Source organism: Natrix helvetica (genome assembly GCF_964273705.1).
Source record: "Natrix helvetica genome assembly, chromosome: 2".
In the NCBI taxonomy this organism is placed as follows: domain Eukaryota; kingdom Metazoa; phylum Chordata; class Lepidosauria; order Squamata; family Natricidae; genus Natrix; species Natrix helvetica.
Window position 1 is genome coordinate 240,051,726 of NC_138552.1, and position 576,716 is coordinate 240,628,441.

A 576,716-nucleotide genomic window follows, 5' to 3' on the forward strand; every position below is an offset into this window, starting at 1 on the left:
TAGAGATCTCTCTCAGGTCTGGTTCACAAATAATTCTTTAAACATGGTTTGTTGAGAAAGCCCTAGCAGCCCATGTCAACCATAAAGAATGGACTCATTGAGCAAAAAGCAAACATACTTCATAATGGCTTAATGTTCTACACCAGGGGTGTCCAAACTTGGCAACTTTAAGACTTGTGGACTTCAACTCCCAGAATTCCCCAGCCAGCTCTGCTGGCTGGGGAATTCTGCGAGTTGAAGTCCACAAGTCTTAAAGTTGCCAAGTTTGGACACCCCTGTTCTACACGAATCCACCCTCTGTTTTGCAGATGAACAAATAATTATGGTTTCTGTGGCCAATTCTTAATTTATGTTCTCTCCCATTATTGCTATTCATCCCTTAATACTCTTAAACTTTTGGGGACTAAATCTGGGAATACAAAAAAAATGAAACCAGGGATAAGTATGGAAAGCACAAATAAATATTTTATTCTAATGTGCATATTCCGTAACCGCAGCTCCATCTGGTCAACCAAAAACCAACCTTGAATAAAACATCATAAGAGGAATAAAAGGGCACAAGTCAAACTTCAGAAACAATGGCACTATTTTTTTTTATGAAAAGGAGGCAAACACTCCATTCTCCTTAAGACATTCTCCATGTGGTTCAGAAACAAGGGCACTATTTTTTTATGAAAAGGAGGCAAACACTCCATTCTCCTTAAGACATTCTCCATGTGGTAATACTTGAAATACCCAATCAGATTGTGAAACAGTAGAGCTGAAATTCATTCAAAGATTCAACCCAATTTTTCACAGGTTAAAAATAGTTCAAAGCTTTTTGTCATGCTCCATAAATTAACTAGCAGAAATATCAGTGTCACAGTAAGCGCTACCTCATGTTGGTCACTAAAGCAGTTCATTTCTCCACCTTCTGTTGTCCCATTGTTCTCTTCTCTCAGAACATTAATGTCTAGTGATAACAGATTTATTGGTCAGGGAAGCCATAGCACACTTTGTTATTTTTACTGCGAAAAGATGAAACGCTCCTCTTTAAGTTATTTATGATCATTATTTAAAACAATTCTGTCCCTCTGATGTCTTCATTTACCATTCCCCTTTCCCTTTCTTTTCATCAACACTGACAGGAAACCCCAATTTTACCCCCATTCTTAAACCTCTGCCTTAATTGTCTGTCCTCAGGCCACGACTTAAGTGCTGTTAAACAGCTCTTTTCTCTACCCTCTCAAAATTATTCAATAACAAGACACAGAGGTGAATGAAGAGACTCAAAAATGTTTTTTATGACAGAAACTTTTTCTAAGACCATAGTAAGGGCTGGGGTCCACCAAGAGTCACTGATGAAAAATAGAACTGAGATTTATTATCTTCTAGCTATTTTCCTGGATATCAGTACCATTGTAAAGACTGAATTTGTTCTTCTGAGCATACAAATATAGACTTGAATGTTAAGACTGCAATGTATAGCTTGCCCACGGTGGAGCAAGTCCCTCAGCATCTGATAGTCATGTGCAAGATCACAACATAACTGCTTTCTCTTTATTAATGAATAAAACTGCTATTCTCAAAAAACAGCAATTCAGCCATGCATCCTTTCAGAATGTCATACATTTGATCCTAATTTAATTTACATACCTGCTGCTTAGTTCCAGCCTAATCCAGCAAGAATAAATGGTCAGGCAGGAATGTAAATTTCATGTTATGCAAGACGTGCATGCTGTATTCTCCAGTATTTTAGGTATCAAAGGAGAAAAAAACTTGTTGAAAGGAAAAATTACATAGATTTTTACTGGAAAACAACAATAGAAGAGGTGATGAAGAGCAAAACTGTGCTAATGCTGAGCTTTGATTTGCACTCACACCCCTAAAGCGGTCATATTCATTTATTTCTTTAATGGTGCCATAGAATCCTTGTTAATTAGCCAGATAAATCACTCTAATCAATTAAAATGTGTATTACTGTGGTCTTTTTCACAGTAGATATTGCTAGCTCTGTTTGAGGCAGATTCAAATTATTTTTAAAAATTTTGGCTGCTGGGGTATTAGGATAGAAAAATTGATGGGAGTAGTGTTGTATCAAGAGTCTTAATAATAATTGACCGCCTTTCATTTGTTTTCAGCTAGCCTCCTTTTCATTGGTGGGTTGCAGGCAGTATGCCCCAGTACCGGAGCCTGCCCAGAACACTAGGTACCATTCCAGTACGGTGCTCAAGAGGGCCTGCCCGAGCTCCTTACCTGTCCTTTAAGCTTTTGGCGCTTCCATGCACGCGCATGGTGCATATGGCGCCTGCACGATGCTCCGCCAAGCAGCTGGAGCATCGCAGAGGCTTGCAGAAGTGTCACAGGCAAGTATGCCGCATCGGCATGCTGTGCATGTGTGCACGTGCGCCTCGCTGGTCCATATGGATAACGCCAGGCTCGGAACCCACCACTGCTCCTCCTCCTCCTGCTTTGGGTGTAGAGGGAGATACAAAGTTCTGGCTCTTGCTCTTTTGATGGCCTCAACCATTGTTAATTAATATTGCTGTAGTGTGTCTTTGATGTTGTCTCTCCATTTTCTTCTAGGTCTGCCTGTGTTCTTTGACCTTCTCTTTTTTTTAATATGCCTTGTACAGTATGGAATCCCACAACATCCTCTTCAGATAAGCAAACCATTTTATGTGATACTTTGGTTTGTAGTTTAAGATTGCCTGTATGCCAATTCTTTCTCTTATGGTATCATTTCTGGTTTTATCCTTTCTGGTCACTCCAGCAGTTTTCATCAAACATCTCATTTCCATGGTGACTATTATTCATTTACAGTAGTGGCCAAAATTGTGGAAACCTTTCTGAAAAGTGTATTTTTGAGGTTTGATGGCTAATAACACCACTTTTTTGGAGTAGTACCAAAAATTATATATCAAAGGAAAGATAATTTAATCAAGAATGTAATGCAACAAAGTTTGTTCAATTATCTGTATTCCATGAAAAGTTATAGCCAAATAACCAGAAAAAGGAAGCACAACTTGCTTAGGTTGATATCAGGTAGCTTTGCTTCATCTGATCGTAGCCAATGAGCATGGGTTTAGAGAACCAACCAGATGTCATCTTGTTTCGGCAATTAGCCAGTCAGCTCACAGTAGGATTCAGTTATTGATGTCATATATTGAAGCTGAGAGGATGACATTTGTGTTATGGGATTGCTATCAAGTTGTTTGGGGTTTTCTTGTGTTCTTTCATTTGTGTTCATTCATTGTAAAATGTAATAAAATTAAAGTAATGGTGCAAAGAGTTGACTTTTCACCCAGAAAGCAATGTAAAATAGTACTATTAAGTGAACAAGGCTACAGTTATAAAGAAATTAGAAGAAAAAACAGTGGAAACTTAACCAAAGGTGGCATTTCTAAATTTTTGAAGAGGTATAAGGAGACTCAGTCACTACAAAACCACACTGATAATGGCAGGAAAACGTACACAACAGCAAGTGATGATAGAAGAATTAAGAGACTTGATACTTGACAGAAGAAAATCATCTGGGTGTATACAAGATGAAATGGCGCAATGCAATGTGAGGTTGAGTGCAAGGACTGTTCAGCACAGACTGCAGGAATTTGGCCTAAAATCTAGAATTCCACAAAAAAAGCCACTTTTATCTCTCAAACAAGGTTGAAAAGGCTAAACTGGGCCAAAACCCATATTATCTGTACAGAGGAACAATGGAACAGTATTATTTGGAGTGAGGAGGCCAAAAACTCTCTGTTTGCCATCAAACTTCAAAAATGCACTTTTCCCAAAAGATTTCGACAATTTTGGGCACTACTTATGTTTTATAGTAAGTGTCCATGTTTGGCATTGGTAACATAGGGTGGGGATGAAATATGCTTTGCATGAGATGCTTCTTTGTGCTGATCGGTACTGCCTTATGCTATGGAGTGGACCAAGCTGTCCCAATACTTGATTTGCCTTATTGCATTGTATGTTAATATCGTCATTCATTTTACCATCTTCGGTGAATGTTGTACCTAGATATTTGAACTTTGATACTTGTTTTAAGATTCATTTCAATTTATATCTTGCATAGTTCTTATATACTGCATATGGCCTCAAACAATTAGACAGACGCACATTTCAAAAGAGTTTTAGCAATGTGCATTACAGATTAACCATGGTTTGTGTGAATAAATTTAGCTCTATATATCAAGTCTGTCCATTACTGTTTGAATTGTAGTATCCCCACTCCCTGGTATTACTCATGCTCACTGTCCTTGTTGTGGATTGTAGCATTTGCATTCATGGCAGATGAGATCTCAGAACCACTGAACTATATCTTTCAGAGATCCTGGAGCACCGGGAAACTACCAGAGGACTGGAAAAAAGCTGATGCGGTTCCCATCTTCAAAAAAGGGAAAAAAACAGATCCAGGAAACTACAGATCTATCAGCCTGACCTCAATACCAGGAAAAATTCTGGAAAAGATAATCAAGCAATGAATTAGCGAATGCCTAGAAGCAAACAAAGTAATAGCCAAACGCCAACATGGGTTTGTCAAAAACAGATCATGCCAGACTAATCTTATTGCATTCTTTGATAATGTGACAAAATTAGTGGACTAGAGGAATGCCGTCGATATAGTTTACTTGGACTTCAATAAGGCATTTGATAAGATAGACCATAACCTACTACTACATAAAGTAGAAGAATGTGGGTTAGACAGCATCACCACCAGATGGATTCGTAAATGGCTGACCAACCGCACTCAATGTGTAGTCCTCAATGGAATTGCATCTTCATGGAGGGAAGTATGCAGTGGAGTACCCCAAGGCTCTGTTTTGGGCCCAGTACTCTTCAACATTTTCATCAATGATTTGGATAAGGGAATAAATGGGGAACTCATCAAATTTGCAGATGACACCAAGCTGGCAGGAATAGCCAACACTCCAGAAGATATGCTAAAGATACAGAAGGATCTTGACAAACTTGAACATTGGGCACTATCTAATAAAATGAAACTCAATGGTGAAAAAAGTAAGGTTTTACATTTAGGCAACAAAAATGAAATGCACAGGCACAGTATAGGTGGTACCTTGCTCAACAGTAGTAACTGTAAAAGGGATCTTGGAGTCCTAGTGGACAACCATTTAAATATGGTTGTGCAACAGCTGCCAAAAAAAGCCAACATAGTTCTAGGCTGCATAAACAGAGGGATAGAATCAAGCTCATGTGAAGTGTTAATACCACTTTATAATGCCTTGGTAAGGCCACACTTGGAATACTGCATTCAGTTTTGGTCACCATGATGTAGAAAAGATGTGGAGACTCTAGAAAGAGTGCAGAGAAGAGCAACAGAGATGATTAGGGGACTGGAGACTAAAACATATGAAGAACGGTTGCAGGAACTGGGTATGTCTAGTTTAATAGAAAGAAGGACTAGAGCAGACATGATAGCGGTGTTCCAATATCTCAGGGGTTGCCACAAAGAAGAGGGAGTCAAACTATTCTCCAAGGCACCTGAGGGTAGAACAAGAAGCAATGGGTGGAAACTAATCAAGGAGAGAAGCAACTTAGAACTGAGGAGACATTTCCTGACAGTTAGAACAATTAATCAGTGGAACAGCTTGCCTCCAGAAGTTGTGAATGCCCCAACACTAGAAGACTTTAAGAAGATATTGGATAGCCATTTGTCTGAAATGGTATAGGGTTTCCTGCCTAGGCAGGAGGTTGGACTAGAAGATCTCCAAGGTCCCTTCCAACTCTGCTATTGTATTGTATTGTATTGTATTGTATTGTATTGTATTGCATTTGATTGTATTGTATTGTATTGCATAGCTACATTTATTCACACAGAAGAGAAAATAAAAACAGTATTCTAGTTACTCAGATCTAACTTTTCAGACAATTATATTGAGTTATTTTCATATGATAAAGCTTTATCCTTACCTCACCTAATGGACTAAGCAAGAAAGCAAACGTATCACTATATTTATAAAAAGCTCTGCAAACAAACAAATAAACAAAGAAACAGGACTTGTTAAGATTATGGGCAGCTTAAATGATAGAAGTGTTGCAGGTTATCCTCTCCTTCATAATGTCCATTGTGCTTCATGTTCTTGTATGCCACCTGTTTTTTGCCCAATAACAGCACTTATACTTAAAGGAAGGTGAGTTGATTTAGCCATTTCATCCTTTCATCTTCTTGCCATCAGACACAAACTTAGATAGTTTTGGTAGCATAAATCCATTCTTGTTTCCCCCCCCAAATTTTTTTTTCTTCATTTCAATGCTTAAATTTAAGGTAGGGGTTGTTTTGTATTATTGCTATTCTTCAGCTACACCCATATTGATTTGATGAAAATTATCACTTTTTTGAAAATTATCAAATTATATATGTATGGGGTATGGAGTGTGTGGATGTCACAAAATTAGCAGTGCAACAGATTTCTATTCTCCATTAAATCTTCTGCAGATTCTTCATCATCAGAGAATTTCTTGAAGATAGGCAAAATAGTACTGTATCTACCTCTTCAGTCCCAAATCAGACTGATGGTATCATGTCATTACTAGTATTTCAGCTTCTATTGTAAATAGGCGATCACCTTCCTTTTCAAGCCATTGAAAACCAGGTCACTTTTAAGCGCCACTTTAACCTGCCTTAGGATACCAACCATTTTATATTATATTATAAAAAGTAGTGTCAATTATGCTATAAAAGTTTACTGACTGAAATCCTAGGCTCTAGATTTTCTATTAAAATTTGCAGGAACAATGAGATCACCTTGATCAATCTACCAAGATACAAACAACAAATCGTCCTTCCCACTTAAAAATAATACGATTGGAATATACAGCTGTTACATTTAACTCCCTCTGTCTCCTTTTCTAATCCCAGCAGGTTTTGTGGTTGTTGTTCTTTCTGATACTAATAATACTGGTCCCTTCCCAGGCAATTTGCATTGCATTGTATGGAATGTGATGTTATGCGGCATACATGGCTTGATAACAAGAGAAGGACAAACGCTGTTTACTCTTTGTATTAAACAGTGGCTGATGAAATTAAATCCTGATTAATACTGTACCCAGTTGAGAGTGAATAACTGTGTCCTGACCTTTCATCATCAAATATGAGAGAGAGAGAGAGACGGTATTTATTGCTTTATGTTCTTGAAATCAAGTAAGCTCAAAAGCTGGCTATAGGATGTGAGGATACAATTAATACATTACCCATGGAGTACAACGGGCTGCAATTTAACTACAGCCTTTTCTGAATCACCCCCTCAGGCAGTATAAAATTAATGGACCTGTCATCAAGTAAGATAACACAACCCTGATCATTTACAATTCCATTAAATAAGCCATTTTAAAATTAATTATAGAAGTTCCTAGTAAGATTAGGTCAGGTTGTTTTTCTTAAATGGATCATCATGTCAGGTAAGACAACAGGATGTGTTTTATTTAATAACTGCTTTTGTTTGTCTAATTTTTGTCTTGCCTGGTTTATGTCTCTTCCAGTTGGCAAGCAACAAAAATCATCTTGTAGTAACATTTCTGTATATGTTTACAACTGGTTAAAACACTTGCTACTAATCTCCAATTTATCTAACCAAATGCTTGACTCAATAAGATCAATTTTGAGCCATGATCATATATTTGTTCATGCAGAATTTGGATGTCTTGGTGAAAATCCATCTCGTCTCATATTAGAGTTCCTATCAAAAGAAAAGAAAAGAGAAAAGAACAGAAAAGCTTGTGTAAACTGAGGTCTAATTCCCAAAAAGTTATTCATAGCTCAGAGCCGTATAAGAGGCAAAAAAGTGAGTCAATCTGAATAGTCAAGGAGGTCTCAGCAAGCCTCTCAGGTAAGCTTGGCTTGCTTTCCATAACTGTGAAATCAAAGCCCCACTCCTTTTTCAAGTGTAGGATATACAGAAAATGCATTCAAAAAGTGGGGCTTCAATCACATCATAGTAACTACCATCTTGGCTTTTTGACACCTCCCCCCCCCCCCACAAATGCCCCTGCTGCTTCCCTAGTCATAATTGAAGTCAACACTTGGAATGGAATGGAATAGAATAGAATACAATTCTTTATTGGCCAAGTGTGATTGGACACACGGGGAATTTGTCTTTGGTGCATATGCTCTAAGTGTACATAAAAAGACAAGAATCATAAGGTACAACACTTAATAATAGTCATAGGGTACAAATAAGCAATCGGGAAACAATATCAATATAAATTGTAAGGATGCAAGCAACAAAATTACAGTCATGCAGTCATAAGTGAGAGGAGATGGGTGATGAGAAGACTAATAGTAATGCAGAGATGAGTGATGAGAAGACTAATAGTAATAGTAATGCAGTCTTAGTGAATAGTTTGACAATGGTGAGGGAATTATTTGTTTAACAGTGAGAACAAACTAAGATGCATATACATAACAACTGAGATTGATTTTGAACTTTTTTAAAAATATGAGGCTTCTTTTCAACTTGAGGCCCAGTTCAAATGGGCCTCCTGCTCCCCATCAGAGTAGCCCTAATCCTAGTCAAGGTTCCAGAGACGAAAACTTGGGTCCAGATGCTCATATATTCAACTCAAAATTATCAAAGCTGAGGCACAGGCTTGCAAAAATCTTTCCTTATTTTAATTCAGTTGTGCTCCTGAGGTTGCAAGGCCCACCAGCTATTTTACAGCATATCTTTAATTTCACACAAAAGCTTTCTTTCTTGTAAGTGACTGCTCTGCTGTCTTTGCACCTTTCTTAGAGTGAGAAGGTCCCATATTAATGAGAACTGAACTCAGCCCTGGCTCAGCTGGTTCAAAAGACTCAGTGGAAATTTCTGGTCTGTCCTCTTCAGATGAGGCTATGACACAACTGCAATTGTGCCTGCCACCCAGGGGTGGGTTCCTGCCAGTTCTAACCTCTTCTATAGAAGAGGTTCCACAAATCTAAGTGCCATTTAGCGGGGGGAGGGAGGTTCCAGCTCCCTCCCCCCACCCGTCCGGACATCATCAAGATGAAGAGCAAGAGGAGGAATTCTGGGAATTGAAGTTCACAAGTCTTAAAGCTGTCAAGGGATTTTTTTTTCTAAAGGATTAGGGGTGCAAGGGTCTTGTAACTTGACAGCTTTAAGGCTTGCATGCTTCAAATGCCAGAATTTCTGAGCCAACATTTTGGTTGCTAAGCAAGAGCGTTGTTAAGTGAGTTTCACCACATTTTACAAGTTGGCCACACCCACCCAGTCACATGACTGCCAAGCCACTCCCACATGGTCACATGGCTGACAAGCCACTCCCACTCAGTCACATGGCTGGCAAGCCACTCCCACAAAGCAGGCCACACCCACAGAAGAGGTTCTAAAAAAATTTGAAACCCACTACTGCTGCAACCTCTTTCTTTGCAACTTTTCCTTCTCCATGCAAACTGCAACATGAAAATAACGTTGCAACAATATTGTTCACAGCTATGGATTACTGTACTGAATATTTGAGTAAAGCGTGTAAATCCTAGAATGGTTTAGATCAGTGTTTCTTGACCTTGACAAATTTAAGATATGTGGGCTTCCACTCCCACCCACCCCCCAGAATTCTCTAGCCATTGTCTGGGGAATTCAGGGAAGTGAAGTCTGCACATCTTAAAGTTACCAAGGGTGAGAAATCTTTAGATGATGGCCAGATTCGTTATTACTTTTTTGTTATATCCCCACCCCTTGTTCAACTATATTTTGTGTAGGAATGAAGGAGATGCCAACTGACTGAAGTGGCTTTCTCTCATAAGAGTGATTACAGTATTTTACATCTGCAGAGAAGGAGGCTTGAACGACATCAGCTGCTACTTTGCTGACTTTGCTGTGCTCTGCTGTTGCAGTCTAAGGAAAGGAATCTTTTCCCCTGGAAACCTTTATTGAATTGAAATCTGCTTTTAGAAGAAGCAAGGCTAACAGGGAAATTACATTCCATTTCTTAAAAACTGGAGATGTTAATGGTAATGCTGCCAGATGAAAGGGATGTCTGCTGCAGGCTTCTAGCTGGGGAAAGCTGGATTTAGAACAGAAATGGGGCCTTGGGCAGTTCAATAAACAGCTGTTAAAGAGATGAAGGGACAGAAATACATGGCAACCCAAATCAAGAAGTCAAGTTCCAAAGTAGCAGCTAAATATATGATAGGCAGGAAGGTTAGAGAGGCAGGAGATAACAAGGTCTGATGATAAGAAAGTGGTGTACAGAACAGAACATGTGTTTGGTCCTCAAAAGATCCAAGTGGTTTGAAGTTCTACAGGTTCCTTGTTCTCTGTTGTTGAAATATATACTTTAAAATCCCCCACCAGAAAAAGGCTGGTTTTTATTTTAGCTTTTGAGGACTTCTGATTTCTAATCCAGTAGACTCAGATGAGAGACTGGATTTCATCCATCTGCCCTCAATGCAGTGACTGGGGTCTGGCCATAAAAGTTACAAAACCTATTATTTTAAAACCAAAGTCCTCTTTGTTTTAATCAATAAATAGGCAACAATTATCACCATCATTAGAAACTGAAAAAGGTGTCAAAAATAATTCAAATTTAAAGATTTTAACATGGAAATTTAATCATTAGCTAAGTAATACCCACCCATAATCATTTCTCAAATTTGGCAGGCCCTGGTACTTAACTAATGTTAAACAATGTAATGTAAAACAATATAAAACAAAGTTAACTTAACTTTATACTTAAAGGGTGAGCATTTATAGCTGGAAAAAAATAAAGGAGAACTATTTCAATTTTGTAGATTGTATTCCCTTCATAAATAGGAAGTACATTTTATGTTTTGTATTCAATATTTTGATTCATTACATTTCGCCAAGTTGGAAATTAAATATTTCTAACAATCACCTACGGATATACATAGTTTCTGATCCATAACACTAAAGCAATTGAAGTCCCATTGCCAGCCAGTATAGATCAAGCTTTCTCAACACAAGTGTCCTCCAAATATAAGGAAATTCTATTCTCATTATATAACTTTCACAGAACTTCACAATTGGAAGGGACCTTGAAGGTCTTCTAGTCCAATCCTCTCCTTATACCATTTCAGATAAATGGCTGTCCTGTCTCTTCTTAAAAACCTCCAGTGATGGAGCACCCACAACTTTTGAAGGCAAGCTGTTCCACTGGTTGATTGTTCTCACTGTCAGAAAAGTTCTCCTTAGTTCTAGGTTGGTTCTCTGTTCTGACCCCCCCACCAACACACACACACACACACTCCGAGCCACAGATAAGGTACCGGATTTATTGACAGACAGAACAGGTCCTTGGCAGCAATCCAACACAAATAAGCCTTCATAACAACTCGGCACTGATAGCACTGGCAGCAATCCAGCCTGCCATGCTCACAAGACTGTTTTCCCACATTAGTTCATGCGTTGACTTCTGCAAAGGGCGTGTGCACAAGCCGTCCTTTTATAGTCTGGAGAGGAGTCTAATTATCAGCAGCTGAGAGTAATTACCTCCTGTAACTGTGCAATTGCTCCTTACGCCTGTTAGCGCGCCGATAACGAGCATCTAACAACTCACTGCTGATGTCTGACTCACTGTCCCCTGACTCCTCCCCACTGCTCCAAGGCATGACATCAGGAGCCCCCTTCCTTTGGCTTTCACCACTGCTCCATTCCTCAGGCGCCTCCTGGTGGCCGACCAGCCTCTCTGGTCCCTGCTCGGAGTCAGAACCCTGCCCAGGGTTCTCCACATCCTCCAGAGCCGACTCATAGGGACCCTCGCCGTTGGAGTCTGGTGGCAGCTCCAACGGCTCCTGCTGGGCCACAACAGTTCTCTTCTGATGCTTTGGAAAGGGCTTAAGGGGGAGCAACCGGATGCAACAGGACATTGGAATAATCAGCTGATAGGTGAGAAGGGCTGGGAAGCAGCCAGAGGCAGAGGCAGTCGGAGGATCAAAGGGAGATGCCTGCGGCAGCAGACAAAGGGAGGGAGCCGCAGCCAGGGACTCCTGGGTTATTTTATCATTCCTGGCTGCTCCCATACCCCTCCAGGCCCCCCCATCCATCGGGGAGGGGGGGCTGTATCCACCTGGAAACAGCTAAGCTGAACTTTCATCTACCCTCCACTATTTTTGCTACCTTTGCCTTCCCCCTACCACCTGGGATATTTAATCATTTCTCGCCCTCCCCCCTCCTGCCTCCAAGTACCAAGTACCACCTGGTCACTGGAATATCCCCTACCCTCCATTGAGACTCTTCTATTTATTAACTTTCTACCCTCCATTCCACCGAGACTCTATTAATTACTAACTTTGCATTATCTGCACCCCTACCCTACTGGGACTATTACAACGTTTTAATTTATTCGAGGTCTGATCTGCTCCGCCTGCGGGAGGCCCCTCTTTCGCAGGTATGGCCCTTGGCTCTCTCAGGGGCCAGCCTTGATGACGGGTTTGTAAACCCCGAGAGGTGGAAGAAGAGGAAGCTGAGGGGCTTTTTAGCTAAATGTTTTATATTGTTTTTAGGGGGTTCTGGGAAGGGAGGGGGGGATAACCAGGCCAGGAGGGAAGCCAGTGCCAGACGAACAGGTGAGTCCAGGAGGGAAGTGAGCGGAGTGGGGGGGGAGAGGGAACAAGTAATTCCAATAGAGGGTTGTTTGATTACAACGGTCGCGGGGGGGGGGATGCGAGGACAAAAGAAGATTACAAGGTCGGTTGGGAGACCGTGGCTGTTGGCTACGCCCGGTCGTTTGTACCAACCCCCGCAATCTAGGTGGCCAGGAACTACAGAGCCCGGGCCTACGGCTGATGCTTTGCAATGCAAGGTCCGTAACCAACAAGGCCCCCCTCATTAATGAGCTGATCTCTGAGGGGGAGCTGGACCTTGCAGGGATAACGGAGACCTGGTTGGGCCACGAGGGTGGTTTACCCCTCGTGGAAATGTGCCCACCAGGTTTCCGCGCATTCCATCAGCCTCGGGCCCTGGGTAAGGGTGGTGGGGTGGCGGTAGTTATACGGGAAGGTCTAGAGCCGAGGGAGTTCACTGTTCCTCAGATATCCGGGTGTGAGTCCCTTGGTGTGAAATGGGGCCCAGGGAGGCAGTTGGGTTTGCTGATTGTATACTTGGCTCCTCGCTATACATCAGCGGCCCTGCCCGAGCTCCTCGAGCTGATCTCGGAGACGGCGGTTGAGATCCCCAGGCTTGTGGTTATGGGGGATTTCAACCTGCCGTCGACGGGAGCAGCGTCTGAGGTGGCTCGGGAGTTCATGGCTTCCATGACAGCCATGGGCCTGACCCAGTTAATTCAGGGCCCCACACACGAAGGTGGCCACACATTGGACCTTGTTTTTGTATCTGAGCAGTGGACGAGTGATCTGGGTATAGGGGACTTTGTTGTTACACCCCTGTCATGGTCGGATCACTCATGTCTCCGGCTGGACTTCCCTGGCGCTACCCCCCACCGCGAGGAGGCGGGACCAGATGGTCCAAGCTGGTACCGCCCCAAGCACCTGATGGAGCCGGATAGGTTCCAGACGGAGCTTGGGCCATTACCTGTAGCCCTGACCCGCGCTCGGTCGGAGGACCTAGCGGCCGCCTGGAATAGGGCGGCGGCTGGGGCCTTGGACCAGGTTGCGCCTTTGCGACCTCTCCTGCGGCAGCGACCCACCCGGGCTCCTTGGTATACCGAGGAGCTGAGGGTGATGAAGCGCCATAGGAGACGTCTAGAGAGCAGGTGGAGGTCCTCACGCTCCGAATCTGATCGAACACAGGTAAGAGCCTATTTACGGACCTACCTTGTGGCATTAAGGGCGGCCAAACGTAGATATTGCGCTGCTCTTATTGCGTCCGCGGATAACCGCCCTGCCGCCCTGTTTAGGGTGACCCGCTCTCTCTTGTCACAGAGGACGCAGGGGGCACCCTTGCAGGGCAGAGCAGAGGAGTTTGGGGAATATCTGCAGGATAAAGTCGCTCAGATCCGGAGCGGATGGGCCCCCCTCAGTGGACCAGACGGGCCGCCAACAGCGAGTCTTGTGAGACCATCCTGGGAGGAGTTTGATTCTGTTGCCCCCGAGGATTTGGATAGGTTGCGTGGACGGCTACGACCCACCACATGTTTAATGGACCCGTGTCCCTCCTGGTTGGTACTGGCATCTTGGGAGGTGACCCGAGGCTGGCTTCTGGGCCTGGTGAATGCCTCATTGGGTGAGGGATCCTTACTAGCCGCCTTGAAGGAGGCGGTGGTGAGACCCTTACTTAAGAGGCCTGCACTCGACCCAATGGAGCTAGCTAACTATCGTCCAGTCTCCAACCTTCCGTTTTTAGCGAAGGTTGTCAAGAATGTGGTGGCGCAGCAGTTTCCACAACACCTTGACGAATCCGAGTATCTAGACTCACGCCAGTCCGGCTTCCGACCCGGGCACAGCACAGAGACAGCCTTGGTCGCGTTGGTCGATGATCTCTGGAGGGCCAGAGATAGAGGTTGTTCCTCTATCCTGGTCCTATTAGACCTCTCGGCGGCTTTTGATACCATCGACCATGGTATCCTATTGCGCCGGTTGGAGGGGATAGGAGTCGGAGGTACCGTTCTGCGGTGGTTCGGCTCCTACCTCTCCGACCGGAAGCAATGTGTGTTGACAGGGGGACAGAGGTCGACCCCGAGGCCACTCACTTGTGGAGTGCCATAGGGGTCGGTCCTCTCGCCTCTCCTGTTCAACACATATGTGAAGCCGCTGGGTGAGATCATCCGTGGTTTTGGGGTTGAGTGTCACTTCTACGCTGATGATACCCAGCTGTATATTTCAACCCCAAACCACCCCAACGAGGCTGTCGAAGTGATGTCCCGGTGTTTGGAAGCCGTCGGGGTCTGGATGGGGGACAACAGACTTAAACTCAACCCCTCCAAGACTGAGTGGCTGTGGCTACCGGCACCTCGGTTCAGCCAGCTGATTCCATCGCTGGCCATAGGGGGCGAACAATTGCCCCCTGTGGAACGGGCGCGCAATTTGGGCGTCCTCCTTGATGCCCGGCTGTCAATGGATGACCATGTGGCAGCCGTGGCGAGGGGGGCGTTCCACCAGGTTCGCCTGGTGCACCAATTGCGCCCCCTACTGGACCGGGATGCCCTACGCACGGTCACTCACGCGTTGGTGACGTCCCGCCTGGATTACTGCAACGCTCTCTACATGGGGCTGCCCTTGGGACGCGCCCGGAGACTGCAGTTAGTTCAGAACGCAGCCGCGCGGGCTGTGATGGGGAGTACAAGGTACTCCCACGTAACACCTCTCCTGCGCGAGCTGCACTGGCTACCTGTGGTTTTTCGGGTGCGTTTCAAGGTGCTGATTACCATCTTTAAAGCGCTCCATGGCACGGGACCTAGTTACTTGCGGGATCGCATCCTCCCACATACATCCCTGCGGCCAATTCGCTCACACAGAGAGGGACTTCTCCTGGTGCCGTCCACTAGGCAATGCCAACGGGCGACACCAAGGAGTAGGGCCTTCTCTGTGATGGGCCCAACCCTCTGGAATGACCTCCCCCCCGACATTAGAACCACTACTGACCTCCGCTCCTTCCGGCAAAAATTGAAGACTCACCTGTTCCGATTAGCAGGCCTGGCATAATTACAACTGTCCCTCCTGGCAAATGTATTAACTGGTTATTTTAGGGGTATTGTTTTTAACTTATTGTGTGTGTTTTAGGGGTTCAAAATCCTATATTTATATATATTGCTTTGTACAGTTCTTTTAATTCCATTTTTAACCTCCTCCATTCCAACTGTACATATTCAATTTTTATTGTATTTTGATATATTTTGCATGGACTGTACACCGCCCCGAGTCCCTTTTGGGAGAGGGGGCGGTCTAGAAGCATGAATAATAAATAAATAAATAAATAAATAAATAAATAAAATAAATAAGTTGACCCCCCTCTTCTTTGCAGGAGCCGCTCAAATATTGGAGCATTGCTATCATGTTGCCTCTAGTACTTCTTTTTACTACTCTAGGCATACAGAATTCCTGCAATCATTGTTTATATGTTTTAGCCTCCAGTCCCCTAATTATCTTTGTTGCTCTTCTCTGCACTCTTTCCAGAGTTTCAACTTTTTTTATATTGTGATGACCAAAACTGAGTACAGTATTTCAAGAGTGGTCTTACCAAGGCCTTATAAAGTGATACTAACACTTCATGTGATCTTGATTATATCACTCTATTAATGCAGTTTAGGATTGTATTGGCTTTTATGGCAGCTGCAGCTCACTGCAGACTCATATGGAAATTATTGTCTACTAGGACTACAACATCCTTCTCGCTCTTACTGCTATTGAGCCAAGTTTCACCTAATCTGTACGTGTACACTTGGGTTTTTTTTTTTTGTCTGTGTAAAACCTTGCTTTTCTCTACATTAAATTTCATTTTGTTAGATAGAGCCCAGTGTTCAGGTGGATCTTGAGCCCATCTTCTGGGGTGTTGGCAATTCCTACCAGCTTGGTATTGTCTGCAGATCTGATTGGTTGCCCTTCTATTTCTTCATCTAAATCTTTTATGAAGATATTGGAGAGTACTGAGCCTAAAATAGAACCTTGGGGGTACCCCACTGCTAACTTCTCTCCATGTAGATGTAGTTCCATTAAGGACTACATGTTGAGTGTAGTTTGTCAGCTACAAATCAATCTGGTGGCTATCTATCCCACATTTTTCTAGCTTACCAAGAAATAGGTTGTGGTCTACTTTGTCAAATGTCTTACCAAAACCCAAGTATACTATATCCACTGCATTTTACCTGCCTGTTAATTTAGGTACTTTGTCAAAGAATGAAATAAGATTTGTTTGACATGATCTGCTATTGATAAAAACATATTGGCTACTGGTTATAATTTTTTTTTTGCTTGTAGATGTTCATAGATATGTTGCTTGATTGTATTTGACAATCTCAGTGTATGAGCCAATTTTACTAATTATATAAACCATTGTGTGGTCATGTAAAATATTTGTGGGCCAGTATAGAAACCAGGTGGATGTTGTGACCAAGGTGTGATACTCTAGAATGTGTCAGCAGAACCATAAATTAAAATTACTGTGTACCTACTTTATTTTAAAGTTACTTATTTACTTTACTTACTTAATAATACAAAAATCTTGTGAGATTGTCAAAAGTCATGACAGGCTAAGCCCAAGAACAACATGGAACAATTCAACCATAATTCAGTTCTTTATTTGCTTACACAAGGTAAATAGATGCTTGCAAGATTAAATCCTTACTACTCCCAGTCTAATGGTTTTTTTCCTGAGAGATTCTAAGGAGCGGTTATCTTTACTCTTTTCCTCTGCCAACTATTCAACTCTGGGTTTTACTACCTCTTGGCTCCCTCCCCTTTCGGGAATGTGCTTCTTTCTTCCTGAGAAACAGCCATGTCACTGTAGTCCAACACCCCATTTCTCCTTCTGTGGACACCATCTCTCACAGCTCATTAAATTTTGAAATAAAACATTGTTTGGCAAGATCAGGGGTGGGTTCCTGCCAGTTCTAACCTCTTCTATAGAAGAGATTCCACAAATCTACTGTGCTGTTTAGAACCGGTTCCAGCTCCCTCCCTCCCCGTCGGCACCACTCTTGCCCCGCCCGCCACTCACTGATTGGCTGGCTCACCAATTGCCTCCCTGCCTCTAAGAGTCCTATCTAAACCTTAAAGTCTTAAAGCTGTCAAGTTTGAACATCCCTGGGGTTTTTTTTCCTAAAGGGTTAGGGGTGCAAGGGTCTTGTAACTTGACAGCTTTAAGACTTGCATGCTTCAATGCCAGAGTTCCTGAGCCAACATGACTGGAGGATGAATTCTGGGAGTTGAAGTCCACAAGTCTTAAAGCTGTCAAGTTTGAACACCCCTAGTTTTTTTCCCTAAAGGGTTAGGGGTGCAAGGGTCTTATAACTTGACAGCTTTAAGACTTGCACACTTCAATGCCAGAGTTCCTGAGCCAACATGACTAGAGGAGGAATTCTGGGAGTTGAAGTCCACAAGTCTTAAAGCTGTCAAGTTTAAATTAAAAAAACCAAACATAATTATGAGGATTCAGTGGGGGGAAAGATCTGGAGTGGCCCAAGGCCTTTGGTTCCACTTCTGTGCAATATTTTATGCAGCAGATGACAAACTAGTGTGAGAAAGGATAGGTCTAGTTAAATTATTTGCCAATTGCAGTGTGACAAAGGTAAAAACTTCATTAGGCTTTCTTGATTCCACTAAAGTTTTTCAAGAAGCATGAGCCAGCTGCCTTTATAGCCACTCTTTTAATTTCCTGGGAAATGAGAATAGCACGTCCCCAGCTGCTACATAAGCCTGGCAGAATTTATCAACAGACAAGGAGGGTCATTAGTGTTGCTCCAACCTCAAGCTGGTTTAGCTTTCTGAGATAATCAAATGCCATGAAGTTAGAAAAGGTCCCTTATCTCTGTGAAATGATATACTAGTTATTATAGATGTCATGTTTCAGTTTGTAATCTAAAATCCTCCAATTAAGTCACCACAAACAGATGCTGGTGAAAAGGAGATTTTGGAGATGAGAGCCATTAGCAGCTCTATGTGAGAATTTAATACCTGCAACTAGCAGCCACAAATAATTGCAACATGAATAATAATCTGGAGATCAAAGTCACGAGAGCCCGGAAAGTTTTGGGTTTTGTCCTATTGACGTGCATTTTAAAGTATGCTTTGGTGGATGAGACCAACCCGTATCTAATTCAGCAGCCTATTCCATTAGTCAAAAGTCTGTAAATGCCCAGAAATGGGATGAAAAAATGGTTATTCCTATTTCTGGCTTCTGGCTTCAGATTATGGGGAAAAAAACCCTCCATGCAGCTAATAGCAACTGAGAAATAACACAGTGGAAAAGAACAGGCTTGCGGGACAAGATCAAAGGTCTTCTAAGCCAGCTTTCTTGAATAAAGTCCAGCAATGTCTTCAGAAACCTCAGAAATAGGACAAGATAATTAGCCTTCTCTTTTCTTACTGAGCCATCGTCTCATAAATAGGAGAAAGGCTACTTCACACTTTAGTGTTTTATCAGCATATGTTATTATAGATCTAGTACATTAGTTCATGACATTAAAAAAAAAACCCCAAAGAGTTTGCCCTAGTGGGGACAAAAGTCTTTACTGCTCCATAATGAAAAATCTGGATTCCACAGCTGGATACCCAGTTCCAGGCAGGCAGGCAGGCTTATTTTGTGTACCCTACAGTCTTGAGCTTAAAATAAAAGGCTCAAGTGATAGAAGGGAGACATTGTGCCTGGAAGGAAGGAACACTGTTGAAGTCTCCGAGTTATATAATGAATTGAGAAATGTAGGGCAAGTTAAAGCTATTCACTGAACATATTTAGCTGCTCATTCAGGGTGCAATTCACTTGGTGCAGAGACACCCCCCCCCCAATGTTTCTTTGGCACCGAGAAATCTTTGAACCAGATTAGGGAAATATAATACCTAACTAGAATACTAGTCATTTCCAGAAGGTGCAAAATCCACAGATAGTTGGCTGGATTTCCATAGCATGCTAAACTATAATCCAAGGCTTTTTTTTTTTGTGCATTGTCAGAGTATACCATTTACAAATAAAAAAGACCCCAAAAGAAGAGTGGTGTTAAACATCGACATACAAACTAACAACAACAATAATAATAATGATATAGTAACAATAGTAATAATATAACCAAAAAGCTTTTAGCTAAGTTACATCTTACATTAAAGTAGTGTAATTATTTACCTTCTTATTTTCAGTACAAACATTTATGATCTTACTTTTCTCTAATTCCTACCTCTTGCTTCTATCCATTCATAGAATTTATTCCGAATCATATAATATTCTGTATCTTCTTGATCTTTAATTTTAAACGTGGATCTAGCCATTTCAGCACAGTCAAAATTACAGCCTCCTCTGGTGGAATATTCACATTTTCCCAATAGTTAGCATATATGATCTTTGCTGCTGTCAATGTGTGTAAAACTAAGTATATGATCCCTTTATCATAGCCCTATGATCCGAGGTTTTAAAAACAATACATTACCATATTCAAATAACATGTTGCTATGTTGTAATGTGATGACCTGGATTTGAGGCTTAAGCAGTAGCTGGAGGCTGTAGTTAGGGGAACTTTGATTAGCTCTGGAAGGGAATGCTTTTGCGTGATTGTAACTCATGTCCTGCAACCCAGTTGGTTGGATTACCCTAATGTAATTTCAAAAGGTAGCTTTTGAAGACAACCTGGAAACTACAGTGCTCTAGAATGTAATGGCTAGATTGCTGGTGGGTTAACCTGGCCAGAATGCAGTAACACTATTTTTTTAAAAAGAATTTTATTGGTTTTTAAACATTTATGGGAAAAGGTAAAGGGGTGCATAGAAAATTTTGGCAGCTCCCACGCTAGTGGTAGAAATCCCTCCAAATCTCACAATTTTTACAATATTAAAAACAAGATATAAAAGATAAGCAAAAAACAGAATCTTATTCTACATTGTATCAACCATGTGTTCAATCACTTTTTCTTTGTCACTTTCTAGTATATCAACAATTACACTATTTTTGAAGGCCCTGCCATGATTGTGAATAGGCCTAATTTTATTTTTATTTTTTAAATTTTATTTATTTAGTTTATCACCCATGTACAAGATAATAGGAATACGAATAAACATGAATAAGGACACCGGAAATGGGTACAAATAATGGGAACAGTAAGACTCAAATCCAAGTGATCATTGTCACTTCCAAGGCCTCTCTGGTATAGCACTGAGTAACATCAGACTCTGACTTGCCAAGATTGAATCTGCCCACCTGGTAAGAACATCTCGAGCAGGAAAGCTCCAAGTTCCTCTCACCCATAGGCGATGAAAGAGATTTTGATGAGAAAGCAGTCCTTTCGGTTGTGTTCCCTATGTTGTGGAACTCTTTACTCCTGAAGTACAGCAGTCTTCCTACTAATATTCTCTAGGATAGTTAAAGCTGTTCAGTTTTTCCAAACTTGCAATCTGACTTAATTGTGTAGCAGTGTTCATCTTGGGATGGTAGTAGGATTTTTTCGCTCTCTTATATGGTTTTATTTTTGTTCTTTTATAATATCCTTATTACTCTATTGTACATCATTCAAACTGTATAGATTGGGCAATTTACAGAGGGAAGGGAAGCAAAGGAAAGGAAAGGAAAGGAAGAGACAGGCTGGGTTTCTGTAATATGCTGAATCCAAAATTCATTACATTGGGAACTTCCAGTCCCCAATGGCGACGGACGTTGCCGTCTGCTGCTCGTCTCCCCGGTGGGCTCCTTTTAGGAGCACAGGCGGTCTTGGAGGGACCACCTGCCGTAGGGCGGCTTGCTGGAACCCCCAGAATCGGCGGCAGCCGCGGGGGGGTTTCCAGCTTCGCCTCAGGAGCCAGGGGGCCTGGGGGGTGCATAGGATTCCAGAAGGAAATAATCAATTAGAAGTTGCAGTAGAAGTGCTGGAGGTGAGAAGTTTGCTCTAATCTCTTTTAACACCATTTAATTGATGAGCAACAGCTTTTTGCAAGTTGTGGATTCAATCTATTTGAAGTTGCAAGATTGGAGGTTTTTTTTTTCCACCCCCCGGCATTTGGACTATCTCTCAATCTCGGAATGGAATGAAGCGGCATTTGGACTATCTCTCAATCTTGGAATGGAATGAGAGAGTAAAACATTGAATTACCCACTTGTACTAACTATGTGAGAAAGATTTACATCACAATTGCAAAAGGTGATTCCTGAGCTGTTTTAAAAGCTTTATGGAGACTTTGGATGCTTTGCTCCCTGGTTCCCTGTGAAAGGGGGAGCCAATATGACCCACTTCCGTCTTCTTCTTCGCTCTTATAAATGAAATTAGCCTTTTGAAACTACCTTTGAAGAAATTTCTGGCTTTATATCATTATTACCCCCCAAAGGTCTCCTGGAGCCCCTCCTGCTTTGTGGTCTTTCTGGATTTGGATTATTTGATTTTCTTCTTTTGGCTTGGAACTGTGATTAAGGATTAACTTTCACTTCTTGCCTTGTCTGCTTCCACGGCATCACCCAGCTGCGCATTCCACAGATGCCATTTCTTTTGTATAAGACTTACACTTATCTCTGAACTTAACAAATGGGGCCCAGAAAACCACCTCTTGGCAAGGCAGCCTCGGCGCCCACCTCCTCCACATCCAGCCCAATGACTCAACAGACAAAAATTTCATCATTCTTACAACAAGAAGGGACTGGAGAGAGTTCAAAGGACTTATCTGTTACTCAAATGTTCCAGGCTCTTATGAAGGGACAAGATGAATTGAAAAAAGAGGTGGCAGACTTTAAAGAACAGCTCAAAGATGTACAGCAGCAAACAACAGAAAATAAACAGAGAGTTGGTGTGCTGGAGGAGGGCGTGGTTGGGTTGAGGGAGGAGGTGAAGGCAACTCAGAAGGGGAATAGAGAATTGGAAAATTTCATGGTAAAGATGGAATTTGAAAGAATGTCCCTTTTTCTCAGATTCCAGAACCTACCAGAGACAGAAGATGAAGATCTTAAGGATACTATGTGTACAATCTTAGCAGAATATATTAAGAGAGATGAAGAACAGTGTGGTGGGATATGGACCTGGTTTATAGAATCAATTCAGAATATGCCAGAACACATAATGTTCCAAGGGAAGTACACGTTAAATTTCTTAGGAAGACCACGCGGGATGAGGTTTTGGGGGCCCAAAGGGGGGGACCACTAAAATATAAAGATAAAGAAATTGCCATTCTTAAACAAATTCCAAAAAAAATAAGAGATAAGAGGAGGAAGTACTCCTCCTTATCAAAGAAATTATATAACAAAGGAGTTTGGTTTAGATGGTTATTGCCAGAAGGAATGTTGATCTTCTGGGAGGGAAACAGAATTAGAATCAATACAGTTGTGAAGGCAGAGACCTTCATGAAAAAACATAGTGCCTTCCTAGAGGACGAAATCATAAGAGGTAGTGAAAAAGGTGACAATAGACAAGATATGAGGGAGGGAGGGGCTGTGGCTCCACCAGAGGACAGGGGGGAGGGAGCAATATTGAAAAGACTCAGGTCACAAAAATAAATGTATTTGAAATATCATTGTAATTGTTGATATATTAGAAAGTAGCAAAAGAGATGATTGAACATATGGTTGATACAATGTATAACAAAATGCTGTTTCTGCTTATCTTTTATCTTTTGTTTTTCTCTCTGTAAAAGTTGTGAGATTTGGAGAGATTTCTACTTTCAGCACGATGTAGCTGCCAAAAAATTTTGTATATCCACTTACCCTTTCCTATAAATGTTTAAAAACCAATAAAATTCTTTAATAAACAAAATTCATTACATTGTTTCATCATAATTCAGTATGTTATGAAATCCTAATGTATACTTCAGCAGTGAAAATTTGTTCTATTATTTGTATTCCAATTTTTGGACTATACAGATAGTGTTTGAATAAGATTGCCTTTATTTATAATGGGGTGGACAACCTTTTCGTGGTTAGACGGTTGCACTTTGATTTTTAAAAAAATGATAAATGAGATAGATAGATAAATTGATAGATAGATGATAGATAAATCGATAGATAGATGATAGATAGATAGAGCTCACATTTATTTTACTTCTTATTTTGCACTCCTGTCTACCCAACCAGAATAAAAAATACATTGGTGTTACCTGTAGTTTATCATCCAATTGCCATTAAATTTGGGGCAGGAATGAATTTCAGCAGATTCTGACAGGTTCTGGAGAACCGGTAGCGGAAATTTTGAGTAGTTCAGAGAACCATTAAATGCCACCTCTGGCTTGCCCCAGAGTTGGGTGGGATTGGAGATTTTGCAGTATCCTTCCCCCAGGAGTGGGGTGGGAATGGAGATTTTGCAATATCCTTCCCCCAGGAGTGAGGTGGGAATGGAGATTTTGCAGTATCCTTCCCCCAGGAGTGGAGTGGGAATGGAGATTTTGCAGTATCCTTCCCCTGCCACGCCCACAGAACTGGTAGTAAAAAAATTTGAATTTCACCACTGATTTGGGGTCTGCAAAAAGGAGAGAGTTGGATGCTTCATAGCACTTATAGCTAAAATTGCTTACCTTACTGATACAGAAGGTGGACCTGGTGGCACTTGTCTCTTTGGAGACATTCATTGGATTGCATTATAATGGTCTCAGATTAGAATGTTCTAAACATACAGTAAATGTTAGTGCTATCTATTTTATTCTTACTATCCAGTGTACCTGAAATCCCTTTCCATGCTTTACTTCCACTCATTTGTTTTAGCCCTTCCTCAAAGCCTCCTTTATATGCAGAGTCTGTGAATAAGTCACTCCAAGTTAAGCATTTTAAATTGCTGATTGATGTGCTTGGATATGCACTTTGAAATGAAAAGAGGCTTAAAAATTAGTTCACTATTTATTTATTTAAACAATTTATATAGCTTCCTATCTTACAGCAGTGACTGTCGATGGCAAATGGAGTGTTAAAACCAAAACCAACAACACAATATGAAAAATAATATTCAGGACCAAATATTATATCTGTGTGGTCTAAAAACTATTCTACTGCTAATCCAGAAACTGGAGCTAACCATCCCAGCCAATCAGGAATTACTTGTTTCCAGCCCCAAAGCCCGGGGGGACAGCCACATCTTTAATGCTTTGCAAAAGGTCACCAGGTTTGAGGTCATCTGCATCTCTGGGAAGATGCTGTTCCACAGGGCAGGTGCTATGACCGAAAAGCGACCATTTATAGGTCCCAGAAGATGTTACTGTCCAATAGAAACAACCTGGAAACGCCAATCCTGCTGATTCTGGTGAATGAAGCACAGCCCAGCAGAAGCAGAGGAATTTCACAAATAACCTGGTCATGCACCATACACAGTTTTCAAAATGACAAGACATCCTGGACCCTGTTGGGTCATTGGTTCAGATATATTTCCTTACCTAAACAGAGAAACAGAATGGCCAAGGATGGACAAACAGCAGTGAAAGCAGAAATGACTTCCAACTTCCTGCTGTCTTCCCCATTGAGTTTCTTTGTGGGAATCTGGCAGGGAGAATCTGAAATGTCCCTTTCTCTTTCCTTTCCAACCCTTGACAGGGTGATGAGAGTTGTGGTTGAGACCAACATAATTGGAGAAGCCAAGCTGAGATAAATGTACTTACTTTGTTGGCTGAGAACATGACATTTCAACAGAGAGACCTTAGGGGTAGCTTATTAAAGAGACATTCCATGTCTTAATTTACAATCATAAAACACCAATCTTGGCTGCTTTTACATGTGATGGAATGGACACAACAAAGGGTCAGTAACTTGATATACATTTGTGCTGCTAATGTAACTTTTAAAAAAAAGCTCCCTGGAAATTTCTGAGAGATACAAAAATGAAAAGAGTGGTGCCACTGGAAAAAAACCCAACAAGGATACAGGTAGACCTCAACTTATGATCACAACTGGGACCAGAATTTCTATTGCTAAGCAAGGCAGTTGTTAACTGAGTTGCATCCAATTTTATGTCATCTCTTGTCACAGTTGTTAAATGAACCATTGCAGTTGTTAAGTGAATCATCAGACTTATTAAGCACATTTGGCTTCCACCATAACGCCCCATTGCCTTTGCTTATTGGAAGTTGGTTGTGAAAGTTGCAAATGGAGATCACATCTCAGGATGTTGGAAGTACCTGTCAGTTGCCAAGCACCCAAATTTTGACTATGTGGCCATAGTGTTGTTGTGTCATAAGTGTGTGGACTGGTTGGAAGTCACTTTTTTCATTGCTGTGGTAACTTCAAATGGTCGCTAAATGGATGGTTGTAAATCAAGGATTACCCTGTATTCCTGTGAGAAATGTTGTTGATATACAAATGCTGCAACAATCAGATGCGATTCCCACACTTGGAATACTGCATTCAGTTTTGGTCACCACGATGTAAAAAAGATGTGGAGACTCTAGAAAGAGTGCAGAGAAGAGCAACAAAGATGATTAGGGGACTGGAGACTAAAACATATGAAGAACGGCTGCAGGAACTAGGTATGTCTAGTTTAATGAAAAGAAGGACTAGGGGAGACATGATAGCAGTGTTCCAATATCTCAGGGGTTGCCACAAAGAAGAGGGAGTCAAACTATTTTCCAAGGCACCTGAGGGTAGAACAAGAAGCAACGGGGGGAAACTAATTAAGGAGAGAAGCAACTTAGAACTGAGGAGAAACTTCCTGACAGAACAATTAATCAGTGGAACAGCTTGCCTCCAGAAGTTGTGAATGCCCCAACACTGGAAGTCTTTAAGAAGATGTTGGATAGCCATCTGCCTGAAACGGTATAGGGTTTCCTGCCTAGGCAGGGGGTTGGACTAGAAGACCTCCAAGGTCCCTTCCAACTCTACTATTGTATTGTATTGCAATGACTGTTTTCCCCCCTCCCCTTTAGCTCTCTTCTCATGGTACCTGGAGAAACGTGACATTTTTCTGTACTGCTCATTCACAAATAAAAGAAATTCTGAACAGCTTTCAGACCCAGGTGATGGGTTAAAAAAATCAGTAGCAACCAGAATGTTTATGAACCTTTTGTGCAATGCTTGTGATCAGATAAAAAAAGTGTGTGTGTGTGTGTGTGTGTGTGAGAGAGAGAGAGAGAGAGAGAGAGAGAGAGAGAGAGAGAGAGAGAGAGAGGGAGGGAGAGAGGGAGAGAGGGAGAGAGAATGAATATGCTACTCTAAAGACAGCCCCTCTCTATAACAAATATTTCCCCCATGAGCAGACAGACTGTATTTGAAGGGCAAGGACGTGCTTTTTAAGATTGTTGGAGCATTAATGGCATTTATCTAGCCTACACATGAATACTAATTTGAATAGCACTCAATGGTTTCTAGGTAATGGATTCTATTTCTATTCTATTTCTTGTTCCCTTGGATGAAAGGATTTTTAAAACATTTGACAATATATACCACACCCTTGGTCTGCATTTATGTTACTTTCTGGAACCCAGGCTTTGATTAAGTCCCGATAATAACTTCTTGGCGAGAAAGACCTCAGTCTTCAATATTCTGCTGTTGATGTTGACTAAAACTGACAAATTTTAATAACTTCTTATAAGTAAAAATTCACTGTACAGTGACTAAATGGAGATATCCAGGTAATTTTCTTGGCAACATTATAAATTATTTTGCCACTGTCTTTTTTGCTGATGTTTCTTTGATTTTTAGGCTGGTCTATAGCTTTAGGCTGGCCAAGTGGCTTCTCATTGAAGTAGAAGCTAGTTTCAGTCCTACTTAGACTTTTTTAAATCAACCAAGATGGCTGTGCTTCCTTCCTTCCTGAATCATAAGGGACCTTAGAGACCAGCTAGTCTAGCCTACTGCCCAGAACATCTTAAATATTCTTTCCTTGAATCTGGGATCCTCTGTGTTCTCTGAACATTTTTGGTTTTTTGCAAACATTTCATTATCCAAATTAGGTATCATCAGTGTTAGTAGAGAATGGAGTTTGCTCTCATTTTATATTCTAATGTCTTGCGCCCTGTCAGTGTTGGTGGGAGTGGTTTAAGTGGCTCTTTGGACTATTGACTGTTAGTATTTTGGCAGTTCCTTGACTGGGGTATTATTTACTTCTTGATTGTTGATCTGATGTTAATCTTGTGGACTTTTGGCCTTGAGAACAAAAATTAAGTTTATTAAGAGGTCCTTCAGGAAGCTTGGCCATTCTTAAATGGTGACTCTCCTCCCAAAAGTTTGAAATCTGTTATAAAATCAAGAAAACTATATGTAATCCGAATGGTCAGAGTCATGCTAGTTTTACTTACTACTAATTAACAATCATCTCCTGCAAAAATTCCCAGCCCAGCTGATTATCTCCAGTTTGTGCTTCAATGTTGTTCTTGTTGCTGTCGAAATCCCTATCTTGAGGCTTTGGGTCAAACAAATTCATCTCTAATGCACATGCCAAGGAGACATTGGGCAAAATAATATGGAAATGGATCCTTTGCCCATCACTTTATATTTAGTATTTAAATACTTACTTTTCTCATTTGGAGACAGGTATCACTAAGTATGCTGAACATCTGAAAAGGTAAATCCCACTGAAATCAATTATTTTGCAGTAAACATTGCTAGGGCTGGACTGCAAGAGTTGCACACTTTATAGAATGCAAGATAACAAATGAGAATCCATCAGGAATTGCAGAGGAGAAGCCTGTGTTCTCTGAGCCCAACCAAATTCCAGTATTTTATGAGAATAATATCAGGATGCTTTCCGTGGTTCAGGAAAGCAGCTTATGTAGAGGTACAATCAATCAATCTTACTCAAATCAAAGGCTTGCATAAAAGAACATGACAATTAAAGATAAAGATCTTTAATTGAAATAAAGATCCAATACTGTATGTCTATGGATTTTAAATATTTTTTAATCTAGTATTTAAAGAAATACAGATAGTGATATGAGAGCTTTGGGGCAAAGAAACTCCAAAAATGGGCTTCCAAAATTCTGTCTCTATTCACTAATAACTGAATCTTCCTAAAAAGCCCCATTTACTGCCACCATTCCCCCCCTCCCCCATAGGGTAGGAGATAAAAGAAGTAAGATAAACTCTTGAAGCAGCCTGGCTCAATTCATGTGCTTTGAGAATATTATTTGTGGCTGCACCTATTATCTAACCCATAGAACTAGGCCTTTAAAGAGCTATAAATGCTTCTCACTTCCCAGCATTTACCAGTTAAGAAGTTGCATCCTTCTCTGCTTGATATATTACCTGGACTTAGGCAGCATAACAATGCACTTGCCTATTTTCAGACATACTTATATAACCTTGTTTCAGCAAGTAAACAAATACCTGTGTGCAGTAGTGATGAGTTTTTACAGTTGATATAAGGTATTCCAGAAATCAAGCCGGAGCTAGAAACTGGAAACACCAGAATGTGTAGTAACATTAGCTATCCTGACTCACTAAAATGTTTTTCCATTAGTTATGACCTGAACCAGTCAAATAACACAACAGCCATCAAATTAGCCTTGCTTCTATATGTGCTTAAATTTCCTGAAATGTTCAGTCTGGTCTGTTAATTTCTTTCCTAGTCTTGGCAACATGTAGATAGATAGATAGATAGATAGATAGATAGATAGATAGATAGATAGATAGATAGATAGATAGATAGATAGATAGATAGATGATAGATAGATAGATAGACAGACAGACAGACAGACAGACAGATAGATGATAGATAGATAGATAGATAGATAGATAGATGATAGATAGATGATAGATAGATAGATAGATAGATAGATAGATAGATAGATAGATAGATAGATAGATATTCATTTTGTCACTCCCATCAACCTTTGCTAGGGAAACCAAGTCTACAGTGCATTAATAAAACATTGTTTTAATAAAAACATTTGCTGGTTGGAGTTCAGAATCATTAGTTCACTGAAACTTCATGGAGATTGAAAAATATTTCCCTCACTGAAAGTGTGAAGAAGAAATCTATGACAGACTGAGGTGGTTTTTTTTTCCAGTTGTAGAAACAAAACTGAGCATCATTGCTCGGTTCTCTAATCCCAGTTGTATTCAGGATTTCTGAACTGGGATACAGTGCATTGGTGTGAGAATCTACTGTAACAGAGGGCAAAGCTTTGGTATCTGAAAAGGATAAAGGCATAATTGATTGACAGCAACATAATAAGAAAAAGTGGGATTCATCCAAAATATTATTTTAGGGCAGAATGTTAGGGGGATTATTTAATATCCTTTGCGGCCTTAGTCTCCTTCACAAGAAGACTTGATCATTAGGAAGAAACAGTTGTTAAAAAGTATCATACAACTTCAATGATTTGTTTGCTCTTTTTATTGCCAGGAAAGGAAAGAGGAAGTGGGGCGGGGGGTGTTTCAGGTATATTATTGATTTGCTGTGCTTCAAGCAGCTGAATACTTTTGGACAGTCTTGGACAGTATGGAATGATTGCTGCTCAAAGAGAATCAGACAACTTGAGAAATGGGGTTTTGTCATTTAAGTGATACTGTGACATTCATTCATATATTATGGAATTTATAGAAACACATAATTGAAAATGACTTTAAAGGCCACAGAGGTTTTGTTCACTGCAAATTTTGTGAAAGGGTTGGGAAAAACAGTTATTTAACCACTCTGTGAAAGCTTTCCAGGGAAGGGGAAGGGGAAAGGTTCATTAGGCAACTTATTCCACTGGGATATTAATTCTTCTAAATTCACTTGAGTTTTATTAATTTCTTTATAGTATAAACTGTAGAAGCCAGTTTGCAAGTGAAGTCCAATCAGGGCAGAGTAGAGTGAGACCATTACTTCTTGTGATCTGAACTCCATGATTCTGTTAATACATCCCAACAAAGGGTTTGCCTATATAACAGCTGCATCAGACTGTTGGCTCATGTTCTCTACTGATATTGTCAAACACCCAGATCTTCTTCACATGTACTATTGTTAAGCTATATCTTCCCATTATTAAACTTTTGCCTTTCTTTTTATCACCTTCTCTTCAAGTGCAGGGCTTTGCATTTCTCCCTATTAAATATTCTCCAGATTGTCTCAGTTTACTGTTCAAGATTTATCTAGATTTTAAATATTATTTCTCTTTTTTTAAAATGTCAGCAACCCTCCTAGTTTTGTGTCACCCTTCAATTTCTATCATTAATTAACAGGTAGACAAGAACCAATAGAGAGCATGTGGCATTTCCCTTGATACTACATGTCAAGATGATGTGGCACCATTTAAAAACATTCCTTAGGAGTGGTCATTCAGCCAGTTATGGAGCTAATTTTATCATCTAGCTGTTCTTTTACTAGGGATTACTGTATTAATAGGGATACATTGAGAGATTTTATTAAATGCTTTGTTGAAGTCCAGGTATATTGTATCCATAGAATCCCCTCATGCTCTTAGGCTAATAAATCTGTCTACAAAAGAGATTCTGGCATAACATGTTTGTGATAAAATCATTCTGGCTCTTGTTAATTGTTACATTCCTATCCAAGTGTTCATGAACAATATTGTTTAATAATCTGATTAAGAACTTTGTTCAATACAAATGACAAACACACAAATAATTTTTTCTTCATTCATGACTGACTCTTCACTATTTTCTTCAGTATCAGAAACTAAGGACAACTTTTTCACAAAGCTCCAGTTATTTTCTTCAGCCAATTTCTCTCTGATAAGGATTAGGTCCTTACCCATCCCCTCCTTTCTCTTCTACCCTCTCATAAATGGTATAGTTGGCAATAAAGAAAAGGTGTATTTGGACCTCTGGCTCTTGAAAGATAAGGATCTCCAGCAGATGTCAGCAGAATTGTCTACAAGGTGTAATCAAAGAGTAAAGATGGCAGCCATGATGTGCACACCTTGTCCCATTTTTAATGTGAGTTGCTTGTATCGTGCACATAAGAAATGAATGGAGCTTCAATCATACCAGCATGTCTGCCATCTTTTACCATATGCTCTGGACATCAGAGTAGCTGGAATCTCCCAGTGTCATTCTTGAAAGCTTCTTTGAAAGTTGGGTTGTCCATATCTTCTGCTTTCACTGAAAGACTATAATAAACTCTCACAAGTTTCTATTTCCTTTTAGTCTAATCCAGTGGTCGGCAAGCCGTGGCTTGCGAGCCACAAGCGGCTCTTTACACATTTTAATGCGGCTCTTCTGTGTGCCGGGCGCCCGCTCCCCTCCCTCCTCTTGGGCACTTCAAAACAAGCGCCCCTTTCTCTTTTTTCTTTTCGATCCACAATGATTAGGGAGGATCCTGAAGTCGGGCGGGGACGAGAAGCGAGGAGGCAGAAAAAGAAACGGAGGCTAAGGAGCTTCCCCCCACCCCCTCCCAGCAAAAATCTAACCAGGGAGCCGGGTGGGCAGTAGCAAATTAGCCGATCACGCCGCGTGATCAGCTAATTTGCTACTGCCCGCCGGCTCCCTGATAAGATTTTTGCGGGGGGGGGGGAGAAGCTCCTTGCCTCCGTCTCTTTTTCTCCCTCCTCACTTCTTGGGGCTCCACCAATGGGGGAGCAAGGCCCGCCCAGCGCCAGGCTTTGGGCTAACACAGAGGTCTGCAAAGGTGGCTGTTTTAAGACTGGTGGACTTCAATTCTCAGAATTCTGGGAGTTGAAGACCACCAGTCTTAAGAGCCAATTTTGCAGATCCCTGCCTGGGCTAATATGATTGATGCCCTTGGTGGACTTCAACTCTCAGAATTCTGGGAGTTGAAGTCCACCAGTCTTAAGAGCCAATTTTGCAGATCCCTGGGCTAATATGATTGATGCCCTTGGTGGACTTCAATTCTCAGAATTCTGGGAGGTGAAGTCCACAAGTCTTCAACCTGTCAGGTTTGAAGACCCCTAGGTTTTTTTTCTAAAGGGTTAGGGGTGCAAGGGTCTTGCAACTTGACAGCTTTAAGACTTGCATGCTTCAATGCCAGAGTTTCTGAGCCAACATGACTGGAGGAGGAATTCTGGGAGTTGAAGTCCACAAGTCTTAAAGCTGTCAGGTTTGAAGACCCCTTGGGTTTTTTTTTCTAAAGGGTTAGGGGTGCAAGGGTCTTGCAACTTGACAGCTTTAAGACTTGCATGCTTCAATGCCAGAGTTTCTGAGCCAACATGACTGGAGGAGGAATTCTGGGAGTTGAAGTCCACAAGTCTTAAAGCTGTCAGGTTTGAAGACCCCTTGGGTTTTTTTTCCTAAAGGGTTAGGGATGCAAGGATCTTGTAACTTGACAGCTTTAAGACTTGCGTGCTTCAAATGCCAGAGTTTATTGAAACTAAAAACAGTGTACCATCCTATGTATTTTCGGTTTTAAAAATGTGGCTCTCAAAATAAATTTCAATCGTGGTTTTGGCGAGATTTGGCTCAGTTGAAAAAAAAGGTTGCCCACCACTGGTCTAATCCAATTATTCTCAACAGAGTTTCATGAATTGGTGAATTTCTATGCTCGCATATGCTTTCTTTATGTAAAGCCCAGCACTCCCTACTTTTCTGTAGAATATTCCTTTTGAATAAATTCCATGGCTATATCTCATCATGTGTGTCTTCTTATTACATTTCACTGATGTCTATGACAGCATATTTGCCTGTGTTATGATTTGGTGCTATATTTGCTCCTGGGCTTTTGATGCTTTTTGTTCTATTTTTACACTTGTCTGATGAGATTGGTGAGGCACAAGCCAAATACATTCTTTCCAATATTTGTGAGATGTAGCCCCATCTCTTTCCAGGAGTCCCTCATGTAATAGTGCAAACCCAAAGCTGAATGTATCTGCATCAAATGCCTCTTGATCTTCTGAGTTATGCCTTTCCACTTTTTTTGTCTCTTCTCTGGCATTCACTTCCCTTTTCTATCCCTCCTGAGTAGATTTACCTGTCCTTTCCAGGAGGCCTTCTCTTCCCTGATTGTAGGTTAGAATGCAGTATTGCAGGCTAATTCTTCTGGCTGCCAGCAGTTCTAGTCTCACCAGCTCAAGGTTGACTCAGCCTTCCATCCTTCCAAGATCTGTAAAATGAGGACCCAGATTGTTGGGGGCAATATGCTGACTCTATAAACTGCTTAGAGAGGGCTATAAAGCACTATATATAAGTATATAAGTCTACGTGCTAATGTTATTGCTATATTATATTGTAGAAACCCTTTTTTCAAGCCCTGTTATCTTGTCCAATAAGGAAAGATGGTTATACTCCCAACAGGGATACTTTTAAGGACAAACATTATAAGACCATACCTGGAATATTGCATCCAGTTTTAGTTGTTAAGATATAAAAATGATGTTGAGACTCTAGAAAGAGTGCAAAGAAGAGCAACAAAGATTGCTAGGGGACTGGAGGCTAAATGTTATGAAGAACGATTGCAGGAATTGGCCATGTCTAATCTAATGAAAAGAAGGACTAGGGGTAACATGCTAACCATGTTCCAATATCTGAGGAGCTGCCACAAAAAAGAGGGGGGGGGGTATAAATTCATTCTTCCAAGGCAGGACAAAAAGCAATAGATGGAAACTACTCAAAGAGAGAACCAACCTAGAATTAAGGAGAAATTTCCTGACACTTGGAGCATTTAATCAGTGGAATGGCTTGCCTTCAGAGGCTATGGATGCTCCATCATTGGAGATTTTAAAGAAGAGATTGGACAACCATTTATCTGAAATGGTATAGGGTCTCCTGCTTGAGCAGGGTGTTGGACTAGAAGAACTCCAAGGTCCCTTTCAACCTGCCTATACCTTGAAGATTGCCACTAAGTTTCATTTACAGTCCAAATTGGTCAGAGTTTATTAGGAGACTCTCCTCCACAAAGTCCTATCAAAATCCCACACAAACTCTCATTTGCTCTTCCTGTTTGCTCTGCCACTCAGTAGGTTCATTTTTCTAGAATGATAACTGCCATGTATGAGCCCTGAAACTGCCTTGGCTTAATTAGCAGGAAGCAATGGTCCAATCACATATAACAGGCAATCAAGTTGACTCATAACATGGCTTGTTTGATTTTTGATTTCATGAGTTTGATCTGATTATGATTTATTCAACCAATTATAATGTAAGTGAACCATCGCTTAATCTGAAGTGTGAACCCAGCCAGCGTGTGGCCAGAGGACCAAACATTAACTGAAGGGGGCTCTTCAATCACACTGTTTGTTGGGCGCATCACTGTCAAAGCAGCATCAGTCCAAAGCACTCAGGTTGAGCTTTCTGGCAGAGAAGATAGCGAGCAATGTGACAAACACATACTCTTCCAGGGATGAAATATCAGCCTTGTCAAGAGTGTCATATCCATCTTCATCACTAGGCATGTCTGCTTATAGTTCATTATTCTGACAAACACTGCGGGAGAATCTTGATAAATCTCTCTTCTTGAAGCAAGGGGGGGGGGAACACAGAGATAGTCTTGTATAAGTGGTAATGACACTGGGCATATCCAGTTAGGGCATGGGACCTATGTTGCCAATGATGGAGCCTTTCTCTATCTAATGGGCTTCAGGTGGACTGTGAGGCAGCTCTTTCCCTATAGGAAGGTTGAAGAATAGCAGCCAATACTTCAGAATCCTGGATATTGTAGCTGCAACACATCTGGATGTACCAGGATGGAGAAGGCTGACACAAGATACCCTGGAGGCAAATGCTAGTCTATCTTCGGGATCGCATCCTACCACACACTTCCCTGCGACCGATTCGCTCTCACAGGGAAGGACTCCTCCGGGTGCCGTCCACTAAGCAATGCCAACGGGCGGCGCCTAGGAGTAGAGCCTTCTCTGTGATGGGCCCAACCCTCTGGAATGACCTCCCCCCCGATATCAGAACCACCACCGACTTCCGCTCCTTTCGACAAAAACTGAAGACTCACCTGTTCCGTTTAGCCGGCCTGGCCCATTTATAGTTTTATTCTACCTCCTGGCAGATATTTTAATTGGATATTTTTAGGGTATTTAAATATTGCTTTTAACTACTTTATTTCAGATATGTACAGTTTCTTATTGCCTCCTCTTTGTGTTTGTATTTTCTATTTATTGATGTGTTTTTTATTTGACTGTACACCGCCCCGAGTCCCTTTGGGGAGAGGGGGCGGTATAAAAATCTAAATAAAAGTAAAAGTAAAAATAAAGTATCTTTAGACCTCAAGTAGGAAATCTACCACCTTGTTCCTCTCTGTTCAATGATTCTTTAGTTTCCATTTTACTGTACTTTACCTTCATTGCATACCAAATAATCCATTTCCAAAATCTTTCTACAAGTAAAATTCCAGATTTATAATTATGCTTTTCAAAAAAAATGTAGCAATAATATCTGCATCTTTATTGCAAGCTGCCAGGTGGTTGTGATGCTTGGTTTTTCTAAATAATCAATCTGTTTCCGGAACTTGGGGGCGGGGTAGTGGTGTACAACTCTTCTTACCTGCTTTTCTTCCTTATTCAACTCTTTCCTCCTTGCTCATTTCTCATTTCTGATGACAAAGCAATGATAAATGTAACCACCTTGACCTACTGTGAAGGAAGCAGGCAGGCAGAAGGCAAATCTAATGGCTACTCTAATGGAAAACACACCAGCTAACTTCAGTGTGAATTTACTCTTATATGAAACCCAGAGCCTTGTATTAGCCTTACGCATCTTTCCTCCAGGAGAGAAACAGTATATTCCTTTTTGCAATGGTGTCTTTGCAACCACTCTGTGTAACAGGACAGAGGGTCATTGCAGCAAGCCATCATATGATGTGTAAATGCACCCATCATGGCATTATATCTAAACCAGGCCATGATAACTTTTTCCAAAATAAGGATAAAATATTCTGTCTTAATTTGATGGGTGAATGTAGACATAATGATTGACTCCAAAGTACCCCAAGCTGATCATACATTATGATTAATGTATTAGGCAGGGAGACACATTTGTGAAAGTTCTCACCTAACCATGGTGTCTGACTGAGACCATTTTGAGAATTCAGTGCTGACACATGGATTTATTGTGTGGCTTTGGGCTAACCACTATCCTGGGATAGGTTTGAGGGTAAAATGACAAAAGACATCTGCATGCAGATATATAGTAGTAGCAATAGCACTTAGACTTATATACCACTTCATAGTGCTCTATAGCCCTCTCTAAGTGGTTTGAGGTTTGATCATGGGATCATGGGGATGTTGCAATGGTTGTATGAAAAATGGTCATGTCGCTTTTTTCAGTGATGTTGTAACTTTGAACAGTCATGAAATGAACTGTTGTAAGTCGGGGACTACCTGGATTCATTTCTTCATACTATGTGTGCTTCTGTGCATCTCTAATATGTTTTCAATTTACACCTCTTTTTTTTCCTAAGCAAATGCTATAACCTTTCTGCCAAGTCCTTGATTATTTTCACTGAATTTTTATTCTGTTTTCAGTTCTACAATAATACCGTATCTATGAAATAAAATCTCTTGAATGATTTGAAATCCAGCTTTTTCATTTGTGTATATTTAAGCCTTCTTTTAAGATCAAAGAAAGGTACTATTGAATCAGATCAAAATCATTATTCATGTAGCTCAATATTGTCGGAAGAGCCTTTTATATTACCATCTGATCCTTCACTTTATCATCTGAAGACAAGATATGCACTAGGTAGTAAATTGGCATTTTCTTCAAGGAACACGTATGTCTATCTTGAGCTATAGCCTCTTCTTTCCTAGAAATTTGTAATACTCAATGTGTACTGTAAGTATTCATATATAATCCACAATTTACAAAATTTTCCTCAGCAAAAACCTAATGCATCAAAATAATGTTTTCTTGACACTCACAACTACATTTTGTCCTTGGGAAAAATGCAGTTCTTTCTTTAGTTGTATTTTATAAGCACTGTGATTGCTACTTAAAATGTAGTTCTATAAATGTCACAGGCATTGATAGATGCACTATTATAGCTTGGAGAATTTTTTTTTTCTTAACAGGAAAAGCTAAAATTTAGTAAGCAGTCTGGTAGTCTCAATGATGACCTCCTTCGGATTTACAAACTGCTGTAGCATATTTTAAAAAATCATCCAACTGGAAGAAGACAAAAATGTACATACGTATCTGGAATATTATGTACAGTTCTGATCACTAGAATTGGTGACTTTTTGAAAAATAGAATAAAAGTGCCAAAAGTACAGAAGAAGAAAGGGCAAACAAAACGATCAAGGGGCTCACCTGCGCAGTTAGGAGTCTTCAGTTTTGAAAGGAGGCACGGGGATATGATCAAGCGATATAAAATAATGTATGATATGGGAGAAGATATTTTCCTTGTCTTAGAACATCAGGATCATCCAATGAAGCCAACTGGAAGGAGATTTAGAAAAACATCTCCCCCTCCCCAAAGTCTTCACACAGTGCATTAGAAGAAATAATGTTAGCCAATATCTTGGATGGCTTTATAATAGGATTGACTATATGCATAGAACAGTGTTTCTCAACCTTGGCAACTTTAAGTTATCTGGACTTCAACTCTCAGAATTCTCCAATCAGCTAGACTGGCACTGGAATAGAGAATAGTTCTGTCAGAGAACTATTGGTCTTGAAGGTCCAATGTTACCAGCATGGTTCTGAGTATCCGGTGCAGGGCAGAGGTGGTCCTCAGCTGGTTCCTCTGGTTCGGGCATTTGCCTTACCATTTAATAGGGCAAACAGGTAGTGGCAGCTGCAGGTACAGGAGGCTCCGCCCACTCACCCTGCACGCTCACATTTGTGAACCAGTAGCGAAGGTAAGTTGGTTTCACCCCTGGTGCAGGGGAACAGATGGGACAAAGGTATCTCTCCATTTTCCGCTTCTGAGTAGAATACCTAGTAGAATATTTGTTATTTGTTTGGCCGCATTGAGAAACAAATTCTGCATTACAATCAGCTTTGGCCTGATTCAGCATAGCTATACTTTTATTCTTATATGCTTTGCTACGCCCGGGGGATGGAGGCTTGCATTTTCTGTTTATACTTCTTTTATTCCCCAGAGCTGCATCTGTCCTTGTAAGCTACTTTCACCATCAGTGGAAAATAGTCTGATCAAAAGATAAGAAAGTAAATGTAGGATAAATAAGTAATATTAGTTCAGTTGCAGACGTAACATTGGATATGAAGTTACAGAAAAAGCTGAATTAAAACAAAGACCATCTGAAAATAAAACAAAATGAATTGATTGCAAGAGTGACAATTAATCAGAATCCGCCATCTGGCTGCTCACTGCTGGAGCTAAAAGTGTCAGGGGTTTTAGCAATGTGAAGAACCCAATATATTCTTCTCTGCTGACAAACAACCCTGCCAAAAGACAATTGGGTCTGAATCTACTTTTTTCTCTGGAACAAGAGAACATATAGGAGTGAAGGAAAAGTGAGCCTCTTCCTAATCAAGCCAGAGAGAGAGCCTACCTTTCAGGACGAGACATGGTGGTATCAGCAATTCTCTGGCACTAGACAATCTGAGATTTAGAAATGGTGTCTAAGGTCTTTCGTACATGAACCCTGCAAAAGCAGGGGTTGTACTGTAAATGATGCCATTTCATGTGTGTTATAGCTGTTGGAGATTTGCAGCAGCAGCTTCTGCCTTTGTGTTGATTTTCAGTCCATAGAGTATTTATGGTTGTGAGGGGATTCACCTGCTTTTATTCAATTTGGGATCATTTGTAGAAAATGCTGTTAATGTAGCATACATTATATATATTTTTAATAAGTCCTGCTAATAGAGCAAGTTCCAGGATAAATTTTCTTTCAAACTGCATAAAGCCACAGAAAATTATAACTGAATATTTTGATTAATATTTTGAAGTAGTCTGCATATACATGAACTTTGCTCAGATACTAGAGAAGGGAACCAATCAAATTTTAGCACAATGTCAGCAGTTTAATAGGAAGTAAGCAAACAATACATAAAAGTAAGTAAACAAATAAAGACGTTTTTTGTTATCTTTCATGGTACACGAAAAGTCCTTCACAGGGAGCGTTGCAGAAGTACTCTAGCAGTTTTCTCTATTGTATGATCCTAAAAGCAGCAATTCTAAGATTGTTTGTGCATGACTCTCTTTCTTTAGAATTATATTTTGAACGTTGCTTGGTAGCAGACTGGCAGAGAGTACAGATCTTTTATCAGTTATGGATGAAGACATTCTAATCAGTAGCTTGAGCCTCTGCATTCTGCACAAATGATAGATTTTGATTTCATTCTGCTCTTTCACGAGTAGCCTTACTGAATGCAGAACAACTTGAGATTATCAATGAATGCCATATTCCTTTGACTAACCAGGTCCAAAAAGGGGTTGCTGGTATACTAACATACTGTGGTAATAGATACTTGTATCCCTGTAGGTAATCTTGGTTTCTAATTTTGGGTCCAGGAGTACCTGCAAACCATGACTATGTTACCTCATGGAGTGCACAGATAGATAGATAGATAGATAGATAGATAGATAGATAGATAGATAGATAGATAGATAGATAGATAGATAGATACATACACACACACACACACACATACAGAGAGAGAGAGAGAGAGAGAGAGAGAGAGAGGGAGGGAGAGGGAGAGGGAGGGAGGGGTAGGTCTTGGAATTAGGGGGCCTGTGTGTTCTGAATATATATTGAGAGCATTGATAACAGGGACTGAGAAGTCCATCTTCTTATCCGATTTTTTTTGTGACAGCTGTACTTTTAAAGACCCTAAGTAAGGCAAACTTGTTCAAACTTCTGTTAAGCTTGAAAATAAAGGCTTGATGTATGTTAAAGGTTGACATTCTATAAGTCTATATTCGTGCTGGTAAGTGAATTAGTGTATAATTAGTTTTAAGGATTCAAAATAGTAGCAGGTACTTATTTATGTATTCACTCTATTAATATATTGCTTCTCATATCAAGAAAATATATATTTGAAAGATACACAGATATAAGCTTTGATAACTGAGACATAGATGAACAAGGAGCATGAAAAAATGGCACAGCAAACAGGCACATTTTGGAAGGGTTTCAGAATCCCCACAAAAGCTGAAGCAGCGTTAGAACATTTTACAAATACACATAAACCCTTGTGTCACATGTTCTTATTGCATCTAAGAACAGCCTTTCAATGGGAATAGAAACAGCTAGCTTTGCAGTAGATTGCTATTTGTAAAACAGAAAATAATACTAATACCTAAGCTAATAGTTGCAAGATTTGAGGAACTAGCTGTTTTATAAATGCTAATACCTTGTAACAGCAAAATGGTATTCATGTATGGCACAGAAACAGAGACCTTTTCTGACCTTCACTGATTCTTTCCATCATATAAAACCATAGTTAATCTTCAGGGAGTCATGCAGGCTCCCTTTAGATATACACAAAGATGGTTCTGCTAATCACAGAAGTGAGAATGAATCTACCATAATATTGCCTTCTGGGAAGAGATGATTTGGGGGACAGCTGATGTTTCTCATAATTCATAGTTCTCTGTGGTTTCCGTCTTGTATTCTTCCATCCCATGTTTATCAAAATAAATCACTACCATGGAGTATCTCCACTCTATTTGCATAGTAAAACAAGCCACTAGGTTTCTTTGAAAGGCGACTTCCAAAAGAGACCTTAAGGTCCACACTGGTCAGTGGGTTTCTCAAGAGTAAGAAGGTAACCAAGCTCAGAGCCAAATTATGCTTATTAAAAGACACTGCATTATTTTGGAAATCATACATGAGGTGGTATCATTATAAAATGACTCTTCCACTGGGCTTCTTTGACCTCTTTTGGAGTTATGTTTGTCAAGGAACATCATGATGGCAGGTAAGTAAACTATGTAGCTCTTACTATGTAACTGTCTCATCTGATCAATTGATTTATACAATCAAAGAGTTGGAAACTGTCTTAGAAGTCATCTCATCTAACTTTTGTTTGGTGAAACATCTGATAAAAGCATTTTAGACAGATGACTAATCAGCTTTTATTTTAGGACCTCCAATGAAACTAATGTGAGACAACATATTCCACTAGTCAATAGCTAGTTATCATCAGGGAATTAGTCCCTGACCTGAATTTACTTCTCTATACTCAGCCCACTGCTTATAGCCCTATCTTCTCCCGTGGTTTCTTAAAGATTACTGCAATCACTTATCTTTTGAGGATTCTCTCTGAAGAACGCTAGAATTCATTGGGCTCTGGAGGTTTGAATTCATTTAAATTGCTACCGTAAGTATTCTTTCACCGTCTCCTACTCTATCCTGAGTTGCAATTCCCTCCTTCCACCACTAAGGGGCCAACTAGAGCTTCATTTTCCATCTGGTTAATTTGGAAAGATTTGCTAACTTTCATTAATTACAGCATTTTTCTGCAAGTGCTTACAAACATGCAATTCAATAATATTCTGCTGAAGGGCCTTGCCCAGTACAGATGTCAAGTTGACAGATCTGTAATTTCTCAAGTCCTCTTTTTTTCCCCCTAATGAGAGGGATAACTTTGCTTCTTTGAATTTTGCCTTTTCTCCCGAAGTTCCCACAGTTAACAACTCTGTGATCACTTCTGCTAGCTCCTTCAGTACCCTAGGACAGTGGTGGGCAACCTTTTTTTTCAACTGAGCCAAATCTCGCCAAAACCACGATTGAAATTTATTTTGAGAGCCGCATTTTTAAAACCGAAAATACATAGGATGGTACACTGTTTTTAGTTTCAATTAAGTTTTTATTGAGAATATTCTGCATGCAAGTATCCACATAGGTCGGGAGGATACAAATAACACAACTAATAAAACAAAAACTTTAGAACGATATTATTTATCGATCACGTTAAATTCCGTAAAATTTGCCTTACAATGTAGAGAAAATTACATCCTGACAATGACTGACAAAGTCACAACCACTAATGTGAACATTGGCCTTGCATTTCCTTGGATAGTTTGAGTAAGTCAGGTTTGTATGTTGTTGTTTATAATTTCATCTCTCTCTCCCACTTTCTTTTTTTCTTTTTCTTTCTCTCTCTCTCTCTGGCTCTTTGTCTCTCTCTCCCTCCCTCCCTCCCTCCCTCCCTCTCTGTCTCCCTCTGTCATTTTCTCTGGGTGTCTATCTGTCTGTCTGTCTGTCTGTATCTCTGTCTCTCTCTCCTCCTTCCCCCATCTCTGTCACTCTGTGTGTGTGTCTGTCTGTCTGTCTCTCACTCACTCTGTGTGTGTGTGTGTGTGTGTGTGTGTCTGTCTCTCCCTCTGTCTCTCTCCCCTCCCTTCCTCTCTCTCTGTCACTCTGTGTATGTGGATGTGTCTGTCTCTCACTCATTCACTTAATCACTCACTCTGTGTGTGTCTCTCTCTCTGTCTGTCTATCTTTCTCTCCCTCCCCCTCTCTGTCTCTCTGTGTGTGTGTGTGTGTGTGTGTCTGTCAGTCTCTCTCTCTGATTCCCTCCCTCACTCCCTCTCTCTGTTCCTCTCTCTGTCTGTCTGTCTGTCTCATTCACACACACACACACACACACACACACTGTGGTCACCTTGTTGAGTGTTCCAATCACATTTGAAACACTCAACAACTGGCCTGCATTTATGGTATTTTGCAGCATCTGCTGCAAAATACCATAAATGCAGGCCAGTTGTTGAGTGTTTCAAATGTGATTGGAACACTCAACAAGGTGACCACAGTGTGTGTGTGTGTGTGTGTGAGAGTGAGACAGACAGACAGACAGAGAGGAACAGAGAGAGGGAGTGAGAGAGGGAATCAGAGAGAGACTGACAGAGCTGTACGCGCGCGCCTGTTTTCCACGGCGTGGAGCAGCGGCGAGATTCTGCGCGGCGAGCGATGATTCCGGGGGCCATCAGTGGGGGGGCAGGGTCTCCCCTCGCGTTCCTCATCTTCCCGGATGGCCCCTGGAATCATCGCTCGCCACGCAGAATCGCGCCGCTGCTCCACGCCGTGGAAAACAGGCGCTTGCGCACAGAAAATTACAGCCTGGGAGACTCCAGGCTGTAATTTTCCGAACTGTGCGCATGCGCCTGTTTTCCACGGCGTGGAGCAGCGGCGAGATTCTGCGTACAGAAAATTACAGCCTGGGAGACTCCAGGCTGTAATTTTCCAAGCTGTGCGCACGCGCCTGTTTTCCACGGCGTGGAGCAGCGGCGAGATTCTGCGTGGCGAGCGATGATTCCAGGGGCCATCCGGGAAGATGAGGAACGCGAGGGGAGACCCTGCCCCCCCACTGATGGCCCCCGGAATCATCGCTCACCGCGCAGAATCTCGCCACTGCTCCACGCCGTGGAAAACAGGCGCGCGCGTACAGCTCGGCAAATTACAGCCTGGGAGACTTGTCACTCGGCTTTTGCAGAAGCTTCCCTCCGAAGCCCAAGAGGAGGGAGGGGAACGGGCGCCCGGCACACTGAAGAGCCGCATTAAAATGTGCAAAGAGCCGCATTTGGCTCGCGAGCCGCGGCTTGCCGACCACTGCCCTAGGATGTAGTTAATCTTACTCTGGAAATTTGAATTCATTTAAATCATCTAAGTATTATTTTACCCTTTCCTTGTTCACCTTGAGCTGTCCAGAGAGCAGCTATAATATTCAGCTGTCCTGAGGTTGATTGCAATTCACAGATGTGATAATAAAAGAATAAGATAAAATGGGTTAATCTGCAAAATGCCACATTTCTTTTTCCCTGTCCAAACAGGTCTCTTGGATTATGAAATAGTTTCCTTATAGAACTACTATACTGTAGCATGGGGAAAAGAGTTTGAGAATTCTGAATATTTTTTTCCCTTTCCATCAGTTTTGCTTCTTACTTAGAAGTAGTAACATTTTATATTTCTTCTTAATGTGATCCTAGCTCTTGTTTTTCAGATTCCATGCCTACCTTAATTTATGAATTTCTCCAAATTGTTCCTCTTCTTCTAGTTGTATGATTTTGTAAGTTCCTTATTGGACAACTTGCTCGCTCCCCACCCCTGCTTAATGAACCAGTTAGCATCTTGAATCCTTGTCCTAGTATTGGTTTGAGTGTTTTACAAATCTCCTGCTAAAAGAGCAATGCAGTTGGTTGCAATCTTGAGAATGAATTTTCTTTTGCAGTGTTCACTTTATGAAAGTTGTCCTTTTCAAACAAATAGGAGCATAGTAGGAACATAGAATATTAAGAATGTTTGCAAAAATGTTGCTGGTGCTTTGGAGGCAGTATTGCACCATTGTTTTTGGGAGCTATAAAGATGCAACGTCTGTGTTGGAGATGTATTACCATCTTCTGAATCCAGTAGCTTGCTCTATCTGAAGCAGAGATGTGGTTGCCTTGACATCACTGTCTCTAACTGATGAGCATAGGGATTTCTTTAGGAAAGCTTTCTAGGTTATTTTTTAAGTTCTCAAGTAATACTTTGCACACAATATCATGATAATTCTACTGACATGATGATGATAAATTTATTTTCACAATGAAGGTTGACCCAGGGATATGAAGATACTTCTGCCTTCATGGATTCTGTCCAGGCAGGTAAGCATTATGTCTTTTTTTAGTTACAGTAAATTAAAATAAAATGTGAGACAATGATTAGTAATATTATAATTTAATATTTTATTACAATATAATTTAAATTCCCAGTGCATATATGTGATCTCTATTGAGGAGAATTTATATCTTCTTTAACAGCTACAGAGCAGCCTTCACCAATCTGGAATCCTTCTGAATATATTGGAATAGAACCTATCATTCTTGGCCAACTTCTCCAATGTTGGTTGCAAGTTAATTTTATAGCACAACATGACTGCAAATTAGACAAAACTGGCCAATATCTTTGCCACCTTCATCCATGTAAAAACATAGAAAACGGATGGCAGAAGACCTAGTGGTCCATCAAGTCTGCCAAAAATCTTCAAGAAATATAAACTTAGGTACATGAAATAGGTATTGTAAGTGATTATAGAAACCAGGAGGCAGAGGAGGAATATAATGGCTATGAGAGAAGAAAGGGAAATATTCCTGCCTTAACCATCTTGCTATATGCCTGCTTTCAAGAACATGTTTTTATCCTGACTGTCATTAAAGATACCTTGCTGCATGAATTTGCCAGTTGTGTGATGTACAGGATCTGCAGAGGATTGGGGGGGGGGGGGTGTCAACAAGTAGGTGTGAATATGTCCTTGAAGTCCTTCTTCCATATTAGGTAAAGGTAAAGGTTCCCCTAGTCGTTCCGAGTCTAGGGAGCGGTGCTCTTCTGTTTCAAAGCCAAAGAGCCAGCACTGTCCAAAGACATCTCCGTGATCATGTGGCCGGCATGACTAAACGCCAAAGGCACAGGGAAGGCTGTTACCTTCCCACCAAAGGTGGTTCCTATTTTTCTACTTATATGCTTTTGAACTGCTAGGTTGGCAGAAGCTGGGACAAGTAATGGGAGGTCACTCCATTATGCAGTGCTAGGGATTCAAACTGCCAACCTTTCTGATCGACAAACTCAGTGTCTTAGCCACTGAGCCACCACGTCCTTTATTATGTCCCTTTCATATTACATGCATATATGTGTAAAGAAAAGAGGCAGTGGTGTCTTACCGTCTTGCCTTTTTGATCCCCTCTCTGCAGATACTCTTGTATGTTGCCAAATATATAGGTGAGGGGAAAAAGAATAAAGATGAACACTAAGCAATTTATTCCAAAGTTAATGTTAGCTTCCAGGAATTACCTGATTATTACATTGTGTAAAGAGTGTCATAACTATAGGATCTGATCACCTTTATCGAAGAAGATAAATGGTTTTTATTTCCAAACACACATGCATGCAGCCCTACGCAAATAAAGAAGGAAAGAAAAATTGGCTTAATATTGCTTCTTCCTTCTGTGATTGAATTCTTTCATTTAAAATGAGATTCCATTTTCAATGTAATATAAATATTCAGACCAGAATACTAATTGCAAAGGAGAACAAAGAGTCTTTAATAAAAAGGAATAATTAACAGCATAGGAAGAGAACTCTTCTTTGCAAAAGAAAAATACATTTCAGCTTCTGAGAGAAAGGTAGCTTTTTCTATTAGAAAAATAGGAAAATAAATAGGAAAAAAATGACATTTAGAAACTAAGCATTATCTGAGGAACTATGCTAGAAAGATCTGTTTTTTGCTTAAGAGTTCAGTAGAAGCTTGTGGGTGATTATTATTCATAACCATATCTTGGACAAGGCGTGATGAAATATTACCTTCATTTTAGGTCTCAAATATGAGCATCAGAATCTGATTCAAAAACAATTTCAGAGCTTTAGCGCTAATTCTCTCCGCAAGCATCTTTCTGCTTTCCATTGCTATGTTGGAGTTGACACTTTTTGTGGTTTATTAACTTATTAGACATTCCCAATCCCATGTTTTGATCCTTAAGCATTACCAGATCCTGAGGTTGGGTAATTATACACTGCTTCCACTTTTGATTTGTTTGTACATCTGTATGCAGAGAAGAAGTGGACAGGTCTCAATCTGTATCATTCAATAGCAGGCATGGTGGTGGTGGTAGAATCTTCTAAAAGGCACTGAGGAATCTGACTGTTTTTCTAATGGAGGGAACTGTAGCCTCAGTCTTCCCTCCTCTCAAACCTGAGTTTCAGATCATGGAATGCTAGTTTTATTACTTTACAGGTAACCTTCATAATCCAAGTTAACCAGTAGGAATGCTTGGTCCATTTCTTTTTTCTTTTCAGCTAGGGCCACGGAGCTGCAACATACCAGGATCTGCATTCCCCCCCCTCCTCTTTTTCAGAATGAGGCTCAGGGGAATTTTGTGGCTGCACAGCCTTGGGGTCAGGATTCTGGATTCCAACGTTTTAGATCAACAAACAAAAGAAACATGAGATTGCCTTCAATCTGTTTCTATGGCTTTAGGCAGTGAAAGTGGGGGAGGGGCAATCTAAGTGTCCTGGGTTAGAACAGGTATACTAAGGTTTAAGCTTCTCCATTCTGCATATGTTCCAAAACTTTGCATAATGCACACAAAATCTGATTAGACTCACAATCTAATAGCAATCCTATTAATTTACACTTACTCCCACATAAGGGTTTTGAATTGCATTTCTCATTTTTATTATAAACCACTTTTGAGTTTTTTTTAAAAAAAGCAAGTGATATATATTTGAAATAAGAGAATTAAGTAAGTTATGATCATGAAAACTATCTGAACTCCCCCCCCCCTCCCCAGTCAATTCCTGGCTAAAATCTTCACTTTTTCTGCATCTACAAATGTTCACTGCACGTGCATCCCTGGGAGCATATGCACCAAAGACAAATTCCTTGTGTGTCCAATCACGCTTGGCCAATAAAGAATTCTGTTCTATTTTATTCTATCAGGTTAATTCCATTTCCATAGTTTATCTCTGCATAACATCCAGAGGAAAAAAGAGGCCATGAATCTCTCTGATGTTTTGACATCATCACATGCCAGAAATTAAATATGACCAACTGTCACTATAAATCAGTTCTTATATTTGCAAGTTGAAAGCTTAACTTTGCCTCCACTTGGGGTTTTAGTATTTCTGCAATTCTTTCAAAACACAAAAAGTTTGCAAGCTTTGACCAGGCCACTTGCCACTGGACTGCATTATGACCTTAGGCTTACTCTATATGACCCCATCCTCGCATGGAGTGGGATCAGGAAGGAAAAAGAAGACATGGAACATTCTCACCCAGGACAACTGGTGTGAGTGTAGCACTCTCCCAGCCTTATTGCAGATGGCCAAGAGACACTGTTGCTATTCCAAAACAGGATCTGGTTGAGTGTGATGTACTCACCTAGACAGCAAGCGATTCTCTCCACTGTCCAGGCAAAAGAGCTTTTGTCTGCTTGAAATTGGAAGATTTTAAGCAGAAAGGCTGTAAGGATAAAAGTGTCAAGATTGAAAAAAAAGGAAAGTTGAAGCTACCAATCTTCAGTTTCCAGAATTTTCAGAAAATCAAAATAAAGTTAGAATTGAATGAGAAAGAGACTTCTGATTCAAAAAGAACCGTGACTTCAGTAGGCATACTGTAGGTAAATATCTAGTTAATACCACAGTAAGGTTATTGTTTATTTTTGGGTGCTAGAAATATCTTTATTGTTTCTAATGTTTATCTTATATATGGAAGTTTAGTATTGTAGGTTTGAAGCTTTTTGGAGCTCTATGTGGCAGATTCCTATATTGCTTCCACTCAGTGATCTGCCCCAAATTAATATTTTCCTTTGTAGCATTTTGATGAAAGAGTCTTTGGGAATGTGGTTATTTTAATAGAACTACATGTTTATTGTTACTGTTTTGCATGTAAGGAATTAAAATCACAAAAGGAATTTTACATCCTTTTTTTCCTTAATAAAATTATTTTATTCTTAAGATTTTGATCCAACATGCAAAGAATGGAGGGCTGACTTTCTTAGTTATATGCCTCACACCTTTGATCTAGGAAGTGGAGCTATAGAATCGACTACATTTTTATCTCCTTTATTTTTTGCTTTGTGCCAGTAGAGGCCATCATCCAAAGGTATCTCCCTACAACATAGATGATAGCAATGGTAATTAGCAAGTAGCTATACTAAAGAGGAAAGTGAGCTTTGTATATATGACTCAAGAGGACACGTGGGAGAGGAGAGTTGAGATCTCCAACTGTCATCTCACAAGCTCAGTTATTCAGGTGAAGGAAGGAAGGCAGGGAGGGTGGGTTTCTTTCCTTTTACATAAATTTGTGGTTTTGGGTAAATCTTGAGATGCCACTGTTTCAGTGCAGCATTTCACTCTGCGATCCTAGCGATCATATTTGTCTCTATAAAAAGGCACTTTTATATAGTTTTCTGTTTATTGGGCCCTATATTTTGAGTGTGCTTTTTACTCTAGAACCTGTACAGTGAATGTTTGCTCAGGTGTGTACATTTAACCTACATTTATATGGACCAATCATCCTCATCATTATTTGCACAAAGCACCTCTGTCTGGAAGATAGGCATTCTGCATCTTATCATCAGAAATTTTAAATTCCTTACGATTTGACATTTGCATCGTTCTGTAGAGCTGTGCAATGCTTCAGATTCAAAGGGAAGTTCTTTGGAGTGTGTATGGCAACACCTGTAGCACCTATTGGCAACTCCTTAAATCAGATGTGTGCTTCCTGGGGTTGTGTTGCAGATGTAGAAAGAAACCCGCAGCTGTTTTAAGCTGATAGGTTCTATACCAGATCTCTGCGTGGTCCAAGCAGTCTTTCCCTTTTAAATCCAAAAACACTGCACAGTTGAAATATTGTCACAAATCCCATAAATTCTAGATTTCTTCCTCCTCCTTTGTTATAACAAATCTTGATACACTGTATTGTTTCAAGACGGTGATGTTTTTACCTATTAATTGGAGATTATTGATATCCTGCTATTTAGAAAACATGGAAAATAGACAAGGGACAAAACATATCAACATTAATTACAATTTAGGATATTTATATTTCAAGCATAAAATTATTTGACTTTTTCTTCCAAAATTGATTATAACATTGAAAAAGTATTGCTGCAAATTGTATCAAAGTTTTGCCATTGCTGTGTTTTCTCCAACTTTAAGTTCCGAATCAGATATTCTTGGAATTGTACCTTTCTTCCAATGTTGATCAAAATCTATTCTTGCTGCTCTGAGCAGCCATCTCATTAAATTATGTTTCTTGTTGATTTTCCTCTGACATTATACCTGTAAGAAAGTTGTGATTTCATTTCAAATTTAAATCCTAAAATGTTCTGAATTGTGCTATGCATGTATTGTACTTAGGTTTTTTTCACATGACCACATGTACATATGAGAAAACATACTGTACTGATATATTTCTTATTTTGCCTGGCATAATGATAATCTGTTACTTGTCTATGTTCAATACATAGCAATGCATCCTAAAGTTAATGAGTTCCCTGTCTTTCCTTCAGAAATATGTGCATCTTATTGGGTTTATTTTGCAATTCAGCCTAAACTGCTTGTCAACCATACTGGTCTCAGCTGTTTAACTTCAGCAATTCCAGTCTGGATTGTGGTGGGTTGGTAACAGGACCAGGCTGATACTCAGTTGGACTACTATAAGAACCAATTGGTTACTTCCCGGCTTTTTGACTTTTTGGCTAGAGGTAAATTCGTTCCAATGTTCTTGACACTTTTCCTGTTCACCTAGCCCAGGATTGCTGGTATAGGCATAATCTGTGGTCCAACTGTGTGACTCATTTGACACCAACATAGACCCTGTCTCCACTCCCCACTTTTTTCCTGATGATCTATTTATAGTTCTGATGCTACAATAATCCAAAAAATAGGCAACAGGTGGTTCTTTCAGTCTGTAACAAGAAAGCATGGAACAAAGTAGCAATGTTCCAAAATTTCAGTTTAAGATGGAAAATAAATAAAAGGGAAGCTATGGTACTGGAGGGGAAGTGGAAGTGGGGAAAGTACTGGGGTACTGGAGTATGCAAAGATGCCACTTGGAAGATCAAGGGTTGAAGACAGCATGAGCTTCCAGGATTAGCCATGGGGGTTTGCTGACAATGTGCAGACAATGTTTACCATGGTTCTATGGTAAATCCCCACTCTTCTTTAACTGTCCCAGGACAGTTGAAAAACCGAGACATTTTTCAATTGCATTCACATTAATAGCAAACGGATCATACTCAGGTATAGTATTTAGAAGCTTCAGCTGGTTGAGAATGCTATATCTGTACTATATTGTTTAGAAAGAGGTCTGTTCATCTCTTCCACGTTGTTTATGATTTTCAGAAGTTCATTAAACTTTTGGAATTAACACATTGGTTTCATCTACTTTATTCCATTTTTTTGTTCTCTAGAACATGCTCATTTATTGAATCAACCATTTCTGAATGATGTACAACTCTCCAAATTCACAATTTGTGATTATAACAGATGGATACTTAGTAGATAACTACAATTTGATTTTGTGAGATTTCAAAGGTCCCCCCCACCCCTTTTCATACCTTAGGAAATCATATATTCTGTTCACATCGCTGGAATGCTATTAGCACTGCACAGATAATCATTATAGTACTCATTAAAAACCCACATTTAATTGTAAACATCGAATTGTAAAAAAAACCTAACAAACATACCATAGAAAGCATTTCAAAATGAATAGTGTATATATGTATGATTAATATGCAATAAACATTATTAACTACTCAAAAAGGGAAATAATTTTCTGCCAGCATATCTTTAAAGGCAAAATACTACATTTGAGTCTAATTTTCATAAATATCACAAGTCATAAATGAACTTCAAATCAGGGGACAGTTTTTCAGCCACCAGATTACAGAATCTTCTAGGCCTTTAACGTTTAATTCACTGTCTCAATTATTCTTTTTAGATGGAAAGATTAAAACTGAAGGGATCATCAAGAGCTGAGATTTATGTATATAATTAGTTTCCACATTTTCTTTTTTAATTTGGGGAATTAAAATTAAGATTTGTTTACAAAAGAAATGGAAGTCCCTCCCACAAGAGTGCACTTCTGATTATGAAGTCATTTTATCTTGAGGCTTTTTGATACTTAACCAAATACTTTATTTACATAAACACATTATGTATATCACAGGACTCGGTTAGCACCGAACTTCAGGCCCTTGTGCATCAGCCTATTAAATTGGGGAAAGGTGGCAACAGCGCTCCTACCTAAGGCCTTTTCCGGAATACCGAAGACGGAGGTTAGTTCCAAGTCGCTTATTATCTAATCAAGTTTATGAAAATCACCATACACAATTTTTCACTTTTTCAAGCGCGTAGCAATTTTGGAAAATGGCTGTCCCTTCTGTTTTTTCAGTTGGGTTCATTTATCTTACTACGATCCTGCAAGCAAATGTGATTTTTTTTTTACTCAAGAGAAGTGCACACCTGCATCCTGCTGCACTTTCCAAAAAAGGCAGATGCAACCCTTTCATGCAGGATTCAGTCTCCAGAGCAAGAAGGGGAGGCGACGAGACTCCTTTCGTAATTCGGGTCATCCTATCTGAGGTTGCCGGACAACCACTAAAGCACAGCCAATAATACTATTGCCTAACATGGAATGGCTGAATTATTATTATTATTATTACACAATTGTATCACAGTGGCCAGTTGTTTTGCCGTATTTGGCATTGATTACTAGTCGGGCCCCACCTAGGGGCCTAGGACGTCGTAACGTATTTTCGTAATATACGTGCGGATCCAAGCAGTGCAGCTTTTTGCATTTGACTGATGGTGGTTTTGTCAAGTTTTAACTGTTTTAAATGTAATTCCAGTGTTTTTGGAATAGCACCCAGTGTGCCGATTACCACTGGAATTACCACTGCTGGTTTGTGCCATAATAGTTGAATTTCAATTTTTAGATCCTGGTATTTCGTGATTTTTTCATGTTCCTTCTCGTCGACCCGGCTATCCCCTGGTATTGCGATGTCTATGATTGTAACCTTATTTTTCTCAACCAGTGTGAAGTCTGGCGTGTTATGCGCCAGTATTTTGTCCGTTTGTATACGAAAATCCCACAGGATCTTGACCATCTGACCTTCGGTGACTTTTTCAGGCCTATGTTCCCACCAGTTTGTTGTTGTTTTAGTATTATAATTTTTGCACAAATTCCAGTGGATCATTTGTGCTACTGAATTGTGCCACAATTTATAATCAGTCTGTGCAATTTTTTTTACAGCAGCTGAGTATGTGGTCAACAGTTTCATCAACTTCTTTGCATTTGGCATCATCAGAGGATTTTTCGATTTTGGCCTTAATGGCATTTGTTCAGATAGCTTGCTCTTGCGCAGCCAGGATTAGTGACTCTGTTTCTTTCTTTAATGTTGTTGTTGTTGTTGTTGTTGTTATTGTTATTGTTGTTGTTGTTGTTGTTGTTATTATTATTATTATTATTATTATTATTATTATTATTATTATTATTATTATTATTATTATTATTATTATTATTATTATTATTATTATTATTATTATTATTATTATGTTAATCTTTGTTGAGATTCACAGCCTTTGGGGCTGGTTGGTAGCTCAACAGCTCCAGTCCTAACCAAGAACCTAGGAACTGTTAAGGTAACGTCGGAGGATATAAGTTATTCCAAGCAGGCTGGTTTTTTGTAGACTCAGAATGTTCAAGTCAGGCAAATTTAGAATTTTCAAATAGTGAGGTAGCCCTTTAGGTATTGCTCCAAGAGCTCCAATTACAATTGGGACAACACATGATTTCAACCTCAATTTGCAAGTCCCAGTATTTTGTGATTTTTTTCTTGCTGTTTATCTTCAATTCGTGCATCACCAGGTATTGCAATGTCAATGAATCATACTTTTTCCTTTTCAATTATTGTTATGTCAGGTGTGTTGTAGGCAAAGTGCCTGTCAGTCTGAATTCTGAAGTCCCACAAGATCTTGCCTTTCTCATTCTCTAAAACCTTCTCAACCTGATGGTCCCAATTGTTTTTGCTGTACTCAAATCCAAACTTTTGGCACAAGTTCCAGTGAATAATCTTAGCATCGCTGTCATGGCGTTGTAGGTAGTCAGTTTTGAAATTTTGCTACACCTGCTGATCAAGTGGTCGACTGCCTCATCTTTCTCATTACAGAGGCAACATTTGCTGTTGGTGGTAACATGTTGAACTTTTGCCTTCATGCAGTTTGTGGCTAAGGCTTGTTCTTGAGCTGCCAAACTAAAGCCTTCTGTTTCTTTTTTCAGTACTCCTGATCTTAACCAGTTCCAAGTTAGTTTTTGTACAGCTTTGCCTTCAATACTTTCCAAGTATTGGCCATGCATAGCTTTGCTTTTCCAATTTTCAGCTCGCTTCTCAATTACTTCTTTCTTATATTCAGCTTTTAACTTAGTTGTCTTCAAAAGACCTCCTTTATTTACTTCCTTAATCATTGGTTCTTCACTTTTCTGGATGTAATCATTCAAGCTGTGTCTTTCTTCTTCCAGTCTGCTTTACTTGTAGGAGTCCTCCACCACCCTCTGCTCTTGGTAGATACAATCTATTATTATTATTATATACTTTATTAATTAAACATGAACCTCAGCCAACTGAACATTCAAAAATGCATTACAAATACCAGTGACTGGTGCTAATGGGTGATACGGTTTGCTGCCAGTGTCCTAGGTATCAACCAAGTACTTTCTTAAAATATAAGATGTTCCGAGTAGCGGGTTTTTTGCAGTTCCGCTGGTGTTATTGCAGGAAGCTGCAATTTGTTGATGCATCTTGTAAAATTCTTGGAGATGGTGCCAAGTGCCCTGATGACAATGGGTATCACTGTTACATGCTTTATCCATGCTTCATTCCATATCTATTATTATTATTATTATTATTATTATTATTATTATTATTATTATTATTATTATTATTATTATTATTATTATTATTATTATTATTATTAAATTAACCAGAGATTGTAGTTCTAATCCAAACGTCTATGCTTTGAGGTAAGGAAGATTTTGTTTTCTTCTTTACGTTGCTGGTGTTACTGCTGTCGTCGCCGTGGCTCATTTATCACCGGGAAAACACGGCGCGTCTGCTGCGCTCCGCCCGCCCGCCAGACTGGCGGAGAGACCCGGGCCTCCCGGGAAGGAGCGTGGAAAGCGGCTCGCGCACAGAGCAGGTGCACGCTCCGCCTTCTCATTGGCAGCAGCTGCTGCAGCCGGCGCCAGAGCCTCGCGGGCCTTTGGCTCTTCGCCCCGCCCACCCCTGCAGCCAGGTAGGGATGAGCGCGAGCGGTGGCGCGCGCCGTAAGTGTCTCTCAGTCCTCCTCCGTTAAAGCAGCCGAGGGCAGTGCGGCGGAGGCGGGCGGTGCGCCCGGCTGGGGGAAAGACGGAGGCTCCATGCAGGCAGGCAGCCCTCCAGGTAAGGACTCTCAAACCTAAAGGATCCCCTGTAAGAGCCGGCGGGGGCGGGGAGGGAAGGTGAAAAAAAGACAGGCGAATCCTGGGGCTGGTCGCGAAGCAGGGGCTGGGGAGGGGGCGAAAGAAGGTGCGACGTGAAGGGAAATAACTTTACAGTGTTGCTTCCACCCCCATCCCGGGGGTTTTCATTTCATTTTAAATATCGCCTTGCAAAAGAGCACTCGGGGGTGCTCTTTTGCAAATGACCAAGCGTATCTTCGGAGGAACTGGAGGTGGGAGGGGGCGGGGTTCAGTTGGGAGAAAAACTGTGTCGTGTTATCGTCCACCCGAGGGCCAGCCAGGGGGATGTGGTGGAGGCAGGTCCGGCGTGTCCATTAGCGCCGGGCTTTTTCTTTTCTTTCATCCCTGCGCCGGGAGGGGAAAGAAAAAAGGATTGCGTTTTTCCGAGGTGGATCCGTCACATCTCCGGAGACCCGAAAAGCGGGGGACGAATTGTTTTAGGAGACCGGGTTCCCTCCCTCCCTCCCTTCTTTTTGTACCGCAGTGCTCCTGTCCTGCCAGCAGGGAGCGCAGGAGAGCCTAATGGGGGTAACTGGGCTGGGGGATGGCTTCGGTTCCATTTACGGGCAAGAAGCCCAAGAAAAGTGTGCCCCCCCCGTCTAGATCGCAGCGGGGAGGGGGGAGTTGCGCGGAGGAAACCGCCCCCTCCTTCTCCCCCGCTAAAGCAGATTGCCTGCTCTGTTTGCAGACCGTTTCAATCCGGATGCCCTTTGCGGATGAAAGATGTATCATGGAATGAACCCGAACAGCCGGGATCCCTTCCTAGAGCAGCCGCTGCCGCCGCCGCCTCCACCGCTGTTTCAGCGTTGCCAGTCTAAACTCTCCCTGGTGGTCTTGTGGTTCCAATTGGCGCTGTGCTTTGGCCCTGCACAGATCACAGGCGGTGAGTGAGCGGCTGGTTCGTGTGACAAGCGGTAGAAAAAAAAAAAAAAAGCCCAAACGCCCAGCTATTGGGGAGGGAGGGAGGGAGGAGGGGTGCTCAGGCTGCTTCTGACAGGCAGGTCCTCCTTCGCGCCGGAGGAGGCAGCCTCTGGCTATTGATCTGATGGGCACAAAATGCTGAAACGGGGAAAAACCGTCCTCCTACAGCCTTGCCTGCCTTGCTGCTTTCTGGAGTCAGTGGATTGTGAAAAGAGAAAGGCTTGAAGATAAAGTGGTGGGGTTTTCCTCCCATTCAAACCCATTAGAGGAGCGACCTTTTAAATGGCTACATCCTACCATGGAAAGTTAAAAGGGGTCCTCCTTAAAATAAATAAAGTCCCGCAGAAGAAGATGCTTCATGTACAAAGCTATAAAAGAATTCTTACCCTTCAAAGATTCTGAAATAGGACTAGGAAAGTGCCTCTTCATTTTCTTCTTTTATTATTCTAGCTAGAAAATAAGAAACAATGCAATTATTCTGTTTCTGTTCGAGAGAGAGAGAGAGAGAGAGAGAGAGAGAGAGAGAGAGAGAGAGAGAGAGAGAGAGAGAGAGAGAGAGAGAGAGAGAGAGAGAGAGAGAGAGAGAGAGAGAGAGAGATGCACTAATCCTCTCTGGAACAATTCTTTCCTTGCTCTCCTAAGTACATATTAAAAAGCTCCATCTATATGCTGCCGAAAAGCTATCTTCCAAGCCACATTAATAAATCCTCCAATAATTATAAAATTCCACTTACACCCTCACATGCAAATTTTTATTCAAAATTGGATTTCTTTTAAAACTAAGCTTCAATATTGTTGTACATTGTCCATTTTCAAAGGCAAAGGCTACATAAAGGCATCCATTCATGTCGAGAAAAATTAGGAGCTAGCGGTTGTCTCTTTTATTTGGCCAGACAGAGATAAGTAGCAGCTGTATCTTTTTGGGCAGCTTTTGCATGTTGGGTGACCTGGAAGTTGAATGATCCCACTTTATAAAATGAAAAAAAAAAAAACAATCCACCATTGCCCTCATTTTGTTGAATTGTGCTGTCCTGAGTTCCAAGTATTTCTAAAGAGAAAATATTCATCCAGGAATGTTTTAGTCTCAAAAAATGATTTTGGCAAATGTGCTAGATGATCGTTACCTATCCATATTATAAAGAGGGCTCATATAGTTACTGCAGTTCAGGCTACATGGGGCCACGATGAAGACCATCGGGAGATTTCAGTTGTACAGCTGTCCAAGTGTTTGTGACACAATCACTATCAAGGATTGCTTTTATTCGTGCCAGCTAACCTGCTTACTAAGTTCAATAATTCTGGCTGTTGTTACTTGTCCATCTTTGCTTTAGCTGAACAAAAGAGTGTCTTGTCCTCACAAAGGGACAAGGGGTTACTATAGAAACTTCATATGTCCAAGGTCCTAAATACTGTATTAGTTCTTTCTGGTCTTTTCCTTAAGTGAGTTTTATTAAGCTGTTCTGATATTAACTGTACTATTGATTTTTAATATATGGGTTAAATTGATCAGTGCTGGCTTTTCTATGTGTTTTTATTTTATGGTATTGTTGATAGCCACTTTTGGAGGACTTCTGTCTACAATATTTTTTGAAGATAAATAGTAGAACTATTTATAGTATAAACTGGTAGTTGCATTTTAGCTTTTAGATATTATATTTGCAGACTTCTCTTTTTGAAACACCTAAAAATATTTTAACCCTAATTTCTTTCAATGTTAGGTATTGCTTATGTTCTTGTAAGCTATTCGGGGAATAGTATGTGAACACAACTCTTCCTATGTTCATTTTAAAACTAAAGTGAAACGCATTCCTTACTTTGAATTAGATTGTGAAACAAACAAAACACTTTTTAGTTTCAGTGCAATAAAATGCTTTAAACAATCCTACCATAAACCATTTCCTAATTGGATCATGTTGAACCTCTCATTTAGTGAGAAGAAAACTGTTAGTTGAAGGAGTTCTGAAGCTTTCTCATGTGTTGTAGGTTAATACAGATGCAGTTTTTTATGTTAAAAGTAAATAGTCTGGCTTTTGTTTAACAGCAATAGTCAAAAAGATGGGCCCCGTGTTAATTTATATATTTTTTTCAATTAGAGTTTTTGTATGTTTCTTGATGAAATCACAGTGAAATGAGGCCTGAACTTAAAACTGAATTAAGTGAATTTAAGCTTTGTAAAGTCAGCTTTACAACTTTGAACCAAAGTATCCTTAAAGGTTTGGGTATTTCAGTAGCATATCCAAGGAAATAACACACACACAAAAAAATCACATGCATTTCAGCCCACAGAAAAGTGAACTTAGAATGCATTAGCAGCTGTGAGTTTAGTTACAATATAGTTTGTTTTCTTTGAACCAGCCGGTTGCACAAAATTGCAGAGGGTGACATAGTAAGATGGAGTATGTGTTCAGAGCATCTCTTGTATTGAAAGTATTGCTATAAGCACCAGTTAAATGTTGTTTGCATTAAACAACATTTGCTCCTTACAGAATCCATTAGTTGCATTTTGGAACCTTTTTTCCTGCTCCAAAACCTCTCATTTTTCCTCATTGCCATTTCTTTTTAGATTTATACTTTTGCCTTCTCTCTCATTTGCTTGTTCAGGTTCTAATCCCTTTTGACTTTTTGTTATCCATTTACCTCTGTCATTTCCTTGTACCCTTCCTTTCCAAAATAATTCATGCTCTTCCTCTTCTACTACATTTGAATCAGAAAGTACAGCTAATGTTTTACTGGCTCATAGATGCTCTGTCAAGCCTTTGTTATTTCCCTGTCTTTTTCACAGGGGCCTGCCCAAATATGATGTTTTTTTGTCGGGCGGGCCAAAATGACTTAAAAGTGTGTGTATGTGTGTGTGTGTGTGTGTGTGTGTGTGTTCAGGATTCATCTAATCAGGTGTGGTTTTTTATGCTCTATTTGCTGGTAAAGCTGTCAGCACATTGGGATAGAGTTCAATATTTGAAGGAATAAAATCTTCTTTTTTTATTAACAGGTTTTATTGGTTTTTACAAATTTTTTCAAGGAAAAACGGTTAAAAAGGGATAGAAAATTTTGACAGCTACATCATGCAGAGGAGAGCAGTCCCCCCAAATCTCGCAACTTTTACAGAAAAGAATAGAAAAACATCAACATTTGAATAGATATTAGCAGTTTTAGATTTAACACTAAGTCATCAATATATTTCAATCATTTTTTTATATCACTTCCATAAAGGTACATTATAACAACAATTGCAATAATGTTTCAAATCACTTTTGTGACCTGAGTCTTCTAGTTGTTGCATCCTCCCCCCCCGTCTATTGGCAGAGCCTCAGCCCCTCCCTCCTTCATCTCTTGTGTACCATCCCCCATTTCATCTAGGAGAGCATTATGTTTTTTAGTGAAAGCCTCCACCTCCACGACTGTGTTAATTCTAATTCTGCTGCCCTCCCAGAAGATCAATATGCCTTCTGGTAATAACCACCTGAACCAGACCCCTTTATTATATAATTTTTTTTGCTAAAGAGGAATATTTCTTCCTCTTATCTCTTACTTTCTTTGGAATCTGTTTAAGAATGGTTATTTCTTTATCTTTATATTTTAATGGTCCCCCCCTTTGAGCTCCTAGAACCTCATCTCTTGTGGTCTTTCTGAGAAATTTAACATGAACTTCCCTTGGAACATTGTGTTTTCTTGCATATGCTGAATTAATCCTATAAATCAAGTCAATATCCCACCAGAGCTGTTGTTTATCTTTATTGATGTATTCTGCTAGTATTGTGGTCATAATCTCCTTAATATCTTCGTTATCTTAATAACTTCTGGCAGATTTTGGAACCTAAGGAAAAAAGACATCCTTTCAAATTCCATTTTTATCATGTGGTTTTCAAATTCTACGTTCCCCCTTTGGATTGTCTTAACCTCTTCCCTCATCCCAACCGCACCCTCCTCCAGTACACCTATTCTCTGTTCATTTCGTGTGGCTTGTTGTTGCGTTTCTCTGAGCTGATCATTTAAGTCTGTCAGTTGTTTTTTCAGTTCGTCCTGTCCCTTTAAGAGAGATTGAAGCATCTGGTGAATACATAAGTCCTTTGAACTCTCTTCGGGAGCTTTAGGTTGTAGAAATGACCCCAATTGTGACTGATGAGTAATCGGACTAGACGTAGAAGATGTTGGGGCCGATAAGGCCTTGCCAGGCGGTAATTTTTTTGGACCCATCATGAAGCTCAGAGATAGTTATAAATGTGCAAAGAAATGGCGTCTGTGGGAAAGCACAGCTGGTAGAAATCACAAGGCAGGCAAATCCAAAAGAGAATAAATCTTCTAATGCAGCACCAGATCAAATAGATGAATCAAAATATTCCAAATCCAAGAGAAAAGCGTATTTAGAGAGGCTCCTGGAGATCTCTGGGGTGGAGACTAGTTCAGAGCCATAAAATCTTCCAAGGGAGGAATCTCATTCATAAAGACAAAGAAGAAGGAGGAAGTTGGCCATCTTGGCTCAGCCTTTACAGGTGGTCAGGAAACAACAAGTCCAAAGTTCCCATACATAGTTTAGAGAAGAGTCAGTTCAAGCATCCTTTCTTTCACAATTGTGGTCAAAAATTATTCTTCCATTGTTTAGAGGAAGTGAAAGTAAGTTTTTTAACTCTCTCTCTCTCCTATGAGAGGGAGAGATTTTGCAAGTGCCGCTTTTCCGAGGGGGGTGGAAATTCCCCCCCTCCAATCTTAGCTCCTCCAGAGGTTGAAACAAAGTTCTAAGAAAACTGCAGTTCAACAATTGAATAAAACAGTAAAAGACTTGGGGAGACTTCCCACCTCACCGCACTTCAGCTGTGTCCTTCTAATTGATCGTTTTCTTCCAGGCTCTGCTCGGCAAAAACATGCAGCGGCATGCAGTGCCACTTCGCACCCCCCACGCTTCCCGGCTCCAAGGGGCAAAGCTGGTGACACCCCCCCCGTGGCCCCCGCCATTCCAGGGGGTCCCAGCAAGCCGCCCCTACGGTAGGGCGCCCCTCCAAGGCACCCTGTACTCCCCTAATCCCTAAGGGGATTGGGTCCCCTTCAGCAGCCCAGTGGAGACGTCCGTGGCGAGTCTTGAGAAACCTTTCTGGGAGGAGTTTGACTTGGTTGTCATCGAGGATTTGGACAGATTGCGTGGACGACTGCGACCTACCACATGTTTACTGGACCCGTGTCCCTCCTGGCTTGTACTGGCATCCTGGGAGGTTACACGTGATTGGCTCCTGGGCCTAGTGAACGCTTCGTTGGGTGAGGGGTCTCTTCTGGCCGCCTTGAAAGAGGCGGTGGTGAGACCCTTGCTCAAGAAGCCTTCCCTGGACCCTACGGAGCTGGCCAATTATTGTCCTGTCTCCAACCTTCCCTTTCTGGCGAAGGTTGTAGAGAGTGTGGTGGCTTCTCAGTTCCCACGACATCTGGAGGAGAATGATTATCTAGACCCGCGCCAGTCCGGCTTTCGCCCCGGGCACAGCACAGAGACGGCCTTGGTCACGTTGGTAGATGATCTCTGGAGGGCCAGAGATAGGGGTTGTTCCTCTATCCTGGTCCTATTAGACCTCTCAGCGGCTTTTGATACCATCGACCATGGTATCCTGTTGCACCGACTGGAGGGGTTGGGGGTCCGGGGCACCGTTTTGCGGTGGTTCGGCTCCTACCTTTCTGGCCGGACGCAACGTGTGTTGGCAGGGGAGCAGAGGTCGACCCTAAGCCCCCTTACTTGTGGGGTGCCACAGGGGTCGGTCCTCTCGCCACTCCTGTTCAACACATACATGAAGCCGCTGGGCGAGATCATCCGTGGTTTCGGGGTGGGATATCATCTGTACGCTGATGATACTCAGCTGTACATTTCCACCCCGAACCACCCACCCCGAACCACCCCAACGAGGCCGTCGAAGTGATGTCCCGGTGTGTGGAAGCCGTACGGGTCTGGATGGATGACAACCGACTCAAGCTCAACCCTTCCAAGACGGAGTGGCTGTGGGTTCCGGCCCCCTGGTTCAACCAGTTAATCCCATCTCTGGCCATTGGGGGCATTCAACTCGCCCCTGTGGAGCGGGCGCGCAATTTGGGCGTCCTCCTGGATGCCAGGCTGTCCATGGATGACCATGTGACAGCCGTGGCCAGGGAGGCGTTCCACCAGGTTCGCCTGGTGCGCCAATTGCGCCCCCTATTGGACCGGGATGCCTTACGCACAGTCACTCATGCGCTGGTGACGTCTCGCCTGGACTACTGTAACACTCTCTACATGGGGCTTCCCTTGAAATGCACTCGGAGACTGCAGTTGGTCCAGAATGCGGCCGCGCGGGTGATTATGGGGAGTACTAGGTACTCCCATGTGACACCTCTCCTGCGCGAGCTGCACTGGCTTCCTGTGGTCTATCGGGTGCGTTTCAAGGTCTTGATTACGATCTTTAAAGCGCTCCATGGCTCAGGACCTAGTTACCTGCGGGATCGTATTCTGCCCCATACATCCCTACGACCCATCCGCTCGCACAGAGAGGGACTTCTCCAGGTGCTGTCCACCAGACAGTGCCGAGGGGTGGCGCCTAGGAGCAGAGCCTTCTCTGTGGCGGGCCCAGCCCTGTGGAATGACCTCCCTCCGGATATTAGGACCACCACTAACCTCCGCTCCTTCCGTGTAAAGCTCAAGACCCACCTATTCCAAATAGCTGGCCTGGCTCAACCATAATTTCATAACGCTCCTGACGGGTTTTTTAATTCGGTAATTTTATTCAATGGGATTTTAAATTGTGTTTTTTAATTGTGCTCACTCAGTAGTCTACCTCCTCCATGCACATGTTTATGTCTTTGTTCTTATGTATGTATGTTTGTCTTTATCTGTATTTTATTTGTTTTGATTGTACGCCGCCCCGAGTCCTTCGGGAGAGGGTTGCGGCTAACAAATAAAATTATTATTATTATTATTATTAAGCTTAAGGGGAGCCCACCGAAAAAGCGAGCAGCGGACGTGCACGTCCGTCGCCTTCGGGGACCGGAAGTCGTCTCCCAGGAATAAAATCTTCTAAGACAAAATAGGATTTCACTCTCAACAGGAATAAAATCTTCTAATTGAGAGTGAAATCCTATTGTGTCTTGTATATGTTATCCCAGTTTAAAAACAGATCTTTTGCCACTATTCAATCTGTGGATATGTTAGTCCTCTGCTTACTGTTCCTGGGAATTCTTTGAATATAATGGCATCTGTGTAAATATGTGTATGTATATGTATATACACACACAAATATATATATGTCCTTGTGTGCATGTATGTATGTATGTGTGTATATATATATGTATGTATGTGTATATATGTATGTGTGTATGTATGTATGTATGTATGTATGTATGTATGTATGTATGTATGTATGTATGATGGTCTTGTATTCGGGTCTTTTCCCGTGTCTTTTCCCAATCTTACATGGGAAAAGACCCAAATACAACAAGACCAGCATACCTGAATACACAATGTTCCAAGGGAAGTTCATGTTAAATTTCTTAGAAAGACTACAAGGGATGAGGTTGTAGGAGCTCAAAGGGGAGGACCACTAAAATATAAAGGTAAAGAAATAACCATTCTTAAACAGATTCCAAAGAAAGTAAGAGATAAGAGGAAGAAATATTCCTCTTTAGCAAAAAAATTATATAATAAAGGGGTCTGGTTTAGGTGGTTATTACCAGAAGGCATGTTGATCTGGGAGGGCAGCAGAATTACAATTAACACAGTCGTGGAGGCGGAGGCTTTCACTAAAAAACATAATGCTCTCCTAGATGAAATGGGGGATGGTACACAAGAGATGAGGGAGGGAGGGGCTGAGGCTCTGCCAGTAGACAGGGGGGAGGATGCAACAACTAGAAGACTCAGGTCACAAACGTGATTTGAAACATTATTGCAATTGTTGTTATAATGTACCTTTACGGAAGTGATACAAAAAAATGATTGATGACCTAGTGTTAAACTTAAAACTGCTAATATCTATTCAAATGTTGATGTTTTTCTATTCCTGTCTGTAAAAGTTGTGAGACTTGGGGGGATTGATCTCCCTCGCACGATGTAGCTGTCAAAAAATTTTATACCCTTTTTAACCCTTTTTCCCTGAAAATTTTTGTAAAAACCAATAAAACTTGTTTTTTAAAAAAAGACCAGCATACCTATGCCCGTGAAAATCTACGAAAACAAATATATATTATATGTGTATGTATGTATATATGTACACACACACACATGCATACATGCACACAAGGACATGCATACTTTTCTTATTCCAAAGTTTTTCAGAAATTACTCTGGAAGACTATTGAATAGGTAGTCTTCAACTTGCAACCATTCATTTAGCAACTGTTCAAAGTTGCAAAGACACTGAAAAAAGTGACTACAACTAGACCTTGCACTTAAAGACTATTGCAGCGTCCCCGCAGTATCGTGATCAAAATGTGTGCACTTGGCAATCATCCATATGTTTATGATGGTTGCACTGTCCCATGGTCATGTAATCACCACTTGCTTTCCAGCCGCCTTCCAACAAACAAAGTTAATGTATGGAAGCCAGATCTGCTTAACAACAGATTCATTAACTGCAATGATTTGCTTAACCATTGCAAAAAAAGGTGATAAAACCAGACATGACTCACTTAATAACTGCCTTGCTTAGCCGTTATTGCTGGTCCCATTTATCATAACTCGAGGACTACCTGTATACTGTTAATACAAAAGAGCTTCAATAGGAACCAGTATTATGTAGTGATTAAATATGGACACTGGGTTCTAGTTCTCCTTTAGGCACAGAAGCCAGCTGGGTGACCTTGGGCTAGTCATCTTGGCCCTAATCAGAGTCGGGGTCTCTGATAAAGCTGGCTGAAAAACAAAACCCTCATTGCATCATGGATTGCTAAATTTTGCTGTAAGTATTAGGCAAGTACAATGTACAATAAAAGCAAACTTGCCACTAAAGAGAAATACTGAAGCAAGTGCAACAAAAAAGTACTGGATGTTTTAACAATGGAATTTGGAATTTATTAATGTTTGAATTCTTTGCTGTAGGAACAATTTTTATCAGATATTCTTCATATTTTATAGAATACAAAATGACTTTCAAGAATACGGGATGGAAATAACGTTCTGTAATATACTGTTGGGTATTTCACCTCAAAGCAATTTTATTTATCAGGTTACCCCATAGATTCTCTTGACCTGCATCGATACTGTGTTAAAGAAGCTGTAGTTGCCCAGGTCCTTCATAAATCCTAAACATATAAACTATGATTTATTAACAAAACCAAATATGTATGTTCTCAGGAAGTGATATTACATGACAAATAAAACATTTTTGCAGTTATGTGTACATGCACTATGCTCGGAATGTTGTGAAAAATTTCAGAACTAACAGTATTTTAAAATGTAGAAAAACATACTTTCAGAATGTAAGTTCTGTAATGCACATTAGTTTTCTTCTTTACATGTGTACATAGGACTCACTGCAAGTCTATGCATGTGGGAAATATTCTCACAAATCTTTTTATAATAATAATAATAATAATAATAATAATAATAATAATAATAATAATAATAATAATAATAATAATAATAATAATAATAATAATAATAATAATAAAATTTATTTCTTAGCCGCACCCTCTCCCGAAGGACTCGGGGCGGCGTACAAGAAAACACATAAAATATAAAATAGACAACACATACACAATAAACAAATACATGGACATGGACATGGAGAAGGGAGGCAGATAAATAGAGACAATTAAAACACAGTAAAATCTAAAAACCCCAGAATTAAAATTAAAAAACCCGTCAGGAGCAGAGTGAACGAACTATGGTTGAGCCAGGCCAGCTATTTGGAATAGGTGGGTCTTGAGCTTTATCCGAAAGGCGTGGAGGTCAGAGGTAGTCCTAATATCCGGGGGAAGGTCATTCCACAGGGCTGGGCCCGCTACAGAGAAGGCTCTGCTCCTAGACACCGCCCCCCGACATTGTCTGGCGGACGGCACCTGGAGGAGTCCCTCTCTGTGCGAGCGGATTGGTCGCAGGGATGTATGGGGCAGGATACGATCCCGCAGGTATCTAGGTCCTGAGCCATGGAGCGCTTTAAAGATCGTTATCAAGACCTTGAAACGCATCCGGTAGACCACAGGGAGCCAGTGCAGCTCGCGCAGGAAAGGTGTCACATGGGAGTACCTTGTACTCCCCATAATTACCCGCGCGGCTGCGTTCTGGACCAACTGTAGTCTCCGAGTGCATTTCAAGGGAAGCCCCATGTAGAGAGCGTTGCAGTAGTCCAGGCGAGACGTCACCAGCGCATGAGTGACTGTGCGCAAGGCATCCCGGTCCAATAGGGGGCGCAATTGGCGCACCAGGCGAACCTGGTGGAACGCCCCCCTTGCCACGGCCGTCACATGGTCATCCATGGACAGCCGGGCATCCAGGAGGACGCCCAAATTGCGCGCCCGCTCCACGGGGGCGAGTTGAATGCCCCCAATGGCCAGAGGTGGAATTAACTGGTTGAACCGGGGGGCCGGAAGCCACAGCCACTCTGTCTTGGAAGGGTTGAGCCTGAGTCGGTTGTCATCCATCCAGACCCGTACGGCTTCCACACACCGGGACATCACTTCGACGGCTTCGTTGGGGTGGTTCGGGGTGGAAATGTACAGCTGAGTATCATCAGCGTACAGATGATATCCCACCCCAAAACCACGGATGATCTCACCCAGCGGCTTCATATATGTGTTGAACAGGAGCGGCGAGAGGACCGACCCCTGCGGCACCCCACAAATAAGGGGGCTTAGAGTCGACCTCTGCTCCCCTGTCAACACACGTTGCATCCGGCCGGAAAGGTAGGAGCCGAACCACCGTAGAACGGTGCCCCCGACCCCCAACCCCTCCAGTCGGTGCAACAGGATACCATGGTCGATGGTATCAAAAGCCGCCGAGAGATCTAATAGGACCAGGATAGAGGAACAACCCCTATCTTTGGCCCTCCAGAGATCATCCACCAACGCGACCAAGGCCGTCTCCGTGCTGTGTCCGGGGCGAAAGCCGGACTGGCGCGGGTCTAGATAATCATTTTCCTCCAGATGTCGTGGAAACTGATAAGCCACCACACTCTCTACAACCTTCGCCAAAAAGGGAAGGTTGGAGACAGGACGATAATTGGCCAGCTCCATAGGGTCCAGGGAAGGCTTCTTGAGCAAGGGTCTCACCACCGCCTCTTTCTAACTGTCACACAAAGCACTCGCTTGTTTCCCCACAAAAGTGTACCTATTTATCTACTTGTACAGAGCATGCTTTCAAACTGCTAGGTGAGCAGAAGCTCAGGCGAGTGATGGGAGCTCACCATACTACATAGTGCTAGGATTCAAACTGCTGAAGTAGAGACCATCTTCAGCATCATTAAGCCACTGAGCCAACACACTTCTTAATAGGATGAGAGATTGCCCACAAGTGCTATAGATCATTGCTACTCACGAGGAGACCTCAAGACAGCAACCTCCAACCAGTTTTGAGCACTTGGAGTTGTTGGAATAGCCACCCTGTTCAAATCACAATTGGTGCCTTTAAAGGGAAACTACATTCACATACTCCCTTTTCTAATCTCATTTCAAAATTGCTTACTAATTTCTTTTCAGCTATTAGAAACCTTTGAATTGATAAGACTGAAAATACCAGGTAAGTGCTTTCAAACTTTAATGAAACACATTTTAACTAAAAGCTTAAGAATAAAAAAAATTGAAATAAATAGAAAAAAGGTAATTAAGACCATGATTTTATACAGTTATAAATGGCTTGGGCATGCAGATAAATTTTAAATAAAATCTTGGAGTTAATTATAAAAATTCTTTCCATGGGAAAGTTGATTTGCATGTTTTTCTACAACAGAAAAAAGTTTAAAAACTTGAACACTAGAGGGAACTAAAGGCTTTAATTAAAGGAGAAGAATACATAAATGTGATTAAATATCATAACACTGAAAATACTGGTGAATATTTTGGAAAAATGTAATCAGAAGTTAATATCAAGTGTCACTTGCAATGTTTGCTACTGTGAACAGTTTGTGTGAAAGAAATGGCGGAAGAGGAATATGTTTTATCTGACAAGACAGAAACTGAGTGGAATGAAGCACCAGCATGAAAGTGGATCTATAAATCACAAGCTGCAAGGATGATAGGAAAACATGTTTAATTGGGCATACAAAAGAAATCAGTTTATACTTTAAAAATCAAAAAGGAATTACAAATAATAAATCAAAAAAGCGACCTAGTTAATACTTTTATATTGGATTTGCAAAAGAAGTTTGTTAAAGCTTGGGTGAATCTTATGAGAAAGAGTAAGCAAAGAAATGAAAAGAAGTTCTATGACATTACTTGAATGGACTAGAGATTAAGATTGCTAGTAAAAGAAAGGTATATAAAATTGGTCTATTTGATCATAGTTAAAATATGTGTTATTATTGGCAACTCTTAATGAACTTTCTGGCACCAAGTCTGAAATGATGATGCTTTATGAATATATTTATACATAAAAGATGGGATATAGGATGAAGATTTCATTGGTTACAAATTAAGAAGCGGTGAAAAATTGCCAAAATTGTTTATACTTGTGATGTAGGTTGCAAATTCCTTCCTCCTTCCCTCCCCTTTCTACTTTTTAATTTATATTTTTATTATTGCAATTATAATTTTTAATATTTTTTTTAAAAAAAAGACATTAAGATGCAGATGAAGGCATATTATAAGTACCGTATTTTTAGGAGTATAAGACATACTGAAGTATAAGACACACCAAGATTTTGAAGACGCAATTTTTTTTAAAAAAAGTTTTTACACTCTGCAGACCTCCCAAAAATGGCCAATTTTTCACGAAAACGGGCCCATTTTTGTCAAAAAAGGGCATGTATAGCCTTGGGGGGGACTTATAGAGTGCTCCTGGCCCTGGGGGGGGCAAAATCGGCCTGTTTTTTGCTCAATTTTGCCTTCCCCAGTCCCAGGAGCATTCTGGAAACCTCCTAAAGGCTATGCACAGCCATTTTGGTGAAGGGGTGGGGTTTCAAGAGGCCAAAAATGCTGTATTCAGTGTATAAGACGCACTCAGATTTTCAGCTTCTTTTTTGAGGGAAAAAGGTGCATCTTATACTCCTATAAATACGGTAGTCTTCAACCTTCAACAATGTGATTATAGTAGCACTGAAAAAGTTACAAGAAGTCCTCAAATCTATGACAGTCACAAGATCACCATGATCATATGGTCATGATCTGGGTACTTGGCAACTGTCTCACATTTACAGGTAGTTCTCAACTTATGGCTGGTCACTTAGCAATGGTTCAAAATTATGACAAGCTCTCCCAAAGGTATTTATTACCTAGTCCCAAAGTTATGTATGTTGCAAAACCCCTGTGGTGCTCTCATGCACCTCTTATGACTGACTGCAGAGATACTGCAGCATGCCCCTGTCTGTTTTCCCTCCATCCAGCTCATAGGCACTGGGCCGACTCTCCCATCCCACTAGGTTCCACATAGTCCTCCCCCCCCTATCACCATAGATGGTCCAGTAGCGGTAGATGGACTACACCGGCTCCCTCTTTGGGGCAGCCCTGGAACCGCTCCTTGTGGAGGACAAAAACAAGAAAAAAGTCTTATCCACCTCAGCGAAGAAGGCGGAGCAGAGGTCAACCCCATTTTACCGCAGGCCCTCATGCCTTCCCTCAGAACCGGAGGCTCAGCAGAGCAGGTACTGTTTTCCCAGGTCAGAGAGGACATCTGACTGCAACTTCAGTAGGGACAGATCCCACTTCCAGTCTCAGAGTAGGCGGCCCTTTCGAGGGGAGGTGGGAGCCCCTACCGCCGGGGCAAATAGGTCGAACCCCCCCATTGGTGGTCCCTGTCTCTCTTCTCCGAGGCCTGGGTAAGAATTTTCTCTGATGCCTGGATAATCAGCACGGTCTCACACGGGCTTCGGCTAGAGTTCCTCTCCATTCCCCCGAACCACTTTCGCACATTTCCCCTGGCGCAAAATCCAGACAGGCGCAGGCGGATGCGTCAGGCTATTAAGCATCTGCTTGACATTGTCGCGATAGAACCGGTCCCCTCGGACCAGGAGGGCTGGGAGGTTCTATTCAAACCTGTTCCTTGTGCTGAAAGTCTTGGGGGGTTGGAGAGGTATTCTTGACTTGAAGCTCTTGAACCAACATCTTGTGTACTGCAAGCTCAAGATGGCCTCGCTTAAATCCATTCTAGCAGGCATACGGGAGGGGGAACTACATGGCATCTATAGACCTCACGGAGGCTTATCTCCATATTCCCATCCTCCCACAACACAGGTGGTTCTTCCTGTTCTCCTATCTGGGTCGCCATTACCAATACAGGGCCCTACTCTTGGGGTTATCCTCTCACCTAGGTCATTCACTAAGGTACTGGTGGTGGTGGCAGCCTACCTAAGGGGTTTCCCCATTAGGCTGCATTTCTACCTGGATGACATCCTCGTCCAGAAGGCATCCCCGGGTCAGATGAGGGCAGACCTCTTGCAGGTCGTGGACACCCTTCAGGGGCTTGGGTTCTCCGTCAACTTTTAAAAGAGTTTGGTTAAGATGGTTAAGCAGGGCCTTAGGGACCGTTATGTTCCCATAGCCCTTCTATCCAGCTTGTTAGGGAAACCCATATCCTGCATTGAGGTAGTACTGTGGGCGCGGTTGCATGCCAGGACTCTGCAGTGGCAACTCCTACCATTCCAGAGGGCCAACCCAGCAGCTTGCCGGCCAAGGTCGAGGCCTCCCCTCAGGTACTGATTTCCCTCAAGTGATGGCTGTCCCCAGCCTTGCTCAAGGGGTGTGAGTTCAGGGACCAGGAGTGCCTCGTTCTCACCACGGACACCAGTCTGTTCAGCTGGGGGGCGACCCTGGGGTCCCAGTTGGCGCAGGGCTGGTGGTCCTGGCAGGAGCTCCGACACAACATCAACTGGCTGGAGCTCCGGGTGATCCATCTGGTGCTTCGACATTTCCGGACCGCTGTCGAAGGTCATTAAGTCCTGGTCCTCATTGACAATGTGGCGGCCAAGGCCCACATCAATCGGCAGGGCGGCACATTCCAGGGCACTGCATACTGAAGCAATGTCGCTGGGCAACTGGGCAGAGAGACACCTGCGGTCGATCCGGGCGGAGTACATCACGGGGATCGACAACCATCAGGCTGACTGGCTCAGTCACGAGACGGTGGACAATGGAGAGTGGAGCCTGCCTCAGGAGCTGTTCCAGAACATCTGCCGGAGGTTCGGACTGCCAGTAGTGGACCTCTTCGCCACTCGGGCCAATACCCAGCTTCCGCGGTTCTTCTCTCAGTTCCCAGCTCGTGGAACAGAAGGGGTTGATGCCCTTTGCACAAGGTGGCCAAGGGGGCTACTGTACACTTTTCCTCCCCTCCCCCTCCTCCATAGTTCAGAAGCTAGTCAGAAGCTAGTCAGGGAGCAGGCAGAGCTGATACTGGTGGCTCCTCACTGGCCAAGGAGACCCTGGTTCACGGACCTCAAGATCCTGTCAGTCCAACCTCCATGGCGGATTCCAGAGGGGGAAATAGAGCTGCAACAAGGGAAGCTAATGCACCTGGAGCCACACTGGCTGCAACTAGCTGTGTGGAGATTGAGCGGGAGCGCCCAAAAGGAGCTCAATTTTCTCTGCAGGTGATTAGAACCATAGAGGCCTCATGTAGAAATTCCATCTTGAGGATCTATGACTCTACATGGGTTGCCTTTGTTTCCTGGTGTCGGGCAAAATGGGTTGAGCCCACCAGGCCTCAGTCCCGCAAGTCCTGGAATGCATCCAGGACGGCCTAGACAAGGGACTCGCCCGGGGTACTGTGCGCAGGCAACTAGCTGCCCTTGCCACGATCCTCCCAGGCGAGGGCCCGGCACCTCTCACCCAACTACCCGTCGTGAAGAGGTTCCTTCACGGGGTCTCCAACCTGCACCCCCCAGTGGTGCATAGATTCCCTACATGGAATCTTCCCACTGTGCTACGGGCTCTCATGGAGGAGCCCTTCGAGCCATTGAGAACAGTTAGCTTGAAGCACCTAACCCTTAAGGTGGTATTCCAAGTCGCTATCACATTGGCTAGAAGGGTGTCAGAGCTAGGAGCACTTTCCTCCAGGGAGGACTTGTGCATGTTCCACAACAACAGGGTCGTGTTGCTATTAGACCCAGCCTTCCTTCCTAAGGTGAATTCCATATTCCACCATTCCCAGGAACTTGTTCTCCCGGATTTCTGCCCAAATCCGGCTAGGGAACGGGAACTGCAGTGGCACCGGTTGGACGTACGACAGGCCCTGCATATTTACTTGAAGCAGACGGCCTCCTTCCGGAGGTCAGAGGCACTCTTCCTATCCTTCCAACCTTTGTCTCTGAGTAAGAGGCTAACACCTTCCACCATTAGCCGGTGGATCTGCTTAGCCATCTCCCTAGCCTACGAATCCCAGTGGTTGCCGGTGCCAGCCGGCATCACGGCACACTCGACAACGAGCACTGCCACCTTGGCAGCTTGGGCCTCCCAGGCCCCGATAGACAACATTTGCAGAGGGGCTACTTGGGCATCCCCATTTATCTGACATTACAGGTTGGACATGTTCGCATCAGCTGATGCGGCGTTTGGGCGCAGGGTGCTACAGCAGGTTATTGCAGAGTATGAGTTCCCCGCCCATGGGACTTAGCTTTGGTAGGTCCCATCCACTGGAGCCTCCTGTCCCTCGCTCCGGAAAATTGCAGTTGGTCTTACCTGAACTGCTATTTTCGGGGCTCAGACAGGAGGCTCCAGTTCCCGCCATAGGTAGTAGGATAGCTGGGGTGGTGGGAGTTCTCCTTTGTGCCTTGTTTTCAGGTCTGGGGGGAGCTCACTTCAATGAAGGATGGAGCACAGAGGCGTGTCTTCAGCTTCATCCCAGTCTCGTGGCCAAATGGGTGTGTCAATACCATCCACCGGAGCCTCCTGTCCGAGACCTGAAAATAGCAATTCAGGTAAGATCAACTGCCATTTTATTAAAGAAGTGTAATGGCAGTGCATAACTAAGTTACATCTAAATTTAGACTTCTCTACAAAACCATACAGCTGTTAAGATACTGGATTTTCATTTAGACTTCCTTGATTTTGCTTAATTAAGAGCATTATGAAACTTCCTAATAATCATACATGTATTGGCTCCCAGTATGTGTCTGAGCTTATCAGCAAGAAGCTTTAAAGCCATACCTGATTTAAAACCCAATTTACTTGCTTCTTTATCTAAGTCTTTTTCTTTAATGCCATGCCTTCAAATATATTATTGAAAATGTCATCTTTTCAATTATGACACAGCATCACGTGAATGTACTTTCTAATTGCTTACGTTTGTCTGAATCTAGTGTCTTTTTTTTAAAGGAAGGAATATAAGAATCTCTGTTCAAACTAGACTATGACAAATAATTAAAATTTAAGGAACAAAAATAGCTCACTTATAAGAAAACCTCCAAAACCCACATAGCTGGCACACTTTGCAAGATACTGGCGTGAAAAACAGGAGGAGGAGCTTCCGGCGATGGCGGTCGCCTCCTGAGCTCCCGAGAACGCTATGGAGCTCCCGACGGAGGAAGGGACTGCGGCCGGCCCTCATTCCATCGGAGGGCCGAGAGTTTGACAGTTCGACCACCCGGGCTTGTTTTGGGCTCGTTTTGGTCCGCCAGGGTGGTCGGGGAGGTCGGAGGGGAAGACGAAAGGACGGCAGTAAGCGGAAGGCGGGGCAGAAAGCTGGGAAGTAATGGCGGCGGCGCGCGGCGTGAGGACTGCGCTGGCGGAGAGAGAGAGACCGGTGAGGAGAACGAGGCGGAGAACAAGGCTGATAATATCTGAGCAGTCGGGAGAGTCAGATGGGGACGGCGGCGGCGGCGGGACGAGTGGGAGGAGTGACGCCGCTGCCAGGGACTCCTCTATGGTTTTCTGTCGTCTCCTGGCGGCTCCTATGCCCTCGGGCCTGCCGGCGCCAGCAGAGGACGCCGAGTGTTTACCAAGAACTTCGGAGCGCCGGGTGGGGGCCAGGGTGGAATGTGCCCACCGGGTTTTCTGGATGGGAGCCAGGAGAGAGTGTGAAGGTACAGGACAACGGTTGGGGGTGGTCTGGAACATCGGAGGCCACCGGAAGCCTGATTCAGGGCCATGGATAGGCCGGAGCGGTTACCTAGCCCAAGAACGACTGGGCCAAGAATGCCTCCCCACCCATTGAGGAACTCACACTCGCCTGGGACCACCTTGGACTACCACTCACCTTTTTGTCATCTCTGCCATCTTTTCACCATTTGGAGACATTCGATCACTTTCTGCCCCCCCCTCTCTCGCAGGCATGGCCCTTGGCTCTCTCAAGGGCCTGCCTTGATGACAGGTTTGTGAACCCCGAGAGGTGGAAGAAACGGAAGCTAAGGGGATTTTTAATTAAATGTTTTGTATCGTTGTTAGGGGGTTCCAGGGTGGGGGGGTGGGTTAACCAGGCCGGGAGGGGAGCCAGTGCCAAACGAACAGGTGAGTCCAGGAGGGAAGTGAGTGGGGTGGGGGGGGAGGGAACAAGCTATTCCAACAGAGGGTTGTTTTATTACAACGGTCGCGGGGAGGGGGGGATGCGAGGACAAGAGAAGATCACAAGGTCGGTTGGGAGACCGTGGCTGCTGGTTACGCCCGGTCGTTTGTACCAACCCCCGCAGTCTAGGTGGCCAGGAACTACAGAGCCAGGGCCTGCGGCTGATGCTTTGCAATGCAAGGTCCGTGACCAACAAGGCCCCCCTCATTAGCGAGTTGATCTCTGAGGGGGAGCTGGACCTTGCAGGGATAACGGAGACCTGGTTGGGCCACGAGGGTGGTTTACCCCTCGTGGAAATGTGCCCACCGGGTTTCTGTGCATTCCATCAGCCTCGGGCCCTGGGTGGCGGTAGTTATACGGGAATGTTTAGAGCCGAGGGAGTTCACTGTCCCTCAGATACCCGGGTGTGAGTCCCTTGGTGTGAAATGGGGCCCAGGGAGGCAGTGGGGTCTGCTGATTGTATACTTGGCTCCTCGCTATACATCAGCGGCCCTGCCCGAGTTCCTCGAGCTGATCTCAGAGACGGCAGTTGAGATCCCCAAACTTTTGGTTATGGGGGATTTCAATCTGCCGTCGACGGGAGTAGCATCTGAGGTGGCTCGGGAGTTCATGGCTTCCATGACAGCCATGGACCTGACCCAATTAATTCAGGGCCCCACACACGAAGGTGGCCACACACTGGACCTTGTTTTTGTATCTGAGCAGTGGACGAGTGATCTGGGAATAGGGGATTTAGTTATTACCCCCCTGTCATGGTCAGATCACTCATCTCTCCGGCTGGACTTCCCTGGCGCTACCCCCCACCGCGAGGAGGCGGAGCCAGACTGTCCAAGTTGGTACCGCCCCAGGCACCTGATGGAACCGGATAGGTTCCAGACGGAGCTTGGGCCACTACCTGTAGCCCTGACCCGCTCTCGGTCGGAGGACCTAGTGGCCGCCTGGAATAAGGCGGCGGCTGGGGCCTTGAACCGGGTTGCGCCTTTGCGGCCTCTCCTACGGCAGCGACCCACCCGAGCTCCTTGGTATACCGAGGAGCTGAGGGTGATGAAGCGCCATAGGAGACGTCTAGAGAGCAGGTGGAGGTCCTCACACTCCGAATCAGATCGAACACAGGTAAGAGCCTATTTATGGACCTACCTTGTGGCATTAAGAGCGGCCAAATGTAGACATTGTGCCGCTCTTATTGCGTCCGCTGATAACCGCCCTGCCGCCCTGTTTCGGGTAACCCGCTCCCTCTTATCGCAGAGGACGCGGGAAGCCCCCTTGCAGGGCAGAGCAGAGGAGTTTGGGGAATATCTGCAGGACAAAGTCGCTCAGATCCGGAGTGGATGGGCCCCCTTCAGTGGACCGGGGGAGCCGTCAACAGTGAGTCTTGTGAGACCATTCTGGGAGGAGTTTGACTCTGTTGCCCCTGAGGATTTGGACAGGTTACGTGGACGGCTGCGACCCACCACATGTTCAATGGACCCGTGTCCCTCCTGGCTGGTACTGGCATCCTGGGAGGTGACACGAGGCTGGCTACTGGGCCTGGTGAACACCTCGTTGGGCGAGGGGTCCTTACCAACTGCCTTGAAAGAGGCGGTGGTGAGGCCCTTACTCAAGAGGCCTTCACTTGACCCGATGGAGCTAGCTAATTACCGTCCAGTCTCCAACCTTCCCTTTCTAGTGAAGGTTGTAGAGAATGTGGTGGCACAGCAATTTCCGCGACACCTTGACGAATCCGAATATCTAGACCCACGCCAGTCCAGCTTCCGACCCGGACACAGCACGGAGACAGCCTTGGTCGCGTTGGTTGATGATCTCTGGAGGGCCAGAGATAGAGGTTGTTCCTCTATCCTGGTCCTATTAGATCTCTCAGCGGCTTTTGATACCATCGACCATGGTATCTTACTGCGCCGGCTGGAGGGGATGGGAGTCGGAGGCACCGTTTTGCGGTGGTTCGGCTCCTACCTCTCCGACCGGACGCAATGTGTGTTGGCAGGAGGGCAGAGGTCGACCCTGAGGCCACTCACTTGTGGGGTGCCACAGGGGTCGGTCCTCTCGCCCCTTCTGTTCAACGCATATGTGAAGCCACTGGGGGAGATCATCCGTGGTTTTGGGGTTGACTATCATCTGTACGCTGATGATACCCAGCTGTACATTTCAACCCCAAACCACCCCAACGAGGCTGTCGAAGTGATGTCCTGGTGTTTGGAAGCCGTCGGGGTCTGGATGGGGGACAACAGACTCAAACTCAACCCCTCCAAGACTGAGTGGCTGTGGTTACCGGCACCTCGGTTCAGCCAGTTGACTCCATCACTGGCCATAGGGGGCGAACGATTGCCCCCTGTGGAACGGGCGCGCAATTTGGGCGTCCTCCTAGATGCCCGGCTGTCAATGGACGATCATGTGGCAGCCGTTGCAAGGGGGGCGTTCCACCAGGTTCGCCTGGTGCGCCAATTGCGCCCCCTACTGGACCGGGATGCCCTACGCACGGTCACTCACGCACTGGTGACGTCTCGCCTGGACTACTGCAATGCCCTCTACATGGGGCTTCGCTTGGGACGCGCCCGAAGACTACAGCTAGTCCAGAACGCAGCCGCGCGGGCTGTCATGGGGAGTACTAGGTACTCCCACGTAACACCTCTCCTGCGTGAGCTGCACTGGCTGCCTGTGGTTTTTCGGGTGCGTTTCAAGGTTTTGATTACCATCTTCAAAGTGCTCCATGGCACAGGACCTAGCTACCTGCGGGATCGCATCCTGCCACACACATCCCTGCGACCAATCCGCTCTCACAGGGAGGGACTTCTCCTGGTGCCGTCCACCAGGCAATGCCAATGGGCGACGCCTAGGAGTAGGGCCTTCTCTGTGATGGGCCCAACCCTCTGGAATGACCTCCCCCCCCGACATTAGAACCACCACCGACTTCCGCTCCTTCCGACAAAAACTGAAGACTCACCTGTTCCGATTAGCTGGCCTGGCACATTCATAACTGCTACCTCCTGGCAGATATATTTTAACTGGTATTTTAGGGGAACTGTTTTTTAAATTTAACTTATGGGGTATTTTTTAGGGTTTTTTTAAAATTATATTTTAGACACTTTACTTAGATGTACAGTTCTTCTTTTAACCTCCTCCATAACTATTTAACTATTTAATTATTTAATTATTCATGTTATGTATTTTTATGTATTGACTGTACACCGCCCCGAGTCCCTTTTGGGAGAGGGGGCGGTCTATAAGTGCAAATAAAGTAAAGTAAAGTAAGTAAAGTAAAGAGATTAAATATGAAGACCCAGATTATTGGGGGAAATATGTTGACTCTGTAAACCGTTTAGAGAGGGCTGTAACGCACTAGCTATCAGCACAACCTTGGTCTAAACCATTTTTATAATATTTCAAAGCTTTCATGTCCTATTTGTCTTCTAAACATCACCTAAGAGTCAATCTGCAGATGTTTGTTTTTTGCTCTGCTGCTAAAGTAAAGGGGATTTATAAGGAAATTCCTTTAGTACATGCCTACAAATTTTGGGAAAGGAGAAAAATGTTAAGGTCCTCAATTTTCAATTAATTATCACTAATTTTTTAAAAAACCATTCCTGATTTTAGATATGTAATGCTTGTATTGTGAGGGGCCCTTGGTGCTCTTTGATTATTTCCTCACAAACATTTAGGTAATATCATCAGTGCTAGTGTTTGTATTGTAGATACTATATTGGGCTGAGTGGGAGATACAGTATATTAAATTTAAGTTACAATTAATTGTAAATGGGTTCGTATTATGATTATGGCATATTAATGTTCAGGAAGTTGCTAAATGTATACTTATTTGAAATATACATAGTAAATCTGTTCTGAGTTTTTAACGCTGAATCATATGAGGGATGAATGAAAAGTAATACTTCCAATGTTATAAATTGCCAACAGATGTCTGATGTGCTGGAAGTTCTGATATCGTCTTTAGCGTCTATTCCTTCAGTGGTGTGAGAAAATACGGTATTGCTATTGTTCATGAAGTCATGTGATAACTGTACTGACATAAAAATGGTATGTTGTTAGACCAAAAAATATGTAAATAGTTTATTGGTGTGATTAAATATAAAGTGGACAATCTGTGATAGCAAAATGAGTTTCACATGAAAAAGTTGTTGGACAATTAGCAGGGCACTGAAAGGGAAATTTCTGCCAAGCCTTAGTGCCTCACCGAAGTGTATGGATCACATTATTGAAGTGCTTCAATATCAGGTTTATGCAATATGAGGTCCTTACAAGCTGATAGGAGAGATGAAAGCTTCATGAGTTGAAATTTGCCGGTAACTGTTGTCACACTATGAGAATGAGGGTGAGGAAATTCTTCAACACCATTGTGAAAGTGATGAAAAATATGGCTCACCATTATGACCCAGAAAAGAAATATCAGTCCCTGGAATATAATCACAGAATTTCACATGTGAAAAAAAAAAGCCTACAGAACCCAAGTTTTAGTAGGAAAACTTTCAGCTATAGCTTTTTCAGGATGCAGAAGGTGTCACTCACATGATATTCCTTAGACCTGACACTTGGCTCTGAATGGTACATTGGAAATCTCAAAATTCTGTAATAATTAGATAGAGAGTTCAGAAGTACAAAAAGGTAATTCTGCAGTCTGACAACATTAGGTTTCCCACTTCATGAGCCATCCAAGGGGTCAAACTCGATTACATTGAGAGCCACATCAGGACTGTGTTTGACCTTGGGGGGGCCAGGTGGGCATTGCAGGGGTGGGCATGGGCAGCTCAATGTCACTCATGTCGGGCACACCTGTGGCACACCTGATCCTCCTGCAGCTGGGGGGGTTGGACTAGATGACCTATAAGGTCCCTTCCAACTCTATTAATCTGTTTCTAGCCCTCTGCCAGCAAAAAGATAAAATGGAATCTTGGGATATCAGAATAGCATAGTAATCCCCTTCCTCAGTTTCTTGAGACAGGGCCAAACTACAATAAAACTGTGCTGCCTCTTCCTTAAGTAAGTTCAGCAAGATACCATGGTTAATGATATCAAAAACTACCAAGATACCTAAGAGCACAAACAAGATCACAACTTCCTCATCACACTTTTTCAGCAGATCATCCAAATGACCAATGCATGCTCTCTCTGATGCTCTGGTGAATGTAGTAAATCAGTTTCATTCAGTAGTATTTGGAATTACTCAGCTATAATCCACTATCACATTGACCAGGAATGGTAAATTCCAAACTAACCTATACTACTAAAAAGAGAAGAATCTTTGAGTGTTTCCTTCATACAATTTTAAATAATAACCCTGTAATGGTGAACCTATGGCACGTGTGCCTTAGGTGGCACGCGGAGTCATTTGTTAGGACACGTGAGGTATTGCCCTGTCAGCTCCATGACACATGCGCGTGCTGGCCAACTGACTTCAGCCTTAATTTTCCCTGAAGCCTCAGGAGGGCAACCTGGAAGTTTGGGAACGGACTTCTCGGTTGCCCATAGGACTGTTTTTCATCCTCCAGAGGTTTCAAGGAAGCCTCCTGAAACTTCCGGTGGGTGAAAAAAATGGCCCTATGGACAACCCAGAAGTTTGGGAATGGACTTCCTGGTTGCCCATATGGCTGTTTTTTGCCCCCCAGAGGCTTCAAGGAAGCATCCTGAAGCCTCTGGAGGGCTTCCGGGCAGGTGGGGGAGGCCGTTTTCGCCCTCCTCAGACTCCTAGAAAGCCTCTGGAGCCTGGGGAGGGCGAAAAACGGATCCATCATGTGCAAAAAGTGGGAGGAGGGGGAAGGTTTCACATGCATGCATGGGGGGTCACAAGCATAGAATTATGGGTGTGGGCATGCCCGTGCATGACCCCCACCAGGGCTCCCCCCACTTTTGGCAAGCAATGGCAAAAAGGTTAGCCATCACTGTAATAACTACTACTCTAACATTGGTCATACTGCCAACCAGATATTTAAACTGGGTTTGGCATTTCTGTCTACATATCGAGTTCCCTTCTCAAGTTGTTATATACATACTGTGAAATTACAACTGCCAGTTCTTTAGTTTGGCTTTCGTACATAACAAGTGGATTCCAAGAACCTAGAATATCATCATATGGGCATAGAAAACATGTGGGTCCAAGCCATGTGTTCTTTTGTAATTGACAAATGGAAATTTAGTCAACAAGCATATTTTCTAAGTTTTGAAGATTTTTTGCTATGGCACTCAATGTGCCATAACACTGGGATGATCGTGGCCAGTTTATGCCATAATATTCTTCATTTTCATTTTTCAGATACCTTGTGATCTCCAATTCTTTGTCTTTTCTTCTGTATCTCTTGATATTGCTATAATTATCCACATTTTCTACTTTTCAACCACAGTCAAATTTAGTATGTTTATCAGTTTGAATATATACAATATCACTATAGGGATGCAATGTATAGTAAATAGTCGTGTGTTTTCTTGTTTTTTAGTCCAAACTGTCGAGTTCAACTTGTGTCCAGTTAATAATTCCAACAGTGCATTGTATCATACATATGTCTCAGGTATTGATAGCTTTGATAACGTTTGCACTATTCAATTTTACATTTAGCTATATTCTCACTCTTTACATATATTCTCTAGTAATCACATTTTTAACTTGCCCATGCTTGATATTATCCAATTTAAAATACCCAGATACTTATAGGTTTCATCCTGACAGCTCATAATTATTATTATGGTTGGTTGCACTCTTGGTTGTTTAGATTGGATATGATTTTTAATTGCTCTGCGAAAGGAAGATATTTTATTTGATAGTATTAAAGGTATTGTCACAGGATGTAAGTTGCTCCAAGTAAAGCTGACTTTTGCAATTGACTGGTAAAGATTTTGTCAATGCCAGTTGTTTGATTCTATAGAATTTTATCGCTTCACTAATAAGTTTGGTTTTTTTATGGAAAACTAAAATATGTGAAACAGTGACCTTATAGAAAAGATTAACAGATTTGGGTAAATATTTAAAGAGATTAAAATGTAATAATATTTTATATACATATATATATATAACATTTACCTCATTATTATCTCTCCACTTATAAAACTGTCTGTCCAGTAAGCCTTGAATATATCACTAGACTGTCGCATCTAAATCAAGTAATTCATTTCATGAGCATCGACAACTAAACCAAACTATACAACACTATTTATTCCCTTGATAGGCTAAGATATAAATAGGAGGAAAAAAAGTTTTCCTTCTATCACTGTTATCTCTGTAGTGCTTAGAGCAGGGGTGTCCAAACTTGAGAACTTTAAGACTTGTGGACTTCAACTCCCAGAATTCCCCAGCCAGCATGGCTGGCTGGGGAATTCTAGGAGTTGAAGTCCACAAGTCTTAAAGTTCCCAAGTTTGGACACCCCTGGCTTAGAGGCAATAAATAAATAAATGTATGGCCCAAGCTGAAAATGAATGTAGTTTTTGGTGCTTAAAAATACTGAACCTCTTCCATCCCCTCCCCCCCCATTATTGATTAGACAGTATCTAGTATTTACACGAGGAAGAAAAAAAAATAAGGAAGTTTCATGTGGATCAACCCTAGCAGAAAGTTGAAGAGGTTTAACTATAACCATGCTATTTTTAAAGCTTCCTCTGCAATGAAGAAGCCTGACTATTACGAAGGAATATAGTGAATCAGCAGCTAAATGTGCCATCTGTAGGTGTTCTTTGCTGTCTCACTTCATGTTTTTATTGTTCTCACCTCTTTAGAATTAGGTATAAACACTACTGTAAGAGTAGAACTAGTCATTTCTCTGTAGGTGGATCAGAACATTATATGACTGCAAAACAGTTCAGTTTCATGTTGTGACCATATCACATTGATTGCACCATATACTAATGACAACTATGAATTAGTTTGTATATGGAACAATGAGTACTGTTAGGAAAGGATCCATTCTGGTTCTTGTATCACCAGAATTAACATTCACTTTCACAGCTTTGTATATAATGTAGAAAACATGGACGACACAAGATTTGATACAGTTGCAGTATGCACATATGTCAATTTGACAATCTGGTGTTTTTTTTTAATTTCCACAAAGGAAGATTGGTTTGTTCTTCATTATGTCTCTTTTCACAGGTTTATTTTCTGAACTTTTGAAGAACACCGTCATTAAAGCTAATCCTATGCAATTGCAACTACAGTTATAGAATGCCTTCCAGTTGTGTTTGGCATCAGTTTGGGAAACTGAATTTGAAAAACATTTAAGTGCTTCCTGTTGTAGAAACCCTCAAATATATAATCTTTAACCATATTAATTTGCACTATATATATTTTAGCTTGTTAATGAAACTGCTCAAAATAAAAATATGTGGGTACTTCTCAGATTCCTCTCCTTAACAAGACTGACCGGCACCTTGGAAATTCATTCCACTAGTTCAGGCTATTTAGTCCCTTTACTTGGCATTATCAGTTCTGACCAAAATTTCCAAGTTCTGCATGACTTTGATTCTAAGCAGGAATCTGTATTTTGGTATAAAGGAGAAAGAACCAGTTGGATTTTAATAATTAACAATATAGGATATGAAAGTGCTGAATCCAGTCCATAGCACTAAGCTGAAACCTGCCCATCATCAGCTGCCTCTTCTTTAAAGAGCATAAAGGCTCTTCCTGACAGCTGCTTTTAATGCCTTTTTTCCAGTCCATGAGGCATAGGCTTGCATACTTTGCATTGCTCCCTTGCAGGCCTTGTTCTGCATCAGTAGCAAGGTCAACAAGCCGTGTGGTCTCACCTATTTTTTTATTTCCCAGTATTTATAGCTCATCCCAATTCTGACAGATTAGGGATGTGGAACAACAGGCTAAAACAGACAATAAAAAAACTAGATAGCTAAAATAGAAATGCACACATGAAATATTTGAGGAATCCAAATATTTCTCTATATATGTCAGTTGTCTTCATACTCCAGAAAGAAAGACCTTGGTGCAATACAATTCTCCTCGATTTATGACAAGTCATTTAATAATCATTTGAAGTTACAACAGACTTTTAAAAAGCTACTTATGACCTGTACTCAAAGTTACAACTGCTGATATCCCTACAGGTCTTATTATTACATTTTGGGCACTTGGCAATGTCAACTTGTTACTTTACTTTATTTAAGCTTTTATACCGCCCCCTCTCCCAAAAGGGACTCGGGGCGGTGTACAGTGAGATTAAAAACATAAATACATAGGAATAATATAAACATAGTTAAATACTAGTTACTTAAAAGAGGAGGTTGTAGAAAACTGTACCTAAAGTAATTAAAAAACAGTGTTAAAAAATAACCCCTATAAATACCCAATTAAAAAAATATCTGCCAGGAGGTAAAAAGACTTATGAATGGGCCAGGCCGGCTAAACGGAACAGGTGAGTCTTCAGTTTTTGTTGAAAGGAGCGGAAGTCGGTGGTGGTTCTGATATCGGGGGGAAGGTCATTCCAGAGGGTTGGGCCCATCACAGAGAAGGCTCTACTCCTAGGCGCCGCCCGTTGGCATTGCTTAGTGGACGGCACCAGGAGGAGTCCCTCCCTGTGAGAGCGAATTGGTCGCAGGGAAGTATGTGGTAGGATGCGATCCCGCAAGTAGCTAGGTCCTGTGCCATGGAGCGCTTTAAAGATGGTAATTAACACCTTGAAACGCACCCGAAAGACCACAGGCAGCCAGTGCAGCTCGCGCAGGAGCGGTGTTACGTGGGAGTACCTAGTACCCCCATAATGGCCCGCGCGGCTGCGTTCTGGACTAGCTGCAGTCTTCGGGCGCGTCCCAAGGGAAGCCCCATGTAGAGGGCGTTGCAGTAGTCCAGCCGAGACGTCACCAGTGCATGAGTGACCGTGCGTAGGGCATCCTGGTCCAGTAGGGGGCGCAATTGGCGCATCAGGCGAACCTGGTGGAACGCCCCCCTTGCCACGGCTGCCACATGGTCATCCATTGACAGCCGGGCATCTAGGAGGACGCCCAAATTGCACGCCCGTTCCACAGGGGGCAATTGCTCGCCCCCTATGGCCAGTGACGGTATCAACTGGCTGAACCGGGGTGCCGGTAGCCATAGCCACTCAGTCTTGGAGGGGTTGAGCTTGAGTCTGTTGTCCCCCATCCAGACCCCGACGGCTTCCAAACACCGGGTCATCACCTCGACAGCCTTGTTGGGGTGGTTTGGGGTTGAAATGTACAGCTGAGTATCATCAATGTACAGATGATACTCCACCCAAAACCACGGATGATCTCCCCCAGCGGCTTCACATATGCGTTGAACAAAAGGGGCGAGAGGACCGACCCCTGCGGCACCCCACAAGTGAGTGGCCTCAGGGTCGACCTCTGCCCCCCTGCCAACACACATTGCGTCCGGTCGGAGAGGTAGGAGCCGAACCACTGCAAGACGGTGCCTCCAACTCCCATCCCCTCCAGCCGGCGCAATAGGATACCATGGTCGATGGTATCAGAAGCCGCTGACAGATCTAATAGGACCAGGATAGAGGAACAACCCCTATCTCTGGCCCTCCAGAGATCATCTACCAACGCGACCAAGGCCGTCTCCGTGCTGTGTCCGGGCCGGAAGCCGGACTGGCGTGGGTCTAGATATTCGGATTCCTCAAGGTGTCGTGGAAACTGCTGTGCCACCACATTCTCTACAACCTTCGCTAAAAAGGGAAGGTTGGAGACTGGACGGTAATTAACTAGCTCCATCGGGTCAAGGGAAGGCCTCTTGACTAAGGGCCTCACCACCGCCTCTTTCAAGGCGGCCGGTAAGGACCCCTCGCCCAATGAGGCGTTCACCAAGCCCAGTAGCCAGCCTCGTGCCACTTCCCAGGATGCCAGTACCAGCCAGGAGGGACACGGGTCCATTAAACGTGGTCGGTCGCAGCCGTCCACGCAACCTGTCCAAATCCTCGGGGGCAACAGAATCAAACTCCTCCCAGAATGGTCTCACAAGACTCACTGTTGACGGCTCCTCTGGTCCACTGAAGGGGGCCCATCCGCTCCGGATCTGAGCGATTTTGTCCTGCAGATATTCCCCAAACTCCTCTGCTCTGCCCTGTAGAGGGGCTTCCCGCGTCCTCTGTGATAAGAGGGAGCGGGTCACCCGAAACAGGGCGGCAGGGCGGTTATCGGCGGACGCAATAAGAATGGCGCAATGTCTACGTTTGGCCACTCTTAATGCCACAAGGTAGGTCCGTGAATAGGCTCTTACCTGTGTTCGATCAGATTCGGAGCGTGAGGACCTCCACCTGCCCTCTAGGCGTCTCCTATGGCGCTTCATCACCCTCAGGTCCTCGGTAAACCAAGGAGCCCGGGTGGGTTGTCGCCGCAGGAGAGGCCGCAAAGGCACAACTCAGTCCAGGGCCCCAGCAGCCGCCCTATTCCAGGCGGCCACTAGGTTCTCGGAGCGAGAGCGGGTCAGGGCTACAGGGAATGGCCCAAGCTCCGTCTGGAACCTGTCCGGTTCCATCAGGCGCCTGGAGCGGTACCAACTTGCACAGTTTGGTTCCGCCTCCTCGCGGTGGGGGGTAGCGCCAGGGAAGTCCAGCCGGAGAAATGAGTGATCTGACCATGACAGGGGAGTGATGATTACATCCCCTCTTCCCAGATCACTCGTCAACTTGTTGTAGCATCCTACAGTCTTATGATCATAATTTGCATTTTTTTTTCTAGTTTCTGACATTTTTACAGGTTTCCAATAAAAATTTCCCATTTGGAAGAATGAATTTAACAATCACATTGTTTGTTTTACAGCTGTGGTGATTTGCTTTACAACTATCATAAAAACTATTGTAAAATAGATTCTGGTCATATGGTGGGTCAACTTATGATCGAAACTACAATTCCAGGTTCCATCGTAATCCGAGGTCTACCTTATCTTTATACTATATTTCATTTTTTTTCAGACGCATCAATTACATTAGCTTTTAAAAGACACACATGACACAAATCCATTTGAAATTGTGTTATTGCTTAAGTTTTTGTTCTATGATATATGTGCTTTTATTCTGGTCAGCCTTGTATTCAAATCACATTTGATGTTCTGACCGAATGGTAAGTAAACATCCAACAATTCTTTGAATGTAAGTGGCCACTGCAGCAGTAGGGACAGAGCATGTATTCATATCATTTCCTCCAAGTGTGAAAATTTGATTTCTAGATCCAAATTCATCATTATAATGAATGAGTAAATCCAGCCATATCAGGATTGGTACTCCATTAATTCTTATTATGGCCAAGGCAGTTGTCAGGCCTGTAATTCTGTTCCTTTTAGGATCTTTGGCCTGCCACATAATTGAAACATATATATATTATGCTGTTTCATTGGTATAGTAGTTGGGAGGGGGGAATAGAAAGGAGTAGGATTGTGGAATGTATTGTTATGGATTTCTTAGAAGCTCAAGGTCGTCTTTTGTCTCCGCACCTCGACACCTGGCCGGAAGAAGAGGGGTGTACATGCCAGCGTGGAAGATGAAGATTGGACCATGTGATGAATTATGGGGTGTGGGGATAGATGATGAACTTTTAACTGGGTGAATTCACCGGATGTACGTTAGAGTTGAAATTCAACAGCATAATGCCAACATGCCTGTCTTATTAAATTGGAGTTTTAAGGATTACTTTGCCTTGGACAATGATTTAATTCTGCATGATATTTGGAATGCTGACATTAGTAGACACACCTTAGAATCCTTATTTTATTATTGCCGCATTACATTTTTAATACAATTATTATACAGTTGAGGGTGCACAAGAGACGCCAATTGGGATGAGAATTCAAAAGACTAATTGTAACCACCATTCAATGCCATCGTAACTTCAAATGGTTGTTGAATGAATAGCAATAGCACTTAGACCAGGGGTGTCCAAACTTGAGAACTTTAAGACTTGTGGACTTCAACTCCCAGCATGGCTGGCTGGGGAATTCTGGGAGTTGAAGTCCACAAGTCTTAAAGTTCTCAAGTTTGGACACCCCTGACTTAGACTATACACTGCTTTACAGTGCTTTACAGCCCTCTCTAAGCGGTTTTACAGAGTCAGCATATTTCCCCCAACAATTTGGGTTCTCATTTTACCCACCTCGGAAGGATGGAAGGCTGAGTCAACCTTGAGCCTGGTGAGATTTGAATTGCCAAATTGCAGGCAGGCAGCAGTCAGGAGAAGTAGCCTGCAGTACTGCACTCTAACCATTGTGCCACCGTGGCTCATGTTGTAAGTCAAGGACTACCTGTATTCCTTTTTAATTTATACCATGTGTTAGCAACACTAAAGGGCAAGATATTAAAATAAAATAGTAATCCTTAATTGATACTCTGTTGTTGTGAATACTGCTGCTATTTAAATATATATGTATTCCTTTTGTTTTATTTGTGTCAATAATAGATTAGCATGATAGGAAGGCTGGAAGGATAGTATTTATTAGTAACCATTAGGAGTTGCCCTTCAGGTTTATCTCTATAGAAGATATACCATGGACCAGTTTAGGAAGGCAGACTGTGAAAGCTCAGATAAGGCTGGTTTCAGGAGAATAAGGTTCATCAAACTTTATATAGAGATTGTTTCAAAGTTTAATCAGATAATGCATATAATATGCAAACTAGCATATATTTACGTGGATTATGTCGAGCTTGGGAAAGAAAGACAAAATAACCTCATTCCCAGCCCCCACTCTGGTTTCCTATTTTAAATTGCTCTTTTCTTAAATGAGCTATTGATCCTTGCATCTATATACAAGTCTTAATGAAAACAGCATAGCAGTGTTACATCCCTAGCAGTGTTGTAGCGTTTAGCTTTTAACCAGACTGTTTATATGCAGCAACTTATAGGACTTGACTCCTCATTCTAGTAGTTGGTACTACTGATTTCAGGATCTGAGAAATTGCTTTCTTGATTTGTTTGCTACTTCTTCAGTGGGATTATCCATTTTTCCTGGCCGCTGCTTGGAGAGTCCAAGCGTGGGTTACATACAGTCAATCTGCCCAGGACTGAATTGAAACTTTTAGCCACACCTCTGGTGCTGACCAGTCTCCAGTTTCTTTCAATTCAGTCAGCCCAGTGGAGCGCTTCAAGTTTTTCTTCAATCCTAGTAGCTTGCTTGGATTCTCCATTGTTTCTTTTAACTATTTTTTTTTCTTATTTTAGAGAGCAGGCTTGGTGAGATTTCTTTCCTTTGTTTTTTTTACCTTCCTCGCTCTTCCTAGTCTCTCCAGTGTCCTGGGCTCGCCAGGGTGCTGCGAAGCTACAGGCAACTGTCAGCGGAGGCGCGTGGGTCGGAGTTCCGACACCTGCATGATCACAGCAATCCCCGCTGTGATCGGTCTCCCCACTGTGGTCTTCGTTGCTTCCAACCGCGCTCACCTAGAGGAGCCGGCGGCTGGCACGGAGCCTTAGGGAATCGCAAATTGAGTTCCGGTGGCCATTTTGAGGAGGTCAGAAGTGATGGCCACCATTTTGGTTGTTTGTTTTCCCCTCGCAAATCTCCACAGCTGCCTGGTCGCCTGGCTCTCTGCAGGTCACTGCTCGGAGCTCTCCTGCCCGGTCCTCCAGCAGGTCTGCCTCTCTTTGTGACTTATGATTCGGCAATAGCGGCAGAGGAGGTTTTGTTGGCCATCCTGAGACACACTCCTATAAAAAGACCTGCATGGATGCTGGGAGCTGCTGAAACTCGCACCGAAGTTTCTTTGACCTGATTCCACCACATCTTGCTCCTGCTGTCCTCAGTGCCTCTCATTCAGAGTGGTACGGCCCAGTCCTCCACAGCTGTGAAGGTGGTGAGTGGAGGCTTTCCCTGCCTTGATCAATTACTCTTGAACAACATCAGTCATGGTATACCAGGCCCCTGAGGATCGAGCACAGCCAGGACCCTCTACCAGCAGGACCTGTTCCAGATGAGCTGGCAAGGCAGCCCGGGAGGCCATTAAAAGGAGCAAGCCCTATTCCTGGCAGGAGCAGAAGCAGGGCTCAGGCCTAGACAGGGACTCCATCTGTAACCAGAAGGCCCTAGAAAAGCAGTTCAGCAAGGCCCAGCAGCAGGCCCAGGCTTCCAGGCAGGTCTCCCCTATGGAGCCTTCATCTGAGGCCCAGCCTAGTCAGGGGCACCCTGCATCTGATAGTGAGGAGGAAGGGCAGAGTTTTCCCCTACTGCTTCCCTCGCCATGGCAAATTCTCCAGGGCCCTCGATGGCCGACCAGGCTGATCTCTTTGCATGCCCTTTGGAGTCAGAGGAGGAGTTAGGGCCTATGAGTCCCCTAGCACCCCAACAGCCGATCATTCAGCCCCCCATCAGGGCCCAGCCTGTGGAGGATCGGGCCCCCGGTCTATCTGCAGAGATGCAGGAGGTCATTGCCAGGGCCATTTCCCAAGGGATAGCAACAGGCATGCAGCAGCAGGTCAAACGCCCGTGCAGGTCCTGTCCTAACCCAGTCCAGGATGTACTCCAGGAGGCCCCTCAGGACCAACGCCCTTCTTCTCCACATTCCTCACTGGCCAGTGAGGATTTGACCTGGGAGGAGGACATCTTCCTGACCCGGAACCTGAATTCTCGGGTGATGAAGGGGCTCTCCCTGACAAACCTGCGTTTACTGGTTTGTTTCAGCAAGCCCACTTCAAGACTATTTTAAATAAGACTAAGGCCTCGACCCGTTTGGGTTCTTCTCCCCCAGATCAGATGGCCCCAGATCTCACACACCTTAGTGAGGGTCTCTTTGAGGAACCAGTTCAGGCACAAGAAATTGTTCCTGTTCCGAAATTGTTCCTCAATGTTGTGCAGAAGCAATGGGCACAACCAGGCACCCTTGCCACCCCCAGTGGTAAGGGTCACAAGGCTCACCTCAGGTTCCTGAGGTTTTTTTATGCAGGCAGCCACTACCAGTACAGGGCCCTGCCGTTCGACCTGTCATCGGCCCCAAGGACATTTACGAAGATCCTAGCAACAGTAGCAGACTTCCTCAGATCTTGTCCAGTGCAGCTTCAATGCTACCTGGATGACATTCTCATCCAGTCGTCGTCCCGCCAACAGGCGGTGCAAGACCTGCAGTACACAATGGGAATCCTCTAGGACCATGGGTTCTTGGTCAATCTAGAAAAAAGTCATCTAGAACCGACCACCAGGCTGCAGCACCTCGGTGCCATAATCGACACCGTGAGCTGCTGGGTCTCCCTCTCACCGGAGTGGATAGAGAGCATCAGGGACCAGGTTCAACAGGTACAGCTGTTTCCTCGAGCCACAATTATGCAATTGTCCCAGCTCTTAGGCAAAATGATATCTTGCCTGTCCATCATGCCTTGGCCGAGGCTCCATTCCCGGCGGCTCCAGTGGCATCTCTTACCTTACCAACAGGCCAATGAGAGCAATTCTCCAGTGTTGATCCTGGTCCCTCCTCAGGTGCGTCAATCCTTCAAGTGGTGGCTATCTCCCGCCCTGGCGAAGGGCACCTTTTTCAAGGAGCCAGACTGTATCACCATCATGACGGCGCCAGCCTCTTCAGCTTGGAGCACACCTACGCAACCAAATCGCGCAAGGCAGGTGGTCGACTGCCAAGGCAACACACAGCATCAATTGGCTGGAGTTGAGGGTAGTGAGACTCTCCCTTATTCACTTCCACAACAGCATCCAGGGGCATCATGTGATGGTTTTTACAGACAATGTGGCGACAAAGGCACACATAAACTGCAAGGGGGCAAGCGATCCAGATCCCTGATGGCGGAGGCCAAATGCCTGGGAAGGTGGGCAGAAAGACACCTGTGCTCGATTCAGGCAGAGCACATATCCAGGGTAAACAACATCTAAGCGGATTGGCTGAGCAGGGCCACAGTCGACCACTCGGAATGGTGCCGGACCTGTTCCACTAACTGTCTCAGAGGTTCGTCCAGCTGCTAGTCGACCTATTTGCTACCCCAGAGAACACGCATCTTCCCAGGTTCTTTGCCAGGTTTCAAACCCTGCAAGCCAAGGGGGTCAACACTCTTCACTGTCTGTGGCCATCAGGTCTCATATGCGTTCCCACTGATGCCTCTTCTCCCCAGGGTGATTCGGAAAATCCTGTCGGAGGGAGCGGAGATCCTGCTCATGGCACCTTTCTTGCTCAGAAGAACCTGGTTTGCCGACCTGATGAGTTTCTCCATCAACCCACCTTGGCAGATTCCCCAACATGAGGTCTCTCTCAGCCAGGGGGCGCTTCAACATCCAGAGCCCCAGTGGCTACAACTAGCCATCTGGCACTTGAGAGGGACCTCCTGAGTAGAGGCAGACTCTCCACCAAGGTCATTCACACCATTCAAGCATCCAGACGGCCTTCCGCGACCAGGATATATGATGCCACCTGGAGGTCTTTGGACAACTGGCGCACATCATGGTGTGATGGCAACCTTGGCTATGGTTCCACAAATATTGGACTATTTGCAAGAAGGACTGGACCAGGGCCTGGCACCTAACACACTCAGGCGTCAGGTGGCTGCCTTGTCCACGATTCTAGCCCCAGAAGAGCATTTATCTCTTGGTCATCATCCCATCATCCATAGTTTCCTGCGGGGCGCAACCAACCTGAGACCTCCGGTTGTCCACAGATACCCATCATGGGATCTCAATGTCGTGTTATGGGCCCTAATTGGCCCGCCATTTGAGCCACTACAGTCCGCCGCCAGTTTTAAGCATTTGACGTTTAAGACTTCCTTCTTGATTGCCATCACTTCTTTGTGGCGTATTTCGGAGTTGGCAGCCCTGTCAGTTGGGGAGGACTTGTGTCTGATACAACCGGACAGGGTGGTCCTCCAACTGGACCCGGCATTTATTCCAAAGATTAACTCTGGTTCCACCAGGCCCAGGAGGTCATCCTCCTGGATTTTTGCCCGCATCCCAAACTTCCTAAAGAGAAAATATGACACATGCTTGATGTTCATAGGATGCTCCCCCCTGGAGCTGAACCCAGAAGGACATTTCTTTGAACAGCCCTATTCCAAGAAATACCATTCTTATTCAGGGAACACCATTGCCTCTAAGCCTCTTCAAAAAATGTAAAAACTAATAAAGAGGAGGAAAATAACAGTTTCTTTTTCTTTTTTCTTTTTCCCACTTACAATTACTTTTCCAAACCCTATTGAAAAATTGAAGTTCTCAAAATATGTTTTACTGAACAATAAGAGCTAGTTCACTTGATTCTTCTGTCACTCATCATCACTCTGTTTGAAGCCAATTTTATGTTTTTAGGTTAGGAGTTTTGCATCCCTGTACATCTTTGTTCACATTTATCCATATGAATTCACTTGAGATATAACAAACTGCTTGCATTTAGAGAAAGACCTGCCAGAATTTCTTTTAAAATATATACATTATAAATATATAGCTTCTGTAATATAAAAAGATAATATAAAATAATTAAAAGATCAGGGATAATCTTTCAGAATGCTATTTGTTAAAAAAAATATTTATCTTATTCTCATTTTCTTTCTTGGAGGATTACTCCTTAAGAAGAGGAGACAGTACCCCAAGAGGGACCTTTACAGAATTAAACTCTGAAGATATTTGCAGATTCATAGCATGCGTAATGGAGAACTGTCTCAAACAATATAGGGTAAAGTGGAATAACTAATGCTGAACTGTGAGCTTTTTCTCTTACCTTTTAAAGAAAGAAGATCTTAAAGTGCAGACCATTGTGATGCAATGTCAATTTTAAAAAAGTCCTTACAGGATCAGAGACTGTCCTATATTGCCTTTGGCTATGTCAGGGAGTATACTTTAGGTCTTAGTATGTAAGCAGCTGGCTTTGTCTTTTATTTAGTCTTTAACTTAATATTAGGCAGGAGTGCAGTTTAAGGGTTCTTGGCCAAAGGCTGCTTATCCTTGTCTGAAATAAAGTCTGATTGAACCTTTGTACAAGCTCAAATTCAGATTTTCGTAATGTTTAATAAAATATGATTGTTTTCTGCCTTTATTGCATCTGCAGAAAGCTGCTTGGCAACTATTTTAAGGTAGCTTGAGTCCTATAAGGGTTGAGAAACAAGAGGAACATCTTAAGGATAGGATCGCACCAGGCAGAACTGGTGTAAAATTTAAGGGACCAATTTATTTTGTGTGCCAATTGCTTACTTTGCTGGATTGGGAGATCTCTCTCAAAGGGAATCATATCCTAATCACCTCCTGTTTGACTAATACAGTACCCTTATTAATTCCAGAATGCAGGTAATTACAGTCTATGTAACTCTTTTCCTCTTTGAGGTGCATGGTTACCAGTGGGATTAAACAAGCAACTCAAGGTATGGATTCCTACATGGTTTAGGAATGGGCACCTTTAAGATAGTTTTTGTCTTATTGCTTCTGCCGAATCTGTAACATCTGAAAAAATAGGTGTATTCCAGTCTCTGGCTGTAAAGCATAATCATCTTGTGAGATCAAGAGATGTGCTTTCTCTGTGAAAGAGCATCCCCCCTAAAATCATATAGTCTCAGTTCTACTGAGCTGTTTCAAAGCTGTGGGAATTTAGCTCTTCCAGCAGGTTCCGTACTTTGGTGACCCCATCTGGTGGTTATAAATCTTTTTGAATTGGTTGTCTTGCCCAGTGCATGGTTATGTATTTATCTGTTTTGTTATCTTTACTACTTTTATAGGCAAGATTTGTCCTTCCTTTGATTGGGGTATATGTAGAGTAGAGAGTTAGGAATGACTCTGTGTTCTCCCTTTCTTTTTCACTTTGCCTGCTCTTTGTCTTTGAAATACTAGTCTGAACTTTCTGACTTCATTCCTAGGCTCACATTGGCAAAGTGATTTTGATTATTGGTTTTCCTCCTGATAGCATATTTGAAAAAGTTCTGGAGTTGCTAAGATTAAACTTGATTAAGGAAATGATTAGAGGACTGACACCACAAATGGCAGAAGATATGAGACTGTTTTGCTACTGGAAAGATACAGGTTGATAGATGGAAGAGTATAATTTAAAACTAGTTAAACTTAGTGAAATTTAGTGACAATAGATATAGTTAAATAAATAATTGATAATGATAATAATGTATACAATGTGTAGTGTTATGATAAGTAATAATTAGATATTAATATTGAATGGTATGCATGAAAGGAAGATTAGAAATCCTTTTGGATTATATATAAAGGTTAATAAAAAAGAACTAGTTAGATACAGTTAAGTCTTGATTATTAGGTGGAAAATGTTATGATACAGGATATAGTTAAATAAAGGAGGGATAGTGATAACAACATATATATGGGTATGGATACAACATAAGGAAACTGGATGTAAATTGTAAACAGTGATTTGGAAAGGAGGATTTGAAAATTTTATTATTAAATATTATGGATGTTTAGCTAGAATAAGACATAAGGACTCAGTGTTATTGAAGGATTTTAGAAATAGTAAATGAAATGCCATGAAATGTGGTTATGTATTAAATCTTGGTATATTTTATGATGAAGGACGTTTAAACAATTATAGTCAAATGAAAATGGAGGTATGATGATGGTAATGTATAAATATCTGAGGTAAAATACTTGAGTTAATATGAATTATATTTGTTGACTGTGGAAGAGATGCACGAAAGCCTTTTTGTAACCAACTGATACACTTTCTACAGTATGTAAAGAAGGATGTGTTGTGTTTGTTTTGAAAATAAAAAATAAAAAAAATTATTAAAAAAGTTCTTTTTAAATTGTAAGACAATGTGACTTTTTAACAGCATTCTCTCCCATTGCTCCATTTTGATATGAAATCAAAATTCTTTGTCATTTCATCATATATTCTTTAACTTGCTATTCCTCTGTTTCAAATCTTTTTTTATATATTTTAGCAATCGTGTTCATCATTTGTACATAATTCATTCGGTTTTATTGCATTCTATTTCTGGTAGCTTTAAAATCTATTTTAAATCTTTCTCTTAATTGTGCATAGGAAAACCATTGAAAGCTAAATCCTTCTATAGTCAAACATGCTCTTGACTTCATCTTAAGCCCCCCAGCTTCCTGTATTAGCAAGTTGTTATATGTTAACCATTTGTGTTTGCCTGCTGTTTCTTTTCTATATAAAGCATTCTTGAGCTGAGGCTAACAAAAGTATTTTTGGGCTTAGCATGGATTTGCATATATTGTGTATTCACAGTGTGGCATTCCTGATATAATGATTTGTTTAAAAATCTTCAATTACTTTGTCATAGCATAAGTAAAACTCACAATTCAAACTATGATCTTATTTGATCAAGGAGGGAATTACAGATATAAAAGAAACGCCTTTATAGATTTTTGCTGAAAATGTATAGAAATGAACTGCTGATTTCAGGATTTATTAATTTAAAATATTTATTTATAGGAAAAAGGAAACTATAATATGCAATATGGAAGAGTTGAAATGGAAATAATTGCTGTGTTTGTAAGAGCAGAAGTCTCTTTTTAAACTTTTCTTTTCACTTTTTTCATCCTTTTATAATATTTTTCTATTTCTTTTATGTTTCTGTCATTTTTAAAATCTTTGTAAAATCTTCTTGTAATAAAAAAATATTTTAAAAAGTTGAAGCATGGCTTTGTTGTCTGTGCTGCATTTACAAATATTCAGACAGATCACAGTGATAGTACTAAGTTAAATAACATATCATTCTGCTTAAGTCATAAATTCAGGGGTTGCCACAAAGAAGAGGGAGTCAAACTATTTTCCAAGGCACCTGAGGGTAGAACAAGAAGCAATGGGTGAGAACTAATCAAGGAAAGAAGCAACTTAGAACTGAGCAGAAACTTCCTGACCGTTAGAACAATTAATCAGTGGAACAGCTTGCCTCCAGAAGTTGTGAATGCCCCAACACTGGAAGTCTTTAAGAAGATGTTGGATAGCCATTTGTCTGAAACGGTATAGGGTTTCCTGCCTACGCAGGGGGTTGGACTAGAGGTCCTCCAAGGTCCCTTCCAACTCTGCTATTGTATTGTATTGATATAACTTAGATTGCAAGTATTAGATTTGAGGAAAAGCTAAAGTGAACATGCACTGGATTGCGATAATCAGAGCTAATAACAATATATTGCTCTTACCAATATAGTTTGTACTACAATTATTCACCACCTGCTAGTTACAGGTAGATTCTGTTATATATTCCAATATATGTATATGAAAATATCTCCAGATCATTTGCTCTGTGTGGTCTGTAGGAATTAAAGGTTCTCTGTAAGATGTCTTCCACATGAATATTAACTGCTTCATTTCTGTTTTCATATTTGAACAATGGGATACAGACTGTTTGTAATGTTTCATCAGGCAGTAATACCAACGTAGTAATAAACACACAAGCATGCAGATGGAAAACATTTATGCTTAGTGTGCAGATTTTTCTAGACATAATTAAAATAGTAAACTGCATATTTGTTTTTGTTTTCTTTTTTTAAAATCTAGGTTTCTCTCTCCTGCTATGTCAGCTAAGAAATTGTTTTGGTATTCAGCAAATGTTCAGGTTTAATAGCCTCATTTTCTGGAATGTTTATTTTCATTTTGCATTACACTTCTTTGTAAACAGCGCTATATATTTTTTAATAAGTTTCATAAAGACATAATTTCCAAATAAATAATTGTATACATGAAAATGAAACCTGGCATTGGCTTTAACAATAATTGACTTTGAAAGATACTTCCTCAATCTCTTTTTCCTACTGTATGGAAGTGAAGCGTGCTTTCCATGATTGTGCTCCATGACATACTTGTGTAATAAGATCATAAGATGGTTGTGAATAAGTATAATAACATTTCAACAAAATTTAAACATCCATAAAATACTTGCGAAGCCTAGGGGATGTTTAAACATTTAATTCAAACACAATGCAATAAATTTTTCTCTTTGAATGTTTTCAAATTGATTTGGTGATTTGGTAAATTTTTGCATGTAATCTTTATGAATAAACCATCACAATATTGATTCGAATTAAATCAATTTTAAAAATTGGGTCTTGACTAACTTGTATATCTTAATGTAGCTGAAACAACATAATCATTAACTCAGATAAAATCTGAGCCACCATATAGAGAAAATTCTCTTCAAAAAGGCCAAATAGGCTAAAAGGAAACTAGTTGGCTAAAAGAAAGCTATTTGATCTGTATGTATTGGGTGGAAACAACTGAAGCCTGGAAAAAAAAAATCAAATGCTAAGGACGAATAGGCTTTCATAAGAGAAAAGTGTAATCTTCATTTAGCTTTTGTCTTTTGGGGCTTGTGTTATTTCTCCTCCAAAGCTAGCTGACAGCAGTTTAAAGTGCCACCTCAGCCAATAGTAATAGCATCATATTTAGTGAATTTAGACAGGAAGCTGCTGGTAGTTAGTTGCAATATATATTCTGTTTTATTAGATTCTCTCATGGATTGAGATCTGAGATGTATAAACTTGTTTTGGCTTAGATATGTTTGTTTGAGAACATGGGTTTGAGGGACAAACTAGTCTCCGAGTTGATAGTGACCAAGATCAATTTCTTCATAAATTAGTTATTTCTTCTTCCTTTTTTTTCTATCTGTTACCTGGATATTGGTTTTCACTGTTGCACATAATAAATATTTAAATGTTTAATGAAGCAGTTGTACCCACTCTAAGAAAGGGATCCACCCTTTAATATGTCCTTTATTCTTTGTCATGAACAGAATTATAACTCAGAAACACCCACCCCAGCTCCGGAAAGGCAAAAAACATCACAATACAAACTCGATATGATGCGTGCTCTAGTCTGCCTTGAAATGGCATTCCACAGGAAGCTAACACAGTTTTAAGGTGCTTAGGAGAAGTGCTTCTTTTTATCTAAATCTAAGATTTGTTTGAAGTTAGCGAGTTTTTCGCTGCAAATGAAAAGCCATTTAACATGTTCTGTAATGAATATTTTAAAAAACAGACCTTTATTTGTCCACTTTGATTGCAGGTTGTATCATTCATTCATTTAATTTCAATAGATGTTCAACTCAACCAAGTGACTCTAGGTGGTATTCAATTCTAAAATTATAATTAAAACTTCAATTAAATTAAAACAGTAAAAACATTCATGAAGATAAATACAAACAGCAGCCATGATGTTTAATTAATTAAAAGTAAAGTCAAGTAATGAGACCATTAATGCATTCTGAGCCCTAGACCTAGGTACCTAGCTAAATTTTAATCCATCTAAAAGGACAAGGTTAGGGCCAGTCTAATCTATGAGAAGTCCTCGAGGCTATGACGCCATTGACTATCATTACCGCCCCCTGATTGGTTGAGACGCAAGCAGCCAGCTGGCGGGGGAATGCAGCCATTCTATTGGTTCAGCATCTGACAGCTCTAGTATAAAAAGGGCTGTCAGCTGTCAAATGCTGCTGTTTGCTGGGTCGAGATTTGCCTTACAGTTTGCCGTGTTATACTGTTAATAAAGGTTGTGTTAGCTTCAACCTGCCTTGCCTCAGTTCCTGTCTGCCTTGTTCTCCCTACAGAACACTGGCGACGAAGGTGGGATCAGGACTGAGGTAAAGGAAAAGCGAAGTCACTAATAAGAGCTGCCTCAAGTCTCAGGCGACGAGAAGTCGCTCCAAGGCTAATTCCTCAAGTTCCATCCTTCTAAGGATGGCTAATCTACCGGCATTCATGGCATTCAGCCTGGCCACTGAAACATGGGACGCCTACCTCAAGTGGTTCAAGTGCTTCCTGGAGGCAAACGACTTCACCGGTTTGTCCAGTGGCCATAAAAGTGGATATTTTCTTAGCGCATGTGACCACGAGATGTTTGGAACAGCCAGGGCTTTAGCAGCCCCTCAATCCGTCCATTTGATGCCTTGGGAGACTCTTGGAGAAACTTAAAAATCATTACTCTCCAATTCCCTTGTGCATAGCAGAGACGTTATGCATTTAGGCAGAGGACCCAGAGAGAAGGGGAATCTGTGAGCAACTACATGGCTTCCTTCAGAACAGCGGCCCTGCACTGTGACTTTTCTATGCTGGATGATTCCCTGTTAGAACAGCTGGTCTGTGGTATCAAAGACCTCAGACTTCAGCAGCGCTTGCTGGCACAAAAAGAGCTGAGCCTTCAGGCAGCCGTGGACGAAGCCAAGCATACGAAATGTCGGACAAATCCACCGCAGAAATTCAGAGATTTCTGCCAACGGCCACCCATGCCAGCAGGGGCCATGCTGTCCATCATGAAGAAGATGACGAAGAAGACTTCTCGGACAAGGAAGAAGAGATTAGCTGCCTCAAAGTGGCCACCAGAAAAAAACGGACTCAGGCTGATTTTTTACCTCAGGCGGGTTGCCTGAGTTGTGGCGGCAACCATGCAAGGTCAGTCTGCAGGTTCAAAGCCGCAATATGCCGTTGGTGTGACAGGAAAGGACATTTAGCCAAGGTCTGCAGAGCGGCCATGCCAATCGCTGATCCATCTCTGGAGCGCATCTTGTCTAGACAATTCATAAAAAGACTTCCCAAACACTGCAAAGATTGCTTTGACCACTCCCCCTGGGAGGCCCCCATAGTAATACCTATTAAGCAAGATGGTAATATTAGAATTTGTGGGGATTTTAAATGCACCATTAATAAAGAGTTGCAAGCCAACCCTTGCCCAGTGCCAGTGGTTCAACATCTGCTCCATTCCTTGGGCCAGGACATTTTTGCCAAGTTAGACTTGGCACAAGCATATCAGCAGCTCCCGGTAGATGAAGCCACTGCCGTGGCTCAAACCATCGCAACGCTCCGGGGAGCTTTCAAATGTAAACGCTTGCAATTTGGGGTCAGTGTAGCCCTGGGTATTTTCCAGAGCCTAATGGAGCGGATGCTCCAGAGGCTGCCAGGGGTGGTACCCTATTTCGACGACGTGCTTATATCAGCTTTGGATCAAGCTGAGCTCATCAATAAATTAAGAGCAGTCCTGACCCGTTTCCGCCAAGCCGGGCTGAAACTCAAAACAAGAAAAGTGTAGGATAGGGGTCCTCAGTGTAGAATTTTTGGGGTATCTAGTTGATTCCAAAGGCATCCACCCTACTCCATCCAAGGTAGATGCAATTAAGAAAGCCCCCACGTCCTCCTCTTAGGCTGAACTGCAAGTCTTTCTGGGACTGCTTCATTTTTACTCCATTTTTTTACCCCATAAGGTGTCTTTGGCAGAGCCTCTTCATAGGCTCCTGGACTCCAAGACACCCTGGCATTGGGGATCTAAAGAAGCCCAACCCTTTAGAGCAGTTAAGGATGTGCTTACATCCAAATCTTTATTAGTGCAATACAGTGATCGCCTCCCATTAACTTTGGCATGTTATGCATCGCCTTATGGCATTGGGGCCGTTCTGAGTCACATCCTACCTAATGGCTCAGAAGCCCCAATTGCCAATTATTCATGCACGCTCTCAGCAGCTGAAAGAAATTACAGTCAGCTGGATAAGGAGGCCCTAGCTGGTGTAGCAGGGGTAAAGCGGTTTCACGATTACGTTTATGGTCTGTTTTTTCACTTAGTGACCGACCATAAACCCCTCTTGGGTCTTCTGGTGGGGGATCACCAGACTCCTCGGATTTTGTCTCCAAGAATGTCCAGATGGACAGTCTTTCTAGTGGTGTATAATTATCAGCTACAATATAGCCCAGGAAAAAACTTGGGCCACGCTGATGCCCTCAGTCGCTGCCCTCTGCCAGCGCCTGTTTTGTACCCTGCTCCTACAGTTTTTGGCCTCTTAATTGAAGAGTTGGCCATGCCAGTATCTGCCCGGGATATTGCCTGGCTCTCTGCCACAGACCCCATTTTTGCCCAAGTTTTGGACTGGGTGCACAGGGGGTGGCCACAGGGGCCAGTAGATCCTGAGTTTCACCCCTATTATATACAGCAGCATGAGCTGTTCGTCCTTAATGGGTGTCTGTTATGGGGCAATAGAGGGTAGCTCCCCCTAAGCTTAGGTTGCCAATTTTAAGTTGCCTGCACACTGCTCACTCGGGCATTGTGCGCATGAAGGCTTTGGGCCGAAGCTACATGTGGTTGCCCAAGATTGACCAGGAAATAGAAAACTGGGTAGCCACCTGCCAGCAGTGCCAGAAATCTAGACCGGCTCCCATCAGGGAATGGGACATGCCCCGGGCTCCATGGGCATGAATCCATTTGGATTTCGCAGGCCCGTTCTTAGGGCAGAACTTCTTGGTCCTTGTAGATGCCTACTCGAAGTGGGTGGATTTGGCACTCATGCCATCCACCACTTCAGAGGCCATAATTAGGGTGCTGGGGAGGCTATGTGGTGGTGACTGACAATGGGCCCCAGTTCACGTCGGCACCATTCCAGATGTTTTGAGGCTGGCATGGCATACAACATGCCCCAACGGCCCCGTTCCACCTGGCTGGAAATGGCCTGGCAGAACGAACCGTCTGGTCGGCTAAGAAGGCATTGGGCCTCCTAGGGCGAGGGAATTGGTACGACAAACTGTTCCAATACATCCTGGCACAGCATACAACCCCGTGCCCAATCACCAAGTAAAGTCCCGCGGAACAGCTTATAGGTCGTCGGCTCCAGACAACCCTGGAACGGCTACACCCCGGTTATGCAGCAGAGAAAAGCCCCCTCGCAGGCAACTCCACATGGGCCTTTAATGTGGGAGACCCAGTCTATGGCCAAAACTATAGGGCCAAACCAAGGTGGCTTCCCGGACAAATCACGCAACTAACTGCACCCTACTCTTATAAGGTCCAGCTCAGTGATGGGCGAATGTGGTGCTGACACATCAACCAGCTCAGATGGCGAACCACCAGCGCAGCAGACCAACACCTGGTGCAGGCCCAATCCTGCCCCGGGGAACTAATATCAACAGAGGCTGCTCCAGCGCAGACAGAGCCGCACGCAACACCCCCCACCAATGCGTTCTTGTCTCCAGGCTTACCTGAGAATCTGGTCAGTCCCGCAGCGGTCAAGTTTCCCGCCGACTCAGCTGTGCAGTCTCCTGATGTTCCACAGGACTCTCCACCAGTGGCTCCTCCTTTGGCTACTGCTCCTGAACTATGGCGATCTGGGTGAAGCTGACGCCGGCTGGCGTATTTGGCTGACTACGCATGTGCTAACTGGGGGGAGAGGGGTGTTAAGTCCTCGAGGCTATGACGCCATTGACTATCATTACCGGCCCCTGATTGGTTGAGACGCGAGCAGCCAGCTGGCGGGAGAATGCAGCCATTCTATTGGTTCAGCATCTGACAGCTCTAGTATAAAAAGGGCTGTCAGCTGTCAAATGCTGCTGTTTGCCGGGTCGAGGTTTGCCTTACATTTTGCCGTGTTATACTGTTAATAAAGGTTGTGTTAGCGTCAACCTGCCTTGCCTCAGTTCCTGTCTGCCTCGTTCCCCCTACAGAACAATGAGGGTAGAATATTCCATAAGGCAGGGATTACGTCAGAAAAAATCCATCTTCTAGTTCCCACCAGTTGATATTCTGGCTGACGGGATCTGCAGCATGTGTAATTTGCTAGATTGAGTTGGTTGGTTAGAAACTCTTGGTTCCTCATCTTACCTTGGCTAACTTCAAAAAGCTTGGCAGAGGCACACCTGGTTACTATTTGAATGGAAAGCCCTCAAAGAATACTAGTGAAGTAGACTAGGGTGGAAATAGAGAAAGCATTCCAGGAGAAAAAAATGGCAAACTGGTTGTGTTAAGAGTCTCCATGAAGTCATCAAGAGTCAAGCTCAGAAATGGCTAAATTGTCATGATGAACTCAATTTCCATGATTAGTGTGAAAAGCATTGCACTTTATCAACTTACTGGTTTATATGATCTGTGTTTGCTAAGTTTTTAATTTGCTATTTTGCATTTTATTGTTCAAAATCAATTTACTGTAGACTAGGAGTTAAAGTGTGAGACTGGGAGCATGGAGACCTGAATCATAGTCTTACTTTAGAATAGAGGCCAACTGCGTGATTTGAGACCAATATTCAGGTCCTAAGAAGAAGGTGATGCAAATCACTTCCAAAAACATTGCCTACAATGTGGATGGACTTCTTCATGTGGTCACAAGGAGTTAAGATTAAAAGAATTAAAATAAGAAATGCTAATAACATTAAGCACTGTTTGGGGCTATAAAGATTTAGTGTGCGTTGTGTGTGTGCAAAAGGCAAGCTAAACATATGGTTGGGAATCAACTGAGATATCTTGTTTAAGGCTCTGCCCATTAGGTTTGGAAATGCAAGTTATGTTTTGGAATCTGTATCTCAGATCAGTTTAGCAAATACTAGAGATAAGAATAGGATATAACTGTCTGACTGAACATAAATATTTTACATCTTTGTTGATGTAGGTTTTGACGAACTCCATGCTTGTTCTGATCCTGGATTCCCCGAATATGGATATAAAATGCCCAGCACAGGTGTTTTCTTTGAAAGTTCAGTTGTCCGATTTCATTGCCAAGAAGGATACAGGCTTAAGGGTCCATCCCAAAAGTTATGTGAGAGACATTTTAATGGCTCCCTAAGCTGGAAACCAATTGATAAACCTGTGTGCCTACAAGAAGGTAAGTCTAACTTACTATTAGCAAATATCATTTGTAAAAAAGCCTCCATGGTTGTACTATCTGTGCTTCTGGTTTACGAGATTGTGCTATAATTTCTGAGAAAATTTTAAAACAATGTTTTTTTTAATACTGCATATTCACAAAGAAAAAGGTGGCATCGCTGAGTCAAATAAAAATATGCATTTCTTTTGACACTAAATATCAGAATTCATTAAATACTCTGTCCACAAACAGAAGCTGATATTCCCAAAGAAGCTGTTTTAAAAATATATTTGTGTGTGACAAATGTGATATATTTTATAGCTGTAAAATAGGAAAATTGTAGATTAAAGATGCAGGTGGTATACATCCAAATAAAATAGATACAAATTTAGTATTTAATTATTCTTCAGATGTTATTTATATAACTTTAAAGTTCTATTTTAATAACAGGATAATTAACTTATAATAAAGGTAGATGTTAATCAGAATATAAAATCTGTTATGTGTTGCTGGAAGGTTGTAAATTTAACTGGAAGTGAAAAGGAATGGCAATTGTTTTAAAGCTATTATTGCTACATTAGGAACGTGTCTGTGGGTGTTGTTTTCTGTGTGATTATTTCTTACATGCATTTTTTATTTTGGAATCTTTTGAGAGGAGCAGAGGTAGAGTAGGAAATTATCAATATATTATCCATGTCAGTCTAAGTACAAATGAAAATTTCAACTTCTATTAAACATTGTGTTCTGTATTAATTTGCTGTATTAATATTAGTGATGTTGCTATGATTAAAACTCTAGAGAAGAAAGACTGCTTATTTGCACTTACTCTGCTGAAAATGTTCAGGTTAAGTTCTGCTGATGAATTGTTTTGCGGTAGTTTAAGGAAGTTCAGGCCTTGGTCTATGAGTAGAGTTGTGACCATTAATACCAGTTCAGCATGTCTCTGAGGTATGAAGGGACCCTAGAAAGGAAAGGAATTTGCTGTTGGAATAAATCATATTCTGACTGAATGTGCTTTATCCCACCTGATAGAAATTGATTTAGAAAAATACTACTTCATCTGTCTTGTATGATATTTTAGTTGTAAAAGTGAACCTAAATATATCATAAGCAAAACTTTTTAGCATCAACCATATAAAATAAGAATAAGCATTATGTGTTTATCACATAAGCAAATTATATAGTTTGCATGTTTTAATAAAATTATTAAGCATATTTTTACATGTGAAATTTTTACAAAAAATCTGCAAGATTATTTCTAAAATGGATAGAATGGGTTCTCAAGAGTCTGTCACAATTTTATCTGTAATGTGGTCATCAGTCCATATAGCTCAGCCTTGGCAGGAAATGGACCATCATTTAACCATAATGATAATGTACTGGGTCATCCTTTAGCAAACAGTTGTTTAAAAGTAGGCTGAACTACACACATTTTTTGTCTTTTTAACAAAGGAGAGAGTAAGCGTAAATAATTTGTTGGAGATGTAGAATAAAACTAGATTATTTTGTGCTCTGGATTTAACAGAGAAATGGTCTTGAAGCTTATCGTGTATAACTTGTCTTTGGAAATAGATAAAAGTGTTTGATCCTATTGATTTTGTTAAATATTTCAGTTGTATTCTGTACATTCAACAGTTCTGTATTGCTGGAGGGATGGGTTTGGCATTGTGCAAGTTATTTCTTTCATTCTTGACAGACAAGGTTACTTGGGTCAAGTAGTTGGGTGGGAAGTGGGGGAGGAACTATATTCTCTTAATCAATAAAATGTTCCACAGTTCCCTATATTTATCATCTGCATGAAATTGTTGGGTGACGTTTTGGGGAATTTAGGCTCTGATATTAATAACGTAGAGATGATACAAGCTCTTTCATTCACTTTATCTGATCTCAGAGACAGAAGTATATAAGCATAAAATGAAAATACCATTTGCAAGTGAGTTGTCCAAGTCAGTTTACTTTGAGGAGTCACATTTCTAAAATAACAGATTTGTACAGCAGTTCAGGTTGCTCTGTTCTGGTATTCTTTCTCTTTGCCACCTTCACTTGGTTTCCTATTTGCTGCCATTTTGACAAAGGCACATCTTGCACAGTTACTCAGTTTAAAATAGCTCCTTCCAGATTTGATGCATCCCACTTTATGTGAGATTTCTCTTGAAAAGAATCTGATATTTGATGCAAAAGACTGGATGACCACATTATATCTATTTTAGTTTACTTACACTAAATCTGTTTTCAGCTCGATACAAATTGCGGCTATTTGATTTTGAAAGGATCACATGGCTTTGGGACTGAATACTTTAAAAATCGACCTCCCACTTGTTCTCGTTCTCATCATTGTTAAGAGCATTGCTTTAGGTCTTCTATTTGAAGCAGCATATGGTTTATAGTTACATGTTTTAATCCGTGTGTGTGTGTGTGTGTGTGTGTGTGTGTGAGAGAGAGAGAGAGAGAGAGAGAGAGAGAGAGAGAGAGAGAGAGAGAACTTGGTGTGATCTAGATATAATTCATTCTTAAATGTTATGAAAAGTTGCTCTTTCAGGAAGCATTTAGTTAAGTTTATTGCTTTTATTATATTTTAGCTTTTATAAGCAATTGCTATTTCTATCAAATCAAATTTACTATTGCAGTAATTGATCAAAGCAAACATTGATTTTTAAGAAAGCATGAGGTATGAATCCTTATTTTTACCAACATAAGCATTGTCTGGTGAATTCTGCTGACCCCTGGACAGAATTTGGCAGTGGCCAATATCTTTTCAGGAAAGTGGCCAGAGAGATCACACAACAATTTTCAGGCCTGTCTCAGAGGTGGGTTTCAAATCCCGGCGCTACCAGTTCATTCGTACTCGCATGCACAGAATTATACAGGCAGGTGGGCGCAGCATGGCTGATCCAGGTCAAACCCACCTCTGGCCTGTCTGGTATATCAGCTAAAAGTGGGTTTTTTGAAAATAATCTCTACAGCACAGAGACTTGCATATGAGCCACTATTTCTGTCTTTCCTACACCATGTGGGTACAAATGCTGTAAAAAAAGGATCTAAAGATTCTTTCAGCAAGGTAGAAAGGAGGGAGTTAGTGAACACTTTTTTTCTGACAAGGATAAAGAGGTAAAAGTTCATGCCATCATTCCTCAATGCTCCAAATTCCTAACGTGAACATTTATAATATGTGAAATACTTTTTGCAAATCATTATTCTAGATATATTGTATAATCTCTAACTGTATCATGGCACAAATTCTGGGAAAACCTATAAACTAAAAGTTTGCTTTCTGGTTTCTTCAAGCAGGAAGCCTAGAAATGGTAACATACAATTATGAATACAAATCTGACTGGGGGAAAATAGTATCTTTAGCTAGAGTTTAAAAACATACTCTCCCATACTTGCAGACTGAATTAGTTATTTAAATGTATTGTTTCCTGGATTTTAAAAAATGACTCGTCTATCATTTTCCTTGCTGTTACTATCTCACATTAATCAGTATTGAGATTATGAATGTTCTGTTTACAATACAACATACATCCAGCTGTCATTTGGCAGATGTACACAAATATACATATTTATTTTTCCTTTTAATGATACCATAGATGCATAGAGGATGGGAAGGAGAGGGAAAGGGAGAGAGGGGGGGGACTTTCCTTATGCAAAACCTGAATAATTCTGGTTTATAATTGCCAATCAACTGAGAAGAATTCTGAATGCTTTGGGCAAAATTATCACTTCTTGTCTTAAATAATTTTCCTAGATTTTTGGACCCTCCTCCACAAAGATCTATTATTTACTCATTGGAGAAAGGTAATAAAGGAGAAATATGAAACTGAAACTAATAATTAATAAATCAGAGATAGTTCAGCAGGGAGTAAAAACTCTTGAATCCTTTTTAACGAAAACATACTACTAATTTTTTTAAATAATTGATCTGTTATAAAGAGAGAGAACAAATTATCCATTGATCCATTAAAATGCAATCTTACTCTTTTTTAAACATTTAACTATAATTTGGTTTTTTACATTACTTTCAGTCTGTCTTACTATCCAAACAGCTATAATGATCAAGCATTAATTATTTTTATTATTTAATAGTCTGTATATGCATTAGAGTAACTGTCAACATTGATAAATGGAAAAATAATCAAGTTACTGATTGATTGGGACCTCTTTGTTTTATCTCATAAAAATATCAAACATGCAACTTGTATAGAAAAATATGAATGTTTCTATAAAAACATATGAGTAAAACAATAGTATTAAAGAATAACACAGGAGTCAATGATCTTAGAGGTGGTTACAATTGAAGCAACCAACCAAGCTGCCAAATAAATAAATGAAAACAAGCATAGATTGACTTTTCCTGGCATGCATCTTTTTCATAAATTCTCACTACTGTAGTATATTTTGTATATCCTACCAACTGCATCAAATTGATTTCCTGTAAGCTTATTATAGCTTCAAGCTACTTAAAAGAAACATGGGGCATAAATTCAGTAAACAAATAATGTATAATAACACAGATTGCTGTAAATGGTCAAATTGGTGCTGCCCTTGACAACTACTCGGAAATTTCAACTAGTGCAGAATTTTGCTGTCATTTTGACAGGTCTGACTGGGTACAATGTATATGATTTCATTATTATAGACAATTTACTGGCTACCACGTTGGCTGTATGCAGTTTCATTTAATGTACTGGTTACTAGCTTAAAAACCCTGGATTAATTTAACAGTAATTTCCTCTCATTTGAACTTCACTGCTGTTTAAGAACAACTGTGTCTTCTGGCAGAATCCTACAAGTGGAGATGGGTCAGCTTCCTCTTTATTTATATCTTTTTGTCAGCAATTAGCTGATCTTTACAGTAATTGATTGTCAGTTTCACATATGGCTCAATTTCATTTATCCCTTTATTTATTAATGCTTTGTGTTTTTGTTTGCTGCTTTTGCATTGTTATAAGCATGTATATATGTCAAGTTTTGTTTCTTTTTTTTTGTAAAAATGCTTTAACCATTCTTTATTTGGGTGGGGGGAGAAATGGACAATAATAATAAATGTATATTAGTATAGTTGTATACTGATCCTGATACAGAATTGATGGCCAAACAATAAATCACTTTTTTAAAAAATTGCAAATTTCCTAACATAATGTAGCACAGTGTGGAAAACGGCAGGTAGTCCTCAATTTATGACCACAATTGAGCCCAAAATTTATCAAGTTAAGTGAGACATTTGTTAAGTGAGTTTTACCCCATTTTACAACCTTCAAGCCACAGTTGATAATCAAATCCCTGCAGTTGTTAAGTTGGTAACATGATTGTTAAGTGAACATGCCTTCCCCATTGGTTTTGTTTGTCAGAAGGTTGCAAAAACTATCATAAATATGAATCAAGTTACCAAGAGTCTGAATTTTGATCATGTAACCATAGGGAGGCTACAACAGTCATAAGTATGAAAAATGGCCATGTCACTTTTTCATGATAACTTTTGAACGGTCACTAAACCAACTGTTGTAAGTCGAGGACTACTTGTATACATATAAAACTTTTTGCATTACATTAGCCACCATTTTCAAATTTAAGATAATAATGCAACATTTTTTTATGAAGCTACAGATTGCCTTGCTCCAGCTGTTGAAGATGCAGAGATTCAGAACAAGACATACAGAACTGGAAATAAATTAATAATCAGCTGTCACGAAGGATTCCAGATCCACTTCTCTGATTTAGACAACCTGGTATCAATATGTCAAGATGATGGAACATGGGATAATCTGCCCATTTGCCAAGGTTTAGTACACTAGAGCATCTTATAGATCTTACACTTTGAGTAATGGCAGATTGGGAGGGTGGCACAAGGCTTGCAACTTAACGATATAACAATTAACTATAGTTTCTAGTACAGCATTACCTTTATTAGAGATATTTTGCAATTAAAATGGCCAAAATGCATTTTAAATATGATTAGTCTATTGTCTGCTTCATTTGAAAGATAACATTAAATGTTTTGTATTTTTAATTTCTTTTTAAACTTGCTGATGTAAATAATTAGGTTGTCAAGTTAATTGAATCCTTTACTTCAATTAAAGAACTAATTCATTACTTAATTCAAAAATAATTAAAATCAGCATCACGAGGGATTTTACCTTATCTATTTTCTTTGGTTCTGATGTCAAATAGAAACTTTCTGACACTAAGAGCAGTTACTAATTGTTCTTGCATCTGTAATCCTAAATAAAACTTCATTGAAAGTGCTATCCTACATCTTCCAGATAATGAGCACTAAAAGAAATATATAGCATGGAGTTATTATGTTCAAAATTTATTTGCCTTTGATCCAGTTCATTCATTTGCAGAAATAAGGAAATCCTGAATAAGATACAGCTATATAATTATGTGAAAGAAAGTCCATCAAACACATAGTACAATAGTACAAACTATTTTTTCCAGAGAAAATAAGCTCCATCTCTCTTGCTTTTATGATTTTTGACCAATAAACATCCATAACAATAACATCTTTTTAATTTAATTTTGTTTTGGTGTCACGCATTCCCATATCAGCAAAGGACAGTTGACAATATAAATAACAAAACACAAATGCAATAAAATAAAAATACAATGACAGAAATAAACATAAACCTCAAATACAGTGAGAGAAATAAACATTACCCTCAAAAATAATGTTAATAAATACACCAAAAATAGTAAAATATATAGAAACTGTGAACCTTTCCAATAAAACAAATAGGGTAAAATAGATTTTTAAAAGTCTTTAAAAAGTTTTTAAAGAAAATGATGGTGTTTCTGGACTAGATTTATGCCATATCATGCCACAATAATTTGTGTGTCTGACATTAGCTAGGCAAGCACTGTAGCATTTACTCCACTTACTCTCTTTGTTTTGGTATAATGTATATTTAGATTGGGGGGGGGGTTATTCCAGCGTATAATAATTCTTTATCCTATGAATTGCTATTAATGAATTGGTATGACAGATACATTTGATTTGAAGATCAGAAAACAATGGGTTTTAGATCTTAAATTCTTCAGGTGGGGAATAATAAGGAAATTCTTAATTTTCTTTTCTCATGAATCATGGGTATGTAAGTTGCAATTTGACTACAACTATTTCAAATGTTACATTTACTTTAGGTGTATACTTCAGATTCAGTTGCATAAGGATAACTTTTATTGCGTCTACCACAGAATGCATACCTTGTTACACAATTATAATGTCCTTGTAACTTTTCCCTACAATGTTAAGCATCTCAATACTTAAATATCTCAAATGACTTACCTCAGAGGGAGAAAATTGATCAGCTTTCCAGTTTTTGTGTCCGTGTTTAACTCTTTTGTAGTGCCATACACTAAATAAATAAATACACCTCTTGTAGTTTCTCTATAATTTTTTAAAAAATTTAAATTGTGAAGCTTTATTAGTAATTTTCTTTACAATGATGTGACAGCAACTGTGAAATACAGTCCATCAACAAGCAGGAGACCCTATACCAGTTCAGACAAATGGTTGTCCAATGTCTTCTTTAAAAACTCCAGTCATGGAATACCCACAACTTTTGAAGGCAAGCTATTCCACTGATTAATTGTGCTAACTATAAGGAAGTTTCTCCTTAATTCTATCTTGCTTCTCTCCTTTATTAGTGTCGATCCATTGCTTCTTATTCTGCCTTCAAGTGTACTTAATTTTCAAATTGTTTTCTATTATTATTATTATTATTATTATTATTATTATTATTATTATTATTATTATTATTATTTGTTAAATTTGTCTGCCACCCATCTCACCACCACAGTATTAAAAGCAATAAAACTATATAAACATATTTAGTAGGAATAAAATTATAAATTATGGTAAAAAGAGGGGGAAGGAGGGAAGAGAGCCTTTAGGGGGTGAGGTGAGATCTGCTATTAGTCCACCAACCATCTTCAGCGTGACACTCCTCTATTGGGCCCAAAGCCAACTAGTGCACAGCAAGGTCTTCAGGTCCTTATGGAAGATCAGGAAGGTGGGAGAGATCTTACCCCAAGAGGGTAAGATGTTCGAAATGGCAAGAGCTATGGCAGAGAAGGATCTTCTGGCAGCCTAGCAGCCAGAATTCCTTAATTTACAGGATTCACAGCATATCCCATCTGCTATTGCAGGGAGAGTGGGCCCATCCCATTGGAATGAAATAGTTCCTCAGTTATCCTGGTGCATGCCATGTGGGGCTTTCTAATAATCCCTAACAAAATCTAAGTATTTCTCCATTCCTGCTAAATGTGTGTTTAATTATTCCATTGAACCATCAAGAACTACTTTCTTAAATAGTTGAAGCCAATCTTCCAACACTTCGGAGGAGTTAAGATGTTTTGCCTGGTATGCATCGCTCTGTCCTTATCCTGAATTGCAAACTTCATTGGCAGATTAGCAAAGATTCAGATCTCTATTTTTTATGCAGGGAATGCTAGAGTGAAGTGGAGTCAATGGCTGGGGTGGAATCAGAAAGTGTGGATGCTGCTCCGTTTAACCAATTTTACTTCCTCACAAGTTTATTTTTTCTCTAAATTTTTTCTGGTTTCAGGGAAAAAAATCCCTACTTATTGCAGAAATGCTTTTAACTGAATCAGTGGAGAGGTTAACCATCCTTTCTAGTCCACTAACACTTTCTGCAATTGAATCCCCTCTTCTCTCATATTAGTAGCATAATGGTAAAAATGGGAAGTTGATGAACTCTGGTTACTTTTGAAATGTGTTGTAACACCGAGATGGTTAATACATTATTTAACCATGAGTAAATCTTGTGGTATAGAGTTAGCAAGATTTAGCATTGGTCATAGCTTCCTTCCACAATTTTGCTAAATGAATGTGTAGTTTTGAAAGATAGGTGGTGCTATAGTTCTTGCTGATACTGTATATAATGTGGGTATGTTAAATAGCCATTTGCTAGAGTACAATTTATGAAACAGATGCCATTTTAATAGATCTGCTGGGCCTCAAACTTTCAGCTGTTGCAACATATCCTGGTCTTATGATTGCAATTCAGTACTTTGTCAGTTATAACGATTATAGTATCTTATGGTCACATGATTGCCATTTGAAGTTTCACAGCTGATTTATGATCATCAAAGTCAGTGGGGATGGAGAAATTGGTAGGATATCGTAAATTGCAGTCACATGACATTGTGCTTAACAACCATAAGTGATTTGCTTCATGACTGCAGCCTGATTTGATGTCTTAAGTTAGATATGGTCACATGAAATTTCATTTTCTGACCGCATTGCTTAATGATGGAATAGTTGATTTCAATTATGGTTGGTAAGTGAGGATTACACATAGTCCTTGTCTTACTACTATTCATTTAGTGACCATTCAAAGTTACAACAGCATTGGAAAAAACATGATTAAAGACATTTTCACATGACTATTGCACTTCCCATGGTCACATGATCAAAATGTGGATGCTTGGCAACTGGCAAGTGTTTATGATAGTTGCAGTGTCCCCAGGGTCATGTGATCGTGTTCTGTGACCTTCTGACAAGCAGTCAATGGGGAAACCTGATTCACTTAACAACCATATTACTAACTTGACAACTGCCGTGATTCACTTAACAATTGTGGTAAGAAAGGTGGTAAAATGGGGCAAAACTCACTTAACAAGTGTCTTGCTTAGCAATGGAAATTTGGGACTCAATTGTTGCCGTCAATTGAGGGCTACCTGGATAGAGTTATAAAAAAATCTATATCAGGACAACCAGACTGATATTGCTACACTATCATGATCAATGTAAAATCCTGATTTAGAAGTTTGTTCTTTTGCGAGAAGGATTATCTCTTCACATTAGAATAAAATTATGGCCCTTGGCAGGAAACTATCAGTGCATTTTGTTGTACTAATAGGAAACTATATGAAAATCCTTCAACAGATTAGAATTAGAGTAAATATCTGTATTCTCTACATCATGTAAGAAAGCTGTAAGTTAGATAAGAGAGTCTTCATTTTAACATTTTATTAAGATAAAATACAAAAGTAAATAAGAAAACACACTGGGGAGGAAAGGGGGAGAGAAAAGTGAGGAGAAACTGGGGAAAGAAAAAAAATATTGACTTCCAACGTCCTCTATTGCTGTAAAAAAGCATTAACATGAAACCACAACTTTTCCCCCCATAATAATATAAACTAGCCATAATAATTATATAAACTAGCCATTTCTATAAAAACATATCAGTCTAGATGAGAGTGTCTTGTAAATAGATACTGTAAAGTAGCTTGCCTTTTTTGATTCCCTACAAACTGCATTCTCATTATCCACCCAATGCGTCCATTATAAAATACAAAACCATAAGAAGCATGGGAATTAAGACATATTTTTCCACAAATTTCCAAGATCTGAGTTTTAGTCGGTAACTAAGAGGAAATATTTCCTCAGATAGCAACAGGCAGCTAATCTTGTTGAGATTATTGGTATTTGGATGAGAGATCATAGGCAATATCAGGGCTATACACTGGGAATCTATGGAAGATACCCTAGAAATAAGCTATGCCTATCCTGATGCCAAGAAAAATTAATGGTTATGTCCATAGGAGTCAATATTGATTCAATAAATATATTTTAGGAGGAACAAATTGTACATTTGTAAGTCAGTCAGTTTAGAATGCTTTTGTCTAATTTTCCTACTAAATGCAAAGCTTCTGCTCAAGTAGAATTGTGGTAAGCTATAACTTTTGTATGGCCTTAAAGAATTTTAAGTGGCATTAAGAGAGAACCTACAGCAACTTTTATTAATTTAAAGATACAACTATGTAGTTTGACATTATTCCCATGAGAAAGAGATTAAAAGAGAGCAATGATTTATTTTCATATGCTGTCTTATAGTATATCTATTATATAGGTTAAAAACACAACCCAAACAACATGACTGCCCAGATTAAAGTAACATTCCAGATTTTTTTTTTAAAGGTTCCAGGGCCACCTAACCCCCACCTTGGGAACAAAGCCAAGTCTTAAGGAAATTTATTTATTTATTGTAGAGAATTTATGTAGCTGCCTACTCGCTCACAGCACTTTTAAGCAGCTTACAGACAATACAAACACAATATAAATAATAATAAATAAATAAATAAATAATTCTCCCTCCCCCCAGTAACAACACACACTCAAATCAGCCATTTAGTGGACTCCATCCCACTCTCAGTTCCCTAGTCTTGCTGCAAAATCACATCTTTAGGGTCATATGAAAAAGTGTCAGAGTGGGGGCCAGTCTAATTTCTGGAGGGTTAATGTCCCTTGATTGCGCCATGTGACGTGTTGTGACATTTTTTTGTCTTTATAGAGCCAGGGTGGGCGCGGCCTCTGCATGACACATCTGGGCCATGAACCCCCAGTATGACAGCTGCAGCATAATAAACTTCTATTATTCTCATCTATGACAAATGGACAGCCAGAGAATTCTGCAATAACTGGAATGCTTGAAAAGTTAAGAGAGAAGTTAAAGTTAACTGTTATTAATTCCTAGTCTTTATTTTGCAAAATAAAGAACACTTATAAAAACAATAGCAGGAAAAGGCTACCTGGCATCTTAGATGTTTTTCATAAACTCCCTTTTGAAATTTCCTCAGTGAGAATTCCTTTTAAGAAAAAGTTAAAAGTTCAAACTAGGCAACCTGTTGGTGTCTATGTGAGAGTATTTGTTCTATAAGTAAGCTTTTATTAAATTATTTTAATATTAAAAGATGTTGATAAAAACAATTACAGATTGATTCAGAACTATGCTTTCATGAATTTTTGAATAATGCAATAAAATAGCAGAGTTGGAAGGGACCTTGGAGGTCTTCTAGTCCAACCCCCTGCCTAGGCAGGAAACCCTATACCGTTTCAGACAGATGGCTATCCAACATCTTCTTAAAGACTTCCAGTGTTGGGGCATTCACAACCTCTGGAGGCAAGCTGTTCCACTGATTAATTGTTCTAACTGTCAGGAAATTTCTCCTCAGTTCTAAGTTGCTTCTCCCCTTGATTAGTTTCCACCCATTGCTTCTTGTTCTACCCTCAGGTGCCTTGGAGAATAGTTTGACTCCCTCTTCTTTGTGGCAACCTCTGAGATATTGGAACACTGCTATCATTTCTCCCCTAGTTCTTGTTTTCATTAAACTAGACAAACCTAGTTCCTGCAACCATTCTTCATATGTTTTAGTGTTCAGTCCCCTAATCATCTTTGTTGCTCTTCTCTGCACTCTTTCTAGAGTCTCCACATCTTTTCTACATCATGGCGACCAAAACTGAATGCAGTATTCCAAGTGTGGCCTTACCAAGGCATTATAAAGTAGTATTAACACTTCACGTGATCTTGATTCTATCCCTCTGTTGATGCAGCCTAGAACTGTGTTGGCTTTTTTGGCAGCTGCTGCACACTGCTGGCTCATATTTAAATGGTTGTCCACTAGGACTCCAAGATCCCTCTCACAGTTACTACTATTGAGGAAGGTACGACCTACACTGTACCTGTGCATATTTTATTGTAGTTTTATTTAGCATCTAAAGAAAGGTAATAATAAACCCAGTCTGCCAGGAAAGTCTTCTGTTCACATAACTTTCACTTTGATAACACTGGAGATTTCCTGTTGGAGAATAATGAGTAACTGAAAAGTTTCTGTATTGACTATCAGAACCATTGCAACTAGTTAAAATAGATTTAAAATCCATTTATTTATGTCTATATTTTAATAATACTGATAACAGTAAATAAAAAATTAGCATAACAGTTTCAAAGGAAAGGAAGAATTGTTTCAAATAAGTTCTGTTTTATTTTTTTTAATTTAGATGTCTAAGGCCACCAAGCTCACTGATGATTGGGAGACCTCAGAAATCTAAATGAAAAACAAAACAAAGAATGTAGAAAATTGTACATTAAAATAATTCTATGTTGAATTTAGTACTTTTGTTATGAAGTGTATGCTGAACAATTAGAAGTTGTGATCTAGCATATTTGGTGGGAGCGAGGGAATTCAAGAACGAGTCAGCTGAAGTAATAATTTGCTGTTCAGATGAAGGAATATATATATTTATTAAATTTATTGCTAAGTAGCTATTTTAAAAAACAAATACCTCATAATAAGACACCTCCTTCTTCTTAATTTGCAGGTTGCCTGAGACCACTGCTGCTTCCTCATAGTTTCACTAATATATCTCAGTTCGAGTCTTCCTTCCCAGTAGGATCAATGATATATTTTCAGTGTTTTCCGGGATATAAACTAGAAGGTGCAGAGTTCCTTGAGTGCATGTATAATCTTATCTGGTCAGATAGTCCACCTAGTTGCCTTGATGTGGAAGGTAAAACATCTTCTATGTTCAGACAAATACTGGTAAAGTCTCAGTATAGTTGTACTTGGTCTAGTAACTTTTTACTTCATCTTTATTTATTTTTTTCAGTACATAAACAATCTGTTTTACAGATAAATTATATACACAAATTATATATGTGTCTGCTTAGAATTAAGTACTGCATTCAATTCAATAAATATAAAATTTCAGGCATACTTATTGTATGTATATGTCACCATGAAAGTCCGAAATCTGGTGAATGTCGACACATACCAATTTCGGTCTTTCACGGTGACATATATATAACGAGTCAGCGTAACGCTTTACTTTTGCTTTTCGTTCTAACCGCGCAGGATCGCAGGTTTTTTTAAAAAAAAGTCCGCGAATACAAGACGCTTCAAAGGAAGCGAGGAGCCGAGGTATTAGGGTAAGGGGATTTAGGGTAAGGGTGTCGAGAGGATAAGGGTATTTTCGGACATACACCAAGCGACTATGTGATTGTCGACATTCACCGGTGAATGTCGACATTCACCAGATTTCGGACTTTCACAGTAACATATATTCATTATTAAAAATAATTATAGGTTGTTTAATATTGTGTAAAACTATTTGCTTACAGTATGCATTAATTAAATGCATATTGCATGAATTAATTGATTAATGAAAGGAAAATAGAGATGTTGTATGTCTGTGAAACTAAAAGAAAGCAGAAGGACATGATATGTATATGTCAATGAAACTAGTATGATTTTGTGGAATAAAGTTGATAAATAGGTGCAGGAAAACTAACGTTTATGTTTGATTGAATGAAGGGATAAAATCATTGTCAGAAAGTATGAATTGATGTAATCCCAATTATCATTGGGCACATATTGAAGTAAAAATTCATAGATTGATTCTAGTAACCAACCTGTGGATATATGAGAATCACAGGTGAATTTTGGAAAACACTGTGTAAAGTTCTGAATGAGTGTCATTAAGGGGGGGGGATTATTCTGCTTGATGATATGAATGGATAGGCAGGATTAAAAAAAGAAAGTAGGGGGAAATGATGATTGGGCATTCAGAGATCGAAGAACAAACTAGAATAGTGATTCTTTGGTTAGTATTTGCTTAGAAAAAGCATATTAGTTTCAAATATGAGTCTATTCATATGTATTCATGAGGAATAAGAATATAAATGTAAAAGCACAATTTATTGAATTAATTATTATAAAAGCCTGAGAGAATTAGTAAAGGATACAAGGATGATTAATTCTTCTTAATATGGGTGGACCATTATATGCTAGTGTCAGGAATGGATATTGGGAAAAATAGATGAAAAAGGCAAATAACTCAAATAATGTAGAGAGAAACTAGGAAGTCACAGTATGTATTAGAAAAAAGTATTAGAAAATAGGTTAATGGAAAAGGAACACGAGGAAAGAAGACATGGTAACTTTTTGGAAGAAAGTTAAAAGAAATTAAAAGGAGAAATTTCCTGACAGTGAGAACAATTAATCAGTGGAACAGCTTGCCTCCAGAAGTTGTGAATGCCCCAACACTGGGAAGTCTTTAAGAAAATGTTGGATAGCTATTTGTCTGAAACGGTATAGGGTTTCCTGCCTAGGCAGGGGGTTGGACTAGAAGACCTCCAAGGTCCCTTCCAACTCTACTATTGTATTGTATTGTATTGTATTGAAATGTGTTACAGAATTCCATAGAAATAGGTGGACAAAAATGTTTGTTCCTAATCACAAAAGTACCAAAATTATAAAACATGCATTATGACTCCACAACTACAGTTCTATCTTTTCATTATGTCATCACAATGTGTTATGTCATCATAAGAAAAAAAGGAAATTGTGTTACAACACGTTTCATCATTTACCCTCCTACAGAATAGGTGGCTAGGCACCCTTGCATAAGTTGATAAACACCCATGAGAGTAGGGGTAGTGATAATATTTGTGATGATATAATCGTGAATTCTGTGACATATTTTCTTGGGTCAGATGTTCGGATGCAAGTTTATAATATCATTTGTATGAGTATTCATTGAATGTGTATCGTTTTGGTATCTTGATTTTTTGATTGATTCCCTTTCCTTCAAAATAATTCTTTAGTATAAATAAAAAATAACAGAGCCCTCTTTCCATTCTGCTCTTTAAGTTGTGTAATAGTCCCTTTTTAGAGGATCATACAGATAATTCACTTCTGCCTTGAAATAGCTTTAAATTTTAATCAGGCTTTTAAATGAAATTCACATATACATCTATCCATCATGCTATTCATTTTCAGGGTGAGCAGTGTTATGCAAGGGGGCAGAAAAGAATAAGAAATAGTAAACTGAAGTATTTGAAGGCACAAGATAAGAAAAGGTAATATAACTAACTAGTTTATACCTACACTGCTCATTATGCATTTTGTATCTTCTGTCATCTGCAAACCATCCTTGCTTCCACCACATTCATAGATCACTTCCATACGCTGCTTTTTGTTGTTTAAATTTTTCATCTCTGTCTTTTTGAAGATCTCACCAACTCTATTCATCCATAGCTTTCTCATTCTTCTCCTTCCTCCTCTTATTTATTTAATGATACCCTCATTAGTAAAATGGTACATATAGACTAGAACAGGGGTGTCCAAACTTGGGAACTTTAAGACTTGTGGACTTCAACTCCCAGAATTCCCCAGCCAGCCATGCTGGCTGGGGAATTCTGGGAGTTGAAGTCCACAAGTCTTAAAGTTCCCAAGTTTGGACACCCCTGGACTAGAAGATGCAACTGTTAAATGCATTCACAATTGAATGACTACACCCAGAGAATATTCATAAATGGCTTTGCACAGCTTCAAGAGTAGTACTGTGGAGTGCCATATACTTTGTCCTGGTTTCTGTACTGGTCAACCTTTTTGATAGCATGCATTACAAAAAACTTACAAGTTTAATAAATTGTGGTTAAGCCCCATTGGACATACTGTTTCTAGTTCTAGGCATGGCAGTCTAAAAAGGACATTGACAAACAGGAGCAAGTTCAAAGAAAGGGTAACAAGGTGAACCGAAAATTAGAAATCTTGTCCTGTGAGGAATGGTTCAGCAAACCTGATACATTTTTCTGCAGAAGCAAATGTTGAAGGGAAATATAATAGCAGTCTTCAGATATCCACAGGATTATCATGTAGAGGAGGAAGTGAGTATTTTGGTTAGAAGGCAGGACGTGAAACGATGAATTGAAACAGCAGGGAAGTTGATCCAGTTTAGATGTTAACATTTCCTGATTGCAAGAGCTATCAACCAGTGGGACAGGTTGCTTGATGAAGCCAGCCATATGTTGAATTTTATTGCAGATCTTTAAATAGAGATGAGATAATACATCTCTGCAGAATATTTTAGCAGATTCTGCACTGAGAAGGTTACCCTATTTGACCTCTCCGTTTCCTTCCAATTTTTATAATCTTTGGATTACATAAATACATCAGTGTAAGCTAGCAGATATCAGGCTCCATTTGAAGTTGACTTTACTGATTGATTGATTGATTGATTGATTGATTTGATTTGTAAAGCCACCCATCTAAAACAAGTGACTTTGGGTGGCAAACAATCATAAAAACAATTAAAATAGTTAAAACATAGTACAAAAACCCTTAAACACAAATAGCAACCAAGAGATACTATAATTTGTCAGCTTCAACATAGCCAGAAAACTGTCCTTCCCACACTCAGAACCCCAGGCCTGGGCACATTCATAGCTACATCTTCAAAGCCTTCTAAAAGACCATCAGGGATGGGATATCATAAACCCAGGAGGGAGAATATTCTAGAAGGCATGCACTATGCAGAAAAGCCACATCTCCTGGTCTCCGCAGCCATCATTCCTTGACCTATGGGATCCGGAGCATGGCCACCCTGCCTGTCATGGAGGCTTCGGAATCTGAGTCTGATGATAACAGGGAACCAGTCCTGATTTCTTAAATGAGAAACACCAAGATGTTTTTACTTACGAGGAGCTTTGACTTAAGATTAATAGTGGAAACAACCGTATATTACTCCAATTCTCTGTGCCTTGCCTTGCTTGCCAACCTTGCCCTAACAAGTGATCAACAAAGTTTTCTGTGCATTGCATTCTGGAACCCTTTGACCACTCTTGTGCCTGAGTCCCTGGACTTGGAACTCTTTATTAATGCAAATTGCTAGACTGATGGAAACTTGGTTACTTCAAGTGTTTTGTCACCTGGCTTTTTGTTGATTGTTATAAGTAAGTTTGCAGTTGCCTCTTGGTTGTGTGTGTCTGTGCTTGGCTTGAGACAGGACATTGCCAGACTGGATTGGATAGGAGAAATAACTGGAAAAGATGGTCCCTCAGGTAATCCAGTCTCAAGTCATGAAGGACTTTAAAGGTAACAACCAGCATATTGAATTGCGTTCAGAAACACACTGCCAACCAATTCAGCTCCCAAAGCAGCAATGTTATATGTGGCAAATAACTGGCACCATTTATAACCCATGTAGCTGCATACTATATCAGCTGAAGGTTCTGAATGCTTCCAAAAAAATTCCGGCTGGTGGGATCCAAAACAGACCATTTTCTGACATGGCACCCATCCTCTGGAATATTGTGAACCCCAAGGGGTGATCTACATCTACCCTTTTGATCTTCTGAAAGGTTTTGAAGAAGTGGCTCTGCCAACTGGCCTGGGGCCCCTAAGGGGGTGTGACACTCTGGAGGTTGCTAATGGATTAGATAACACCCAACTTCCTCCACCTGCACATATGCTCCCTTCCTTGGTCAATTTAATTTAAACTGAATTTTAAATTTAAAACCTGTATTTTAATATTTTAAATGGCATTTTATTGAATGATTTTAAACCATCTTTACTGAGATGCGCAGCATATAAGATGGATGGATGGATGGATAGGTAGGTAGGTAGGTAGGTAGGTAGGTTAGGTGGTAGGTAGGTTCCGCCTTATTTCAAAATGTTCGTTCTTTATTCCCATGCTTTTTGAATAAAAAGTATAGAAAAGAAGCTGATCCTTTGCTATAAACTCTCAGAGACATATGTACAGTATCTATTTAAAGGAATAAATGACAATTTGGACTCTTGATTAACGGCAAGTAAGATCTGAAAAAAACCCAATAAAATGTTCCTATTTAGAACATTCTTCCTTCTGCATTTTTAAGAAATAAAGCTTCTTTTTTCTTTAGATTTTTTTTCTTAAAGGATTTTCTGTACATTTGTATTTGAAAAATGAAATAGATTGGCACCATAAGCTGTCAAATGAAAATGAAAAGTCAAATTGTTGCAGAAAATGCTGCTTGTCCTTTGTACAATTCAGTGTACAAGAATTGTATTAAAAGGTATCCTGTAATTTCCAGAGTATATGCAAATATAAATTTTATAGTGCTTTGTAATGATGTTTCTAATGTGAATCTGAGGAGAATGTAATATTTTATTTGTAGTTTTTATACTCATTTAAAGCTTGTAATCTTCAAGAAAGGAAAAGGCACATAAATTCAAAGTCTTCTGTGTTGTTCTGACATTCATAAAATAAAGAGATTATCTTCTGCCTTTCAAACCAATGCAAACTGTCATTTTACTGAACTGTTGGGGAATGTCATTGCCATCTGCTTAGTTTAAATTCCAGGCAGAGAATGTTCATGTAATATCTCCTAGATCAGTGATGGCGAACCTATGGCTCGCATGCCACAGGTGGCATGCAGAGCCATTTGTCAGGGCATGCGAGGCGCTGCCCTGTCAGCTGCCAGCGCGCATGCGAGGCGCTGCCCTGTCAGCTGCCAGCGCGCATGCGTGCGCTGGCCAGCTGAGTTCACCCTTTTTAAAGGCCATTTTTGACCCTCCCCAGGCTCCAGAGGCTTTATAGGAGCCTGGGGAGGGCAAAAAGAGCCTCCCCCCTCCAGAGGCTTCGTGAGCTTCCCTAAAGCCTCCGGAGTGCAAAAAACCGGCCCTTGCTCGGAGGGTCGTTTTGATTGCTCCGGAGGCTTCAGGGAAGCTCTTGAAGGTCCCTGAAGCCTCCGGAAGGCTTCTGGGGGGCCGGGGGATGCTGTTTTCGCCTTCCCCATGCTCCTATAAAGCCTCTAGAGCCTGGGGAGGGCGAAAAAAGCATGCAAAAATGGGGGGGGGTCACACCTGTAGTGCGCACATGCACACTGGGGGGTCACACATTGCATTATGAGTGCGGCATGCCTGCACACGACCCCCCCCTGCGCTCACCCCACTTATGGCACACGAGCCAAAAAAGGTTCGCCATTGCTGTCTTAGATGCTTCTCTAGGGGGAAAAAATGAGACTTAAGTATAGTATTGAATAGCCTCCAGGGAAAATTACTATATTTGCTAACAAGTGAATTTAGTAAAAATGCAACCAAATAGGACTAGCAAAAATGAGAAGAATTTTTCTTTTTGTGTTTCCCTGAAATTTACGAAAGACAATTCTTTGTTGCAGTTAAACTTTTGAGGTCCTGGAAGTCTATTTTGAATTTAAGGTTTTTTCAATATCTCCACCGAAGTAATAGAAGTCAACAGGGTGAACTTTATCATTGTCCTGACAATAGTCTGCCTTTGACTAGTATATTTATTTATTAATACACTTTATTTTACTCTAGCTACAACTAATCTAGTGATTTTTTTCTGCTTGCCTAGAAAACACTGCTTGATTATTCTGGCTAACAAACAATATTATTTGCTGTAATCTATTTGCTGACACTGCTGTTAATATCTTTGTATTAACATCAATCAATGAGATTTTATTATAATTAGTACATTAGGTATGAACTTTACCTAATTTTGTTATAACTGTAATCTAAACCTGGTTAAATACCCCAATAAAATTCCCTTATCTTTATACACTTGACAAAATTTTGTATCAAAAGATATGTAAATATTTTAACCCATAAACCTGGCTTAACAAAACAAATTGCTACGTTCATACAACTTGCTATTGTAAGTTCAAACAAAGAAATTTCTAGTCTGTAATGTAATGAATTGGTTTCATGTAATGAACTAGTTCATACAACTTGATAAAATAATCTAGGGGTTTCCAACAACATGCTGAAACATCAAATATCTAATCATAGTCTAATATGATTTGTAAATTCAGCTATTCTGTCCAAAAGCAACATAGCATTTAAAAAAATATATATTTTAAAGCTAACTCATAATCTCCAAAGGGTATAATACAAAAACTTGTATGTGGGTTTTGCATTATGATAATGACTTTACATTGTCTTATTTTGTTTCTGTTTCAATTTCCATTATTCACAGTGGATAATAATCTTATTCCAGATGTTAATTATTTTTATGCGTGGGGCATTTATATTTCCTATGATAGATTGAATATAATTCTTTGGCCAGAAAACATTATATTTAATTTCTTTGTTAAAGCATTGTACAATGTACTATACCAGTGATGGCGAACCTATGGCCAGAGGTGGCACGCAGAGCCCTCTCTGTGGACATGCGCACCATTGGCAGCTGCTCTGCTGGTTTCCAGCATGCTGGCCAGCTGGTCTTCACTGGCACCGGAATGCTGAAAAATGGCCAAAGCCTAGACCAGTTTTCAGGTCATTTTCAGGCTGGTTTTCAGGCATTTTTTGGGCCATCAAATAATCAAAGAGAAAAAAGAAAAGACAATATTTCCAAGCCTCCAGCCCCCAAGTAGCAGTGTAACTTCTTTTTCCTCTTTATTCCCTCTTTGTATTCCTTTTATATCTTCTTTATATTCCAGGCTTAAAGAAAACAAAATTCTTAAATGGAGCAAAAAAAAACAACCCAACCCATCCAATCCAGCGTTATAAAAATAAGGAAAAAGATTTTAATCTATAGGTATAAACAAAAAGAATATAAAAAGTAAAAGAAGAAAAACAAATTATTCAATTTAAACAATAGGAAACATTTGCAAAAGTTCCATCCATAAAAGAAACTTTTTTAAAAAGGATAACACATTGTCTAATGTAGCTTCATTTCACCACTTGTTGTCTTCTGTTTTCAAATTTAATTTAGCTTTAATTTTTTGGGGGGTAGTCTCTTTTATAAAAATAAGATTTCCTCACCAGATGGACACACTTTCTCTTTACATTTTCCTCCCATTCCAGAGCTATCCCAACTTCAGTAGCGCTTCTGTCACCGGCAAAAAGAGATTCTCCTGGATCAATCAGGGACTTTGCGGTGTCCCTGAGATCAGCAGGACGTACGCTTCCCTGTCACCGTCTCTTCGGGACAGTTTAGGTCCAAAAGGACCGTCCAGTGGCAAAAGTACCAACTGTGATCTTGGAGCTCCAAGATTGCATATCATGTCATCAGCTCCTCCTCTCTCTTCCTTTCTTAATATTGCTTTTGGGGGCCTAATAATCATGTACCCTAATGTATTGGGTATTTATGGATGTCTAGAGATGGCATTACTTGGGCTTAAACGTTTCTTTTTAGAGCAATTAATCTCTATAACAGGAAATCTTTTCATTTTGCTTGCTGTTAAATCAAAGCATTGGGAAGACTTAACAGTTACTTATGTTAGATTTCTGCAACCAGCAGAAAAAAATATGTGTAAGAATAAAGGAGGAGAAATGACCATTGCCAGAGTGATAAAATTTCCATTTATCATCTATAGCTAATTTCTGGAGTTTGCTTATTGAAAAAGATCTGTTTGATCAATACCAATAATTATTTCCTATTTAACAGTGTTATTTTAAGCCAAACAAGGAAAGTGTTTAAGACCTTCTGCTGACTTCCTGATGAAACTTCTAGTATTCCTTAAGTTGATTCCTGCTGGAAAAGCTTTCTGTGTGAATTATATGTTCTAATTTTACAGTATATACAGTATTATAATTTATAAAACCTTAACCAGTAAAAATGCAAAGAAAGCCATGCTTTAAAGCAGTGGGTCTCAACCTTCCTAATGCCGCGACCCTTTAATACAGTTCCTCATGTTGTGATGACCCAACCATAAAATTATTTTATGTTTTCCGTATTTTTTTGAAAATATGTGTTTTCCGATGGTCTTAGGCGACCCCTGTGAAAGGGTTGTTCGACCCCCAAAGGGGTCCCAACCCACAGGTTGAGAACCACCGCTTTAAAGTATATAGGAGAGTGTTGCATATTACAATCAACTCTTTTTGAAGATTCATTTAGTGTCTGTACTCTTTCAGGGGGAGGAGTGGAATTACTTTTGAAATGCATTATTTATGTGAGTAAGTAGAAGGGGAGAAATTACTGAATTGTGATTTCTAGGGAAAATATACTGTTGTGAATTGGTGCATGCATTATTTATATTGATGCAGTAGATCTTTACTGTGTAAAAGAGCCATGAAATAAACATAGCAGCCTATGGGGAGAACAAGGGACAAGATTGCTCCTTCCTCAGAAGGGAAGGAACCTGGAGTTTTAACAAACCTAAAACTGGAGATTTGACATCTGGCAGTTGAATAATTTGTTTTTGCAAGTTAGCCTATGGAAATAGATTCAAGTAACAGAAATTCAGTATAGATTTGTTACGTTTCCATTCATTTTCTTTAAACGACAGCCATTTGAATTTGCTTTCATCATACGATGGAAGTGGCAGGTATAATAGGCAACAGAACTTGCTTAATTTCTAAACAGAGATTAATTTGGCCTTCATGTCTAAAATGTATGATTATTTTTCTTCTCCATTGTATAATTCACACACATTCAAGATATTAAAAAATGTTGTGGCCATAAAGCATAATGGAATATTGAGTGTTTCATTTTTCCTCAAGTTGCAGGAACTGGGTATGTTTAGCTTAAGAGAAAGAAGGACTAGGGGAGACATGATAGCAGTGTTCCAATATCTCAGGGGTTGTCACAAAGAAGAGGGAGTCAAACTATTCTCCAAGGCACCTGAGGGTAGAACAAGAAGCAATGGATGGAAACTAATCAAGGAGAGAAGCAACTTAGAACTGAGGAGAAATTTCCTGACAGTTAGAACAATTAATCAGTGGAACAGCTTGCCCCCAGAAGTTGTGAATGCCCAAACATTGGAAGTCTTTAAGAAGATGTTGGATAGCTATTTGTCTGAAACAGTATAAGGTTTCCTGCCTAGGCAGGGGGTTGGACTAGAAGACCTCCAAGGTCCCTTCCAACTCTACTATTGTATTGTAAGTTTGGAGTGTTGGTTTTGAAGTGACATGTTCACATCCACCTCCTTGACGGCGTTTCTGCCTCAATAGTCTATGAATGTAATCACTACAGGCCTTCCTTGTTTTGATCAAACCTTGCAGCTTCTCCATGTTTTCCATTTTTGATAGTAATCTCTGTTTTGTTTTGTTTAGTACAGTTTCACATAACAGTATCTGAGAATGCATCTAGATTCTCGGTTTGATCTAATGCAGCTAGTACCTCACAATTTAAAAGCAAGTCAAAGGGTTATTTCCAGTTTTGTAGCACCTTGGCTAGTCTTTTAGCCACTCATCCTGGAACACTACTGATGCCTAGGCTAGGCATCTGCTTGCCTGACAGTGCTTTCAAGATTGGGAGAAGTGTTCTGACCCAGCCTTTGCAAGCAATGAGAAACCGCTTACTCACAAGTAAAACAATCCCACAGTCTTTGTTCAAGTCGGATAAACAAAACCAAAAGTAACTAGTCACAAATGCAAGTCTTTTCTCCTTCTGGAACCAGCAAGAATAGTCTGAGAACTCAAAATAAAAAAGTCCTTTCAATGATTAAGCCATGCTGAAACAGTCCCTGTTCACACCATCTGAGGCAACTTCACTCCCTGTTATTTTCCAGCAGGGAGACTCAGTTGGCACCTCAAATATAGAGCAAAGGAATCTGACTTGATTTATGTACACTGGAAAATGAATGGTTGTCTGTGACAACAGGCCACTTCCAAACTCCTACTATTTATTTCCCAGTCAGGAAGGGGCTGGCTAGGCTTTTTGCCTTCCGTTGCTCTCCTCTCCTCACATATGTGCATCTAGGAAGGGCTCATCTGTTCTCCCCCCCTAACTCAGCTCAGGCCCTGAAGACAGCCGTCTCTCCACCTGGGGGTAGACAGAAGACCCCTGCTCTGCCTCTGATTCTGCTTCCTCACCAGAGCCTTCCAAAGACTCCAAAGCTTGCCCAGGCTCTCTCTCAACCTCCTCCTTGTCTGACTCTGTTGGTAGCTCTGCTGGCAGCCTTCAAGCCACAACAAGGAGTGATCTTTGGTCACTGTACCCATATGTGGTACCAACCTCTACAGCTACCCCCTCTTGAAAGGTCTTCTTTTAAGCTTCTTGAGCAATTGTTTTGTCAGCATTTTTGCAATAGTTGGATTTGCAAGCTTGGCTATTATCTCTTGTATCAATGGATAATTTGTTGTCCAATTTGCTAGATCTTTTCTGTGTGCAAGGGCAGATAATTCTTATTGCCACATTGATGGCGTTTCCAACTTCAAATCACTGCTTCTCTACACAGACACAATGCTCATGTTGCAGTGTCAGATCTGTGGCTTCTGACATTATTGAGATCAGTAAGTTCAACTGAAACTGTGTGGCAGAGCAGAGATTTCAATTTGATCTTGCATTGAACCAGGTAATGGTTAGACATTGCTGTACTTAGCACCTCTCAATACCCTGGCATCATTAGCAGCTGTCTTAAAGTACCTTCCTATTAGGAAATAATTGATCATAGAAGCAGCATTTAGTGCTTATGACTACCAAGTTAATTAATGATCAGACCTGTCCCCAAATAGGTTGTTGCAAATGAATAGTGAGTTTAATTGTACCAATTATCATTCATGCTTCTAGACATTTTCCCAACCAAGCTGCAATTTACCAATCTGTGCATTTAGATCACCTGCCAACATGAAGAGTCCTCTTTATGGCCTTCATTTATAATGCTGTATCATTCAATGTAAAAAGAGGTTGTTGGTTTTTTGTCATCACTATTCACCACTGTTGATGCATAGGCCACAAAGATAATAATCAGTGCAATTCTACTGAGAATGAATGTGACATCAAAATTTGAAACTGCTTCAAACCTGATGTTACCAATTTGTTCTACCCATTGTTGACTATGGATTCTACTCTCCAAGCAGACATTCACCACAAAATAATAACAGTGCAGATACTGAAAACTATTTATGCTGTAAAGAACCTTTTTGTTAGATCCTGACATAATTTAGTAAAAAAAACAGCTAAGAGTTATATATGAGCAATGGTGGTGCAGTGGTTAGAATGCAGCATTACAGGCTAATTCTGCTGATTGCCGATTGCCAGCAGTTCGGCAGTTTGATTCTCACTGGCTCAAGGTTGACTCAGCCTTCCATTCTTTTGAGATCAATAAAATGAGGACCCAGATCATTGGGGGCAATAGGCTGACTTTGTAAACTTTGTAGAGAAGTTTGTAAAGCACCGTGAAGCAGTATATAAATGCTATTGCTACTTCAACAATTTTTACAATCTTGCATACACTTAGTGTGAATAACTCTTGGTTTCATTCTAAAGGTAGTGTAGCTAGTGTAGTTTCTGAAGTTTCAGTGTAGATCCACAAAAAATACAAGGTTTTGCCAGTTACTGGTGGCAATTTGTGATTGTGCTATCTGGGAATATTGAAAATAGCAGAACATTGGACTGGGGAAACTGGAATGGAGTTGTGTTAATATGTAAATATTGATGATTATTTCCTTCATGTTATACTAGTAACAAAGCACTAATAGAAATCAATATTCCTGCCTTTTCACCAAAGTCTATTTCATATCTTAGATTTGAGCAAATACACCAGGCACTACAATTTCATTGACTTCAGAGAAATTTGGATATTTGGGTAGATCACATTCATTATGTAGTTTTCTAAATAGAAATTTAGGGTTGTTTAAGAATTTGTATTAATTAACTTTTGATATATCTTGTATTAAGAATTTTTAAATTAAATTAAGTTGCTTGCTTTAGTTAGTGCAGGAATGTTTATTGCAATAAAAGTGATGGTTTTTTCCCAATCTTTATGCTCCTACTGAAATGTTACACTGTCAGTTAGTTGTAGATTCTAGCATATATTTCATTGACTAAATATGAAGCATGCTTAAAGTTACTTTATAAAATTGTAAGAATGAAATGGAGGCATAATACTGGGAATATAATTTGTGTAAAGTTTATTTTTGTTATTTTTAATCAAACTTGACATTAATGTTTGCCCAACAGTGTTTTCGGCAACAGTAATTGTTTCATTCTTTTTTATTCATAGCATTGCACCTGCAATTGCGCAGAAACTAATCTGTTGTTGTGTAATACATAGGTACCTGTGGCATAAAATTATGGATATGTTTATGTTTTGACTCAGGTGTCATTATATAGAAATATTGTTACATTCTTATTTCTGTTGATGCCATTACTATAATTAACTCACATTTAAAAAAAATATTTTATTTATGTCCAAGTTTGTCCGCTACCTCCTATGGTGACTCATGGAGATTATATCTGCCATCCACGGCCTTGTGAACACTACAACCATGGAACTGTGGTTGAGTTCTATTGTGATCCTGGCTACACTCTCAGTAATGATTACAAATATATCACCTGCCAGTATGGAAAATGGTTTCCATCATATCAAGTATACTGTATCAAAACAGGTAAGAACAAAGGAATCTGGATATTAAATGTTTAAACGTTAATTTTTCAAATAAAAGTATGTTTGAATTGAAACTGCCTCCACAATACTTTATTACTTGTAGCATTTATCTTGCTTTCAAAACAGAAGTATCCACAGGAGGTGTCCCAATCCAAACCCTGCTCCTTTTTGTATGTGTGCAATGTCAATACGCAGTGGCTCAGTGGCTAAGACACTGAGCTTGTCAATCAGAAAGGCAGGCAGTTCAGCGGTTTGAATCCCTAGTGCCGCGTAAGAGAGTGAGCTCCTGTCACTTGTCCCAGCTTCTGCCAACCTAGCAGTTTGAAAGCATGTAAAATGCAAGTAGAAAAATAGGGACCACTTTGGTGGGAAAGTAACAGCATTCTGTGCACCTTCGGCGTTTAGTCATGCCGGCCACATGACCACGGAGATGTCTTCGGATAGCGCTGGCTCTTCGGCTTTGAAAGGGAGATGAGCACCGCCCCCTGGAGTCGGGAACAACTAGCACATATATGTGAGGGGAGCCTTTACCTTTACTAATGTCAATAGTAAAGTACACCGCCCCGAGTCCTTTTTGGGAGAGGGGGCGGTCTAGAAATGTGAAGAATAAATAAATAAATAAATAAATAAATAAATAAATAAATAAATAAATAAATAGATATATCAATAATGTGTAGCGCCCAGGACCATGGCCATCATTTTTCTGTTTTGATCTGCAGATATCATTGCTTTCACGTGTGATAATTTATTAGATTGAAAATAATTTTATAAAAGCATAAATAAATGTGAGCAATCATATTTGTTGTGTTTGTAGCTCTGTAGCTTAGTTTGTAGTTCTGGTTCTGATTCTCCTTGTGTACAATAAAAGGCAATTATTATCTAGTGTTTCCTATTACTCTTTGTTTCACAGAACAAGCCTGGCCAAATAACCAGGAAACTCTTTTACGAACATGGAAGATTGTAGCATTCACTGCTACTAGTGTTCTTCTAATGCTTCTGTTAGTTATTCTTGCCAGAATGTTCCAAACCAAATTTAAGGCACATTTCCTTCCAAGGTTAGTATTGGTTTAATTTTTGCTGGTGTACAAAGCAGTTGATGATTGTTAGGAATTTTATTTGCAACTGATTTGTACTACAATTAACTTATATAACTGTAATAACCTGCTCTGTTTTCTGAAAACAGTATGATCAATGTATCCTATTAAAGTAGGAATCTTGCACTTTTCAGAGACAGGTAAAATGTTCTCATCAATTGCGTCCAATTATTATTTATTTGGCCTTCCCACTTCCTCTCAATCCTTTCACTCTTTCTTCATAAATTTGTTTTATAATTAAAACTTCATTCTATATTCCCAAATCATATAAATATATTTATTTCATTCTGTATTAATCATTCACTTTTGTATCCAGTAAATATTTACTTTTGACTATACTTCATTTTATACAATTCTAAGTAATGTCTTCCTCCTTTTATTAGTTTGTTTTTTCATTTCTCTTAACCTAGAAAACATTTATTTTCATATAACAAAAGTGGACAGAAGCAAATTCTTTATATAGAAAATTTTCATTTCTTTAAGCAAACACCTATTCTCTGTAATAAACACTGAATATTAACCTCTATTTTAATACCAGATTTTGTATGTTTAAAATTATTATATTCATCTCCTCATCTTTAATAAACATTCCAGCAAGATACAAAACTGTCACAGTTTGTGTTTTGCAGCAGCACATCCAGCAAGCACACAAGTAAATGAACTTCAGGAGGATTCAATTATATATAAGAAACTTCTTTATATACAATGCAAACAGCAGAATTCAGCATACAATATCAAGGACACAGAAACAATATTCATAGAAGCAAGCCATTACAGAGTAGAGAAATACAGAGGCTAATATTGTACAGAGGATGGACAAGTTACAGAGGCCAAATTAACTCTCATATACAGTTCAGCAAGTCTAAGCTACGTCCAGACTTACAAACATCAAATACTATGTTTCAGTTTCCAAACAGTCCCCATTGGCTGACCTATTATCTTGTCTATCCAAACAATCCCTATTGGCTGATCTGTTACCATGTCTATCCAAACCAGAGGTGGGTTGCTCCTGGTTTGGCCGAACAAGTAGTGGCAGCGGTGGGAGGCTCTGGCCACCCACCGGGACACTTTTGTGCATGTGCAGAAGCATCGTGTGCACACACAAGTGAACCGGTAGTAAAACTGGTACAAACCCACCACTGATCCAAACAGTCTCCATTGGCTGACCTGTTACCATGTCTATCCAAACTGTCCCCATTGGCTGACCTGTTGCTATGCCATGTCTATTCCAGTCTATGAACATAGTCTGACAAAAACTCATCTACCTGTTCTAACTTTTCACTGTTTAATGTACAGCTTGTATTTCCCCTATCAAGCCCACCTACTTTGATCAGTTACTTAGCTATTCATTTAGTTCTCTTTGATGTGGGGTGGGGGGTGCATGTGAAACAGACACTGAAAGAATTTTCTACAATGGAGAACAGACTGTTTTCATTGACTGCAAAAGCAAAGTTCTACACTTACTATATACAGTAATAAGTGAATTGGAATTATCTTGTTCATTTCTAGGAACCCACAAACTCTTTCAAAGGTAAATATAGCTTTTCCTTGTTCAACAAGGAGGGAGACCCATACAAGCATGAAATGTTTTAGTGGGTAAAGCATTCTGCTGGCAAATGCAAACAGATGTCTGGGAAGCTTCAGTGTCTAGTTTTTAAAAAACTTCACTGACTACATCATTTCATTTTTTACGCCAAATCCTTTTTGGTTTTTCAAATGTATAGCATATTCCCTAAGAAAGACCCCTCTAGTGGCATTGGGGTTGCAAATCCCAGAATGGATCCAAGAAATGAGGCCAATCAGCCTGACATCATGGAAAAGATAATCAATAATCAAGTGGAGGGTTTGTGGGCACCTTAGAAATGAACAAGGTGAACAGGAAAGGAACATACGTTTGTTAAAAACAGTTCATGCAAAGCAAAACCTATATCCATCTTTGATAAAGTGTCTAAATTAGTGGACCATCACAATGTTATGGGTATAGTATTCTTGGGCTTCCCTAAAGCATTTAACAAGCAGATGACAGCCTACTACTCCTTATATTTTTCTATCTTGATAATATGTGTGATAGGTAGTACCACCACCCACCAGATGGATTTGCAATTGGCTGATCAACTATACCCAGGGTATAGTCCTTATTGGAACTACATTTACATGAAGGGAAGCTTGCAGTGGGATACCTCGGGGTTCTGTGTTGGGGCCAGTTCAATATCTTCATAAACGATCTAAACAAGGTGCTAAAATTATAACTCATCAGATTTGCAGATGACATCAAGCTGGGGGGGGGGGATTGCTAACATTTTGGAAGATAGATAAACTCAAGAGTTAGAAAGACCTTTGCAGGCTTAAACATTGGGCCCTATCCAATAATAACTGCATTTCAAATGACTTAAAATTTTGTTCTTGAAGAACTGTTTCTGGCAAAGGATGTTTAGCCATTCTCAACATCATTTTTATACACATGTTGTCTCTTCTCCCTGATCTAGAGATACTCAAGAGAACTGCAACAATGGCCCAGACTTTGTGGTGGTGGATGGTGTTCCTGTCATGCTTCCTTCTTATGATGAAGCTGTGAGTAGTGGCATAAATGAGTTGGCATCAGGATGTGCGCCCCCTGCAGGCCAGGGATATGTTTTTCAAGCCGATGATCAGAATCCTCCAGCTTATCCTGAACCAGATGATTTGAACAGGTTGCCAGCTGAATTTGACACGTGTGACAGCATTTCAGGCTCTTCAGAACTTCTCCAGAGTTTATACACATCTTCTGCATGTCAGATGGGAGCTCATCCTGTCTCAGACAGAACTGACGTTATCAACAGCACCACTGAAGAAGTAGCATCAACCAGCCCAAGCATTGATATTGCTGATGGTAATTTTGAATGTTGAACCTTATGTAGGATTATTTTAACATCAGTTTTTTCCATATGGAAAAGCTATGAGATTGTGCTTGAGAGAAGCAAACTATCCTCAGATCCGTGGTCTGTCTCTTTGTTCTAGCTTCTCTCTCTCTCCTCCCCACCCACATTTTTTTTCCTAGCAGAGGCTTCTTTACAAGCCAAATTTTCACTGCTGATCCAGCAAGCACATATCTGTCCTTTATTGGCAGGAAATGAACTGATGGTTGGTGGGTATGCTTCATCATCAATGTTATTTGGAGGACACCAGTTAATTATGCCATTCAGAGTCTGAATGTCTGATTGTGTTCCTGAAATACTTTTATTAATATTTATTTTCTGTTATAAGGTGCAGTTCTGATTCATTTCAAAAAATCAGGGCAAGCAAAGAGAGTATTATTGTTCATAATCAATACTATGTCAACCAAATTTATTGTTGTTAATGTTTTTGTTGTGACAGAGAATATTTGTTGGAGACTCTGTTTAGCTAATTTTCATAGACAGTTACTTATAGAATCAGTAAATAATTAGGGAACTTAAATAGTTATCTAAGTGTAGAATATGAAGCTATATAGCCATGATAGCTATATCATGAGCCCAATGCCAGGGTTCCAAGTAACACCCCCTGTCAGTCCTAGAAGCCATCTTTACTGTTGGAGCTTCAGGGCTGCCACCCATATTCCAAAACCTCCAATCTTTTTTGGTCAGGTACATATTTGAAGTTTTGAGGATATCTTGTGAGTGCCACAAATTTTTGAAAAATTCTGAAGTCAGAATAAAAAATTCTATATTTTGACAAAATGAAAAGAGTAACATTTTTAGTGTTGAGTTTTTGAAAACTCAATAAACTCCAAAACGCAAAAAACAATTCAGTATTAAAGCTAAACATTTATTAAATTTATATGCCACCTGTCTCACTATCCAAAGCAACATTGTGGCTGCATAATATAGGAATACTCAGCCTTACTGTATATTTTGTGTTTGTGTTTGCTGGGTTTTTTTTTTTTCAAGTAGGTTGCTGGTTAATTTTTGTTACAGTCCATAATCTTTAATTTTCATGTAACAAGAAATTTAAAACAATGATAAATTTAACTTTCTGAAATGTAGCAATCTATTTTCTCTGTGCACAAAGGACTCTCAGTGAACATACTATAAAGCCCATGTTTAATCTCTCCCCACTTGTGTCTGTCCCTCAATTATCTACAGCCAATGCCAATAGAGATGGAACCAATTGATTGATTATTAGTTACATGCTATCAATAACAAGAGTTGGAAGGGACCTTGGAGGTATCCAAGTCCAACTCCCTATTGTACAATACTATACTTATTGTACAGTCGTTCTGATTTTTTTAAAGAACTTGATCAAGTTGTGGTTGGTTCTGAACAATCACATAGATTTTCTCCATGATGAGATGGAATCTATATCTGCTCTCTTATTAATTAATATTGTCTTTAAGTCTCAGTTTCTTGGAGAGTGTTTTTAAATCCCATTAAGGGATATTGGAACACTCATAACAAAATGGAATGTCCAATTTTGTCCCAAGTCAGGATAGAATTTAAAACTTTCAAAAGTTTCAAACTTTCAAACTTTTCAGATTCTTGGTAAACAGTCAGATAAATTATTTTCCAGAAAAGGGCTGCATTTTTATAAAAAATGGGTGCAATAAGAGGTATAGTGGGTGAGCATTTTACCCTTCTAAGATACTCAGGGTCATTTTGGGGTTACATGAGAAAATTTACAGGGAAAGCCAGGGCTGCAGCACCTATATCACTTCCCCCTTGAGGATGTCTATGGAATTTAGGTGAAGGCCTTAGGGCTCTCCAAACCTGGTTGGTTTTTTGCAGACGTTTCATTACCCAACTAGTAATGAATCACAACTATATCACTGCTAGGATACAAAATAGCCCAAGAAAGTGGGTGAAAAATGATGTGGCTAATGATCATGGAAGCATGCCTCAGATTAAACCACAGAATAACAGAATTGGAAGGGACCTTGGAGGTCTTTTAGTCCAACCCCTGCTCATGCAGGAAACCTTACACCATTTTAGGCAAATGGTTGTCCAGTCTCTCCTTAAAAACTGCCAGCGTTGGAGCATCCATAACGTCTGGGGGCAAGTTGTTCCACTGATTAACTAATAATTGCACACCACAGAAAACCTCAAGGCAAAAACCCAGCACTCATGATGTTACTTAGTTGGGCAATGAAACATCTGCCAGAAAACAATTAAGCTCAGGGAGCACCATGCACCTAATCTAAATTCCATAGATATCCTCAAGGGGGAAGTGATCAATCCATAGTTCAACCCTGAGGTACATATATTCTCTTCTATTGGATTTAGGTGACTAAAGACAATTCTGGTACTTGGTTTTATAACTTAAATTTGTTTAAAGTGGAGCAGGCTGGAAAAAAAATCATGCTGATATTTTAGTTACACCCAAATTATTTTTTTTATTATAACATTCAAGTTATCCAATTAATATTTCAAGATCCTATAAAAATCATGTTCTTTTGCCAAGTATGGATTTTCTTAATACCAGTATGTGCATTTCAGTGGGCTAATATGCTGAATATAATTGTCCTGTAGTCTTAACAGCATCTTCTACAATATTAGAAAAGTACAAAATTAATGTTTGTAATTTATTATAAGTGAAGCAGTGAAATTATGCAAAACCCACCATTCCAGGAATTGAGTGTTCTCCATAATATTCTGTTCTTCTAAATCGAACTTCTCCAGCCATTCCCAGAATAGTCTGAAAGTTTTGGGAAGCAAATCTTGAAAATCTTTAGTTAATCATTCACACTTTCAGTTGAAACAGGTATATGAAGAGAATAGCACACATCATTCGGTTCCTGAAATTATGGTTTATTTGCTTATATTCTCCTTTGTTTATTTGCTTATTTGTATTCAGCCTTTATTATTTTTCAGACAAATCTGAGCAGCGACATATCAAATTTCCCTAGCGACACTGAATTAATCTAAAAGCCCTGACACATTTTAATCTTGAAATCCCTCACGTTGTAGAACAAAGCAGAATGCAACAAAATTAAGTGGGCAGTATAGTGACATAATGATTCAAATGACCCAAATTCATCTGAAATATATGTGGTCCATGGTTAGTGACTGCCCTGTATAATGACCATTCTTATTTTGACAGTGACAAAAAAGTAGCTTTATAATCAGTCTTCAAATTTATGACCTTTGAATGTCTGAAACACAAAAAACTGAAATAAGATCATAAGCACAGTCAAGCCTTTTTTCTTAATGACTGAATTGTGGTCACTAAATGCAGACTATCTGTATGCCAAATTTAAGCTATATGAGAATTCATCCGCCATAAGACGCATTAGCCAGAAAACTGCTTCATCGCACAGCCATAAAGTGCCTTGTATAAATTGAACGGATTCTATGAAGTCACTGATTCTGATTATACAGGTAGCAGAGAATAAATACAAAAGATTGTCTGAATTCCTGCATAACTGAATTATCTTAAGAACTGGCAGACTCATTGCTGATATGTTGTAAACACAATAAAATTGCAGGATATTCCATATGACAGTTCACAATTAAAGCCCATTAATTCTTTCTTTTATTTTCTAGAAATTCCATTGATGGATGAAGACCCTTAATCTGCACAAATATTTCTCATATCTTGTTGGGGCAGGGGAATAAATCATTCACATATGTATACATACATATCTATATTATCTATATGAATCTCTATATAAAGACTGATTACAGATGGAGGCAAGGATATTTTCTGTTTTTATAAATCTTCCTCATTATAATGTCATCAGATTTTGTGCGCATATTTTAAATCAACTTTGGGGTTGAGAGCATCAGCTATTCAACAGCAGCTTTACAAAATGAATCCTGAGGATTTGATGAGACTAAACATTACAGGAGAATTACACATTTGTGGAATAGTGACAAGTGTATCTGCATCGCAGGAAGTTTTAACAGATGTTTTAAAACACCAATGAAGAATAGACAAAGGTACAAGTGCAAGACATAATAGAAATATTTCATATAATGTAAATTCTGTTTAATCAAAGCTGCTTCATATTTATGATGGACCATAATTTACAAATTTAATTTATTGAGGGGAAAATAAATGGTTGAAATAAAAATCAAAGAGGGTCACTTCTAAATTTTTTCATGAAATTCAAGGTGGAAACTTTTACTGCAAGCAAATAAAACACTTGGACTCAATTAAAAGCTTAATCATTGGGGGCAGAAACTCACTGGAAGGAACCTGAAGATTATATTGAAATTAAATAAAAGTACTTTAGATGATACTGTAAAGAACATGATATGTCGCAGGCAAATGATGAAATATTGCGTTTGGGGACCTGGGGAAAGGAAGCATTAAAATACTTCATTGAACATGGGAACATATAAAAATACAAAATATTTTTATTCAAAAAAAAATGTTGGGATATGTAGTAAGGTGTATGTGTTTAGTAGCATCTAAGAGTCATAGAATGGTTATTCTCATGAAAGAAAAAGAAAATCAAGTTGAGTGTGAACTGTTTGAGTGCTTTAGGACTGAATATAACAGAAGAAAATGCTATTAGTTGGGTGACACTGATCAGGAAATGATTGCATATACAGGTAACTTTTGTATATATAAATTTTCATTATATATTTTTCTACTGTATAGTCATTTGGATTGTGTAAAGAATAGCATTGCTATAGGATAAAGATATGACTGAATTTTTAAAAGAATGAGCTATCAATACAGTAATTATAGCTGAAAGTAACTTCACTTCATTTCATTTAAAGATGTGGGTAAATTAAATAAAATGCTTAAGAAGAATACAGTCTTGAAAAGATTGCTTTTTTATATAAGGTTGCCTATAGACATTATATGTTTCAGCCTTACAGTACTGCTGAATAGACAATCAGAACAAAGAGAAGCTTCTGTTGTGAGAAAGCAGCTAAAAGTATTCATACAGCTGAAATTTAAGCCACATTTAGGATGTGACAACATTAAGCACACATTTGGGGGTTAAAAAGCAGCTTTTAGTATCATGGGATCCTCAGAAGTTTGGTCAATTTTTGTGCCATCATCCCATCTAAAATTTATTCCTCCACTACCCACTTTGTTTTTGGTTAGAAAGAAAGATAGAGGAATGTCTTCTCTACCAAGTCAAATGGTCATTTCAGCCATTGAACATGGACTTCCTGATTCCAAATCTAGATATTTAGACCGAAACTCAAATCTATTTTCAGAGTAAATTTACTGTTGGATTCAGTAAATGTCAAATTGATAAAAAAGAGATTTTTGAAGCCACACAAATTATGTTGATTTTGTTTTTACCTCCCTTATTTATTCTGTAACAAACTACATAATTTTTTGGGGAGGGCGGGGGGAGCTTGCTTCTCTTGTTGATAAATTTTCTTTCATTCTAGAATAACATTAAAAATAACACGCGATATGCATTTTATGTACATTTGAATCTTACTGTTAGGGCTATTTTGATTTAACAACAACCATGACAAGAAGGGTATGGAATAAACATTTTATAATGCTAACAGTCTCAATTCTTCAAGCTATAGTATTGGAAAATGTTTCTCTAACATTTGCAATCCTTCAAGCAATAAACCAATAAACTATATACAAGATTATTTTAGACAAAACAGAAATAAATTGTTAGTGCCTTTTAAATTTGCTTTCAAATAATCATTCCTGGTTATTGAAATTCATAATTTTTACTAATACCTTGCAAAAGTTAATAAAATCGGCAGTCTAAGATTTCTGGGGGAATAAAACCCTCAGTAGATAACATTTTTTTCTGAAGGATCCACAGTGTAAAATAACAAAGAACACAACAGGCCAGGATATGTAGATGACAATGACGGATATAAAATTTCAGAGTAATGGCTCATGTAAATAAGTGTTGAGGTAGAGTGAAAACTTTATTATTGGCTCAAAACTGTGGCTGCTTTCAGTGTCTTAAACTGTACATGAACAACTCGCAGCCCATCAGCCACATGTGGCCTTGGACAGCTAATGATGTTGCCCCACAAGATCATATAAAAATAAAAAGAGAAAATTGTTATTTGCATACTATATTGTATATTTCATGTGGCCGAAGACAATTCCTCTTCACTTAACTTGATTCAGTCAAGCCAAAAAGTTTGAAAACCATGTCCAAACACTATGGATGCTTATTATATCAGAAAGTTATGTCCTCAAACAGTAACACTGTTGGTTTTCGGCCAATATTTTTCTGACAGCTTGGTAGAGTCTAAATAAACCAAGACCTATATTTGTTACAAAGAACAGATTAGGGGGAAAATCCTGGGTATATAATGCATAGAGATTAATTTTTACTTTGTATTTTGATTCTGAATCATGTTGAGGACAAATGTTGAAGACAAAAAGCTCTTGGTCCAATTTACCTAAATTATTCATAATTATTCCACTTATGAAAATGTGTTCCCATCCCTTCTTTATGACATGCATGTTTTAAATCATCGGTAGTTATCTTGATAAGCCCAGAAAAGCTCAGCACTAGGCCCTGCCAAAATCTGATCAGGAAAATGCAAACTCTTTCAAAGGGCCATAAATATAATTGTATGCAATTTGCAAAATGAATCTAAGTGATTTAAGTGCTAATAGTATGTCACTGAGACTTATTGAGCCATGAATATTAGATATTTTTCTATTATGCAGTAAATAATATATTAGTACATAGTTCTATATACATTAAACAATTATTATTTCTTGAATATACATTTTATAATACATTTCTGTTTTTAAAAACACACTGAGAGGAACATTTTCCAGATCTAATCCTACATTGGTGATCAGACCATTTAAGAAAAATATAATGATTCTGTGAGAACTATGGAGCCACATATCCTTGATATCACTTTAAATACTTCTTTAAATGTAAAATGTGATTTTCTTTTCAAATGACAGATCAAATTATACTAAGATTCAAACTGGACATACATTCTTCAGGTTCTATTCATATTCTTACAAAATGTTTACATTTACAAAATTGTATTACAGCTGCATAAAATCTGGTTCCTTCAAATATAATTTGGTTCCCCTAATTTCCAGCCAACAGTCCCAAATGCGGTTGGGAAAGATACTCCAATCTCTTGATGATTCTTCCTAATTCTAGTTCATGTTCCCAATTTGATGTTCCAAATTAGAATTTTGTTGTTGTTGTTGCACTTTGCAGTAACTCTAAATCTTATTTGTCATTTGTTTTTAGTTTAAATAATTGTTTTACAATGTTAAGCATTTTACGATATATAGACTTTAGCTTCCCCACTCAGCCAGCCAAACACTGGATTAAATAGTTTGAAGAAATCCTTTCAATATTTGCAACATTTGGACTTTCAGTGAATAATTTGCAGCTAACTAAGTGTTGCTTATTTCATATTGCATTTTTGAGTCAGAGCTTTTTGTGAACTGCGCTGACTCCACCTTAGATTGGAAGAATATTGTACTTTAACTGCTGCTTTTAAACAAATTGCTGCATCTAATATTAAGCCATTTAAAGACATAGTTGCCTAATGTCTGGTATTTCTAAATAGCTACTAGTGAATTTCTGTCATGTTGCACCTTTGCCATCTGTAGCAAATACAGTAATAGGAATTTTTTAGATATATGGAATACACAATTAATTACATTATTAATTTATATTCTACTTTTTCCTCTAACGAGCTTAAGCAGTATAGATGAAGCACTGTTTCATTTTGATCTCTTTGGAATGTTTCCATTTTTTTGCCTATTATTAACCTCTTCAGTAAGGTGGCATTGGGCACATTTTGAGAGGGTTTAATATTTATATCATATGTTGTGTATAAATAGATTGTTGCTTCCCATAGAAGAGAATATATGTAGCTCAAGTTGAAGTGTGAAGTCCTTGGTGATCTCTCAGCTTGGTTGCCCATGATGTTTGCTCCCTGTTTCTATAAATCGTATACAGTGTACTACATATATATGTTACTGTGAAAGTCCGAAATCTGGTGAATGTCGACATTCACCAGTGAATGTCGACATTCACATAGTCGCTTGGTGCATGTCCGAAATATATACCCTTATCCTCTCGACACCCTTACCCTAATACCCTTATCCTGTCAACACCTCGGCTCCTCGCTTCCTTTTAAGCGTCTTCTATTCGCGGACTTCTTTTTTTAAAAAACCTGCGATCCTGCGCGGTTAGAACGAGTAGTTTCCAGGACCGCGAATTGAAAAGCAAAAGTAAAGCGTTACGCTGACTCGTTATATCTATGTCACCGTGAAAGACCGAAATTGGTATGTGTCGACATTCACCAGTGAATGTCGACATTCACCAATTTCGGTCTTTCATTCACCGGTGAATGTCGACATTCACCAGATTTCGGTCTTGCACGGTGACATATACAGTAACTTACTCTGCCAGTAGCTAGCTGCTATACAGGACAAGCTACTGTATAAACAGAGTGCAAATCCCTCACTCACTAGCAATGATAATGTTAACTAGTTCAGGTAATGAATAGTCTCTGTAGGAGCCGAAGTGGTGCAGTGGCTAGCTGCAGTTTGGCAGTTCAAATTTCACCAGCTCAAGGTTGGCTCAGCCTTCCATCCTTCTGAGGTGGGTAAAATGAGGACCCAGATTGTTGGGGGCAATATGGTGACTCTGTAAACTGCTTAGAGACGGCTATAAAAGCACTATGAAGCAGTGGTAATAAGTCTACGTGCTGTTGCTAATGAAATATCTGCAGGCAAATAACAAAGCTCAGAGAGTACCAAGGACTCCATATCAAATGTCTGATAAGAATAGACATATGCATAAAATAAGATTTTCTTATAGCATGTTATCATTCAACCACAATTCATTTCCACATTTTAATAAGGAAACAGCAAAACGTTTTAAAAATACATTTGGTGTGTGTGTGTGCGGGAACTAACAAGGCTAGTTAATAAAGTTACCTTTTTAATATTAAGATCCAGTGCTGTAGTAAAAATGGCTTATTTTACATCTAACATCTACATCCATTAAGGTGATTGTTTTTCCTTAGTGCTACTGCTTCCTGCACTTCATAATCTGCATTTAATGAAAAGCAGCTAAGAATGCGTTAGCAGTAACTGTAGACTGATGTGATGTACTTCTCTGTGCTAAAGAGCTGAAACAGCACAGCATGTGCCAGCAGCAATTTCTTTGTTAATGTCAACTACAAAATACTCAGGAAATCACCCAGACAGCTACGCTGGTGGCTGTGGATTACAACTGAGCCTCAAATGAATCTGCCTGAGAATTAACTGGACTTGCAATGTCTGAAGCTTCATTTGTTCATAGACAAGCCTGGCTTTTATGCAACAGAGTAGGTAGGACTATGGACTTCCTAACTAGCTGTTCTAATTAAGCTCTTCTTTCCTTCTGGTACTCAACTGAGAGTTTCATTGGAGAGAAGAAAGTTGGAAGGGACATTGGAGGTCTTCTAGTCCAAACACCTGCACAACCAGGAGACCACAATACTGTTATATTCCCTTTCCTCCCCGACTTACGACCGGGGATTCCCCTGTTGACAGCTAGCAACAGCCAAGCCGCGTCTTAGCCAATCAGGCGCTGCTTGGCTGAAGGCGGGCTGTTCTGCCGTTCTGATTGGTTTCTCTGCTTGACAGCTCTTGTATAAATAGCTGTCAAGCAGAGGAACGGGTTTGCTTCTCTCCTGTATCTGTTAGTGCTGTTTGTTGAATAAAATAGAGTTGGACGTTCCTCAGCGTGTCAAGCCTCGTTCTTTCCCCACTATTCTTCACTGGCGACGAAGGTGGGATCGCTCTGAGGCTACGGACCTGACGGAACCCGACTACCGCGATCTTCCGCTCGAGTTCAGCTTTCCGAGCCGCACAACTCCGAGCTATAATGGCATCGCTTCCCCCGTTCGCTCCTTTCGGGACAGACGGAGAAGGCTGGGCCAGTTTTTTGGAGCGATTTGAGTGCTTCCTCATTGCCAATGGGAAGCGGAGCATTCCGATGGAGGAAAAATGTAGTTTTTTCCTCAGCTGTTGTGGAACCCCAATGTTCAATGCCGCCCGGGCGTTAGCGGCACCCCTGCCAGTCCATGCCCTTGACTGGGACACCTTAATGACCAAGCTGCGAGGTCATTATGCCCCGACCCCATCGAAGATAGTGCAGCGATACGCGTTCCGCCAATGTGTCCAGAAGCCGCAGGAAGATGTGAGCCAGTTCCTCCAGTCCCTGCGGACCACGGCCATCCCCTGTGAATTCCTGGACCTTGAGGATAACCTGGTGGAGCAGTTTGTCAGCGGGGTCAAGGACCTCCGACTGAAGAGGCGCCTCCTGGCTCGGCCTGACATCACCTTGGCTGAAGCTGTCGCAGAGCCGCGGGCGGTTGAATTGTCCGAACAATCTACCGCAGAGATGGACCGCCACCAGCTGCCGAGCCAACCTGCCCGCACCTGCCTCATCGACCAGTTGGCACCCTTGCCTAGCCCGGCTGAAGAGGAGGAAGAGCTCGTGGCCCGTCTGGCAGCGCTGCAGAGGCGCCGCACTCCACAACCACCTCGCCAGACCGCGACAGCCTGCCTTGGCTGCGGGGGCAGCCACGACCGGTCAGCCTGCCCGTTCCGGGCGTCCATCTGCCGCCGGTGCTCCAAAAAGGGGCACCTGGCCCAGGTCTGCCGGGCTGTGCTGCCTCAGCCACCTCTCCAGGGATCCTCCGGCCAGCAGATGACTGCAGGACCGCAGCAGCCTCCACCGCCAGCCGCGCACGAGAGCCAACTGTTTCGCCGTGGAGCCGGCACCAGCAGCCGCCCCTGCTGAGGCAATCAGGTTTGCTTCTCTCCTGTATCTGTTAGTGCTGTTTGTTGAATAAAATAGAGTTGGACGTTCCTCAGCGTGTCAAGCCTCGTTTTCCCCCCACTATTCTTCAAATACCATTTAGGACAAATGGCTGTCCAATATATTAAAGAAGCTCCATCACTGGAGGTTTTTAAGATATTGGACAGCCATTTGTCAGAATGTATAGGGCTGTGATGGCGAACCTATGGCACACGTGCCACAGGTGGCATGCAGATCCCTTGCGGACACACAAGCCATCGCCCCAGCTCAGCTCCCCCACGCATGCACACGTACCTCCCACTGGCCAGCTAGCATTTGGGTCTCTGCCGTGCATGTGGGAGACGCACGTGCATCAGTGGTGGGTTTCAAAATGTTTTAGAACCTCTTCTGTAGATGTGGCCTGCTTTGTGGGAGTGGCTTGCCAGCCATGTGACTGGGTGGGAGTGGCTTGGCAGTCATGTGACTAGGTGGGTGTGGCCAACTTATAAAATGTGGTGAAACTCCCTTAACGCTCTTGGTTAGCAACCAAAATGTTGGCTCAGAAACTCTGGCACTTGAAACATGACAGTCTTAAAGCTGTCAAGTTACAAGACCCTTGCACCCCTAACCCTTTAGAAAAAAAACCCCAGGGATGTTCAAACTTGACAGCTTTAAGACTTGTGGACTTCAACTCCCAGAATTCCTCCTCCAGTCATGTTGGTTCAGGAACTCTGGCAATGAAGTGTGCAAGTCTTAAAGCTGTCAAGTTACAAGACCCTTGCACCCCTAACTCTTTAGAAAAAAACCCAGGGGTGTTCAAACTTGACAGCTTTAAGACTTTAAGGTCTAGATATGACTCTTAGAGGTGGACGGGGCGATTGGTGAGCCAGCTAATCAGTGAGCGGTGGGCGGGGCAAGCGTGGTGTGGACAGGCAGGGGGCAGGAGCTGGAGCTGGTTCTAAACAGCACGGTATATTTGTGGAACATCTTCTATAGAAGAGGTTAGAACTGGCAGGAACCCACCCCTGATGTGCATGCATGGAGTACGGTGCACATGTGGAGGTGATGCGTGCATGCGTGGGGGGTGGGGCACACATGAGTCACATGCACATACATGAGGCATATGGGGGGTTGCATGTGCATGCATGGGGTGGAGCACATGGGAAAGTCGTGCACGCATTGCATTATGGGTGTTTGCACACACACACACGTTCAGCACTTCGTGCCGAAAAGGTTAGCCATCACTTGGTATAGGGTCTCCTACTTGTGCAGGGGGTAGGACTAGAAGATCTCCAGTGTCACTTCCAACTTTTTTCTCTCCAATAAAACTCTCAGTTGAGTACCAAAAAGAAGAACAGCTTAATAAGAACAGCTAGTTAAGAACACCAAGTAGCCCTACCTACTCTGTTGTATAAAAGCCAACTTGTTTACTGTATTGGATGTGCATGATGGCTTTTGAAAATTAAATACATTTTCCTTTTAAAAATAAAGTACAAAACGTCTATCAGAACTGAAGATACTCAGACTTTCAAAGCCTGTAATATAAATGCACTTGACTTTACAGCTTCGAGATTTTATCACTAAAAGTTTAATTTAGGTCAGCCAGCAGACCTAAAGATATACCTGTCTTTATAGTCTGATGGATGTAGAATACAGGTTTAGCAGGATCTTTATTCCAGACCAATGTACTGTGAAACAGCCTGGAGATGTATAGTGTGGATTTGTGACATTAAACATAGGTTAAATATATTGATTAGTATTATAAATCACTAGAATTTGTCTGCCTATCTACTACCTGTCACATAAGGAAGGGGTTAAAATTCAGACTGATGTGTACATGAGTTTAAAGCATATATCAGTGTAATGTGGGTGAGATGAAAGCTGTAGCTAGGAACAAGAATCAAATTAGATTGTTTCAGTTGACAGGTTGGGAATAGGCAACCTTTGCCTTTGCAAATATGCTTCAACAATGATTGCTACCATATTTAGTTGAAAGAAAGTCAATCCTTAATAGTAATTAACACCTCCTAAAAAGGATGCTTAGGCAGAAAATTATAAATGTGTAAAAATCCTCTGCCGTGGGCATAGAGCATATGAACATTTTCCAGAGTACACTTCTCAAAAATAAAGTAAGGGGTAGAACCATGATATAAAAAAAAAATACCTCCTGATTCAAATTAATTGCTTATAAAGTAAATTTGTTTATGTTTTTCAAAATTGTTCCTATCAGTTTATAACTGGATAAGCCACTTTCACATACAGATAGTGTATGTGTGTGTGTCTGTGTGTGTAGTTTGGATATTGTTTGGATAAAGTACTTCAGATTTTAAATAATCCATATTATTTAAGGTTAATACAATTTGGGTAGCAATAACACTTTTATGTTGAGATAGAAACCTAACACAGTGGCTCAGTGGCTAAGATGCTGAACTTGTCGATCAGAAAGGTCGGCAGTTTGGTGGTTTGAATCCCTAGTGCCGTGTAACGGAATGAGCTCCCGTTACTTGTCCCAGCTTCTGCCAACCTAGCAGTTCAAAAGCATGTAAAAATGCAAGTAGAAAAATAGGGACCACATTTAATGGGAAGATAAAGCATTCTGTGTGCCTTCGGACAGCGTTGGCTCTTTGTCATGCTGGCTACATGACCACTGAGATGTCTTCGGACAGCGTTGGCTCTTTGGCCTTGAAACGGAGATCAGCACCGCCCTTACAGTCGGGAATGATTAACACATATGTGCGAGGGGAACCTTTACTTTTACCTAGAAGCCTGAAAAAGCCAAGTTGCTGTAATGCTGATCTCACCCTTCTGAGATTCTTTCGCAACATTTTGGAAGCAAGCAGAGCCTTGACGGAGATATAAAAAGGGGAAGAATACTGGTTGCCAGTGAAAAAAAGGAAAGAGGAAGAGAGGGACAAAGTGGGTGAGGTTGCAATGAGACAGAAGAGGTAACTGGAATGGGGGAAGAATAGAGATGGAACCTCGTTCAGATGTTACAAATTCCCCAGGAAAGCAACAAGTAAAATCCTTGCTATGTTGTTGTGGATTAGTCCCCAGCACAATAAGGAAGGGAAAAAAAAACCTTAGCAGGGCAATTTTATGCCTGGTAAATTTTATACTTGGTGTATTTTGTACCTTCCTGAAAAAGATAGCAACTCAACAAAGCCTTGTCCAGAGACTTATCATTGCTCTGAAAAATGTGTTTCAATACAGCATACATTTCCACCAAAGTCCTTCTTTCTCATTTATGATGTTCGAGTATGTTTGCACTTGCATAGCACCTACTAGTCCACTGCTCTGATAGATTGTTAGCTTTATTTTTGAACAATTGTACGTCACCCAGATACAATCTTTAAGTTGGGTGGCCATATGAATTATTTAAAAACAAACCAAATACTAACTAATAAACCATATGAGTAGGTTAAACTCGTGTATGAATATATCTGTTTATATATTCCGGGACAAAAAAATTAAGTGAAACTTTAAAAACTTGATGATGAATGTTAGAAGAATACACCATCGAAGGAAAACATTTTTTCTAGATTAATTCTGAGAATTCAGAATCTAAATTTAGTAACAGATTACCATAACTGTGGGAAAAGAAAATTATAGCAAGCATCTATTTGAAGAGCTATTTTGAATAATAATCTAATTATTTATGGAGAACTCACCAGCTCAATTAAAGTGGGATAAATGCTAACCCTTATGTTTAAATCCCTAATTTGTACTTGAGGTTTAGAAACTCCCCATTTTTGATTATGTACAGGCAATTTGTTTTATTATATGGCATTAAGTCAGTGTCAACTCTTCGTGACCACATAGATTTTCTTCATGACAATCAAGAGAGCCATTGCAATACAGTGGTTACCTGGATCCTTCATATTTTTCAGTGAAATACTTAGCAAAAATATAATTGAGTTTAAAGGGTGGCTCAGTGGCTAAGACGCTGAGCTTGTCGATCAGAAAGGTCAACAGTTTGAATCCCCAGTGCAGTGTAATGGAGTGAGCTCCCGTTACTTTTCCCAGCTTCTGCCAATCCAGCAGATCGAAAGAATGTCAAAATGCAAATAGAAAAATAGGAACCACATGACCATGGAGACGTGTTCGGATAGCACTGGCTTTGAAACGGAGATGAGCCCCACCCCATAGAGTCGGGAATGACTAGCACATATGTGTGAGGGGAACTTTTACCTTTTAATTGAGTTTATTCATGTTGTTATTGGTCATTCTCTTATCCTTTCTTTACTTTTCCGAGCAAGAGAACATTGTCCAAAGAATTAGGTCTTCACTTAAGGTGTCCAAACTATGATATTGTATGCCTGGTCATTTGTATTTCAAATGAGAATTCCAGGTTGATTTGTTTGCTTGTTTGCTTGGCTGTCCAATATTCTCAGGAGTTTTCTCCAATATCAGACTTCAAAGACCTCGATGTTATTCTTTTCCCTTTATGTTAGTTTGTATTTTAATGTCTGATGTTGAAAGTTAATAAAGAGATTACAAAACAAGCCTCAATACTTTTCCTTTCCTGCTATTTCAAAATCCAACTCTCACTTTCATAGTGCCACAGAAAGTCACACTGCCTGTATTATTCTGATCCTTGTAGATCAAGGGTGTCCAAACTTGGCAACTTTAAGACTTGTGGACTTCAACTCCCAGAATTCCCCAGCCAGAGCTGGCTGGGAAATTCTGGGAGTTGAAGTCCACAAGTCTTAAAGTTGCCAAGTTTGGACACCCCTGTTGTAGATATATAGACTCATTACACTATTTGAATATGTTTTCCAAGGCCTTCATGATCACTCCACCAAGGGATAGTCTGCAGCATATTTCTTCACTACAGGTGGTCCTCGACTTACAGCAGTTCGTTTAGTGACCATTTGAAGTTACAAGGGGCAAAAGTTAAAAGTGGCTTATGACCATTTTTTTTTATTTGTGCTTCTATTTGTGCTTCTATGACCATTGCAGCATTTGTGCACTTATGACCATTGCAGCATCACCATGGTTATGTGAAAAAAAGTCAGATGCTTGGCAAACTGATTCATTTATGACTGTTGCAATGGTGATCTCCTTTCGTGACCTTCTGACAAGCAAAGTCAATGGGGAAGTCAGATTCACTTTACAAAGGTGTCACTAATTTAACGGCGGCTTTTCACCTAGTAATTATTGCAAGACGATCGTAAAGTTGGACAAAACTCGCTTAACTGTCTCATTTCACAACAGAAAGTTTGGGTTCAGTTGTGGTCGTACGTTGCGGACTACCTGTACTTCACTGGAGTACATGGGTTGCTTTTTATGTAAGGCATTCAGCTTTTCCAAACAATGTGGAGAAGAAACACTGGAGCATTCAATGTCCAGACTCTGAGCATGCAAAGCTGTTCCTTGTTGGTTTGTCCAAGTACACGGGGTAAGGAAAAACAAGAAAGTCCAGTTGCCACCTAAAAGATCACCTTTGGGACAACCAGAACCTGGATGACAGAATCTCTACAGACAGAGTAAGCAGGAAATGTGAATTTTGGGCTTGGTTCTAACCAGGGGTGAAATCAATTATCTTCACTACTGGTTTACAAATGTGAGCATGTACATGTGCAGAGCATCAAAAATGGAATGTGATGACGTCCAGGCGGGTGGGCGGAGCCTCCTGTCGCCACCACTAGTTCACCCAAACTGGATAGAACTGGCTGAATTGCACCACTGGTTCTAACGTAGAGCAAATATAGTTTAAAGCAGCTAGAGAATAGCCTTGCCCCAATCCTAATTTAATACTATAACCACTGCATTGCAATGGTTCTCTTGTCAGGTAACCCTGGAATAATTGCTTTGAGCCCCCTTGTTGTGAAGGAAAGCTGCATTCTCAGTCCACCAAACCCCGAAATCTGAAGCCCCGTTGTGCACGTATTGATTCATCTCTGTCACGTAATTCACAACTTTTACAAGTGCCAGTTGCACACACTGGGCTATGTGCAAATTCAGATTGCCAAAGTTCTTCCCTTTTTGCTAGCTTGCACTTTATTTCACAACAAGAGAGAGCGCTGGACCACAGTAGGCAATACTGGGATTTTCACATCTTCCTACAGTCTCACAATTAACCATTGGGGGGGGGGGGGGAGGAAAATTTAAGTAAAGGAGAAGCAGAAGAAAAACATTCTTTCAAGGATCTGGTTTATCTTATTAGAAATAGGTAAGTGTTTAGGCAACAATCTGCAATGAAACATTTAATTAGTTTTCAATGTATATGTCAATTAAATCTTTTCATTTATTTTCATTTTACTTGCTTCATTCCAACCGGATCCCTTTTCTTTTTTTTTAAAGATAAAAATAAAACATTAATTACCACAAAAGTAGGTACAGATACTCTTTTGTGACTTTTATTTTCTGGAACCAAATGATGCTTCTTCCAAGAAACGCTTCCACGTCCCTTCCTGGATTCAGTCTGAAATTTTAATATCTGATCTGGCAGGCACTTGTTTGCTTTATTTTTAGTACGGTCTAATGAGAATGACAAATCCATTGAATTGATGGGCTTGGCTGTGGGAATTATGGGAAATTGAGGACATCGGCAAGACACCAGCCTGGAGGCGGCCAGGTTAAAAAGAAAATAGGAACCAAATTGCAAACCAAGTGTGCAATTACAAAGACCAGGCGTTTACGCTAAGCATGGAGAAATATGTCCTTTTTAAAGAACTGCTTGAGTAATCTAAAAAGTTACCAGTTGGGCAAGATTTTAGCAGAAAAGTCATGTCTGGGGATTGCTTTTTTTTAAAAAAAATGTCTGTTTTAAGCTGCTCCGGGAAGGGAGGATCAGTCATGTGAGTTTGCGATTTGATTTCTCTCTGCTCCGGGACCAACAATCCAGGGAGAAGCGGAAGGGTTGGGAAGGCTTCGACCTGGGGCGGAAGAAAAAGACCAGCAGGAGCGTCCCCAGAACCGGGCCGCAAATTTTAAGCGTTGAAGCTCGGGGCCGCGCTATGCAAATCCGGGGTGGGCGTGAGAGGTCCTTTTGCCCCACCCTTGTGGGCCGGGGAGGCCGATCGATGACCGGGAGGGCTGCTGGACGGGCGCCCATCAAGACTTTTTATCAAGACTTTCGGCTTGACCCAGCATAAGGAGACTTCCTCTGCTCGATCGAACGGCCCGGACAGGTAGGCGAGCCCATCGGCTGTCATTGGCTCCGTTCCCCAGGACTGTCTCAGGCTTAACATTTATAACGATCGCAAAACACACACACAAAAATCTCTTGCGGGAATTAGAGATTGTTGTTGGAAGGCACCCATACCAATGCCCGTGCCTTCTTCAACGGGAGTAGAGTACAGTCTCAGGAGGATCTGTAAGCAGTGCTTCTGAGCGTACCTAAAATATTAAAAATGTTTCCGATTTCATTCTTTCTCTCTCTCTCTCTCTCTCTCTCTCTCTCTCTCTCTCTCTCTCTCTCTCTCTCTCTCTCTCTCTCCCTCCCTCCCTCCCTCCCTCCCTCTCTCTCTCTCTCTCTCTTGCCCCCCCCTCCCTCTCCTCCTCCCTCCATCCCTGGAAAGATGAATCATAAAATCTTGGGTTTGGCTTTCAGAGCACAAGTATTCACACAATGCATTTTTCCATCCTATTCTGTCACATTTAACCAATTAGCCCAATTTGGGGTTCACTGTCACACCCAGAACCATTAACTGGCTGTATAGAGTGGAATGCTTGGCTAGTTATGGCTTTGTTTTTTCTGCTCTGGGAGCCCAATGTCAACCCCTGGAATCCAGGAAACTTCAGAAACAAGGTTTCATTTCTTAAAAACAATCAATAATCATTGAATTATTTTGCAACTATGGATTCCTAAAAGGAAATTATTGCAACACAAGAGTTTAAAGAACTCTGTCCTGCCAGTTGAACGTCATTTGGCCTGGGTTAAGTATACATTTCTGAATGTTGCAATCTTTTGTCCTTTTGTATCAACTCCACAAAACCAGATTTCCAGGTTTTATTAATGAAATAGGTAAAATTCTGACATTATAATACATCCTGGTCTTACTACGGTTACCTGACCTCCATATAAATCTAACTATTTAGCATAATTTTGGAAACATCAAAGATAATATCAACTGTTCATTGGTTTAGCACGTCTAGGATATTTATTTATTTATTTATTTACCAAATTTGTATGCTCCCACCCCACCCCAATCTCACAAGAAGTGACTTAGGGCCGTGTCCAACAATCAAATAAAAAACCAAATATATAAAAACAATCATTATAAAAAAAGGTTTGACAGAGATAATTATCTCGATGGAAAGTCCTTGTAAATCATTTCTGTAGTTAGGGCAACATTAGATAAGATAAGATAAGATAAGATAAGATAAGCAATAGCAAGCCTCGCTATATAGCCTTGCTATGAACAGTAGGTGATGTATAAGTAAAGTTACCAGGAATTGCCTGAGCATTGGAGGTTTTTCTTTTTTATAAGATGAACAGATTTGGTTAAATACCATAGAGTATAGAATACATGTGGTTTGGGTTTTGGATAAATCACTTGCTCTCATGGATTACTGTGGTTAATAGGAACTACATGGGTGAAAATGATTCATAAATTAGAAAAGAGTTCTTTCTTTCATTCCCCTTCTCTCTTGAGTCAGTGCCAGCCCTTCAGGGTAGACCAGACTAGGAAAACAATACCATGTAAGTTAGTAGTACCTTTATTGTAAAGTTACAGTAACAGAATCTTACAAGTTGGAAAGTACTTCCCCCTCTCTCCTTTTATTTTCATGAGAACTAGGAGAAGCTTGGCCCTTGTATAGTGGCTCTGCCTTGGTAGTGTCTCTTTCTCCTGTCCTTAAAGCCATTCCCTTGGCCCTCTTCTGTCAGAGGTGAACAGTCTAATGGCCCACAGTGTTGAGTTCTCCAGGCTGAACTCAGCAGAAGATTCCCAAATACTGGACATAGCTTAGCTAGAGAAGACTAGATCCAACAGCTGAAGAAGGGCAGTGCCTTCATAGGCAAAGGCACTTTAAATCTGGTGTTTATTTTTCAACAACTTTCCAATGGCTTAATGGGCACCTTGCTTTGGGCATTTCAGTCTTGGGGCTAGGTGGAAGCCTGTTCTCAGTATCTCTATTTTTTATTTTTTAATATATTTTAGTTATAATATCAAATTTACAGACTGCCCATCTCATTGACAAAGCAACTCAATGTAACTCCCACACCAGGCCAAAGGGGACACAAACACACCCTCCATTGAGTTTATAGAATTCAGCAGCAACTTAGCAGCAAAACAACATGTTTGCAATGTGGTTTTTTCAGGTCAAGATCCTAAAATTAAAAGTGATAATGTGGGTATGAGCCCCCTTGAAGGAGACCAGCCCCCATTACTGCTGTTAATCTTCTCATTCTCCTCCTCTCAGCCTAGCCCAGTGATGGCGAACCTATGGCACGCGTGCCACAAGTGGCACGCGGAGCCATTTGTCAGGGCACGCGAGGTGCTGCCCTGTCAGCTGGCCAGCGCACATGCGCGCGCTGGCCAGCTGAGTTCACCTTTTTAAAAGCTATTTTTCGCCTTCCCCAGGCTCAAGAGGCTTTATAGGAGCCTGGGGAGGGCGAAAAGAGCCTCCCCCCCACCCGGAGGCTTCAGGGACCGTCCGGAGGCTTCCCTGAAGCCTTTGGAATGCTTAAAACCACCCTCCGAGCAAACCGGAAGTGACTTCCGGGTTGCTCGGAGGGTCGTTTTAAGCGTTCCGAAGGCTTCAGGGACCGTCCGGAGGCTTGCCTGACGTCTTCGGAGCACTTAAAACAACCCTCCGAGCAAACCGGAAGTGACTTCCAGGTTGCTCGGAGGGTCGTTTTAAGCGTTCCAAAGGCTTCAGGGACGGTCCGGAGGCTTCCCTGATGCCTTCAGAGCGCTTAAAACGACCCTCCGAGCAACCGGGAAGTTTGCTCGGAGGGTGGTTTTAAGCTCTCCGAAGGCGTCAGGGAAGCCTCCAGACGGTCCCTGAAGCCTCCGGAAGGCCTCTGCGGGGGTGGGGGAAGCTCTTTTCGCCCTCCCAAGGCTCCTATAAAGCCTCTGGAGCCTGGGGAGGCGAAAAAAGCATGTAAAAATGGGGGGGGAGTCACGCGTTGTGCGCGCATGTGCACTGGGGGGGTCGCAGATTGCATTATGGGTGCAGCACGCTTGCACATGACCCCCCTGCGCTCCCCCCACTTGTGGCACGCGAGCCAAAAAAGGTTCACCATCGCTGGCCTAGCCTGTTAACAAAAGTCCTGTCTTTTTAAACCCTCTCTCTTCCGTTGTCTCCTGCATCTGCAAGTTGGTTGACCAGGTATATTTTATTTCCCTGCCAACCCCGTTTTAAGTCCTCAAAGTGTCAGTGAATAATAATACAGGGTACACTCTGTAAAGAAAATGTATATTTGCAGATTGCACCTAGAAGCTAAATTGAATGGAATGCATTCTGAATTATTAACTATAATACAATGTGAAGCCATATCAACAGCTAGACTCCGGTGAACAATGCCTTCAGAAGTAAAAAGGAGATATGGTTACTTTTATTGATGGGAAAAAAGGCAGATGCTTTGGGGTGTATTATTAATGCATAGAATAGAAGTGAGACTGTTTCTCAGGTGCTTCCCCCACCACCATCACCAGAGAAAAAGAAATCTAAAGAGACTTTTCACCGATATCTTTGTGTTTGTGTAGATTTTCTATTTAACAGGATTTTAAACCATTCGCTACTAATAGTTTCCCTCCCCCCCCCATTATTAATTGTCTTCCAAACTGCTTTTCTTTTTTATGGGGTGGGGGGGGGGAAGGAGGGTTATATGAAGATATAATCTTTTCTGCCTGCCATGGGGGATAGATAAGCTTTGATTATCTCCTTGTCAGTCTCCTGAGCATAATTAGCAAAATGTATGCAAAGCTTCAAGAAGGGTAATTACAAGACTGGTACAATCTGAGTGTAACTTGGAGTAACTTGGAGAGACAAGCAGGCTTTAGGGCAGGTTGTTTCTTCTTGCATCAAACTATGATCTTGTGGCACTCAGTTGCGAAATACCCTATCAGACCCTGTTCTGCACTGCATGCTGCATTTATTAATTTTAGGCTCACCTTTGACTCAATCTCAAGAGACAAGCTAGGGTGCAAATTGAAAAACTCTTCTACTGATGCATGACTCTTGGCCTTACTATTGAGACCCCCCCCCTGGAAACTCCCTACTAAACGTTAGATGCAGCGGTTCTTTGTGTCTCACAAAATACCTTCTTGTAGGGAGATGGCGTCAGACAGGACTGTGGTGACTGTAACTTGATACCGTACTTTTTATCATTACATAAACTGACCTCGGTTGAGCAAGTTTTTCACCACTATCCTACATCTAGTTGATAGACATATTTTTATCTTACTGTGTACAGATGATGCTGTTGTTAACCCTGGATGAAATGAAGCTGTTTTCTCTTGCTCTGTATTGCAGAGAGGCAGCCTTACAGATCAGTTCTTCCAAGACAACATCTTTCCATTTTCTAGGTGCCTCAAAGCTTGAACATGGCAGTTAGATGATCAAGTCAGAGAACAAGTTTAAAAAAATTAATTGTAGGAATTTAATTGTAACTTCTTCTCTGATAATATTGTACTTCTAACTAGAGCATACAAAACATTTGCTAGACCAATTCTTGAATACAGCTCATCTGTCTGGAACCCACACTGCATATCGAACATTAATACAATTGAGAGAGTCCAGAAATATTTCACGAGAAACATCCTCCACTCCTCTGCTCACAACAGAATACCTCTTGCCACCAGACTTGAAATTTTGGGCTTAGACAATTTAGAACTATGCCACTTTTGGTCTGACCTAAGCTTAGTACACAGAATTATTTGCTACAGTGTCTTACCTGTCAATGACTATTTCAGCTTCAACCACAACAATACACAAGCCCACAATAGATACAAACTTAAGGTAAATTGCTCCAAACTTGATTGCAGAAAATATGACTTCAGCAACAGTGGTCAATGCCACTTTCATGCACAGGTGGGCCCAATGCGGGGAGGGATTTAATTACAGGTGTGGGCACATAGGCACACGCTTTTGGCACCTGTGGGAAAAAAGGTTCGCCATCACTGCCTTAGACTGTGTATTGTTGACCTCACCCCTTTCCTAAGATGCCTGTAAAGGGCGTGCATAAGCGCACTAATTTTCCCACAGGTGCCAAAAGCGCGTGCCTATGTGCCCACACCTGTAATTAAATCCCTCCCCGCATTAGGCCCACCTGTGCATGAAAGTGGCATTGACCACTCTGTTGCTGAAGTCATATTTTCTGCAATCAAGTTTGGAGCAATTTACCTTAGGTTTGTATCTATTGTGTGCTTGTGTATTGTTGTGGTTGAAGCCGAAGTCCTAATGTCCCCATTTAACATATTCATTTCATGTACTCATAATCATGTTTATACTTATATCTGTTATCTTATGCATTCTTGACAAATAATAAATAAAATAATAATAAAAAATCTCCCCCAAATAAACAGGGAGATATGGTGTGCACCTGAACAATGAAACCTTAAGCTATAACCTCAACTATAAAACCCCTTTCTTATCACCAGAGGCACAGACTTTATACCTGTGGCACTAAAATTATTTACAGCCAATACTTATATCTGATTACTGTATGGGGTTCCATCGGGCCTGCATAACAAGATGGCTCTTTTAGAGGATGGGCAATCCACAGTCCCCCATAACATATTCCAGATTGCCAGCTGTGTACCAAATATGATATTAGGTCAGGAAAGGGGCAATACTAAGGTGGAGACCAAGTCTCTTGTAAAATTTATTTACTTCTTGTGCAAAGTTATTCTTTGATCAGATAAGTCTGGTCTCCTTGGCATCTCACCAATAATTTAAACTCAAAATGGCAACAATTATTTAGTTAGGAATTGCATTCTAGTCATTAGAAGTTGAGAATGCCAAGCAAGCTCTTGGCGATAGGTTCTACATAGGGATTAAATGGCCTTTCTGCTTAGAAATGTTTCTGCAAATTATCAAACAAACCCAATATTTATATGAAAGTGCAGATCCAAAATTCAGAAGGGCACCATAATTACCCTGATTTAAGGTTCTTCCCCTGACAGTCATGGAAGGGAAATACAAGAAAATTCCTTATGCAGCTAGACTTTGTGTCTATATTAGTGGAGCCGTTAAAGAGATAGACTGTGTTTTGAATCAGTGGGTTTCCTCCCCCAAATTTGGCAACATTAAGATGTGTGGATGGGGAAATGTGGGAGCTGAAGTCCACAAACCTTAAAGTTATCAAGCTTGAAAACACTGTTTAGTTCATCAACTTTTCAGGAACATTGATTAGTGACTTAAAACCCCTTTAATAATAATATTCTCAGGGCACTTATATTTGTTCTCCTTGAATTATTTATTCTCCAAGAAAAATATATTGATTTTGCTAAACATTGCAATTTTTTCTTTTATAGTTCATAAAATTTGACAAAGGTTAATAAGCTAATGTTAAGCTATATGTCATCTTATTTTTCTATTGACTAACCAATGTATTTCAATATTTTGTGTTGGTGAATGAATGAATGTAATAAATAACGGGTAATTATCTAAGTTTCGGCGGGGGTGAGGGGTTAGAGCCTGGGACCAAAATATATACATTGAAATTGATGTAGGCTAAATAAAACACGATTGGGGAAAAAAAGAAAATTGGAGAAGTGTGGGGTGCATGTTGCTGTGTGTTTGTGGTATTTGTGTTTACACTCATTCGTGATAGAGGCTATTGCAGAGATTGGAAATGGCAGCAGCAGTAAATCTGTTTGCATAAATATCAAATCCCATTTAATTGTGATGTTGATTTTTAGATGCTTGATTTTATAGTCCTGTCATTTTTATCACATTGTGCTTTTTAAATTATATTGATCATTGTGTTTCAGCTGTGGTCAAAGGTAACATTTTCCATTAGCTTGATATGCATGTCCAGACTAACAGATTTTCTGTAGCGGCATCTTTCCCACTGATAGGCACAAGACCTTTGGGATTGTTAAGCAGCCTGTAGATTTCTGTCTGAATACTGAATGTTCTCTGTGTGCAAGGAAACCTCACCATAGCATCTTGAAAATAACAATTCAGCTTCAAATCAAAATTTTTCTTACAGTCTTTGACCAGCCTTTAGAGTGAGAAAAGAGAAATAGTTTGGTGTAGCAATTCATTATCAGTGAAACAGGAAATAAAGGAACTTGTCTAATTAAAAGTTGTATGCAATTACTGTATTTTTCGGACTATAAGATGCACTGGAGTATAAGACGCACCATGATTTTGAAGAGGTAATTTTTTTAAAAAAGTTTTTGTATTCTGCATGCCTCCCAAACCCTCTGCATGCCTTGTTTTTTTGCAAAAAGAAAAGGAGGGGGCATGCAGAGCTTTGGGATGTTTGTAGAGTGCTCCTGGGGGCTGAGGGGGGGGGGCAAAGAGGAACAAAAAACAGCCCATTTTTTGGTCATTTTTGCCCTCCCCAGCCTTCAGGCCCACTTTGCAAGCCTCCCAAACCCTCTGCACGTCCATTTTTGCAAAGGCGGCGGTAGGCCAAAAATGCTGTATTCAGTGTATAAGACACATCTAGATTTTCACCCTCTTTTTTGAGGGAAAATAGTACACTCCGAAAAATATGATAATTGATGAAGATATTTGACCATTTGCTAAGTAGTATTGAGTTAGCATCCCTTAAAAAGTAATAAACATAAAATTTATCAGTATGACCTCCCCTAAATGTAGAAATAATTAGGGAGATCAAAGCACATGTTGTGGCTGTGGCATCATAAAAAGGACACCATTGGAGGACATGAGTGAGAGTTTCTCCCACATTGGATCCACAAGGAGAAAGTCTCTGTAAATAAGGAGTCTCATGAAATCTTCCTGCCAGTAGAGTTGATGGGAGAGTATCAAAGTAGGCTTTGGAAAAGGCCCTTCTATATTTGCTTAGGGTTATATTGTATAGATAACCCTGCAGTAGAAGGCTTGCATCTGTCTAATATTTGGTAAAAGGATTTGGCAGCACTGATGGCAATCATCCAGGCAATCAATGTCCCTAATTCTTTCTTTTACTAAATTGTCCTCCTCAAGGGTTAATTTTCCTAAATATACAGCAGAGAGTCAAAGACTGTGAAGTTCTTCTATACAGGTAAAGTGTCAATAAGATTGGTAGTTGTCTAACAACAGCAGAAGCACCACATGTGTAGGGTCAAACATGATTTGAGTCCTGAGATTAGAATCTTGGTCCAGACCTGAACCTTAATATTTGTCTCATTAGTTTTAAGCTCCAAAATGCACTGCATTAGAAGTGCATTTTGGGGTATCAAACAAACCCTTAAGGAAATTGATAACCCCCTTAGGTGTGCATCCTTGACCTTTTGTTTAACAACACTTCAAAGTTACAATGGTCTCGGAAAAAATGACTTACAAGTCATCCTGAAAGTTAGGACCATTGTCCCACCCCCATGGTAACATGATTGTAGTTAGCGACAGAAATTCTAATCCCAATTGTGGTCTAAGTCAAAGACTACTTCTTGGGCAACTGTTTTAATTGTTCAAACTATAAGGGTTTGATTGCTGCCAGAATGTAATTTGCCCCCTATTGCCTTTAAAATTTAGTTATTGCTGGTATACTGTTTTGGGCAATAATGGCATAATTTACCTGAGTTGATAATTTCCTACAGGTCTGAAGTATTACACCCAAGTACCTGTATTTAAAACATTTGATGTACTCTAATTTATGGGAACCAATTGTCCACTTTGCTTTTGTCTTTTGTTAGAAAAAAAACTAATATACATATGTATGTATGTATATATATATGTGTATATATGTATATATATACACACACACATACATGCATACATACATGCCGTATTTTTCGCCCTATAAGACGCTCCGGAATATAAGACGCACCCAATTTTAAAAGAGGAAAATCTAGAAAAAAAAGATTCTGAACCAAATACTGTAGTAAAATATTTTATATCAACTGTATAAAGTTAACAGCAGTTTAAGAACAATTTTATATCAACCATGTAACATATTAAGAACTATCTTTACTCTCATTAACAGTCAGTAAAGTCAGTAAACAGTGAAAGTAACAAAAATAAGGCTGTAATGTTTTTATTCGAACCCCAAGAATTCCTCTTCTTCGCTGCTATCAGAAATGAGGAAGGACAGATCCACGCAGTCATTGTCATCACTTTCTTCCTCACTGGTGTTTGCCTGCCCCATTTTTAGATGACCCAGGTGGCTACATTCGGCGTATAAGACGCACCCAGATTTTCACCCTCTTTTTTGGAGTAAAATTTTCACCCTCTTTTTTGGAGTAAAAAAGTGTGTCTTATAGGGCGAAAAATACGGTGTGTGTATATATATATATATGTATTTGTGTTACAACCCCTGGTATGAACCCCTGGTATGCTACAATCCTTTATTTATTTATCAGTACAATTACAACACACACACACACACACACACACACACACACACACACACACACACACACACACACACACACACATATATATATATATATATATATATATATATATATATATATATATATATATATATATGCTGGTTTTGTTGTATTCGGGTCTTTTCCCGTGTAAGATTGAGATTGTCTTGGCAACGTTTCAGCGAGATCTCACTCGCCATCTTCAGGCTGTTGTCTTTGGCAACATACCTACACTCGTGAAAATCAACGAATATATACAGCCCTGGTTCGAATCCCAGTAAGGGTACGGCTAGCTGATGAGAGCTAAATAGCTTGAAATGGATCTATACTAGTCTCCCTTTATTTATTTATCAGCACAAATACAACACAAATCTAAAAAGGCAACATTAAAAAAATTAAAATATGGTTTTCTGCCTGGATGGTCTTCTGTGATGAGCCAAATGACAGAAAGAGGGAGTAGTGAGCTCTCTCCCATATTTGGGCATACCAGGGGTTGTAACACAAATACATTATATATATATAATCATAGTTGATTACTAATTGTTCCTCATTACTGTAGGATTCCAGATTTGTCTATTTGTCTGCTAGATGTTGAAGTACTGAGCAGTGGTCTACAGTGGATCATCCTGGTTGAAACCCTGCTTGCTCAGGTTCATTTATTCTGTCATACAAGTTTGAAGTTTGGTGAATAGGTACCTGGCATATAGTTTGGTAATCATGTTCAATAAACTAATTGGTGTCAAATTAAACGGGTCATTCCTATTACCCTTTTTGCATAAGGGAACAATTATAGCTTCTCCCGAGACCTGCAATCTTAGCTGTGTGGTTAATGTGTGAAAAGAAGGAAGCAAATAAAGAGATCCACCAATTTGAATTGGATTTAATCAGCACAGTGTGTGTGTGTGTGTGTGTTTGTGTGTGTGTGTGTGCTTTGTTTCCGGGGGCTTTTACCATGCTTAATTTGGTTAATGAGATTTTTAACTTCTTTGCATGTGACTAGAGGCCACCTTGATGTAAGGACAAAGATTTTTATTATTTATTGTATGGCACATTCATATTTCAATAAAAATAAAGAGATAAAAATACAAAATATAAAATACTAGAAACATATATTTAGATTGCAGATACATTTTTTGCTTCATTTGTCACAGACAGCAAAGTCTGTACTGTAGACTATTTTGGCACTCTGACACTATATGTTGGATAGTTTGGTTTTTTTCCCTACAGTCACAATTCGGTTTTTTGCCCCACTTACAGAGGGCGTCTGCATATCTACTACGGCCAATGTGAATTCAGTTCAGTCTTGTCCATATTGAACGGGGCTGGTTAAATCAGAGGTGATGTTTCCAAGATGCAAGGCAAACTTTTACATTGATAAATGATAAAGATACATCCATCATATATAGCATATGAATTACAATTAAGGGATTGGAAGTGATGTACCATTTCAGATCTTGGAGCGGATGCTAAAATACAGTTATGTAATGCTGTTATGGGACTTCTCCATCCGGTCAGCCATCTCTCCCAATGCCGAGAGCCTGGGACAGCATCATCCTCAGCCCCTGGCCTCTCCAAACATTCCAAGGGAGACGTGCCATCCCCGTCTGACAGTCCCAACTCCTCCTCCAAACCGGGCTCTGATGCGGCCATGACATATCTTTACTTGGTTGACTACACTGATACACTGTAGGCACGTCTGCCTGGCAGGAACTGGGAAATAGATATCCTTACATGCATGTCCAATTCAGTTCTGAGCATCTTCCTTCTGGGCTGTGTAGGCTTTGCTCTCAAGGAAAAGCATCACACATGCCACCCTTTTATCGCCAATAGCTGTGAATGTCACAGCTGATGCTTTCATATCATAATATAATTGCAACCTTAGCAGGGAGTTCAGGAAGGGATTTTCTTTTGGTTAGGGATTAGAATGCCTGCATAACAGCTTCCATGTATGTTGGGACTACAGTTGTCAGAAATTGCCCATATTGGCTTGATTGCACATAATCAATTATTCAACTTATTTATAAAAAGGAAATTTTCAGAGAAGCCTACCATTTAGAACCAAGAACATTGAAACAAGAAAAGTCCTGTCTCCCATTATCATTATACATAACCATAAAAAAAGAAAAGAAAACCACCTTCAAAAGTGGGATATCAATTCCCATTTGGACCCTTATTAATCACATTTTCCCCTTGAACTAGTTCGGGATTCAGACTGATTTCTATTTTGAGAGCCTGAGACAGATATTTAATGGCTTGTCAATGTGTAAAATACAGTTTTTATTTGAACTACATCCTAATTATTTTGCACTTTATTTGGTAGTCTCTGTGTATTTGCATAGCCTCCTGATTTCTATACAGTGTGGCGTATTATTTGCATTAACTTTAACTTTAACTTTTATTTGATTTCTAAACCGCACCCTCTCCCAGAAGGGACTCGGGGCATTGCCTATACCCTGGATTAAATTCTGTACCAAGAAAAGCCCCCTTTTCTAATTTCTACAAGTATATGCAGGCTTGCGCAATTTTTCCTTTTTCAGAGTTCTTTCTATATCTGCCAGTTATGGACACATGGAGAGCTTTGAAAGTTTCATCTAAAGGATTTTTAACACATTTTCAAGCATTTCATCTCAATTTGATAGTTTGAAAACTACTCATAAAAATGAAGCTTGAGATTCTCAGGTTTTTTTTGGGTGGTGGGGGGGTACTTGTTACAGAATCTCTGCCTACTCCCAGCTAACAATTCACCAGTGGAACTGCTTGCCTTCAGAAATTGTAGGTGTTTCATCACTGGAGGTCCAAGACTGGAGCCACCTGTTTGAAATGATATAGAATAACAGAGCTGGAAGTGACCTTGGAGGTCTTCTAGTCCAACCCCCTGCTTAGGCAGGAAACCCTACACCACTTCAGACAAATGGATATCCAACATCTTATTAAAAACTTCCAGTGTTGGAGCATTCACAACTTTTGGAGGCAACTTGTTCTACTGATTAATTGTTCTAACTGTTAGTAAATTTCTCCTTAGTTCTAATTTGCTTCTCTTCTTGATTTGTTTCCATCCATTGCTTCTTGTTCTATCCTCAGGTGCTTTGGTATAGAGTCTCCTGCCTGGACTAGAAGACATACAAGGTCCCTTCCAGCTATATTCTGATTGATTGATAACCAGCTCTGGTTATTACAAATACAGTGAGCTCAGAGTTCTGCTAAAACAGTGGCTTTCTTGCAAAATCCTTATCTTCACATGTCTTTGTAGAAGTGCTATGATAAATATTTCAGAAAATTTAAATGTATTCTGATTCATTGTGTGAAACACTTTTTAAAAATAATTTTGCTCACAAAGCTGCAATAGACAATATTTTAGAAAGGGCATCTTACTTCTTTTTATAAGAAGTTACTGTTTTATAAAGCTACCAGTCTACACCTAAAAATAAATTACCCTTTACTTCAGAAAAACTGTAGTTTTACTCATATGCAAAATTAGTTTAATACTGTCTGTCTATATATACGTATACATATAAATGACACAGCTTAAGATTTCTTAAATTGGAGAGCAGTCCTAAATTTAATATAGTTAGTGAATTAGTCAGATTTGCATGAATAATTTGTGTTTATTGTACAATAGACATCTAGCTAACCTTTGCATTTTCAGATAATAATCCTTCCTTCCTTCCTTCCTTCCTTCCTTCCTTCCTTCCTTCCTTCCTTCCTTCCTTCCTTCCTTCCTTCCTTCCTTCCTTCCTTTCTATTTCTATTTTTTTGTTTGACAAAAATAAATCCCATACTTGGCTAAAATGAAAAATATAACTTGAGTAGCTGCCCAAATTGCTGTTCAGAAGCTCTTGACCTGATCTTCATGCACTTCTGAAAATCAGGTAAGTACCAACGCCCTATCTCAGTAAAAAGCCAACATCATATAAATATAGCTATATCTAAAGGAAACTGAACAGTGGTAACAACATTAAGTGGAAATCCTTTCCAACATTTTCTGAAGATCAATAAGAAGCCGAGAGGTGTCTTTGAAGCAGAAAACATTTTTCTTGGTGTCAAGGATAATTTAGGGATTATTAAGAATACATTTTTTACTGGGAAAGACATGGGAGACGTAACATAGCTAATTTACCAATTAAAAAGCCCTTTTAAAAATAATTAAATTTGTGAATTGCAGCTAAAAAGAAATCCAGATTGACTTTATTGGGAAGCACTTCAAACAAATAGATCCTAAAGGATGTTCTTTTTGTTTTTTACTCATTAACAATGAACCTTGTCTTTTTTTTTATCCTTAGGTGCCTAGCCTAAGACTTTCCTTAAAGCCTAGCACCAAAACTGGCAGAGATGCTACAGAGGAAGTCACTATGTGATGGGTACAACCAGGATTGTTTCTTTTCTGTCCTAGCTACTCAGCATTCTTCTTGAAAGCATCTCTCTTTCTGAGGTTTGGAGATTTTTTCCCCCCCTCTCTCACAAGTGGTTGAGAATCAGTGAATGTAAAAAAAAATGGAAACTGTATTTAATACAATACAATAGTAGAGTTGGAAGGGACCTTGGAGGTCTTCTAGTCCAACCCCCTGCCTAGGCAGGAAACCCTATACCGTTTCAGACAAATGGCTATCCAACATCATCTTAAAGACTTCCAGTGTTGGGGCATTCACAACTTCTGGAGGCAATCTGTTCCACTGATTAATTGTTCTCACTGTCAGGAAATTTCTCCTCAGTTCTAAGTTGCTTCTCTCCTTGATTAGTTTCCACCCATTGCTTCTTGTTCTACCCTCAGGTGCTTTGGAGAATAGTTTGACTCCCTCTTCTTTGTGGCAACCTCTGAGATATTGGAATAATGCTATCATGTCTCCCCTAGTCCTTCTTTCTCTTAAGCTAAACATACCCAGTTCCTGCAAACGTTCTTCATATGTTTTAGTCTCCAGTCCCCTAATCATCTTTGTTGCTCTTCTCTGCACTCTTTCTAGAGTCTCCACATCTTTTTTACATCGTGGCGACCAGAACTGAATGCAGTATTCCAAGTGTGGCCTTACCAAGGCATTATAAAGTGGTATTAACACTTCACGTGATCTTGATTCTATCCCTCTGTTGATGCAGCCTAGAACTGTGTTGGCTTTTTTGGCAGCTGCTGCACACTGCTGGCTCATATTCAAATGGTTGTCCACTAGGACTCCAAGATCCCTTTCACAGTTACTACTGTTGAGCAAGGTACCACCTATACTGTACCTGTGCATTCCGTTTTTGTTGCCTAAATGTAGAACCTTACTCTTTTCACCGTTGAATTTCATTTTATTAGATAGTGCCCAATGTTCAAGTTTGTCAAGATCCTTCTGTATCTTAAGCCTATCTTCTGGAGTGTTGGCTATTCCTGCCAGCTTGTTATCATCTGCAAATTTGATGAGTTCCCCATTTATTCCCTCATCCAAATCATTGATGAAGATGTTGAAGAGTACTGGGCCTAAAACAGAGCCTTGGGGTACTCCACTGCATACTTCCCTCCATGTAGATGCAGTTCCATTGAGGACTACACGTTGAGTGCGGTTGGTCAGCCAGTTACCAATCCATCTGGTGGTGATGCTGTCTAACCCATATTCATATTTGGTGCATATGGTCTCAGTGTGTGTGTGTGTGTACTCATTCATTAAGAATCATAAGATACAACACTTAGTGATAATCATAGGATACTAATAAGCAATGAAATCATACTAGGAAACAATAAAAACAATATAAGTTGTAAAGATACAAGCAACATGGATATAGCCATAAGTGGGAAGAGATAGAAAGTTAGTAAGCATTGACATCTTGTATAACCCTTGAGTCTCTCTTAAATGAAGCAAGAATGAGCTTTCCAATTTTCCTCACTGTGATACCCTCCAGATACACTGGGACTATAACCCCCACTTGGAGAAGTTTGTTCTAGATTAATTAAGCTTTTGGTGGATCTTTCTGATTAAATTTCAGGACTGTACATTGAGTAGTTCTTCAGAAATAATACTGCTTGCTTTAGTCCTAAAACATATTGTTCTATATCTAACAGATGTATTCTTCAGATGTATTTTACTCTGTCTAACTGCTAAAGAGTATGACATCACGCTATTGTTTTGGAAAATGGTGTCACTTTATTTAATATAAATAAATTAAATGGGCTCATTTAATTGCCTGTTTTCTAATGGTACAGTATTGCTGGAAACTAAAATGCTAGAGAGGGATCAAATTATAAGGCCTTCTTTGCAAAATACCAAAGCTGCCATTTAATCATTGAGGACATGCCTTTCAAAGAATGTTAAATGTAATTTGGCAAAGTTTAAACCAGCACAAATGGCTAATGCATTGGAACTATTTATTGTAAGCAACACAGTGAACAGTTGAAAGTCTGGGAGACTTTTTTTTTTGCTCTGGGTAAAATTATCAAAGTTTGGTCTAATAAATGCCTCCCATCCAAATTATGATTGTGTGCTACTGACCTTAAAGTTAAAATGTAATCTTCCTACATAGTTCTGCTTGTATTTATGCCACCTCTGAGTTTGCCACATCAAGAGAAGAAGCACATGAACCAAAGCTAGTGCAGAAAAATAATCTATTCCAAATAATCACTATTCTATTCCATGTCTGATTCGTGAAACCGCATCCTGGCCTATTACGACACAGCCATTCTGAGGTTGCACAAGTTTCTAATCAATAAAAATAAAATAGGCATCATACCAAAGACACGGCACCAAAAGCTGGTCTGACAAAGAGCACAAAAAGCTCAACATATTTTTCTCCTCAATTTATAAGTCCTGCATCACTGGTAATGATTTCAAAGAAAAGTCTTGCTGAAATTCTAAGCTAGTAACCACTGTTGGGTCAAAGGTCTCAACCTTGTTCTGGTGCATTATAACAATAATCCCACTGCAAATCCATTTTCTTTTATTTGCCACTTTCCTTCTGATGTGTGGGTGACATATTTGACTGTTTGACAGTATCTCAAGCAATCCTTTGACTCCCAGTTGTTAGTCCTCCTTCTGAATGGCTGCCTGCTCCTCTCTGAGATTATCAGAGCAACTTTGTGAGCAAGAAGCAACTCAGAAGCAGTTTACGAATCAGATGCCAATTTAGAAAGGGATTAAAAAGAACTGTTGACTGACTTTGCTTTTCCATATTGCAACTTTTATATTAATACCCTGGTCAGTATTTATCAAAGATTATTATTACAATGGTAAAACATAATACAGATTTTTACAAGATGAAAGAATAACCAATTTGCCCTAGGCACTAGGCTAGAAAGGGGGAGTCTGTGAGTTTGTCTTAGCCAAACTTGCCTCAGAAGCTGTTCTGGCGGGAAAATAGGAGGAGGAAGATGTGTTGGATATGTTATCTGCCATGAGTTCTATGTAAAAATAATAAAGATAGCATATAGATGGTAGATAGATGATAGGTAGCTAGACAGCTACGATGGATGGATGGATAGATGATAGATAGATAGATAGATAGATAGATAGATAGATAGATAGATAGATAGATAGATGATAGGATAGTAATAGCACTTAGACTTATATACTGCTTCACAGTGCTTTACAGCCCTCTCTCTATGTGGTTTACAGTGTATGTTCAGCATATGGCCCCTAACAATCTGGGTCCTTATTTTACCGACCTCGGAAGGCTGCTGAGACTCAAACTGCCAAACTGCTGGCAGCTGGCAGTCAGCAGAAGTAGCCTGCAGTACTACATTCTGACCACTGTGCCACCATGGCTCATCATAGAGCAGGGGTGTCAAACTCGATTTCATTGAGGGCCACATCAGAATTGTGTTTGACCTTGGGAGGCGGAGTGGGGGTGGGGCAGCTATACGTCACTTGTGTCAGGCATGCCTGTGGTGGCCTGAGACCACTGCCAGCAAAAATGGGTTGTTTCCAGGGTGGCCCTACAGGTCAGATCTAAGCACTCTGCAGACCGTATACAGCCCCCGGGCCTTGAGTTTGACACCCCTGTCATAGAGAGAGATTAGATAGATAGATGATAGATGATAGATAGATAGATAGATAGATAGATAGATAGATAGATAGATAGATAGATAGATAGATGATAGATATGATTGAGCGAGAGAGAGAAATGATAGGTAGAGAGATAGATGATAGATAGATAGATGATAGATATGATTGAGCGAGAGAGAGAAATGATAGGTAGAGAGATAGATGATAGAGAGATGATGGAGAGATAGATTATAGATAATAATATAGTAAAGAAAGAAAAAAAATAGAAATATAAAATAAAAGAATATAGGAAAGAAAAAAAGAAATATATAAAGAAGTGACCATCTTCATCACAACAAGTATTAACAAATTTCATAAATTTCATTCCTAGTATAATGAATTAGTGACCTGGCATGCAGACATGAGAAAAATTATGCATTCCATGGATCTTTCTACATGGGATATAAAGCCTTTCTTTTTTTAAATTATAAGCTTTCAGACAGAAATTACTTTCTTCCTCATATGTTTGGATATGAGAGAAAGCAGACTATGTTCCTCATTTTTTATTGTAAAATTTGAGCGCTTTAATGATAATTCCCATTACTACTTTCTTACCAGAAAAGATTATTATAATGTAAGCCTGAGGCATACCACATACAAATGACACTTTTTAAAATTAGAAAATCAGCTTATCAGGTCATGGTTTTTAAGCAACATAGTGGGTAGAGAGTGAAGATTGCTTAAGCCTTTCCCTGCTGATCAATTTTCAACTCCATTTTCTTCTTGAATGTTTCCCCCCCCCCCCACCTTTGCAGGTTCCCAGATATATGTGTTAAACAGGTGATTCCTATTTGAAATCTAAAAGGGAAAAGAGGGATTTCAATTTTTAAAAAGTCTGGTGAAATTAGCATTATTATGAATTGAGGTATATTAGTGAAGCAAATTTCTTCATCCCTACAATGGAAAAACATGAAACTGGGAAAACATCTCTCTGTGAAAGAAAGTGAAACTCACAGATGTGACCTAGCATGACCTCACTCCTTGATTCAAAATGGGCTGTGTTTAAGTCTTAAATACTTAGATCTGCATATAATGTACGTCATTCTATGTCATTCTTCTGTCATTCTGATTCGAACTACAATGCTATCAGCAAGGAGGACACATTGTACTAATTATCTTGTTGCTTAAGCAAAGGTTGAAGACTGAAGTAACTGGCTATGGTGTGCCTCTCATCTCCATTTGCAGATTGCTCAAGTTCCATTTCAGGGCATTAAGTTAGTAGCATTCCAGTACCGCTGGATATCTGTTGTGGTCTTCTGCAAAGCTGTCAGTTACGCATGCTGAGCAGAACATAAATGTTCCTCTTTTTATAAGAGGGTTTTTTTGGAGGAGGGGAGACTCATTTTTTTCAGTGGTGTAATCTCTAAGTTATTTTAGGAAAGATTTCAAACCACACATACCTTCCATGTGTGAATGTTCATTGGGAATCAGGAATCTTGAATTGTATTTCTAGTGGCAAAGCTTTGTTAAGAATAGCCATGGAGAAGGGGAATATAGGTCATGAGAAACAGTCCCCTACCTCATATACTGGCATCCAAGACAGTAGTTCTCGATCCCCTTCATCTTCTCTGCTAAGAAATTGTGACCTGAAGTCTCTTCCTGCATGCAGAGGTAAAACTCATGGATGAGGCTTCAACTTGATTGCTGTTATTATGAATTGTGCAAGTATTTATCTATCTTGCAAGGAAACAAAGATGGATAAGATGGCACTCAGAAAGAGGCAAAGTTGGTTAAGAGGTTTAGTATACGCAAAGTATATGCAAATAAAGGGACGCGGTGGCTCGGTGGCTAAAACGCTGAGCTTGTCAATGAAAAGGTCGGCAGTTTGGCGGTTTGACTCCCTAGTGCTGCATAACGAGGTGACCTCCCGTTACTTGTCCCAGCTTCTGCCAACCTAGCAGTTAGAAAGCACGTAAAATATGCAAGTAGAAAAATAGGAATCACCTTTGATGGGAAGGTAACAGCTTTCCGTGTCTGGTGATGCCGGCACATAACCATGGAGACATCTTCGGACAGCGCTGGCTCTTCGGCTTTGAAATGGAGATGAACACTGCTCCCTAGAGTCGGGAACGACTAGCCCATATGTGCGAGGGTAACCTTTATCTTTATCCTTATATGCAAACGTGTGACTGAGCTGAAGGAGGGAGATTTGGAAATTTTAGCTGAAAGCCTCAAAGCGCTTTTCATTTGTATCAGAGACTGAGAGAGTGCAAGATATAATCATATCTGATTATTATATATGATAAAGGCTCTGCAATGACTGGGTTATCAGAACTGTCACTAGGAACCTCCTCCTAGTTAATTCCAGAGGGAAGAGTGCTGAAGGTGTCCTAAATTATAATTTTAAGTGTTCATATTAATAATTCTGTTTTTAAATTATACAACAGTTCATTTGATTCACCATCAAATGTTGTATATAAAAAGTGATTTTGATTATCCCCACCTTCCAACAAATGATATCTCATAAAGAGAAAGAAACAGAGGAGGGAAAAAAAACTATTTTCAAATCAGGAAAGGGTTGATGATAGCAGCGAAAGCATTGGGAATTTAGAAATCTCCCTGGAGTCTTGGGATTATGCTTTGATAGGGAAGAACCTAATTAATCACTGGGACAACTTTCCTCCAGATGTGCTTCAACACGAGGTTTTTAAGAAGAGATTGGACAACCATTTGTCTAAAACAGCATAGGATTTCCTGCTTGAGCAGGGGATTGGACTAGAAGACGTCGTCCCAGAATAACATTGTTACTCTGTTATTCAAATACAAAACAAAACAAAAAAGCAGATGCCCTCAAAAGTTTAAAAAAGAAAACAATGCCATATTTCCCTCAAGTAAAATCTGACTCCTAGTGGCTCCACGAATATGTTCTTGGCAATAGCAGAAGTGGGTTCTTGTCGCCATCTTTTATAGGGGTGGCAAACTGGCGGCCCACTAGCCAAATACATCACACACAAGCCACACCCACCCCAGCTCTGTGAATGTGAAAAAAGTCACAAAACGTCACGACGGCAATGTGATGCCGCGAGTTTGACAACCGTGTTTTAGGATGTTTTTATAACTTCACAAATTACTCTTCAGCCCTCAGATTTCCTAGTGGTGTTCTATTAAATTACTATGCTTGTTTAGCTTTATGACCTGCTATGGTGTCTGCATGGAAGGCCATTTATCTTGTTTATCCACCAAATAATTAAATAAAGGTTAGATAGGTATAAGTATTTGTGAATTGTGCAAAACCAAATGCAATTTAATAAATATTGGGCGAGTTGAATGGCTTTTTTTGCAAATTTAGGAAGTTAGAGTGATTTATAGTTAGGACATCCTGGAGTTACATTTTCTCCTAGGCATTACTTGCTCAGAAAGCCTAGACATAAAAAATAACAACTGTACCTTGAAATACAGGTCCACAAGTTAAATGTTATTCCTTGAAGTCCTCAATATAGATCTCTAGGCTCTTTAAAAAGTCAATAATTTTGTGCAACTTTGTGTGCATCAGAAATAGAAAAAAATATCAAACTGGTGGGGAGAATAACTGCTGCAATCTAATTCAAATTACATTATAATGAAAATGAATCAAATGTGGTTTTGTTCTTCTTTTTGTTTTTGAAATGAAGCCCTAGCACCGTGATGGCAAACCTATGGCAGGTGTGCCAGAGGTGGTACGCGGAACCATTTCTGAGGGCACGCAAGGTCAACTCCAGCGCACTGGCCAGCTGAATTTTGGTTTTTCTCCCTCTGGAGGCTTCCCTTTTGATCTCTCTATATAACCTGTGTTGCTATGTTTGATTCAGATTCTGTGGTCCAAGGCAAATGATAATGCTTTTTTCCCCCTCATCCTTTTTTTCCAGGCACAGACTGAGAGCAAGATGTTTTGCCACTGCATGATCTTTGTTATTGGAACAGTGCTTGTGTGCCGAGAAACACTTGCAATTCGTAGCTGTTCAGTGGAAAAGAGGACAGCCTACTACGATTTCTGCAATCTTACTAGGGTGCCTCCTGTGCCTGAACATGTTGATATTCTATTCCTAAACTTCAATTTCATCCAACGAGTTAATGCAACCTCTTTCCCTCTGAGGGAGAAACTGAATATTTTATCCCTTGGGACACAAAAACGCTTTCCCTTAACCATAGGAAAAGATGCTTTTAGGAACTTGCCAAACCTAAAACAATTGGATTTGGGTGGCAACAAAATGATGCTGTTAGACCCTGATGCTTTTGTGGGCTTGTCTAGAATCGATACTCTTTTACTGTATCAAAATAATCTTGATGGATCCATTCTGGAAAAGGATTACCTCAGAGATTTGATTTCATTGAAATATCTGGACCTCAAATATAATAGAATCACCCATGTTCGCCCTCACAGTGTATTTTATAACATGAAATCCTTGGACAGTCTAGTCTTGGAATCAAACCCTATTGCATCTATCTGTGAAGGGGATCTTAATAATTTCCGAGGAGCAAGGTTCAAATTGTTTAATCTTCGTTATACTAAGCTATATGAAAGTACTGTGGATTGGGCTACTTGTGGGAATCCTTTAAAAAATGTTAGCATAGAAACACTGAACGTTGGGAGTAATGGCTGGAGTACAACTCTAACACGGCGATTTTGTGCAGCCATTAGAGGGTCCCCTCTGTTGAGTTTGGATATGTCTTCTCATGGTATGGGCGCATCATTTGGATTTAATAATCTTCCTGATCCTGATATTAATACATTTGTGGGTCTTAAGGACAGTGGCCTCATTGTGTTTGATATATCAAACGGCTGGATTTTTTCTCTTAAACCACAAGTATTTCAATATCTCCAGGATTTGAAGCTACTGAATCTAAACAATAATAAAATAAATAAAATTTGGAACGGCGCATTTCTTGGTCTTCAGAATCTGCAGCATCTATTCTTATCAAACAATCTGATTGGTGAGCTCTTTAAGGGCACATTTGAAGGTCTTCCTAATGTGATTCAGATAGATCTAAAACATAATCACATTGGAGTGATTGATAGAGATCCATTCAAATCCTTACCAAAGCTTCAACACTTGGATCTCACGGATAATGCCTTAAAAGTAATAGATTCTCTCCCAAATCTCATCAATGTTTTGCTAGGTGACAACCGGATAGAGACTACACCTTATTGGAAAATACAATTTATAAATGCCACAGTCCTTAACTTAAAAGGAAACAGGTTGGGGAATCTGGGTGATCTCTATGAATTTCTCCAATTTCCAGCCCTGAAGTATCTTGTTTTAAAAAACAATCGTTTATCCTATTGCTTCAAATACAAAGACATAGCAAAAGACAATCAGTTGATTTACTTGGACCTTGGAGACAACATGCTGAAGCTTATATGGGAGAGAGGTTTATGCTTGGATGTGTTTAAAGCACTTTCCCACCTGGAAATTCTCTATCTCAATAACAACTACCTTGCTTTCATCCCAGAGGGTACATTTAGTGAGCTAAAGTCACTCAAGATGCTTAACTTGTCTAACAACCTGTTGACTTCCATTTCTCTAGATGCCTTTCCTACAAACATGAAAGTTCTTAATTTGTCATCAAATCAGCTATTTTACCCTGATCCTCAGCTCTTTGCAACGTTAGACCAGCTGGATATCACCCATAACACATTTTACTGTGACTGCCTATTAAGCAACTTTATTTTGTGGCTAAACCAAACCAATGTTACTTTAGATGGCTCACGCAATGACATATTTTGTTCTGGACCACCGCAGTTTGCTGGTGTTCCTCTCCAAAACTTAGATACAGAGAATTGCAATGAACATAAGGTCATGGAGCCTCTGCAGCTGTCACTCTTCATTTTTACCTGTGTTAGTATAACTGTGTTTCTAGTAGCAGTAGTTGTTTTTACTCGTTTTAGAGGAGTTTGTTTCCTCTGGTATAAAACACTCACACAATACCTCATGAAGGAGCTCCCACCAGAACTGGATCAACAAGGACGCAAGTATGATGCTTACCTTTGCTATAGCAGCAAAGATTTTGAGTGGGTCCAAAGTTCCTTGATAAAGCATCTAGATTCTCAGTATTCTAAGAAGAACAGATTTGCTCTTTGCTTTGAAGACAGAGATTTCCTGCCTGGGGAGGATCATATCAGTAGTATTCATGATGCTGTCTGGAACTGTAGGAAAACAATTTGCGTGGTCACAAGACAGTTTCTCAAGGATGGCTGGTGTGTGGAAGCCTTTAATTTTGCCCAGAGCAGGTATTTCTCAGATCTGGAGGATAGCCTCATAATGGTGGTAGCTGGATCTCTCTCTCAATATCAGCTTATGAAGTATCAGCCAATCAGGATCTTTTTGCAAAGGGGGCAGTACTTGAGATGGCCAGAAGACCATCAAGATTTGGAATGGTTTTTAAGCACACTGTCTCACCAAATAATGAAAGAAAAGAAAATTAAGAAGTCTCCAGCGGTTGAATTAAAGGTTATAACCGTTTCCTAACAGGCCTGGTTCTTGGCCACCATGCAATGTCATAAGGCGGCTTACTTTCCAGAGAATTTGACAGTTTGTTCTGATAGCATACTGAGCCATTCTTTCTGTCCAATGAGCTGGGTCAGGGGTGACAAACTCAAGGGGTGCTTAGATCTGGCCCATGGTGCTACCATGGAAGCAGTGAGAGACCCGCCTGCATAGACCGCCAACTGGCAGAACACTTGGGCAGCCACAGGCTTCCATGACTTGAGTGATGTATATCTGGACTCGCCCCCCCCCTCCCTGAGGTCAAAAAACTCTGATGCGGCCCTCAATGAAATTGAGTTTGACACCCCTGAGCTAGCTGACTCTGTTGTTGATACTTCTCTGTTATATCTCTGGTAAACCTGGCTTCATTTTTTTTCACTGTAAAATGTCAGGTTACTTATTATAGTGTTAAGTTGTGAAAGCCAAGTTACGGATGGTTGAGGTAGTCCTCAACTTACAACCACAATTGAGCTCAAAATTTATGTTGTTAAGTGAGAAATTTGTTAAGTAACTTTTGTCCCATTTTACGACTTTTCTTGCCACATTTGTTAAGTGAATCACTGCAGTTGCTAAATTAGTAGCACGGTTGTTAAGTGAATGTGGTTTCCCCATTGACTCTGCCTGTGAGAAAGTCACAAAAGGGGATCACATGACCCCAGGATACTACAACTATCATAAAGGTGAGTCAGTTTTCAAGCATCCGAATATAAATCACATGACCCTGGGGTTGCTGCAACGGTCATAAATGTGAAAAATGGTCATGTCACTTTTTTCACTTCCATTGTAACTTTGAACGGTCATTAAACGAACTATTGTAAATCAAGGACTACCTGTAAACCAGAGGTGGTATTCAGCAGGTTCTGACCAGTTCTGGAAAACCGGTAGTGGAAATTTTGAGTAGTTTAGAGAACCAGTAAATGCCACCTCTGACTGGCCCCGCCCCCATCTATTCTCTGCCTCCCAAGTCCCAGCTGATGAGGGGGAAATGGGGATTTTGCAGTAACCTTCCCCTGTCACGCCCACCAAGCCATGCCACGTCCACCAAGTCACAGCCACAGAACTGGTAGTAAAAAAAATTGAATCCCACCACTGATGTAGACAGTTTGGAAGGCTCTTGCACATGTATATCTGTTGAAATAAAGGAGATATATGCAACTACGCAAACCATGCAGTTTAATGCAACTATAAATGTTGCTGATGCTGCTCAGGCCAAAAGGGGGTAGGCGGGGGATGTTGCAGTTTCTGCTTTGGTGGGTTCCAGAGGTGGGTTCAGTCAAACAGGTAATGGAATGCCGGCCTGGGTCCCAGAACTAGCCACGACCCAGGCTGGCCGCGCCCCCAAACCAGTTCCCCGGTCCCCACCGTTGCCGCCACCATCTTTTTTTTTAGTTCTGCTCATGTGCAGAACAATTTCCATTGAACTGCACATGCATGTGTGCACGAGCAAACCGGCAGTAATGCTGGCTGAAACCCACCCCTGGTGGGTTCAGATAATAGATCTGTGCAAACATTCAGCAGAGCGGTTTTTCAACCTTGATAACTTTAAGAAGCGTGGACTCCAACTCCCAGAATTCCTGGAACTCCACACATCTTAAAGTTACTAAGCTTGAGAAACACACTAATAAGTGACTTATTTTTATTAGGAGCTAAGATACCGAAATCCCCCCCCCCACTCCAGTGTTTATAACGTATAGTATTTCTTTGTGCATTGAGCAATCAGCTTCTGCAGATTTGTGCCAAATTCAATTCTAAGTTATTCACATGCCTTCCTGTCCTGAGGGACCATCCTTTTTAGACTTCCTGTTCCTGGAGAGGTTTGTTTATATTCAACTAAAAAAACAACAACCTCAGGGTCGCAGGACTGCTTGGTGTATAAGATGAGGAAAACAATAGCTTGCATTCTTATCCTGAAAGCTTGCAGGGAGTGATAATTGAAATATGGAATGGCTGAACTTTTTCAATGTACGTTTTTTCAGGCAGGTCTGTGTTTTGTTTTTGCATACATATTTCTTCTCAAGAGCGATGTTTTGAAAACTGACTGATCAGGTCACTTTCCATCAAGATGTTTTTTTTTGGCTCAGTTGTTCCCTGCAAATTAAGCATTTACCAAGGATGATTGCATCATTGCAAGTTCTTCCCTTGTCTTCTGTGTGTTTTTGTCATGTGCCCAGCATATCCCAACATGCTGTTCTGATGCAGACTTCCTTTAGCTGTCCAGATTTGTTGGATTGCAACTGCCATAACTCCAGCCAAATTTGGGAAATGTTGTTCAAAGTATTTCACTAGTATGAGGCACTGGGACAGGACCTTCCAACAAATATTTATTTTGAATGGAATAGAAAGGTTTAAGTACAATTATCTCAGTGGCTAAGCAATTTAGTCCTTAGTGGAGTGAAACCTAGTAGTTCTTACATATTCTTAATTATTTTCATTTTATACATAATGTTAAAGTGTTAGTAAATATTTAAACATATTGTTTTTTAAAAAACTATTTTGTGAGCCTCTTGAATTTGTTTCATAAGAACTACCTCACAACAGGTGTGCATGAAATTTTAATTCAGTTTGTTTTTTATAAGAACTTACCCAAACTTTCCCAAAATTAAGAAAACATTAAAAAGGTTAAAAACCTGAATATAGGAGACCACAACAATGACAGATTCTTCTAACATTCAAACACTGTTCAGACTAATTGTTTTTGAAGATACCATATCATTTTACATGTGGCTCAATTAATTTAAATATGGAGTGTAACGCAAAACAGCATTCTTGTCCTTTGTTAATGCAAAGTGCATGACAAATTAACTTGTATCAGGAGGCATTATGCATTTCCAACAGATGTCATGGATTAGAATTGATATGTGATCCACTGATATGCATTTTCATCTCAAAGAAAGTCTTAAATATTTCTGCTAGCCTTCTTATGGGTGATTAGAAAGCATAAGTTCAGTTAGTAGACTGTGAAAAGAATAGCAGGAATGTGGTAATGTGTCTTTTTCTCTCTCTCTGAAATGCAAAAGTTAAATTGGCTGTTGAAAAAGGTACAGAATAGTCCAGCTGAAAGAGCTGGAGATGAGGGGAAAATAATATTCATTCCACCAACAAGCAATCTGTTTCCTTTCTCACATTAGATTAGAATGACTTTTCTAAACAATCTGCAAGAAAACCCAGTTAATGGAAATAGAACAGCGGTGTCAAACTCAATTTCATTGAGGGCCACATCAGGAAAGTGTTTGACCTTGGGGGAGGGGGGTGGCCAGCTTGACGTCACTCGTGTCAGGAGTCTGTGGTGGCCCAAGTAGTCTGCCAGCAAAAACGGGGTCCCAATCTCCGCTTTTGACTGGCATAGCCTCCTGCAACCCTCTGTCAGCAAAAACGGAGCTCGGGAGGGTGCCCCCGAGCTCCGTTTTTACTGACAGAGGGTTGCAGGAGGCCTTCCAAGCTGAAAACAGAGATTGGGAGCCCACTTTCACTGGCAGAGGCACCGCAGGCTGGTCCTTCACTGTTTCCCGGTCCAGATCTAAGCACCTTGCGGGCCTTGAATTTGAACAAGCTGTATGCAGCATAGAATGAGGGGAGCTGGCCCTTTGCTTCCCAGGATGCTACTTTCCATTATAAAACTAGTTTTCTTTAACAGAAACAATCTGGGAGGCAGGGCATCTAGTGGGCACTAAGGGAAATGCCCAGAAGTAGATTGCCTCCTTCCAAATGCCTTGTTGGGAACCCTGAAAATAGAAGGGTGGGTTATATTCTTAAACCAACAGGGGTGTAATTGAAATACTGAAATATCTACCATGGTACTGGTAATTTCTGAGTGGCATTCTCCTGCTGTTCCAGTTTTTAAAAAAATAAGTGTGCAAATTGGGGTATCTCAAAAAATCCAAAGGAGCAAAACGACAGTTTCTCTCTTCAATAACTTTCTCTAACTGTAAAGTGTTTTGGTTAAAATATTGTTTTCATAATATTGATTTATGAGATATTTTGCATTCATACTTTGTTATATTGTGACCTTAACTGGTATTTTGCTGTATATTATATAATGAGATGTATATTTATTTTGTATAATAAAAGATTAAAAACAAGCAAGACTGTTATTTCTAAATGCTAATGTAAGGAATACAAGAGCAAAGTTTTTCAGCATTTCAGTAATTTTTATACTACATATACAATATCTCCTAAGGTTTAACCAAAAATTGAAAATTTCTTATTAATTCCTTTTAAATGACTGCTAATAGTATTTAGTTTGTTTGTTTTGTTTTGTTTTTATTGGATTTATATGCTGCCCTTCTCCCAAAGGACTCAGGGCGGCATACAACATTAAAAAAAACACATCCCAAAAGTTAAAAAGAAATTAAATATATATCCAAAAAAACAAATCGAATTTATGGAACAATACATTTAAAAATGAGTTAGAATTAAGTGATGATAAATATCTTCATTGAAATGAAAGACACACATTTATACTTGCATCATGTCAAATCGGTTCAGTAAAACAATGAGCCTGTTTGGAAAAAAAGTATTTTGTGTTTTAAATGAATGATATTAGATTAATCTTATTGAATATGGAAACTGGAAAATGATTTTATATTCCTTGTCCTCTAGATGGCAGTATGGGATTTTGACAACTCTGATTACTTTTACCAAGAATTGTGCCCATTCAAAGTACTTCAATAAACAATTTCCATTTTTTCGTGATTTTTCAATCCCCCATATTTGTTGAAGAACATAGAAAGATTGCACCAAAACGTATGGTGACAGCAGCTTTCGTAAACTAGAACTCATTTTTTATACACCCGTCTGGAAGATCTGCATGAAGGGCAGCAAATTATTCAGTTTATTCAAATACTAACGTGGTATCACCAGTTGGAAATGTTTTGAGTCCAGAATTATAATCAGAAAAATGACAGATAGGAAAGGACTGTAAAATATCTGCAAGATCTCAGTAGGACATTGCACTGAACCAAACACATTCAAATGGAGCTTTCTTTATTAGCACCCAGCCAAGAACATAAAGTTGCCCTAGCAACATTTTTCTCTGCTATGTCCTTGAAACATTATCCAGCCCAGGAGTGAGACAGGCCTAAGTCATTCTAAGCTGCACTAGTCTCAAAGTTGTACATTCACTCCCATCTTCCCTAACTCACATTCCCTTACTCACATTTGGTTCAAAGAGCAGGCACAAGGAATATAAAGTTGGGTAGACTACTTTGATACTGCACAAGTAGTACTATACTTACAACCATTCATTCGGCCCCTGTTCAAAGTTATGGCGGCAGAGAATGAACTGTAGCCCATTCACGCTTACAAGCAAAGTGGCACTTCAGTTCCCCTGGCTTGCCTTTCCCCCATCTACAACCTTTCTCCCACCCTCCACTCCATGGGTCTTGCTGCCCCAGTTGACCTTTGTCGTATTCTCTCTCCCACTGCCGACAAGGTGCACCCAGACTAACTCTTGGAGAGGCAACTGCTGGCCCTACAAGACTTTCTTCCCCAGGTTGCACATGGTAATTTCCTTACGGGATTTGTAGAAGATGGCCAGCAGCTGCCTTGCACAGAGCCAGACAGGGCACACCTCATTAGAAGCGAGAGCAAGAATATGGCAAAGGTCAACTGGGCGGTCATGTTCAGGATTAGGCTGGTGTGGATGCAACTTTGCCTTTGTGATGCACTGACAGGTCCAGCTGGGATTGGGCTCCATGCTGCAAAGGGTTGCAGCTCAGGGGCTTTTTGCAGCCCCAGAACTATGGCATGTCAAGAAGCCATTGAGCTGCAGCATGGTAAGCATTTCCAGAGTTGCGTGGTTCTGGGGCTGCTTGCCACCATACAAGGCAAATGCAGGAGGATGGCCAAAAGAGCAGAGACTGGAAGGAACAGGCGGTTGGCAGGAATTGAAGGAAAGACAGTACTTACCTTCAAAGAATTGAGGTTTGGAGTTGAGAGGGGCTAAGCCCAGAACGGTTTAGATTGGGATATGATCTTGGTTAATGAATGATGGGATTCAGTTAAGGATGGCAATAGGAATTCTGGGATTGCCAATATGGTCTAAGCAATATGGTCACAAGACGTCACCATTTACAGTTGTATCACTGAGCAATGGAAATTCCAGTCCCAATAATGGTTGTAAATTCAGGATTACCTGTACAGTTTTCTGCCAGCTCAAGGAACGGGGATCTTTTCACCATAGCAATGGCCGGCTGGTGCTTAAAACATTGGGGTGTGTGTGAATATTTCCAAATTGCCAAACCTCCAACCTGTCCTTCAACTACTTTGGAATCAGTACCACTTTGAACACTAGGATATTTAGACTTTTGTTGATTAAGGCTTAGTAATGCATAAAAATATTATAGATTTCTTTAAATGGACAGAGGGCTCTAGTCATGTCCTGCATACTTATTTCACAGAGAAAAGGTCAGCTATCTATTCATAGTAGAGACTAGACATTTTTTCCCTTCCAGGTAAGCAGTTGTTTGCTTTACTACATCTATTAATAATACACTTTGAAAACCAGAAGCAGGAGGAAATGATGTTACTCTTAAAAAATGAATCATGATGGAAAGGAAGGGATAACTTTTTCCTGTTTAGATAGAGCTTTTCTGGCTGCTAAATTCATGTGTAATTCTTGGAGAAAACACTCTGAAACGTGCTGTTTCTAATGTTGATCCTGCCTTGGTTGCCTCTGTTTCAGGTCTCCAGATTTTATTAATTTATGGTCCTTGGTAGCCCCAGCCAACACAGCCAGTGGGAAGAGATGGTGTGTTGTAAATCTTCTGGAGGAATTCTAATCTCACTCCTAGACTTAGGAAGGAAAATTTAGATCCCAGAAATCTAGAACTTTAAGTACCAAACTCTGATTCACAGGTCATTTAGTGTGTTAACTCATTCATTCCCTTCTGTATTCAGCTAGTGTCTTAAGGCAGCGTCTTAACAGCTGAGTAAAATTCACCCACTTTTTAAAAATGTTATCTAATTTGAGGATGCATGGTATTACTGTACAAATAAGAAAAAAAAATCCACTATAGAGAAAGGAAAGTTGGACTCACTGAGAATAAGCTGCCATTTATAATAGGAAAAAAAATTAAAACTGAAACATGTTACTCTGTGGAAGCTACAGTGATGTGGCTTCTCTTAGTATATGTTACTTCTTTCCTATCGAGACTGTAGTGTTTCTAGAGATGCAAGAATCTTTAGATGTAGCCCTTGCAAATGATCCAGTTGCAAAACCTCATACATACCCCAGTAACTTATCCTTGCAAAAGAAAAAGTGCAGAGAAAGGAAAACCAAGCGTCCTGCCTTTTTGTAAAATGAAAATTTAGGGATTTTTATTCCAGCAAAACTAGAGTCACTACTACAGACAAAAGGAGAGTTTGAAAATCGTCTTCAGCTGGTTCTGTTAGGTGCCTGGGGGGAATAGATCAGGTAGCAGAAATTAGAAGTGTTTGGCATTCTGATAAGCTATTTAAGCTTGATGGATCACTAGGTATGTAGCCTTGGAGAATGTCAGCAACAGTCTCTTGTTTATGTTTTCAACATATAACTACAAGGTGGGAGGAGCTGGATTAAAGGAGGCCATCATTGGTGATTTTGCTGAAGATGACCTAATTTGTATGAATAGACTGGAACGCTGCTTGGAACTCATTCCAAGACACATAATTATCATTCTGAATCTGTGGAGTGGCAGGTAGATGGCTCTAGGGCAGGGGTGTCCAAACTTGGCAACTTTAAGACTTGTGGACTTCAACTCCCAGAATTCCCCAGCCAGCGGGAATTCTGGGAGTTGAAGTCCACAAGTCTTAAAGTTGCCAAGTTTGGACACCCCTGCTCTAGGGTCAGTCCCAGCCATCTCTGGTTGAAGTAATCAGGCGACAGGAGATGCAAAAGTTTTGTTTCTTAGTGCTACTGTCTGCCAGAAGAGGAGAATCCAAGGTAAACTAAAACAGGGCAGATTAGGCAGATTTTCAGACTAGATTAGCTCTAGGTTGGTAAAATGAAATAAAGATTGCCTTGTTCAATTCTTGAGGTAAGATCACAGAATTTGAACTGAAATGTACCTCAGAAATTATCCAAACCAAACTCCTGTTCAGTGCAGGATTTACTAGGACATTTCTGACAGATGATCATCTAATCTCTGAAGATAGAGACAAAAAATGTAAAAATTGAGAGTTGATAAAAGATAGCAGTAACTACACCATCTACTCCATAGTTAACAAGCTCGCTAATCTAAGTGAAACAAAGTACTTTGTCAAATCCAGTACTGAAATCAAGATATATTAAGTCCATAGCCTTCCCACAATCTATAAAAAAAAATTAACCAGTCTGCAAATGACATAGAACTAATCTGACAAAACTTATTCCTAACAAATTCACCCTGATGGTATGGAATGCTACTTCTGGTAATTTCCGCATTGCTTTCAAGGCATTTATAAATCTTTCTATTATCTACTCTGTAATTTCCCTAGGGGTTAATGTCATGCTGACTAGTTTGCTGATTGATTATTGCTTTCCTCCTTTTTTTTTTTTACAGATAGAAACAATTGCACTCCTGTAGTCATCTGAATCATTTCACTGATTCTTCAAGATTTCTCAAAGATAATCCGTAAGATTTTAGCCAGATCATCAGCTAGTTCTTCAGTACCGTGTTTCCCCGAAACGACAACATGTCCTGATAATAAGGCCATGCCATATTTTTTTCCTGTGGGCAAAAATATATGCCCTCCCTCAATAATAAGCCCCATGGACAACCCCCCCCCCAGCCAGGCAGAGCACCATTCACCAATCTAGTCATATCCCGAAGGAGCCGGGGGCGAGGAAGGGCAAAGGCGCTCACATTGCTTGCTGCCTTCGGGATAGTCCTAGGTTGGTGAGTGGTGCTGTGCCCAGCTGGAGCAGAGAGTTGCCGGGCGGCTATTCTCACAAGCATCTGCCTGGCAACTCCCCTTTCCAGCCGGGCAGAATGCCACTCACCGACCCAGTAATATCCCAAAGGTACTAAGCCATGTGGTGCTCTGCCCAGCTGGAAAGGGAAGTTGTGTGAGCGCCTGTTCTGCCACAAGCTCGCATGTCTCCCAGCCTCACTATGCCCTGGCCCATCTCTTCCTGCAGGGCTAGGACGCCACTGCCACTGCCACACTCCGAGTATAACCAACTTCCAAACTCTGGAGATCCACTGCCAAGTCTTCCGGCAGCGGCCGCTCTGGAACTATGCTCTATGGTTGTGGGCCGGCTGCTGGAAGACTCTCTGTCCAGCCCACAACCATAGAGCATAGTCCCAGAGCGGCTGCTGCTGGAAGACTCGGCAGGGGATCTCCGGAGTTTAGAAGCTGGGTATGCTCGGTGGCACCCAGGCCCTGCAGGGAGAGCTGGGCCAGGGCATAGAGAGGCTGGGAGACACGCGAACTGGGGGCAGAACAGGTGCTTGCGCAACCTCCCTTTCCAGCCGGGCAGAGCGCCACGCAGCTTAGCACCTTTGGGATATTACTGGGTGAGTGGTGCTCTGTAGTGCTGCTGTGACAGCGCAACACAGCCATTTGCCCCTGAGGATGTGCCCGGCTCTTTGGGCGCCGCTCCCAAGAGAGCAGCCACCCAGCAACCCCAACCAATAGCCCCCCCCAATAGTAAGGGCCAAGCAATATTTGGGGGGGGGGTCAAAAGAAGACCCTGTCTTATTTTCGGGGAAACACAGTAGTTTAGAATGTGATTTATCTGGTCCTAGAAATTTAAATTCATTCAAAATAAAGATAGCCCAACCATATTACTAACAATCTCAAGCTTCAGTCCTGCCCCTCCTGCTATGAGAAACAGAAAAATTACAAAAAGAGCATGAACAAAATACAATCTGACCATATGAGTCCTGTGCTGGAGAAAAGGTCTCTACTTTTTATGAATGCTGGTCTGGATGTACTGTAGGAATTCAGTCTAATTGACTTATTTCCACAGTAACCTTCACCAGTCGATGATACAGAATTTTACATCTGACTGCTAGAACAGATGGTCTCTACAGCTCTGTATCAATGTTCATCAGAATAGCTAGTTGATTTTGCAAGTAGACAAAGCTTTCTACATAGTCTTCTGTCATTTTGAAGACTTGTCTCCAGAAATAAATTCAGTTAAAAATTGTTAGGCTCCATATCCTTGCAGTGCTGTTAATTAAATTAGCTCCTCCATCAACATTTTGAAATTAGAGGAAACTATCTGAAAATGGGCAAGTGCAAACATTACTTTGTCAGCATGAGACACGCATGGCATTTTAATAGTATACTTAACTATAATGAAGCAGTAATTTATCCTAATTGGTAAGAAGCTGATTATACAGGAAATGTGATTCACTCATTGGTACAGATGGCAATGAGAGAGAGAAAAGGAATGGAAGAAAAAAAATCAGACTGATAAGTAGGTATAGCATCATCGTCCCATCGTACATGTGCTACCAAGAACCTGTACTAACTAAAATCCAATTCTTTGGAAATTAATCTATTAAAGTAGTTTATTAAATTAATTTAATAAGAGATTAGTTTTTAGCTATTTAAAACTCAAAATCTATAACTCTACACAACTTCTTTGAACTAAATCCCATTAAAACCCAAAGTTTCAAAGTTTACAACAAATTGGGCTGCAAGAGATTTAAATAATAGTGAAAAACAGTCAGGACTTCGTTTAGCTCATCTTTTTCCAGTCAATTCCCTTCCAGAAACAAGAGATTCGTGGACCAGGGACCATTCAACCGAAGTTGTGGATGGATTTCCAAAGCAGAATGTTGATACAATATTGCTCAAGTTAAGCCTTTTTCAAGTATATCTTTTCTACAGTTAGTTACTATTTTTATGGATAATGGGGAAAGTCATGGAACAGGTATTCTACATACTAGTCACCAGTATTAGAATACAACCTTGACACCTATTGGGAAAAAATATTAAATAAAATTCAAGGGTGGTGAATCAATAAGATCACATTCACTGAAAGGGCATCTTCAAAATGTGCTTTGAAAAACATACAGTATTAGGGTCTGAAAAACATTCTAGTCATATTGGTCAGAGCCTTAAAATATTATCCAAACCGGCTGTGGGGAAGCCATGCAAACAGAGTTGTGTGTTTTTCTTAATGTACCGAGGAAATGCCTTGTAAATAGAGTTCTTCCACTATCCAAACAGACACAGCATTGAAATCTTTTCTTCTTCTAAAATAGAATATGTGGAGTTACAGAATTAGATGTTCAGTTTGTTCATAGAAAAGTGTCTGGAAGGAATCTGAAGACCACCCAGCCCACACTGCTGCTTGAAGACTTACTCCAGATCCATCAATGTCCTTTTCATATATACTCAAAATAACTAAAGGAGGAAATTGCTAGATCTTCAAATATAAGGGTAGTTTTATCATTAGATGGAAGGAGAAAGCTGATTTCAGATGTTAGGAAAAGATGAAAAACATGGTTAGGAATGTGAACCAGCTCTGGTCTTATTTGATTATTTATCGTTGTTTTTTATCCTGGTTATTTTTTGTAACCTAACCAGAGTTGCATTGTTTGAGTGGTGTAACTGCATAGATTATTTAAATATATATCCCATGGTTTATTATTTTGTGGAATTTGCTATTCTAGGAAGTCAAAATAAATGGATCATTTTGGCACTTGTACTTGATGAAGTTGAGATATGAAAATATTTTGGACCAGACCTTCACATATGTAAATTCATAGTTTGACAGTTGAGATATACAAAACGTAAGTACCACAAGAAATTGCTATTATATATTGCATTGAACCACTCATTCCATTTGACCTGTCTTGCTAACTATGGCAAACAGCAAATTTTCATATTCCAGGTGGAGTTTTCACAATCCTATCTAGAAATACCAGAGAGCTGGTATATAAAGAACATGTGGCTCAATTACTGAGCAATAGCTTTATTAACAATTGCTAAATAAGATGTTAAATGCGTGTTGCATAATGATCCATATCAGTTGTGTCTGCAGACTCTTTCAGTGGTCTGAGGCGGTAACATAGTAACTTTCTACTTGGACCATGAGCAGAGAGCTGTGTTGTGCACCACCAATACAATACAATACAATACAATAGTAGAGTTGGAAGGGACCTTGGAGGTCTTCTAGTCCAACCCCCTGCCTAGGCAGGAAACCCTATACCGTTTCAGACAAATGGCTGTCCAACATCTTCTTAAAGACTTCCAGTGTTGGGGCAGTGTTGGGGCACAGAATGAACTCTGTGCTTTTTTAGAATATTTGTTCTGATTGTATCAGAATTCTAAAAAAAACCCCAAAACTGCAACTAATGCAGATTATTGAGCCAAAAAAAAAAAGGCCTTTAGGGCTGTTTAAAAAAACAAAACAAAATCTCCTGTCATTTAGTGAAATATTATCCCCTGAGACTATTGCATCATAGAATCGAGTTGGAAGCCTCTTCTAAAACTTGTTCAGATTTATTAGCACTTCATATTTGAAAGAAGAAAAAGTGACACAATTTTATTTCTTTGGGATTCTAAGTATGGCATTTTTTCTTACTTTTAGAGCTAAACCCCAAATATTCTATTTCTTCCTAATGGATCATTTTTACATGTAAGTTCAGTTTTCCAGATAAAAATATGCCTGTAAATCTGTTGAATTGGGGACATTAACTACCATTAGTGCTCAGTTTTGGTCATGTAGACTCTGTTTGGTTTGGCTGTGGCTTTTGAATCGCAGTTCCAACTCCCATGCAAGATCACATTAATGTGGCTGAAAGTCAGCAAAATGGAAATGTTCTTAAGTAGGACTTAAGCAAACACATTCTAAGCGTGAAACTGAGCAGGAACTAAATACTGCTACATCTTCACTGCAGGCCTTGTGATTTCTGAAGAAAAACATTAACTGTGTTAAGTTTAGGAGCCAGGGATCCAACAGAGATAGTATTGGCTAAGTTATCTGTTAGAAAAATGAATGTTTACTTGATGGACACAGTGTTCATAGGTCCTTTCTTGATGGGCATAGTGTGGCAAAAAGACCTAAGTAGATCAGCGTTTCAACAGTGATGAATATCTGGTGATGTGATAAGATCTCTGTCTCATCTGTCTATCATCTATCTCAGGATGTCAAACTTGCGGCCCATGGGCCGGTTGCATCACGTTCTGGCTCCGGCACGCCCGGTTTAACAAAGAAGAAAAAAGCACCGATACATCATGTGACGCCACTGTGACAACGCAAATTTGACACCCCTGAATTATCTTAAAAGTTGCTAATATTCTAAAATGGCAACATGCATTAACAAAAGAGTTGCAGTTCCAGCATTTTTGAAGGGAATTAAGTCCTGAATAGCTCATGGACTTCTTTTGTGCGACACTCCTTCAGATATGTAATGAATGATAAATTTCCTCCCTTAGTCTTTTCTCAAAACATGTACTTCTTACAGTGAATAAAATTGGTTTCCAGAGATCTGATCTCCCTGGTTTCCTTGTTGAATAGCACAGATAAAATAAACCTGAATCTCATTCCAATTGATCTGGATGGCTTAAAATGCAGCCTCCAAATCTGGATGTGTACCCAAAATGATCCAAATGCATCAAAAACAGTTCTTATAAGATTTGCAATAACACAGGAAAGAAAGAAATGATCTTTTTTTTCTATAAAGGTAGCAAATATGTAATATTTGTTTTCAAGAAGGACAAAAGCAAAAGTTCTATTCTTATAAAAGGATAACAACAGTGGACCCTGGCAACATCCTCTTTGTTATGCCCACAAATAAATGGGCAGATTTCCCAACATGTATTTTGCATATTTGGAGGGCGGGTTTTTTGAGGGAAATTAAGGGCAAAATGTGTATCTTAAGCTCTGCAGACACTTAAACCCTTTAAAATCCCTGAATTTCTGAAAGGAGGGACTAGCCCCACTTGTTTGGGAAAGCAAAGCATATAAATCTTCCTTATCAGTTCTCAGTTGTGGGTTTTCGTTTCCAGCAATACTGGGATTTAATTGAAAGCTCTACTGACCAATCTTTCAATGTTTCTTCCCAACCTAATTTATTCTAATGATCCTCCATCCAGAAAACACAGATTTTGGTTCCAGAAATCAAATCCCTCGTGGGCGATGTTTTTGCAGCCACTTGTTTCCCTCCAACATTCTGCTTTCCTTTGCCAATATACTTTCATTGACTAGGAAAAAAATGGAGCAAACGTACAGCAAACTGCCTTTTTATGCTTTGGAATAGAGCCAGGACGACTGGATGAAGCAGAGAATTTACTGGCCATATGCCCTTCCTCACATTTATCTGGAGTCGCAGTAAATATTTTTTCCTTTACGCCCTAGAAATAAAACATCTGCTACTATCTAGGATTGAACTCTCAACCTTCCAAATAATGGAATCCAAATGGAATAAGCGTACAATAGGTGCTTACATATGCACCTATCCAAAAAAACATAGGTAGCCAATAATGGAGATCATGGAGGAAGAAGACATGACAACAGCACCAGTTAAGAAATAGTGAAATGATACTCAATGAAAGGGTTTTTTAGGACCATTGAAGATATTAGAAATGAAATTACCATATTTTTCAGATTATAAGACGTACTCCTCCCCCCCCAATAAGTGGGCGGAAATGTCTATGCGTCTTATAGAGTGAATATTGCGGTGGAGGAGGGGGGTGCAGCACCGATCAGCTGTTGTAGGCAGCGGGTATCCCTGCTGCCACTACTGCCCATTCACTGCCGATTGCTGGTGAACAGGTTACAGCGAATGGGCTATGGCAGCTGTGAACAGGCTGTGGCGAATGGGCGGCAGCAGCAAATGGGTGGCAGCAGCGAATAAGCACAGTGAACTGGCCCCAGCAGAAGCGAATGAGCAGCAGTGAACAGGCGGTGGCAAATGGGCTGCATTGACAGTGAACAGGCGAAAGCAAATAAACATCGCAGTGGTGGCAAACAGGCTGCAGCAAACAGGCGGCAGTGATGGCGAATGGGCGGTGGCAATCCCCGCCGTCTAGAACAGCTGGAGGTATTTGGAGAGGCATTACCAATCACAAATCAGGTGTTTGGCAGCGAAGGCTCCAGCGTTCCCTAGTGGCGGCGGCAGTTCAGCTCAGTTGACCAGTGGTGAATGCAATGGAGCAGAACCCTGACGAGCGACGTGCTGGGGCTGTGATAACTTGCTGAAGCTGACCGGACTGTTTGCTGTTTGCTACAAGGATGCTAGCCAGATGAATGCAAGATGGCTGCTGGGAGACAGAGGCAGATTTTTTTTCTTGTTTTCCTTCCCAAAAGCTAATGTGCATATTATAGTCCAGAACATCTTATAGTCCGAAAATTTCGGTAGTTGGTTCTGATTCTGCTTTCAGTTCAGAAAGCCCTTAAACCTACCTTCCCCCACCCCCCAAAGCATTGGAATCGGAAACTTAGTGAGATATTATGAGAGGTTTCTCCTTGTGTTAGATTGGGTAATGAAAGGCACAAAAGGCTAGTGATAACAACAGCTCTTTATTGAGATACGTGCAGACATCCACTGACTAGATGGTTGGACAGCTCCCTTTTTAAAGGGGAGCTGTCTAGTTCCTCAGCCAATCAGGTGCCTCTCTTTTCCCACCGGCAAACAGAGGACCTGAGTGGAGACTTCTATTGTATTGCTGCACTAGAGGGGGGAAGTATCTAACACCCCTCCCCTCTAGGATGGAACATCCTAATGGGTGACATAGTCACGCAAGTAGGCAGGTTCTTTGTGTTGCTCTGCTGGACCTGCGCAGTTCAGTTGGTTGGTTTCCCTCGTGCAGGTCGGACGGACCTGTTGTCTCTCCGGACTTATCTGGTGGAACCTCCTGGAACCTTTCAGAGGCCTCGGCTGGAACTTCCAGTGGTGGATCTCCCCGGGCCCTGTCGGAGTCAGATAAGTCCTCTGATGTTTCTAGATTGGTCTGGGAGTGGTGTTGCTCGTGCTGTGCCCGTGTCATTGGTGGTTGCCGGAGTGGGGAGTTTGCCACTTGTCCGTGGAGTTGGTCGATGTGCCTCCTCCAATGTCGTCCATCCTTGAGCCTGACGGCGTAGGAATGCGGGCCTGAAACCCCGACGACAGTCGCAGGTATCCACAGGGTCCCCCCCTGTGTAATTGTGAGCATAAACCAGATCACCTGTGTTAAATGTCCGAGTTTTGCTCGTGGAGTCAGGGAGTGTCTCTGATGAGTAGTTGGGGTGTAGCCGGTCTAGGTGAGACTTGAGACGGCGCACCATAAGGAGTCCCCCCACAGTAAACAACCCCTGATTGCTGATAGTTGGTCCTGTTTTGCAAAATACGGTTTGAATTCAACCCCGACTGGCCCCTTAGGCCACCTCCTCAACACCCAGTTCAAAGTTTGTTTGACTATGGGGTCCCTTGAGGAGTGACGTGCGATGTCACTGGAGGAGATGGGTCCCGAGTCTAGGCAGTCGAGCAGGAGTACCATGGTCTCGGGGGTGGGGTCGGCGAGCAGCTCTGGTAGGGGGCATCAGCTTAACGTGTCAGCGTGTCCCAGTGTGGCGTCTGGACGGTGGACAAGTTGGTAGGAATATGCCACCAGGAAGATAGTCCATCAGGTCATGCGGGGGGAAAGTGACACCGGTGTGGGGCAGTCCCCAGCCAATAGTCCCAGCAGAGGCTTGCGATCAGTCATTAACTCGAAGTCTCTGCTGTACAAGTACTCATGGAATTGCTTCACTCCCGCCACTGCAGCCAGGGCCTCCCGGCCAGCTGGTTGTAGTTCCATTCAGCGGTGGACAACGTCCTTGAGTAAAATGTGATGGGGGCTTCCATGCCATTCGGCATCCGGTGGCTCAGGACCTCGCCGGCACCAAAGGGGGAGGTGTCGCAGGTCAGCACCAAGGGCAGGGTCTGGCTGTAATGCATCAAGAAAGAGTCCGCCAATAACAGTCCCTTCACGGGGCGAATGCCTTAGCGTCGGTTCTGCCCCATGTCCACTCCGCGATCTTCGCAAGCAGGCAGTGTAGCAGCTCAGCAACCATCGCTTTCTGCTTGAGGAACACACTGCAAAAATTAAGGAGCCCGAGGAACGCCTGGAGTTTGGACTGATTTTTTGGAGTGGGGGCTTCCCTAATAGCTTTGATTTTTTGGTTGGTCGGGTGAATCCCGGATCCATCGATCATATAGCCTAGGAATTCTACCTTGGGCACGTTTATTCTGCACTTTTCCTTTTTTAGGCAGAGGCCCTTGTTCCTGATTCTGTTTAGTACAGTGCAAACTCATTTGAAAAGTTGCACTTCTTTTGCGGCGGATACCAATATGTCATTGAAATAGGGGACGAATCCTGGTATCCCCTGCAAAAGTTGCTGCATAATACTTTGGAACAGCCCAAAGGCGATACTAACTCTGAATTGTAGGCGGTTACATTTGAACGCCCCCCTGTGCGTCATGATGGTTTGGGCCTCCGCAGTAGCGCCATCTCCTGGCAGCTGCTGGTATGCCTGCGCCAAGTCCAGTTTTGCAAATATTTTTCCCGGGCCGACGGTGTTTATTTCGGCCACGATCATCCTCAAAGCCTGAAACCAGTCCAGTCCAGTCCAAAAAGGCTTTGGAGGTTGTCCCGGACCACGATTGCCTGCAGTTCCTTGGTGATTTGCTTGTAGCGCACCCACGAGGGGGACTAGGTTGCCCTCATAATTGCGAAGGGAGACGTCCGGGCTTCTGAGATCCCTTTTCTGTATGGTCAGAATCGTTTATTTCAGCGCTGACCATAAGATGATTGTTAGCGACGATCCAGTGTCGATCTCCATCTCGCAAGGGGCGCCCTCGAGAAAAACGGTGACCTTTAACTTTTGGGGGTGGCTGGTTCAGATATGCCTCACTGGAACCGTGATGTTTGGCTTCCTGGTGTGACCCAGGTGTCCCCGGGCAGTTTCCGTGACATAGGTTATTTGATCGTCGGTCTCTGTTCTCCTGGGGTGCCTCTGGTTGGGTTGTTGTCTCCGGCTTGGTCCCTTCTCTGCTCTCTCGGGGCGGCCGGTGGTTGCAGGGAACTCACTGCGGCACATCCTAACGATGTGCCCCTTCTGCTCGCACCGCTGGCACGTCGCATCTCGGAAACGACAGGCTGCTCTGGTGTGATCACCTCCTCAGCTAGCACAGGGCAGTCCAGGCGGCTTGAATTTTCGCGCCGGCGCTGTGCGGCTACTGCGCATGCGGTGGCTGTCTTCCTCGTCGCTCTTGGAGCTCTCGGGTTCTTTGATTTCGCGGTGGACGCGGGCGCTCATGGATGCCTCCCTGGTTGCGTTGTGGCGCATGAGGGTCTCCAAGGACTTGTTCGCCAACTCGGCTGCTCTCGCTTCGTCGAGTGCGATTTGGAGTGAGAGGTTGGATCTCGCCAGGAGCCTTGTCTGTAGACTCCGGTCTCGGACTCCCAGTATTATTCGATCTAAAATGAGATTGTCCAGCTCACGGAATTCACAATAGGCGGTGGCTTTCGGGAGTGCTGCCACGTACTCATTTATTGACTCACCTTCCCTCTGGTTCCGAGTATTAAACTGGTACTGCCGACGTACTTTGATGGCTTCGGGACGTAGTGGGTCTTCAATGTTTGTTGCAGTGTAGCCCATGATACGGCGTGAAGCGGCATCGGTTCGGAGAGGTTCTTGGCGGTCTCTAAGACTTCGGGGCCGCAGTATCCCAGGAACCGGTTCTTTTTCCGGATCTCCAGGACACCACCAAGATCGTTCGCTTCCAGGAAAACCTCGAACCGCAGTAGATACGCATCCCAGTCATCCGTGGCTGGGTTGAATGGAGGGGATTGGGTGTAGGTGGCCATCCTGATTCTCTCTGTGTCCGTGATGGCCCTTGTGTTTCCTCTCCTGAGCTCCAGGCGGAATGCTGCCGTATGATCAAGCTCTTTTGTCTGTGAAGCATCGCTCTTTGTCCACCTAATTGCCTTCCAATCCCACCTTCGTCGCCAGTGTTAGATCGGGTAATGAAGGCACAAAAGGCTAATGATAACAAGAGCTCTTTATTGAGATACGTGCAGACATCCACTGACTAGATGGTTGGACAGCTCTCTTTTTAAAGGGGAGCTGTGCAGCTCCTCAGCCAATCAGGTGCCTCTCTTTTCCCGCCGGCAAACAGAGGACCTGAGTGGAGACTTCTATTGTATTGCTGCACTAGAGGGGGGAAGTATCTAACACCTTGACTACCATTCTTTTTCATTTTCTTGTTATGTTTATATTTCTATTTCTTAAAATTATTATACTGATGTTTTTAAACATGTTTGACACCCAGAATTGCCACGGTGATATGGGCAGCCATATAAACTGAATTAAATAAATAAGAAATTGATGCTACTACTGCCTATCAGACTGTTAAAATCATGGTGGCTGTAGAAAAGATATGCAGACATATTTTTATAAGTATACATTACTTTTTGTAAAAAAGAAAAGAGATAAATAACCCCAAGGGCTTCTAGAAGTTTAATATAAAGCTTCTGGAATGATTTCAGTGACAGCAATTAGAGAATGGTAGAGTTGAAAGATATTATGGACAATCTCCTTCAATCACCTGGATGTTAACAGCTGGATTTTCTTCAGTGAAAGTACTCAGCATGTGCTCATCTATTCTTCTTTTTTTTAGCCCTTCAGGAAATGAAATTCCAGAACATATATTCATCTGCCTATCCATTTTTACTCAAGGAAGGGTTGTCTTATAACATACATAAATCTGTTATACTTGGTGAACCTGTTTTTTCTTGTCCTTTCCTTAAGGGCCCCAAGTAATTTTTGTTTCCTCCCAAATAATTGCTGTAGTTCAGATATTGATGAATTCCTTTACAGTGCTTTTCTTTAAATTTGTCTACATGTGCACGTTCAGAATATTGAAAGTAAAATGCACTATACATTGTATGTTTTAATAGTATGAGAACTAACCCATTTCTCATAATTCACCAAGGCTCTCTTACCATATACCCTACCCAATTTTTTTTAATCCTTTAAATTGGACTATGTTGTTCACATTCAACCATGAGGAATCTTTGTAATGCTTCTGGAATCAAAAGGTGGTGTGGTTGGTTGGTTGGTTTGTCTTTTTTGAAGTAATGTTACACTATATTTTCTGCCTGATTTCTTCACTCAGTTACAGCATTTTATTTCCACCTGAAACAGGGTGGCATCTATAATCCAACTCTACTGCTATCATTCTGAAGATTTGGTAACATTTTCATGGTGCTTCCAATGTTCCAAAGATTGTATATGTATTTATATTTAGTTTTTATTATTACATTTCTTTGCCGTACATCTCACCATAAGGTGACTCTTTATATCCTTTGAATGAAGGTTTCCCAAGATCATTCCACCTTGGAAAAGTATTGGGATAAAGATTTTTTGCTATATTACCATGAAAACATTTTATCAAGCAACATTTAATTACATCAAATTTTTCTTTTTCTACTACCACTTCCCATCCTCTCTGTAGTGATATTATCACATTATTATTATTATATACTTTATTCATTAAACATGAAACTCAGCCAACTGAACATTAAAAAATGCATTACAAATACCAGTGACTGGTGCTAATGGTTGTTACGGTTTGCTGCCAGCGTCCTAGGTATCAACCAAGTACCTTCTTAAAATATAAGATGTTTTGAGTAGCGCAGTTTTTTGCAGTTCCGCTGGTGCTATTGCAGGAAGCTGCAATTTGTTGATGTATATTGTAAAATTCTTGGACATGGTGCCAAGTGCCCCGATGACAATGGGTATCACTGCTACATGCTTCATCCATAGCCGTGTAGGTTGATGGTGATTATTATTATTATTATTACCATCACAATTGCTAATCGCTACATAAATGCAGACAAATGTAGCTTTGGGGAGTGGGGTGGAATACAAACCAGTTAGGTTAGTTTATTTTTGTGAACAAGGATTTCTGTTTATGCCTGATACAGGGATCCTATCAGACTGAAAAGTCACTCAGTTTGGAAGTAATAGGCAAACATTGGCTGATGTTCCTTGTAAGCTTGGATTCTCTAAAAAAAAAATCATACCCATGATTATAGTGTTTTGAATATCAATATGGTTCTGGAAACTATAAAGACAACTTAGAAGTATTTTAAATTACTTTAAACATGCATTGCAAAGGTTTAAGGAATGCTTAGTAGATAATGAGGGAAGCCTCATAAATTACACCACCAATCTTCTGCTCGTTCACCATTCATGGACTCTTGATGGAGGGTTATGCCTGAATAAGTAATGCTGATCACACCATCAATTTATTCTTAAGCTCAAGTCAAAGTTTTGTTTTTACACTTAGAACGACATGACCTAGAAATGACCTTTCTCAGAAACATTCCTTAAATTTTGACTCATTTCTCCTTATTGTCACAAGCGAAGCGGGACAGAAATAGCTTCTGCTATAGCCTCAGGATAATAAAATAGTTCCTCCATTTCCTGTAACCAAATGACTATCTGTATATTTGAAGCCATTGCACTTTAATGAAAACACACTATTCCTTGCCCAAATTTCAAAAACCATCTATTGTCCAGATACAGTTTCTTCTAAATGTGTTTACAGGGAGAATATAAATGAAATAAATTTAACATCATATAAGATCCTGTTTAAGCTTCATTTGAACTGAGTTTCAGTTGGCATACCAGCTACGTTATTTCTTAAACCCTGGGAAGTGCAATTTTAAAATGTCAGGTGCCATTGTCCTTGATGAAGCAGCTCTATTTACTAGTAATATGATAATAACAAAACATCGTAAAATAATTAGCTATTACAGGTTGTAAGAATAGGTGTAACTCTCAGGAATGTCTATGCCAGGATACAGAAAGGAGAGGAAGGATGTTGGCGGGGGGGGAGTCAAAAAATGCCAGATGGCAAGCACAGTGTCACACCTGAAGCCATACCACTTTAGTAGGTCCTTGTCCTGTATCAGTTTAGAGGATTCCAAAGGACAGATAATGAACAAAACAAGATTCTGCTTGATTTATAAGTCGTTCCTTCAACTGATGTCTAAAATGCTAGAAGCAAGCTTTGTTAAATATGCACAATTAATCTCTAGGCAGAGAGTGAGAGTGGCACCATGCTGAGACATAATGTTGTTTGATTAGCTTGGCAACTTGTGTATTTATATTTTATATTTTTATTCATAGAAAAAAAACCTCCCAGATACACCAGATCAAAAAAGGCAAAGTAATCCAAAAAGAGGATAAAACATAATTAAATTAAAATTAGTCAGGCAATAAGATATTAAAAATGACTCCAAAATCCAGCAGCAAATGTGCTAACTGATTAATGATTCAAAGCTAGACTACAAGCCTTCTTCCAGTGACTGCAATCAAACAGAATTTGGCAAACTCCCCCTGAAATTTCAGTCACCTGATCTGCTAGTAAAAAGACTGCATTCACCTTGTCCAACCTAGTAAGTGATTAAGTAGCAAAGCATTAGTAGGTCAAGGCGCCAGCCATGGTCTACTTCGCATTATAGTCCGATGTGGGAGACCGATTTAGTTCCCTGCTTTGAACTGGGGCAAAGATGATCTTGTAAGACAATCTTGTTGTGTCTCCCTCCTAATACCATGGACAACGGTGTACTCAATCCATCCAGGGGCAAGGGTCTTTGCATAGGACAGATAAAATATCTCTGGGATGAAACGTGTTTTTTTAAATAAGCAAACATTATAATAATGAGGGTGGAAAGTCCCAGAAGACTGAAGGAAAAAATCTTGCTTAGTTTTAAACCAGCTCTCTGAAGCCCAGTTAAATAAAGAGCCTAAAGTCCATAATGTTTAAGGTCAGCACCAATCCTTACTGTTCAAGAATCTATGCAATTGCTTTCAAATTTAAGGAGGCTAGTGTCCTTTAAGGCTCTGGAGGGGTTCAATAGGGTTTGCAGGAGCACCTTATTAAGAAAAAAAATGATTAAAAAATTAATATCGCAACTATGAAGGTAGTGAGACAGTGCAAAGTGAAGCACTGAAAAAAAATCTACTCACAATGGTTTGGTCACTTCTGCTGAAGCCAAATCCAAGGCAGATGCTACAAGAGATATAGCTCAATCTTGCCTAAGAAATATCAAGTTAGATAGTTCATGAGAAAGACCAGAGAAAGGGAAAGATCACACATGGTTAATCACACCTATTTCTCTTGATTAACTTTATTCTGGAAGGCAGAAAGACTATAGTCAAAAGTACATTGATTTGCTAACAAAATAATATCCTAGAAATCTTTGACATATGAGATCCTGAAACAATGAACCAAATGTAGGAGAGCTTGGAATTCCATAGAAAGTAGTCAATAAAACTGAAGAAGTTGACCTCAAAAGAAGACTTGAAAGGATTTCTGCAAGTTTTCCAGGAAAGATTTACAAACCTATTAGGAAGTATGAAACTAGGATAAGATTGACACTGGGAATGCTGAAGTCATGTCAGGAAGCCTTAAAGAATGAAGCACAAGACATACCATAATTTTGGCATCAAAGCTCAATAGGAAATTCAATTTTGCATTGACCTTAGGCAACACAGCCGAATTATTTTTGACAGGTTACAACACCCCAAAATGGTCATCTCCTTAAGGCACATACCTATTGACCTTAGATTTGGTTAAAGGCGATTGACAAACTGCACTGAAAAAAAGAGTCGAAAGAAAATACTGCATTCCTTCAAGGACTTTTCCAGTTAATTAAAACACTTTTTGTATTACATGGAGCTCCCATCATCTTTTAAAGATTAATGTACTATACAAATTGCTGCACAAGAAGTAAATGGTGTGAGGCATTGTTTAATTATATTACCCTATATAGAATCGATGAGAAAGCTCATTTAAGTATTAGGAAAAGTAGCACCTACACTTTAGGAAACAAAAAGCACTATAAACTCTAACAATGCCATCTGAGGTTAAAGAGATTAAAAGTCTTCTATTTATAGTTAGAAATGGGGAAGTAAATCTGGAAAGTGAAAACAGCTGTCCACCCAAAGCTAGGCTCAAAATTTTAAAAGAAACAATACTTTGATTTGACAAATTATTACCACCATTTTTAATCCATTACTATACCAGGTCCCAAGTCTTCAAGTTCTTACCCCCAACGGAAATTTCCAGTCACCTGAAGATTTTTGGTAGTCTTTTTCAAAACTCTTGTTAAATTCTGGGATTTAAGGTGGAGATTTTTCCCCCAATCTATTATTAGTCGTAAGTGTGAGCAGGTGAGGAAACTGTTCTTTTAATTGGCAAGGCAAAGGATTGCTATGTGAAGACCAGGTAGCCAAAGTGAGTCAAAGTGGTAGGACTTCAAAAGGGTTTTCAAAAAAAGGAGAGGAGAGGTGAGAGCTCCATTTACCACACTCCTTGGAGGGAAAGGTACTCAACAAATGCTGAGGCCTCAAACAGAACTGTCCCGTTTTGGGGAAGAAACAACATCAGTTACTGACAGGAAAGGTAGGGGGGTTATCCCCCTTTCCTTTCCCCCAAATGCTCTAAAAGTCAAAATGAAGAAGAAGCGAGCATATCTCCGCACGATAAATGTAGTCAATATTCTTCAGCAGGCCTGTGCCGGCCAGATTCACTGGTATGGAATTTGCTGTTTCTCTGGGAGGTTCTTGTTAGATCTGGGCAACGAGAGAACAGACTGCGGACACGAAGTGACTTAACAGCTCTTTATTAGTAGTAGTAGTGATCCAGCTTGCTCTGTGGCCAGAGGGTTCCCCTTTTATAGGAGTCGGGTACGCCTCTCGACCAATCAGAACGATACCTGTTTCCCGCGGTAGCAGCGGACCAGAGAGGAGACTTGCCACGATATATGTTAATATCTAACACCCCTCCCCTCTTAGACGGAACGTTGCGGTTAGTTATATAGTCCTTAAGGTATGTTGGTGTTTGTCTTACTCGGGTGGAACGTCGCAGTTCGGGTTGATCGGAAGTAGTTGCAGGATTGGTTGCTTTCTCTGTTTCGCATTCTGGAGTCTGTAGGCTTTCGTTACTTTGGCGTTCGGGGATCTGCTGGTTTTCATTGTGATGGTGTTGTTCCTCTTGTTCTGTCCTGGGCTCGCAGGTGTCGTAGTTCTCTGTGTTGGGGGTCTCTGGTGGTTGACTCTGTATTGGCTGGTAGCTCTCGTTCTCGGTTCGAAGGTCTGAGTGCGCCAGGCGACCCCGTAGTTGATCAATGTGCCTTTTCCAGTTTCGCCCGTCTTCCAGTTCTAGCAGATACGATCGTGGACCCGTGATGCCAATGACCTTTGCCGGCATCCACAATGTCTCCCCTGCATAATTGTGGGCGTATACCGAATCCCCTATGCTAAAACTCCGAATTTTGCTTGTGGAGTCTGGGGGTGCTGTGGCAGAGTAATTCGGGTGAAGACGGTCCAGGTGAGACCGTAGACGGTGGCCCATGAGTAGTTCAGCGGGGCTCCTACCCGTCGTAGCGCTGGGGGTAATGTGTTGAATCAATAGGTAATGGTCAATGCGTGTTTGCCAATCACCTGGACCCATCCTAGCGAGGGCCTCTTTTGCAGATCGCACCATTCTCTCCGCCTGTCCGTTTGATGCCGGATGGAATGGCGCGACGAGGGCATGCCGAATCCCCTGACCTGCTAAATATGTTTCGAATTGCATGGCCGTGAACTGGGGCCCGTTGTCGGAGACCAGGAGGTCGGGCAGGCCATGAGTGGCGAAAAGTCACCGTAGAACCTTAATGACTGCCTCTGCCGTGGTTGAAGTCATTAGGACTACTTCTAGCCATTTGGAGTATGCATCCACAACTATGAGGAAGGTCTGACCTTGAACTGGCCCTGCGAAGTCGATGTGTATTCTCGACCAGGGTGCTTTAGGCTTTTCCCATTCTGTGGCGGGCGCTTCCGGGGGTGCAGGCCTCGATTCCTGGCATGGATCGCAAGTGGCCACCCATTCCTCTATCTCTTTGTCCATGTTTGGCCACCAAACGTAACTTCTTGCTAACGCCTTCATCCTAACGATCCCCGGATGACCAACATGTAATGCATCTAACACATTTCTACGTAACGCATAAGGAATAACAACTCGATCCCCCCACAATAAACAACCTTGTAACACTGAGAGTTCATCCCGTTTTGACCAAAACATTTTGAATTCTGGGCCCACGTTTCCCTTCGGCCACCCCCTCCAAACCCAAGTTTGAACTTGCTTTATTATATTGTCTTTAGAAGAAAACCTTGCAACATCGCAGGAAGAAACCGGTCCTGAGTCCAAACAGTCAATGAGCAGCACCGGTACTTCGGGAGTGGGGTCTGGCAAGAGGTCCGGTAGTGGGCAACGGCTGAGTGCGTCTGCGTGTCCTAGAGTGGAGCCCGGTCGATGAATCAACTTGTAAGAGTACGCAGCCAGGAAAACAGTCCACCTGGTCATGCGTGGAGAAAGGGAGACTGGAGTGGGGCGGTTTCCCACCAAAAGTCCCAACAGCGGTTTGTGATCTGTAATCAGTTCAAAATCGCGGCCGTAGAGGTATTCGTGGAAACGTTTTACTCCAGCTACAGCAGCTAACGCTTCCCTGTCCATCTGGCTGTAATTCCTCTCGGCTGATGAAAGAGTCCTGGAGTAGAAAGCGATGGGTGCTTCGTTCCCATTTGGCATCCTGTGGCTGAGGACTGCGCCGACTCCAAAAGGTGATGCGTCGCAGGTCAATACCAGCGGTAGCGTCTGGCTGTATTGGACTAACAGCGAGTCAGTGGTGAGCAGGCGCTTTACTGCGGCGAAAGCTGCTGCTTCGGATCGTCCCCATCTCCATGTTGCGTTCCTCTGGAGTAGTCGATGTAATGGCTCAGCAACGGTCGCCTTCTGTCTCAGAAAAACGCTGTAGAAGTTAAGTAGTCTGAGGAAGGCCTGCAACTCGGTCTGATTTCGTGGTGTGGGGGCGTCCTGGATCGCCTTTATTTTCTTTGAAGTGGGGTGTATTCCCTGACCATCGATTCTATATCCCAGGAATTCTACGCTAGGCACGTTAATTTGGCATTTCTCCTTTTTTAGGCGGAGGCCCTTTTCTCTGATTCTGGCCAAAACAGTTCTGACTCTTTTTAATAGTTGCTCCTCGTTTGCAGCGGACACCAAGATGTCATCGAAATAGGGGACGACTCCCGGTATCCCTTGCAAAAGCCGTTCCATGACGCTCTGGAACAGACCTGGAGCAATACTCACACCGAATTGTAGCCCGTTGCATTTGAATGCTCCTCTATGCGTCACTATAGTTTGGGCCTCCGCTGTGGCGCTATCCACGGGCAACTGCTGGTAAGCTTGTGCCATGTCTAACTTAGCAAATATCTTTCCTGGCCCCAACGAATGCAATAGGTGTTGTACTACTGGCACAGGATATGCGCTTTGTTGTAACGCGACATTAATTGTGCATTTATAGTCCGCGCAGATGCGGACTGATCCGTCTGGCTTGACTGGAGTCACAATGGGAGTTTCCCAGCGTGCGTGATCCACCGGCTCAAGGATTCCTTGCTCCACTAACTTATCTATCTCCTTATCTATTTTTGGGCGGAGTGCAAAAGGCACTCGTCTCGGTTTAAGTCGGATTGGTGCCACTTTGGGGTCTAAATTGAATGAAATTGGTTTACCCACATACTTACCAAGACCGGGGCTGAACACATCCTCGAACTCCTTAAAAATCTGCTCAGCGCTGCTGTTCTCCACGGCGTTGATTCCGGTGACTTCTAGCCCCAAGGATTCGAACCAATCCAGTCCTAGGAGGTTTTGTAACGGTGCGCTGGCGATGGTCACGGGCAGCTGGGCTACGATGTCCTTGAAACGGATCTGGAACGTACCTTGGCCCACGATGGGGACTCTGTTACCCTGGTAGTCTCGTAGCAGGATGTCTGGAGCGCGTAGTTGGCTCTTTTTGAGGCTAGGGATAGCCTGTTTCATGGATGCCCATGAAATGATCGTCAGGGACGATCCTGTGTCAACTTCCAGCTCGCAAGGTGAGCCCTCCAAGAGGACTGTGACTTTCAGCTTTTTAGGCCGCTTGGTGCGGACCTGACTTATTGTTGTGAGATACGTTCGCAACTCCTCTCTCTGGATCAACTCTATCTCAGCATCTGTATCCTGAAAATACTCTCGTTGAGCATCTTGATAGAACGCTCTCTCAGCTCTTTGTGTGTAATCTCTCTGGGAATACGTTCGCTCAGCTCTTTGGGGATTTTCTCTCTGGGTAAACACTTGTGGATTTCTCTCTGGGCGCCCTTTTTGGTTTCACCAAGCCCCTGGGTTGGGCTTCTGTTGGCGGTATGTAGGTGGCTGCCGTGAGGCAGGGACTCCGCTCCGGCACACTCGTGCGATGTGCCCAAGTTTGTTGCAGAGTGAACAAACAACGTTCCTGAACCGACAGGTAGACCGGGGGTGATTCCCTCCGCAGCTTGCGCAGGGCGGCAAACGGAATCTGGGTCTCCCCCCAGGCCTCATGTGACTGCTCCGCATCAGGTGACTGTCCTCAAACTCGGGATCCTCGTAGTCGGGGTTGGTGTCCTCGTAGTGGACTCTGGTTTGTCTGGGTGCTGGTTGGCTTGTGTTGAACCCGCGTTGTATGCTTTCCGATGATCTTTCTGCTGACTCGGATGCCCTTGCTTCGTTTAGTGCTATTTGTAAGGTTAAATTTGGATTTGCCAACAGCCTTTTTTGTAGCGAAATGTCTCTTAACCCACAAACAAATTGTGCCAGGATATGCTCGTCCAGATCCCTGAACTCACAGTTAGTTGATGCCTTACGTAGGGCTGCAACGTAGTGATTTATGGATTCTCCCGCCTTCTGGTTCCTCGTGTTGAATTCCTGGTGGCAAACGTGGCGGGAAGGTTTTGGCGCGTAATGAGTCTGTAGAGTCTGTTGCAACGCCACCCATGATACCGCTTGTATCGGAGTAGGTGCGGTGAGGTCTCTGGACGTATTGAAGACTTCTTTTCCACAGTAGCCGAGGAAGATATTTTTCTTTCGTGCGTCGGTTATCCCCGTGTATTCGTTCGCTTCAAGAAAACACTCGAACCGAATCATGAATGCCTCCCATTCGTCATTCACTGGGTCGAATGGAGCGGGGGGAGTGTGCATCGCCATTTTCCTCGTTTGAATTTGCCGCGCTGCGGTGTCCTGAGATGGCTGCCGGAAATTCTGCCGAATTCCTGGGCTGGATCAAATCCGGAGATTCTGAAGTAGCGATCTTCGTCCTATCTGTCTCTCGATCCCACCCTCGTCGCCAATGTTAGATCTGGGCAACGAGAGAACAGACTGCGGACACGAAGTGACTTAACAGCTCTTTATTAGTAGTAGTAGTGATCCAGCTTGCTCTGTGGCCAGAGGGTTCCCCTTTTATAGGAGTCGGGTACGCCTCTCGACCAATCAGAATGATACCTGTTTCCCGCGGCAGCAGCGGACCAGAGAGGAGACTTGCCACGGTATATGTTAATATCTAACAGTTCTGGTCTTTCCTTAAAAAGGTTGCCACCCTTAATTATCCTCAACTGGCCAAGGCATAAATACCCTGGCAACCTCCCAGCTAATTACTAGCCAAATCAAACCCTGCTTTATTTATTTTAAGATCAGCCAAATCAATCAAACACTGCTTTCTGTTATGGCAAATAAAGTCTTGTCAGTCTGGGCTCCTGGTGGATGCATTCCTAGAGATTTCTTGCTTACAAAAATGAAAGTAGCCTCCCATTGGCTATTTTTATGGTTTGTTTCAAACTTCCCAGTCTAGTCTACAGCCCAGGTATCACCTGTGGTCTCTAATCCAAGATGATGATGTTCAGAGGGTAGATGCTGCAACAGAATGGGCCTGCTTCAATGGTCCTGCCAGGTCTGATAAACTGAACCCAAACATCTCCCAAGGCAGAGATGCAGCATGGGTGTACCAAGATATACCTATAAATTGTAGCTTCCAGATGTTCTTCATAAGCAGTCCAGGGGGTTGTTATTCACTTACTTTCCCTACGGTTCACAAATGTGACAGTGCGCATCCACGCATGCGCTCGGCCTTCCACACATGTGCTTTGGCTTGAAAATGTGCCTAAATAGGATGGCATAGAGCTGGGGTGGGTGGGCAGGCCCACTGGTGGGTTGCCAATTTTTTTACTACTGGTTTGGGTGTGCGCATGTGTGCACGCTTGTGCACTTTATTTATTTATTTATTTTTTATTAGATTTATAGACCGCCCCCTCTCCCTGAAAGGACTCGGGGCGGTGTACAGACATCTCAATAAAAAACCGTATACAAAAATAAATGCGACGCTTCTGCAGAAGCATCCAGGTAGGTGGACAGAGATTCCCGCCACCACTACTACCAGTTCATTCAATTCAGGCCAAACTGGGAGCAACCCATCTCTGGCTGGGCCCACCCACAATTTCCACTACCGGTTCGGGCGAACTAGTCCAAACCGGCTGAATACCATCTCTGAAGCACTCCCATATAAGCAGCTCTTTTCTTATGTATTGAACCTATCTGTGATGGTGGCAGGACTAAGCATTACTCTGTCCCAAATAACTCAGTGATTGATTCATGAGGGAGGAGAAAATATGGACTTTCAAATAGTATTGTTCCTGAGGTCTGCCAGTGAAGCAATAAAGAAGCTTGCTGCTCCCTCTAATAATCCCTAGTCAAGCATTGTGGGTGAAGTTTTCTGCCAAATATCTATAAGGCCAATAACAAGGCCAGATCCTTTTCTTAGACCAGAATAAACTTCCTAGAATTTTCAAAGAAGAGTAGTTCATAAACAGCAAATGCAAATTGCACAAAGGAGCTGAGAAGAGCATGGGTAACATGAGTGTGCAGCAGACCTCTTAATCCTAAATTATAATTATGAAACCAAAAGAAGTGTGAGAACTACAGGATCCAGCTGGTGCGCACATCAGTTCTCTCTGTTAACCTTGGGAGAAAAAGAATCTTGTTCATTAGAAGCAAGGACTAATGAAAGCTACATATTTCTCTGAGATGGCACAGGCTCCCCAGAGGGATTGTGTGAGCCAACTGATGTCCACAAAGATGTGTGCAAGCTCGCTAAAGTTTGTAGCAGAGGACAAAGAACTGCTTTCAACGGGAAGGCTGTCAGAAGTGCAGCCCTTGCAAGCCCCTCCCCCCATTTGCCAAGCACTTTAGGGCCAGTGCGGTACGTGAGCATTTTGGAATGCAAACCAGGAAGGTCCCATAATGGACAAGGACAGCTGCCAGCAAGTGAGCGGAAAGGAAGATGCCAAAACTGCCTCATGGGGTTCAGTGATGGAAAAAAGCACCCTTAAAAGATTTGGAGTGCAGACACCACTTGCTGCTCTGATGGAACTAGCAATCCCAGGGACAAATAATTAGAGCAATGTCAGGGACAGAAACTCCTGCAAGATCCCTTAGACTGAAGTTTGAAATTCCCCTGAAGGAAACGAGGGAGGGAGGGAAAGACCACTGCTTTGTGATTAGAACTGCATTCTTTGTCATTTTCTAACATGTTGCGTGATGCACACAATCTGCTCCCCTGAAAGAGAATATCGAAATGAATCTTTATACACGTCTCAAAAGACAACAGCTGATATTTCACGGGTAATTAATATTGCGTAGACTTGAAAGAATTTCACAGAAATTGCAAACGCCTCTGGGGGAAATATATATATATCACTCAGTTTGCAAAATACTAGCCTGGGATGTGTGAATCACTGCCTCCCCTTTATGAGAAAAGTTAATTGGTCTCATTTGAGAGAACAAACTGCAAGGGACACAGAGACTTGTGGTGTTGTGATTGTAACTAGACAATCAGGCAGACAATTATCAGATGGACTCTGGAGATACAGTGTAGTCCCACTTGCACTGTAAAAATAATTTAGTAAAAGCAAGAGTATCTTCCACCTATATCTTCCACCAAACCAAAAGCAATTTAAGAGTTAGAACTTGCCTTCACACGTTGTGGGTGCTTTATCACTGGAGGTTTTTAAAGAAGAAACTGGACAGTCATTGGTTTGAAATGGTGTAGGGTCTCCTGCTTGATCAAGGGGTTGGACTAGAAGACCTCCAAGGTCCCTTCCAGCTCTATTCTGATTGATTGATTGATTCTTTTAGGTCAATGAAATAATATACCTTTCTCTTCAAAAGTACAGGAAATGGTGATTAGTTTGTTAATCAAAATCTTAATGAGAGTAAAACAAGTACTTCAAATAGTCTAGATAAAATATACTGAAATTGTGGAATGTCCATTCGGATAGAAAAGGTACCTTATGAGAAACAGCAATTCCGTCTTTGGCAATCACTATTAAATTCAGGCTCCAGATCGGATCCAACTACCTTTTAAAATGAATTAGAGTCGGTCAGGCAACTTCCAGAGCTCTAAATTGGACCCTTCAAATGTTTTGCCTGGTCTCTACTCATTCCTGAGTATGAGTAGAAGTCTTTTGATACAGAGAAATGGAGCTTTTCTGTAAACTATTTACAACAATACAATACAATACAATACAATACAATACAATACAATACAATACAATACAATAGTAGAGTTGGAAGGGACCTTGGAGATCTTCTAGTCCAACCCCCTGCCTAGGCAGGAAACCCTATACCGTTTCAGACAAATGGCTATCCAACATCTTCTTAAAGACTTCCAGTTTTGGGGCATTCACAACTTCTGGAGGCAAGCTGTTCCACTGATTAATTGTTCTAACTGTCAGGAAGTTTCTCCTCAGTTCTAAGTTGCTTCTCTCCTTGATTAGTTTCCACCCATTGCTTCTTGTTCTACCCTCAGGTGCCTTGGAAAATAGTTTGACTCCCTCTTCTTTGTGGCAACCCCTGAGATATTGGAACACTGCTATCATGTCTCCCCTATGTCACGATGTTAAAAAGTTTGCTAGGCCTGAACTGCCTAAACTGACATTCAAGAGTTAAACTAAGAAAGCTTTATTGCGCAGGTCATAAAACAAAATGTTATCTGAAAGTGATTTATTGCGCACGCGTTACACATTCCAAAATTCTTCTCTTCTTTGTTCGGCAGCCAACTTGGCAAACGTAGCTTTCATTATCAAAATGTAACCATTAGTTATTTTCTGTTTCATTTACTTTTATTATTTTATTATTAAAGTTTGTTTATTAATTAGAATAATTTTAAAGACTTTTATTTTTTCTCAATATCTCAAAAGATATGCGGAAGGGAATCAGCCACGGTCCATTGATCTCAGATATCAGGGCATTTTTTTTCCCCCTGACACCCTAGTCCTTCTTTCTCTTAAGCTAGACATACCCAGTTCCTGCAACCGTTCTTCATATGTTTTAGTCTCCAGTCCCCTAATCATCTGTGTTGCTCTTCTCTGCACTCTTTCTAGAGTCTCCACATCTTTTTTACATCGTGGCGACCAGAACTGAATGCAGTATTCCAAGTGTGGCCTTACCAAGGCATTATAAAGTGGTATTAACACTTCACTGTCACTTCACTGTCTTGATTCTATCCCTCTGTTGATGCAGCCTAGAACTGTGTTGGCTTTTTTGGCAGCTGCTGCACACTGCTGGCTCATATTTAAATGGTTGTCCACTAGAACTCCAAGATCCCTCTCACAGTTACTACTATTGAGCACGGTACCACCTATACTGTACCTGTGCATTCCGTTTTTGTTGCCTAAATGTAGAACCTTACTCTTTTCACCATTGAATTTCATGAGTATTTGAGTATTTCTCACTCAAGGAAGTAAGAGTGCTGCAGAACTGCATGGGAGATGGCATGGGGGCTGAATTAAATGCAAAATCCAAACCATTGTTGCATAACAAAAGAATTAATAAATGGGGACATAAAAGCAAATAGGGGACTTTCCAAATGATAGTGCCAAGTGCTAATAGTAATGACTAGTGCAACAAACGTGCTTAGAAAATACATGCACTGGGAGAAAAATGACATAAGAACACAGATGATCTCTACAGATATTTTTATTAGCCTGACTTAGCAGTATACGCAAAGGGATGGAGGTCAGTTCAACTATAGTTCACTGTACTCCTGACCTGAATACTGACTTCCTTACTAGCCTCTGAAGGGCCTTTCACCTTGAAGTGATTCAAAAGTGACTGAGAGTTCAGGATATTCTGTCTCTCAATTGGTACAAATCCTGGACCGCACTTTGTGTCACCATCCCTTGCAGAAGACTTCTATGAATTTAAAACGCCAATGAATCTACACTTTACTTGTAAAGATGACCAAAAAGAAGAGGGTTTTGATTGAAATGCAGAAGGTGGGAATGTAAGAATACAGGGTAGTTAAGTACATAAATTCAGGGGCAAATTTAAAACAAAACAAGATTAGCTTCAAACAGGGGGTGGGGAGGATAAAACGAAACACAGATAAGGTTTCAAGCCTTGTTTATGAAACTGATTTTTTACAACATTGTGTATTTTCTGTGATAGACATTACTTCCACAATCTGCTCTACTGTATTTACTCTGACAGAATGAAGGTTCGACATCACAACTTGAAAGATTCATCAGCAGTATATCTACCATGTTTTCCCAAAAATAAGACAGGGTCCTATTTTCTTTTGACCCCTGAAATAAGCACTTAGCCTCATTTTTGGGGAGCTCTTATTATTTTTGAGGTACAGGAGGCGGCGAGCGTAGTCACCTTATGTTGCAATATTTTTGGTAAGGGCTTATTTTTGGGGGTGGGCTTATTTTAGCACATGCTTTCAAAAGCCCAATTGGTCTTATTATCTGGGGAGGTCTTATTTTCAGGGAAACAGGGTACTATATATTAAGAATTTTAAACATATCTTCTATCAATGATTTTCTCGGAGAGGCTTATCAAGATCATACTTCTTAGGGAGCATGACATATTATCTCAAACTTTTAAAATATACTTTTCAACTCGGGGGGGGGGGGGATATCTGTTGCAGGCAACAATTTGCTCCACCATCCATCTGCCACATTTAATTCATGAGATTATAATCAATCAATCAATCTGGCATCAGTTTCTACTATCCTGTTTATTTGTGACAATATATTGAGACCCTCGCAAAGATCCTAATGTTATGGTCAAAATTCTCCTGGATTGTTTGCTGTCTTTTTGCCTAAGGATATTTTGTGATTGATCATGCTCACAATGGAAGCCATTCACTCACATGTCCACAAAATTCTAATGTGCCCCATCTGAAAACACATTACCTACCTTTTTAGCATGTTATATTTTTATTCGCATTACATGTAAGAGTTGGCCCTGCAGCTCCTCCACCCCATCCCAGCCCTTGCAAAGAATGGACTGAAACTAAGATAACTCCTCTTATCTAGGCTGCCTGGAATTCATAATCTTTCAACAGTTTTCGAAATATGGGGCAAGTCAATGCATCTGGAGGACACCAGGTTGAGAAAAGCTGCATTGGATACATTTAATCAACTGTAAAGAGAGAATTTAGCTTTTAAATATGTATTATACTTCATTAGCATTTTTGACTAGTGCTTGACTCTGGGGCAAAGCTCTTTTCGTTTATGATTACCTAAGAATGGAAGGCTGTAGAAACAAGCTCTTTGGGTCCCCCATGAAGCTGTCTCTGATTCTTGCTTAAGGGCCCAACCCACCCATATTTCACTTTTCCTTGGCAAATGAAAGCAGCAGAGGGAAACTGTCTTAAGAGTTATCTTAATTAGGATACTTTACCTTCTGGGCAGACACACTTGAACAACTGAAATTTTTCAAACCTTGGCTGCTAATTTTCAGAAGTTCCAATATTCAGCTTATTTTTCCCTTCCAAGCTTTCATAACAGATTCTGTGTGCTTACATAGCTATTTATGGAGCATAGTTGTTTATAGTATAAGCAATTATATATAAGTAATTATTTGCCCCTCCCCCCCTGTATTTTTAATGCAAGATTATTTCCTTTTGTTCAGAGGAGACAAAGAAAAAGAACAAACAAACAAACAAACAATTTAGTGGAGAAGAAATCTACCTATTTTACCATCCATATTTAATAAAATACCAAGTGATTGCAAAAGTATGAACAGTCCATGTGGGAAAGGAATGGAAAGGGTTCAAGGATGCAGATACAAAACTACACAAGAGAATATTGAGAATAAAACCCTACATGACCTATGTATGCGTTACCTCTTTAGTAGGGTTTTCATCTTACATATAATACAATACAATACAATACAATACAATAGTAGAGTTGGAAGGGACCTTGGAGGTCTTCTAGTCCAACCCCCTGCCTAGGCAGGAAACCCTATACCGTTTCAGACAAATAGCTATCCAACATCTTCTTAAAGACTTCCAGTGTTGGGGCATTCACAACTTCTGGAGGCAAGCTGTTCCACTGATTAATTGTTCTCACTGTCAGGAAATTTCTCCTCAGTTCTAAGTTGCTTCTCTCCTTGATTAGTTTCCACCCATTGCTTCTTGTTCTACCCTCAGGTGCTTTGGAGAATAGTTTGACTCCCTCTTCTTTGTGGCAACCTCTGAGATATTGGAATAATGCTATCATGTCTCCCCTAGTCCTTCTTTCTCTTAAGCTAAACATACCCAGTTCCTGCAACCGTTCTTCATATGTTTTAGTCTCCAGTCCCCTAATCATCTTTGTTGCTCTTCTCTGCACTCTTTCTAGAGTCTCCACATCTTTTTTACATCGTGGCGACCAGAACTGAATGCACATTTACATATAGTAAATGTGAATACAATTTCTTTTTAAAGAGGCTAGAAATGAGAGACTGGAAGTTTAAATTGGATCGACTCAGGTTCCATTCAAAATTTCTGTTGCTAAGCGAAACATTTGTTAAATGAAATCTGCTCCATTTTATGATTTTTGTTGCCACAGTTGTTATGTGAATCATTGCAGTTGTCAAGTTAGTAACATGCTCCCCATTGACTTTGTCAGAAGGTCACAAAAGGTGATCACATGACCCTGGAACACTGCAACCATCATAAATATGAGTCAGTTGCCAAGCATCTGAATTTGGATCATATGACCATGGGGATGCTGCAATGGACCTAAGTGTAAAAATGGTCATAAATCACTTTTTTCAGTGCCGTTGTAACTTTGACCAGTCACTAAACGAACTGTTGTATGTTGAAGACTATATGTATCTCACATGATTATCTGAGAACAGGTGGGATATAAACACAATTAAATGATTAACCAATTAATTCCTAAAAGTTATAAGAAGCCATTCCAATTAAATGATTGAAAAAATGATTGAAAAAATGATTGAAAATGTTCAAGTAAACTTGGCTGAATTGTGTGGCCTCCATATACAGACTGGCTCATGGGGAATTTCCCCCTTCACTAATAGGAAGAGCAGTTGCTCAGTGGAATTAATTACCCAGAGAGATGATGGGCTCACCTTCACTAGATGTATGCAAGTGGAGGCTAAACAGCCATCTATCTGAGGTGCTTTAATTTGGATTTCTATTCTAAGCAGGGTGGCAAAATGTCTGTTCCATCCTTATGATTTATATAACTCAAAGAATCAGCAGTTATGATCCTTGACCCTTAATCTACAGTATATTTGCATATGTTGAAACATTAAGCTGTTTTAAATAACATTTGTCAAGACTGGCTGTTCAGTCTCCCCTCCCACCCCCAATCCAATCTGCTGTACAGATGGAAGCTGCTCATTGCATAATTTCAAACCTTCTAGTTATTAAAAATGTATGTGGCAAATTTAATCATGTCTATTGTTTCTATAAGGGTGGATTTAGAAAAAGCAACACATGACTGTGTCCTCTTCCTTTCGATTTTAAACAAAAACACCCTTCTTTGAACTTTAGAATTCTAAAACCTACCTCTGCTTTTATTATTTATGAGAACTACATTTAAGATTCAAAAGCAAGGGATGCAGAAACAGCCCATTCAATCCTGTAATATATTTTTCTTATATATAAGCAAGCAAATTAGTAAGTAAATGTTTCCTACAGTAAAACATTTTAGATATTTAAAAAAAAATCTTAAAGGAAACATCTACCAGGTGTAGATGTACCATACATGAAATTACAGAGATATTTTTCTTGGACAGGCTGCTCCATTTTCATCTGGCAAAATATGCTGCACTCCAAATATTCTTCAAGGAAACATCCTCATTCTAATTTAATCAAGTGCAAGCTGGAGTTCATGCCAGATGTTCAATCATGAGTTAATCCCTCTGTTAGGGATGGAGAACACAGGAAAGACAAGGAAGTAAGCAAACATTTGGCTGTATCCCCCTTGATTTTAACTTCAACAGTCTTAAACGGAATAACAGCTAATTTTAGAATGAGTTTATTTGTGGCTCGTCAGGATGATAAAGAGACTTCTGTGAGATGGAGACTTGATCTCCAAATTTTCCAGGTTAGCCTTATTTGACCTGGTGTCTTCCCAATCTGGTATGGCTGATGGCCTTTGCTTTCTTGGAATTATGGAACTGATAATCTGAAACAATCAGATTAGAAAAGAATGTTACATCATAACATAAATTATGTATGAAAATAAGAAGAGCCCAACCAATCAGACCAAAAGCCCATCATTTGGTTTCCACAATGACCAAACACAAATCCAGTCATAATTTATTCTATTCATAGTATCCAGCCTTTGCTAACATCTGCACTTCCCAGGATTCTTAGCCAGCCAACAGATCAGGATATATTACACATGTGTAATATAACTAGATAACCAATCATTTCGAACCAATGCACCATTCATCCTCTTCTTTAAAAAAATGATATCAGAAATAACAATACAGATGCTGTTGCCATGCTATGGTTTATCTGAGAGTTATAAGAGAAAACAGTTATACCAGGCGTCTCTAGTCTGTTCCAAAATAGTTAGAGGAACAGAGCCTTATGGGAGCCAATAAGCCTTTGTACATCTTCTCTGTATTTCTATTTCTCTTTACTCTATGTGACTTTAATATATTTAGATTCATATAATTAAATATTAATAAATTAGAATCTGACATGCTATAAAAAAAAGCACACAGCATTGTAATCATCATCTCAAGGCAGTTTACATGGAAATTTCTCTTAGTATTATCTCCCCAATCACCCATCCTTCCTTGAAATCGGTTCGTTCTTAGAACAGACATTACAAAGACAGTCAAATGTACATTTCATTCGTCCTGAAGAATTTGCATCCAGTTGGTTTTAATATCTTCCTTCTTTTCTTTTGCTTGCAGGACATTTGGAAATGAGGCCTATTAATAATAATAAAATAGAGTACTCGAAGGGAATGTGCTCTGCTCCGTTTTTTGTTCATGTGTTTAGTCAGAATCCATTTCAGGATATTAAATTGCTGACAGAATATTAAAGTCCTATTTATTTATGCAAGCCCTGATTATAACATTTCTGATTTCAAAGGTTATAAAAGAAAGTGCAAAGCTCTAGAGCAGGTGTGTCCAATTCACAGTTCATGGGCTGCATGCAGCCCTGGACAACTAGCAATGCAGCTCCACAAGGTTGTAAAAACTATTTAAAAATAAAAGATATACATATACATGAATGATATTATATATTTTATATGCAGCCCAATACAATTTCTTTTCACATAATGTGGCCCAGGCAAGCCAAAAGATTGGTCAACCATGCACTAGAGCAAGGGGAAGCCCAGCTTGAAATACTAGAGGAGAACTGACCTTGTTTATGAATAATTTGGCAAAACATTCACCTTCTTTCTATTCCAAATAACATTGGTAGGTACTATTACCTGTCTACTTTATTTTGGAATGGAAAAACAAAATAAAAAAGGGTTTATTTCTGCAGTATTGTTTTTAGGATAAGCTGTATATTTACTTTTGAGTAAAACAGTTTGTGTTTCTGGCGTGTTGATTAATGGGACTAAATATATTTTAGTTTTGCAATGCATTTCAGGAGACATTAAAGAAACATTTTGGCAGAGATTCTTAAGATTTCAACTGCAATGTTAATTCCTAAGTTTGAAAGAAAGGAATATGTTCCTGTCTTTGTTTGGTAGCCAAGGACCAGGGAAATTTAATTTTATAAATATGTTACGGTGAAAGACCGAAATCTGGTGAATGTCGACATTCACCGGTGAAAGACCGAATATTTCATTACATTGTTTTACATTCGGACCTTCACCGGTGAATGTCGACATTCACACAGTCGCTTGGTGTATGTCCGAAAATACCCTTATCCTCTCGACACCCTTACCCTAATACCTCGGCTCCTCGCTTCCTTTTAAGCGTCTTCTATTCGCGGAGTTTTTTTTTTTTAACCTGCGATCCTTAAGAAGGCGCTTAAAAGGAAGCGAGGAGCCGAGGTATTAGGGTAAGGGGATTAGGGTAAGGGTGTCGAGAGGATAAGGGTAATCCTCTCGACACCCTTACCCTAATCCCCTTACCCTAATACCTCGGCTCCTCGCTTCCTTTTAAGCGTCTTCTATTCGCGGAGTTTTTTTTTTTTAAAACCTGCGATCCTTAAGAAGACGCTTAAAAGGAAGCGAGGAGCCGAGGTATTAGGGTAAGGGTGTCGAGAGGATAAGGGTATTTTCGGACATACACCAAGCGACTGTGTGAATGTCGACATTCACCCGTGAAGGTCCGAATGTAAAACAATGTAATGAAATATTCGGTCTTTCACCGGTGAATGTCGACATTCACCAGATTTCGGTCTTTCACCGTAACAAATATATATTATATCACAGTTTTGTATCAAAGATCACTGAGAGGAATCAGTTCCTTTCCCACATTCAGAATCACAAGCCAGAAAAAGAACTCAAAAGCATTTTCAATTAATGTAGAAATAAAGGAAAAATATGGGAATCTCCCCAAAACTGCCCATATATTGAAGTATGCTCTAGTACTTTTTCTACTGTTCTGCACTATTTGGGTGGGTAGGATGCCTTGTCTCTGCTATAGAGAATGGACCTTTCAAACCAATGTACCATCTTCCTAAGTGGTGCCAGCATATTCTACAGTGAGAAAAATGAATGTTGTCTTTTAGAATGAGTTCTTACATCCAGAGAGCCCTTGTCATTGCTGGGCACTAATTTTGGACATCCTTCTTGCTAAAAGATGGCTCAATTGAGGATAAGAATTTTAATAATGGATAAAAAAAAGAGAACTATGTGACAACTGTACCAAAGTTTCCCAGGAAGATGAAGTAATAAAAAGGAGCCAAGCTGGCATCCAATGGGATGGGTCATTACCACTTACATTGTGGACTGCTTTGGTATAGGCCTTAAAATAGGCCTATAGATCAAACTGATGAGACTTTGCAGCTTATGTGGAGTTGTCAGAAAAGAAATTAGGGATGCAGAAACTCAGAGCTCCTTTGTTCTTGGATAGATTTTGCTGGGTACTGATCTTTCTCTACTTGGATTTTGGCACTGAAGCAGAAGGAAAGGAAGATCACCTTCTGGACTTATTGAAAAACTGGATTCACCTTTGGCAGGGATGTCAAACTCAAGGCCCGGGGGCCAGATTTGGCCCGTAGGGTGCTTAGATCTGGCCCACTGGCATGTCCTGGAAACAGTGAAGGATCGGCCCATGGTGACTCTGCCAGTGAAAAGAGAGCTCGGGAGGGCTATGTGCAGTCCTCCTGGGCTGTTTTGGGCCGCAAAGGCCTCCTGCAACCCTCTGCCAGCGAAAACGGAGCTCGGGGGGCCCACGTGCGGCCCTGAGCTCCATTTTTGCTGGCAGAGGAGGCCATCGCAGTCCAAAACAGAGCCTTGATGAGTGACATCAAGCTGGCCCTCACACCCCCTCCCCCAGGTCAAACACAACCCTGATGCGGCCCTCAATGGAATCGAGTTTGACACCCCTGACCTTGGGCATAAATATTAAGTTTAGGTGTAGAATGATGATGTTGGGGGCTAAATGGATGATTCATTCAAAGTATAGAAAGGGATATGTGTTAGGACTGGAGTACTGCACTACCGTGTTTCCCCGAAAATAAGACAGGGTCTTATTTTCTTTTGAACCCTGAAATGAGCACTTGGCCTTATTTTCAGGGATGTCTTATTATTTTTGAGGTGCAGGAGGAGGTGAGTGTTAGCGTTTTAAATACCATGTATGAAATCATCAGAGACCAAGGCAGAATCATCCTTAAAGTTCCCTTTTAATCATACAGGCAAGTTAGCACGTCTATGGAATTCCAACTCTAATGTTCTTCCTGGAATTCCACCCAGTTGAAAGTTCATGATCTATCCCCACACCCCATAATTCATCACATGTTCCAATCATCATCTTCCACGCTGGCATCTACACCCTTCTGCTTCCGGTCAGGTGTCGAGGTGCGGAGACAAAAGATGACCTTGAGCTTCTATAAAAGAATGACAGCAATACATCCCACAAATCCTACTCCTTTCTATTCCCCCCTCCCAACTACTACACTACTAAAACAGCATAGGAAATTATAAGAAAGTGTGGCAGGCCAAAGATCCTAAAAAGAAACATAACTACAGGCCTGACAGTGAGTGTGGCTACCTCATGGCTGCTGCTCTGCTGAAATATTTTTGGGGGAGGACTTATTTTCAGGGGATGACTTATTTTAGTGCATGCACTCAAAAGTCCGATTGGGTTTATTGTCCGGGAAGGTCTTATTTTCGGGGAAACAGGGTAGCTGGAGGTCACATAATGGATACCAGTAAAGTGTAGATAGACTTTGTAGAGAAGCTTTTCTTAGGACTCTCATAGTAAGCTGAGCCAAGTTTTTTGCTTCCCAGTGTTAGGTCCAAGCAAAGCTAAAAACCCTGCATGCATAGAATTTTATCCTTATAAACTCACCTATAGGGTGTGTGTGTGTGTCTGTCTGTCTGTCTTAGATGAAGGTTGACCACATTAGCTTATAATGGTATAAGCAAATAATACGCTGCAGCATGCTTGAACTATGGAATTGGTTTCATGTCCTAGTTATACTCAGTGACCAACATCTCCATCACAAGCTTCCCATCATCCAAAATTCTACAATGAGCATGGAATTCTGGAGGGGGTTAAATGTTTCTGAAGGTAGTGCAAAGTCCCTGGTGGCAGCCCTGGCCCTGGCCTTAGAAATAGGTATATACCTATCCCACAGGAAATTTCTAAGGCCAGGGCTGCCACTTCAGGCACCTGGGAGACTGGAGCCTAGGACTTTTACAGTGATGGGTTCACAAGGCCTTACAACTAACCAATAATGTCATCTTTGCCACCTCTGCATGTGGCAAAGCTACTAGTCACAGAGAACTTGTCTGCTGACAATGGTTCTTAACACCAAGTCCATGGGGGATGGGTTAGATTCATTTAGGCCTTGCAGGTATTCCTGGGCAGTTGTGGAAAATCTTGTTATCTGGAAAAACTTGGTGGATTCAGAATCCGGCTATTAGTCTTTTCCCTTATTTAAAGGCAATTTTTCCCTTCTTACCCCAGCCAAAATTGATTTGATTCTGAGTGGAATATCTAAATTATATGCCACATATGTAAATTATATGCCACACTCGGTAACAAGACTTTTTGCCTTAGAATGTTGAGCAAATCGCCATTCCATACATTGAATAATTGGATGGGAATTGATAAGATATGGAATGGCATTGCTTCCCCTTTCTCATTCCCCTCATGAAGTGCCCTGGCTAGAGAATTTCCCAGGTATTTCCTGCCTTTTGTCTCCCTTGTGGGCATGAACAATCAGAGGAGCATGCTGATGAATCTAGTTTCTTCTTCTGTATCTTCTATTGCCAGAAGTTCCAGAAAAGGGTGTTTGAAAGGCTATTCCATGCTCCCATGCTGTTTGGCTATCTACACAATCTGAATTAAACATGAGCTGACTTTCCAAAAAAGAAAAGTCTAATCTATTTCAAACTTTGGAATAATGTTTAATATTTTTAAACAGGAATAAAAAAAACATTCAAAGCTGAGATTTATTAAAATGTTTTTATTAGCAAGTTTTCACTGGAAAGTTCAGGGTGTGCTAATAGAGTAGGCACATGGGCTTCAGTGTTTGGCACATGACATTCAACAGAATTGCACTTTCTTGTTATGGTTCGGCTACAATACTCTAAATTTTCAGAGCAAGACTCAGGGCCAACCTTTAGTGTATCATTTTCTAAATGCTTCTGCTCATTTTGATTCTTTGCTTCTGTCCCTGGAGCAGTTTGGGGCAAACCCTGGACACCTTCCATTTGAGCTTGCTTGTTTGGCTTAGATGCAGAAGTTTTACTTCCATTCCCATTCACTTCAGTGATAGTTTCATCTCCTTTGGATCTGTAGTTACTACACAGCCCTATTTGATTGTTGGACAATCTTTGTTCTGTGTCAGGGAGAGGTTTTGCAGAATTTTTGCAGAGAGAGGAGGATGAACCCATTTCGTTTGGAAGAATTGCTGAGCTCTCTTCAGTGTCTGGAGGACTGTGGGTCTGAAAATGAGGCATTGAATGGAGAAAAACATTTGGGGGAAGAGAATTTTGAAGCAAGGGTCTTTGGAACCTGCCCTGTACACAACTACAGTGGACAACATGCTGGACAGTATTCACATACCCATCAGAAGAATGAAGCAAGGCACTGATGGGAACTAGGGAGTTCTGGACTTGTATGTTCCCAGATGAATGAGAGCAGTGATAGCATAATGTTTCATTTCTATGTTGATGCAAACTGGAGCAGTTCATGTCTGTATGCTGCTGTGGCTCTAAACAATGACATTGTTCATTTTGATTCAACAAATGGCAAGTGGGATCCTGCTCGCCCAAAGATGACATTGCTGAACCTGATTCATGGTTAATGTTTACATTCAGTTCTGTGTTGTATGTTGAGTGATGAGTATGTGGGTTTGACAGCCTGCCATTGAAGAGCTCAGGGCAAATGTGCATTTCTTCACAGGTTCTCTTTTCCACTGCAGTATCACTGCTGGTGCGGCCTGCTAATGGCTGTAACTCATAGTGCTCATGTTCTTCTTCTACATCTGCTTTCTGAGGTCTTGAATCAAGCTGGTATTTATTGGCAGAGTGTTTTTTATTTTGTTCTCCATCTCCTTGGCCTCCTGACAATGCCTGGGAGAAAGCCCCACACCGTAGTCTTTTGGGCAGAGGAATCTGCCCAAATGTTCCTTGGGGTCCCAGACAGCGGCACATACACTGGAAAAAAAAGGTTGCAAATGCCCAGCTAATGCACATTATCAGCATCATAAAGGTGCCAAGTTGTGTATAGGCTAAAACTGTAGACGGCATCATCATTGCTCCAGCTACAAATGTAGTCAATGCAGCCATAGCAATTGCTGAGCCCATGCGGCTTAGAGAAAATATGACTTTCCCTTCTCGGTCGGGATCTGGAGCCAAGCGGTAAGCAACGCCATAATGGACAGCAAAGTCCACAGATAAGCCAACTGCCACAGAAATGGTAACAGACTCCAAGACGTTTAGCTCCCAACCCAGCAGAACCAGGGATCCAACTGTGACAAAAATAGTTCCTGCTATTGAGACTATTGCATAGAGGCTTATTATTATATTCCATGTGGTAAGCAGCATTACACTGAATGCAACGGTGACAGAAAGACCCATGGCAATTAAAGTACCATCAGAGAGGCTATCTTGGAGATCATAAAACTCTAGGTTACTCACAAACCAGCCACCGTTTAAACCTTCTGGAGCAGAAACGAGCTCCTCTGAAATCCAGGTGTCCACCTCTTGATAGAACGTATGCATCTTCTCATATGCTAAGGTGAAAAGGTAGGTGCTTTGGAACTCTAGTACCACTGCTCTGATGGTATCATTTATATCAAAGCGAGGGCCAGGAGTTTTGCTATCTAAATGGTAGCCTGTGCTTCTTTCAAGTTCCATGATGGCCCTCTTGATGCATAACTCAAAGACCTCCTGCTTGTAGGGAAAGCTCCAGTGGCTACAGCAGGGATAAAGAGCTGGCTCATCACAGTCCTGATTTTCCATCCACTGCTTAAATGTCTCAATAAAGCAGCTCGTGAAGTCTTGCTCTTCTGTTTGGTAATAAAATGTCTGATTCCTCAGTTTCTGACAAAACTTTAAAATCCAGAGCTGTGAATCTGGGCTTGCAATATTGAAAGTACTGTCCAGCTTCAGCTTGCCTTTGCTTTTAGGATTCAAAGGATCTCCGTTATCCTCAGGAGAGACCCCCCAGATAATAGTGATGGGCATGTGAAGCTCCTCTCCATGATGGACCCGCTCAAACATGAAAAGCTTCTTGAATTCAGTATCATAGCGCTCAAAAGGGTGGGAAGACCGGAATACTTGAAACTCAGCTAGTTCCAAAGAGGGTAGCTTCATCTTTGGATTTATACACACAATATATGCTCCCCCAACTGTTAAGGCTAGGAACCAGACCAACCAAATATATCGAAATTTTATCACAATGCATGGCAATACTTTTTCAAAAAATATCCTAGAGGCTTCTGAGATTGCAAAAAATACTTTACGGACCACTTGGCCCAGCACTGTCCAGCAGCTTTTGCTATTGTAAACTCTTGCCTGTGGCTTTGCAAAGCAACTAAAAATATTGAGGAGATACCGTTCGTGTAAGACCACAACTGCGGGCAACCATGTCACCATTAGTATATAATTCACTAAAATGGCAGTGCCAGCATAAACCCCGAAACACCTGATGGCTGTAATATTGCTGACATAATTAGCATAGAAGGCAGCAGCAGTAGTAAAACTAGTAACAAACATGGAAAGAGCCGCATGTTGCAAAGTGATGCTCATGGTTTCCGAAGTGGCAGCGTGTGCCTTGTCAAATTTTGTGTAGCTCCACACATCACACAAGACAAATGCATCATCGGCTCCAATACCCACCAGAATAATCAGTGCAGTAAGGTTCATAAAGGGGAAAAACTCAAAATTAAATACAACCCGATAGAGAAAGTAAGAAACAATTAAGGAGCTAATGATTGCAAACATGGTCATTAGTGTGATAAACAAGGACTTGGTATAGAAGCACATCACTAACAGAACAATCACTATGGCTATAGCAGGATACACGGTATCCATTAATAGATAGTCCTGGAATAAGCTGTGCTTTATTCCAAATTCAATCCCTGTGATGATGATGATTCCATCAGACGAGTTCCAGTTCTCAAAATTATCTAAATAGATATTCATCATACTGTCTCCCTTTTCAGTAGGTAGAAAAAGCATACTATATTTTAAAGCTGGTAAGCCGTGGTCCAAGATCTTTGGGCTTAGAAAATCTTTGTCCACTATATAGTGAAGTATCTGGTAAACAGCATTGTACTTGGTACATTTGCGTGGCACATTTGTACACTTGAGCTGGTCTTTCCTTCTGGCTGCCGTATCCCAGCAATCTGGCCCCAGGGTCCCATTATAATAATATTTGGCACATGTGCGGAGCAGCTTCAAAGTATGAGAAACATCTCTCTCCACTATTTTTTGACATGATGATCTGTTATTTAAAATGGCAATATAATTGCCTAATGTCCAGCTGGGACAGCACGAATCAGCAGTGTTCCTCTGGCAGAGATCCCCAAACTGAGCATGAGATCGTATCTGTGGGAAGGAGAAAATGGAGAGTTATAATTGAATATCAATGTTAAATGACCAGTAGTGGTGTTACATAGAGATACCACCATCTGCTTATAACTACCTGGTGTTGTTGCTTCTTCCCTAGACTAATTATTCCCTAGACTAACTGTAGTTTCTGAATGGTCTTTAAGGCAGCCCCATGTAGAGTATGTTGCAATATTCCAAACAGGAGATAATCAATTTATGAGCGATCATCAGCAGGGTCCCCAATCCAGGAATGGGCGCAATCGGCACACAAGATGAAGTTGTGCCATGGCTCCTCCATCCTCAAGGAAGAACTGCACACCAGTTTTGTCTGGGGGATTGAAAACCCATCCAGTGTGGAAGGGTGGAAGTCACTGGATCTAAACACTTCAGCCACCTGTTCTTGCTTGGATTTAGTCTGTTCACTCCCACAATCTCTAGTCACTGGGAGAGATCCTTGATGTGCCCTGCAATCGTGTGATTGCCTTTTGCAATCTTCCCTGCTGGTTCTCCAGAAAGTTAGTGGGGAAGCCATTAGGGAAGCTGCATGCTGCTACTGGCTGCCAAGAAGATTCCATCTGGTTGCTGGTGGATGGCTGAAGAAAGTCTGTCCTGAAATCCAAGCAGGATTTTAGCATAGACCATAGGCAGCAGGAGGTGTTTGTAGCCAGTCTCTAGTAAGCAGAACAAGCCCTCTGTCTCTGGCTGCAAATGCTCCGTGCTGCAAATGCTCCATGCCAAAGTCCTTGGATTTTAGGATGGACATTTTTCAGTCAACCCCCAGAGACAAGACAACAAGATGTTTAGATCAGTTGATACAGATTTGTCCTTCAGGTATAATGAAGAAGTATATTGACTAATTATGCTTATCCAAGAGCAAACTTCATTTGGGGATTGAACCAACTCTCTTCATTTTATTTTATGAAGAAAAATCAGATTGATATGGACATAGCAGATAAAACTGATTATAATTATTGCACAAAATCAAGACCAGGCTATAATGCTTTCAGGATGCCTGGAGGCTGGGTTCACAGCTCATGTAAAATTTGTAGCTGTCAAACTCCAGAGAGAATTCTGACAAATTTGCCCAAATTGTAGCCAATATGCAGAAACTCTCAGCCTTTGAAATGGGTATTCGTGCCATTTTTTATTCTCAATCTTGCAGGGAAAAGCTCTAGAGAGGTTCTTCTGCCTAGTTAAGTAACTCCTACATTTGTTTCAAGGGCCAGTACTGTCTGTATTGTTTGTACCCAGGTCAATAGGCTGAAGGTCAACTTGATCAAATGGGACTCTTCTACTAAATTGCAGATCTTCAAACATGGCAAGAAGTAGGCTGTGCACCATTCCCTACTTGTCCTTTAATATCATAGGACATTTTGGGGCTACCTCATGAGCACTGAAACGTGCACAAAAATGGGAGAAACAACTTTAACAGACATAAGAATATTCCTATATAAATCTTCCCACATAAATCATTTAGAAGGCTTTGGCATTCCATTAATTGGGCTGACAATATATTATATAATGGACTTTTAATATATTTCTTTCATGGTGTTTATTAACCAAATTTTCCTTCTTGATTGAAATGTACAACAAAAAGCCAACATTGATATAGTCTACGTACTTCCCAAAACTACTAGCAGTTTTATTTAAATTGATTGAATTATACATCTGCTTAAGCGTATCTAAGTCAAGTGTATTTCAATAAGTTCACTGCAAAACTCGCTTCTCAATTGCAACTCTTTTACAGCATACATACATAAACAGGATTTTGACTAATACTGCCTGGATATTATATCAGATTTAGTATGGCCTTATTATTGTTAAACAAATTCAGAAGAAGAAATCACCTCACATTCCAAGAAGAAAAGGATATGTTACTGTTGACTGTTTCCAGATAAAAATATCAATCAAGCTTAGCAGAAAAAAACGAGCAACCTAATAAAAACGAAGTACTGTAATACTAGATTATTTTTCATGACAGCGCTTAAGAGTTATAAGGAATACGCAGCATGTAAGCCCTGTAGGGTCACCCAGACGACAGAGGAAAAGAAGGTTATGTGCTTCAATTATTCAAATTCAGGCTGAGAGGATGCTCTATCTGCTATTCTTCAGCACATTAGAGGCTGTCCATCTTTGCCGCTAAAGTCACCTTCACTGAAGATAAAGATGGATTAACTGCTCATACTTGGAAGATCAGACTTAGCCTGGAACTTATCAAATGCCTTCTTAAAAACAGCCTTTAGAAAAGATGGCCAGGGTCTATTTTATTGCTTGATCAAAAGGCATTTGCACAAGCTGGGTTTGAAGTATCAGCAGGATGTTTTCCACTTGTCTGGGAACTTCTAAAGAAAACACAGCACTTATATTATTTGAAAATGTTTTTCAGATTTCTTATTCATACCACATGGATTTGCTTAGCAAAGAAAACTTGTGTATTGCAGAGAGCTTTGAGGGCACTGTAAATCTAGAGCACATATTCGTCTCATATGTGAATTATGCACCCATGTCTTCCAAAATCTTCTCAATATTTTCTTGTTAGTGAATCAGAAGAGAAGATTCATAATGGCGGGCCGCCCGCCTTTCTAGAAGACTTTGGTCTACCATTTATTCTGTTGCCCTTTGGACTAACCCTGTTATCCTTAACCTGAAGAAATATTTCAAACTGGGTAGGGTGTTTTAAATAGGTAATATTCAATTCCTAATTAGAGATGCTATATATGGTACTACCATTAAGTCTTTGTGGGTACCATATGTGAATCAGTTGCAGGCTACAAGCCTCAGAACAAGAAAAGCAGATGGCTGGAATTGATACAGCATGGCCAAGACAATTTGTGCTTAAATATTTACTAGTTAATAAATTGTTTAACAATTTAGCCTTTTTCTTGTCTCTTATGGTTGAGAATGCATAATCAAAATTCCCTTCAGTAGAGGAAAGAGAAAAATCCTTAAAGTAAACTTAAAGTTGAAACCAGTCAAACCATTACAGCAATTCAACTTGCTTTGACTGGAACAGACAGCAGTGACTTCAGTACAAAAATCTCAAACTTCTGTGCACTAAGACTATGCATTGGTAGGAGATATGGACTCCGCCAAGAAGACCTTCTTCTAATAAAGATCAAAGATTAATGAAGATGTACATTTCTCATTATTATACAAATGGCAGCAGCTAAAAAAACCAGAAGTTTGCAATTTAGAACAGCAGTTTTCCAAAATATAACATCCAGTCAAAGAGACCATAACACTTCAATGTGATTTAAACACTATAGAAAAGATAATAAACAAAAAGAAGGGAGCCTTTTAGAACCATACATTTTTCTAAAAGGAAGTCATGTATCTTCATAGGTGGGCAATAATGCTACTTTACATAGAAATAAATTATCTTAACAGCTGTCACCTTGCATAAAAATATTCCATGTAATTCAGTTGAGACCTTTCTGGAAACTTTATTAAAACCATAATAACAACCAATATTTTTTAATATTTCCAAAGTAATTATCTATAGTATAATTGATATTAATATAATATAAAATGTAACCTGAAACATCTTATTTCAAAAGTAGAAAGTGAAGAAGGAGCTGAGAACATTTTAATAACATTTTAATTAATGTACACTGTAATCAATGACTGTGATAAAGAACTGACTGAACATAGCAACCAATCTGTGAACTCATGGATGATTATGCAAAATCTGGGACAAATAAAAATTATATCTCTTACCCACTGATTCCTTCATCTAGAACTATGAAACTAAATATTAATTACCTCTCCAACATCTTAATTGGCTTCTTTTCTTGGCCTGTCGACATATTACCATAATCATCTTTTTTTCTCTTCCCCATAAATTCTGCCAACATCCTTATATTCTAAATTGTTTGCTGAGAATTAGCAAACAGGGCCTCCTTGTAGAAGCATACTAGTTGCTGGGCTCCCAAGGAGTGTCAGACTCAGATATCATTCCAAATACATACACATGAACGCTGGTCTTTCATTTTGACACAGATCCTGCATCAGTTAAGGCCATTAGTTAAAACCAGACCTCAGTCTCAGCTATGGGCAAAGTTAACATCTACCACATGGCAAAAGAACTCATGACGTCCCTGAAGCAGCCTGTTACTTTTTACGTTCTGGTTTCTTCGGGGAATTTTTAAAAAGCTACAACTATTTGGATGATGGAAAACATTTTCTCCTGCTCAGAACCAATCAATCAAGACCAGACTGTCTTTTTTCATCTCTGGGTGCAAAGAAAACTTTCCTTTCTCAGAGCTGAGATGCATATTTGTATATGCACATCAATTGCTATACATATGTTTGAGTTTTTATTCCCAACCATTTAGATGCAGCCAATCAACAAGAGAATCACGCTGAATTATGCAGATGAACTATTTTAAAAGGCAAAGAAGTGTTTTTCTGGCTTAGTTCTGGAGAAGAGGTGACAACGTGGAGAGGAATGAAATCCGGCTTTGAAAATCTGAACTAATTCTTGTTCCGACATCAGCATTGCCTCAAACAAATCTATCTAACAAATCTGGGGAATCTATCCCAAAAGGAACGGATGGCACTGTTGGGACCGAAAGGGGGTCTGCAAAGAAATATCAGGCAGTAGCATTACATGCTTGCCAGCAGCTTACACTGCAGCATGTCAGCAGCTGAGTAATGATTAAGACAAGAGATCATCATTTCAAATGTACATTCCACCACACTGAAGTTAATACTTTTACCTACCCGCATATTTTCCACATTGCACATTGACTTTATGGCTGGTAAATTCCACAAGTCATCTCCACTTGCTGATGCAAACACCACTCGGGAGTAACGATCACCTGAAATTGTGGTTAATATATTGTGAAGATCACAGATATGACAGAACTCTGGAATTAATGGAACTCAATACAACGGGGCAGATAGAAGAGTAGGCCACAGGACCTCTATGTAGCAACCAATTTTTAGCCTAATATAGCTTGTAGGATTATATGAATCTAAAATTGAGAGAGAGCACCATGTGTCCGCCCCCCCCCCCTTAAAAATATTTTTTCTAAAACATTCTCTATACTTTGACAAGAGAATGAATGCATATAAATGCAACAAATCTCTTGTTTATTTCTAACAACCGTGAGCAACGTTGTTTCTTCCAGTAGTCTAAATGTTATAAAAAAGTGGAAATCTATCATTTTTGTCCCACTTATGATTAAAAAAAGGAAAGGCAAAAGATCTTAGTGGTGGCAAAGGCCATTTAGACCAATCCCCTGCTTGATGCAGGGATCCAAATTAAAGTGTCCTTAGCAGATGGTTGCCACTACACAAATGATATCATTGCAATCTTAATACTGAAATGCATTTAGCTTAGTCCATAGAGGCCAGCATTCAGTTTCTCAGGCATAAAAGACCAATTCCTGGGAAATGAAAAATTGCAAATAAAGAGATTCATTCAGTCAAATTCGTCATGCTTGCAGATATAAAGCTAATTTTATTTTACAGCTGAAATATTAATCAACTCACTTGGAATGTCACAGAAAAAGCTGTCCTTCTGGAAATTCCAGTCAGCCTCCCTCTTCTCTCTTTCATAGTGATCGTCAGACCATCTGCCATCTCGATCACTATCGAGAACAATTTTTAAAAGAGATGATAAATTTCAAGTAGTCATTCTTATACCAACAATACACAGACTTTAAAAGTACTCAATCAGAGAAAAGCAACCAGACAAAATGCAGACTGAGGAGTTCTAGAAAGCTGTCACTGGAGAAGGTTATCCTAAATCAAAAGATAAAGCACTAACTCAGGTTGCATTCAAACTTATTATAAAATGGAACAAGTAAGTCATTCAACTATTATAAAATTTCAAAGAAAAAGTTGACATTACAAAATGGCAAAAACAAAGTACAGGATTAATAGCAAGGCTAATGACAGCCACACTTAAAAATTATAACACATAAATCACCCAATCACAGACACAAAGTCACAAAGTCTGTAGACTTTCGCGACCTACAGTAATTGTTTACTAGGGTTGTGCAAAGCTTCAGATTTGAATATTAACACAGAATGCCCTGCTATGTAATCTTGCCTGTTTTCAGGATCAGATAGTTTAAGTAATCAGAAACAGATGCTGCACTTTTGCTTCTGCATGTCCCAAAGCATCTCTTCTGCAGCATCCCATTATTAACTTACAAATAAAAGAGGCAGATGGAAAATGCAAATTCTGTTTATTTTGGGGGCAGGCAGAAAAAAATATTTACTAAACATTTGTTATTCAAACACTGGTTATTTCAATAAGTGGCACTGAGCACCAATAGCTGATAATTTGATTGAAAAGCCTTTACCTCTTTGCCTGCTCATCTGCATATTTAAATGGGTAGTTTGCTAAAGTTGCTTTGTAGCCTGTGTTTTTCACCATGTTATTCCAAGTGACCAGTCTCTGCCCAATAGCAGTTCCTCTTGGTTCAAAACCCTGCAGCAGAATATTTATGATTTTTTTTAAATACATGCCATTCTTTCACTGAACAGGCGGACAGAAATTAAAATGGAAGCATTTTATTAAAAATTTCTTTTCTACAGATAACACTTAAATTGGTTCATATTCTGATGACAGAATGACACAAGTTGAAACATAGACTTTCTACGGCTTGACTTAGACAGCATTCCCATGTTACTATGCATCCCAATTCTCAAGAGTCAGTGGCACCAAATGAAGAGAGGAGACATAATTGAACACAAGTAAAAAAACATTAAGACAGTAATATCAGGACAGCAATTTATACTATGTATGAACTGCTTTCAGATAAATATGACAAACTATCTTCTTGGAAAGTGAAAAATATATGGCTAACTACATCTTCCAAATAACATGGCTTGCAAACAAGCCACTTGTTTCTTGTTTACGGAGTCCCCCAACACAATGTATAGAAGACTTCTGAACAATATCATCATCACCGGCTTCTGAATTGCAGGCGGAGACATCATGCATACAGTATATGCATGAAGCCTACTCTATGTGCTAAGACATGGGTCCTCAAACTATGGCCCACAGGCCACATGCAGCCCGCCAAAGCCATTAATCTGGACCCATAGAACCACAAGGCTGCCCACCCACACATACATTGCCCTGCCCACCCTTCAGCCGAGCACTAGCCTTACCTTCGGGAGCCCCGTGAGCTGGAACTGAAAGGTAAGGCCAATAGTTTTGGCCTGCAGAGACATTCTGGAGGTGAGGGAGGTGAAAAACGGGACACAGAGATGCCCCAAGAGGCCAAAACCCGGGCAAAAATATCCCATTTTTGGCCAAAAAAATGGGTCGATTTTGGCATATAGAGATGTTCTGGAGGCAAAAAATGGGGCGCACAGATGCCCCATGAGGCCAAAGAACGGGCCGTTTTCACCAGTTTTTGGCCTGCAGACGTTTTGGAGGCGGGGGAGGCAAAAAACGAGGTGCACAGATGCCCCAGGAGGCCAATGTTTAATGGACTGTTACATTGACTACGCCCACCTAGTCACATGACCTAGCCACGCCCACCGTCACATGACCACCTAGCCACACCCACCTAGTGGTCCAGCTCCCCAACAGTCTGAGGGACCATGAATTGACCCCCTGTTTAAAAAGTTTGAGGGCTCCTGTGCTAAGACGTTACTAGAGATGGGTTCCAGCTACAGGAAAGCCTCTGCTGAATAAGGAAAACCCCTCCTTGGTAAACTCTTGTAATGGCATCCATTAATGTTTGGGTGAAAAGGCAAATCAGACACATTGTAGGCAAAACTGTTCACCACTCAATAATGCCTGAATAGAACAATGATTATCTAAAGTAATATTCTATTTATTGAGTTATTATTTAAGCTATCTGGTGTTGCTGCACTGTATTGCACTGATGTACAGTAATTCTATTGTAAATAAGCTGAAATCACTCTTACAGATATTGCTGGAAGAGGATTCTTCTAAGGTTTGCTCTTTTAAGAAAAGATTCAGCAGCTTCACCCATATAGCTGAAGACATCTGGCCTCAAGTACCTTATAAATATTCATATGTGGGGTCTAGATTTGGACACATCTGCATTTGAAAGCAATACAATATGTTCACCCATAATTTACTACAGCTTTATCGTTTATTTCAGGGGGTGGGGATTGGAGGATGTGCCAACACAATGCTTTGACAGCAGAAGATATTAAAGCTTACTCACCAATAAAGGATCAGAGAAGTCTGGAAGATCTGGGACTAGAATTCCAACCAATGCACACACCACAATTAACACAGTACATATGCCTAAAACCACCACGGGCCAGTCTGCTATCAGAGCTGCATAGCTAGAACAAAATGGAAAAGAAACATGAATAGGAGAAAGGTGCTAGCAGAGAAAAAGAAATCAGGACACAGGGGGTTAATTTATACTCTTTCTTTTAATGACTAAGATGGTTTTAAAAATATCACCATCATCTTTGTTTGAAGAGGATTGAATTGTGCTACTCTTCAAACTGGAAAGTACCCAACTTTGTGGAGAGCAGTATTTCCAATATTACTTTCCAATCATCTGCCACCCATGTCTCCCTTCTTCAGCATTTCTTCATACAAGAATGTTTAAACAGTTGATATAGATTTGTCCTTCAGGTATAATGAAAAAGATTGATTTTTCTCTCCTTTCTTTTCTACTGCAATCTATTCACTATTTGTTTGACTTGAAGGACGCTAATGGTAATTGCTATATAATTAACTTGAATCATTTGGCACCTGTGATTCAGAAAGCCATGCCATTTCACATGAAAGCACTCCAAAGACCCACTACTGATTTTTTTTTTCATTTTTACCACTAGTCCATATATTTGGTCTGGTCAGAATGTTTCCAAATTCATCCCTTTAAACACTATGCGATATTAAAGCAGGACTTTATCGTTTCTGCAAAAGTTATAAATTAAGGTGCACAAGTTATAAATTAAGGTGCAAAAGTTATAAATTAAGGTGCACAAATGAAAAGAAACACTGTGGATCCATTCTAAAACAAAACAGCATGTCACCATTCTGGATTGGTTGTGTTATGTTTAGCTTTCAATCAACAAATTGAAGAAGACCAGCAAACCGAAGATCATCAGTACTACTATTTTCTACTGGAAATTAGAGAGTAGAAAGGATTGTATCTAGTTAGGTTTTTTTCCCAGAAAAGTGAGCATAAAAACCCTTTCTTGTTTTGGAAGAAAAGAAGAGCCCCTGAAGAGTCCATCTCAGATCATTCTAGGACAGTGATAACGAAAACTTTTAGACACCGAGTGCCCAAACTCTGCGTCTGCGCATGCCCAAACTGAAAGGTGTGTGTGTGCATGCGCATGCGTGTATATGCACACATGTATGCATAGGCATGTGTGAATGTGCGCAAGTGCAGACATGCACATGCATGCACTGACCTGCATGAATGTGCACATGCGCAGTCATGTGCACTCACATGTACAGACATGCATACTCACATGTGCAGGTATGTGCACATGCGCAGCAGAGACCTGAAGACCTGCTGGCTGATGGGAGGCGGGGCTTCCCAACATAAGCAGCGCAGCAAGAGGTAAGATCTTTTTCTTTCGTGAGCTTCTGTTTCGTCGTTTACAGGGAAACAGAAGCTCACAAAAGAAACGCCAGAGAGATCTGACCTGGGGCGACGGCACATACCATAGGTTCTACAACTTTATGGTCCATTGCCCTAGATCAGCGATGGCAAATCTTTTTTGGCTCGTGTGCCATAAGTGGGGGGAGCGCAGGGGGGTCATGTGCGGTCGTGCCGCACCCATAATGCAATGCACGACCCTCCAGTGCGCATGCGCGCAGTACAGGCGCTCCCCCCATTTTTACATGCTTTTTTCGCCCTCCCCAGGCTCCAGAGGCTTTATAGGAGCCTGGGGAGGGCGAAAAGAGCGTCCCCCGCCCCCCCCCAGACGCCCTCTGGAGGCTTCAGGGACCGTCAGGAGGCTTCCCTGATGCCTTCGGAGTGCTCAAAACGACCCTCCAAGCAAACCGGAAGTCACTTCCCTGAAGCCTCCGGAGCAGTCAAAACGACCCTCTGAGCAAACCGGAAGTCCGTTCCCGAACTTCCGGTTTGCCCATAGGGCCGTTTTTTTTGCGCTCCGGGGGCTTCACGGAAGCTTGTGAAGCCTCCAGAAGGCCTTGGGGGGGGGGTGGGGCAGGCTCCTTTCACCCTCCCCAGGCTCCTATAAAGCCCCTGAGCCTGGGGAGGGCGAAAAATGGCTTTTAAAAAGGGTGAACTCACCTGGCCAGCGCACGCATGCACGCTGGCCAGCTGACAGGGCAGTGCCTCGCGTGCTCTGACAAATGGCTCCGTATGCCATCCGTGGCACGTGTGCCATAGGTTCACCATCACTGCCCTAGATGCCTATTTCCTGTTTCTTTTGGGATATGAAATCAAGAGAAGGATGGACACTACTCCCCCCCCCAAAAAAAATTAATATACCACCTGAATCTGGATGATTTTGGATAACTGGGGGGAGGAGCCAGAAGGTCCGCACCAGATTGTTAAGCTCCATGTTATAAAAAAGGATACTTGTTTAACAATTGAATTCAAGAAAATTTGAGTTACTGATCAAAATATGTTTCCCAATTGTCGGAGGACTTTGTGGTGGTGGTGGGGGAAGCATTTCAACTCAAGTAGGAAGGGGATGCTTCTGAGGTTTCATACATGAACCTTAACATGGGAATTGGCTCCAATGCACACCAGCTGCCTGGCAGCAAACGGGTATCCCAGCTGCCTCTGGATTTGCAGAGGCCTGGCAGCACAAAGAAAGCATACAGCTCGTTCACAGGGGCCACCTGTTCTAAATAAAATGAAACTTTCTTCATTCCTTCCGTTCAGATGACATCACCAATAATTTTTAATGCTGATAAGTGCATGAAAAAAACCCAAAAGAAATACATTAGCTGGAAATGGGTTCTTACCTTTTTGGTAACGTTACTGCTCTGGCTGGCCTGAAAATTAAACACAAACTTATTTTAGGGGGAGAAGTTCTGCCAGCATTCACATTTTCTTTTCCTGCCTACTTATTTAGATCAGCATTTCCTCATTTTCAAATGTTTGGTATAACTTCCATCATCTCCAGCCAGAACACTCACATTTTCCCTTTTTTTCTGAGAGAAGAAAATCACACAGAATTCTTGATCAGTTGTTCTGTGAAGCACATCTATCCAACTCTTAATTATGCCTTGATTGCCTTGTTCTTAATTGCCTTCCTTTCATCCTATTTATTAACATATTTTGCAAACACATAGGCACATTTAATTCAGTGGTTAAGTGCATAATAATTATTTTTTGTGGAAGTCCTGAGGATGTGTTTTGACCAATTTGCTGCAAATAAAGGAGGGAAGGATCTCACTCTTTTTTTAAAAAAGAGGGTCTTGTTTTCCAAAATCTGATCACATCACAGAGCCTCTAAAGCAGGGGTGTCCAAACTTGAGAACTTTAAGACTTGTGGACTTCAACTCCCAGAATTTCCCAGCCAGCCATGGGAAATTCTTCTAGAGAGTTCTCAGAAAATGGTACACTGAAATTGAAATAGAATAACAGAGTTGGAAGAGACCTTAGAGGTCTTCTAGTCCAACCCCCTGCTTAGGCAGGAAACCCTATGCTACTTCAGACAAATGGTCATCCAATAGTGGAGCATTTTTTTCTCCCTGCCCACAAACTGCTCATTTTGCTGCCAAGGCTGGTTTTGGGGCAGCAAACTCTCCAGATTTGAATGGGAGTAATGTTAATGACCCTCAACAACCCCAGACTACCACGTACTTGCCTGGAGAGAGAAATCTGGAGGATTTCAACTCTCGGTAAGAACGACTGGAGTGGTTGGGTCTCCATCTTTTCCTGCAGCTGCTTGCATTTTAAAGTGTACCTTCTGTTTTTAACACCACTTTTGATTTCTACCCTGGCTGGGTGCTAACTTATATCCTTTTACTGCCAACAATCAACTTTTACTGTTTTATTTTGGTGCTTCAAAATACTTCCTCTTTCACTGCAGTGGGCATAAAGGTTCTTTTTCTTTGTAGTGAAAGTTATTCAATCAGATCTATGCTGGATTTTTCTTTAAGGATTTTGTATTTTACTGGTTTTCCTAAAAGAACTCTATTGCTTCATTTTATTTTATTTTTTTCTCCATCTACTCTGTTGTGGGATATTTTAATCTCAGCTTCTTTGTGTCTCCATTGTTATGGAGTATTCATTTTCTTTGTCCTCAAAAGGGAATTGCTTACACTTTGCTGTAAAAACTTGACTATGAGGGCAAAGCAACAATAAATTAAAAACTTTGAATATGATATATCCTTTATAATGCCCCCAAAAAGAGAGATGGGAAGAAGTTTTAACATTAAAGCCCTCTTGGTGGAAAGAATGTTTGTCAGATTACAAGTTTTAAATGAAAAACTGGATAAATATTTGATGAATTTGTAATCATTGTAAATCATCCTAAAGAACACTTCCAGACACAGGCAACAGTAGCTAAATCAGCTATGCAATTGCATTAGTGGTGGGTTTCAAAAAATTTTTAGAACCTCTTCTGTGTGTGTGGCCTGCTTTGTGGTAGTGGCTTGCCAGCCATGTGACTGAGTGGGAATGGCTTGGCAGTCATGTGACTGGGTGGGCATGGCCAACTTGTAAAATGTGGTGAAACTCACTTAACAACGTTCTTGCTTAGCAACCAAAATGTTGGCTCAGAAACTGGCATTTGAAGCACGCAAGTCTTAAAGCTGTCAAGTTACAAGATCCTTGCACCCCTAACCCTTTAGAAAAAAAACCCCCAGGGATGTTCAAACTTGACAGCTTTTAAGACTTGTGGACTTCAACTCCCAGAATTCCTCCTCCAGTCATGTTGGCTTTCTCAGAAAAGCTTGATGGAGTTTGTGGAATGGAGACAACATACGCAATTAGAGGATGGCTGTCACAATATATTGGGTCCCAATTTGTGGGAAGATTTATTGAACAACAAGTATTGTGGAGCTATTCTCAGTGAAGATCTTCTTTTTTGGAGAGTGAGAAGCAGTTGTTTGGAACCATTCCACACATAATTTTAACGAAAAGCAATGATGATAAACTGGAAGTTATTTCTATGATCAAGAAACAATCCTGGTATTTGATCCTGAATGGATCAGAAACAATGGTTGTAGTAAGTTTATGAGAGAATAGAAGCCGACTGTGGACCTTCCGTGAGTTAAATGTAACAACAGATTTATTAACAGAGGGCTTCAAAGTTTAGCTTTGTGGTTGGAATTCCCTGTTAACTGGTTTTTTTTCCTCTTAGTAAATAGATAGTAGCTAGGTCAAATTGGTTGATTATGGATTTCTACAATTGTGATATTTTAATAATAATAATAATAATTTAAATTTATTAGCCGCTCCCTTTCCGAAAAGGACTCGGGGCGGCGTACAATGGAGTAAAAAACATATAACATTTACATAAATCCATGACATACATAAGTACAAAGACACACATGTTCGGAGGAGGTTAACAGATACAATACATAGACAATTAAAAACCATTAAAATACCCTAATTACAAAACCCCATATACAATCCAAATTCAAAATGTTAAAAAACAGACAGTCAGGAGGAGTACGAGAAAATTACGGTTGAGCCAGGCCAGATAGTTGGAAGAGGTGGGTTTTCAGTTGTACACGGAAGGAGCGGAGATCGGAAGTAATCCTGATGTCCCGGGGGAGGTCATTCCACAGGGCTGGGCCCATCACAGAGAAGGCTCTGCTCCTGGGTGTCGCCCCCCGACACTGTTTGGCGGTCGGCACCCGGAGAAGTCCCTCTCTGTGAGAGCGGATTGGTCGTAGGGATGTGTGGGGCAGGATGCGATCCTGCATGTAACTAGGCCCTGTGCCATGGAGCGCTTTAAAGATCATAATCAAGACCTTGAAACGCACTCGGTAGACCACAGGAAGCCAGTGCAGCTCGCGCAGGAGAGGTGTTACAGGGGAGAATCTAGTCCTCCCCATGATCACCCGCGCGGCCGCGTTCTGGACCAACTGTAGTCTCCGAGTGCATCTCAAAGGAAGCCCCATGTAGAGAGCATTGCAGTAGTCCAGGCGAGACGTCACCAGCGCATGGGTGACTGTGCGTAGGGCATCCCGGTCCAATAAGGGGCGCAATTGGCGCATCAGGCGAACCTGATGGAACGCCCCCCTTGCCACGGCTGTTACATGGTCATCCATGGACAGCCGGGCATCCAGGAGGACGCCCAAATTGCGCACCTGTTCCATAGGGGCTAGTTGCACGCCCCCAATGGCCAGAGATGGAAACACCTGGTTGAACCGGGGCGCCGGAAGCCACAGCCACTCCGTCTTTTAATGTTATATCGCAATGTTGCAAATATATATGTAGACATTTATAGATTGTGGACTTGTTTTGGGAGGGACAGGGAAATTCTTGTTGCTGAAGCTATATTCATCAGCGTTCAACCAGGGAAGACATTTGTCTATATGCTTGAATTTTTGTTTTATGTACTTTTTTCTGTGTTTCTGTATTTGTATTGTATTTTTTCTTTTTTCTTGATCCTATATTTTAAACTTGTATACCAAAAAAAAAAAAAGATCATCTAAATATTCTTTATTTCTAATTTAGAAATATAATAATTAGTTCATTGTACTAGTTGGAACAAAGTTGTAAACTATTATTTGTTGCAGTATTGATTTACCTGCTTTTGAAGTGTTAAGAGATCAAACATTTTCCTTCTGATTTCATATTGCATCCAAAATATAAAATGTCTCATATCATTTGTGTTTTTTTTGAAAGAATTTTATTGGTTTTTAAAAATTTGGGGGGGAAAGGTTAGGTGGATATACAAAAAAAATTTTTGGGGCAGCTCCATCGTGCTAGAGGTAGGAATCTCTCCAATTCTCACAACTTTTTACAGAACAAAAAAACAAAAGATAAGCAGAAACAGCATCTTATTATACATTGTATCAACCATGTGTTCAATCATCTCTTTTGCCACTTTCTAATATATCAACAATTAAAATGATATTCCAGATATATTTATTTTTGTGACCTGAGTCTTTCCGTTATTGTTCCCTTCCCCTTCCCCTTTGTCCCCAGGCGGAGCCGCAGCCCCTCCCTCCTTCTTATCTTGTGTTTTGTTGCCTTTTTCACTACTTCTTATATTTCCGTCCTCTAGGAGGGCACTATGTTTTTTAATGAAGGCCTCTGCCTCCACAACTGTGTTAATTCTAATTCTGTTTCCCTCCCAGAAGATCAGCATTCCTTCTGGCAATAACCATCTAAACCAAATTCCCTTATTATATACTTTCTTTGATAAGGAGGAATACTTCCTCCTCTTATCTCTTATTTTTTTCAGAATTTGCTTAAGAATGGCAATTTCTTTATCTTTATATTTTAGTGGGCCCCCACTCTGAGCCCCTAGAATCTCATCCCTCATGATCTTCCTAAGAAATTTAACATGTACTTCCCTTGGAACATTATGTGTTCTGGCATATGCTGAATTAATCCTATAAACCAGATCCATATCCCACCACAACTGTTCTTTATCTCTTTTAATATATTCTGCTAAAATTGTACTCAAAATATCCTTAAGATCTTCATCTTCTGTCTCCGGTAGGTTCTGGAATCTGAGAAAGAAGGACATTCTTTCAAGTTCTATCTTTGCCATAAAATTTTCCAATTCTATATTCCCCTTCTGGACTGCCTTAACCTCCTCCCCCAGCCCAGCTGCGCCCTCCTCTAGCACACCAATTCTCTGTTTATTTTCTGTTATTTGTTGCTGCACACTTTTAAGCTCATGTCTAAAATCTGCTACCTCCTTTTTCAACTCATTTTGTCCCTGCATAATAGCTTGAAACATTTGAGTAACAGATACATCTTTTGAACTCTCTCCAGTCTTTTCTTGTAAAAATGATGAAATTTTTGTCTGTTGAATCGTTGGACTGGATGCAGTAGAAATTGGTGCCGAGGCTGCTTTGCCTGTAGGTGGTTTTCTGAGCCCCATTGTCTAAGTTCAGAAAGAGTAAAAATCTTTTGCAAAAAAAATGACGTCTTTGAAGCGCACAGCCGAGCGAGTCCGAGAAGACAGGCAAATCCAAAAGTGAAAATTAACTCTCTGTCACAGTTCCAAGCCAAGAAGTCACTCAACAACAAAAAAAGGAAATCAAATAGTCCAAATCCAGAAAGACCACTTAATAGGAGAGGCTCCAAGAGTCCTTCAGGGGGGATAATATAAAGCCAGACTTTCTTCAAAGGTAGTTTCAAAAGGCAGACTTCATTTATAAGTGCAAAGAAGAAGGAGGAAGAAGGCCATCTTGGCTCTTCCTTGGGATCAGGAGCAAAACATTAAAAACTTCCATAAAACTTTCAAAACAACTCAGCAATCAGCTCTTGCAGTTATGATATAAATCTTTTCACATAGTTAATTCAAGTGGCTAATTCAATTTTTTACTCTCTATCTCCATTCCGAGATTGAGAGACAGTCCAAATGCCACTTTGCCTGAGAGGGGTAGAAGAAAAAAAACAACCCCCCTCCAATCTTCCTACTTTAAACAGATTAAATCCACAACTTGTAAAAAAGCTGCTACTCGTCAGTTAAAAGCAATTAAGGAGATTGGAGCAAATTTCTCACCTTCAGCACTTCAGCCGCTGCATGTAGTTAACTCTTTCCTTCCGGAATCCATTCAACGAAGATGCTGTTATGCACCCCCTACGCTCCCCGGCTCCTATGGTGAAACTGGAGACCCCCCCATGGCTGCTGCCTATCCGGGGGGTTCCAGCAAGTCGCCCTATGGCAGGTGGTCCCTCCAAGACCCCCTGTGTTCCTAAAAGGAGCCCACCGGAGAAGCAAACAGCGGACCAATGTCCGTCGCCTTCGGAAACCGGAAGTCATCATTTGTTAAAACAATAATGCTCAAAAAACTATAATTTGAAATTGGTTTGTTTCAACTAAGGATAATTCAAAATCATCAACATCGACATGGCCACTTTTCCTATTTTTGCATATCATGTTTAACATGATGTACACAAATATCTTTTCCCCTCCACAGTTTCAACTTCCTTTAAATTCAACTTAGCACCTTGAGTGTACTGGGAGGTGATGATTACCTTGAACTAAAATATCTGAAGTAATTTATTGCAACTTATTACACTGCACTTCGTTATTATATTGAAGTTACTTATTACATTTATAGCAAAGTACAGTGGACTCATGGACTCATTTCAGTTAGGTGCTTTCTTGGATTTGTTTTGCATTAGTCCATTTCCTGGTCTGCATTTTTGGATGACATAAGGACAAACTATGAAGAATTGCTATTCCTGTGGACAGGAGAGCTTTTCCCTTGAAAAGGTTTAAAGATCAAAACAGCACCTCCTCCCGGTTAATTGAAAGGGAAAACTCTATTTTGCTATGCATTCTAAAGCAGTGCTTCTCAAACTTTTTCATTACCCAAAACTACTTATCAGAAGTTCTTTCCGCCCAATGTAGATAAAACCCTTCAAGTGAATTTAAATGTCCCTGTTGTCAGTAGGTAATGCCTATGTGTGTTGTTACTCAAAGAAAAACAACTATTAATACTATTTTGGGTAATTTACCCTGGTTTGAAAAGAATAACTATTTTTTGTTGCTGTTGAAATTAAGATTTCTTAATTCTAAATCACAGAATAAAATTGTCATAATCAGCTGCAATGAACTAATGACAGTGCTGGGACTCATTTCAACGCAGGTTTTTTTTGAAGCATGCATTTGGAAATGAAACAATTTGATAGCTAGTATGTACTTTAACATTTCAAATATGAAGGCTTCTATCATTCTTTTGTGCAGGATAAACTTTATTTAAAAGGACTAAAGCAGAAAATAGAACAAGGATGGCCTGCAATCATGACTATTTTAGACCACAGCCAAAGGCTGACATGCACCCAGGAAGTTTAAACATTTAAGCACACCCCAATTAAACATATGCACACCCAAATTTTATATCTTAACAGGTCACATCAAATAAAAACATTTTTTTCCCAAACCATTCCTTAGAAAGATTATTTTTGTTGTATGTTAAAGTTTGCATTAAGGTTGTTTTCAGAGCAAAAACAAACTCCAGCATTCATATTCTCTGAATTCTGCCATTTATATTCTGAACTCGGTCGTTCTCTCTCTCTCCCTCAAGCTAATTTACACATTACTATAGAATGAAATCAAAGTTCACTGTTAGTTTTGCCTCTGACGCGCTACAATTTATTAACAGAATTTTCCTTCTTAATGAATTCATGTTTGTCCTATCAGATCCCATACATACAATGGAGAAAGATGAAACACAAATTGCCAAACTAATCTATATTCTGGAGGGAGAAGGCTACCGGCATAATTATTTGTATAAGGAAATTGTAAAGATTTAGGCCTTATTAACCTGGATATTGGTGTACTTTCTTAATGGGAGATCAGGTTTTGTATTTTAATACTGTCCTTCAAACGCCAGCATTTTCTGCCATACAAAATATGTCTTTACACAAATCACCTGAGAAGATATTTGGGGGATGGAAAGTTATATGCAATGAGGCATAAGGGGGGACCTGACTAGAACCCTTATCCCCATCCATTTTGTGGCCTACTGATCCCCATTCAACTGTCCTACCAAACATCTGCTCTGTAATTGTAAAAATCAGTATTACAATGGAAATCATATGAAATATAGTGCCGTCCCTAAAGTGGGGTAGCTTTTGGGGAATTTTGGGGCGATAATATGGAAGTGATTGTCTACTACCTTCTGAGGTGTTTTATGGGTCTTGCAGTTTAATTTACAGTCCTCAGATTTTTTGGATGGTCTTCCAAATACTAAGTACAACCCAAGTACGAGGGTGGTCTGATATTTAGTTCTTTGGAGATCAGCCAAGTTTGACAAGATATTACCTCACTTAAAAAACACAGACTACTGTTTGCTGAAGCTTCCTTCCTCCCTTAAAAAAAAATAAAAAAAGACCAATAAAGTCAATCTAGGCACAAGGCATGGCCCTGCCCATTTTTTCATCACTCCAACCACTAGTGGAGAAGTCACTTTTGCCCACTAAAAATAGCAATTAAAACCTGCTCTACGATAAAAGAGGAGGTTATAGCAAGTGTCAGTGATACATGGGTGATGTATTAATACTGAATTATAAAAAAATTATAAATTTATCAATGTATATTATTTTTAATCTCCTTCCATAGAAGTATTTCAAAAACAAAGGCCTCATCTAATTATTGCATCGTAACTGTCCTCATTTTTTAAAAAAACATATCCAAGAAGGTCCTTTGATTAGCACCAACCTTTCACCATATTTTGATTGTGGAAGTGTCAGATCCAAAGTTTTGGTCTATACAATTCATTCCGCAATATAAGTGCATATACTGTCTTATTCATTACAATTTAATTTGATACATATAGCTCTCAATGATTATGCTAAGCCAGGTATCACACCAACAGAACAACAGAATAAAACATCTTGTACTTTCCCCACTTAACACCTCTTCTCATACCCTTTCAAAAACATTTTTTCTCATATGCTTCTGTTGTCCTACATCAGCCATTGCCTAAATAAAACACAGCATGCTAAATTAAGTTAACGGCAATTTTAGAGCTGTTTAGATTCTCAAAAATGTACTCCAACTGTTGGAATACATATCTTGGGCCAGTTGCTATTTCTTCCATTCTTATCCAAGGTTTTATTAGTTCTTCTTCCACATATGGTAACTTGCTTAAAGCCTGCATTCCTTATGCAAATGCCTATAGACCAGAGGTCTTCCAATTTTAGAGAATTCTGGGAGTTGAAGTCCACAAGTCTTAAAGTTGCCACGTTTGGGGACCCCTGCTATAGACTGATGATTAAACAATTTGTTTTCATTCCTATTATTGGGCGTAACCTTAGAGGTGCTATTCTTAAATTTCTCTATACACAACTGCAAGGTATAAAATTGTTTTCCTCTGGCAGCCTTGAAATATTAGGACCATTAACCTCTGGCATAAGGGATTAATAATAAATGGATGAAACCTTGCTGAGATTGAAAGCATTCATTGAGTGCTTAGATTTTATACCAAATAGATTTTATTAGAAATATTTCAGAAGATGGAAATAATCTTACCTTTCAATGACTAGTTATAAAAAGATCAGTAGATAATAATGATTAACAACACTATTTCTATTTATGGGTCCCCCTGTCCACAGGACACTTACATTGTTTGTATGACAATACTTCTTGCTCTTAAACTCTAAAATTTTATTTCTGGGGGGGAAAACATCCATAGGAATTGATTATCTGGGAGTTAAAACATCCCTGCCAATTCTCAAGTTACAAAGGTGACTTTGTTTAAAGTGAACTCAAGTCCAATGGAGTCTTCTCACAGGTGACATCATGCTGATCACATACAGCATGAATAAGAGGGGGGAGGGGAATATCACAGCACATAACAACCCAAGCAATAAAATGAGAATCCAGAGTTTCTGTTTGGATCTGTGCATACAACTTATTTTCCTGCAGATCTTCCATGTTGTGTGTATAGATATGGCAGGGACTGTGACATAGCAATCAGGAGAGAAGAGTTATACTCACTAAGTTTGAACATGGTTTCTGTATAAATAGTTGAAATCACAGACTCAATTTGAGCATTATAATATTATGGAGTTTTGCTGAAGTAAGGAATGCAATGCTGAGAAAAAACCATGTTTACTGCAGTGATCTTTGAGCGCCTGTTTTATAACAATGATTGAACAATGGAAATGTCAGGCCTGTAATTCTGTTCCTTTTAGGATCTTTGGCCTGCCACATAATTAAAACATATATATTATGCTGTTTCATTGGTATAGTAGTTGGGAGGGGGGAATAGAAAGGAGTAGGATTGTGGAATGTATTGTTATGGATTTCTTAGAAGCTCAAGGTCGTCTTTTGTCTCCGCACCTCGACACCTGGCCGGAAGAAGAGGGGTGTACGTGCCAGCGTGGAAGATGAAGATTGGACCATGTGATGAATTATGGGGTGTGGGGATAGATGATGAACTTTTAACTTGGGGAATTCACCGGATGTACCTTAGAGTTGAAATTTCAACAGCATAATGCCAACATGCCTGTCTTATTAAATTGGAGTTTTAAGGACTACTTTGCCTTGGACAATGATTTAATTCTGCATATTTGGAACGCTGACAGGAAAAGCAAGACTTTTAGATTATTTCATTATATGAGTAATGTGGTGAGATTATTATACACACAGAGATGTAAAGATTCAACACAACCCATTATGGAAGAGTGGTTGGTGAAACTGACTTTTTTGATTAGAGACAAGACACTATCTATATTTATTACTGACTGAAACGTGTTATCAACATTTTGTGTATAAATGAAAAAAATGAACATGATTTATGGCTTTGCTAATTAGACTACAAAGAAGAGTATTATGATTTAACTTTAGAGAGATATTAAAATATATAATATAGCTGCCATGAACAATATCCTAAGTCACCTTTTATCTTTTTTCTTTTCTTATTTTTCTTAAATATTTTTATTTTTTTTCTTTCTCTTTGCTTTTTTTCTTTTTTCTTCCTCATTTTACATTAGTTTGTATTAGGTCTTAATCTTTCAAAACAGTTAATTAAAAAGTATCTTCCGGAAAGCAAAGAAGTTTTATAGAAGTTGAGGTCTACAAGTCAGAAAATTTGCCGGACAGTTTGGGGAAGCTAGGTAGGTCTTTGTGAGGGTATATGGAGTGAGTTCTATTGTTAGGCATAAAGGGCCTTTCAGGAGGGCAGCAGAACTAGGAGGTCCATTGTTAAAGAGATAAAAGGTTGAGGTAATCAGCTGAGAGATGATGGAACATTGGGGTATCTCTAGGTTGCAGTTCTCTTGTTTGACCCTACTCCTGTCCAAAAGATGTGGGGGGGAGTGCAGGTTCCATTTTGTTTGCTATCACATATAGACCTTCAACATGAACCTTTATGCCAAAATGGCATCAGCACTATGTTGCCATGTACTCACAGTACCTTCTTTGGGCAGCCAAAACAATTTTATTCCAGCTTATCTGTGACATAGGTTTTTTTTTTTTTGTGTGTGTGTGACTTCAGAGCTGCACAAAGCTTAGAGAACTGGCTATTTCCTCATTTGTGGGATTCTTGTTTCACCCATACTCCCACTGTCTTAATCTGGAACTCCTGATTTCACAATCTACTGCAATCTTAATTCTTCCAGGTGATTTTAAAGGCACGCCACAAATCAGATGAAAAACTGCTAATTTGATACGCCCACCCATCCCCGCTTATGCATGTGGTATGCACCAAACTGGTCACTGCCCAATTCCATGTGACTCTGAGTGGTTCACAAATAATATAAAAACCAATACAAATAAAAAACAAGATGTACCTAGGAGCTGACAACACTAAGACAACTGACAATTATTGCATCATGCCTTGAAATGTTTACTAATGGAAAAGTGACCATTTGGATTCAACCAACCAAGCCTGGGCAAAATTATAAACCATAAGGCTCTTATACTGGCAATAAATGTTATGCTTTTGTCCCAAACTGCCATAAGGGAGTGCTTGAAATTGGTGTTAGTTAAATGTTCTCAAAGGAGAAGATCTCTTTCGTAAGTACAGGATTTATCAACTCACCACCCACATCCTTAAGGAATAGCTTGCATATTGAACTTGGTAAATATTCAAGATGGTTACTCTGAAAAATCAAGTGGCTATCCTATACGAGGAGTCATGGGCAAGGAAAGCTGTGGTAGACCAGGAGAAACATGGTGAAGTGAAAAGCTAGAAAGAAAAATGTACTCAACATGAAATGTCTGTGAAGTTTTTACCTGCATGGAATTGCCACTGAAGGAGACTCAAGATTAGAAAGAGAACATTGATGAAATCTCAAGGAGACTGAAATGAAAGTTTTGCGTGGAATAGTAGAATCCTGTGCATCCCACAGTCATTCTCAGACATTTTCCGCCTGGAATCACTCATGAGTTTCAGTTAAAGAGACACAATATGTAAAGGAAGTCCAAGCAGGTTGTCAATATTATGCATCAGGCTCATATTATGCTAAACATTATAATTTTTGTGAAATACATTACTGCTATTGGTTAGCAGTAGCTAAGTTATATTTTCACAACCAGATTCTCTATTAAACCATGCTACCCATCAACAAGAGTAAGAAAGCAACACCATTTCATGAACTTTGGACCCAAATGGTGAACCATTTTAATCATTCTGATCTTGCAACATTCTCACACTTGGCTGTTTTTTGGTGTGGAACTTCAGCCAGCATAGCTACTAGAGTGGGAGTGGAGAAGCCTCATTTATCAGTCATAAATTTATATTTGCAAAATTAAATTATTGTGTCCAGTGAGGGATGACAGAAATAGCTGGAGCTGGGGGAAGGCGGGGAGCAGAGTTGAGAAAAAGATCTCATCGCCTTTTTTGTCCAACTGTTTTCATCCAAATCTAATTTGTTCTAAGCTTTTTGTTGTTGTTGAACAAGCTTTTACATACATTGTTCCCTTTGCCCTCTTTCCAGGTTATTTATGGGATGATATAGTGTGGTGGATAGGCTAAACAAAATGTTCTCAAATATTAAGTGGCAATAAAAATCTTAGTATCAGCATGAATCACAATTTGAGAACAGTCCAACGTCTCTATTGTACTTATAAATATTTCATTTGCAACATCTTTTGTCTTTCCTCTCCACATCTCTCCAAGGATTTAGAACAAGAGGATTTTGGAACGATTCAGCAAAACCACATGGTAGATATTATCAAACTCATCCAAACCTCCCTAGGCACATTAAAAATTTATTGCCATTTATTCTATACATAGATGAACGAAATGACAACTTTGATAGCTAAAGGTGAACCGAATGTTTTATGGCATAATTTAAAATGATTATTTTAAAAAATAAAGAGAATTGTTGGTGAAAATATGCTAAACATCATCAATCTGCAGCATAATATCTGAGATTACAAACAGCCACATACCTAAAATCAATCAAGCGTTACCTTAGCTACCCACATCTGACCTCAGTTAAACCAGGTCTAGATTTCTAGCTTACCACAAGTAAGAGCACAGTGCTGCATTGCTGATCAATCAATCCAAGGTTGTCCACCTAATAACCCTCCAGACAGGGTTATTAAACAAACTATGGAATTTCAAAAGTTTGCTTTGTTGATGACTAAATCAGGACCCCTGGCTTCTTATCAAGAACACACCGTGGCTTCCAACTCTGACTTGTCAAGGCAAGAACTAAAAGGAATCCCAGTTATTCAAACAGGTCTGCTCTGTGACTTTGTTCTCCTTTGGCATATAAAGATTTAAGACATGACATTTAAAATGAGTCTCAAGCTCTGGGCTACATATGGTCCATTTAAGAAGAAATTCAATGCACCACAAATAATAAGTATGCAAAATGTAACTGACATCCACTGTCCATTAGAATTTTACTTAAAAACCAGTTTACAGTACTAATTATAAGTGTGTTGTTCTTTTGGTCTAAGTCAATAAATCACAGTAAATACTATTTTTCTTTGTTCAAATATAGTTAAAAATTCCACATTGGTCATTTGGAAAGTAAGGTTTGTGTAATATTGCTCATAAAATTATATGCTTTCCTCTCTTCTTTTCCTGTTTTTGTTATTGTTTCTCTCTAAACATGACCTATACTGACAATAAGAGATTATTGCCAAGCATAAAAAATGCACTTCATCAGAAGGCAGTACTGAAAAGCGAGTTTTTTTATAAACCCAGTAATAGGTTTGACTCATTGCTGACACACCTTGTTATAAAATATCTTTAGCTTGTTTAGACATCTTCTTTTCTTCCAGAGAAGAGGAAAATTCTCTTTAATTCTATCCAACGTCTTTATTAGAAATAAATTAAATGAATAGCATCCGAAGAAAATACCAGTTTTCCTTTTCTTGGGGAAAATAATTTAATCAGAAAAAAATCAGAAGGACTAAGCTAAAATAAATGGAATACAGAATTATTTATTTTTACCTTTAAGCAAATGAAATAAAAAATATTGAAAGAGTTTAATCCAATAAAGCCATCAGCTGAAAACACACATCTTATTTACATTTCTCTCCTATCCTATCAAGAGTTCAAACACTGATTTACAATTGGCCTATTTATAAGCTATTCACTCCTTTATATAGGAGCATCAGGTAAGATAGTGAGCATATACCTTCCATTTATAGAAACACAGAATTACAGGACCGTGAAGCTGGAAGCAAGCATATGGATCTATCACAGTCCTCCCCAATAAGCAGGAAAACCAATTAAACCATCTTCAATGTCCAGCTTTTTCTTAAAAAACTACAGAGCTAGAGAAAGGTTGGTAGAGTGTTCCATAGATATACTTTATCCTTTCAATTGCTCGCTATAGCAGGAAAAATGAAACAATTTCAGGCTAGATGTACTTTTCAAGAATCTTCTCATGCTCAGGGAGAATGGTACTAATTTAATCTTCTCCTTCTATGTACATTAAGGCATCATTAAGTAAAACTGTTTCACAGAATATAGGAAAGAGGTCCAATATGTCAGTCAGATGTTACTACAGGGAACACCACAATGTCTTATGTTACGATGTTGTCAAAAACTGTGGTTATTTGACTTGGATTACCTGGTCTATAATATCCAAGTATATAGCCTATATTCCAAATGGAATTTGCTTAAGAAAATGTGCTATAACTTATAATGCAAAATAGGGTCCTGCATGCACACAAAGAGTGCTTTTGATTTAAGTTTATTTTTTGTTCAACAGTTAAACATTACTGATTACAGAGTTATTATAATGAAGCCATGACAAGCCTCCCTCACATCCCCAGTGGAAAAAATCATAAACACAAGTCAATTCTGAATCGAACCAGGAGTTGTTTACCAACCAATAAATTAGCAAAATGTCTGCAATGCCACAGCAAAAACTTTAGGCTAATAGTTGTCCGTGTTTCAAAAATTGCATTCCCTAATTTTTGTTGCTATTGTTATTCTGTTCCCCTTTTTTTCTAACTTCTCTGCTTTTTTGTAGTTTATATATTTTTTAAAAAATTAGTAACTTTTTCAAAATAAAAAAGGAAAGGGAGGGAAACAACTTTACCAGGCACTCTATGAATAGCAAGAACAAGCCATTCCTTCCCTACATCCTACTGATTGTGAAGTTGATTTTAGAAGGAAAGCAAGAGAGATGAAAGTTTAAAACAACAACAACAACCATCCTGACTGAGTGGCCTGACCCATCATTTGTTTCAGCACACCTCCCTTGTAGCCTTGGGGAAATTCACTTACCTACCACACATAGCCTTGAGGGGAGACAGCCTTTGAGAGAAAAAGTATTGCTTAAATTGCAGATATTAATCAGGTAGATTCAGCAATCTTCTACAGCCTAATCTCTTCCAGATATACTGGAACTGCAAATGTAGTCTCAGTATTTCTAGTAGGTACTAAGTTGAGGGAGATGGATATACAGTTTATTTACAGATCAACATTATTCCTTCAATTCTTGATTTCAAGCAATCTCATCTGACTGGATGTTTAATTGAAAAACAAATACGTTAATTTTCAAAAATTACTTGCTTTCATGTCATAATCCTATAAACAGAATACAGCAAACAAAAGCAAGTAACAGTGCTAGTAAATGTTGCATGTGGCCATTTTGGTTGATTAGGAAAATATACAAAATATTTATTATAGCAACAACTTTATTAAGCTTAAATGGTCCAGATTTATAAGCAACCTTTCAAGTTTAATTGTTTAATATACATCCGTGAACAAGTATTCCAGTTCAAACTTCCATAAATTTTTTTTTAAAAGCATGGAACACTTGTATACATATTCACAAAAGTAGGAGCTTGCTGGAGAGGACATTCTTTTATTTATTGTCTAATATTTTCTTGACAGAGGGTTTGGAAAACAGAACACATAGATTTATGTCACCCAAAATACCAAATTTGGTCTTAAATTATGAAGCTCATTGCTTATTCAGGGTACTAGTATTTTGCTGTGACTTACAAAGTGTGAGACACAGAGCATGGAAATAACTTTCAAACAATTCATTGCCATCATCTGAAAATGCCTAATTATAAAATTTAAGAGAGATCAATGCACCAGAATGTGGAGTAGAGGCCATATTTTTACTACTACATTTACTTATTTATTTATGTGATTTATATAGCTGCCCATTTCACCCAGGTGGATGAGGACTTACAAGCTTAAAACAAACAAACAAACCCACCAAATAACCTATTGGCACAAAGGATCAATAGTTTCGGAGTATAAGACACACTGGAGTATAAGATGCACCAAGGTTTTGAAGAGGCAAATTTTAAAAAAAGGTAGGTAGGTAGATAGAGGGAGAGAGTGAGAAATACAGTAGGTAGGTAGGTAGGTAGAGAGAGAGGGTAGGTAGGTAGGTAGGTAGGTAGATGTTTCCAGGTGTATTTATCCATGTGCTGGAGAAGGAAATCGCTGACAACCTAAGACTTGTTTCTGCTGGCACAGCACTTAATCAATGTAATTATCATCAATCACTCTAACTAAAAAGCTTTCCGAAAAGGGGGGGGGAGTTTTTGCACTCTGCAAACCTCCCCAAAACAGCCCGTTTTTTTTCAAATAAAAGGCATGAATAGCCTGGGGGGGGGGCTTGCAGAGTGCTCCTGGGGGGGCAAAAAAGAGCAAAAAACGGCCCATTTTTCGCAAAACGGGCCCATTTTTCATCAAAAAAAATTGCATGCCTAGCCTTATGGAGGCTTATAAAGTGCTGCTGGGGGCTTGGGCCCAAAAAAACGGCCCATTTTTTGCTCAAGACGCACCAGATTTTCAGCCTCTTTTTTTTTGAGGAAAAAAGATGCATCTTATACTCCGAAAAATACGGTAACCCACTCACAATCGGTAATAGCACAACTCATCTACCCTTGACCCAAATGTCTGGGAAAACAGTCACACTTTCAATGCTTTGTGAAAGATTAACATGGTTGGGGCCAGTAAGTTCTCTGGGTGGACCAAAATGATTGGGGTCTAAATAAAAAGACTAGAATGTTTTAGACTCTTGAGCTTTGGAGAAAGACGTGGAAGAAGAGATAGGACTGAGATGTATGAAATAATGCACAACATGGAGAAAATGAATAGGGATATGTTTCCCTCCATCTCCCAAAATAATAGGACGGAAGACAATCCCTGGAAGTGATTGGAAGAACATTTCAAAAAGACAAAAGAAAAAACATCTTTGCACAGCACACTTGTGGAATTCATTGTCGGGTGTGGGGAAGGCCATGACTTTGGATCTTTTTAAATGGACAACTACAGTACATGGAGGCCAGGAGTACTGCTTTTCAAGACTCAAGAGTATTATCTTTGGGTGTGGCAGAATGTCTTTAAATGTCAACTAGAAGGGAACAATTGGGGGGGGGAGGCAAATGCCAGCTTTGTCTTCTTTCAGAATACTGCTGCCATCTTCAATGGCAGCTTTCTACACTTTGTAAAAGACCTATTGAAAAATGGGCACTTGTTTCCATTCCAAAGCACTTCCTGCTGTCAAATCTGAGTTACTCATAGCATTTGGTAGCTACCGAGTACATTCAGTTCTCATGAAACAGTTTTGGATGTAGTAATTATCAAGCTTTATAAACACGGGTTTTTATATCTATGCATTTCTTCTCATAGTACTTTCTGTGAGGCAATGTGATAGTGAAATGTGTGGATAGATTACCAACAATAATCACTGTAGCTTGCAAGCTGGCCAATAAATGACAATCTTTGGGGTTCCTTCACTGCCCTCCTCCCTCCCTCTGGCTAAGGGCCCTCCTCCCTTTATCACTTTTCTCCCCCACCCCCAATAAATTATGACATTTTCCTCCCAATCCCTTTGAGATCTGCAGTTGTCTACATTTGTGTAGTGATTTGCAATAAAAATCTTTGTGCAGTGATAACAAAAAAGATTGCTTCTAACTATGCAGTTAAAACTATGCCACTAGATACAATAGTTGTGCAGCTAATCTTTCCAAAAGTCAAGATGTGACAAAATTTGCTGGGAGAAGCACCTCCAAATGGTTACAAATTAGTTGTGTTACACAAGGCCTTTGACTGAAGGAGTCCCAAATGAAAAATAAAATTTGATCCGCTGTAAGCACTAGGTCTAGGACCTGAAAGCTCCAAGAATGAAGGATTCTAAACCTGGATTCAGGCTCCAGAAAGCATGTCGAAAAAACATTGCCATGGAGAAGAAACCATTTCCCTAGCCTGCAAAAACACACCCAAGATTTCTGATATTGTAAAAATGCTAATAATTTGGGTTTCCAAGGAAAAGTAAGTTTTTCTTCATTAGGGGAAATGAGGAGAGAGGAAGTTAAATGTGACTTCCTGTTTTGAAAACTACTGTGGATGGGGCATTCTAACAGATTTAGCTGATAGATTGATACTTCCATTTTGTTTTCATTAGCAATACGATTACATAGCCAAAATCCTAAATCACAAATATGAATTAGTAATTTTCCAAAACACATCAAGGGGAAAAAAAACAATATAAACTTATGCATAGTTTTTTCCTGAGAAATCGCCACACAACTTGTGGCTTTTCTAGGTTAGTTGTACGGCTTACATTCACTTTTTAAAATGAAATTAGCTGTCTTTTAGATATTATCCCAACCTTTCTTGCCCACTGCTCATACTGGTTGGGCTGATACAGCGGTGGGATTCAAAAATGTTAGCAACCGGTTCTCTGCCCTGTTGTTGGGTGGGTGTGGACATGGTGAACATGGCCTACTCGATCTCCTGCACCAGGGTGGGGGGTGTTTTTGCGGTCCGGAGGCTTCCCTGAGCCTCTGGGAGGGTAAAAACGGATCCCTGGGCTCCGGAGGCCTTCTGGAAGCCAGAAATGGGCCCGTTTCTGGACTTCCCCAACTTCCAGAAGGTCCTTTTTTTGCCCTGCCAGACCCTCTGTGCAGGCCCTGTACTTACCCGGCATGATTAACGGACCCCGTGGAAACTCCTGGGAGGTGAGGGGTAGGCAGAGTCAGCCAGTTGTTGCAAAATTAGCATCTGGTTCGCCCAAACCAGTCTGAACCGGCTGAATCCCACCCCTGGGTTGATGGGAGTTACAATCCCACATGTACTACAGATTCCACGTTTCTGCTTTAGCATCCTTTGTAGGATGTAATTATATATTTAAAATGAAAATCAATCAAGTTCAGCTTTTGAAAAAGGCAAAAAAAAATAGTTCCCAAGATTTATTTTACTCACAATTCTGAGGTATTAACTAAATGTATCTGACTACATTCCTGCAAAATGTGAAACTGATTTGAAGTGTAAGTATTTCTATTTCAAATTCAACATAATTTCCATAATTCCAACCTAAACAGTGCAAACTTTTGAAACCAAAGGCAAAACGTTGCTTTGCTTTTTAACAACCAATTTATAACACCAAGTATCAACATTTCATTCTTTTAATGTGAAGTCATTTTATACTCTGCAGGCTTGAGACTCTTGCAGTAACCTGTAATGTTGATCTGGTTACATGCCAAAGCTCAGTTTTTAGTTGTGAAGAGATCCTTCACCTTTCATAGTACTGTTTTTTTCTTGTTCAGTTTTTCATGTAAATGTAACAATATGGACACACACAGTTATGAAAGATGGATTCATTTATACACTAAATATAATTAACAGGTCACACTAGAATGGAAAACACCTGCATTTAATATTATTCTGTCAAAATCTGTATGCTGTAAGACTTCCAAAAAGGGCTGTTCTACACACTGTTTTTAACAGCTTTCCATACTCTTAACACACGATGAAATGGACACTGTAAAATATTATGTACAAACTGTAGAAAATGTCAAACAAAATGATCACATATGAAATATTCTGAATGGTGTGGTAAATGACCTTCTAACAAGGAATTGTTTAAAAGTATAGTTCAATGAAATTTCCACAGTGCATTTATTTTAAAATTTTATATACTGTTTATAATGCAGTATATACCCCTCAAAAATCTGACAAAAAAGTATTCATAAAATACTGTTTGTGGTTTTTTTTGGGGGGGGGGGTGCATGATGTATGTAAGAGAGAGGGGAGAGCACAATAGAGTCTTATATATCAATCTCATTTTGGCATACACACACAGATTTTTTTCACAACTATTTTGATACATAACTCTCTATTGTGCTCTTCACTCACATTTATTTCTCCTAAGCTGGGGGTTGGCAACCTGCGGCTCCGGAGCCACATGCGGCTCTTTCACCCTTCTGCTGTGGCTCCCTGTCAAGGCAGAGGGATGAAAGAGCTGTTGGGATGAAAGGGCGGAGCTTTAGTGCGAGAGCAAAGCACCCCTGCACTTGCCTTTGCATGGCAATAGCATTCCGCCTTCATCGTGGTACATTTGCTGTTGCTGACAGCAAAGAGGGCTGGGAGAGAATGGCAGGGGCAGATCTTGAGGGGTGGGAGCCATCCCCCAAGCCTGGCCTTCCTCCTCCCTCATCGGTGAACCAAGTGAAAGGGGGAGGCGTGGGGAACCTCTCAAAAACACAAAACTCAGCAGGGGGCGAGGCTGGCCTGGCAGAAGTGCCCTCATTGGCGAGTCGGATGGTGTAAAAGCCTGGCCCAGCTCTCACATCGAGGCAATGTTCGCCATCTCCAGACTCAAGCTGCCACCTTTGAAATGTGGCGCGCCTTTGAAGAAGCCAGGCAGCAGAAGCATCAGGGCTGCTCCACCCCCTCCTCAGCAAGCTTGGCCTGGAAGGCAGAGAGTTGCGAACTGAGCACTGGAGGGTCAGGAGGAGCACTCCCATGTCGACCAACATGTGTTTCCAGCACGCGCTCCTCTGTCCCGAAGTGGGATTGAGTAGAGAGGAAAGGCTAGGGGGGTTTCCTATGTCCAGGCATGATGCCAAAGGAGAAGCAGCGGCTGAACATGTGTGCTGTGGAAGCTCTGTGGTCACAGCTTTTCCTTTTCCATCCCCCCCCCCCCGGCCTTGCTGTGTTTTTTCTTCTGTCTGTAGCATGTGCATGAACAGTTGCAGGATTCCCAGAGGTAGATCACAACCCCTGACAGCTGGGCTTTCCGCCTCCCACTGCACAGACTGTCTGCGGGGAAGGCCCTCAAAAGCAAGGATGCCCAAGCTGGCTTTGCCTGCTTTTTTGCTAATGACTCTGGAACTGATGCTAGAGGAGAAGCCCGGCTGACTTTCCTTTTGGCGTGGGGCAGGGGGAAGACCCAATACTCCCTCCATGGCCTGCCCACTGCTCTCGCAGCGGCACAGTGAAAGTGCACTTCACAATGGGGGAGACTGGGTCCCCTCCTCATCCTGGAGCCCATTCCCTTTCCCACTTGCCCCTGGCAACTGTCTCTCTCTTTCGGAGCAGAGAACATCCTGAACCAACAAACCTGGAAGTAGCCGCCTGCCGTTTCCTGCCAGTTAGGCAGCACGCATGCGTGAGAGAGAGATTTGGCTTATCTAAGGGGGCAACCTCATGGCACAGTGCTGTAACAGCCTAACAGTCACTCCTTTTGCAATGCAAGGTTTATTTTTGCATCTTTCCAGAGAAAGAGAGAATGTGGCTGAATTTCCTTACGGTTATTCCCTGGGTGTGGGGGTTGGGAAGTGGGGGGGGGGCAGAGAGAATCTATTCCCCCTAAAATCCTTGATTTGTCTTATCTAATCTACTGAGCTGCAGAACAAGAAGAAGTACAAGAAGACAAAAAAACCTGACAGGATTTATAAAATCTGTAACACAACAACCCATGTGTTGCTATTTATTCTTCATTTGGCATTTTACATTAGAATAGTTTCTCCCAAACTCCATGATGCTCTCTGTAAAGGATAAAATACAGCTGTAAAAATACAGATTTTTTTTAATGATTATGACTAGAGATGATAGTTACTAGGTGAGAAATGAGTGACTTTGAGATGAGAGAAAGAGAGGAGAGAGAGAGGGGGAGAGAGAGGGAGGGAGGGAGGTGAGGGAGGAAGAGAGAGGGACCTCCAGCTCAGGTAGGAAGAAAAATATCAGGGCTAATTTAAGGGAGCAGGTGAGGACCTCCATTTTCATTTGGGGTCTTGGGATATCAAAGATGGGGAGAGAGAGAGAAAAAAAGATGAGAGAGAAAGAGATGGGAGGGAGAGAGGGAGAAAAAGAGAGATGGGAAGAGGGAGAGAAAGAGATGAGAAGAAAGAGGGAGACAGATGGAGAAGGGAGAGAGAGAGAAAGATGAGAGGGAGGGAGAAAGCGAGATGGAGAGAAGGAAGGAGAAAGAAATATGAGGGAAGCAGGGAGAGGAAGAAAGAGATGGGGAGAGGGAGATAGAGAGAGATAGAGGGAGAAAGAGATGGGGGAGAGGGAAGGAGAGATGTATACACACCTGTTTCCCATAGAAAAGAAAATACTCAGAGCCACAAAACCTGGGTAGGGGGGGCGTGTGTCATGTGACCTGGTGGGAGTGACATCGAGTTGGCCACACCCATCCAGGCTTTGTGGCTCCTGATGTTTTGTTTTCTGTGGGAAACTGGTCCAAATGGCTCTTTGACTGTTTAAGGTTGCAGACCTCTGTCCTAAGCTAACAAGCCACATATTGCAACCCATCCTCCCTTTGATAAATTTGGTTGTTCTTTTCTGCACTGAATCCATCCTACAGGTTTGAATAAATGCCTAATCAGATTCCTAATTTTTACTTTGTTTTATTCCCTTTCCAATAGTCAATGTGAAACTCCTTTCTTATGTAGCAGCCACAATTTTGTAATTCTTTTTTTTCCACAGAATTATTCATCATTACCCCAGACATTACTAGCTCAGTTTCTATTTGCATAGTTGTGAAAATGGACAGTACTGTATACGCAGTCATTTATACTAAACTGTGTTTGCCATTTTATTGCCCACTCTTCTATTTCCAGTGTGGGGAGATGGCTTTGCATCATTTTAATTTAAACAATTCGGTGTTGCCAGAAAAATTAGCCGCCACGTTAACCATTCTTAGCTCCACATAATTTATGGAGAAGCTGAAAATGACCATTGTCTTACCTGAAGGGTCGTTTTCAGGGCGCTGCGATGGAGAGTCCAAGGAAGGGTTAAATACAGCCAATCTGCCCAGAACTGAATTGAAACTTTAAGCCACGCCTCTGGTGCTGATTATCTTCAGATTTTTTCAATGAAGACGTGGAACTGTTGCGCGCTGAGAATCCAACTGGAAGTCTAACATGTAACAAGTCAACAAATAGTCCAAAACAACAACAACAGAACAACAAGACACTGGAACTTCACACAGTCACCAGCGGAAGAAAGACCCCAGGGCGGGGTGGACTCTCCATCGCAGCGCCCTGAAAACGACCCTTCAGGTAAGACAATGGTCATTTTCCAGGGCGCTGCTCTGGAGAGTCCAAGGAAGGGACATGCCCAAGCTAACTGTCACTAGGGCGGGAAGGCTCAGCCATCAGGGTCTCTCCGCTGATAAGGATGCCCTGAAGAACACGCCTCCCAAAAGCCCCCTCCGCTGATGCAAAACTGTCCAGCTTGTAATTTCGGACAAATGGGGACAGTGAAGTCCAGGTGGCCGCCTTGCAAATTTCCTCAATCGGTGCCTGTGTAGCCCAGGCAGCTGTGGTGGCGGCGCTCCTAGTCGAATGTGCCGTGATATTGCGAGGCACAGGAACGGACTGTAAAACATGAGCAAGGGCAATACAGGCTCGCAGCCATCCGCCGATGGTAGACGAAGACACCTTCTTGCCTTGAGAAGCCGGCTGAAAGGATATGAACAGAGATTCGGATCTCCGAAAACTGGCCGTGCGTTTGATGTATCTGCGAATAGTCCTGCGCACATCCAGCATGTGCCAGCGTTTCTCCCTCGGGTGATGAGGGTGCGGGCAAAAATCCGGAAGGACTACCTCCTGTGCCCAATGGAACCAGGAATTGATCTTCGGGATAAAGGAAGGATCCAACCTGAGGATCACTCTGTCCTGTCGAATGAGACACAAGTCCTCCCTGACTGACAAGGCAGCCAGCTCTGATATGCGTCTAGCTGAAGTGATAGCGACCAGAAAAACTGTCTTGAATGTGAGGTGTTTGAGACTGGCCGTTTTAAGTGGCTCAAACGGGGGACCGATGAGAGACCTCAGCACTACGTTGAGGTCCCAAGACGGATATCTGTGGACCACTGGGGGTCTCCGGTTGGTCGCCCCCCTGAGAAAACTGCAGATGGTCGGATTCCGGCCAAGAGAGGAGTAGCCCTCAACTGAAAGGATGGTTGACAGAGCTGCCACCTGACGCCTCAGAGTGTTAGGCGCCAGACCCTTGTCCAAACCTTCCTGCAGGAAGTCCAGGATGATAGGAACTGAAGCGGAAGATGCAGACGTACCACGAGTAGTGCACCATCTGGCGAAGGTATTCCAGGTGACGTCATAGATGCGCGTCGTAGACGGCCGTCTGGACGCTTGAATGGTGCCAATCACCTTGTCCGACAAACTGCCTCTGCTCAGGAGATCCCTCTCAAGTGCCAGACGGCCAGCTGCAGCCACTGGGGCTCTGGATGTTGAAGGACCCCCTGGCTGAGAGAGACATCCTGTGGAGAAATCCGCCACGGTGGTGCGACCGAGAGACTCACCAGATCCGCAAACCAGGTTCTCCTGGGCCAGAACGGTGCCACCAGCAGCACCTCCGCCTCCTCTGACAGGATCTTCCGGATGACTCTGGGAAGAAGAGGTAGCGGGGGGAAGGCGTAAAGCAGACCTTTCGGCCACGGGCTGTGCAACGCGTTGACTCCTTCGGCCCTCGGGTTGTGGAACCTTGTAAAAAATCGCGGGAGGTGTGCGTTGGCCGCGGTGGCGAACAGGTCCACCAGCAGAAGGGCGAACCTCTGGGACAGCTGCTGGAACAGTAGCGGGTGTAGACGCCACTCCGAGTGGTCGACTGTGGACCTGCTCAGCCAATCCGCCTGGGTGTTGCTCGTGCCCGAGATATGTTCCGCCTGAAGAGAGAGAAGGTATCTCTCCGCCCAACGACCCAAGAGCTCCGCCTCCTTCATCAGGGATCTGGAGCGCGTGCCTCCCTGGCGATTGATGTGTGCTTTGGTGGCTACATTGTCTGTCAGAATGCGCACGTGCTGACCTTGAATGGTGCTCTGGAACCGCCTGAGTGCCAACCTGACCGCCCTCAGCCCCAGCCAGTTGATGCTGTGAGCGGCCTTGGAGGGGGACCACCTGCCCTGTGCGAGCTGGTTGCGGCAATGGGCCCCCCAGCCGAACAGGCTGGCATCCGTCGTGATGGTGAGACGGACTGGCTCCCTGAATGGAGACCCCTTTAACAGGGCCGGAGACAACCACCACTTGAGGGAGCGACGTACCTCTACAGGGACTGGAATCAGCCTTGTGGAGCTGCTTTCGTTGGCTCTTTGGTATGGAAGCAGGAGCCACTGAAGCGGGCGGGAGTGAAGTCTTGCCCAAGGCACGATGGACAGGCACGAAATCATCTTGCCTAGGAGATGTGAGAGCTGGACCACCTTGACCAGGCGTGACTGCTGCACCTGAATGACCTTTTCCCAGAGACTGGCCACCCTTTCCGGGGACAGGGATACTGTGCACGAGACGGTGTCTATGATGGCTCCTAGATGTTGCAGCCTGGTCGTTGGAACAAGATGACTTTTCTCCAGGTTGATGGAGAATCCGTGGTCTTGGAGCACCTGAATGGTGTGCTCCAGGTCTCTGGCTGCTTGTTGATGCGACGATGACAGAATGAGAACATCGTCCAGATAACAGTTCAGTCTGACTGGATGTGACCGGAGGAAGGCCGCCACGGCTGCGAGAACCTTTGTAAATGTCCTGGGTGCCAATGACAGGCCAAACAGCAAGGCCCGATACTGGTAGTGGCGGCCCGCATACGTGAACCTCAGGAACTTGCAGTGGGCTTTGCGGATAGGGACGTGGAGGTAGGCCTCCTTGAGGTCTATGGACGTTAGTATATCGCCTGGTCTGATGCACCCCAAGATGGACTGGAGGGACTGCATTTTGAACCTGCGATATGTCACGTGGTAATTGAACTTTTTTAGATCTAATATCCCCCTCCACCCTCCGGAGTTTTTGGGAACCAGAAATAGGATAGAGTAATATCCTGTTCCCTCCTGGCCTGCTGGGACAGGCTCTATGGCCCTGATTTCTCTGAGGTGCCTTATCTCCTGTTCCATGAGGGATCTTTTGACTATGCCCGAGGGAACTGGACACCTGATGAAGTGGCGGGGAGAAGGGGACCAGAACTCCATAGTGAGACCCATGCGGACCGTTTGAAGAACCCACTGGTCCGACGTGGTCTGCTCCCATTTGGCATGAAATAACTGTAGTCGCCCTCCTATGGGAGCTGACCTTTGATGGTCATTTATATCTCCTAAAAGGCCGTGAGCCGGACCCCCCCCCCCGAAATGGCCGCTTGGAGTAATGCTGCTGGCGACCTCTGTCGCGAAAGGACTGACGGTCCTGGGACCGCTCGCCCTGCTGGGAATACGCCCGATGATAGTGGGCGGAGCTAGTGGAGGGCTCATTGCTCCGAAAGGGCTGCCTCCTATAGGAGCTGGATCCCTTACGATCAGACTTTTTAGCGACTGACGGCATCACCTTCTTTTTGTCCTTGTTTTCCACAAGGACTGGATCAAGGACCTCTCCAAACAGCTTGTCCCCTTTAAAGGGGGCAGTAACAAGCTTCCATTTGGAGCGCATGTCCACGTTCCAATGTCTAAGCCACAGAAGACGTCTGGAAGTCACATTAGACGCCAGGGCGCGTGAGGCAAATTTAGCAGCACTCAGAGTGGCATCAGCGGTGTACTCTGTGGCTGCCATGATCTTATTGATATCCTGCCTCACTTTAACGTCCTTGGCAGATATCTTTCTCAACAGCTGCCTTAGCCACAGGAGAGCTGCCCTGGAGAAAAAGGAGGCAGAAGCGGATGAATTAATAGCCCACGCTGCTGCCTGGTGAGTCTTGTTGCAAGCAGTCTCGGTTCTCTTATCCTCAGCCTTGAGCCCCTCCAACAGGTCAGGAGGGAGAACAGAGGAGGAAGTGAGAGCCGCTACAGGGGGATCAATTGGAGGTAGCTTGAGCAGATCCTCCAGGCTGGCATCCACCGTGTACAGCCTTTTGTCATTGCTGCTGGGGGTAGCCATGGTGGCCGGCTGCGCCCACTGCCTCTGTACTAAATTGAGGAACATCTTGGGCACAGGAACAATTTCCTGGACCGAAATAGGTTCTTCAAAAAGATCCCCAGATAGGTCCTCAGGATCTACGGCCTCTTGGGCTGGGGGAGTTGACCCCAGACGCATTGAGATTTTTGCCTTGTCTAGAATAGTTTTAAAGTTGTCCAATTTAAATAGGCCTGAAAAGGCCTGTTTTTTGGATGGGCCTGACTCCTCCCCAGAGAATTCAGCTTCCTGCCTAGGAAGGATATCCTCCTCCTCCTCCCAGTCTGAATCATCGGTAGCCACTGAAGAATGCAGGGACGGGGGTGGAAGACTAGGAGTCATCTCCCTGGGATCCTCCTGGGGCTGCAAATGGTGGGTCTTGCGAGTGCGCTTGCCTCTCCTTTGCATGCCTGCCTCAATGCCCTGGGAAATGGCCCTGTTAATAATATCCTGCATTTCACTAGATAGGTTAGGCCCCTGGTCCTCAATGGGGCGAACCCCTTGAGTGGGCCCTGGAATCGGCTGCTGAGGGGCCAAGGGTCCCATTGGAGCTGGTCCCTCTTCCATATCTGAGGGACAGGCAAAGAGATTGGCCTGGTCAGCCATGGAGGGGCCTGGAGAAGTAGCCATGGCAAAGGAAGCCGTGGGGGAGAATTCCTGGCCTTCCTCCTCACTATCAGAAATGGGCCCTCCCTGGGCTGGAGGAAGTTCCCTGGAGGGCTCCCCAGGAGACACCGAAAGGGAAGAATGGGCCTGCTGTTGGGCCTTGGAGAACTGCTTTTCTAAGGCCTTCTGGCGTCTTAAGGCATCCTTGTCTAGGCCTGAGCCTTGTTTGGGACCATGCCTGGAGTAAGGCTTACTCCCTCTAATGGGCTCCCTGGCAGCTTTCCCGGCCTGTCTTATAGGGGCTCTGGAAGAGACACCCTCAGAAGTTTCAGGGGCCTGATCTGCCATGGTAATAATCTCTGGACAGGATAGTAGGGGATGGGAAGACTACCACTCAACACCTCCACAAAGCCCACCGCAGCACGATGCTCCTGAGGAGACAAAAACTGCAAGGCCTGATTCAATCACTGGAGCTTTTCGCGCGAGCAAAATTCGCTCCCAGCGCCTGCAGGAGATCTAAGGGGGCGACCCAGCAGGCCACAATCCCACGCCACTATTAAACGATTGGATTGGGGTCACACCGGTCAAGTCTGAATCCAAGCGGCTCCTGCAAAGAGCCAGGCTTCAGGCAGCTGCAGCAAACTTTTTTACTCGACGAAACTGAAAGTTGCGCAATCCAAAATGGCGGCCGGAACTCACTGCTGCTTTGCTTGGCAAATTCTAAAGCCCTAATGGCCAAAATGGCTGCCCTGGAAGCTCGTGCTGCAATCTGACTTGCAAGAAGCACAAATGGCAACAGCAGGCTCCCAGCGGGAAATGGCCCCCAGTAGGGGTGCCCCAACAGCGCTGGCGTCGGCACTCCGACCCACGTGCTTTCCTCAACAGTTGCCTGTGGCCTCGAGGAGCCTGAGCGAAGCCCTGGACACCAGGAGAGCCAAGGGTGAGAACGCCAATTAAAAACAATATTTTTGACTCACCAGCCTGCTCTGCGTGATTACTTTCCTTATTTCCTTATTTTCCTTATTAAAAGAACTCTTGAGAGTCCAAGGAATTTATCTCAGAATTGGAAAAACTCTAAGCGCGTCCACTGGGCTAGCTGAATTGAAAAAAACTGGAGATAATCGGCACCAGAGGCGTGGCTTAAAGTTTCAATTCAGTTCTGGGCAGATTGGCTGTATTTAACCCTTCCTTGGACTCTCCAGAGCAGCGCCCTGGAAAAAGCACAGATCACAACGCAAATCCTTCTATTGTAAAGAGTTTCACCTTCTGTTTTTGCTGATAATTTTATGTTCTTTATTTAGTTACAGGTACACCTTGATTTAGGATTGGTCACTTGGTGACTATTTTAAGTTACAATAGACAAAAAAAGCTACTTATGACCAGGTTTTGAAGTTATGGCCGCTGCAGCACTATTATGATCATTTGCTCTTATGATTGATGCTGCAGTGGCCCTAACTATCCCAAACTCCCTCCCTCCCCAATCCTGCCCCATCAGGTCCCTGGAGATCTTTGGCCTACTTTCCCTTCCATCTCACCCCACTCACTCCTCTCCACTTTCCATCACCCATCATGCACTTACCTTTGGAAGATCTCTGGAGCTTCAGAGCTTACGTGGGTGCCATTTTTGGAGGGGCCAAAATCCATTGTGCCCACTCTAAAAATGTCATTGGTTTACAGGATGGAGCTACACAGTCCAGGGATGGGCCAGTCATGCTGATCCTTCTTTAGCAAAACAAGTCCTTCTAAATGCTTAGTACAATACTTCCTTATCAATGTAACCACAAAATACATTACCGTTTTCACTATTTCACTATTGCACTAGGCTTAGTAACATAAAGATAGGCTTAAAAATAAGTTCTACATCAACATAGATGTGCAAGATTGATGCTGGAAATACAGACACCCTTTCACTGTCCTATTAAGGGTAGGGCTTTTAGAGATGCCTTAACTTTTGTAAGAGACCTTCAAATATCCATCTATTAGCCTGTGACAAATTATGTATTTATATGTATTCCGTGAAGTATATATGATGTAAAAACACCAACTAAGAAAAAATGTGTTCACTATGCCTGGCTATATAGCAGAACCTCTGGTCATTTATTGATGTTACTTAATACAGCTTCCAACCACTCTTAGCCAGCAAGGTCAATGATGGGAATGTTGGTGTTATAGTGCCTTGTCTGTTGTAAAATCTGCACATGTAATGATACACATAGTACAGGTACTCCTTGACTTATGACCACAATTGAGCCCAGAATTTATGTTGCTAAGTGAGAAGTTTGTTAAGTGAGTTTTGCCCCATTTTACAACTTTTCTTGCCCCATTTGTTAAGTGAACCACTGCAATTGTTAAATTAGTCACGGAGTTGCTAAGTGAATCTGGCTTGCCCATTGACTTTGCTTGTCAGAAGGTCACAAAAGGTTATGACCTTTAAAGCGTTCCATGGCTTAGGCCCAGGGTATCTGCAAGACCACCTACTGCCACCAATAGCCTCTCACCATCCAGTACGATCCCACAGAGTTGGCCTCCTCAGGGTGCCGTCGGCCAGACAGTGTCGACTGGTGACCCCCAGGGGGAGAGCCTTCTCTGTGGGAGCGCCTTCCCTCTGGAATGAGCTGCCCCCGGAGCTTCGCATAATCCCTGACCTCCGGTCCTTCTGACGCACCCTAAAAAGTTGGCTTTTCCAGCAAGCCGGCCTCGCCTGTTAATTTTATTTAATTTTTAAAATGTGAGTGTTATATAAATTGGGTTTGTTTTTTGGACTGTTTCTAATTTCCTTTTAACTTTTGTACTATGTGTTTTTTAATGCTGTACGCCGCCCTGAGTCCTTGGGAGAAGGGCGGCATATAAATCCAAGAAATCCAATCCAATCCAATCCACTTCGAATGGTCACTAAATGAACTGTTGCAAATTGAGAATGACCCGTACAGTAGAACCCCGGGTCACAAATGCTTCTGCCATGACCAAACCAGGTGCCAACCAAAAATTTCTCAAATTTCTGGTCGCAAACAAATACTCGGGTGGCGATCAAACACAGCCAGGGCAATTTTTCCTGCCACGGGGATTTCCCCTTCTGCGCCATTTTTTTTGTATGCGCATGGGCAGTCAGTCTTGCTTCCGGTCACGACCAAATCACGTTGTGACCGAACTTCTGGAACTGATTACGGTCATGACCGGAGGTTCCACTGTATATAGGATTACATTAGACACTAGAAATGAAATCTCTACTTACTGCATGTTGGCTATATGCTGTTGCACAGGCTGGTGCTGAAAATGTTCAGGCCACTGATGATGTAGGCAGAAAGAGGGCAAGGACTGAAGGCAACAAGCAGTCTGATACAAAGGCATATGCTTCTGGCAAGCAGTTGCTGAATATTCAGTGTGTAGGTCTGGGGAACCAGAAGGCAATGGAGGTGGTACTGCATTACCAGCCACTGAAAGACATTCTTGCTGACTGCTTTGGTGACTTAGTGCCTGATGAAATGGGCAAGGATGACAACACTGCAACAACACTTGTGGTGTCCTTTGCTCGTCTGCTGTTAGGAAGGGTGCTTTGAGTGTGCCATTCATGTGAAAGCACCCATTTGCAGTCACTTTTCTTTTTACAGTTTCTTTTGATGATGGGAGATTGTCGACTAGGATAGTGCCATCCTTGGTCGCAAGAAGATCTGGATTTGCTGCTCCAAATGGAATGCTGCCATTGCTCAGAACGACAAACTCACTGCTTCCACTGCTTGCAGCCATATTTTAAAATTCTGGTGGCCTGTAAAGTTTTGGGAAGGAAAAAAAAACTGAATTAAAAAAAGGCAGAGTGTTAACATAACAACTCACTTGCTGAAATATTGAGGAATAAAAGAAAGGGGAATAATGACATGAGGTGGATTTTGTTGCTAGGAATAGCTGGGCCTTAGCTCCAGAATTTAGAGCTGGGGTGGATCTTGTCATTTTGTTCAGCTACACTCTGGAGCTGAGGACACGATTACTATTTGGCAGAGCAAAGCTGGAATCAAAAGGGAGCAGGCTCTGGAGGTGAAACTCTGCTACCCAAACATGGGTCTTTTTCAGCACTAGCTTTTTGCTAATGAACAGTTTGAGAACTGCTGCTGTTGAGCCATAAAGCTACTGAATTGACCAATCATGAATACTGAGCACAAGGTGTTTTGTACAATGGAAAGCTGCCCTAGAAACATCAATTGAGCTTCACAAAGCTGGTGTAGTTTGGAGAGCTCAGAGCGTAAAGCTAATGGTGGGAAATGGGTGTTAAACAACACTAATGGTTTACCTTATACCTAGTTTGTAAACTTAATACAAAACAGCAATTACCAGTAGTCACAACCTCAAAAGTAGGAATCAGAATCCAGTTCCATTCATTCTCTATTTGCCTTCTCACCCCACCAAAATATCAACACAGTACATTTACTGAAAAAGCAGGCCCAAAAATACAACTAAGCACATCATGAAAGTGGTGATTTTATAAATGAAACATTTCTTTAAAAGACTTTACCACATGTTTCTAATGGACTAAGCAAGCTTCAGAACAGCTAATAAAAGAGATGTTAAGTGGGGCTTCATTTCATAAATAAGGTTCCCTTTTAAGAAACGTACTCTTACAGACTTTTAAATATATTAAAAAGGGAATATTGATAATATTGATATTCATACTGATAAGCTGCAAAACCACATAATTATAGAGTTGAGTCGTTTAGGTTATCAAATCAACCCCCTTCTTAAAGCACAGGTGCAAATTAAAGCTGCTCAGAGGGAGGGTTGTGTACATTCAGTTGGGCTGTGAACAAGGGAGGGGAGCCCACCAATTCTTTGCTAAGTGTTTCCATTGGCTGATTGTTTTCTAAAGAAGGCATCCACATTAAATCATCTGATATCAGAAGAACATATTTATACAAGACAGTGACTGCAAGCATTTGTTCATTTTGGCACCAAGTTTCCAAAACGGCTTAATCAAAGAAAAGACAGCTAATGTCTATTTCTTAATTGTATTTATTACTGTTTTGATATGTTGATAGCAATCTGGGGAGACTACATGTAGTACAATGACATTAATTTTATAAGTATATAAATGAATTATGAACCACTACAAACTTGATAACACAAATCACATCTAGCAACCTCATTCCAGTATCAAATTTTGAACTATTTTGTTCATTCTTGGGTAGTGTGTGGAAGACGTAGATTGTCTGGTTCCTACTGAGTAATTGGATTGATGAGATCCTGGCCTTTTCCCCAGCTACTCCTCAATTGATATGGCTAGAGATATTTGTTTAAAGGCAGGTTAATAAACTGGTCCAGCTAATGACTTCTAAAAGTATATCAATAGTATACTCAGACTTTATTCAAAACCTAGCAATATAGTGGTACTCTCCCTCTCTTTTCTTCTCTCCCTCTCACTCCAATTTCCATAAAATACTGATGATAGATAGATAGATAGATGATAGATAGATAGATAGATAGATAGATAGATAGATAGATAGATAGATAGATAGATAGATAGATAACCCTTGTTTTAAGCACAGAAATACCCTGTAAGTTTAAGAAAACCTGTAATCATGTCTACATTTAAACATAGTGTTACATTTTGCATTCACTCAAGTAAATATGACTTTTTGATATGGGTAAACATCTCCCAGTGACTTTTTCTCTGGTCTAAGTTTTTTATTTGTTACAAAAAAAATAAAAGTGAAAAGGAAACAAAAAGATTAAAACAACACGATTTGGGGGGGAAAATGCCACACTAAAGTCACCTATGTTTCAAAATAACATACAAAATAAGATGAAAATGCTGCATTGAAAATGTGGTTGAAAGAAAGAAAACCCAATTTCTAACTATTTAAACAACTTGAAACCACTGCAAACTTTTAGATGCATTTGATTCTAATAATTATTTTCTTAAAATAAAATTGTATTTAAAAAAAAATAAGCATCACAACTTTTACATTTAAAACTACCAACAGTGTAAGTGGTGTGTGTGTGTGAGAGAGAGAGAGAGGGAGGGAGGGGGAGAGAGAGAGGGAGAGAGAATGGATGAATGAATTAGTTAGAATTATTTGAACCTATAGTTCTGTTAAATAAAGAGAAGCCATGATAAAGAGAAAGTAATGCTTCTCATGCTTTTTTTACTTCACAAAAAAGATTGCCAGAAAATTAAATTGAGCAAAATGCAACAACCTGTTCTATTTCATTAGTGTCACTCAACAGGATTCTGCTAAGAAAGCATCCTGCTTTTCAGTCACAACAATTCAAATCCAATCCAATAAAGAGAAAAGCAAGTTGCAAAAGTTAGTTTTCCTCTGCCATAAAACTACAGATTGAAAGAAGGAAATTAAAACAGACATAACAGGTGGTGCCTGATCTTTTTATCAGTAACATTTATTTACCTCTCAAGCCACTATACCTTGGGCAGTTACAGAGTTCCAAAAATGCATAATGTCATTGATCTTAGCTTCTGGCTCTTAACTAGACATTTTTGGAATTCCCTAAGCTCTTTGCTATTCATAATATGTGGGAGTTTTTCTGACTTTCCTGGCACTAGCTTATTTTGTTTATAGGCTTCTAGCTATTTCTTGAAACCTCTATCTTATTAAACTATGCCCTTTTTTCATAAAGGAAGCACTGGTTCATCTAAGATTGCTCTCCTAAGTTTGAGGCTACCTCAAGATGAATTAAGAAAATTTGTGCATTAACAATTTAGGAAGTTTGCTCTAATTAGTGGCTATTAAAGTTCACCTTGTTGAAAATTAAACTATTTTAACCCTCTTCCTTGTCACTGTTCCTGAAGTTGTGCAGAACTGAAACCTACAAAATGACCATTGGCTTACCTGAAGGGTCCTTTTCTGTACATCGCGGGAGAGTCCAAGCAATGGGTTAATTCAGTCTGCTTGCCCTTAGGACTGAGGAACTATTTTTCCTTTAGCCACACCTCCTCCTGGTGTGATCAATCCCCAGAATTCTTAGAAGGAGTCAGTTCGTGCGGACGGAGCGAAGCGTCCAAGATGATGTACTGTTGACACGAAGAACCCAAATCCCGGCCTCGATAGCCAGGGTGGGTTGGACTCTCCCGCGGTGTACAGAAAAGGACCCTTCAGGTAAGCCAATGGTCATTTTCCTGTACACCGCTTGGAGAGTCCAAGCAATGGGACATACCCAAGTTATTGTCCATCTGGGCGGGCAGAAGAAGGCTCCCGGGATTCGGTCTCTGATACAACTGCCTGGAGCACACGCCTGCCGAAGGACGCCTCAGCCGAGGCGAAAATGTCCAATTTATAGTGTCGCACAAAAGGTGAAGGAGAGGACCACGTAGCGGCCCTACAGATGTCCAGGATTGAGGCCTGGGTGGCCCAGGCCGCCGAGGTAGCAGCACTTCGTGTGGAGTGTGCGGTGATGCCACGCGGAACAGTCTTGGATTGACATTCATAGGCTGAAGCAATGCAGGCACGAAGCCACCTGCCAATCGTGGAGGAAGAGACCTTCTTCCCTAGGGAACCAGGCTGGAAGGAGAGGAAGAGAGCCTCTGACTTCCTGAATTCCGCAGTGCGGGTGATGTAAACCTTCAGGGCCCTCCTGACATCAAGATTATGCCAGGAACGCTCTCTGGGATGCGACGGATGAGGACAAAAGTTTGGCAACACAATGTCTTGCGCTCTATGGAACCATGAGTTCACTTTGGGAGTAAAGGTCGGGTCCAGCCTCAATATGACCCTGTCAGGGTGGATGACGCACAGGTCCTGGCGAACAGACAGAGCCGCCAGCTCCGAAATCCGGCGAGCGGACATGATGGCAATCAAGAAGGCTGTCTTCAGCGTCAGGAATCGAAGAGAAGTGGTGCGTAGAGGCTCGAATGGAGGGCCAGAGATGGCCCGTAGGACCACGGACAGCTGCCAAGTGGGGTAGCGATGAACGGTGGGAGGGCAAAGGTTAGAGGCGCCCTTGAGGAAGAGGCGCACCTTCGGAATTTTGCTGAGAGGCAAAAGGGGGTCGCCCGACCAGACGGTGGACAAAGCCGCCACTTGGCGTCGAAGGGTGTTCGGGGCCAGGCCCTTGTTGAGCCCTGCTTGAAGAAAATCAAGGACTCTGGAAACAGGCGCGGTCGTCGGCTCGATGAGCAGCTCCTCACACCACTTTGCGAAGGCGGCCCAAGACGCGTCATAAATCCTTGTGGTTGAAGGACGTCTCGCCGCCTGAATGGTGCTCACTACCTCCTCTGACAGGCCTTCGCCTTTCAGTTGGTCCCCCTCAAGTGCCAGACGGCCAACTGGAGCCACTGGGGCTCTGGATGAACCACGGCCCCCTGGCTGAGGGAGATCTGGTCCGGAGGGATGCGCCACGGAGGAGACACCGACAGGTGGACAAGGTCGGCGAACCACGACCTGCGGGGCCAGTGTGGGGCCACGAGGAGAACTTCTGCCCCCTCTGCGATGACTTTGGAGATGAATTGAGGAAGGAGAGGCAGGGGAGGGAAGGCAGACAGTAGCTCGCGGGGCCACCTGCAACGCAGTGCATCTGTCCCCTCCGCCCCCGGGGTGAAGAACCGGGAGTAGAAGCGGTTGAGCTGCTTGTTGTCCCTGGATGCGAACAGATCTACGGTCGGCGTTCCGAATCTGTTGGACAGCTGGTGGAACAAGAAAGGGTCCAGTTTCCACTCCGCAGGATCTATGGTTGTCCTGCTCAACCAGTCCGCCTGTGTGTTGTCCACTCCGGAGATGTGGTCGGAGCGGAGAGATTCCAGGTGGCGCTCCGCCCAGCGGCCCAGGGATTCCACCTCTCTCATCAGTGCTCTGGATCTGGTGCCACCCTGGCGGTTGATGTGGGCCTTGGTGGCCACATTGTCCGTCATCAAAAGCACATGTTGACGATGGATGGACCGGCTGAAATGGCGCAGCGCCAGGCGAGCAGCTCTCAGTTCCAGTAGGTTGATGCTGTAACTGGTTTCCACTTGGGACCACTTGCCCTGGACAACCAGGGAACCCATGTGGGCTCCCTAGCCGGAGAGGCTGGCGTCTGTGGTGATGATTAACCTCTCGGGCTCCTTGAATAGGTGGCCCTTGAGGACAGCCGGAGACACCCACCAGCAGAGAGACCTCTTCACCTCCGGCGGGACGCGAGTCGGCCTGGGAGAGTTGCTCCTGGATGCCCTCTGGTGTGGCAGCAGCAGCCACTGAAGCGCCCTGGAATGCAGGCGGGCCCACGGCACGATGGAGATGCAGGAGATCATTTTTCCCAGCAGCTGCGACAGAAGGACCACTGGAGCCTGCCTCAAGCTCATCACCTTGTGGGTCATGGACCTTAGACCGTCCAACCTGTCTTGGGAGAGGAAAACCCTGCACAAGCTGGTATCTATGACCGCCCCCAGGTGAACAAGTCTGGTTGTTGGAGTGAGATGGCTCTTCTCTACGTTTAGAGTGAAGCCGTGATTCCTGAGGGATCTCATGGTGGTTTGGAGATCCCGCAGGGCCTGCTGCCTGGACGACGACTGGATAAGGATGTCGTCCAAGTAGCACTGGAGCCTTATGGGCCTGCGTCTTAGCTGGGCCGCCACTACCGCCAGAACTTTGGTAAACGTCCGAGGAGCGGACAAGAGGCCGAATGGAAGAGCTTTGTACTGGAAGTGGCGGCCGGCATAATAGAAGCGCAGGAACTTCCTGTGCTGAGGGCGGATGGGAATGTGGAGGTATGCCTCCTTGAGATCTATAGATGTAAGGAGATCTCCCTGTCGAATCCCCGCCAGAATGGTCTGCAGGGACTGCATCTTGAACCTCCGGTAGGCGATGTGCCTGTTGAGGTTTTTGAGGTCCAAGATGGCTCTCCACCCCCCCGAGTTCTTTGGCACCAGGAAGAGGATGGAGTAAAAACCCCTCCCTTCTTCGCCCTGGGGAACTGGTTCTACGGCCCTGATGTCCAGGAGGTGTCTGACTTCCTGGTCCATGCGCTCCCTCTTTTGAGGGCAGGATGGGACGGGGCACCGGATGAAGGTCCAGGGGGGGAGGGACAGGAACTCCAGTGAGAGGCCTTCCCTGACTATCTGCAGAACCCAGGCATCCTCGGTTGTCTGGGCCCAATGGGAGGCAAACAGCTGAAGCCGACCCCCGATGGGCGCCGAGCCCGGGCAGTCACTTTGACTTACGGAACGGCCTATTGGAGGCCCCACCGCGGTTATACTTGCGGAAGCCGAACTGCTGCCTGCCTCTGTCCCGAAAGGGCGCCCTGTCCTGGGACCTGTCGCCCTGCTGACCGAAGGACCTATTGGAGGGAGAGAAGGAAGAGGCAGAGGTGGAAGGCTCGGAGGCACGAAAGGACTGCCTCCTGGAATAGGGAGCGGTCTTACGTTCCTGCTTCTTGTTTAGAGAAGGGAGGATCTTCCTCTTGTCCTTGGACTCAATGAGGAGAGGATCCAGGGACTCGCCAAATAATTTGGACCCTTTAAAGGGGGCGGAAGCCAGTTTCCATTTGTTTTTCTGGTCCGCTTGCCAATGGCGGAGCCAGATCAGACGGCGAGAAGTAATATTAGAGCCGAGTGCCCTGGAGGCGAATTTAGTGGCGTTAAGGGAAGCGTCAGCGGCGTATTGGGAGGCCGCGATTATCTTAGACACGTCCTGGTGGAGGCGGACGTCTCCCGCCGGGAGCTTGGTTAGAAGCTCGCGCAGCCAGATAACTGAAGCCCTATTAAAAAAGGAGGCGGATGAAGAGGCCCTGATGGCCCAGGCAGCCGCCAAATGGGTCTTGTGGCACGCCTTTTCCGCCTTCTTGTCCTCCGCCTTAAGGCCTTCCAGGAGGTCGGCCGGTAGGGAGGAATTGGAGGTGAGTGCAGTGATGGGCGGGTCGACAGTGGGAAGGGCCAGAAGGTCTTCCAGCACTGGCTCCATAGTATAGAGTTTCTTATCTACCCCGCTAGGAGAGGACTGCGTGGCTGGTTGAGCCCACTGGCGCTGGATGAGGTCGAGAAACAGCCCCGGGACCGGCACCAACTCCTGCTGTGGAGCTGGAACATCGAACATGACGGCATTGGGATTGGCCGGAGTGGCATCCGCTGCCGGCACAGCCGGTTTGGGCTTGATCCCCACCCTGGTGGCAGCCTTGACCTTGTGAAGGACAGATTTTAAAAGGCTGGGCTTGAACAGACCCACAAAGGCGGGCGCTTCAGGAGGAAGGTCCTCGTCGTCCGAAAGACCTAGCACCTCTGGGTCCGGGTCCTCTATGGCAGAGACCTCGCTGACCACCGAGGATTCCAGGGAAGGATGGCGGGCACGCTTGCTAGGAGGAGGAGCTGCCTGATCGGGTTTGGGACCCCTAGGGGTCACTGCAGTGGGATTCTTAAATTTCATGGCCTCCGTGATGCCCTTGGCAATGGCACGGGCCATCAGTTCCTGCATGCGGGGAGATAATTCCTCTGAGTCAGAATCAGGATCCAAACCCTCCTCTAGGGGGGGTGAAGCCTCACCCTGCATATCATCTATGCTAGCATCCCCAGGGGGAGGGGCCTGCTCACAGGCCCAAGAGGGTGCCGGGGAAGCCGGCTCTGCAAACGACCTGTTTGGGGATAGGTCCTGGGACTCCACCTTCTCGGCAAGGACCATTTGGAGATCCTCCCGGGAGGGAGGGATTCCTGAGTGGGACTGCTCCCTGTCTGCCTGGCGTCTGGCCTTCTCAAACTGCTTGTCAAGGGCCCGCTGGCGCCTTTCAGCATCCTTGGCCTCAGCCACAGAAGGGGTTCTGGAAAAACTGTTTCCCAGAACTACCCCCACCACTCTTGCCCGCACCCCCACTCCCCGATGAGGAGGAACCCTTGCTAGGGGCCTGAGAGAGGCTCGGCCTAGTATCTTGGGAATCGGGGGGACTAGGCAGGTCCATAGTCAATGACCACACAAGATGGAGCAAGGCTATGACAAGGCAGAAGTTAGAGAGAGAGACTGGTTGCTGCAAGGGGAACAAAACAAAAAGATTTGTCAAAATTGCTATATGCACAGTAATTGAGTCAATACGTATGAAAGTATCCCATGCTTAATACCAGTCAGAGGCCCAGGGGTAGGATTGGGGCCTGCACCGAGGCGCAAGGCTCCGCAGGAGAAGCAGGGAGGAGAATGACTAGAAAAAAGGCTTTGGCCTGCGCTTACTTAGGCCTCCTCCCTGAGCCGGTATAATGACCGTTGGTATGGCCCAGGAACCAGCACCGCTCGCAAAAATAGGCAAAAAGACGAAGGTGGCGATCCCAGCCTGAGAAACCCTTGCTAGGCCCTGCCACCTCCAGCGGTCTCCTGATAACGAGGCTGATGCAAAATGGCGGCCATGGCTGGGCGCGCTTTTTTTCGCGCCTAAAATGACCATTGGCTTACCTGAAGGGTCCTTTTCTGTACACCGCGGGAGAGTCCAAGCAATGGGTTAATTCAGTCTGCTTGCCCTTAGGACTGAGGAACTATTTTTCCTTAAGCCACACCTCCTCCTGGTGTGCTCAATCCCCCAGAATTCTTTGAAGGAGTCAGTTCGTGCGGACGGAGCGAAGCGTCCAAGATGATGTACTGTTGACACGAGGAACCCGAATCCCGGCCTTGAGAGCCAGGGTGGGTTGGACTCTCCCGCGGTGTACAGAAAAGGACCCTTCAGGTAAGCCAATGGTCATTTTCCTGTACACCGCTTGGAGAGTCCAAGCAATGGGACATACCAAAGTTATTGTCCATCTGGGTGGGCAGAAGAAGGCTCCCGGGATTCGGTCTCTGACACAACCGCCTGGAGCACACGCCTGCCAAAAGACGCCTCAGCCGAGGCGAAAATGTCCAGTTTATAGTGTCGCACAAATGGAGAAGGAGAGGACCACGTAGCGGCCCTGCAGATGTCCAGGATCGAGGCCTGGGTGGCCCAGGCCGCTGAAGTAGCAGCACTTCGTGTGGAGTGTGCAGTGATGCCGCGCGGAACGGCCTTGGATTGACTTTCATAGGCAGTCGCAATGCAAGCGCGAAGCCACCTGCCAATTGTGGAGGAAGTGACCTTCTTCCCTAGGGAACCGGGCTGGAAGGAGAGGAAAAGAGCCTCTGACTTCCTGAATTCCGCAGTACGAGCGATGTAGACCTTCAGGGCCCTCCTGACATCAAGATTGTGCCAGGATCGCTCTCTGGGATGCGACGGATGAGGACAAAAATTTGGCAACACAATGTCTTGCGCTCTATGGAACCATGAGTTTACTTTGGGGGTAAAGGTCGGGTCCAGCCTCAAAATGACCCTGTCAGGGTGGATGACGCACAGATCCTGGCGAACAGAGAGAGCCGCCAGCTCCGAAATCCGGCGAGCTGACGTGATGGCAATCAAGAAGGCCGCCTTCAGCGTCAGGAATCGAAGAGAAGTAGTGCGTAAAGGCTCGAATGGAGGGCCAGAGAGGGCCCGCAGGACCACGGACAGCTGCCAGGTAGGATAGCGATGAACGGTGGGAGGGCGAAGGTTAGAAGCGCCCTTGAGGAAAAGACGCACCTTCGGGATTTTGCTGAGAGGCAAAAGGTGGTCGCCCGACCAGACAGTAGACAAAGCCGCCACTTGGCGTCGAAGGGTGTTCGGGGCCAGGCCCTTGTTGAGTCCCGCTTGAAGGAAGTCAAGCACTCTGGGAACAGGCGCGGTCGTCGGCTCGATGAGCAGCTCCTCACACCACTTGGCGAAGGCGGCCCAGGACGCATCATAAATCCTAGTGGTTGAAGGGCGTCTAGCCGCCTGAATGGTGTTCACTACCTCCTCCGACAGGCCTTGGCCTTTTAGTTGGTCCCCCTCAAGTGCCAGACGGCCAACTGGAGCCACTGGGGCTCTGGGTGAATCACGGCCCCCTGGCTGAGGGAGATCTGGTCCGGAGGAATGCGCCACGGAGGAGACACCGACAGGTGGACAAGGTCGGCAAACCACGACCTGCGGGGCCAATGCGGGGCCACGAGAAGGACCTCTGCTCCCTCTGCGATGACTTTGGAGATGAATTGAGGAAGGAGAGGCAGGGGAGGGAAGGCATACAGTAGCTCGCGGGCCACTTGCAACGCAGTGCGTCTGTCCCCTCCGCCCCCGGGGTGAAGAACCGGGAGTAGAAGCGGTCGAGCTGCTTGTTGTCCCTTGACGCAAACAGGTCTACGGCCGGAGTCCCGAATCTGTCGGACATCTGGTGGAACAGGCGAGGGTCCAGTTTCCACTCCGCAGGATCTATGGTCGTCCTGCTCAGCCAGTCGGCCTGTGTGTTGTCCACTCCGGAGATATGGTCGGAGCGAAGGGATTCCAGATGGCGCTCCGCCCAGCGTCCCAGGGACTCCGCCTCTCTCATCAGTGCTCTGGACCTGGTGCCGCCCTGGCGGTTGATGTGGGCCTTGGTGGCCACATTGTCCGTCATCAGAAGCACATGTTGGCGATGGATGGGCCGGCTGAAATGGCGCAGGGCCAGGCGAGCAGCTCTCAGTTCCAGCAGGTTGATGCTGTAGCTGGATTCCACTTGGGACCACTTGCCCTGAACAACCAGGGACCCCATGTGGGCTCCCCAGCCGGAGAGGCTGGCGTCTGTGGTGATGATCAACCTCTCGGGTTCCTTGAATAGGTGGCCCTTGAGGATGGCCGGAGACACCCACCAGCGGAGAGACCTCTTCACGTCCGGGGGAACTCGAATCGGCCTGGTAGAGTTGCTCCTGGATGCCCTCTGGTGCGGCAGCAGCAGCCACTGGAGAGACCTGGAATGCAGGCGGGCCCACGGCACGATGGAAATGCAGGAGATCATTTTTCCCAGCAGCTGCGACAGAAGGACCACTGGAGCCTGCCTCAAGCTCAACACCTTGTGGGTCATTGACCTTAGACCGGTCAACCTGTCTCGGGAAAGGAAAACCCTGCACAAGTTGGTATCTATCACCGCCCCCAGGTGTACAAGTCTGTTGGTTGGAGTGAGATGGCTCTTCTCTATGTTTAGAGAGAAGCCGTGGTTTCTGAGGGATCTCATAGTGGTTTGGAGATCCCGAAGGGCCTGCTGCCTGGACGACGACTGGATCAGGATGTCGTCCAGGTAACACTGGAGCCTTATGGGCCTGCGTCTTAGCTGAGCCGCCACTACCGCCAGCACTTTGGTAAACGTCCGAGGAGCGGACGAGAGGCCGAATGGAAGAGCTTTGTACTGGAAGTGGCGACCCGCATAATAGAAGCGCAGGAACTTCCTGTGCTGAGGACGGATGGGGATGTGGAGATATGCCTCTTTGAGATCTATAGATGTGAGTAGATCTCCCTGTCGAATCCCCGCCAGAATGGACTGCAGAGACTGCATCTTGAACCTCCGGTAGGCGATATGCCTGTTGAGGTTCTTGAGGTCCAAGATGGCTCTCCACCCCCCCGAGTTCTTTGGTACCAGGAAGAGGATGGAGTAAAACCCCTTCCCCTCTTCGCCTTGGGGAACTGGTTCCACGGCCCTGATGTCCAGGAGATGACGGACTTCCTGGTCCATACGCTGCCTCTTTTGGGGGCAGGACGGGACAGGGCACCGAATGAAGGTCCGAGGGGGAAGGGACAGGAATTCCAGGGAGAGGCCTTCCCTGACTGTCTGCAGAACCCAAGCATCCTCGGTGTTCTGGGCCCAATGGGAGGCGAACAGCTGGAGGCGACCCCCGATGGACGCCAAGCCCTGGCAGTCACTTTGACTTACGGAACGGCCTGTTGGAGGCCCCACCGCGGTTATACTTGCGGAAGCCGAACTGCTGCCTGCCTCTGTCCCGAAAGGGCGCTCTGTCTTGGGACCTGTCGCCCTGCTGGCCGAAGGACCTATTAGAGGGAGAGAAGGAAGAGGCAGAGGTGGAAGGCTCGGAGGCACGAAAGGACTGCCTCCTAGAGTAGGGAGCGGCCTTACGTTCCTGCTTTTTATTTAGAGAAGGTAGGATCTTCCTCTTGTCCTTGGACTCAATGAGGAGAGGATCCAGGGACTCGCCAAACAATTTGGACCCCTTAAAGGGGGCGGAAGCCAGTTTCCATTTGTTTTTCTGGTCCGCTTGCCAATGTCGGAGCCAGATCAGTCGACGGGAAGTTATGTTAGAACCGAGGGCCCTGGAGGCAAATTTGGTGGCATTGAGGGACGCGTCAGCGGCATACTGGGAGGCCGCGATTATTTTTGACACGTCCTGGTGGAGACGGATGTCTCCCGCCGGGAGCTTGTTTAGGAGCTCGCGCAGCCAGATCACAGAGGCCCTATTAAAAAAGGAAGCGGAAGAAGAGGCCCTGATGGCCCAGGCAGCCGCCAGATGGGTCTTGTGGCACGCCTTTTCCGCCTTCTTGTCCTCCGCCTTAAGGCCTTCCAGGAGGTCGGCCGGTAGCGAGGAGGAGGAAGTGAGCGCAGCGATGGGCGGGTCGACAGTGGGAAGGGCCAGAAGGTCCTCCAACACTGGCTCCATAGTATAAAGCTTCCTATCTACCCCACTGGGAGAGGATTGCGTGGCTGGCTGAGCCCACTGGCGCTGGATTAAGTCGAGGAACAGCCCCGGGACCGGAACCAGCTCTTGCTGGGGCGCTGGCACATCAAACATGACCGCATTGGGATTAGCCGGAGGGGCATCATCCGCCGGCGCGGTCGGCTTGGGCTTGATCCCCACCCTGGTGGCAGCCTTGACCTTGTGAAGGACCGATTTAAAAAGGCTGGGCTTGAAGAGACCCGCAAAGGCGGGCGCTTCGGGGGGAAGGTCCTCGTCGTCCGAGAGGCCTAGCACCTCCGGGTCAGGGTCCTCAATGGCAGAGGCCTCGCTGACCACCGAGGATTCCAGGGAAGGATGGCGAGCACGCTTGCTTGGGGGCGGAGCTGCCTGATCGGTTTTGGGACCCCTAGGGGCCGCTGCGGTAGGACTTTTAAATTTCATGGCCTCCGTGATGCCCTTGGCAATGGCGCGGGCCATTAGCTCCTGCATGCGGGGCGATAACTCCTCAGAGTCAGAATCGGGATCCAAGCCCTCTACTAGGGGGGGTGAAGCGTCACCCTGCATATCGTCTATGCTAGCATCCCCAGGGGGAGGAACCTGTTCACAGGCCCAAGAAGGGACCGGGGAAGCCGGCTCTGCAAATGACCTATTAGGGGATAGGTCCTGGGATTCCACCTCCTCGGCGAGGACCGACTGGAGATCTTCCCGGGAGGGAGGGGCTCCTGAAAGGGACTGCACCCTGTCTGCCTGGCGTCTGGCCTTCTCGAATTGCTGTCAAGGGCCCGCTGGCGCCTTTCAGCATCCTTGGCCTCAGCTACCGAAGGGGTTCTGGAACGCTGTTTCCCAGAGCTACCCCCACCACTCTTGCCCGCACCCCCACTCCCCGAAGAAGAGGAACCCTTGCTAGGGGCCTGCGAGGGGCTCGGCCTAGCGTCTTGGGAATCGGGAGGACTGGGCAGGTCCATAGTCAATGACCACACAAGATGGAGCAAGGCTATGATAAGGCAGAAGGATAGATATAGACTGGGTGCTGTAATGGGAAACAAAACGAAATGATCGTTAAAATTGCCATATATACAATTAATCGAATCAATACTATGAAATCATCCCATGTTTCACACCAGTCGGAGGCCCAGGGGTAGGATTAGGGCCTGCACCGAGGTGCAAGGCTCCGCAGGAGAAGCAGGGAGGAGAATGACTATAGAAAAAATCTTTAGGCCTGCGCTTACTTAAGGCCTCCTCCCTGAGCCGGTATGATGACCGTTGGAATGGCACAGGAACCAGCGCCGCTCGCAAAAATAGACAAAGGGCGAAGGTGGCGATCCTAGCCCGAGAAACCCTTGCTAGGCCCTGCCACCTCCAGCGGCCTCCTGACAACGAGGCTGATGCAAAATGGCGGCCATGGCTGGGCGCGCTATTTTCGCGCCTAAAAATGGCCGCCGCAACAGCGTGGAGCTAAGGGAGAGCGAGGGGCGAACGCGCCTCGCAATGGCGACGATCGCCCACTCCTCCCTGCGGCAGAGGTCCTCTAGCAGGCCGGGGAGCGAAAAAAACTTCGACGAAAATAACAAACGAGGGGCCTGGGGACTTAGGAACCTCGCCGCTGCAGCCGCGCCGTTTTAAACGACAAGCGGCAGGCCTCCGAAGCCGTCCCAAGAGGATCGGCTGAGGAGCACCCCCCACCACCTTCCAGCTTACCTCCTGGCCTTCAAGTGCAGATTGTACTGAAGAAAATCGCAGAATTTAAGAGAGAAACGTCTCACGAGGTTGGAGGAATAGTAGAGAAAAACTTTAAACGTAATTTGAGAGTCCAAGCCAAAAAAAGGATCAATTTAGCTCAGAGCTCTAACTAAATACGTCCAAACGGGCTGACTGAGGAAGAATTCTGGGGGATTGAGCACACCAGGAGGAGGTGTGGCTTAAGGAAAAATAGTTCCTCAGTCCTAAGGGCAAGCAGACTGAATTAACCCATTGCTTGGACTCTCCAAGCGGTGTACAGGAAAATGGCCGCCGCAACAGCGTGGGGCTAAGGGAGAGCGAGGAGCGAACGCGCCTCGAATGGTGACGATCGCTCACTCCTCCCTGCGGCAGAGGTCCTCTAGCAGGCCGGGGAACGAAAAAAACTTCGTCTAAAATAACAAACGAGGGGCCTGGGAACGTAGGAGCCTCGCCGCTGCAGCCGCGCCGTTTTAAACGACAAGCGGCAGGCCTCCAAAGCCGTCCCATAAGGATCGGCTGAGGGGCACCCCCCACCACCTTCCAGCTTACCTCCTGGCCTACAAATGAAGATTCTGCTGGAGAAAAACGCAGCGACGAGGAGAAAAACGTCTCACAAGGTTGGGGAAATGTTAGGAAAGAGAAATAAAATGCAAATAGAGAGTCCAAGCCAAAAAAGGATTAATTCAGCTCAGAGCTCTAGCTAATTACGTCCAAACGGGCTGACTGAGGAAGAATTCTGGGGATTGATCACACCAGGAGGAGGTGTGGCTAAAGGAAAAATAGTTCCTCAGTCCTAAGGGCAAGCAGACTGAATTAACCCATTGCTTGGACTCTCCAAGCGGTGTACAGGAAAACGTCTCTACTCGTGGAGATCTATAGTTGCACTGAAGAAGGTGTGGACTTGCTTTAGTTGTTAATAATATACAATTTGATCAGCTTCTTCTTTTGGAACTGAATGTGCCTCCTGCAAGCTTTAGGATCCAATCTGAAATCACTGAATTGCTTTAATGCAAAATTGCTTTCACTTGAAGAGAACACCTGGACATCTCTTTCCAAAGGGATGGATATGTGCCTTTTCTGCAACAAGGGAAGAATGAAGTTTAAGAAATCCACAGCTGTTTAACTATGTTTTAATTCATCTTTAAGTGAAAATTCAACGTTATTATCAACAAGTTGGATCAAAACTCAATTATGTTTTAGCCCCACTGAAATCAAGTAGGACACATTAGTCAATATTTTGACAATGCTTAACTCAATTTCATCATCAGAGTCAAATGATATATCTATGCAGGTGTTAAATTAGTATTTGCAGTCAGTAATGGGCTGAAGGCCAACAATATGAAATTAAAACAACAAGGAAACTTTTAACATTTTAAAGGGTACCATTTAGTATGGCATTAGCTTTAGTGTTGTGCATTTATTGCCATCTTTAGGGTGACATAAAATTTAAATTCAAATTGATAAAGCCTCTTTATTTCTCCATGCATAGTATCAATTTGGACCAGGCCTTAAATTTTATTCTGGAGAAAAAAAATGCATAGTTAGTTGCTCTAATTTAACTTGTGTAGTTTAGGGCATTTGGGTGAATTCATCAGTTATGACTGTTCCTTGAAGAGAGCTGCACAAGCTAATTGTTTCTGACCCCATCTGATGCACTTTCCTTTAAAATTCAATATGGCTTAAGACTTGAAAGAGTTTAGAATTGCTTCTCCCTATACCAGCTGCCTTGTGACTTTATTTATAAGTTGTATCAGCCCTGGAAGCCATCTTTTACATTGGGTCTTCAGTCCTGCCACATTTTCTGCTGTGGGAAAATGGGAGGGGGATTATATGGAGTATGGGAAATATATAGTCAAAATAACATTCTTTTCTCAGAGAGTCAAGGACATCTTGCCCTGCATCTGACTGGGAGGCATCTCCAGTTGGGGAGGTGACTGATTGGACCATGTGATGGACATGTGGGTGCTGGGGAGGAACTTGAATTTTCACTTGGGTGGGGAAAAACTGGAAACTTTCAGATTTGGGTTTTCCCAGATGTGCCACTATGACATCTCTAATAAAATGGAACTTTGAGGAATCTCAAGCCTCGGAGTCTTCTTTGGTTGGGAGTGTTACTTGGAACCCTGACATTGTTCCCTATTGTACAATTTTGGGCACATCAGTGTTTTCTCTGCTGCAAAATCCAAATTGCAATATCCACTCCATAGAAGTGTGACTTAGGCCACTGTTTCTAAACCTCAGCAACTTTAGGTTGTGTGGACTTTAATTCCCAGAATTCCTCAGTCAGTATAGTGGGAGTTGAAGTCCATAGTTTAAAGTTGCTGAGCACCAAAAGTGTCATGGGCCTATAATGCTACTTGATTTCCCCAGATATTTGATTTTTTTAAAAAAAAAAATTTATTTGATTCAATTTATCAGTCGCACCCTCTCCGCGAAGGGACTCGGGGCGACATACAATCAAATATAAAGGCATGTGGCATGGAGGAGGTAAATACATCAACAATTAGCAATACAAAAAGTAAAAGCCACAAAGTTAAAATAAATAACAATAAAATTAATACAATTAAAACAATTAAAATACCCAAAAGATTTAAATATACAGTTTAAAATTGCCAGGGAGGTTAGAAGTTCTGATTAAGCCAGGCTAGTTGAAACAGGTGGGTCTTGAGTTTCGTGCGGAAGGAGCGGAGATCCGTCGTTATCCTGATATATTTGACTGCTTTTGTTAGCTGTTTTAATCATAACAATATGGCATTCACATTTTTATTAATGTGTGCTGTGTGGGGTGTGTGTGTGTGTGTGTGTGTGTGTGTGTGTGTGTGTGTGTGTGTGTGTATCCAGGACATATAAATGTAATAAATGTATTAAATGTGACCCTTAGAAGATAAAGATTGCCCCCCCCCCCCCCGAAATGCTAGACCTGGATGGGAACAAAGAAAAACAACCAATCCAATCTAAAGGAGGCTTCAAACACTCATGCCAAAGGCCTGGGCAAAGAGCCAGGTCTTCAGGGCCATTCAAACACAAAAGAACAGGGACTGTTCAAATCTCTTGGGGAACCTAAAGTCAAGTGCTATTACAGAAAAGATGTGCTTCCAGGTCCCAACTGTTGGTTTAATCAAAGTATTGTAGACGGCAGCACTTTGCTGAGCTTGGAGGCACAGGTGGACCTGGTTAATATCTGTATCAGAGACCAATATCAGTGCTTTGCCAAGTTAATACCCACAAAGGCTGGAGTGGCAAAATCCTTCTGTACTCTTCCCCAAAATTACATTGCTAAATCCATGTAGGTAGCTGGAATTGAGCTCAATTTAAGGCTATTTTCTCCTTTGAAGTTGGCTTTATACTCTGTATCGGTTTTGAGTGTCAGTTGTATTAATTTTATACCCTTCTTACATCCTAATCAGTTACTGCTCTTTTGCGCTTGGTTTACTCCCCATAGATTTTCAGTCACAGTTATTGACTCATTCATTTAATGGAATTTTATAAATCTATCAGCAAAATTTGATTCGCTGGTATTATTCAGCATAGACCAAACCCAAATATTTTAAATGAATGTTTTCTCCTCTTGTCAGCAATCCATCAGTCTTCAATAATTTTACATACTTCTCTTGACCTTGAACAAAGAGCTTCGTGTCATGCAATGAATGGATCAGGAATCACATTTTTTCTCTGACATTAAGTTTTTTAGAGATCAGCGCACGAAGATCGTAAAAAAGTAAAGTGCAGAGAATAACCATTGTTGTACAAAAAGGAAACAAGATTATCTATTGTAACAGCAAAAACTGGAATTCAAATGTAAAAGTCTGTATGTTGTGATGACTCTTTATGCAGAATATCTTGGGAGATGGTAGGAGTGGGTATGTTGTAAGGCCTTGTTCCCCAACCCCTGGGCCGCGGACCGGTGCCGGTCCGTGGATCAATCGACCCCAACCACCGGGCCGCCCGAGGAACTTCAAATCATTTCACTGTGGCGGGCGGCCGAGGCACAGAGCATTGCGCCCTCCCAAGCCCGCCCATTGTGTGACAATAGCAAATGAAAATTCGCTATTGTTACACTGATGCTCCTCCTGGCCAATCAGGGAGCGGGTCCTCCCGCTTCCTGATTGGCCGAAAGGCAAACCTCACGCCATTGGCCGAGGAGGAGGCGCCACGGGAGGACTGAGGACTCGAGGTCGGAGACGCGGGGACTGAAGAGAAGCTGCCGTAAAATAAGTGCATGGAGGGGGGGGGACTCAGCACTATCAAACGGAAAGAGGAGCAGCAGTGGTTTTATTAGAATGTCCTCTCATTCACCCAGGCCTATTGCACTTATTTAGGTCAACAACTCCTGGGTCGAATGTGTTTGTGCGGGTTCAGGCATAAGTGCACGGAGGGGGGGCGGGGGTTCTCTGCTATTGAGGAGACTCAGCACTATGGCGCGATGATCTCTGTATTGAAAGGGGGAATGCTGGGGCATCTCTGTATTGAAAGGGGCATGCTGCCATCTCTGTGTTGAAAGGGGCACGCTGGCATCTCTGTATTGAAAGGGGCACGCTGGCAACTACGTTCGAGACAACAACTCTGCCGGTGTTCTGGATTAAAGTCATGGCGGAATACCCTGAGATTGCCACCACAGCACTTAAATCCCTATTGCCATTTCTGACAACCTATCTGTGTGAAGTGGGGTTTTCTGCAGTGACAGCAACCAAAACAAAACAACGGAATAAACTGGACATAAGCAACACACTTCGGGTGTCATTGTCTCCTATTACCCCCAGATGGAACCATCTCGTTGCAAAGAAACAAGCTCAGGGTTCTCATTGATTTGGCATTCTAGTGAGTTAAATAAAATAAATCACTTTATATTCATTTTTTGGTGTAGCTGTATTTTAATTTGAAGGCATGTTTAAATACAATTAAATTAAAATTATTAAATCAAAACAAGCGGGCCACGGAAAAATTATCAAACATTTACCGGTCCGCGGCGATAAAAAGGTTGGGGAGCACTGTTGTAAGGTATGTGGCATTTTCTTTTGCCCATTCCTTCTTGCCAGCTATGTTGAGATGCAGTGGCATCTTGATGGATGGATGAAGTATGAAAACCATTTGCCTTGACTTGGCCAAGCAAAGCTGCTTTTTATTAGGGACATGTCATCTATACTGTACAGTCATGGTTTGTTTTTTTAGCTTAAACATCATCAAGATACTATCATGCTTTTAATTTTACCTCTCCATTTTTACTCCTGTTCCCATGAGTGAGTGATCCCTTTAGTGTATTCCATTTCTGGAAATTTTGAAAATGTGCATTCTGACCTTAATGAAAAGTTACATAGACACAAAATTCTACTTAACTTCTTCTTTCTTTCCTAACAGTATCATACCTACGATATTAATACAAAATGTTTTGGTCTAACATAAAAGGAAACAAAATAACTAAGAATACTGCAAGCTTGAGATATAGGCTAAGTTTAATTAAAGAAGAAATCTTTATATAATGTATCTTGACTATAACTTGTACATACTTTACCCTCAACAGAGTTTCAAAAAACATTCTTTTGCCAGAAATGTCCTTTTACAATATCAGTTCAATCTTTATAGTAATTTTTGTTTCCAACTTTGAGTTTTCATCAATGCAAACATATTTGGCAATAATTATAAATCATTTTCATACACTTAACTAACTTGCTTTGCAATTATTTTTAATTACTTTCAGGCTAAACATTCCAAAGGAGAAAAAAAATGCACTTTTGCCAGAAGCTTAGCATGAAATACAGTTTGCCCAAACTGCAAAAGAAAGTACTCGTGTTGAAAAAGATATTGCTTTTAAAAAATTATGTAACCAGGGAATGTCAATAATTAAACAAACACAGCATTCAAAGTTTCTATAAAGAGAATATGCTATACATAAAAAATTCATACAGACTATTCCACATGTGTGAAAAATTATAATTCAAGAATTGCATAGACTAACTAGAAGATTGCCATTCAATTATAACAACCACTGCATAGCTGATAACAAGTGAAAGTGGCTTCTGACACACAATAACCTTAACAGGTACTTGACATAATTCATACAAAGACAAAAAATTAATTATAATGCTCAATTTTGAGATGTCTTTTATTTAGGATATCTGCCTCCAATAGCAAATTTTGAAATGAAAAATTAGCAGCAATGTTACGAGCCAGCACATTTCTTCAGATGCCGTTCAGTGCAAGTCTGACTAACTTGTGTTATCTAAGGGAAGTTTATAGTACAGAATACACTTAATTGAATACACTTAATTATCAAGCATCTGCTTTCTTAAATATGTTTTAAATTAAGAAATGAATCCCATTTTGCAATAATTGTATATATAGCTTGTTTCCCATTGGTCAGAACAAAAAGACAATCCTTAAATCGGGGCTTAGCTGTTCCTATCATACCAAACTTAATCAAGTTTTACAACCCATCTAGGCATATAAAGTCTTCATCTGCAACTGCAGTTTCAGCCAACAATTCTATACATAACTTATCCATGCCAAAGAAAAAAGAAAAACAAAACAAAACACCTCACAACATCCAACTGAAAACTTACAATAACTCACCTAATTCTAAAATCCTTGCTCTCTAATGAACAGAAGTGAAAGATTAAGATATTCCTTTCTGGAGATCCTGGAAACAAATCTTTCATGCTCAGCAAACACCTCCTTGATGAATTTTAAAGCTTTGCCTTGAAGTGAAGCTCCATTCACGGCTTCAGTTGAGCAAATGCGATTGGTTAACAGCTCCAATCAGCAGAAACAACAGGAAAAAGGCAAGTTGGGGGCTGCCCTGCAATACTGCGGAGACAAGCTGGAATGACACACAGATGCAAATTGCCTTGAATCGAGCTTTCTGGGGGCAGGAATTTCCACTACTTCCTCGCCTATAGGAGACTTGCTTTCCTATTTAACTCCAAGGGGGCAAAGACTCAATGGTAACAGCTGGGGGTGAAGATTTGATCTCCATGAGACTTTGGGAAGGGCGGTTTTGATTGTAACGTGGCTTTGCTCGATTTATAAGGGGAAAGTGTCAGGTTTTGCTCTTGCTTATATAGAACATAAACCAGTGTTTTTCAAACTGGCAACTATAAAATATGTGCACCTCAACTTTCAAAATTCTGATTGGGAAATGCTTTCAGTTTTATTAAAATTTCACAGGCATTTTAATTAGTACTTTGAACCAGTTAAAGGCAGAGAGAATGGTACCTTCCCTATGTTTTGAGACAATTCTCTCCATTACCAACTAGCTGAGGAAGTTTATGGGGATTATGGGATCCGTAATATAAAACTATTAGGAGATCTTAGAAATGCTTCTTGGATGGAAAAGCAAAACATCTTACAGAAAAATCAAAGTCCAGTTGCTTTTAAAACAAATGTGCACCTTTGGGACACATTGTGAGACATATTGTCAACTTCAAATTTATACAACACTGAAATAAGTCTGATTTATACATCTGAGTCAGACCAAAAATTTTCATTAATTTCAACAATCTGGATAGAAGTAGAAAATGAAGGCAGTAAATATTATCTACTCTAATTGTAATTCCAATTCAACTCTTTCCTCTCTCCCTCATCACCTCAGTAACTTCTGTCAAGTGGTATACTGCCTCTGAACAAGGAAGAGTCTATTTCAATTTAGCATCTTGTATACTGCAATTCCAAGACTGGCAGGTCAATCGCCTCTCCATATAAGACTGCAGCCCATGACTGAGACAACTCTCTATAGTGAGGCTTATAAATACTCAAAGCTTTTCACGCTGACTCTTTAGACAAAAAACCCTTTCATAACTTTATTGATACCAGTAATAAAACAGTCCTTCTGCTCTGACATACAGCCTGAAACTGCACGCATGTACCAAAAATGATACAGAGAGGAAGACAACAAAAATGAAAGAGTGAAGGGAGAAATAAACTCTCAAAACTACAGTCTTCTTCTAATCAAGATAATCAAGACAGAAAGACAGAAACAGTTCAGGACTGCAGGCTTGAGATAGATATGGAAGGTCCAAAACAGAGGTGGTACTCAGCAGGTTCTGACCAGTTCTGGAGAACCGGTAGCAGAAATTCTGAGTACTTCGGAAAACCGGTAAATGCCACCTCTGACTGGCCCCACCCCCATCTATTCTTTGCCTCCCGAGTCCCAGCTGATCGGGAGGAAATGGGGATTTTGCAGTATCGTTCCCCTGCCATGGCCACCAAGCCATGCCACGCCCACCAAGATATGTCCACAGAATCGATAATAAAAAAAAATTGAATCCCACCACTGGTCCAAGAATTCTGGTCTCAAAAAATCAAGAAGCAATCTGCGTCTTTTTTTTATTTCTGACCTAGATCTTCATGAGAAAAGATCCAAATAGTGGCTTATCTAGTAGTAGATTTCCTTGAGCTATGGGAAGCATTGAGAGGACATTTGCAAACACTACCCATCCTAGCCAACTATCTGCAGTGCTGAAATGATGACTGACATACCCAATAAGAGTATTTAATTCAACACATTCTAGAAACAGGTGTATTCAATATATTTGTTTCCTCCTCCGTGTATGTATGTAGGTATGTTGTGTATGTATGTACGTTTGGTGTTGTTATATATTTTTTATGTTTTATGCTCCATTGTACGCCGCCCCGAGTCCTACTTGGAAAGGGAGCGGCTAATAAATCCAAATTTATTATTATTATTATTATTATTCCAACTCATGGAAAGAAATATATCTGTGGTACATCTAACAACTATCCCAGTGGTGGGTTGCAAATCCCATTCCAACCAGTATGGTTGGAACGGGGCTGGCGGCATCCTCATGGATGCGTGCAGCGCGAGTGCACATGCACGCAGTATGCACATGCGTCTGAGCGCCTCCGCAATGCTCCAGCTGCTCTGCAGAGCATCATGCAGGCGCTGTATGTGCCATGCGTGTGCGTGGCAGCGCAGAAGCTTTAAAACCCAGGTAAGGAGCTCAGGTGGGCGGATGGCCCTCCGGAGCACCATACTGGAACGGTATCCGGTGCTCTGGGCTGGCTCTGGTTCGCCCGTACCGGGGCGTACCGCCTGCAACCCACCACTGAACTATCCACACACAGTATTAACATCCGTAGCATGCAAAAGTTACATTATTTCCTCTTTAACATGAACATTCCTTCAAAGGGATTCCCCAATTCACATTGTTAACTTCCCCTTCATATACAAAGTAGAAAGTTCAACTGGATGGTATTTAATAGCTTTGTGAGAGCTCAGCTAGTGATAGCAGCAGATCCCCTTTAATATGTTGGTGAATTAATTAAGAGGGTCCATTTCCAGAAATGTGAAGGATTCCAAAAATGCTCTTGAAAGTCTATTGAGATTTCAGTTTGAGCTTGTTACCTTGAAATGGAAAAGTTATTGATATAAAGATCTGTATTCTTTTTATTTGGGTCCAGATTTATCCATATTTATTTAGAAAGATCTACGGGAGACTGGAATACATCAATTAGTTATCTGCTGAGACAAATTTGATAATCCACCAGTTATTTGCATTTACATATCTGGTTTTGATACCAGAAGGATCATGGCTATCAAAGCACTTTGGGGGAGTGAAAAGTTATTCTCATTGATAAAATGCTTCCTACTAGACCCATGATTAGAATAATAATACAAATACCTAAGAATTTATAGTACATTATATGGATAATGCATTACATAACAATCATGTGATTTGATATGGGATTACACATCTAAGCATACAGAAAATGTAGTTTTCTTTCCTGTACATCTGACTGATTAAGCCACAAATGTGCTATCAAAAGCCACTGCAAGAAATGTAAAAACTACAATGCCTGACTTTAATAGAACAATAATAGAAAAGTGTGCCTTGATCCAAATTTACCAAATTGGATAAGTCAGCTCATAAAAAACTGATTTTCTATGAAAAAAGTTGAAACATGATCATACTCTCTAATAAATAATATTGGAGTGAAATTGTATTCGAATTATTGAAGTCATACTTTCACATGTATTCCATTTTCACAGGTGATTGGCTTTCCACAACATATTACAATTACCGTAATAAGAACCCTACCTGAATAGTGTAAGCATATGGAAAATTCCAGCCTTAGCTAGTTTTACAAGTAGCCAAGGAAGGAGATGATGAATGCTTGGTTCATAATGGCCACATGTGGAACACAGTAAATTGTCTGAGATTGGTATATTAAAAATTCTATAATGTTGTGATCATAAAATGATTCCACTTCTGGCCAGTCACTTAAAGAAGCCACTGCTTACCTATTTACAACCAGTACTCTCCAGAAGAAACTATTCTATATCTTTCAAAGCGGAAACCACAACTACCATTCTTTTTCTGAAACTGAAAATGCAAGTGCATATACACACATGCATACATGCACATAATCGGACAACACAAGACAAAGTGTGACTTTTATTCACTTTAGTTTTGAACTGACCAAATACAGCTCTTCCAATGCAGAGACAACCTTTGCTATCTGTCTCTTGGCAAAGAGAAGGAAGCCTGGGAATTTCAATTGCTAGAGATAAATCAAGGGCCAGAACTCAACTTCCAACACTTTAAGAAGCATGTGTTAAATTTCTCTGAGATACTTTGATTTTCCCTTGTATATGTGAAGTGAAAGTTGCCCATTTTAATTATTATCCAGCGAGCATGAAAATGTTATTGCAATAATCTTCCATTAATTTTTCAAAATAACATATGTATTTATATAATCTATATAGCTACTCACATCAAGAGGCTCTGGGCATTTTACAAGATTAAAAAGCAACCAACCAACTCCACAAATTATAGGCATCTGGTGCCAAAGGATAAATAATTAACTATTAACTACCCATAGTAGCTGTAGGAGAAGAAATGGCAGAATCTGGGCGCAGAGCGATAAGAGGGATCAGCTTAGAATCCCTATGTCCGTGATGCCACAGGTGGCACGCAGAGTCATTTGTTAGGGCACATGAGGTGTTGCCCTGTCAGCTCCAGCGTGCATGCATGTGCTGGCCAGCTGACTTTGGTCTTCATTTTCAGCCATTTTTCACCCTCCTGAAGCCTCCAGAGGGCCAAAAACAACCCAAAGCGCAAACCGGAAGTTTGGGAACGGACTTCCAGTTTGTGCCTATGGGCATTTTTCTCCCTCTGGAGGCTTCCCTGAAGCTTCCAGAGGACCAAAAACAACCCAACAACCACCTGTGGCATGCGTGCCATAGGTTCGCCATCACAGACATAGGGATTCTAAGCTGATCCCTCTTGTTACTCTTCAGGGGAGGGGATCACACGCATAAAATTATGGGTGTGGGCACACCTGCGCGCACACACCCTGCGTTCCCCCCGCTTTTGGCATGCGATGGCAAAAAGGTTAGCCATCGCTGCCCTATGTAGTCACAAGCAAATGAAGTCTAATGCCCCTTGAGGGCTGTTGATCCTTATCTAACTCTATCCAGATGCTGACCATTAGTTGAGAAGATTCCAGTGCATATAGGCTTTTAGCAATAAATCAGCTTAATTGAGCCGTCAGCTTTGGACCTGGTCTTTCCTGCCTGACACTAGTATCATGTCTGACACTCATCCCCACCGTCACTCAAATACCTGAGAGAATAGCCAGGTCTTCAGTGCATTTAAATGTAACTATTTCTCCTCAAACTAACATTTTTAAAAGGTTTATCTGTTATATTTTAGTGACTTCTCAAAAAGTATGCATTTAAGCTTATTGACATTTGCATATTCACTTTCTCAATTAGTTTTTAACTAGACAGTACAAACAAATTAGGCTCCTTGAATTCTGAGATAACCTTAGCCCATTTACAACTACTACTAAAGTAATGGCTACATCTCTCATAAATCTCAAACTAAGCAATAATTTGGGCTGCAATTCAGATAACTGGTCCAGGCCTGTGGGGACTTTTTTTAAAGTCCTATAAATGTTTCCCATACTTAGATCGCATGGTTTTTTTGGATGATAACTTCCATCACTCATGATCATTAGCCATATAGTTAGCCATATAGCTAGGACTGTAATAACAACACATGGGAATTAAAAACTTACTAAGAACAAGTATCTAGGTCAGTATGGACCTGAAGCAATGGTTGTCTATTATCTATAGAAAGACAAATGAGTATCCCTATTTTTTAACATCTACCTTTCATACCAAATTAATGCAAACAATGGATACATTTTTGCTAAGTTCTACATGAACCAATTGTTATTGTTAAACAAAAAGTGATTAGCCCAAATCATAGTTTAGCATGGGGGTGCCAAACTCAAGGCCCAGGGGCCGGATTCGGCCCACAGAATGCTTCGATCTGGCCCTTAGGAAACAGCAAAGGACTGTGGTGCCTCTGCCAGTGAAAACAGAGCTCATAAGGGCTGCATGGGGTCCTCCCAGGTTCCATTTTTTCTGGCAGAGGGCTTAAGAACATCATCGCAGCCTAAAACAGAGCTCACGAGGGCTGAGGGCAGCCCTCCTGAGCTCAGTTTACGCTGGCAGAGGGTTGCAGGAAGTTGTGGCAACTGAAAACGGAATTTAGGAGCTTGTTTTCGCTGACAGAGCGCTTGGGTCACCACAGGCACCCCCGACACAAGTGACGTCGAGTCGGCCATGCCCACCCTGGTCACACCCACCCCAGCCCCCCAAGGTCAAACACAACCCTGATGTGGCCCTCAATGAAATTGAGTTTGACACTCCTGGTTTAGCATGATGTGTAGACCCATCCACATAAAATGCAAACTATCCCCCTCTATAGACCTAATCAACTTTTTCTATTCTGAGAATTACAGATATGCAGTTATAACATCATCAAATAACCAGGATATGATTAGAGATAATGGAAGTTATACTCCACAATATATGGTTGAAGAACACTGGGTTCACCTAATGTTCTCTTTCTACTTTATCCTAAGTCCCTAATATTTGTAAATCACCAATAAAGATATTAAAATATAGCCTGCCATAAAATAATGCCTGCTAACATAGGAATATTTGCAGAAATTCCTAAAAATGTGAGTGCAGTAACATTTCAGACATGGTATTTGTAAATCCATGGTTATGAATTCCCTATTGAGTATCAAAAATAATTATTATAAATTCTGATTTAAATCAAGTGATAGAACTGGTTGAGCACTTAGTTCATAAATCATATTCACAGTAGAAAATCTATTAACCTTGTTTAAATATACTGCATCGCATCTGTACTATAATAAATGTGTTTAGAAAATGTACCCTAATGGGGAAAGAGGTTTTAACACGTAATTTCTGGATTAAAGACTGCACCACCAGCTAAATAGTGAAATTATTAGTGACAGGTTCACTGACTTACTTTTTAGAGGTCATTAGAGCTTCCTTAAAATATGAAACTTTCATTAATGAAACAGATGTAAATAAGAAAAGAAATGTTCCAAATTTTATTCATGGATTGATCTGATTTATACAGTCGTCTATTTCAAATACATGACATATTACTATTTTTTTCTCCCCTGCTTTAGTGCCAGTGACCTCAAAAGTAGATATTCACCAATATTCCCCATGCATATGCTCTGTCACTGACAAAGAATAACTCATTTGGAACTAAAAATGAGAAAAAGAAGGCTTTACTTGACCTTCTCATGTAAGGTGTTTTCTTATTTTACTGTCTTCTCTAAGCCCCTTTTCCACAAACCTATCCTTGACGGATTCCCTCAACCTCCAGAACAAATAAGAAGATCTGTGGGTAATGGGAATTGGTTTTACGGGTGGGTGCCATTTAATCAGCAAACAGACTTAAATATAGTTTATTAAAGAACAAACTAAATTTGATAAGAGATTCAAAGAAAGGAAATAGCTCACATATAAGAAGTTACTCAGCTGAGAAGAAAAATACCATTTTGTAGTTCTTCTCCAGGTTCCTTCTCAACTTCAGTTGTAAAAAAAAGTAGCGGGAAGGGACTATGTTCTACTTTATTTTTTGCTTATAAATCTAACCTCCCCTCTTTCTGCAATTAAATGATTGGAAGGTTCATGTTGAAGTTTGTGGAACTGCCAGAATTAAATCTAGTCTGGCCAAGATTCCTGAATGAAATACAAATAATGAAGTAAGTGTAGCAATTAATTTCATTTCTTTATCAGCCTACACCAAATACTCCTGCATGAAATATATCTGTTTTGAAATGGTCAGGAAAACATTGATAAAATTCCCAACCTGGGAACGATTCAATAGATGGATAAAAATGTCAAATCCAATCTAAACATCTGGCTGACTGTGCAAGCAACTATAATAAAACCATCAGCATTATTATTCTGTTACAGCTATTGGGCTCTAAGGACTGACTCAAAGTCTAGACCAGGCTTTTATGCCTAAGGAGATCTAGAACTCATAAGCATATACCAAGTAAATCTGGAGAGCAATAGATTTTTATTAAAAGTACAAAAAGTGTCAATGAGCATTAAATATTCCTATAGCAATTTTCTCTCCAACGCAATACAAACTTACTAAATATATTATCCAGTCTGATCTCCTGAGTCCTATAAGGTATTTTTGTATATTTGCTACCAGTAATTTCCACATGAACAAACAACACAAAAGTGTGACATATATTCCCCATCCCAGTGATCCCAGAATGCTAAATTGTCCCATCCTTTTGAACCTAGACTTTTCCAGAAACAAGTTATTGCACACTGCAACTCACAATACAGGGAATATTGCGCAATGAATACTGTATCAGCTTTGTTCTTTCTCTTTATTACCTAACATTTGCAAAGGGGAAAAAAATACTAAGTGGACAACAAATATGCACAGACATTATCAGGTAACAAATTACTGAAATTAGAAGTAAACTGGATTTCTTTTTGACTGTACGCCAAAACAAGGTTGTAAGATGCTAGTTACTCACTGGAATACAAGATGGCAAAGAATTTAGTTATTTACAAGAAACTCTGAACCTATTTTTTGCCTAGATTGTTATTATTGGCAAGCACAGATTATTATCTTTTTGGAAAGACACTTTTACAGCATATACCAAAGACTATCTTATCAAAATGTGCATCATTTCAACATTTATTTGTGCAATTGGAAATACTGGACAATACGATTCTGTTTGGTCAAGATTTACTGTTTAAAAATCCAGCTGTATTATTTCATAAACATATACAGTAACATTAAAGTTAAATAGCGCAACACTTAAAAGGAACAAAGATTTTCTCGCCTTAGCTAAACAGGATTAGGTAGCTAGATTTTAAGAGAATCCATTTACATTTTAAAATAAAGCAAGAAATTATTTCCCCCTTTTTCTGAAATGTGCAATAGTTGCTATCCCTCAAGTTAAAGAATTGATCTTTTTCCCTTCCTGAACCTCAGGCCAAATACAATTTAGGGTAAGAACCCAGAAAACTTTAAATTGCTTCTCCTTTTGCCATTGTTGCATGCTGTTTCTAAATATTTGCGATTCCCAGATTACTAAAATGGGCTGAGATGCATTCCTTTGTAGTGCAGATGATTTGCACAGACCTCATGCAGTAAAGAAATTCTCACGCCTTCAAGGAACAAACTGGATTTAGGGGATGCTTTGCTCACATGCTAGGGTAAAGTAATCATGAGGGTCAAAAAGAGCTCTTTCTTTTGCTACAATTCTAGGGACAGTAATATTGCTAATACTGCTCAGAACGGTAGTGATTTTAAAATACTTGCAATCAGAATCAAGCTGTACCTAAATTAAAGCAAGTTTATGACAGGATTCTGTCACACAATTGCATGGAAATGAGAATTTGTTGTAAAACCCATAAGACGACCATGTCAAATTATGATTATTACCAGTCAGATTCGCATAAAGGCATCTGTCTGTCAACGTTTTCTCCTCTATAGCCTGGTTGAAGAGGCAAACTGCCAGACAAGGCTGCAAATTTCTGATAGTAGCATTTTTTTTCTATTATTGAAATCTCTAAATATCAAAATACACTGACTCTCTTTTATTCCCATAATGCTGCATTATTTTGAACTGGGGGCTTGTTTTGGAGGCAATGCTAATGTATCAGTCATGAGAAAAACAGTAATTGATCTCAACTTAGCTCACATAAATCTTTATTTTTTTTATTCAAAAGTAAGCATTTCCCAAACAACGTGAAACCTGGAAAAACCTTTACCTTTGAGGTTCTTAAATGGAACAGTGATTTGGAAAAACTGATTTTAGCAACATTTGCTTATCTCAAGTTACTCTATTATTTTAGGAATACAGAATACATTATGTTCAACTTGTTGTACTCTTAAAATCATCATGCTTGAATGTATTAGATTTAAACTGGCTGCCTTAGCTGTTTTCCTTACAAATATTAAATTAATAAAAAGTCAATTATTTAGGTAGGTTATGAAAACATTCTAATATTGCTAAAACAGCATGTAATGTATTTCATTCTGAACTTTTACTTTCCAGTAAAGAAATATAGAGTTTTTTTCTTCCTTCTCTCTTATGGTGTGGCTTTCAAAGGGAGAGTTATCCTTCCCAACGCTAACAGGTAGTTAGCGACTTATGATCACAATTGAGCCCAAACTTTATACTGCTAAGTGAGACATTTGTTGAATTTTGCCCCATTTAACAACTTTTCTTGCCATATTTGTTAAGTGAATCACTGCAGTAGTTAAATAAGTAACACCATTGTTAAATAAACCTAGCTTCCCCAGTGACTTTGCTTGTCAGAAGTTCGCAAAAGATGATCACATGACTTCAGGACACTGCAATTGTTATAAATATGAATCGGCTGTCAAGCATCTGAATTTTGATCATGTGACTATGGAGATGCTGCAACAATTGTAAGTGTGAAAAATGGTCATAAGTCACAGTCACTAAATGAACTGTGGTAAGTCAAGGACTGCCATCAGGAATATATAGACTTGCTGACCAATTGTCTGCACCTTTCACTCTGTACTTTAAATTCTATTCAGGGTAGTAAAAATCCTCCTTCCAACCTCTCCTAGGAAGCCCCTGAATTCCAACTACCAGACATGGGTTCTTGCACTCTGGATGACCCTTAGATGACCAAAGGGCTGGATCAGTCATCTGGATATTTTCAGCCAATTGGTAACCCTACTGTGAATGAATCCACCAAGCTCTGCAAAAACAGTGGACAGGAGATGCCATATGAAAAATGCCCGGCCAACTTTTCTTCCTGTTCTTGAGGAGGTGATACCAACTGTATGGTGAAATGCTCTTGCAAATTCTGCAGATCCTCAGCAAGGGAATGATAAGGCCCACATTTTAGAGAACATTGAATATCTAAAAAATTAGCATTTCAGATGACGGATAACTTGGTCTTTGCATTTATTCTTCATGTTGAAAGTATGTCAGTTTAAAAATGGATACCCAGAGATACCCCTCCCTCCCAGAATATTTACAAAAGTTATGCACATTGCATGCATATAAGTCCAGAAAGCCTCACTATTTAGTAAATTCTAGGACTAGGATGTTACACACGTCAAGGGTTAGGATTTGCTCATATGTAGAGCTCAATGTTAGGATACAAAATGGTGGTAGAGTAAAAAGATTACAGATTTAAGCAGTGATGGACTCATCAAACCTACACACAAAACTCCCTGGGAATCCTGTTGTTTGAAAGTATCTAAGGAGATTTTAGCACACCAACCTCATTTTTGTCTATAATGCCCAGAAATTGTAAACAACAGATTAAAACTAATCATGTAATTTAGATGCAATAATTCAAAATAGGCATCTTTTCCCTATGATACAAATAGATGGGGAGAAGGAAAAGGAAGGCTAATTGTGAGACTCAAAAATGCCAGAAGCAAAGTTAATGAGAAATTAGGTAACTGCATCCCTACTTTCAATATTGCAAAACACAGTATTATACAATGTGTATACGCATATAGTGCTAAAAATTTTATTGGATTGAACATCAAAAGAACTTTTAAAAGCATTTTAGAAAGCTAAGCAATGACATCAATCCTTTGAAAAACAAGTTTCAGCCAACCCACTTAATAACTGTCAGGCTAAAACTGCTGAATACACACTTAGTAATTGCCTAAGCTTTTAACAGAAAGACACATTTTAAGTGAGAGAACCGCAAACAATATTAAAATGCTGTGGACAAATTATTAGTAGCAATAAAACATATTTATACACTTCTTAAAATGACACATGGGAGAAATAATTAAATGCACTATTAAATAAAATTGTGTCTTAGTTTTCAATCTAAATTAGTTAAATGGATTTTATTTTCCTGGCTGTGACCACATTGTTGAAGTATGATACCCAGCATGCCAGTCAAATCTTTAAAAGTATGTAATATATTCTTTTTCTAGGATATTGGTCTCACCTACATCATATTTGTTTCCTTGTATATTTTTACAGTTACCATCAAACAAAATTGCTACATGTAAACTATTATTATATTTACATGTTTACAGTAGAGTATTCAAATAATACACAAATATTAGTAGATTGTATATATTTGCAGCATATAAAACAACTACAATGTAGTGTCTTATTTAACATAATTTAGTAGTAGTGAAGTACTACTTTGGAGTAGTAGTTCTTACAGTTCACATTTCATATATTTTGTATATTCACCTTCAGCTGCTTGAGTTGGTTAATATGAGGAGTGGAAACTGAGTTTGATTTTTCTAAATGTGTCTGGTTAGATGGCGGCTTAATCTTTCTTTATGGAATACAAAAATAGCTGGGTGCACGCCACAGGCTAAGACTTAAACAAAGGTTTATAAAACTACAATAATTTGGCATATGTCACATGTTAAGCAAAGTAAGCCATGTGTTTATGTGCTCACAAATACTGTATTTTTCGGAGTATAAGACGCGCCTTATAAGTATAAGAGGCTGAAAATCTGGGTGTGTCTTATACATCGAATACAGCATTTTTTTGCCTCCCGAAGCCCTGCCCCTTCGGGAGCAAAAAATGGGCCATTTTTGGGGGGCCCAGCAGCACACTATAAGCCTCCATGAGGCTATGCATGCAATTTTTTTGACAAAAAATGGGCCAGTTTTTGTAAAAAAACGGCAGTTTTTTGCTTGTTTTTGCCCCCCCCCCGAAGCACTGCAAGCCCCCCCCCAAGGCTATTCATGCCTTTTATTTGGAAAAAAGGTCCATTTTCGCCAAAAAAATGGGCCATTTTGGGGAGGTTTGCAGGGTGCAAAAACTTGCTGCAGGTTGTCAGCGATTTCCTTCTCCAGCACATGGATAAATACACTTGGAAACATCTACCTACCTACTCTCTCTCTCTCCCTACTTACATACTGTATTTCTCTCTGTCTGTCTGTCTCTCTTTCTCTCTCTCCTTCCTTCCCTTCCCAACCTACCTACTCTCTCGCTCCCTAACTACCTACTGTATTTCTCTCTCTTTCTCTACCTACCTACCTACTCTCTCACTCTCTCTCCCTATCTATTTACTATATTTCTCTCTCTCTCTTTCTCTCTCTCTATTCCTTTACTTACCTACCTACTCTCCCCTTAATCATTTTCTCCATGTTGTGCATTATTTCATACATCTCAGTCCTATCTCTTCTTCCATGTCTTTCTCCAAAGCTCAAGAGTCTAAAACATTCTAGTCTTTTTATTTAGACCCCAATCAGTTTTGTCCACCCAGAGATCTTACTGGCCCCAACCATGTTAATCTTTCACAAAGCATTGAAAGTGTGACTGTTTTCCCAGACATTTGGGTCAAGGGTAGATGAGTTGTGCTATTACCAATTGTGAGTGGGTTACAGTATTTTTGGAGTGTAAGACGCACCTTTTTTCTTCAAAAAAGAAGCTGAAAATCTGGGTGGTCTTATACATCGAATATAGCATTTTTTTTGCCTCCCGAAGCCCCGCTCCCTTCACAAAAATGGCTGTGCATACCTTTATGGAGGCTTTCAGACACTTCCTGGGGTCTGGAGAGGGCAGAAATGAGCAAAAAATGGGTCAATTTTTGTCCCCCACCCCACCCCCAGAAACACTCTGCAAGCCCCCCCCCAAGGCTATTCGTGCCTTTTATTTGAAAAAAATGGGCCCGTTTTCACGAAAAACGGGCTGTTTTGGGGAGGTTTGCAGACTGCAAAAACTCCCCCCCCCCCTTTCAGAAAGCTTTTTAGTTAGAGTGATTGATAAGAATTACATTGATCAAGTGCTGTGCCAGCAGAAACAAGTCTTAGGTTGTCAGAGATTTCCTTCTCCAGCATATGAATAAATACATCTGGAAACATCTACCTACCTACCTACTCTCTCTCCCTACCTACCTACCTACCTACTGTATTTCTCTCTCTCTATCCCTCTATCTCCCTATCCACCTACTGTATTTCTCTCTCTTTCTCTCCCTCTCTATCCCTCTATCTACCTACCTACTTTTTTTTAAATTTGCCTCTTCAAAACCTTCGTGCGTCTTATACTCCGGTGCGTCTTATACTCCGAAAAATACGGTACCTGCTTTTCCGCTACTTTGCCCTTCCTTCTTTTTTAATCTCTTTTCATTTGCATTTAAATCAAAACACAGAATGATATGTAAGGAAACGACTGTAAGCAGATTCTGGTGTCTCAAGTCTCCCAGCAATTCTAAAATAAAATCATCTTTATTTTTCCTTATAAACTTCAAACTCTCACTGCATAGGTTTGCCAATGTGGCAGAATAGTAATTGCATTCAGTCAAAGATTACTATAGTAGCCAGCCTTACACACTGAGCCAACTCCAACTATCAGAAGGCAGAAATGGAACAAACAGATGCTTTGTCAGTTTTGCTGATGAGATAAAAAAGTAAAGTTTTATTTAAAAAAAGGTTTTAAGTCTGCTGGTTATCATCTATCAAGTGGGACTGCCTATCTCCAATTATGTCTGCTGCCATACCATGAAATCTGATAAGAGTGGATATGCTTCATATCCTCCCAGATCTGACCACTACTATTATCACAAAATGGCAAACTGATGAAACAGAGGCAACAGAAGCTATAGCAAGATCGGAGGGTGTTTTTTTTCTTATTGCAGTGAAGTGCTACAGTAACAAATAAGTTTTAAGAAACCTATGAAAAAAGAGAGTTGGAGGGGAGTGAGAACTACTGATATTACTTTTAACAACCATGTTTTCATTTGCATCTCACTGAAAGCCCTGTGCAACTGTATCCAATTTCAAAATTGCTAAGAAGGCGAGAAGAATAAGAAAAGTATGTGGGATGAGAGAAAATTTAATAGCTTTCCTCCGCCACCCCTCTCAAATCTTCAAGGAAAAAATGCCCTAGAAGCAGATCCTGGGGGCCTTGTTAGTTGAAGATTTCTACACAGCCTCTAAGGCTTAGGAATTTTACTCACACCTACCCTGGCCTTTGAAAGCACAGTTGGAATTTTCCTATTTTAGTTGGCAAACTTGCATTCAGGAGAAAACTGGATTATTTCAGGCTTGGAAATCTTTAATTTGATTTCTTTAAGGGGAAAAAATTAAAAGATTCAAATTAATAATGCATTTTTGAAAGCTGTCAGTTCTGATTTATTGCCTAAAAGAGTACATCTCTCGAAATTTAGACTCTAAGAGTTTTCACATTCCTAAACATTATGAAGCACATTATAGTTACAAAGGAAACAAGAGTAAGCAAGTGGGAATGAAAAAAAAATGGTTCAAGCATGCATGAAAATAATGAAAGAACATCCAGAAACGATTATTCAGCCTACCAGTTAGTGTCAAAACTTGAACATTAATATCTGTATGTTTAAAATCCGAATGTACTAGAAATATAAACAGGTCTATCAAAAACCGCCCTAATTCCATTTTTTAAAATAACTTATGTGCCACTCATATAAATACATAATTGAAATGTAATTGAAATTATAACATAATATAAATATTAAACACTTTAGCTTTGGTTTTTAGAACTTATATGAAGTATTTAAGCTCCAGTAGCATTCAGCTTATATAATAGTTTACAATGTATCATAAAGCTAAATAAGTGAAGATTTTTGCTTCTCAACAGTAAAGCAAAAAAGATAGATAATTCAATTTAACAAGTGTATCAGGTAATTAATTATTTAGAAACTATATCTACAATAGACTTGGCCACTCTCCCAATATTTTTCCATAATGAGTATATACTTTATATATTTTGTACAAGCATATGTTTGGTAAAAACAAATCTCTCTCAGAAGTTAAGTATAGTAGTTGTCTTCAGTGGCAAGCAGGTTAACAATGACTTGCTAACAAAGCCCAGAATACAACAGCTTATTTCATATGACTCGCCTATTTTTAGAATAGAATAGAATAGAATAGAACAGAATAGAATTCTTTATTGGCCAAATGTGATTGGACACACAAGGAATTTGTCTTTGGTGCATTATCTTATTTACACTCTTTCTTTACTCATCCTGTTTTTTTGTTTTTAATCCTTTGTCCCAATCTAAAATCCCATTCTCTCATATATCAAAATCTCATTTCTCTAGATCAGCATAAACTATAATCAGCATGCCAACAGTGAGGGATTTGAAAACCTATAATCCAAACATATGGGAAGCAATAAATTGTCAGTTCCCAGTTTTGATCTTGTACTTTTTTCTATTCCCATATTGAGAATATTTCATCTCATTTCTGATTCATCTCATATGTTTCAAGAGGTTTTTATGCAAATGAATATTTCTAAGCCTGCACTGTCATAGATTTGTCAATATGTTCAATTCATTACAAATAATGGAATTTAAGTGACACTCTCCAGCAGGCAGCAGTTTTAAACTGCTTAGAAAATTTACAAGAAATCATGAATATGGTATCACCTTTTCCAACTAACAACATACATCTAGTGAAGCCATGCGCAGATCGTGATAACTTATGCTTTTTAATAAAATTTCTAGTTAGAAAAGGTACCCACCAGAGTTCTTGTGATTTTTGACAACCATTGATCAACATGCCTCTCTTCCTAGAATTTCTCACACCAGGTATCTCTGCAAAGATGTCACCCTCATTTTGAAATAAATAAGCATCATTTTAAATACTGCTTTAATGTACAGATTTAACTTAAACTTGTTATTTCCCTCATTACAATGTTCTGAATTAGCTTGGGTTGTTTCCCCAGAAAGTTAGTTCTGTGTGGGGTGCCCCTAATTTCCAGTAACAATTAGTACATTATGCCATAATTAGTACATTGCCTCCAAGTTCCTCTTTTCCCAAGCTATATATTTCAGCATGCACTTCTGACCCTCAGGTTCCCTTTTCATGCAGTTGCCTTGTCCCATGACTACATCGGGGGTTTCATTAGAGGAAGCATTTTCAGAGAGTTTTACTAATTAAGCTGTTTTCATTACCTTTTATGCACTGGATTGATTGAGAAATGACTGCAAATAATAATTCCCAACAGAAACCAGATTTTTGGACAAAGGGGGTGTTTTGACCTTTCCTTCATTATCACTTGACCAATTGGGGCTGGTAAGAATGCTGGAATTTTGAAAGCATGCTTGTTGCACTGACAAGATGGCTGTGCAAGATGGAAAATGGCCTATTCATAAAGACAAAATGATATGGCTAGAAGAAAATTGTCTAATAATCTAAGTAGGTGATGGAACATAAATCTAATTAGTGAAGCAATGATGCAGAACCATGCTTTTGAACTTAAATTTTCTGTTTTCAAAAGCCTTCCACAAAAGACAAACAGATCACACTGGTGAATTGTTCAACCATGAAAATACAAGGCAAAAAAATTGTTTCCACTAGCTAGGCTAGTAAGAACCTAGAGAAGCTGAACTCCAAAATTTCCAAATGCCACCAGGTCCGAGACAGCTAGTTTAGCAAATCAACTTGCATTTCATTGATAGCACTTTTTAAGTGTCTGCTTCAGTGATCAAATCTCTCTCACACCTCACTGAAATCTCTTCATGCTTCTACCATGCATTGTAATCTTGTGCACATTAAAGGTAATTTAACATCTTGCTTAGTGACAGTTTTGAGGCACTGGCATGTAACTGGGTTGCAACTGATACCACTGTTAAATACCTCCCCAGCAAAGTTGCGTATTAACTTCAAAATGCTCCAGGATTAAATATGTTTTCGTTTCAGTTACAGAGCTAATGAAAACCAAATGGTGGAATTTGTTTTAGCTCATGTAATGAATGCTTAAGGGATTTCACTTAAAAGAGAAAAGTCTGAATAAAGTTCCATTTATTCAGATGAATATATAGCCAGCATTACACTATCCAGAGAGATGACTAACTGCAGACAAAATGTAATGCAGAGAGAAATATTTAAGACCCTAATTGAAATTGCTTCAGCCACATAATATAAAACTTAGGACAATTATTTATTTTCAGTGCAGTTTTTATTGCCTATAACTGCAGGTCATTTAAATAACAAAGTAAAATTAATAAAACGTTTCCAAATAACCATTTAAAATCTTGCATGTCTGCTTAGAAATAAATTCAATTTAATTTATCATTATTTATACACCAATAAGTTTGTATAAAACTTGTATTTCTTCTGGTGAAAAAAAGAAATATAAGCTGAACTAAGCTTATAGCAAAACCACATTCTCAACAAAATGTGATGGTATCTTTTACAATTTATGTTGCCATAGCTTAAAACTTTCAGAATGGGTCCACCTGTTTCCGACCAGTGTTAAAAATGTTTCAATTGTACTGACAGTGACAGCTGTTGTAAACAATCAAATCTGAGTACAGGAAATTCATGTTTAAAAGGTAATTTTAAACATGAATTAAGTAATTAAATAACTTTAAACAGTTCCAAATAAATCCAAGCATCCCATCCCAAAGACCATCAGAAAACTCTATTAATTCCTCCCCCAAAAAAGAATAAATAACAAAAACAATCCTTCCCCTAAGGATTTTTTTAAAAAACCATGCATATAGGAAAATAATGTTGCCCCTTCTAACTAAATAGTTAACCTTGTGAATTGTGAGAAGAAAGGTAATCTTAGCAGATACATTTTTGGGCAGTTTGTTCAGCTACTCCAAAGGCCATTCCAAGTTACTAGGGCAGCGATGGCGAACCTTTTTTGGCTCGCGTGCCACAAGTGGGGGGAGCGCAGGGGGGTCATGTGCAGGCGTGCCGCACCCATAATGCAATGCGCGACCCCCCCAGTGTGCATGCACGCACAACGCGCGACCCCCCCCATTTTACATGCTTTTTTCACCCTCCCCAGGCTCCAGAGGCTTTATAGGAGCCTGGGGAGGGCGAAAAGAGCCCCCCGGAGGCCCTCAGGAGGCTTCAGGGACCGTCTGGAGGCTTCCCTGAAGCCTTCGGAACGCTTAAAACCACCCTCCGAGCAAACCGGAAGGCTTCGGAGCGCTCAAAAGGATCCTCCGAGCAAACCGGAAGTGACTTCCGGTTTGCTCGGAGGGTCGTTTTAAGCTGAGCTTTCCCAAGCACGTAGTGCTTTGAGGAGAAGAGTTTGACTTGCACTAAGATATTTTTCTAACCTGCCCCTTCTCTTTTTTGGAGCATGGCTTCTGGCAGATATACATACATATATGCCACACTGAGGGCAATTTATTGGACAGTAAAATCTACAGAACTGAATTCAGCTGGAGTTAGCAACTAAAGGCTGACCAAATGGGGAACCTTGAAAACAATATCGCACAGGTCTTTTGTCTTTTTTTGGGGGGTCTGTCCCTTTGTTGGCATCTTAGATTCAAAAATATTTAAATTTTTCCTTTAAGCTGGATGAGGTGCAGTCGAATGCATTTAGTCTGACAAACAAACTTGCAGTAAAGTAATAAACTGGGGAGGAAAGCTATGGCAAATCTAGATAGCATACTAAAAAGCAGAGGCATCACCTTGCCAACGAAAGTGTGTATAATCAAGGCTATGGTTTTCCCAGTTGCAATGTATAGCTATGAAGGTTGGACCATAAGAAAGGATAAGCGCCAAAGAATTGAGGCCTTTGAACTATGGTGTTGGAGAAGACTCCTGCAAGTCCCTTGGACTGCAAGCCAATCAAACCGGTCAGTCCTAGAGGAGATCAACCTTGACTGCTCTTTAGAAAGCCAGATCCTGAAGATGAAACTCAAATACTTTGGCCACCTAATGAGAAGGAAGGACTCACTGGACAAGAGCCTAATGCTGGGAAAGATTGAGGGCAAAAGAAGAAAGGGATGACAAAGAATGAAGTGGCTGGATGGAGTCACCGAAGCAGTAGGCGTGAGCTTAAATGGACTCTAGAGGATGGTAGAGGACAGGAAGGCCTGGAGCAACGTTGTCCATGGGGTCATGATGGGTCGGACATGACTTCGCAACTAACAACAACAAACTTCAAAACATAAAAGTACCATGAAATGTCTTAGTTAACCTGAGACCTTTGACTTGATCCATAACCCAATGTAAGCACCTAAACCGTGTGGTCAACTCCTGCTACTGCTGTTTCCCAGCATCAGAGTTTCTATCACCCAAGTCTCTGATTCCAGTATTAACATTCAGCAGGGATGCAGTTTTTCTGCAAGTTCTGTAGATTTACAAACATGCAAATGTGTTTGTAAACAACAGCCTCTTACAATTTATCTTTCCAGGCCACGTTGGGCAAAAGTTGTACTCAGTTAACAGTAGCCAAATAAAGAAAAATCATCATTCTCCTAAAACATATATTAACTCTCATTAAAAAATAGAGAAATATGTTAGTGTTTTTAGAATTGCCATGAAGTCATATATTTTTCCTATACTGGCATGGCTGCATTTCTGCATTTACACTGTTAATTAGTCTATCAAAGCAGGATCCCATGGGGCTAAAAGGCAGGACAAGTTATATATGCCTTCTGATCATTCAAGTTTCCCATAAAGCAGTGAAACATTACTACATCTGCAGAAGTCTGAACTGATTTTTTTTTCTATTTGAGGGAAAATCCAAGGTTGCAATGGGGGACGGTGGGAACTTTAAGAAATGGCAAGTGTCCAATCATAGTGTCATCTGATCTGCAGGGAACTTGATTTGCTTCAATTGAGCGTAGAAGAATCCAAGAACACTGCAGAAAGAAAAGCACTATAATGATTTTTTTTCCAAACATAATATATTCTGAGTTTTCCATTATTGTAATTTCTCAAATTCACTTTTAATTTAGATTAGCATATGCATCTCATTTTATAAGTAAGTGGCACAGAAAAAAAAAAAACCCTGCCTTTTCCATTGAAATACTGAATACCACCAACGAAAAGTCCTTTTCCTTAACTGCCACTTATCATTTCTTAGAAAGCAGGAGTATCCCTTTTCCATAATTTAAAATCAGGTCACATTCATATGGAAGATGATCTTTCAAACAGATTCTTTTGGTGATGACACAATGTAGGCACCCAGGAAAGACTTTTAATCCTGATTATGAGTTTTAGCAATTGAGTCGATATGGGCATTTCCTTAGAAAACTAAATGCCACTGAACTTGTGCTTATCCTTATCAATATTTCTTTCTATAATTCCTATGCCTGATCACTCACTCTTATTCTGCTCACTTATCTCATTGTTCCTAACCTTTTTTCCTTAAAGCTTTTTGTACACCTCTTTCAGTATTCATCTCCTTTGTAAATCTGTACTGTAGTCATACGCCTGCTCTGGTCATGTAATTTTCCAATTAGCAACCACAACGCTTAGTTACCAAGACATCGATTGTGGTTGGTAAGCGAGGACTAGTTGTATTAAAAAAATGTGGTAAAATAATAATTTGATGTCTTTTCAGAGATCTTTATAAAGGTCACAATAAAAAAGGCACGTTAAAATATATTAATTTCCTTGGAATCAGAAGAGCAACAAAAACAATATCCCTCCTAGAGGAATATTGGCATATAGTACTTAATTTTTGCTATTATTGTTCAATTGCTAAGTCGTGTTTGATTCTTTGTACTTACCTAATAGGGTGGATCAGAGTGTTGTGTCTGGCCCTGAAAAATCCTTCCTCATGCTAGACTAAGTAAGAATGCACAACTATATTTCAGGTTACCGAGAATTTTTATCTAACAATATTTCTGAAGTTCTGAAAGAGTGAGTTACCTTCCAACTAATATCTAATGCCAATCTTTATAACACCAACTTTATGGCCCTACCAAAATCCAAAGTTAATAAGGAATCTATAAGCAGTCCAGATGTTCTGATCTTTAGCCACTATGCCAATCTCACCATAATTTCCATGCCCCATGTTCTATTTTGGCCACCTCAAAATTGAACTCAATTTTGTATTTACTCAAGCTTAAGTATTGCATTGAAGGTCCAGCAAATAAAGAATCTAAAAACCTGGGCTTGTTTTGTCTCTAGAATTTTCTTTATTTATAGGCCAACCTGAGGTACAGTGAGCATTTGGGCTAGGATTATAGTTGTGAAAACTTCTGGTGCTGTATCAGTACACTTCCTTTGGAGTAAAAAAATCTCTCTTGATAGTTGTATAGATTTTAGGCTGCCACTTGCTTAATATATTCCTGATTTCTAGAATCTCCCAGTCATGAAAGACTATTCCTAGATTTATAAAGAAGGGTACTTTTTCTGCTCAATTAACCAGGCTTGTTGTTTCATTTTCTTGGCAAACCCCCTCCCCTCCATGATTTCTCATTGTATTTCATAGATATGTTCAAAGTGCGTGTGAATGGAGACCATTGTTGCATATTTCTTCTTCCAAAATAATACTTCAAATTGCCTTCAATATATTTCAAAATATGTTGTTTAGTACTAGGAAACAACAATCAAATCTGTTATTTAAAATTTAATTTTCCACTTAACAGAAGTTTTCACCTGCCTTAAGCATATTTATAGCCAAAAGTAATTTACAGCAAACTTGATGAAAAGCCGATCATATTGATTCTTATTGATTTTAAATCCATCTTAAATCAATACAGAAATTACATCCTACAATATTGCTTAGCTATCAGAGTGCTCTTTCAATCAATGGAATTAAAGCAAGTTTTGCCAAGTCATTTTGCTGTATATCACTCTTGAGTTTCTTGGAACTGATCTGGGAACACGGGAGCTACCGAGAGAAGGTAAATTGTTGAAAATTAACTCTTTCTCCATTCCTTGGCCTGAAGGGGGAAACAATCCCATCAGCAAGGGACAATAACAGATTCAATTCAAATTAGGGGGCTTCGGTATTCATCAGTGTTGATATTTGGGTAACGAAACATATACAAGAAAATTACATGTTAATAGATTACATCACCCTTTAACTGTGACCACTGGTTACTCTGACTTAGAATGATAGGAATCCAACAACTGGAGAACCAGCCATCTTTAACCCTTGCTTTAGATCAGGTGTCACCAAACTTTCGGACTTCGAGGAGCACTAAATTCATTATTTTAAATATGATCTGCCTAATGATCAGCTGGGTGGACATGGCTAGGTGGTCATGTGACTGGATGGGTGTTGCCAATTTGATGTCACTCATATCGAGGGGCACCTCGCTGGCCTCTACTCGCCCCTCCCCTCCCAGCCACTCTTCGCCTGCCCGCCCGGGCTCCTTAAGGCCTTAAAAGGAAGCAGTTGTTGGAGCTTAGCAGCCACCACGAGAAAAAGTTGGCAGAACAATTGGCTCAGTTCAAATTGGATCTGACTGAGAAAGAGGCTCGGCAAAAGCACCTCACTGAGGGCTACGAACATAGACTTTCCAGGCAGAGAGAAGACCTGTGGGAGTACAAGGCCAGGTACTGGAGGCTGGAGGCTCAGTGGGCTGAGATAGTCAGCCAGTTCCAGGCCATGATACAGTCCCACCGGAACAAGGCCCTCCGGCTCTTTGCCACTAGCGGCACTTCCCTCCAGCCTTCGCCCAAAGCCCCGTACCAGGAGGCTGAAACAGACCCCAAGTTGGAATTTCTGTTCCCCTCCGACCCACACAAAAAGATCATGAAGGGGAAGACTCTCTGCAGCAACACAAACCTTTATTGCACCCCAGGGGCCGTAGTTTGAGGGCCTCTGATTTAGTGCAATATAAAAAATGCAAATAATTTTTCTGTGGACCACCAAAATTTTCTCGCAGGCCACCAGTGATCCATGGACCACCAGTTGATGACTGCTCCTCTAGATTAACATTTCAAAGCTTTAAGAACAGCTAACAATGGAATCACAAAAGAAAAAGGGGATTCTATGAAACTTACTGAATTATCCAACAGCCTTCCAGAAATTTGCTAAAAGCCTCAGCACAGGAAATTATATCTGAGAGATAATACAAAAAATTGAGAAATTGTCATCTGAACCAAAAGACTAAGGGCAGCATCCAACATTAGGTGGATTTCACCTAGGTTCCCTAGTTAAATTTGATCTTGAGGAGATTTGGGAGTACCCAGAGGGAGAGAAGTAAGCTCTTCTGCAGGCAATTCAGCTTCAGGAAAAATGATTACTGTACTGTCATCAAAACTATACAAAGAAGTTCTGCTTAAGGTTCCCCTTTTAATAGCTTTCTTTAAAAAGAGCCAACTGATCTGAAACAGCTTTCTTTGCATTCTGCTAGTCACTCTGAGAACATATACTCCAGAAAGCTATCAGTAGTAAATCAGAGACATTTTTATGTAGTGCTTGAAGGGGAGGAGGGGGATAACTTTGGAGCCATAAATGCTCTAGGGGCAAAACAGTATTCAGATATGAACGTGTGCCAATGTGAAAACCTATATTTTAAGAACACTTTTGGATGAAGAAGCACTCATTATGCACAGGCATGCCTGAAGCCAATACAACACATTAGAAAGCAAGCAGGAACAAGTTATAGGGAGACAGCAGTCTGCTTCATGAATGTCTCATTCCAAGAACTGCAAAGGCTACATTTTAAAAACTATTTAGTAGGAAACAAGCACCAATGTTTGTATGTGTGTGTGTGTGTGTGTATCCATCCAGCAGTAATTTTGAAGTGGAACTGGAATTCAGTGGAATCTGAAGCCCAGGAGCAGGAAAGTGAGAGAAGACAGACTTCCTGTAAAAAGAGAAATACGCTAAATCACAAGGTCCACAAAGATGCAACTATTGAAATAAATAAGAAATTGGGGTTTAAGGGATTTGAGGCAGCAAAAATTAGCTCAGTTTTGTTTTTGTTTTTTTGTGGAAGGGAGCACAGGGGTCTACAGTTGCTTTCAATGTAGTGGAAAGCCTTTGTGTTAAAAGTACAGGTACTCCTTGACTTACAACAGTTCACTTAGTGACCAGCACTGAAAGTTACAACAGCACTGAAAAACTTGACTTAGGACTGTTTTTTCACTTCACACCGTTGCAGCATCCCCATGGTCATGTGATCAAAGTCCAGATGCTTGGCAACAGATTTGTATTTATGATGACTGCAATGTCCCAGGGCCATGGGATCATCTTTTGTGAGCTTCTGACAAGCAAAAGTCAATGGGGAAGCCAGATTCACTTAACAAGCATGTTACCAATTTAACAACTGCAGTGATTCACTTAAGAATTGTGGCAAAAAATATGTATCTTCCTCTTGTTTCTTAAATCAAATAAGACAAAAATATATTACGTCTCCAAATAACCAGAAAACAGAGAAAGTCAAAAAAACCAAGAAACCATAGGGGAGAAAAAAGCAGATGTCAATTTCCTCCAGACAGCCTTATATAATCTAGCCCCTTCCAGAATTCCAGTAGTTGAACTACCTTTCTTTTCATGCCTAACATTCATGTTCTTATAGACAACATATAATCCAAAATGTGCAAAATCCACAAAAGTGGGGAAATTACTTTTAGTAATTGCAGCAGGGAACATTAGAAAATAGTGTTCAGATTCAAATGCATTTTCACAATATACAAAAGTCAATAAATCCTTTTCCTCTATACACATCTATATGCGTATCACTACCAAGTGATATGAGCTACTAAAATACAAGCTCCAGCTTAATAGCAGTCTTCATTCCCTGTCTGATTGCACAGCTTCTGCACTTTAAACAAGAGACTTGCAAAATTCTATACAGGATAGTAGGGATATGAATGTTATTAATAGATTAAAAGGGTAACATAATTATAATTGGACCTCATTTTGATCTACTTATTTTCCCCCATTTCCTGTGGACGAATATAAAAGCAGGCTTATTATTCTAATAATGTCTGTCTAATGTCTGTTTCACTGGAACCACTAAGTACTATCCTGGATTAAGGATACAGAGGGATAATTGCAAACTATGATTTAACTAGATTTATTAAATAAATCATTTGCGTTTACATATACATATAAACAAGCAAACTATGGACAATGTGGGTTTGTCACTGTGGGTTATGTTGTTTGCAAAACAGGGCTTTTGATTCAGCATGTTATGCAAACACAACAAAATGTAATTCATTCAATAAAAACTACATGGCTTAAACTACTGTGTAAATCCAGCCAGTAAGATCAGAAGACAAGACACGGACACGACAAGTTGTTAATAATATCCCAGCAACTATTTAGAAAGTCAACTGAGACATGATGTGATTAAAAAAGAAAATGGGACCGCACATTGAAGCACAAGGAAAAGCTCAATATTCAAAGACTCACACATGATGCAATGTATTTAGAAATCAATACCCTTTCTAATACTTGCGAGCATTTTAATATTTAAAAATAATGTCAAAAGTGCATTTTTGGAACCCTGCATCACTTACCTTGTCTGCTAGAGATACAAGTCGATCCCTGTCGAAATCTGCACTTCTTCCAAATCATAAAAGCTAAATTCAGAAGTGTGTCCCTAGTTGCTAACCAGCATTTAGGCCGCAGCAAGTATTTAAAAGACTATTAAAAGATTATTTAAAGCTTAGCAAGGGGGCTGCCTGTACCCTGACATAGATATACGGTTGTGTGGCTTGGGCAATAGCGTGGTGGTACAAAACGACTGCTGGGATGAAGCTGCTTTCAAGGCACCGCAAGCACCGTATCTGGGCTATGTTCTAAGGAACGACCGGTGGCGATGTCCCACAGATGGAAAATACGTGCCAAAATCAAGCCTCGTCCACGGCTAAAAGTCTGCCCACCGTGCTCAGAGTAAATAAAGCCCTCCGAAACAGTTCTTTGCGCCTCGGGTTCGGGACTCGTTCCGGGGTAAAGGATCAACGTTCCAAAACTGGGCGACTAGCCCAACTGAAAGTGAGAGGGGGACACGGAGTCGCCAGTATTCCACCGCTGTTTCTAGGTCTCTTAAAAAATAAACCAGCCATGTCCAAGAACATAACATTTTCTTTCTCCGTGTTTTATCGCCATTGACCGAAGAACGTGGTTTTTGTTTTCCCGACCACTTAATTTTCTTTCTTTCTCTTCCCCCCCCCCGCCCTTCCAGAGATAATGGCACTTTCTAGAATGCTGTTTTATGTTTGCGGAAGGGCTTCACTTTCAGTCGGCTTCCGCTGGGTGGCGATAGTGTGCAGTATTGAAGCTGTGGTTGCGCGGGAGGGAGACCTGTGGTTAAGAATTACCAAGCACTGATAGGCGATAAGGAAAAGTACTGTATACAAGTTTAAGTAGGGCTGCAGAAATCTGGAAAGTTGCCAGACTATAGCAAAGAAATACAGAAAACTTTTTACTCTCTGCTGCCATTTAGTGATCGTCTGATGATTGCATCCCAGATTGAGAGGATAGAATAGAATATAATTCTTTATTGGCCAAGTGTGATTGGACCCACAATGCTCTCATTGCACATAAAAAGACAAGATACATTCGTCAAGAATCATAAGGTACAACACTTAATGATAGTCATAGGGTACAAATAAGCAATCAGGAAACAATATCAATATAAATCTTAAGGATACAATCCTGCAGTTATAAGTGGGAGGAGATGGGTGATAGGAACGATGAGAAGACTTATAGTAATAGTATATAAATTGTTTCAACTCCTACCCTCAAAATGACGCTCTAGAGCACTGCACACCAACACAATAGTATAGTAATAGTAATGGGACTTATTGAATGGTTTGACAATGATGAGGGAATTATTTGTTTAGCAGAGTGATGGCGTTCGGGGGGAAAACTCTTCTTGTGTCTAGTTGTGTTGGTGTGCAGTGCTCTAGAGCGTCATTTTGAGGGTAGGAGTTGAAACAATTTATATCAAGGATGCGAGGGGGTCTGTAAATATTTTCACAGCCCTCTTTTTGACTCATGTAGTGCACAGGTCCTCAATGGAAAGCAGGTTGGTAGTAACTGTTTTTTCTGCAGTTCTAATTATCCTCTGAAGTCTGTGTCTCTCTTGCTGAGTTGCAGAACCAAACCAGACAGTTATAGAGGTGCAGATAACAGACTCAATAATTCCTCTGTAGAACTGTATCAGCAGCTCCTTCTTTTGGCATTGAAAAATGGGCTGTACAGGTAGTCCTCAACTTACAACCACAATTGAGCTTTATGTTGCTAAATGAAACATTTGTTAAATGAGTTTTGCCCCGTTTTATGACTTGCCACTGTTGTTAACATTGACATTGAAATTGTCAAATTAGTAACACGGATGCTAAGTAAATCTGGTCTCTTTGACTTTGCTTGTCAAAAGATTGCAAACACCGATCACATGACCTCAGGACAATGCAACTGTCATAAGTAAAAGATGAAAGATCATCTTCCATACGAATGTGCACTGATTTAAAATTATGGAAGAGGGGTGTTCCTGCTTTCTTAAAAAATGTTAAGTAACAATCAAGGAAAAGGGCTGTTGTGGATTGAGTGTTATGCAGATAGTATGCCTGTGTTATGAGAAAACAACTTCTCATAATTGATCTAATTGGAATTTAACCAATTGATTTAATTCAATGATTCCACATTCTGGGTTTTCTTGACATCCTGAACCAAAGACAATCCACTGGGTTTGTTAGACCAAATTATGCTAAACTTAAACGTATGGTAATTTGTGGTTCAGATCATATATGTTAAATGCTTCAGTGACTGTAGCAAACACAGTGGTTAATTCTGAGAATATAGTATGTGCTAGATTATAACAATCTGGGCAATCTAGCACACAGTATTGTTCTCCAGATGTTACAGTAATGAATTCCAGCTCTCATTAGCCCCCATCCCATCAATATTAAGGATAATGACATTTGCAATCCAACCATATCTGTGGGGAAAGCGAGTTGTATAACCTTCTGCTAGAAAAAGGAAAAATATATTTATCAAATTATGTTACAGTATCTAACTACCTTATCATATGACTTTTTATGTAAAGATTTTTTTCAGTTGTATCTTATATAGGAAGCAGTGATTCTACTTTAATGAATTTCTTAATGCAGTAACATTTTTTTCAGGTTTGCCTGAAAGTCTGAAAAAAATATTGGAATGAGTAGCAGTGTTGTCCGCCTTCACAAGTCAGAACAGTCTCTTCCTAACCAAAACATACACATCCCTGAAAATTATTTGCCTCCAGATTCATTTTTTCATAGCATATTTCACAAATTATGTACTATGAAGAAGTAATTTTCCCTGTCTTGAATCTCCACTATTCAACTCATTTGATCTAGCTGTCTAGATTGGTGGGGGGGGTGTGTGCTCCCTTTACTCTTTATTTCATGTGCATTCCTCCTGAAGCTGCCCACTCAGTGAAAAACAATGACCACTGCAAATAGAAGTGTATTGTTCTTTTACATTTAAGAAGGTGGAGGCACATGATTGAGTTATCTGTTGAAAAGAAGGTTGGAAGTCATTTATATATTTCTTAACTTTAGTTTTTGTTTTCCTTTTCTTGCACTTTTAATTTCTTTTAATTTCTTTTTTTTCTTTTGCTTTGTCTTTTGTTTTCCTGAAAAAAGTTCTTAATAATTAAAAGAAGTGTATCATTCTTTGGTTAAGGTGATATGACAGCTGTGCTCCCAGTTTTTATTAAGTTGACCCTACATTCTAGCATTCTGCAGGGAACTATTCTTTGTAACTGTTTATTGGGTGCCAGGTATGATTTTATACAGCGAGCAAGTCTCTTCTTATTTATATTTCAGCCCCAAATTTAATAAACTTCCCTCATGGAATTGTTGCTCATTTGCCTTCTCGTGTGCTTTTTTCTGCACCTTATCCAGCTCTTGCATTTATTTTAAAATGCAATGGCCAGATCTTGATGCAGTATTCTAAATATGACCAGGAATAATTCAGTTAAGGGTATTGCAATTGTGATAGAGCCTTTCCTAATAATTGTTTGCATGGCTTTTGTATTTTTGTGGAATGCGGAATGAAACTTCAATGATGCTACTTTCAGTCTGTAAACTAGCACCCAACCTTGATATCTGTAATGGTACATAGGAATGACTTTGGGAAACAGACGAGGAGCCTTAGCTTAGATCAGTGATGGTGAACCTTTTTGGCACTGAGTGCTCAAACCAGAGCCCATGTGCATGTGCGTGCGCTGGAGCATGGGAAAACCAAAGACTGGTTTCACAGAGAGGGCTCTGTGTGCCGCCTCTGGCATGCGTGCCATAGGTTCGCCATCACGGGCTTAGATAATAGCCTGATAAATGAAATTGGGGTCCAAAGGGGGGGATTGGGGTGGAAAACCATCTCAGAAGCATTTCCAGTTTTCAGGAAAATGAAACTAAGGAAGGAAAGAGGTATTGTCAGACTTGCAAAAATTTTTCACTGTTAACCTTACAGTAAAGGTAGTGTCAATACTCATGGTGGGTACTTCTTGTCTGGATTACCTCAAAGTGTTGTGTCCGGGCAGATGACGTCAGGGAGTTTCCCCTGACAGCCGGCATCTGCACTAGCAACAGCCAGGTCGCGTCTGATTGGCTAAGACGCGACCTGGCTGAGAGCGGGGAAACTCTGGCTTGGGGATTGGCTGGGTCGTCTGACAGCTTCGTATAAATAGCTGTCAGACGATCCTTGCATTGATTCTCTCCTGTATTTGACTGTGAATAGTTTGTTCAATAAAGTTGGTTAGATTCTCCTCACGTCTCCGCTCGCCTTTCGTTCGAATATAACACTGGCGACGAGGATGGGATCCAGCCGCTAACCCACCGAAACCCACCGAGCGTGTCATCTTGCCACAATCGCACCGGCGACCGTTCCTGGCCGGCCTAGCTCGTTCCTGAGGAGACCATGTCGGCAATGCCAACCTTCGTGCCTTTTGGCTGCGACGGCGAGACGTGGGAGGCATTCATGGAGCGCTTCGAGTGCTACCTCATAGCCAACGGCCGTCGCGACGTTCCAGACGATGAGAAGTGCAGCTTCTTCTTGAGCTGTTGCGGCACGCCAATGTTTAGCGCCACTCGCTCATTAGCCGCCCCACAGCCAGTCCATTCTCTGGACTGGGCGACATTAACCGAACGTCTTCAGCGCCACTACGCCCCCACTCCATCCTGGGTGGCGAGGCACTACGCTTTCCGGCGCTGTGTACAGAAGCCGGAGGAGTCGGTGAGCCAGTTCCTCCAGGCGCTTCGCACCGCGGCGATGAGGTGCTAGTTTGCCGACCTCGATCGCAACCTGACGGAACAGTTCGTCAGCGGCGTAAAAGATCTGCGCCTTCGCCGGCGGCTCCTGTCACAGGCGGACATCACGCTGACTGGGGCCATCGAGCAGGCAAGGGCGGCTGAACTCTCCGACGAGTCAATGGCGGAGATGTTCAACCTGCCGCCCCCGCCAGGCCGCACCTGCCTGGTGGACGAACTAGTTCCCTTGCCTAATGACTATCCTGAGGAGGGAGCGGTGGCGCGCATTGGCCAGTCTGCCAGAAGACGCGTTCCACAGCGAGCCCGGGAAGCTGTGCCCGCTTGCCTTGGCTGTGGAGGCAACCACGACCGCTCGGGTTGCCCCTTTAAAACCGCAATTTGCTGCCGCTGCCTGAAGAAGGGACATTTGGCCCAGGTCTGCCGAGCGCAGCTTCCCTTGTCACAGCGAGCAGATGACGTCCCGACCACAGCCGCCGTTAAACAGCGACCTGGAGGCCGTGCTGGATGACAGCAGCAGCAGCAGCAGCAGCAGCAGCAGCAGCAGCAGCAGCAGCAGCAGCCTTCGCGCGGAGGCTGCTACGCCGTGGACGCAGACTTCCACGCCAACCCCGCAGAGTTGGCCTTCCACACGGGTGCAGGTGCGGAGCGCATCAAGGCGTCGCTCCTCATAGAGGGCTCCCCCTGCACCATGGAGGTGGACTCGGGGTCATCCCGATCCCTTTTGTCGTGGACAGAGTTCTCCCGCCTCTGTCCAGGCATCTCAAAGACCCAGTTGGCCCCTCCAGACGCAACCCTACGGGACTACCAGGGGACTCAAATTCCTACCCTGGGTTGTCACCTGGTGCGGGTGGAATACGGGGACTATTCGGGGTGCCTTCCTCTACTAGTTGTAGAAAAGCCTTTACCGGCCCTCCTGGGCCTTGACTGGTTCCCGGCACTCGGCCTATCAGTGCACGGGATTAGACAAGTGGTGGCCACGCCTCCCGACGTGGCCGACGTCCTTGCCAGATTTTCTGATGTGTTTGATGGGCAGCTGGGGGCGTATAAGGGCACGCCCATCTCCTTGAACCTAGATCCCCAGGTTGCCCCCATTAGGCTGAAGGCCCGTAGGGTGCCTTTCGCTTTGAGGGCAAAGGTTGATGCGGAGCTCGACAAGCTCGTCGCGCAGGGAGTCTTGGAGCCGGTGGATTACTCCAAGTGGGAGACCCCTTTGGTCATCCCAGTTAAGGCGGATGGGTCCATTCGCCTCTGCGCCGACTTCAAATCCACCATCAACCTTGCCCTCCAAGCGAACCCCTATCCAGTTCCGGTAGTGCAGCACTTGCTCCACTCTTTGGGGCAAGGCTGCATCTTTGCGAAGCTGGATATGGCGCAGGCCTACCAGCAGCTCCCGGTGGATGACGAGGCGGCGGCTGCGCAGACCATCGTCACCCACCGTGGAGCTTTCCGTTGCCGCCGCTTGCAATTCGGCGTTTCCGTAGCCCCGGGGATCTTCCAGAGCCTCATGGAGCGGCTGCTCCATGGGCTCCCTGGCGTGGTTCCGTATTTCGATGACGTCCTGATCGCCGCTAGCAGCCGATCGGGCCTCATCGAAGTACTGATGAAGGTCCTCGAGCGTTTCAGGGGCTCGGGCTTAAAATTAAAGCGCAGCAAATGTTCATTTGCTGTGCCCCGGGTTGATTTCCTGGGCTTCACGATTGACGCCCAAGGAATTCACCCAACCCCTTCAAAGGTTGCAGCCATCAGGAACGCCCCCACGCCTGCCTCCAAGACGGAGCTGCAGGCGTTCCTTGGCTTGCTTAACTTCTACGCGCCTTTCCTGCCGCATAAGGCGTCACTAGCCGAGCCGCTGCATCGGTTGCTCGACCGATCGGCTGCCTGGCGCTGGGGCAGCCGCGAAGCGCATGCGTTCGCGGCTGTCAAAGACTTGCTGACGTCAGAGGCAGTCCTTGTTCAGTATTCGGACAAGCTGCCTTTGACTCTTGCTTGTGACGCCTCCCCCGTGGGTTTGGGGGCGGTCCTGAGCCATGTGCTGCCCAATGGCTCGGAGGCCCCCATAGCCTTTTATTCCCGGACACTGACTTCTGCGGAACGCAATTACAGCCAGATTGACAAGGAGGCTCTGGCTGCAGTGTCAGGGATTAAAAGGTTCCATGACTATCTCTATGGTCGGCACTTTACTTTGTTCACCGACCATAAGCCACTCCTTGGGCTTTTGGCAGGTAACAAGCCGACCCCTCCCATCCTGTCACCGCGCATGACCAGGTGGACAGAGTTCCTAGCTGCATACAGCTATACTCTGCTCTACCGCCCGGGCAAGCACTTAGGGCACGCTGATGCCCTCAGCCGCTGCCCCTTGCCCGTTACTGACCCCCCGACAGTGCCTTGCCTGTCGGTCTTGGCCATAGCAGATTTGGCTCTGCCACTCTCTTCCGGAGAGGTGGCCTTAAAGTCTAGGGCTGACCCTGACCTGTCCCAGGTCATCCTTTGGGTCCAAAGGGGCTGGCCTGAGGGTCCGGTGCCAGAGCACCTTCGTCCCTTCAGGGCCAGGCAGTTGGAGCTGTCACTTCACAGTGGGTGCCTCCTGTGGGGTGACAGGGTGGTCATTCCACCCAGCCTGCGCCATCAGGTACTATCTCGCCTTCATGAGGGCCACCCGGGCATAGTGCGCATGAAATGCCTGGCGCGCAGCTATGTCTGGTGGCCTCGCATTGATGACGAGATAGCCGCCTGGGTGGCCGGCTGCTCCCTCTGCCAACATTCCCGACCGGCGCCACCGGCAGCCTCTCCTAGGGAATGGGAATTGCCTCGTGGACCTTGGTCCCGTCTCCACGTGGATTTTGCGGGTCCCTTCAGAGGCCAGGTCTTCATGGTGGTGGTGGATGCATATTCGCGCTGGGTGGAGCTCATCCTCATGAGGTCCACCACAGCCGAGGCCACGATCAGAGAACTGACTAGGCTTTTCGCCACCCATGGCGTGCCGGACGTCCTTGTCTCTGATAACGGGCCTCAATTTGCATCCACCGCGTTCCAGCTGTTCCTGGCTTCTCAGGGCATCCGCCATGCCCCAGTCGCCCCATACCATCCGGCTAGTAATGGCCGGGCGGAAAGGGCGGTCCGCTCGGCCAAGGAGGCGTTAGGCAGGATGGATGGGGCTGACTGGCCATCAAGGGTGGCTGCTTACCTCTTGGTACAGCATGCCACTCCTTGCCCCCTGACCGGGAAGTCTCCAGCTGAGCTGCTGATGGGCCGGCGCCTGCGGACCACCTTGGATAGGTTGCACCCACTCTATTCAAGTGAACAGCCTGGCAACCTGGGGCCCCCTCCCCGCGCGTTCCTCCTGGGCGATGCTGTTTGGGCTCAGGCATTCTCAGGGGCGGTTAGGTGGGTGCCTGCCACCATCACCGCCATAACCGGCCCCTGTTCTTACAGGGTCCAGCTACATGATGGGACCGAATGGCGGCGGCACCTGGATCAACTGAGGCGCCGCCTGCCCAGCACCAGCGACAACACCCCCGCAAGGTCGACCATCAACGTCGCTGCGCCTGAGCCCTCCAACGTTCTGTTCCCTGGTGCCCTTCCACCAGAAATCGTCCGCCCGGTCCAGCTGCCCAGGGCTTTTCCGCTCTTGGACGCCGCCTCCCGGCCGTCCAATATGGGGGGGGGTCGCCCGTTAGGCGTCAGCCTCCCGGGTTCCAAGTGGCCTTCCCCGAGTCAGGCCAGGCCTACCAACAAATGCCCAGCTCAAGCCCGCCTTCGGCCGCGCCCCCTCGGCCCTGCCTACCTGGGCCTGGTTTTTCTCCGTCAGGGGTGGGCCTCCAAGATGGCGCCCGGAGCTCCACTCCCTTGCGGGAGGAGCTTCAACGGACACCACCTTCCTCTCCGGCGCCTCCTGTCGAACTGAGGCGTTCTGGGCGGGTCCGGCGCCGCCCAGACTATCTACGTGACTACGTTTGTGCGTCGCTTGCACATGCGCAGTCACTGGGGGGGAAGGAGTGTTGTGTCCGGGCAGATGACGTCAGGGAGTTTCCCCTGACAGCCGGCATCTGCACTAGCAACAGCCAGGTCGCGTCTGATTGGCTAAGACGCGACCTGGCTGAGAGCGGGGAAACTCTGGCTTGGGGATTGGCTGGGTCGTCTGACAGCTTCGTATAAATAGCTGTCAGACGATCCTTGCATTGATTCTCTCCTGTATTTGACTGTGAATAGTTTGTTCAATAAAGTTGGTTAGATTCTCCTCACGTCTCCGCTCGCCTTTCGTTCGAATATAACACAAAGGGCTAACAATAACGTGACTAGTGAAGCTCATTGCTGATCATGTGTACCACATTTACAAGATACCAAACTGGAGCATGTTAAAGACAAGGCTAGATTGACAAGTTATTTGCCTGAATATAAGCCACACCTGGTCATCACTCCTTTATGCACATGGAGCTGTCTTTTGACCAAGGCAGTCTGATGTCTATCTATCTTTGAACTTGCAAGGGAATCTGTAAACCCATTGGCTTCTCCTATTCAACTTAGCAGGGATGCTTTCTCATTCATGTAAAGAGAAAGGACCAGTGGTGAGTTCCTACTGGTTCGGATCGGTTCAGGCGAACCGGTAGTGGTTTAGTGGCCTGGGTTGTTAGAACCAGCAGCGAACCAGGCCTGCCACGCCCCCGAACCGGTTCTCTGGGCGGCGTCATAGGCACTGCCACCTTGTTTTTTGCACCTGTGCATGCGCAGAACATTTTTCTTGCAATGTGCATGCACGCACAGTGCACAGCACATAATGCGCATCAAGCTTGCATGCGCATGCACGTCAGGACCGCAACCTGGAAGACGAGTTTCCCAGGGCCCATGCGCGCACCAGAAAATTAACTTTCCATTTCCTGCACACGCATGCGCACCGGCCAGCTAATCTTCTAGCACACGCGGTGATCTGCTAGCCAGCTCACATGCTCACACCAGAAAACGGAAGACCAGCTCTTCCAATTTCCAGCACTGCCGCACACACGAAGGCCAGCTGATCATCACGCACGCATGCACACCAGAAACCCAGAAGAGGAACGGGTGACACCATGCGTGCCAGGCAACATGGCTCCATGTGCCACTTTGGGCATGCGTGCCATAGGTTCACCATCACGGCTTTATATCTTCATATACCATCACCACTATGCCTGCTGTTGGCCATTGGTCTACAATAGATGTACTCTACTCTCTTTCAGTGTCCGATATACCAGTTCCTTTCTTCTACAGAATAACCGTTTATTATTTTCTAAGCTAAAGGAGATCTTCCCCCAGATGATGAAACCATCTTGAATGATCTTCTTCTCTTTTTTTTGAAAATTTTTTATTGTTTTAATTAAACAAAAAACACACAAAAATCATTCTTCATTACATCTTCCAGAAAGCATGTTGATTGGTTACAAATAAATTTCGTGCGTTACTACCACAATCATTCTTTATACTCATTCATATTGGATTGTACATTTTAAATCAAAGATCTTTATGTATTTTACCATCACTGTACCATCATTCTCATTTAACTATAATTGTTTAAATGTGCTTTTATCTAGAATCATTTATATTTAAAGACACAACCACATACTGGCATTCATTAGCTGCTTCTGTAAACCTCAGGCTTATACCCAATTGCTTTCACCAATGCCAACTCATATAAAATCATTAAACATTATCCATTAACATTTTGTTAGTGTAGTTATCTAACATCTTTATAATAAATCTAGACATAAAATTATTAATAGAATTTATAAGTACCCAGGAGAGATTACATCTTTATAACAAAATCCAAAACAAAAAAGTATTAGTATAATTGATAAATCTTTTTCTCAGGTCCCAAGTTATAGTTTATATCCAAATTGTTTTTACTAATTTGGATAACTTCAGTCTCCATGCTGTAGGGAAGGCGACTAATGTAGCTAGTACAGGATTGAAACTATTGAGATGAAACATGCTGAGTGATTTTAACAGAGGACAAAAAGAAGATACAAGCCATTTCCAGGTTGAATTGTATGCCATCCAAGTTGGGGAAAATCTTGGAATAAGTGATAGCGGTATTAGTAAGAACTAAGCACTTTGTTTTTTTTAAAAAAGCAGAATATATTGTTCACTCAATAGCAAAAGATTCTTCAGAACTCTTTGTTAGGCTAAGTGTGGTGACATTCACAGAATTAGAACAGTACCCAAAAGTCTTTTTGTTCCTAGACATTAAGGATTTCCATTATAGAGTAAAACTTAATAATGAGAATAACTCCTGGTACACTAGAAGAATAAGGGGGGAAAGCCAGAGTACAGTGAATCCCAAAAAGCATACCGGCTAGGGAATTCTGGGAGTTGAAGTCCAAACATCCTAAAGTTGCCAAGTTTGAAGAACACTGCTTACTCTACCAGATATTCAAATCATCCTAACAAAAATATTGCCCAAGCTACCGGTATGTTTTAGAGATTTGCCCCTCTATGTAGAACTGTACCCGACTGCTTTTTATCATTATTGTGCACTGGCAGCTCGAGTAGACCTTATTGTATAGTGCCATCTTGAGGTGAAAGAAATAATCATTGCATTAAAATAGATGAACATTGTTTATTAAAGCAATTTTTTCACAAATATCCAGTAAAGCTATTTATTTGAATGCTTTTCTTATTTACATTCTTGTTGACTTATTGATACACTGGGCAACTAAGTTTGTAATTCCAAGATAGCATGACTCTTTTAGCTGGGTATAATAAAAATTAAAGTCCAAGAAATCTAGAGATCACCAAATTGAAAACAACTGTCCTAATCTTTAGCTGTAAAAAGAACAAAACTGGAAAAGGAAGCTGCAGATTGCAAAGAAAACTGCATCCCGTTCCCATCCCAGTGTGTCATTGAGAGCCCCCTCCCTCCAGAAAGGAAGAGGGCTCACCCATCAATCACCAATGCTGGCCAGCCAACCCTATCTCACCAGCATGAATATAAGACTCTCTCATCCTTCCTTTGCTGCTTGCTGCCATTAAGAGATTTCAAATTTCAGCGTCTGTTCCAAAGTAGCCAATCAACACTCCCCCATTGGATTTTGCCACCAGCTAATTGGGCGCAGCAATGGAGTGGGAGTGACTTCCAACATCCCACCAGTTTCTCAATGTCTTTGCTTATGGGAAGCTCCCTGGTATCAGAAATCACTCCTCCATAAGATATATATATTTTTTTGAAGAATTTTATTGGTTTTTAAACATTTATGGGGAAAGGTAAAAGGGTACATAGAAAATTTTGGCAGCTCCCGTGCTAGTGGTAGAAATCCCTCCAAATCTCACAATTTTTACAATGTTGTTATTATTATTATTATTATTATTATTATTATTATTATTATTATTATTATTATTATTATTATTATTATTATTATTATTATTATTCGTATTTATAGACCGCCCCTTCTCCCAAAAGGGACTCGGGGCGGTGTACAGTCACTAAAATGCGTTATAAAATACATACATAAAACAGTTAAATAATTAAATACGTAGGTGGAGGAGGTTGCAAGACTGTATATAGAATAATAAATATAGTACATTAAAAGCTTATTAAAACCCCAAACCCAATTAAAATGAATAAATCCCCGGGAGGTAAAACTAAGAAAGTGCCAGGCCAGCTGATTGAAATAGGTGAGTCTTTAACTTTTGCCGGAAGGAACGGAGGTCGGTGGTAGTTCGAATGTCTGGGGGGAGGTCATTCCAGAGGGTTGGGCCCATCACAGAGAAGGATCTACTCCTAGGTGTTGCCCGCTGGCATTGCCTAGCAGACGGCACCAGGAGGAGCCCCTCTCTGTGTGAGCGGATAGGTCGCAGGGACGTGTGTGGTAGGATGCGATCCTGCAGATACCTAGGTCCTATGCCATGGAGCGCTTTAAAGATGGTAATCAGTACCTTGAAACGCACCCGAAAGGCCACAGGTAGCCAGTGCAGCTCGCGCAGGAGAGGTGTTACGTGGGAGTAACGAGTACTTCCCATAATAACCCGCGCGGCTGCGTTCTGAACTAGCTGCAGTCTCCGGATGCGTCCCAAGGGAAGCCCCATGTAGAGAGCATTGCAGTAGTCCAGGCGAGACGTCACCAGCGCATGAGTGACCGTGCGCAGGGCACTCCGGTCCAGTAGGGGGTGCAATTGGCGCACCAGGCGAACCTGGTGGAACGCCCCCCTTGCCACTGCTGCCACATGGTCCTCCATTGACAGCCGGGCATCGAGGAGGACGCCCAAATTGCGCGCCCGCTCCACAGGGGACAGCTGTTCGCCCCCTATGGCCAGCGATGGGGTCAGCTGGCTGAAACGAGGCGCCAGTACCCACAGCCACTCGGTCTTGGAGGGGTTGAGTTTGAGTCTGTTGTCCCCCATCCAGACCCCGACGGCTTCCAAACACCGGGACATCACTTCGACAGCCTCGTTGGGGTGGTTTGGGGTTGAAATGTACAGCTGAGTATCATCAGCGTAAAGATGGTACTCAACCCCAAAACCACGGATGATCTCGCCCAGCGGCTTCACATATGCGCTGAACAGGAGAGGCGAGAGGACCGACCCCTGTGGCACCCCACAAGTGAGTGGCCTCAGGGACGACCTCTGCCCCCCTGTCAACACACATTGCTTCCGGTCGGAGAGGTAGGAGCCGAACCACCGCAAAACGGTGCCTCCGACTCCCATCCCCTCCAACCGGCGCAATAGGATACCATGGTCGATGGTATCAAAAGCCGCCGAGAGGTCTAATAGGACCAGGATAGAGGAACAACCCCTATCTCTGGCCCTCCAGAGATCATCAACCAACGCGACCAAGGCTGTCTCAGTGCTGTGCCCGGGTCGGAAGCCGGACTGGCGTGGGTCTAGATAGTCGGATTCGTCTAGGTGTCGTGGAAATTGCTGCGCCACCACATTCTCAACAACCTTCGCCAAGAAGGGGAGGTTGGAGACTGGACGATAATTAGCTAGCTCCATTGGGTCGAGCGAAGGTCTCTTGAGCAAGGGTCTCACCACCGCCTCTTTCAAGGCGGTAGGTAAGTATCCCTCACCCAATGAGGCGTTCACCAGGCCCAGGAGCCAGCCTCGTGTCACCTCCCAGGCTGCCAGTACCAGCCAGGAGGGGCACGGGTCCGTTAAACATGTGGTAGGTCGCAGCCGTCCACGCAACCTGTCCAAATCCTCGGGGGCAACAGAGTCAAACTCCTCCCTGAATGGTCTCTCAAGACTCGCTGTTGGCAGCTCGTCTGGTCCACTGACGGAGGCCCACCCGCTCCGGATCTGATCGATTTTGTCCTGAAGATATTCTCCAAACTCCTCTGCTCTACCCTGTAAGGGTGTCTCCCGCGCCCCCTGCGATAAAAGGGAGCGGGTCACCCTAAACAGGGCGGCAGGGCGGTTATCCGCGGACGCAATAAGAGCAGCACAATGTCTACGTTTGGCCGCTCTTATTGCCACAAGGTAAGTCCGCAAATAGGCTCTTACCTGTGTTCGGTCAGATTCGGAGCGTGAGGATCTCCACCTGCTCTCTAGACGTCTCCTGTGGCGCTTCATCACCCTAAGCTCCTCAGTAAACCAAGGAGCCCGGGTGGGTCGATGCCGCAGGAGAGGTCGCAAAGGCGCAACCCGGTCCAAGGCCCCAGTCGTCGCCCTATTCCAGGCAGTCACTAGGTCCTCGGAGCGGGAGCGGGACAAGGCTACAGAAATTGGCCCAAGCTCCGTCTGGAATCTATCAGATTCCATCAGGTGCCTGGGGCGGTACCAGTTTATAGAGTCTGGTTCCGCCTCCTCGCGGTGGGGGATAGCGCCAGGGAAGTCCAGCCGGAGGGATGAGTGGTCTGACCATGACAGGGGCGTGATGACTAAATCCCCTATTCCCAGATCACTCGTCCACTGTTCAGATACAAAAATGAGGTCCAGTGTGTGGCCCCCTTTGTGAGTGGGGCCCTGCACTAATTGGGTCAGGTCCATGGCCGTCATGGAAGCCATGAACTCCCGAGCCACCTCAGTTAAAAACAACGTATAAAAGATAAGCAAAAACAGAATCTTGTTCTACATTATATCAACCATGTGTTCAGTCATCTCTTTTTTTGTCACTTTCTAGTATATCAACAATTACAATAATATTTCAAATGCATTTATTTTTGTGACCTGAGCCTTTTCGCTATTGCTCCCTCCTCCCTGTCCCCAGATGGAACCACATCCCCTCCCTCATTCATATCTTGTACATTACTACCTTCTTCACTACCTCCCATATTTTCGTCCTCTAGGAGAGAACTGTGTTTTTTAATGAAGGCTTCTGCCTCCCCCACTGTATTAATTCTAACTCTGTTTCCCTCCCAAAAGATCAGCATTCCCTCTGGCATTCCATAAGATATTTCAGGCCATCATAAAATGTGTGTCTCACACACACACACACACACACACACACACACACACCAAGGTCACATGACTGATTTTGGTTGCATGGCAACTAGTTCAGACTTACAACTGGTTGTAGTGTTCCATGGTCATGTGACAGTAATTTATGAGGTTTTTTGCAAGTTTCTGGCAGAAAAGTTTTGTGAGAATGGATTTGGGTTTATGACTGCATGATTCACCTAACAACATCATGAAAACAGTCATAAAATAAGGCCCCATCATGTGGGTGCCTTCACTTATGACAGTCATGAGTTATAACCAAAATTCCAGGCCCAATTGCATCCATAAGTCAAGAACTATTTACCTGTATATTGATTCTGAAATACGTGGAGCTCACACCGAATCCACTTGGCCCATTGGAATGAGAACAGACGCTGGACCACGATTCCTTTTGTTTAAGAACAGCAATCGGCAAAATCTTTCAGGGTATCTTGCCTATCATTCCTGGAGTTTTCCAGTACTTTTTTTATTGTTTCAATGTATAACTTACCTTTGCCTAGAGATGCCAATAAAAGATTTACTGTATATTAATAATGATGAAGATATAATGATTGAATTGATTACAACTTAAATCAAATGCAATTCAATTCATAAACAAATGGTTAAAGTTAAGGTGTTTCACTGTTTGATAATACAATAGTATTAGCTTATACAATAGAGTCTTGTGATATTTCTTCTTGATTTTTTTCTAAAAGATTGGTTTATTTATTATTTATTTAAACAATTTATTTTTCTATCCAGCCCATGGCATGACTCTGTGTGGTAGAAGCAGAAGAAAATTTAACCAAGTACAATCCAGAAGTAATAACAACAGTAATATTGATATATAATATGGTCTAAAACAGTCCATTTAATCCATAAAGACCAAACAATTCACTAAGAAGACTGATTTAACTTCTCGATGTAGGTACCTGAGGATTAGACATTTTGATCAAGCCCAAAACCATGCATATCTTATATACCAGTATAAAATTTGGATAATTTTGATTTATTTAAAATTTTGCAACCCTTCTTCTTCAAGTTCATTTACATTTGCAACAGTGTCCTGAGGAGTGAAGGGGATCTCATTACAATTAATAGACCCATATCTTAGCTGCTTCATTTCCAGGTGACACTTTTCATTTGATGTGGTTGTCTTCTTCATTTTTGGCATCTCCTCACCATCTTCATCACTTTTCTTTTTCTGAAACAGCCCAGATAATAACTTTTGCATTGTAAAAACAAAACATATTTTAGAAAGTCTTGATGGAGAAAGGCAAGAATGACTGATAACCACAGGTTTCCTATTACTCAGTGCTGATACTATTGTGAGTGTGTAGTCCACCTCATTCCACTAAGTTCAAGTCCTTTCCACATTAATTAGGCTATGGATTGATCTAGTTATCCATGCATGAATCAAAAGCTTGTAAAGTTGGATTACTAACACTCTATGAGCATTATAGAAACAATCTATTTTTTTTGGTATGTATGTATAAGGGTTCTCCATCAAAGGTATATTTTTCATAAGCCATCTTAATTATATAATTTTTCTGATCCCATCTACTACATTTTTGGAACATAGACCATGGCTACTCTAAAGACAAGTTGATCTTATGGTGTGTGTGTGTGTGTGTGTGTGTGTGTGTGTGTGTTTGTGTGTGTGTGTGTATATAACGGTCTTCTATTAGAATACTAGGATTAATATAGTACTCTAATTTTTTAAAAATAGCACAATCAATGTCATGTACTTGGTACAGTAGAATGGTTTCTCCCCTTATCTATCATCTGTGGAATAATGACATTTTATTGCCTGATTGTACAAATACTTCTGAGTTTTACTGTTAACATAGCCAAAGTTTCTGTATTATGATATTTGAAGGACATGCCGTCACTGTTCTTTTTTTAGACTTTATCACCCAAATTTTTACTCTTCAAAAATTTCATGGTCTAATAATCTAATTGCATTTGGGGCATATACTTCCAGCTACTCCATCACACGATCAGATTTTAAATATGTCAGCCGCTAACAAAATACCAACGTTACAAACAGGTTTCTCAACATTACAAGTTGACCAGTAACTTTGCTCTGAATTCTTTGAAAGTTATTAAAACAAAAGTTGGGAGAAGTTGTTACATAGGTGCAGTAGATTATAAGGATCAACATCCTGGGCCATGAATCATAATTATGCAGTAATTTGCAAAATACCTGATTAGTAATGATTTCTTAAAGGGATAAATCTTTGAATGTATTTTTAAAGATAAGCCATTCCTTTTTTACTTGCTGCCTCCTTTCCAATCTTTTCAGGGCCAAGGACATATCTGGAATTTCCAAACAATTATAAAAAACAAATAAAAATTCAGTTGGAGTAAGGGGCTTCCCAGTTATAAAGGTATAAAGTCTGCAAGCATATTGATGCCTATGGTCACCATTTGGTGGGTGGGCTCGCTATAAATACTGCATGAAGCTTTTAAAAATCTGCAGTGACTCTCTTACAATCCTCGGATTTAAGCTCAGTTTTGATTGATGATTAGTTTAAGGACAACAGGAAGCATATATTCACAAAGTTTTATTGATATCAGGCTTTTTTCCTTGAAATCTGGACGGGAAACAGTTAATCCAAGAATGAGAATACAACAGATGTGTCATTTATTACACAGAAGGCAGGATAACAAGAATTCTAGCAAATAATCTCTTTTTAAAATGAAACACCTTTGTATTAGCAATGTAGGGCAAAACCCCTCATTCCTCCAGCTGAGGATATTTCTACTTCATTAATATAGTAAGAGCTGTGAGACCATTTTTAAAGAACAAAATCTACCTCTAGCTTCATTTAAACATAGATGGTCCCCAAACCAAGCAAGAATATGATGTCTAGAGAAACTTGCTTCCTTGTATTTTTCTTTTACAAATACCATGAATTTTTCAGCCATTTTGGCAGTCAGAGTGCTGCAAGAGGCCGTGGAGGCTGAGAACGGGCTGGGGGGGGGGGCATGTGCAAGTACCGTGTGGCCCGTTTTGGCCAGCAGAGTGCTGCTAGAGGCCGGAGAGGCTGAAAACGGGCCACTTGCTTGAGGGCCTTACATTGCATTTCTTATATTTACCTTGTTTTGTGTCCTGTAGTATTCATCCACCGCATACTGGTATTTAGATTCATTGAGTCCAAGGAATGTGGCAAATTTCCCACCAAAAAATTCACAAGCTGTAAGGATATTGGAAAAAAAAAAGTAATTTGAACAAGTCATAGAGTTTTCTGTGTGTGCAGATATGCAAGTGTATCTGTGGAGTATGAGTACAATCAGAGCATCTATTAGTAGATAGTGGCCAGTATTAGTCCACAATTTTTTCCTTATCACATGCAATTTATTTTCTGGTTTTTGGAAGAAGAAAATAAATTCTGTGGCTGGGGCACAATCCATTATTAATTTCTTTATAAAGGTGTAAGAACATATAAGTTTTCTCAGAAATTGATGATTATGTACTAAACCAGTGTTTTTCAACCTTGGCAATTTTAAGTCCGGTGGACTTCAACTCCCAGAATTCCCCAGCCAGCTGGTGGCTGGGGAATTCTGGGAGTTGAAGTCCTCAGGACTTAAAGTCACCAAGGTTGAGAAACACTGTACTAAACATTCTTACCTTACCAGCCTATCATTTACACTTAATCCACCCCACCATATACTTACCAAAAAATGCTGTGGCTACAATTTGAAGTGCCCAGCTTCGCAGATAATTACCCCAAGAGAGATTGGCCTATGAATAAAGCCAGAGGTCTATTAGTAACAATACAGAGACTCATCCGCAACTGCTACAAAGCAATCATACTACAAGGATGCATTTCAGAGCAAGACCATAGGCTTCAGTTGCAAAAAGAGAAAGAGGAGGTTATTACTATACCAAAACTACAACCAAGTGGCCACTTTTGCTGAAATTTAATTCTTACCTATATAAAGAAAAGCATCACTTTCCTGGAAAAAAAAAACCCAAACAAAATGTAATAGTAATAAGGCAATTTTCTTCCCGCCCCACACCAAAATTATTTATCTAGCTTATCTTCCCTTTTTGTCCTTTTTCATGAATAAACGATAACCTCCGTCCACCCATAAATAGAATGGCTATCAAATAGTACAGCTTCTAATAGAAGGGAACCAGGGGCAAAACAAAACAATCAAGGCTAGGAATTAATATTTAATATTACATGAGTAAAATATATCACCTTTCTCAGCAGCCAAGAAATCCAGCAGAAAGATATAAAGATTTTTGCAGATAATATATATATTGTAAACAGTTTTTTTCCCACATATTTGAAAACACACACATCATTTATCATCTAGTAAGGTACTTAGAAATGATAGCTGAAAGATCAACAATCTGATTCTAAAATATTTCTAAAGTTCATCTCACTTCATTAAAAAGTCTTAGCATTTGTGTCACTGCAGTTGATCTGCTCCTTTTCTTTTCTGTTCTGACCCAGCTTCCCAAGCATGACAAACCCTGTCAAGTCAAACCAATGATTCCTTTATTAGGAGTACCTGCAGCCCTGGAAAAAGGTTTCTCTCTCACTGCAGGCTAACAAGTCTGTCCAGCAGGGAGATGAATAGATGAATAGAAGGATACCATATCTATTCATCTCCGTCCCCTGCCTTTTATCCCCAGAGCCACGGTAGAGCTTTGCTAACAGCGGTGGCTCTTCTGTCCCAAGGATCAGCCCACAGATTTCCACTGCTCTCCTCTCCTCTACCTTCTGCGCATCTGTGTGTCAGCACTGGACCTAGCTGTTCCTCCTCTTCCTCATTAGTCATCTCCAGACCTAGGAGTGTTGACTTTCCATCTGAGGGGTGACAGATGGCCCAGGCTCTGCCTCTGTCTCTCTCTCTCTGACAGCTCCATTCCCTCTTCCCCCTCGGAGCTCTCAGGTTGCCTTGATGCTGATCCTGACTCCCACACTTCCTCCTCATCTGATTTGGCTGCTGGAGGGTCCAGTGGCCAATAGGCCACAACATTTTCTCTTTCCTTTCTATAGAATGCATAAAAAACCAATTTCTTCAAAGTACAGAAACAAATCCCAGATTTCAGGAAAAGCTTATTTCCAGGTGATTGCTTCTGACATGATCAGCAATTGTGTTGCTGTTGATTTTCAGTGGGAAAAAAGAGGAGGATCTACAGCAGTGGTGGGTTTCAAAAATTTTTTGAACCTCTTCTGTGGGTGTGGCCTGCTTTGTGGGAGTGGCTTGATGGCCATGTGACCAGGTGGGAATGGCTTGCCAGCCATGTGACTGGGTAGGTGTGGCCAACTTGTAAAATGTGGTGAAATTCACTTAACAACGCTCTTGCTTAGCAACCAAAATGTTGACTCAGAAACTCTTGCATTTGAAGCACACAAGTCTTAAAGCTGTCAAGTTACAAGACCATTGCACCCCTAACACTTTAGAAGAAAACCCCCAGGGGTGTTCAAAGTTGACAGCTTTAAGACTTGTGGACTTCAACTCCCAGAATTCCTCCTCTTGCTCTTAATCTTGATGATGTGCAGATGGGCGGGGGGAGGGAGCTGGAACCGGTTCTAAACAGCACTGTGGATTTGTGGAACCTCTTCTATAGAAGAGGTTAGAACTGGCAGGAACCCACCCCTGATCTATAGGTTGCCCTAATGTACCAGCAGTCAGACAAATAGATTGATGATGATGATGATGATGATGATGATGATGATGATGATGATAGCGATTGTAAACTCACAGTGTCAACTAATGGCTTCTGATTGTCCTCCTCAACATCATCTTCTTCTGAACTGCAGTCCTCCATTGTTTCACCATTTGCGAAATAAATAATCTTTCCAGGAGATTTATTTTCCTTTAGGGTATTATCTCCCAGTTCCCTTCCATCATTCACCTCCTCCTGTTCATCAAAAGGAAAATCAACTCAGACAAAACAATTTTAGGAAAAGATGACAACTCTGATTTTTTTATTTCATCTTCTAAAAATAGAATAAAAACATAATATTTGTAGCTCCGGATTGAACTGTCGGGTCCTTAAGGTTCTCTGATCTTGATTGTTTTCCTGCCGATGTTCCATTACCAAACTAGGGAACATCATCAGTGATGTTATCATATGTCCTATTTAGGTAATGAAACGTCTGCCAAAAAGAAAGAAAAAAGCAACCAAGCTCAGAGAGCACCAAGGACCTCACAGAATAAAAACAGACTTTTCAATTTTGAAGATTTCATTTGAAGGCTTCTGAAATTAAATCAAAACCTCCTAAGCAAATGAGGAAAGTGTGATCTAAATTTTGTAAATATTGTGTTGAGAAGGTTTGAGCAACAAGAAAAGGAAAGACATCAATCAATTCGGTGGGAAATAAGAAAGAAATTGGCATGAGTATGTTGTTTCCTCCCATTCTTTTAGGATGTGCTTATATGTGTTGTTCCTGGAGATATGTTTTATGTCTACTTGAGACTGCTTTCTTGTGGATAGGGCATTTCATTTGTTTTTTCAATCCTCTGACGAAGTAGTCCTTTGAAATAAATTGGGACCTGTGGTACAATAATATCATCAACTCAGAGGTGGATTGCTCCCAGTTCAGCCTGGTTCGGCTGAGCCGGTAGTGGTATTTTGGCCTGGGTCGCAGAACCGGCAGCGACCCAAGCTGACCATGCCCCTGAACCGGTTCCTCGGTTGCCGCTGCTGTTGCTGGCATGTTGTTTAGCGAAACGAACCGGTAGTAAAACTGGGAGCAACCCACCTCTGCATAAACTGTTATGAACATTAAAAGATGAAATTACCTATTTTAATGTGAATCAAAAATCAGATTTACTATTGTGGCATTGATTTGTTATATAATAATAATAATAATAATAATAATAATAATAATAATAATAATAATCAGCTGCTGTAAAAAAATCACGCAGACTGACTATAAAATGCGGCACAATTCAGTGGCACAAATGATCCACTGGAATTTGTGCAAAAATTATAATATTAAAACAGCAACAAACTGGTGGGAACATAAGCCTGAAAAAGTCATCGAGAGTCAGATGGTCAAGATCTTGTGGGATTTTCGCATACAAACGGATAAAATACTGGCGCATAATACACCAGACATCACACTGGTTGAGAAAAAGAAGGTTACAATCATAGACATCGCAATACCAGGTGATAGCAGGGTCGCCGAGAAGGAATATGAAAAAATCGCGAAATACCAGGACTTAAAAATTGAAATCCAACGATTATGGCACAAACCAGCAGTGGTAATTCCAGTGGTAATCGGCACACTGGGTGCTATTCCAAAAGCACTGGAATTACATTTAAAACAGTTAAAAATTGACAAAATCACCATCAGTCAAATGCAAAAGGCTGCACTGCTTGGATCTGCACACATATTACGAAAATACGTTACGACGTCCTAGGCCCCTGGGTGGGGCCCAACTAGTAATTAATGCCAAATCCGGCGAAACAACTGGCCGCTGGGATACACTTCTGTTGATGCAATAATAATAATAATAATAATAATAATAATAATAATAATAATAATAATAATAATAATAATAATAATAATAATTATTATTATTATTATTATTATTATTATTATTATTATTATTATTATTATTATTATTATTATTATTATTATTATTATTTAAATTTCTAGACCGCCCCCTCTCCCCGGAGGGACTCGGTTATGATACCATGTACATTAATGCTTGAAAATAGTGAGGGTTGGCTATCTGTACTTTTACTTTTCACTCCAGGTGGGCTGTTAAATCAACACACACACACACACACACACAATTTCCATTGCTGTCTCATTTTTCCAAAAAAATAATAATAATCAGGAGTAGGTTCTGCTCTTTGCACATGGTTACAATGTTGAAAATCTTATGCCAAAGGATTATTAGGATATTCATAATCCAAATAGTATCCTTATGATTAATATGTGCTTACTTTGTTGCTACCCATCATGATTCCAGTCAACTTTCCTTATGGCTGAAGCCCAAAAGAAACAAGAGAAAATGAAGCATGCTTCATTCCTCATTTCTAAATCAATTCCTTCAGCTATATTCAACTTCTTTCAAAACAATACTTACTTTAACTATCAGCAGTGAATTTTGAAACCCATTAAAAAGAAAGATTGCACATCAGCACACATTTTAATAATTGTATGCATTTAGTTGTACAATAACAGGTTTCCCCAACCAACAAATTTATTATTCAGCATTATCTTTCAAGTCATTGTTGTAACAAAGACTGTAAAGTCTTTGAAAAAAACCCCCACAGAATTTCCTCTTGTATCAACTTCAAAGCAGTCGAGATTTGTCAGAACAGAACAAGAACTTACCTTTAAAGTTTTTAGGGAATTGTTCATCATGGGAATGATATCAGATTAAAATAATGCTGAGATAGAAAATGTATAACACATCACTGGGGGTCCATGCAGAGAAATCTTGGAAAGAAGAGCATTTCAAAGGAGGCCAGCTGAAAAAAACAGTATAGCAGACCAGGATATCCCTTTGTCAACAAGGGTGAGCCAAGTTTGAAATGTGGGATGGACTTTCTCCTATTCTGTAATTTAATTACCAAATCTAAATATTTATAGTGATAAGCTAAACCAGAAGGCTAAAAAAATGCAAAATGAGACTTTAGAAAATGGCTACACATATGATTACAATCAATACATTCCCATTTTGGGGAGTTATCTCCAGCATGTTCTGTTCTATGATCCACAATCCCCACCTCCTTTTTACGTCAAATGCTTTTGTGGTTTAGAAGTTCCGGGAGTACAATTCTTTTCCAGCAGATCTAATCAGCCACAAACAAATACCGCACCTCTGTTGAAAAGCAAGATTACTTGGAACTGTAGATGCTATGCCATCTATGGGTTGCTTTATAGCATTGCCATGTCTTTTAAGACATCATGATTCACGACATAGCTTGCTGCATCTTAAAGTGAGTGAGGGAACACTATAAGAAGAGATGCCGGGGAGGCGTGAAAAACATCAGCATGGCACCCCCATCCCTTTTTATGTACACATTAAATAGTAGCAGGGTTTCGATCACGTGTTACTGTTTGCTGTGTGCAAATTGAGAATAAGACATAGGCATTTTCATATATATTTCCTTTTTGATATTTCCAAAAGAGGGCAGTGACTGAAGGGGTACCCCACTGCAAACTTAAAATTTTTGGATCAAGCTGCAAACAATGGACTTTTTGAAGTTTTTCTTTCAATCTCTGTATTTATTTCCAGACATGTGTCATGAAATCAAAAAAGCCTTGAATTCTGACCATTCTTTAACTACCTGTACTCAGTCTCTCTCTAACATCATGACTTTCTTCTTCTCTCCACACTATGACTCTGATCCATGAAAGCTTATGCTGTAATAATATGTCAGTAAGGATAATAAGTTTGTCTTTAAGGTGCCACAAAGCATTAGGTTTAATAAACAAATCTCACAGTGCAACACTGCCCTCTGGAGAACTTACAACAAAGTACCATATACGTTAGTTTTGTTTGATTTCTCAATAGTCCTCCATTTAATTCTATCTCCCTCCTACTGCCCTTCAATAGTAATAATGACCAACCATAAATTGCTTCCTTGCTGCAAATATATGTGGTTTGAAAATGAAAAAAATGATTTAACATTACAAATCAAGTCCAATGAGGACTGCTTATGTGAAAAGAATGCATCAGTTCTGGAGAGAACACTATCCAGAATCAGAAATTACAGAACAGAGGCTAGCAGAATGTCGATTTATAATATGAAATGGTTATTTAGAAACATTAGCTTTGCTATCCCACCTCCTTTACATGGACAATCTAAAGCCATGTGGAAAAGAATGATTGGAAACTGAATCACTGCTCAACAGGCAAGATATTGCAATGGAGTTTGGACTGGCCAAATGTGCCATACTCACCATCAACACAGGATAGTGAAAACTGAAGGAATCTAGATGCCCTATGGAAATAACGTCAAAGGATGGCATGAAGCTGCTCATTCTTCTGCAATGGAATTCTGGCACCGATATTACTTTATTTAAGTTTATATGCCCCCCAACTCTCAGCAACTCTGCTTGGCCAAGAGATAAAAGCAGCGTTTACAGGTATTTCCACTCAAATAAACTCCTTGGCTTACCTCTAAAGCACGGGTATCAAACACATCATGTCACATTGCCATTATGTTTTGTGATGTTTTTCCCATTAGTGGAGTGAGGTGGGTGTGGCCTGCGCTGACGCATCCGGCCCAAGGGTCGCCAGTTTGACACACCTGCTCTAAAGAGTCTCACAAAACATTGAGTTGTGATAGTATTATGTATCTGATTTTCACAGATAAATGTCACATTACCATAACACAGACATGCAAGAGAAAAAAATGGGAGTTGAAAAGTTGCATCTTCTATGACCTCCACATAGACCAGCTTCCTTGAATCTAGTAAGGTTTTGAACTGTACCAAGAATTGCATTCATTTCAGTAACAGTGGCTAGAGAGCCAGTTTACTATAGTGGTTAAGTTTGGAAAGCAGGAGTCTGAGAATGGGAATCCCTCTTTAGGAGCTCTGGTGGCCCAGTGGTTAGAATGCAGTACTGCAGGCTAACCCTGCCTATAGCCGGGAGTTCGATCATCCTTCCAAGGTCAGTAAAATAAGGACCCAGATTGTTGGAGGCAATATGCTGACTCTAAACTGCTCAGAGAGGGCTGTAAAGCACTATGGAATAGTATATAAAAATAAATGCTATTACTATTATTCACAAAGCAGTTGGATGACCTTGGGCCAGTTATTCTTTCTCAGCCCTAGGAAGACAATCATAGCACTTCTGAAATCTTGTCAAGAAAATTGACTTGTCCAAAAAGTCATCAGTAGTCAAAAACTGACTCAAAGGCACCTCCCCATTAAACCAGTAATTAAGTCTAATGATATTTAGAAATATTACAATTTGTTTCTTAATAATTTCCTGGGGAAAATTAACATGCCAGTCATTTTATTATTTATGAAGTGCTATCAGGCTTACACAGCTTTTATAAAACTGTTTTAAGCCAGGTGTTAGGCTTAGTTCATATATTTCTTAACCAGAAAGGTGTGAAAAGAAGCAGCTCAAGATGTAAAAAAAAACATGTCTAATTTCCATCTTATATACCAAACCCAACTCTAGTAAGGCTAAAAATTCTGCAAACATACAAACAATTTGAAAATATTAAACATACAACATGTTCATATTGAATCATTTGATCATTTTTAATGAGAAAAGTACATTGGTTGAAAGTAAGCCTTTATATACACATACATATATTTTAGGAGTGTAAAATATTATATATCATTAAAAATCATATTTTCTATATTATATAGGATTAAAAATAATGGTAAACACTTTTATCTTGAAAAATCAAACAAGGTAAGGAGTACTTTAATTTATATTTTATTGATATATTTAAAGCCTAAAGGCCAGGATCAGAACAAAATGCAACAACAAAGATTGAATAGCATGTGAAGATGCATTTGTCTGCATTCTACAATGGCCAAGTATTAAAATTAATGTATTCATATTCTAAACGTAATATAGCTGGAGAGTTTTCAGAAAAAGACAGACTTTTGTGTTCGTGTGTGTGTGTGTGTGTGTATGTCTGGATTTGTGTGCCCATGTGTGTGTGTGTATGTACACACAGCCAAAATAATTTAAAATAGTTGAACTATCACAAACATTACATTCTAATTGTAGACGTGCTGAGAAGCCTTTTAAAAATATACATTACTTCAATTTCCAATTTTATGTAAGGTTCCCAGTGTTTCCATCCTAATTATTGATCAAGATTTAGGTCCACACTTTTTAAAATGTAGATTCTGATATCGTTAACCAATAATTTCCTGGGAAATCTTAACAAAGATGCAATGAAATTTTTTTACTCTTCCTTCATTTGAAAAATAAATACATGAAAAATCTGATGGCTCCAGATTAGATCATTTCTATTTTGTAATACTTTTTTTAAATGGCTGCCAACCTTTTTAAACTGATAATTAAATATTGTAATCTCTTATCTAACTGTTAAAGAAACAAAATAAGATTGTGCAAATATGTGGAACTGAATAAATAAAAACTCTCAAAACATACAATAACTGTAATACAAAGTATTACTAACCAGAAGGTTTATCAAGACTACAGTTCCTTACTATATATTGTGTAACTCAGTTATATTTTATCACTATTGAGAAGTGCTTGGATATCTTCAAGATCTTTAAATATCTAGTAAAATATGTACAGAACAAATTTATGTTCATAATTCAAATATTTTCTTGTGACTGATTTATCTTGTTTGCTTCAAGCAAGCTGGAAAATATTGACTTGATTTCTGGCAACAGCCAAAATATAGGATTGCAATAGGGCCTGCACATCAATTTAATGAATAAACATAAATGGGACAAAATAAATGCCTAAACATTTGGCCTTAATAAGGATTCCCATAGGTGCTAGGTAATAACCCTAAGCCACATTAAATATTCCCACTAACTGTCTTCAAAAAACAAGTCAGAGAAGTTTACAGAAATTACCATAAACAAATCCAATATATAAATTAACAAATTTGATGTTAATTATACCAAGCACACATCAAATGCAGTTCTCCACTTTGAAATTTTGTCAAATTCCATGTGAAAATTCTTTAAACATTTGTTACCTATAATTTATCTGTTGTTTTTTTTAATATTAGAAAACAACAATGTTTTCCGCTGACAGCAAACATACAACTGTTGGCAATAGATTGCAACTTTCTAATTACATATGTATATAAGGAAGATATATAGTACTGTAACTGCACAAAGAAAATATTCAAAACAACCCTGTTTGTAGTTTTGTATACCATGAAATAATATTACTGAAGTCTTACAGTACAAATCTGTCACATTTGAACAGAGGTGGAAACCAATAAACAGAGATAAAAATGCTTGTTTTTACATTTCAGCTTTTACTGCCAAATAAGACTTGTTCTTATATCACCTTTTTGAATCTTCTGGTATCTAGCTTTCCAATTATATCCATAAAACTCATTTTTGTGCAGCAGTTTCTCCATCTTTAGCATGGTTTAATATTTTTTATTCAAGTTTCTCCCCCCACATTTCCTTGTGTCATAATTCTAAATGTTTAACAAATGTTTATGGAAAGATTTCTTTATTTAGGGAAACACCCTTATTGATTTGACATAGCAGTACTTAAAAGTGACTCCACAAAGAGCGACCTCATAGAATCAACCATCATTTGAAATCACTTTTACTGTGATATCATTTGTAAAATTTGAAGTGCAAAAACGGCAGTAATCTACAGTGTACTCCTGCAGAAATGTAATTTATACTGTCTAAAACATTCCTGTGTTTAACTGTATTTTCCTCTTGTTTGTAATATTATTCTGAATAATTTGAGGCTTGAATAATTTATCTTTATAACAAATTCATTATTGTCTTGTTTGCTTTACTGTTGTGCAGACTTTATAAACCCTGAGCAGAGCCTCAATCTCATCCCTTGCATTCGCCATTATTTGTTCCAGAATCTAATGCCTGCTCATCTAAATGCTAATTTCCACTATGGCCCCAATCTTCTTCCAATCTAGTTTTAATCTCTTCTTCAATTTCTTCTTGTGAAAGAAATCCACTCAACCCAGCCAATGAAAAGATGTGTGTATATTCATGTGTACCTATGTGTTTGTGCGTGTGCACGCACGCATGCATGCACACACACAACACACACACACACAAAGTTGAAAAAGAATACATTTTGTTACAGTAAAGGCAGCCAGAAGAACTAGCACACAGGACAGGCAATAATAACCCTAAAGTTTACAGAAAGCAGTTTATGAGGAGTAGTTCTTTGCAATTGAGGATCTTATGAGATCTGGCACCCTGTGTCTTTTTGAGGCTTTATATCTGGTTCTTTCACAGGTTTCACTTCTTCCTCTGCCTTTGGTTTAGCCTATTAATAAAAGAAAAGTAGAAAAGATGATGCTGCATTGGGGTACAATAAAGTACAATATTTTTTAAAAAAAATAATGGCAATAAAGCTTAAGCTTTTCAATGCATAGCCTTTGAGAAAGGATAAAACACACACACCCCACCCTTCACAGGACTTTGTCACCTACCCCTCTATCCCCAGCATTTCTCTTATCCTGAGAACCAATATAAAAAACTGACCATTACAGATAACACAGATGAAAAAAGCAACCTGTTTGTGTTCTTACACTGTCCTCCTTTGGCCTTTTGGTGAGATCAAATGCAGCAAGGGATTCTGGGGACCACTGAGCATGTACAGCTGGGAATTCAAAAGCAATTGGCTCAACCAGACCATAATTTGCTTTCAGCTCAAGCTGGGGAGCCTCTGGAGGAATTTTCTGGAAGTAACTAAAAGAAAACCAATTTGAATGTTAGCGGCCCTATTTCTTTTCCACGTAATTCCATATAGTTTAAGAGCAAATTAATGCTACACATAGCTTGCATAATATAACTGCATGCAATTCACAATCTGCACTCCACTTTCACAAATATGACAGGTGCTAAACACACTGAAGATTATTTTTATAACCATATGTACAAACAAGCCAAAACAGAATCCAAGACAGAGTTTTAGCAATCCAACTGGCTGAATGGAAAATTGATTCCTCAAATTACTTCATTGTGGCCAGTCAATGTTAGAGGGGAAAAAACTAATTTTCCTTCCATTATACATTATGGTTTAAATAATGTTAATTGTAGAATTAAAGAATTATTCTGCTCAAGGTAGAACTGCCTCGGTTTTTTTTAGAATTGATTAATATTGCAATTACACACACACACCTCTCAGTGAAGAAGCTGCATGTTAGAACAGCATTCCCTTAAGGCATATTTGTAGAGGAGGGAGGGAACATTGTATATGAGTCGGGGTTGACTTCTGGTGACTCCCCACATGAGTCCATACAGTTTTCCTGGTGGCATTTTCAGAAGTGGTCTGCCATTTGCCTCCTTCCTGAGACTGAGAGAGGGTGACCAGCTCAGGGCTGCCCTATTAGCTTTTGCAATTAGGCCTCAGGTTTTCCCCCTTAACCCCTCTAGAATAATTTGCTGAGGCAGTCCAATAATGGGATACTTAAATATGTTCTTTAAGTACACCATTATTGAACTCACTTTTAGGGGACACACACACACCTCTTGGGGACCACTTGGAAGCTGCAGGTAATCCAGAATTCAGTGGCATGTGCAATTAAGGGCATTTCATTGTATGCCCATGTAATATAGTTGTTTCATGAGCTGCAGTAGTTACCAGTGGGCTTCTGTGTACAATCCAAGTCGTAGTTATTACCTATAAAGCCTTTCATGGCACAGAATGTGATTATATGAGAGACCATTTGTTTTCTATACTGTCTGCCCATATCATTCAATCAATCAATCAGAATTGGCATTCTCCACTCCCACTTGTTAGCAGTGTCATCTGATGGGACTGAGGAAGTAGGCCATCTCTTTCCTAGCATCTATCCTCTAGAACAGGGGTGTCAAACTCATGGGCCAGATGCTGGTCACACCACCCCTGGTTTAGCGAAGGGGGGGGGGGGAGTTGTGATACGTCACGTGACAATGTGATGCCGCAGGTTTGACACTCCTGCTCTAGAATGATTCCACTCTGACCTTATTTACCGTATTTTTGGGACTATAAGATGCACCAGAGTATAAGACACACCAAGATTTCGAAGAGGAAAACAAGTAAAAAAAATTAGTTTTTTCCTTCCCTGGCACTCTGCAGGCCTCCCAAACTCTCTGTGCAGCCCATCTTTTTTGTGAAAAACAGGCCTGTTTTTGTGAAAAAGTGGTCCATTTTTGGCTTCCCAAACCCCCCACGCATCCCTTTTTTGCCTTCCCTAGTCCCCAGGAGCACTCTGCAGGCCTCCCAAACCTTCTGCCCGTCCCTTTTTTGGCAAAAACAGGACGCGCGGGGCAGGGTTTCAGGAGGCCAAAATTGGACGTATTTAGTATATAAGACGCACTGACATTTCCACCCTCTTTGGGGGGGGGGGGGGTATGTCTTATATTCTGAAAAGTATGGTAAATGAGGCCTTAAAACCTGGCTCTTTCCCCAAGATTTGGACTACAGTGAATGTCATTTTCCAAAGTAATTGATCTACTAGAGTTTTGTCAGTTTTTTCCTGGATGTTTGTTTTTATATTGTATGCCATCCTGAGACATGATAAAGTTGGGTGGTCTATCAATTTATTAAATATATGTTAACAAGGCCAGACACTATAGTGTATTTGTTTGAAAAAGGTATTACAAAAATACTTACATGAATCCATTTTCTCGCTGAGATTTTTCTAAGGCATTTTTTACTACAGTTCCTAATTTTATAAAGAAGAGATGTCCAGATGGCTTTGCTGTAGTCCCTGGCCCTTTGGTTTCACCATATTCTTTGCATAGTTTTTCTGCCTTGGCATAAACTTTGTAAGAAAGCAAAGAGTCAGTCTGTGTTCTTACTACTTATTTGTACAATTTTGAATAAAGTGCAGTATTTCACTTTATAATCTATTGCATTGAGTCAAGATGCTGCATTCAGTCAATAAAATGTTAAGACAGATATAAGGATATTAGCTACTCAGGGATGTTGGATGGCAGCTACAATTACATGAAAAAAGAACAAGTTTTGCTTTATGTTTATTGTTATGTTTTTTATTCCAAATCTGATTATAAAAACAAAATGACAATTTTTATGAACACATATTCTAATATTTTTTTAAAAAAAGGACATGATCATCTCCCTGATTAGACTGTCCCACGTAAATCTATCACAATAATCCTTACACCTCTCAAGAATTCAAGTTATGATTCGATTATTCAAATTTATGATTTCTTGAGTATTTACTGGCTTTAATTTTTAGAAATGCCAAGGGGAAACCATTTATTCTATAAACTATGAAAAAGCACTTACATTTTTCTGCTTCTTGTAAAGACCTAATAGATTCTCCGCATTTATCACTGGCCAAGAGGGTCTGACCATGGTAGCAAAAAGCCTGGGGAAAACAAGATATCTTTAATATGCTTGACATGCTCTGGAATTACCTTAATTCCTTACTTGCTTCAGCAGTGAGGGCAGAAGAATGAACTTCAAGATTTGGAAGGCAAAGAGCTAAGAGAGAGCAATTGGCTGTTTCTATAGCTCTTACCGCGAGGATACTCTGCAAAATAAAGGCAGGCTGTTCTAGTTGCACATGTTCACCAATGCATTTACAGCAGTAGAAGACTTTGATACATGGCAGTTAAGTACAAGCCATTAAAAAAGAAAAGTACTTGCTTTATGTTCTCAGCTATCCCAGCACATAGCAAAAGAAAAAAAATATGCATGAAAATGAGTATTTATATTTTTCCATATTTTATTCCCTTATTTGAGACAATACTGTACACTGTTCCCTTGCTGAACAGACTCATGAGGCAAAGAAATGCCCTTTACTTCAAGTGGTTTAAATTTACCATTTACTGTTGAATTTACCATTAATCGGTAAATGGGATTTTGCAAACAGAATATACATGAGAAAATATACTTTACAGATAACAGGGAATACTCTTTGAAAGAAAGCAGCAAACATCAATTTGCCAAACAGCTGGTTTGGTTCACTATTTGGAGAAAAGTATGCTTGCTTGAAATTCAGATAAAACTCAGATATGTAGATTTGGTCAATTAACTCTTAAGTACACTACCTTGAAGTCCATTAAAACAAAGGTCTACTACATACCCTTTCACTCTTAGTCCCATTGACTAGGAAAAGCTTGTATGTGTAAATTAAAAACCACTTGTTTTCTGCTATTGATCCAATAAGATCAAACAGAGGTGAAAACTCCAGGCTCCACCTTTAAAAAATACCATCTGATAGATCCCAGGATGCATGTTCTCTGTCCCAAGACCTGGCTTTTGGAGTAGCAACTTCCTGGCAATAAGAGCAGTTTGGATCCTGCTGTCTTTCACTTTTTCCCAAGCTCTGGTTTAGGGGACTGAGTGCCTTCAGAACATATCTGTATTAAAAATTCTAAGTATATTGATCTCCCGGTATCATCATGTTTCATTGTTTTGGATTTTATTGTTTAGGAATCATTATGAGTTGAGTTGCCTTTGATTTATAAATACATGAATTCTAAAAGACTTACAAAAATGTTGCTTGAATAAATGCTATTTTGTGTAACAATTTCATAGCCCTTTGAAAATTGTTTAAAAATTGTTTTTAAAACCCCAAATACTCACATAAGCCATATAGAAGCACGACTTCAATTGAAGATATTTTCTCCATTTCAATGTATATGCTGGATCCAAACTAGATAACGCATGATCTAGGAAAAGGTATCATTGTTTTTAAAATAGTAACCTATTCATTAATTTTTCTATTTGCAATCATCGTCATCGTCATCATCATCATTTTAGCTATTGTCTATCCACTTCAAGATGAAGGTCACTCCCACATGTTTCCAACCAATATAGTCCTGAACTTTTTTTTGCCAATTGGGCCTGCAATACTTGCTGATATTGTTGATCTATCTTGTATTTTAGAGTCCTGCTTAGAACCAAAACATTGTCTATAAAGATACATTTGTCCATGAACAAGAGATATATTCCAAGCCATAAAAGTGAAAGATGTATGCTGACTTCTTGCCTTCAGTCACCATAAAAACAAAAATAAATAATTATCGAGCATGTTTACTTGGCCAGAGATTTCATTTTTTATCCATGGTACTTCCTTGGTGCTCTGTCCACAGATAAGATTCTAAGCCTTAAAATTGGTATCAAATATTCACCAACTTTTAAGTAAGTAATAATAACATACCTGCTTTTTGGTAGAAATTGGCTGTTTCGTAGGCCAGGGCTGCTATTAGACCAGGATTATGTTTCAGCTCAATAGCCCGGGCAATTGTCACTAAGACAAAAATAAGAAGCTACTATAAACATCACCTTGTGTTCCATTTATTTCTCTAATTGCATAAACATGGACAATTTGTTAAACATATAAAACCTACTTAGAAAGCAGTATATTTCTTTCTTTCTTTTCTTACTTCTAATGTTGTGAAACTGAGTTGAGACTCCAGCCTATGTGAGAAGTGAGTCTCTGTCCTTGAATTTATATTCTAATATTTGGAGAATGGGATTGTTGCGTAAGCACATTGTTTTGGGTGTGAAATTGTAATCAATTCCATTTCCATTGTATACATATGTGGAAAAGAAGTCCCTACAATAAATAGTCATGAGGACAGGAATAGAAATGTTCTAATCCATGGCAATTTACAATTCTTGATGGCAGACCTGGGTCTGACTCAGATTGCCACAATGCCAGTGTGCAAAGCAGGACTTCAATTTGCTGTGGCACATTGATAGGGGAGATGGCCTGGATATTTGGAAGAGGGGGATTGTTACAGTAACTTCATGATATAGATTCCTATCTAGTGAAGCTTGGTGTTAAAACATATTTATTGTACAGGTGATGGTTTCATTGAGACGACAGATGTTCTTAAATGCTCACAGGGAATGTAAGAATCAAGGATGCTATGTGAGGTCACTGACTTATGGAGTAGGGAAATGGAAGAGGCCATTGAAACCCTTGCCCCTATCCAGTGTTATGGATTCCAGACGTCTTTTTAACACATTGGTGAACACTGACTAATTAAAAAATGGGATTACACTTATATCATAAGTAGTATAAGGCTTGCCATTTTCTATGACACTTATCACATCCATCCTAAAGTAACTTTTTCTGTTTTCTATGTGGGACTCTGCTTGTACCTATTTGGGAAATTGGTGTATATAATGTGAGATACTCAGTAAAGCATGGACAGGTTAATCTCTGTCAAAGCAAATACTTGCTTGTCAATTACTAAGCCAAAGTTCTGCTGCCATTCTAAAAATTGGAGTATAATTTCTAACACACCTCTTCACCGCTAGAGACCCTGTTAGATTTTAAAGATCATCAGAGATACTTTTGCCACCTGTGTCGGACAAATATTACCGTATTTTTCGGACTATAAGTTGCACCGGAGTATAAAACACACCATGATTTTGAATTGGTTAAAAAAAAAAAGGCTTTGTACTCTGCCGGTCTCCCAATGCCTCGTTTTTTTACCAAAAAAAAAAAAAGGCTTGTAGAGTGCTCCTGGGGACAGTCCCCCCGCAAAAAACAAGCAAAAATATCCCAGTTTTTCGCAAAAATGATCCATTTTTTGCAAAAAAAAAAAAAAAGGGGGGGGGAGAAGGGCGTGCAGAGGCTTTGGGAGGCTTGTAGAGTGCTCCTGGGGGCAGTGGGGGGCAAAAAGGAGGAAAAAGAGCCCATTTTTTGCTTATTTTTGCCCTCACAAGCACTTTGCAAACCTCCCAAACCCTTTGCACATCCATTTTTGCAGAGGGGGGGGGGGGGTTCAGTAGGCTAAAAATGCTGTATTCAGTATATAAGATGCACTCAGATCTTCACCCTCTTTTTTGGGGGGAAAGGTGCATTTTATACTCCAAAAAATATGGTATATTATGATGATATGTGGGTAGGCTTGCATTTTGGATTTTTTTTTTCCCTTTGAAATTCATGATGTGCCTTTTATTAAACAATTTATTACATTGTACTTTTCAGTAATAATTCCATGGATGCTGCATCTGAAAGGAATTAAGGGGCAATGTAATACATTATGTCGGACTATTTCTACAATTCAGTTCTCCAACAGAACAAATTGTTTTAAAATCCTCAGGGAGGAAGCCCCCAACATTTTTCAGATGCAAAGTTAGTAATATTGCGTAAGTACCTTCTTGTGCTTCAGCTTGACATTGGATAATATAGGAATCTATTAGTCGAGCTTCTAAATCCCTTCCCTTTTCTACAGGAGTGATCAATTTAGGGATATGGCTTTCCTAAATGAAAAAAAAATCACTTTAGTATTGATTGTGGCTGTATTTAATTAACCAATGAAGCATCTAAACATTTATGAAAACTTAATAACTACGATGCATACCCATATAAAAACTGCAATCATTCTACCAGATATCTATCTGTGATTTAAGAATCACATCTAATATTTTAAAATCTCCTTCATTGGAACATTTTATTTAAGGAACAATTTTTAAACTTTCTAAGCAAGGAATAATGGGAAACATGTTCATATCCCATGTAAATTTCAGAGTGAACAATACTAAGATGTGCGTTCTACCTGAACATCTGAAACTATTCTTAACCCTACCGTGTTTCCCCGAAAATAAGACAGGGTCTTATTTTCTTTTGAGCCCTGAAATAAGCACTTGGCCTTATTTTCAGGGATGTCTTATTATTTTTGAGGTGCAGGAGGAGGTGAGTGTGGCTACCTCATGGCTGCTGCTCTGTTGGAATATTTTTGGGGAGGACTTATTTTCAGGGGAGGATTTATTTTAGCACATGCACGCAAAAGTCCGATTGGGCTTATTATCCAGGGAGGTCTTATTTTCGGGGAAATGGGCATGAATTAAATAAGCCTTTTTAAACAACATGTGAATCCTAATGAGCTACTACTAAGAAGAGCAATGAGTTGTGCATGCTTCAGGAATGTTTTGGAAGAAGTGTTTCAGAATCCACATATGCACTGCATATTTCTATCCATTATTGATTAATGCTACCTTTCTTTGTCAGATTTTTATGCCAGCTTTTAAAATTGCTATTTTAATCTTGCATTCAAGTCAAAGAAAATGCACTTTTTGAGGGGAAAAGGCTTTTACCTTTAAATGTTTGAAAATCCCAGCTGCTATTTTCATACTGCGATGGACATCTTTTGCTTCAACTTCTGTTACACTAAATGTTAGCAATTCATTAGTATTGAAATACTTCAGTTTTAAACATCATCCATCAAATTTCTTAATATTACTGCTAGCCAAGTTCTTTCACTATTTCTAAAAGTGTTGTTTCCACATTTCACATTTGCTCAGCAAATAATATATTTCTAAGGAATCAGAAAAAAATTAAGTAATACAGAGAACAAATGTCAGCCTCTTTGGTCCATCTAACCCATTATTGTCTACTCTAGGATGCAGAATGTGATGCACCGCTGAATAAAAATCTGATTATCACAATACTCTTGTACTTTAACTGGAATAACTTTCAGCAAATGTCACTCAGGCTAATGTTTTACTGGATAAGGCATTAATTGTTTAATAAAATTAATTAAATTACTGCATAAGGTATTCATTACTAATTCAAATGTTTTATTTGGCATCTAAAAGCTACGACAGTGATACCAGCCAACTTTCCTGCAAGTACAGGTAGTTCTCAACTTACAACAATTTGTTTAGTAACTGTTCAAAGTTACAACAGCACTGAAAAAAGTGACTTATGACCATTTTTCACACTTGTGACTGCTGCAGAATCCCCATTATGATCAAAATTCAGATGCTTGGCAACTGGTTCATATTTATGACCTTTGCAGTGTTCCAGAGTCATGTGATCACCCTTTGGCACCTTCGGACAAGGAAAGTCAATGGGGAACACAGATTCACTTAACAATTCACTAACTTAACAATTGCAGCAATTCGCTTAACAACTGTGGCAAGCAAGTTTGTAAAATGGAGCAAAACTCACTTAACTGTTTTGCTAAGCAACATAATTGTTGGGCACAATTGTGATCAAAAGTCGAGGACTACCTGTAGTCTGGGCTGACAGCTAATCAGAATCCAGTCAAATCAAGGCTTCTGACAGGTATCTCGCAAAAAAAAGCCAACTAAGAGAGAAGCATGGACTTATCAGACACACTGATCGTAAAACCATATCATGTTCTGACATTGTGATATCAGGTGCTATTAAAACTATATTGTTTTTTTCTTTAGATTTCATATTTGGGATGAATTTTGTAGACTGAACTACTAAAATACATAAATCGGTTTTCTAAATAAACCAACTGTTGATTCCCAGGGCAGGAAAATTACCTTTCTAGAAACATATTGAAAAGATGTCATTCATGTGGGACATTATGTAAAGAAAATATTCCCAAATAATTAGACAAAAATTATTTTTCTCTTTTACTGTCTGATATTGCAATTCAACTTGCTTTACATTTGTAAGCATAAGGCTTGGCTCCTGCAATTTCACAATAAGAAAATTGAAGACTGTAGATTGAAATGATTTTATTCTCGACAGCAATTTAGGCTACAATCCTATGAACAGTTTAGCAAAACCAAACCCAATTTCAAATGGGCTTAAGGCATGTTGTTAACCTTTTGATATTACTCTAATTAAAGTGAAAATACTTACTCTTCTTTCCCAGCTAATCTTGATGCATATTTAGTGTACCACAAGGCTACATTAAATCCCATAGAAACTAATTCAAACACAGCATCTTGCTGGGCGCTAAGGGAAGAAAGGGGAAAAAACTGTCTTTTGCAGAGTTTATAACACTTCTGAAGTACAAAACATTGCAATACGTCCACTTATCTTTTAGACATAAGGCACAATACTATAAAATATCTTTTCAGGAATGTTACATTGAGTTCAACTGCTTAATTCTTTTTCATTCCTTCCTACCCCAAATGATGGGAGCAAACCTCCAAAGTACTGAAATATTTACATACAAGTTAAATAGCTTTAAAAGTGGAAATGTTATGACTGAAACTATTCGTGTTTTGTTTTAGTCTGGTCAGGAATGTCCAAAGTATAGTGTCTTTACAGTTCTTCCCTTCAGAATGAAAATACTGAAGTAGCAATCAATCACCATTCTTTTAAAATGTTTAATTGAGCACTACTATTAAAATACAAAAGGGATGCAGTGGCTCAGTGGCTAAGGTGCTAAGGTTATCAATCAGAAGGTCGGCAGTTCAGTGGTTCGAATCCCTAGTGCGGCGTAATGGAGTGAGCTCCCATTACTTGTCCCCGCTTCTGCCAACCTAGAAGTTCGAAAGCACGCCAAAAATGCAAGTAGAAAAATAGGGACCACTTTGGTGAGAAGGTAACAGCTTTCCGTGCGCCTTCAGTGTTTAGTCATACTGGCCACAAGACCACGGAGACATCTTCGGACAGCGCTGACTCTTCGGCTTAGAAACGGAGATGAGCACCGCCCCCTAGAGCCAGAAACAACTAGTACACATGTGTGGGGGAACCTTTACCTTATTAAATTACAAACAATAGGGTTTTTTTTTATACAAGTGGAAACTTTGCTGGATGCAATATAATACTGAAAAAATAAATTTCATCTTGACTAAAATTAATTTATCTAAGCATATACTGCCATACAAGGGCTTGTTTTTATTTATACAAATCCCAAGGATATATAGGTAATGTTAAGAAATAATCACATAAAAACATTACGAAACATAACTCACTTCTAAGTGTCATTAATCGGTTATATTTGTGTATACAATATAGCCCATTAGACAATGAAAAAAAAAGATAGCCGTAACAAAAATCACACTTGGAGATAATTGCAACCTAAGATTTCAACTGATGATCCCACTAATAAAAATATTTTCTGTCATAAGATGGCTCTTTCAAAATCTGAAAAAAATGTAAGAGCATTTTTAACAATTCCATAACATCATCTTGGTAACTCATTGAGTTACTTTTGGTACTAAGAACTACCTTAAAGTTTGAAAATCATACTATATGTATACCTTGGTATTTGTCCTTGCAATGTGTCCGTCCATTTAAAATTCTGAATGTATCTCAGTTTGCTATCCTGTGAAGAGTTATCCAGAGCAACTATAAAGCCTGTTAAAATAATTTCAGTATTAAAATAGGATATCCCCTACAAATTAAATTATCATTTGTCTTCTTTCTTTTTTTTGCTTTTTCTGCTGATAATGTGACTGTTAATATAAAACTTTTTAATATTTAAAATGCCTGGGTATCCAAAATTAGCCTCAGAGTTCCTTTTCACTTGGCTGATTAGAGATCAGTTTATACTACACTTGGAGGTCATTTTAATAATTTCTTTAGTTAAATTCAAAGTAATTGACATTCCATCCTCAGAGCAACAACAGATAGAGAATTCTAGGAAATGAGCCCGGAAAGTCAATGCACTAAGTATGGGGGGAGGGGGGGGAGAAAACGATGCACCCTCATGTCAAAATAAATTGATGCAAACGAAAAGCCCTTCTGCTCATGTGAGGGATCTTACATTATCCTGCATCATTCCAGAAGCCCTCCCAATGGCTTTTGAAAGACAAGGGGAACAGATGGTGAAGCCCCATTACATGGAAGATATTCAGTTTATATATTACAACATATAGCATATACTTTATACTAATTGCATCTTTCCAAAAGATAATCTTTACATAGCTAAGATTGCATTATCTAGATTCCACTTGTCTTTTGGAAAACTTTGAGGTGCTCCATCATAGAGGTCAGTTGGTTAGACAGCCTGTGAACTATTATTATTATTTTTGAGTGTTCATTGGCTTTTCCTTGGCTAACATTATAGGCCTTTATCCTTCTGCTATTTTTTAATGGAGAATTTGTATAGGTTGTTAGCCACCCAAAGTTGCATTTGCAAGACAGGTAGCAAGAGAAATCAATTAAATAAATAAAGATATTTTAGTACATTTCACGATTTGTACATGTGCAAAAAAATTCAAGTGAGTTCCCCGACAGAGTAAGGGGAAATGAACACTGCACTACACTGCACTGACAATGGCTACAGAAGAAAAAGAAGACATGGCATGGTACCCTGAACAGGAATATAGCACCGAAATACCTTGTGGCAGATGGCATTCGTGGTTTTAAAAACTTAAATCTGTTTGTTAAAATACGAAGGGGAAAGGCAGACATAAAAATTAGCAGTAAAAACTCAATGGGCTGGAAATGGGCAAAGTTCTCAAAGGAAGAAATCTTGACAAAAATAGGAGCAACTCTCTGTTGATGTTGTTTAAAAGCAGTGATTCTTAACCTCAGCAACAATATGGATTTCAACTCCCAGAATTCAACTGCCAGGCATGCTGACTAGGGAATTCTGGGCATTTAAAGTCCACAAATCTTAGAAATTGCTGTGGTTGAGAAACACTGCTTAAGGTACAGTAGGTAAGGGTATATGAACATGCTCAGCTCTGTCTTCTACAACACATTATAAGGTTATAACTATCTGCTATCTAAACGAAGGACTGAAAATGCTAAAAAAAGAACCGTGTTCTGTAGCTGGCTTGAAAAATGAGTCGGGGGGTGGGGGTGACATAGAATTACTGCACTCATATGGACTATTTTAAGACAAGCCAATGCTAATCAGAGTTTGCTGCTTCATCCCTCCAATTTAACTGGTTTGTTTTATCTACCATGTGTTTAAATTAGTGAAATAAAGCAGACTATTGTAATTTCTCAAATAATGTATAATATTCAAGACCAAACAATAAGGCCGCATATCACTGAAAACCCCCAAGATCTGCTTCACTCATTATTTTCCACAATATATTCATAAGGGTAAAGCTGCACTTGGCCATCAATTGTGCCTGGCATCCACTCAGGAAAAAGATTGGGCGCACTGCATTCAGAGAATTTTGCCCACTCCCACAGAAGCCTCGAGAAAAAAGGCAAGTCTGTAGTTCTTTATTCCATGCGTGGGTATGAAGGAGTGACGGTGTTTCCCTTTACTTGCATTGCTTTGGAGAAAAACAGAAGAAACCAGGGAAGTGCCTGTTATTTCTCTCTTCTTTCAAAAAGCTTTTTGAAAGAAGACAAGCTTTTTGAAGGAATTAATGAAAATGTTTTTGATTTCTATAAAACTTTGGACAAATAATGAAATACTAGGCAATATTTCTTCTTGTTTTTGTCCTTCTACAGTTTTCTGCAAATCGGAGACACTTTCATAGTGTTCCATAGTCATCAAGATATCTTGGAAGTGGAGCTAGAGAATTGTCACTATGAGAATTAAAATAATACCAGAATGAGGTGGCCAGTTCAATTTCTGAAATCAAGCAAAAATGTCTAACTTGAAAATTAAAACAATGAGCTTTCTGATCACATAAACACCTCTGTGATAAATATAGCATGATGGTTTTCCACTAGTTACTGAACACACATTAAGCATCTTTGATCAATCACAACACCCTATCACAGTGCCCTATTTCTACACAACGATGTTGTGAAATTTCTACAAAAGGAAATGCAACCTTTTGGAAAGCAAGGACTATAATTAATATGGGGGGAATGTCTGAAAATATGATAGCTGTGGCATTGTGCAATGCAACATCAATGACATGGGCTTGGTTGGGGATTTTTTATTTTCTTCCTCTTTGCCAGTAGGTGAGGAGTTGTTCTTATTTTTAAAGAAAAGTCTGTGAAGCATTTTTTAAAGATTTAAACTCTAGTTTTACACTCTGGTTTTTGTGTTTTCACACTTCACAGTAGCAGGTTTCACTTCACCATTTTCAGGTATTTGCAATTGGGTCACTAAAATTTAACAGCACAGTTAGAGCAACTTCACCCTCCCAAATAATTGAACTTTTTTTTTTACCTTCCAAGAGTGAAAAATAGGAATCAGTTGCATTTTTCATCATATCTGGATTACAACTTAAATCAGTAAAAAGTTCCAGGAGTCGTGCTCTTGATAACCTTAAATCACTATATTAAAGGGGAAAGAAGACCAAAAGATACTTCTCAGTGCACTGTTTTCTCATATTAACTTACATTCGCATATGTTCTTACAATCACTTACTTGCAGATTTTTGTCGCAGCTGGAGTTGTGGCTACTCCATAGTAATTGAATGAGACCGGAGCTGTAGCCTTTAAAGGGTTTCGATGAAACCAATGAGTCATTCTCCTTCTAAAAGTTTAGAATACAGCAAGACTAAAATAAAGAATAGAAAAAGTTACTGATTTTATATATAACTACAAACCCAACACTTAAAAATCTAGTTATTTAATACATTAGTTTTCTATGGAAATATATTGACATGCACATATGCATATAATATTTGTTAGAGACAGAAAATAAACCTTGCCAGATGTTTGAATAAACATACAAAGGATTGCCCTATATGAAATATTATATTAGATGTGGCGTACAGCACTGAAATTTTAGAGTCTTAACAATTGTGGAAGAAAACCACTTGTTTTAAGAATAATCAATAGTTATTAATTCAATTTATATAGCTGCTTTTTTCACATATGTGAGTCCAGGTGGCATTATAATTGTTGCATCTTGTTTAGTATTAATATGAGCAATACACATGAAAAACAATTAAAACCTAAAACTTTTTTTAAAAAAAATAAAATTAAGGTAAATGCAAGTCTCAACAGAATTTCAAAAAGCATTGTAGATGCTCCTAATGAGATTGAAAGCATTTGCTCCTCTTTGGGAAATGCTAATTTTCATTCAGTTTGCCAATGATGAAAGGGACTATGGATATGATCTGGGTATAGGGCACTCCTGCTATGGGTCACATTGTTTTCACATGATTAACAGCCAGTTGTTGCCTCTCCCTTACAGTCTGCTGAAAAGAAATCTGTTTGCAGAGATAATTGAAGCTCACTTAGCTAATAGAAAGAAAGTAGAACTCAGTAACATGACCAACTCTAAAATATAGCATTGGAAAAAGCTGGCTAGTGTTATTTATGAATTTTAAATATGTTTTTCTACTAAGGTTCTACTTTCTGCGTGTTAAACATTTTTTCCAAACAAGAGTTATTTGGCTGTAGAAACCAAACTGTATCAATCATTAATAACTTTTTACTTTCTAGTATAACTTTCAAAGTAGCTTCATAAAGTAAAGGTTTTTAAGCTGTTATCGGCAGAGCTTTGCATCCCTTAATATTGTAAAATGTCTTATGATTATGAAAACAACTGTTTCAAAATAGTTTTTGTGTTTCCAGAAATGTATGCAGATATGTTCTAAGTGCTGGGGGAGAGAAAATATCTTTCATGAAGAACAATGAAGTTCTTATGTTGTGCAGTGGTGTGTATAGGTTTTTTAATATGACTGTGTTTGACATGTTTATTGTTTTTAGACTTTTTTTTTGCTTCTCCCACGGATTTAAACACCAGATGACATCACTGCTGCCAGTAGTGGTGGAACCTTTCATAAGAACACTATGTGAAGAATCTTGGAAACCACATATTTTTTCTTTTTTCAACTTTTGTTTCTTGCACTTTTTTCGTTTCCTTTCCTTTCCTTTCCTTTCCATTTTTTCCTTCTTTATATTTGTTTGCTATTTTTTATCTTCCTAAGAGTTTTAATTTTATATAGAGACAAATCAAGAAAAGGAACTGGACATGGAACAGCTGTGACAGGCAATCCTGGATAATGGCTTTTTATTGGAGTGACAATGTAGACTGGTGAAAGCTTTGAAGACTCCTTTTAAAGTTGTAGGAAAGTTTAGTCTTGGCTTCTTTAAAGCCAGGGGGTGAAAGATCAAATCCTGCAATGCCATAAAAATGGTGTAAAAGTCAGGACTATGAAGAGCAAAAAGAAAGAATACAAGTTGGACAATTTGACGAGAGATAAATTACATTGCTATTTCTGATATCAGCTAATGGATGTTTTGCTGAACTAGGATTGGGGACGATGAAGATTATGGTTTCTGTATTGTATTCAAGTTAGGCTGAGGTGAAAAGATTTTTTTATTTGTAACTTTAAAAGAGAATGAAAAGCTAGCATATTAGCTTATGTTTGGTATGATGAAACTTGGCCTTTTTTGTTGCCTTTTTCTTTTACCTTTTTTCTGCAGATTTTGAACTTTTTTCTTTGTTTAGTTTGTCTTAGTTTTTACTACATTTACTAAAACTTTAAACAGTTTTTTTTAAGAAAAATAATAATTTCATACACATATGGGACATTTTTTTCCTTTGTTCCTTCTTGAAAATGGTTGACAGTTACTTAACTAAGATTAAAGAAACAGTTTGTTAATGACAGACATATCACTGCATCTTTTAAGAAGACAGACATATACCTTCAAGCATTAATTACCCCATAAACATGAAACCAGTTCTTTCTGAACATTTTAATCAGCCAGGAATGGCCAAGAGAGGTTGGCCCTCACTTCTTCAGATATACTCTCTGCATCCTTGAGATCCAAAAACTGAAGAGAATTCAGAACTGCAGAAGCAGTTGTCATGGTTACATCATCAGTTTCTGCTCCAAGAGAACATAAGGAGCCAGTATACTGTACTACAATGTTGAACTGGGACACAAGGATTTCAGCTTAAAGCCACTCAGATGCAGTCCACAGAATTTGGAACCAATCAACCTCTAGGTTCAACATATCTCAGATGGTTCTTGAGGGAATAAAATGACTGGAATCCCCCTCTGTCAGACAGATTGAACAAGAAGCAACAAACAACAATGAACTCCAGGTTGAGTGAATTTGCTTTTATGTGCAAAGAACACAGCAAATTGCCAGAAGAAACCCTCCATTGCTAAGTGTCTCCACTCCCATCATTCTATTGCAGAAAAGCTGCCTACTGCAGAAAAACAATGTTGGCCTATTCTGTATAGACACAGTAACGATCTAAAATAAGACATTATTTTAATTGCCATAATATATTGCTTCAAGTAGACTTTAGTCCCTGCCTGATTTGGCTGCTAATACATTATTTCCATTTGCACAGAAATTACGACAATCTCTGAGAAAGTAACTTGTGGCCCATCTTTGAAGTTACAACCACCGTACCACCCCTGCGGTCATGTGATCACAATTTGAATACTTGGCAACTGGCAACATCTAATACAAAACGGAGAAAAGTTTTTGGCATAGTATCATGTTCTGTTTGTTTTCAGAATTCGCAGAATTGCTTTTGGAATTGCTATTGGGACTTCATAGCTGCAATGTCATCCTTCTAAATTAGCTCATCTTTATCTTTTAGGACACCAGTCTGATCTAATAATCTTGAAGGAATAAGATTAAAATCTCATATCAGAGAAGAGTGTAATTTCTATTCAGTACTATTTTTAAATTCTGCTGATTAAAAAGTCCTTCAAGAATGACTGACGGTGGCTCAGTGGCTAAGATGCTGAGCTTGTCGATCAGAAAGGTTGGCAGTTTGGCGGTTTGAATCCCAAGCGCTGCATAACGGAGTGAGCTCCTGTTACTTGTCCCAGCTTTTGCCAAACTAGCCATTCAAAAGAAGGTAAAAATGTAACTAGAAAATTAGGAACCACCTTTGGTGGGAAGGTAATAACGTTGTGTGCCATTGGCGTTTGGTTATGCCAGCCACATGACCACAGAGACATCTTCAGACAGCGCTGGCTCTTTGGCTTTGAAACAGAGATGAGCACCACCCCCTAGAGTTGGGAACGACTAGCACGCATGTGCGATGAGAACCTTCACCTTTACTTATATTGTATCAAATTGAAAGACTTCTTAAGAATGTAATGGATTCTTTGGATCCAAGATAAGACATACTGTACAAAGAGTCCTTCACTTACAAGGACAACTAAACCCAACATTTCTGTGCTAAGCAAGATAGTTAAGTGAATTTTGCCCAATTTTACTACCTTTCTTGCCACTGTTGTTAAGTGAATCACTGCAATTAAGTGAGTAAAATGCTTACTAAATGAAACTGGCTTCCCCATTGCCTTTCTTTTCTGAAAATAGCAAAAGGTGAACACATAACCCGGGATATGCACTGTAATTTTGAATGGTCACTAAATGAATGGTTTAAGCCGAGGATTACCTGTACTATACAGCCTTAGATATTTTCCCCATGCAATACAATAAGACCACCTCCTTTCTCTAGTATTACATAAGAAACCTCGTCCCAGACAGAAACTTGAACAATGAGCAAGATAAAGGTTTTCCTTGTTGTTTATCCTGCCTCCACTACACACAGTTATAATAATAAATCAAGATTTTCCCATGTTGCGGCTTAAACACAATAACAGCCAAAATTTAAAACTCCATAGGAAGAAAAAGAGGCAAGGTAATACTCCTTCATATACAGATAGTCCTCGACTTACATCTACAATTGAGCCCAAAATTTGCTGCCAAGCAAGATAATTGATAATTTTGCTGCATTTTACCACCTTTCTTGCCACATTAAGTGAATCACTGGTTGTTAAGTGAGTAACATGGCTGTTAAGTGAATCTGGCTTCTGCATGGACTTTGTCAGAAGGCCGCAAAAGCGATTCACATGACCCCAGAACACTGCAACCATCCAATACATTGCCAGTTGCCCAGCATCCAAATGTTGATCACATGGCCATGGGGATGCTGCAATGGTCATAAGTGTGAAAACTCATCACAAGGCCTGTTTTCTGTGCCCCTAACTTTGAATGGTCAAATAAGTCCAGGACTACCTGTATCGAATTTTTGCTTCAAAGAAAAAAGCCTGAAACCTTTAAAAAGGAGCTTGTCTCAGTGCTCAGAAATTCTGCCCATCATATATTGTAACACACAGGCCTCCTTCTTCTCCGGCGTTACAGTAATTGCGCTTCCTCCCTAGCAGGCAGCAAAGTGAACACGTCCCCCCTCTCCCCCCTCCCCCCTCCAGCATTAATCCAAGCCTCTCCCAAAAACATACTTGGTCTCCGCCTTCTCTGCTTAGGGTGGGGCTGCTCTATTTACCTTCTCGGTTTCCAGCGGACTCTTGTCAGCAGTAGCCACTACCGTACAGCTCTACGGAAATCAGATTAGGAGGAGGAGCCGCATCCCCAGAACTATGAAAGGAAGGCGGCAAGGCCCGAGTCCGCCTCTCGGTGGCTCTGCTGAAAAGCAAGCCCGGGCAGTTTCCCTGCAAGGGAAGAGACTCGCCTCTTCCAGCCTTCTGTTCCGACTGGCAAATGCGGCGTGCCTAAAGCCATTTCCCGAAGACACGACGGTGTGCTTTCTAACCAACAAGCCATTCGGTTTTGGGGATAACCTAGATTAAACTCGGTCTCTCGCTTTCTCTCCGGTTATCATCAGCTACTTTGCCAAGTGCTGATTGGGTTCGGCTACATTGGAAACCTGGTGCTCCCTCGTGCTTCGGGATTAGTCCCAACCTCATTGACAGGCCTTGGAGTCTATATGTTTGAATGACGCTGCAGTACAAGCGAGCACAGTGAGGCCGGTTTGTAGCAATTCCCAGCCGAACTCTCGGAAACACAACAGACTAGCTACAAAAGGAAGCATAAGTACGTCAACCCGAACGGGCTTTCCATCGGATATATAAATACGGCTTCTTCGGGTTTTCACCCACCGTTTCAAAATGCACCCCAACCTTATTCGTTTGCTGAAGCCTCAGCGGGATTTCCTTAAGCCTCAAAGTCAGGCTCGCTCATGATTGTTGGCACCCCTAAGTAGTCTCATTGATTCTAGTGACGAAGGAGCCGCTGAGTTAAGAGGCCAGAGGCCACGCCCACTCATAGCTGGCAAGCCTCATTGTTCTTTCTCTGCTTTAGGTTCAACTGCGATGTAAACATCCCGAGTAGCTGCCTGCGAATAATCCCGTTTTCTCACACTCCCCGCGTTCTGTTTAGCCTGAGATTCTATGTTGATATCACCTTCCTGAAAATGCCATACTAATTTCGTCAATTCCACTTTAAAACTAGCTGCTTCCTTACTATATGAAGTGTTCACATTTCTTCTATTTCTATTCCTAGCGACATGAAACCTGCTTCTCTTCTAATTTTCTAAAGGGTTTGTGTTTACATCTATTTTACAGAGCCCCCTCTCCCCAAACTTTGTCCTGTCTTGGAAACACTAAACAATAGGCAAAAGGACGCGACGAACAAGCGGAGGAAGAACAAAGCAGTCCGAGTTAAAACGATTTGTGAAACGATGTTCACAATGTTTAAGGTTAAAATCTTACAAAGGCGGAAATGATTGCTTTAATTCTATTCAGTTCTCGAAATTACGCTGCGATTGGAGGTCGAAAAGCTTGTGGATCGTAATAGTAAGATAAGGGTAAGAAATCTTAAAAGGGAAAAGGAGAATTAATAATTATTTAAATATGGTCCTTAAGTGGCCCAGAAATATCCCACTGACCGTGTATACATAAGAACAGGCGAAATAAAGCTTAGGAATGCAAGGAGGTGGGGAAAACGGCAGCCATTCGTTTCGAAATTAACTCTGAACTGAGCATATTTCACAAAAGAATAAAAGGGAATCACTATATTGAATGCATTTGATTCCACGACCAACTGTCTGTGCAAGGCTTGACCGTAGAAACAATCCGGAGAGCAGGAAGCCGCTAAGATTCATCACTGCCAGCGTTCAGGTGCAGTATAAAGAGAGGAGACAAAATACAAGCGCCTACGATATAATAAATAGAAGCTTCCTACCACTCACCCACCTCGGAAGATTCTCTACTCTATGCCAGAGATCCAAAATTTGTAGAGGAGTTAAAGGATAACTTCTGTAGGGTGACCTCGGCAATAATAAACCAAGGAAACCCGCCCGACTCCCTAGACGCCAATAGCCGAAAATCACGTGGCCTTCCTGGACCTGGCAAGGTCTCGCTAACCGGGCGGAAGCGCTTCACGTATAAATGGTAGCATCGAAATCGAGCCGGGCGGCTCTCGGTTTGCCAAGGCGTCAATGCCCCCCCCCCCCCAGGAGTGCATGGTTTTTCTATGCAGCCCAATTGCTCCGCAAAGCAGAGCGAGAGGGATTAGTTGATTCTGAAAGTCAATGCACAAAGAGATGGTGGAGAATGATGGAAATTGCCGGCTGCCCTCTTTGCACCTGTAACATGTTTCTAGCTACAGAAGGATGGTGACTAATCAGCCTGCCCTTTTGCTGGCTCAGTTTCAGGCGTGAAGGAGAAAGTGCGATGAAGTGTGCAAAGCCAGAGGGCCACCGAAAGGGATGATCGTCTGGCGATCTGATCTGTTTGGCTTCTGATGAAAGGCGGCGGCAAGTGAACCTCAAGAAAGTTTCTTGGTGCGTTTACCAGGAGTAACGCATCAAAAGACTATTGGCAAGGGATGTTGTAAAAGTTAGTGCGCATAAAAACGTAACTATTCTCCTCACGTGTAAGTTGAGGCACCTATACTCCAAGAATGTGAGACTTGACTTCCCCCTCCCAATGCAAACTTGGAATTTGCATAAACTTTTCCTCACAGTTCAAGTAAATGCCGAAAGTAACAATAAGTGTGCAGAATATATTCCTCTCTTTCAGGATAATGAAAGAGGATCATAATGCACATAGATTCTGTGACAGTGTAATCAGCATGCTTATAGATGTAACACATTGAAAGCCACATTTCTTAAAACAGAGTGATGTTTTCTTGGGACTTTTCGAAAGTTCTGCAGTTTTCTGCTGTAGCGGCTTGTCATACTTTGCCAGCGGCCGCCTGCTGGAACAGAAGCTCACAAGTAACCGAGCAGCGCCTTCTCCGAGGGCTGCCTTCGCAAGTTTACAATAGCTTAGGTCTACGCACGCATGCGCAGTCGGGAGCCCACGGCGTCCCCAGTTCCGCTGCGCAGGGCAAGGAGAGGAAGGCGGCTTTGGGTACAACCGACCATGCTGGGGGGCGGGGCCTCGTTGGAAGCGACTGCCAGGTTTGGCTGAGAAGGCAAATGGGCTTGGTCGGGGAGTGAGCGGCAGTGTTGCCTGGACTGGAGCGAGCGGCCGTTGCCCGGCGAGAGCCCCCTCCACTCCTCGCTTCCCCGGCTCCCATTCCCCGGAGCGGCCGCGGATGAAGATGGAACCTTAGCAACTGGGACCATGTCGGAAGCAACTCGGAGCCTTCTGCAGCGCTGGGGCGCCAGCTTCAGAAAAGGGACCGACTTCGACTCCTGGGGGCAGCTGGTGGAGGCGATCGACGAGTATCAGATGTGAGTGGGGGGTGAGTGGGCGGGCGGCGGCAGCTTCAAAGGGTCGGGCTGGCTGAAGGGGGAGCTGCTGAAGGCGAGAGCGGGAGGTGGGGGGGAAAAGCCCCTGGGTGGGGCGAGAAGTTGGGGTTCAGGCACCCGTGGGGCTGGGTGCGGGTGGCGGGTCTGGGCGGAGTCCCGACGGGGTGACCTGGAGGGCAGGCAGGCGCTACAAAGCCTCTGGGTGGGGCGAAGGGCAGCTGCAGGCGGCCGGGGGCGAAGGGGCTGCTCCAGGAAGACCGCAAAGGGGAGAAGGGGGTTGTGCGAGGGTCCCTCTGGTCGTAAATACTTCGCGCTGGAAGGCTTTTGTCTGGCGCGAAAGGTCTATGGACGAAGGAAAGGCTCTGCGTCGAGCCTACAGAATTGGGGAAGGGTCGCTCCCATCACTGCCCCATGTCTGCGTCTAAACATAAGATGCAGAGGGGAGGATGCTGAGGCGCTTGCTGTCGATCTGCATCTAATTGCTGCTTTGAAATGCAATGTGTTGGGGTGGGGTTTTTTTTTAAAGATAAACGGCAACAAAATGATTCTGCTAATGTTGTTATGCGGCTTCCCCAGGCTCTGAACGTTTATTTTTCTTAGGTTGGGCAGCTTTGGGATATCTGACGGAAGTTTCGGCCTTGGAAGCCACCTGTTGTTTCTAGATCATTAATCTGAACCTTGGATTCTTTCAGGGTCATCTCTAGCACAACCAGAACCAGATGTATAATGTTAGTACAAGTGGGAAGGAAAGAGATTCTGTGGATTAATTGCTTCTGTTTCTATGATTTAAAATTGGGCATTTGGTAGCTTTAGTCCCATTCCTAACAACTGATAATAAACCTATGTTTCCCTATAGTATTTGGCTAGTTTTTATTGAACTGCCACATGAGGATATTTTGTAACATTAATAGCTTGTTAGGAAGCAATTAATCTATTGTCTATTGCCAAATGTTGCTTTTGAAAAGTTCCATGGTTTCAGAAACCTCGTGGTTGGGGAAGGAATTTAGCTGAGAGAAAGAACTTGGCTCTTGGGAGGAAATTAGTACCATTATATATCATATTGAATAGTTGATATCCATTAACTCTTGTGCTTTCAGAAAGTACAAATTTGTTTTATTCCCAACAGGAAAGTGTCCCACCCTAAATGGCAGTTGAGGAGCCACTGTTGTATACTATTTTTTTGTTTGCTGAAGCTATTCCAAGACCTCCAAGACTAACATATGTTATGTTACAACATCAATGCACCTACTTCTGACTAGAGCATAGCGAGTGCGCTTATAGCCCTGTTGGCTCAGAATTGTAAAATTATATTGCAAGTGTCTAATAAAAGATCAGGCATTTATATTTAACTTTTATAGATTAACAATAACCAGAGTAATTAGGAAACAAAAAAAATTCATTTGTTGCTTTAATTAAACTGTAAAAAGATTAAGCCGGGAGGTTAGTTACTGAATGTTTAAATGTTTATAGCATTTCCCTTGCCCGTTCAGTTGGAATGTGCAACATTGTGAAGTCTTGATCTATAATTGTATGCATTTCTAAGAGCTTTACTGGATCAAGGCCTAAGCTTCTATTATATAGTGTCATAATATAGCTAATCAGCCAGTTGGTAATGTCTCTTTTCTACTGCTGATCTCTAACTGGAATTTAAAGCATTTTCATTTTGGTGGTACTATGGCTACATCAGCTAGTAGGCATTGAAAGCTATATCTCTGAATTTAACCAATCCCTTTTAAACTGCTTGTAACTGCTGGTCACTATTACATCTGATATTTAGCATCTGTATGATACTTAAATTTAAAGCATGGTCTCCATTACATTTCCTTAAACTATATTGCCTTATCAAAAAGTGGCACTGTTGTTTTATAAAGATCACATTTTAATTTGCATGCTATTTCTGAAAAAAGATTGCAGTAGTTTTCAATATAAAAACAAGCAACATAACACAGGTAGTCCTCAACATATGACCATAATTGAGCCCAAAATTTCTGTTGCTAAGTGAGACATTTGTTAAGCGAATTTTGCCCCATTTTACGACCTTTCTTGCCACATTTGTTAAATTAGTAACATGGTTGTAAAATGAATCTGATTTCCTCATTGACTTTGCTCATCAGAAAGTTGCAAAGATGATCAAATGATTCTGGGACACTGCAATCATAAATATGAGTCAGTTGCCAAGCATCTAAATTTTGATCACATGACCATGAGGATGCCGCAATGTGTGAAAAATGGTCATACGTCACTTTTTTCAGTGCCATTGTAACTTTGAAAGTCACTAAATGAACTGTTGTAAGTCGAGGGCTATCTGTACCAGTTAGCACAATAGTAACAATATAATATTTATGTGATGAAAGATGTATGTATTTAATGCCATTTAATATAAAAATGGCATGGTTTTTCCTTGCAAAATTGCAAATTATGCATAATTCCCAGACATTCTTATAGTTGTAATGAATGACCCAATATTATTTAACTGGTTTTTTTTCCTTACATCTGAACATTTTCTTAGGTGAGGAAAAGAGACTGGTTCAAACAGCAAAACTAACAATTCTCATTATTATTAAAGGTTGTGTCCTTAGAAAGCCTAGTTTTGATGCTAGGACCCTCAATAATGGTTCCCCATTAGTAACTTAAATGTGAGCCTAAGACCATTTTCCTCTGAAATTCATGCAGAAATATTTTCAAACTAGTTTTAGTCGATATGAGTATACACATTTGTGAAAGAAAAATGAAATTTAGAAATGATAAGTTTGAAATAACTAGCCATTTCCAAGAAATACTGGGTAGTGCAATCATGTGGGCAAGTTTTGGAGTTTAAGCTAGGTCCAAGTTGTACTTTTGCAGTTTGATTCATTGTGTGCCTTTGCACAAATTGCCATCTTTCCACATCAATTTCCCATCTTACAAAAAAGATTAGTGATTTGCCTCAAGATTTGCTAACAAAGTACAGTGTCAGTAGGTAGGGGGACTTGTTAATGGAAAAATTTAGAACATTTTTTTTGGAAAAGTGATGAAAAAGTGATGAAATAGTGGGTCACAGTACTTCAGATTTAATTCCATAATGCATTTGGAATATTTATGGAGTATTAATGTAGCATCTTTGTGTAATTCTTTAAAGTAGGGGCATCATTTTCTTTGATTATGTAGCAGGTGCAGAGGATAACTATAGAACCCTAAGACATTCCTACTCGAAAGTGTTGCAGATTGGCATTATGCTTATACTCTAAGCACATTTTCTGAATTGTTTCCAAATTTCTGTATAATTGACTTATGATTGAAATACATATTTAACATATTTGCATTACGTTTTCACTTAAAATTATGACTGCAACATTCTGTGATATTAAAATATTATAACACTTGAATATTGCCAATCTACATACAACTCAAATCCTTTTCTATTAGGCTAGATAAAGTTTTCTGCATAATAAAGTTGAAAATAGTTTCTGAAAAAAATAATGTTTGCTTTCTATAAGTTTTTTTCATGACACTTTATGGAGGAAATGTCTACATTCAAATGATTAAGAACTCTTTTGGATTGATTCCCCCCCCCCCCCCCCCGTATTATGCAGCTATTAGGAACTAAAAGGTATCTGTATCTTGGCTGCCATAGCTTGCTGTTTATTTTTTTAAACATTTTGGTATAACTGTAAATAATATGCAAATAAAATTAAGGCACTCTTATATTACATATTATTGCATTTTATATCTTTATAGGATACTTTTTCTAACTACTCAGAAATGGATCCCATTAATATTAATAGTGGGCATGACACTTGCATCTAAAAGCAATAAAATATGCTTGGAATTGATAAAAGAATATGTGTGGATGTTCTCTGTGGAAATTTCATATTAAAATGTATTTTGGAAGGAGAACATTTTTTCTCTCAAAATTATAAATCTTCTCCAATTGTTCATTTTTAGGTTCAAAATTAAGTGATCTCTAACTACCATTGTTACTTTAAAGATGGTGTTTGGAATCCTGTGTGCCTGTTCTTGAAGTTAAGAGAGAAATTGAGATGGACACTTCCATTGAAAAATAGAAACCACTGGATCCGTCCTCATTGGTTTCAATCCTTTAGTCCAGCTGCGACTGTAAACCCCTTGTATAGATAACTTTTGTTTGCCTATTCTATACTTTGCCAACTTCCTCAAACTTGACAAGATTTTATATTCATATTGCATTTTCTATGTTATCATTGAGCATTGCTTATTAAAAATACTGTGTTTTCTCAAAAATAAGACAGGGTCTTATTTTCTTTTGATCCTCCAAAATAAGCACTTGGCCTTATTTTTGGGAAGGTCTTATTATTTTTGAGGTCCAGGAGGCAGTGAGCATGGTCACCTCATGGCTGCTGCTATTTTGAAATATTTGCGTGGAGGGCTTATTTTTGGGGAGGGCTTATTTTAGCACATGCGCTCAAAAGCCCAACTGGGCTTATTATCTGGGGAGGTCTTATTTTCAGGAAAACAGGGTATTGGGGCGGGGGGGAGAATGTGTTTTTGTTTCTAAGTTTATCTGAAAGCAAAGTATAAGATCGTTATCTCTATTTCTAGTACTGTCTACTAATAAATGTATTGAATAGAGATCATTTCCTCAAGTAGTTTCCTCTTTTAGTATTCTGAGCTTGTTGGTACATTGAAAGCCTATTCTGTTCTTTGTCATTTATTTAAGCTGGCCAGAGCAGGGGTATCAAACTTGATTTCATTGAAGGCTGCATCAAGGTTGTGTTTGACCTCGGAGGGGCGGTGTATGTGGCCAGAGTGGGTATGGCCAGCTCAATGTCACTCATGTCAGGGGTGCCTGTGGCAGCCCAAGCACTCTGCCAGCAAAGAAGGGCTCCTGAGCTCTTGTTTCCGGCTGCAACGGCCTCCTGCAACCCTCCGCCAGTGAAAACGGAGCTCTTCCTTGCTGTACATGAAGTTTAGAAAGAATATCATGATAAAATTTAGGAATTCCCTGTGGTCAACATTGAATACTATAGAAGTAGTTTTTCAAATCTCTATCTTTAGAGAAGTCTTAATCAGCTTTTTTTAATTATGCCATCCATTTGCGTTATAGAGGATTATAGAAGATGTAAGGAGATAATGTCATTTGGCCAAATCATTGTATGCTTTATTATTATTCTGCATGTATGAAACTCAAGTTGGTAAATTTCAGTAATTGTGGATGTTTTATGGAAGATTATTGCTGTTATTGCTGTTCTGTTTTGACGAGTTATGAGGGTTTTTTAAAGGAACCAGGAATACATGTAGAAAATCATTACTTTTGGGGTGTAACTCTTGGAGGTCTCATTACTGGGTGTTAAGGTCATTGAACATACAAACAAGTGAATATTTGTCTGTGATTATTGTTTGTGTGTATGTAAGGTCAGGTCAGTCTTGACCCCTGTTGACTACCTGGATTAGTTGTTGCAGTTTTTGTGGAAAGATTTTTCAGAGGTAGCTTGCTTTTGCCTACTTCCTAGTGATGAGAGTGACCAGCCCAGAGTCATGCAGCTGATTTTGTGCCTCATGATCATCTGGTTTCTAGTCTGGTATCTTAACCACTACAGCAAAGTGGTTCTTTGTGGTTAGCTAATGGATATCAGTCTTTGTTTTTTCCAGATTTTAAAACTTGGAGAGATGAAGCTTATTCCAGGAGGCAAGCAAATAGAGATGTATGACTTCAGTGATGCGTCAAACAAATGGCAATGGGGAAATAAAGTGGTGAAAGGGGGAAAGTGCCCTAAAAACCCACAGAATAGTTTGAATTCTTGCTTGTATAGTTCTTGAAAAAGCATAGAGCTCTAGATTACCTTAAGATGTTTATGCCAAATGTGTATTTAAAAGCACATTCTGTTGAAATCAGTGGGATGCACTGCTTCATTATTTGCTTTAAGGGAGATCAGCTGTAAAGCCAAATATAAAGGGATATATATGATGTGTGTTGATCTTACATGGGTCTCTAAGGAAAAATAATTTCAACTGATCTGTCAGCTTTTATGCAGCAAATATATTTTATATATTAAACAATATTAAGCTTCAGGTGAGGGAATGAGGTTATGTTTGTTTTAGTGTTTTGATGAATCTCAAACAACCCAATCTATGCATGTTAAAAATTAGGTTTGAAAGATCACATCTAGTCATGTCACCAGACGGAGACTGCATTGGTCGCGTTGGTGGATGATCTCTGGAGGGCCAGAGATGGGGGTTGCTCCTCCATCCTGGTCCTATTAGACCTCTCGGCGGCTTTCGATACCATCGACCATGGTATCCTATTGCATCGATTGGAGGGGTTGGGGGTGAGGGGCACCGTTTTGCGGTGGTTCTCCTCCTACCTCTCTGGCCGAGTGCAATTTGTATTGGCAGGGGGGCAGAGGTGGACCTCGAGGCCGCTCTCTTGTGGGGTGCCACAAGGGTCGGTCCTCTCGCCTCTCCTGTTCAATACATATATGAAGCCGCTGGCCGAGATCATTCGTGGGTTTCGGGTAGATTACCATCTGTACGCGGATGATACCCAGCTGTACATCTCTACCCCAAACCACCCCAACGATGCTATCAAAGTGATGTCCCGGTGTCTGGAAGCCGTACGGATCTGGATGGGAAGTAACAGACTCAAGCTCAACCCGTCCAAGACTGAGTGGCTGTGGCTACCGGCGCCCCGGTTCAACCAGCTTACTCCATCACTGGCCATTGGGGGCGAACGTCTGGCCCCCGTGGATCGGGTACGCAATTTGGGCGTCCTTCTGGATACCCGGCTGTCCATGGATGACCATGTGACAGCCGTGGCCATGGGGGCGTTCCACCAGGTTCGCCTGGTGCGCCAATTGCGTCCCCTATTGGACCGGAGCGCCCTTCGCACAGTCACTCATGCGCTTGTGACGTCCCGGCTAGACTACTGTAACGCTCTCTACATGGGGCTCCCTTTGAGATGCACCCGAAGGCTGCAGCTGGTTCAGAATGCGGCTGCGCGGGCAGTCTCGGGAGTCTTTAGCTACTCCCACGTAACACCTCTCCTGCGCGGGCTACACTGGCTGCCTGTGGCTTTTCGGGTGCGTTTCAAGGTGTTGACCGTCATCTTTAAGGCGCTCCATGGCACAGGACCTAGTTATTTGCGGGATCGTATCCTGCCCCATACATCCCTTCGGCCGATTCGCTCACACAGAGAGGGACTCCTCCGGGTGCCGTCCACTAGGCTGTGCCAGCGGGCGACGCCTAGGGGAAGGGCCTTCTCTGATGGGCCCGACCCTCTGGAATGACCTTCCCCCCGACATTAGAATGACTACGGATCTCCGCTCCTTCCGTCAGAAACTTAAAACCCACCTATTCCAGCTAGCCGGCTTGGCCCAATTCCACCTTTCCCACCTCAGTTTTATCTAAATTTTTAGGATTGGTTTTAGGGTCTGTTTTTAATTTTTATAAATTCGTACAGGGGTTGTTTAATTTGATTTTTAGCTATGTATATGATTGTTTGTATGTTTTAAAATTTATTCCTGTACACCGCCCCGAGTCCCTCCGGGGAGAGGGGGCGGTCTAGAAATCTAATAAATTATTATTAATTATTATTATTATTGCTTCATATTCCTGTCACCAAGTAGTTTTTCAGGTATCTGTATTGTAACGTTCCCAGTTTGGAAGAGGGAGAGATTTTTGGATAATGCAAGTTGTTGATATTGGGAGTAAATAACTTGGAATCTCAAGAAGTATAGATGTTTATTTCCTTGTCCAGATGTATTTTTTACATCTCTGTATAAAGCAGTGCTTCTCAATTATTTTCTGTCATGCCCCCCCCCCCTAGGAAGAAGAAAACATTTTGCGCGCCCCCGCGCAACTGTAAATAGTATCATTTGTCTATAAAATTGTTATAAGTACACCTCTGCATAACACTGTATCCTTATTAAACACCTCTTATTTTATACAATAAACATTTATCCATAAGTAATTCATCGCAATTCTGTGAGAAAATGATGAGAAATGCAGTAAATATCTTATTTTTAAATTGGTAACAAGGGCCCTACAGAATGAAATTCAAGGTTTATCTAGAGCGGTGATTCTCAAAGTATGGTTTACCGTACTCTTTCAGGGGGATGGCGGAGTATTTTATAAATAAATATTTTTAACATTTCTCGGTTTTAATTTCTAACATACTACACGTCAGTGATATAACCTTTATACTATAAAGCAATCTAGAATCAGCATCTAGGATCAGCATTGCTTGTTATATGAAAGAATACTGTAATCAAATTACAAATGTGTTGTACAGTATTTTTTCACTTTTGTAGCAATATCACATTTCTACAAATCAGAATTGCATAGATTTGGGGGAAACAGTTTTTAGATAAAATAATGAAAACATTAATGGTTGATTTGGTCATCCATCTGTACTTTAATGCAGAAACTTTTCCTTTTTAAATGTATGGGATGGATTTAAATTTATAGAAGATGTGCTGCTATCAACAGATTTACTAAGATAGTGGATACTATAAATATGCTGGTGTTTTTGTTTTGTTCATTTTGAGAGAATTGGAAAAGATGTGGAAAATTTGAATTGCCATAGGCTGTAGTAGTTTCTTTATTTACTTTTACTTTGGGCTAAGGGCAAGATCGCCAGGGGGGCTAAGGGCAAGATCGCCAGGGCAGAATCTCCCTCATAGTCAATAAGAGTGAATATGCTCCATTCTCCATGCATAAAAAAGGACTATTGCAGGGGTGTCAAACTCATATCATCACGATGGCCTCGCATGACATATCGGGACTTTTTTCTCCTTTGCTAAAATGGGCATGGGTCTGGCCCGTTGGCTGGGAGTTTGACAGCCCTGGACTATTAGATTGGTAAATATTAAAAGTCTTGTAGAAAATAGATAAATTGGTTATCTTCTTTATTTTATAGGCTTCTTGGGATCAGAAGATACATTCTGCCTATAATTTGCTTAGTGTACTATTCAATTTATATCTCAAAATGAGTACTTTTATAATTAGAGACTCCTTAAAGACCTTAAATTATTTGTTTTCTTTACCTTCCTCCAGATTAGCAAGACATCTACAGAAAGAGGCAGTGTCTCAACCCAACAATTCAGAATTCACAGAAGATCAAAAGGTACATAATGGTGTATGTTCACTTCATGGTGAATCTATTTTTAGAAGGAATGCTTAATTTGTTTCTTGCAGTCATTTATATAATTTGCTTGTGTCGTATATGGTTTACAAGTGCTGGCTTTGTTTAGCACTTATCTGTATACACCAAATTCAGAGAGTGAACTTAATACTTCAGTTCTTTAAAGATATAAAATAGCTTACAACGAACAATACCTATTTTATTGCATTCGTATTCAATATAAATTATCTAAAAAGGTTATAATTAAACATAGTTACTTTTTCCTGCTTACTATTTATACATGCCTCCACTACACTACGTAATACATTAACATAGTTAAGTGAACATGTGAAAAAAGGGTGTTCTGAAATACCTGTTCTACATCAACTTTACAAAGAAGTATATATCACTTTTGCTGGATTATTACTTTTTAAAGAAGAGCAATTTGGTTTCTTGTCCTGAAAGCTGAAAGCTAAATATTTCAGACGACAGGTTGCCAGAAACACATTGATTCTTCTAGACAGGTTTCTTCCATCAGGAATTCAAAAGCCCAGCTTTTTTTTTTCTCAGAAGCATCTTTCTTTCATGCACAGACTGCCACATCTTGCTACTCTATTCCTCTTATGTTAGTCTGTTAGGGAATAAGGAAACAGTTAAAATTCTGCCTCTTCAATTGTGGTTGAACTGTGTCAATGATAAAATTGCTCTGATTAATATTAAATATTACTTGTGGGGTTTTATTCATATTGTTAGGCCAATTCTTCATCCTATGAACTCCTGCCCCACCCAGATCTAAACTTGTGAATTTGGAGGCTTTGAGGACACTTTTGAATGAGAAGCTGCAGCTGGAAGGTGGACATTTTTTTCCTCCCCTCCTCTCTCCCCCTCCCAGTAACATTGATGGAAAGAGCCTTTTACTTATTCTCAGGCTTTGTTGGATCTCTGCCATTAAGTAATGAATCCTCTGTGTAAAAAGTATATGATGAGATATGGGAAGAGGATTTCCCTACCTTGCCAAAATACATCCTACAAAGACATGGATTTGTTCCTTTTTTATGGGAGATGGGAGTTGTTTTACAAAATAATTGAATGTAACAGCTCTTGTGTTAATGTTGAGATGTAATCTCTGATGTATATGTTGGGCTGACCAGGAAATTATTCTTACTCTTTAGAGTAGCAAAACTTCTGGCATTTGGATGAATTAAATACTCACTCACTTCCTTCCTTTCTTCCCTCCCTCCCTCCTTCCTTCCTTTCTTCCTTCCTATATTCCCTCTGTAAATTTGACACCTTGTGTTTTTGGCACAAAGATTTTTTTTCTTTTTCTGGCCATGTGAAATCATAAAAATTCAGTTATACAGAAAGTATTTTCATTTTAGAAGGTTGTTCTTAAAAACTGATTTAAGTTTTTGAAAAGATAGAATTTCATTGAAGATATAAAATTTTGCATGAAATCTGAAATGTGTTTGCTTGTTTGGTGGTAGTTAACAAATCTAGTGATTAAGGAATTTTAAGGCTTTTTTGAAAAAATATGAAGTGGGTATAAAGATTCACTTTGTTAATTTAATGTGTTTAATAAGGTATTTTCATTAGTGAACAGTGAAGTGCCTTGTTGTGGATAGGATCACTTAGAAAAACATTACTGTAGCTGAGTCTAGCTGTAGTGTTTTAATTTTTTTAATATTTGTATTGGGTGCGGTTCCTGAGAAACAGTTGTGAATAATACTTTTTGGTATCTTGCCACAATTCAGAAGAGACTTTTACTTTAAAAAATTATCTCTAAAACTTTCAAGAAAATCTGTACAGAATACTTTCATTCTTCAACTCTCAAGTGCCTTTTAATATATCCTAAAATTTTCTGGTTCATAACAAAGAATAGTTGCCAAATTCAAGGAGCAATAATTTTTTTAAAGGCAAAAATACAATCTGTTAAGCATACTTGCTAAATTGGAAAAAGAAAGTAGGCTGAAAACTCAATTACTTTTGCTTTATTGTAAGGGATAAGTGAGTGAGAATATGATAGAGGGAAATAGTATCCTCATCCTTACAGTACATATATGAAAGTTTCTACTTTCATATATATAGATATAGATTCACAATAATGTCTGAACATGTATATCTTCATAATGGAGCCTGCTAACTGTATGGCATTCTGTTTCCTGACCTTTTATATCTGAAGTTGCATTTAAAAATGAATATATTTATGCCTGAGAGTAGGAACACAGGGAACTTTAATGTGACAAGCAGTTTTTGGGTGTAGAGTTTTGATTTATGTGTTTGCTGCCTCTAGAAGCTATGTCAAGGACTTGGTTTTCTTTTTTCTGTTCTACCTACTGTGCTCCCTCAGCCATATTGTATATCCTTAACAGTTATTTTTATTTACTTTTCATATAAAAATATTAATACAACAGGTAGCATCAAATTAATGTCTTTTCTGTGTTGCAGAAAATTTTAGCTAAGATTGCAACATGCTTGGAACTCAGGAGTGCAGCTTTGCAGGTATAATTCTGGTTTCCCTGTGATTACTGGTTTCTTTATGGGTTTCATTAAATATTAAAAGCTTAAAGAACACCTTTTGTAAAAACCTGACTCAGGGTCATGTATTCTACTCATCTTTCTGTTATGTGTGATGTATTACAATGTCTGGGTCCAAAAGAATAGAAAAATTAAGCAGTGGCTTATAATATGAATCTTAAAAAAGAATTTGACTTTGGAACAATATAAAATGCTAGTTTATACTAGTTTCTCTAATCTTTCCATTGAAGCGACTTGAAAGTTATAATACTGTAGTTATCCTCTCCCTATCTTCCACTAAGCTATGTAATATTCACAATAATATTATTACCACTTGCATTCCACCAAAGAAAAATATTTCCTATTAGCAAAGGTATATTTTGAAGCTGGTCAAGAATGAGTATAAAATCTGGATGTTCATTATTTATTTATTGCAGCCTTAACAATATATACCACTATATTCCAATACAACTCCAGAAAGATAAAACCAGAGCAGTGTTTTGCAATTACTTCGCTCCTTTCCTAATGGATGATTCCAGTCAGCAGGACGGGGAGGAGAGGAGTTTGTGGCTGCTCGCTTGTGGAATACCCTAGGGGTCACTTTCCTCCCCCTTCCACCAGCCTCTCTCCTTCCGCTTAACATTTATAAGTTATTGTTATATATCAACTGATGATCTGGGATCCAGCATCATCAATGGACTAAAGATATTCAGCTTTACATCATTATCCCAGGTCAGGCTAGTCATGAAGTACAATCCTCCTGGAGACTTTGAGATTCTGGATGGGAAAGAAGAGACTTAAACAGAATTACTGTTTGTCCACCAAGGCTCTCTGTCTGCTCCAGTGGTAACTCTATAATGGGTCCTCCTGGACTTGTGGTTTTTGCTGGAACAGCAGGTAGAAGTTGTAGTCAGGGAAGTCTTTGACTGTTGTACTAGTTGTAGCCCTATCTGGGCTAGGAGGACATTGCTACAGTGATGTCACCACCTGTTCAAACTATTGCAATGTGTTCTATGTGACTCTGCCTTTAAAGACCACTTGGAAGCGCTAGTTGGTTGAAAATGAGACAATCTGTGCCTTCTCCAGTAGGAGCACATTATACTAGTGCTATGGGCCTCTGAGATGGCACCAGGTTATCAGCAGGACCACATTCTTCCATTGCATTTGGCCCACTACATGTGATGTAATTGAAAAAAACTGCTAATGATTCCCCATTTTAGGGCAGTGAAAGGAACTGAGGTTTGGAGGCACTGGTTTTTTGGAATGGCTTCCTAGTTCAAACCAAGTTCATCTGAGGGTCTGTGAACCATGATGTCACCTTGATTATGTTAATAGGTGCTTGTGTGTGTGTGTGATGTTTTATATTCAATAAGATTGTGGAATTTTTAATTATTTATGGTCACACATTTTTATCCTTGTACACTACAAAACTGCCACTATTTAACTGTTGTAACTCACTAATACATAGCAATGAATAATAATTGCAGATGTTAAATGCTATTTTTCTTGTAGTCTACACAGTCCCAGGAAGAATTTAAGCTGGAGGATCTGAAGAAACTAGAACCAAGTAAGTATTTCCCTTTCTTTAATTAAAAAAGTATTAAAGGAATGCCCCCACCAGAAAAATGGATTTTACTAATCTGTATAACTTCAGATTTTATGCAACAGAGTGCCTTTTCCTTGCAAATAATTACATTATTCTTCAGGAAACTCACTTTACATAGTATCTTTTTTATATTAGTAAAGTCTTAAAGGTTCCTGTGACTACTCCATTTTACCCTGGGAATATAGTCTTTTCCAGTAGTTTCTGCAATCATGATTGAGTTTTTTAGTAAAAGAGTTTGGGATGTTGCTATCAGAATGGGTTAATTGGCAAAAGGATTGCCACAAATTGCTTGGGGGATCATTGCCTGAGCTTTATTGGTAGATATAGGAAGCACTATCAGTTGTTTAATTATCAGCATTTGAGAATATCTGTTTTTCCTTTGTTGGCAGAGGCTGTTCCAACTGGAAAAGCAAAAGGCATGGCATTTATTTTGCCAATAGCTTAGAAACATAATTTATTTTTCCAAGTATATGTACTATTGCTATGAGTTTATTATTATATATACACAGACACATACAATGTACTTGGTATAAGTGAGAACTATCATTCTATGTATTTCTTAATTGCATATGAATTAATTTGTTCCTGCACAATATTAGCCATAGATATTGCCTAAATTAAATTTACCCTTTCAAGACAGACATCTCTGTCTTCTAAAGATAAAATAAATTCTAATAATGTTTTTCTCTCCAGAATAATGTTTACTTAATAGGAATAGCATTTAGACTTATATACTGCCTTCACAGTGCTTTACATCCCCTCTAAGTGGTTTACAGGGTCAGTATATTGCCCCCAACCATCTGGTTCCTCATTTTATCAACTTTGGAAGGATGAAAGGATGAATCAACCTTGAGCCAGTGAGAATCAAACTGCTGGCAGTTGGCAGAATTAGCCTGCAATACTGCATTCTAATCCCCGTTCCAGTATGTTTCATATAGAAGTCTCATATTTAACATTTGCTAATTTAAGTAATCTTAATAATGTATGGAAAAATATAATAAGGACTTACTGTTTTCTTACTATGACTATAAGGATTAAGCCCTACTCCTTTTCTATAACTATAAAATAACTATTTCATATAACTATATAAGAATTTTGATGGTAATTATTACTGTCTTTTCTTATAGTTTTAAAAAGTATTCTTACCTATAATAAAGAATTTCCCTTTGATGTTCAGCCTGTTCCACCAAGGTATGGAAACATTGCATGCAGAAAGAAACTATGTCGGAAATTGCAAATTTTTCATATATCAAAGGGTCAGTAGCTTTTACCAGTTACTGGATCCTATAGCTCTTTATTGGTATATTTCAAGTTTTATTTATATCTTTTATAAAAGAAGTTAGAAGTCACTTCATTTGTATACTGTTTTTCTATAGCTTGTTTTCTGCACTCCTTTCTCTGAATTTCTCTTTAATGTTTCTCTTTGTGTATCCTTCTTTCTGACTAATTACATTTGTTCGTTTTTGTCTTCGTGTTCTATAAAAAATGTTGCAAAGTTATATTTTTAAAAATGCAAAATATAGACCTGTGGAATGTAGAAGTTTTGAAATTCAATTCTAAGCTTCTGATACTTGAATGGAGGCCATAAATATAGGTAGTCCTTGACTTACAGCCAAGATTGAGCCCAAAAGTTTTGTTGCTAAGCGCTAAGTGACTTTTGCCCCATTTTACAACCTTTTTTGCCACAGTTGTTTAGCGAATCATTGCAAATGTTAAATTAGTAATACGGTTAAGTGAATCTGATGCTCCCATTGACTTTGCTTGTCAGAAGGTTGCAAAAGGTGATCACATGACTTCACGACCCTACAATCATCATAAATATGAACTAATTGCCGAGCATCTGAATTTTAATTACAGCAGGGGTGTCCAAACTTGGGAACTTTAAGACTTATGGACTTCAACTCCCAGTATTCCCCAGCCAGCATGACTGGTTGGGGAATTCTGGGAATTGAAGTCCACAAGTCTTAAAGTTCCCAAGTTTGGACAACCCTGGATTACAAGATTATGGGGTGGCTGCAAAGGTCGTAAGTGTGAAAAAGGCTCATAAGTCACTTTTAAAGTGCTGTTATAACTTTGAACGGTCACTAAATAAACTGTTGTAAATTGAGGACTACCTGTATTCCCAGTATTATATTCTGATACACTGGCAATGTCAATCCAAGTCAGTTTTCAGTTTCTCTATGATGTTTCCCTTTTTAAAAAGAAAAATATTAGCACCTGGTGAAGAGGAAGATTTAGAATTTGAAGAAGATGAGGAGGAAGGTGGAGCTGGAGCAGGATCTCCAGATGCATTTCCTGCCAGAGTCCCAGGTAAGAGGCCAAACTGAATCAAATGCAGTTATCCAGAAGGGGGAAAAATGAGAATGTTAGAATTACAGTTAGAAACAGAGAATGCAAGGACTGGAAGGGACCTTGAAGGTAATTTAATCCAGTCAGGAATTCACACTTACAGTCGTCTAGCCACCACTACTTCCTACTATTAGATTTTTTTTCTGTTATCCAATTAAAATCTATTTCTTGTACTTTAAATCCATTGTTTCTAGTTTTGTGTTCTGGAAGTTTTGCCCCATTGTCTGCAGATATTTGAAGATAGCTGTCAGATCTCTGTAAAGTTTTCTGTTTCCAGGTTAAACATACCCAGCACCTTCAAATGTTCCTCATAGGTTTTTCTTTTCCAGGCTCCTTTTCTCCAACCATATGCAAGAGTTAGGGGGTGGGGGTGAGGGTGGGATCTGCAACTGGATGTTTGTTTGTTAAACCTCTTTCTGAATAAAGAGCAGGTCAGCATGCCCCTGCTATAGTGCCTATGTGCTAAGATTTTATGAGATGCCATTATTGTTAGCTGAACTAAAAACTGTTGTCCCTTATCATCTGGAGGACAGAGAACAAAGCAGAAACATGGGAGTTTTCTTAGAAAAGCCTGGCAATATCAAGGACACTTGCTTTGTGAAAATCTATACTAATTTTGTCAGCTCCCAAATTCAGATAGGCTTTGAAGTTTACCATTTTATCAATGCATGATCCCTATGGAAATTGGTGCTTCATATTTATTTATTTACTATTAGCCAGTGGTTAAATAAGTTTATTTATTATAGATCTTTACTAAGCAGAAAAAACGACAACATTTAAGCATGGCTAATGTGCAAACCCAGGAAAGGCATGGCTTCCCTGAGAGGTACTAACAGGTGCAGGGAATGCATCCTACACTCACTCCCAAGCTCCTTTTTCCTTTTTTGAATCCTAATTTCTGATAATTTAAGTTAAGTGCCAAATTGAGTTAATCGGGGCTACATGCTGGCATGGATAAGGCAAAAAAACATGAGTGATTTTTTTTAAAAGAGAGGGGCTCTATGTTGGTGAATATTACATTTCATCTACAATTCCCCCCTCCCACCCGAAAATATACCCCATGCAACAATCGTGGTTTAAAAGTAGCCCCAGTTGTGCATTTTAACAATTCCTTAAAAAGCTCTGGGAAGGAAAACCTGTTATTTGCAATAAGTTCCTGATTAAAAAAAATAGGTGCCTCTTTAGACTTGAAGTAAAAGCCTGGTGTGGCCAGGGACAGTGTGATATTTCTTTTAGTCATTCTTAGTCACTAGAGCTGGAGTTTTCAAACTTGGTTTAAAAGCTTGGGGATGTGGGGGATGTGAAAGCACTAAAATTGACCAATTTTGGACAGCAGTAAATGGTTTTTAGGAAGTGACTGAAATAAGTGACATAGTTCAATCTGACAATAGCCTTCTGCCAGTGAAACATCACTATTTGAAGTCAATACCCCTTGCTTTGTACTTACCAAATCTATTCAGGAGGACTGGTAAGATCTTTAAGATCTTATGAAGCTAAAAGTGGAAGAGTTGATTAACTTTATATTGGTTCTGTTGAAAGTCCATTTATGTAATATTAGATTTAGCACAATAATCCCTTTCATTACATTATATGATAGTCACATTTTTCTACAGTATGTTCATTGCCATGTCTGAAATAAATAAACTTCCAACATAAGCTTAAGTTCCAAGAAATCCTGTTTTGGGATATATTCATGTATTACACAAGTAGACTTTTCCCATGAACCAGCACGCAACATTCAGTTTCCAGATAAGAATAATTGAATACAGTCCTGACATAAGTATGCCGATTAAAGTGGATGAATAGAATTTTGTAATAGTTGAAATGCCATGGTGCTGAGATGATGCCATTTAAAAATGAACTTTTTGATAGCTTACTCATTATGGTACTAGATTTAGGAAACTGTTTTGCTGACATTCTAGCTTCCATTGTATGTACTTCATTGTACAATCTGTTTCTTTTCACGGATCCCATATTGCATTATTTTGCTGCCTAATCATTCATGGTCTTGTCTTATCTTCTACTTGCATGGCTCCATTGTGTAACCATGTGCTACATCATTCATCTAACGCAGGAACCAATGAAGGTATGATAATGTTCTAATGTTAAAAGTTGCTGTTTATTAAGATAATCATATTGCTCTTATTTTATTATTTAACATTGTAAATATGAAAACTTCTTTATGCTAAAATCTGTCATCTAACTCTTCCCCCCCCACCCCAAATAAATGGTGGATGATGAATGCCCATCCTATATGCACAGAATCAAATTATACAAGTTTCTGAAGTGCTTTTGATATGGTGACAATCCATCTTTTAAAAGATCAGTTGGCATGTGTGGAGATTGTAGAAAGTTTTTTCTATCACAAATGCAAGCTTACTTTAATACACTATACTAGTTCATGCAGATTTGTACTCATGTATGTGACATACTGTGTATGTCAAGAGTGAGCAGTGATGTTTTGGACTTTCATTCCCAGGGCTCCAGCCATCGTAGCCAGTGGATTGTAGAACTAGTCATCTGGTTTTTATATCTTATGTTCCAGCAATGGTGCTACTAAAGAACATCCGTTACACCATTTAAAAAAGCAAATGTCCCTTTTAATAAAAAAGGTTGTATGGTACCGGACTTTTGCTGTGTTTATTGTTCACAGTAAAATTTAAACATTCTAAGTTTCAATGTCTTTACCCATGTCTCACCTGAATATCATTAGTTAAATACAATAAGTCTAAAATATCTGAAAGGTAATTTACATTGCCTATCTCTGGATTGTGGGGTACTATAGACTTTGACAATAATTCTGCATTTGGCTTTTACTCTTCAACAAATTGGTATTTAGCAAGTGGTTTTAGTCTAATATATTCAAAAAGAAAAGCCTTATATCTATTTTTGGCTCTCTCTAAGCTGCTAACTACTTGTCTTGTCATGATGCATATCTTTCCATGCTTATTTGCTCATGCAATTCAGCTGACAAATTATTTGCACAGAGAATTTAATAGATAATAGTTCCTTGACTTTTCTTGTTCAACTATGAAAAGGATCCTACTTTTCCAGGATGCTGTAATTTACAATCAGATCATATGAATAAATTATGCCAGAGATTGTGTCTTATGATATTGTTATGAGATATCCTTTTGTTGACAGGATTAATAATGAGAGAGAATGAAAGTATTAAAAATGCTGAATGACTTTATTATTCTGGTCTATTTTTTCCCTCAGGTACTTTATTACCCAGATTACCATCTGAACCCGGGATGACATTACTAACTATCAAAATAGAGAAAATTGGTCTTAAAGATGCTGGGCAGTGCATTGATCCCTATATCACAGTTAGTGTGAAAGGTAGGTATATTTTTGTTAATTGATTTGGCTAGGCATGTAATTTTGGTCCTTTTTATCCAAAATTAGCTAGAACTGAATTGGCAAAATATTCCACTAAGTCAGGGGTGTCCAAAGTTGGCAACTTTAAGACTTGTGGACTTCAACTCCCAGAATTCCCCAGCCAGCAGAGAGCTGGCTGGGGAATTCTGGGAGTTGAAGTCCACAAGTCTTAAAGTTGCCAACTTTGGACACCCCTGCACTAAGTAATCAGCATTTAGAGTTTAAAATATTGACATTTGTCATACGGGATTTCTTTCCCCCATGGAAATTCTTCAACATGCTGTCTTTCCAGAACTGCCTTATCTTGACTCTTTGCAAGACTTAACACGTGAAAACTCCTGTGTTTTTTAAATTTTCTAATGATGAGTCACTTTGATTTAGCATATAGAGTTCTTGAAATTTAATCTTCCATTTACATATCAGCTAATTTAAGACAATTTTTATAGCCCAACTTCTCCTGAATAGTGAAAGGTACAGTTAGTCCTCAATCTATTACCATTAAGTTAGTGTCCATTGTTTGTTACAATAGTCCTGAATGAACGTTGATTACGGTGAGTTCTTAAGAGTTTTGGCTGTCCCAGCACAGCCTCAGTCACGTTATCATGATCTGAACGCTTGATAACCCATTTGCATTTATGATCAATTGTCAAGCACTATGCAACCATGGTGCAATGTTCCCTACTGGCTTCCCCAGAAAGGCAGAGGGGAAACTGGCAGGGAAAATAACAAATTGCTGGTTAACTGTATCCCACCTGCGCTCTCTCTCCTAGCCCTCCTGTGCATCTTCTCTCAACCATTCTCTGCCCACAATGCACTCAGGGCTGAACCCACACATCCTTTCCAACCATGTGGCACCTCTTACACACCCTCCCCAATCTGTGCCTCTCGTGCACTCAACTTGCACCAAACGTATAATTCTGCCATGTCTCAACGCATACCATCCCCCGCATTGCCCTCTATTGCACCCTATAGCACCTTCCTCAACTTGTGTGGCACCTCTCACACACACCTTTGCACCCTGTTTGATCTGGGCATCACCTCCCACACACCTCATTCACCCTTCTCAGTAGCACCTCACTCCCTTCTCCACTTGGCAGCATCCACTTATTTGTCTGCCAGGCTTGTACCTTTTCCTGTCTGATTTTGTTTTTGGAAAGCTGGGAGGAAGGTGCCTCACCTAATGACCATGGGATTTAGTTAAGAATGGCATCCGGGCCCTTCAGAGATTGCCGTTACTAAGCAATGCCATTGTTTAATGTTGGAAATTCCGGTCCCAATTGCTGTTAGAAGTCAAAGACTTCCTGTATTAAAAGATTTGCATCCCTCTTTTTTTAACACACACACACACACACACACACACACACACACACACACCCTTTGTTAAGAAATTGCTTTTTGGCCACGTTGCTTCAAATAGGAAATTCTAGTCCAAATTGACATTGCAAGTTGAAGACTATTCATATTAACTGGTTTCCATCCGCTATTTTTTTAAGGAGCTTTGGGTAAAAGTTGGGTTTGTCCTAAGTCTACTTCATTTCTGTTCATGAAATGTTCCTCTAGACTTGACACATGGTCAAGTCTCTATTGTAAATACCAAATATTTTATCACTTTGGAAAGCATGTGTCACCTTTCTCAGAGAATGTGCACTAGGAAGGCCAAATAGGCGATGTTACTTTACTATAATCACACCACAGTATTGTTTACTCATGATCACTACCATGTTTTTGGAAGTGACATTCCTGTAAGGAATCTTGTGTAAAGATATTGTTTGAACTGTTCACAAAAAGAAACAATATTTTCCTTTGTAACACTTAGACTGTTAGATCATGAATGTAATGACCCTGGGAAGTACTCCTTGTTCAATATATCAAATGTCACAACAGTTTTCCCCGTTTAATGCTTAAATTTTATTCTTGGGACAGATCTCAATGGGATAGATCTTACACCTGTACAGGATACCCCAGTTGCTTCAAGGAAGGAGGACACTTACATTCATTTTAATGTGGACATTGAAATTCAGAAACATGTTGAAAAATTAACAAAAGGTTTGTGGCATGAAGATTTGAAAATCATTTAAACTGCGATCAATAGACAAAGCATAATTTAGATCAATAACTTGGAGAGAAGACAGTTGTGCTATCTCCAGAAAAATGTGGTTATCCCATAGTGCCTTAACCAAACAACTCAAAACTTTTTAAAGATGTTATTTATGATTTGGGATGGGGACAGATCAAAAGACAATGGCTTCAAAGTTCTTAAGTTGATTCTTTGCAAAGGTTCAGAATCTTCAGTGAGGATCATTTTTCTTCAAGGCAGTTCTAACAATATTGTATTAACTATGCTAGTCAATAAAGAAGTACAGTGATATAATTTGAAGACTGTTTTAGATTTTTTTTCCTCCTGCCTTTCAGGTGCAGCTATTTTCTTTGAATTTAAACACTATAAACCCAAGAAAAGGTTCACGAGCACAAAGTGCTTTGCTTTTATGGAGATGGATGAAATTAAAGCTGGACCAATGGTTATAGAACTGTAAGTAAGTGTGTGCATGAAACACAACAAACAATGCATTTCAGAACATCTGCTAAATTCTTTCAGATCAGTCATGATTGGTCAGAAACAAAACTTGGAATGTTTTGGTAGTCCCAGGCTTTTTGGTGCAAATCAAATTGGGGGTGATTTTAATGGAGCAAAAATGACAAAATTACTATGTGATCTTCTGTGATCATCAGTGGCCCATGGGTCCATCCACCTGCCTCCTATCTTCTCAGTATCTTCTCTCTCCACTCCAGTTGTTGCTATCTACATGCCCCATTGCCAAGAAAATACCTTACATACTGTTGTACTTTCCCCAGAGCTTTTTATTTCAATCCATATTCAGAACAAAACATTTGTTTTATTCCATGTACAGCCAAAATTTGAGTTTTAGTTGAGGTATGGACTGCCCAAAAACAAAAATTGCATGCATATCTCTAAATGTCAGTAAAATTTTGCCTAAAGCAAGCATCCGTATTTGCTATCATACAAATGGTTATGGTTAAAAGTCAGGAAAATAGTGCACTTCATTAACTTTCTTCCTGAATATGAAGAGAAATGCTAAGCTTCCATAATGCTTGATTTGTATATTATTTTATGATGACTGAGAAATATCTTAGCTTTGAACCCAAATAAAAGTGTGCATGTTTAAAAGATCTGAAGAAGAGTCCGTCCATCCGTCCTCTCCAAAATGTAATATTCAGAATAGATATTAGATTATGTTTGTGATTCTGAAACCATTTTAACTGTTTTGGCTTAATTTAGAAGAAAAACCGGTAGACAGAAAAGTGAAAGAATGATTATCTGAATAATTAATATAGAACAAATTTTGTTTTATACCAAACAGGTGCCACTGAATTTAAATGGGACAATAATTGTGGAGGTACAAATTAGGATTAAGAATCGGATTCGTTTTACCTAGCTTCTCAAATTATACAAAATCCTTTTAAGTAAGAAAAGAAACATCTGGGGTAGGTTCCTAAACAGCATTAAGATTAATTCTGATATTTACTATTTTTTATCATCATAGGTACAAAAAACCCACTGATTTCAAGAGGAAGAAACTTCAGTTGTTGACCAAGAAGCCACTTTATCTTCATCTTCATCAAACACTGCACAAAGAGTGACTTTTGTGAACTGAACCACTTGCCACAAAATCATAGTAGCTGCATATGTAGCACTTGTCTTTCAGGAGGAAGAAAGAATTGGATGCATTTACCTTGTGGTCACAAATGACCATCAATGCTGCACCAGCAGTGGATCAGCAGCCACACTCTGCATCCAAGCCCAGTCTCTTTGGAATGTATATTTTTTATCTCAGATGTTCCAAAGTGTGTTGCAAGTTTTTCATAAATGGGCCGGTTATTAAGTTCAGTTCTGTAACTTGATTTTTACAGTTATATCAGAACCCTTAATTAAAGCAGTTGAAGAATCCTCATCTGCCGAACCTTAATACAGCAATAAAGATATGCCAGTATCAAAAAACGTTTAATCTTCTACTGTATTTTGTTAGTATCATTTTACTAAGTTCATTAAATTTATAACGTATTATTATCATTCGAGTTTAATTATATAAAATGTCAAAAAGACACTTCCACCATCACCACCCATATGTTGCATCCATTTTTTTAAAAAAAAAACTTGTTTTTCTCAAGATTGGAAATTGCCAGTCATAAAATGAGTTATGGTTGTTCTGAAAGTTAGTAAACTCATTACAGTTGGACTTCAGCTTACAACGGCAATTGGGCTCATAATTTGCCATTGCTAAATGATTCAGTAATATAGTTGTGCAATGTCACATTACCACCTTGCTTAACAATGGCAGTCCAAGTTGTCCTGGTTATTGTCATTAAGGAAGGACCTCAGGTGACCTTGACTTCCAACTTCCTGCCAGCTTTTCCATTGACTTTGCTTGTGGGAGACCAGCAAGAAACTTCAGAAATTATGACCATAGCTCACTGTAACATAATCATGAGCCAAGAACCTGGATCACAATCATGTGGCCATGGGGGCAATGCAATGGCCAGAATAGCAAGGGTCCATCGTATAGTAAGTTTCATTTATTCAGTTCTGTCATAATTTTGAACAGTAGCTGAATGAATGCCTGTACATTAGTTCCAGATAATTTCAACTACTATAGAGTTTTACTATTGGGAATAGGTTAATACTCATGGTTTAATTTTTTAAAGAAAAACTGAGTGATTATAAAAGAAATGAATCCATCCTAAATTGCTCTAAGAAAAAATGCTGAACTAAGCTTCAGGTTTCTAAGTTTATACTGCATTATGTGCATAGAAATCCTCTCTACATGAAGGGGATGTACAAATGTCATGAATTATATATATTCTGGATATTAATATCTGACAAATACATCTTAAACAAGGCTGTACCTTTCATGGTTATAATTAATTCTGTACTGGAATAAAAGGCACTGATTATTAATAGTAATATATCATTTACTACAAACCAATTTCCTAACATTGGCAAGTTTAATAAGCATAGACTTCAACTCCCAGAATTCCTGAGTCAGCATGCTTGGCAGCAATAATGGAAAGTTTAAGATATCCACACATCTTAAACTTGCTGAGGTTGGGAAACACTGATTTAAGCTACCTATTTCAAATCTCTATTCCATGCAAGAATTCAAATTAAGGCATCAAGTTACACTGCTGATACTTGAACTTACCAACTGAAGCCTATCATGTCAGTACCTGATTCTGCCATCGAACAGCTCTATTTGATTTTTTTAAAACATTCACCAGAAATCAATATTCTGATAAGTTAAATCCATTACTTTACAAACTCCGCTCTAGAATATAGAACAGGATGTCTATAGAGATTCTCAGTCATCCAGGTCATGGTTGTCCCAAAGGTGCTTTTTTTTTCAAGAGGCAACAACTTTCTGGTTTTTCTTTGAAGACATTTCATTTCTCATCCTAGAAGCTTCTTCAGCTCTGATTGGATGGTGGATTCTCCTTTGTTTTCATAAAGCTATCTTTCTCAAAATGAAATAAAAGATTCCAAACTCTTTCCTGAAGTACAGATACTAGCTAAGTGTCCTCCATCCTAATGTCTCCACCTGACTGCTTTCTCTCTACTAAACTTTTTGGTTATTTTCATTTCTTACTGTATCAGAATAATTTTGAATTTTTCCTACAGTCATAGCTATTCCATCCAAATTTGTACTCGTGTACAAATGTGATGGAGATTCTCATCCTGTTCTCATCCAAGTAATTGATAACATGTTTAAGATTAAAGACTCTGAGTCTGAACCCTGCAAACATCAGAATAATTGTACCTACAAAATTTCCACCTTGTATTAAGGAAGTGAGCTCATTTTTAAAAAAATGAACTGCTCAATAATCTTATCTGCTGACATTTTTTTTCAAGGCAATTGGATGTTAATCACTTTTTTAAATCATCCACTATAGCTTTTCTGGGTCGAAATGGCAGATTAATTACCCTGTACCTCCAAGGGCATTTGCCGTCCCTACTGTGACCTTCACATGTTCTCCAGTATTTCTCAAATACATGATAATTTGGCCAAACTATCAGCAAGTTCCTTCGGTATCCTAAAGTGCAATCTGGACAGATACCAACATTCCAATACCATGTTTCTGAATCTCAGGCTTCCAGTATGTCCCTTCAACCTACATTTTACATTTGCTTTATGAAATGTGCAGCCTGTGCTTGGGGAAGATTGAGCCAAAATAAAAATTGGTAATAGCGCCTTTGTATTAGGCCATCTTCGTTGACCAAGTGAATCTTTATTTTTAATCTCTCTAAAGAAGCCACTTGCCATAGTTTTTAATATCCATTCAACCAACATCCGTTCATGTTGCATGTTACTTGCCTAAGACTGACTACTATTCCAGGCTACATATTCCTCATTGTGACCTCTCTGACTTGATTTTTTTTTTATGCAGCAGCACTGGCTTTTTCTGTTTGTTTTTATTTTCATCTTGTTGGAATTCTTTGGAACTGTTGTTGTTATTACTAACTTCTTAGGAACTTTTTGTGATCAGCTAAATGGCAATTGTTTTAATAGTATTACAAAAGAAAATAAGCAAACATGGGACATGTCTGATGAAAAGGAATGAAAATGTCTTTACACAATGATGTATGTTGGATCACTACTCTAAAACATGATATATTTGGCCTTTAAAACAGCTTTGGACATAAGTCCCTCACAGTCCCACCTTTGCAAACTCGGGAACCATGGAAGAAAACAAGGGGTGCTCGCATAGATTGGCAACTGGTTAAAAAATGAGCAGAAATGGGCAATTCTTGTGTTGATGAGATGCTCAAAGTGAGGTTCCTCAAAAAATAGTTCTGGGATCATTCATTTGTATAGAAAAAACTCATTTGTTTAATTCACTTATTTGATCACCCAGAGGATTGAAGGAGCAGAACACTGTCTTAATTCTGATCTAACCCAACACATTAACTGAGAATTTATATTGCCCTGCTATGAAAACAATGGGTTTACAACCTCTGCTGTTCTCTGTCTTGATTCAAAAGGAGGTAACCCAGAGATGAAAATAAAGTACTTCTAAAAAAACAAGACATGGTGTGCTATGTGTAACCATAGGACAGACTGTCAAAACAACTGAAAATTGACAACCTGCTGGCATCCAAAGCTCACTTTGTTCTCAGAATGGTTTATATTGATTGCCATTAAATAATAGGTATGAGAAATTAACTTTATTAGAAGTATAGGCTAAATTTAGATGCCAGGGGAGAAAACTATTTCCAGGAACAACCACACATTAGAAACTAAGGCTCAAAGCTAACTCTGAGACAGTACGAGTAAGTGTAAAGTAACAATTGATTTTTATAGTTAAAACAATACCGTTAGCTGCACAAACTGTGCTTTCTATTTTTAAACAACTGGATAAGATTTATAACAAAAAAATGAAAACAAGTTTTTAATTGGCTTACACTAAACTGTTCAGAGGGCACAAAAGGCACAGAACATTGAAGTTAACTAAACTGGTTTAGAAAAAGAATCTGGCTGGCCATATAGAAAGAAAAATCTTCAATTAGACAGTGGATATAATAGAGAAAAGAACAAAATAAATTCAAAGGGGAAATGAAGCCCTAGAGAATCTTATTCCATTCCACTCTTTAAACAGTAAGAACAAATATTTTTTATAATATTACTAAGTTCTTGAAAATATAAAATACAAAAGAAAATTAGAACAGTGGGAAAATGCAGGGGGGAAAATAGAAGAGAAAAAAGTGTAGGGGATAGGGGGAAAAACATTGACTTCCAACTCCTTTTAACTCAGTAGAATAATATAGCAACATTACAACCTCGACCTTTTACTTTTACAATATGTACTAGTCATTTCTATTCCAACAAGTTATCTAATCAGCAAAACTCAATTTCAAACAGTAAGAACAAATCTGATGTCAGGGCAACCCAATGCTCTTACAGATTAGAAGCATTAGCTTTAAGAGAAGAAAATGGTGTTCCATAAAATGATTACTAAATTATGTGAGAGCTGATATAATATCAAATATACTATGATGATATGGGGACTATAGAATAGTTATCATCTTATTATGCTGGAGATAGAATAATGAATAAATTTACCAAAACCACTTTTCCCTCAATGACATTGCACCTGCAAGAATTGAGAAAATTCCACATAATACCAATTAAGATTCTTTTAGGAGATCATCCCTGGAACCTTATCACTTTTTTTCTTGAAAGGAGAAGGAATATTTTTGTGATCTAGAAAAAAAATGTAAGTACAACACAGAGATTAAAGCACGTATAAAGCTCAAGACCCACCTATTCCAAATAGCCGGCCTGGCTCAATCATAACTTCATAACGCTCCTGATGGGTTTTTTAATTCAGTAATTTTATTTAATGGGATTTTAAATTGTGTTTTTTAATTGTCTTTCACTTATGAGTCTACCTCCACCATGCACATGTATATGTCTTTGTTCTTTATGTATATATGTTTGTCTTTATCTGTATTTTATCTGTTTTGATTGTACGCCGCCCCGAATCCTTCGGGAGAGGGTTGCGGCTAATCAAATAAAATTATTATTATTATTATTATTATTATTATTATTATTATTATTATTATTATTATTATTATTATTATTATTATTATTATTATTATTATTATTATTATTATTATTATTATTATTATTATTATTAGAGAGAGGAACAGAAATCTTCTCAAGGTCATGAAGTCCTCTTTCTATCAAGGCCAATTTTAAGCAAGCATTCTCTGAGAAGGGAGGGAGATGAATGTCAAAATCCTGGTGAGGATGAGTGACTGACTCGTTTATTCTCCCCCCACAAGCAAAGAAAGAAGTTACAAACCAGAAACACTAAAAAAAAAACCCTCCCTATTGTATAGCATTGATCTCACTGAAATTAAGTCCAAAGAAGTCAGGTATGTCATGAACAATGAGTCATGGGACAGACCAGCAAGAGGTAGCATACTGGAGTATCACGGAGAGACACCTGGCTGGAACTAGGAATGAAGGCTGAAGTGCCCCTGCAATCACATGAACAAAATTGGACGCTTGTCCATTTGCATACCCTTATGACTGGTCCCCCACCTAAACTCCCTTCCACCCTACCCCGGAAGGGTGGGTGATGCAGCAAGTCAGGAAGCAGGCCCAACACCTGTGGGACCCCAATGGGGTGGAAAGCAGAGCACAAGGTGTCACATGGGTGGGAGAAGCCCGAGGTTGCATGTAAGATGGGGATGTGCTGTAGTGCTAGGCTTCCCACACTTTCCGATTAACAACCACAATGGGGGGGGGGGAGCAGGACATGTGGTTGTTAAGTGAGGTGATCATATGGGTGCTGCATTTAACAACCATGACAACTTACGACCATTATGGGCAGGCTCCATTATGATCATAAATTGATTACCGTAATGAAATAACACTCAGGCTTTACGAGCACATGATCCATTTTTACAAAGAGACCATACCAGGTAGTTGTTAACTTAGAATCACAATTGAGCCCAAAATTTCTGGTGCTAAGCAACACAGTTGCTAAGTAACTTTATCCCATTTTATGACCTTTCTTTCCACAGTTGTTAAATGAATCTGGCTTCCTCATTGGTTGTGCTTGTCAGAAGTATGCAAAAGGCGATCACATGACCCAGGAAACTGCAACTGACATAAATACATGCCAGTTGCCAAGTGACCTAATTTAGATCATGTGACCACAGAGATGCTGTAATGGTCATGTGAAAAAAGACAGGTGTAAGTCACTTTTTTCACTGCTGTTGTAACTTTGAATCATCACTAAATGAATGGTTGTAAGAAGAGGACAACTGTATTCTACCCCAAATATGGCAATGGTCTAAGTAATCAGTTTAGATCAAAGCACTGGTTTGGTAAAATTCTGATCGATACTTAGCAATAATCTGAATAATTAACCCTCTTGGAAATAGTTCTCCAGGAGGCCTTTCTTGAATTAGGATTAATGCTGCAATACACAGGGAATTGAAATGCTCATACCACCCAAATTTTGTTGAATGCTCAGCAGCAACCCCTTTTTTTTAGAAGGCAGTTGATTAATTCCAACTATGCTGGGTGTCTGTTACCAGGTAGCGTGAAAGAGAAAAATTAATTACTTATGAAAGTTGTTCCAAGTAGCAAAATGTATCCTTAATACAGCCTATAGTTGGAGGCTTCAAACAAAAGGGTGGTTAAGTATTTTCATATACTGGCTAAAGATTGATCTCCATTAACTTAGAATTTTGACATATTGATCTTGCTAGACAACTTTCATTCCACGTGGACAAAGAAAAAGAAATTGGAGACAGTTCTGAAACTGGTTTTAAGTCAGAGACACTATTGTCGCTGGGACAAGAACAGACTACGACTGTCTTTAGACAAAAAAAGACTTGCAAATGGAGTAAAGCAAAGCACTATGTGGAATGCAGTTGAGGGATAGTAAATTTTATTTTCAATCATTAACATTTTAACCCGATTGCAGTTGAGATGCTTTGGTATCCTGCTATCAACTACACTGAAGGACAACTTTCAGAAAACCCAAGGATGTGTCCGTCTGTTTGGAAATACTGCATCTGTGGGCCATGTGTTAACCTTGTGAGATATACATAATGAATTCTTAGTATCTTTCATTATTAGTAATTTTCTGGGTGAGCAGAATTTGCAATAAATCTCTTTCTACTAAAGACCCCAGATAAAACAAGCCATTGCTAAGTTTGCATTTGCAGTCTTCAAAATGTGTGCTTTACTAATAGCAAATGGATTCTGGATTGATTTGGGGCTATTCTGTGTAGAGCAGAGAATTCTGTAGTTTTGGAGTTCCATACTGCAATAGCAATAGCACTTAGACATATACTGCTTTACGGTGCTTTACAGCCCTCTCTAAGCAGAGTCTGCATATTGCCCCCAACAATCTGAGACCTCATTTTACCCACCTCAGAAGAAGGGAAGGCTGAGTCAACCTTGAGCCTGGTGACATTTGAACTGCCAAATTACTGGCAGCCGGCAGTAAGCAAAAGTAGCCTGCAGTACTGAACTCTAACCACTGCACCACCGTGGGCAATCATATTTTCTTACCAGATTTTATGGTATTCTTACCAGATTTCACGGTATCTTACTTCTGCTCTGTTCATGTTCTTTTTTTCTTTTACTGTACTTTAATTGCTTTTATTTTGACATGTTTTGATATGTTCTGTGATATTAAGTATTCAACTTCAATTTGTATATAGATGGAGTTGAGGCTTATCAGTAAAGTGGCCACATTTGTTGATGATATCAGCTATTCAGGATGGTGCAATCAAAAATAGATTGTAAAAAGCGCTAAAAGATTTCCAAATCGGGCAAATGAGCTTCAAAATAGTAAAAGCAAACTTATGTATGTTGGCACAAAACAACCACTTAATCTTTATTTGAAATTATGCATTAGCAAGATCTGAGGTAGCAGAACCTGAACGGGGGAAATTATCCTGGAGTTACAGTGAACAGCTAGATGAAAATAGCTATTTAAATAGCAGCTGCTGTTTAAAAAAATCTATACTTTTCCAAGGGAATTGAAAAGGGAATTTAAAAAAAGTAAAATAAAATTGTAATTCAAACTTGCAAATATGATGCCCTTCCTTACAAAATGAAGCATCCAAAGTAGTTAGGGAACTATATAACTCCCCACAAAAATAGACTGCAGAATATAAAACTCTTTCACTTGGAACAAAGGGAAAACATAGAAAGAGTCAATCGTTTCCAAACCCTGGCAGCTTTAAGATGCGTGAACCTCAACTCCCAGAATATTTTATCCTTGGTAACTTTGAGATGTTTAGATATTACTGGCTAGGGAAGGCCATACATTTTACAGTTACCAAGGTTGAGAAACATTGCATAGTGTGGAGACACAAGCGTGTTTCTCTTTCTAACAATGTTAGAACTCAAAGATATCAAATGAACTAAATTCAAGGAAATTCAGAAATGCTATAAAACATTTTTTCCACTCTGTAAATTGTGATATTCCCTGGTTGTAGTTGTGGTAATGGCAGGTAATTTTAATGGTTTTAAAAGGGAATTGCATAAACTCATGAAGGCTCATGAGGGCTACCAACACTAATGGCCATATATTATTTCTTAAACCACAAATAGTATGCTCAATATCCTGATCGGTGGGCAATATAATAGCAAAAGGCTGATGACCTTCAGTTTGGGCTTGTGAGTTTCTCAAATGTTGTATTAGATGTGCCAATGGTCTTCTCTGGCAGGGTTTCATTGATGTTAACTCCCACTCATCTCAAGCTTTTTCCATTGGTTTCTGAGTTAGAGATACACAATTACACACCCAGGATTTGTTTCTCTTAAAATCAACTCTCCCCAACTTTATGTGCTCACTTTCCCTTAATATCCTAATATCAAATCAAGGATACCGTATCCTATTGTGCCTTCCTCTACGTACAAAACAAAATATGAAACCATATCTAAAAATAGGAGGAGGGGGAGAAGGTGCTATCAGGAAAAAAACAAAACATGTGTTTCATTCCTCTGATGATACTCCTGATTCAAAGGCATGTGTATGTGAACATTTACAAAGCTATTTCATCACATATTTATTTCCAGTATCTGAAAGTGCCTGTGATAGTAGTAATGTTTTCCAAAAATAATGCCACCTTACAAAATAAGCAAGTCTTTCTATTAAATTAGGAGGTTCTAAGAAACCTTTCAAAAGCCAAAACTTTTAAGTTACAGGTCAGAATATTTATGTTCAAGGAACAGAGATGCTCTGTTCTAGAAGGGCCTTTTCATGATTACTATTTATTTGGTTACACTCAATTAACATTTCATTAAAAAGGAAGTGAAAGTTTTGCTTGAAGGTAAATAATGTCTATTGAACTTCTGCTTAAACTTCAAATCATGGGTTAGTCTTCTTTCGGTTGAAAATCCCACACTATAATTCTATAAGGATTAACAATTGGCACTCCTTGGCTTACCCGCTGTAAACCATCCCTTGTCCTGCAGTTGCTGGTTGAGACAAAGGCACACATTCTTTGGGCTCTGTTCCAAGCCCCTAACAAAATATAGCTCTTAACAGAATTGAACTGTCACCCGAAAATTTCTCTACTGTAGATTTTATCACTGAGTAGGTGGACTTACAATTAGTTTTTGAATTGTAGTTAGCTTATCTTTTCTATTGATACAACCTGGAAATAATATTATGAGTAGATATAAGTAGAATATGTATACAAGCATATATGTACGGTATATGCATCATTATATGTATATGTATGTTTAAATCAAAATAAGCATACAAGCACAAAGGGTTCAGAAGTTCTGTGAAATGAAGATTGTCTTATCTTTCACACTTTATCATTCCACCCATCCATCTACTCTCAAGAAAACTGCATGATTCAATACTACTCCTAGAAAATACATCTACCCTTATACAACAGGATAGGAATTTTTAAAGACAGATATAATGAAAAATATTCTTATGTGAGAAAACAATTTTCAGCATCGATTCAATAATTATTTTAAATAAATTGCCCAGTTATTTGATATAAAAATAATGACATAATTCTACCTGAGCCTTTAGCTGGAACAAACCAACAACAAACTAATTGCTACACTTCACTGTAAATGATGCTGAAATTAACAGACTTTGTGTATATTTGATTTAGTATTTCCTAAAGCAGCAGAGGGCTCTCTCATATATTTTTATCCTTGATTCTTTCTTACTACAGTGGAACAACATTTACTCTGGGATACTTACTCTTTATAACTACTTTCAACTTGTTTAACCATTAAAAATAATTTTGTATATAGCAAAAAAGAATCTTGTTTTATTAGTAGATTTGTCCTTCCAATATAGCATGTAGCTTTCTTCTGGTACTTTTACGCAAGATGCTTTAAAAAGTATGAGTTAGAATCTTTCTTTATGTAAACCATTTGTCTACAGTGAATGTAGGCTATATATGAATGGTAGCTTTTCTTACTGAAGCTATTTCCACAGGAAATGTTCAGATTATAATTTTAAATCATTTAACAACATCATTTACATAGGTTACATTATTTAAAAACTAACTATACAGGTATTTCTTATATATTGCACGTTGAGAGCTGCGAGTTGGTCACAGCTGTAAAAGCAGGCTTCAGGCTTATCACAGAAACATTCTAAGTACATCCAAAGAGGATGAACAAGTCTGATTTAGAAGTTATCAAAATGTACATTACTATAGAAATTATTTTTTGCAAAAAATAAAAAGAAATAAAGAAAAAAAAGGAAAGAAAAAGAAAGCTATACTGAAACCAAATCTAGAAGGAAGAGTCCTGCTGAAGCCACTGAAATCCTCAGCACATGAAACGTGATCAAAATCAGTCCAGAAATCTGAAGTCATGGTTTCTGTTCAGGAAGATGTGCCGAGTCTTGTGAGCTAGATGGAGATTGAGAACAGGGAGGGCTTTCTTGGTAGTCATTGGGCCTTGTAGGTGGCAAGTCTCTAACAGGAGGAGAATAATCCCTTAAACCTGGCGGAAGTAGTCGTGGACCTGGAGGATAATCTCTAGGAGGAGGTGGCCGGAAAGGAGGTGGCCCACGGATATATCCTCTCTGTTCAGGAGGTGGCAGGGGAACAGGAGGAAAATCTCGCATTCCAAATGGAGGACCGGGTGGATAATCTCTAGGCATAGGTAGCGGTGGAGGAGCTCCACGAACTGAAAGGGGAAAAAAAAATGAAACTGGGTGGTTCAAAATCAAGTTACCATTTGCCATCACTTGCATTTTAGGAAATCCTGCTTCAATCTTTATGCCCGCACATAAATATTCAAAATAGGCTGTAAAAGATTTCTGGGTTGTAAGGATAAGGAATCTGTGCTCTTTACAGCCTTTTGACACTTCTAAGATTTTTCCTTTTTTTATTTGTTTTGCTAAAAATCAACTAGGCTTAATACAAGACTGAACATGCCATCAAAGAAGCCTATAACACTCAAGTTATTGTTAAGACCCAATCTTTGCATGTTCCGTATATAAGACAACTTCATATTCTATACAAAATAACATTTCTTTCAATACTAAAAACAGAATTTCCTTTAAAGTGCATTTTAGCAAACTATGATATGTACTAAAAGGCATTTGAAAGGTATTTAGCAATAAAGCTAAATAATCTGAAAAAAGCACAATGAAAATAAAGTCCATACCTAAAGAGATAGGAAGAGGACGAGGTCCATACGGCAGGCGGTGTGGTGGTCCAAACCGAATAGGAGGTGGCAAATGCCCAACTGCTGGGGATGTCATTATGGGGGCTCCTGGGAAAGATGGTGGGCCTTTAGAACCAATGTTAACCTGCAGAAGACTGCAGTGTTAGTTATCTATAAGGGCATTATTCATGAAATTACAGAACTATAGATTAAAAGTACTTTAAGAAATATTGCTGCTGAAAAGATCTCAAATTTCCAAATTTAGAGCTCACTGTGTTTAATGGAATTTTTCTTTTTCAAGAATATACTTGTATTCAGGCGACAAAGTAGTATTTTACACTATAAAAGCTTTCTCAAAATGGCAATCCAAATCTGAACTAGATACTCTTCTAAGTGCATTCCTTTATAACACCAGCCAATCCAAATCCCACACCATCTACAGAAGAAAATGATCAGAGGTCCTCAGGGGTTAGAAAAGCCTTAAGTGTCAAGCGCGACCATTTATGAAGCAACTGGATTATATTTTCCTTAGCTTGCCCAACAAGGCATTTAGCTTTAACAAATTGCGAAGCCAAGAGAAAGAACTGCAACCCAGAATGAGTTTTGCACCACATCACTCATGCCGAGTCATGAAGCACTCCATGCTTTTTACATCCTTCCCATCGAATGCAGGAGAAAGGCACCATTCCCAGCCTCTTGGTACTCACTGCAGTTGCTTCACCAGAGGAAGGTGGGACAGCAGAAACGTGGGGGACCTCAAGCTCTTTGGTAAGATTTTGCTTTGGTAAGATATTGCACCCCAGCAATATAAAGATGGGGTGAAAGACAAATAGAAATTGATACATAAGTAAGGCATGATATGGCTTATATAAGGTAACAAAACAAAGATTCCGTACAGCATGTCATTTCACCCAAAGAAATAGAAACCTCCCCACTTACCATTCCATCAAGAACTGCAGTTGAAGGAGAAGATGTTCTTGGCCCACTGTTGATCAGTGTTGTTACAGGAGGACCAAGATCTGGAAGGAGAAAAAAATATATATGACATATATAATATTGCTTGAAAAAAGATGCTACACTTTCAAAATGTAGATGGAATTTCTTGCCATTCTTACCTGGGGCAGACATTCTTCCTGATAGATCAGAATGTCTTTTTTGGAGTGGAGGGCCATCAGTCATAGTATCTGAAGGATTACAATGCAGTTTGGTAAAGAAATTATCATCTTGCCAATTAAAGGCTGTGAAACACAGTGCCCTCCAAATACTTCAGACAACAATCTCCCAATTCTGACTATTGTTCACATTAACTGAGCTGAAAGGAATAACAAAGGGTGTCCAAAAACAACCTGGAAAACACCAGGAGGCCACTCTGTTTCTTTGATCTTATGTCTTCTTTATAAAAAGAGATACATCTATTTTTAAACTGGTGTGATTTAGGAAGTAAGTAGAGTATTAGTCTAGGACTGAGAGGATTTAGGCTTCAATTCAACATGAGTTCTGAAAATGCAGTGATTTTATGCCAATCACCTTTCTTTCCAAACCATCTAAAAAGATTGCTATATGAAAAAAAGGCAGAGCATTATGCACATTACCTTGAGTTCAAGAAGACAATGTAGAATATGTTTTAAAGTAAATATACAATATAATACAATACAATACAATAGTAGAGTTGGAAAGGACCTTGGAGGTCTTCTAGTCCAACCCCCTGCCTAGGCAGGAAACCCTATACCGTTTCAGACAAATGGTTATCCAACATCTTCTTAAAGACTTCCAGTGTTGGGGTATTCACAACTTCTGGAGGCAAGCTGTTCCACTGATTAATTGTTCTAACTGTCAGGAAATTTCTCCTCAGTTCTAAGTTGCTTCTCTCCTTGATTAGTTTCCACCCATTGCTTCTTGTTCTACTCCAGGTGCCTTGGAAAATACTTTGACTCCCTCTTCTTTGTGGCAACCCCTGAGATATTGGAAGACTGCTAACATGTCTCCCCTAGTCCTTCTTTCTATTAAGCTAGACATACCCAGTTCCTGCAACCGTTCTTCATATGTTTTAGTTTCCAGTCCCCTAATCATCTTTGTTGCTCTTCTCTGCACTCTTTCTAGAGTCTCCACATCTTTTTTACATAGGGGCGACCAAAACTGAATGCAGTATTCCAAGTGTGGCCTTACCAAGGCATTATAAAGTGGTATTAACACTTCACGTGATCTTGATTCTATCCCTCTGTTTATGCAGCCTAGAACTGTGTTGGCTTTTTGGCAGCTGCTGCACACTGCTGGCTCATATTTAAATGGTTGTCCACTAAGACTCCAAGATTCCTCTCACAGTTACTACTATTGAGCAAGGTACCAACTATACTGTACCTGTATAAAATATACAACAGTGTGCATTTTTCCTTTCATACGTGAGATATTCAAATTAAAACATGGATCAGGAATTATAAAAGGAATTCATCACTACTACATAAGTGCTTGATAAAGTTTAGCAACAAAAAGCAAAAAATCGGAATTAAAAATCAGTAAGTTAATCAACATAGTATAACAGAGAACCAGCTCAAAACTTTGGGGCAGAAACTTCCACACATAGGATTTAACTAAGTATTCCTATAAAGGTCTTTTATGATTTAGCACTGGAAGACTCCTAGGCAAAGTTCTTTCTCACACAAATTCAAACAGAAAATTATCATGCTCATTTTTTTTAAAGCTACAGTCATTCTAAGCACAGGTAGCCCTCAACTTATGACCACAATTGAGTCCAAAATTTCTGTTGCTAAGTGAGACATTTGTTAAGCAAGTTTGCCATTTTATGACTTTTCTTGCTATAGTTGTTAAGTGAATGTGGCTTCCCCATGGACTTTGCTTGTTGGAAGGTTGCAAAAGGTGATCACATAACACCGGGACACTGAAACTGTCATAAATATGAATCAGTTGCCAACCAGTTGTTTGAATTTTGATCACATGACCGTGGGGGATGCTGTAACTTTTGTGTGAAAAATGGTCATACGTCACCTTTTTCAGTGATGTTGTAACTTTGAATGGTCACTAAATAAACTGCTGTAAGTTTAGGACTACCTATACCCCCCCCCCCCCCAGTTCTTCTTATCTTGATTTAAGTTGAGGTAAAAACACAAGAACCACCTGACTTAGTTACTGAATTTAACAATTAAAAAAAACATCTGCCACACTTGGGCAGAGCTTTTTGATTACTGGGAGGAATTTGTAATATTTTTCAGGTAAGATAGATGATGATGCAAAATGAATATTGCCAAATGCAATATTTGGTAACTGAAGTGCAGAAGGTTTTCAAGTCCTATCCAGGTATGAGCTCATCCAAGATATAAAGATGATGTTAGCATAATGGAGAGCGACAGTATGAAATATTTACCAGGTCCATCACAATTGAACAAATATCATTGGCAGAACAAGATCTGTTTCTACCAAAAATCCCCCAAATCTACCTCAAATAAGTGGGGATATCCTTAAGAGGAATAAAGAGAGAGAGAAAATCAAAGCAAATCCCATTGTGCAAGTGACAGTTCATTTTCATATTGTAGTCCTCATGTAGCGACTATTCATGGTTATGATGAAAAGTAACTTTGTGACTAATGTGCATATTAATGATCTTTGCAGTATCTCTCTCTGTCATGTGTTCACAGGCATTCCAGGCAGTTAGTATGTGTTGCCCTGTGCTTGATCACCCCACCCACCTAAAGCAGAGAGATTGCCTAAACAAGCCCTTTCTTCCTAAGTGGGGTTTCTCTGCAGCATGCCTTCCCTAAAAAGCGCTAATGGTAGATTAACAAGCTCAGCCAGGAGCTTAATGGGCAGATCCTGCCTGAAATTTATAAGACCCTACTCAGTCTCTCACTAAAGGCTTTCTTTTGCCTCCTAAGTAGCTGCTTTCTGTTGCTTCCTTGAGGACTGCCTGTGTGCTAAGCAAATTCTTTTCAATGAGTACAGCAGAACTTACAAACGTTTACAAAACAAAAATGGCACAGAAGGGGAAATCGGCCATGAAAAAAAATATGCTGTGATTTTTTTGGGTCGGAACCTGATTTGGTCGTGGTCCGAAGCATTCGTGTATTCCCATTTCTGTGCTGCTTACTTTGTTATAATCCCTTCCTCTCCAATAAATACAATCAATTTTCTTCTGGGTGAGCATTCCAAAGGGCGACGAAGTGGGGAAAAAGAGCTATAAGATTTTCTCATGAGTTGAGTTTTGGAAACCTTCCCTGCCAATCGAGCTCACCCAGATGTTTAGGGTCATATCCTTCTAATGCTGCAAAGCAAAGGAAGGTGGAAATAAAATTGTAAACACAGCTGCAGGCGTGTAATTTTTCACTTATTTACCATTTCACTTAATGACGGAGTTGTCTGTCCTAGTTGCAGTTTTAAAATGAGGACTACCTGTGCTGTTTGCTAACTCCAGAGTCCTTATTTATTTATTTATTTATTACATTTAGATCCTGCCCATCTCAGTGATAAGGCAACTCTGCACTGCTTACAAATGGTAAAAAGGTAAATATACAAATAGTTAAAATTAAATTATGTATATCTGTTTAGAAGATAAGTATTAGTTTCTTGCTGCAGAATAATAATTATTTTTTAAACGATTGCTTATTAAATTCACCTCTTGATCCATCTCTTGGATTGGCAGAAGGAGGTCGTCCAGGGGGCTCCATCATTAGTGGTGGCGAAGGAGCTCCACCACTCACAGGCGAGGGCCCAAAAGATCCATCGCGACTTAATGGACCTGTTATGAAGTAGAAATAATACGTAGGAAATGTGGCAAAGTATCTATTTACTCTTCTAAAATGGTAAGTTTAAACACATGGGAAACAACTATACCTCTGCGAGGTAAAGTCTGATGGTCTGGCCGGCCTGCAGTTGGTTTGACAATTATTGGTCTCTGAAGGGAAGCTATTTTCTGATTCACCTCTATGATTCTAATAAGAAAAAAGAACATTCTTAGTGGAATTCCAGCCCCTTTAAAAAAAGCTAATTTTTACTTAGTGTTGTCTCTTAGAAACATAAAACATGCTTACTTTTGTCTCAAGCCGGCAGATTCCCTTTTTTCTTCAACTAATGCTCTCTCTGCAGAACGTGCTATGAGCTATAAAAAAGATAGAAGTACATAAATCCAAAACTGTTAGTTGAATATCGCTTGAAATCAAAGGATTGAAGAGCTGTTCAGGAATATCAAGAGTAAATAAATAGAGTAAATAAACACAATGTAACAAAATGTTCAAAGCTGAAATGCTGTTCTTAAAACAAAAGGTACAGCCTTACCCAATTGTCATGGGCCTTCTTCTCATGAGCAGCAATCTTAAAATATTAAAAGAAAAATTTTTTAATTTGCAGAACACCTTATAATCTAGTTTTCTTTTTCAGAATGTCTTGAAATAGCTCCAGACCTGATTTTTATATGACCGCTCTGTTTTTTGCAATTCTTCCTCCATTTCCTGAATTCTCTGCCTGTCAAAGAAGATGAAAAGTTTTTTTTTTAAAACAAAGTTTTATTGGTTTTTTTAGGGAATAAAAAAGGAAAGGGGTAATGGAAAGGTTACAAATTTTGGCAGTTGCAGTGTGCGGCAGGTGTCCCCTCCCTCCATACTCATAGTATACATTTACACAAAGTTCAGTACTAAATAGCAATATATAGTCAGCATATAAATTCAGTTAATAATTTCAATCAATTTATGTCAAGCAGATTTCTTACTCATTTTTGTGACCTGAGTTTTCTCGGTATTGCCCCTTCTCCCCCCGCCAGCAGAGCTCCGGCCCCTCCCGTGTCCTGTGTGTCTGTTGCGAGATCATCTGGTTTATCTAGGAGTGCTTAATTTTTTTCCATAAAGGCCTGCGCCTCTATGGGTGTATTAATTCTAACTCTTGTGTCCTCCCAGAATATTAACATACCTTCAGGCATCAGGCATCTGAACCACACCCCCTTCTGGTAAAGTTTCTTCGCTAATTGCGAATAATTTTTCCTTTTCTCCCTCACTTTCTTGGGGATCTGTTTCAGAATGGTTATTTCCTTATCTTGGTATTTCAAAGCTTGCCCCCTTTGTGCACTCAGAATTTCATCTCTTGTGGTTTTTCTGAGAAATTTAATGTGTACCTCCCTGGGTACATGAAAAGTTATTTCTAACCACAATGCTTTCTCTCAAAGTCAAAAGTCAACATATTTACGTATCAAAATTACTTGTAAATTTTCACTTCTTCAATAGCCAGGACTGCCTTTTCATCTGCAGCAGAAAGCTTCTGCTCTTTTTCTTGACGTTCATACTCCTCTTGTGTCAATTTCCTAGGACAAAATAAATAGCGGCATAATGAAATACAACCAAGTTATGTTCCATTTGGCAACATTCAACTGCCGATACCAAAAAGCAAGTAACCAGAAGAAGATTTTGAAGAAAGAGATACAAGAGCACTATCTTTTGTTAAGGAAGGAGGAAGAGTGTGCCCTTCTGCATTTGGCATTATCAAATATGCTGGCACTTTACTTTCCAGCAAAAGGACATAAGCATGAGAAACCAACAGAGACAAGCTCATTTAAAACACCAACACATCCCTTAAGAAAAGACCTCATCTTACTTTAGAAATCTGAAACTTCTTAAACAAAACTGTCAGAGTTGTGATTGTCACTGAAGAAATGGTAAAAGCACAGGGCTTAAAGAAACCCACTAGCCTAAACAACCACCCACCCAACCCTGTTTAAATGTAATAAATGTCCCAGTATGGACATGTTTTGGATACTATTCTCTTAATGAAACATCTTGAAGGCACACCTAGCAATTCTTTACTATTTCATTAGGTTTCTTTACTTTTGATACTGCTAACTGTCCTTTTGTAACAGGAATATGAAAGCATTCTACTGAATGCATTGATTTTAGAAACTGTTTCCCCTGCAGGATACCAAATATATAGTTTTTCAATAGATAAGTAAATATTTAAATATGGTGACCCGGACTGGAGAGTGTGCTTGCTTTCTTAATAATTGCCATGTGCAGTTTCCTCAATTTGTCCAGGACTGTTAGCAGGTATGCCTTTACATCATCATTTATGTCATCAGTTGAAAATTGCTGCAGTGGAAGCTAGGAGTTGATTGAGGGTAGAATCACAATTTAATGTTATTATTCTCCCTATGGTGATTTAAAAATACTTACTTTTGAAGGGCCATCTCTTTCTGCTGATAAAGTTCATTGAGAATCTCTACTTTCTGTTGAAGCATTTTACACTCGCTCTCTAGCTGAGATTTTACTGTCTGTATGGAACATGAATCATGCTCCAGCTTCTTGATTTGCTCTGCAATAGAATAAATTACATAGTATTACTTCATTCTTTATAGCAACGTTTTTAACATTTATTATGAGGGCTGATGTAGGAACACAAAACACTACTCAGAGAATGAAGCCATTTAGCAGTGAATTAAAAAAAAAAGATAGCAGTCCCCAGAAGTGAAGTATGGATGAGGGAAATAAGGAAGAGAGCAGAGAGGCAACATGATGTATTAGGCAGAATATACATATGCACATCCTCAAAGTACACAAAACAATAAAATTAGCTTATGCACAGCCCTTCTTTTTACTAGGCCCAAGTTCTTGTTTGAAGAATCAGCTTGGCATAGTGATTAAGGTAAAAGGCTACCGTGTTTCCCCGAAAATACGACAGGGTCTTATTTTCTTTTTACTTATAAAATATGACCTTGGGCTTATTATAGGGGAGGGTTTATTGTTTTGGGGTTGCTCCCTTGTGAACTGGCTCCCGAAGAGCCAGGCACAGCCTCAGGGGCGAGGCAGCCATGAGGTGACCAAGCGCACGAGCAATCGCCCAGCAAACCCCCTCTCCAGCCAGGCAGAACGCCATTTACTGACCTAGGGGGTATCCATAAGGCGCCAAGCCACGTGGCGCTCTGCCTGCTCCCCAGCTCCCGCAGCTTGGCACATTAGGGATACCCCCTAGATTAGTGCATGGAGCTCTCCCGGCTGGAGAAGGGGGTTGCGCAAGCGCCTGTTCCGCCCCCAGCAGGCATGCCTCCTAGCCTCAACATGTCTGGACCCAGCTCTCCTTGCAGCAGCAGCAGCAGCCGCGCTCCGAGCATAATGTCTTCTCCGGTTCCAAGCTCCAAAACTCGGCTGCCGAGTCTTCCAGCAGCGCCCGCAGCCACGTTTTGGAGTTTGGAACCGGAGAAGACGTTATGCTTGGAGCGCGGCAGCTGCTGCTGCTGCAGGGAAACGGGGCCCGGACATGTTGAGGCTAGGAGGCATGCCTGCTGGGGGCGGAACAGGCGCTCGCGCAACCCCCTTCTCCAGCCGGGAAGAGCTCCATGCACTGATCTAGGGGGTATCCCTAATGTGCCAAGCCGTGGGAGCTGGGGAGCGGGCAGAGCGCCACGTGGCTTGGTGCCTTAGGGATACCCCCTAGGTCAGTGAATGGCGCTCTGCCCAGCTGGAGAGGGGGTTTGTCGGGCGGTTCCTTGTGAGCTTGGTCACCTCATGGCTGCTTTGCCCCTGAGGCTGTGCTCGGCTCTTCGGGAGCCAGTTCGCAAGGGAGCAGCCGCCCGGCAACTCCCCCCTCCGGCCAGGCAGAATGCCACTCCCCAACCTAGCAATATCCCGAAGGCGCGAAGCAATATGAGCGCCTTTCTTCCCCCTGGCTCCTGCGGCTTGGCGCCTTCAGGATACCGCTATGTCGGTGAGCGGTGCTCTGCTTGGCCGGAGGGGGGTTGTCCAGGGGTTTATTTTCGGGGTGGGCTTATATTTTTGCCTATGCGAAAAATGTGGCAAGGTTTTAGTTTCAGGACAGGTCGTATTTTCGGGGAAACACGGTAGAAACAGGTTGAGTTCTAATCCCGCTTTAGGCACAAAGCCAGCTGAGTGACCTTGGACAAATTACTTTCTCTCAGCCTCAGGAAGGAGGCAATGGTAAGGCACCTCTGAAAACTCTTGCCAAGAAAACTGCAGAAATTAGTCCAGACAGTTGTCAGGAGTTAAAAACTAAATCAAAGGCACAAAATACATTCTAGTTTCAGGATAGCAGCCAGGGCATATTTGAAAACCTGAGAATTTGAAAAAAAAGGATAGACAATCTGTTGCTCTGTCTAAGTTTTGGACTCCCTGTGTGAAAACAAAATGCAGGAGCCAAAACAAATAATCAAGGCTCACTCAGAACTGCTCTCCAGTAAGAATTGCATTTTTCTGGGTTTTTAGATATGAAGTCAAGACTAACAGATATCTAACCTAACAATTGTAACTTATGAACTGTTAAGAGGTAAAATCTAAATCTAAAAGCTGGATAGACCTTATTTGTCTACAAAATTAAGCAGGCATAATACTTCATTTAAAACAATAATGTTAAACTCTTATTTGCTGAACACACCTTCTAATTCATGTCTTGCTGCTACTTCATCATTTAGTTTGGAACGTAAATGATCTCTTTCTTCCTCAATGATAGATAATGTTGTTTTAACCTGCAAGAGTTTAATGAATAGCAAGTGATGAATATGCTATAATATAAACACGGGTCATATTAATTAGATAAATCAATGTGTTATATACCCTTGAAACATCCATCATTTGTTTAATCTGAGCCTTCATCTTTTCATTCCTGGAATCTAAGGAAAGAAAGACATTTCATTTTGTTTAACATGGAAATAATATTTTCAAAAGGGAGCTCGCAGATAACATCTTATAAAGTTTCACTTTGAGCCAATAACTTATTTTTCTTTATTTATGTCATTTATTAAATTAAAGTATCAACATACAAATTAAACATTGCTACTAAGACAAGAAAGGAGTATGGCAATAGAAATGCAACTAGTTATCTTGTGAATTACATTGCAAAGTACAATTTAAGAAGCGCACTTATCTAACAATTCATTATTTTTATTAGTGGTTTTATTACCATTTTGCTTTTATATTTATACTCTCCCCCCCTTTCAGGATAATACAGTATACAGTATTACAGATAATAGAGTATAATTTAAAAATTAAATATATAATAATTAAGTATATGAAATAATCTAAGTGCTATTGCTAATACAAGATGCTCTCTATTTGGGTCCTCATTCGTTTGGGGATGATAGGCAAATCTGGAATTCTGAGAACAAGTCATGCTACTATCCGAGAACAATCAGATCTAGTGATATTTGTCAAAGAGAAAAATAGTTGTTTAACAATTTGCAAACAACATTATTTTGAACCACAGTTGTTTTGCTGGAACAGAGATAACATATAAAGTGGAATGATGACTATCAGAGCCAATTAGTGTAATGAACCCAAGTCAAGGCAGAAATTATATTGTTTTGAGAGATGGAACAAGCTTTTCCCTTTAACTAAAAATCATTGATTTGTTCCGAATTACTATTGTTCCTAATAGTACTAAGTACTATTTTAACTATTGCTCAATTAACTGCTGTTCAAAATTGGGCTTCATGTTACATAGTACCATGTAAGAAATCTATTTTCTGAGTTTTAGGTACCTGAGATCTCTCCATTGGCCAAGTCATTTCCTTCCAGTTTCTTATCTTCTAACTCAGAATCTGCATCAAGTTGCTTCAGCTGCATAATGCAGTTTGTCAAAACCTAAAGCAGCAGCAAAAAAGCCCAAAAGAAATTGAATACTTGATGCAGGAATATAATGATGCAATCATAGAACACAAACTACTGGATAGCTAAACCAAATTTACCTCAGTTTCATTTTCTTTATAGGCCAGTGCTTCTTCAGTGTCTTTCTGAGACTTCTGATATAACTTTATCTGTTCACTGAGTTCAGCATGCCTTTCGCTCCACCCCTCTGCTTCTTGCAGGAGCTAAAAAATAAATTAAAATGTTATCAAAATGTATCTTTCCAGACAATCCTACAAGGTTCCCACGAAGTGCTCAGTAAACTACTGGAGGCATCTCAATATTTACATAGCTTAAACTAAAAATCATAGATTTGAAGGACTTTTCTTTCACTTGTATTTGAGGGGGTGCACACACTCATGTGCACTTGTTTAACATTTGTGAATATAAACAATACACCACAGAATAAACTAACCAGAGGAAAATAATGGCCATTTTGGGTGTTTCGTGTGTTCGATGGGCAAAGGCATTCTTAAAAGTATAATTTTGAAGAAATCAAGCTGGCATTAAAAAACAATGTCTTCCTTTAACTGCAATTTTCCACAGTGGCTCGCCCCCAACTGCAATACCCTTTAGTGACTTGGACATAAATGTCTGTACGGCATTCTCCTATATCCATTGTTTGTTTTCCTCAATACTTCTCAATTACAATCCAATTCCCACCTTTTCTCAATTGCCTTATAGTATTACTTGTATCCTCAATGAAATATGTTACATTCAAGTCTTCAATAAACCTAACATGCAGGCTAGTATATTCAAAAAGTAATTTATTAGGAATAATTGAGGAAGCACAACTTACTTGCTCTTTACGCTTCTTCAGTCTCGTATTTTCTTCTTGCATTCGATGCAGTTCAGACTTCACTTTTTCTTCACTTAATTTAGCTTCATTAAGAGCTATCTGAACCTGTGTCAATAATTCCACATCTGTTACAAATCTTGAAAAAAATCATATTCCCAAGCACCCATTATGCAAGAATTTTATCTGTCTAAACCTTACGTTTATAGATATTATTTTTAATAGTCATAAAAGGTACTTTAAGTTGAATATCCAGATACCTTACCTCAGAGAGCTCTACAGAATGCAAAGTAATGACTTCTTGGAGTTTCTCTAAAGATTTGTGTGCTTCCATAATCTATACAAATAGAAATAAAAATCTGTCATGTACATTGTATATAAAATCATTTTCAGTTAATGCAATACAAATTTGTTAAGATTTTTATGCAGATATTTTTGGAAAGAGTTAAGCAATATTCGGGTTAATACCAGCAAAACTCCCAATTATTTACTACTTTAAATCAGAAAATCAAATTCCCAATATGGATCATCAGTTACAAATTCCCAATATGGATCATTTTAGAAAGAGCATCCTTAGGTCCTCAAAGACAAGATTAGAAAGGCTCTTAGAAGGAATGGACTAGTTTCAGTGTAAAAAATGATAACAGATTTTATATAGAGCATTGGATACAGATAGTCCTGGACGTATGACCACAATTGAACCCAACATTTCTGTTGTTAAGTGTGACCTTTGTTAAGTGAGTTTTGCCTCTTTTTACAATCTTTCTTGCCATAGTTAAGTGAATCACTGCAGTTGATAAGTTAGTAACCCAGTTGTTAAGTGAATTGGGCTTCCCCATCAACTTTGTTTGAGAAAGTCACAAAAGGTGATCACATGACCTTGGGACACACACACATCAAAGGTCATAAATATGAACCAGTTGCCAAGCATCTGAATTTTGATCACATAATCATGGGGATGCTGTAAAGGTCATAACTGTGAAAAACAGTTATAAGTAATATTTTTCAGTGCTGTTGCAACTTTGAATGGTCACTAAACAAACTGTTGTAAGTCGAGGACTATGTACTATTTTTACTGGAAATGGCGTCAAACAACAATGGCACTGTTTTCATACTGCCTACATGACAGACTATTATAATGATTTACATAAATTCCAACAAACACTTTGCATACTAAAATACACTATGAAAACACAATATATATTATGATTTAGCAAAATGTAGTGTATATGGTATTCTTATAACAAATCAATAATCTGTAAAGAATAGAAAAGAAACATTTAGAAACTGATGTTATCCTCTACAAAGCGTATAAAAAGAATATACTACAGTATAAAAGCAGACTGTAAAATCAGTATAACAATACATATGAACTGAGTAAATATCAGAATATTAGATCTCAGGATATAGTAGAAGTAGGAGCAACAGGAATTGAGACATTGTTCTTCCTTATGAATTCCAAGAATGATTAAACTCTCTGTGGTAAATAAGTTACTTACTTCTTGCTGTTTCTTCAAACTGTGTTTTTTCTCCTCTTCTAGCATGCTGTTTATATTTTTCATTCTGTTATCCAGAATCTTATTTGTGTCCTGTAACATATATGTCATAAACAATTGAACTGAATTGAATTTCAATTCTGTAACTCATGCACACAAAAATAATCATTCATACATACCTTAAGCTTTGCAATTTCCTCTGCAAGACTTGTATTTTCTTTCTGGCCTTCCTCCACAGCTTCCTTTACTCTTTCCTTTATCTAATCACAAAGGAGAAATAATGTAATAATAATGGCCTATAATTCAAACTTTTCTTTATTACTTGATGGTCACTACTATTTTAATTTTATTCTTTTAACTTTTAAGGTTTTTAGGACAGTTTACTTATACCTGCTCAATATTGATAAATTTTAGATCATTAATCAAAAGTAAATAAATGCACACAGAAAGACATTTATCCTTATTCCATGTATTTGTCTCATGTCACAATCAAAGATATGAATGCATATATACCTTTTGATCATATTCTGACAACTTTTCTAATATTTCTGTTTTTTCTTTCAGAAGAGTCTTAATTTTTTCTGCTAACTGTGCTTCTGTCACTAAGAAAAAAAGGACAAATGTAAAACAGTTTGCTGCAGAACTAGATCATTTGCTATTTATACAGCCAAAACTGACCCATACATTTCCTGTGTAATCCTCTCCCACAGCACTAATTTCATCACTACACAATAACAACAGGCAATTTCCCACTATGGAGCATGTCATTTAAATATACAAATCTGTTTAGTATTTTTAGCTGAAAAGCGCTGGTGGGGAAAGGGGAGAAACTCTACAAACAAATAATACAGTAATGTTTCAAGCTGATAAACATTCCAGTTTATCTTTCAGAGTCAAAAGTAAGGTACTTATCATTGTGTGAACAAATTGGCCAAAATTATAGGTAGAGGTAGCAAAGATGAGATATTTAGGAATTTATTTGGAATAACTGAGGCAGAGAGAAAAAAATGGATTTTTGGCAATAATAAATATTCAGTAGTCAAAAGGCAGAAATCACATTGTTTCTTAGTCACCTATTCTCAGTTAAGCTGCCCAAAAATCTCAGTTAAGCTGCCTAAAAACCACTTGGGGAGAAAAAGAATTCTCCCCAAGTGACATTAATGCAGTGCAGAAACCCAATATAATACGAATAAACAGGAGTGTGTTATTTGAGAAATAAGAGAATTGAGAAAGAGTTAAGATGTTTTGAAATCCTAAACTTTGTCTGTCATTGACCCACAACACTGAAACAGAAGTTCATCGTGCCTAAATAGCATTAAGTACACATGACAGTACAGCATATTCTATTACATATAAGAACACATACTTATATTAAGCAAGTAACTCTCTCCCCCATTAATCACAGTACAATTTTTAAGAGCAAATGTTTTTACCTTGATACATTCTACTCTTAACCTACAAAGAATAAAAATACAGAATGTTACAAAAATAGCCATTTTATAAATGTAATTTCAACAATAAAAATCAAGTGCTGACCAAATACACTGCTTCCAACACACAAGTACAAATAAACTGCTTCCAACGCAAGCATCAAGTGACATAACATATCTAAGGTGATGCTAATTAAAGTTTCAAGTTCAATATCTTACTGGAAAACCAAGCAACAGGCTTGGTTACTCAATTCATATATAGGAACAAATTAGTCAACAATTTTTTACATACACTCATAATTTCAAAGCTTAATTAGATAATTATTCAAATGATATAATAAACAAGATAAATATTAAATGATTGGCCCAAATCTTGCTCTCTCAAGTTAAAGTTTAGTTGCCTATCAAGTTATTTTTTCACTGTCTACATTGTAATTTCAAGCTGAGCACTTTAACAAGAGCAGCATGCATATTGGTATCTTCTTTCCCATCAATGTTTTATAAACAGCCATGATTTACTGTTATGGTTTTACAAATCTCAGTGTTATTGTTCTCTTCATTACAATTGGTTTCCACAGATAATACATTCACACAAATCACAGTTTATCCTGAAATTTCAGGCCAATTATCAAAAATGAATGAATTAAATAATATGCCTAATTACTGTTTTAAACTTAATCATAAAAGCAACACCACCAAAGCTGGCAGACAAATGTCAACACCACATTTTTCAGATGAATAAAAAAGATGACCTGCTAAGTTTTTTTAAATTAACAAAACATTTTGAATCCATGTTATGCTTTACATCTCATTAGATAAAACAGGGCATCAATTGATATACAGAGATTTATTATTCACTGCTGGTTAATTATCTGCTCTAAGTATTAGTATACCAGGTTACTTACTTTAGTTTACTTATAAACAGGCAGTTTTGAAAATTTACTTACAGATAGACAGGTTCTCCAGAAGAAAATAGCAAGTGTAGCAATTCCAGCAAAGGCAGTGATAATAATGGGCTCCCAAGGAAATCCATGGAAATCAGGGCCAGGCTGCATGTTTTCAGGTAGTGTTGAAACCAGCTTAAAAAAAAGGCAAGTCTCTACATTTAAAATAATTTAAACATACATATTGAAATAGCAGGATATAACACTGAAAATTTCATTTAGGAAGGTTCACTCAAATTAATTCCCTAACTTTCCATTATTTTCTTATTCCCAAAAGCCATAAAACCAGAGTCAAGTGTACAGTATTCACAATGCTCTGATGAATGTCACAGGTTTCAACAAGAAATTCAAGTAATTTGTCCTCCTCTGAATTTGTTTAGAACAATTCTAGTTTACATTCTTTATTTTTAATATTCTAATTATAGACAATACCAGAAGCTAATGGTAACAACTTAAGGCCAATTACATTCTACCTAGTTTATTATTCTTATTGATTCACATTTAGAGTCCAACACTTCCTAGATTTTGAATGTCCTGTTTCATCTTCGTATATAATACATCAACTTTTTAAAATGCATAGTCTAGTAAATAGGACTTTTAGCATAACTCATCACGTTTGCCTTATTCCCCCCCCCTAATCTTGAAAAAATTGATTTGTTGTAATAATTTCGTTTTGCACCATAAGATGCTACTAAAAAGTACCTCACTTTTATCACTGTTTTAAGACTAAAACAGAAATTTAAGATACTGTTGCAGCCAAACAAAATTTAAGTAATGTTAAAACTATACCTAACATATAATTTAAGAAGCACGGATGGAATTAATTTAAAGTACTTTCTCCTGAACTTCCCATTCTTGCATTTTATGCTTTCCGATGGATATGTGTACTTCTAAATGATGCAATCTCTGACAGCTTCCTATACTGTATACTTCAAACATTTTACAATCCAGGTGGTTACACATTTACAGTTTCGTTATCAGAGGTCAACCTAGTTTGCATTGCTCCGTATACATGAGAAATTAGAACTAAATTATCACCACAGAAACAAACTCATACATAAATTATTTTCCTGCCATTATTGTAACTAACAACTTTTACTTCCTTCAGTATTTGGAAAAAAAGCCAGTAAGGATACAAATTCCTCTCCCCACCTCCCACCTTTGCTCTATTTCCTTAACACCTCTATTTACAAAGGGCCACCTAGAGCCACAAATCGGATCCTAAAGTATGAAGGACATCTGGCTAGTAGTGGCTAGAACCGGAAAGCGGCTTGATGGCACAATCTATCAAAGTACAAAGCCAGCATTTAGTTCTGGCAGGTTTTTTTTAAAATAAAAACCCCATTATTTCTTTTTGCAGTTTTTTAAAAAATTACTATTTATTTCGAAGACAAGAACTCTCTCTTTTCCCAACAGCCCGATTCGACTTTCGCTGATTTCTTCGCCGAAAGAGCGGCTTTTTCAACCTTCTCCCCCCCCCGTGACAACAGCTGTCTTCGCCAGGCCCCACCGCCCTGTCAAAACGTCCCCCTCGTCCTTCCCCGCCCGCAAGCCGAGGATATTTGGTAGGCACGGATTCCGCTCCTTTCCAGAGCAAAGACCCTCCGATCCCTCCTCCTTTCTTTTCCTCACCCACAAAAGACGGTCCCTAAAGGAAGCATAGCCCCGGGAGAGCGGGCCCTGGAGCAGAGCGGCGCTGCTGTTGCTGGAAGGGACAACGGATTCCATGGAGAAACCGGCCTGCGACCAACCCCTCGCTCTCCTCCTCACCCGTTGATGGAAGACTCTTCCCCGCCCCGCCCCCCCTGGCCTTCCCGGCTTCTGTTTCCACAGGGACACGTCACCTCACCGTGACCCCACCGCGACCCCTGACGTCATCGGCCCGTGCCTGCAAGTCACGGTTTTAAGTTCCGGAAGCGGAGAAACTCAGTCGGCTTCTGACCGGAAGAAAGGTTCAGGGAGAGCGCTTAAGCTCCCTAGTTAAACTGGTTTTTGCTAAAGAGTTGGAAGTGGGTGGAGGATATTTTTTTTTGTGCTGTAAGCCGCGATGACAGAGAGGATCTCTTTTATAGGAGGGGAGCCATAGTACGTTACGTGGACTCTTCTGAGCTCTTGAAAAGCACGCATTTTCCTTATTATTCTAGCAAGGAAAATAAGGAAATTTAATTTACAATGCAGATTCTAGGTTCCAGATAATCTCTGGGTTCCAATACAGGTAGTTTTTTGTTCTATACCAATTCATTTAGTGGCTGTTCAAAGTTACACCACCACTGAAAAAATGACTTAGGACTTTTTTCATACTTAACAACCATTGCAGAATCCCCATGGTCAAGTGATCAAAATTCGGATGTGGTTCGTATTTATTATCAGCTTGTGTGACTTGACAAGCAAAGTCAAAGCCAGATTCACTTAACCATGTTAATTAACTTAACAAATGCAGTGAGTCACTGATAATATTTGAACAGTACAGACTACAGATTAGGCTGCAAATACTGTGTGCATTTTAATTTTGCAATACGTTCTAGAAAAGGCTCTGATGCTTTACTCAACAGTAAAGGATGACCACATACCATTTTTTTCCTTTTGCTCAATCTTATTTGATTCTTGGGGACTAGACAAGTTCCTTACGTTTTTTGGCAAAGTTTTTCAGAAATGGTTTGCCATTGCATCATTCCTTTATGGCTTACAGAAAGTGACTGGCCCAAGAATCACCCAGCTGGCTTTGTGCCTAAGGCGGGAATAGAATTCAAGAGTCTCCTGGTTTTTATCCTGATGTCTTAACCATGAAAACAAATTCTATTAAAGCATATGGGAAATTGTGGCTTTTAAAGCTACTATATGTCAAGTAAGATAAAATACTTACAATTTTTGTGATGGGTTGCATATTTTCTTTGGCTGACACAACACCATCAATGACAGAACGAATATATGGAGCAGCAGAATTTCCTTCTGATAGATTACTATCTTCTTGCATTGCATCATCCTTAGCATTAATTTGACCTTAGATTAAAACAAAGATTTTGAACCTTTTAATGAAATTTTTATCAAACTATAGTTTTGGGGTATCTCAACACAGTTTATAATATAATAGTAATCATGTTAGTATATAGAAGCCAACCAAAATAGTCTGGTTTATACATGTTTTCATAAAATAACTTTCGTTCATCAGTCATAAAATATAAAAAATAGGTTACCTCTTTTGAAGTTGTATTTTCACTGCTTGTATTTTGAAGCTTGCGTAGTTTTTAACTGTATCCTGAACTGTACATTTCAGTTTTACAATTTAATCAGAATGGATGGTGAATTCTAGAAATTGTAATTTACTAAGACCAAAAGAAAATGATTGCCCATCTCTTATTGAACTGTTTTTTAAATAGACTAGAGTGACTCATTAAATCATCTTACTTTGAATTAATTATACAAAGACAAGCTATAGAACAGGCTTTGATGTTAGGAAAGCTGCAAGGAAAGAGAAGTGGTTGACCAGCAGCAAGGCTATCATTGCAGCACTAGAAGACCAGGTCAGGGAGACATTATGAAAAAAAATCTAACTGTAAGGTTGGTAGGAGTTGACCGCATTATTAAGAGAAAACGGTGCTTTGATTCCACTACTGATTTTGTACTAGTCCCTAGCTATTGTTGATTTAATTATGATATGACTATACTATAGTCATTAGATTGTTAGGTTTGTACCATATCCTAAGCCATTACACATGGTTTAAAAACCACATTGACTAGGTTGTCATGATCTGCTAAACTGAAAACAAACAGTTCTATAGCTTTTATATAACCTGATTCATAATAGCAACTTTTATCCGTCTAAGCATCTGTCTCTTTAAAAATGTACATGCAGAAGAGGCTATCTCTCGTAATGAATATAACTTTAAAAACAGTTTTTTTCCCTGAATTATAAACTTGCAGCTATTTTTATATTCTGTTTTTGTATAAAGGAACAAACTATCCTGAAAGTTACCTGTAATGAAATCTTTTTCTGAATCAACTGATCCAAAGGCAACATCCACGTTTGGCAAGTTTCTGTCATTCTCGTTTTCCATATTAACCACCATTTTAGTCTCTGTTAAACTGTTCTCTTCCTCTTTTGTTTGATCCACCTGAACAGTTTCTTCTTTTTCAAACATCTGTTCTGTGTCTTGCGCAGACTTTGGATCTGTTCCCCCCACCAGGGTTTCCACAGTATGTCGGTCATATTCTGTTTGTTTTTCATTAGCTATAGTAAGTAGAGATTTGTATGTTAGTTAAAAGCTCTCACAGTTTATTTACCTCTTGCATTCTGTTTATTTCATTATATTTTGCTTGCAAATTTATTTTGGTCATCTCTAGCTTAGCATTTGAAGTTAACTAGAATACACACATAGATATTAAAAGCACTTTTTTTCCTGCAAGAATCCTGCAGAAATTGTGGGTTCTTTTTATTGTTTACATTTTCTGTTTCTCCTGGCTTTTTTTCAGCTTAGAAGTCATGGCAACAAATTTCTAGCTAGTCTTTCTAGCAGGCATGACCAAACTTTATGCAGCTATAAACATTTCTTATACTTTTTAATAAGGTTATATTCCAGATTGCTAAAATATTAATTTTGAAACTTTGGTAACAAAATAAAATAAATAACAGAGTCACAATGTAATGTCTCAGGATTTATAATCTTTTACCAGGATTTATCCACGTTATTGCTGTTGTTGTTTTCAATATTCTCAAACAACTGGTACATTTTTTAAATCATTTACACACTAATAATTTAAAAATAATATACAAGATATATTGATACATATAGAGTATCATTTATATTGGGGTTGATCAAGTTTCTAGCCTTATTTTACTGTCTTAGTAAAGCAGATTCCAATTACGATAGTGTACTGTACAAATGTCAATTTGCTTGCACATTCATTTTTAGGAAAATATAATACTGAGTTCTAGAGTAATGCACAATTTATTGCTAGGAGTGTTGTTCCCTGTGTAAAAGTATATAATAGATCCTCCAACTTACATAAGCTTAAAGTAGCCCTCAGGGCCATTGCAGTCCAGGTGCAAACTGTGCACTGCACAAGGTTGCCACATGAGGGAAGGGACCAGCAGGCAACTGCATATGCATGGAGCTGGAAGCAAGTGCAATATTTAATACATTTTGCATATATATATATTTTAAAAGATGGGGAGTTTAGTGGAAGTCTGCCAATGGCACCTTTTATCCTAGCAGCTGTCCTGGTAGTCCTATTGAAATAATTGGAATTAATGTGTTCCATTAATTTAAACTCTGAAAATGATTATGTTGGGATATTACCCAACATGTAACCGATTACAGAGATATGCTTAAAGATAGGTACTCCATGTTTAAAAATAGCTTCACCTGACCAACTGAATATATTAATTTGAGTAGCAAAATATGTCTCCTTCCTTCAGGTATGAAAACAGACTGTCACCTAAAAGTATAATAATGGAAAGTATCTGTTTATCTTACTAGGATTTTGCACTGAAATAAAGACATTTGCACCAAGCCCTTAAAATAAAATAAAAAAACATTTTTTTTACAATGATCTAATTTTCTGTTTTTAAATCTGGAACAGATTGATTTGTCATACCATTGTCAAGTAATTTAATCAGATGTGAAACCCAACAACTTAATTAATATCCATCCTTACAAGGGATCTAGAAATAGTTAACATTTATTCTGAGATTACTATCAAATGCATTTATATTACAAGAGAATCTGGCTTTCTTTTCAGTTCTTTCACCACTCATAAAGCACAATCCAAAATATATTAAAAATATGCTATAAAGGGAATGGAATTTATTTCCAGCTAAGTGGTATGGAATTGCAACCTTAAGTCTTACCTTTAATTGGATCAGGGACGTCCATCCTTGGTTTGGGAAGGGATACAAGTGGAACACTGTCGCTAACTGGAGAGTATTTTTGCCTTAATGAATACATTAGTTCTTGAATATCATCCATTAAAGCAGCTTCTTCATCAAACAAATCTGTATCTTTAATCTCCTCTTTATTTTCCAACTCCCTTGAATCTAAAACTTTGCTCAGAATGTCCAGAATATTAGATTCTGAAGATTCAAGGATTTGATCCAAAGCTTTTTCAGTGTCCTCTTGATTATCACTGTGTTTTTGAGCAAGCATCAACTCTAATTCCATGTCATGAAACAAATGCTCTATTTTGAAAAGATGCTGTTGTCCAACATATTTTTGTAAACGTGCAATACGCTTTTCATCAAGAAACTCTTTTATTATAAGGAGCTGGGTCACAGACTCACTGTATTCTGGCTCTCTATATTCATTTGGGTTTTCCATCGTATCTCTGGGATCATGTAAGTTCTGAAACTGGTTTTCTGAGTCTTGTGGAAGACCTTGTTCTGAAAAATCTGTAGGGAGGTCTTCATTTTTTTGACTGAAATCATAATCCCTGTTTTCTGGTTCAGAAGTGTTTAAATTGCTTGGCATTATTTTCTCATGTATAGTTTTTTTCTCATGTGGAGATGTTTTAATTTCAGACAATATTGCCAACTTTGTCTTCTCATTATCTTCATTTCCCTTCATTTTACTCTGCTGGGAATTATAATTTAGTTGTATTGCCTCATCACTGGCCTCGTTAATTTCTTCTCCCACAACTTCTTCCTTAGCCTGATCAAGTGTCATTGCTGCTTCTCCTGTTTCGTCAACAGGATTAGCAGTTTTTAAAATAGCACTATTTGGCATTTGCAGCCGAGGACTTGGAATATCAGTATCTAATTCGAAACTCTGGTCATCTATCAGTTGCTCCTTGGATAATTTTGCACTTTCAGCATTTTCATCTTGTAGTAACTCCTCTTCTATTTCTTCTATGAAATCATCTTCAGCTTCTAGGACTATAGGCAGGAATTCTTCTGTGAATGATTTTTCTGTATTTAAATAATCAGCTTCAATGTAATCAACGTTATGTTGAGTAAGGTTTCGATGTTGGGTAGTTGTCTTAGATTTTTCTAGAACAGTTTTTTTCTCAGATGTTTTCTTGGTATTGGTAACATCATTTTTTTCATTATTTAAATTTTGCATTGCAGCTCCTTGTTGAGGCTGTTCAATAGGCACTTCCAAATTTTTTTCACTGGAAATATTTCCCATTGCAGAGACATTTGACTGCTTTTTACTACTGAAAATCTTTCTTAATTCAAAATCTTCTTTATGTTCCTTTGTGTCATATTTTGTTTTTCCATCATCCGAATCACTTAGTGACTTATTCATTACGTCCTCTGACAAGCCTAGTACTATGTTCACTTGCTGATTACCTTTCTCATCTGTTTTGCCCATTTCCCCCAAGCTATTGTCACTTTTTTCTTCCCCTCTTTCATTATCTTTTATTATTTTATTTAGAGAAAGGCCTTCTGGATCAACTTTGATATCTAGAGGTGGACTTAATATTTCTTCTGTTGTTTTTACAGATGATTTCTGGTCTTCCATGTGAGGAAATGTACCCAAACTATGTTTAGAAGTGCTTGGCAGTTCTTCTCTTGTCAGCTCTTCATTTTTTGCTTTCTCATCTGCATTGTACTGACTTGTATCTGTTTCTCCTGCAAGGTCTCTGATATTTACATCATGCATCGGTTTTTTAATAGAATCATGTTTTGGTATTAAAGGATGATCTTCAGTTGAAGTATCTGAATGGGTTAACACAGGCTCAACTTTTTGCTGTTTTCTAAATAAAGCTTCTCCTCCTCCTCCTTTTTCTTCTCCTGTTTGATCACTATCAGTTTTATCAACTATTCTTTCATCCTCACTGACATCTGCAAGAAAATTATCCCCTAAATGTGCAGAAACATCTTTTGTTTCATGCTGGAGTTTTGCAGCAGCTTCCTCAGTATCATCATCATCATTATTACCATCATCATCATCATCATCATCATCATCATCATCATCATCCTTATCATCCTCACTATCATTGCTTGCTTCTGATTGAAATACATCATCGGATGACAGCTTTTCGGCTTCTGGGTCTTTTGACAATGTGATTTCTTCTTCCACAAATGATAATGAAGTAATTTCTTCTGACTCTGCTTCTGGTTCTTGTTGCTTCTCTACATCATAAGAATCAATGTCCAGTTCTTCCCTGAAGTTGTCATCATCCCGTGATGTAACAAGGCTTGTTGTCTCATCATCGGACACAAAGGCATCTGCAGTTGAGCCAAATGTTGTTTTCAAACCTTCCGATTCTTCCTGGTGCAAAAGTGTATGAGCAGCATCATTTTTATCTACACAATCTGATTGTTCAGTTTCACCCTGAGAGTTGTTATGATTTTTGGCACTTTCATGTTTTGGCACTTTTAATGTTTCCTGCAGCATTTCTTCTGAAGGCTGATGTGCATTTTTGTCTCCCTGAGAAATGTCTGCTTCATGATTTACACCAAGGCTCTCCCCCTTGGACTCAAGAGCTGCTTCTACATTCTCATTCTTTTTATGGAGAAAAGTGCTGTGTTCACCATAGTCCTCATTGCCTTTTAAATCTGCTTTAAAACCACGATCTATCTCTGGATCAGCAGAAACTGTCCTATCAATCACATCTTCCTTTATTGTTTCCAACTCTGGTTCTTTCATTTGCATGTTCTTTGATGGTTTCAAAAGTTCATTCACATCATAATTGTCAAAATCATCTTTGCCGTCAGCAAAGCAAACAAAATCTGTTTCCTAAAAGGGGGAAAAAATCCTCAATTTTAACTACTTTTTAAAAAATACACAGTACATTTACATGAACTGTTCCTAGTGTCTAAATAATCACACTAGCAGTCCAACTCTTTAAAGCATAAACAAGATCTGGGCTGCAATCATATTTAACTATGAGTAAGACCTATCAATTCTATTTGGCATTTCATAACTGCATTATATCGAACAGGTTGCACCGAACCTGAGATACGGTATATTAAATTGGGCTATATCACAACTTGTCTATCTTTAAACTACAGCTGCAATCCTATATTCACAATGTAACTGGACTGCACTGCATTATAGTGAAGCAGGCAATGGCACCATTTAACATAAATACAAATACAAAACACAAAGTCTGATAATCGGATATAGTAGGAGCCTGACAATACCCTTCTTTTCTAGGTCCTAGTCAAGCAGGAAAATAAAAGTTTACTGAATCTGCTATATATTTTCATACATATTTAGTGAAAAAGAAAAAGGACTGATGAATAAGAGGGTTGCATTTTGTGCAAGCTTGATAAATTAGAATTTTCTATACTCTCCCCCCCTAATATTTGAAAACAACTATTTGCACCAAGTTAATGATTAGCCTAAACACAGATGAATGCTTGAAGAGCAGTTTCCTATTTTTCCAATCTATCATATTTTCTCTGCATTCTGAATCTACTGTCTGCATATAATTCTATTATAGCATGTAGCTGGAAAACAACACAAACATTTAAATTACTTACATCTGTTGGTAATTCTAGCTCATTATGAGTATAAATATGATTTATTTCAAGTAAATCCTTGGGGAAATATCCAAATTTATTTCCAACCTGTTTACAAAAACAAAATAAGAAGGAAACATCATGGGGACTCTATTTCTACCCCCTGTTTAAGCCCAGCTGGGCCGAATAGTCAATGGCCCATGCAGAAGCACAAGCTTTAACAAAGTAGGCTCCAATCCGTAGGTTCAGCAAATAAGACCAACATCTTCCACAAAACGTTTAAATATTATTTAAAAATAACCGTACTGCACCATGATATTTATTTATGGCACTCAGATATCTTTTCAGTGATTTCATATCATTTCTCAATTTTAAAATTATTTAAATTAGAACCACAGAATAAAATAAAATTTGATCCATTTTATAAACAAAATTAAATGAAAGCTACCATTAGAATCTTTGACTTAACCACAATTGTGGTAATAAGTTGTCACAATTGTAAAGTAGGTCACTTTGCCCTACTTTTTTGACTTTGCCCTTTTTTTTCCAGTAGTAAGTGAACACAGTCAATAAGTGAGCCCATTGTTCGCTATGGGTCAGATTCTTCCAGAAATTGGAAGTAAATTGTGGTCATGTGACTGGAGTGCTGCAGACACCATAAATGTGGGCTGGTTGCTGAGCACTCAAAATGCTGTCATGTGACAATGGGATTAACAGATGTTGAACCTCAAATCTGGGTTTCCAGATTTCGGGCTCCATTGTAACTTTGAATGGTTGCTAAGCAACCAGTCATATGTTGGGGACTCTGTGATCCTAAATTCATCTCTTAGAGAGTTACAGAAGAAGTTTTTTTCTCAATAAATTTATAAAAGGGTTATGCTATCTAATGCATTCATATTATATTCTCTAGGTCAGTGTTTTCAAATTTGGCCATTTAAGACGTGTGAACTTCAACTCCCAAAATTCCCTAGCCAGCATGCTGACTCAGAAATTCTGGGAGTTTTAAGTTCACATGTCTTAAAATGATTAGAGTTGGGAAATACTGCCCTAGATTAATACAACTGTTATCAGGAAGCCCATATTAACAGTGGAGAATTGCCACTGAGATTAGATAATCTTGGCAATTAGATCCTGGCAGAGCACATTAAAAGTAAACATACAGTCTACAGATACTATGTGTAGTTAAGTGTGCTTCCTGAGCGTTGTCCTTTCTGGTAGCTTTTATTATGGGAAGACTCAAACATCGGCAATTATGAGATGTCATAAAATTCTATATGATAATTTTTATGTCATAAAATAGTTTACAAAATTTGCCAAATTTTAATTCCACTGGCGTCTCAGATCCTGGATTTTGGATGAATTCTGTAAATTAGTCAATTTGAAGTACCTTGGTTCAAAAATTGTTTCCCTACAATGTCCCGTTTCACCCGGTGAAAATTTACAGAAAAAATAATTTTAATAGTAGATAGATAGCATTCAAAACAGTATGACTTCTTTTACACAGGAAAATAATTTTTTAGAGGTACAGTGAGCCCCATCATGTAATATAGCCACCTCTAAGGATCTACTCGCAAGTGACTTATTAGTAAAGAAAAAGTAGCTTACTAATATCTCCCTGACCCTCACTTGCAAAAAAAAAACACTTAATATAAGATAAATGAACTAAAATAGCATCTCTGAAAGAAATTCCAGCACCAACCTAAGATAACAGCTTATCATGCTAATCCAGAAACAAACAAAATCAACCATATTCAAGTTAAAAATTATGTGTACTGAGGAAAATTCCCAGATACCATCGCAATTTGACTTAACTAGTATTATTTTAAATGTCTCTTAGGCTATTACTATATCATGTTTACAACAGAGAATGGTGTCAAATAACACAGTCATTCTTAACAGGTGGCATGCATGCCACAGATGGGATTCAGGTAGTTTTTATGAGTCACAGAGTAAAAGTCTTTAACATTTGATATGGATAATAATAATGCTTTTAAGAAATTGTTGGGGAAACGAAGCTTATCATTATAGCTAATACACTTATATTCTCAAGCTTATTTCAGTAATATTTGAAATGTTGCTATAATCCATTTTTTCCAACTGAAATTAAGTACAGATGCTTGAATTGTTAAAAATAAACATGTTCTTGAATGTCACAGCAGATTAATGATATTTAAGAATTCTCTCTCATTAATATAGTTTGCCATGCTGACCATGTTATTATTATACTTATTATTTTAAATAACTCACAGAAATATAATTATTTAAATAGGATGAACAGGCAATGGCATTTTCATTTTCCTATGAGATGTTTCTTCAGATAAATTAATATTTGGTCACAGAGGGATTAGAGATATTTTCCTGAAAGGGAAATTTTATCCATGCAGACTTGGATTCAAGACTATTGAACTGCATGGGTGAAGGAAAAGGAAACTCTTAACCAGTTATCTAACTTAGGAAATGCCATTGAAATTATGTTTGGATAATCATATTCATTCCAGAAATCAAGACATAAATCAGACGTCTGTCTCTGTGATTATATTCTTCAGTCTTTTCCTCAAATACCTCTAATCAAGTATTTACCATTTTATCCCAACTTTAAAATAGTGGTTATTTCAGAAGAAGCTGAAATATTAAAGCATAATTGGTTACTATCTGTAAAGGTATGTGAGAATGACTTTGGGAGACAGGAGAATGGGGAAAGAGAATGCTGCTTAGGGAACAATCATGTTCAAGAGGTCATAGCCTAGGGCTGCATAATGGGCAAAGAAAGAGGCTCAGAAGGGACCTCCTCCAAGTTCTCAGGTTGTGAAGCAGGAGATTTGTATATTCAACACTTGCAGGATTGATGTCAGTTTTCTCAGGTAGACCAAAAAGGAAATATGATCAGAGGAACTAATTCTACTTTATTGTAAAGCTATATTAACAGAATTTTTAAAGTCTGAAAGTACAAATCTCCTGCTGTCTCCTTTACAACCTGAGAACTTTGGGTGGAATGGATTCCCCCCCCCCCCCTTCTGAACCTGTTTCATAGTCCATTGTATAGATGTGGGCTATGGCCTCTCTTATCTGTTCCATACGTAGTTTGTCCACCCCACTCCCCAAGTCATTCCCACATACCATTACACTATCCCAATTTGTTTACAACCCACTCACAGGTAACAGACTTCCTGGCTTACTTTTTATTTACAACACAAAGCAGAAGCAAAGTCATACTTTGAAACAATCAGCATACTTGATTTTTCATAAGTCCTAGGAAAAAAAAAAGTGGGATCCCCAAACCATGCTATTTTAAATCCTTTAGCCAATTCAAAATTTGTATCAAGCCTTAATTATTTTGAAATATTCATATCATGCCTTAATAGGCAGAGAAATTAAGGAATAGGTCCTTACAATACTAACAAACAAAGCCTTGAATTAGTCACAATTCTCCAAATATTTCTCAGCAATTTTAGGAACTTTGGTATTATAATTTTTTTTAAAAAAAAAGTTGATTAACACATGTAAAATTCTAATTAAAACATTAATTAAAATATCAGGTTCTCCAATGTTTGTAAAAACAAAGAAAACTTACACTTCCAGCCCAAAGCTCATTTGTTCTTCCAATTAATTTATAATAAACATATATCGATTCACCTTCTTTAAAACCTACAAAACGACAATCTGGACCTTTAAAATCCTTTACTGCTTTTCCTCGACACATTAACACTGTTGAAAGAAAGAGAGACGAAAATAAGAGACAGTAAAAGAACTCTGACATATGTGTCACTGACATATAGTCCTATCTTGTTCACAAAGAAATGCCATGTAGCCCAGGAATAAAATCACTATAATAATATAGTGAAATTATGTTTTCATTATTTCCTAGCACAATGAAACCCAGTCAATAATTTGCTGAAATTTATGACAAAATCCCTATTTAAGTCAATGAGCTGCAGCTGCAACTTAATCCACAATTAAGTTCCATCTAGACTAAAAGGAACTTGTAATATTAGATACATTATCAGTTAACATCAGATCAAATGAATAACCTCCAACAACAGATTCAGCTGTGCAATTAAAGAACCACCCACTTTTTTCCCAAAGAACATATTTTATGTACTTGTTACTTTTAGTAATTTTATGCCAGACATGGAAAAGGAATAGAGAAATGAGAATTAGATACTGAAATTGCTTCTCATTAAAATCACTTGCAGAAATTGTAGGATTGTTTACAAAAAAGACACACAATATTCATATTTATTAAATATACATATAACACATTGAAACAATGCTGGGGGGAGCCTTAAGGCAAACAGGTTATATTAGAAGTTTGCACCCCTATCAATGTTAAAATTGCACATTCATGCCCTGAAGTCTATGTAGAGTAGTACTAATACAATTGGCTTGCTGCCAATCAGCATCCTGGTGCAATTCAGGATGCTAGATATAAGCCTTACACAAGGCATGGCTATCTCCAAGACTACCTGCTTCAAGGTGAACCTGAATATTCTGTAAATTCTGGGAAAGTAGCCCTGATGAGGGTCCCATTTCTGAAAAAAAATCTGCCTGCAGGAGTACTGGTCTGCAATGTAAACAAGACATTCTTGGGGAAAATATACAGGAACCGTTCATTACCTGGGCACAAAAAGGAGCTAAACATGTTTTAAATCAAGAGAACAAAACAGCATTCGGAAGCCATTCAAGCAGATGCCTCTCTAATTTACTGCATGAGGAGAAGGTTCTGCACAATCAGACTTGCAAGATTCTGATATTATAACCACTTTCCATAATAGTTATAGCCTTTCTATGGAGTTGATTTCCTGGTTTGGTCTATTTAGAGAGAGTGACCTCTGGAGCAAGGCCTGATTAATGGTGGTCTTCCTGCTCTCAACAGCTTGCTTGCTTCCATATTGTGAATTCCACAGTTTTAACAAATGAAAATGAAAACGTGACTCTGGAAAAAAAGCATTTGGAGATGTAATATTTTCTCTTACGCTTTTTCTCTGCAGGTTAGTACTAATACAATACACTGTATATTCTGTTTCAATGCTTTTAATTTTTATTTCTGTTGAACCCCCACACCGAACCATCCAGAATAGTGGCATAAAAATACTATTAATAAAATGGTAATGGAACCTCAACATTTGGGTAACAGAAATCTTTTTCTGTCACAGCACAGTATTTCAGATAGTAACTTATCATGGATCCAGCCAGTCTCTCAAAAGTAATATAGTACACAGATGCGGAGAACGTTGCTCAGATTTTAATTACAAGCGATTTTTAAAAATCCTCCATAAATCCAGTTATCAAAAAAACCCTAACTGCCGTAAGTTTTACATTGGCCCAAGACAAGACTCGATTGCTTTCATCATCGCCAGGAATGCTCAGCAAAAGACGTATCTCGCTCTTCTCAAGCAGACAAGGCGAGGGGAGGGATGCCCGCCACTACGCCTCCCTCCCCGGCTCCCCCGTCGCCCCAACTTGGGAGAAAAACTGCGGTTGTACGGAAGGAAGCAGAGGCTACAGTCCACCCCTCTCCCCTCCCCAGCGCCCGCGAGGAAGGAAGCAGCCCATCGCGGCGCTGCTTGACGTGGCCTTGGGGATGCCACAGGTCCAGCCTGTGGTTCAGCTCTGCGGCGGGCTCGGCAGTCGCAGGGACCCGGCGGATGCCGTCTTCCATTCCACTTACTGCTACATTCGGGATCGGCGCAGCGTTTGAATTCGGCGAACCGGCGGTCCGGGACTCGACTGGCATGACTGGGGGCCGCCGGGAAGCAAAGCAGCAATGTGAAGAGCGGGAGCGCTCGGGAAAGACGCCGCCGCGCCGCAGCCATGTTTCAGTCGACGAGGGCTGCCGAGCTGCCGGAGGGGGGAAGTAAAGCAGACACGTCAGCAGAGCCGCCCGGGAGAAGGATATGGAGAAGAGGAGGAGCAGCAAAAGCTGGAGCCGACTCTCTCTCTCTCTTTCCCAAAGGCGGAGGGGATGGAGTCGCACCACGCCCTGGCTTCGCTCTCCGAGCATCCTCAGCTGCCCACCAAAGCCCAGAGGAAGAAACGCCGCACCTGGCTTGCTAAGAGTCATTCAACTCTTCATCCCCAAATCCCATTATCTTGGGTATCTGAGATAGCTACACATACACATATACACATACTATATATATCCCGTATAAATGAGATGCTTCCTCTGATATGGCTTGCAAGCAAATATTTTTTTTCACCCTCTATTATTAAAAGTTCTCTCATTGACTTTCATCACATATTTATAGGAGGAGAGCTGTGCTACAGTCCCTCAAAATTGGAAGTCTGGTAATAGCTTTTCTGACTAACAAATTTTGTTAAAAGACAAGCTTTTGTGAATTGCACATTATTTTATCAGCTGCGTAAAAGTGCTAGACTGATGTAGTTTCATATGTTGCAATTATGAATTTATAGTTATAATGTGTCTCACATGTAAGATGCATCTGCCAACCTGTGTTTCCATTTCTTTTCCCCAGACCATTTCAAATCCTGTATCAGTTTAGCCCAGAGGTGTCAAACTCAAGGCCCGCAGACCGGATCCAGCCCACAGAGGTGCTTAGATCTGGCCATGGGGCCACCCTGGAAACAGCAAAGGACTGGCCCATGGTGCCTCTGCCAGGGAAAACGTAGCTTGGAAGGGCCACACATGTCCAAGACAAATAAATCCACCTCCTCTGGCTTACTATCTTTTATTAGTTTCTTGAAAGGATTAAGCAGGTGAAAGTTGTTATCTCTGAAGATATGGTTGAATGCAAAAGTACACAAAATTAGTATTGTACAAGAAAATATATTCATCCAAGAAGCTGACATAAGAAAGCCAAGGTTTGTTGGATCTTATGTCCTCCCATGAAAGAAGCAGAGAGCCTGCTCCCTATGAAATGTAATTGTGTTCATCTTTGGATGGCTGGCAGAAGAGCCCTTTAAAATAATGAAATGTGTAAAGTAGACAGAGTTCCTGGCGCCAAGCACACACTTTACGACTGTGTGCAATCTACTGTATTTGTCCAATCATTGCTATTTCCTTATTTGCAATTACTATAAATAATCTTATCAACTGTGACAATATATGCAAATATATGAAAACATCACATTTATTGTTTTATTTTTGTTGTTGTTATTCCATGCTATTCTTTGGAATCCTCAATGTTAACCTAAACATTCTGAACATTGCCTACTATTCCATTTCTTGAATGTAATGTCTAAAAACAGTATAAAAGTAATTTTCTTTCAGATGACTTACTTTTTTTGTCCCATATGAAGTGGAATATTTACCGTACATCAGGTTCTTCATCTATATAAATGGTACAGAGGAAGAAACATGATGATACAGAATACCATGTCAGTAAGTTACATAATAAGGCCTCTGGAATGCTTTATAATCCAGAGATATCATTGCTGGTCCTTGATTAGACAAATAATTATTTGCAAAGTTTCTGGTTCTTAGTCCCAAATCTATTATACTTTGTAAGTATACTGGAAAGTCCCTGGTATGCAAGTTCCTTTGCAGACTTTGGCACATATCCATGAAATTCCTCTATGGCCACTTTTATTGTTTATAGTTCATCAAGTTATCAAAGAATAAGTCTTACTATACAGCTGTAAACTATGATGACCATCAATGTGGATAATGTTTAGAATTTTGCCATAAAACTAACAATGAAGGACTAAGACAACTCACTGAACTATTTTGGATCACAAAATAAAATTCAGTTTGTAAGCTGTGGGGAAACCATACTTTGTTAAAGAATATATACAATCATACAATCTCATTTCCCCTCAAGTGCATGTAAAGCTAGAATAGTCTGAGAGAAAAAACATTAAATTAGCCCTTAACATGCTGAGCCAATTAGTATTTAACCATAGATGGAAGAATTTTTTTCCTGAACAGTGTTTAGAGTCTACATATGAATGGATAGATACCAGTGGAAGGACTAATTAATATACTAGTCCCAAAGGAACTGGAGACTGTGGATTTTCAAAGATGATCACAGCTGAAGGGAAAGATTAATTCTCTCTGTATAACAGTATATTTTTAAAAGGATAAGGACTCCTTGAAAAAAATTTAGTTTCACAAAAATTTCTTGACACCATCATAGAAGTGCTTAACCATTGCCTTCTTTGTCCCAAAGGTGTTTTTTTTTAGGAGGCAACTGGACTTTCTTGTTTTTTCGCTTCTCATCCAAGCAGCTTCTTCAGCTCTAACAGGATACTGGGGAATGGAAGCATTTATATTCCTTGCAGACAACTGTCATTTACATGCTTTTAGAGGGTCGTTGAAGCGCTTGGAGGTTTATCAAAGAAAAAACAAGAAAGTCCAGTTGCCTCATGAAAAAGCATATTTGGGCTAATCATGACCTGGATGACTAAGAATCTCTAGTCATTGCCTTTCAAAATATTCCTAGTCCAGCCTTCATCCCTGGGATTTTTGGGCCATGCCCTGACCTGCTTCACTAGGCTCAGCCCTCTAAAAAGGGTCCTCTACAAGAAGCATTTTCTGGAAATGACTCTGAAATGGTTGGATTGGATTGGATTTATTAGATTTATGGTGCACATATATTAGCCTAGATGTAAATATTTTAATTCAATATTGCACAACTACAGTTCATAATATAAAATAAGACAGTACTGCACACCAGTGAAAGACAGGCTAAGGAAAAACTGGGAAAAGAGCAAACTATTTGTCCAACTATTACACCTTGCTCTTTCTTCAATTTCTCTAGATTCCAATTGTTATGTACCGAGAGACCATCAGAACCCCTGAAAAATACGTAAAGGGTGAACTGGTATTATATTCAACGAGGCTCAGTTTACGAGCACAGATAAGCGCCCAGGGACTCCGAGGCGAGGAAGGAACGTAGGTTAATAAAGCAATTAGGCACGAAAGGGAAAGGATTCAGGCATGCGCAGACGAATTTCATACTTCTTTGAAAGGCAGGGAGTATCACGTGAGCCAAGCGTTCTCGCGGTGCCCACAGAAAAGATGGCGCTGGCCGCGGCAAAGCGTCGGAAGTGAAAGAAAAAAGCGGCCGTCGTGTGGAATATAGCGCGTATATTCTCGGAACCGGAATGAAGGCAAGTGGCAAGGAAGGAAACTTCCAATCCCGGTAGGTAGCGCTAATCTCAGAATTCTCAGGTGTTGTGCTCTCATCAGCTATTAGCAATAAAAAAGAAGGTAGCAACCTTAACCAAGTGTGTATGTGTATATGCGGTTGTGGCTGGAGCATTCTGAGAGCTGAAGTCCACAAGTCTTAAAGTTGCCAAGTTTGGCGACCCCTGATTTAAACCAACGAATTCATTGACCGTTAGGCAAGCGATGTTGTAAAACACACTCTTCACGGTCTTTATAACTCGGGTGTTATATCGTGTAATCGTTTTCCTTTTGCTCCTAAAACAGGTGATTAGAAAACTGCCCTGTTAAGGCCAGTGAAGTCCTGCTTTGCATCTCTGGGTTAATATTGAAACTTACGCCTTTCGAATTGCAGGTTCTGTGAAGCCAGGTGGGCTCTTGACTGCTTTCAGTCACATTATTTGGGAAGCACACTCTGGTCACTGGCAGCTTTTTCTGTAATTTTGTACTTGTAATTATTTAGATATTTTAAATGCCACCTACTTTCTTAAGAACTCTGGAAGTGTTACAAGATATAAGAAAAAGGTACATAAAATTATTTACACACACACACATACTTAGTGATCTCCATAGGATCAATGCTTTGATCAAAATGATAAAATGACAAAATAATAATAGCACACAAAAGTGAATACAGTAATATTGAAAGCTCAGGGAAAAGAAATATTTTGCAGTTCTTGAATTGTTACAAGGAGAGAGATTGTTTCAATCCTAATGGCAATTTATTCCACAATAAGGTTCCTACCACAAAGAAAGTCAGATTGGTTGCTTATGTCCAATTCATCCATAAATGTTGTCCATTGATTATCTGAGAACACAGAGTAGTCTATCCATGGCCTTGCAGGCAGCTTGCATCTAATCTATGTAAAAGTTTATACACCACAAGGACTACCTTCAATTGTGTTTGAATGATTTCTGATAGCCAATGAAACTCATTTAACATGAATAATGGAGGATCTTGAACAGGCTGACATGCTAATATATTGTATTGGATATAATCTGGATGCCTTCAAGGGCATTTTAATGTTCAAGCTTCAAGGCCAGTACTATATGAATCACTGAGAACAGGTTTGTTTCCTGTTTATATTGTAAATCTATTTCCAAAAGGAACAAATCAAGAATAAACGTATCGTATATGTTACTGTGAAAGTCCGAAATGCGGCACAGCCAGTCTCCTAGGACCTCCTAGGGGCCGGCTGTGCCGCTCAAACTACCGTCAGTCGCCCCGTGTTCAGCAAAGCAAGCGCGGGGAAGTCCTTTGCAGGCGGCTAGAACTGGTCGCCCGCAAAGGACCTCCACAGACTTGCTTTGATGAGCACGGGGCGACTGACGGTAGTTTGCGCCAGCCACGCCTGCTCAGCAAAGCAAGCCCGGGGAGGTCCTTTGTGGGTGACCAGTTCTAGCCGCTTGTGCCTGGCGCTGCGGTTGAGGTGAAGCTGCCAAAGCCCCCGCTGCCACCGGAATAACTGCCGCAGCCTTCTCCTTCTCCTCCAACAGCACTGCTGGATTTGCCGCCCGGCATTGTGGCTGAGGTGAAGCTGCCAAAACTCCCGCCGGTGCCCCCGCCCATTGCAGCAGTGGTGGTGTCTCCCCCTCTGCTCGGAGCACCTGAGCTGGGCCCCACATTACCCCTGCCGCCTCCTCTGCCGCCGTGCTTTTGAGGAGCCATGAGGCCTTTTTTTTTCTGCTGTACGGCAGGTGCGGACTGACCGCGGGAAGGGAAAAGGGCGCAGGAGCCCTGGCAAAGGTGAGGTGGAGAGGAGGAATCCGACGGCGGCACCATCGCGGTAGCCAGTAGGAAGGCCTTGGAGGGGGCGGGAGCAGGAAAAATAAGGCTTCATGGCTCCTCAAAAGCACGGTGGTGGTGGAGGAAACGGCAGGGATAACATGGGGCCCAGCGCAGGTGCTCCGAGCAGAGGGGGAGGCAACGGCACTGCTGCTACGGGTGGGGGTACCGGCGGGAGCTTTGACGGCTTCATCTCAGTGAAGTGCCGGGCAGCAAATGTGGTGGTGCTGTTGGAGGAGGAGGCAGCAGCAGTTATTCTGGTGGTGGCGGGGCCTCGTCAGCATCTTCAGCAGTGGCCCTGCCCCCGGTGAAAAAAACAAAGATGGAGCAGATCCAGGCTGATGACGTCGCTGCAGCTGCCAGGTCCGGACGGAGGTAGTCAGAGCGGTGCCGAGGCGAAAGAGCAACATGACTTTTTTTTTTTAAAGTTTTATTGGTTTTTTTTAACATTTATAAGGGAAAAGGTAATGGAAAGGTATACAAATTTTGGCAGTTGCAAAGTGTGGTAGGCGCCCCCTCCCTCCAAACTCATAGTATACATTTGAATATAAAACATTGATACATAGTCATATATATTCAGCATATTAATTCTATTGGTACTTTCAATCAGTTTATACATTGTAGTATATAATCCACATATTAATTTCATTACTACTTTCGGTCAGTTTATATCAATGAGATTTTCTTATTCATTTTTGTGATCTGAGCTTTCTTGGTATTGCCCCTTCTCCCCCCGCTGGCAGAGCTCCGGCCCCTCCCGTGTCCTGCATATCCGTTGTAGGATCTTCTGTTTTTTCTAGGTGTATTTTGTTTTTTTCCATAAAGGCCTGTGCCTCTATGGGTGTGTTAATTCTAATTCTTGTCTCCTCCCAGAATATCAGCATACCTTCAGGCATCAACCATCTAAACCACACCCCCTTCTGGTATAATTTATTCACCAATTGCGAATAATTTTTCCTTTTTTCCCTAATTTTCTTGGGGATCTGCTTCAAGATGGTTATTTCCCTATCGTGGTATGTCAGTGCCTGCCCCCTTTGTACACCCAGAATTTCGTCTCTTGTGCTTTTTCTAAGAAATTTAATATGTACCTCCCTGGGTACATTGTGTGTTCTGGCATAAGCTGAGTTCACTCTATAAACCAGGTCTATCTCCCATTCCATCTGTTGTTTTTCTTTGTGTATATATTCAGCCAAAATGTTTGTCATGATGTCCCTTATATTTTCCTCATCTGCTTCTATCACGTTTTGAAATCTAAGATAAAAGGACATTCTCTCAAATTCTGTTTTCATTTGCTGGGTATCAAGTTCTTTGTTTCCCTTCTGCACCGCTTCTACCCCCCCCTCACCTCCGCCACCCCCCCTCCACAAGGTCCAGTCTCTGTGAGTTCTTATAGATTTGGACTTGGTTCTCTTTAATTTCTTCTTTCATTTCCTTTAATTGTTTCTTAATTTCCTCTTGGCTTTGTATGAGTTGCTGAAGCATTTGTTGCAGATCCATCTCTGTACTTTTGGGTTGCATCAGGTCTGTAATCTTTGATTGTGTAGCAGGACTGGATGTTGCTGATGTCGGAGCAGAGGTAGCAAAGCCAGGTTTTCCAGGGGGTGGTCTTTTAGGAGACATAGTTTATAGAATAAAGAGTTCAGTCAGTATGGAGAATGGACAACTGGAGAAGCAGAGCAGCCAGATGAGTCCAGGAGGCAGAAGATCCAAGCAGGAGAGAATTATCTAGTCAATCTGGCAGTAGAGTAAAATTCCCCCCCCCCCCCCCGAGAGTTCAAAGAATAACAATCCACAAGAGATTCTTCTGGGTAGCACAGAGACAAAGACCGGAAGCCTGAATTTTTAAAGGTGGAGTCAGGTTTCACAGTTCATAAAGACAACGGAAGTGTGCCATCTTGCCCTGCCAGCTTTGGGCTCAGAGGCATAACAAAGTTTTCAAAGTTCCCAAAGTCCTCAGATCATCAGTAAATTATGGAGCTAGGTTCAATAAAAAATCACTTTAGCAAGAGTGTGGCATCATTGGTTGGCTCTCCCCCCTCCTCTTTCCCCTGGGGCTGAGAGCAGAATTGTTCCAAGCCGCTTGTCCAAGGGGGGGGAAAATCCCCCTCCCTCCAGCCGCGCCTCCAAAGTAATCCGAAAGTAAAGGTTTTAAAGAGCTGAAAAGTCCTTCAAGTCAAGAAAGGGAATGAAGGGGGGAAGCGCCTCACCACACTGCCGCTGCTTCCTTCTGTTTTTTCATTCTCCGGTCAGCCTGTTGCGAAGACGCTACGCGCCCTCCGATACTGCTCTCCGATGCCTAGAGCGAAGCGGGGGGGCCCACACCAGCCGCCGATGCAGGAATCCCCCGCCAAGCCGCTCCTCCGGCAGGACGCCTCTCCGGGGCGTCCTGTGCCCCCCAAGGAGTGGGGAAGCCCACCCGGGAGCCGGAGCGGGCAAACGACTTGCCCGTCGCTGTCAGCCGCCGGAACCGGAACCCAGAGCAGCATGACTTGAGGAATTGTGGGAGTTGAAGTCCACAAGTCTTAAAACAGTCACGTTTGAACATCCCTGGGGTTTTTTTTCTAAAGGGTTAGGGGTGCAAAGTTCTTGTAACTTGACAGCTTTAAGACTTGCACACTTCAAATGGCAGAGTTTCTGAACCAACATTTTGGTTGCTAAGCAGAAGCGTTGTTAAGTGATACTAATATTATATAACACTTTTAATTAAGCGGGTACCTTGAGTTTTAAATAATACTGATTTCATTGTTGTCTTAGGTGACATCTGTGAAAAAAATTCAGGCGCTCAGGCATGAAAATGTGCCGCTCAAACACTATATTTTTCTGCTCACATTGAAAAAAAATTAGAGGGAACATTGCACTTAACATATAACCATCCCCTCTCCGCTCCCCATCAGCCTGCCACATTGAAAAGGTTGGAGACTGCTGATTTACTGAATTTGTTAATGAAGTCATCCCTACTGAATGTTCTGCTAATATAATCTAACTATTTTCGTACATAGTTTTGGTTATAGTAGTCTTAGTTAATTTGGTTTCCTAATATTGCTTTATTTGAAATATGTGGTATTTTTCTTGATGTTTAATTGCTAGTGTATATTTCATGTGTATATTTCATGAACAAACTATTACTGGGAGCCAGTTTAGGGATACAACTAGAGTGGCTGTTAAACACATTTAAAATGTGTGTTTTTCCTCTTTCCTGTTTTTGCAGATAATTAGAGAATGTTTTGTTTGTACGTTTTACGCTACTTTATAGTTGATGGATTTTCTTCTACTTTACTTTAAAGCTGATTACAACAATATTTTTTCTCTCTGTTTTATTTCTTTAAAAAATTTAGTCATAGAAATGTTGAAGAACTGAGACAAGAAACAATGTGGCTATCCACAGAAGAAACAGAAGATGAGTCTGCGACCAATGCTCTGGTTCCAGGAATTTATTTGCCTTTTTTGCCAAAACATTTTAACCACCCAAGTAAGTTTTTATTGACATGATGGAAATTGGGATGAAGGAAAGTAGCAAAATCCTAGGGTCATTCTCTTCCCTTCCCTCATATAGGCCTTCATCATCCTGCAGTACATTGTAGTGTTACCTTTACTTTGTAAAGTCTATAAACTTGTTATAACCAATTATTTTCCCCAAGAAAATTGCATAATATATCTTTTGGGTGCCACTTTGAAATGCAGTTGAGGAATGGTATATTGAACATTAACATAACACAGAATCTTCATTTCTGGAAAAACTAGCAATTAAAAAGATGGGTTCTAACCTAGCTGTTGCCCTGATACTTTTCCCCCCTTTTTGCAAAGCAAATTTAATTGGGTGACCCTTACCAGCATGCTCTGGTATAGTACATATTATTTTTATTTATTCATTTGTTGAATTTGAGTGATACACAATTGCTAGTTACTATTACTGTTATTAATGTGATGATGATTTAGGGTACTTAACAGGTTACAGATTGGTAACTGAAAAGCATGTGTTGGAAATGTATAGTTTCTTCCCGTAATTCTATAGCCACTTAGGATATAATTTTTTAAAATCTATCTATCTATCTATCATCTATCTATCTATCTATCTATCTATCTATCTATCTATCTATCTATCTATCTATCTATCATCTATCTATCATCTATCTATCTATCTATCTATCATCTATCTATCATCTATCTATCTATCTATCTATCTATCTATCTATCTATCTATCTATCTATCTATCTATCTATTTATTATCTCATCTTTATTATTTTTACAAATAACTCAATACAGTAAACATATCCAACATACTTTCCTCCCTGTATTTTTCCACAACAGCAACAACTCTTATGAGGTAGGTTGAGCAGAGAGAGAGATTGGCCCAGGGTCCCACAGCTGGCTTTCATGGATAGGGTGGGGCTAGAAGTCACATGATGATTTGGAGCCCATCAAGTGATTTGTCTGAATGTTGTTGCCAGGAATGTAGAAATGTATTGTGTTTTGCATTTGGGGTCTTAGCTTTGTAAGTCTCCTAAAGTCAAAGTGACTGAGTTGAGTGTTCATATAAATCTTTTTAATAAATAAATAAAATGATCCGGAGCTTTAAAGATAATAACCAGCACCTTGAATTGTACTAAAAAACCCTGAGAGTCAGGGCACATCTTCCAGATGTTCTTAATATTCTTCCAATAAGAAATATTCCTTTTTATTTTATTTCCATTGTAGGAAGGAAGTTCATTTCTTAATGCTTTTCAGTTGATGTGATACATAATAATGAATGCCAGGAAAATCCATGAATTTGATACTTCAGGGTACTGATATGATTTCTGAAATAAGATAATGCAAAATTAATACAAAATATATTCTTTGGAGTTCACATTCCAGATATGAATATAAATATTTTTTTTCTGTGAATGGCTAACTTAGTTCCATAAATACTTTACATATGCATTATTTGTAAAATAAATAACAAACATTTTCTTACATTGGTTGAAGCAAATATGGCTGTGAAATCTTCAGAATTCCAAAAGATGAAAGAGGATTGTTTATGCTGTATCCAAGATGCTCTCTTACAAAGTCAGTGGCAGAGGGCTGCAGAATTAATGATAAGCTACTTGGAAATGCTGGAAAATACATCTTCAGAAAGAAGGGTGCCATCTCAAGAGGTAGGTAAATTAATTAACACAATAACTTTGAAATGAATGGAAATATATCATTTCTGTAGAAGGTGTCTCTTTATAATATAATTAAGAACAGGATAAAAATGTCCCATTTATGCATTGTGTCATGCATTTAGATGTATGACCTGGGACATTTTTTCATAAATTTGGGGTGTAAACCTTCTTTAGTCCGTGGGAAACTTTGAAAATTTGAATGGACGTAATGAGTGCTCCCACAAAATGTCAGAGTAAGTTAAAATGGGATTGTCTGTTTGCAAAAAAGTTGCCAAAAATGCAGCCAATCATGAAATACTTACTTAGTTGACACAAGGCAACCTGTTGGCAGGCCTTCCCCTCCTGTTAGCCCTTCAGGAATTCTCTATTTTACCTTTCACATTTTTCTGGACATGTAAGCAAATTGCTTAATACTACCTACCTTACACTTACCTATCCTTTTTATTTTATGTAATATGTGTTGGATCTATGCAAGGTCCTATATTCTGTGTAAATAAAGATGATATGGAATGGTGTTTTCATTTGTAGAATGCCAGATCTCTGTCTGCGTACCTGATGGCACAGCTTATGGGGAACTGAATATGGAAACTATAATGTTCACAGGCAAATGTGTTGGGACATTGATCAAGAAAATCAAGATGACAATCTTGGCCACACCATTGAGTCTGCCATTTTGACTTTCTTGATTTCTCCCTCGTGGATGTCTCTGTTCATGGACATGATGTTAATGATTTTGTTGTAAATAATTGTATAAATTAAAGGTGTGTTAGTATTTACAGTGCATTTGCTTTTAGTACTATGGCTTTATGACTTGCTTGGATTGTATTTTCTTCCTGAGTAGGAGATCTGGAGAATAGGAACTGAAATCTTGCTGCAGCATCCCCAGAGTAATATAGATGAGATCAACTATTTTGCAGATCGGATGAAAAGTTTAGGAGTCAAAAGATATTTAAAGGTAAGGAAAAAACTTTCAGGGTAAAAATAATTTTAATTCAACATTTTAATATTGAAAACATGTTTTATTATGAGACTTCTTACTGATTCCTTTAATAATATGTAATCTTAAAGAGGTCAAATATAAATACATTTATAACCATTATAAAAATGGTCAGAAGTCACATCTTTATATTCCTTTCTTATCCTCCCTCCCTATTCTGTTTTCTTATTTTATTTTCTCACATTTATATTATCTTACCTTGCTAAAATTTCTTTTATAAAATTATATTAAAAAAGAAAATATATTGTTATTTGTAAAACTTCAATATAGATTTTTAAATTGCACTCCATGTTTGATATTTCTGATAAAACATATGGTTTCAAATGTTAATGATACAGAACTGTGTTTTAATTATGGCTTTGGAACTTTTTAAAAACAGTTGTTCCATAATGGATTCTAAATACTGTAAGCATATTGTTTCACAACCTGGGAAAAAATCACTCATATATATGAAAAAGTGTAATTATTTCTATAATAAACATTTCTTATACAGCTCCCCATCTAGCATACCCATACGCAACGGCAGTTGAAAGTGGTCGATTGTTATTAATACAGAATAGTTCTGAAGATACAACTCTTATCTGAAGTTATTGGGAAAATTTACTGCTGCTTTGTTTATGCATATTTGCATCCAAAATTGCTTTTTCTGTTCAACTTAATAAACAAAGCTCAAATTACAGATTTCTTTAGAGCATGCCTTCCACCTTTTGTGCAGCGGATTTCTGGACGAGGCCTATCAGAACTTGCTTTTGACTGAAAGTTGGCGATATGGAGAAGAAACTGTTGCTCAGGAAAAAGAGCTGAAGCTTGTTCAAGCTTATAAGGGGTTGATAGACTATTATATGTGGTTAAAAAAAAAGACGGACCTTTTGGAGCTGGGTGAGTATTTGCCTGTAGATGCCACAGTAGTAACGTGCAGCAGTAACTCCTGCAGTTGTCCATGCATTTTTCAATCCCATTCATGAAATATGAAATGTGAGACACATCTATGACTGAGTTCTCGGGGCATGCTTACTAGGAAGGAAGTTCCAGAGAATTGCATAGAATTAGTGCATGTAGAAATTTTGAATTCATTTGGTATCTTCCCCAGCAACAGGGAAGCTAAAGATTGCTCTATATGTTGTTCCTGTACTGCATGTTTTTTTTTTTAAATGACCTGGAGGACTCAAAGCAAATGACTTTCCCAATTGTCTACTATTATCTTACTCTGGTGATAAGCTCTATCAGATTTATTGGCCTTGGATAACCATACTATTTAATTATGATTTGTGGCCATAATCAAGACTGTCAAAAACACAATGACAACATAATTTAGTTGCTAAGCTAAAATTTTACAAAGGAAAACGTAAGAAGAAATCATAATCTGTTAGTGATCTTGAAAAGACACAAGATGGAGACGTAGGGAAACTCTGGTTGCTCAGTTTACCCATAATATTTTAACACACTAAGTATTAAGGTTGGGAACTGGGAAACTGTGAACGTCCTAGACCTAATTTAAGTCTAAAAATGCTAGTGAATTCCTAGAAGCTTAGTACTCGGACAAATCAGCCATCAGTAAATACAGAGAGATAAACCACAGTTACACATCCAGAAGAAACAATAAAAAGCCAAGGAAATCAAAAGACCAGAACAAATTCATTCCCACGGTCAATATTCAGATTTGTAGGAATCAACATCAGACAAAAGATCAGGCAGAAAACAATACTCTGAGCAAGGAACTACCAAAAGGAAAATCACTCCCCCATTGCATTGCATTGGCAATGCAAGCTACTCTATATAAACAAAGAACAACTCCCTCCCCATACTAGCATTATGATGTTACCTAGTTAAGTAATACAATACAATACAATACAATACAATAATACAATACAATACAATACAATAGTAGAGTTGGAAGGGACCTTGGAGGTCTTCTAGTCCAACCCCCTGCCTAGGCAGGAAACCCTATACCGTTTCAGACAAATAGCTATCCAACATCTTCTTAAAGACTTCCAGTGTTGGGGCATTCACAACTTCTGGAGGCAAGCTGTTCCACTGATTAATTGTTCTCACTGTCAGGAAATTTCTCCTCAGTTCTAAGTTGCTTCTCTCCTTGATTAGTTTCCACCCATTGCTTCTTGTTCTACCCTCAGGTGCTTTGGAGAATAGTTTGACTCCCTCTTCTTTGTGGCAACCTCTGAGATATTGGAATAATGCTATCATGTCTCCCCTAGTCCTTCTTTCTCTTAAGCTAAACATACCCAGTTCCTGCAACCGTTCTTCATATGTTTTAGTCTCCAGTCCCCTAATCATCTTTGTTGCTCTTCTCTGCACTCTTTCTAGAGTCTCCACATCTTTTTTACATCGTGGCGACCAGAACTGAATGCAGTATTCCAAGTGTGGCCTTACCAAGGCATTATAAAGTGGTATTAACACTTCACGTGATCTTGATTCTATCCCTCTGTTGATGCAGCCTAGAACTGTGTTGGCTTTTTTGGCAGCTGCTGCACACTGCTGGCTCATATTTAAATGGTTGTCCACTAGGACTCCAAGATCCCTTTCACAGTTACTACTACTGAGTAAGGTATCACCTATACTGTACCTGTGCATTCCGTTTTTGTTGCCTAAATGTAGAACCTTACTCTTTTCACCATTGAATTTCATTTTATTAGATAGTGCCCAATGTTCAAGTTTGTCAAGATCCTTCTGTATCTTAAGCCTATCTTCTGGAGTGTTGGCTATTCCTGCCAGCTTGGTATCATCTGCAAATTTGATGAGTTCCCCATTTATTCCCTCATCCAAATCATTGATGAAGATGTTGAAGAGTACTGGGCCTAAAACAGAGCCTTGGGGTACTCCACTGCATACTTCCCTCCATGTAGATGCAGTTCCATTGAGAACTACACGTTGAGTGCGGTTGGTCAGCCAGTTACCAATCCATCTGGTGGTGATGCTGTCTAACCCACATTCTTCTACTTTATCTAGTAGTAGGTTATGGTCTACCTTATCAAAAGCCTTACTGAAGTCCAAGTAAACTATATCAACGGCATTCCTCTGGTCCACTAATTTTGTCACATTATCAAAGAATGCAATAAGATTAGTCTGGCATGATCTGTTTTTGACAAATCCATGTTGGCTTTTGGCTATTACTTTGTTTGCTTCTAGGTGTTCGCAAATTCGTTGCTTGATTATTTTTTCCAGAATCTTTCCTGGTATTGAGGTTAGGCTGATAGGTCTGTAGTTTCCTGGATCTAATTTTTTCCCTTTTTTGAAGATGGGAACCACATCAGCTCTTTTCCAGTCCTCTGGTAGTTCCCCGGTGTTCCAGGATCTCTGAAAGATATAATTCAGTGGTTCTGAGATCTCGTCTGCTAGTTCCTTCAGAACTCTGGGGTGTAATCCATCCGGTCCTGGTGATTTGAACTCATCTAGGGTAGACAGGTGCTCACTTACCATTTTCTTCCCTATTTCAATTTGTGTTCCTAATTTTGTGGTGCTGCTTTTGATAGGTTGGACTGTTTTATCCCTTTGTGTAAAGACAGATGCAAAACATGAGTTAAATAGTTCTGCTTTCTCCCTGTTGCTTGTCACCTTCTTGCCACTTTCTCCTAGCAATGGACCAATTGTTTCCTTAACTTTTTTCTTGTTTTTAACATGTTGGAAGAAGCTTTTTTTGTTAATTTTTACTTTTGTGGCAAGCCTTTCTTCATTGTGAGCCTTAGCTTTCCTCACTTCATCTTTACAGGCTCGGGCTATTTGCTGATATTCTGCCTTAGTTATGTCCCCCTCCTTCCACTTTTTATACTTACTTTTTTTGTCTTTCAGTTTGTCAGATAGTTGTTTATGCAGCCATGCTGGTTTCTTTTGGGAGCTGTTGTTTTTCTTCTTCATTGGTATTGTGTTAGACTGGGCTTTTCTAATCTCATTTTTCAAAATTTCCCAAGCTTCTTGAGTTGTTTTCCCCTCGAGGATTCTCATCCATGGAATTTTTCCCAAGCTCTCTCTAAGTTTATTGAAATTAGCTTTCTTAAAGTCCAAGACTCTAGTTTGACTTTGTTCTACTACTTGTGTTTGGATAATGTTGAATTCCAATATTGCATGGTCACTTGCCCCCAGGGTTCCTATGGCTTCAACACCTTCTATCATTTCCTCTCTGTTAGTGAGAATTAAGTCCAGTATGGCTGATCCCCTTGTTTCCTTCTCTACTTTTTGGAAAACAAAGTTGTCTGCTAGGTTTGTTAGGAACCTGTTGGATCTTCCACTTGGTGCAGAGTTTGTTTCCCAGTTGATGTCAGGGTAGTTAAAATCTCCCATTACTATTGTGGTGTGCTTCCTACATACCTTAGTTAGCTGACTAGCAAAAAGTTCATCTTCTTCCTCTGCTTGGTTGGGTGGCCTGTAGTATAGACCTATGGCAATGTCATTTCCCCCACAACCTTTAATATTGACCCAAATGCATTCAAGATAGTTCTCATTATTGTTGTGCTCTATTTCTGTAGAGACATAGTTATTTCTTATATATAGTGCAACTCCACCTCCTCTTTTATTTGGTCTATTTCTTTTAAATAATTTAAATCCTTCTAGCTGTATGTTCCATTTGTCAGTTTCATCCCACCAAGTTTCTGTAATGGCAATAATATCATATCTGCCCTCTTTTACTTGAATTTCTAATTCTCCCTGTTTATTCCTCATACTCTGTGCATTGGTATATAGACATTTGAGTCCATTTTGATTGACCTTGTGTTTACTGTCTACATAACCTGTGTTGTGCCTGACTGCCCCTATTTTCTTGCCACTTGTGTGATTCATGCACATGGTATGACAATCACTATTACATGCTTGGTTTTGCTTGACAGCAGGAGTGATAATCTTACCCACACACACATCTATGTTACATGCATTTATAACCCTATGAATTTTAGTTTGCTGGGGACAGAGATGTTCTGTATCTATTAATTCTCTGTCCCCGCTCTTCAGTTTAAATGTTTATCAAGAAAATATGTGAATTTAATGCCAAGTAACTCAGTTCCTTTCTTGGATGGGTGCAACCCATCTCTTTTGTACAGTTTTTCATTGGACCAGCTACATGCTTCATGACTAATAAAACCAAAGCCTTCCCTTTTACACCACTCCTTTAGCCAAACATTAAACTCTGCTACACGCTGGCCCTTCCCTTTTTGTTCCTTATATACAGGTAAAACCTCTGAAAAGATAAGCCTACAACCTATACTATTAAGTTCATACCCCAAGTTCTGGAAATCATTCTGCACAGAAAGTACATCTTTCTGGGATAGATCATTAGTGCCAAGATGTATAATAGCATCAACGTCACAGTCCTTACTTGCATTCTTGACTATCTTATCTAATAAAATGTCTGTAAGCAAACAACAAAGCTCAGAGAGAACTAAAGACTCTATATTGTCACATATAACAGTAGTGGGAGAAGGTAAACACATCTGAGTTGTATATTTCAGAGAAACATCCTGCCATCTCCAAATGATGAATAGATATATTTGGCTCTGAACTTGAGATGCTACTTTTGGGTTTCATGAAAGAGATACTGATCATAACTTAACCATATATATGTCACCGTGAAAGACCGAAATTGGTGAATGTCGACATTCACCGGTGAATGAAAGACCGAAATTGGTGAATGTCGACATTCACCGGTGAATGTCGACACATACCAATTTCGGTCTTTCACGGTGACATATATATAACGAGTCAGCGTAACGCTTTACTTTTGCTTTTCAATTCGCGGTCCTGGAAACTACTCGTTCTAACCGCGCAGGATGGCAGTTTTTTAAAAAAAAGAAGTCCGCAAATAGAAGACGCTTAAAAGGAAGCGAGGAGCCGAGGTGTCGACAGGATAAGGGTATTAGGGTAAGGGTGTCGAGAGGATAAGGGTATATATTTCGGACATACACCAAGCGACTATGTGAATGTCGACATTCACCGGTGAATGTCGACATTCACCAGATTTCGGACTTTCACAGTAACAATATTCCTTGACTAGCATCTCTTTTTAAAGCTTTTTTTTCTGGAGGATTTTTTAAAAAATGATTTTAAAACCAAGGATGAATATCATGATGTTATCTGTTTCAAATTAGATTTATGAGATGGATGTCTTGTCTTTCACAGATGAAGACAGTTGTACACAAACTTCTCTTCAGCAGGAAATGCATCGCTTGTACCAGCAGGCTAAAGTCAGCCTCAGGGAAATAATCAGAATCCCTGGAGTTTGGGATCCTTTCGTGATTTGTTGTGTGGATGTAAGAACACCCTTTGTACAACAGACTTTCTATGTCACATAGTCTGGATGGCTGTCAGATGGGGCAGCTTTAGAGAGTCATTAGGTAACTCAGTGGTAAAGGCTTTTGCAGAGGTTTGTAGATTCAGAAATTTGTGAAAGTGCTATAAGCTATACCATCACACAGTTACCTGTATAGTTAATCATAAAATGGTTATTGAATGGCTGGTATTTTAGTTCCATTTTGTTGCAAAACAGTTTGGTACTGCTTTGTAACATGGTGTCAGTTTGAAATGAACAGCTGAACATTTATGTTCTTTTAGTTGCTGGAACATTATGAGGAGTATGAAGAAGCACGAGAAGTGTTAAGTGACTATGCGTATAATTCCAAGTTCCCTTCCAACCCTAATGCTCATGTCTACTACTACCAGTTCCTAAAGAGAAGAGGGGAATCAAGGAAAGCACAGATCTCTGCACTGCAGGCAAGAATTCTGGAGTTTTACTGTTCTGTTTGTTTATGATTCTGTTCGTTCTTTATTTTATCTATGAATAACGAAGAACACAAATCAGCTAAACAAAGTTGAATGTTTTCTTGGGAGTTGAATGTGTCTAATAGTGTAATAGAGAGAGAGAGAGGGAGGGAGGGAGGGAGGGAGGGAGAGAGAGAGAGAGAGAGAGAGAGAGAGAGAGAGAGAGAGAGAGAGAGTGAGTGTAGAGCCAGGTTTTCAGGCTCTTGCAGAAAGATAGGAGGGTGGGGGCAGACCTTATTTGTAAGGTAAGATGTTCCAAAAGTTAGAAGCTGCAGCAGAGAAAAAGGCAGGGTTGCTTTAAGAAATTGCAAACAGATACCCATGTGGTGTCCAAACCACCTTTTATATTTGTTATTGAAATATTGGACAATCTTTTATATGTAGATAGTCACGGCCTGTGCTTTTGTACTGTGTTTTCCAAGTGCAAAATGCTCAGACAAGTACTTTTTAGAACACAAATTAAATGCAATAATTGCACCACAATCCTAAAATATTTGTCATATGAATCTGTCACTATTATTACAATAAGAGTGCAGTGCCAGTGATCTCTGCAATAACTGGAATATATTAATGGGCTAACTTCAGTTTGTATGCACCATATTTGCTTAATAAAATACATTTTTTTGATGGCAGAATATTTCAAACTCTTTAGTGTGCTACGTACGTCACATCTGATATACAAGTAGTCCTCGATTTACAGCCACAATGAAGCCTGGGATTTCGGTCACAAGTTGTTGCAGCTGTAAGTTGAGGCACTATGTGAACAGACTCAATTTTATGACCCTTTTTAAGATGATCATTAAGTGAATCAGATCATTTTCTGCTGGAAAACGGCAAAATATGTTACAGATCACAATCATGCAACCGGGAGATGCTGCACCAGTCATAAATACAATTTCATCATCTCACCATGAGCCCAAAATGAAATAATTTGACTTGAGTGTGTGTGTGGCCATCATAACTTTGATGGGCTGTAAATAGATTTTTTTGAAGTCTGTTATATCTTCAAACGGTTGTTAAGAACTGGTTGAGGACTACCGTAAAACGCCTTGGCTCTGAGGCGAAACTGGCAGTCCAATCCTGTCCTCTGGTAGAAACCTCTGACGGTATCTTCTGTAAAACCATTGAGATGTAAAAGTTCCTGATTTCACTTTCCAAAATTCACCCATATCCCTGTTTCTTTCTAGATCCTGCATGAGCTTGTTCCTTCCCATGAACTAATGCTGGAACTTTACAACCTGCTTAAAAAATCGAGTGAGTCCTTTTAAGGGTATCCCAATATTACACACAGATTAGTTGCTCTGTTCCTCCCTTGAGCCATAATTAACAGAAACAGTGTCAAGCAAATCCTAATGCAAATAAAAGTTTACAACCAAGAGTGCTTTTTGCTATCTTGGACTTATCACCCAAAGGAAAGCAGAAGGACCTTGTTCTACCTGCACTGGTTACAGCTTGACTAAACTGCCCTAAGGCTTTCTGTGTAGAATGGTCTTTGCTTTGAAAACATCACTATAGATCAGTGGGTCTCCACCTTCCTAATGCCGCGACCCTTTAATACAGTTCCTCATGTTGTGGTGACCCCCAACCATAAAATTATTTTATGTTTTCTGTATTTTTTCAAAAATACGTATTTTCCGATGGTCTTAGGCAACCCCTCTGAAAGGGTCATTCCACCCCCAAAGGGGTCCTGACCCACAGGTTGAGAACCACTGCTTTAGATGATAGTGCCTAGATGCTCGTGAGAGTGAAGCACATTGATTGCATTATTCTGATACTGTGTTAATTACTGTGTTCTTTTTTTTTCTGGCTCAATTTATTTTACTGGTTTTCATATTTAAAGGCTTGTTACATTTATTTTTTTTAATTCCCTGAACTCCTGTGAACCTGCCTATATCTTGTGATGGGCCCCTCTGTTTCTGACCCACTATTAATATCCAGCAAAGGACAAGGCTTGTTTTAGCTGTGGCCTGCTATCTTTGAATAATATATATTGTTGGCTTTTTAAGCTAATTTTTTAAAAATAGTTTTTATCACGTAATTTTTAATTCACTTTATATTGAGTTCTTTTCAGTCTCCTATAATTTCCAACTAGCATAGTTAAAAGCTACGAATTAATGGCTGACTTCAGCCTGGTGTTTGGTTGGGGAAGGTTCATGTATAGTATCTTATCATTGCAAATTGAGGAGATTATATTCAGTACAATTGGTTGCTACTACTGCAGCTGTTAACTGAATTTTGTCTTTGGTTTCAGAAATTAAAAAAAAGAAAATCCTCACCAACTAATAATGAGAACTTTTGCCTCTTGCATATATTAGAGAACTGTAAAAATAATGGGATCTATTCTAATTTCAGAAAAAAGAAAAAAACACAAATTACAGCTGAAAGTTATTTTTGCAGCCCTGGATTTTGCTGGATGGAAGGAAAATATAAAAGCTTGGAGTTATTTGGCAAAACAGACAGTAGAAATTCTGCAAAAGTAAGTCTATCAGGTCTTGCAATGTGATTACATCTATATAAATACGTGTGCAATATGTATTGTAAAAATCTAATGTGCTTTAATTTTCTTAGGGAGAGATTCTAGTCCTCTGCATGAAACGGGGGATCATTTCAGATGGAAATAGGACATTCTTTAAAAAAATGGAATATGGAACCCAGAGTTGGAAATGTTCAAGAAAATTTAGCAATCTCCTTAGTGAGCATTAGCTAATGAGGACTACCTGTAATAAAGTATAAAATTCCCCTACAAATCTTTGAGGTATGTCTATTCGGATTTAGAGCTAATTCAGATATTCCTTTGAATGTTTTTCAGCTCTGATAAGCAATTTCACTGGCTCAAAAAGGAGTGGGATATTCGAAAGGATTGGTGGCCAGCTTTTCATTTCAGTCTTTATTTGGCAAAAAATAACTGGCAGGAAAACAAAAAACTCACTTGTGAAAAAGTTCTGATAGCTGGCATACTGTTGGGAACAGGTAAGGTTTTCTATCCCTATATGTTAATGATGATTTCAAATACTATTTAAATAGTATTTAAAAAAAACAATTTCTCTTTCTCCATAAAGTGTGCATAGTCCATGACTATGCCACAATGAGCTTTATAGGTGATTATCAGTACACTGAGTTGCATCCAGATGAGAAGTGAAAACTAGTGCCAATATTGAAGTAGCAGTGGTACACGGGCATCATAACTACCTGGGCCACTGCATTCCAACCAGTTGTGCTTCTGAGTAGTCTTCAAGGGCAACCTCTATAAAACATATTGCAGCAATCTAACTGGGATGTGACTAAGGAGTCAGTGACCATGAGCTAGGCTTTCACAAGTACAATTGGCACACAAGATGGAGTTGTGCAAAGGCCCTCTGCTCCAGTGCTGCTACTTGTTGTTCAAGCAAGAACCCAAACTCCAAAAATCTTGGCAAATTTCACACTAATTCTGGTGTCTGATAATTCATATCCCTCCAGAGCTTTGTGAAGCTGCATCCCAACAAACACCTCAATAGCTTTCCCTAAAAGGAAAAGTTGGAGGCAGAATGAAAATCAGGTTGATTTAATGGAAAGGGGACTATGCTTAAATAGCTCTTGGTAATGTCTCAGGACCAACAGGTGCAAATTGTCCCCAGAGAATTGAGCCAAAAACTATGCTTCAGTCCACTTCAGACGACCTACTCAACTGGGTCTAGCTCAGAGCAGATCCAAATGACTTTATATGAAAGACGACTCAAGTGGTCCTCAAGGTGGCCTTGCAGATATTTCTCTGGTCTTTCCCTCCCCAGGAGGGATCAGGTCACTTTGAACAGGCTTGCAGAGGCAGTAAGAGCAGAAAAATAGTTAGGTTTGTCTGCTTTTCTTGTCACAAATAAAACCCGTGTTTGTGGATTTGCTGTGCATCTCCAAGTATCTCTTCTGATGTTTCATCTCCTGGAGTTCCTAAAATCAGGACACTTCCTTTGGTCCATGGGAGGCCACATAGGTAGAATCAATGATAGGAAATAACTTCCCTGAATCACAATTACCATCGTGTACTTGTGCAAACCAGTTCCCTCAAAGACTCAACCAGATTATATTTCAGTTAATGAAATAAAATCTAAAATATAGTCTGAAACCAGTGTATATACTCTTTGTATAAAGCTAAGAAAATGTGTCCTGTTTAATTGACTTACCGTATTTTTGGACTATAAGACGCACCAGTGTATAAGACACACCAAGATTTCGAAGAGGTAAGTAAGAAAAAAACATTTTTGTCCTCCCCAGCCCCCAGGAGCACTCTGTAGGCTTTAGCAGGGCTGGGGAAAGGCAAAAAAGCCCCTGTTTTTCACTGAAACAGGGGCATTTTCCCCTTACCTCAGCCATGCTGAAGCCTGCAGAGTGCTTCTGGGGGGTGGGGAAAGGCAAAACACCCCCTTTTGGTGAACAACGGCCCTTTTTTTGTCCGTTTTCACAAAAATGGGAAGCAGGGGCGGGGCTTCAGGCGGCCAAAAATGGCTGTATTCGGTGTATATGACACACCAACATTTCCATGCTCTTTTAAGGGGGGAAAAAGTGTGTCTTATACTCCAGAAAATACGGTATTATGTTTAGAAGAGCCCTACTTGGGTCACAAGTTAGTTTAATACCATTGTGTCACATTTGTTCTAATGCCATTTCATTTTTGTACACTTTTAGACTGCAAGTACTTTAAATATGTCTCCAAAGAAGGTTGTAAAGTTCAGAAGAAAAAATTCCGACAGTTGAAGAAATTTGTGAAAGAACACAGCTGCGTCAGTTTAAGATTAGCTGATACGTGATTGCTTAGTATCAGATCTCTTGATTTTTCAAGGGTGTTAGATGATTTTGATGTCCTGTATAAAACAAGTCATCCTGACAAACAATTGTTGTAAAATTCAGGTAGTTCTTGAGATCTGACTGGTCACCTAATGGCTGTTTGATGTTACAACCCCCCGCCCCCACCAGCTACATATGATCCCATTTTGAAATATGGCTGTTGCAGCATGCCTTACAACTGGCCACAGGGATGCTCCCCCATTGGCCTGCCCCACTGGCACCCTACAGTGCTTGGTCTACTCCCCAAGCCTCCTGGAAGCACCTGCCATTTTCCATATACTGACAGTTCCTTGTGGAAATGGCAGCTGTTTTCAGAGCATTCTGCCCTGATCAGCTGATCGTTGGGATACTGCAAAGTTCTTCTGGCTCTTGCTAAGCTTTGGCGATGCCAGCTGCCTGAATGCAAAAGTGGAAGCTTTAGAATTATCTTCCCAAAACTGTTCCCTTGCTTAATTCCCTCCCTCCATCCAGAAACCCACATTTGTTCAATAAAACATAAAGAAAGCTAGAGAGACAGACTTGTTATCTTTCTTCCCCCTCCCATTAGATGCTGAAACTAAACTCTGCATTTCAATCTTGATCTTTTAACCCTCTTCATTTGCTAAATTTACTGCCACCATACCTTGATGAGTGACTGCCGGGCTGAAGAACAGAGGAAAGGAAGGAAGCGAGCAAAGAAAATCTGGAGCTCAGCTCAAAAAGTTCAAGCATCTAGAGCATAACAGGTGTAGCAAATGGCCAGCCACTGCAGAAGCTGGGTCATTGGAAAGCTTTTTTGCTGCATTTCTGACTCCCTTTCCAGGAGTCCTAGCTGGAAATCGGACTAGCAGGGAAAAGCTTGGGAACCTTTTGGAAAGCTGTTGCTATTTGTCTGATTCTAGGTTCATCACCTAATTGGGGGGGGGGGGGGAGGCCTTTTAACTCACTTTTTTCTGTTTTTTTTTTTAAATTGAAGAAATGTGGGCTTCAGGGGAGAGGGAGAGAGTTAAGCAAGGGAAAGATTTGTGGAAGATCATCCGGAAGCTGCCTCCATTGTATGCAGGTGGATGGCTCCCCCAAAGCCTAGCAACAGCCAGCAGAGGTTTGCAGTATCCTGCGGCCAGCTGATTGGAGTAGAGGCTTGGCCCACCAGCGTGGCTTTATCATCCATGCACAGAGGCTTGTTTGGAAGCTTCTCTAGCATTAGAATATGGTTTGGGCCCTAATCTAGCTGGACTATCCCCCCCCCCCCCCCCCCGCTGAGCTGTTTTTGGCTTTGCAAAACTTTTTGCTGCTGGTCTGCTCCACTTAACAACGCACACATTCGTTTAACAGCATCAGAGAGAGCAGGGATGGAGTATTGTTAAGCAAGGCTGTTTTGCTTAAGGGCCATCCCCATTTGTGACCATAATGGACAGGCTCCATTACGGACATAGGTTGAAGATGGCTTGTATGTCTACTGTATGTATAAGAATTGTATTTTTTTTACAAAGTTTCTATAAAAAATCTTTTTGTATGAATATACTTCTTTATTAGCTTATTTATGTTTATATATACATATACATACATACATACATACATACATACATACATACATACATACATACATACATATATATATATATATATATATATATATATATATATATATATATATATTAAAAAATGTGTGTGTGTGTTTGTGTGTGTTCTAGCATAGCTCTGGAAAGCCTCGAGCAATTTCAACCAAACTTGGTACACAGATGATTTACCCTCTGGAGAAAAATACTGTGGGGTTAAGACATCCCTAAAATCCCTGGGCTTGTGTTCTATTAAGATACAGCCTTAAAATGGCTTCTACTGTACAGCATTGTGGAACTGTCATGGTAACGGCTTCATAGTACTCCACAAGGGGGCTCCCTCTGGTAAGGGGAAAAATCCAACATTAGAAATTACATTTGGTCCGGACATTCCCCCCCCCCCTATAAATAACGCTATGCAACGCTGGGTTATTGGCTAGTGTTAAAATAAAAATTGAGGCTTTAGAGAAAATAAACACGATAATTTACATTTCCAAAGTTGCATATACAGTAAAACACTTGAAACTTTTTATTCATTTAAAATGTTTATATGGCTACCCATCTTGTGGCACACAACTCAAAATAGGTAAAATATGGATGTGGATAGTGGCCATATATAATATTTGAACAGGCACATGGTATTATTGGATGCATCCTGAAAGCATATATTTCTGAAGGCTTCCTGGTTCACGGCTAGCTTGTTCTGGTATATGAGGGACCAAGCTCAAGAGGTGGGCAGGGCTAGACTTCTTGGAAAGTGGTGATGTTAGTTCCTTAAATACCTACACAGGTAAGTCACTCATATTTTTGTTTTAAAAATCATATACTGGATCAACTGTAATTAGAAAAACTAAAAAAATTCCCAATTGTTGGCCTCATCCACCTCTTTTTACCCTACAGAACTTTGTCATTTAGTAAAGTTTATAGAGTGATAAATGGGATAGTCTACCACTGCCCGTTTTATGGTATGAATGACTTACGTTTTCAAAGTTACCTGCACTTTTTTTTTGTAATAAAATTTTATTGGTTTTTCAAAATTTATAGGGAAAAGGGTAAATGGACAGGTATACAAATTTTGGCAGTTGCAAAGTGTGTGAGGCCCCCCTCCCTCCATACCCATAGCGTACATTTATATATAATGCATTAGTATATAATTGATTATAATCAGCATATTAGTTCTATTATTAAATTCAATCAAATTAAACATTACAATATAAAATCCAAATATAATTCCATTTTCACTTTCGGTCAATTTATAATAATATGATTTTCATATTTATTTCTGTGATCTGAGTCTTCTTGCTATTGCCCCATCTCCCTCCACTGGCAGAGCTCTGGCCCCTCCCGTGTCCTGCGTGTCCGTTGTAGTGTCTGGTGGTTTCTCTAGGAGTGTTTTATTTTTTTCCATAAAGGCCTGCGCCTCTATGGGTGAATTAATTCTGATTCTTGTCTCCTCCCAGAATATCAGCATACCTTCAGGCATCAACCATCTAAACCACACCCCTTTCTGGTATAATTTATTCGCTAATTGCGAATAATTTTTTCTTTTTTCTCTAATCTTCTTAGGGATCTGCTTCAGAATGGTTATCTCCATATCATGATATGTCAATGCTTGCCCCCTTTGTACACCCAGAATTTCATCTCTTGTGGTTTTTCTAAGGAATTTAATGTGAACCTCCCTGGGTAAATTGTGTGTTCTAGCATAAGCTGAGTTCACTCTATAAACCAGATCTATATCCCACCCCATCTGTTGTTTTTCTTTGTGTGTATAGTCAGCCAGAATGTTTGTCATGATGTCCCTTATATTTTCCCCATCTTCTTCTATAACATTTTGAAATCTAAGATAATAGGACATTCTCTCAAATTCTAATTTCATCTGTTGGATGTCAAGATCTTTGTTCCCTTTCTGCACGGCTTCCACCCCCCCCCTCACCTCCTCCACCCCCCCTTCCACAAGATTCAGTCTTTGTGAGTTCTTATATATTTGGGCTTGATTTTCTTTAATTTCATCTTTCATTTCCCTTAACTGTTTCTTGATTTCCTCCTGGCCCTGTAGAATTTGTTGAAGCATTTGTTGAAAGTCCATCTCTGTAGTCTTATGGTGCATCAGTTCTGTTATCTTTGACTGTGTGGCTGGACTGGATGTTGCGGATGTTGGAGCAGAAGTGGCAAAGCCAGGTTTTCCAGGAGGGGGTCTTTTAGATGCCATCCTTTATAACGTTAAAAGTTCAGTCCAAATATGAAGTAAGCAATTAGAAAAGAAGGGTAGCCAGGTGAATCCGGGAGCAGAATAACCAGGCAGAAGAGAATCTCTCCAATAAGTCTGGCAATAGATAGAAAATTTCCCCTAGAAGGTTAAAAAAATACCAATCCACAAGAGGTTCCTCTGGGAGACACGGAGACAAAGACCGGAAGCCTGAATTTTAAAGGTGGAGTCAGGTTTCAGAGTTCATAAAGACAACGGAAGTGTGCCATCTTGCCCTGCCAGTTTTGGGCACAGAGGCGTAACAAAGTTTTAGAAAGTTCCAAAAGTCCTCAAATCATTGTAATATGTAAAATTAAATTGAAAAGAAAATCATCTCAGCCTAAGTGAGGCTTCATTCGTTGGCTCTCCCCCCTCCTCCTTCCCCGGGGGCTGAGAGCAAAATTGTTTCTTGCCGCTTGTCCAAGGGGGGGGGGGGAAACCCCCCTCCCTCCAGCCGCACCTCCAAAATGCTCCGAAAGTTGTTTTAAAGTTTTAAAAGCTGAGTCAAATCTTCATGCAAAGTAAGGGATGAAGAGAGAGGCAACCTCACCGCACCGCAGCTGCTTCCTTCAATTGTAGCATTCTCCAGTCGGCTTGTAGCGAGGCGCGAGGCGTGGAATCGCGATGCGCCCTCCGAGCTTGCTCCCCGGTGCCTTGGGCGCGCGAGAGAGCCCCCGCCGGCTGCCGCCGCTGCAGGAGACCTCCGCGATGCCGCCCCTCCGGCAGGACCCCTCTGCGGGGTGTCCTGTGCCCCCCAAGGAGTGGGGAAGCCCACCGGGGAGCCGGAGCGGGCAAAGAGCTGCCCGTCGCCGCCGCCGCCGGAACCGGAACTCCAAAGTTACCTGCACTTTAATGCATAACAATTCAAAAATAAATGAACTGGAAAATAACTAAGGTTAAAATTTTAAAGTATAGTTAATAAGTTAAGAGTCATCAGACCATGGAAATAAAGTTCCTTCAACAAGAAATTAAACCTTGATCACATGATATATTGATCAGTTTTCTCATGGCAAAAGGAAAAATCAGTTGCTAGCTGCTATAAACATGCTTTTCATCTAATATTTTAACTCAAGTATACTACATCAGAGTTTTCCCATTGAAATAAAAAAAAATTCTTAGCTGTTCTCATGTAGGATAAGTTCAACATTGCGCTTTGCTAAGTTCTAAATTTTAGCAACATTAGCCGCATCATTTTATTGATATCTTTGACTTATTTATTTTCTGAATATCCTATCTTAAAACAGGAATAACACTTAATTTTATTATTATTGGCTGCCAAATGGCTTTGGGTAGCTTACAAGTAAAAATCAACTTATTAAAAGAAAAATATAACAGATCAGAACAGCAAATTCAAAAAGCAAAAGAAAACCAAATCAAAACAAAACCAGAAAGCGGCTCTAAAATCACTTTGTCCCAAAAGACTGAAAGAATGATCAGAGCCAGAATATTTTGGGGGATGGGGGGGGATGGTGACCACATTCCAGAGGGCAGGAATTGCAAAAGACTAGGTATATATCTTGGGTCCCACAAGTTGATACTCTCTAATGAGATTTGGAGCTCACCCACCTTGTTGGATCAAAGCCAGAGATGACAAGGGATAATAAATCCTTCAGATAGCAAGACCCTTAAGTCTGAAAGTCATTAAAGATGATAACCAGCATCTTGAATTGCAACTGGAAGCTGAATGGCAACACTACTTACAAAGTAGCTTGATTATACATTAATAACAGCCCCCATCGCTGCCTATGCTACAACATTCTGGACTAGCTGCAGCCCATGTACAGCACATTACAGTAATCCAATTGCGAGGTAACTAGAACATGAATGATTGAAAGACCTTTTTGTTCTGGAAAGGTGCACCTTTGCACAAAGTAGACTTATGTAAAGGGCCAAGAGTTGATAAGGCAAGATGATTTCCAGATTGCCCAGTGTCTTGCAGGGAGAAGTATAACTCTATTGAGAATCACTAATGGGATATATTGAGATCTGGAGGACCAAAATAGACCAGAGAACTCGGAGCAATTCCATATGCCTTCTAGCTATTTAGTTTAGTGCAGTGGTTCCCAAACCTTTTCAGTCCCCCGCCCCCTTGGTGCTACAAACTGATCCTCAGTGCCCCCCACCCAGTGGTGGAATTCAATTTTTTTAAATGACCGGTTCTGTGGGCGTGGCTTGATGGGCGTGGCTGGGGGAGTCATGTGACTGGGCGGTTGCATGAAGGAATAAAGATAGTAACAGTAAAATTCAAAACTGTAACAATTAATTGCACATTTATTCAAAATCCAATTTAAAAACCTTTGTAGTTAGTTAATTCAACAAAATTGTTGAACATGATCCAGTGATACCAGGTTTTCAAAGTCTGATAGTCATTTATCAAGAACCTTAGTAACTAGTAACTTAGTAAACTTAGTAAAATTCAGTGACTACTTCACTGTTCAGTAAATTCTTAATGTGATGGATGGGCTTGATGAAGTGATACCAGTTTCCCAGTGTCTGGTTTTAAGTCACTTAGCAGGAGTCTTAAATCACCACATTCAGTAATCTGGAGTCATTTTCTTTGCTTGGAGAGAAGTTGGATGACCACACTGAAGCCACATTCCACCAAATATGATGTTGAAAATGCAACAAGGAGCTTCTTAACCACTCTCCATAGTGCAGGATAGCGATCAGAAATTTCTTTCTGTAACCAAAACTCTTGGTACGATTTCTTGAACTTTGGCTTCAGCTCAATGTCACCAACATTTGCTTGAATTATTTGATGAGATTATTGCATGGTACCTAGGGATTCCCAATATGGAAAGTGAGAATGGGAACATTTTAACAGATCTATATGTTCTTGGGTTATAATTTTCACTAAAGAACCATGGGGATGGAAAGGGAAATATAGACAATGGAGTCCAATCCCCTTCCTCAAGGTTTGGAAGCAAAGAATACCTCTAGCAAAATGTAGCCTTTTACCTCTCTGGGGAATCATTTTTTAAATTATTATTATTATTATTATTATTATTATTATTATTATTATTATTATTATTATTATTATTATTATTATTATGATTTTTTATTTTTCCCAATACAACTCACACAAAGGGTCATCCACAACTACATTACATTTTCCACACTCATATTTGTGATTCCTTATAACTTCTTTAAACTAAACATTTTTAGTACAAATCAATGCATTGACATATATATCACTAATGCAGTTTCCTTTCTCTTCCATTGACATAATTAACATCTTATGTATTGAATACAAGTATATCAAGTATAGGTTAAACATGAATTGAAAAACATCTAATTCAAATGTATAAGCTGTGAATTTATTATATACTCACAGGCAAACATTGCACTTATGCCTAAGTCCTCTACCCACACACATTATAAGACAGATAAAACTATCTTAGCTGGCTGTTGTAAATATTACTCAGCTAATTCAACAATGCAGAACACAACTAAAAATGATTTTAGCAATTTTCTTCCCAATTTAATTCAAAATGTATATCCAAATGTTCCTCTTATTTTTTCCCCAAGCACTAGGGAGGATTATATTCAAAACCAGATACTTTTGCTCTGTGGGTGTGCGTGTGCATGTGCGTGTGTGTGATTGCTTGCTTCTGGTCACCAGAGTCAGAAGGGCCGGTTGGGACCCCCAGAGGTCATCTAGTCCCACCCCAGACAGCGCCCCCCCGCCCCACATTCCCCAGCCCACCTCCTCTGGGAAGGCTCCAGTGGGGGGGAATGCGGAGCCCCCACCCCTTCTGCTGCTCTCCCCCACCCTTCACTCTTACTCCCTCCCTCTCTTCGCAGGCTGGGCGGCCGCAGCGCTACTGGGACGGTGAGCTTGGATGGGCCGTCGCCCCGGGGAGGAGAGGTCTGGCCGCCAGCAAAGGGCTTCTGCCGAGGCACCCCATGCAGGCAAAGTGAAGGAGGATCAGGCAGGGCACCGAGGCCCCTTCACCTCCCACTTTGTCTTGATGAGGTCGCTGCAGCTGCCGGGCACGGACTGACAGAGGTAGCCAGAGTGGCCCGGGCGGGCGAGCGGGCGAGCGATGGAGGATCAGGCAGCTCTCTCGCTCGCTCGCTCGCCCGCCCCCGGGCTTCCCCGCCGCTCTGGCTACCTCCATCCGTCCGCGCCCGCAGCTGCAGCGACCTCATCAAGACAAAGTGGGAGCGAAGGGAGGCGAAGTGGCCTCCCTTTGAACACTCACTTCCCCCGCCTGTCTGCACTATGCTAGCCCTGCGCTCACTGATTGGCTGGCTCACCAATCATCTCGCCCACCTCTAAGAGCCCTATCTATAGAAAGCCAAGCAGAAAAAAAAATAACTGGGTTTAGATAGGGCTCTTAGAGGTGGGCGGGGCGATTGGTGAGCCAGCCAATCAGTGAGTGGGCAGGGCTAGCATACTGCAGATTGGTGGGGGGAGCGAGTAATCGAGCAGCTTCTGGATGGGCGGGGGTGAGTGAGTAAACTGGTTCTGAATGGCTCGCTAGAGGAGGCCACCTCCAGCTCTCCTTTGCTGCCCCCCTTGCCTCTTACCGCCCCCTTGCCTCTTACCACCCCCCTAAGCCATCTCACCGCCCCCCAGAAGGCGGTACCGCCCACTTTGGGAACCACTCGTTTAGTGTATATAGATTCTCAAATTTCAGTAAGCTGTCCCCTCAAGGCTCCTATAAGACTAAAGGTGTGTTTGAAGATAAATATTGCAGAAATCTGAATTTTGCACTCATCATAGCTTGATTTACAACCCCAAGATACTGTATGCACTATCTTCGTTTTAGCATAGAGCTTGTAAATAGAAAATTAATGAAGGTGTCTTGATTATCAATCCATACATTTATTTATATTTTAGAGAATTGAAACTGTAAGCTAGTTTGAAACAATAAAGAACAGGTTTTTTTAAAAAAACATTCTGCATAAGGTTAGCCTGACAGGCAGGAACATCATGGATATGTACTGTAACTATGTTATATTTTAAAATAGTATTAATCCATGCAGCCTGACCTCTAGAAGTCCTTGGAATCATATATCTGATGTGTGAGTAGACAAAGCAACTCACAAAGACATTCAGCAGAGAATGTCTAGACTCGGACAAGGCAGTTTCTCCTGCCCTTCAGTGAGTGATGAAAAACATAAAAATGAGCAAGACAGCTGCTACAGAAGGATGACATCAGCCTTCATTGCTATTGGCCAATGTATATTTCTTCTATTATAGCTTTGTGGATGAATCCACATCAGTTATAATTCTCACAACAAACCTATTGGTAATGGTAGAACTGAACTGCCTTCAGCCACTTCCAGTAACTTCAGCCCATTTCCATTAACTCCCATCATTTCTAAACAAGCTGCAAAGTTCTTTTCCTTTTCTGCAGCTTACTTGATATCTACATTGGATGCTGAGGAGGTTGGAGAAGCCTAACTTTGCCAGATTGCTTCTTGACTGTACATGACTCCTGTTGTCTTGTGGCCTTCAGGCAAGGGCATTAATACAACACTGCTTTAGTGTATTGGAAAAATGTAACGGGCACAAAGAATAACTTTGAACAGCATTTTTCATGATGGTGGTGCTTGGGATTTCATTTCTGTAGTTTGCAGACCATAGCAGCTAGATTTTTTAGATATTGTTCCTCACATCTATGAAGTTCCAGTGAAGGACTGACTAGGTAAAACTTGAATATTGCCATATGATTGAATGGGGTTTTGGGTTCACAGAAGGCTAATAAGGAAGGGTAGTTTGATTCACAATTAGCCTATACAGTTTTGAGTTACAGCTGGCTCTTTCTTGACCTGTCTAGTGGATTCACAAAGCACATGGAGTTTATAATGTGTAAATCCAATCAAAAGTAACAACAAAAATAGCCCCAAGAATAAAAAACCCAATGTAAAATATAGCAAATACAACACAGTCCAATAAAGCAGAATAAAAAGTTGATGAAATAAAAATGACCAAAGATTAATAACTGATGTAAATTTGGGGGAGAAAAGTAATTAGCTGCCAGTTAATTACTTAATTTGAGATTATGCTCAGTCTTGCACCTTCTCACAGCGATCACAATTAGATAACATTTCCATCTGTATGTACAGAATTCTTGAACTGCTAATTTAGCCAGGATCAGTAGCAGAGCATGCACTTTATATATAGAAGATATAGTACAACCAGCATTTCCAAAGTCAACAATTTTCTAAAATCAGACAAAAACCAGATACTGCTAGATCAGTAGGGACAACATGACCTTCTGTTCATGTGATGCCATAGCTCAGGAGAAAAAAATCCTGTGGTCCCCTTGGTTGGCGTGCATCTCTAGCATACAAAGTGTGTATACTATATGTGTGTGTGTGTGTGTGTGTGTGTGTGTGTGTATGGAATCCGTTCCTCTCAACCATTTAAAATATATTATTGTGAGGTTGAAATATATTGAAGTACTGTTATTCCAAAAGTGTTGCAGTGAGAAGCAATTCCTTTAAATTACCTATGATTAAAAACCCTATTTTTGTTTCAATATGCTTAGGGTCAGATGTGGAGGGGGAATTGTGTTTCTTTAGAATTCAGTCTGGCTAAGCTGAAATAAATTGGAATAGGAAAGTAACTGATGAACATGATTCATCTTCCTTCTGAGCTATTTGGCTGAAGTTTGGGAATCATTTGGAACTGGAAAAAAACAGATCCTTTCTCTCCCCTGTAACCATAGACCAGACATCCCCATATGGCTGCAGCAGCTGTCATTCTTCGGTCTGTCTGCCTATTTGCCTCTTATCGATCTCTATCTGGATGTGTTCTTGGATGAAATCTATGGTGTTCAAGGGGACAGATAACTTCATGAAAAAGGAAGGAGGGAGGCGTGGAACTGCAAGGAGGCGGACTGGAAAGTTGCTTCTCAGCTCACTATTAGCAAACTTAATGAGACAGGGAGGGATTAGAGTATATGCCTGCATGCCTGGAAAACAAACCTAAGCAAACATTGGGCTCTATGCTGATGAATCACAGCTTAGAAGATGAATAGACCCCATTTTCCAGATGGACACATATCAGATTCACTTGACCCCAGGAAACCTCCAGGGGAGAAAACTACTTTAAGCCTCCACAGTTCCAGGATTTCTCTCCGTGCAACTTATTTCCTCATTTGCATCTCCATACTACTTTTGCACCATGCTGCAGTTCTCCTGGGCCATCCCCAGTGCCTGGATTATGGTCCTCCTTTCCAGCCTCCATTCCATCTGGAGTTTTGCTCTGCCTATGAAACATTTGGCTGTTGTGAGCAAGAGAAGGACAACCACATTGCTGCCAAATACTGGGACATCATGGATTATATTGATCCTCAAGCCCAAAAACTATGTGGAGGATTCATCAAAGATATCTTGTGCCAGGTAAGATAGTGGTGAGTAGCCTCATCTTCCTCATATGCCTTTGGGATGGATATGATTGTTAGTAGTTTTGGCCTTTCTGAGAAATGACGGAAATGGTAATTTAACAATTTGCATTTGAGGTTCCCAGGAGAACTTTTCTGCTGGTAAGTAAGTTGAGCCTATTGAATGAACATAAATTCTTCAAATCTGCTTTGCATGCAAATTATTGTTTTAGTTATATCTCCCAGAATCATTTGCTTATGAGATGGACAATGATATAATTTAAATAGATGATAGGTAGGTAGGTAGGTAGGTAGGTAGGTAGATAGATAGATAGATAGATAGATAGATAGATAGATAGATGATTGATAGATAGATAGATAGATAGATAGATAGATAGATAGATAGATAGATGCTAACCATATTATAATGGAATGATTCTGTTAAACTAAACCAATAATTCAAGGATGACTCAAGAGTAGAAGTTTGCCTTCTGATGAATTCACAGTTCAAGTAAGTATAAAGCTGGAGAGAGTAATGTTCATTTGCTCTTCTCTTCTCTGCAAAAATGTAAAGACAGCTTGAAAAGAAAATAAGTGCTTATGACTAACACCATTTTAGTCCCCCCTAAGCAGATTTTTCAAATATCATACAGTACTGATTTGGGATAAGTCTGTTAGACAGTAGCAGCAATATGATAAATTATATCTCTATCTATATAAAGCACGCTACAAGAATAAAAAATGTTCTCAAATCAGTTTATGGAAAAATGATAATCTTCCTCTTGAATTGGCTTGTTTGTCAAGCTAACACACACACACCCGCCCCCCGGCAAGACAGTTGTGAGCTCAGGAAGGAGATTGTGGAATGGTATACCCTGGTGCAACAAAAAATAATCCAGTATTCCATTTGATGAAATTTTAAAAAGTTGCATTCTGTCAAAGGATCATGCTGATTATTTCATGTTCAAGGGTAAAACCAAATGCCTTTTTTGTGTCTTTTCAAACACGGACTATGGTAGAAACTCAGCAAATGAATCAAATCAACCTACAGACCTTTGTATTTTGGCTTTCGGTTGTTATAAAGAAGGCATTTAGATTGCATTCTTAATGACCTGCAATAGCCATGCTCCTGAAGACGGTCTTAGATCAGACAGCTGGATTCATAGAACTGTTGGAACAGCCACCCTCCACCCTCCCCACCTTTCTCTGTCTCCTAGCCTGCTCCCTTCCTTGCCAAACCAGCCACCCCACTGGTGTGCAGGAGAACAATGATTTTCTGGTGGAACCCTTCCTAGACTCCTGTATTCATTGATTTAAGGGTAGGAAGGGGGTTTCCTTCTGAACAGAAGCCAAGTTGTTGTGGTTTACCATATGCCAGCACTGAGCAGCATAACAAAGAAACAACCCCCCCCCAAAAAACACCAACATTCTTCTAGCTTGCCATGCCTTCATCAATGACCTATATTACTGTATAGGGTATGTCCTAATATTGTTAAGTCAGCATAGAACTGCTTTCAGGATTCCATTTTGAAAATAATTGTACAGCTGTTGAACCCTAAGTTATTGTGAGGTTCAATGCAGTTTTGCAATTCATGTATAGACTTTATTATTTATTTATTAAATTTATGCCATCCATCTCATTTTGAAGCAACTCTAGGTAGCTCATGGCATAACATCATTAAAACCATCAGGGATAAAATGAAGATGCAAACAAAATAAAATCAGAGTTACAAGATAGAGGAGGGGAGGAGCTGGGTGGGGGGAGAAGGTGGGATTGGCTCTTAATCAACCATCTCCAGTGTGCTACTCCCCCCCCCGCCCCTGTGGGGCCCCAAGCCATCTGAAACAGCCAGATCTGACCTTGTGGAAAGTCAGAAGGATGGGAGCCAATCTCACTTCAGGGGGTAAGATATTCCAGAGGACAGGAGCCACTGTTTTTTTAACAAAACAGAAAAAAATGGATTATGTAGTAGATTTCGTCTCAGTGCAAAGACAAACTTCAGAAGAAAAATTTTCTAAACAGCCACAGCTGGAGAGAAAAGGATTAAGCTAAATCTTATTGCCCATCTGTACCAAGTTTCATTATTATCATTTTATAGCTGATGAGTTTGCATTATGAATCTGCACTTTAAATAAAATACATTTTAATTACATCACTGTTGGAACCCCATATTCATTTTCCTAATTAAAAAAACTTTGACGTCAGTAGTCTAAGCAGTCTTATTCAGGGTTGTGCTGTGAATCATGTCTATTTGGATCTTTTATCATGCTTGTTATGTCTTGGCACACCAACCCTTTCTAATTAGGCAGCTCCAACTCTGTTGGACTTCAGCTCCCTAAATTTCCAGCCATTCACCGTGGTTGCTGAAAGCTGCAGACTTAATACATTTTGAAGGTTTACATAAATTAATAAACAAAATTGTTATTAACTTCTACAAGAAAAAAAGATGTTTAATCTTTTTTCTCTCAAATAGAAACCCCAAAGATCATAATATTCTGTTTTTAAATCCTTCTTGGATCTTTTTTCATTAGGAACAAAACAGTTGAGTGAATGAGAGTAAAATGGAAGATGATCCACCAGTAACTTTTGAGTCTTTGAAATTCCACCAGACTCCTGAATTCAAGAATAGAAAATTAACTGGGGTCAGGTTGTTTTGTTTGTTTGTTTGTTTTGTTTTTATTGGATTTATATGCCGCCCTTCTCCCAAAGGACTCAGGGCGGTGTACAGCATTAAAAAACACACACCCCAAAAGTTAAAAAGAAATTACAGAGGGAAGGCGCTCCCACAGAGAAGGCTCTCCCCCTGGGAGAGCATCCCGATCCAGGAAGGGGTGCAACTGACGTACCAGGCGAACCTGGTAAAAGGTCCCCCTGGTCACGGCCGTCAGGTGTTCTTCTAAACTAAGCCGCGTATCCAGGAGGACTCCCAGATTGCGAGCCTTCTCTGAGGGGGCTAAAATTTCTCCCCCTATCGTCAAAGATGGAACAAGATGTACAAATCGGGATGACGGAAACCACAGCCACTCAGTCTTGGAGGGATTGAGCTTGAGCCTGTTCCTCCCCATCCAGATCCGCACAGCCTCCAGGCATCGGGACATCACTTCGAGGGCATCGTTTGGGTGGTTTGGGGTAGAGATGAAAAGTTGGGTATCATCAGCATATTGATGATACCGTACCCCAATGATCTTGCCCAGCGGTTTCATATATATGTTGAACAGGAGGGGTGAGAGAACTGACCCTTGGGGCACTCCACAAGTGACGTGCCTGGGGGTCGATCTCTGCCCTCCAGTCAACACAAACTGCGACCGATCCGACAGGTAGGAGGAGAACCACTGTAAAACGGTGCCCCCCACTCCCAACCCCCGAGTCGTCGCAGTAGGATACTATGGTTGATGGTATCGAAAGCCGCCGAGAGGTCTAATAGGACCAGGACAGAGGGGCAGCCCCTGTCCCGGGCCCGCCAGAGATCATTGACCAACGCGACCAATGCCGTCTCCGTATTGTACCTGGGCCTGAAACCCGACTGAAACGGATCCAGGTAGACAGCTTCATCCAGGTACTGGGGAAGCTGACATGCTACCATACTCTCAACAACCTTTGCTACAAAGCGAAGGTTGGAGACCGGACGATAGTTGGCTAAAGAAGCTGGGTCCAGGGAAGGCTTCTTAAGGAGGGGCCTCACCACCGCCTCCTTCAAGGCGGTGGGAAAGAACCCCTCTCTCAATGAAGCATTGGTAATCGCCTGGAGCCAGCCTCGTGTCACCTCCCGGGAAGCCGAAACTAACCAAGTGGGACACGGGTCCAGCACACAAGTGGCAGTACTGAGTCTCCCCATAATCCTGTCCATGCCTTCGGGGGTCACAGGGTCAAACCCATCCCAGATTGTCTCCTCAAGATTCATCCCCGTCGGCTCGCCTGAATCTACCCAGTCAGAGTCCAAGCTTCAGACTGGGATACTTGGAGGGTCAAATCCAAGGATCCTCCAAGGATAAAGAATCCAAGGATTTATCTGATCTAATTTGATATATCCCTGAAAGTCCCTGGTTGGGGTCCTACTGGCAGAAACATCACCACCAACAGATTAACATGTATAAAAGCAATTCTCCTGGCCTTCCAGCAGAACCTTTCAGCATAAGCAAAGGGAAAATATTTTTGTCCATTCTGAATTTCAATCTGCAGATTAGGATTGTTCTCTAAAGCTTTGATTGATTAAAAAAGTCTGCAGCTGTATGGGAATCTGATTTCAAGACATTATTTTGTAGGAAAGGAATATGATGCAGTATATTTAAACACCATCTGGATAATCTAATATTAGGGGCTCTCAGGAAGAAAGAAAGGAAGAAAGGTAGAGAGATAGAGATATTCTTACAAAAGCAGAGAATGTTTTACAGTGGCTATCTAGAATATAGCATTTACACACGGCTGACTGTTAATTCTATGTAGATCTAAATTAAACTGTTGACATGCCGTTGACATGCCGTTGACATGCCGGAATGCCGTTGACATAGTTTACTTAGACTTCAGTAAGGCATTTGATAAGATAGACCATAACCTACTACTAGATAAAGTATAAGAATATGGGTTAGACAGCATAATCACCAGATGGATTCGTAACAGGCTGACCAACCGCACTCAACATGGGGGAATGTTGGGAACTCATCAAATTTGCAGATGACACCAAGCTGGCAGGAATAGCCAACACTCCAGAAGATAGGCTTAAGATACAGAAGGATCTTGACAAACTTGAACATTGGGCACTATCTAATAAAATGAAATTCAATGGTGAAAAGAGTAAGGTTCTACATTTAGGCAACAAAAACTAAATGCACAGGTACAGTATAGTTGGTACCTTGCTCAACAGTAGTAACTGTGAAAGGGATCTTGGAGTCCTAGTGGACAACCATTTAAATATGAGCCAGCAGTGTGCAGCAACTGCCAAAAAAAGCCAACACAGTTCTAGGCTGCATCAACAGAGGGATAGAATCAAGATCACGTGAAGTGTTAATACCACTTTATAATGCCTTGGTAAGGCCACACTTGGAATACTGCATTCAGTTTTGGTCACCACGATGTTGAAAAGATGTGGAGACTCTAGAAAGAGTGCAGAGAAGAGCAACAAAGATGATTAAGGGACTGGAGACTAAAACATATGAAGAACGGTTGCAGGAACTGGGTATGTCTAGTTTAATAGAAAGAAGGACTAGGGGAGACATGATAGCATTGTTCCAATATCTCAGGAGTTGCCACAAAGAAGAGGGAGTCAAACTATTTTCCAAGGCACCTGAGGGTAGAACAAGAAGCAGTGGGTGGAAACTAATCAAGGAGAGAAGCAGCTTAGAATTGAGGAGAAACTTCCTGACAGTTAGAACAATTAATCAGTGGAACAGCTTGCCTCCCGAAGTTGTGAATACCCCAACACTGGAAGTCTTTAAGAAGATGTTGGATAACCATTTGTCTGAAACAGTATAGGGTTTCCTGCCTAGGCAGGGTGTTGGACTAGAAGACCCCCAAGGTCACTTCCAACTCTGCTATTGTATTGTACTATAAACACTATGTAGTGGAAAGAAATTTTTCAAATGAGCAAATGAAATCCTTAAACAGTGGACACGGTGGGAATGAAATTTTTATATGTTCAATTCTTGTTGAGGGAGAATAAGAATAGCAAACAGCACCCCTTCAATTATCACCTCACATGGAAAAATGAAAAGCAGCAGAAGGACTGAGGTTTTTTTAAAAAATTATTAAGACAATTTAATTCTTATGTCAACCCAAAGGAATGTCTTAACTTTAGCCATGCTCAGTCAAAATGGATGTTACTTGTATTCTTGAATATAGAAACAAAGCACAAGACAAGATTTGGACTTTAAGCAATAGATCACATACCTAAGGAAATGGTATGTGAAATGGGTATTGATTTATTCAGTTGTTTTTTAAAAAATAAGTAGCACCTTTGTAGCAGGGATGTGCGGTCAGGGGAGGCAGGGGAGGCAGAGCCTCACCGCTCTCATCATGAAAAGAAAAGAAAAGAGAAAAGGGAAAAGGCACATGTGGTCCCATTCCCCGCCTTCCTGAGTCAACATGAAGGGGACCGCGGAGCGCGAGCACTCCGCAGTCCCCTTCATGTTGACTCAGGAAGGCGGGGAATGGGACCACGTGTGGAGGAGGCTGAGGCTGCCTCAGAGCTTCTGGTTCAGGCCTGAATCACACCGCTGACCTTGATTGTTCATTTGTTCTCTCAGCCCAGTCTCTCCAGGATCTCTTCAGATAATTTGCTTTGCATGGAAAATGCTGCTGATATTTCCCATTAAATATATCAGATAGCAGTTGATGGGAAAGACCACTGCTACGGTACCAGAAACCACAATTTAAACATGGTAAATTGGAATAAAAGCTTGGCTTTAACTGGTTTAATAAGATGGTTTTCAGGTAACTTCAAAAAGTTCTGTGAAAATATAAAATATGCGAGGTAAATGCAACTGCAATTTATTTGCCCTAAACTCTTCAAAGAATACCTGACTTTTTCTGGAAACTTCTTGGGTACTAAACCCTCATGAGAGATCCAAATTTAATTTAATTTTTTCCCCACTTTTATCCTGGACTCAAATAACACATTCTTAATCTGTATGCACAACAGGGAAGTCCAGATTTAATCTTCCACATTGCAATCAATGGGTTAATGACTATGTTGGATCCAATGTATTATTTATTCCTCCATTTTGCAGGAAAAAAATAGAAATATTTTTAGATTATTGTATTCCTTAAAAACACGAAGTCCTGCCAATATGAAATGTCTTTATAACTATTTATTCACATTTGAGTTAAGCAGATGCAAACGGTTGAGCAGATGCAAACAGTCACAGTCCATCCCATAATATTTCAGAGAATAACAGAGTGTATTAATCTTGAACAGGAATGCTCACCCTATGCGGCCCATCTCTATGATGCCGAGAACCCCCAGACGCCCCTTCGAAACCTCCCTGGCCTTTGTTTTGACTACTGCTCAGAATTCCACCTCTACTGCCATTCCGCAATCACACTACTTACAGACGACAGGCACATTCAAGAATGGTGTGAGAAGAACAGGACCCAATTCTGCAACATCGTAAACATTCAGGATAAAGACTATTGCTTTCCTGATGTACTGAGGAACACTGACCTTAACAATAATCTGGGTGTTGTGGTGGCAGACAAGAAAGGTTGCCTTCAACTGTGCCTCAAAGAAGTGGCCAATGGGCTGAGGAATCCGGTGCTCATGGTGCATGCCAATGACAATACCCATCGGATGTTTGTAGCTGAACAAGTGGGCCTTGTGTGGGTTTACCTCCCAGATGGAAGTAGATTAGAGGAACCTTTCCTAGACATTAAGCAATTGGTGCTGACTACACCTTGGGTTGGGGATGAGAGGGGCTTCCTTGGGATGGCTTTCCATCCCCAATACAAAGAAAATGGGAAATTCTACATCTATTACTCCTATCAGGACAAGAAAAAGGTGGAAAAAATCAGGATTAGTGAACTGATGGTTTCCATAGCTGATGTCAACAAGGCCGATATAACCACAGAAAGGTAATAACTCCTTTTCTCTACTTGCTTTCTTCCAAGGCTAAGGACATATTTGCTCATTTCATGTATGTAAAACGTTATACGACAGGATAGACCAAAATAGAATACTAAGACCATGGATAACCCATTTCAAAAATATTTCAATCAAATTAAGAACCACTTATACAAATCCTACAAATACTTGCAATCTATTTTTCTGCTGCTAAGCACGAGAAGCAACATTGTGGTGTTAAGCCAAGAATGCATCTATCTATGGTGCACATCACTCTTTAGTCTACATCATTTTAGAGCAGTGGTCTTTAACTGTTTGTGACCCTGAATCTAACTAAAACAGGATGTTCTGTTATTTTTACTGAGTTATGGCATGACTGATATTTTAGGGTCCTGATTTACAAGCTGATTAATCAATGTCTGATTCAGAACTAGGATTATTCATGAAGGTACAGAGAAGTCCTAAAAAAAAAAGCTTCATGAGATCATGTTCTTTTTAATCCTGCAACCATGCTTGAGTATTCCCATTTCAAAAGGCAGGGAGAGTCATGAATCCATTCTGAGTTGACAATGGCCTATGCAGAAGACCATTCAGAGCTTCAGTCATACTCCAGAAGCAGCAGCAATGCTGCTACGACATTCAGAGTTGTGCTGACTAGCAGTTTGGATTCAAAAATAATAGAAGAGCAATTAAACTTTGCTCGAAAATTAGTGGCTCTATCCTACTATCATGGAAGTATAGATGCTGATGGACATTGTGTCCTGACCCAGATTTTATCATGTACCTCTGATTAGCTTCAGTAGAAACATAGAAATAGAAAAAAAAGCTAATGTCCTTTCTTTGTTTAGTGTAATATAAGTTAAACAAAAGCACTAAGTTGATAAGCTGTTATGATTAATGCTTTAATAAATAATCTGTTTGCAGGAAATCCTTGAAAGCCATCCAAGGCACCCAACTTTATCTATGTTTGTTTCTTCTTCTTCCCTTTGCACATTGTTTCTCATTTCTTCTTTAGGAATCTCTTAGAGATTGAACAACCAGCTGCAAATCATAATGGTGGAGCGATCCTGTTTGGGCTAGACAGTTACTTGTATCTGTTTACTGGAGATGGAGGGAAAGCTGGGGACCCCTTTGGTAAATTTGGAAATGCTCAAAACAAGTAAATATATCCGCCTTTCATTGCATTTAAATAGGAATGGTTATATGGGAAGTTTGTTGATATAAACAGTTTAATAAAGCTAGTTATTGTAACTATTGCAAATTAAATTTTATTATTCTTTAATTTCTATATTGCGAGCCAGTTTGATATAGTGGTTAGGCCATCAGGTTAAAAACTGGAAGACTGTGAATTCTAGTCCTGCCACAAAGCCAGCTGGGTGATCTTGGACCAGTCACATTTTCTCAGCTCTACGAAGGAGGCAACAGCAAAACACTTCTGAAAAACCTTACCAAGAAAACTTCAGGGATTTGTCCAGGCAATCTCCAAAAATCTGACTGAACCGAAGGAGAAAAATCTTTCAATCATTTAAAAAAACTATTTAATACAACTGTTTTAAATAATGATAAAATGGCAGGTGTGCACTTTTCAAATAATGCTGCAATCTATTAATATAAACTATTAAATAAAGTTACTAACTGCATATGTCAATAGTCTCTTGTAACAATGGAAAACATTTATCAGAACATACTGTATATTCAATGCACGGAAAACAAACAGACAGACAAACAAACCAATTAGATTTCTTAAAATACTGCTCACATTTGAGTATGTTATTGTAAATATTAGTATTCTGAATGTGGAAATCAAGCTTTGGCTTAAAATTTCATTCAGGAGATTAGTTCCAGGATGAAATAAAAAATAAATAAACCAAGATTTCCTCTGCTTCCCAAACCAGGCTAAATCTCTATTGAGGTTACTTCACAACTACTAAATGATTTGATGAGTTGTCCATGCCTTTAACAGTGACTTCTTATGTCTTGCTTTTTTCTTAGGAGTAGCTTGTTAGGGAAAGTTTTACGGATTGATGTGGAAGGAAAAGGTCCCCAGGGGAGGCCCTACCGCATTCCCCATGACAATCCATTTTCCTCGGATCCCAAAGCTCGCCCTGAAGTCTATGCTTATGGTGTAAGGAACATGTGGCGCTGCTCTGTGGATCGTGGAGATCCACTCAGTCACAGGGGAAAGGGACGAATTTTCTGTGGAGATGTTGGCCAGAACAGGTTTGAAGAAGTGGATATAATTATTAAAGGCGGGAACTATGGTTGGAGAGCCAAGGAAGGGTTTGAGTGCTATGATACGAAACTGTGTCAAAACTCCTCATTAGGTAAGTATTATAACATCCCAGGACTGCTAATAAGATGAACGCCAATGTGCAGGCATCTTATAGAAGCTTATTACTTTCATTAAAACAATAAAAGCAGTGTTATGGCAGTGTTCATGTAACTTCACAATACACATACCTACATCCTTAGAAGTAAGCGAAGGCCCGACAGCAAGGGTCAACCTATTGCTGAAAACAATCAAAGGAATTAACTAATCAAAAGTAGACATACATAACTCCACCCCAGCAGTCATGGAACCACCTACATTTAATCAATTGAGCCATTTTGCATACTTAAGGAAAATTGTTGGTGAGAAACTTGCAGAAAAGGCTAACCCTCATCAATGTGGCCCTATTTTTGTCTGTCTGCTCCCTAGAACAGGTAATGATATAACAAAGCGTTGCCAGTACTCCCTGCTTGGGCACAAAGACTAGTAGGATATGAGATATAGCACTAAAATATTAGGAAGTGGGTGGGATTATGTGTTCTCCAAATCGTGTTTTTTTTTTAAAAAAAAACTAGTTAGCATCTTTATGTGCTGGTAAAAAACTGGAATGGAGCGTATGAGAACAGGGTCTGTCAAATCACAAGTCTACATCAAGCTATCCATTTCCTAAGAGATGCAGGCATCCTCAGGATCTAGCTGTTTTATTTCAAAATGGCAAAGTGTGCTGTGGAGTTGTGCCACAAATTCCACCTCTCTATCAAAAGGTGGTTCATGCAGCTTGTAATTATATGTTGATTTGGGGATTTGGCCTTCCCTGGACTTACTCTGCAAACACTGCAGCTAAGACCTTTCCTGAGTTTCTAAATGAGTCTGTTATTTCTACATATGTCAATCAAGTAGAAAGTCCTGCCTGTAAGCATTTAACATTTTGTTTACCTCTCAAAACAAACAAACAAACAAACAATCTTTAAATAGATACTTGGGCAGGCCTCTTACTGTTAAGACTGTTTACATAGTATGTTGCAGTCATTGTTGGGTCAAATGACAAATACATTAAGAACACAGTATACTTAATCAAGAATAATATCATGCAAAAAAAATTTATGAGGGTAACACATAGTAGAAAACAATACCTGTACACATGCTTATTGCTCATAGATTAAGGAAATAGTGTTCACAGAAATGGTGCTCTATACTACTATTAAGTGAATGCCCTGAAATGGGCACTGTCCTGTTTCTGAGATACTATTCCCCCAATAAACTTTTCTTAACTTGGGTTTGTTTTGTATAGCTATAAATCCTGAATTTCCTCCTCCTCTGCTGGTTTGGTTATTTAAGGATTGACACCCTGGAAATGTAGATTCTTATTAGTAAATAATAATCAGAAGTTAACATTTGCATTGCTCTCGATCAGGAGATTTTTGCCTCTTTTTAGATAATCCAATAATTTCAGTTGGGTAACCTCCATTTCTTTGTAACAGAGGATGTACTTCCAATATTTGCTTATGGACGTTCGGTAGGAAAATCAGTCACTGGTGGATATGTTTATCGAGGGTGTGAATCTCCAAACCTCAATGGTCTTTACATTTTTGGTGACTTTATGAATGGGTAAGGGACAGTTATTTCCATTTACTTTTAAATACACTAAAATGTGTAATATATGGAGAAGGACAAAGTTTATTGATCACAAATAAACTTTGTGATCAGATAAGATTCTGTTTATGTTGCCTGAGTATGTAAAACATTTGTTTCTTTTTGACTGTTCTAAGTGTTATCTATTATGATTATTTATTAATTAATTAAATTTATAGATCCCCTATCTCACCATTGAGGTGAGATAATTATGCTTATTCAATTCTGCAATTCCCACCAAATGTAAGAGGTTATTTATCAGCTTTTACTTCAAGCTATAGCTGTCCAAACTACAGGTCTTTAGCACATTCAGCCCAGATATGTATCTGGGATTATATATTTGAAGATAGTGTGACCCCATTAGGTTAAGACCAGTGGCTAGCAACATATGAAAATACATGAAGTTCAACCCATCTTTCTAAAGGCCTTGTTCCTTTTTTAATTGCTGTGACAGTGTATATAAAGTTTTATTACCTAGTTTTTGACAGTTCTCATTATAAGGTTTATCAGCTAGTTTTTGACAGTTCTCATCAGGCATTATTATGCCTCAGTTGCAAATATTCAGGTAACATTCCTTTAAGACAATCATCTGAAAATGAGTGTATTTCCCATGGGTACAAGATCATGAATCTACATCGAAAAATTACTCATGGAATCAGTTCTGATAGCAAAAATATATGCAAATTATTTAAATGGGATAGAGCAATAAATCGCTATTGCCCTTCATATCTAATTCCCATCACATCTAATTAGTATGTTCAGTAGCCAAGGATGATGAGAATATACTCTAACAGTATCTGAAGGGTCACAATTTCCCTATTTCTGGGTAATAGAGAAACATAGGAAGTGGCTTACGTATATTGAGTCACAATATTGATCTTTGTTTTGTTATATTGAAGCTCTAGTCTAAGCTTTCAAATGAAAATTCTGAAGACCATTTTTTAGAGAGGCTGGGGGTTGAACCTAGGATCTTTTGCATGGAAGCAGATGTTCCAACATGGACCTATGTCCTTTCGTAAGTGAATGCAGCAGGCTCAGGATCACCAAGGTTTAATTTCATTTTTGCATAAATTAACCGTGTGTACTACCATTATTTTTTAAAACTTTGAACTATTGTGGAATTGCAAAATAAAAATAAGATTTCATTTTCTTTCTCCATTCAGTCGACTTATGGCTTTGCAGGAAGATGAGAGAACAAATACATGGAAAAAACAAGATATTTGCATTGGTAGCATAAAAGCCTGTGCTTTTCCAGGGCTCGTGAGTTCGTACAGCAAATTTATCATCTCTTTTGCAGAGGATGAAGCAGGTAACCTGTTTCTTAAATCTTATTTCCCATATCTTAAAAATGGGGTGTTTGGAGGATCTTTCAAAAAAGTATATGATTAGTACAGGGTTACCTAAATCACTCCCTTGGCAAAATTGAATCTGCCATCTGGTCTGAAACCATAGAGATGATCTGCTGGGAATCCTACCCTCCATGACAGATTTATAGGTAGAAGCTAGAGGATGGTCTGTTTTTATAATCACCTCCACATCTGGAGCAAGCTTCCCTAGAGAGATTTCACAAAGGAGTTAAAACAGTATTATTCTACTAAACGTTTGGCCTGAGTTTATTGGGTACGCGTGCATCTTTTTATTTAATTTTGTTTATCGCGTTTTCTGTTTTATTCTTGCTTTAAGATGTTTTAATTGTTTGGTGTACACATATTGTGTACACTGTATGTGTAATTAACTAATTAAACTGGTATGCCTTTATGCTGACTTTCCAAAGCATGCCTTTGGTCACAGACAATATTTTTGAATAAGTAGGCATGCTTAAAAGGTTTAGCGTTTGCTGTGGATGCTTTTACAAAATGAATACTACTGGAATATTTGGAAAATGTCTACCATGGCCAGTTCCCAAAAAAACATTTATCAAAAAGCAACTTGCTCCTGCCAAGGTTGTGGGACTCACAGAGATCTCTTTAATATGCTAATTTTCCTATGTCTTGTTTCCCATCAAATAGACACAATCCAAAAGTCCTGAGCTTCAGCTGCCACTTACTTTACTTCCTAAGGATGCCTGTGGGCTAATGTGAGACACACAGATCAACCTAGAACCAAAAATTATGCTTGAGGCTGACACTGTATGCGACTTTCCCATTGAAATGCGCTTTCAAAATTAAAAACTTCTTTAAAAATTTAAAGTGAGGAGCAGATGCCAAGAGAAATGTCTGCTCATTCATGCTGCATTGTTCTATACCAGATAGAGCAGGCAGGGGTGTCAAAGTGGTGGCCCGCGGCCCAGATGCATCACATGCAGCTCCACAAAGGGAAAAAACATTGCGATACGTCATGTGACGGCAACGTGACGCCGTGAGTTTGACACCCATAAGATAGAGCATTGTTCTTGCTTATATTAGAGGTTGACTAGCAATCAATAAAGCCAAATCAACTATATTTGTTATCCTACCAATAGCTGAAAACTTTCCAGCTTTATATCTGCCAGAAATTGCAAGAGCAAGAATGGGAAAGAAAGAAAGACTGGATAGTTATAGTACTCAGATGCTTTTAGCCTGATGGGACTTATAACACAAGCCATCCAAAGGAGAACTCAGAACTAAATCACTCTTATCAAAAGTAGTCCTGTTACTAATACACATCCTTTCTTTTGTTGTGTCCAGGTGAATTTTATTTTATGGCTACATCTTATCCAAGTGCCTATGCTCCAAGTGGCACTATTTACAAATTTGTGGATCCAGCAAGGTTAGTACCTCTTCTAAGATTTCAAAGGTTCTTTCTTGAGCTATTTTAAAAGAAAAGAGAAGAAAGACATCTGTAATTGCCAAGACACCCTCATGAGTCAATCTGACTTCAGTTTCATGAATGACATCTGTGGATGGATTTACGCCATTGAGAAGTTGCTCTTTCTTAATGCAGGAGTGCACAACTTTTATTTGTATTTTTTCCCCTCTTTGCAGCTGGGAAAGCTTTTTCTCCCTTCAGGGATTAGGGAAAGGAAGCGATTAAAGCCATATTTCTCAATTTGCCATTTAAAGATGTGTGGACTTCAGTTGGCTGAGGAATTCTGGGAGTTGGAGTCCACATATCTTAAAATGGCCAAGGTGGAGAAACTTTGGATTAGAGAGCACAGCCTGTATGAGTCCCATATTGAAGCTTCCTTCAATATGCAGCTGCTTCTCAGTAAAACACAGCCTGTCACAAAAAAACTGTCCAAGAACTAAAAATATGGAAACAGATGAAATGCATTTAGTTATAAACTCTAATTTATGCTCTAACAACCTGAAAGATTGTTTTAATGATCTCAAAAACAGCTTCTTTACAGGGCCTGAACAAATAATTTGAATTCTTTTGTCCCACAACAAAACCTTTATTTTCTCTGCTCAGAAGTCAAATGAGCATCAGTTCATGTGTGTGAGGGTACTGAATGTGGTGAAATCTATAATATTGTAAAAAGCACCCCTATTTAAAAATTATTGGTCACATCAATATATATTCAATGTTCTGCTTTTTAATCATCCTGGTCCATTCATCATTTTAACCCCAAGGCAAATAAATTATATTAGTGTGACATACGTCTGAGCCATCCCGTAGTCTTGATGTTGGTTAGTCATCACTAAGAAGCACTTAATTTATTGAACTCTGCATCTCTCCTCCCACCAATCCCCATCCAGAGGAGTGTTTATATTATCACCAACATGGGAATAAGCAACAATAATGGTCCAGGTAATCAGTGTTTTAAAAGAGGCAAGGGGCTAAACTTGGGCCTATCTTCCAAAATCTGTTTAGTCCACCTCTCTGTGCATCTTGTTTTCATCAATGGAAGCTATTGTGTTCTTCCTGTTCTTCCTGTTCTGTCTTGTTCTTATTTTAGAGGATAGTTTTATCCCAGCCAATGCCCTCCAGATGTGTTGGACTCTAATTCTCATCTGAAGCATGTTGTAGTCCAACATATCTCACCAAGTGCCAGTTTAGGGAAGGCTGTGGTAAGCAAAACTCAAGGAAAGTTGGCCTGTAGGAGGCCCTAGGGGTCTGACAGCATGGAAAGGAGACAAAAATATATCTTTCCATTCCATCTAAATTTGGTGTATTTATTTTAAAATGGAGGATTACCGTAGAATTTGTCTGCAACTGAGGAACATGTCTAGGACAAACATGAAAACTCCATTGATAGACCTGAAGTGAAAGCATTGGATATTCTACACAAGAGAAAGCCACATTAAGAAAAAGTAGCAGCAGCAGAAAAAGCAAAAAAATAAAAAAATAAAAATGCTGCTGCTTATTTTATGAAAGGATAGAAAAAATGAATGTAGGAAATATAATTTATACTTTGAAAAAGGGAAGTATTTACATAAGAAATTTCAGGATTGGTGTTTGAGCTATTGATTTCAGATGATTACACGTAGTTCTTTTTAATGAACATTTGTGGTTGCAATGGTAACTTTACAACCAATCCTCACATACAGCCTTTGTGGATCTGTACATCAAAGAAAAACTGAAGTAAAATAATAAACACGGACACGATTTCACTTAGTGACTGCTTTGCTTAATGAGGTCACTAAATGAGGACTACCTGTACATACAAAGCAAAACTGGCATGCTGAGCCTATAGTTTGCAGCTACTGGTTTAGCTTTTAAATATGCCATAACTTTGAGTTGTTGGAATAGGAATTGTATGCATGCAGACATATGTTTTAGGGAATGTGAAAGCCTTTTGACTAAAACATTTGAAAGGAGAAGGGATCAATATTGTTCATTCTATGCAATTGGCATCTGTTGCAGATATCTATACATTTAATAGATAGTAAGTATATTCTCTTGTTTTCTTAGTAAAGTTGGGACATAAAATGGTGACAGGTATGGACTACTATAATGTTGAAGAGGCCAAATGTAGGATTTAAACATGGGTGAGAAAGATGTGACCCTTCAGAAGTTGGTTTATCCCTTTCCTCATCCCAGGGAGGCCAAGGGTTAGAATTTAATACCTCAAGGACCACATTCCTTTAAGACATGTGGGCCAACCATGATTGTCAAGAAGTACTATACAGTGTTACTATGGAAACCAGCTCTTTGATGGTGAGATTCATATGACAGCTCTTTTCTAGCCACTTCTGGGGGTACTTCCCCCCTCCCCCCCAAATAGGCAGATGTCAAAGGAGGTTTATTTACTCAGGAACTCTTTCAGTCATGTTAATATGGCATACCAGCCACAGGTCTGCCTTCCCTGTTTTCCTATAACTACAGGTATTTTTTTTCTGACAAAATGTTCTTACCAATCCCCCAATTTTCAAACTCTTAATACATTTTGTGTTAGACTAATAAAGTTACTGCTGTAATATGGGTTGTCTTCCTTCTGGCCAACATATCTGCCTGTGTTTAAAGTCACAATTAATTAGCAGAGCATGCAAAATATACAAACACAACTATGATCTCATTGGCAGGTTATGTAAATTAGGAGTAATGTCCATTTTAATTAGAAAATGTATTAACAACTTCCTTAATTAAAGCCATTATTCTGTCAAGGAAAGGATTAACACCAGGATTCAAAACAGGGTATCTAGAAAAGGGTCAAAATGGCGATTGCACTATTGACACCTATCCTTTTTAAGGCATGTCCTGACTTTTTGGATACTGTCCTTTGGTCCCTTTATTCAAAAGGAATAATTATAGCTAATAGTAAAAACTCCAAAATGTCTTGTTTTGCATTGAAATCAAATTCTTTGAGACCGTTATTACCTACTTTGTATTTAATGATTTCCCTGTTTGGAAAGACCTAAAAGGTCTGCATCCCTCAGACTGCACACCTTTCAATTACTCAAAAATTAGATAACCTCAATTACTCAAAAATTAGATAATTAAATACAATTAGATAATCTCCTTCAGCCCTTGGGGTAAAAAAAAAACCTGAAACCCCTTATTCACATTGAGTTGCCCAGATATATTTTTTGTGATCCAATTTGTGTTTTAGGAGAGCTCCACCAGGAAAATGTAAACAGAAGCCAGTTCCAGTGAAAACAAAGAGCAAGCGGATCCCATTTGTTCCAACTGCAAGTAAGTCAATAAGGGTTTGCTCTGCTGTTTATTTTCACTATGTAATAGTACAAATATCCAGACATACTGAAAGGAAAGATTTGTTCAGCTTTCAGTACTTTCTTCCAGATCACGAGAAGTCATTTCTTCAGCAAGAAATTGTGCATTGTTTCTGTTCTATTCCCACCTCTCACACATAATCCCTTGTCCAGATAATATAGTTGGTCAATGATTTCTGTGATCATTTATTGATAACATGATAGCATAATTTGGTAGTGCTTCTTAATTTGTGGTAGAAATACCATTGGCAGTAAGGAAAAATAGTTCTGGGTGGATGCAGCTTTTCTTCCCAAATGGGAAAAAAAACTCTGGAAAGGACATAGAAGAGCCAAGCTAATAAAAGCCATCAAAGTAAAGGGAACAGAGCATCTTAGCAAGTAATTCCTGGAAACCAAGACTGGGGTGACTTCTGTACCGATTGGGTTTGAGAATCTAAATAATTAAATACATTTCCCCCAACTCTAAAGAGAAATTTTATGACAGCGAGAACAATTAATCAGTGGGATGGCTTTCCTCCAGAAGCTATCAGTGCTCCAACACTGAGGTTTTAAGAAGAGATTGCACAACCATTTGTCCAGAATGGTGTAAGGTCTCCTGCTCAAGCAGGGAGTTGAACTAGAAGACCTCCAAGGTCTCTGCCAACCCTGGTATTCTAGGTTATTCTTTCCTTAGGTTTTGTTCATTATTTAGTTGTAGGTTTTGATTTTGGTACAACTGCTCTCAGAGAGACAAACACTTTCTGTCCCATTAGCTCTCATTTAAAAAAAAATAATGATAACATTGTCAATAGTGGTACTACATTTTAATGTTCTTAAGTCTTACCTTAACTGATAAATATAATAAAGAACTGCTTCTAGACACCCTTCCTTCCCTCCTTCCTTCCTTCCTTTCTTCCTTCCTTCCTTCCTTCATTCCTTCCTTTCTTCCTTTCTTCCTTTCTTCCTTGAAAAAGTAGCATCCAGGTTCTCTGATAGTGTGATTAATATACACATAAGGCATACAGAATTAAAAACTCTTGGAATAGAAAATCAGCAGTGAGTAACTTTTGGCAATTTAATATTCTTGGGAGGAGGAAGGGTGTCCTGGTGATGCAAATATCTGTGGTCATACCACATGTTGGTATGGTTGTTATGTCTTCTTTCCTTTCTAGACTTTTGTTTTAACTATATAAAACTATGTTGGAGCTTACACTGCAGTGTAAGTTGATTTCCAGCCACTGTACTGCTAAATTTGAGTTTAGTCACAGGAAACCATGGCTTTGCAGGCTATTTGTGTACGTTAAATGCTTGATTTAGGCAATATCGTCTGCTGATTCCCTCTTGTATAGTTGGACTTTTAAACACAAATAGCTACAGATATGGGCATTGTTAGATCGGGTAATGGATAGGCACACACAGGCTAACGGTAACAACAGCTCTTTATTAAGTACAACAAGTGAGAACAATCCAGCGAAGGTTGAGTCTGACAGCAGCCTTTTTATAGGGAGCTGTCAGACCCTTTGACCAATAGGATTAAACCTCTGTTCCCGCCAGAACAGGGGACCTTGGTGGAAACCACTGTAGTAGATACCAGAATCTAACAGGCATGGCATTTAAAAGATGTGTATACGTTCATATTTTTTTCTTTAATCTGCTACCCAGCTCAACCTTTCAAATGTAATGCCCATGGTTGAATGAAAATGTGATCTTGCCTTCCACTAGATTTGCAAGTAAGGCAGAAATGTGGGAAGAGGCCATTGCTTGCTCTAAGGCAGCATTTGTAAGTCGTCAATCTACTAATGTGAATTATGAACTTTTAAACCATGTTTTCTCAGAGACTGTGCCTGAACTGATCAAAGAGCGCCTTACAACCCAGTCTTCCAAAACAATTGTCCGTTCTAAAGAACGTCTCCCCGCTTCTTCTGGCCAGAAACGGAAGAAGCCTGCATCCGACAGAAAGCATGGCTCAGCAGATCCTACACGTTCTGGTAAAAAGCTGCCAACAGCACAGCGTCCCAAAGGCTGGGGTGCCCAGGCCAAATCTGATGGGCGAACACAGAAGGAGAAAGCACCAGTCATCTCTGGAGCAAGAACTCCGTCCCCCCCGAAGAGAAGATCACAATTACCTGGAGCCCTGAAGAAACTTTCACAGTCTCCAAAGCTGAAATCAGCAGCTAAGGAGAAAAAACCAAAGAAGGGAAAGAAGAAGAAAGAAAGGGTCAGTGCAAGAAGTTCTGTTTGAACATCCAAAATGCTCCCAAGAATCAAGAGAAGGGAATCTGGATGGGATTGCCAAGTGACTCATTTTACTTCCAAGAAAGTGAATCAGAATGGCATAAAGATATTATACACATTTTTTTAACTTGAATCTACGCAGCTTTTCAGCCACACCAGATGTGGTACATTGATTTAAATGTTTAATTGTTTAAATGTTTACAACTGGGAGTTTAACCATCCCAGATGTTTTCCAGTTAACTACTCTGCACAGGTCTTTCTCTGATAATTGCTTAGTGAATCTAATCAGACACTAGTGCTGGGGTCTCCAACCTTGGCCACTTCAAGACTTGTGGACTTCAATTTCCAGAGTTCCTCAGCCAGCTTTGAAGCATTTTGCTGACTGAGGAGCTCTGGGAGTTGAAGTCCACAAGTCTTAAAGGAGTCAAGGTTGGAGACCCCTGCTCTAGTGGGGACTTACTACAGTCCACCAAAAATACAACTGCATCATGTGAGAATGGATTTGCTCCCTTTTTCTGAAAGACCAGTCCCTTCATGACTTCCTTAGAAAAAGCATTCCTGAGATTCAGAGAGCTGGACTTTAACAGCTCATTTTTGGCAGAGGAAGACGGGCTGAGCAAACGAGGAAAGCGGGTTGTATCCCGAGAATGGAATCTTCTAATTTTTATTTTAAAATTTTTGCATTTTCACAAGAGAAATCAAAATGACCAAATGTTACTCAATCTTTTATATTTCAATGATGCCAACCCAAAAGTTGAATTTTTAAAATGAGTTATAGTATACGGTGCAAGAGTTTTAAAAATTTCTCTCTCTCTCTCTGTATTCTATAAATATAGAATGAAAGAAAAAAAGGGAAGTGTTTGTGGTTTCTGAGAGAGTCTTGAAAAAATATAGATGTTAATCAGAGGAAATTTTATACATCAAAGTCTTCTCCATCTCTAAAATGCATGTCCCTGTGGACTGCGCTCTGGATTTCATCTATCTCACCTTCTCCATGCTGGTGCCTCCCAGATGTGTTACTGTATAGTAAAACTCCCCCAATCCCGGTTGCATTGCTAATATATGTGCTGGCTGAGACTTATGGGAATCACAACATAGCATGCATGGAGGAGACTTTGCTTTGAGAAGGCAGATTGCCCCTATATGCTAATAGAGAAATCCCTGTTCAGATATTGAGCCTTATTAACCAGTCTAGGGTTCCTCAGACTATCTGCTAATTTGTGAAAGGGGAGGTTTTTTTTTTGGTGTTGTAACCTCAAATAAAAGAAATGCAGCCGGTGAAATAAAGAGAGCACAGATTTTCTGTCAGTCTGAACTGAAGCACCTCCTGTCTCCCATGTTGTCGCAGTCCTTGTGCAATCATTCTGCTTTCAAATGGTTAAGATACTGGATGGGGAGCAGGAAGTAAAGTGTACACATATAGACTGGGTGAAAACAGACTTAATAGCAGTAACTGTGAGAGGGATCTTGGAGTCTTAGTGGACAACCAATTAAATATGAACCAACAGTGTGCAGTGACAGCCAAAAAAGCCAGTGCAATCCTAAATTGCATTAACAGAGGGTTACAATCAAGATCAAATGATGTACTAATACCACTCTATAAAGCTTTAGTAAGACAACACCTAAAATACTGCATCCAGTTTTGGTCACCACACTATAAAAAAGATGTTGAGACTCTAGAAAGAGTGCAGAGAAGAGCAACCAGGATGATTAGGGGACTGGAGACTAAAACATACGAAGAACGGTTACAGGAACTGGGCATGTCTAGTCTAGTGAAGAGAAGGACCAGGGGAGACACGATAGCAGTGTTCCAATATTTGAGGGGCTGCCACAGAGAGGAGAGGGTCAAGCTATTTTCCAAAGAACCTGAAGGCCAGAAAAGGAATAATGGATGGAAACTGATCAAGGAGAGATTCAACCTGGAAATAAGGAGAGATATTCTGACAGTGAGAGCAATCAACCAATGGAACAACAGCTTGCCTTCAGAAGTTGTGGGAGCTTCATCACTGGAAGCTTTCAAGAAGAGAATGGACTGCCATCTGTCAGAAATAGCGTAAGGTCTCCTGTGGTGGCAGGTTTGGACTAGATGACCTAAAAGGTCCTTCCAACTTTGTTAATCTGTAATAAATCCACCATGGCCGGATGAGTGACTTCACACTAGCTGCTCTCTGAGCCTATCCTACTTCACTTTTCCCATGACAACCCTGTAAGAGAAGCTGGGCTCAGGGATTCGGGCAGAATATAAATCTGACTAATGAATAGACATCCAAACACTGTCTGGGCGTCATGGGAACAGGGGACGGTAGGCTAAGCATTTCAATAGTGTGCTCAGGAGGGTGATTTTTTTCCCGAAATAAATCTTGCTCTGCTGCCACTGCTCTTTTCCCCATATTCCTTGATCAGCAGCCCCACCTGCTGGTCTTGTCGTGGAACGACAACTCACGCTACAGATTTTATCCTACACGCTCGCTTCTTATTGTCTTTCGGACCTAAAATTCATTTGGGATCCTAGCTGACTAAACATCATTTTTTTTTGCGCACGAAGCAGTCGTACGAGGCAAGCACCCGATTTCAAGGTATAGATAAACGAAAATGTTTTGATTTCATCTGCACCAAACTAAGCTGTAATGAAGGGGAAAAAATTATTTGCTTGTCAGCATTTTGCAATCAGTGATTGTGTTTGTTGTGGACAATAGAGCTGTCACTGACCTTAAATTTCTATATTGAACGTGTTGTGTGAAATTGCACACAGAACATTAAAAAAAAAACACCGAATGAGTATTTTTTTTAAAAAAAAATACTAGGCCCCAGCGAGGATCGAACTCACGACCCCTGGTTTACAAGACCAGTGCTCTAACCACTGAGCTATGGAGCCACCTATCATGTTGGCTTATCTAGATGAATGGTACAGTGCTGTTGTTCGAAAATATTCGCTCATTCCATCGATTTCTCTAGATCGATGTTATTGTGAAGAATGAATTAACTCCGCTTTTCAGTCAGAGATTTGAGACCGCGCTGACTAATACAGGTAACAGAGACAAATCGACTTCCGGCCCATTATGTGTTGTAACATAAAACCATTTAATTAAAAACTAGGAGTAAATACTCAGCAAGCAACCAAGAACGACTTGGTCTGTATATCTGGAAAATAAAAAGACAGAAGTACATTATAGCCTAGCTGTTTACACCACTTTATATACTGTATGTGGGCAATCTACAGTCAGATTTATAGTGTAAGACTGTTGGAAACTTAAAATTCAAGTCCTAACCAAGGCCCTAAGAATTACTAAGGCAATGTCTAAGAATATAGCCAGTTCTGAGCAGGGTTTTTTGGTGGTAAAATTAGTGTTCAGGTGTGATAAATTCAATATTTCCACATATTGAGAAGTCCTTTAAGTATCACTCTGAGGACTCCGATCATTTCATAAATGTTCAAGTTCAATCTGCAGCTCCCAATATTTTTTTATTTTTTCCCAATTGTCCCCCCCCCCCGAATCCTAGCATCACCTGGTATAGCAACATCACGAACCAGACTTTCTTCTTGTCAATAACTGTTATACGAGGGTTATTACAATCAGAATGCCTCTCTAATAGATCTTAAAGTCCCACAAAAGGTCTTAACCAGATCATTTCCCAAAACCTTGGGGGACAATGGGGGAAATTAGATGGGAAATATCATCTTCTGCCCATTTATTTCCTCTTACAGATGAATACAGTGTATGACTGCAACTCACTTCTGATATTCCTAGAATAGTATTTCTCAACCTTAGCATGGTTTCTCACTTTAAGATGTTGGACTTTAACTTCTCTTGGCTAAGGAATTCTGAAATTTGAAGTCTGCCCGTCTTAAAATTGTTGAGATTGGGAAACATTGCTTTACAAGATGGGCCAGAAACACAGTATTGCAACATGGATCAACTTTCATAGAGCTATTCTGACCCCTGTCCTATTAGATTGCTATCCCTTGTATTTTAATGATTAACAAGGGTTGCAGTTGGGAAGTAAGCATTGTTGAGGATACTGTACAGGCAAGAGGGATGTGATCTGTTCATGTTCTTGAGGGGACCGTACCCTCCCCAGGACTTTCTATTCCATGCACTGCAATGTCTAAAACTGCTCTGCAACTTTCTACCCAGTTAAGAAAAACTTGCCTTTCTGTCTGAGGCTACAGTGGATGGAGTCATGACACAGCAAAGGCATTAACAGGAAAGGGGCATAAGCTATGTGTCAGCGTTCCAAATATCATGCAGAATTAAATCAGAGTCCAAGGCAGAGCTATCCTTAAAGTTCCAATTTAATAAGACAGACATGTTGGCACACCTGTGGAAATCCCAAATCTAAAGCTTCCTGGGATTCCACCCAGTTGAAAGTTCATGATCTTATCCCCACACCCATAAATCCATCACATGGTCCAATCTTCTTCAGCCATGTTGGCATCTCCACCCAGCTGGTTCCGGTCAGTGCAGAGGTGCAGAGACAAAAGATGACCTTGGGCTTCTAGAAAGGAATGACAACAACACATTCCACAATTCTACTCCTCTCTATTCCCCCTCCCAATTACTACACTATTGAAACAGCATAATGAAATAATAGAGAGTGTGGCAGGCCAAAGATCCTAAAAAGGAATATAACTGCAGGCCTGACAGGCGGCTCTCCTCAGAAGAAAAACGTTTCCTGAAAAGAGAATAACATAAAAGTTAACATAACAAAATTAACCACCTCTTCCTCCCCCCAGGGGGACCCTTTGGCTTATCGGGAAACTTCTCATGGAATTGTTTTACTAACTTCTCCACTTTTAGATCCCAGCTTTTCACCCAAGTAGCTTCAGACAAAGGTAACCCTTCCAATGCACTAAATACTGTAAGCGACCCCTATTCAGCCTGGAGTATACTAATTTTTTCACAGATGTGCCAACATGTCTGTCTTATTAAATTGGAACTTTAAGGATAGCTCTGCCTTGGACTCTGATTTAATTCTGCATGATATTTGGAACGCTGACATTATGCTTATTTAGAAAGAATTATTTCCTAGAAGAGGGAAATCATCCCTATTAAGTATGCTAACAGGGGAAGCTGCAGAGAGTGGTAAAGGAAAAAAAAAGATGGTGTCCACCATGGTGCAATCAAGCATCATTGTAGTTATCTGGTTGATTAGTGCTCAACTTTATCAACATGAAAGAGAGAGATTGGTTGTGGATGCTTTGGTTTCTCCTAGAGCTGGGGATCACTTGAGGCCTGTAAGCTACAGGTTGATCACTCCTAGGCTTTAAGTACCAATTAGGCTGTAATAATCAGAATAACTAGTCAATATCAATTCTCTCTGAGAAACATTGACTACCCCACTCAAAACCACTAGGTGGAGCCAAAAAATCATAGTACACCAGGGCAAATTAGAACATTAAATCAGCTAAGAAATCAGCAAGGAAACTCTAATATTTCATAAACTCCATAAAAGTTTCATCTGGATTTATTGGAGGATTTAACTGATTTGCATTGTTTTTATTTTGCTCTTCTGAGTTATATACCTCTCATGTAATTTCCCAAAGTTAATTGTTTTGAACACTTTCGAATGCATTTTAAAGCTTTTCGTGTTTCAATCATAACAATGTATCAAGAGTAGTGCAAGTACACCTAGCCTTCTATCCCTAGCATTGGGCTAGGGATAACGTTTCAGTAGGGTATAAACTGCCTAGGGCAGGGATGTCCAAACTTGGCAACTTTAAGACTTGTGGACTTCAACTCCCAGAATTCCCCAGCCAGCTCTGCTATAGTCTATACCAGCAATGGCAAACCTTTTTTGGTTCGCGTGCCACAAGTGGGGGGAGCGCAGGGGGGTCGTGTGCGGGCGTGCCACACCCATAATGCAAGGCGCGACCCCCCCAGTGCGCATGCGCGCACAACGTACGACCCCCCATTTTTACATGCTTTTTTCACCCTCCCCAGGCTCCAGAGGCTTTATAGGAGCCTGGGGAGGGCAAAAAGAGCCTCCCCCCCGGAGGCCCTCCGGAGGCCTTCGGAACGCTTAAAACCACCCTCCGAGCAAACCGGAAGTGACTTCTGGGTTGCTCGGAAGGTCGTTTTAAGTGTTCTGAAGGCGTCAGGGAAGCCTCCGGACGATCCCTGAAGCCTTCGGAACGCTTAAAACGACCCTCCGAGCAAACCGGAAGTCCGGAGCCTCTGGAGCCTGGGGAAGGCGAAAAATAGCTTTTAAAAAGATGAACTCAGCTGGCCAGCGCGCGCATGCGCGCTGGCCAGCTAACAGGGCAGCACCTTGCGTGCCCTGACAAATGGCTCCGCGTGCCACTTGTGGCACATGTGCCATAGGTTCGCCATCACTGGTCTATACAAATATTGTCACCAACAATAGTACTGCTCAATCATTTCTTCCCTTACTATGCTTAGGCTACAACTGATTAATTCTTAGGAATGTTTTCATGGTATCTAATAATACAGTAGATACCATTATTTCGTGTCCCCATGTATAGGACTATAACTCTCTGTCTCCTTTATCCATCTCTATTTATTTCTGTAAAATTGCCAATCACAGATCACTTTCTTTCCACTGCACAGAGGATATGATTTTACACTTTTCTGGGTGGATAGAGCTAACAAATGATACATGCTTTGCCTTATCAGTGTTGTATTTCCTGTAAATGAATCTCCTTTCTATTATAGTTATAAAACCAGTTTCACCAATCTTTAATTAGGTTACAATTCCCTCTCTGAGTAACTCTTGTATGCACACTTGAAACATGTCAAAGAGCACAAAGAGCTTCATGCCACATGATTTTACTTGTCAAGAGGGAAAAGAAGATGTGATTGGATGAGCCATTCTGCATTGTTTTGCATGCCTCAGCCAGCACTTGCTAAAGCTGGAGGAGCCTTCTGTACCTCACATACCTCATCTACACAGAAATCTGTTTTGGTTGTTGCAAATTCTGGATGAATCATAAGAAAAAAAGCAAAAAGACCATTCACTTTGCTCTTAGAAACAAGGGGGTCAAATTGCCTGCAAACAAAGTTCGAAGCACTTTGAACTAACTACCCAGCCCTGAAAAACATGGTGGGGAACAAAGCTACTGTATGCAGGATGTGTAATCATATGTAAGTTCTGTGAGATATCATAGAAGTAGCACAGTCATCTGGACATTTCTTTTGGTGGAAGCAGTGTGCTTATTTATCAGGCCTTTTGCTCTTTAAATGAATAGAGATGCATACTAGTAAGCAGGGGGTGGGACTAGAAGATCTCCAAGGTCCCTTCCAACTCGGTCATTCTGATATTCTGCCCAGGCTCCTTGGTATGTGTTGTGCAGGAGACGAGAGAGAAAAATTGGTTTGGTTTACAATTGAATCCAAATGTATCCAATATTGCATTTTTGAGTTGCATTGTGTGTTGGCTCAATACACATGTAGAGAACATGTCAAGTTCCAGTTGAAATGCATACATTTAAAGAAAGAATGCATCAAAATACATACAAATGTCTGGTGGGACCAATATATTGCAGGATGATCTTAGCAGTAAAGAATGAAACAGAGATACGGAAAGTGCTTTTTTTTAAAGCCATCTTTACTAGGACTTATCAGGAGGCAAAAGGATAACATAGTATGGATTTTTATATTTTTCCTGATCCCCTACTTAAAAATATTACTTTTACCCTTTGTCCTTAAAAGGAACTCTCCCGGGAAATTAGTGGACCATCTTCCCCCTTCCAAGTTTCTTTTTAAAAATGATTTATGGGGATAACCTCTTTTGCATGACTCTTCTTTCATACATTTGGAGGGAAGCTGTTGGAAAAGAGCCTTCTAAGTGTCACAATTTTACACTTTCTAGGTATATATTCTTTATTGCTATAGTATTTTGTGAAATACTATTGCTATAGTATTTCTGCTGGTGTGAATCAATGTTTGTTGTCTTTTAGATCATGTGTTTATTTTATTTTTTGTGGGGGTCTGATTCTACAGAGTATGATAGGCCTTTCATATTCATTGATTCATTCAACTTACATTAGAACCTGCTCCAATTTTGATGGTTTCCAAGTGGTGAAAACAGACAAAAAAATAAAAAAAAATCTCCTCAAAGATCTACGGACTAAAAACAAAAATTCACAATCAACTGGCCCTAAAGACATTTGGAAAAGAATGTTTTTGGTTGCTTGGATAATATAAAGCAAAATAGGTAAGAAATAATTGAAATAAAATATGGATGGATATTTCTGGAGAAATGCATAAACAAGCAAGGACAAAAGCATAAGGAATAACTATAATTTTCAGCGTCAACTCTTGCATATCATTCCTAAGGTCTGAAAGGAGCAGAAATATTTGTTTTATGTGTTTTACAGCAGTTTATATTTAAGTGCAGATTGATTATACAAGAATTCCCAGTTGTCATATTTTAAATATACAATTCCCTATTATCATATTTTAAAACATATGAAATATGTTAAGCACAGGAAGTAAGTCTATGAAATGTCAGACGTGTGTGAAAATTATGGCTAGGTATAATCTCTTGCCATAAATGAAACAGATTCATGACTTGGTGACATTTTTCCATATAACTCTCTTAATCAGAAAGAAATTTAAGAAATATTTAGGTAATTCTGGTTAAGACATTTTAGTACTATAGTCCCAGTTTGGAAAAACATAGAAGATTGAAAATAAGTCTTGGTTAGTTTTAAAGATATTCATTGTAATGATCAACGTATATCTAATTATTTTCAGTGGGCTTAATTAATTCTAAAGTTGACAGAATTACTCAGATTGATACATATGTATAAATCTACACAAGTGGTCCTTGACTTACAACAGTTCATTTAGTGACATTTACAATGGCACTGAAAAAAGTGACTTATTACCTTTTTTTACAGTTACGATCTTTACGGTATCCCCATGATTATGTGAACAAAATTCAGATACTTGGCAACTGGTTCATACTTACGACCATTGCTGTGTCCTAAGGTCATGTGATCACCTTTTGCAACCTTCTGACAAGCAAAATCAATGGGAAAGCCAGATTCACTTAACTAGGTTAACTGCAGCGATTTTAGAATAGAATAGAATAACTTTGTTATCATTTTGAATGTACACTAAACGGCATACATTAAAATGAAGTTTCATTGCATACAGATCTCAAAGGGTCACTGCCTCCAAGATACACTACATAAACATGACAAAATAAATAAATAAATGCATATATGTGGGTATATGCATAAATAAAAATTATGCATATACCCACATATATTATATGACACAGCTTGCTTAACAACAGTGACAAGAGACGTTGTAAAACTCATGTAACTAATTTCTCATTTAGCAATAGAAATTTTGGGCTCATTGTCAAGGACTACCTATACTTATCATAACACACACTTCCTTTTTGGAATAAACAATGTCAATTTTCAAATCCATATACCTGTGCATGGAGGTTATCAGGGAAAAGCAAAATATCAATTAATTAATTGATATTAATTAATATCAAACTCCAAGACTTTTCTAATAGTGTAGGCGAAAAGTGGATGTAATGCCAGTCAGTCTTTAATTGGGTACTGATGAAATTCCCTTTAGATGCCCAGAAGAGGGAGTAGCTGCTCTATTGTATTATTTTCAAGGTAGGGCTGCCCAAATTCTTGCCCAACCAAAATCCCATTCATGCTAACGACAGCCACAAAATCCTCTGAAACTGATTTCAGAACCATTTATGCCCAGTTTAGAAAGAGGAAAGTAACAGAATGCTCTCTGGGGTTCTATCATAGCAAGTTATTTGACAAATTATTATTTGGGGATTATTCATGCTGAATGGAGAAGATAGGTGTTTTTGAACAATGTACTATGGGGGATATAGACTAATTCAGAATTGGTCTAGAACCAGTCCAGAATGCCCCTTGTATATGCTACATCAATGCTTGTGTGTGTGAGAGAGGGAGACGGGGGAGAGAAAGAGAGAGACAGAGGGAGAAGCAAGAGAGGAAGGAAGAGAGAGACAGTTATTTTTTAATTTTAGAGAATATAAATAACTCAAAAATGGAAGGATCATGTTGCATTTATACGAATATATATTATGGCTGCTAGTACTTTAACTGTCTGGTTGTGTTTTTAACTCTCCAGGCAATAAAATGCCTTTCTGGAGCCCAGAAAAAAAAAATTCTGAAGGACACTGTTTATTTTGATGGATCACCATAAAACGTATCAATAAGGACAAAGAGATAAGAATGTCTTTTTTAGACAAAAGCCAATGTTTTTCTTGCTCCGTTTAGACAACGAATAATAGAGCCATTAGTACTGAGAATTGACTATTAAAATGCTGGATTGGGTTACCAGTTCTCAGTGTGGTGAGGGATGCTAGAAAGCATAGGGACATTTCTCAGCAACTCAGCACAAGTTTTTTAAAAAAACAGCCACTGCAAAATTTGCTTTGCCAAGATCTTCTTTTGGCCTATGAATGTCTATGGAGATTCTCAGTCATCCAGGTCATGGTTGTTCCAAAGGTGCTTTTTCAAGAGGCAACTGGACTTTCTGATTTTTCTTCTTTGAAGATGTTTTGTTTCTCATCCAAGAAGCTTCTCCAGCTTTGACTGGATGGTCCTTCCGTTCCCCACCATCCAGTCAGAGCTGAAGAAGCTTCTTGGATGAGAAGCACAATGTCTTCAAAGAAGTTGCCTCTTGAAAAAGCACCTTTGAGTTTGGCCTATGAAACTGAATTGTCCATTTAATATAAGTATTACTAATTGTGACAAATTTCTTTTCTTTTTTTAATTTTTAAACCTTTATTGAAAATTAAAAACTTTAAAATGCAAATATCTTTAAAAATAGTTTTGTATAAGTTACAATCCTTTTTGACAGTACTAAAATAACCATTTGTTATTCAAATAAATTTTTATACATTCCTAATTATTCCTATATCTATACACCTATGTTTCTAAGCTATACATTTCATGTTCCTATTATTGATCCATTGATACCAGTTTTAATAAATTATATAATATTCTGAGTTTGGGCAGGCAAAAAAGCACAAATAAAATTAACCGCATTGCAGGACAGCAGGAGTAGAGGTGGCTTTGGACTCCCAGTATGGGAAACCTATTATAAAGCAGCAAGTTTAGTATGGATTAGAGAATGGGTAAACCTAAAAAACAGGATAATTTTAACCTTGGAAGGACACGACCTGCAGATGGGTTGGCATGTCTTCATGTGGAATACCAGAAGCAAGCTACACACATATTTTTACAGACACATACTGAGGGGTTTGTTGATATGAACATGGGAGGAGATTAAAAATAAACACTATATGAAAATCCTGGGCTTAATTAATTACAGCAGTGAGAATAGCGCTTGCACAATGTTGGAAAAGTGATACAATGCCAACAGACTGTTTGATAATTCAAAATTTTGTTGATTGCGCAGAGATGGATAAACTCACATTGGAGTTAAGGGACAAGGAAGACTCAGAATCATGACAAATTTCATAGCTGTCCTCTATATGTACTTGGAAATCGCTGGCTTTTATTGTAGGAAGGGAGCTCTGAATACTTTCAGGTTACTAAGTGATAATGGGGTGTTAAACTCTTTTTTGGAAGAATGTGACCTTAAGGGTTTGGATTTGGGTAATATATACATTTTCCTTATAAAAATCTAGATCAGCCTTCTGAAGCTTGAGAGTTGCTGGTCAGCATGTTTCATTTCAGAGGTTATTGATCAATATGTATGAAGGACTAGGAAGTTCAGAAGGCTGATCTAATAGATGAGTATGTCCCTGCAGGTGTATTCACTATCTGTGGAAGACATTATCTTGCATGTCAACGTTGCCTTTCCTTGTTTCTTATAATCAGAGTTGCGAATGGCTACAGGACTGGTCCATATAATTTGATAAAAACTCATTGCAAATCCATGGTTTGTTGTGGAACAAACTGCCATTGGAGTTGGCATAACCACATTCCTTTTTATAATTTAGGAGAGAGTTTACATATCTATCTTTTACTCAGAGCTTTGATACATTTTAGATGCTTTGATAAACAAACAATGGGTAGCAAATTAATTTTTTTAGGTTATTATAAATAAACTATGCTGCCTGGACTCGTTTTGGAGTGGGCAACAGATACATTTGTAAATAAAATGAAGTAAATTAAATTAAAATATATTAAAATAAGATACTAAATATGAAAACCATGTTTATATCTTCATCAATTTGGATCAGATCAGTGGTGGGTTGCAGGCGGTACGCCCCGGTATGGGTGTACTGGAGCCTGCCTGGAGCACCGGGTACCGTTCCGATATGGTGCTCCGGAGGGTCCACCCCTCCACCTGAGCTCCTTACCATTGCTTATTTCTCAATGCACAGTTAGGAAAGGCTAAGCTATCACAATGTGTTATCAGAACCCAAAGAACCTAAGTTTCCTCTGCTTTATTCCAAGATTGCAACTGTTAGAAATTTAATATACTCTCTACTATTCACTAACATATAGTCCCTAATACTGAGATATGTATAAAAATAAGATCTGATCCAGTGATGGGTTCCAGATCGGTTGCAATAGGGCCCGGTGCAAGCTTCTTTTTTCTGCTGTGTCTTCATGATGGTGTTTTCATTGGCCTTCCAATGAAATTCATACTCCAACGATCTTAGTTCTAATCAGGGGTGGGTTGCTGCCGGTGTTATTGCCAGTTAGCTTTGAATGCCCTGCTCGCTTCGCTGACGTGCACCCGCCACACGTTGCTTGTGCATGCAAATTGGTCTGTGCATGCGCAGAACACTATAAAGTGACTAAAAAACATGCTGGCAACAGCATGGGCGACCGGGAAACTGTTTCGGGGGCATGGTCAGCCTGCCATCCCTACCGGTTCGGCGACCCAGTCCCAATTTCCACTACTGGTTTGCCTAAACCGGTGCAAACTGGTAGCAACCATCTCTGGTTCTAATGATTTAAAATGTTTCTCCTCTTGTCCCAATGCACATTTTCAAGTGACTTTAGAAAGTGGAATCAGTCTGATATCTATCACCACTATAAGCCGGTAGGGGTATATTCCCTCCCCTTCCCTCCCTAGGCACTTACTACCAAGGGCAATGGATAAGTCTGGTTCATGCTTTGGGCAATAGATAAGTATGGTTCACTCAAATTAGGCTCTACTATTGAATCCATCAATTTTCCAAGCCAATCTCTGCCACAGAGACCCGAATCAGTCAGAACACTAGCTGATCAACTGTGGCATCAGAAGAGAGTTCTACATGTCAGGTATGTCTCTAGATCTGTCATCTCGTATTGAGCTCCTTAGGAAAATGCTTGTGCTTTTCTAAATAGTAGAAATAATACTAAAATGGCCTAACTTATCAACTGATGTCCTATGTTGCTGCCTCTAACAGGTCCTGTACGGTATGAATAAGTATAGTATTATTTGCCAGCATCATATCTCTAGCAGGAAAAGGATTGCTCAGGGGGCAGGAAATGTTTTGTGACTATAGTTTTCTGTTATCTCGTGGACTAATGAATAACACTAACAGTTATGGGGAAGAGTCCCTTGTGATATTTAATAATGCTATCATATATCTCCATCATCTTTTTCCAAGGTCAATTATAGCTCTTTCATTCTCTCCTCATAGGTCTTTAACTTTACTGCTTTTCTCTGAACCTCTTCCAATTTCTCTGAATCGGTTTAAAACTGTGGGTGGTCAAATTCTATGTGTTTTAATCTTCTCATCCCAACTACAAGCAAAATAGAAAGAAAATAAATTGCTAATCTGCTTTCCCTCTTCATGTTACTAGTTCAGGTTGTATGCATGTATCAAGTGGTATAATAAAATATAAAGAGAGAATAAAAAAGACAATCTCAATGATGGGACATTGCAGCGCTGGTAGTTCAGCATTCTCCTTAATAGATCTGTGAAATCATAGCATGGATCTCCACAAGGATCTTGTACACAAGGAAAGCAAGATTTTCCACAGTGGTAGAATGAAGAAAAGGGAGGGAGGGAGGGAGAGAGGAAGGAAGGAAAGTTCTTTGATTTAGTATACAGATTTGTGTACAGATTCTTTGATCTGGTATACAGCCAGATATTAATTGACTCAGCTTTTGCCATAGTTAACATCATAGGATTATACACATCTGGAAGAGTATTTAAACATCTTCAAAGATGCAGTAATATCTATTGTGAAACTGATGCAAAGGCAGATGGATCCTGCAAGCTTAATCCAGAAATGTTGTTGGAAGAAATGTAAATATTGGTGGTTTAGAAAATGTAACTAATATTTGTATGGACATTTCAAGAGAATCACATTACTATTTTGTATATTTTGGAAAAAAATCTTTATCTTTATTACACGAAGTATAGAAGAGTCTTCTTATTTGGGAAAAAGCTCCTTTATACTTATACTGTGCTGAATACAAAATTGATAATTTCTTGTCCAAGATAAAATGCTACACCATACGGATTGCATTTATAGTAAGAATGGAATGGAATAGAATTCTTTATTGGCCAAGTGTGATTGGACACAAATAAATTGGTCTCCGGTGCATAAGCTCACAGTGTAGATATAAACAGCAAGTAATAGATCATAGGTCATAATAATAATTACAATCCTTAAGCATGTTACAAACAACAATTGATAAATCATAAAAAACCAATAGAAGAACATAATAGGAAAGAAGAGAAGATGAAAAAAGATGCAAAATGAGACAGCGCTGTGGGAATTCAGTGTTCAGCAGAGTGACGGGCAAAAAACTATATGTCTGATTGTTTTGGCATGCAATTCTCTATAGAGGCATCCTGAGAGGACAAGTTAAAACAGTTTATGTCTAGGATGCGAGGGGTCTGTAGATATTTTCTCAGTCCTCTTTCTGGTTTGGCAGTATACAGATTCTCAATGGAAGGCAGGTTCCATTGTAGTCCTAGCTATCTGTTGAAATCTGTACCTGTTCTGTTTTGCTGCTGTGCCAAACCGGACCGTTATTGAGGTACAAATGACAGACTCAAAAATTCCTCTGTAGAACTGTATCAGCAGATCCTTGGGCAATCTGATCTTTCTGAGTTGATGCAGGAAGAACGTTCTTTGTTGTGCCTTTTAAATCATGTGTCTAATGTTCAAGTCCTTGTAGATAATAGAACTTAGAAACTTGAGGGTGTCTACTATTGATATTGTTGATGATAAAATGGCCATGATGGGCTCGCACAGAGAGGGCCTCCTCCAGGTGCCGTCCACCAGACAGTGTCGAGGGGCGGCGCCTAGGAGTAGAGCCTTCTCTGTGGCGGGCCCAGCCCTGTGGAATGACCTCCCCCCGGATATTAGGAATACCTCTGACCTCCGCTCCTTTCGTGTAAAGCTCAAGACCCACCTTTTTCAAGTTGCTGGCCTGGCTCAACTTTGATCCAACTATATCGCTCCTGACGGGTTTTTTATTTGGGGTATTTTAATTGCATTCAATTTATTTAGGGGTTTTTAAACATTGTGTTTTTACTTGTTTTTATTTATCAGTTCACCTCCTCCTTGTATATGTCGTGTATATGTCGTATATATGTCTTGGTATATGTTTTGTTATATGTATGTCGATATATTTATTTCCTATGTTTTGTTGTACGCCGCCCCGAGTCCTTCGGGAGAGGGTGCGGCTAAGAAATAAATATTTATTGTTATTATTATTATGATATGTCAAAGGTCTGTTCCTTCTCAGAAGTAATTTTGTGACTCTTTTAAAAATATGCCAAGTTTTTTTTACAAAGGAAAACAGCAAAAAGAAACATATACTTATGCCACTAAAAAGGAAAAGAACAAAAAAAAGAGATAAAAATGAAGAAACTGCCTGAAGCATGATGAGATTCATCTTGTTGGGATTCTTGCCCGTCACACAAAATGAAGAGACATAAGAAGCATTTATACGCTCTACATAATTCTCTGATTATGAAAATATGCCATCACATCACATACAAATAGAAACAATCTAATATATATCCAAATTTCTCCCCAGAGTTTTGAATTCTGCTTTTCATTTATCAAATCACTTGTTTATGTTTTATTTTGGGGCTTTCGTCAGATGATTGTCCTTTATGCTGCTGTATTCAGAATGTACCTTTTTTTCTACTTAGAGATTACTAAAGAATACATTCCCAAGCATTTGTGTATTGATTGCCATAATACACAAATTAATATGGTTTATAAGGTTTCTGATGCTCATTTGATCAAGAGGCATTATAGTATAAGCCTGTAAATGGAACTGAAGGAATGGAACTGAGGAACAGAGAGAGATGAACTGAAATCTGCAGCAAAGATGCACCATTTATGAAATTAGTTTTAAATAAATTTTTAAGGTTAAATTATTGGGGAGGAACAGGGCATTTAGCGAGCCCCTAGAATAATCACAGATTAGAATAGTGAAAACTGGTTACTCTATCTATCTAGAAGATTGATTTGTACTAAAATCATTTCAAGTCAACATATTCTCCAGGTAGCTTATAACCAATACTTAAACACCATTTCCCTCTACCTCATTTGCATGTGAGAGAGAGGGGGAGAGGGAGGAGGGGAGAGAATATTGTGTCTTTACTCCTCTGGTGAAGTGATAGGAACCAATTCCTGAGTAATTACAAATGAAACTGAGCACTGCTTCAGATGGTATAAAGCAGTAGTGCCCAACATTTTGGGTATCAGGGACCGGTTCCATGGAGAAAGATTTTTCTGTGAACTGGAGCGGGATGTGGTTTTGCAGATGAGGCTTCGCTTATTTGCATAGCTCAGTTGATGTTATGCTGTGGAACCCTGATGTAAAGACTAAGGAAGATGGCCTTGACAAAGATAAGCAGGAGCTGTTGTCCAGGCAAAAGCAGCTAAAGCATGAGTGTCAAACTCAATTTCATTGAGGCCTGCGTCAGGATTGTGTTTGTCTTCGAGGGGCTGGGATGGGCATGGCCTGGATGGGCGTGGACAGCTTGACATTACTCATGTCAGAGGCGCCTGTGATGGCCTGAGCACTCTGCCAGCGAAAACAGGCTCCCAAGCTCTGTTTTCAACTGTGACAACAATTCTGCCAGTGAAAACGGAATTCCATTTTCACTGGCAGAGGTGCCATGGTGCAGGATCCACCCTGCGGGCCTTGCATTTGACACCCTTGAGTTAAAGCCTTTTTAAAAGCAGAATAGTCAGATAACATTCAGAAGCAACTCAGACAGATGCCTTCATAATTCACTGAACTATAAAAAAGAGGAGGAAGAGGAAGAGACTTGCAAGTCTGTTTATTATTATAGCCCATCTCAATAAAAGTGGTATTAGCCTTCTTGGGGAGTTGATTTCCTAGTCTAGTCAATCTAGTAGGAGTGACAGTAGGGAGAGAAACAAATATCACACTGTAAATATTCATGTTCCAGCTCATTGGGGACAATGATTATTGGTGAAAATAGCAGGGGAACGGATGGAAATGGTTCTCACTCCTCACAGTAAATTGATAGGCCCCAAAATAGGCTCTTCTGAATGTCTATTTCTCACTGCTCTTGACGGAAGTACATGGAGGATGAACCTTAGAAATATATTATAGTACTAGTCAAATACTATAACGTACTATGTTCCATACATATTATGGAAAACAGCAAACAGCACATCATCATCTTTATAGGGTTTAAGAAATAAAAAAATGCGCTGTTTTCTATTCTATGTGTTGATTACATTGGTTTAATATATCGTTTTTCGCATAGCAGTTAAACATTTTGTGTTAGTGTTGTTTTGATCAGCCTCATCTTTGTAATTACTCAGCAGATACATTCCTTATAATGTTATGACAAACTTTTGACTCAGAGCAGGTTTTTATCTGAATTGTGAATGGCTTCTTCCCATTATTTTAAATGTTTTTCAAGAGGCACAGGTTGCCACTCAGAGTTAACAGCTTGACCTAGGAACTGAAGCCCAAAGGAACAGAAATAGAATAACCTGACTTTTATTACTACAAGATTGGGGCAGTTGGGAGATGCCAATAGCAAGGGAAGACTAAAGATAGTTTGAGGGCAACATTGTAAGCAGTTCATTTTTGCAGTCTCAAGCAACTATATGTTTTTCTCTAGGTCTAGGATATAGTCCCAAGCAGTGAAACTTTAGATTCTGGAAAACTGATTTTCTGTGCCATTCCCATCAATCTCACATGACTTCACAAAGGAATCATTCATAAGAAATATTCATTGCATAAGAGTAAGGGGAGTGTCACATTTTGATGAATTCAGTAAGTAAAGAAAAAAATTCCCATGAACTCTGGGTTTTAGGCTTCTTCTGTTATTCTCATCTTTGGTTTGGCATTGGCTTCTTTTTCCTTTCTTCTTCTTTCCCCTGGCAAATTATGGCCAGAAGTAGAGGTATAGGGGCTGTGTAACTGCAAAGCAAACAAATGCTTAAACAGACTGGCAATGTTACTTAAAGAGTTATAATGATTTTGCTTCTTCCATGCTACAGAACTAATGCAATAGTATTGTATTATTATGGATTGGGAAGCATCTTTTATAGAAGAAAAGATATGTAGTGCAGGGTTGGACTGTAGAGTCCTTGCGACCCAACATTTAGCTGTATGATGATGTTATCTGATTGGGTATTGGGTAATGATATGGAACTAAGCAACCAAGCTCAGATAACACTATGACAGGTTTTATGTCCTGACCCTAGACAACAAGAGAATGAGTACTAACAAAATTCCTGGGTAGAGTTCTATTATAGAATTAAGTTCAGGGATGGGTTGTAAAAAGATGTTTAGTGTGCAATTGGCATTCCTCATTCGTGGATTGTTTTGCATGAGGTCTAAATGCCATAAACAGAATTTACCCACAACTTCTTTCAAAGAATCATAGAACTAGTAATGGATATTTAACTTATTGGGTCTAATCTCCTGAACTGGGATCTACCGTAGTTAAAATGTGTGGGACTAGTTTGGTTCCCTTTTCTTATGGCATCCCAGTAGAGAGGGCTTATAGACATCCAGTTAAGGAGAACTCCCAGATTTCTGTGTAACTGTTTCCTTGATTGAACTGCTCTTAATGTTAGGATGTGTTTTCTTAGCATTCAGTGGAAGCTGCCTTTTTCTCCCACAAAACAAAAATAAAGGCAAAGACAAAGCATTAATAATAAAAAGCTGGGATTGCTACATTGTGTCTTCTGAATGGACTCTTCTGCTGAAAAGCTTCTGAATCCTGATTTAGAAACCAGATTCCATCCAGTAACAGCCTATTTCCCACTTGCCTGGGAACTGATTTTAGAAAGGGGTTTACTTTTGAATAAGTAAAGATTTCATTTAGCCCCTTTTTGTTTCAAAGGCTATCGATGTTTTAAGAAGGAACTGTGGAGGGGGGAAGAGAAATATTTTGAAATGCTGTGGGAAACAGAATGTTGTGTTGTGGAAATCAAGTGAGAGGAACCTGCCTATTAACTGAATGTCAAAAAAAAAATGAGGTTCTTAATACACCATGACAAATTCTGCAGAAGTTGATCTGGCACATAAAAGATAGCCATCTTGCATTTTCCTCTGTACATCTGACTCAGCATGCCAGTTGTTGAAATATTCCTGCTACTAGGATAGCATCATATTTTTTTTAAATATACCACCCCTGTTGTCCTGTCTGTCATTAGTCTATATAGATAAATGTATTGCACTATCCTGGTTGTATTCTATTTAATTAAAGAGGCCAAGATAAGAGCCTTACTGTTTCTCCAGCATAGAAAATACAACACCCCAAGAAGAAAAATTAGATTGTACCAAATATACTTGACAAATGAAACCCATCAAGAACTGAAATGAAGTCTTTTACTTCAATCTCCTGACTTTTATCAGAACATGGAGCTTTCCTTGTCTAATGTTTACACTCTGTCCTTGTTTCAGTGACCTCAAAAGTAAGAAAGACTCTCTTAACGGGTGTGATTATTACAGCATATTTCACAAAGCTACATTCATGCACTACTTTCCTGTTTTATAAAAGGCACAGTCCCAGTAGTGGAGTGAGATGAGGTTCTGCTGATCACACGATGTTTTAACTGAATTCTTCTACCTGTAAGCAATGTGGATATATCTCTATGCCAATAACATTTTATCTGGGGACAGGGAAATGCTGTTTTAAGGCATCCAAAGCACTGTGGGAGAAACCTAGATATAGTACTTAGAGTTTCTTGGGGGAAAGTTGGGAAATAAAAATAAATGTAATTCATAATCTACTTTTAGAAAGTGGCAATATACAATTATAGATAAGTTGCATAACATGGTAATATGAAAAAAGCATACATATTCAATCAGATAGTATCTTCCCAAAATAGAATTTGCCTTTTCATTATGGACAACTTAAAAAGCTTGTTAAGGTTACCTCTACTTGTCAGATATATGGAATGTGGTTCTGGTGACAGGTCTTCATTCTTTGGAAGACCTTCCCCATGGAAATATGGGTAGCCTCAAACCTCTTTGCTTTTTGGGCAAAAGTTAAATCAGTGCTATTCTAGAAGCTTTCAGCCATCAGTAGTCATCCTTCTAGGTACTTTCTTATTAGTAATCTTATTGCTTGTTTTGATTTTATTGCCTATTGAATTGTTCATTAGAGTCTATATATTCCACGTATATGTCTATATTTTGTGTATGTATTGTCCATATTTGTATTTTATATGTTTTTATTGTACGCCGCCCCGAGTCCTTCGGGAGAGGGTGCGGCTAACAAATAAATTATTATTATTATTATTATTATTATCATTATTATTATTATTATTATTATTATTATTATTATTATTATTATTATTATTATTATTATTATAGATAGGAGTACTACTATTATTTCAATTTTCTTAGCCATAAATAAAATTCTGAACAGGTAAATAAACTAGCTCCAAGACTACAAGGCTAAATTTGCCCTTAAATGACCTATGAACACCTATCTGATAAATTATAAACAATGGTAGCTAACAGAGAGGCTAAGTAATATTTTCAGACTTATAAGACCCTAATATGATAATGACTTTTAGTGTGTTTTTTTCTGATATTGTAACAGATTTACTATGAGAAAGTGACTCTTATTTACCATATTTTAAATTTATCTTATAATCTCTTTCCTTTGCAGATGTAAAGAAATTGAAAACTAATTCACCTGCTTTTTATTCCTTGGTTTACAGAGCTGTTAGTAATCAAAATATATTGTCTTCAAATCTGTCAATTTCCACAATCTCTGTCCTTTTCCTACCCTCAGAAAGCCCATTACTCTCCCTTGCTTCAGAAATGGATGAAACTTAGTCTCCAGGCAATTCATCACATCTTTGTTGGTATCTTCTCTTCCTAGGAAAAACCCTTACATGCAATTTTATTAGCATGTGTTTTAATAGAGTTTGATAGCAATAGCACTTAGATTTATATACCACGTCAGAGTGCTTTACTGCCCACTTTAAGCAATTTACAGAGTCAGCATATTTCATCCCAATAATCTAGGTTCTTATTTTACCAAACTTGGAAGGATGGAAGGTTCAAGGTTGACTCAACCTTGAGCCGTTGAGAATCAAACAGCTGAACTACTGGCAACCGGCAGTCAGCAGAATTAGCCTGCAATACTGCATTCTAACCACTGTGCCACCATGGCTTGATGGTGTACAACAGGGGTGTCAAAATTGGCAGCCCATGGGCTGGATGCGTCATGTGCAGGCCGTACCCACCCCAGCTTGGTGAACGGGAAAAACGTCATGAAACGTCACGTTATGGCAACATGACATGGCAAGTTTGACACCCATGCTGTACAACATTTTCAGGATTTGTTGGGAGCTTTTCAGAACTCAAAAGAATGTCAGTTTGTGGACAAATGCATAATTTGTGTGAATGTGTGTGTAACACTAGAAGCTTATTTGTTCTTTTTTGTGAATGAAACAAAGCTGTTTGTTGCTGTACTAAAAAAGTTAAGAGTAGCACACTCAGAAATTGCCTAGGTTGATACAGAAAGAAAGCACATTGGCTGGCTAGCTTATCTGTCTTTGGCTGTTGGCTAAATGGTGCTCTCTGCAAATTCTAGAACCTCATAGCAGTATCATTGGGCTGAAAGCATTTGAAATTTGCAGATGGTGAGGACAATGTGGAGAAGCCACATTGGCTTTAATGTGCAAAGGAAATTATTCACAAATGGAAAGTTTGGCAGGGTGGTAGTCGTCTAGGACTAGATCAGAAGGAAACTGTTAAAAGCCTATCAAAATGCTGTTAAAAATCCAGCTGTCCTTGTCTATTCATGGAAGGCTGTTTGACCGAGTGGAATGGAAAAAAGGAGATGGATTCCCCCCAGTGGTTTTCTATTCCTTAGAATAGTAACCTATTAATTGTCCCCTCTTCCCAAGAGAATGTGTGAAAACCAGAGCATTAGAAAGCAGGAATTTATAAAAGAAATAATTTCCCTATCTGTTCTGTTCAGTGAAGTCTGCTACATGAAAAAACTTTCAGTGAACCAAAGGCCAGTTCTGGCTGTGATGAGTCAATGGTGTTATAGAAATTAAGTCCATTGACATTTTAAAGACATTATTTGGTGACTCTGGACCCCCCCCCCCCCGAAAGTTCTGTTTAAAGATATTTAACTTAATTTTCCTGATTCCTAATCAATGACAATTGTGGTTCCCTATTATTCAAAAGGTCCATAGTTCTTTTAATAAATTTGTTACCTAAGAATCTGTCTTCCTAGGAATTCAAAATGGACTATACAGACGTCTTTCATTTCATCCTCTTGGTCAACGTCTTTTATGGATTACGCAAGGACATTCATGATCATGCACTAACTTTATGACTAAGAAGGGACTTGATTTCTTGCTGCTTCATTATCCAAACTCTTATTAGTAAGAGAAGATTTGAGGTGGGATTTCAATCTATTTTTATTTAGTAGTCCATATATGATTTATGGTACCTAATAAATATTTAGATAAATAAATAGATTCTCTTGGGAGTTTTTTGAAGGTGACGGAGGAGCCAGTTTGGTGTAGAGGTTAAGGCATCAGGCTAGAAACCAGGTGACTGTGAGTTCTAGCCTGCCTTGGACATGAAGCCAACTGGGTGATCTTGGGCCAGTCATTTTCTCTCAGCCATAGGAAGGAGGCAATGGCTAACCACTTCTGAAAAACCTTGCCAAGAAAAACTTCAGGCAGCCTTCCAGAATTGGACACAATTGAATGGAAGAGAATATAAAATATGTATGATTTATAGTATCTAATAAATACTTAAGGCAAAGTTCTGCTTCCATTTTGCCACAATTCTGCTAGGTGTATTTATTTCACATTTGCTATACTACCTTTAATTTATTTCATATTTTCTGTGCACACACATGGTGAATGGGAATCCTGTTGTGAGCAGATGGTGATGTTTGGCAGATGTAGAGCTGCATCACAGAAGAGAAGGTTCATAGAGAGAGAGTGGCCAGCTGTGCAATTGATCATGATATCAGTAGCCTAGTTCTACACCAGGAAGCTTTCATGTACTAATAGCTGAAGGTGAATGCTCTCTCTCTCTCTTGAATTACTTCTGCTGGTACTAAGAGCCATGTTCCTCAGGAGGCATAAAGCTTCTATTCTGTAGAAACCCCCCAATGGCGTACAGTTAGTGATTCCAAATTTATAAATAACGGAATATCCAAATAATAACCAAATAACCAAATATCAAATATTTGGTTAACAGCTGTAGATACTGAAAGGCAAAAGAAGGTAAAAGTCTTCATGTCCTAAACAAAACAAAAGAAAGTAAACCCTCTCTTATCTTGGCACAATTTCTAAAGCTATGAAGATGTTGTTGTGTGCCCAGACCTGACCCCCTTGTGTGTTAAGGGCCCATTCCTTGGCTGTGTTACCATCCCTGAGAACAGTTCTACTACCGTATATATAATACACATACACACACAAACACATATACACAACAACTTGTTTTAATTGCTTTTAATTTTTGTGTGCTCTATGATGTACTGTGCTCAGTTATTCGTTGAGAAGAGGTATCTATAGAAAGGTATGTCTTTGTGCCTAAGGCAGGAGTAGTACTCGTGTTCTCCTGTTTTTTTTATCCTGGTGTCTTATCCACTGTTTTAACCCCCTTCCTGCTTTTAGGGCTGTGAGAAAGTGTCTGGCCCAAGGTTATCCAATTGGCTTCATGCCCAAGTCAAGACTAGAACTCAAAGTCTCTAGCTTGATACCTTAACTACTACACCAAACAGACTCCTAAGTCCCCCTCAAATTGCTTCAGAGAATTTGGAGGCTAAAAATGCTGGAAATGTCCTGGCTACCATGATGAAAAGACCTACTTAATTGCCTTATTGATCCTATTAAGGGATTTATGATTGATCGTGTTCTACCATTTGAATGTTGTATATAAGATTGATGTAACAGAGGTAGATTTTTTTTTGTTCTCTTTCCAATTGGCTTCCCAGAACAGTATCATGAAACGTCTGCTATTTAAATCAATATTTTTAGTGAAAGCTTGCTCTAGCATACTGTATAATCAATCAAACATTTCTTTTACAACTGACTCCCTTAAATATCTAATTATTACATGTTTCCAGTTTTTGCAACAACGTCATTATGTTATACATGTCCCCCTTAATTCATTAACCAATTGTTTAAATAAGATTGGTTGGGTTCTTGCTCATGCTACTTATAAAATGGTTGTTTCAGAAGTAAATTTTTGGTGATTGAAGATCACTATTACATTTGTTGGCTAGCCAAGGCCAAAGTATTGAGGTAAATGTTGCAAATCTTATTTTTTTAATTTGGTTTGTTCTAAGTGTGTACAGTATGATTTCTTAAGGCTTTTTCTGTTTTCTCCTTTCCAGTATTTACAACCAATTTTTGGATGCTTGTACCATGCTTTGCACATTTCCTACTTTAAAATGAGCCAAAACTCTGCCCTGTCATTACTTTTTCACCCTTTGTTTTTGTGAATTTGATTTACTTTAATGTATTTGATAAGCCATCTCCTTCAAAACCTTAGAAAGCTCAAATTTCTCTTTGCAAGCAAAACATGTCTAAAGAATACCCATGCCGAGGCAACTGGAATGGTCCACTCTGTGGCATAAGATTCAAATGTATCTGGATCTCATTGAAATAAAAAAACTGCAAAGCAGAGACTGTTGTACATTGAATGATCTATATACTGCACAGGTCAGAAAGAGGGCTGAGAAAATATCTATAGACCCCCTCACACATCCTGGATACAAACTGTTTTAACTCCTCCCTCAGGACACTGATATAGGGCATTGCATGCCAAAACAACTAGACATAGAGATAGTCTTTTTGCTTCATGCCATCACTCTACTAAATACCAAATTACCACACTTACTGTATTACATATAAGGATATTTACCAATGTAGTAGCTGATATAGTAGGGCTGTATTATTATTATCCTCATCTTTTTTACTACCTTCTCTTATTGGTATCTTATGACTATATTATTTTGTTGTTTGTAGCAGTGGTGGGTTTCCATTTTTTTCCTACCGGTTTGCTTGGCACTCGTGGGTGGACGGGTGAAGCCTCCCAATGCCGCCACTACCAGTTCACCAGATCCGGACTGAATCAGCAGAAACCCACCTCTGGTTTGTAGGTAGACTGAGAGCTTATGCACCAGAGACAAATTCCTTGGGTATCCAATCACATTTGGCCAAAAAAGAATATTCTATTCTAAAAAGAAAAATCCATTAACATCCAAAAGTCATGTTTGAAGAAACTGCATTCACTTCAGGGATATACTAATGACCAGCTGAATATTTAAAAAAGCATGTGGTAGAAAAAAATTGCAGTTTAAAAAGCATTTCATTTTGGAAAGTTGTATTAAAAAATGTGTGAGTTTTGGGAAAATTGCTTACAATAACAAAAACAAATTTGGTTAAAAGCAAATGGAAATTGAAAGAATGAAAGACTGTATCAATACCTCTGATATGAATAATATGAATGTACTTAGTTTGATCCCTATATCTATACCTTGTTTAATGACTTGGCTAATTATGATTGTTTCTCCCAAAAAAACTGTCAAGTTACTGAGATATTGACTGGAGGACCATCTTCTGGTATGACTTGAATTAAAATAGTCTATTGAAAGTAAGTTGTTCTTATGTTCATGCAAATCTAAATAAGAGTGTTACTGTAGTCCCTGATCTTCGGAGAGCAGCATCCCAGATCACAGACACAGTTAATTCAGGCAATTGTGAATGTAGTTCTTTCTCAATCTTTGCTCAATGGACTATATGAAGGTCATAGAGAGCAAGAATCAATTCAGGGCAGATGTGTAAAGATAGGTGTGGGGCAGTGGTGGGATTCAATTTTTTTTACTCTCGGTTCTCTGGGCGTGGCTTGGTGGGCATGGCAGGGGAAGGATACTGTAAAATCTCCATTCCCACCCCACTCCAGGGGAAGGATACTGCAAAATCCCCATTTCCTCCCGATCAGCTGGGACACGGGAGGCAGAGAACAGATGGGGGTAGGGCCAGTCAGAGGTGGTATTTACTGGTTCTCCAAACTACTCAAAATTTCCGCTATCTGTTCTCCAGAACTGGTCAGAACTTGCTGAATACCAACCCTGGTGTGGGGAAGCTTAATCCTGCTCACAATTCAAGTCTTCATGTGTCTCGATTCAAGAATATACCTGTTTAGGGCTGCAGATTTACCTTAGTCCTCTGCATATGTTACCTAGTAGCTCATGAATCACTTCTTTTTACAATGCTGCTGTGATAACAAAAATAGCGGGATGAAATCAGTCACATGGGTGATGACCATCAGATAAAAATATTTGCACGTAGCACTGAAAGTAGCATATAATAGAAAAAAGACAGTTGCCGTGACATTGTTTAAGGCAGCCATTTTCAACTTTATACCCTCCATACATGTTGGGATGTATCTCCAGAATTCTCACCTAGCACGGTCTTTAGAATTTGCTGCTCAGAAATTCTGTATCTCAATATCTCTGGAGAGTACATAATTGGAGAACTGCAATCTGAATAGTGCTGGAGTAGGGAAAACTGCTGCATAAACTGTCACGGGAATCCCTTGTTCGAAGAACTGCTCTGCTGGGTCAAAGGGCAGGACTCTTGAACAACTCAAGAGGATTCCCAGCAGGCAGAGTGTGAAGACATTTGCATGCTGAGTGCAATTGTGAGCAATTGGGGATCAGACCCTTCATGGTATGGATATGCTGAAATCTTCAGAAACTTTTCTTTGGGTCTCACTGCTATACTTGATGACTGCCTTCTCTAGTTGCGTTTCTCGGCCAGACTGGCTTGGGTGTGAGTTTATTAGTTCTGTTTTTGAATAGAGATCTTGTTTTCCGACACCTGAGAGTTTTGTTTTTCATTTGGATGTTTTAGATGCTTCTTTTTTCCTGGCTAATTTATTGCTGCTCTGTTACATGAGTTGCTAGTTATTGTTGATATATTTTCCTCTCTGTTCTGTGAACAGTGGTATTGAACAGCAGGGTATTGAATGCGTAATTAAAAGCCAATGCATTTGGCATGTCACCAATACCCACTTGTGCTTGAAAACCAAACATAAATTACATAGAGAAATAAGAGATAAATGGTAAGTATATGGAAGGTCATTTTACCTGCCATCCTCCCACTGATCATCATTTTCAGATTGATTACGGTAGTTATTTGTTGAAAGGGGGGTTCACTTTGAATGAAGTGCAGGGATTCACTGTGGCACAGTGGTTAGAATGCAGTATTGCAAGCTACTTCTGATGCCTGCAATTTGGCAGTTCAAATCTCACCAGGATCAAGGTTGACTCAGCCTTTCATCCTTCTGAGGTGAAGCTCAAGGTTGACTCAGCCTTCCATCCTTCCAAGGTGAGTAAAATGAGGTCTCAGATTGTTAGGGGCAATATGCTGACTCTGTAAACCGCTTAGAAAGGGTTGTAAAGCACTGTAAAGCAATATATAAGTCTAAGTGCTATTGCAATTCTACTATTAATTTCAAAATGTGTACAGTTCTGAAGACAGTAAAAGACTGTATACGTTTATGATTCAAACATACATCTACTATTATGAGTTTTCTGATATCATGCTCTTTGTAAAATGAAGTGTTGCCCTCACTTTATGTAAGCAGGAAATCCTGGGGCGGTTAAGAGTATTTCATGATTATCAATCAAGGATGTAACATCTCTTATTTTATGAACATGTCCTTGATACTGGAAGTTGCCACAATGAAGGATTATATACATTGGATACAACTAAAAACAAACAAATCAGATTTTCTATTTTTTTCTAAGTAAAAGGATGGGGAGATTACATGTTTTTCCCTTAGCAGAATAACAGAAGACCTTGGAGGTCTTCTAGTTCAATCCACTGTTCTAGCAGGAAACCTTATAACATTTCAGACAAATGGTTGTCCAATCTCTTTTTAAAAACCTTCAGTGTCTCAGGGCCTCAGTAGAGGCAAGTTGTTGCATGGATCAATTGTTCCAACTGTCAGGAAATTTCTCCTTAGTTCTAGACTTTGTTTTCTCCTTGACTGGTTTCCATTCTTGACTGTTTCTTGTTCTGCCTTCAGGTGCTTTGGAGAATAGGTTGACTCCCTTCTCTTTGTTGCAACCCCTGAGATATTGGAATACTGTTATCATGACACCCCTAGGGTATGCGTTTTAATTAAACTAGACATACCCAATTCCTGCAATCATTCTTCACATGTTTTTGCGGCTAATTCCGTAATAATTTTTGTTGGTCTTTCTAGACTCTCAATATCTTTTTAATAACATAGCAACCAAAACTGGAGACAATATTCCAAGTGTGATGTTACCAGGGCATTATAAAATGGTACTAATACTTCATATAATCTTCATTTTATCCCTCTCTTAATGCAGCCTAAGACTAGGTTGGCTTTTTTGGCAGCTGCAGCACATTGCTGGCTCATATTTAAATGAGTATCCACTAGTACTCCAAGAGCCCTCTCACAGTTACTACTATTGAACCAGTCCTTGTTTATTACCAAAACAGAAACCTGAAAGCAAAGGATGCTTTTCTTCAACACCTCTCTTTGTTCAATGATTTAGTCTTGAATAAGCATTATTGCTAATTCCACCATGGAAAAGTTCATGAAAATTGTGCCAGTTAAATTTGTAGATGTTAGTCACTTCGGAACTATTCTGTTTAGGAGGTACGTTTGTAGTGTTCTGATGTTACACTACTTTTTTTCACTGTATTTTGAAACAATTTAAATATATGAGCTGTTCTGACCCCCCCCCCCTTTTGTCACCAAGACACTCCAAGACACACAAAGTCTCTTCAAGATGTTTATTGACATACAGGTTCCACCTTGGCAGCAATCCAGCCTGCCAGGGTCAAGATAGCACTCTGGGCAGCAATCCAGGTAAATCCTTTGGCAGCAATCCAGCCTGCCAAAGTACGACACAGATCTGAGCTTCTCCAACTCCAATGATCAGTTGATTCCTGCAAAGGGTGTGTCCACAAGCAGTCCCTTTATAGTCTGGAGAGGAGTCTAATGATCAGCAGCTGAGAGCAATTATCTCCTGTAATTGCTCAATTGCTCCTTTCGCCGGTAGCACGCCGGTAACGAGCATTTAATAGCTCACTGCTGATGTCTGACTCACTGTCCTGTGACTCCTCCCTACTGCTCCAAGGCATGACATCAGGAGCCCCCTTCCTTTGGCTTTCACCACTGCTCCATGCCTCAGGCGCCTCCTGGTGGCCAACCAGCCTCTCTGCGCCCTGCTCAGAGTCGGAACCCTGTCCAGGGTCCTCCACATCCTCCTGAGCCGACTCAGAGGGACCCTCGCTGTCGGAGTCTGGTGGCAACTCCAACGGCTCCTGCTGGGCCACAACACTGAGCCTAGCCACTGATATGGTAGAAAATCCAGACTTACAGAGCCCAGAAGGAAAGGAACAAATTAAAATTGGATTCCTGCAAGATGGAACTGCTATTTGGAGTAATGAGCTTCCTTCTTACATTCCATGTTTCATACTTCTTATATTCCATATTTTCTGTTTTTGTAGCTTCAGATTCCCCCCGTCCCTGACAGCACCAACAACTAGAAGTTCCAAAGGCTTTAATCTAGCCACATCATAAACACTAATATTATGTAGCTTGTTCAGTGCCATCTGACCTGAAGGTCCATTGTCTCTACACATCGTCTCTTTAGACTGTATTGCCTATACTTTATCATCAAACCTTTTATCTCTATGTATTTCTGAGGGCTTTGGATAAAATACAGGAATCTTTTGTCATTGCATTCTCCCATGCAGCATGAAACAATACCTTTACTTTGCCAGTAAGGTAATCAATGGCACCCAACATCTTCCTGCATTGCTGCAGTCCAGTAAAGATGTCTGCTTGCTTTAGCTGGACAGCTGGGATGACCTCCATGGTGACCTTCCTGGGAATATATATTCCTCACATTCTTTGTCCATTTCTCTCAGAAGCACCACATCTCTACCACCATGCTTAGCAGCTTGTGGGGAGAAACTGCATGAAATGCAATCCTAATTATTGGAAACAAAAAACATCAACTTATAGAACCAACCCTGTTTTAAAAAGAGAAAATTATGGAGAGCCTTTTTAAAAAAAAATTCAGAATAAATTAAAAACAAATTAACAATCATGTAATTTAGGAAGAATGTAGATACAGGTTATGTGACAGTGCTGTGTCAAGGTAATTACAACATCACTTTTACCAGATATAACTGAATGTATCACAAGTCAAAGCAATTTATTTTTATCTCGAGTGCCAGAAATTAAGTTAATCAATTCCTATTTTAAATCACTTTACATGTGAAAATGCAGCAAGGACATCGTGAAGGGGATTTTATTTTGGTAAATTGACTGTATTATTTAACTCAGCAATAAATAATCAAGATACAAAAAAAAAAAAAACCCCTCAAAAGGCCAGCTGCTTATGTTGTTGTCATTCCATGTTGACCTGCATCCAAAACATTAAATAGTAACATTTTAAGAAACATTTTCACTGTTGCTGAAAAAGAATGTCTGGTGATGTAAAATTGTAATCTAATCAGTGCTAATGAATACATTCATATTTTACTCAAATGACTAATCAGATATTTTAGAGTTTCTTAGCCTTCAATTATCACATTGCCATAGTCTTTCGAAGTCTGAATATACCTATGATTCTACAATCATTTGTCTCCAGTTTTTATATCTGGAGAATATTACTATTCAGGATATTACTATTAATCAGACACTTTTTAAGGAAAATAGCAGTTAGACTTCATGATAAATTAAATGCATGAGTACATTTAACATGTTTAGCAATTTTTAAAAAACAGCAGTGTCCTTATTGGGAGAGAAGGAGGAATGCAGGGATAGGTGGACTTAACTCTGTCCCTATAATTTCAATGGAAATTCTTGATGGCAATTGTCTTCTACTGAAAGTAATGAACATGGGCTGCTTCAAGATTTCAGATTTGCTGCTCTACCACCCAAGGAATGATTAAAAGAGTAGGAAGAACCTGGTCCTGACTACTCTATTTACTATAGATTAGCTTTTTATAATAACTTACAAAACATCATGTCTCCTGAAAAATTATCAGTCTAACCTCATTCAGCCACCATATACAAATATGGCTATACTTATAGAGAAGCTGGTAGCCATTTGGACACAAATAAAATGTATGAGGTTTTTCAGTATCACTTTAAAAATCTGTGGTATGACCAAAATACCCTGCAGATAATAGATTATAGTAATTTTTGTCAGTAACATATACCTTCTTCTTAGTGGTGAGATCAATACAGATCATCTAGATCCATATAGATCCATGGATTCTGGCCTTCTTATGGGGTAGAATTGTCCTTGTGCTTTCTGATGAACCAAGGGTAAAATTGTCTGCTTTGAATAAGGTTGTACTGCTTCATAATTTAAAGATGTTCCTGAATCCATTCTCCATCACTGAAGATCCAAATAATCTCGAGGCTAGGTGTGCTCATTGCTAATATAGGCTACTTTTTCATTCAAACCCATTGATAAACATGGGCAACTTAGCCATTGTGATCTATGCATGGTAATATCATGTCCCCGTCGGAGCCTGAATCTGTGGGGGAATATGAGCTGGAACAGAAGCCGACAGAAATCAAGGAGGCAATTCTGTTGGCTTTGGACAAAACTGGGGAAGGGCAGAGCCAATCAGGGCCAGGCATTTCAGAATTAGAAGAGCTTGTAGACAGAAACAGGGGCAAGATGAACATGACAGACAGAGCAAGGACCACCCTCTCCTGATCCTAGAGCACAAAGAGAAGAGAGAAGGCGAGAACAATGCAGACTGAGTCGGCTATGAGGAAGGAGAGTGCTCCTCCACAAGGCATACCTGGGGACTGAGAGGTAAGGAGATGCCGGTGGGAGGGGCATTTGTCGGGAACAAGTGTTGAATCTGTGGAGCCTCAGGTGCACTTACCGATGTCTGGAGATTACTGTGCTCTGTTTTGCGTGGCTTGCCCGGTTTGCCTGCTTTGGTGAACTTCTGGCTCTGGTTCAGGGGTGGATTGCTGCCGGTTCACAACCCGTGCACCAGACGTGCGCTGTGCATGCGTGCACTGTTCAATGTAAATTGTTTTTCATGCATGCGCAGAACAATTTACAGTGAACTGTGCATCTGCAGTCACTAAAATCCAAAATGGTGGTGGCCAAGCGGCAGCGAGGGAACCAGTTCGGGGGCATGGCAGGCCTGGGTCACTGCCGGTTCTGCGACCCAGGCCTGAATTCCACTACTGGTTTGCTGAACCGGGCCGAACTAGCAGCAACCCAGCTCTGCTCTGGTTACTGTTTTGGTAACCTTGCTAACTGGACTGCTGGCCTTGGTTATTGCTTTGCAAACTGTGCTTACTGGACTGCTGATCCTGGTTACTGGTTTGCTCACCTTGCTTACTGAACTACTTGCAGCCAGACGCTGTTGAAGATGCGTGTGAGAGCTTTGCTCCAGGACTTGTAGTAAACATGGGGACATTTGGGGGAAAAGTTGGAGCAATAAAGGGGAGTTAGACCTGTTCTCTGGCTGTGTTGCTTTCATGCCATGCCCCGGATCATCACAGGTAACCTCAGGATGAGGTTATTATAACACATGCTATGTGGTGCTGCTCTTGAATTGGTTTAAAATTACATAAAACATAGAATACAATTACTAGGTTATGAACTGGAGGGGGGAGATACGCACAGACATGGAGTCATAGAGTACAAACATGACTGCTATGCTGAATTGGATGTCACCCTCTTACGTTTGGATTTAAAATAGTGTAAAATATATTACAAAGTATAAAAACTTCTGAGCAACATTTAAGATCAAAGCTGCCAGAATCACGTTGCATCATCCTCCAGGCACTTAGAATCTCTGGGGGAGGTTCTGCAAGCAACAGCTTGCAATTGCCTTTTGGCAGACTTCCATGATGATCGTTCTGATTTTGGATGACTTTTCTTCTGACATCTTTTAGGGACTTTTAAAGACCCACCTGCTTATCCTGGAATTCCCCAATTACTAACTTCTCCTGAAAGTTCTATTTTTAACAACCTTCTAAACCCTATTTTACTTAAGTAACTTGTTTACTTAACATTCTTTATTTTAGATTTGTTTTAAATAAACCACTTCACTTGGGGTTTTTAGATTTTTATCCTGCATTTGTTATTTTATTATATATTTAAAAACCTTCTTTTTTATGACCCTGTAATCCCTTAATTCGATGTAGAGTCAGGGTGACTGGATGAGCATTTACTGGCTGGATGCCCTTCCTGACATCACACAGAGTTTGCAGCAAAAAAAAAAATTCTTTGCAGCCTGAGAAAGATCTACCACTACCTAGGATTGAACACTCAACATTCCTAGTGGGAGGTGAGGGTCTTCACCACTAGGCCACCATGCCATTCTATTTTATTATATGTATTATATATTATATGTAATTCAATATATGTATTATATATAATTACAATATATGTATTATATATTATATGTAATTCAAGGCAGAAAATATACAGTACCTAATATTTCTTCTACCTCCCATTTTCCCAACAACAATAATCCTGTGAGGTGAAGTTTGGCTGAGAGAGAGTGACCATTTCTTTGGCTAAGGCAGGACTAGAAACCTTACAAAAATACTATTAACACACAAATTAAAAAATTATCAGGTGACTAGAACCAACTTTCCAAAAAATAGGGCAAGGAGATACTCAAAAATGTTTGGCTTTTGGATCCTGCCTACCTCTTACAGAAGCTCCTCTTATAACCTTTATCCTTCTGATGGAATTTCTACCTTCACCTTTGAGCATTTTTTCCTATTCTTTTGTTACAATACAATAGTAGTAGAGTTGGAAGGGACCTTGGAGGTCTTCTAGTCCAACCCCCTGCCTAGGCAGGAAACCCTATACCATTTCAGGCAAATGGCTATCCAACATCTTCTTAAAGACTTCCAGTGTTGGGGCATTCACAACTTCTGGAGGCAAGCTGTTCCACTGATTAATTGTTCTAACTGTCAGGAAATTTCTCCTCAGTTCTAAGTTGCTTCTCTCCTTGATTAGTTTCCACCCATTGCTTCTTGTTCTACCCTCAGGTGCCTTGGAAAATAGTTTGACTCCCTCTTCTTTGTGGTAACCCTTGAGATATTGGAACACTTATTCCAGTGTTTTTCATGGCATGCTCTTTGTCTTCCCTTGGGTTTGCACATGTCCACTGATTCCTTCCCTCAAGTAATTTCTTCCAGTGTGGTTTGCTAACTACCTCTGTTTCTGTGATGAAGACTCTCAGAAAGCCCCCGGGCTAAATGCTGTCTGGTGTACTTCTTCCCTTGAGGACTGACCTGCCAGCAGTGTAGAGAGCAAGTAACAGCAGCATTTCAAAAAATAGCAAGTGTCTGACAAAATCCCATTTCATTTCCCCGCAATACTGAAGGGGGATGTCCCATTAGAGGTATTTCAAGTAATCAGACTGATAGCAAGAGATGCTGCTCTGAAAGTTGCTGCAGGAATTTGTAAGGGAACTTCATAACGTCCTGAAGTTTTGAACTGGGCCCTAAAAACGCTTGGTGCTGATGTGGGGCCTGCATCTTACAATAATAATTGGTGGTTTATATTTTTATGTTAATTTTACAGTTTTGCAACAGGGAACAAGAAAAGCTTTTCATATGGTAGACTTTTATGGTCTTCAGGATAAGGACTGTACGTTCTTTAATCATTTATTTTTTAATAAATTTGTAGCCACCATGGAAGCAAATGTACCAAATTATACAATATAGTTACAGGCAGCCTATAGGCAAAAACTTAGCTGAATGGAAGCATCATTCTTGCAGAAAAAAAGTCATAATATATGAAGTGAGTTGTGCTTTGGAATAGGTCTCAAGTTAGTTACTTTTTCAGACAAATATACTTCCCCCTTTCACTAGAATAGGGGCTCTTAACCTGGGGTCTGTGGATAATTTTCAGAGGGTTCTGGATTTGGATGGATTTTTGCTAACTTCTAACTGAAATTTAACTTTTCATTCAATAATGAATGTAGGCAAAGTGATTTATGGTCTATAGCCGTGATGGCGAACCTATGGCATGAGTGCCCAAAGTGGCATGCAGAGCCATGTCACCTGGCACGCATGGTGTCACTCGTTCCTCTTCTGGGTTTCTGGCGTGCATGCACATGCGAAGATCAGCTGGCTTTTGTGCATGCGGCAGTGATGGAAACCGGAAGAGTTGGTCTTCTGTTTTCCGGTGTGAACATGTGTGCCAGCCAGCTAATCGGTGCTTGCGCATGCATGGCAGTAAGTGGAAGACTTGCATGCACGCCGGAAACCAGAAGTTCATTTTCCAGCATGCGCATGGCACCTGGGCAGCTCCTCTTCCTGGTCGCAGCGCAGACGAGTGTGTGCGAAGTGCTCCCTTTTTGGCATTCAGTGCCAAAAAGGTTTGCCATCACTGGTCTATAGACTCAATTTTTTAAAAATTCCATTTACAACAACATCTCTTTGTAAATCAAGATTTTTAACACTTGTCACCATCAAAACAAAAAAAAATGAAATTGATTTTATATCATCCATGACATGTGCATTGCTTTTCTTAATCAAGCTAAACAACAACCATTACGGGGACTATTTTTTAAAACTTTATTTTTTAACCAATTTTAACTAATTGATCACACCAATATATTATATATGTACACATGCACACATTGTATTGATAATTGTGTTTTAATACAATCTATCATTATATATTTTATTTATGCATTTAAATATTTTTTTTGAGAAAGTCCTTAGATTTCATTGGAGTTTCAAAGAGCTGCATGGCATAAAGATGTTAAGAATCACTAGAACAAACAATGAATCAAGATTGTTTGCCAACATCATCTGGAAAGCATTTATCAGTCATCATGGATAAAAAAAGTATAATTGAGTTTGCCTGTTGAAATCACAATGAAAGTTCTACAGAACCTCTAAAAAAAGCTATCTTTTTTTTTACATTTTAGCTTTTTAAATAATGAATATTTGATTTTTTAAAACATCTTAAAGTAGGAATATCTGCTCAATCAATTTCTAAGACAAACTGATTAGTATTTCTTCTTTATTTATAGAAAAATCCATAAAATATAACTTCCGACAATAGTTTTCATCCTTAAACATTTTTTTTCTTTCTCCTTCCCTTCTTTTTTCTTGATTACTGTGTGTACTGAATGAGAAATAAGTTTAATTCCATACATATTTTTCCTTAACTAATTTGCTATTCATTTCATGAATAATAGCTAGCTCTGGCTGAAACATTACTAATTATTTTTTAGCTGCAATAGTTTTCAGCTCATGGAATTTAGCTTTAACTTTAATTTAGTTTTAGTGATGTACAAATGAGTGTATGCACAAATGTATTTATTTAAAATGTCCCCATCCCACTAAAATGATCCCAAAGCACATTGTAAATGAGTTTCCTGATATATCATTTAAGTGTACTGGGGTAAAAGATGGAAATAACTGGGGTAATAATAAGCCTTTCAGATTCATGTATGTATGTATGTATGTATGTATGTATGTATGTATGTATGTATGTATGTATGTGTAGATCAACAAGTTGAAAGTTTGGAAAATAATTGAACAGAACTGAATACTTCTTTAATTTTCTTTATCAGGGTTCATAGTCCATGCTAGTCATAATTCATATGATTTTTTTTAAGGATTGCTAACATTTATTTTTGTATTTCTTCATTTTCCAAATAGATTGCAAGTGAACAAAACTTCTCAGGAAAGGTTAAAAGTGACTAAAGCTGAACAAAAAAACCACCCCATAATAAAATCTTAACAACATTTAAGGTTTTCGTTACTGCAATGACAGAAAAGAAATTGCGAAATTGGAAAGCAGCCACAAGAAAAGATAAAACTCAGTGAGACAAGCGTATGATGCTAAAATGACCCATATCTGCAAGTATAGCTTTTGGTAAAAGAACAGCATGGTGTCATTCTTTGAAGCCTCAATGATTCAAGGAATAGTTCCTGCTTTCACCTGTGATTTTCCTTTATGTCATGGTTTGGCTACTACTTGTCATAGGGCCCATTGCAAAACTCCAAGGCAAGATGAGCTAACGCAATGTCAGATCAGATATGGCCTCCAATATAAGAGATGCTGCAAAAACAAAGTGATTCCTGCCTTCCAATAAGCCATTATGCTTTCATTGTTTTTCTACTGCAAATGTTAACCACAGCAGAAGGCAATCTACATGTCAGTCAACTGTTTAGAATCAGAAATAGGGACAGAATGATTTCTTTTCCTCCTACCCCACCAACACATAAAGGGCTAAAAGCAAAACAAAACAAGGTATTAATAGAATGGTCTAAACAAGCATTTCCAAAAGTGGAAATGAGTAATGTGGCCAGTGAAGATATTGTGAAACTAAACTCAGTTCCTCATATTCACACACACACACACACACACACACACACACACACACACACACACACCCTTCTGCTTTGCTTATATATTTCTCACTGGTGTGGTCTGATGCATTGTTTGCTTTTTGGTCAATCCTATGCCAAACCGCCTAACTTTTTTCCCCCCACCTGTTGATTTCTACTCCCAGAAGAAGAGTAGGCAACCATTTGAACGCTGGCCTAATTCTAACACGCCTCAGCAAGGGGTAAGTGTAGGCTTTTGCTGAGAACAGCCAGTCCTCTCCACTGTACCAGAGAGCAAAATACAGGCAGAGTAGTTATAAGGAAAAAAGTTGGATGAAAGGGGTAGTCCTACTCACTTTTCATTTCAACTCCATTCATTGTATTGTTACCACAGGCTGTTGACGTGTACTATCTGAAGGAAGATTTGCTTTAAAATGTTAAAATGGGGCCTCTCAGAGAGTGCTAAATGGATTTTTGCAACCCAGAGGCCTGTTAATATACTTCCTGGCTCACGTCTTCCTTTTCAATATAAATGCAAGGTCTTTGAGCCTGCAAATCTTTGAGGAATAGAGTATGATTTTCCCAACAGGCTATTGATTAAAGTTTCTTTTCAAGGCAAGTAAGTGAACAAAAGTTGATCTTACTTGTCCTTCCCTAAGACCTTGTGATTACCCTGAATATGGTACAGAAAGAAGGGATATAAATCAATAATGCTGCTTCTGATTGGAGATTTAAAAGAAATTTGATACAAACTGCAGTGAGAGCTGACAATGTGATTATACAATTTCCATGGAAAATTTCCATTAGTGTTTATAAATCTTAAAAAAAAACATTTATGAAGAAGCTTCGTAATTTATTGGCTTTATCTCAGTCGCAATCTCAAGACTCTCAGCCAGTTATATTAATAAAACAAACAAATTCACACTAAAAATTAAAATTACTATAAATTTAATAAATTCATAATCATAAAAGCAAAAAGGCACAGAAAATGCATCCATTCTAGACATTCCTTATTGCTCTAAAACAACTCCATTTCGGTAGTTTCTAGAAGACTAAAAGTGGAGGCATCAAGATTATTACAAAGCCTAGGAATTGCCACAAAAAAGCATTACTTATGATGTTAATTATGAAAGGAATTACTTCATGGAAATGGTGAACTACAGGTTTTCAAGGCAAATGAATTGGAAGAGCTTAATTCTGATTCTGATTGGGAAAGGGCAGTTGGTTGGACAGGACGTTGGTTGAACAGTAGTGGCATTTTTAAAGGTATAGCTTGGAGCAATATTTCTTTAGAATCCATTTCTTTTCTTTCTTAATTTGTTCAGTTTACAGAGTTGCGTATATCACATGTGCTTCTGGCTCATGAAGTTAAACCACAAAAAAACAAAAAACAAAATCATACGACAAAAACCATTAAAACAGATTAAAACCAAAAGCTATTAAAACCATAAAAAACAAACGGAGAGAGTACAATCCAACATAACCATTTAGCACAGCGATCACCAATCATTTTGGCCCCAGAGACCAGTTTTGTGGAAGACAATTTTTCCACAGACTGGAGGAAACACACAGCAGATTCCTCGCATACACAGTTTATGGTAGGGCTTGCAGGACTCCTCTGAGAATCTAATGTCTGATGATCTGAAGCGGAACTGAGATGGTGATGCTACTGCATGGGGAGTGGCTGCAAATGCAGATGAAGCTTTGTTTGCTCACTTGCCACTTGCCTCCAGATGTGTAGCCCGGTTCCTAACAGGCCACGGACCGATACCATGATCCGGGAATTAGGGATTCCTAATTCACACTATTACCAGATCTGTAGGCAAGATGGCAAAACCAAGTCTTAAGCTGTTCCTAAAGGCCAGAAAGAAGTGCCAATCTAAATTGGGTGGGTGGGTGGGTGGGCTTGATGTTCCAAAGGGTGGGCGCCACAACAGAACACGGTCTCTTCCTAGGTCCCATCAGATGACAGTCTGTAACAGCTGGACCTATAATATGCCTTTCCTATTATTTATATCCTAATATTAGTTCTACGTTCTAAGAAACATAATATTTATAAACTAATATTCCATATGGATTACTGGCCATCACAAATAAATATGAAGCAAGCTAGAATTTTTTGTTAGTGAAAAGGAAAATACATATTTTAAGAATAGCCTTTGAATAAAATAAAGTTGATCTTGAAAAAAAAAACACCTCTCAAAAAACAGTTTTAGACCAAGGGGCGGAAAGACTTTCAGGTAGAATGCAGGCAATGTCTCACTTTCCTGCAAAAACCCTTTTATGTCCTTTCCCGTTAACTTCTTCATCATTTTTCTGAAGCCCGGAGAACTTTATGGCCTTTTGCTTCTTGAATATTTTTCCAGGGCTGGTGCTGAATTTATTTCAGGAATGATAAAGACTGTGAACAAGCTTTCAAAGGCTCTGTGGGAGATTGTTCCTTTAAAAAAAAAGCAAGCTACAGTTTTTAATTTGCTTTATGGTTCAGCATGATGAAAATTGACTTTGGTTGTATTTTTGGCAGAATGTTATCTGCAGGGCAGGGTTAGATAAGTCAGGATGATGGCCATGAAGTTGGCTCCAGTGATGTCATTGAAGTCTGATTGTTTTTTTTTAAAATGTGTGTATGGAATTATTATAAATAATTTAATAACTAAAAATGGGAAAGTATCCCAAGGCAAGCCATAAAACAAGATTCTTCATTTAAAGACACTTGAAGAGTTTAAAACTTTTATTCCTTTGCAGTTGCCCTCAAATTCAAGGTGTTTTGCAATGAAAGCCTTTAATGCCGTAAGTCAGGTACAAAAAGCATTTACAGGCACCAGCACTGAAAAAGTGCTGGTGGCTGCCATTAACATTAAGCAATGTTCTCAGGTCCTAAATTGATTGCTCAATAGAAGGGTTTAATTTACACTATAGAAAATATGATTTTTTCCAGAAGTTTCACAAGCTTAGAAGTGTATACTGCTTGTTCATCTAGGGACTGCTAAAGGATAGACAATAGGCAACCTAGCTCCATTTATCTCACAATTGTTCATTTCTTTTCAGCTCTTCAGCTTCTATCTCCTAGATTTTTGAGGGTTTTTAAAGGTGTCTTATGCATTTTTAAGATTCACTTCAAAGTAAGAGCTTAGGTGTATTTAAGGGTATCAACAGCTTCTATCTTCTATATGTTTAGGTGTTTCTAATGGTGTTGTAGGTGCTTCTAATATGTCGTAGGTGCTTCTAAGGTTAACTTCAAAGTAAGATATTGTGACGATCTTTCTCACATATCTCCTTGTTCTTTTATGGATTCTCATATGTAGGTTTTTATTCTACTCATCTATTAATAAGCAGACATATCCATCTCTTCTTTTCTCCCACTCACAAAAGGTCTTACTGCCTTAAAAGCCAAAGAATGTGATGAGGCAACTGCAAAGAACAACCATCTCTCAAAACCATGGATCCACTTGTCTTTTCCTGGCATGGAGGCTGATGATTTTTACTGAGAGGTAGAGGAGTTTAAATTTTCCATTGCCCTGTGTTTTGATGAATGCTCCCTCCTAGAGTTTGACTTTCTGTGATGATTCAACATTTGGGACACAATTACTCAGCAGTTAAAGACTCTGAGTTTGTCAGCTGGAAAGCTGACAGTCCAGGTTCAAGACCCAAGCTCAGTGCAATGGGGTGAGTTCCTGTTCCTTGTCCCCAGTGACATGCGGTGAGGTTTATGGCTGGTGAAGCTGGTGATGTCATCAGGAAGGCGGGGAATGGGACCATGTGTACAGGAGGCTGAGGCAGCCTCAGCCTCCTGCACATGTGGTCCCATTCCCCGCCTTCCTGAGTCAACATGAAGGGGACCACAGAGCACGCTCCGCGGTCCCATGGCTCGCGCTCCATGGTCCCCTTCATGTTGACTCAGGAAGGCAGGGAATTGGACCATGTGTGCCTTTTCCCTTTTCCCTTTTTTTTCTTTTCATGATGAGAGCGGTGAGGCTCTGCCTCCCCTGCCTCCCCTGACTGCATGTCCCTGCTTGTCCCAGCTTCTGCCCACCTAGCGGTTCAAAAGCATTCAAATGCAAGTAGATTAATTGGTACCACTCTGATGGGAAGGTAACAGCATCCCGTGTGCCTTGGCATAAAGCCATACTGGCCACATGATGATGGAAATTGTCTTTGCATTCTCCCTCGGCCAAGAAACAGAGTTGAGCACCATGCCCTAGAGTCGGACATAACTGTCGGGGAAACCTTTCCCTTTTTAGTATATTGCAGGATCTTGCTTTGCATGGTGTCTATGTTATTTTCAGTTCATATAAGGGTTGTTTTTCATCTGGCTACTATGTTACAATGCATGACACGGTTTTGAGTTCAGAGGGCGTGACTGGTCCAAGGTCATTGCCATCTATACCACTTATAACCTGGATTATCTCTGACTTCTCAGTGAATCCTGAACAATAAAACAAAAGTCTACTTGACTGTTTGGCCCACCAGTGGCCAGCGGGGATGGCAGCAGATTTGGATAGTGAGGAGGTTAGGGAGGAACATGGGCCAGTCCTGGAGTCTGGGGAAGGTTCTGATAAGGGCTCTGTGTTGGAGGCAGAGAGTGGGCCAGAGCAGGGGTGGGTTGCTGCCGGTTTTACTACTGGTTCGGTATGCATGCGCAGAACAATTTACAGTGAACTGTGCATGTACAGTCACTAAAACCCAAAATGGCAGCGGCCCAGCAGCGTTGAGGGAACCGGTTCGGGGGGGTGGCAGTCCTGGGTTGCTGCAAGTTATGTGACTCAGGCCTGAATTGCACTACCAGTTTGGCCGAACTGGGAGCAGCCCACATCTGGGACAGAGCCATATGCCAGTTATCAGCTGCCTTCTGAGTCAGAGACCTGTGAGGCAGACGAACAGCTGGAGCCGGTTCCCAGTGTGCACATACGCAGAATTGCCAGATGAAGGGAACAGTTAAAGAACAGGAGTCAACCTGGGAGTAAGATCACAGGTGGATGATGAATGGCCCCTTCCAGAGGAAATAAAAGAGGAGCAAAATGGGAGTGGAGTTTGCAGGAGACAATTAGTTCACTTAATTGGAGACTCTTCAAGACTCCTTGCCAAGTTTTGCAGATATCGGCCTATCAGCTGTCCAAGCCAGATAAGGTCTTTGACTGTAAATCCTTCCTTGAAAGACTTTGCTGGATGTGAATGAACAGAATTCAAAGTAAATCAATAAAATGGGTTTTTGTTGGGACAAGGAGTTTGCTTCATGCCCTTGGGAAGCCTAGGTCAGAACATTGACACCTAGGCTGAAACTGATTGAGCACATCTCTAGCTAGGAAATTGGCAATACTGGTAATTCAATCAAAACCAAAGAAAATCATTTCCAGATGTGGAAATCATTTGCTCACGCAATAAGATTTCCTCAGGATTGGACCCATCACCCAAAGTCAACACCAGGACATACAAAGATTATTTTACCCTGTAGGGTGAGGAGAACTGCATCTCCTTTCTACTGAACCCTTTTGTTAGATCTGTAGTGAGGAGACTGAGGCAGCTGTCAGTTCAACAGGTTTATTAACAGAACAGGCTGACAGGCACGAACAAAACGCGAGCCGGCTGACAGCTATTTATACTTACAGCTGTTAGACGGTAAACCAATAGAAAGCCTTGAATTCTCCCGCCGGCTGGAGCGCGCGCCTTGGCCAATCAGAGGGCTTCCTTCAAACGCCCTCTGCTGGCCAGGCTCTTCGGTATTCAACAACCCTTTCCCCCGGATTGCGCATGCGTAATCGTCCAAGTAACTCGGTCGTCTGCGCACGCGTTGGGAACGCCTCGGCATAGTTGGTATGGTGTCCGAGGCAGAAGGAGTGTCAGCTCCGCCCTTGTGATGAGGCGCCGGAGGAGCGGCCGCAACAGGCCCAACCCTTGGAGGTGGATGCAACAGAACAGGTAAGGAACCAAACGCACCGGGAACAATCTGCGCCGACTCGGAGCTAGGATTTTGTGTTTGGTTGGGCCGGCAGGCGGCGTTGATAGGGCCTGGCTGTTTCTGTCCGCTGGCTGCAATTGCTGGAACTTCTGCCGGTCGTCGCCGCAACAGGTCTACATGGCGCCTCCAAGATCTCCCATCGTAGAGGAGGACCCTGTAAGAGCAGGGCCCTGTTACATCTGAGATCTTTCCGGGTACCCATTTTGGCTCCCCTGCAAAATTCCGGGCGAAAACTTCCTCCCCCACTAGAAAGGACCTCGGGGGGGTGGAGGGGTGAAAGGGAGGGGAAGAGCAGAGGGGATGCAGGCGGTCCAAAGTAGACCTGAGGCGGCGACCCATTAACAGCTCAGAGGGAGCTTTTCCCGTGGAGGAACAAGGGGTGGTGTGTTGGGTACGGAGGTAGGTGTGGATGCGTTCGGGCCAGGGAAGGGCTGCCATACGGGCAAAGGCATCCTTTGCAGAGCGTACGGCACGTTCCTCCAGGCCATTGCTGGCCGGGTGGTACGGTGAAATTGGGGCATGGCGGATGCCCAGGGAGGTGAGGAACGAAAGGAATTCGGACGAGGTGAGTTGGGGCCCGTTATCGGAAACGATAACATCGGGCAGCCCATGGGTTGTGAAAAGGGAGTTGAGAACGCGGATCGTGGCGGCGGAGGTGGTGGTGGTCATGGGGAAGAGCTCAACCCATTTTGACCACGCATCTACCACGACTAGGAAGGAGTGGCCATCGAGGGGACCCATGAAATCGATGTGCAATCGACTCCATGGGCCCATAGGTTGCTCCCACTCGCGGGGAGGAGCGGTGGGGGGGGCAGCCTGCACCCGCTGGCAGGCGGAGCAACCTTGCACATAGGAGGCGATGTCTGCATCCATAGACGGCCACCAGACATATCCGCGGCCAAGGGCCTTCATTCGGACGATGCCTGGGTGGCCGTCATGGAGGCAAGACAGCACAGAGGTGCGCAAGGAAGAGGGAATAACGACGCGGGAGCCCCAGAGGAGGCAATCCTGCACTACTGAAAGCTCGCAACGGCGGCGGAAAAAGGGCAGGAGGAGGGGATCCTTAGAGTAAGCTGTCCATCCTCGAGTTACGGCGGCCATAGCGCGGAGGACTACAGTGTCGGTCGCAGACGCCGCAGCTATGTCCGAGACGGACATAGGGAGGGACAGGTCGTCAATGAGGCAGACCTTAACAGTAGGAGCCGGGTCGAGAATGGGAACTGGCAAGGGGCAGCGGCTCAAAGCGTCTGCGTGGGCTATATGGCCGCCGGGGCGATAGGCAAGGGTGTAGGAATAGGCAGAAAGGAATTCAACCCATCGCAACATGCGAGGGGACAGGATGGGAGGGGTGGGGCGATCCCCGGCAATGATGCCTAGAAGCGGCTTGTGGTCTGTAATAAGAGAGAAGGGACGTCCGTATAGGTAATGGTGGAAGCGCTTTACCCCCGCAACGGCAGCCAGCGTCTCCTTATCAAGCTGGCTGTAATTGCGCTCAGGCCTTGATAAGGTGCGGGAGTAAAACGCTATGGGACGCTCCGAGCCATCAGGGAAGGAATGGCTAAGGACGGCGCCCACCCCAAAAGGAGAGGCGTCACAAACTAAGGTTAGTGGAAGGGACTCGTCGTACTGGGCGAGGACTGGAGGAGAAGTGAGGGAGTGCTTGACAGCCGCGAGCGCCTGCGCCTCGCGGCTGTTCCAGCTCCAAGGGGCCTTGGAGTCCAAAAGGCGGTGAAGGGGCTCGGCCAGGGAAGCTTTGTGGGGAATGAAGGAGGCATAAAAATTTAGAAGCCCCAGGAAGGCTTGTAGCTCCGCTTTAGATTGGGGTGGGGGGGCAGCTAGGATGGTGTCAAGTTTAGCTGGGTTGGGGTGGATGCCCGCGGCATCGATGCGGTAACCGAGGAAGGTTACGGCAGAAACCCCCAGTTGCATTTTTCGGCCTTCAAGTGGAGTCCCCCAGCGCGGAAGCACTGTAGGACAACACGCAGCGTCTGAACGAGCCCCGCAGCGTCGGGGACCGCGATCAAGACGTCGTCGAAGTACGGGGTGACCCTGGGAATGGCATCGAGCAGGCGCTCCATTAATCCTTGAAAAATTCCCGGGGCCACACTGACTCCGAATTGCAGCCTGCGGCATTTGAATGCCCCACGGTGGGTAACTATCGTCTGCGCAAGCGCGGTGGGCTCGTCCACGGGCAGCTGTTGATACGCCTGCGTGAGGTGTAGCTTGGCGAAAATGCGCCCATTGCCTAGGGAGTGCAGAACATGCTGCACCACGGGCACAGGATAGGGGTGCGCTTGCAGGGCTTTATTTAATGTAGATTTAAAGTCCGCGCAGATCCTCACGGATCCGTCGGACTTAAGGGGCACCACTATTGGCGTTTCCCATGGGGAGAAGTCCACGGGTTCCAGTATGCCTTGGCGGAGAAGCTTATCAAGCTCCGCGTCTACCTTGGCTTTAAGAGCCAGCGGCAGGCGGCGAGCCTTCAAACGGATGGGGGCTATGGAAGGGTCGAGGTTTAGGGAAATGGGGGAACCTGTATAGCAACCCAGGGAGGGGCTGAAGACGTCAGCGAACTCAGTTAGGAGAGAAGAGAGAGAAGTAGAAGAGGGAAGAGGAGAGGGAAGTAGGGAATGCACCCCCGCTATTGAGAGCCCTAGTGCCCTAAACCAATCTAGGCCTAGCAAAGAGGACAGAGGGTTTTTTACGATGAGGAGCGGCAGCCTGGCGTGGCGGGAACCATAGGTAACGTTAAAATTGCCACAGCCAAGCAAATCAATGGGGTTCCCCTGATAGTCACGGAGGCGACAGTCTGGGGGCAATAGGCTAGAGCGCCGGATTTTAGGCAGCAAAGAGTGAAATGTGTCCCATGACATGATGGATCTAGCCGATCCCGTGTCCACCTCCATGGAGGTTGGCACTCCCTCTAAAGTTATTGGGAGATGCAGCTTACCTCGGCCCTCCGCAGAGGAAGAGGCCGAGTCCACCAGCCATTCAGGAAAAGCAGTGGCCGGGTTGCCAACAGTGAGGGAATTTTGGCGACGGCCAGGTAAATGGGCTGGATTACGGGGAGGGTGAGGAGGTTGTTGCGCGGGTCGTCTGTCAGGAGGCGCGGAACGGCACACGGCGGCCAGGTGGCCCTTTCGGCCGCAATTGTGGCAAAGGGCTTGACGGAACCGGCATTGAGATCGTTGGTGGCGGCCGCCACAACTCAGGCATTGACGTCCGTCTCTGGTGGAGAGCGACTGGAGGCGGTCGACGGTCTGATCGACTTCTGTCCGGAAAGCAGAGGCTGTAGAATGTGCGTAGGAGGCGGAGGAAGCCGCGTAGGGAGAAGGCGGCACATAGGCAGCATGAGGGTGCTGGCTGAGGTGGCTGAAATCCGGGGTGGATTGGTCAGCCATTTCATAGGCTCTGGCATCATCGACCGCAATTTTTAAAGTCAATTCTGGTCGAGCGAGAATGCGGCAATGCAGTTTTACGTCGTGGAGCCCATAAATGAACTGCTCCAGCAGCGCCTCTTCTAGGTCGCTGAACTCGCACAGGCTCGCCTCAGCTCGGAGAGCAGCGACGTACTGGGCAATGGTTTGGCCCTCTTTCTGGATGCACCGACGAAAGTACTGTCGCCGGGCGAAACGGGATGGCGCGGGCTCGTAGTGGTGTTTGAGGCGAGTCATCAGGTCGTCCCACGGCAGCGAGTTTGCTGGTTCTGGGGCAGCAAGAGCCCTAGCAGTGGCGAACATCTCCGCGCCGCAATAGTTAAGGAAGATGCCGCGTTTCCTCTCCTGAGAGAGGCTGACGAGGTCATGGGCTATGAGGAAGCACTCGAATCTTTCGAGAAACGCTTCCCAAGCCTCAGCCTCTGGCCTGAAAGGCGAAAAGGCGGCGTTTGTAGCCATTGGCGGCACTACGAAGGGGTCCGTGTCGCCCGTCCTCGTCGCCAGTGTTAGATCTGTAGTGAGGAGACTGAGGCAGCTGTCAGTTCAACAGGTTTATTAACAGAACAGGCTGACAGGCACGAACAAAACGCGAGCCGGCTGACAGCTATTTATACTTACAGCTGTCAGCCGGTAAACCAATAGAAACCCTTGAATTCTCCCGCCGGCTGGAGCGCGCGCCTTGGCCAATCAGAGGGCTTCCTTCAAACGCCCTCTGCTGGCCAGGCTCTTCGGTATTCAACACCTTTCACCCCTTCCCCTGGGGGCAAACTATGTCCATGTACTTCCTATAAACTTTCCTGTAAGTATTACCAAATTTGTCTTTTAATTTACAGCTGTGCTGGCCTGTGACTATAATAAAAATTGTCTTATTAACCCACAGCCACCTTGATTGCTAAGCTGACCATTTCACTGTCAAATAAACTCTACTTCAGTTGTCCTGTGTTCTTTGAACCTGTCCTGGAACGAACCAGAATTTTCGTCTAACGCCTGAAATGATATTAATCTAGAAATTGTAGATCCTATTTTATTGCATTATGAATTTTATAAAGTCTTTGACAGGATGTTATCTGACCTATTAAAAAATAAAAATCAGGGTTGTCAGCCTTGTCAAGTAGGCCAAACAAGAAATATGACCAAATGAGATAATTCTATTTTATTATAAAGCTACAATAACAGAATATTGCAAGTCTGAAAGTACTTCTCTTCCCTGCCATTCCAAAACTAGGGAGGATCTGTTTTGAGCCTTTTGCCTCATCCACATTACTGTTGAGGGCTCAGCTGCCTTTAATCTATCTGTTCCAGAGATGGCATTCTGCCGGTTCGCACCAGTTCGGGCAAACCAGTAGTGGTGGCGGTACAAGGCTCCGCCCATCCACCCAGACGTCATCATGGTTCTGCGCATGCCCAGACATGCGTACTCCCACTACCAAACCGGTAGTGAAGATAAGAGGATACCATTACTGGTCTGCTCCCTTGGCTTCACCTCTTCGCTGGCCTCTCAAGGTCATTTCCACATACCATTTTTGAGATACCTCTCATTATGTTAAAATTTTGCTTGCCGATGGAAATACTAAAATTATAGAGGCATAGCTAGGAGTGATAGAACTCCTCAACATCCCATCATGACAGTTACAGATGACAAGTTTAATTGAGTAGTTATTCCAGTGTATTTTAAAAAATGAAGGGCTTATAATAAATCTTTAAACAGCAAAATGTCTCTGTAATCCCTCCAAACTTTGTGTTCAGTTGCTTTCTTTAAATACTTCAAATTAAAAAAAAAGAATGAAATGAAAAACAAACATCAATTGTGTTTGATTCCACATTTCAATTCTTTATAAAGTGAAGTTTTGTTTTTCTTTTAATGAAGAGATTATCAAATATTCAAATTCACAAAAACTGCAACGAGAACCAGATTCTCATCTCTCCTTATTTTAAAATTACTTAAATTTGTGTAAATTGGTAGAAATGAGGCACTCAGACAGAAACTAAACTTTTAATCTTGAGATTGAATTAGAAAATACATTCAAACAAAAGCACAGGTAGAATTTGAATGAGAAAAGAACAGGTGCAAATGATTCTGTCTACTGTGTCATTTATTAGTCACATTGTGATTGTTCCCTTTATAATAGTTTAATAATCAAGTCTGTGCTGCTAACAAAACACTGCTGATTGCAGTGAAGGTTATGTACTAGATGATGGCGTAAGTAGGAGTTCTGTTCATTAATTTTTTTCTTTGGTATTTTGACTTTCAAGTACCGTATTTTGTTGTGATATTGTTTTGTTCTGTTTGTCTCTGATTCAACTGGAAGAAGTCTTCAGAAGTATTGGTATATCGATGTTAAGTGATTAGCCTCCTCCCACCTCCACCCTCATTACTCTCCTAGCAACTCCATCTGCCAATCTATATTGATGGTCTAAAAAAGGTATTTGGCATTTCCCAAAACCATGATTATTCTGTTGGATTGTGTCAAAAATAGTGATTAGGAATCAGTCACTCAAATAACAGACTTGTTCAAAAAAACATCATGTTTAAAACATAAGACCAACTTTCCAGTTTCCATTTTTGAATTGTTCATAAAATAAAAATTGAAAAACAAGCTAACTCCAAGTGAAGATGAAATAATAAGAAAGGTGATGGACTGTGCTGAAATGGACAAGCTAACTAAAGAAATCCAGGGAAAAGAAGAATCAGAATTCTATCAGATATGGGATAAATGGTGTAGGTGGATGGAGGAAAGAAATAAAAATCCTAGGCGATAAATAAGCAGAATGTAGTAGCTCTTACAGATTGTTGTCAGTGTTAAATTGTTTATTCATTGGATAATATAAATATGAATGATTCTGGATAAAATTACTTTCAAGCAAATGTAGTTAAAGGAGAATGTTGGTATATTGACGGTATAAAGATCTTTGATTTTAAATGCACAATTCAATTTGAATGAAATATAAAGAATGATTGTAGTAATGCACAGAATTTAATTGTAACCAATCGACATGCTAATTGGAAGATGTATTGAAGAGTGTTTTGTGTGTGTGTTATCTGTCTAATTAAAACAATAAAATTTTAAAAAAATGAGCCACTTGCTTCTCTATCTTACTTATTCATGTTGTCATAAGCAAATTAGTCATAAAAAAAGATCTGAACTAAACATGAAATGGAGCTGTAAATACATTGGCTCAACTTATGAATACAATTGAGATTACAATTAAGACCATGGAAATTGAGAACTAGTTACTAACTGTGATAGTAGTACTTTCAGAACTTGTTCCAATGGCCACATTTACAGATGAGAATAACAACGTTCAAAGCTTCCGTATGTTAGTTCAGGTTTGCTTGTCCCTCTGGCCTTGCATGATTCGCTCTGAGTGCCAGAGGCTTTTCCATCATGATCCTTTAAATCACAAATGCCTCAGGCTTATTTGGGATCTTCTGTATACGCAGAACTATTGAAGGATGGTCCAAGTGAATGAAATGATGCCACTGAAAACTCCACAGCCATTATCATATGTAAATCTAACACTGATTGTGTCAATCTACTGTCATAAAATATGGGGAAAAATAAACCTTAATGTATTTAAACTATCTTTTGCTTTTTCCTCAAGATGGCTGAACTTTCTTCTCTTTGTTCTTCCATGCTGGGATGGTTGATTGCCTGGAAATTGATTAGATAACAATCCTCTTTCTCTCTGAGCTAATAACACCAGGAAGGTGTAGTATGTAAGCTAATAATTAGAGCTATTGGTAGGATACAAAAAGTTAAGCATATATATTACAAAAAATTAGAAATATTTAGAAGCCCCACATATCCCAGTGGTGTATTTAAATGATTGGTGTTCTGACACCCACTTAGGTGCCATAAGTTCTTTTGGGATTTTAGACAATAAGCACACACATAGAGCAAAGGATTCAGAAGCTTATTGAAGTAATATACATTACAATATACTATATACCTAAATGCATTTCTGCATATAGGAACTCTGAAAAAGATTGCAGAAGGACCCCTTTCTGCTGCCACTTGGAACATACCCTGTTTCCCTGAAAATAATATCTCCCTGGATAATAAGCCCAATCGGGCTTTTGAGCGCATATGTTAAAATAAACCCTCCCCTGAAAATAAGCCCTCCCTGAAAATTTTTTGCAACACAGCAGCCGTCATGAGGTGACCACGCTTGCTGCTTCCTGCACCTCAAAAATAATAAGACCTTCCCGAAAATAAGGCCAAGCGCTTATTTGGGGAGGGGGGTGTCAAAAGAAAATAAGACCCTGTCTTATTTTCAGGGAAACACGGTAGCACCTTTCTGGTTAGTCTACATTGAAGTTCCCATCCTACTATGACTTCTCTCGGTGTAAATACCTTTTCCTGAGTGAGGTGATCTAAGTCTCTGCAGATGCCTGTCCAGAACATTCCAGGGGGAGGATGCCTTTTCTTGGGATCTATCAATGTATTCAAAATAACTGTCGTTGATATGAGCACAAACCGGTTGGTTTGGGCTTACAAATAAAACGAACGTGAGACATCCACTCTGATACATTTGAAATATGGAGAAGAAGAAAGCAAAGCCACCAAAATTCTCATGACTTGCTCTTAGTTGTTAATGATTAGCAATCTCAAAGAAATTGTAGGACAGGAAGGCAAAAGGAAAGGAGTCCCTGTGGATTTTACTCCACTAGTTGTTGCCAACTATAAGGGGCAGTACTCATCTCCATTTCAAGACCTTTGAGCCAGCCCTGTCTGAAGTCATTTCCATGATCGTGTAACCAGCATGACATCACAGAGTGCTTTTATTTTCCCACCAAAGAGGTACCTATTATCTACTCACATTTGCATGCTTTCAAACTGCTATGTTGGCAGGAGCCCGGACAAGAACAGGAGCTCACCCTGTTGTGTGGTGCTCGGGTCTTGAACCTGGGCTGTGAGACTTTCCAGCTGACAAGCCCAGCATCTTAACTGCTGAGCTACATACTGCTCAGACAAAAAGGAGGACATCCTTAATTTTCTGTTTACATCCTTTTTTTCTTTTCACTACCCCTTTTTAATTTTTTCTTAATTTTCTGTTCACTACCCTTTTCAGGTCAGTAGGTCATTTTGTTTTACATTTTCCTAGTTTCCTATTATTATTATCAATTAAAACAGTCTTTTGGAAAAGGAAAGTCAGGTGAAACAAGATGTTAAGCAAAAGCCTTGGGAAACATCATTTCCTAATCTTGCTCCAGCATGTAATTGTCTCTGCTTCTTACTTCTGTTAATACCCTATTTTGCTGGGAGATTTTTAACACAGTAAATCCTGCTTCCAAACCAGTTAAGCTTATGCAATTAGAGGGATTTTTCAAACAAACCCCGGAAATCCCTTTGTCTTGGTGAAGTTGCTTTGTTGGCTGCCTGCCTGCAGACTGTGCCCAGGGGTGAAATCAACTTACCTTTGCTACCAGTTTGCAAATGTGAGCCAGTGGTGGGTTGCAGGTGGTACGCTCTGGTACGGGCATACCGAAGCCAGCCCAGAGCACCGGATACCGTTCCGGTACAGTGCTCTGGAGGGCCCATCCGCCCACCTTCGCTTCTTACCATCCTTTTATGTCTTCAGTGCTTCCACGCACAGCGCGTACAGCGCCTGTGTGATGCTCCCCTGAGCAGCTGGAGCATCGCAGAGGCTCGCAGAAGCATCATGATGCATGCACGCGCTGCGCGCATCCACATAGACGACAGCAAGCCTGTTCCAATCCGCAACCCACCACTAATGTAAGCGCATGCACAGAGCATAAAAAATGGAACATGATGACGTCCGGGCGGGTGGGCAGAGCCTCCCGCCACCACTGCTACAGGTTCACCCGAACTGGATAGAACTGGCTGAATTGCACCACTGACTGTCTCTCTTTATAAAAGTCCTCTTCCTCTCATTCGCTTGGATTCTGCTTCCTACAACTCCACTGCTCTCTGCTTTCCCCTGCTTTCTGGGTACCTCTGTACCAGTTGGTCTTGCAGAAGTTGATTATTAATTTGTAGATTGTTGTAAACTCTGAGGAAATCCCACCTTCTTTCATTGTTTTGTTTGTTTGTTTGTTTTATTGGATTTATATGCCACCCTTCTCCCAAAGGATTCAGTTCATGAAACTGTAAAATAGGAAATAATCCAAATATTTCTAGGCTTCTATCTTCCTTTCTATTGATTTGCCACATTGAAGAGTGGCAGGTGTCTAGCCATTTCTTCCATTCTTCCACTGTGAATTTTTATGCTTGGGAAGATGGGATTTAGTAGGGTATGAGAGTCTTTCAGTGCATATCTTTTGATGATGACAAATATGTTATCCACAAAGCAGCATCAAACATGTCATCCATATAGTGGTGCGAAAATTTAGGTATGTAATTTTGAAATACATAGTGTTCTAGTTTGGGTAGGATTGTTTTTGCCATGACTTCTGATATTGGGTGTCTCTTTTATTTGCTCATAAATTTTCCTTTTAAACATAAAGAAGATACGTTGATAGTACTGTCATTCCTACCATTTAAGAACATGAACATGGGAGTACTTATTCCTTCACATTTTAAAAGGTTGCATTTTGAGTTAATTCATCTGGAAAGTTTAGTTTTTACATATCAGTGCTCTGAATTCTATTTCATTTTTTTTATTCTGGCTTTCTGTAATTAAGAGATATTGATTTCCAATTTTAAGCATTACAATTACTTCTAAACTTACATTTCTAACAAGAAATCACATACAGGTTTTTTTACAGGAAATCTATCCTCTCCTTTTTGTTTGCATTTTATCAGGATAGGGATCTCTATTGCTTCTATTTTACCCACTGTTTTTGATTTCTTACTTTTTTCTCCAGGAACTCAGCATAAGAATGCTTCTTTTAAACTGTTGCTAACATTGCAGAGAAGGGACTCGAGACAATAGTCAGTGGCATAGGATACATCATATCTGGTTCATGTATAAAATATTGGAATATCTAATGTATTTACATCACTTCCTTGAGATATTTAGTCCTGAGCCAATCTGGATTTAATCTGGGAGCATTTAATTCCATCAAGTTTGGATTACGGTGCTAGATTGGAGTTAGCAAAACATAGAGGGAAATTGCCATTTAATCCAAGAGTAAATTGCATAAATTTGGAAAGGATTATTTTATTTATTTAATTAAATTTATTTAGTCAAATTTATATGGCTGCCCATGTCACAGAAAATGACTCTAAGAGGCATATAGCAACCCAAATTGGTGACTGTTTTTGGCTCAGCATCCATTATTGGAGAATAAAATTAGGGGAGATCCCTTCACATATGCCTCACATTTGTCAACATATTCAGAGATTTGTTGGGGGAAGAGGAAGTTGATCAAGGACCAGATCTATTTCTAGTAGGGGCTAAGTCTGGCACGAGTATGCAAAACCTCCAGGCAGCTGCTCTGGTATCTTGGGAGGATACTACTGACATATTACCCCTTTAAAGTGAGTGGGCCTATGATCAGCATCAAGAGATGTACAAAATTAAATGGGTGAGCATGCAAAAGTATCTTACTCAATTAGAGGAAAAGTTAAAATGCTCATCAAAGCAGAGGTGAAGTTGTGGGGCTGCTGAGATAACGGAAAATTGGAGGATTTTTACTTTTTATGCTTGAACTCTGAAATGGAAAGCCCAACCCTGCCTTGCTAAATCTTACTTAGCTGCCTTAATTCCTAGTGAAGACAAGCTAATGGCTGCACATTTTCTCTATTGACAAATGGGTGTCTGGGTAACATCCTGATTTCCCTGAATACCATTCATTGCCCATAAGTGATATAATTTCGGTACAGATTAACACAACGTTGTAATAACAATCAAAGCAGCTAGGAAGGCTTTTCAATTACACTATGAGGTTACTCCTGAAGGCCCATTTTCTGGGGGCTCCTGTCTATTGCCAGTGCTGAGTCAAGAGAACCCTGCCCACGAATGGAAGACCACAAACCTATTACAACAGAGGGAAAGCTTTCAGCTGAAAATTTGTGCAAGGCTTGGTTGGTTTTCCCATGGTGTGGCTTAGCCATGAAATCTACACAAATATGGGACAAATGATTCATGTCTGCAGTCAAGAATTCTAGACATAACGTAAAATAGAGAAATACAAGATTGGTGGGAAAGAAAGCACTTCTCGCTTCTTGACTACTTCACTTATAAAACGGGGGAGGGGGGGGGAGAGCCAATCTTGGCCACAAATGAAAGACAGAGTTAGAACTAGATGTCGCAGAATTGCTACTGTTTTTATATGTGGGAACAAAGTGACTGTAATATTTTGCCAAGTGTCAGGGCACTGATCAGGTGCTCAGGCAAGTGTTTTTTGGGGGATCTAGAGACAATCAGCATACCAGTCAATGAAGAAGTTTAAACTTTATTATTAACTCAACAAACAGAGTTAAAAACATAATATACAGAAACAAGCTTACATTTTAGGCAAAATGATACCAAAATCTCTTATAAGCTGTCAGGAACTCCTCAATAATGACAAGAGAAATACCCAAAGGATGGCCAATTTCCACAGTATTCAGTGCTAGGTTTAAAGGTCAATTCTAAGGTTTGCATTAAAACCTGGCACCATGAGATCATGATCTGCTTGACTCTGGGATGGGAACTGAAACTCTGAAACTTTCACAGATAAGAAAAAAATTTGCAGCTGTGTGAAGATTCCTCCCACCCTTCTTTGTTCAGCAAGCAAGAGTGTAAAACAAGCAAGTGAACTCAGAATGAGTTCTAAACTTTTAGACATAATATGAAGGAGAAATCAAAATATGTCACCAAACTCCTCAAAATACAATGGTTTGCCTCACCACCACCATATATACATGTGCATTTGTCTCCATTTGCCTAAGCAATTATGGCTTTGTTTTTACTAGGATATTTAGACATGGGGTAATATCTTGAATTGTGGTATCTAATTTAAGTATTTAATCAAACTAACATGTCCTGTCCTGATTCATTGCCAAAACTATACAGTTTCAGGGCTGCAGTTTCAGCATTGGGGACCAGAGGTTCTCTAAAAGAAGTTGCCAAATTATAATTTTGATATGATAGAAAGAGGAATTATATTATATGCTTTTAACTGAATTTTAATTCTATTTATATTGAAAATTAAAGGAATCAAATTTAGTTATCCTTGGTCCACTTTTGGTCCTGTTTTTTTCCTACTTTTTGGAGTGTGGCCTTCTACATTCATTTAAAGACCAAATATGAAGTTCAGCCTAAAAAGATGAGTACCCATGCTTTATTGTAACCTCATGTACCTCCTCTTCCTAACCTATGTATGTCTGTATCTCTCTTTATCAACTGTCACTAAAGATAAAATTAGTGACAGACTCTTGATTTCAAAGCTCTACACGCTTTGAAGATTATCCAGAATAAATGCTCTGATAGCAGCATTTCTGGGAATATAAACACAGCATTTCTCTGTTCTTGAAAAACTATTACACAGTTTTATGAAATAACCAGTAAAAGATGTAGCTGCTTTAAAAAGTGCAATAATGACTTGCTTGCTTCAGTAGATTGACTCATACAGTTCCATTTTTTTTCATTGCATGAACTAAAACTTTCCAAGTATGCCTTCATTTTTAGCCAATGGAATTCACCCAAACTGGGATCTCTTGTGCTATTATTTTTTTTGGGGGGGGGGGGAATCATTTATTTTTGACAACTTGTCAATCATCTGAAATGAGAACTTACTTTTTTCATTTCTTCTCTAATCCAATGCCTTTCCTGATTTTCTAATTGTTCTTCATGGATTGTCAAGTCTATATAATTTGCTTTAGTGGCAAGCACTGCCTTTGAATAAAAAGGGTTCAGTAAAACTGCATGCAATTCATTCATTTACTCTCAGTGTGATAGAAGAAGACTCTCCATTAAGGCTACGCATAGCTGTACCTCCCTACCCTTACAGTTACTGTTACAACTTTCATGTGAAAGTTTTCTTATTTTTCATAATTTTTCACTGTTGCTGCTGTCCTTTCCCCTCTCTAGAAGATACTTCAGAAATTATTAAATTGTTGATTATATCTTCCAGGTCTGTGAAGAAAAGGCAATTTTCCTCTCCTTTCAGATGGCGTATCTGTACTTAGTGAAGAATAGATGAGAACATCTATTTAGACCTGGTACAGGTGGTCCTCACCTTATGGCCACATGTGTGAAAAGTGGTCATAAGTCACTTTGAACAGTCAGTAAATGAATTGTTGTAAGTTGAGGACTACCTATGTAGACTGCCTGGTGCCTTTCAGGGCTTTTGACCAATTTGCATCCATCACAGCTGGCATGGCTAATGATTAAACAGAGTTGCAGTGGAAAAATGATTAGAGTGCACTATTTGCTAGGTTTAGGCTTTATTCACATACTAAAAGAGCTAATGAGATTTTAGTGGACAGATGATCATGTTAAAATCAAGGTAACTTAGCTAAGAAAGTTCCTTGCTAAATTAAAGAATAGGATGCTCTTTCATTTCAAAAGTAGCTCAGCATTAATCCCTCCCCCAGCACCTAGTATTGATGACAAATCAGATTTTTCTAGTTCAGGAGAACTGTCTAACCAGAGGTCTTAGAATAATGTATACTCCAATACATCAGCATCAGCAGGCAAGGGTCTCTGAAAGCCATTTTAGTCTGGGTCAAGGTAGAGCTAATTTTGATGTGAGTTTATTTGAGTCTGTCACTTACAACTTGATGTATACCAAAAGATGTGAGAAAGGAATGTCCTATGTCTTCTCTTTTAGAACTCTTTGAGATGAATGTGCACTGGCTAAAGGCATAAATAGCAAGGAGCAAGGAGAGAGGATGAGGAGATAATTTCCTTTGCTGTCACAATCTGTCATGTGGGAAGCTGCCTTATATCAGGTCATCTAATCTAGTTGGCAATCGTTGCCATCGTTGTTTATGAAGAGGAGGTCTACTGGTTTGGGCCTAGGGAGGCAAATCTCTGCTGCTTATTTTACAATCTAATTTTACAATTTACGGATACTTTAAGAAGTTTCATCTGTGACATTTAAGAGAGAAAAAGCATTTCATAGCATCAGATAAGATTCAACACTGCAGCAGCAACCTGGCCATTTGCCACAAACATTATAGATTATATAAATTCTGGATGCATGAAGATTTGATAAAACACTTAATCTGAATAAAGGGCAAGGTGAATTTTAATGCAGCGTTGGGAAATATATCATTATATAGTACAAGTTCTTTCTTGGCATACACCATTCCCTATGCTTTTCAAATTTCTTATCTTATTAAGGCAAAGGTAGACCTGCTTGATCCTTTTCATAGTAAGTTAATCTTTTAAAAGAAAAAAAATCACTTTTTTCCCCTTAAGTCTTGTGATTGACCTTTTGCTTGCTGTGCTACTGACAAAATGACTTTTACAATGATACTTTGCAGCATGATTGCTACAAATTTGTTTGTCTTTAATTATTTTATTTTTAATAGCTTTTTTTTAGAGGGAAAAAGAAAAATGAGAAGTAAAAAAACAACATAAAAGAGTTTTACAAGTTCCATACCCCCTTACACTCTGGTCCAAGTGGCTCTGAGGATACAGATAAACTCTCAAGTGGCCTCAACAACTCTCAGAATGCTAAGGACGAGACGCCGGCAAATAATAATCCATTCCCTACCAGTCAGTTAAAACTAAAGAAGCTTCTTGGATAAGAAGCGAAACGTTTTTAAAGAAAACACCAATAAAGTCAAGTTGCCTTTTGGAAAATGTACCTTTGTGGCAACCATGACCTGAATGATTGAGAATCTCCATAGATACTTAATAAACAATTCTTTTTGTCAACTACTACTTCTGAACTTTAAAGCAAAAAGTTTAGATGTAGAATTGAGGATTGGGTAGAGTTTAGGACTGGCACTTTTCTTTTGAAGTGCCAGAACTAAGCATTTGCCCGTTTCAAGTTGGCTTCCTCTTTTCATTGTACTCAAGTGGCTGGTGGAATGAAGTCAGCCTGCTTCCGAGTTTCAGTCTGAGGTATTGTGGTGCAGTGAATTCCATTGGATTATGGAAACAATCCTATTCAAGGCAGGGGCTTACGTCTAAATGTCATAGGTATCTACATGAATCTGCTTGTTTGTTAAACTAATAATAAAGACCTTCTTCTGAGGGCCCTGCCATAAGATCACTGTTTGTAATCAATCAGAGCATCTTCTTAGTGATCACACTTTAATTTGGACTTGCTTTATTTTTGGTGTATTTTTTTTTAATTAAAGAAGGCTAATGTTTGTTCAGTGATGTTGGGACATACTTTTCATCATTATTTTGTCATTGTGGTTTGCTCACAATTAAAGACAGTTTTAATTACTCAAATATTTTAGTGTCCATAACACTTTGCTCATCTTTTTCTTTTCAATTGTTTTTAAATTACCACATTAAATGCACTCTAAAGGTAAGGGGACACTATGGCTAGAATTTGGCCCTTTCCTTAGCAGTAATCAAATAGTTATAGTATGGAGATGCTCAAATGTTTAATTTTAGAAGAGGCTATTGCTGTTCCAGATGATGGACATGTACTGGAATGGAACAATCCTGTTTTTATCTCCAGCATGCAGTCAATTGACAATATCCTTTATCATTATGATGATGATGAACAATATGTTCAGGATATTCTGGTTCAGTTTTCAGGCTTCTAAGCTTTTTCTAAATTGAGAAAAGCCATCTGTTATCAGGAATAGTTTCAAATGGCAAAGGTAGTTAGCTTTATATGTAATTGCATATCAGTATCTCCATTTCCATCAAATATTTGGAGGAAAGAAGAATATGACATGAGATACACAGACAAATACTTGTCTAAGTTTAACCATTTTCATTCTCAGGAAATTCAGGTATTTCTATCTCTTAAAATAAGCTAGTTAGCTGGCTGATGTTAATAGACTAGACTAGACTAGACTAACAGAGTTGGAAGAGATCTTGGAAGTCTTCTGGTCCAACCCCCTGCTCAGGTAGAAACCCTATACTATTTCAGATAATACGGTTATAACAACAGTACTGAATGCAATATGAATCATAGAATATCTTCTTAAAAGCTTCCGCGGTTGGGGAATTCACAATTTCTGGAGGCAAGTTTTTCCACTGATTAATTGTTCTGTTAGGTAATTTCTTCATAGTTTTAGGTTGCTTCTCTCCTTGATTAGTTTCCATCCATTGCTTCTTATCCTTCCCTCAGATGCTTTGGAGAATAGTTTGACTCTCTTTTCTTTGTGGCAGCCCCTGAGATATTGGAACACTGCTTTCATGTCACCCTGCTTTCATTAAACTAGACATACCCAATAATTCTAGCAACTGTTCTTTATATGTTTTAGCCTTACCTTTGTTGCAATCTTGAATCATCTTTTAAAAAGCTAAGGCCAGGCTTCGACATTTCTTGGATTCGATTCCAATCAGGGAATATGAGAACTGTAGGTGACACTGGGGAATTGGGGGTGGGGGAAAGCATTCCGGAAAAAGGTAATGACAAATCACCTGTATAATTTCCAAGAAACCTATATAAATGTGTCCACATAGTAACTAGGAACTGAGCATGGATTCCTTACTTTTTTACCTTTTAAAACTAACATGTTTGGATGGTTGGATTGTGCCACAAAGATAGCTGGCATTTTTGGGCAGCAGCTTTGGTGTGTTCATAGAATAATTTCTTCATGTATGATACATATATCTCTCGCCCTTGACTATCAGAAAACTGAATCTAAGAAAAGGATACATCTGTGAATATTGTTTACTTTAGCAAGATGAGGAAATTATATCAAGTTGGATCAGATTCATTTATAAACATTTATTCTTCAGTCTTCAAAATATGTTTATTCATGTGTAGACATCTGTTTACAAGCTATACACATGATGTTCTAGAAGACTTTAGCTCTGTTAAACTGTAAGGAATGGAATGCTCCATTGGAATAATAAAACAGAGGCTTAATTGATTTATTTAAAATGAGAAGACCTTCATATATCTGTTTCCTAATAGGTAGCGAAAGCAATGTTCAAAACTAAAATAGGCATATCTTCCAATGTGCTTTACCTTGGAATATGGGGCAAGAAAAAAAGGAACATGGTTTTAATTCATATAGCAATAGCACTTAGACTTATATACTGCTTCATAGTGCTCTACATCCCTCTCTAAGCGGTTTTCAGAGTTGCCCCCAACAGTCTGGGTCTTCATTTTACTGACCTCGGAAGGATGGAAGGCTGAGTCAACCTTGAGCCGGTCAGGATTGAACTCCTGGCAGGGAGCAGTAGGTTAGCCTGTGGTACTGCATTCTAACCACTGCGTCACCAAGGCTCTTTCATATGGGAAAGTAGCTTGTTTATCAATAATATAGAATGAATGATATGCAAATAAGGTGTTTTTTAAAAAGTAATCAAAGATCCACCAACAGGAACCTGATGGAAAAGATATACCCTTAGAACAAACAGATTCCTACCCCCACCCTCAGATCGTAGGGACTGCAAATTATTGAATTTGATTTCAATGTAATTTAAATTACATTAATTTAAATGAAGTTAATATTACATATCAATATGTGTTTAAAAATTTACTCCTTTGTTGTATTTAAATTTTCAATTCCATAAGAACCTTAAGAGAGGCTTAAAAAAACCATACTTAAGGCTATTTTAATGCTTGGGATTCTGTTCTATAAAGTCTATCCTTCATGCGAAGAGGAAACCGTTTGTTTTTAAGAGTGACAGATTCCTTGACTAAAGAACTGGGGGAGTTTTGTCTTCAGAGAAGAAAACTCTCCAGCTGATTTAATCTTCTGGCAAATAATTTTTGTTAAATACAGGAGGGTGCTGGTTATGTAATCCAGTTACACATTACAGCGATCATATCACATTTTGCACTCACGTTATATGGCCTGGAAATAATTTGATGGAAAAGGCTTTTTAGTTCAACCACAAACAATTTTTTCTCCTTTTTTGAGACTGATCAGCACTGAGTTTGTATCACGCATGAAAGTGGTCACATAAAACAAACATTAAAAAAACATGGATTTTTAAGAGTTTTCAACAAATAAAGAAAGCTTCTGTCATTGTCTTATCATATATATAAATATCATATTATTTTTTATAAGAATAAAAACCAAGAAGTTAGATAAATATAAGATGATGGTGGTGAGGATGATGATTTCATATTGAATATATATCTTTAATATGGATGTTCAGTTGTAGACATAGAGTTTGAGACTTACTACAGAGTGTAAGTCCCAGAATCTAGTTAACTACTGAAATAGCAAAACGATGGGAAAAATCTCCCAACTCAAACAAAATTCTCAAAAAAAAAACAAAAAACAATTGCATCAGAAGCATAGCAAAAGAAGAAAACATTAAATTGCTTAAAGTGGAGAGAAACCCAGATATGCATTTGACTTTACATCTAATCTGGCCTTTAGAGTCAATCAACAGATTGTCCAAAATCACATTAAATGCATTGCAAATATTAAAATATGAGAGTTAAATGTATAAAGTGTGAATGTATAAAGTTCCTACATACAGAAAAGGAAATTATCAGCTTGTCAGGTTACTTCTAGTTTATCTCAGGCAGAGATACCGTTATGTAACAGTATGTAACAAATTATTAAAATCAGTGATTATTCATTTAATTTGGGATTTCCGGTAAATAGGAGCATATAAGCATTTTATAGGAATAGAAATGTGTCTGTTGTAGTTTTTTTCTCCAATGGGATGGTTGAGTCAAAGACATGGACTAGACAGTGACTTGAACAAAGTAAGGAATATGTATCAGAAGGAAAGAAAATGAAAGAATATGTTAAGATAATGATTTAATAGCTGAACAGCTGCTGTAATGCTGTAATATTGAAATGATGATGCAATGAGAATGAGTCAGCCGGGTTATTTAACTGTTATCACTTTAAAAGGCTGTTATAAAAGAGAGGTCCTGTGAGGGTGTCTATCTCTCTGTATGTGTGATTCCGTGCTATAGTTGATGATTGATTGCCTGACTTTGCCAAATTTGTGTATGTATATATTCCTTGTAGATAAACCACTATTTGAAAAACAAACCTCTCTTTACTGTATTTTGCTCCTGGGTTGTCTCAAACTAGTCACACGGTGCGTACTCTGACAGGATATTTCTGAGAATAGAGCAATGCAGTGTTTGAAGAGTTAATGAATCTTGAAAATGTTCTAAAGCACTCCTAGAAGCTAATCATGAGTTTCTGGAAAGCGTGATACAATCAGATGAGGGAAGTAACAGTTCATATAAATCTGATTTTGGCAATTCATAATTCAATCTGTACAGTTATAGCCTACGTTTCTGACAAATCAAAGGTGTCCCTATGTAGTTCAATCTGTTTGTTATAAATAACAACAATATCTAGTTTTGGTTTACTGAAATCAATTCTGAAAGGGAACAACAGCAATCTGTTACGTGCATATGTGTATATGCTTGTGTGGGTTACATTCTGTATAGCATCACTTTAATTTAAGAAGGTAACAGGTGCTCAAAGGTTGGCTTGTTAGCCAAGTTGTACTTATGTCCCAGCATGCCATATGCTCTTTTCCTCCATAAATCTAATCCAAGAAATTATATAAACAGTAGCATCGTTTTGAGTCATTCCAAATATAAAGTGTATGTTAAGGTGTTTCCTTAAGACATTGACTTAGCCCTCTTTTCAAGAACGTGACTCCCACTATAGTTCCATTCTCTTGAAGAGGTGAGCTGGCATGAACAGACTTTGCCAACAGATGTCCTGTGGATGTGTTGAATAGCAGTCCAAGCCAGTTGCTTGTAGACTATAAATCTAGGAGGCACCAGATTATGGAAGATTGATCTAGGACCTGGATGACCTAGTTCACTCAGTCCTGTAACTCACAAACTGAGATCGCTTCTTAAGCAAATGTAGCTCATAGAGCTGTGGATCAAAATCAACAAGGAGCTGTTGCTTAGATGAAAGGCAAACTGAAAGAGTAATACATAATTAAATTTTTTTTTTTATTGAAAAGTTTTACACAAAACAAAATTTTTTTTTAAACATTTTCTCCCTCCCCTCCCCCTCCCCCCACCCACCCCCCGGTTTCCCCACCCTAACCCTCCCTAACCCAACCCCTGACTTCCCAGATAGAGACAGAAGCACAGTTACCAGCAAATCTGAAAAACAAATATCCCAATAATAATATGCATATTTCAGAATAAGAACAGGATAATACAAAAAAGACAAAAAAGGAAAAAAAACCATCATAACCTCCTTTCCAAAACCATTACTACATATTTATGAAACATTTCTCAACCAAATCCCATAGACACATCCTTTGGACCGTACCTTAATTTTACAAAATCAATCCAGGGATACCAATCTATAATATACTTATCGTAAGAGTGATCTTTTAGATATACAGAAATTTTATCCATTTCGGCAAGATTTGCTACCTTAAGTATCCATTCTTCTATAGAGCATAATTCTGCTTTCTTCCAATATTGTGCTACCAGCAGTCTAGCTGCTGTAATCATATACAATATTAATTTAGTTTCAGCAACAGTGCAGTCAGGTATTATGCCCAATAGAAAAAATTGGGGAGCAAATTTAATTTTTTTTTTTTTTAAGAATCTTCTTCTGCATTATCCACCATATTTTAATCCATAAAGCCTTAACTTTCATAAATAACATGCAGCACCAAACCATTCTTTTTTTTCAGGAGCTGAGGCTACAAAGCATTGTCCCAATTTCCGATTGTCCAAAAATTTTTGATCACTAGACTTAATATGCGTCTCCTGAAGGCAAATTACATCATTTTTATGCTGTTTCAAATAATAGAAAACCTTTCTTCTTTTTTGTGGGGAATTGAGTCCATTAACATTCCAGGTCAGCAGCCTGACCATCGTCAAGCTTAGTTTGAAGCTTCTGAAGCATAGCCCTCATATCAGTAGGAAATCTCTTAGGCCTTGCTCCTCCCACGGCTTCAGATTGTGTAGGTACATCAACAGAGATACTCGAAGTTTGCTGTATAGTCTTCTCCATTTTCTTTGCCGTTGCTCTAGTAATTCTCTGTTCTTTAAATTCCAATCCCAAGCCTACTGCTTCTTCCAGTCTCTCCACAAGCTGTTGATCAACTGACGCAAGTGCCGAGGCTGCTATCTCTATTGGCTCCTGCTGAACAGGCTGGGTCTTTTCCGATTCCAATCCTGGCTCGCCAGCATTCAGAACCTTGGAATAAAAATCTCTGGCCTTCTGAGTAGAATCCAATCGATATCTTTTCCCAGAGTAAATCAAAGTAACGCCAATTGGCAACTCCCATCTAAATTGCAGGTTACGTTTCTTCAGCTCATCCTTCAAAAATTTAAACTCTTTGCGCAGCCTAAGCATTTTTAATGGTATTTCTTTCAAAACTTTCACCTCCTGATCTCGCACAGTACATCTCTGATGATATGCAGCCTGTACAATCTCATTACGCAGGTATCTCCTTTCCAGATGAACCACCACATCTCTTGGCAAGTTTCGCTGTCTTGCATACCAGGAGTTAACTCTGTAGGCTTTCTCAATCTGTTGGAGAATCTCTTTTGGATCCACTTGTAGAAGGGGGGCAAAAGCCTCCACGCAAATCACCCTCAAATCTTCTCCTTTCCCGCTGTCTTTATCCTCTGGCAAACCCCTTACCCGCAAAACAGCCTCTAACTGCTTGTACTGGAATAACAACTGCTCAAGCTCAATTCTATCCGCCCTCTCTTCCAACTTGTCTGCCCGGTATTCCAATTTTCCAACATCCTTCTGAGTCTCTTTAACCGCATCATCCAGGAATTCCAAATTTACAGCCAGTCCAGAAAGGGCAGAAACAACATCATTTCTAATATCTTGATTAGCCCGAGCTGCCTGATCCCTCATCTCTTCCATAGTTTGGTTCATTTGATCCATTTGGTCCTGTTGGCTTCTCATTTGTTGTTTCAAATCCAACATATTTTTCTCCATATCACCAAACTTAATGTTCAAAGTATCCAATATTTCTTTATTGGTAATTGCTGCAGGTGGTGGATTTTGGGATTGAGATTGAAGTTGTGCCAACAAGGACAGCGGAGATTGTTGTAAAGGAGAGGAGGTGCCCTTGGGCTTGGTACCTCTCTGTGCAGCCATAACTTGCCAAGGCGCTAAGCAAGTCAAACAAAAAACAAAAAAACAAAAACAAAAGGAAAATCCTCTTTTCTTCCCCCCCTCTTTTTCAATTCCAACCACCAGATGGCACTGTTGTATAAGGTTTCAGTAAGAGTCAATTAAGGAGAACAAGCAGAGAAAGAAAAGTAGCCATTTTAAAAGGAAAAAGTTCTCCGGTTTTTTTTCCCCCCAAAGTGAAAGTCTTTGTTATAAAGCTGTAGAATAATAAGAGAAAGCAGAAAAAAAAACCCCCAAAAAATACTTGCAGCCACCGCTTCAGTCTCAGTCTGACCGTTACAATTCAGCACCAATCAACAATGTAAACGGAGACGTGCCTTCCAGAGCTTGCCCTGCAAAGCAGGGGGATCCAGCTGTTGGAGCTTCCTCTCGGGCCACCTGGGGAGCACCGCTTCTGCCTCCAGGAATTCCTTCCTGGAGGGTCCAAACGGGCTCAACCCAGCCCGAAAAAGCTCTCCTCCGCCTCTTTGCCCGAGGCAGGGGATTTTCGCCCCTGGGAATCGCCGATGTCCGCGATTCCCGGCGAAACAATCAGCTGTAGATCGGACGCTCTAAAGGGAGCGTCCATTGCCCTGGTGGCATCCGCCGGAAGTCCCAATACATAATTAATTTTGTTGCACAGAATACGTTTAACACTTGTCTAATGCTATTAGATAAAACAAATTTTTCAGCTCCATTTCACAAAGTACTTTTGATAGGGTAGGCCAAGTGCAACTTTTAAAGCACTTTCTGGGTTATGCAGTTGTAGACAATAATATGTGTAATTGAATACACCTGAACTAAACTGAATAATTGAAAAGTGTATTTATTCTTCTGCAAAGCAAATGAATTAAAATCTCTGTCACCAGCCTAAGCAGTTTAAAGTCAGATTGCAAATTTATTACACTTACCACACTTTTGAGTCTTTCTTTCTGTTTTGACTTTTTCAATTTGACTCATTTATTCAATTTATAATTCTGTTCATAGTCTTATTTATTATGGTAAGTTCTTCATTGATTGATGCCTTTTAAATTCAGGTTAATTTGTTTTAGATTGTGTTAGATTAATTTGTTATAGATTCCTTTACTCCTTGGAAAAACGAGCAGAAACCTGCTATATTCATCTAGTCAATTATTGTCAGTTCCAATTAGAAACAATTCTCTGTGGCTCTTTGTTAGAGGCCTTTTCCTTCACTTGCTACCTGGCACTTTGTATGGGTGATGACAAGGATTGACTCTAGTTCATTCTGCATGAAAAAGATGTGTGTGATTAGTGTATTTTGGTTCCTTTGGTTGACTAGATTGTTTATACAAACCCTTAACATGATGACAAGATCCAGAAAGAAAATTGTTTTAGGTGCTGCTTTAAGGCAGGGACAAGACTTGTGTTATGGAGATGACATTTTTATCAACGATCCTGAAAATGTACAGTAACAATGAATATATTTCTCTTTGATTGTTAAAGTGTTGCTGGCTCTGGTGAATCAGCTTATATCAAATGGCTTATAGTTTGCATCACTCTGGGTTCTTTAGTTACCAGCAATGAGCCTAGCAAACTGTACCATCCAAATGGTCATTTGGATTTGTATCTTCATTTTTGCTAGGCTAAAACTGCATTAGCTCTCATACCCCATTTGAAACAAAATTGGAGTTCGCTGTATATCTCAATTGACACACATTTTGTCACAGAAAGGTTTTTTGCCTGTCTAAGTACAGAAAAGACAATTTATTTCCAAACAATAATATCAAACGTATGTCATTTTTTACATCCATCATAGAAATACAGTGACTAGCTCACATACTTCTTGGCTGGAAGCAAAATATAAGAAACCATAGGATAGAAGAAAACAATTATGCCAATCAGGCAACCATGAAATTAAATGTTCCCCTTATTAGAAGAAAATTGAGAACATACGTCTCTAACTATGGTTATCTGACAGATTATTTCAGCCTAATGTGAGTAGAAAGTAAAATTCAAAAAGTGAGAACTCCTTTAATAATAATGTTATGAAGTTTTATGTAATGTTTAATAATAATAATAATAATAATAAGTTTGAATTTATTAGCCGCTCCCTTTCCAAGTAGGACTCGGGGCGGCGTACAATGGGGCATATAAAACACAAAAAATATATAAAACACATAGGCGTACATACAGAACATACATACAGATACACAAACACGGACTCGGAGGAGGTAAACAATTTACATCATATAGACAGTTAAAAGACCCGCATTAAAATACCCCAATTGTAAAAACCCGATATAAAATTAAGATTTAACGTTTAAAATACAATTTAAAAACAGTTAGGAGGAATAAGAATAATTACGATTGAGCCAGGCCAGATAATTGAAAGAGGTGGGTCTTCAGCTGTACACGGAAGGAGCGGAGATCGGAAGTAATCCTGATGTCACGGGGGAGGTCATTCCACAGGGCTGGGCCCACCACAGAGAAGGCTCTGCTCCTGGGTGTCGCCCCCCGGCACTGTTTGGCGGACGGCACCCGGAGAAGTCCCTCTCTGTGTGAGCGAATTGGTCGTAGGGATGTGTGGGGCAGGATGCGATCCTGCATATAACTAGGCCCTGTGCCATGAAGCGCTTTAAAGATCATAATCAAAACCTTGAAACGCACTCGGTAGACCACAGGAAGCCAGTGCAGCTCGCGCAGGAGAGGTGTTACAGGGGAGTACCTAGTCCTCCCCATAATCACCCGCGCGGCCGCGTTCTGGACCAACTGTAGTCTCCGAGTGCATCTCAAGGGAAGCCCCATGTAGAGAGCATTGCAGTAATCCAGGCGAGACGTCACTAGCGCATGGGTGACTGTGCGTAGGGCAACCCGGTCCAATAAGGGGCGCAATTGGCGCATCAGGCGGACCTGATGGAACGCCCCCCTTGCCACGGCTGTTACATGGTTATCCATGGACAGCCGGGCATCCAGGAGGACGCCCAAATTGCGCACCTGTTCCATGGGGGCTAGTTGGACGCCCCCGATGGCCAGAGATGGACGCCCCCGATGGCCAGAGATGGACGCCCCCGTTGGACGCCCCCGATGGCCAGAGATGGAAACACCTGGTTGAACCGGGAGGCCGGAAGCCACAGCCACTCCGTCTTGGAAGGGTTGAGTTTTAGTCGGTTGCCATCCATCCAGACCCGTACGGCCTCCAGACACCGGGACATCATTTCGACGGCCTCATTGGGGTGGTTCGGGGTTTAAAATCCTAGTTAACTGACTTTTAAAGTTGATTTGTACTTTTCCCAATGATTTAGGATCTTTAATCCTCTCCTATGTCCAGTTTCTAAAATCAGAGTTATCTTTGTTATGAATCAAGATAGCCAAAATAATTCTGGTTCCCCAAAGAAGCTATTTTTTAATCTCTAATTACAAATTTTTATGGTAAATGCCAGTATACCAAATTTAACTGGATCCTTAATCCATTTTTAATTTTGAAAGATCAAAATTTTATTTAGTGTCTGGTTGATTATTTTAAATTATTAAAATTTTAAGCTTGTAATTAATTTTTGTTTTGTTTAGAATTATTCAGAAACTTACCTGAGGACTTTTCAAACTTGTCATTCTGAAGGTCTCTAATAGCTTTAAGATGGTAAATGGGCAATTTCTGAAAGTGATTAGAAAGTGAGGCTTGCATACTTAGTGTCCTTTAGAAGGCTCTACTGCGGTTGCAAGCAAAACGGTCAATCTCTTGATCTTCTGTCACTCAAACCATGCAATCTCCAGAGCATATATGGGCGTTCTCCCATTCTATCTGGAGAAATTCCAAACAACTGGTTTACTCACTGTTTATTTGTTTGTTTGGGGGTATTTGCCCAGTTGTTGGTTATGCTTTGGTAGAGACATCTTCCGTTCACTACACCTCCCCTAGAAGACCCCTCTCCTGACAATTCTTAGGGAGTTGAATAGAAGTCTTCCTGAATCTTTCTGGAAGCATCTGATGAATTAGAGTGGAATCATCCCAAAGTGACATTTCCAATTCCTGCTTCCTCATAGTAACTAAAGTTGCTTGTATCTGCAGTAAAGCATGTTATTTCAAGCCAAATTCTTGACTCCTTATGAGAGTGCTAAGTTTCCAGAGGGGGGAAAATATTAAATTAGTTATTGAGTAATATTTGAGCTAAGTATTCAAGAGATTTGATGTTTGTGAATGTGTGCATTTGTGTCATTATCAGTGAGAATAAGTGAGAATGTTTTGAGGAATAGAAACTACAGTAAGAGCTAGAATGATTTATCCAAGGCTGCAATCAGCAGCAGCTATTTTTAAAACAGGCAAAAACATCTGAGAACCCTCTGGCTCTTTTAATTAGACCAAACCTAATAAAATGGAGGCTGTATATGTAGCAGTGAAGTTTAATCCAGGAAATAAAGTGGGGGGGACAGGACATGGATGAAATTGCATACTGTTCTTCTCAATTAATGGAGAGAAGCCCAGAATGAGAAACTGGGCATTGAAGATATGAATGGCTTCAATGCACAGACCTATAAAATGCCTGGAGGAATTAATGGTAATTTATTCAGGTAAGAAAATAATTCAGCCACAAAATCATTGTTTTCAGGCATTTTGCTGGTAATCAAACTCAAGCCCATCCAGGGTTGGTTTCCCAGTTTTAGGGAGCCTTGAGAAAAGTGTTCTTGGTTGATCTCTTTTCTGACAATACATCTTGATCCCACTATGATATTTGTCAGGGGCACCGGTCACTGCAGTGATGACATCAGCTGCCTGGTGCCTTAAAAGAGAGAACTATCATTCCTACATAAATGATTTCTCCCCATAGTATCTGAGCAGTATCTGAGCATGCAAGTATTTGATTAAAAGATAGGGCTGTGAAGCCTTGTGACAACTGAAATGTACATAGATATCTAAATTCAAAGCAATGAAGAGGATGAAGAGCATCTAAATTGGTTGTTGGGTAGTTCCTGGTATATCTTCCCTTCAAATGCTCAGCTCAATAAGTAAAGCTCAGGAAGAAGAGGCCAAATTGGCACTCACTGTGTTCTTTATTTACATGAAGCCCTTCATATATAAGTTTCTCTCCTTGAAAATATTGTTGTGATGAATTGCCCTTTGCTAAAATGTCATGTGAATGAAGAATAAATATAGCATTAGAATAATAAACTCAGAAGGGATTTTGGAGGTCATCTAATCTTAGAATCTGCAATGCAAAATTAATCAAACATCCCATATAATTGCATGACGTAGATAAGTTTAATGGTCCAGTGTCATTAAACATACTGTGTCATATAGCTTTATAATAATATTACTTTTTTTAGTGTACTACTCTTGATTAATCAAACTCTTGATCAATCAATCACTCTTGAGCAATCAAAAAGTGAGTGACTTGACTTTAATGGGGTACCTGAGAGTCTCAGTAGGTAGCTGAAGAATCCAGTGACTTGATCTTTTTGTCAATCTCTTCAGTAGGCCATTCCCTAATCTTCCCTAATTAGGATACTGACCCAATTCCCTGTAGTAAACTTTGCTTTGGGTAATTGTTTTGATGCTGAAAGCCTGTGTGATTAATTTCCATAATATATTAAACATGAAACAACATGGCTGATAAACAAGATCCACGGTAACTAACCAAGAGAATAAACAAATAAACAAATTTCCCCATTATTTACTATATTTGCAAAAATTGCCTCCAAAGTTGAAAGAGTGGCTGCGTCAGAGTATTGCGTGCTACCTATGCAAATGAGTTAGGCCTTTTTAAAAAGTCCTTGAAAATTGAATATACTAAACTCTTAAATTTGAGCGCTTCCTTGCTATAAGATTCTTGGTTACAGAGGTTGTTGCTTTGTTTTCTGTCCTTTTGTTCAATGTTAACTTAGTCTGGCAATACTGACTCCGAGCCAGATATATTTGTAAATATCTACCAGGACCTACACAACTTCTGTGTCTCACACTGAAGAGGGAGTTAATATATGAGAAGTGGCATCAGGACCTATGCAATAAAGTTCATAAATCCAATATGAAATTGTGCCGTAGGGTGATGTACATTAGCTGATAACATTAGCTTTCCTGAAGCAGAGGCCTGCCAGATACATTACATCACAAACAGCCAGTGGTAAACCAAGGGTAAGGGGCAGGAGGGATAGTCTATCTCCACTACAGGCAATAAAGCCTGTACCAGCTGGCCTTGTAGCCAAGGCAGGTACTCCACAGAGTGATTCTTGGGAGTGAAAGAAGGTGGTATAAAGAAAAAAGATCCTTTTCAAACATGCTAATGTAGGCAGCATAGCCAACACATATATGAGTTATAGAGTTAAAGAAGGTTGACATATCCCAGTGATGGCGAACCTTTTTTGGCTTGCATGCCATAAGTAGGGGGAGCGCAGGGGGGTCACGTGCAGGCGTGCCGCACCCATAATACAATGTGTGACCCCCCCAGTGTGCATGCACGCACTACAGGCGTGACCCCCCCATTTTTTGCATGCTTACTTCGCCCTCACCAGGCTCCAGAGGCTTTATAGGAGCCTGGGGAGGGCGAAAACAGCCTCCCCTGCCCCCCGGAAGCCCTCCAGAGGCTTCAAGGACCTTCAGGAGGGTTCCCTGAAGCCTCTGGAGCAGTCAAAACAACCCTCCAAGCAAACCGGAAGTCACTTTTGAGCGCTCCAAAGGCTTCAGGGACCTTCAGGGCGCTTCCCTGAAGCCTCCGGAACAGTGAAAATGAACCTCTGAGCAAACCGGAAGTCTGTTCCTGAACTTCCAGTTTGCCTGTAGGGCTGGTTTTTTGTGCTCCGGAGGCTTCAGGGAAGCTCATGAAGCCTCTGGAGGGCCTCCAGGAGTGCGGGAGGCTCTTTTCACCCTCCCCAGGCTCCTATAAAGCCTCTGGAGCCTGAGGAGGGCAAAAAATGGCTTTAAAAAGGGGTGAACTCAGCTGACCAGCGCGCACATACCCTGGCAAATGGCTCCGTATGCCACCTGTGGCACATGTGCCATAAGTTTGCCATCACTGATATATCCTATCATAGCCAAACAATGATGTTGAATGTTTAGAAATGCTGACTACCCTGCTAGCATGTTATTTCATTGAGAATCGTTCTCAACCACTTCATCAGTAAGAGATCAGCTTTAAAAGCAATTGTGATGAACAATTTTCTAAAGAAGAAAGCTATAAGTAAAAGAATTAGGAAACCTATATTTTTACTTTGATTAGATTGAAAATTCATTGGTCAAATTGAATGACCAATAGAAATCAATACATCTGAGTGAATTCTAAATAGCTTTGTGGCATGTTTACCATCAAACTAATGATGGCAATCTGTTTCAGATTAAATAACCTAATTTCATAATAGCCATTTTGCTCATGTGTTCCTTCTATTAGTACAAATTCAAATTATTGAGATACAGGATAGATATAGGCTACACATCCTGCAACCCCAGGATTCCCTACAGTCCCTCCACTTCAAAGTCTTGGCTGCAATCTCCAGAGTTTTTTTAAAAAGTTGTCACCAAACTGTAAATTCTAATGTCACAGAATGGGAAGTTCTTAATTACATGGAGAATTAAGCTTGCTAATTGCATTTAGTTTAAATTTACTTTAAACAAAATCAGATTAAGTTTGCTTTTCTTATTTGACTTATTTATATTTTGCTGCAGTTCACAACATACAATTTGAAGGGCAAATACTTACCCTTTGAAAGCATGTTGTGCCTCCCTGGTTTATATATTCACCAGGATCAAATATTAACATTGCCTGAGTTATAAACTTCCAGCATATTCAGAAAGAAGAGCCAGTAAAAAGCATTTTTGTATGGTAAAAATGGTAAAAACTAGCCAATCTGAGCAGACAGTAAGGGCAGAAATTAGTCAAGTCAAATGCCCTAAGCCAGGGGTGTCCAAACTTGGGAACTTTAAGACTTGTGGACTTCAATTCCCAGAATTCCCCAGCCTGCATGGCTTAAAGTTCTCAAGTTTGGACACCCCTGCCCTAAGCTATCTATGCTGGGGAAGGAGCTGTTTTCCTGGTTGGAACCATTCTTTGGTGGAACACTAGGAAGATATGGTGTTAATTGGTATCTCAGGTACAAAAAAAGTGAACAGTAATCATGACTGAAGTTCTGTTGATTCTACTCCATCTGGTGGAGTTGAAAAATTGGCCTACTGAAAGGCCCTCATCTGATTTTCATCATCATCTGTGAGACTGGAAAATGAAGCATCTGCCAAATCTTTTGCAAGGGCTTACATTTTATACTACATGACTTTCTCATGGGGGAATCTGAACCTTATATTAATAAGTCTTTTATAATAATAATAATAATAATAATTTGGATTTATTAGCCGCTCCCTTTCCAAGTAGGACTCGGGGCGGCGTACAATGGAGCATAAGACATAGAAGATATATAACAGCACATAAACGTACATAAATACAAAACACACATACACGGAGGAGGTAACAAATTTCATCATTTAGACAGTTAAAAATCAGCATTAAAATACCCCAATTGTAAAAACCCAATATGCAATTAAGAATTAATATATAAAGACAATTTAAAAAACAGTTAGGAGGAATAAGAGAAATTACGATTGAGCCAGGCCAGATAATTGAAAGAGGTGGGTCTTCAGCTGTACACGGAAGGAGCGGAGATCGGAAGTAATCCTGATGTCACGGGGGAGGTCATTCCACAGGGCTGGGCCCATCACAGAGAAGGCTCTGCTCCTGGGTGTCGCCCCCCGGCACTGTTTGGCGGACGGCACCCGGAGAAGTCCCTCTCTGTGTGAGCGAATTGGTCGTAGGGATGTGTGGGGCAGGATGCGATCCTGCATATAACTAGGCCCTGTGCCATGAAGCGCTTTAAAGATCATAATCAAAACCTTGAAACGCACTCGGTAGACCACAGGAAGCCAGTGCAGCTCGCGCAGGAGAGGTGTTACAGGGGAGTATCTAGTCCTCCCCATAATCACCCGCGCGGCCGCATTCTGGACCAACTGTAGTCTCCGAGTGCATCTCAAGGGAAGCCCCATGTAGAGAGCATTGCAGTAATCCAGGCGAGACGTCACTAGCGCATGGGTGACTGTGCGTAGGGCATCCCGGTCCAATAAGGGGCGCAATTGGCGCATCAGGCGAACCTGATGGAACGCCCCCCTTGCCACGGCTGTTACATGATCATCCATGGACAGCCGGGCATCCAGGAGGACGCCCAAATTGCGCACCTGTTCCATGGGGGCTAGTTGGACGCCCCCGATGGCCAGAGATGGAAGCACCTGGTTGAACCGGGAGGCCGGAAGCCACAGCCACTCCGTCTTGGAAGGGTTGAGTTTTAGTCGGTTGCCATCCATCCAGACCCGTACGGCCTCCAGACACCGGGACATCATTTCGACGGCCTCATTGGGGTGGTTCGGGGTGGAAATGTATAGCTGAGTATCATCAGCATACAGATGATATCCCACCCCAAAACCACGGATGATCTCGCCCAGCGGTTTCATATATGTGTTGAACAGGAGAGGCGAGAGCACCGATCCCTGTGGCACTCCACATGTGAGTGGCCTCCGGGTCGAACTCTGCTCCCCTGCCAACACACGTTGCATCCGATCAGAGAGGTAGGAGCCAAACCACCGTAAAACGGTGCCCCTGACTCCTAGCCCCTCTAGCTGGTGCAACAGGATACCATGGTCGATGGTATCGAACGCCGCCGAGAGATCTAATAGGACCAGGATAGAGGAACAACCCCTATCTCTGGCCCTCCAGAGATCATCAACCAATGCGACCAAGGCCGTCTCCGTGCTGTGCCCGGGTCGGAAGCCGGACTGGCGCGGGTCTAGATAATCATTTTCCTCCAGGTGACGTGGGAACTGCTGTACCACCACACTCTCTACAACCTTCGCTAAAAAAGGAAGGTTGGAGACTGGACGATAATTGACTAGGTCCGTTGGGTCCAGGGAAGGCTTCTTGAGCAGGGGCCTCACCACCGCCTCTTTCAAGGCGGCCGGTAGAGACCCCTCACCCAGCGAGGCGTTCACCAGGCCAAGGAGCCAGTCACGCGTAACCTCCCAGGATGCCAGTACAAGCCAGGAGGGACACGGGTCCAATAAACATGTGGTGGGTCGCAGGCGTCCACGCAACCTGTCCAAATCCTCGATGGCAACCGAGTCAAACTCCTCCCAAAGCGGTCCCTCAAGACTCGCCACGGGCGTCTCTACTGAACCACTGAAAGGGGCCCATCCCATCCGGATTTGAGCGACTTTGTCCTGTAGATATTTCCCAAACTCCTCTGCTCTGCCCTGTAGTGGGGCTTCCCGTGGTCTCTCAAACAAGAGAGAGCGGGTCACCCGAAACAGGGCGGCAGGGCGGTTATCTGCAGACGCAATAAGAGCGGCACAATGTTGACGTTTGGCCGCTCTTAATGCCACAAGGTACGTCTTCAAATAGGCTCGTGCCTGTGCTCGGTCAAATTCGGAACGGGAGGATCTCCAACGACTCTCTAGGCGTCTCTTGTGGCGTTTCATCACCCTTAGCTCCTCGGTAAACCAAGGTGCCAGGGTGGTTCGTCGCCGCAGGAGAGGCCGCAAAGGCGCCACCCGGTCTAGGGCCCCGGTAGTCGCACTATTCCATGCGTCTACCAGGTCCTCCACTCGGGGGCGGGTCAGGTCCACAGGAGGTGGCCCAAGTTCCGTCTGGAACCTATCTGGTTCCATCAGGCGCTTGGGGCGGAACCATCTAATACCTTCCAGTTCCGCCTCCTCCTTTTGCACTCTGAAGGACACCAGGTCCCCTACTTTTTTAAAGGTTAATTTGGAATTTTCTGTAATGATGTATTCCTGTAAACTACCTTCAATATGGTGTCATAACACAGTATTACCAGTGATTATCAGATAACATGGAGGATATCCCAGTGGGTATCTCAGTTTTGAATTGTGGTGTGGATAGTTAGCTTTGGAAGTGCTTGAGGAATGGGAAATCCCCCATTGGTTTGGGGCCATATATGGATTACACTCTGGAAAGCAGATTCAGAAAATTATTGGTAAAGCTGCATGTGATATGTAGAAAGGTACACAAACATTTGTGCAAAAATATGTATAAATGTTCATGTAAGCAAAGAAAAAAGCCAATTCTAGAAGCATAATGAACTAAAATTAACACTGAAAAAACAGGAAACTAAAGCTAGATGTTACATCAATGTTTCTCAGCCTTGACAATGTTAAGATGTATGGATTTCATCTCTTGGAATTCCCCAGCCAGCATTAGGAGTTGAAGTCCACACACATTTTAAAGTTGCCAAGGTTGGGAAACACCATGTTAGAAGTTTGGGAAGATAATAACTGAGCTTTTTAACGCTCCACATTGTAACTTAAAAAAATTCTTGGGGGGCGGGGGGACAACAATTGTGACATTAAATAAAATATGCTGTTCTACTTTTCCATTTCTTGTTGCATATTTGTTTATTCATTATGCACATTTCTCCTGCTTTCCAATGCATCTGAATTTGGCATCCTTCCGATGTTCTGGCGCTGTCATTCCCAGGATTCTAAGTTAACATATGAGGGCTGCCAAAGGCAGTCCCAGCGTATCCAGGGAAGCCAATTTAGGCTGCTTTCTTTCAGAAGAGGATTCCAATTTTGAACATCATTTCATTGAAGGGTATCTTTTAAAACAATCTTCCAGTTTTTAACACTTTGCCTCTTCTACCTGCTAACTGGAAACTATGAACAGAAATGATATACACCAATGCATTATTATTTTTTCTTTATAGTAGTTGTGATAGCAGAGAAAGCTTTTGAAAAACAATGAATAGCATGCATAAACACATTTTGCACACAAAGCACACAGCCCAGTTATGCATAAGAATTTTAGAATCGGAAAAGTGTGAGGTTAGTTTTCACTTATTTACAATTGAACTTACAATAGCACAGTTGGAAGGGACCTTGGAGGTCTTCTAGTCCAACCCCCTGCCTAGGCAGGAAACCCTATACCATTTCAGACAAATGGCTATCCAACATCCTCTTAAAGACTTCCAATGTTGGGGCATTCACAATTTCTGGAGGCAAGCTGTTCCACTGATTAATTGTTCTAACTGTCAGGAAGTTTCTCCTCAGTTCTAAGTTGCTTTTCTCCTTGATTAGTTTTCACCCATTGCTTCTTGTTCTACCCTCAGGTGCCTGGGAGAATAGTTTGATTCCCTCTTCTTTGTGGCAACCCCTGAGATATTGGAAAACTGCTAACGTGTCTCCCCTAGTCCTTCTTTTCATTAAACTAGACATACCCAGTTCTTGCAACCGTTCTTCATATGTTTTAGTCTTCAGTCCCCTAATCATCTTTGTTGCTCTTCTCTGTACTCTTTCTAGAGTCTCCACATCTTTTCTACATTGTGGTGACCAAAACTGAACGTAGTATTCCAAGTGTGGCCTTACCAAGGCATTATAAAGTGGTATAAAGTGGTGTGATCTTGATTCTATCCCTCTGTTTATGCAACCTAGAACTGTGTTGGCTTTTTTGGCAGCTGCTGCACACTGCTGGCTCATATTTAAATGGTTGTCCACTAGGATTCCAAGATCTCTCTCACAGTTACTACTATTGAGCAAGATACCACCTATACTGTACCTGTGCATTTCATTTTACTTGCCTAAATATAGAACCTTACTCTTTTCACCATTGAATTTCATTTTATTAGATAGTGCCCAGTGTTCAAGTTTGTCAAGATCCTTCTGTATCTTAAGCTTATCTTCTAGAGTGTTGGCTATTCCTGCCAGCTTGGTATCATCTGTAAATTTGATGAGTTCCCCATTTATTCTCTCATCCAAATCATTGATGAAGATGTTGAAGAGTACTGGGCCTAAAACAGAGCCTTGGGGTACGCCACTGCATACTTCCCTCCATGTAGATGCAATTCCATTGAGGACTACACGTTGAGTGCAGTTGATCAGCCAGTTACGAATCTATCTGGTGGTGATGCTGTCTAACCCACATTTTTCTACTTTATCTAGTAGTAGGTTATGGTCTTCTTTATCAAATGCCTTACTGAAGTCCAAGTAAATTATATCGATGACATTCCTTTGGTCCACTAATTTTGTCACCTTGTCAAAGAATGCAATAAGATTAGTCTGGCATGATCTGTTTTTGACAAACCCATGTTGGCTGTCGGCTATTACTTTGTTTACTTCTAGGTATTTGCTAATTCGTTGCTTGATTACCTTTTCCAGAATCTTTCCTGGTATTGAGGCTGATAGGTCTGTAGTTTCCTGTATCTATTTTTTTTCTTTTTTGAAGATGGGAACCACATCAGTTCTTTTCCAGGCCTTTGACAGTTCCCTGGTGCTCTAGGATCTCTGAAAGATATAGTTCAATGGTTCTGAGATCTCGTCTACCAGTTCCTTCAGAACCCTGGGGTGTAATCCATTGGGTCTTGGTGATTTGAACTCATCTAGGGTAGACAGGTGTTCACTTACCATTTTCTTCCCTATTTCAACTTGTGTTCCTAATCTGATTTTTGTGGTGCTGTTTTTGATAGATTGGACTGCTTTTCCCTTTTGTAAAGAAAGATGCAAAAAATGAGTTAAATAGTTCTGTTTTCTCCCTGTTGCTTGTCACCTTCTTGCTACTTTCTCCCAGCAATGGACCAATTGTTTCCTTAACTTTTTTATTTCTTTTATCATGTTGGAAGAAGCTTTTTTTGTTATTTTTTACTTTTGTGGCAAGCCTTTCTTCATTGTGAGCCTTAGCTTTCCTCATTTCATCTTTACAGGCTTGGGCTATTTGCTGATATTCTGCCTTAGTTATGTCCCCCTCTTTCCACTTTTTATACTTAACTTTTTTGACTTTCAATTTGTCAGAGAGTTCTTTATGCAGCCATACTGGTTTCTTTTGGGAGCTGTTATTTTTCTTCTTCATTGGTATTGTGCTAGACTGGGCTTTTGTAATCTCATTTTTCAAAATTTCCCAAGCTTCTTGAGTTGTTTTCCCCTTGAGGATTCTCATCCATGGAATTTTTCCCAAGCTCTCTCTAAGTTTATTGAAATTAGCTCTCTTAAAGTCCAAGACTCTAGTTTGACTTTTTCTACTACTTGTGTTTGCATAATGTTGAATTCCACTATTGCATGGTCACTTGCCACCAGGGTTCCTGTGGCTTCAACACCTTCTATCATTTCTTCTCTGTTAGTAGAATTAAGTCCAATATGGCTGATCCCCTTGTTCCCTTCTCTACCTTTTGGGAAACAAAGTTGTCTACTAGGTTTGTTAGAAATCTGTTGGATCTTCCACTTGGTGCAGAGTTTGTTTCCTAGTTGATGTCAGGGTAGTTAAAATTCCCCACTACTATTGTGGTGTGCTTCCTACATACCTTAGTTAGCTGACTAGCAAAAAGTTCATCTCCTTTCCCTGCTTGGTTGGGTGGCCTGTAGTATAGACCTAAGGCAATGTCATTTCCCCCAAAACCTTTAATATTGACCCAAATGCATTCAAGATAGTTCTCATCATTGTTGTGCTCTATTTCTGTAGAGATGTAGTTATTTCTTATATATAGTACAACTCCACCTCCTCTTTTATTTGGTCTATTTCTTTTAAATAATTTAAATCCTTCTAGCTGTATGTTCCATTTGTGGGTTTCATCCCACCAAGTTTCTGTAATGGCAACAATATCGTATCTGCCCTCATTTACTTGCATTTCTAATTCACCCTGTTTATTCCTCATATTCTGTGCATTGGTGTATAGACATTTGAGTCCATTTTGAATGACCCTGTGTTTACTGTCTACATAACCTGTGTTATGCCTGACTGCCCCTATTTTCTTGCCACTTGTATGATTCACGCACATGGTATAGCACTCACTATTAAATGCTTGGTTTTGCTTGACAGCGGGAGTGATTATCTTACATGCACAAACATCTATGTTACATGCACTGATAACCCTTTGAATTTTAAATTGCTGAGGACAGAAATGTTCTGTATCAATTAATTCTCTGTCTCCACTGTTCAGTTTAAATGTTTATCCAGAAAATCTGTGAATTTAGTGCCAAGTAACTCAGTCCCTTTCTTGGATGGGTGCAAAGCATCTCTTTCGTACAGTTTTTCATTGGACCAGCTGCAGACATCATGACTAATAAAACCAAAGCTTTTACACCATTCCTTTAGCCACACATTAAACTCTGCTACACACTGGCCCTTTGCTTTTTGTTCCTTATATACTGGTAAAACCTCTGAAAAGATAAGCCTACAACCGATACTACTAAGTTCATACCTCAAGCTTTGGAAATCATTCTGCACAGAAAGTACATCTTTTTGGAACAGATCATTTGTGCTAAGATGTATAATAGCATCAACATCACAGTCCTTACTTGCATTCTTGACTATGTTAAGAATACGCCTCTTGTCTCTGCTGGCAGTAGCACTTGGCAGACACCTGACCTCTTTTAAAACCTCCATATCCTTTACTAAATTTACATCCCTTATGATTGAATCACCAACCAGAAGGTGACTTCTCTTTTTGCATACCTTGCTCTTCTTGTGTGACAGATGTGTGATACCTGGCTCCCCATTTCGCAATTCCGAAGTAAGTTTTTAATTTTGGACTATGACCCCCTGCTTATTTGAATCATCATTATCACAACTACCTTGACCTGTCTCTTTAGTGTCCCCATTAAGGTCAGCAAGGGTGCTATATCTGTTATGCTGGGTCACAGCAAAAGTTTTGTATTTATTGTTCACAGCTCTCACCCTGCCAGATCCCACCGTTGACCAGACTGCTCTTCTCCTGCAGGATCTTTGCGGTAGACGGGGCTGATAGCATGGCATCTCCATAGAGTGGAATGGCCGAATTGGATACCTAATTTCTGCTTGGAGAGCACAGATTAGAGATTCTATATCGGTAATCTGTCTATGTAGACTAGTAATTTGTTCACAAAGGATACAGTATGCAAAGTTGAAAAGAGTACTGCGAAATACGGTGCAAAACAGCTATTACATTGAACTAAGCTGGTCATTTTGAAATAAAATAAAATCACAATCTCAAGCGCACTAAAGCAAACTGTATTATTACTATTTTGATTTATAGATATTTAAACCATGCAACGTTAGGCGTGCAGGCCACTTCCTTAGTCCTCTTTGTCTCTCTGATTCCCCCCTCGTAGCCAGCAGCTCCAATCACCAGCCTCAGGAAAGTTCAAATGAAATGGAGGTAAATGTATTCTACCTCTATTTATATGTTCCCTACTTCTGATTTATACCAGAAAATCTATTTCTGACTCCCTCCCTATTCTCTACCTCCCTCATATTATTCCAAGTGTACTCATTTAATTTCTATTACTCTTTCTCTTTCCTGTTCCATCATTCTCAGGCACTTATTGTAAACCCTACTCTTTCTTTTCCCAATGTGAAGTATTCTCTTTATGTTTCACATAATCTATCTATCTATCTATCTATCTATCTATCTATCTATCTATCTATCATCTATCTATCTATCTATCTATCTATCTATCTATCTATCTATCTACATCTATCTATCTATCTATCTATCTATCTATCATCTATCTATCTATCATCTATCTATCTATCTATCAATCTATCTATCTATCTATCAGTGACGTGCGGTGAAGTTTATGGCTAGTGAGGCACCAATTTTTTTAGACTTGTGGACTTCAACTCCCAGAATTCCACAGCCAGGCATGCTCAGTTCCGATTTAAAGCAATAGCTTTAAACTTATTTAAATAAGTTTTCTTCCTTCTTTTTCTTTTTCTTTTACCTTCCCCTCCTTCCTCCCTCTCTCCCCCCTCCCCCCTCTCAAACACACAAACACACAAACACACACAAAGAGAAGTTGGATTATAGTGTTTAATTCCATGTAACTGATTTCCAGGGCAAAGGAGGAGTTATTTTTGCCCTGTCCAATGGCATTTTCTTTGATAAAAGGGACAGAAAGATGGTCTTTGGGTTCCCTCCTTGAATGAGAGAATCCGTTTTAGTCAAGACGTTCAAATGTAATAAAATGATCTTCCTGTCTCGATCTATTTCATTTGAAAAGATGCCCGCCTGAGGAAAGAGCCTTTCACGTCTCTGAAAGCCAGCCCAGGGTGGGATCTCTCCAGGATGGGCGCAAGACTGATCCATGTTCACCAGCAAAGGGCAAAACTCTCTTCCATGGCCTCATTTCCCACCCGAAGCTTCCCCGTTTCTTCTCCATTCTTTTGCTTTCCGCAAAAACAGGGACGCGCTTTGGGAAGGCGGGAGCCCAGAGGAGCCCAGAGGAGCCCACCGGCGCCCGCACCGCCCGCTCTGGAAGCCAAACTGCCGGCCGGGACTTCCCAGCTCAGCTGCTTCCCGGGCGGGTGGCGCCTGCCAGACGGGATGACAGGAGCTGTGAGGGAGCACGGGCTCCAGGGGCTCTGAGCGTCCACCTGCCTGAGCTCTTCTGCGGGCGAAAGAAAGCGCTTTAGTCAGTGGGGTGTCAGGGGAGAGGATAGAATCTCCCCTGACTAAAGCGCTTTCTTTCGCCCGCCTGAGCTCTTCCGCGGGCGAAAGAAAGTGCTTTAGTCAGTGAGGTGTCAGGGGAGAGGATAGAATCTCTCCTCCTCTCCCCTGACACCCCACTGACTAAAGCACTTTCTTTCGCCCGCAGAAGAGCTCAGGCGGGCGAAAGAAAGCGCTTTAATCAGCGGGGTGTCGGGGGAAAGGAGGAGAGAATGCCTGAGCATTCTCTCCTCTCCCCCGACACCCCACTGACTAAAGCGTTTTCTTTTGCCCGTGGAAGAGCTCAGGCGGGAGAAAGGAAGTGCTTTAGTCAGTGGGGTGTCAGGGGAGAGGAGGAGAGATTCTATCCTCTCCCCTGACACCTCACTGACTAAAGCGCTTCCTTTCGCCCGCCTGAGCTCCTCTTCCTCTTATATATATGAAACTCCCTCGTGGATATTATTATTTTATATATTATTATTTCATGATGAGAGGGGAGGCTCTGCCTCCCCTGCCTCCAATGACCGCACGTCCCTGCTATCTATCTATCTATCTATCTATCTATCTATCTATCTATCTATCTATCTATCATCTATCTATCTAATCTATCTATCTATCTATCTCTCCATCTCCATCTCCATCTCCATCTCCATCCATCATTGTCTCAACAATATTCACTTTGCAATGACTAACAGACATCTTAATTGTGTGTGCGTCCCTTTTTAACTGTATTAAAATAGAATGCCTTCATTTTTATCTGACATCTTCACTCTAGAAAGCATTCTCAAAAGTACTGGCAAAAATGGTAGTGGGAAGCACTGGTGCTTCTGTTGGTTAGCTAAGAATTCAATATAGTGTATATTTTTCTTCATCGTAGCTTGAAAAAAGTAAGGCTTTAAAAAAAAATTGGGACTGTTTTCTCCCCAATTATTTCATTTAGAATGTAAAGTATCCAGAGAGGTGAATATAATGGCCTATTCATTTATTTATTCCATAAGGGAATTGTGTTATGTTTCTGCCAGAGCCATTATTCCTCCACTGGAATGGGTTCATCGCAGGACATTTATGAAGAGAAGTTCATAACAATATTCACAAGGGAGCAACAAAGTGTATAGATTGATTCTTGGCTGTTTTATAAACTAATGTGATTTTTACCTTGGTATGTTTATTATTTAGAGACAAAGAGCAAATATGGATAGATATTTCTTAAAACATCTTTACATGCTCCATCCCCAGTTCTCTCGATTGTCCTGCCAAGCATAGACACAACTGATATTAATAGTCATTGGGTTTTTAACCTAGAATGTTCTTTTTTAAAAAATATGTGAAATAAGTGTTCCTTAACAAAAAATGTTGAACCCTCATTTATTGGAGGAGATCATAACTATTCCCAAAAGGATATGCAAATATGTGAATTTGTTTCTGCTAATTTGGGTGATATCATATTTTATACATTCTTCTGCTATAAATTTATTAATTTGTTTGTCAGTGGCATTTTCACTTCTTTACCGTATTAAATAAACATTTATGACAGTGATGGCAAACCTTTTTTGGCTCACGTGCCAAAAGCGGGTGGAGGGCGGGGGGGGGTCATGCACAGGCGTGCCATACTCATAATGCTATATGCACGACCACAGCGCGCATGCGCGCACGACCAGCACTCCCCCCCATTTTTGGTGTGGTTTTTTCGGCCACCCCAGACTCCAGAGGCTTTATAGCAGCCTGTGGAGGGCGAAAACAGCCTCCCCCACCCCCCTGGAGACCCTCTGGAGGCTTCAGGAGCTTCCCTAAAGCCTCCGGAGCGCAAAAAACCTGGCCCTACGGGCAAACCAGAAGTTTAGGAATGGACTTCCGGTTTGCTCGTAGGGCCGGTTTTAACCTTCCGGAGCTTTCAGGGGCCTCCAGGAGGGCAAAAAACAACCCTACGAATAACCCGGAAGTCTGTTCCTGAACTTCCGGTTTGCCCGTAGGGCCAGTTTTTCGTGCTTCGGAGGCTTCAGGGAAGCTCCTGAAGCCTCCGTTAGGTGAAAAATGGCCTCAAAAGAAGGCTGGCCAACTGACAGGGCAAGCCTTGTGTGGCCTGACAAATGGCTCCGCATGCCACCTGTGGCACACGTGTCATAGGTTCACCATCATGGATTTATGCGATAAAGAAAATAGGAGAACCATTCAGCTGAAAAGAGGCTGTCTTATAATGATCCTCAGTCCACCTAATGTAATATTGCATACATAGTTGGGTACAAACTTTTTTACTACCAGTTCTGTGGGCATGGATTGGTGGGTGTAGCAGGGGAAGGTTACTGTATAATCTCCATTCCCACCCCATTCCAGGGGAAGGTTACTGCAAAATCCCCATTTTCTCCCGATCAGCTGGGACTCGGGAGGCAGAGAATAGATGGAGGCAGGGCCAGTCAGAGGTGGTATTTACTGGTTGTCTGAACTATTCTAATTTTTTGCTACAGGTTCTCCGGAACTGGTCAGAACCTGCTGAATACCACCACTAGTTGGGTAATAGTTTCCCATCTGCTTGGAAAGGAGTCTTGTTAGATCAGGGCAATGAGAGGACTGTGAGGTCTGACAGCTCCCTTTTTATAGGGAGCTGTCAGGCCTCTCAACCAATCAGGTTAAATCTAGGCTCCCGCCTAAATGGAGGACTGGAGTGGAAACCACTGTAGCCTGTGTGGATATCTAACAAGTCTTTTCCATCATTCGTGTGACATTGGGAATTATTTATGTTATAGAGTCTTGTCAGTCCATCTAGTAATAGTTGACAACCTTGTTGCTTCAAGGTGGAAACTGGCATAAGTGGAAATGAATTGAAGTCCATAATAAAGCTGCGATTGCACTAATACTTAGAAGCTTTTCTAAGTCTACATGTCTACAATGCCAGAAGGAACCAGATACATCAAAGCCATGTTATTGTTACACTGTTGCCTGCAATACTGCATTCTAACCCCTGTGTCACCACAGCTCCTAATTTGAATTTGTCTGAAAGAGAGAAAGATCAACAAAAGAGAGAGAGAATGGACTTTTTGAGGAAAACAAGCAAGGCAAGCAGAAATAAAGGAAGTGAAGAAAAACTGAATATGTTTATCTACTATTCTGGAGGTTATGCAATTACAGAGAATAGAGCTGCTCTAAAATACACATGAGGTAGGACTTTATAGAAGACCCTTTTCTTTGAATTTGCTATTTTGTTATTTTCATTTTTAGTTTCTTTTTCTCTCACAAAAGAGGTTTATTTAGAGTGAGATTTATAAATTAAGTCCAGAGATATTTTCAGGAATATGTTTTTTGTTCTCAAGGGTGGATTTGTCATCCTGAATTAAATAAACAATTAGTTGGGTCTTTCAGGAACAAATCTAAAGGAGCTGAGATAAACCCAAAGTGGTTTTATTCCATGAAAAAAAAATGAAGAGATTGTGCCTGCAACGAACACCGTTATTCTCTCATGGAACCATGATTTCTCTTGTCACATTTCAAAGCAGCAGTTGGAGCTGCTATCTTCACTTCCAATTAAAACTGGATATAGATTCCCGAGGCATTTCTGGGAAAATAAAATGATATCTCACAGCCACTGTTTCAGCATGGGCTTGAAGGTTTATCAGTGGAAATAATGGTGGTAGTGGTGGAGGGGATTACTAGACATGTTTAGCAGGGGTCCACACATTTTTGATGGTTGTTTAATAAACTAATCTATCCAAGAGACTGACATGAAATATACTTTTCTGCATTTTACTCTCATTCTTAGTATTTGAATTCTGGTCTGAGGGTTTTTCAAAGCCATTTAATGAACATTGTTTGTAAATGCAAAACAAATAGCCTATTCTCATGAGCAATGAGTTAGATAGACATTCCCATTCTCAAATAAAATGCTAAACAATGGATTAATGTTATTTTTTAAGCAATGTGTATACTGGAATGTGATAACCTATTCCATCCATGTTTCTCAAATCCATTGTCATTCTGCACTTCAAGTCTCAGTCTACTCATTTAGCAACATCAAAGGCTATGCTAACTGAAGATGGGGGACTTGAAGTTCAGAGCTGGAGAGAAACTACTTGGAAAATTCTGCCTCAAGATATTATTGGTAACCTTTGGGGATATCCTTATTCTTCTCAGACTATCTCAGAATAAGCACGGGTCCATGCTTATTGCTAAGAAATGTTTGTTGGGCTTGTGAGGAACACTCATGTAGGATTGGGGAAGTGTCAGAAAATAACTGCGTAGACCCTTTATGCATAGATCCTTGTAGTTGGGGATCAAGCCATACCTCTGTCTTGTGATCAGCTTCTTGACCAAAGTATAATAAGAACCTTGTATTCAGATCTTTGCAAGTTACTTGTTCTTTGATACTAGCAACCATCTAATAACAAAGCAGCTTTGTGAATGGGGAGCAACATCGATCCATTTCAGAACAATTTCTGAATTTTCATACCTTGCCCATAAACTTAGAAATATTATAGGAGATAAATTAAGGACAACTTTTATTAGAACTTACGCTTTTAAAAATAATATTAATGTTGACAATTTTTGCTGGAAATGCTAAGCTCCTTGTAGGCAGCTGATAAAGAAGATATCCTGGAGATGGAATTCACCTTAAATGTAACTTGCTGCTGCATTTCAATATTGAAAAAAAAACCACATTTCCTGTGATTCAGTGTTGAACTCTTAATCTTTTATTACTCTGACGTCAATTACGTAGAGTACTTGATTCTCAAAACTCTGGATTAAAGATTTTAGCTCATAAGGGAAGAGTTCCTATCTGTCAGATATACTGCAGCTTTCTTATTTCACTTCCTCTTTCTTATCAATTGCTTGAGTTAATCAGAATTTCAATTTCTTCTTAAAAAGGGCCTCCTCAGCCAGGATTAGATTGATTTTGGTTTTTTTGAATACCTAATGGAAGGCTTTAACTGCAGCAGGCAACAGTAAGTGTTAGAATAGAGTCCCTGGTCTCCCAATGAGGGATTTACTGTGACCTATATTTTGGAATATAATTAGAAGACTGAACTGCTGATAAATATGGATATTTTATACGTAAGCATTAACAGACTAAAACTCATCTGTTGGGTTCTTCTAATACTTATAGTAACCATCTCTGCTTAAAGTTTTGTGTTTTCTTACATGAAAAAAAATCTAGGATGACTCCATCCCTTTGATTGTGAAAGTAACAGATGTAGACTTATGTCTCTTGAAATTAGTCAGAGAAAGCACATTCATCCACACCTTGTTTGACTCAACACCACCCTATGAAGAAATAATTGTTTATGTGTCCATTTTTCAGTGATTTGTCAAACTTGGCTCATCTGATGGTTCCCATTTGGGCCTTTATGAGATAAACAAAGAATGTGTGATATTATGAAAATATTACTATTATTGCCCTAGCACAGATGGATTGTAAGAGGAAGGAATGGATTTCAGTGGAAATGGTGATGGATGATTCTAACAACATATAAGTTATTTGTTTCTTTAGCTATTCAATCATCACCAAAGATTTTTTAAAAACAGATGGCAAGGCAAGTCTTTAGAAGACTAAAATTCTACATAATGGCTATTTGATGTATTTTGAATACAGGGACTCTAGTTCCAGCAGACGTTTCCCACCAAGAAATAGCCACAGCTGACAAAATAACCAAACTGGAAAAAAATGCCTCCTTCAAGAGAAAGATAACTAGCTCCACTAATTTCTGGACATGAAAGCTGCTTATCAGTAAACCCCCTATTTGTTCAGGATTCAGTCACAGGCCTCATGCAGTCAATTCTGTGTCCAGGCATAGAATGCTGTACAGACTCTCTTGATTCAGAATACACCTAGAGTTGGGCATCATCTTCGATGACTGCCCCAAAATGAATCTATAAATGTTTAACAGCACTTGAACCAAATAGAAATCTGTGGAATTCCACAGTATACTTGCCATGGGACCTTGGCACAGTAACTTAGTTTTCCCTCTGAATATAGCTCTGTAGGGAGCAGGGAGCAAAACCATCATTATACCATGTTCTCAAGTCCAGAAGAATGTCTTGGTTAATAATATCAAAAGGCACCAAAAGATCAGGGAGAATCAACAGTGTTTCATTTTCCTTTTTTCTCTTCCTGTAAAGTTTCTCCATTAAAGCGGTGGATATTTGACAAGGGAGGGAGGGAGGGAGGGAGAGAGATGGTTTATCTCTCTAAATAAATATTTATTTATTTGTTATTTAATGCTGACTCCAACTGACTGGCAGGCTCATAGAGTAAAGAACAATAGAAAACCCAACAAAATACAATAAATTACACCAAATTAAAAAATGAATATACAAGATGCTTATTATATATTCCTGGACTCTGAAAGATTACACTAATTGAGGGGACCCAAAGGATGCCCACTCTGCTGGATAATGATGGCTTGGCAGGAAGTGTTGGGCAGAAGAAAATTCTCAAGGGTTTACCTCAAATAACTGGTCCCTATGCCACTGATAGATTTATAGGTAATAATAAACAAGAATGGCATCTGGAAGCATAATGGCAACCAGTGCAGCTTACTAAGCAGAAGTGCTACATGGACAAGCCAAAGCAAGCTCATCACTGCTCATACTATTGCATCCTGGACCAGTTGAAGCTTGAATGGTCTTCAAGGTACCCCTATAGAGTACATTGCAATAGTAGAACTGTGAAGTGACAAGAGTGAGTGATTATCTATGATCCAGGAAAGCATGCATTTGGGGCATCAGATAGAACTGTGCAAAGGCCAACTTGGCCCCAGCTGCCACCTGCTCTTAAATATATCCCTGAAAGATTTAAATTGCATGAAAAATCTGTTCACTAATTGAAGCCCTTTATTACCAAGATCACTGCCCAACTTCCTCTGACATATGTTTCTTTGCAAAGAAAGCCCACTAATTATTATTTCCAAGAAAAAAAAATGATTTCATCTCTGTTGCTTCTAAGATTGCAATGACTGGACCATCATATGTCTGACCTTTTCAAAAATGTGTTGACATGTCCCAAAATAAGGTTTATTATGCAACGATAATAGACAAGAAAGAAAATCAGAAAAAGGGAGAAAAGGGATGTTTTATTTCTTTGCCATCCTAATAATAGCACTGTCATCCATTCAACTTCAGGTAGCATGTATCATCATGCCCTCATGAAAGCTAACCTATTTAACTCCTGTCTAAACTGTGAATTTATCTTTTACATGGTAAACTGATAGATGCTGAGCAACATTTAATCTTTCCTTTACGATGTCACTGCTGGTTTGTTTTGAGAGTCCCGGTCTCAAAACAATTCATTGGGCCAATTGGAACTGAGCAATTTGGCATAAGGTTCAACCATGTCATTTTCCAGTTGAGACAATCAGAAACTAATTTCTGGTGCATGCTACAGAGTTCTTCGGGGTATGGTGTATACCAAATAATTTGAAAAACAATAAAGGAATTTCAAGTGGTGAACTTCCAAAACAAAAACGCCACAAGTTATCAGTGTGTAAATCCATTCAAAAGTTACATCTTAATAGAAAGCTTTTCATAAGCAAAACAAAAATTAGAAGATGAAAATCAAATATGAAAAGTTGCATATGCACTTAAATCAGTAAAAGGTGAATTGGTGGCAATGTTTAAATAACATATTTATGAATGATCACATGGTTTCATATGACAAATGCTATTATTCTGTGCATTTCATGTTTTCATTCTATTGAATGATCACATCAACCAATTTTATCTATTTTTATGTAGCCCATAACTAGAACCTAGAACTGAAAACAGATATTATATATACAGAAGCTGATGAATAGTGGCTCAGATTAAGACCTCCCACTAATGCAGCATGGAGAAATCAACCCTATTTGACAAATCATTCCAGCAAAGCAAATGAATCATGTCTCAAATTTGATGAGTCTGCTTGCTATCTTCTTTTGAACGTAAAGTACAAGCAGAATATTAATGGCTTGAAAATGACATTGAGTTAAAATGTTTAATTTGTTTTTCCACTTAGAGCCAAATATATATTGTCTTTCTATGACATCCCAGTTAGCTACACTAAAATTCAGTAGCCATTAATTATTTTGATGTATTACATAACATATTGGGAATCGTTCATTTAAAAAAGTTTATGATAATAAGCTATCAATTTTTCTGAGCAAATGAATTCCCATATCACTCCCATATCAAGATACCTGTGCTCCCCTACAAAACTATGTGATCGGGCTTGATAAATCGACACTTACAGCTTGAAAATTAATACGTAGTTACAATCAGCTTCTCCTCTCCTTCCTCTCCCTCAGGTTGGCCCACAGAGGCCTCTCCTATCTTATCTCCGTCTTTCCCTCAATCTAACTCCTTAGAATCGAAGCATTTTTCAGGTCAGAAGGGGGAGTAGAATGTCTAAACTCTTAGCCCACGCTGGCCACCCCCAAGTGGCAGTTGGAGCAGAATTCTTTTCAGGTGGGGAGGGAGAGTAGAACGTCCAACTCCTTAGCATTAGAGTGTGTTAATAATAATATAACAAATACTAATGATCTGATGGTCATTTTGAAACATCCTTTATAGCAAGCACCTAGAAGCCAAGAGAAACATATGTGCCAAATTTCAGGTTTGTAGGCATTACGGTTCTGGAGATTTCATGATGATATATGAGTGGATTTTCGCATATATATATGTGTGTGTGTTTGTATGTATGTATGTATGTATGTATGTATGTATGTATGTGTGTTACAACCCCTGGTATGCCCAAACATGGGAGGGAGCTCACTACTCCCCCTTCCTGTCCTTCGGCTCATTACAGAGGACCATCCAGACAGAAAACCATATTTTTATTTTTAATGTTGCCTTTTTATATTTGTGTTGTATTTGTGCTGATAAATAAATAAAGGGAGACTAGTACAGATCTATTTCAACCTATTTAGGTCTCATCAGCTGGCCATACCCTTACTGGGAATCGAACCAGGGCTGTATTGCATATTAGGCTGATGTAATTGCCACTAAGCCACAGGCTCCCTTCCTTATCAGCTAGACCAGGGAAATAGGTATGTATTTGTGTTACAACCCCTGGTATGCCCAAATATGGGAGGGAGCTCACTCCTCCCTCTTTCTGTCCTTCGGCTCATTACAGAGGAACACACACACACATACACACACACACACACACACATAAGGTGTGATGGGCAAATAGTTACAAAATAATAGTAATAATGATATACAATTTCAAAAGTTCCTTCACTCATAGATCGGTGAGTGAACACATTTTAATGGTTGTTAGAAGAAACTTTGCCACTCTATCTTAGGTACCCTTCTGTAATATTTTTATGTACAGTATATTTGGCCACCATTTGTAGAACTTACCACTGAATGATCCCAGCTAGCCAGATATATGAAGAATGCAAAAATATCACTGGGCATTAGAATCAGTCAGATTCAACCATGTGACTATGCTCATGGCAGCTGAGGAAATCATCATATTGCTCCTACTTTGAATAAGGGAAAAGGAGGAATGTGTCCCGCATGCCCAGGCCATCAGGTAGATATGACTAATTTTGCCTGCCAGGCTGCATTGGAAGACCTTTGCCCAAATCCTGAAATAACTATGCACAATGAATAGTTAATAATGAGTGAATAGTTCTGGTGAAGATAGATCTCAATCTGTTGATGAAAAAAAGAACTTGCTTTTGAAATTTCCTTCAAAGAAGAAATGAATTTGAGGGAAGTACTCATGAAAAATGTGTTCTACTATTTAGTCAATAGATGTTCTGAGAGGATTTATGTGACAGCTGAAACTTTCTTGTACAATTTTCTCTCCACTGAGCTACAGCTTCCCTGATTTCTCATGTGTCAATTAAATCCCAAGGGAAGGTATTAGGAAAAAACTTGTTTGGGGAAGAATAGGCATCCAAGAGAGCATCAGAGCAATGGACAGCAAATTTCAGTCGTTCAGATGAACAAACAGCATCAGCTGTAGTATTATCCTATATCAATACAATACAATACAATACAATACAATACAATACAATACAATACAATAGTAGAGTTGGAAGGGACCTTGGAGGTCTTCTAGTCCAACCCCCTGCCTAGGCAGGAAACCCTATGCCGTTTCAGACAAATGGCTATCCAACATCTTCTTAAAGATTTCCAGTGTTGGGGCATTCACAACTTCTGGAGGCAAGCTGTTCCACTGATTAATTGTTCTAACTGTCAGGAAATTTCTCCTCAGTTCTAAGTTGCTTCTCTCCTTGATTAGTTTCCGCACATTGCTTCTTGTTCTACCCTCAGGTGCCTTGGAGAATAGTTTGACTCCCTCTTCTTTGTGGCAACCCCTGAGATATTGGAACACTGCTATCATGTCTCCCCTAGTCCTTCTTTCTCTTAAGCTAAACATACCCAGTTCCTGCAACCGTTCCTCATATGTTTTAGTCTCCAGTCCCCTAATCATCTTTGTTGCTCTTCTCTGCACTCTTTCTAGAGTCTCCACATCTTTTTTACTTCATGGCGACCAAAACTGAATGCAGTATTCCAAGTGTGGCCTTACCAAGGCATTATAAAGCGGCATCAACACTTCACGTGATCTTGATTCTATCCCTCTGTTGATGCAGCCTAGGACTGCATTGGCTTTTTTGGCAGCTACTGCACACTGCTGGCTCATATTTAAATGGTTGTCCACTAGGACTCCAAGATCCCTTTCACAGTTACTACTACTGAGCAAGGTACCACCTATACTGTACCTGTGCATTCCATTTTTGTTGCCTAAATGT

The 576,716-nt window shown here is 40.4% G+C and overlaps 9 protein-coding genes across 25 annotated transcripts; 5 read left to right on the forward strand and 4 right to left on the reverse strand.

The window, feature by feature from the left end:
* The first annotated feature begins 55,067 nt into the window (after positions 1 to 55,067).
* On the forward strand, positions 55,068 to 140,470 carry SUSD4 (sushi domain containing 4). 3 transcript variants are annotated; one of them, XM_081945305.1, is made up of 9 exons: positions 55,068 to 55,182; positions 55,930 to 56,124; positions 103,928 to 104,140; positions 109,721 to 109,900; positions 117,249 to 117,437; positions 130,793 to 130,984; positions 131,894 to 132,038; positions 134,564 to 134,946; positions 138,572 to 140,470. In XM_081945305.1, the coding sequence occupies exons 2-9, from the start codon at positions 55,965 to 55,967 to the stop codon at positions 138,598 to 138,600; spliced, it is 1,491 nt and encodes a 496-aa protein (XP_081801431.1). In that variant the 5' UTR covers positions 55,068 to 55,182; positions 55,930 to 55,964; the 3' UTR covers positions 138,601 to 140,470. The 3 variants fall into 3 exon arrangements, with proteins under 3 accessions (XP_081801431.1, XP_081801432.1, XP_081801433.1); XM_081945306.1 differs by having other exon boundaries at positions 117,249 to 117,365; XM_081945307.1 differs by lacking the exons at positions 109,721 to 109,900; positions 117,249 to 117,437 and having other exon boundaries at positions 138,572 to 140,468.
* An 11,392-nt stretch (positions 140,471 to 151,862) lies between these two features.
* Positions 151,863 to 178,334, forward strand: TLR5 (toll like receptor 5). Of its 2 annotated transcripts, none has more exons than XM_081945890.1 (3): positions 151,863 to 151,933; positions 166,484 to 166,632; positions 174,052 to 178,334. In XM_081945890.1, exon 3 carries the CDS (start codon positions 174,070 to 174,072, stop codon positions 176,650 to 176,652), a length of 2,583 nt encoding a protein of 860 aa, XP_081802016.1. In that variant the 5' UTR covers positions 151,863 to 151,933; positions 166,484 to 166,632; positions 174,052 to 174,069; the 3' UTR covers positions 176,653 to 178,334. The 2 variants fall into 2 exon arrangements, with proteins under 2 accessions (XP_081802016.1, XP_081802015.1); XM_081945889.1 differs by lacking the exon at positions 151,863 to 151,933 and adding an exon at positions 152,462 to 152,894.
* Positions 178,335 to 220,359: 42,025 nt separating this feature from the next.
* Positions 220,360 to 313,926, reverse strand: DISP1 (dispatched RND transporter family member 1). Of its 3 annotated transcripts, XM_081942979.1 has the most exons (9): positions 313,261 to 313,926; positions 304,116 to 304,219; positions 265,905 to 266,435; positions 234,879 to 234,908; positions 232,132 to 232,255; positions 230,284 to 230,411; positions 229,466 to 229,563; positions 228,692 to 228,789; positions 220,360 to 223,966 (listed from the first exon to the last, which is right to left on the reverse strand). In XM_081942979.1, exons 3-9 carry the CDS (start codon positions 266,414 to 266,416, stop codon positions 220,364 to 220,366), a joined length of 4,593 nt encoding a protein of 1,530 aa, XP_081799105.1. In that variant the 5' UTR covers positions 266,417 to 266,435; positions 304,116 to 304,219; positions 313,261 to 313,926; the 3' UTR covers positions 220,360 to 220,363. The 3 variants fall into 3 exon arrangements, with proteins under 3 accessions (XP_081799105.1, XP_081799104.1, XP_081799106.1); XM_081942978.1 differs by lacking the exon at positions 304,116 to 304,219; XM_081942980.1 differs by lacking the exons at positions 304,116 to 304,219; positions 313,261 to 313,926 and adding an exon at positions 287,359 to 287,531.
* A 15,186-nt stretch (positions 313,927 to 329,112) lies between these two features.
* FAM177B (family with sequence similarity 177 member B) lies at positions 329,113 to 337,143 on the reverse strand. The gene is made up of 5 exons (XM_081943761.1): positions 336,702 to 337,143; positions 334,109 to 334,267; positions 332,062 to 332,128; positions 331,483 to 331,580; positions 329,113 to 329,584 (listed from the first exon to the last, which is right to left on the reverse strand). Exons 1-5 carry the CDS (start codon positions 336,729 to 336,731, stop codon positions 329,390 to 329,392), a joined length of 549 nt encoding a protein of 182 aa, XP_081799887.1. The 5' UTR covers positions 336,732 to 337,143; the 3' UTR covers positions 329,113 to 329,389.
* Positions 337,144 to 339,578: 2,435 nt separating this feature from the next.
* On the reverse strand, positions 339,579 to 362,678 carry BROX (BRO1 domain and CAAX motif containing). Of its 5 annotated transcripts, none has more exons than XM_081945235.1 (13): positions 362,527 to 362,678; positions 355,971 to 356,102; positions 355,770 to 355,876; positions 352,939 to 353,035; positions 351,587 to 351,682; positions 350,062 to 350,134; positions 349,122 to 349,227; positions 347,168 to 347,257; positions 346,591 to 346,676; positions 345,286 to 345,367; positions 344,647 to 344,797; positions 342,578 to 342,737; positions 339,579 to 342,312 (listed from the first exon to the last, which is right to left on the reverse strand). In XM_081945235.1, exons 2-13 carry the CDS (start codon positions 356,069 to 356,071, stop codon positions 342,226 to 342,228), a joined length of 1,236 nt encoding a protein of 411 aa, XP_081801361.1. In that variant the 5' UTR covers positions 356,072 to 356,102; positions 362,527 to 362,678; the 3' UTR covers positions 339,579 to 342,225. The 5 variants fall into 5 exon arrangements, with proteins under 5 accessions (XP_081801361.1, XP_081801362.1, XP_081801365.1 ...); XM_081945236.1 differs by having other exon boundaries at positions 362,523 to 362,678; XM_081945239.1 differs by lacking the exon at positions 362,527 to 362,678 and adding an exon at positions 360,775 to 361,678.
* Positions 362,679 to 363,734: 1,056 nt separating this feature from the next.
* AIDA (axin interactor, dorsalization associated) lies at positions 363,735 to 386,975 on the forward strand. Of its 2 annotated transcripts, XM_081945582.1 has the most exons (11): positions 363,735 to 364,013; positions 373,041 to 373,110; positions 375,553 to 375,606; positions 377,134 to 377,188; positions 378,355 to 378,418; positions 379,431 to 379,537; positions 381,651 to 381,662; positions 382,796 to 382,918; positions 384,881 to 385,003; positions 385,370 to 385,487; positions 386,521 to 386,975. In XM_081945582.1, exons 1-11 carry the CDS (start codon positions 363,904 to 363,906, stop codon positions 386,615 to 386,617), a joined length of 933 nt encoding a protein of 310 aa, XP_081801708.1. In that variant the 5' UTR covers positions 363,735 to 363,903; the 3' UTR covers positions 386,618 to 386,975. The 2 variants fall into 2 exon arrangements, with proteins under 2 accessions (XP_081801708.1, XP_081801709.1); XM_081945583.1 differs by lacking the exon at positions 381,651 to 381,662.
* A 5,984-nt stretch (positions 386,976 to 392,959) lies between these two features.
* On the reverse strand, positions 392,960 to 428,747 carry MIA3 (MIA SH3 domain ER export factor 3). 5 transcript variants are annotated; one of them, XM_081940182.1, is made up of 29 exons: positions 428,517 to 428,740; positions 426,420 to 426,553; positions 422,870 to 422,956; positions 419,291 to 422,120; positions 417,416 to 417,670; positions 416,306 to 416,442; positions 413,446 to 413,577; positions 412,502 to 412,523; positions 411,582 to 411,670; positions 411,248 to 411,328; positions 411,072 to 411,161; positions 409,838 to 409,909; positions 409,576 to 409,680; positions 408,839 to 408,961; positions 408,632 to 408,734; positions 407,709 to 407,764; positions 407,530 to 407,620; positions 405,318 to 405,456; positions 404,354 to 404,455; positions 403,566 to 403,626; positions 403,441 to 403,476; positions 403,197 to 403,264; positions 403,000 to 403,097; positions 402,770 to 402,904; positions 399,273 to 399,338; positions 399,097 to 399,176; positions 398,865 to 398,936; positions 398,158 to 398,302; positions 392,960 to 397,674 (listed from the first exon to the last, which is right to left on the reverse strand). In XM_081940182.1, the coding sequence occupies exons 1-29, from the start codon at positions 428,659 to 428,661 to the stop codon at positions 397,355 to 397,357; spliced, it is 5,874 nt and encodes a 1,957-aa protein (XP_081796308.1). In that variant the 5' UTR covers positions 428,662 to 428,740; the 3' UTR covers positions 392,960 to 397,354. The 5 variants fall into 5 exon arrangements, 3 of the variants coding, with proteins under 3 accessions (XP_081796308.1, XP_081796309.1, XP_081796310.1); XM_081940183.1 differs by having other exon boundaries at positions 392,962 to 397,674; positions 399,273 to 399,341; positions 402,782 to 402,904; positions 428,517 to 428,739; XR_014174262.1 differs by having other exon boundaries at positions 397,534 to 397,674; positions 398,158 to 398,265; positions 428,517 to 428,747.
* A 3,008-nt stretch (positions 428,748 to 431,755) lies between these two features.
* On the forward strand, positions 431,756 to 452,970 carry TAF1A (TATA-box binding protein associated factor, RNA polymerase I subunit A). Of its 3 annotated transcripts, none has more exons than XM_081943623.1 (11): positions 431,756 to 431,949; positions 437,094 to 437,227; positions 438,725 to 438,894; positions 439,745 to 439,858; positions 440,581 to 440,779; positions 446,021 to 446,151; positions 446,453 to 446,611; positions 447,847 to 447,913; positions 449,057 to 449,135; positions 449,469 to 449,629; positions 451,319 to 452,970. In XM_081943623.1, exons 1-11 carry the CDS (start codon positions 431,912 to 431,914, stop codon positions 451,438 to 451,440), a joined length of 1,374 nt encoding a protein of 457 aa, XP_081799749.1. In that variant the 5' UTR covers positions 431,756 to 431,911; the 3' UTR covers positions 451,441 to 452,970. The 3 variants fall into 3 exon arrangements, with proteins under 3 accessions (XP_081799749.1, XP_081799748.1, XP_081799750.1); XM_081943622.1 differs by having other exon boundaries at positions 431,757 to 431,949; positions 449,012 to 449,135; XM_081943624.1 differs by having other exon boundaries at positions 431,765 to 431,917; positions 449,012 to 449,135.
* Positions 452,971 to 462,229: 9,259 nt separating this feature from the next.
* On the forward strand, positions 462,230 to 483,619 carry HHIPL2 (HHIP like 2). The gene is made up of 9 exons (XM_081943621.1): positions 462,230 to 462,619; positions 469,512 to 470,164; positions 471,169 to 471,312; positions 472,146 to 472,477; positions 473,904 to 474,030; positions 475,218 to 475,363; positions 476,721 to 476,802; positions 480,026 to 480,108; positions 481,961 to 483,619. The coding sequence occupies exons 1-9, from the start codon at positions 462,248 to 462,250 to the stop codon at positions 482,365 to 482,367; spliced, it is 2,346 nt and encodes a 781-aa protein (XP_081799747.1). The 5' UTR covers positions 462,230 to 462,247; the 3' UTR covers positions 482,368 to 483,619.
* Positions 483,620 to 576,716: the final 93,097 nt, after the last annotated feature.

What these genes read in the sequence shown, in the direction of transcription:
- SUSD4 (XM_081945305.1), top strand. Translation starts at nt 55,965, where the DNA reads ATGTATCATGGAATGAACCCGAACAGCCGGGATCCCTTCCTAGAGCAG. An exon ending in ACCTGTGTGCCTACAAGAAG is followed by an intron (nt 104,141 to 109,720) that starts GTAAGTCTAACT and finishes TTTTTTATGAAG; the next exon opens with CTACAGATTGCCTTGCTCCA. An exon ending in TAGTTGCCTTGATGTGGAAG is followed by an intron (nt 117,438 to 130,792) that starts GTAAAACATCTT and finishes TTTATGTCCAAG; the next exon opens with TTTGTCCGCTACCTCCTATG.
- TLR5 (XM_081945890.1), top strand. Translation starts at nt 174,070, where the DNA reads ATGTTTTGCCACTGCATGATCTTTGTTATTGGAACAGTGCTTGTGTGC.
- DISP1 (XM_081942978.1), bottom strand. Translation starts at nt 266,416, where the DNA reads ATGGCTGCAAGCAGTGGAAGCAGTGAGTTTGTCGTTCTGAGCAATGGC. An exon ending in ACTTCTCTGATCCTTTATTG is followed by an intron (nt 230,412 to 232,131) that starts GTGAGTAAGCTT and finishes ATTCTGCTGCAG; the next exon opens with GGTTTTGAACCAAGAGGAAC. An exon ending in GCAATGTGGAAAATATGCGG is followed by an intron (nt 223,967 to 228,691) that starts GTAGGTAAAAGT and finishes TCCTTCCCACAG; the next exon opens with ATACGATCTCATGCTCAGTT.
- FAM177B (XM_081943761.1), bottom strand. Translation starts at nt 336,731, where the DNA reads ATGATGAACAATTCCCTAAAAACTTTAAAG. An exon ending in AGAAGCCATTAGTTGACACT is followed by an intron (nt 332,129 to 334,108) that starts GTGAGTTTACAA and finishes CTTTATTCATAG; the next exon opens with GCCAATCTCTCTTGGGGTAA. An exon ending in TGTAGCCACAGCATTTTTTG is followed by an intron (nt 331,581 to 332,061) that starts GTAAGTATATGG and finishes ATATCCTTACAG; the next exon opens with CTTGTGAATTTTTTGGTGGG.
- BROX (XM_081945235.1), bottom strand. Translation starts at nt 356,071, where the DNA reads ATGACTCATTGGTTTCATCGAAACCCTTTAAAGGCTACAGCTCCGGTC. An exon ending in AGATTAGCTGGGAAAGAAGA is followed by an intron (nt 350,135 to 351,586) that starts GTAAGTATTTTC and finishes GCTAACATTTAG; the next exon opens with TGTAACAGAAGTTGAAGCAA. An exon ending in CAGCGAGAAAATGGATTCAT is followed by an intron (nt 342,738 to 344,646) that starts GTAAGTATTTTT and finishes GTTTTCTTTTAG; the next exon opens with TTACTTCCAGAAAATTCCTC.
- AIDA (XM_081945582.1), top strand. Translation starts at nt 363,904, where the DNA reads ATGTCGGAAGCAACTCGGAGCCTTCTGCAGCGCTGGGGCGCCAGCTTC. An exon ending in GCGATCGACGAGTATCAGAT is followed by an intron (nt 364,014 to 373,040) that starts GTGAGTGGGGGG and finishes ACCTTCCTCCAG; the next exon opens with ATTAGCAAGACATCTACAGA. An exon ending in TCTGAAGAAACTAGAACCAA is followed by an intron (nt 377,189 to 378,354) that starts GTAAGTATTTCC and finishes CTTTTCTTATAG; the next exon opens with TTTTAAAAAGTATTCTTACC.
- MIA3 (XM_081940182.1), bottom strand. Translation starts at nt 428,661, where the DNA reads ATGGCTGCGGCGCGGCGGCGTCTTTCCCGAGCGCTCCCGCTCTTCACA. An exon ending in ATAAAGAAAATGAAACTGAG is followed by an intron (nt 408,735 to 408,838) that starts GTAAATTTGGTT and finishes CTGCTGCTTTAG; the next exon opens with GTTTTGACAAACTGCATTAT. An exon ending in GAAGAAGTGAAAATTTACAA is followed by an intron (nt 403,627 to 404,353) that starts GTAATTTTGATA and finishes CTTCTTTGACAG; the next exon opens with GCAGAGAATTCAGGAAATGG.
- TAF1A (XM_081943622.1), top strand. Translation starts at nt 431,912, where the DNA reads ATGAAGGCAAGTGGCAAGGAAGGAAACTTCCAATCCCG. An exon ending in GAAGGAAACTTCCAATCCCG is followed by an intron (nt 431,950 to 437,093) that starts GTAGGTAGCGCT and finishes TAAAAAATTTAG; the next exon opens with TCATAGAAATGTTGAAGAAC. An exon ending in GAGTCAAAAGATATTTAAAG is followed by an intron (nt 439,859 to 440,580) that starts GTAAGGAAAAAA and finishes CTCAAATTACAG; the next exon opens with ATTTCTTTAGAGCATGCCTT.
- HHIPL2 (XM_081943621.1), top strand. Translation starts at nt 462,248, where the DNA reads ATGAATAGACCCCATTTTCCAGATGGACACATATCAGATTCACTTGAC. An exon ending in GCCGATATAACCACAGAAAG is followed by an intron (nt 470,165 to 471,168) that starts GTAATAACTCCT and finishes TTTCTTCTTTAG; the next exon opens with GAATCTCTTAGAGATTGAAC. An exon ending in CCCATTTGTTCCAACTGCAA is followed by an intron (nt 480,109 to 481,960) that starts GTAAGTCAATAA and finishes ATGTTTTCTCAG; the next exon opens with AGACTGTGCCTGAACTGATC.